This window comes from Stegodyphus dumicola, chromosome 3, assembly GCF_044657685.1.
Source record: "Stegodyphus dumicola isolate Sdum_Otavi_A_Nest chromosome 3, ASM4465768v1".
Taxonomy (NCBI): domain Eukaryota; kingdom Metazoa; phylum Arthropoda; class Arachnida; order Araneae; family Eresidae; genus Stegodyphus; species Stegodyphus dumicola.
This window is the reverse complement of record NC_140770.1, coordinates 54,319,911-54,750,724: the sequence shown is the minus strand read 5'-3', so window position 1 is coordinate 54,750,724 and position 430,814 is coordinate 54,319,911. Positions and strand designations below refer to the sequence as shown.

The 430,814-nt window shown below is 32.1% G+C and overlaps 4 protein-coding genes, 1 long non-coding RNA gene and 1 other non-coding gene across 9 annotated transcripts; 3 read left to right on the top strand and 3 right to left on the bottom strand.

Moving 5' to 3' along the window:
* Positions 1 to 5,366: 5,366 nt before the first annotated feature.
* On the bottom strand, positions 5,367 to 92,524 carry LOC118192751 (cytochrome P450 4C1-like). Of its 2 annotated transcripts, XM_085812897.1 has the most exons (11): positions 91,897 to 92,524; positions 77,159 to 77,271; positions 75,476 to 75,561; positions 66,570 to 66,760; positions 59,004 to 59,079; positions 44,243 to 44,369; positions 25,534 to 25,707; positions 24,990 to 25,163; positions 22,075 to 22,141; positions 21,167 to 21,346; positions 5,367 to 5,857 (listed from the first exon to the last, which is right to left on the bottom strand). In XM_085812897.1, exons 1-11 carry the CDS (start codon positions 92,111 to 92,113, stop codon positions 5,697 to 5,699), a joined length of 1,566 nt encoding a protein of 521 aa, XP_085669023.1. In that variant the 5' UTR covers positions 92,114 to 92,524; the 3' UTR covers positions 5,367 to 5,696. The 2 variants fall into 2 exon arrangements, with proteins under 2 accessions (XP_085669023.1, XP_085669024.1); XM_085812898.1 differs by lacking the exons at positions 75,476 to 75,561; positions 77,159 to 77,271 and having other exon boundaries at positions 5,368 to 5,857; positions 91,897 to 92,096.
* TRNAT-CGU (transfer RNA threonine (anticodon CGU)) lies at positions 34,207 to 34,279 on the bottom strand. The gene has a single exon. It is a non-coding gene; the product is annotated as a tRNA-Thr (tRNA).
* LOC118195744 (uncharacterized) lies at positions 92,042 to 148,088 on the top strand. 3 transcript variants are annotated; one of them, XR_004759314.2, is made up of 4 exons: positions 125,181 to 125,310; positions 141,294 to 141,421; positions 146,452 to 146,554; positions 147,705 to 148,088. It is a non-coding gene; the product is annotated as an uncharacterized LOC118195744 (long non-coding RNA). The 3 variants fall into 3 exon arrangements; XR_015040201.1 differs by lacking the exons at positions 125,181 to 125,310; positions 146,452 to 146,554 and adding an exon at positions 92,042 to 92,122; XR_015040200.1 differs by lacking the exon at positions 146,452 to 146,554.
* A 17,886-nt stretch (positions 148,089 to 165,974) lies between these two features.
* Positions 165,975 to 222,955, bottom strand: Arglu1 (Arginine and glutamate rich 1). The gene is made up of 6 exons (XM_035367066.2): positions 222,468 to 222,955; positions 205,223 to 205,282; positions 203,949 to 204,077; positions 200,663 to 200,888; positions 190,257 to 190,340; positions 165,975 to 167,700 (listed from the first exon to the last, which is right to left on the bottom strand). Exons 1-6 carry the CDS (start codon positions 222,611 to 222,613, stop codon positions 167,536 to 167,538), a joined length of 810 nt encoding a protein of 269 aa, XP_035222957.1. The 5' UTR covers positions 222,614 to 222,955; the 3' UTR covers positions 165,975 to 167,535.
* Positions 222,956 to 223,526: 571 nt separating this feature from the next.
* na (sodium leak channel non-selective protein na) lies at positions 223,527 to 359,220 on the top strand. The gene is made up of 41 exons (XM_085812895.1): positions 223,527 to 223,756; positions 231,001 to 231,106; positions 233,707 to 233,892; positions 240,796 to 240,879; positions 243,135 to 243,274; positions 243,385 to 243,513; positions 247,970 to 248,115; positions 253,082 to 253,224; positions 253,358 to 253,462; positions 256,566 to 256,787; positions 257,910 to 258,077; positions 258,317 to 258,376; positions 258,503 to 258,634; positions 261,363 to 261,500; positions 263,759 to 263,833; positions 265,801 to 265,932; positions 269,508 to 269,701; positions 273,002 to 273,109; positions 273,246 to 273,410; positions 276,764 to 276,943; positions 277,047 to 277,167; positions 278,521 to 278,652; positions 286,700 to 286,867; positions 292,286 to 292,390; positions 295,196 to 295,299; positions 296,457 to 296,577; positions 296,664 to 296,762; positions 301,163 to 301,363; positions 301,448 to 301,522; positions 308,670 to 308,789; positions 312,310 to 312,378; positions 330,259 to 330,407; positions 334,132 to 334,225; positions 337,838 to 337,967; positions 338,486 to 338,601; positions 345,441 to 345,488; positions 345,581 to 345,690; positions 350,701 to 350,851; positions 353,158 to 353,352; positions 355,392 to 355,488; positions 358,966 to 359,220. The coding sequence occupies exons 2-41, from the start codon at positions 231,005 to 231,007 to the stop codon at positions 359,139 to 359,141; spliced, it is 5,190 nt and encodes a 1,729-aa protein (XP_085669021.1). The 5' UTR covers positions 223,527 to 223,756; positions 231,001 to 231,004; the 3' UTR covers positions 359,142 to 359,220.
* A 19,686-nt stretch (positions 359,221 to 378,906) lies between these two features.
* Positions 378,907 to 430,299, top strand: Rubicon (run domain Beclin-1-interacting and cysteine-rich domain-containing protein rubicon). Its single transcript, XM_035352085.2, has 18 exons — positions 378,907 to 379,072; positions 386,015 to 386,898; positions 394,575 to 394,687; positions 397,999 to 398,160; positions 399,747 to 399,792; positions 399,928 to 399,984; positions 401,623 to 401,670; positions 403,170 to 403,241; positions 405,769 to 405,820; positions 405,908 to 406,046; positions 407,121 to 407,189; positions 408,439 to 408,512; positions 410,385 to 410,449; positions 414,591 to 414,891; positions 420,260 to 420,338; positions 422,157 to 422,325; positions 422,411 to 422,483; positions 424,535 to 430,299. The coding sequence occupies exons 2-18, from the start codon at positions 386,058 to 386,060 to the stop codon at positions 424,581 to 424,583; spliced, it is 2,409 nt and encodes an 802-aa protein (XP_035207976.1). The 5' UTR covers positions 378,907 to 379,072; positions 386,015 to 386,057; the 3' UTR covers positions 424,584 to 430,299.
* Positions 430,300 to 430,814: the final 515 nt, after the last annotated feature.

Here is a 430,814-nt window from a genome sequence, read left to right as displayed (position 1 = left end):
CAAACTCTTCAATTACTGACGGCTTCTCTGGCAACTGGGCATCAAATTTATCAAAATCTGAATACATCCTTTCCAAGCACTCCAGATGCACAATTACTTCATTTTTAGATAAATCAGAAGTAACGCTATTCTAACACTTCATAAAGGCTGCTTTTGCCCTACCACGCAGTTTAATTACAGTAACTTGACCCAAAAGAAATAATCGATGTATCAAGCAATAAAAAAATTATATATAAAAACTTCAAAGATCAAATTTAGATGTAAATCAAAAATAAAAAAATTGCACTTACCTGTCTTATCTTAATTCGATAACATAGTTTAATTAAAAATAAGTATTAAACCAGTTACTGATCAGCTACATTCTGACGACCGAATTCTATGGATGATAAATCCAAAGCGTATTGTCAACGCAGACCAACGAATATATGTAATTACAAGAACCATGAAAGTAAACAAATATTAAATGCAATTTCATTTCAAACTTTCTCTCCAACGTGAACAGCCCATTTATTTTTTCAGTTAAATCAAACTGTATTTTAAAGCTAGAACGCATGAAAAAAATGGCTTCACGTTACAAACAATTTCATTTAAGACTTTTCAGTTTTAAAAAAGAATCTTAATCCTTTGCCGTTCTGAAATACTGCAGTTGTTTTGATTTCTGAAGTTCTGTCATTTTGATTTCTGAATATGTATTCTCGTTTCTTTCAGAAAATCTAACACAATGGCCATTCAGCTTTCTAAATGATCAGATTTTAGTACACTAGTACGTAGTGTGCCCAACCTTTGTGGAAGCTACATTAAATAAACAGTATTTCCTAAAATATTTCTGAAAAAATTTCTGCTAAGAAAGTACAGCGCGCCTCGTTGTCTTATAACTACATAAAGAGAATTCTTTCAGTTCCAGATGCATATGGGGCAACGTCACATTCTTTAAAAATACCGTATTCAGTTCAATTTTAGAGGAGTTTCTCTCATCTTGAGGAGATTGATATCTCCATAGTTCCTCCTAGTTTCAAAGACTGGCTTTATTTTCCGACGCCGACTCCTCCTTTATTGTCCACACCACTTGATAATTACTTTCTCATTTATCTAACTTCCATGTAGCATTCCGTTTACTCTTTTGGAATTTTCCATCACTTATCTACCCATATCTATCATCGTATCTACCACTAACCTATCTTATCTCTCCCCATTTTAACCTAAGGAATTCTAACCATATATAGTGCCGAATCTAGCATTAATTCCATCTGTGAAATCGTCATGAAACCTAGTCGCACTTCTGTTTTAGATCAATCTACGGCTTTTATACTTCAAAGCAAGCTCGAAAATAATTTGATTTCGCAGTCCGATTAAGCCCTGAATATGTGGTATTTATCTCAAAATGATGGTGTTACCTTAACATCAGAATTATTTCCTTACAACAACCTTATGATCTCAACCTTCCTCAAAACAACTGAAGTTAAATCCTCGCTTAGCTTTGATATTTTCTGAACTCAAATTCTAAACGGTTTCTGTTTTTTACTGCGGGAAGGGTCTTATTTAATGTCGCCTTACATATACTGAACTTATAGTATGTCCCACCGCGGAGTTCACTTAAAAAACCTTTCTTTAGGTTTTTAAACTTTATTAAAATTTATTTAAACCTTCGCAGCACTGAATCTCTTGTAGACTTTTATAAACTAAACTAAATCTTTTCTACAATTTTTTTAAATTTATTTAAACCAGCGCAGCACTGAATCTCAATGCGAATGCCTCTTTTCGCTGTTCACTATTCGTCGTATAAATAAAATGACTGTCCAGTCCTTCCACGCGCATCAGCGCATGATAGGCGTGAAGATTTGTTACACCCTTTGCTCTTTATCTCCAGTCTCAGCCCGTCCAGAACTCATGTGAAAGATCTACATTGTCATTGTGAAGCGTTCACAGAAACCATATTTCATTGAGCTTGAAAAAGCCCTGAATGCTGAACGATATTCACGGCATAGAGCGGAACCGGAAACTAGAAAATACATAACGTCCTCCTTCAAAAATAACAAACAGTATTCAAACATGCTAGGATATCATCTAACAACGAAGTCTTCAACGTAACTTAGTATCATAGTACTAATTTTCAACTTGCTCAGGTTGTGGTTAAAATATTGTGGTTTCCATCCATATTAGGAAGGTACACACTATTAACGTTGAAAAACCAAATCAATAAGGAAATTATAATTGAGTGGCGAACGACTTCTTCTCGTGTCGTATGCACTCTTAACTTAAATGACCATAACCAAGTTAAAAACCAAAATCTGTTTATTAATACTTCGACCTGATAACTGTACGCATTAAAATTTAAGAGAAACATTACTCCGCTAGTTCACAGAGAGACAAACACATATTTAAATTAACTCAATTATATAGTATAAAATTAATTAGTTTAATCTAAGCCTTGGCTCATCCTTTACTAAGAGTTTCTAAAAAATTAGTGTTTGCAGAAACTTGTGGCTGGGAATTTAAATTGCAACAGGAGAAAATCTAAAGTAATATGACAGCCAGCGTATAATGCCAAATATTCTCTCAAAATCATAGCAACTAGAAGTTCTTTTATACTTTAAATTAATTTAATGAATTTGACGAAAGTAGAATTTATACAAAGTGTGACACAAAAAAAAGACTGGTCCAATAAAAGAAACAATTCTTCATTACTACAGCACCTTCAGTTCCCTTCAGCATTCACAGACTTCTGCATTCGGTGCTGCCATTGCTGGTAACACTTCTGGAACGAAGTTTTTGGAAGGCGCTTCAGGCGATTCTCCGTGTTTGCCTGAACCTCTTCAGCTGGGGTAAAATGAGTTCCCTTTAAGTAAGATTTAACTTTAGGAAATAAAAAGCCCCATGGAGCCAAATCAGGTGAATAAGGAGGATGCTCCATCACAGTAATCTTTTGCTGGTCAGAAACTGCTTGACAGATAAGGCCGTGTGGGTGGATGCATTGTCCTGGTGCAACAGCCATCCATCACTCTACAACTGTGGCCATTTCTTTCCTACTTTTTCCACGAAATCTTTCTAGTACTTCAGTGTAGTGGTATTGATCAACAGTCTGATCACTGGGAAAACATTCAATCTTGATGAACGCCCAAAGGAGCGCCCAGCACGTTCATCATCTACCACACTGTCCCTTCTCCCTGCAAACCGCTTATGCCATTCAAACATATGCGCATGAGACAAAGTTTCATCTCCATAAGCCTCGGTTAACATTTGAAATGTTTCCTCCGTGGCTGATGTCTTAAGTTTCTCAAGAAACTTGATGTTGATTCGCTGTTTGGATTTTATTTTAGACATTTTTCCGGCAGAATTCAGTTGCATGTGTTCACTGAATGACGTAGTACTCCCCACTGGCGTGGTCGATTAAGCTGAAACTGGCCGAATGGATAGAGATGTGTGGCATGACGTCACAAAAACAGTTGTTGTCAACTCCAGTCTGTTTTAAACCTGCACATTTAGTCCCTTTTTGTTGTGTTACATCTCGCAGAAAAGACAAAATAATAAGGTAACTGCTTTGATTAAAATAATACCCTACACATATAATTTACATGCATCAATGCAAAGCCACTCAGTTTCAACAGGGTTATGTCATCTTCACTCTGCGAAAGGCAGTAATCCTTGATTGCCGATGATTAGAGAAACCACAATTAAAGGTACGAGAAGAAGCTTTAGCACCCCCCCCCCAAAAAAAAAAAAAAAAAAAAAAAAAAAACAAGAAACGGCTTATTTTTCAAATTTCAGAAATTATAATAATTCCTCCAGACAAAAAAGCAACGATGCCAAAAAGCTACAAAAGTTCCTCAGACACAGAGATCAACTGAGTAATTACCAACTCCTGCTGAAAAGTGAATGTACGAGAATCCTAATTACGAAAGATCCGTAAGAATCCTAATTACGAGAGATCCGTACGGTGACGGCAGACATGCCAGAAATTATGTATTAAACAACCGAAAGATGATGGGCCAATGGCCCGGTGAAATTTTAGGAAAACAAAAGGAGGTTTTCGACAACGCATCAAAGTCAGCTTAACCAGAAAAGTTCCAGGCAAACCAAGGGGGGTTCCCAACGGCGAATCTTGTTGTACTCAAGTAAATTCGAGCAGCCACAGTGGAAGCCCAGACGATTTCGAGATAGATTCCAGAAGTGCAACAACCAGGAAAAGAGCCAGGGAACCAGACGCCTACTCAAAGTAGATTTCTTCACAAAACTACCATTCCTTCTTGGAAGGAGCTTTTACAGAAAAAGAACGGATGAGCAAAAACGTAAGAGAGTTATTTTTCTAAGCTTTCCATTTCAGTTTATATCATAAACACAATAGTTGCTCTTTGTTAAATTCTGCCTCACACGAGGACATTTCATATTTTAAGTAACAAGAGTTTTTTTTTCCTTTAACTACCTGAAGAATTTTTAGTTTTTGATATAAAGATGATTCTGTGTTTTTAGTCCAAGAGACTGTTTTAAGAAAATTATGGCAGCTCTCAATTTTGCAGAATAGATTTAAGCAACTACTGAAACTTCTTAATCTGATGTAAATTATTAACTGACAAATATTTTGAATATAAATGTACTTTGAATGTTTCATGAAATAATTGGTTAACTGTGTTCGAAAAGTAGAATGTTCTGTGAACTGTTTTGTGAGAATTACGTTTCCTGATATTGCGAATGACATGTGTAAAGTCAAAGCTAACGTAGTGTATGTAAGTAGTTAAACGTTAGGCCTTCCAGGCAACACGAGAATGTTAATCAAATTTAAGTTTAGCACAGTAGGTAAAATCTTGAAATAAGCTGTTCGTTAGGTCTATTGTGTAAGTTACTAACATTCAGAATTTCATTAAGAAGTAGTTTGTGGAAAAGTTTGTGCATTTTTACACTTGCATACAGTACAGTGCTGGAGAGCAGGGCTGACAGATTAATGGTACAATAGGTAAAAAGTGTAAGAAATGCTCTAATGAAGTGAAATGTATAAATTGTAAAGATGTGCTCATTAAAACATTTTTTCTTTCCAGATGCCCGGAGAGAAGATTAGATTCAAATAGTATAGTAATGACAAAAAGATTTCTCCTTGAAAAATTAATCTTCCGTAAAACGTTTTTTTAGACTTTTAAAATTAAAAATTTTATTTTAGACTTTTAAACTCTTGTTTGTAAAAGGTGGCTTATGTTATAGGTTTAGAATTTAAAATCGTAGCAAGGTAGATAAAAGCCAATATTGTGATTACTTTAATTCTGGTGTGGAAAATTGCAAGGTTATTATTCGTCACATGCGACAAGAAGAACAGCAACTGGGAATTACATTAACAAATTTAAATACATATGAGCATCCCATTGATACTAAGTCATAAAAATATTAATACTTCCAGTTATTTATGCAAGTTCCTTTATTTGTTGCTTACATTACAAATTGACTTCATGTATGTACAATACATATGACTTCATATACTGTTATATTTGACACATGAAAGTCCATAATTATTATTTACCCAAGCTACTTTTATTTTCAAACTTCACACAACTTCTCTAGCTTCATATATATAAGCTTCTTTCACACCTACAAACATAGACAAAATAAGTTAACGAAAATGACGATGCTTCGAAAGTTAAATTCACATATCAAAGTTCATTGCATTCGATTTAAGTTTAGGTTTAGCATCCTTGCTTCCCTCGCTCAACATTTTACATCCGCAGGCAAAATCGTAAACGTAAAGGATTAGTCCATCTCAACGTCACCTTCATGTAAACTTTCATTTCATCTCTGGGATCTAAAGAGGTAACCTTGAAATTTCGCAGAATATGACTCAGCATTATCTTCGTTTCAATCATTCCATACCTTTGACCTGAAAAATCATTGAAATTGCTTAGAGGAAAACAATGTAAATAAAAAAATGAATTTAAAATTACGCAACCTTTCTTGGTATTTAACTATTATGTACTTTGTCACAAAACAATACATGCACCCAAAAGAAATCGAGCCACAGTCACGGAACTCGGCAGGAATGTAGTCAGCTAAGACGTTTGCAAATGATTTAAGTTTCAAAGTCCATGATAAAAGTTTAAGCGCGCTATGCGCATATGAAATGCACAGCTAGGAGTGTTTGAGAGCATGATTGCCCGTGCGGTAGGGCTATTTCAATTTTACCTCTTATGGGGAATTCTCATCTACGGACTTCATCATGTGTCAGACCCAATCGGGATTCTCTTAGAATACTGGCAAGGGCAGAAACGAATTATCCTGCTGAATGCTAGGGAAAACACCAAAGTATCAACGTAGGGCTATTCAAACGAATCTGTCAACTTGGATGGTCGGTATTGGACTGCGGATGTGGATGGTTGATATGCGGTTGAAGCGATATGGCACTTGCTCGGTGTTGGTGAAAGTGGATCACGAAACTTGTAGTCTAGCGTCGCGAAGTATCAGGACGTCCTAGGAACTCAAAATCAGCGCGAGGATAGATATTAAGAGCGACCAATTTCGTACCAAAAATTTCGCTATCATCTATTCAACGCCATTTCCCACCTTCCAGGCATCCGGTGGTATCAAGAAGAGCCATTCGGAGACGACCTTTCTTTCTTTCCACTGACAGCGAGGCAGCCGATCCACTGGGGCAATTAGCATATCGGCCAGATAGCCCCGCTGACGGAATTAATTAGGTCCACATAACACACTTTGGTACATATTGTGGTATATCGATAACGTAATTATAATCGGACTTAAAACTGGCAGCATGCCAAGCATCGCAAGCGGCGAAGTAAATTGTAAACCAGAACTAAAACCCGGGAATGCCGTAGTTGTAGATATACGTGTGGCGTGCGAGTAATGATGTTCTTTGTATATAATAAAGTAGCATGTAGTTTAATACAGTGTCTTGTGAAATAATTACCTACTAAAGGGTATGCAACACATATGGTGTGCTCAAGACGAGTGCTGGGGGCGGTGCAACAAATTCTGGGCTAGTCAAAGGTGCAGTGATGGAAGAAGGGTGCATTGCGGGTGAGGAACACAATTTCAGTTTCACATTTGCAGATTTATAGATAGATGGTTGCACTGTGTGCCGACCACTGAGGAAATATTTTCATGCTTTAGCGGGGCAAAGCATATTTCAAAAATTGATTTTAAACATGATTATTTACAAATGAAATTACACCCTGAGAGTGAAAAATTGCGAGCAATAAACACACAGAAAGGATTATATAAGTATAAAAGATTAATGTTCGGGCTAAATGCAGCACCGGCAATCTTGCAACGTTACGTAGACGGACTATTCCAAGGAATGGAAGGGTGTAAAGTCTTCATGGACGATGCGGGGATAACAGGGTCTGATGATGAGGCACATTTAAATACTTTAGAAAATTCTCCGAGAAGTGTAAAACTCATAGACTAAAATTAAATTTAGAGAAAAGTAAATTTTTTCAGAATGAAATACAATTTTTAGATTTTAAAATTGATGCTAATGGTTTACATAAAACTGATGATAAAATATCAGCGATTGCAAAGTCCCCAAGACCCAGAAATGTCCAGGAAATTCAAAGTTTTTTGGGATTGGTTAATTTTTATGGTAAATTTTTCTCTAACTTAGCGACAATCGTAAATTCCTTATACCATGTAAATAAGAAAAACTCAAAATGGTTTTGGACGAAGGATTGTCAGGAGGCTTTTCTAAACATTAAAAAAGAATTGTGTTCACAAAACGTTTTGATGCATTATGATCCAAAATTGCCCTTAGTATTGACAATTGATGCATCACCAGTGGGTTAGGTGCGGTACTTTCTCACAAACTTCTTGATGAAACAGAAAGGCCAATTGCATATGCTTCTAGATCACAGGCTGAAACGGAGAAAAATATTCTCAAATTTGTCAATCATTTAGGGAACTAATTTTTTTTCTGTACTTAAAAGGCAGGAAATTTACGTTAATTACAGATCATAAGCCTCCTGTTGCAATTTTCGTCTCAAAGAAATGCATGCCAGTTTTGGCAGCAATAAAACTCCTGCATTCCGCTTTGGCTTTACAGTCATTTCTGTTCGAAATTATTTACCGTAAAACAAACGAGCATGGTAATGCTGACTTTCTATCACGATTGCCGACGAACTCAGAGCAACTGTCTATTCAGGATGATATAACTATTTTTCAATTACGACAGATTGAAACTCTTCCAATCACTGCCAGAGATTTGGCAAAAAAAACTGAGATTGATGCAGAACTCAATCCTCTTCTACGAATACTTCAAAGCTGTGGTGAATTGAAAAGAAAGGAGATTGACTATAGTCTCCAAGATGGCTGTATAATGTATGGTCAACGCGTTTGTATTCCACAACGATACCGTGAGAATGTTTTGAAAGAATTGCATCACGGACACATAGGGACTGTAAAGATGAAAGCAATTGCGAGATCTTACGTATTTTGGAATGATGTAGATAAAGATATCGAAAATACTTCCAAAAACTGTTTTGAGTATGCAAAACATAAAATAGATCCTCCTAAGGTAAAAGTTCATCATTGGGAGTACCCGAGCGCTCCAATGGAACGTATTCACAAAGATTATGCAGGACCTATTTTTGAACATATGTTTTTGATAATCGTCCATGCTCATTCAAAATAGCTAGAAGATTACCGAATAAAATCAATCTCGATTTTCAAAACAATAAAATGTTTATGGGAATTTTTTGCACGATTTGGATTACCAATATTCTTAGTGAGTGATATCGGCCACAATTCACTTCACGTGGGTTTAAGATACTTCTACAAATTAACAGCATCAAACACAAACCTACAGCACCTTTTAAACCATCTGGTAATGGTCAGGCTGAACGGTATGCGTTTACAGTAAAACAATATTTAAGAACAATGCAAAATGCAAAATTATCGGGGAACTTTAAGACAAAAACTCAGTACGTGTTTCATGCAATATAGGAAAGCTCGGAATTTAACTACTCTACAGAGCCATGCAATGCTAATGCTGAAGAGGGATATTCGAACAATAATATATTTATTGAGACCAGATCTCAAAAGGAGGGTGGATGACAGAGTTCGAAAAGGAACCTACGAGTTTGCAGACCGAGGATTTAGAGTTGGCGATAAAGTGGCAGTAAGAAATTATCGCCAAGGTGACAAACGATGGAGATTTGGAACCGTTTAATCCAAGGATGGACAGCTTCATTACACTATAAATGTAGATGGTCATCTATGGCGACGACATGTCGATTAGATGCGTGATGAAGGAACCATAATTGATGATGACTCCATACGACTAACTCCAGCTCTCGTGATTTCCACAGACCTGATAATAGTGGAGTTCTAGAACCATCCAAAGATAATAGCCACCAGGCAGATGAATCTGTGTCGTCTTCGAAACCAGCAGCAGGTCCGGGGGATGGAACCAGATGTTCCATTCCCCTGACCTGCTGCTGGTACAACCAGGTTACCAAAGAAACCAGCAATGCCAGAACCTTTGCGTCGGTCCAGTAGAATTCGACGTTCCCCAGATAAGCGATAAGCGATAAGCAACGGAGGACGTGGGCACTGTCCCTTTACCAAAAGGTTAATCGGTATAGCACCACGTCCACCTATATCTAGAGCCTAAAGAGGAATCACAAGACGCCACGCGCCGGGCGCCCAAACCCAGAGCCAAATTCAACCCGGGGGCAGTCCAACAGACCAAATGCCCACGAAAGACAGTCCCAACAACCGCCCAGGCCCCACATTTATTGAATAAAATAACAAAAGCATGCAGGGCCAAAAAGGGCGAGTTTGGACAATAAGCAAAAATTTTACAAAGGTGTAATACACACAAATATAGAATATACGTAAGCTAAAGTACAGTCTGATGTTGGGCAGCCCAATAATATACAATGAATAAAATATAGACAGTAGAATTAGACTTAATGACAATATAACATAAAAATAGAGAACGTAGTGAAATAATGAATGTAAATGATTACAGCAACACACAGAGGATATACCAAAAGAAATAAAAATAAAAGAATACAATGTAACAGAATGCAATAGCGGTACAATACACTTGATCACGTGGTATTGTGGGAAAAACATGCAATAAGGCTAATTATACGATTATGAGGAATAAAAATAACATATTTAGCCTGCATAAAAGTTAACGAATATAAGATACTATACAATACTATACAATATTACAATACAATACAATACAAAAAAAAATTAACATATTTAACCTGTACTAAAAGCCAACTGATATAAGATACTATACAATACTATACAATACCACAATACAATACGATACAGTAGATACAATACCACAATATAATACGATACAGTAGATGCTATACAATACTATACAATGAAAATACAAAATACATTCAGTGTTGGTGACACAAAAATACATTTAAAATTGTCATGACACTAGTGATGAAAATACAAAATACATTCAGTGTTGGTGACACAAAAATACATTTAAAATTGTCATGATACCAGTGATCCTAATGCAGCAAATAAATTGATGCAGTTACCTGCATAAAAGATAACTTATATAAGATACCATACAATACTATACAATACTACAATACAATACAATACAAAAGTTAATTAAACGATTATAATGAATAAAAATTAACATATTTAACCTGTATAAAGCCAACTGATATAAGATACTATACAATACAAAACAATACCATAATACGATACGATACAGTAGATACTATACAATACTATACAATAGAAATATAAAATACATTCAGTGTTGGTAACACAAATATACATTTAAAATTATCATGACACTTGTGATCCTTATGCAGCAAATAAATTGATGCAGACAGTTAAATGTGTTACTATACATTTGCAAAGGATGAAATATAGACTTAAGTATGCCACAAATTATGAACATATATTATACCGTGAAAAACACAAAATACATTCAATGTTGGTATAAATACAATGGATATATTTAAAACAATGGATAATGGTTGGATATATTATACAATGAAAATCTCTAGCGACCCCAATACATTTAGTGTTATTATTACACAGAGAATTAAATGTATGATATTACATGGGCAATTGATGAAAAGAAGACAGTAACAGTATAATGTATAGCCAAATATGCAAGTATATGGTATACCGATGTTTAACAGCAACTGGCAAACAATGTACCATTAATACGCCCAACTAGATATGCCAAGATATTATATACTATTATACAGTGAAAAACGCAAAATACGTTCAATGTAGATATTATCATAGTGCATTATGAGGGAATACAGACAGTTATATGTTTGATAATACATGGGCAAAAGATAAAAATAAAGACAATAACATTATTATTCATAGGTAAATATGCAGATTTAATATATTCAGATATTTAACAGCACCTGGTAAAAAATGTACCATAAGTACATTGATAGCTGCTATGGACAACAAAGAGACTATTAGGACAATACATATGCAACAGATAAATATGCAAATTCAATATATACAGATATTTAACAGCACTTGATAATAAATGTGCATATGCAAAAGATAACATTATTATTCATCGGTAAATAGGCAAATGCAAGATATACAAATACTAAACAGCACCTGGTATTAAATGTACCATAGGTACAAGGACAGCTGTTATAGACAATATTACCTGGTTGCACTTAGAAAAAGATGCTGAGAGAGAATATACAAATATTTGACTGCTGCTATACACAGCGACTTATAACAGATGGATTACAATAGATTACAATGGTTACAAACACTTCAGAGCATAAAAGTAGATGGGTTATAATATATACAAGCAGTTGAAGAAGTTGAATCATATGTCGATATTATAAGGCACAAAGATCAAGTCCCAGATTCATCAGTTTGTCAATTAAACGGACTATCTTTTTGACTTGATGCCGTTGCTTAATCAAAAAACGACTAAAGGCAGTCCTATCCGTTGGTGGAAAAGGAATATGGAATTCAGTAGTAAGTGGACAATCGATTAGATAGTGTTCTGGATTGCCCAGTTGTCCACAACTACAGAGTGCTGAGGAAGAGAGTCCATGTCTCTCGAAATATAAGGGAAAAGGCCCGTGGCCCGTAATGTAGAAGATCAGCTGTGATGGCATGATTAATCGATCTAAATCTACTTTAGGGACATGGGCAAATGCTCGGCGACCAGTTTCCTCCGAACTCCATGCATTTTGCCACAAGGAGATGGCTGTGAGAAGTAAGTGACGCTTTAGATTAGATACTGGGCGTGAAACCGTCAAGGTCTGTGTTATCTCGTGATTCTGTGCTGCTTCTTTAGCAAGCCTATCGACAGTTTCATTACCGTAGTTCCCCACATGAGCTTTTGTCCATTCTAAACAAATGTGTAGATTTTTATGTCGAGACAAGCTAGTTTGAATGTCCACAATAATGGGGGATGAATGCAGAGGATTTAAAATGGCATACAATGTGGAGAGACTATCGGTAAGAACATAGGAATGTGAATATCGATGATTAATGATTGTTTGTATTGCTTGTCGAATAGCAATAGCCTCACTCTGGAAGACGCTGTTAAAAGAAGACAGATGGCATTTCCACTGGTGAAGAGTTGTCTGATCTTGCAGTATGGCTATATATGCACAGCCAACCTGATCTTCCAATTTAGAGCCATCAGTATAAAAGACCAGATCAGCATGAGAAACTTGATGACTCGGTTTGAGATTAACTTTAACTCCCGTACCATAGAGGGAGGGGTGTTGATCTTCTCTGTTTATTGCTGCTTCATAATCATGGGAGGAGAAAGAGTGATCTCCAAACTGAACTGAACAGCCAAGTTGTCTAATCAACTGATAAGCTGCGTCCTTTTCAACCGCAATAGGTAAAGGCAAGACTCCAGCTGCAACTGCGAGGGCGTTAGTTGGTGATGTGCGGAAGGCACGAGTGATATTTAAGAGAAATGGTCTCTGTATACTATTTAAATGTCGGACTTTGCGTCCTTGCATTGGTGCTGCCCAAATTGCAGCACCATATGAAACAATCTTTTCAGTTACTGCTGCATATAAAACTTTAAGAAGATGTGGATTTAAGCCCCAGTGGATTCCCTTCATAAGTTTAAGGCGTTGAGCAATCACAGCAGTACGCTTCTTGAGATCTAACACATGGGGAATCCAATTGAGTTTGTCGTTGAAAATAATTCCAAGGTATTTAAGTTCACGTTTAATACAAAGACGCTTGCCATTTATGGTTATTCTCGGCTGACGAGTCATAGAACCACCCTTCTTAGGAATGATCAGAATTTGCGATTTCTCTTCAGAGATTTGCAATTTAAAATCTTCACATCTAGTCTGAAACAAAGAACAGGTCTCCTGTGAGTTTGCTTGAAGTTCATCACGAGTCCTACCTCGCACTATGAATGCGGTATCATCGGCATAAGTAACCACAGTTGTATGTTCAGGCCATGGCTGCTTAAGGATAAGATTGTATGTCACATTCCAGAGAAAGGGGCTCGCACATGAACCCTGCGGGCACCCTCGAGTCTGACATCTATGTACCAGGCCTCCATTATAGGAAATGATCAAATGTCGATCGGACAGATAATGTGCAAGAGTATTATATAAATTGCGGGGGCAATTGGCATCTCTTAATGCATATAGAACTGCCGGCCACCACAACGTATCGAAGGCGCTCTTTAAATCCACTGAGATAAACGCTGTGTGGTGGCCGGAGAACTTATTGCGCAGGATGGTATCTTGAACTTCCTTTAAAGCGTGCAGTGTTGATCTTTTGGTGCGAAAACCGTATTGAAAAGGACACAGATAATTTGTTGAGTGCAAATGAAATCTCAATCGTCCCATAAGAAGTTTTTCAAAAGTTTTGCCAAAAGCTGACAACAAACAAATAGGGCGATAAGAATCGGCACGGGCTGGATCACGGTGTTTCTTTAAAAATAAGATCACCTGGCCAATTTTAAAACATTGAGGAAAAGTTCCACTATTGATTAGCTTATTAAACAGGCTTTGGAAGAGACTGAGATTGGTGCTAATAATCAATTTGACAATACGATAGTCAACACCATCTGGACCCGGTGCGCGCTTATTAGGGAGTTGGCGTAAGACTTGCCGAATTTCTTGAGTAGTAAAAATAACATCGTCTGGTGTTTGAAGACTAGAAGTTTGATTTCGAATAGTCTGATGAAAGGAGAAATCAGTTGAATTATCATCTGTAGAAAAAAACCGTATCAAGGACTTCTGATAGAGTTGATTCAGTCAGGTGACTATTAGGACTAACTGTAGGTAAAAGATGGAAAGTTGCTGGCTTAAACAGCTTGTCGGTCGCAATCTTATGATGAATACCATAAACAGATGTTGTCTCAGAACAAAATTTGCGCCAGCTAGTTAATTTGGCACGTATAATCATTTGTTTGTAACATGCTCTTTCCTGTCGGTAAAGAAGCAGAGTATTGGAGCTGATATTATTTCGACGCTCTTGCTTTAGCCGACGTCGAAGAGCTCTACATTTTTGTTGTTGAGTACGAAGCTGAGCATTCCACCAATTTAATGTACATAACTTCTTAGTGGTACGAATAGGCAAAACACTATCACATACTATTCGAATGGTAGCCATAAGATCACTAGTAAAATTTTGTAGATCTTCACGAGAATGCAGAGATTGAAGACGAGAATGATAAGAGGCCAAATTGGCTTGAATGGTTGCAGTAAACTGTCTGACCTTTCGGCCAGGTAAATTATAACGCCGTATGATTGAGGTGGCTGTAGTTCCCGCGATTGAAAAACGTATATAGTTATGGTCTGATAGACTTAGACCCTCAATTACTCGCCAATCTTGAAGAAGAGAGGCCATAGGCAAAATAGACAAAGTCAAATCTGGCCAACCATGTGAATGTTGACGATCAAAAGTCGGAGGAGCATCATGTGAATTATGTTTCACGAGATTAAAACTGGATATAAAATCTTCCAGAAGTCTACCCTTTACGTCCGTAGTAGCATATCCCCACGAAACATTATGAGCATTAAAATCACCAGAAAAGAGCAAATTTGGAATTTGAATTGAGGTCAGTAAATCTTGCATCGCAGAGAGCACAGGTTCGATTTCTGAGGACGGTGAGGAATGCGAGTAATGATGTGGTCTGTATGTAATAAAGTAGCATGTAGTTTAATACAGTGTCTTGTGAAATAATTACCCACTAAAGGATATACAACACATATGGTGCTCAAGACGAGGCGGTGCAAACGAATTCTGGGCTAGTCAAAAGTGCAGTGATGGAAAAAGGGTGCATTGTGGATGAGGAGAACAATTTCAGTTTCACATTTACAGAGTTATAGATAGATGGTTGCAATAGGCATCCTCAATGTGAACACTAAATGAGTACTGTGGATTGTCAAATAGAGGTATAACTGAGTTATAATCAGCTGAATAGTGCATTAATTACGAATATGAGCAATTAATAGAGTGACTGATAAAATAGTAAAAATAATACATAAAATAAGGCAAAATACTAAGTAGCAATACTAAAGAGCAAAATAATACAGAAGTAAAATTAGACAAAACATTTAAAATAGTACATAAAATAAGGTAAAATACATAATTCAAGGCTCACAATTCAAGTAAAAAAATATAAATAGAAAAGAACAGAAAAAGCTAACTTAAAATAAAATAAATTAACTGCAAGTACAGAACATATGGGGGCAGTGCTAGTGACGAGGATGGCAGCTGAGAATTACCCCAGTCTGTCTGAGATATTAACGCAATCTCATATACGTTTCAATGGAAAGAAATTTTTCAAAGTAGCTTCGGCCTATGCATAATGGATCTTCATGATGACACTCAAGAAGTGAATTTGGAGGATAATTTAATTTTTTTAACATTGACGATTATTGTTCATATCTTTGTGCTGCCTGACTGATGAATAATCACGGCCTATTCATATTTATTCCGAGATATATATAGCTTTTGCCTCTCCTTAATATCGGACGAAACATGGAGAAACACATTATTATTTTCTTGCAGAATACCCCTCATTCTTATGCTGACAACTAGAGCAGCAGCATATGCAAAAGCCAAATGGAAAGGAATATGAATACATTGAAGACTAGGTACCAGTGGCCTCCGATGTTGATCTTATTGTTAGACTGCGAAGTTGAAATAATGTTACAGTAAGCTTTACTTTCTCACTTTCATATGAACGTTTCTATGTTATAAAGAACTGTTTTAGTGGGTTTTTCTTTCAGAAAATAAATTATAAGAACTATTTCTTTAATCTAGTAAGCTGTTCTATGAAATAAAATTTGAAATATTACAGGTAATTTCAAAATTTTTAATCTGTTGGAAATATATATTCTAGATAATATAATATCTAGATTTTTTTAACAATGTGCGACTATCATCTCTGAAATTTAATTATGCACTTCACAATGAGTAGTTTCCCTATAAAGTCATCCAAAGAAAATCTGCATTTGATTTAAAATGTTTATTTTAAAAATTTTGTCGTGACTAAAATCATTTATACTGTTACCTGTGGGAAAATGCTGTAAAATGTACTTTACAAATTAAAATTTTTATTTTGAAAACACTTATATGTTTGCTTTTAAACGGGATTAGGAGCTTGAAGTTTGATTCGTAACAGATCTATCTCTCCTTTAGGCGTGAAGTTAATACCAGCACAGAAGAGTGAAAAAAACCTTTTATTATTTCAAACTATGAGAAAGCCACGTACTTCGTGCTTTACCCCAATAACACCGGCAGCTTGCGGTAGAACTTAAACGTTACTACACAAATCAATTCAAGTCTAAATAGAATAATGCTGGATTAGCACATTAAGTTACGGCTAGCTTATGCTGACTCAACAAACCTAACAGGCGTGATAATCATTCAAAATGTCCAAGGGGCGTGTTAGCGTAACAGCAAGATCAGAAACGAAACGTGCGCTGGCTATTGAAAACACGCTGTGAATAAACTCCAAGATTCACCTGTTTAAATACTCACTTCACTTAACTTTAAATTTACATCCTAGAGAGGAAATGCCAGAGGAAGTTGAGGAGTTCAGTAAAGATTTAATAATAGGTTTAATAACTAAGTTAAACCGTTCATTGTATTTTTTTTTGTAATATTTTCTTCAATTTATTTGTTTTTCAATTTTAAATTGTTTTCCCTTTTCTGGCTAACCTATTTTTATTGCCCTTATGCTTTAGGTTCCAGAAAATGAAATGAATTGTTTAATTCTAATAAAAGGAAAGGAAAGAAAGAAAGAAAAGAGAAAACAGTTTGTTTGTAATATAATAATTTTGTATGGAAAGTTAAATTTTCAGTTTGCAAAATGCATATGGAAATTTAGATTTTGAAAACAAAAATTTTATAGATTTATATAGTAAATCTTAAAATCACATCTTATTTTATCTAGCAATTTATTGCTTTTCTATTTTTGTTGCAAAGCCAGATGTTTTTAACTGTGACAGTAGTAAAATTCCAATTTATGATTTCGGCCGAAATAGCATTATGCAATGTTTTATTTCATATTGTTATATTTTATTTCGACACTTTGTATTCGGTTAACAGAAAAGTCTAGAGCTTGAAAACCTTCAGATCTCCTATAATATTTTTAAAAAAGAAAAGATCAGCATGTTTTTCGGTAATCTTAGGAATTATTGGAATCCATACTTATTCCAGACCAGTTTTTGAATTTCCTAATTTTTGAATCTCAGTATCTTGAAAGTTTCATTTCATTTCTGTTTCAGAAGATCGTACATGATAGCAGCAACCAAGAAGACAGATGAGTTGCCTTAATTTGATTCTGGGTGATGTTTCTGACCTTAAGCATAATTTTTAGATAACTAAAAAAATCGATTTTCACTGTCAGAGTAGCAAGTGAAGCAGTTTTATCGGGTGAACAACTGAGGAGAGGGACGCTAATTTAGCTAGATATTTATTTTTAAAATGCTTTTTAAACTTGAAACATATCAATAGTCATAGTCAACAGCATTTTATTTAAAATTGTAATATCTTGTTAGCGCTATTTATTATAATTTGAAAGCATTTCTATTTGGTACTGATTACATTTTCTATGGTATACGACCGACTATCTGATAAAGGTTAATCAACCTTCACAGCCACCTTCTCGGTTTGCGTTCGACACAGTATAATATTATCAAAATACACAGCAATATTATTTAAATATGAATTAAATGATTTGCTTTTTACCTTTCTGCAATCAAGTTTTATACTGTATGCATTTTTATTCTACAGTTCCCATTATTTTCGAAAAAGAGGTGAGGATACCCTTCCTATAAACAATTCAGTTGAATTAAAAAAAAATATTGATGGCATTTCTCGAAAGTAAAAATGGCTTCTTAATACTGAAAACACTTTTTACTAACATTTTCTGACTGAACTAAAATATTGAGATTCATTTACGTTAGTGCTAATAAACTGCATAGCGTGACCTCATCCAGAAAACGCAATTCGCCCACAATTAATGATTTTGTTTTCTCTCCCGCTAAGCTGAGGTGCAACACTTGTTACCGGCTGATACCGGCTGGCTCAGCTAAAGCTCAGGCTAGCTCAACTTTACAATATCAAGTATTTCATTATTCACGAACTGAATTTGGAAGTCACGGTGGCTCCCCGGTTTGTTTCAGCGTGCGCAAAAGTGCATTGTAATAACCTGGAGATACTAAACAATGATATATGAAAGTGAATCGGACTGTATTTTAAATTTCTTGCTCAATTCTTTGTAAGGTGTGTCCCGCTCTGTTTTTTTCTTTATGAAGTTTGCCGAGATATATAGTTCGAACTTTTGCCCTGTTGTATCCATATTAATATCTGTCTTCCTCTAAACCGTACACTTAGATTCTTTCACTGTTATTTGTGGAATAGCTACAGTTTTTACTAGCTGGATTATGGGAATCAAACTCAATAAGTTTTAAAGTCTTTCACTATTATAACTTGCCACCAATCTTTTGCTAGACCTTGAACGACTTTAAGTTAAATCGGCAGTAAGAAGAACAGAAGCTTGAGAAGGGTGTAAATGTCCTATTATTTAAACTATCGGGAGTGCAAATAAGTCTCCCTCCGGCGTTTTTTAGCAAGCGTTGGGTATTTATTGTGAAAGAATGGTAGCCTATGTGTTGTCCATCGTTAGCCACTACGTTTACTCAGCTTTCTGGCAGCATACGGATACCAAATTGCAAGAACGCTTCATCTTTCGAGGCTATCCACAGATCAACCCAATTTTTGGCATCTTCAACTGATGTGCAGTGTTGCTGACACAGGATCATCAATCGAAACAAGTAGTAATAAGAAGCAGAAATGTCTGGTGAATATAGCGGGAGGGAATAAATTTATCAGCTGAGTGTTTCCGAGTAGGTTTTGATCGGCACCGCCACTTGTGCATAAGCATTATCCTGCAGGAGAATATTTTTGTCGTGTTCGGAGTAGTATTGGGCGCATTTTCTTTGAGTGCCCGGCTGAGTCTCATCGGTTGTATTCGATAAGAACCCCAGTAATGGTTTCGTTCTGTTTGAGCACGTCATAATAGATGACACCAAGTTGATCCCACCAAATGCATAGCATATTTTTCGCCATGAATATTCGACTTGGCTGTCGATGTTGAAGCATAGCCCGGTACTCCCCATGATTTCTTCCTCTTTGGGTTAACGTAGTCGGTATATTAGTGATCACCATTGATTATACAATGCAAAACCCCTTTCGTTTTAGCTTGAGAAGCAGTATTTCTCGTGTAAAAAATGACGTTCAAAGTTTCTAGGCTTCCCTTCATATGGAACCTAATTTCCTTGCTTCTGAATCATTCCAAGGATTTTAAATAATGTGAAATTGCTTGTTGAGTCACTTTCAATTTAATTGCACGTTCTACTTACTTTAAGCATGAATCTCGTTCCAGTAATGCTTCCAGTTATGCGTATTCATACACTTTCATCCTTCCGCTCCGTTTTTTGTCTTCGACGCCAAATTCACCGTTCTTAAACTTTTGAAATCACTTAAGATAACCTCACCATATGCTTCTACTAGAACCGATGCGCCTCAGCTGCAGATTTCTTCAAATTAAAGAAGTAAATCAAATGTTCACGCAAATGACGCTCATTCAGCTCAAAACTCGACATTTTCGCAGGGAAAAAAGTATATGATGCTGATACAAAATCGCTAATATTTCAAGGTTATGTTGTTAGTAGTTGTCCCCTAACTTATTGGTAACGCTATTTTTTTGTCAAACGGCGAAGACTCATATGTTTTACCAATCAATAGGCAAAAATAAGGCTATCTCGGTGCATAGAAATTCGCCAGTATTTATGGCGAGAACTCATAATGGAAATTCAAATGTGATGCTAGATTTAAATAACTATTAACCAAAGCCTACACATAAAAATTTAACGCGAAGTTATATCAGAAACTGCACCAACGTGAACTCAGCTGTAGGCAAATATAATGCAAGGCCGAAGAGGAAACTCTTACCTTAGAGTCGCAAATCTAATAACGTGGCCTTCACAAGGCAGAACACGCTCTGACTTAACAAACTAAAAACCTCATAATAAATACAAGCCAGCTCATTTGCGTTCTGGCGGGAAAATGGAAAGAGATGAGTGGCAGTATAAATTACAAACATAAAATAACTGGTTAGTCAAATTAAAGAAATCTCACACGTTTCTTGTCGCTACTAAAACGTGACGAAGTAAGGCAAAACATGACTTCTATTTTTTTAGAGTTTTTCTTCAGTTGCTTAGGATCACAGAAATGAAAAGGAAATTTAATATTTTTATCCTGTTTCTGAAATAATAGTCATAAATTTTCTGCTAAAAACTGTTTCTTTAAAAGATGTTTTAGAATCAATGAATTTGTAGTTTTTCCAAACTGAATCAAAATGATAACTCTTGTGTGATATAGGTATGTGTGGAATGTCTGTGAGTCAAACATCTACATTTGTCATTAAGATAAGAAAGCAGTTCTAAACTCTTTCTGTGAAAATTATCTCACGCATTTGATAAAGAAAGATTTTTTTATTGTTATAGACAAATAACATAATCAAGTATTTGCATTTTCTGTCTTGTTTTGAAGCATAAATTTTGTTATATGATGTAACTTATTTCTCTTTACGCATTCACAAAACTATTCAAAAATTTGCCTTTGAAACAAATTCAATTAGTTTCTTTAGTGAAACTTGAAGTGAAATGAATGCTAACTTACAACTTACCTATACAAGACCTGCATCCAGCAGAAAATGGAATCCACGAAAATGTGTCTCTGTTTGCATAATTTTCTGAAGAAAATCTTTCTGGATCAAATTTTTCTGGATTTGGAAACACATCTGGATCTCTGTGTAGCTTGTAGACGTGAAGAAAAATGTTAGTTCCGGCTGGAATGGTGTATGAACCTGAAATAAATCATTTTTAAACTTCTATTCTCTTTGCATGGAACATCATACAAAAATAATACATATTGCTCTACTTTAATGGAAAAACAGCATATTGTTTACATTGTATCGTAACTTATTATAGCTAAGAAATTGTAAAATTTGGCTTTAACAATAATGCAGAACGAATACCTTGTAACGTGTCACAATTCCAAGACATAAGGCTGAAATTCTGCAAAAATATCTTTGTTTGGTTTTCGAATACAGCACCATCAGTTATTTAATTTTTTCCCCTAAGATTTTACATTGTTTTAGTTGTTCTTGGCTTTCTTCGCATTATTTCCTTTAATTCAGAAACGTAAGTAGTCTGAGCTGCATTTGAGTGTTAACTGCAATATATGCTAAGTATCAACTGCAGTATATGCAGAATTTCCATTATTGTCGAAAACATTCCTCGTTGTTTAGAAATCGCTTTTAACTTTGCGCGTTTAGAGCAAAAGTAATTTGCGTGCTCAAAGTGGTGCTACTAATGACACACTTATTCACCTAGTGCAAAATCTGAATAAATGTCATCTTTCAGATATGCAAACAACATTTCTCTAATTTCGTTTTTTTACCACAAATTCTTCTTGGTGTTTGGAATTTACTTTTCATCAGCGTCAGATAGAAAATGTGTTCTTAAGATGGAATAGTCATATTATCGATTAGAGTAATGGAAAGCTTGATTCAGAAACCGGAACAAAACTCACCAGTTTTTATGCTTTCTTTATTTTTTCTGCCAAAGAGAGGTCCAGGTGGATAAAGTCGCAGAGTTTCCTGAAATTGGGCACATTATTTATAAATTATACCAGAAAGAAAAAGAATAATTCAAAACTTATATCATATCAAACAATAAATAAATTTTATTCTGTGGTTCATTCCTCATATCAAACATTACTCCTGTACAAAAATGTTAGAAATTTGTTTGATGCAAAAAAGGAGCATTTTGCCTTGATTTATTTCAACATATCATCACTTAAATGACGGAAAGTATGAGTTAAAATCTATTAAAACTTTTGAAACGACGTAAACAAGATTTTTTGAAAACCACTTATTAACAAATAGTGTTTCAGCTCTAGTACAAAGTTGTGTTATGCTTTACTTCACATAATTGCAAATCCGCATTTACTCGGTAGATAGCATAACAAATTATATTTTTATTTTAAATCCCCCTGTCAAAGTAAGAAAAGAATAAGAAAATTTTTCAATTATTATTGATGAAACTGTAAGGATTATATTAATTTATTTCACAGTTAAATTTTGAGTTAAACTTCCTTTCCTGTCCTTTCTGAATTTTAACTTACAACTTCCGGCCAGAACGTATTTTTAGAATCACGTCTGAATGCAAATTGAGGAAGAGCGATATTAAACCGCGAAGTTCTATTGTTTTCGTAAGAGAGAACCAGAGTTTCTGGCTAGCACGCGTCCGCCTTTTTATGCTACTCCCTCTTAAGCTATTAATTACGCTCGGCCGTACTTTAGCCCTTGATAGCTTCGCAGTAATTAGCATTAAAGGGCCAACTCTGGTAGAAGATTGATAACTTTGGCTATATCTTTTTAGTTAATATTAGTTAAATTTAGTTCTTATTCTCTTAAGTTCAAGCCGGAATGTCGGCTTATTGTACAACTCCAAGACGGAGTTCTGTTACACCTTATTGGAATAATAAAGGGTTATTTTACCCTTCTTACTTGTTTTCTATCCCAAGAACTCAAGCGATTATTCGCTTACCAGTTCTTAAGATTCTTCACATTCAACAGTAACTTAGAAGTGCACAGTACAGAATCTTACAAAACAATCATTTAATACAACAAATTTTTAATTCATTTTTACTCTCATTAATTGAATAGTAAACTGATTTAATTTAGCGAAGCGTTATCGTTTTAATGTATTCCCTCGTGGATTTATTAGTATATGTTATTTATTTAGTTTAATTTAAGTAGCAAGCAAACTACTATAGTTATGAGAGGCAATCCGCCAATGAGTTCTTCGTCCCTGAAAGCTCGTCTGACTGGAATTTATGTTTTTGGTATAACTTTTGTATTTTGCTCATAGGCATAGCTGAATCTACGTTAGTCGGAACCATGTTTTATCATTTGAAGTATACTTAAATAAATATTTCAAATTCTAATATCCTGCAAACAGCAGTGATTACGTTTAGTTAAATCTTACTTTTACTACAATGCGTAACTTCCATCAAACCATTTAATTAAGTTTATCTTCTTGCCTGTGTATTCGTAGTCATGATTTCTATCACAATGAAGATGAAGATGTACCTAAGGAAGGCTTAAAATAAGTGTAGTTATAACATTTTAGGTAATACTATCAGGACTTGTATTTCTTTTGATCTGTTTTGGAAACATGATGTGTCCTGACTAGACAGGGAGTTTGACTACGAACTATGTCTTAAGGAGTACTGAAGAGATAACAAGATGAGAAGGGTTTAATTACCCTTTATTTTCCACAATAATACAGGCACTCCCACACTTCGGGATACAAAGTCCAACCATTTGTTGTCTGAACGTAAAAATATAAAAACTACTAACTAACTAAAAATAAGAGCTAACTTTGAATTAGTTTACACTAAAATTGGCCTTTTAAATTATTACGTATGTAGTACTGAAATTGCCTAAAATTACAATACGTTTTAAATATCAAGAGGACTAAATATCAAGAGGACTAAACCCCTTATGATCTTCGAATATGTGACTGTTGCAAGAATTGGAATATTTTATTTATTTTAAAAGCAATTACTTCCACATTTTTACAGCTCACTACATAATATAGCTGCTTTAGAAACTAGTAACTAGATAGTTTGTGTTGCCACAAATATTTTTGTAATTTAATCCGCTTTGTGACAAAATATTTCGTCATGTTTCCACCTTGCGCGCATGATATTTTAAAAATGGCTAATGGTACATACTTGAAATTAGATAGAATTCTTTATATGGGCACTATTTTCGAACTGAACCAACAATCTGATGAATATTTTAATATTAAAAACTTTTATGTACGAAAACATTACAGATTTTTTTAATAAAATAAATTTTATAAACTCAACTCAAATTAAAATAAAAATTTAACATGAAATTTTTAGAATTTTAGGTTCACAGTAGTTTTCAAATGTTATAAAAGCTATATATAAACTATGGAATTAAATAATGCAACAGATAATTCTAAACTGTGCGCGCAAGTTGAAAACATGACAAAACTTTTTGTCACAAAGCGGATTAAATTATAAAAATATCTGTGGCAACACAAACTTTCTGATGACTATTTCAGAAAGCAGCTATATTAGGTAGTCAGCTGTAAAAGGTCGGAAGTAATATCTTTTAAAAAAAATAAGTTATCCCGATTCTTGCAACAGTCACATATTCGAAGAACTTATGAATTTTAAGGTGTATGAGTCCCCTGAAAGGCAGACAGCAGCTGATCGGAAACTTGTGCGGAATGCAGCGGCAAACCGTCTCACTTTCCCTCATCTAACTCTGCTCTTGAAAAAAAGCCACAACTTAAATATTTGGGCATTAGCAAGTACAATTTGCATAAACAAGTTAACGCGTTTCAATAAGATCAACGAAAACGTAACTAATGAAATGATCCTATTATATTTTAAAATTATTCTACCTTAATAACGTTTTCTAAATATACCATCCTCTTCATGTCTTCATTAGTAACTTCTGCTGTCTTGTTTTTTCCAAATATAGACCATTGCTCTTCATAAACATTATTTTGGATATCAGGATGAAGGCCAAGAAGATAAAGGACCCAATTTACAACGATAGCTGATGTATCATGTCCCTAATAAAAAGCAAAATACATATATTAGAAAAATCAGCAAAAAAACATTATTTCTCATTTTACATAGTCATTGTTCTAATTGAAGAAGCAAAATACTGTGAGCTTCCCTATGGACATTTATTTCACGCAGGATAAAGTATCGAATATAGAACTGAAGCGATACAACTGGTAATACTCAATGTGTCCATCATCAACGCAATGCGAGTATTAATGCAAGGATCCTTAGATCCGCCGTTACTTTGCATTAAAAAAAACTGAAGAATCAGTAGGTTTATCAAAACAAGAAATATATGCTGTGTCCCCCGCCTGGATTCTAACTTTTAACTAAAAAAAATTAAATAGTGAAATTTAAAAAAAAAGCTTAACTAACCGCAAACATGAAAGTGGTTACTTCATCTTGAATGTCCTCAAGTGTAAAAGTTGGATCTTTAGCGTGTTGTTCCAGCAACACTTCCAAGAATGATTTGCTTGTCCTCTTCGATTGTTGATTGAATTCATTATAATTTAAATCTAGTTTGAGTGATTTTCTCTTATCTTGAATGGCCTGTAATGGAAATTAAATCATTTAAAAATAAATTATGATTTTACATTTTAAGAATTATTCAGAATTTTACAAATAAAACTGCACTGCAATATTTAGTTTAATTTGTAAAAATAAATATAAGTATATTTGTAAAAATCCAAGAGGGGATAATATCTCTGTAAACGTTGGATTTCTCTGCATAATCAATCAAATTATGCTTAACTGTTACGTTCTCCATCACATCTGCAGTACATGCAAGTCTTACAATAAACAAGATCAATGTTAAAATCTACGCTATTGACTGATAAATATTATAATTATTAATACTGTCAAATCAATGCATGTTTGCATTAATTACAATAGATGACCACATGAAATAATTGATACTGAATACTAGAGCAGAAAACTGAAATTATATAAAGAGACAATTTTATGCGCCACAGAGCAAAACATTTTCGTGTAAATATGATTGAAGGATAAATGGTAACCCTCAGAAAATTATTGTTTAAACACTGGACGTAGCCGCGACCAGTGTTTGACAAACAGTGAACAATCTCCTAAAGGCTATGGTAAATGATAATGTTTTCCAGTGACAGACACAATTGAATGATTTTTCTGAGCACTAATCGCAGTGAGCCTCAAGTCGAGCACTAGATGGTTTATACTCCATTGGTCCTCTCTTATAACGAAACATCAATACGAAATACTTTTTTAACACTTTGCAGCACAGTGTGTCCGGTCTGGACATACCTAAAAATTTCCTTCTGTACACACAGAAAAATTGAATGAAAAAGGATTTATAGGTTACTCTGAACCTTTTTTATTTACAGTAGATGGCAGCTCAACACAAACCAGTCCATATATTTTAGGCATGTTTAGTTTTTTAAGACCCTCATTTTTCAAAGAAACCTTCCAGATTTTTTTAGGGTATAAAATGATTTGTTTGAAAAGAAATTTCTATGTCATTTTTCAGGCTGTATGCTAATCTCCTTATTATATTAGTTTTAAATGTGTATCTTGAAATCTTGCCTAAAATCAAACGGCGAACCTTAGGTGTGCCCAGACTGGGCTCACCGATAATCTAGGACCACTAAGATTCTGTATTCTTTGTTTCTCCGCATCTCATCGGTCAGTCCATTGACAACGATGCTCGTTTCAGCACTCTTTTCGAAGCTCTATTCAATGAGTGTGCCACTTTTTGGTCACACCCACAGAATTAAAACGATAAGTGCTATCTTCAGAAAATTTTACTTGTGTACTCCTCTAGGCCTAATTAGACTGCCTACCTTTTTTTTTTTTAATCAAAACTCCGTTTTTAAAAGGTAGCGTACCGGTAAGAGTTAATTAGTCGTCCCCCCCCCACACACACACGCAATGCTGAGTAGTTTTTTGTTCGGTGAAGATCTTTTTTTATTGTAAAGGCACTTGATTGTACAATTTATCAATGGCTCCAGTGCATCAATAATGAAAGTGGTTGGAACATGCAAAAAATATAAAAATAGAAATACAAAACGTGAAAGCAGTAATTAACCTTATCAGGTTCAATGTTCCTTCTAACCCTCTTCGGGAACATACAAGGACCTGACTCGGAACAGAGAGCTTACTAAAGCTATGTTCACTAATTGTGGTAAGTAGACAGGATACAGACGAAGGGTATAGAAAACCCTTTATTTTTTCTCTATATACAATAACTTCCGTACTTCGGAATACACTGACCCTCCACTCGGGGTCTAACGTAAAAAAGTATAAAAATAAAACTACACTCTAATTTAACTTTAGAATAATACACGTGGAAGATTGGCCTTATAATAACAGGAAGCGTATGTAGCACAGAGACTGTGAACACTACAATACGTTTAATTTATCAAGAGGATTAAAACCTCTGGCCTGGAAGGCGAACAGCAACTGCGTAACTTCTAAGGTAAGCGGCCTGCGTTGACTTACTGCTTCCTCTCTTTCGCTTGGCAAAAAGGCCACACTTAAATACTTGGCGCTCGCCAGACAAACTTTGCATAAAAACCTTCACGCTTATAATTCTGGCCGGAAGTAGAAAATAAGAAGTGATAGTAAAGATTTAAAATAAAATAAACGTTAGTAAGACTTAAGATCCTTACATACTTCCCGCCAGAGTTAATTAGTTTGAAACTGAGGTCTAAAACGACCTTGTTGAAAACTTTTAGCTCTAGAATCTAACGCGAGGCCAACCTTTTACAACCATAACTTCTCTAGAAACTAGAAAATTTAAAAGAAAGAAATTTGTTACAATAGCAGCTCCCAGGATATACAACAATCTTTTTTTCATCTGTACTGCATCTAAACAGGAGCTTTATTCAATTCTGGTTCCTTCCAGAGATCTGGAAGGAAAACTAGTTTAATGAAATGTTACACAATGACATTGCAAATAACATATAGAATATACTTCTCTTAACATTCTTATTTCATTCATGACTATTTTAATTATATCTCCCCGTGCTCTCTGACATGTGTTGTAAAAGAACACCAAACACGAATGTGTTTCTGTCTACGTGTGCCACACTTCCTCCTACAATCAAAACACTAACGTGTTAAAATTCAACATAACGAGACCTCTTAACACACCCTACTTTCAACTCTAAACCCTGAGGTACTATTCTAAAAGTGGCTAACTCTAAAGTGTAGCGTCAGAGAGCCTAAATACATCATTCAACCTTTACCACATATTCGCCATGATTTAATCTTTACAGTCACACGAATAACAAATTTTTAACATTACTTTCACTTTTACCATATCACGGTATTTCTTAACATTTAAAATAACAGAACATATCAACATGCCGTTAATTTTACAGATTTGAAAACATACATTAGTAGTACATTGTTAACTTCTATTCTTTTCAAAGCAAGTGCCAATTCTTTCTACATTGAAATAATACTACATTTCAAAAAGTCTTTCAGACTAAAACTTCTTTCTTGCTAGAATGTTTTAAATAAAATTATACAATAACTTTTTACAATATTTAAGTCTTCCACAACGCTATTATACATCAACTTTAGTTTTACGCGCGAGTAATTGAAAAACATAATAAGAAAATCGGTCACAACTCATTTCTCGCCCTTTTGGCGATAAAGGTAGACCTCGCATGAGGTAAAACTTCTTGAAATCTGCCACTTGCAGTAAGAATGAAAGATTAACTTAAGTTTGCAAAGTAACATAAAATTTTACTTATCTTTGTAATATTCGGACATCCTTTTCTGGGCCCAGTCTTTAAAGGTATAGCAGATAGTAGCTTGGTTGATCCTCCTTCTTGTACGGGCTCGCCCTTCAGTGCTTTCCTCTGGAAGCTTCCGTTTTTCACCACTACGGCCACCCTTGAACATCTTCCTTTTGTCCTCTGCTTGTGGTCTTGGCCGTTTGAAGGCAGCTGGTCTTGGTGGAACCGGGAAACTTCTGTCGTGATCCTGCTTGGACCTCGTTGTTGGCCGTTCAAATTTTTCTTGTACTTTTTCCTCCGCCGCTGATGGCCCTTCCTCAGTTCGGCGACTTTTGCTGCGGATAGTTCTGTAAGATGAGTAGATCTTCCGTTTTAAAGCCGGGTTATAGTTGCCGTCATTTCTCCTGGTCCTCTTCACATACGTCGGCCTTCTCCCTTCTTCATTCTGGGGGTGTTCGTGAACTCTGTTTTCTGGACGGTGGAACGGCTTCTTTTTCTTGTTACCTTCCATTTTTCCGCGGGGAAATTTTCTTTTCACTTGCTTCTGTCTCTCATTGGTTTGCCCTTGTACTTGTCGTTTTCCCACCTCTGGAACTTGTACCTGCGGTGTCCGCCGTGCCGGATCCTGCAAAAGATCTGAAAAGAGTTGCATTTTATTACGATCGAAGTAGGGCTTAATTTGATCAATGTTTGCGGAACAGGTTTCACCATTTCTGGCTTTTAACACTACAACAGCGTGAGTTATTTTTACTATAATATATGGTCCTTCAAATCGTGGAAAACATTTGGCAGTTTTATCTTCTGGTGCTGAAGAAAGTGAATGCTTAATTTTTAAAACTTCATCCCCTACTTTATAAGTTACTCCCCGTCGTTTCAAATCATAATATAATTTCTGTTTTCTTTGTGCTACTTCCGTATTCTTTTTTGCTTCTTTTATTAGTTTTTCTATATCACCCATTTTAAATTCTGGGGCTCTTTGTTGCACATAAAATAGTTTATCTAACGGTGTTATAATCTTTCTGCCTAGAAATAACTCAGCAGGAGTTTTGCCCGTTGTATCATGTTTTGCGGTCCTAAGGACGAAAGCAAATTCATTGACATAGTTATCCCAGCTTTTATGAAAATTTTTAACATAACTACGGATAATTTTCACTATATTTCTGTTGACCCGTTCCGCTATATTTGATTGCGGCCGATACGGGACCATTTTTAAATGACGTATGCCCAGTTTTTGGCACATGTCTTCAAATATATTACTTACAAATTGAGGACCATTATCCGATATAACTTTTAGGGGCGCCCCGTATTTTAAAATATATTTATTTAAAATAGAATCGGTAACCAATTTCGCGGAGGCTCGTTTTAAGGGAACAATTTCGGTCCATTTACTAAAATGATCAACCATAACAAGGAGATAGCGACTTTTATTTAACTGACTTTTGGGGAAAGGGCCCAATAAATCGATGCCAATTATTTCATTTGGAAATTCGGATTTAATACTATTTAGAAACCCGGCCGGGCGGAAATTAATATAATTAACTGCTTGACATGTTGGGCAGGACTGGACATACGCCCTTGTTAACTTTTGCAGTTCAGGAAAGTAGACTGCCTCGCGTACGCGTTGGATAGTTTTTCGAATACCAGCATGAGAAGCTAAAGGGCTGTCATGGAGCTCATGCAGGATATTTAATCTAAGACTAGCTGGGATAACAGGTCGAAATTCGTTGTTGGAATTCGTAGTTTTTGTGTAGAATAATAGACCATCTATTAGTTCGTAATGGGCCGCCCTATTTCTTATCGCCACAATATCTTGGTGGCTAAAATTTTCAGGATCCTTCAAATACTCATAAATACTTCCAAACTTAGGATCCTTACCCAGTTCTGTTATTACAGTTTCTCGGGAATTTATTGTACACGCTGTAAGCATTGCAACTTTTACGGTATTACCCTGTTCGTCTAATTTAATTCGTGATAGGGCATCTGCTACGATATTTTCTTTTCCGGGGGTATGCTTGATTACCAGATTATATTCTTGCAGCTTGAGTGCCCATCTTATTAACCTTGGGGATAAATTTTTCCCTGAGTACAATCTAGTTACCGCCGCATGATCAGAATATACTGTTATCGGCGCCTTTGCAAAATAGACTCGGAACTTTTGCACTGCTAACAGAACTGCAAGTGCCTCTCTCTCGGTCGCGGAATAGTTTCTTTGTGTTTGATTTAAAGTTCGGCTAAAAAATGCCACGGGCTGCTGATTTTGCGAAAGTACCGCTCCTACCGCATAATCCGAAGCATCCGCTGAAATTTCTAAATTTTCATCCTTTTCAGGAAATTTCAACACAGGGGCTTGCGTTAATGCTTGTTTTAATTTTTCGAAAGCACTATTGGCTTCGGCCGTCCACGAGAATCTTGCCTTTTTCCTTTTTAATTTTAACAATGGCTCAGCGATAGCCGCAAAATCTTTTATAAAGGACCTATAATATGAACAAAGTCATAGAAAAGAAGAGAGCTTCTTTGCCGTGTTTGGAGTCGGATACTTTTGTACAGCGATTATTTTTGATTCATCTGTCTCGATCCCTTTTTGAGATATTTTGTAACCTAAATATTTTAATTCAGGGGCTGCAAATTTGCACTTTTCGACATTAACTTTTAGACCGGCCTCATTTAATAAAGAAAACACCTGTCTTAAATCCTGTACATGTTGGTCTAGATTATCACTAGTAATAATGATATCGTCTAAATAGATAAATGTGGACTTTCCAAGAACAGGTCTTAACACAATGTCCATGCATCGCTGAAATGTTGCTGGGGCCCCTGAAAGGCCAAACGGCATACGCAAAAATGCATAAGTGCCAGACTTGGTTATAAAAGCAGTCTTAGGCACGTCCCCAGGCCTCACCCCTATTTGAAAATAACCAGTCGTTAAGTCTAAAGTCGTCATAAATTTGGTTGATTGTATGTTCCTTAAAATTTCTTCTATGATCGGTAACGGATATACCGGATATTTCGTTATGGAATTTAATTTACGGTAATCAATAGCGAATCTCCACCTTTTTAGATGCTCCAAAGGATAATCATTATTTTTCTTACATAAAACCACCGGGCTAGCATAACTACTTGAGATGGGCGTTATGATCTTTTTACGTAGCATATCGGTAATATGCCATTCTATAATTTTTTCCTTATTCTTATCATACCGGTATGGTTTTTGACGAACTGACAATGCATCTCCGGTGTCAATACTATGGTTAGTCACCTGAGTAAATCCTATAATATCACTAAATAACGAAGCAAATTCACTTACCACTTGTCGGATTCTATCTTGCTCGTCATTAGGCAGGTGGTCAAGATTTAACCTTGGCGGTTCAACCTTTTCTACACGCACTGGTTTCATTGTCAACTTAAGGGACGCTTCATTAAAATCCAGTGTAGCTTGTGCGTCTGAAAGAAAGTCTATTCCTAAGATTAAATGTACTTGCAAATTCTTTACTATAAAAAACATCACCTTTATTTGTTCGTCCTTGATACAGATATACAAAGGTACTTTGCCTACGCACTTACATTGTTCTCCTTGCGCCGCTAATACTGTCGTATTATCCGCATTATATATGCGGTATTTGCGAAAATACTTTCTAAAAAAGACTTCTGCCACACAGGAACACTGCGCGCCGGTATCCAGGAGTGCGGTGGCCGGGATATTATTCACCAAGACTTCAATCTTCGGAAGAGTCAAATTTTTCACCATTACTGTATTTAACTTGTAGGAAGAGGGGTTTTCGTGGCCTTCGGATTTCCGCATCCTCTCGTCAGCAGAAATCCGTTTTAGTTTAAATTATTTTGCCTTTCCGTGCTTTCCTTCTTTTTCCCCTGGCCTTGAGACTTTTTTCCTGGGTTGCTATTGAACTGTCGACGTTCGCCGGCTGTTTTTGAATGCTCGGGTTTCCTTGCCCACTGATTCGCTTTTTCTCCGTAGCCGTATGCTTGAGTTTGCTGTTGTCTTGGCGTACCAAATTGGTTTCGCTGTTGATATTGGCGTCTTCTTTCGACGTCCGCCGTTCTTCTACTTTCAAACTGGATTGCTAGCTCAAATAACTTTTCCAGTGTAGTCGGATTTCTCAATTCAATAAAGTCTTGCACTTGGGGTAGTAACCTCGGCAAAGTCACTTGAATTATTTCAGGATCCGGACGGTTTCCATACAAGAGCTTCAAAACGTGAATTTTTCTTAAAATAAAGCTCGAGAGGTTTTCCATTCTTTGTTGATATATACTGAAAAGTTCTGTTTCTAATTTCGCACGATCCCTTACAACAGGGAAGGCTTTTAGTAGGGCAGTCTTGAAATTTTCGTAAGTATAGGTGGGACTTCCTGCTTGACCCAAGAGACTTCTGCCGATACATTTGAACCAGTTAAGCGCTTGGCCCCTCAAAGCGCTGGTAGCTAAGGTAACTTTTTGAAACTCGTGCACGGGGTAGAGCATGAAGTGGTCATCCAATTTTTCCAAAAAACTGGTTACCGGTGAGTTTCCATTAAACGTTGCTTCTGGTTTCATCGAAGCGCGCATGGTCTGGACGATGTAACCGAATCCTTCCAGGGCGGCAGCTGGCATTTCTGGATTCTGAGCCGTTTCTGCAGGCAGCACAGGTTCTTCTTGAAACTCGGCCATGGTTATTCTTCCACGTTGGGCGCCACTATCAGGTTCTATGTTCCTTCTAACCTTCTTCGGGAACATACAAGGACCTGACTCGGAACAGAGCTTACTAAAGCTATGTTCACTAATTGTGGTAAGTAGACAGGATACAGACGAAGGGTATACAAAACCCTTTATTTTTTCTCTATATACAATAACTTCCGTACTTCGGAATACACTGACCCTCCACTCGGGGTCTAACGTAAAAAAGTATAAAAATAAAACTAAACTCTAATTTAACTTTAGAATAATACACGTGGAAGATTGGCCTTATAATAACAGGAAGCGTATGTAGCACAGAGACTGTGAACACTACAATACGTTTAATTTATCAAGAGGATTAAAACCTCTGGCCTGGAAGGCGAACAGCAACTGCGTAACTTCTAAGGTAAGCGGCCTGCGTTGACTTACTGCTTCCTCTCTTTCGCTTGGCAAAAAGGCCACACTTAAATACTTGGCGCTCGCCAGACAAACTTTGCATAAAAACCTTCACGCTTATAATTCTGGCCGGAAGTAGAAAATAAGAAGTGATAGTAAAGATTTAAAATAAAATAAACGTTAGTAAAACTTAAGATCCTTACAACCTCATCACATTGTAGAGACATTAGTTTATTTGGAAGCAGGAGACGTGAAAAATGAGCAAAGCCCTCGCCGGGAATCGAACCACGGACCTCTGGAATACGCGTCCAGCGTGCTGACCACTACACTACGAAGGCATGCTAAGAAGGCGAAAAAAATACCTTATATACTCCCCGTTTTTAAAGTGCGACTGGGGTTTTTTAGGGACAAAATGGCCAAATCCTGGGTGTGGAAAATCATCATCCACCACCCTTTTTTAGATCGAGCGCCACTGCAGGGACATTAGGTTATTTAGAAGCGAGAGAAATACCTATAAAATGACTACATAAAGCATTTATAATAATAATAATAATAATAATAATAATTAATCTCTAGATGTCAACTGCATCAACTCTCTAGCCCTCTTTCAGTGTTTTATTTATCATCCCACCAGACAATTTATTGAGTCTAATGATAATTAAACCTGGGCAATTAAGACCTAATTCTGATATATAGAGAGACGTAAGTTTGAGAAATCACAAGTTTACAAGTCAAGAATTTAAGTACCTTACACTGCATCTACTTTGCCAGGTATGTTAATCAAGACACTAATATATATTAAATAGTAATCAATAATAATAATCAATAATAATGATATTAAAAAAGTGAAATCAAAAATAAAAATAGCAATAATAATAATGATAATAATAAATAAGAAGATGAATAATAATAATAATAATAATTTAAATATAGGCAATGAGTATAATAAGATTTATGTAATATATCTCTAGCATATTATGCTCGAAATTTGAAACACATTTTTTGAAATTTCTGATTCATTGAAATTTCTGAGCAGTAACTGATTACTTTTCTACTTTTCTTTGTATCGCATTTATTTTTGTAATGATGTAGGCCCATTGTGGCCAGTACTGATTAGCAAGGGCAGGTAGATGTTGATTAAGTGTGCCATTGCAGTTGAAGAGATAGTGGTCTGGTACATAAGGGGCTGTCATATACCGTGCAGATGTTTATCAAGGCAATCATGTTCGGTCTCCAAACGAAACGAAGCAAATGCGATGGATCTGGGATAGTCTTGCATATTACAAATCGAAGCCCTCCACTTCTTAATTTCTTCAAGTAATTTAACTTCAAAAGTTTTCTACGGGATATATTTTACTATTATTTGCACTGCTGTATTTGCTGTATTTGCAAAACTGTTATTGCATTGCTGTAAATGCAAATACCAGTAAAACTATTATTTGCATTTACAACCCACTATTATTTCAAAATTTCAGTTCCCTTTTAGCTAATTTATCAGCCCATTCATTACCAGTAATTTCAACATAAACCAGGATCCACTGTGAGGCAACAGTCATTCTTTTTGAGGCTAGAAGATAAGGAGTTCTGCAAGATTCAATAGTTTTTTATTTTGCGACATTACGCGCAAAAAGCGTTTGAATGGCTTAAAGGTAAAAATATTTTTAGTTGGATTGTTCTAACAATAATTTGTTCAACTGCAACTCTGATTACCTCCAATTTTTATCGAAATTGTTCCGAAATATACCAAGTGAAGAGTAGAATACAAAATGCTCTAAATACACGCCAGCTCCAGTTTTTGTCGAGCTTTTTCATCATAATGTCTCCAAACCTCTGTCGATTGTAATCCGGTTAATTTGTCATGTAGTATTAAACTCTCTCCTGAATAATTTCCTCCAAAGATTTATTGCCTGTGAGAGCAAGCATTGCGTGCATTGAAATGGTTTTTCATATTTCCAGTAATAAGCCTCAAGGTCTCATTTTGAAATATTTGCATCTATATGGGTAATTAGGGTTTCACAACAATAGCAAATTAACGGCTTGACGTATGAATTATATGTTTTACTTAAAGTTTCTCTTCTACAACCCCATTTTACCCATACGAGTCTTTTAATGACCGTTAGACTTTTTTCGAGCTCTGTCAATAACGTTATCAATATGTCTCCGAAAAGACAGCTTTTTGTCAAATTTCACTTCTAAATAAATAACTTCTCCGTCTCCTGCATGTTTTTACCATTATACTTCAAGTCCATATCAGTTTTTTTGATGATTCAGAGTAAATATTTGGTTACATACTCTTGAAAATATTCATTTCCATTAGATTTTCTGTAGACCATTCATATAACGCTTCCAGAGCCTAAGCAGCATTTTATCAGTATGTTTTCTCTAGGTGTTGAGGTCCATAGTACCAAGTCATGGGCATATAGAGCGCGTTCAATGTCCTTCATGTTTTCATTTCTGTCAGGAAGATTGTTAATGTAAACATTAAAAAGACCTTGTGCTAATCATACCTTCCTGTGGTAGGCCACAATGAATGTTTTTGTAACTAAAGGTTTCCGATCCATACCGAATTGCACAAACTCTATGATTAATGGAATTATTTAGCCATCAGAGCATTTTATCACCGATTCCCAGTGTTTCTTAATATATAAATCAATTTAGTTTTCTATATACTAGCGTATTCTGCTCTGAAATTTAAAAAAGAAAACTGCCACTAAAATTTCAGTTCTATCAAAACTATACCTGTACGCCAAACGCTGCCAAAGACCTTGGCTTACATCTAACACGAGGATTGACGTGCTCGTTTTATTTATTATGCAAAGCATTCCCAATTAATTAATTAATTTAAACCAAATGAGTGGTTGTAAAAAGTTTTTTCTAAAGCCATGTTTCTGGATAGTACTTTCGTCGAGATTCTCCTTAATATGGCTGTAAATAAGCCTTTCGAGAATCTAACCAGGGGCAGAAAGCAGATTTACAGGTCTGTAACTGGCAGGGACAACGTGCTGCTTCCCAGCCTTTTCAATAAAAAATATGGTGTGGTGTATTTAATTATAGCAAAGCACACGAGGGCTATCTGCTTAAGGGTAGGGATGCCTTCGTGGAGGACTTTCTAAGGGAAACTCGCTCGTATACACGTTACAAATGGGGAAAACCACGAAAACGCCCATGCAGCCAGCCCGTTCGCGGGATTCGAACCACGGACCGAATTACCAGTGTTCAGCGACTTTACCGTTCGGCCGCTGGTGGGCCAATAAAAAATATGAGTGCATGTTTCCATGCCCTAGGAAAATATGGTTACTAAAGGCATGCGTTGAAAATACCAGTCATTGTAGAAATTATTTTATCCAGCAGGCTCTCCGACATTTTGTTAGTAATGGCTTCAGTTCAAGATGTTTTGTTCAGAATAAGTGTTTTAATGATATTTTTAACTTCGGTTGGTGATGCGAATATTGGGATATTATTAGCGCACGGAGAAGTTATCCATTTTACATCAAATGTGATGATATATCTCTAGGAAATTTCGTCAACCGGAAGTTCATTAAGCTTGAATTGTTCTGATAAGTGAGCCGCAAACAGTTCAACTTTCTCCTCATTAGTGTACATAAGCTTCTGCGAATCTCTGAGTGGTCTTTTCCGGCTTTTAACCGGTTTGAGGGGTTTTAACACATTCCAAATTGATGTTTGTCATTTTTTCGTTCCAGTTTTAACACATTCCAAATTGATATTTGTCATTTTTTCGTTCCAATTCCTGAATTGGTTTCTTAATTTTGCGATTAAATCTATTTATTTCCTTCTTAACCTTGGGCTCCCGAAACTAGTTGAAATCTTTTTAAAGTCTATTTCTTGTTTTAAACACTTCCCTGAAATGCATAGAAAGTTTGTGCTTCTCTAGATTCCCATCAATTGTTCTCCTTCCGGTTTCAAGTGCTTTGTGGAGGAAGTGCACTGATAGTATTATCAATATCCACTTCGGATTTCATCTTGTTTAGTTAATGACTTTTAAATCCGATCCAGCCTTTCCTAATGCTTTTTAAAAATCTATTAACTTAATTTTTCAACTTCGACAATATTTAGTTAATAATCTAAAAATAGTTAGTCATTTATCTAAGAAGCTTTAATTATTTCTCTAACAAAATTTAGTTATTTGATCTCGCTTAGTCAATGGATTTAAGTCCAGCCAGTCCTTCCTAACGCTTTTAAAAATCTATTAACTTATTTGTTCAATTTTTGTTGCTATTTTTATCGACATGGCGCTACCTTCTCTTTCACTTTACTGCTAATAAGGTATAAATATGACAATCAGTCCGGATCAGTCTGGAATCTCTAAACCTCAATATTCACAATTGGATATGGACTTGATAACGGTTCCGAAAAGCACTAAACGAATGTTGAGGGATACAGAATCAGACTATACAGAAGTGCAGAATACATATCAAGCTCTATCCGACTTATCTGATGAGGAGAATACTTTGGAACGCAAATACGCTACTCATAGTACCAAATTTGATGGTAAGATCAAAGTCAAACAAAAGCCGAAAGTAAATTCTTCTAAAATTAGTAATGTTTTCCCCACCGAAGACTTTGTTTCTAATATTCCACAAACTTTAAACGCTGAGTTTGCGGTCAGAAGCCACGCTAACGGGCCGCCGTCTAGTGTATCCTCTAAGAAGCCAGCCGTTGTGAATACGTCTCAGACGGGAAACTGTGGCTGGGCGAGTCGGAAAACCAGATGCTGTCACTTACCCGCCGGGGCCAAAACGCTCATAACAATCAGACTGGCACAACTCACATTGAAGGACAATTTACAAAATTTTCGATTAAAATGGCCTCAATATGTATCGAGGAATGTAAATTTAACTTGAAATATTTCAATGAATGTTGGAAAAGGAAGGACTTGACTATTTCACGGCAAAAGGGAAAGATGAAGGAAAGTATGAAATTCATGCAAAATCCTAACACTCACCGGGCATTGACAGCACCTTTTAAAGCACGTGATCTCTCCTACCACTACTGTCTCCTACCTGAGGATATAAATCTAAAAGTGATAGTTAGGAATTTGCCCATTCCTTACACTCACGAAACCTTATGGTAAAGGACCTCACGACAATAAAGGTTGAGCAACTAATGAGTCCCCAGGGACTGAAAAAGAAAAAAAAACCCTTTACCTGGTCACCTTGCCAAAAATGATAATAACAAGCCCATGTATGGTTTGAAATACCTTATGGGCTTAGACGTTAAGATGAAACGTTACAAAAGTCGGCTTGGATCGACTCAGTGCTTTTCCTGCCAGCGTTACCACTAGGCAGGCAGCTTGCAATCATCCGCCTCGCTGCTGCAAATGATTGGGCAATAATGAAATCCGTCACTACCAGAAACCTTAGGAATCGGAGCCTAAGTGCTGTAAGTGCTTGGAAAAACATAAAAACAACTTTTCCCAGACAGAAACCCGCTATGAATCCTACCCCTAGAAACGAAGACAGATTTATTGCGAATAAGCCATTGTCATTATTATCATTATCATTATAAGGGCACAGCACCGATCCTCCTAGCCAGCACAAGCCGTCCATATGATCAAAAAGTGGGACTGGCCAGAAAAACAAATATAAGAAAAAATGAAAGAAAAGTCCAAAATCTGACTCTCATTGCCGAATTCCAATTCTGTCTTTATAATAATTATATTTTATATTTCGTATTTATAATTTTTATTATTGTCTCTGCAAAATCTTTCAAATTTAAATAGTTTCTTTTAAACTCTTCCTTAACATTTATTCTATATTTCTCTCTTGCACTTCGGGTAAGCGTACATATATCGACGAAGTGCCTGGCGTCCCCAAACTTGTCACATATTGAGCATTTATCATTGTTCTATAGATGGAACCGATTAAAATAAGCCAGGAAACGTCCATGATAGTCAGTGATAAATGGATTTATATCATCATTATTTATAATATTCATCTTCTTGTTTAACTTTATATTTTTCATTAACTTCTTAGTAGACGACTCCCAGCGGAAATTCTATTCTGTATAAATCCAGTTTTCCATTTCAGCAATGGTCTTATTTCTTGAATCTTGGATATCAAAATTATCTATCCCATCCTTAAGTGCCGCCATTTTAGCAAGGGTGTCCGACCTTTCATTTCTGACAATTCCACTGTGTGCTTTCACCCAGTGTAGTTTAACAATATGTTTTCTTTCAGCCTTTTTAAACAAGTCTTTTATTTCATTAATCAGTCGATTTTTATGATCTGTTTGGGAGAGTGCCTGTAGCGCAGATAGGGCATCAATACAAATATTCATATATAAAACATCGAGCTGTTGATTTTTTATTAATCCAATTCAAAACTTCAGTCAATGCGAATAGTTCTGCTTGATAAACCGAATTCATTGGTGTAAGTTTTATTCTCGCGTTGTCTATCTCCACTCCGTGACAATAAATTACCACAGTCCCTCATCAATTCCAGAACCACCTGTAAAAATGTCTATTTCGCCACCAGAAGAAAAATAAAGATCATAAAATAATCCAAATCTTATTATTGTGTGAATAATGGCCTCATTCTCTTGTTGAAAGGCCTTACTTGTCCAAAAGGCTATGGACATATGATATGGACTCGTTTTTGTCCAATTTCAGTATCTATAATAATTTTATTAACTAATAGAAACTTTTTGTAGAATAACTTGTATAAAATCGAGAGGGGCGGAACACCAAGGAGCAAGCAACTTCAGTCGAAACGTTCTGAAGGCTCTTATGATGGCAAGCATCCAGCCTCTCTGCAAGGTATCCAATTTCATTCTAATCTTAAGTACCTCCTCTGCCCGGCAGCCCCAAGCTCCGATTCCATATAATATTTTAGGGATAACTACATTTCTAAATATCTCTCTCAGGGTGGAACTCTTTCTATTCAAAGTATCAGCACTAAAATTATACTTATAAAATTTTAAAATGTTATCTGTGATTCTAAGTATATGCTTAAAATGTTCCGCCAAATTTATTTTTTTTAAATTTAATTTGCCATCAATAATAATTCCTAGATGTTTCATATTTTCACCAAATTTGATACGATTACCCTTAAATTTCAATTGTGGGGGTCTAGTCTTTCTCTCACCCCGAGGGGGGGAAGTCCACAAGTTTTTTCATTATTAAAATATATTTCCTCTTTGTCACTCCATTCTTTCAGATCCTTTTCTACTTTTTAAATACTTCCTCCATTTTTTCAAGAGACTCTCCCTCCACCATAACCAATATATGGTCGGTATCACAGATAATCTCACAATTCGAAATATTGACTTTCTGTAGTAAATCATTAACAATGAGGCCCCAGACAGAGGAGCGCTGCAAGAGCCTTGAAGGCATCCTTTGTAAATGTCAAAAACCAGGTTCAGATTATCAGATAGACCCTTAAAAACCATCTTTCGCCTTTCAAAGTAACTTTTTATAATTTCCTACATAGTCATTGTTCCAATTTTCTACATAGTCATTGTTCCAATTCAATAGTAATTCCAATTTTCTTCAAGTGTACCATCAAGGAGAGCCACCTTACATTGTCGAAGGCACCCCTAGCGTCAGATAAAACCAGAGCCACATGCTTAGTATTTCTTTTCTCTCTAATGCCACATATGACTTTATAAAGAGCCAATTCGATTGACTTTCCCTTTCTAAAACTAAACTGCCTATAAACTAAAAATATAAAACCAAATTGCCTTTTAGAAATAATATTATTCTTATTTAAAATATACAGTCTATTAGCTAAAAGTTTATCATAAATCTTTGCAAATGTTTTCAGTAGGCAAATTGGACGAAAACCTCCTTTATCTTTTGGAATCAAGAATAATTTTCAATTTTCCGTACATCTTGGAAATATCCCCAACTTCAAGCATCTATTATTTAACACTATAAAAAAGGAAACACAATCCTCAAACAAAATCTTCAACAATGTGGCCCCCATCCCATTTAGCCCAGGAGTAGATCTTATCCGTAGACTTTTCTTCGCAATTTCATTATAAACAAACTGTTTCTCCCCTTCATCCCACTCCATAATAATTTCTTCTTCACTTATATCTTCATTAAAATCCTTAAAATATAAAATATCTGATAATTTGTTTGTAATTGTTCTCATTAGCCGTCATCGGAGTTCACTGTCTCTCTCAATAGTCATTTTCTTTCTCATTTTAGACGTGGCAACTCTAAGGAATCCATAATAATAATTCCCACTTCTCATAACTTATAATATATAACTTATAATAACGCTTGATAAGTTTTTTTTATATTTTGTTAGGTTTCTTTTATTCTAATTCCAATATTCTAAGTCGCTAAATCAGGAATTTGAGGGATTATGCACCATTTTACTTCTTTTACTCGTTAAGGAACAATCCCGAAAATCATCACCACTTTTGGAGTTATAAATTCGGTATTTCTTCGCGTTACACATATCGCGACAAAAACACCACATAGACAGTCGCATTTTGATCTTGGGGAAATTTTTCGTTCTTGTCCTCTTCCTTCATCATACTCTAAATCATTCAGTGCAGCTTCCACGTAGCCGATTTGTCTTCAATAATTTCTCTTAATCTCGTGTATACTCGAGAATCATCATCACATTATTATAATCTCTCTCCTCCGTTTTTTCACCATTTTACTAATTGTTTATTGATTACTTATTCCCCAACGTAGGACCAAATGTAGGGTTTTACGGTTGCAGTTTGTACTAGACTGGTAGAGTTATCTTTCAGTCTTAAGAAAATGACAAGTACTGAAGACGATTAAAATAACTTTTAATTTAGTCTTAATCTGAACAGAAAGGGCACAATTTGTCCTATAATGAACTCTGTTAACTCGCGAGCATTTAAATTAACTTAAAGTACGTTAAAATTTAGATGTAAGTAACGTTAAAATATCAGTGTAAGTAATATATCAAACATATTATATTTAAATTGTGCATTCATTTAATATGTACATGCATTCAAATTATTATAAATAAATACTGTCTTTACGCGATTATGAAGACATGACGCATTGGTAGTTAAATTGTCATAAAGATATTATAAACTTGAAAATCAAGTTACAAGAAAGAATACCCACATTGATTCGGAGGAATCAAAGAGAGATATGATTCAAAGACACACAAAAGGAAAAAAAAGTTTGGAACGAAAAACTTTGGAAAGAAAAGTACTATTCTGGAAGACATTAGAACAATATACAAGGTATAATATGAGGAATAGAATAGAAGAAACTGATAAACTCATGAAAGAAATGCAGCAAAATGAAATGATTTTGCAAGAGGACTTAGACAACATTATAGTTGAAATGGTGCAAATAACAAAAGAGAAACTTCACGATAAATAATAGTAAGATACTTCACGATAAGTAATATATAGATTGCTTTAAAATAAAGAGAAATTACAAAAGAAAGAAATTCATTAGGAAAAGTTCCCCAACCAAAATTGATGCAATAAGTTATGATAATAATGTGAATACAATTATTGTATAAACTTTATTTGTAAATCAGCCACAATATATAACAATGTAAAAATTTTAGGATTATTAATAAATACTAGACAAGGGCGGACGTCGGCAGAACCGATTAATCGTAATGGTAGAGGGATGGTGCCCACGTCCTCCGTTACTACTACTACTACTACTACTAATATGTATGTGTGTACAAACTACTGTTATGTACACATACACACATATATATATAAATATATATGGGTAGAGAGATAGATATGTATGTGCATAACAATAGCTTATGTGTATATAGTATATATATATATATATATATATACTATATACACATAAGCTATTGTTATGCACATACATATATATATATATATATATATATAGTACATATATAGTACATATAAACTATTATCATCACTCTTATCATCACATACCGACAGTTGTCATCACAGTACAAATTTCAGTCTCAAGTTCCAGTTTAAAACATTTTTCCAGGCTTAAGAACTTTTCAGTAATTACATCTAGAGGTCAAATTTTACAACATTTACGTAAATAGATAATAATTTATAGATAGAACTTTAAAATTATGATGCTAAAGTATAAAAAATGCGTCTTAAATACAAAAGGATAAATGATTTATTTGCTACGAACTGTCGAAGTTTGACTACAATCAGCCTTATGAAATTGCTGGTTGCTTTAGATGTGTGATGTTTAGATAAGAAGAGAAAATGCAAAACAATTTTATAGAGCAAAACTAACGAAATAAAATTTTCAGATATTGCAAATTTAAGAAGCTTACAAATACCAATTTTAGTATCCAACGAGAAAATGCTTTTTAAATCTTTACCTTTCTAACAAAACAATCTATGAACTCGCTAGCTTTTCTAAATCGCTTCCCTGTAGAACTGGAGAAAAATATAACGTCAGGTATGAACCACAGTCTCAGGATTCGATGCATTATCCCGTCTATTATCCTAAAAATAAAATTTAATTGTATTTGAAAAAAAACTGAATGAATATCCATAATTGAAAAATTTTTTTCATTTATCATTATTTATTGTTTGGAATAGTTAACAGATAGATTTTTAGAGTCATTAATAGCAGCCTTCATTTGAAACGAAATATATAATAAGATATTATGAAAAGATTTCTACTTATGGGAACTGAAGAGCATGAATATAATTCATATTTTCAAGAATGATTGCATAAAGAGGCTGTGATATAACGGTGTTATCTCTCAAGTACTCTTTGACTTCAAAACAATTATATTCTTGTTACCAAATGCATCCAAACGGGACAGCAGAGCGATTATACTTTTCTTTTTGATTACAGGTTATGGGAATTCATTAGTGAATGATGAAGAAAAGTCTATAAAAAGCGATATGTACGGGGATATTTATTTAAAATCAGTTCTATGGAATGTGTTGATATTCGTGATATTCACAGTGCGTTGTAAGATGTCAGTCAACCAATCCGGAAAATCAGTAACTGCTCTTCTGTGAATTTGTTCATCACGAGTGCCTCATTATTCAATTTAGCATATTTTTCAACTAGAGTATTGTGTTTTATGCATCACTGTGTAATAATAAGTGCATTTATAATGCTATTAACATAGCAGACTTTGCTGCATTTTCTTATTACCCTTGTTCAATAATTTTATTTTGCACAGCTTAATGCTTTTTATCATGTCAATTAACATAAAATACGTACTACAATTACAATTTTTTCATTTAGAACAATAAATTTTATTTATTTAACCCAAGGTAAATTTCTCACAGAATATGAAGAGATGATAACTGTACCAGCATATAAAGTCAGCAGTTTTAACTGGATGTAAGACCGGTTTATTTATTTACCGCCTGTTCAAGAGACACTAAGAAATTAAACGGGTCTTATAGAAAGTTTTTCTTTTAGGTTCATTACCACTATGTATAGTATAGTAACTAAATATGCAATTTCTTACTCAATAACTGCAAGAATGCGTTTCTGTTCTTCAAACGCAATTTAGGGAATTTTATTCCAGCATACCAGCGAACCATCATTGAGCTCTCAGTCCTCAGAAGTGTCGCATACTGACCTATCACCATCTGATAAAACTGGCGAATAATCTTTTTATTACAGTCAAAAGAAGGAACAGATTGGCAGCGTTCATCAATAAAAAATTTGAACGCGTGTTACTGTTTAAAACAAGCAATATCAAATGCTCAGCATAGCAAGTGAGAGACTAGCTCTTCTCGAATTCAAACTCTAAGGAATTGAATACTTTGTTTTCAAGACCATATTAGCATGTTACTCTGGCGGTGCAAGGCAAGGCCCCATCTAGAAGCTATCAGAAAACCTATACAAATTAAGTCGTCTCTGTCTAACACAATCTCGATGAAAGAATTTTAGCTTCAGAAAAAGTCAGTTGCGGTTTTTGGAGCATCATCTTCAGCTTCAGTGAAGGATGTTATCCAAGCTATTTTAGATGTAGAACTTTCTTCTTCTGTAGTCCAAATTACACCGAGAAAATTTCTAAATCCTATCTCAGGGCGTTTTCATTGGATAGTATATATTTAACAGCATCTATACGAGCAAATGAAATATTCATTTGCGTATTAATGTAGTATATCATAGGGCAGCCAAAAGGTTACAATTGCCAATGGACCGCTTAAATCGCTGCGAAGCTCCAATAACATATTTCACTTGAGGTGAACCTCATTCAGTGGCAAGTGTACGGTTGAATTTTCCAACAGCGTAAATTGTGTACCATCAACAAGAACACAGGCACCGCATACGAAGTCTTCTACACGGCGACTTCGAAAGCATACAAGGCCTACGAAGCTTTTTGTAGCGTTTGAAGAAGATATAATACACTAAATGCTTTGCTGGCATTTAGTTCCACAAATATTAAATCTACGTTCGCTATTCTCCAAGGCTATGTCCAACGCCACCAAACGGTAACGAGAAATGCAACTCATATTCTTTGTGAAAAGTTCTCTACAGCAGTTCTTCAGGAATATCCCCACCTCGTAGTCATAACTCTGGTTTAAATGGAAATTTTTTTCAACGGCCCGCTATAGCCTCTACTCATATAGAACTTGCTGTCCCTATTGCGTTAGAGGGTATCAAGTCCATGTAACAATCACCAATGAACATTTAACCTTTGTGGAATATATTCGCTGCCACAAAGAAATATATGCCTTTGTGGAATATATAAACTTGAATATGCAGACGATGGTAAGTGCAATGCCATTGCTGAAGATTTATGTGCAGCCATTACATTATGGGATACAACGTAAGATAATTCTATAGATTCTACTATTTTAGATCCCGTCATAGCAGAGTGGTTATAAAATTAGTCTCATTGACAGCTCACCTACCTATTGTACAACTTGATCATGAGGCTAACCTTACACTTCCTTAGTCTAGCTACATTCTCACTGATGGAAAAGTAGATCACTGATATTCGGTTCCTTAGCGATTATCGCCTTATGAAGTTTTCTCTTAATTTTATCCACAGATATAGGGTAAAAATCACACTGAATACTTAGTACTTCAGGCTTCTAAATTAAAGAACACACTGTCGCCATATAAACAACAGTTTACTGCATTATGTGAGAATTGTTGGAACCCACAAGAGTTGTACACCTTTTACAGTTTGATTACGTACACAGTTCTCTCGGTAAGCTGTAAAACTCTTGCTCAAAGTTTATTTTATGCAATTAATACACAACGGAAGACTCCTATATTAGCTGCTCAACGGAAAACAGTAACAACTCTAAGGCAACAAATGCATGGATGCCGTGATCGAGATAAAAGGTTGCAAATTACTATGAAATTCTGCAAACAAATCTTTCAAGACAATTTTAAACAAGGCAAAATTCGCCTTTTGCATCTTTAAGCCTATGCCAAGGCATACCAGCCACCAGCGTAATATGCCTTGAAACACTTCAAGAAATAATGGTATCTATGTTTAAGGCTATTTTTCTAGCTCTTCGATCAAGACACCGGCACTCTGGTCAGGCAGAAACTAGGAATAAGAGTTCAGTTAATCACTGATGTAAACATAATAAATAATGAGCCTACAAATTACAAATAAAAGAGTTTAATTCATTTTATTAATGCACCAAATCCCAAAACAACTCTAGGGACAGATGAGGTTGACAATGATATAATATGTGCAATCTATGTCTGCACCAATCTGCACTTCTTAAAACATACTATATAGCATTAAAAATGGCAAATTACCTAGGGATGCAATGCCTTACTATCACATCTCCCTCTTTCCTGTTACTGAGAAAGTCTTTAGGAGACTCATACTCATACTAAGCTACTTTTGCAACTACAGTCATTCCTTGAATGAACAACAGTATGAATTTAGAGATGATCTGTCAATAGATGATTCTCTGAATCTCCTGAACGCAATTATAGTGTAAAGCAAGGGTAACAAACTGCACAGGGATCAACATTTCTGTAAACATACAAGAATCCATCGATTCGCTGAGGTGGCACGATGCGCTAATGGATTATTAGACATCGAGGGTCCTAAGGTACTACTATATATTATGTCTTATCTACAACTACCTAATAACCTCTACGCACAAAATAAAACAAATGAAGCTTATATTCATATAGGCTGCCCTAAAGGTTACTGTTTGGCTCCGTGGCTGTGATGCATAGTAACGGATTCAGCACTCGCACAGTACAACGGAAATGACTGTATCAATCTTTTGAGTATGCAGATGAAGCTTTCAGCCCCACGAGATATAAATACAAGACTAATGCTCAAACCGCCATTTACCTGGCAAGCTGCTAACTAGAGCACTCGCTGGTAATCTTAGTAGCCAAACCATAGGTGATGATTATAACAGGCAAATGGAATACGAGAACACCATGTACCAAGCTTCATTCAAAAAGCATTAAAAATCTACAGCTCAGATAATCTGTGTTACAGAAGACGACCATCTGCATTCGAAATATCGTATCAGCCTCACCAAAAGGAAACTACACAAACCAACTAATAGTATGTATGAAATTAAGGCAGCTTCCTGAATGGTGTGTCCGAAGATGATCAAAATACAGTGCCAGCTGATAAAGGAAAGCATATTGTAAAATGAAGCATTAATATTTGATACAAACGTTTCATCTTGTATGGAAATTCACATCAAGCATGCCCGATGGCTCTTCCTCTTCAGAACCTGCCAAGAAGTGTGACTTCACTTCCTTCCGATACACTTCCTTTTAATGCCTCTGTCAAAAAGCATCATCGTACATATCGTCAAACTTAAGCCTTTAACTGCTTAAGACATGTTTCAACGTTTTTGGAATTTCCTTTAAAAATGCTTAAGACGTCTTTACACGAATTTCAAATCGCACGAAAAATGCTTAAGACGTGTATACACGAAGCCCGAATTTCGCGAAGATTGCTTAAGACGTGTTTAGACGACGCGATCTGGTCTTCCTTCCCCTACCTTTCTGCAGGCGGCTGTCAGTTGACACAAAGGTCTTAATAGGGTGTGAAGTCTCTTTGAAAAGAGCACTTTACGAAAAGGTCCTTAGAGTGAAGTATCATTGTCAGACAGCAGGTATGTATTATCTGTGTGCCGACTAAAATTTGCGAAAGATGATAAATCGTTTTACAACTGTTTGCCTTGTGGTGCTTTATACAAATGAAAGTCAAACAGGATCCGACGTTGTTATAGTACATTGCCGAATTTTCGTAGAAACAAGAAAGAATAAGAATTGTAACGGAGGACGCCTTTATGCCTATATGTTATAGAATCAAATATTTTATTTTTGTATTGAAAAATGATTACAATTTCTGATTCGTCGGGAAAAAATATAAAATGTTGCAACCAGCTTTCTTGTTTGCCCTCGTATTTCAAATGAGCGTTATTATAATGGTATATTTTTCTTTTAACATTCTTAAATGTTAAAACTGTGCTTTCAGCATGCCTGAGTTTTGAACTCGTATGTGTGGCTCTGTGCTCCGTAGAAATGGCGAACTGACATATAAAAATTATATGAATGTTGAAAGGAAGATATTCTACTCGAAACTTCAACTAAATGGAATAAATGAATACGCCGAAGGAATTTCTAGAAATATCTGTTTTAAAAATTTTATTATTAAGATTTTAAATCCAAAATGTTTTAAAATCTAAAGGAAAAAATATGTATTCCTTGAAACATTTTTGGAAAGAAATCTATCGATATAAAATCTCTTAAAATTAATAGAGTGTAAATTAATTAAAACAATTAGTGTAAGGAAGGGTTAAATATACTCCGCACAAAAAATTACAGTCATAAGATCAATTATTTAAAGAATTAAATTAATTACATTAAAAGAATTTAAAATAAATTAACATCTGTTCAAATGTCAATGCTAACAGCAATAGCACGAATGAAAGTTATTCTTTAAATTCCGAACTTAATTCATCCGTCGGTACACAATGATTGTGTCTTTGCGATTACTTTTCTTATAGATACTACAAAAGGCCGCCAACGAAGTAGCGGTAAAATCGTTGAATACTAATAGTTTGAAGCGGGTTCAAATCCTGACGAATGGATTGCCTGCATAAAAGTTTTCGCGAATTTTTGCTGCCCATGTTTAATGTGAATATGAGCCAATTTCAGTTAACTTTTCATGATGACGTGCCTTGACTACGAGTCCTCGCTCGGGTTGTGTTTGGTTTGGCTTGTTAGATTATTAAGCACGTGAAGGCGATCTGTCTAAGGGGAGGTATGCTTTCGTGACAGATTTTCTAAGGGAAACAATCTCGCACTACAAAAAGTTAAAACCATAAAAACGCCCATGCACTCAGCTTGTTCACGGGGGTTTGAATGCAGGTCAAACTACCAGTATGTTAAGAGAAGCGATTTCAAGAATGTTTAATTATTTTATTTAGTTTGTCATAAGCTAAATAAAATAATTAAATATTCTTGAAATCTCTTCACATTACTGAAATGGCAATAACTTCGAATTATACTATGCTACTACTTTTCCTCTAATACGAAATTTTGAACTTTTCCGTTATCGGACAGCCCACCAGCGACTGAACGGAGTCTAACGGAACAACTGGTGGTTCTGTCCGGGGTTCGAATCCCGGCAAACGGGCTGGTTGCCAGGATGATATTCTTAGTTTTCCATATGTGTAACATGTATTCAAGCCAATTTCCGTTAGGAAGTCCTCGAACGAAGGCATCCTTCACCTTAGGCAAATAACCATCGAGTACTTTGCCATAATCAAATAAACCTTCGTCCATAATATGCTTCAAATATTTTTATGTTGAAAAGTGCATGCGCCAAAGTTGGCCAACGTTGAATGAAATATGTTGTTTATTTTTTCTTTGTTTTTTATAACAACAATGTTCTTCAGAAGTCAAACAACAAAAATCAGCGTTATATTTGTAATATAACGCTGATTTTTGTTGTTTGACTTCTGAATTAGTATTTATTCGGCGTGTTATTGTGTCTTAACAATGTTCTTGTTTTCAGAATCTGAATTATCAATAAAATTCTTTTAATAATATGCGATTTTTTTTTTTTAATGAAAAATTAATTTAAGCGACAAATTTCTTACATTTAGAAAAATTTTTGATTTTCGAAACGAGTTGCTGTCAAAAGTGCATCTTTTCGTTGCTGCATATATTTATTTAAAGCAAACTGCTTGGCGTGTGTGCTTTTATATTTGAAAAGATCCAGAGAATTTTCAACAGGTAAATAAAGTTATTAAAATTAATAACTTTATTTCCCTGTTGAAAATTCTCTGGAAATTCAGTAAAAATTAATTTTACTGAATTTTGTTAATGCTTTGTGTTTTGAGGTAAAAGTCAAACCATCAAATATGTGATAACCTTAAAATAAGGGTATATATAAACACGTGAAGGATTTTGCGGAATAAGGATTTTCCGCCAGACATTCCCAGGGAAATATATTACAAAAAATTATCTATGTAGAATTAATGCATATTCCGTTTAGTATTTGAATTTATCAGTGTTATTACACATCAGTTTATCATTGTAAGTTATATCGAGATTTAATTGTGTTCGATATAAGAATTTTATTTGGTTTATATAAATCCGATTCGTTTAATAATATTATATTTATTAAATACTATATATTAGGTTTCCAAATCTGTCAAACCCAATTAATGGCCTCCTGGCTAAGATTTCTGATTATCGCTATTTCGACTCATATTCGAACCCAAACAAACGAACTGGTTGCATGGTTGAATTTTGTGATTTCCCCTATGTGTAACATGAACATGAGTACGTTTTACTTAGAAGGTCGTCCATGGAGACATTCATTGCCTTCGGCTGATAGATCTCCTTTGCCATACTGAAAAAATCTAAAAATTTTTCAAAAAGACTAACAGATGCATATAACAAAATAAAATTAAGTAAATGCATATAAGAAAATAAAATTAAGTAAATGCATATAAAAAAACTGAAGTAAATGTATATAACGAAAAAAAATGAGGTAATCTAATTTTTAATAATTTTTCAATACAGTAGTTTTTAAATTGCTTGTTTTCAAATTTTGTTTCATTTTTATGTATGTACTAATATACAGTTTATGTGTGCTAAAGTGTGCTTGTTCGGCATATCCATATATATTAATTAAATAAATCTGATTTGAAAATGCATGCACTAACGCGCTATTCTCGTAATTTGAAAAACACTAAAGTATTGTCTGATAAAAATATTTATAAAGAAAATTAAATTTCGTCTCCTTACTCGGTGCTGTGTAAAAAATTTAAAAGAGCTTATTAATTTTTTTCTTCTTTATTAAAAACAAATTAGTTTCTTTTCCTCTATATATGAAAAATAACAAAATCTTGCTGTCAGACTGGAAATTCTTAAAAATATAAAACTCCGTTTTTTTCGAACAAAAATTTCTGAGAAATTTCTCTAGGTCAGCAGGTAGTAACAGGACCACTGACTGCTTTGTTTGAAAAACCCGATGAAGTGGATGATTTTACACCCAAAAGGTTTTCTTTAACAAAGCAGATGCGGTCCAAATGGCTTTCCTGAGAAGCGTTCGTATTTGAATAGCTAGAAACTTGAGTTGGCAGACTTATTGTTCCCGAAGCAATCAGTCAGACAGCAATAAAATTTGTTATAGATATTCCTCTCTCTCTCTCTCTGTGAGTTCTTGAAATCTTGGAATGGGTGAAAGTTTATTTTGTTTTACATATATAAGGAAACTGCATGTAAAGCAAAATAATTCAAGGCACCCATTGTATGTTAATCATTGTGCGTCCCCTCAGCTCTTCAGTTGGATATTAAGAAAAGAAATTCCTATACTGCTTTTGTACTACTTGTATGTATAGTGAAAGATTTGAAAAAAATAGCTTCATATGAAAAGTTTTTCTCTGATGAACGAATACAGCTGAAACATGTTTCTGTCTTCAAGTATATACGAAATAGTATTATACTCTTTTGGGTTGTATTGCATTTTTATATTAGTTCATGGTAAATTTTTTGATTCTTAAATTTCTCTCTCTCTTTTCTTATAATACACAAATACTCTTTCAAATATGGCTGACCTATGAACCTAAATTTTTATACTATAAAATTTTATATAAAAATTAGCCGTAATCATTAGACACAGCTTTGTGTATATTATGTTCTTGAATACATGCCTGCAATTAATACTAAGAATACTATTGATAAAGTTCGTGATATAATTAATAATGAAAATACTGTTTAAGCTAAAAACCGATTTGAATCTTTTTTTCATTATAGGGTAACATGAGCCAAACAATTTTCGTTAGAAATATACAATTATGCTAACTTGACACATCAGACAGAAAATATTTTGTCGTCATCATCGGCCATGATAAAAGATTTTTACGCTTAAGATTTTGGATTATGATAAAGCACACAGGACCTATTTGTCTAAGGGAAAGGAATTCTTCATTGTAGATTATTTTTTTTTTTTTTTTTTTTTTTTTTTGTGGGAAACAAACTGTTAATTCACAATCAATTGCATTTGTGAAAAACCCCTAAACCTCCCATATAGCAGCTAGAATTTACCGGTGCTCAGCTATCTTACCGCTTGGAGACTAGTTGGCTTTCTGAACTTACGCAATATCTATTTGAATTTGAATATTTGCGTAAAAAATGAGCAAAATAAAATGACATTGTAAATAGTACATTTTACTGAAATCAAACTTTCTTTGAAAAAGGAAAATTAATTGTAAGGAATAAGATGGATGCGTTTAATTAAACGGCGGGCAATAACAGCGCTAATCATATGTTTCGTATAGGAAATAATTTTCTTCGTGTTATCGTATAACGGAAAATATCCACAGATTACATTTTACAGTTAATGAGAAGATATACAGTTAATTAAGAAGTCATGGGTTATCTGCTTTAAGAGAACACCTTCGTGGGTAATTTTCTAAATAAAATTGGCTTGAATTCACGTTACGCATCGGGAAAATCATAAAGACCACAAGCAGCTAAACTGTTCGGTTGCCAACAACAAACTACCAACATCCAGCAATCTTATTCACTCAACTATAGTGAACTTAAATTAATGTTTGTATATTAGTAGTAATATTAAAATAACGAAAATATTTATTCTAATAAAAATTTTTGTTTGAATATCCTCCCTAGTAAGGTATTTCCTTTGGTTGGAGATTTGTCAATAATAAATGCTATGTTCAGACAAGACATTTATTTAGAGCATAATGCTTCAAAAATATTTGCTGGGATCCCTAGAAAAAAAATATCCGCGAAAATATATCTCCGAAAAAATATTTAATTATTCATATTCTTATGATTAATTATTAAATAATTAATAGATTTTATAATTATTAAATGCAATGCTTTGTACAGCAACACTCTTTCTTTACAAAAATACCATATTGAATAAATTATGTTGTAAGCTAATAAGTAACAACATTGCTTTGTTTAATTAAGATACAATAACAAGCCGAACAAACATTAAATTGGAAGTCAAACAACAAAAATCAGCGTTATATTTTCAAATTTTCACAATCTAATTTTCATTATATCTTATCTCGTTCATTTTCACTTTTGCAGCTGAGGCTGATGGTTTGCAAAAAGCATCGAAACTAATCCTGTGAAAATTTGAAAATATAATATGGAAATTTCCTGTTATGTTTTTACCACCAATCCTCGAATTCCATATCACAGATTATGTTCTTACTGCATTAATATAATATTAACAAGACATAGTGCACAATAAAAATTAAGCTTTATTTAGGAACTTCGCGCACACTGCCCGACAGCCTGCCTGTTTCGCTCTGCTCGCTACTCGTAAGAAACTTCTCCTCTAGGGTTGCCACACTTATCGGAGGGCGCAAGGCGCGCTCCTTATCGCCATCACCACAAGATACAATAACAAGCCGAACAAACATTAAATTGGAAGTCAAACAACAAAAATCAGCGTTATATTTTCAAATTTTCACAATCTAATTTTCATTATATCTTATCTCGTTCATTTGCACTTTTGCAGCTGAGGCTGATGGTTTGCAAAATGGTTTGATGATGCAAAAAGCATCGAAACTAATCCTGTGAAAATTTGAAAATATAACGCTGATTTTTGTACTTTGACTTCCAAATTAATTGCTTTGTTTGTTACTAATATGTCTCATCACCCAAATGTTTCATTTATTACTCTTAAAACTACGTAATAATTAAGGCAAAAAGAAATTATTAAAAATAATTATTATTTGCATGCAGTTGAAGAATATCGGAAAATACTGAAAGTTTTAAAGATTTTTAATTAATTCCAAAAATATAGAAAGTCGGAAATAATACGAAATGTTTCAGCAATATCTCAGAAGGAATGAAATTTGCACCAGATATTTGTCAGAATAGAATTTTAGTGATAGCAGTTTAATCAGTCTGCATTGAAATTCCAGTGATAATCAGTGACATACAGATTTAGGTTACTTAAGTTAAAAATTCGTAATAATTAAAATTTTAACCGGGTAAATTTTAAAACCAATTTATTTGAAAACTAGCAGCTTCGCTGCCAGCCTTCGTCTGGCTTTTAAATGTACCGGAAAAATGGCTGAAGGGAACACCAAACGTTAAATTTAAAAACTGCGTAGAATTTTACTCTGCAGAACAACTTCATAAAAAAAGTTATTACGTATAACAAAATTGCAATGAAATAAGCAATATCCCTTAATGCAAATATTAATTATCCTAATAAATAAATTAACCAACTTTCCTTTACAAAATCTTAACAAGTCAAATGGTATAAAGGAGGTTAAGAACTTTGTTTCCTAAAAAAATCAGTCAAAACTTTTCAATATCTTAAAAACAGTAAAATGAGTAATAAATAAATAAGGGAATGCAAAAAACAAAAAATTCTGAAAAGCAAAGAATAATTAATTATACTTTATCTTATATTTTCAAGGGAAAAAAATTACAATGAAATAAGCTATATCTCTTAATACAAATATTAATTATCCTAATAAAAAAAATTAACTAACTTTCCGTTCAAGAAAAAAAATCATGCAAAACTTTTCAATATCTTACAAACAGTGAAATAAGCAAAAAAATAACATGAAAGCAACTCAAAAAAACATAAAATTCCGCGCAGAATTTTATTCTGCAGAACAACTTTATCAAAAAAAATCAATAAAAATGTATTATATTTATATAAAAATGACAATGAAATATGCCAATCTCTTAAAAAGAGTGACATAAGAAATACGATGAAAAATTGTTGCCAAACCCATATTTCTAAAAGAATGAAACTATTCAAAATGATGCGATTTCATCAAAAATCTATCAACAACAATAAGACAGGAAAATTGTTGCCAAAATCACATTTTTAAAGATGTGAGATGTGAGAAGTGTATTCGGAAGCTTCATTTAAAAAAATGTTTTAAAAATACAAAATATTATCATTTTTCCAAAATTCTTTTTGTGAAAGCATTCGCAAGGATGAAAGTTTAACGTGTCCAAAATTCAAAGAAAAATAAACTGTATATTTTTAAAAATAAACTTCTTTAGAAAAAATCCCATTGAAAAACTGTTAAGCTCCCTTTGTTAAATAAATTCGTATTTAATCGATTTATTGAAACACGAAATTTATTTTAAGTTCGTAAAATAGCTCAGTGCCTACGCTTCATGACGATGTGAAAATGGAGTGTGTAGAGTAAAATCTCGCTTTCCTATAGTCCATTAAGTTTCAAAATGACGCGATTTCGTCACAAAACATAAAATTAAAAAAATTCGAATTCGAATTTCGAAAAAATCGCTTCATAGTGCACTGGCTCTTGTGTAGATGTGCCTATGTACCAAATTTCATAGCCGTGGGTCTATTAGCTTACGCGCAGCCCGAACGAAAGACACACACACAGACAGACTTTCTTTTATTATATGCAGAGAAGATATGTAGATATAAGATTGTTTAAGGGAAGGAAACTTTTAAGTTTCGCAGCCTGCGGCATTAAGACGGTCATCACGGAGAGTCTAGCCTTTTGCAATTCTCTTGAGAGCTCACATCTACCGAGCAATATCTAGTAATCAATCTCACTTAGCGGAATCATTGAAGTAAAATTCTGGGAGGGATGGAAAATAACAAAAGAACTGCTTGACAATTTTCAGAGGTTTAGGGTTATTTTCGCGACATTTTACGGGAAGTTCGGTCCAAAACTAGCGGCAGTTTTAAAGGGATTCGCAGAAAATCACTCGACAGGCTAAGGGTTAAAGTCAATAACATTCTGGAATAATGAATTTATACATATAAATTTTGATAAAATACTTATCCTCTAGCTACCCTGCTTTGGGGCGTAATTTTATATATATGAAAACGTTAAAATGGCACAACCTTAGTAAGAATATGGACCAGAAAGCTCAACCTTACTTTCAAAAGGTACTAACTGCCTTCTGCGAGCCATTGAGCTGATGGATTTTACTTTAATATCTATATGGGCTCTACATCAAGCTAAAAGTTTATTCATGGAAATCAATGCAGCATTCACATCCTGAGACATACTCAACCTTTCGGTTTCTTGCTTAACAACCTGGTACTAAATCTTCAGTGGATGCTGATGTATACTGAAGTTCTTCGCAATGAAACAGCGACTAGGCTGTCAAATTACTGACATCAAATATTAATACAATCACTAGCCCGTTCAGGAACGTATACGCGACGCAAAGATTCCACTCCTACCAGCCCAGCGTCCCGTGTACGCGACGCAACGATTCTGTTTCTACCAGCCCAGCATCGCGTATACGTCACATTAAAACGGAACGATTTATTTGAATTTTTAAAAGCCAGTAAATGGAGCTAAGTGGTAATTGTTTTCACATGGATTGATTCATACAGCATTTGACCTTCACGTACTGGCATTAGTTTCTGATTTGTGCTTCTGGTTTTGAGAGATTTATTGAAATAAAAAACTGGAAATCACGGCTCTTTATAAGTGCGCCTGTGAATTAAAGGGTACCAGAAGTTTTTGTTTATTTCGTTAGGATTTTCTTTCCTTTTTCTTTTTTTTTTTTTTTTTTTTTTTTTTTTTTTTCTTTTCATTTCTTTTATATGTATATATATATATATTTACTTTGAAACTGAACATAAGCTTTCTTGGATAATTAAAAAGTAACATTACAACATTATTACAGAATTGGAAAGACTATCAGCTTTCTCGACTCGCGTCTTGCTCGCATTTCTCAGGAAAGAGAGCGTTTTTGTTTTTCTTACTCGATTTAATAGGCCATTATATATAATGCCTTGAATAGTCATTATATATAATGACACAGGCATTATATTTTGGTATATAATGTATTTACTTTACATCCCATCAATATATACATTACATATATTGTATATATTGACATGATCAGTAATGGATTTTTTCCCCTTAGTCCCTTTACCCTGGCAGATTAAAGCAATTTTCCTGTTCTCAAGCCATTATCATCATCTTATACGTAGTCTCAATGGCAGTGTTCCTATCATGTATTATTCCTTTCTTGTTCTAATCCTTTTTTTTTTTTTTTTTTTTTTTTTTTTTTTCAGTATGCCTCTCTTTACACTCTTAAGCCCCGAAGGACACACGTAGCTAAAGCTTATTTATTCCTTCGAGAGGACTTATCTCCCATGGTAAGCATCTAAGCAACTTACTCATTATCTCAGATGCTCTATCGATGTCTACACGAAAAGATGGCAGAATCAAAAACTATTGACAGCATGCAAGCAGTGAAATAATGCAATTATGATGAATTCCAGCATTCGCATATATGCACCATAAACATTCAACAGACTTCATTCATCACTTATGACAGCGATCAGAATAAAAAAAAGGAAGTAGAATAATAAAAGATAGACAGCCAATGGGTACTCCAAGCACTAAAAAGTAATTGCAAAGCTTACATTACGGTAGCCCCTTTTATGGTGCAGTTAATGGAATGTTGAAAATGTTATAATTATGTTTTTAAATGTATCGTACCAAAAGCATATATGAATGCATAAACAAAGCAGAGGCAAGAATGGGGAAAGGCTTAAACACAGTAGTGATAAAACTTCTCAGATACTTAGATGTATTTACCAATGTTAGATATTTCTATATACGTATATGATATTTGACCATTTGAGTGTAAATACTTCAGCATTGGAAAAGAAAGGTACTTACTCTTCCGCAGCTTCTGCGAGCTTGGCAGCTTCTTCATTCCCCTCCTGAGAATTGATCCGGATCCCCATGAAAGTATCTGAAAATAATCCCAAGCATATATTAAAATGAAGTTTTGAGTTTTTAGCAACATTTTTATGCGCCAATTCGTTTCGCAAGGAAAGTAGATTTTACACGAAATCACCCAAACTTAACATTCCTTTTCAGTGCATAACTAAAAATCTTAGCTTCTATAAATTAAAGAGCAAACATAATATTCGTATTAGCTAAAATATCACGTAATTAATATTAAGTACGTGTCATATTGTGTAATGCAGTTCCTTAAAATTTATATGAAACTTTTTATAAATCTAAGGTTAGGTTAATGAGAAATAAGAAAACATTATGCGAATAAAAATAAAACAGCAGAAAGGCTTCAGAACTCTTTAATTTCACTCATCTTAACAAAGTAAGATTCCCGACGCTGTTTACTGTTACAACATATTTCTAAAGGATGGCTGATGACAACTTTACATATTTTTTAAATCTGCTGTAAGGTTTATCCTAAGTTTTTAACAGTTAATTTTTAGTTACAGCCACTTTCCTGTCCCTCTTAACTTCAGCTTACAATTTCTTGCCAGAACGTGTTTTCAGAATCGCGGTTAAATGCAAATTAAAGAAAAGTAAGAACTTGAACTTCTACTGACTTCGTTAGAAAGCCAGAGATTCTGACCAGCGCGAGTTCGCCTTTTAGGGTACACTCTCTCTAAGCTATTTCTATGCTCGGACGTATTTCAGGCCCTTGATAGCTTCGCCGTTTAGTTAGCGTTATGGGGCCAACTCTTGTTAAGTTTAGTTAAGTTTTACTTCTTAGCATTCTTGAGTTCAAGCCCAAGTAGAGGCTTTTCTGTATGTCCTGAGAGAGGACCGTTTGTGAACTTTATTTTGAGCAATAAAGGGTAATTTACCCTTTTAGAGTATCCGCTCTCTGTCTATGGAACTAAAGCTCTCTGTCTACGGGCATCGCATAAAACCAGACATTTAGCAGCAAAAAGATTTTATTAGCACCCTCAAAAAAAACAAGAACAAACAACTAACACAAAAATGGAAACCATGTTTATCACTACACTGACATACAGCGGGTTACCTTCATTACTTCGCTACTAACAGTCTGTTCTCTTCTCTAGTAAGTCACGTGAGGGGAAGGCGTTGCAGGCCATTCGGCTAAACTGCGCATACCTGGTCATCACGTTACGACAATCTTTCCTTAAAAAAAATCTGATGTGTACACCACATGACTTCCTTGTACGGAATATTAAATTATACGCATTTTTTTCTTGAATTTCATTTAAATTGATTGGATTGAATTAATGCTACTTCGTCGACAGCGCATAAACCACAACAGAATAAATGCACTCTTTAATATTCACTCTATTTGTTTAATATAACCACACTCTGAATGCACAAAATTTACATCATTTGAAGAATTATCTTATCGTTGCCACATGTTCTATTCAAATACTATAATAAAGCTAGAACGATGTATGAAACAGAAAAGAAACAGTTTTTCACAGACGATTTAGTATTTCTCATTCAATTAATTCAGTTCTCACTTCGCGACAAGGCAAAAATACATAAAAACTCAAAATAGTATCTGTATTAAAAATTACGAAGTAAATCTTAAGGGCTTATTTCCTCGAAAAAATTCCAGAAAGGATTAAGCATGATTTAAATAATAAATGAAGGCGTTATCTTTGTTGTTGCGAAGCTAAGTCTCTCTAGCTTGGCAACAAATCTACAATTCTGCTGTTTCAAATGTAAGCAAAAATGTCCGCCATGTTATTTAAAATTTAACCGAACTTAAACAGCTTTTAAATTAGCTTTTAAATTGTTGATAATTGTACAAATATTGCTTCCAGAATTACGAAAGGCATAAAAACCTTAACCGGAAGATAAAAACAACATAATTCAGTCATTTTTAAAGCAAAAAATGTACAATTTACAAACATATAAGAGTAAAGAAACTGAGATCACTATGGCGAGTAACAGAGTGGTTATATATATAAATATAGTATTTATATACGTTTGGTGCGGCCGATTGCAACCAAAATACGAGGTGCACATCTACATGTTATAGCAGTCCTATATACAAAATTTCAACGTTCTGAGGCTACTCGTTTTTGAGTTATGAGAGATACGTACGTACGTACGCACGTACGTACATACGTTCGTACAGACGCCACGAAAAATTCTCTTCAGAATTAATTTTAAACCAATTTTATAATTTTTTGGAGGAAACGAGTCTTTTATTCTGTCCTTACGTACAGATATCACGCAAAACCATCGTTAAATTGCATTCGATAGTGGTCAAAATGGATATTTTCGTTGAAATATGCTGCCTGAAACTTTTCGCGATTACAATACTTCCTTTTTACTTCGAATAAAGAAGTAAAAAACTGCATTTTTTCCGAGACTGAAGCAGTGTGCTTAGATCGTCGTTTAGTATTCAACTTTGATTTTGAAATCTTCTTAGGATGTTTTGACCTATGACTTTTGAGCTATATATACGTAGTAACATTGTGAGGAAAAGGACGTATCAATGCTGATGGCGTATAATGTGGAATGTTGAATGTACACTGAACAGCTAAACGATACTGTTTTTTTCTTTTATTTCTTCATATTGCTTTCGAACATTTTCAGTTTGAAAATTTAGCACTTTTAAACTTGCAATTTAATTCCGTTGACCAATTTTCAATGAATCAGGAGTCATTTTTCATAAGGTGTATACTGTTAGACCACATGTAATAAAAACATGCGAAGAAGGTGGGAGAAATACCTTATAGACTCCTCCTTTTAAAGGGCGACTAAAGTTTTTTAGGGGACCCAATCGCCAAATCCTGGGTGAGGAGAATCATCATCCAACACCCTTTTAATTCAGACGCCACTGTAGAGGCATTAGGTATATTTTTGAAAGCAAGAGAGATTAGAAAATATGCAACGCTTTCGCCGGGAATCGAACCACGGACCTCTGGAATACGCGCCCAACGTGGAGACCACCACACCATGAAGGTATGCCAAGAAGGCGGGAGAAATACCTTATAAAGGAGTAAGATAATATCGCTTTGGTGAGACTTAAACGAAGTTGCCCGAACACAGTTTTATAGCCTATGTTAAAAAAAGCCTTCATACAACATTAAAGCTGTCCCAACAACCTCCAGGCATCAAAATCTTCTCTTTTAGAAGAACGGGATTTGTTGCTAAACGTTATATAATCTGAAACCTGATTTAAAGCTCAGGACCCTTTTCATGGAGGAGTGCTCTGTTTAGTATGTTACGTTATTTTTAGTTGTCTCATAGTACTGGTCTATGTATACAAAATTTTTAATAATAAATTCATATTTTTTGAGAAATCACACGTTTGTGTTTTTGTAACCTTAGTTTTAGACGTATCTACATACTAATATACATATCTACACATGTATATTGGTGCAAATTATTCTGATGAAAATTCATTTAGATCTAGAAGCATTTAAAATATTTTCCTATATATATATGTAAGATAAAAATATATGAATCAAAATTATAGATTAAACTATAAAACATTAATTCTTCCTCTCTATTCTAAAATCGTAATAACTTCTTTGCATTGCGTCATTTCTAGATCACTCTATGATCGGCGCAGCTCTGATGACGTAATCATTGGGAACTGAAACTGTCCTTGTAAACCAAAACTTTTCTCCTCGCGTGCCTCCATCATGCATAACTACGCACTTCAGCTTTTTCCTCGCTACTGTGCTAAGATGTGATTTCGCTGGCTTGCTTTCTATCCCAACAATATCAAAAATCTAAATCTTCTGTTGAAAGGCACGACTAGAGCGCCAAGTGATTGTGGCCACAAATATCAGTTGCAAATAAAAATGGAATTAAAATCGCTTCTACTGCCAAGTTTTATTTACGAAGTCAACACATTAGCTTACGACGCAATCAGATTACTTCCTCTTTAATATAGGATAACTACGCATCTACAGTGTTCTGTCTTTTCCTTTTCCTGTGCTTTTATTATGACAATTAAGCCGGTAGGATAGTTTCCTGCAGCCTGAAACCTCAATGGAAAATTTAATTCAGCTCTTCAAATCATCGTTTTGTGATAAATCCAAGATAATGTGAAAGAAGTGAATCATAAAGTTTGTTTTTTCAGTGTTTAAAAAAATAACAGATCATTCTTCTGCTGTGGTGTTTTGCAAGTGCTTCAAAAGAATAATCACGCGTAGTGTTTACAGATTGAAAGTAATCTCTCGATAAATTGAGAAGTTCGAATGCCTAGTGAAAAGGAAATCATCAGTGAATTACCATTTAGAAATTAAGCATTACAGCGGGTTCAAGATCGATCTGAGTTAGTGTTTGCAAGTATGTGCGACAGAAAATTATTTGCACTTCTGCTTTTTCAACAGCTCAAAAATTATTACATTCGTGTGACTCTAACTCAGGAACTAAATCATTTAATATGTTGCGGATTCAATAGTTTTCATTTCAACTTTAGTTAAAATTTCTGCAATTTGTTTTGAGAAAATCTGAAATTCTTGTTCATTAATTTTTCTAATTTTTCATAATTATGTGTGAGCAAATTAAGTAACGAATTTTAAGCTATTTAAATTATTCATAGGGAAGGATATTAAGATAAGTTTTTATGTTTTTGAAATTTTGTTGAGAATTTTGAATACGAATTTTATAATTATTCTAAAAATAAAGGTGTAAAAAAATAAGTGAAATTATTACAGATATGTAATGTGAAATTATGGTAAATGCATGTTAAATTTATGGGTGATTGTACGTTAAGTATAGTGTATGTCGAGGGAGTACTGAGTTCTTCAGCAGAGGCCTGTAATTACCTCTGTACAGTTATTCCCTTCACCCTCTTCAAGTAAGATAATGTTGGAGGCTCTTATTTTATGAGTGTTTGTAATTTTTTTATATTATTATTATATTTTTTTATTATGGAATGTATTAGTGCAGTTCTCAAAGGCCAGTTACCTTAATGCAAGGAACGGAGGCCTTTTCAAGTAACTGTCTAGGCACCCTGGGCCACCAGTGCAGAGGACACACTGGTTAGCTCAAGAGGACAGCCCTATTGATGGATATGTTTGTTTAGAAGTATTGCGAGGCTTCCAGTTTGGTAAAATCAGGAATTGTAAATGAAAGATGATAACGGTGAAACCATAAATTCTGAAAATCTTAATCCTATTATTTATCCTGTTAAATTATAATTTATCAGTATAGAAATAAGTATCATAAATATTTATGTGCATTACATTAAATTATAAGTACTGATTATGTAAAAGTTTATTTTGTGATATTCTGCGATAACAAGAACCTTTCCTGAAGAATTATGATTATGTGAACTCTCAAACAAAAAGACTTTTGGACTGAAATGTTGAAAAATTCAATAGGACTCTAAAAATTAAGAATTTATTTTTAAAAAAATTGATATTTATAAATAATACTTTACAGGATCAAAATTTTATTATTTATTTATATTTTTTTTTAATTTGCTAGTGTTTTAACTCTTTCTCTTTAAAAAGGCTTCTCTGTCGCTACGCCTTTTTCTTTTTGAAGGGGGGAATATGTAAGATAAAAATATATGAATCAAAATTATAGATTAAACTATAAAACATTAATTCTTCCTCTCTATTCTAAAATCGTAATAACTTCTTTGCATTGCGTCATTTCTAGATCACTCTATGATCGGCGCAGCTCTGATGACGTAATCATTGGGAACTGAAACTGTTCTTGTAAACCAAAACTTTTCTTCTCGCGTGCCTCCATCTTGCATAACTACGCACCTCACCTTTTTGCTCGCTACTGTGCTAAGATGTGATTTCGCTTGCTTGCTTTCTATCCCAACAATATCAAAAATCTAAATCTTCTGTTGAAAGGCACGACTAGAGTGCCAAGTGATTGTGGCCACAAATATCAATTGGAAATAAAAATGGAATTAAAACTGAAAAAAAAAAAAAAAAATAGACATTTTTAACAAAATTGAGGACTTTTGTAATTATAACTTATTTATTTATCAGTATTCCATATTTATTATAGACTTAAAATTAGTCATATACTATATATTTATTTATAACTCATTGTTTTAATGTTCAAAATTTCATATGCTATAAAGTCAAAATTTTATATGAGAAAGTCATGAACTATGATAGGCCATAGTTAAAGCTCGTACGCTATGTTCTGGATGTTTTCATGTCTTTTCTCATACTTTTGCTTCACTCCTGTACTAATGCTTTTCCCACCCCGGCCTCTCTTTTGACGGGGGGGGGGGGGAGATGTAAAATATAAAAAAAAAAAAAAAAAATACGATGGCTTTGCTCTTTGCGAACCAGCAACCTTTAATTACTTTTCTGCAATTCAGGATCGTCCCCTAACCCAGTACTTGCTAGAACATTCTCACCTGTTACATAACCTTTCACATAAATGCTGCGTCATAAGTTTTTCTACATTTTTCTAGAAGCTACTCTGTTACATAACCTTTCATATAAATGCTACGTCATAAGTTCTCCTACACAGATGCCTTCTCGCCTTCGTCCTGCTAACGCTTCCGCTATGCTCCTCTTTCTTTGTTAGAACGTTATGATGTATTAAAGTTTAAAGTCAGTCGTATCTAATAGTTCAATTACTAAATAAGTTATTTGATTAACTTCATCTGGAAAAAGTCATCTGCTATAAATTAAAATAAAGATATGCTTGCTGTTAAAAGTGAAAAGTCCTGAGTCGTCATTTTTCTCCGTGTTTCAGTCACCCCAGCTTCGTTAACCATCTGCCAAAACGTGTAATGGAATAGCCTCACCATTCGCCCACTATGTGTTGGAATAACTGAAAACATTACACACATATATATATATATATATAGGTTGATTCAAAACTATCTTTGAAAAATGTAAATGCAGGTAGAGAGGTCCAAAATAAGCAGATTTTGTAACACGATGCATTTTGGCAACTATTCAAAGGTGGTAACAGAGATCAATTCCCGAACTCTTTTTAAGAATCTGCTCCCTTTGTATCTGCAGCTTGATAGGAAGGCATCATATCGGAGAGCTCCGCTTCCATGTAGAAAGAAATAGCGTTCGAAATCCCCATAGAGAATGACGAGTTATGTCAATAGAAAGCTATTGCTTCAACAGTTCCTCGTACCACCTTAACAAGCAATTTCCGCACACACTTTCCATCAGCTCCTCTACATTTTTGCCAGATATTTTTCAGTCATTGACGATATATTTTCGATTTAGTATAATATTTCGGTATACGGTTTCATTTGAATGCTCCATTTTCAAATAAAAGCAACAGGAAATAGCGAAGAAATCAGTTACTCCTGTTTATGCTTTTCTGTTTCAATATAAATGTAAATTGTTGTAATAGAAATATTTTAATATATTGTTATTAAAGTAGCAGTCATTGATTACTTCAAAATTCCGAATAGTAGGTTTCAGCCTCGTATAAACAGTTTCTTAAAGTGATTTTCTTTAAGATTATTTATTTAGAGTCTACAGATTTTCAGCAAAAATGATTATCAATATAAAAAATACTCACCGCAGAAAATATCCAATGTGCAAGCAGTCAACATAGGCATAATATCAATCCAGGGCTTATTTATTGTAGTTTTGAACTTGTTAACAAGAACTAATGAATGTTCATTAAATGAGGGGATGAAATTCTCCAGAGCTCTCGAGTGAAAGGCTGGTTGAAGTAATTTTCTTTGCTGAACATTTTCTTTAGCAGAACTGAAAAAGTAAGCATTAAGATGGTAGACGAATTTAGTTTAAATAATGTTATTAATAATAATTATAAAATGTTATTAATATTATAATTTATAATAAATAATTATAAAACGAGAAATATTAAAATTATGGATTATTTTTTTAATTTTCGCATTCCAATTGAAGGCTTCAATTCCATATAGTGGTGATTTAGAGCAACCGACGAGAATATATTTGCTCTAAATAAAAGAGAGGTATAAAAAGAACGTTTCTGGAAGAAAGAAAATGTATCCTTCCTCAGCGCCTTTCCACGTAACTTTCTTACTCCGCATGATGTTTACATACTTATTTCCTCCCTCCTGCTCCTCCTCATCATGCTTCTTATTTCCGATCTGACACATTATTTCATAGACATCTTGAGAGACTGTGAAGAAATCAGAATTGTATCCATCCAGCCAAACTTGCAACTTCTCTTTACAAAAACTAACATCCTCTTGACATGTAAATAAATCTAAAATATCGGCCACGGGCGCCAAATGATTTTAAACCAGTAAAATCTTCATCACTACCTCGTTTTCTGCAAACATAATATAGGATTGTAACGTCATTAGGTTACTTTGAAGTAGGACATAAAAAAATGAGCCATGCTCTCGCCGGGAATAGAACCTGGACATCTCGATTACGCGCCAAGTATGCTGCGGTTACACCACCACGAAGGGGTGCTAGAAGAAGAGAGAAAATACCTGATATACACCTCCTTTTAAAGGGCTACTGGGGATTAAGGAAAACCAACAGCCAAATCTTGGTGATCACGAATTATTGTCCAACACCTTTTAGTTCGAGATCCATTCGTAGAGTCATTAGGTTTTTTTGTTGTTGTTGTTTTGTTTTTCGATGCAGAAGACAAGGGAAAATGCGCAATACCTCACCGGTACTCGATCCTAGGGCTGTCGAATACACGCCGAGTATGCCACTGTTACACCACGAAGGCATGCTAGAAAGAGAGAGAAAATATTACGTAAACAGCGATGTAAAGTAATGCTCTCACATCTTCTAAACAAGAGACTTATTCTGGATAATTCCTTAGTCTGTAGGTTTGGGTAGGTTTGTTACGTTGAGTAGGAGAAATATAACATATATGTTTTCTACATTTAAATTCAGATTTAAACTTAGATCTTAAAAAGTGCCTTTATTTTGATATTGCTGGCTACTTGGGTGGAGGTTAAGAATGATTTTACTGTACTTCGAACCTTTTTCTACCAATCAAGAAACTTTCTCCTGACCCTTATTTTGAGAGCTTTTTCAAGAATAGTTTAACATCTAGCAATTAAAATTATAGTGTATTTAGAGAGTGCAAAACATGACGTTCTTGAACTCAGAGAACATATTGGTAACCTCGGAATAGCGATCAGCAAAGCAGTCACAATGAGGAAAATACTCTCAAAATGACTTTTATTCAGCTTATTTAAAAAAACTTCCTGCTTGAAACAATAATATTCCTTTTCACAATGTTCTAAATAGTACAAATATTTATACTGCTGCAGTCTACGAGTTCATGGATTCGGAGTGGTTGATGATAACACTTAAAGAATCGAAACACAATTTATTTGGCAGTAGACACTGTTATACAAAACAGTTTTAAAGGCGCGTTCTCACTCTCGAGAAACTACGAGAAACACATTGAAACAATCAGCAGCGCGCTCTTCAGGCTGTAACGTGAAGATAGCTTCACGCAAAACACTAAACTACAGCTCCTGACTCGGTCGATCGCTCTCAAGCCTATCTCTGAACTCAAATACTACTTTCGCCGCATACAAGCAGGGTATATACAGCTTTAACATATACCTTCGGGTATATATACCTTCGAGAATATTCCCGAGGAAACCACCCAGAATACGTTCTATAATGTTTTCGCTCCGTCTACGACATATCGCCAGATGGACGATTTCGCGCCAAATCTGGCAACCCTGCTTTTTCCTGTCATGTTCCGACAACCGTAACCTCGTTTCGCGGAGAAGCTTTCTCACCGCACAGCCGCTGTGCATTTTTCAACAAAAATAAGTTATTTTATATTGCAAGTTACATTTTCAGATTCATTTCAATTTGTTGGAACCAAGGAAAGGAACTTTTATCAGTAGATGAAAATAGTAAGGTAAAGGAGGTGTGGATACAGTGGACAAACTTTGTACTTTCTACAATGTTGCCAGAAACACCAAGCGTTGGCCTCTTGTAGTTTTTTTTTTTTTTTTTTTTTTTTTTTTTTTCCTTTATGCTGAATCAACAATCAACAGCTACATATTTCATTCAACGAATAATAGTAAAAAATTACTTAGAAGGGAATACGGGCGAAAGCTAGCATATGCTCTTCTGTAAGGAAACGTTGAAAGAAGACCTACCTCTCTTCAAAGTGAGCTGAAACTAAAACTGTTGAAAAGTACAACAGAATTAGGTGCTGTTGAAGAAGTGAATACCGGAACAAAAAACGCAAACCCTGCGAAAATTACAATCTCACCAGAATTACGAGGCTCAAGCTATGAGATCTGTTTAAAATTTATTCGTCTAGAGCACTGTAAACATACTTTTTCAAACTGCAACGATGCAATGAAATAATTATGAAACTGATTTTCTTCCTTTTTATGCAATATTCAATGTGTTTTCACTCACTGATTATAAATATAAAAGTTTAGTTGAAATATTGGCATTTTTAACTTTGTTTTACTTTTTCAAGTTATTTTTTACCAAAATAACTTGAGAAGTCTTTAATCCTTATATTTATATCGTTTTTGTATTTTATATTTATTTTCTTTTCATTAATTTAAATTTAATATTGTTTAACTAAATTGTATTTATTAACAGTTAACTATTTACAAAATAATTTTAATATTTTTGCTCTGCAAAATTTAATTTTTACAATAGCGTATCTAGGAAAATATGTGCAACCTTTTTTGTTGGTGTAGAAGGCGGCACCCGCCGGAAGGGTAGACTAAAGAGCATTTTGGTCGTTTAGTAAAAGGAATCGAAGTCTTGAAATTAAAAAAATTCCATTGCTTACAGCTATCACGAAATACTGTAACAAGTTTATATAAACATTTAAATAATTCTGAATTGAACAGTGATGTTCAGCAGTCGTACCATGAAATTTTGGAAGGTAAAGGAAACCGACAACAACGATTGGATGAAGAAATATTACATCTTCTATCGAAATCCAAAGGTTCGTAAGACGAATATACAAAGGAATTTGATTCAAGCAAAACCTACAAGGAAGCATTAATAGGAGCCAGGACGAAACTGAAGCAATTTGCTATGGAAATGGGAAAGAATTCGCTGACACGTTCCTTTATAAATGAAACGAGAACTGTTGAGTCAAGAACAACGCCAACAATTTTGAAGCTATCGGGAAGATTAATTCGAATAAATATAACAGTGTTCCAAGAGAATGCTGAATTTCTGCATTACTTTTAGTAAGATTTATGAGATCTAGTTCTGGATGATCATTTTAAATTCGTCTATTTGACCCAGGCCACTGTTCCGAAATCGAAAGCACGAGAAATAGTTCAAAGTTCCGAACAACTGCAGAGAATTGACTGAAAGTTATTATTTATTCAAAGAGGCGTTTTAGACACGATGTATTGTTACGTTTGTGTGGTCTACGTTTGTGATTTATTGAGTATTGTGTTAATAATAATAGTGTAGTGAAGAAGTGCTTAGGTCGTTATACGACAGTTTTGAAGCAAAGTTGTGTGATCTGGAATCTTACGGAATTTAAATAAGCTACTGTTATATTTCCTTTAGGGGAATCATTCCTGCTCCACCCCGAAATTTATGGGAGAGGAAACGGGAGAACTCGTCAGTTCGTTCAAGATAAAAGCTATCTTAATCGCTTCTTCTGTTTTCAAAAAAAAATGAAGTTATGTCTAATGAAAGGATTAAATTACCGCGTTTCTCTTTTGATAAAAGCAAAAAGACTCCAAAAAATTCTTTAATGGTGAGTCTAATATTCTTACTTGCAATGATTTGTATATAAGAGATAAATTTAAAGCTGAGACTTTTGTTCAAAAGTTTAAGAATTCGTATTTATTTTGTAATAAACCACATTCTACAAACAAATGTTTTAAAGCTCTTAAGCTTACGCACCAAGATAAAAAGGATTTAACATTAAAAATGGTGCGTGTTTAACATGTTCAAAATGAAATCACACTTCTCGTAATTGTTAAGTCGAAAGTTAAATGTTTAATCTACCATAAAAGGCATTTAGTATTAATATGTCAAGAACTTCCTTCCCAGGTAAATGAGAATAAACAAATCGCGCTAGTAGATGCGAAAATTGTAGTCAGTGTTTGGGCTAGAAGATTTGAGAGTTCAGACATATTGTTAAAACCATTAATAGTTAGGATAAAAAAGGGCACCAGGGAAAGGATATTGAGTAAAATTGTTGACACAGGCTTCAAGTTATTTAACGAAAGATATTACAGACTCTTTGAAATGTGAATATCGCTGAAGCAGAATTGATTCTTAAATTTATCAGAGGGGTAGAAAAAAGAGAAAATTATATTCTATGTATATAGTTCGTTTAACTAGCCTTGATAGCAAGTACGAATGTAATGTGCGTTCTTATAATGAATCTGTTATTTGTTCTGATCTGTAGAAAATACCTACATGTCTTTGGTTAAAGGAACTTTCGTCTATAAAATATTCAAGTGCAGAAATAGATGGTAATACTCCCAAAAGCAAAAGTGGCAATAAATTGTTGAATGTTCTCATATTTCAGGAAAAATATGTATGAGAAATTCTGAATGTTCACAAAGTGGCCCGATTGCAATATAGACGCGTGTATGATGGATTTTAATGGGCAACATTTCAGAGAAGGACACGTCTAATGTGAACTATTCCCTTGCAAGTGTTTCTTTATTTATAAACGAAAGATCAGCAGAAAACTTTTGAAAGTTAGATATTAATGGTATAAATGACCCAGCTGATTCTAAAATGAAAGCTGAAATTCACGAACAGACCATGCAGTACTTTAAGGAAAATGTGAAGTTGAATTCAGACGGAAGGTGAAGTCGCATCACATTGGATATTCAGACCCTTCTTGATAATCTAGTAATAAAGTGTTGGCAGAAAATGCCTGAGTAATGCGTTGAGAAAATTATTAGATTCGAAACAAATTAAAGTTTATGAGAGAGAATTTGGTACTTATATGAAGTAGCAAATTATTGAAGACGTTACGAAAGGAAAAGTATGTAGAGAGCATTATTTGCTTCATAGGCTACCAGTGCATAAAAAAATCTACTGAAGCTATACGACTAAGGCTAGTTTTTATGCTTTAGCATACGGTAAAGAAAAACTTTCCTTAAACTGCTGTTTGTAGAAAGGTCCCAGCCTGATTGAAATAATTCCAACCTTCTTAAATTGTTTTCAGAAATATCTTATTGCAGTCAATTTCAGACCTTGAAACACTTTTGTTGCAGACAGATATGACGAAGGATGAGGGATTATTTGCGTTTCTTGTAGAGAGGTGCAGAAGGAGAGACTAAGAAAATTTATAGGTATCGTCGCATGGTTTTTAGGACCTTAATTGTAGTCCGTTTTTGTTAGCTGCTACGTTGAACTATCATTTAATGGTGTCTGGGGTCAACTGGCAACAACTACAGCCAAAATTTTAAAGAATCCTTCTAATATTGATCATAGCCTAACTAGTTTTCAGAATGTTGAAGAATCAAATAGATTTGCAATAGAATCAAGGATGTTATTGTCATTCGCAAAATTTAATCTTAAAAGTTGGCAGTCGAATTGAAAAGATAATTTTGAACTCTAAATTATATACTTCCTTTTGGCCTTTTATAGTTAAATTGGGATTTAAAAGATGGCATTCTTTCCTGTAAACTGTATTCCGAGTTCCGAGAACCACCAAGCAGAGTCGGGAGCTGTACTCTGGTGTTTTTCAGTGAAGCTGTTACCACCGTTATACCTTGATAACCTGAAGGCTGTGTCGCTAATTGTTCCAGCGAGTTTATATTAGATCTTTGACGACTTTAAAACGTGACTTTGGAGCTATCCTGATTAATACCGGTTAATAAAGTGTGTTTCGATATTCCATCAAGTGCTGTCGTCGTTATTCACTACAAATCCACACGAACCTCGTACGAACGTGAAGGAAGAAAATAACGTAACAACTGGCGTCAGAAAATAAGAATTTAAAAAATGTTAATTAACATTAATTAAACTAAAATAGTAAGTAAAGGATTCTAAAACTGCAGTAAAGTAAAAATTTTAACATTTTTCTGCTTAATCAATCAAATTTGCTTCGACGTGAAACAAATTAAGTAACTGTAAAAATAAACATAATACCAATTTTTGAATAAGAAACCAGAAAAATTATACGCAGAAACCAAAAGGGAAATATATCAAGTCAACATTTTTGGGAAAATTAGTTTAATAAAAGGAAATTTTAGTAATAAATTCAGAACGAATTCCAAATTGATCAAAAAATGAAAAAGGCCGTATGAAAATGGCAATCTTACAGCCTAAAAAGAAAAAAGAATAAATAAAATTTAAATTAAAAAGGCAATATGGCAAACACTGGGAGAATTTGAAACAAAACCGAATCAATTTATTCAAATTCATTTAAAAGGAAAGTTTTTGAAAAATATTAAACTTGCTGGAATGTTACGTCCACATGGTAGTTCACAACTGCTGGAAATGCTGTTAAGAGAAAAATTTGAGTTGATTGCTAGGTGGTTATGGGATAAAATGGAAAGAATAAATAGCCAGAACTGAGTTGAGGTGTAAAGAGATTGTAAACTTCGCATAAAATTGAACCGAAAATAAATTTCGTTTTTGTTAAATTAAATAAAATTTTAAAATTAACTATTTAAAATTTGGCGGAACAATTCAAAATTTTTAATTTAAAAAAATATTTTAAATTCATTATTTTAAAAATTAAAAGTTCAAAATTTTAATTAAAATTTAGAAATAAAATGTTAAATTTGTTAGCTAATAAATCTTTAAAAAAATGCTTTTATTTAAATTAACAACAGTTTTTTAACTTTTTAATTTTTTGAAGACTTTTTGACTTGAAAATTTTTAATGTGAAATATTTCACTTGAAAACATGGCTCTACTGAAAATTCTTCCGCTGTTCCTTGAAAAAGACCAAAAGAATTTTCAACTACTTGTCATATTAATTTTACTAGGTTCCTTTTCGATTTTTTTTTTTTATGCGTAGGTCAGTTTTGATATATGTTCTTCCTGTTAAAATGTGAACTACTAAATTTGATTTAATTATTATTTCTTAATTATTTCATTTAGAAATAATATTAAAAATTAATTATTTAATTAATTAACTTCTTAATTACTTAATTAGATTCACGGCATAATGCGCGACTTCAATCTTACTCATAATCTTAATTTTGCAATTCCTAAACTCTTATATATAGAGAGAGAAAGTTACGAATTTTGCACATATGTAATTAATTTTTGAGAATTTTTATGTGAAATTATAGTATTTTTTGTATAATTCAACATGAAATGCTTGAAAGAGAAGATGCTGGGACATAAAAGTAAGAATTACTGAAGAAAGTCTCTTTAACATTGAACAAATGGTTATCTAGCTAAATTTAGAAAGATATCACCAAGCTGGCGACGGTTTGGCGACTAACATTTGTCGCCAAATTGGGTGATAAATCGCTAAAAGCCTCCAATCCTGGCAACATTTTGGTCCGGTCCGTGTATAACTGTAATTGGTATTGTGATTGAATAAATGTGATTAATATATATATGTAACTGTAACCATATCCGGCCTTGATATGCCTTCCAGTTACTTCGAGAATTGAGCACTAAAGATTTCTCGGAGGCTGGGAGGAAACTGTGTAAGACCAAGAAGAACGTCATTTTCTCAGCAGTTGTTGTTTAGTTCAGTCCCAAGTTCGGAGTATTGAGATTGGATTGAATTTTTTAATTATGGCAAAGCACACGAGGGCTATCTGCCTAAAGGGAGGGATGCCTTCGTGGAGGGCTTTCTAAGGGAAACTGGCTCGTATACACGTTATATATGGGGAAAACCCCGAAAACGCCTATGCAGCCAGCCCGTTCGCGGGATTCGAACCTCTGACCGATCTACCAGTGTTCAGCGTCTTTACCGCTTGGCCGCTGGTGGTCCTCGGAGTATTGAGAGATCTCCGTAAGCGCTTCTCTGTTTAAGATGCTCTTTGCTTTGCGTTCCGTTTAACATACTAAGTAGTTTGAAGTATAACTGCTGATTGTGGTCTGTAATACTTACAAGAGCTATGCGAGTGTTTTTGTGAAAAGTTTTGGAACTATAAAGTGTTCCTTTTAGTAAAATAAATATATCAAGCTACCATTGTTTCTGTGTTCTTTCAATCCATTACGAACCCGTACGCACGCAGCAATACATATTTACTGTATTTCAGTTTGTTTTCCAGAGTGAAATTTACTCTGATCATTTGGGATAAAAATTCTTAAGCAAATTTCGCACCTATATTCTTGAAGGCAAAATATAAAATTTTTAACTCAATAGAAAACTTAAGTTTAAGCATGAAAATGTAATATTCTATGAAAATACAGTTTTCCACACTTTAAATTTAACGTAACAAAATCTTTTGTGAACTATGAACTATTAATGAATTTCCCTAAAAAGCGGAAAAATGAAACTAAAATGATACAGATGAGTTTCGAAAAGGGGCTACACTAAAAAATAAAATAAGACTTAAGTTAAACATACCTTGTACCTAAACCATTTCCGACAATATGCCGAAGATATTCGTAATCATGAGATTTATCATCAGCTAATCTGCTGGTTAAGACTGCCTATAGAAAACATATGAGAAATTTTAATTACTTAAGATGCGATTATATTACTTAATTTTTAAAATGCAAGAAAAAAATTATTTTTGGGAAGAAGCAAGTCTATGTTTTAAAGTTTCTAATAACAGCCATTGTCTACTAAGAAACACCTGTTGCGTGATTTAATTTAATTAGTCCGTTGTATATCAATTTAGTAAACAATATTGGTGTGTTCAAGAAGACGGCAGGATTAAATTTGCACTAAGCACTTGATAGGAAACCATTAACTCCCGTTAAAGAAATAAGTCGCATAACATAGGCTTTCGGACTGCATTTTTTCTCAACAAGAGACATCTAGTAGGAAATATAAATTCTATACGTCTCCCAAAAACAAATTCACTCTAAATCTATAAGCATTCCGTAGTTACTTATTCTAATAAAAGTCTTTCAGGACATAGAAATTCTATCAGTATTATGCAAAATTAGTCATGAAAACATGCATCAACATTTCCATTAGAATTTATTAATCTTATGAAATAAATTATGTGTTTACATTTAAATTTTTTAATTCTAGAATTTCTGTAAAAGACCTGAAATCAGTGTTTCTAAATTGAAGCTTTTCAAGCATTTAAGGCAAAAAACATGCATACCTGACAGTGGTAATATAGTCAGCTAGTAATTTAATCAATGGTAACCCGCATAATTTCAAGCTTTTTAGTCCAAAGGGATTTGAATCCCGAAGGACTATTAGTTTCGTTTTGGCATTTTGCGTCGGACGGATAAATGTCGGTTCACTTTTCAAACTGTTGCCATAAAATGTTAGAGTCCTGCATTATATTTGAAGAAATTAAATAATGAAAATCTGCGTAAATGTATGTATATTTCTCACATTGTCATAAAATAACGGTACATAGAGTCATCGAATTTTGAATAATGTAATCCTCCAACGAATATGAGCATGTGGAAGACCAAATTTGAAATTTGAAATTTGTTTTATGATCGATTTCCTATTTTTTAAAACTTTGACGAATTTTTGATTAACAAACTCAAGGATTTCAAAGCGAGCAATGGCAACGTTGTGCAGAAAAAACATTTTTATCTCCAGCGCGTGAGTCTCTATATCGGAAATTCTAAAGATATGCTCGTTTTAAAACTATTTTGCGATATTGCTGTTGCACTGGATCTTATGGTTTAAGTGCGAGGAACATGATATTTAATAAAGAAAGGTAACACACAAAATGTTAAAAAACGCCCCTTTGGACGTAATTTAAAATCTGAAACATTTCAGATTTTTTTTTTTTTTTTTTTTTTTTAAAGAAACAGATGCATATCGCATCTATCGTTACAATGAACGAAGTGTAGGGAAACAAATAATTTATGGTAATGATAGATAAAATTTATATAACCGTAAAATTCTGATAGCTGAAAATTTTGGTCTTCATTATTATTCTCTTGATTCGCAGATCTTTTCTGCAAAAGTTAAAATGCTTACCGAATGTCGTTTAAATATTGTAAAATGTTTCAGAGATTGCTGAAGGTTATTTAGACATTTAGACTTCTAGTAAATATGACAATGTTTTACACTTTTAACTAAGTGTATGAATATTAAAGGAATGCTTACTTTGACGTACTCTGCTTTATAAATGAACACATACGGTTGGAAACCAATCCACATAAAGCAGAGCCCTTCATGTTGAAACATGGATGCAAAAGCAGAGCTTATGTTAAAAAAATCTGAAAAATAAAATATATCTGTTTTAGCATACCTTACAATTGTATCACATAAAACAGTTGTATCACATAATTCTTTCCGAAACTGCAATAAAATTAAAACTTTACAGTAAAATATTTTCAAGAAACTTTCATTTTAAAGCCTATTATGAAATTCAGTTATCTGAATAGATCTTATGAATATTTAAATAACGAAAGTTCGCTACTATGGTTGTAAAATTCCGCATTGAGGGATGGCTTTTGAAGTCAGCACGAAACTCATGAAAAATTTTTTTTTTAATTTTAAAGAAAGGTTTGCAAGGACTTTATTTTATTCTAACCTGTTATTTTTAGTCTTACTTTCCTTTCCCTCCAGATTTGAGTTTCCTGCCAGAATGTAAATGTTCGACGTATGTTAATGACGTAGTGTTCTAATCTAAATGTGTTTCAGAAGCAGTATTTAAGCTGCGTTTCAAGAGTTGAAAAGAAGCTGTAGCAGAGTTTATGCTGCATGTTTGAATTTAGCTCTCTAGTCGGCGTTTGACACCTTTTCAGTTTATACTGATATTTCTAGGCTTGGCTTTGCTGTGTGCAGCCGATTTAGCGTTTAGTTAAGCTGAGGAGCTAGCCGTTAGCTATTTTAATTTAATGTGCATTTTACATTCTTATTTCTGTTAATTTAGTTATCCACAATTGGTAGTGAATTGTGAGCACCAAGTGCGTGCATCTGTTCATTTTAGTTAAAATAAAAGGTTTTTTTAAAACCTCCTTTTGCAGTATTTAGTCTTCAAGACATAGCGCGTATTCCCTATTTCATCTTTTACGTAGAGTTATGCTACCAAAATGAACACGGAGACTCTGTAACTTGCGCCCGAAACAGTTTAGAACAATAAAATACTCCGCAGCTGACCTGGTCCCATCCACATCCACAGCACTGGTGACTCAAGCCAACCCTATGGAAGGATTTATCTAGATTGTCGACACCATGAGACTTCATTGAGGTCCTAGTGCCTATTTGATGGAAAAGGTTGAGCAGCAGCATTTATGGGCCAGTTGGACAAACACTTCATTTTGTAAACAGTGGGCGAAATCCAGAAAGTGGCAATTTCAACATCAGTTCTCCGAGGACAAGCCTTGAGTTGGTATAAAGGCATAGGTAAATTCTTACTTGAAGAACCAGGTACGCCAACGTACACGAACCAAAATCTCAAAAACCGCCCTTCTGAAAGTCATTCCAGTCGTAAAGAATCGTGCGCGGTTAGAAGCCTGTACAGCGGGTACTAGATGAACGGGAAAGATCTGATAAGCTTCATTCTACGTAAAAGTCAAGTGGTTGATCTGTTGTATGGAAGAAAACCCGACGACCCCGAGTAATTCAAATCATCTTCCTGAGATTACTCCTACTGGCGCAATACTTTATAGACATAAGAAACCTGTCAACTTTGGAAATTATACTTGAGCTGGCCACAAAGTACGAAAGCCGCCGCATTTCCAACAGTTAACGCACGCAGATGTATAGACAAAAGTACAAAAGTTTCCGCACGCCTAAAAGCCAGACGAACAACAGCAGCAGACATTAACCGCAAGAAAAAATTTTCGCTGATGAGAACGATTACCAAAAGATAGATAAGCAGCGAAAGGAAGAAACAAAATCCCCCAAGCAGTTAAATTTCTGTATTATTTTATTCCTCGATACGTAAGATTCGCTGAAGTCTTGTTCCAATTTAATTGCCAACATTTGCTTAATAAAATAAGGCGAATATTATACCAACTACAGTAAGTCCACAAACTTAATATATACAGCTTATTCCAGTTAAATGGGTAATGGGATTTCATGAAATTAAATTGTGTAAGTCAATGTAAATGTTGATATGAATAAAAATAACAAATTTGATGTAAGAAAATATTTTTTTGTAAATATATATAAAAATTTAGCTCACATGTTAAAATACATTGAAAAATTTTAGCTTCATATATGAATGTTAGAATAATCATTAAAGTAATTTAAATTTATATAAGATATCAAGTTTGTTTTCAAATTCCGTAGAGGTTTCTAACCAGAGGAAAATAAATTTTAAACGTAAAGACGATTAAAACGCAAAAATAATTTTAATACCACATTAAAATGCTGGGTAAAAGCGCAGAATAGGCTGCATCAACAAAGTTCAGTAGGCGGAGCTGTGTGACGCCCATAAATGGGTGGGACTAAGTTTGTGACGTCACAATGTAGTCTCCATGGACCTTAAATAGTTTCATGCTGATGGGAAAATGACATCAACGTGAAACTATAAATTGACGACGAAACCATTTGGAAAATTTATAGAAAGAAGAAGGGCCTCCGTGTTTGAAATTGGTTCAGTGGTGCCAGAATAATGTTCGTCACTGCTATCAAATTTGTATATCCTTGAAGAGAGGATTTGACATCCAATAAAACTAAACAACAAAATAGTGAAAACGTGTGAAAATTCTGCGAACGATTGAAGCAGGTACATGCGGGAAGTATGTTACTTACACCTGATGGAAAGATTCAGTGGGAGATAGGCAGTTCCAATAAAATAGTTGAAATCGATGAAAATTTGTTTGTATGACATAAGAATACCAGTGATATCCGAGGAGTTTGTCTTCCGAGGAGGACTTTCTACAGAACACGCCATCTCCAAGTTAATGAAGTTGACAGAGTGCAAAAGAAGCGAGGGAAACCACTCCTTGATCATTAGTCTGGACATCCAGGGAGCATTTGACTCCCTGTGGTGGCCAGACGTTATGCAGGCTTTATCTCAGATGAACTGCCCGGCAGAACTACAAGAGCTCATTCATAGTTACCTCAGCGATCGCACACTCCAGTATACAGCGGACGATGGTATAGTCAGACATCACCTACAGAAAGGATGCCCCCAGGGCTCATGCCTTGGACCAGTAATTTGGTCGATAGTTGCCAACTCAATCTTCAAGGAATTTGACAATTGCCAGGACTGTGACATACTGGCCTACGCGGACGACTTCTTGATTATAGTCCATGGAAGATCCAAATTAGAAATGATAGCGCAATTCTACCTCGACAAGTTTAGCTTCTGGGCAAGGGACCACAAGATCACGATCTCTGCCTCAAAATCCCAAACTTTGCTCATAGGAGCCAGACGACCTAAAATGAATCCATCCATCAAACTATATGGCAACCCCATCAAGATAGCTAAACAACTCAAATACCTGGGCTTAATCATTGACTCAAGGTTATCCTGGCTTCCGTATATTCAGTACCTAAAAGCTAAAACAGACAGTCTTAAAAATTACATGCAGAGAACAGCGGCTCCAACCTGGGCATTTCATCGACACTGCTAAAACATTGGTATCTCACCGTTACTCAGGCCATAGTTTTATACGGATCCGGCATCTGGGCAAAACATCTAATGGTACAAGAGAGGCGCCTACTTAACTCGCTCCAACGCCCACACCTTTTGCAAATAAGCAGAGGATACAGGACAACTTCAACAGCGGCACTGCAAGTCCTAACAGGGATACCACCACTGGACTTGGTAGCAGAGCGAGAGTACTCTCCGACTTGGGAAAGACTATAAACTCTGGAACAGGAACTTGCATACCTCGGAGTATAAGCACAAGTTCTTTGACTATTCCTGCCACCCAGCCTAGCATAACCTCGCCGAAAATATATACACGCAGACACTTCTCTGTCGGCAGAACTCAACAGCCATCTACACGGATGGTTCCACAACAAAGGATAGCACTGGATGCGGCTTATGCACAATGATCGATGGAGAAATCAAATACCGCTGGAAACGTAGACTCAATCCGAACAACACAGTCTACCAAGCTGAATTGCCAGCTATTAAACAAGCAATCGATCTCTCATATAGTCACCAAGAACTGTCTATATCTATAGTGACTCACTGTCGAGCATAGCCGCCATAGAGGGACCAGCCAGCCGAGACCCCTTCGTACTCAACATACAAAGGGCATTAGTCAACCTCCCACTCAATTATCATCCCATCATTAGCTGGGTACCAGCGCACACAGGTGTAGTCGGCAGCGAGCTCGCGGATGAACAGGCAAAAAAGCGGCTTCGTGTATCTTCCTGCCAGAACATGCTCTACCTCTGCCTTCCTCTTATCTCAAAAAGATTACACGCGGCGACCTTTTTGCAGAATGGCAGCAGAGATGGAATTCTTCCCGGACAGGTCGAAGGGCGTATAAATTTATCCCAAAAGTTACAGACCTTGTCTTCTCCAACTCATCTTCATTGACTACGTTCCTCTCTGGGCACGGCCCGTTTCCTGATTACCTACACAGATTTGGACTTAGAGACCATGATGTGGAATAGTCGGAGTGAATGTAGACTAGTGAATGTGGACTAGTCGATAGTGAATGTGGACTAGTCGGAACGCCAGACCATTATGCATTTACACGCAGATTGACAGAGGCGCACCACATGCGTCCTCCTTCAGACAGATATTGGAGGGAATAGACAAAAGTGCTACTAAAACGGAGGGGTGCGTGCTTTAAGCTTCACAAGATCATCAAGTTCTGCAGGGTACACTTTTCATTTGTCACCTAATACCTCCCAGCGCATAACCCTGCTACCAGATAAGTAATGTCTGTTTACTACTGTTATGTCCATATTATTTTCATCATACTCTTATCCTATTCGTTAGATGCATTTAACGTATTACCTTAAATCCTACACTTTATGTGACTTTTACTTGACTGTAATAATCATCCTCGATGTGATTATAGTATTAACTTAATTATTATAATTGATATCATATGCTTTCATTTTAATCTGAATGTTGTAACTACAGTATATGTTGTCAACACCTAACGTGTCTAATATATTAATTTAATCATTATAATCGTAACTTATGCCTTCCATTTAAATTGAATGTAGTAAATACATAATTCAACGTATATATATGTAAGTGGACTCCCATTAGCATTAAGTAATGAAATGACACTCTCATAAGTATGTTTCATAAGCAAATTATCTTAAGAATGTATTATATTGTGTATATTTAAGCATTGCCATAAGTAATGTAAGCAAGATCCTGTATGCGTATCAATAATATAGTATGTGTTGCCAGTTGTACAAAATCTCATGCTTGTTTAATCATTGTACCATGGTATTCTGTGCTTTGCTTATTGTACTCAGAACTTCATTCTTAGTACTCATTCATCTCAGTATGTTGTCATTTTTATCTTTTATGTTTTTATTGCATATTACGAAGAAGTGTCATGTAATCAAAATGCGCACTAAGTCATATCAGCCATAGCAATTATATTATATTCTTTATTATTTTACTGCTATGTAATTATGCTTTATTTCAAATCGTATAACCTACTATGCAAGCATATCTAATCTAGAATTTATCATGCGCTTATTTAGTATTAATGGTTATAAGATAGTTGCATCATTTCGATTTCCGCACCAAATTCCTGAAACACAGCTGTATGTTTTGCATTAAATTAAGAAATTTTGCAACTTATTCTAGTACTATTTGCCAACTTTATTATGCACTTATGAGTTTCAGCATTAAATACTATTCTTTAGTATTAGTTACTCACTATTAATCGTTATTAATGTATCTCAGTATCATTCATTAACTTACCTATTCAAATTTGCAATGTTCTGCATTCGAGTATTTAATTATTTATCTTATAATCCTATATATTATGTAAGCGCATATTATGAAACGCATATATTATGTAATATGTAAATAACGTGTGGCTGCTAGGACCTATTTAATGTTTATAATATTCTGTGTGCACAGCTACTAATGAGTACAATATTTGTGCGGATAGTAAGTTATATAATCTATTTTCACTTAAAAAAATCCCATAATTGCACAGACTCAGCATAGCGCACAACCTCGACATTGCGCACCACATTGGCTTTGCCCATGTGCACATCGATCTATTTTCACTTAAAAAAATCCCAGAATAGCACAACCTCGGCATTGCGCACCACATTTGCTTTGCCCATGTGCACATCGATCTATTTTCACTTAAAACATCCTAGAATTGCACAAACTCGGCATTACGCACCACATTGGCTTTGCCCATGTGCACATCAATCTATTTTCACTTAAAAAAACATCCCAGAATTGCACAAACTAGGCATCGCGCACAACCTCGGTATTGCGCACCACATTGGCTTTGCCCATGTGCACATCGATCTATTTTCACTTAAGAAAACATCCCAGAATAGCACAACCTCGGCATTGCGCACCACATTGGCTTTGCTTATGTGCACATCGAACTATTTTCCCTTAAAAAATTCCCAGAATTGCACAAACTCGGCATTCCGCACCACTTGGCTTTCCCTATGTGCACATCGATCTATTTTCACTTAAAAATATCATCCCAGAATTGCACAAACTCGGCATTGCGCACCACATTGGCTTTTCCCATGTACACATCGATCTATTTTCACTTAAAAAAATCCCAGAATTGCACAAACTCGGCATCGCGCATATAACCTCGGCATTGCGCACCACATTGGCTTTGTCCATGTGCACATCGATCTATTTTTACTTAAAAAAATCAGACATTGAATAAATTCCCCCTTGCTTATATACTCAGAAATCTGCTTTCACTTAAAGAAATCAAAGAATTGCAGAAACTCGCGCATAACCAACTCCATTGATTCGAGTTGCAAAAAAATGTATCCAGAAAAATGATACAAAACAAAAATAAAGCTGCCAGAATAAAGCATCTACCGAACATCCAAACTGCCATATTAGAAAAGCACCCAATATTTTACTTAAGTCAATAATAATAAATGAAGCTTACCTTCAGTGCTCTCCTTTTGCAGAATATATGGCTGTGATCTCACTGAGAAATATATGCTTCAATTGGCTGACGTCGGATTTCTTGTGTTTCTTCTCTAAATGTATTCTGCAAGATAGGAATCAAACTGTCCTTTTCTCTTACTAGAGCCACGGAAACTTTGATTGCTGCCCAAGTTCTCTCAATACTATTGGTATGCGCACCTGTTTCTGGATCTTTAAAACGCAAGCTATGATTGACTTTCAGGTGCGCATACCCTTCGAACTCGAGACAGTCGTAAGCTTTCCAACAATCCGATATAACAATCAATCCTGGTAGAATATTCTCTTTAATGATTTCTAGCAATGTTTCGGCACCTCTGTTTTCAACAACTCTAAAGACGCATTTATCTGTCCCTCTCTCAACCAAACCAAAAACCCATCTTCTTTCGACTCTTTTCCTTCGATGATACTTTTGCTTGCCAAAAAAAAGGTATGCTTTCATCGAGTAAATATTTCTTATCAATTTTTTTAGAAACGTTTTATATTTTAGCCTATAAAATTTTTAACATCCTATTCTAGGTACACCTCCAAAAAAGTATAGTTTTTTTTTTTAATTCAAAATTTTCTAAGATATACGTGAATTTACATATTGGCATCTTTTTTTGAGCGATAATAACGCGAAATGTGATTTGCGCACTTTTTTAAAACTGTTTGAAAGTGTAAACGGATGACTTTTTTCCACTCGTCTACAATGAAAAAAAAAAAAAATCTGATGTGTACACCACATGACGTTCTTGTAAGGAATATTAAATCATACGCACTTTTTCTTGCATTTACTTTAAACTTATTGAACTGAATTAAATCTACTTCGTCGACAGCGCACAAACCACAATAGAATAAATACACTCTTTAAAATTCACTATATTTGTTCACTTAACAGCGTTATATTTTATTCATTTTATAACTACTAATCACTAATAGTCTCTGGTATACTGATACACAATCGCATCAGGATTTTAACCACTTCGTTTTTCATATGCCTTAGGCGAATTGCGTATAAAAATTAATTAAGGTGTGCTAACGCACCCACCCGAAGCCGAAGATACATCGGCCGGGGAAAAGGGAATCAAGGTATCGTGAAGCCAATTAAGTTGCATGAGTAAATAGTACGTCTAAGTACGTAGAAGTACTGAATTGAAGGTAAAAAGCAAAATTTTTCTTTTAGAAGGCCGCCGAGCTGCGATAATGCATGGGATTCGTCGAACCCGCCACGTGAGAGGTCACCCTCCCAAGTACTAACCCCGAGAGGAGCTCATTTTATAATTCAGAATGCACAAAATTTATATCATCTGAAGAATTATCTAATCGTTGCCACATGTTCTATTCAAATACTATAATAAACTTAAAACACGATATAAAAGAAATTAAACAAACAAACAAAAAAAGAAACAGTTTTTCACAGACGATTAAGTATTTCTCATTCAATTAATTCAGTTCTCACTTAGCGACAAGGCAAAAAAACATAAAAACTCAAAATATCTCTATTAAAAATTACAAAGTAAGTTTTAAACACGTACTTCCTTCAATAAATTCCAGAATGGATTAAGCAGGATTTAATTCGCAATAATAAAAGAAAGCCTTATCTTTGTTGTCGCGAAGCTTAGTTTCCCTAGATTGCCAACAAATCCCCTATTCTGCTAAGTTTCAAATCTAAACAAATATGGCTGCTATGGTAAAAATAATTAGGCTTAGCTGCACGTAAACAACCCTTAAATTGTTGAGAATTCTACAAATGTTGCATGCAGATTTACTAAAGGCATAAAAACCTTAACCGAAGGACAAGAACAACGTAATTCAATCATTTTTAAGGCAAAAAATGCACAATTTACAAACATATAAGAATGAAAAAACTGAGATCACTGAGCCAAGTAAGAGAGTAGATATATATGTACATATATTTATGAAATTTTGCTGCGGGAGATTGAAACCAAAATAGGAGGTCCACATCTACATGTATATCAGTCCTATATACAATATTTCAACATTCTGAGGCTACTCGTTTTTGAGTTACGCGAGATACATACATACATATTACGTACGTACGCACAAACGCCGCAAAATATTCTGTTCAGAATTCAGTTTAAATCAGTTTTATAAATCTTTTGGGAGAAAGCGAATCCTTTATTCTGTCCTTACGTACAGATATGACGCAAAAACATCGTTAAATTGCATTGGGTAGTGGTCAAAATGGATATTTTCGTTGAAATATGACACCCGAAATTTTTCGCGATGACGATACTTCCATTTTACTTCGTACAAGAAAGGAAAATAGTCGGATATACATTAAAAAGTTCGCCAAATAAATTATTTTCGGCGCAAAGTCAAAAAAACGCGCCAAGATAAATTTTTGAATTTCTCCGTAAATTTCGCACCAAATTTTACAAAATTTAGAATTTAAGCATAACGTAAGTCGCAGAATCGAAACATGGAAACAATTAGATTCATGTCATTTCAGAAAAAGGCCGATTTTGCGTCAAATTACTTATGCTAGAATCATGCTATATATAAATCTAATACATAGCCTAAATCGCGCTTTTGAGACATGAAAAATGCAATCTTAACTTCGTCAGTCGGTCCAGTATAACGCGGGAGATATAGAACTGCCCCCTATTTTTTGCGCAGTGAACGCATGTATTTCTTACATAACTCAACAACGAGTAGACTCAGAAGGTTGAAATTTTGTGTATACGACTGCTATAACATGTAGATGTTCCCCTTCTATTTTGGTTGCAATCGGCGGCAAAGAACATAAATATATATGTGTAAAATATAAAAAATACGATGGCTTTGCTCTACGCGAACAGGCAACCTCTAATTAACTTTCCGTAATTTTGCATCTCCGCCTAGACCAGTACCTTCGAGAATATTCTAGCCTATTCTACATAACAGCTAGTATAAATAACGAATGCGCGCCATTTTGCGAACAGAATCTCCTCTCCTCCTGCGTTACAACACCTCGCTGCTGCCTAATCCATCTTTCTTTTGTTAGAATAGCTATGACGTCAAAAGCCTAAGTTTCCTCTTATTCAGTTTGAAACACTATTGGATATGTAATTTAAAAAATTTCATCTAAAGCGAAAATGATCTGCTATTAAGTAAAGATATGCAATTAAAAGCGAAATCTTTCTTTGTCATCCTTCTGCTGTATTCCTCTCAGCCAAGCTTCGTCATTCATGTCCACGACTGCCGAAATATCCCATATATATATATATATATCCACTTTGTTACTTAGTTTTTTTTATGCTTATATACTTGTAAACTGTGCATTTTTGCTTTAAAAATGATTGAATTATGTTGTTCTTATCTTCCGATTAATGTTTTTATGCCTTTAGTTAACCTGCATGTTATAATTGTAAAATTATCAACAGTTTAATAGTTCTTTAAGTGCAGCTAAACCTAATTTTTTTACCATAGCGGCCATATTTGTTTACATTTAAAACTTAGCAGAATAGTGGATTTGTTGACAATCTAAAGAAACTAAGCTTCGCAACAACAAAGTAACGTCTGCTTTTATTATTGCGAATTAAAATAAGAGTAATTTATTCTGGAATGATCATTCAAGTGACTAAATTATCCTATATAATGACTCAGCCGGTCACAGGCACTTAGCCGACAACCGCTTAAACCTCGACACAGTTAAGCGACACCAGATAGCCGACAGGACATTAACCGACACGGACACTTAGCCGACAGGGTATTTAGGCGACACGGACACTTAGCCGACAAGACATTTAGCCGACAGGACAGTTAGCCGACAGGACATTTAGCCGTCACGGACAGTTAGCCGACAGGACATTAAGCCGACAATGAGTCTCGCTCTTCTCAATGCTTTCAAATTTCTAATACTTTCACATTCCATTACTACTTTGCTCAACACGTCATGCTACATATATATTAACGTAAAAAGTCGTTTCGCTCCTCCCACTAATGAAATTTCCTTTCCCTGTAAGGAAGTAGAATGATTCGCCCTGCTCCTCGCCACAGTGGAACTATTTTTTTTTTTTTCTGAAATACTATTTACACCCTCAGAATGCTATTTACACGTTAGGCATCGTATATTTATTAATCTGGGATAGGGCTCCGGCGCGGGAATTCATGACTCGTGGCTTGCGGCCACCTTACAGAAGTAGGTTTGGTTTCGTTTGGTTTATGTAATTAAGGCAAAACCAGAGGGCTTCTGCCTAATTAGAGGAATACCTTTGAGGAGGACTTTCTAAGGAAAACTGGCTCGTTTACACGTTACACATGGGGAAAACCACGAAAACACCCATGCAGCCAGTCCGTTCGTGGGATTCGAAGTTTGGACCAAACTACCAGTGCTCAGCGACTTTGCCGCTCGGCCGCTGCTGGACCTAACAGAACTAGAATGACTGCTTTACTTAATATATAAACAGTATATTCCAATAAAAATTGCTTTTTTAGGCTAGATCTTTATAAATGCATTCAGGAAAAAGGGCACTAAAAATTTCCCCATTATACCATGTAGCTAAATCAAAAGCGAGGAAAAAAAGGAATGAAAAAGAAAAAGAAAAAAAATTATGAAAAACGAAATGAAATTTTATAAATCTTTAACAGATAAAGAGAAAAGTTACATTTTATAAGAAAGAAACATAATAACATATTGTATTGAAAATTGTGCATCGCGACTTTCAAAACGGAGTACACAATATTATATACAAATAATTAGGAAAAGAGAAATTCTATATATATTTTTACAGTGTACTAAAATATGCACCATCCAATTCCGGTAAATAATACTCAAAATCCATCCGGGCAACCCCAACACGACCCAGATCATTTAGTAGGGGCGGTTAGAAAATAAGAGTGGAGTTGCATATCAGTAACATTTTCGATATATGAAGAGTGCGAAATGCAGTTTTTGAGGAAATGTATTCCGTTCTGAATAAACCAAAACCGTAAAGAATGTTTTATTTCTAAATTAAACATTATGCAACAGTCTATTTCTATAAACATTACCTAAGTAAGTATTTTATAAATATTACCTAAGTAAGTATTTTAAGAAAAAGGGGTGGTCAATAAAATATTATAGAATTTTTATCTTAAGAATGGTGGCATGAACTGCCTATTATATACATCACAAATAATCTAAAGCTTTGCTTGTCTTTCATATTTCTCTTTTTTAATTGTTTTTAAAGACAAAACGAAATGTATTTGCTAAACTAACCCATCACCGCCAATGTTTTTATAAAACGTATAATTCAAGAATAGCAATATTTTTTATTGCATTATTCAGATTTTTCATGACAGCGAAAGGAAATTTCTGTAGTGGGAGAAGGGAAACGATTTTATAAGGGAAAGAATGTAGCATGATGTGTTGAGTAAAATAGTAATGAAACATAAAAGTATTAGAAATTTGAAAGCATTAGGAAGACGAGATTGGAAAATTAATATCATTATGTAAACAAGAAAAATTATTAATGACGTGAAAGTGTTCAAAGGAACCCAGCTGATTAAATGAAGAAGCTTTTTTAAGAACAATTTTTGCAGATCCCATATTAAAATGCAACTAAATGACCGTCGTACTTAACTAAAAAATTTCTTTTTTTCTTTCGAAAATTAATTCATATACCCTGACGAGAAATTTCAACGCTTTTTCAACTTGGCCAATATACACCAAACAGCACGATACACATCAAATAATGCTAAATTATGCTATGCTAAGAAATGCTAAATTAAAAGCATATATGAGATCTGTAAGAATCGAAAAATGAAATTTTACTGATAAGTGAGAAAATGACTTAAATCTTGCACTTCTGGAGAAGTTGAGAAATTTTGTAATTGATACTAAGTTTAAATAATTACATGGGTACATATCAGCTAAACGTCACTGTCGGCTTAGTGTCCTGTTCACTAGATGTCTTGACAGTTAAATGCCCCGTAGCTGAATATCCTGACAGCTAAGATGTAAGCCGATAACATCGCGGCAAAAACATCGCGGACGAAAACGTCGCGGAGAAAACAACGCAAGGCGAAAACGTCGTGCTACAAAACATCGTAGGAGAAAACATCGCAAAGAGAAAACATCGCAGTTCTAAAACATTGTGATACAAAACATCGAAGTCGAAAATAAAGGGGTTTAAAAACTTCGCAGTTTAAAAACATCGTCGTCGAAAATATCGTGGTAAAAAAATAATGTATCTACAAATCATCGCATGAGGATAACATCGCAGACATGTTTTTTTTTCAGGTTTTAATAATTGTAAATGGATATTCCCATAATGATTTGTGAGAGCAAGATGTACAGAAAGATAATTTTTACTTTCACATTTTTTAACTAATAAATTTTTGCTGAAAAAGTAAGAAGGAAACTTAAGCATAGAAAATTAAATGCAACTTATAGATTATACTTTTCATGAAAAATTACCAGTAAAAACTTTATAAAAAGGATTTATTAATGGCCTTTGTTAGTTAACTATGTCGGTTTAAAATTCTATTAAGTGCTATAAGTTGCATTAATTTTCTATGCTTACGTTTCCTTCTTACTTTCTCAGCAAAAATTTATTAGTTAATAAAAAATATGAAAGTAAAACTTATCCTTCTTTACATCTTGCGCTCACAAATCATTATGGCGATATCGATTTACAATTATTAAAACCTGAAAATAAAAACATGTCTGCGATGTTATCGTCATGCGATGATTTGTAGATACTTTATTTTTTACCCAGATATTTTCGACGACGATGTTTTTAAACTGCGAAGTTTTTGAACAGCTTTATTTTCGACTTCGATGTTTTGTATCACGATGTTTTAGAACTGCGATGTTTTCTCTTTGCGAAGTTTTCTCCCACGATGTTTTGTAGCACGACGTTTTCGCCTTGCGTTGTTTTCTCCGCGATGTTTTCGGCTGTAACCGACAGCTCACTCTCTGTGTCGGCTAAATGTCCTGTCGGCTAAATGTCCATGTAGGCTAAATGTCCTCTCGGCTAACTATCCGTGTCGGCTAAGTGTCCTTGTTGGCTAACTGTCGGTGTTGACAAAATGACCTGTCGGCTAAGTGTCCGTGTCGGCTGTCAGTGCCGGCTAAATGTCCAGTCGGTTAAGTGTCTCGTCGACTAAGTGTCACGGATCCTGACTCAGCATAGCGTCCACCACAAATTCACTCAATTTCTACGCCTTCAGTATCTTTTTGCCGAGTGAGACCAAAATTAATCTTTCAGTTTTATGAACTAAAAAATCTGCCTTTTGGCCCAATAGCCGAATTGCTTGTTTTTGAGTAGAAACTGTAATTTTAAATGTAAAAAAATAATTTTAATTATTTTAACTGTATTTAGTGTTTTATATTTTTCTATATCTTTCAATTTTTAATATACATATTTTGAGTTTTTATGTATTTATGCCTTATCGCGAAGTGAGAAGTGAATTAATCGAATGAGAAATATATCTCTAATGAAATTCGAGGAAATAAGTTTAAATGACAGGCAAGGAAAAAATGCGTATAATTTAATATTCCGTACAAGGAAGTCATGTGGTGTATGTATGTATGTACACATCAAATTTTTAATTTTATGAAGCTATTAATATTGATTTATGAAATTGCTGAAATTTCAGGTTAAAATAGTTAAAAATTTATTCGGTTATTAAATTAGTTAACAGAAGCATTTTCATTTATGCATTTTTAATTATTTGTTTTTATTTTCATTTTAAAATTAATGTCTGATATTTAAAAAATAATTAACTAAAGAGGTAACTGCATACTCCATCACTACCTTTGTTACTAAAAATCAATAAATATGTGTTGAAAATATTTTAGTAAACTTAAGATTGCAATAAATTATTATTTTTAACTTACATGCCGCCAGTGGACCATCTTTTACTGTTCTGCTTATTTGCTGATAATGTTGCCATCCGAGAAAAACAGGGTTCGTTCTACCGTATGCTGGAAGATTTTCATAGCTTTTAGCTCTTTCAGAGTAGCAGAACCAAAGGTGAATTGCCGCAAGAAGACCTATAAATGTCACAGGTGCTAGAAGAATGAGAAGTGTAAATAACATCCATACCAGCTCCATCTTGTAAAAGTAATTATTTCTTTTAAGTTCTGTCTTGAGGTTTTATAGGATGTTTAAGCATTCGGGTATTATTCATACAGCGTAATGACAGACGCACACTTGAATCGCGCGTCTTAGAAATGATTGCAGATTTAATAATTTAAATCACATTTGAATACAGGTATTTACTTCTATTGTTCTTTTACCTTGTGCAAAATAATGTGTCACTTAGATACATAAAAATGAGAGGAAATTGATTCTATCGTCTCGATAAAAATCAGTTTAAAAAAAAAATTAACATTTTTCCATTTGAAGGTTACACGTTCAGTACAAAAGAATGCTGTTTCCTTAAGACTCTAACCAATAATTACTGTTGTGAAATAGTCTATATCACTTACGTCGAAAAAATAGTGTATGGAATAAAACTGCGTTTAATTTTCGCAGATTAAAATCGCGTTAATGATCAATTTAGCTCAATAAACATCTGTAGATGGAAAATTCTCTTGTCCATACATCACGTTTTTCTTCTTACTTCTTTGTTCGAAGGAAGTAATATGTATAGTCACTCTACATTTACATATACTCTCACACTACATATGTATACTCACTCTGTTAACCGACTCGTACTGAAATCTCTAAAAATTCGGGTATCATATTTCACGAAAATATCTATTTTGACCGGTCTTGAATCCATTCGAGCGATATTTTTACAAGGCAGCTGTACATAAATGCATAATAAAACATTCTTTTTCCCAGAACGAATTGTGAAATGGATTTAAAATGGATTCAGAAGAGATTTTTTCGTGACGTCTGTACGTATCTACGCTGGGTGTATCTCCCATAACTGAAAAACGAGTAGCTTCAGAACCTTGAAATTTTGGCCATGGAACTACTAGTTGTGCACCTCCCTTTTTTGTTGCAATCGGTTGCACTACATATGTATACTCACTCTGTTACCCGGCTGGTTGAGCTCGGATTTTATTCTTATATGTGGCAAATTGTGTATTTTTTGCTTTAAAATGGATTTTGTTTTTATGTTCCTGTTGAGGTTTCTATGCCTTTGGTTAGTCTGCATGCAATATTTGTAGATTTATCAAAAATTTAAAACTTCTTTAAATGCTACTAAGCCTAACGTAGTCGCCACTTGTTTACATTTGAAACCCTTTATTAAAATAAGTCAGTTTCTGCACCTATAGTGACATTTTGCCGAGTGGGAGCAAAAGTAAACTTTCAGTTCTGTGCACCGAAATGTCTGCCTTCTTAGCCGAATTGCTTGTTTTCACGTAGAAACTCTAATTGCAAAGATTATCTTTTTAATTGTTTTAAACTATATCTGGTGTTTTAGATTTTTCTGTATTTCACAATTTTTTGAGTTTTTATGTATTTTTGTTTTGCCGCGATCTGAGAACTGAATTAATTGATATCGCAAACTGATCTGAGAACTGATTAAATATATCGCAAATGAAATTCAAGGAAATAAGTTTGAATGAACTGCAACAAAAAAATGTGTACAATTTAATAGGCATAAAAGTTGTTTAAGTGCGGCTAAGCCTAAAGGAGGAGCCGTATTTGTTTAGATTTGAAACTTAGTCGAATAGTGGATTCAGTCAGTTTTTGCCAGTGTCTTTTTGCCGAGTGAGACCAAAAGTAAACTTTCGGTTTTGTGTACTGGAAAATCTTCCTTCTTGTCCGCTGGCCGAATTACTTGTTTCTGAGTAGAAAATCTAACTTTAATTGCAAGACTTCTTTTTTTCACTATTTTAAATGAATTTAGTGTTTTACGTTTTTCTGTATTTTATAATTTTTAAGGAAGATGTTTTGAGTTCTGATGTATTTTTGCCTTGCTGCGAAGTGAGAACTGAATTAATTGAATGAGAAATATATCTCTAATGAAATTCGAAGACATAAGTTTAAATGAAATGCAGAAAAAATGCGTATAATTCAATAAGCCGTACAAGGAAGTCATGTGGATTTTTCAGATCGCATCAGATTTTTCCCATTTATCATCCATCCTTAACACTAGAATCTTATATTTTCATATTATCTAGGATCTCTGTTTCAATAATGAAACGATACACCCTGCCAAAAAATAAAATTCCAGTACTAGATTAATCTGAGGATGTGCGCATATCCCGCGAGCACCATCCTCAGGATATCCCAAGGATGTTTTTTGTGCTATGTGGGTAAAATCTTTCTTCCTAAAAATAGCTCTGCGGGGGGTGTAGTATCGTGCTTTGCTGTTCTCAAGACAAAACCTAACTCATTGACACAACTGTCCCAGCGGTCCTGTTAATTCTTAACGTATCTCCGAATAATTTTTTACGATATTCTTATTTACGCGTTCTGCAATATTCGATTGCTGTCTGTATGGTACTATTTTTAGATGGCGTATGCCTAGTCCTGTGCAAAGATTTTAATTAAACTACTAACAAACTGTCTGCCGTTGTCTGATATTATTTTTACTGGGGCCCTGTATTTTAAAATATATTTATTTAAAAACGAACCGGCGACTATTTTTGCTGATGCTCGTTTCCACTCATTTCGAAAAATGATCTACTATGGAAAAAATATCTGTTTTTATTTATTTTTGCTTTAGGGTAGGTCCGAGCAAATCAATGCCAACTATCTCGTTTGGACAAGTGGTATTTATGTTATTTAAGTATCTGGCCAGGCTGTAATTAGCATCATTTATTAATTGGCACAAGTGACACGACCTGACATACCGTAATCACCCTCTGCAACTGCGGGAAATAAATCGCTTCGCGGACCCTCTTTAAGGTTTTTCTGATTCTTAGATGTCCTGCAATTGCCGAATCATACAGTTCGGCTAAAATATTTATACGTAGGTTCGCTGGGATCACTGGCCGGTATTCTTGATTCTCATTAGTTATTTTTGTGTAAAACAGTAATTTATCAATTATTTCATAATGAGCCGCCCTATTGCAAATAGCCGTTCAGTCCACATGTTCAAAATGTTCGGGGTCTTCAATATATGCGTAAATGTCGTTGAATTCAGGTTCCCTTAACTCCTCAATAATTGTCTCACGGAACTCAATAACTTTCAGGTCAGCATAGCACACTTAACTATGTTCCCTTCTTCGTTAGTCTTAATTCTTGATAGTTAACGCCAACTACGTTTTCCTTTCAAATTAAACTCTTGCAGTTTTAATGTCCACCGTATAAGACGGGTGAGAGATTCGTCCCCGAATATAAGCGGCCGACTGCCGCGTGGTCCGAGTATACTGTTATCGGAGCACTTCCGAAATAAACGCGGAACTTTTGCACCGCTAATAACACAGCGAGCGTTTCTCGCTCAGTTGCCGAGTAATTCCTTTGAGATGGGTTAAGCATTTTGCTAAAAAAAGCTATTGGCTTTCTCTTTTGGGAGAGAACCGGGCCAAATGCGTAATCCGATGCATCCGCAGCAATCTCTAAATTTTGGTTCCCTTCTGGAAATTTAAGACCTGGGGCGTTAATTAAGGTGCTTTTCAACTGTTCAAAAGCCGTATTCGCCTCGGCTATCATTGGGAATCTAGTTTTATTTCGTTTAAGAACTAATAAAGGTTCAACTATCTTCGCAAAATTTTTTATGAATACTCTATAATACGAATACATGCCCAAAAAAGGAGGATAATTTCTTAGCCGTGTTTGGGGGTGGGTAACTTTTAATCTCTAAAAATCTTGGAAATCCGGTTGGAAATCTTGGAAATCTTGGAAATGAGCTAAAAATCCGGTCTCAGTACCCTTATTTGAGATTTTTTAACCTAGATATCGCAGTTACTCGGCAGTAAATTCGCCCTTCTTCGAGTTTACCTTGAAGCCGGCCTCATTTAACAAAGTACAAACTTCCTCCAAATGTTTAATGTGTTCGTCTATTGTCTCGCTGCTGACTATTATGTCATCCAGGTAAATTTTTGTACTTTTGCCCAAGACTGGCCGTTAATCGATATCCATAACCTTCTGAAATGGAGCCGGAGCTCCGCTTAAGCCAAACGGCATTCTTAAAAAGGCATAAATGCCCCGATTTCGTAATGAAAGCTGTCTTTTCAATATCCTCGGATTTCATAGCGATCTGAAAATACCCTGACGTCAGGTCTAATGTCATCATGAATTTAGTAGGAGGAATTTTTCTAATGATTTCATCATTTAGAGGGGATACGTGGGGTATTTTGCTATATAACGTTTAGCTTTCCGTAATCAACCGCAAACCTCCACGAGTCCGGGCACGCGGGCGGTAGCCCCTTTTTTTTTTTTTTTTTTTTTTTTTTTTTTTTTTTTTTTTTTACCGAGCACCACAGGACATGCGTAAAGATTGGTAATTGGCGATATTATTTTTTATCTAACATTTTTTAATATGGGCTCCAGGATATCTTCCTTTACGCGGTCATACCTATATGGCTTAGTCCGGACTGGAGGGGGCATTTCCTGTGTCAATGGCACTGGACTTGTAACCACTTGTAACCTGTGCAGCCACTTGACAGAAGTCCACTTGTAACCAGGTTTGTTATCGAATAGTGTATAAAACTTTCTTACCAATCTTTCGACTTTTTCTTTTTCTTCTTTACTGAGATGATCAAGAGCTACTTGCGGCATTGCCTCTTCTTCTTCCACAGCATCCATGTGTACCTGCAAAGCATAATTCTGGAAATTGAGATTTGCGCTAGCTGTCAGTAAGAAGTCAACCTCCAAGATTACTGAAGTTAACAAAGCTTTTAATACAAGAAATTTGGCTTACGACTGTGAACTTTTTTTGTATTTCGTTTTTAATTTGCCCATGCAACACGATTTTTCCCAAACAGATGCATTGTTTCCCTTGGGCGGCAATAACCTGTTGTCCCGTTGTTTTGAATAGTCTATAACGACGAAAATGCTTTTTAAAAAAAATCTTGCGACTGGAAGTTACACTGAGCTCCTGTATCGAGATGGGCGGTAGTCGGGACATCATTGAGTAAAATATGCATCTCCGGCAAGGCCAAATTTTGTAGCACTACTATGTTTAAGTGGATTTCTGAGAGTCTCGGCGGCGGGCGCCCTGTTCGATCACCGCTGTTAGTTTAGCTTCTCCTTTTCCGGCCCTTGCTTCTGTTCCTTTTTATATCCGAAAGCTTTAGATTTACCAGTCTTTCTGCTGTCGGGCTTTTCACCTTTCCCCGTCTGCTGATGCGAATTTTACTGACTTTGAGGTTTCTTCTGCGGAGAAAACCTTGAACAATCTGAAACTTTACAGCTAACTGGAACAGGTTTTCTAATACTTACGCTTTTCTTACTTCTAGAAAAACCTGAACTGACGAGAGTAGACGCTTTAATATCACTGCAATAAGCTCGCTATCCGGCCTCTTTCCATGTAGTAGATTGAAAATTTGAATTTTTCTTAAGATAAAATCCGTTAAGTTCTCAAAACTCGTTTGGTACTTACTAAACAATTTTGATTCTAGCTTTGCACGGTCTTTCACAACTGGAAATGCTTTTAGCAGTCCTACCTTGAAATTTTCAAACGTGTAACTTTCCGAACCTGGATCCCCCAACAAAAACTTGCCAATTCCTTTATACCAGCTGAGAGCTTGGACTTTTAGGTTCGTTGGCGCTATTGTAACTTTCTGCAGCTGGCTTACTGGATACAAAGTAAAATGAAGGTCCTGCTGGCTCTAGCAAAGTCATCACTGATCCTTTGCCATCGAATTTTGCGGCTGCCTTCATTGCGGTTCGCATTGTTTCGATGATCAATCCGAATCCTTCCATCGGATTTGCTGAAGTCTGAGGGACCTGAAAGGTCGGAGAGCTCAATGAAAACTTTTCGTTTAGTTCGTCACAATTATTCGAACTCCAATATAAAGTTCCAACCTGGAATTTACAGCTAATGTGTGGAACCTTGAGAACTGGTAAGCGAATAATCGCTTTAGTTCAGGAGACAGAAATTCAAGAAGGGTTGATTACCCTTTATTGCTCAAAATAATGTTTACAGCCGGTCCTCTCTCAGGACGTACAGAAAAGCCTCCACTTGGGCTTTGACTCAAGAATACTAAGAAATAAAACTTAACTTATGCTTAACTAAACAGATATAGCCGAAGCTATCAAAATTCTGCAGGAGTTGGCCCCTTAAACGCTAACTAAACGGCGAAGCTATCAAGGGCCTGAATACGGCCGAGCATAGTAACAGCTTTACAGAAAGTGTAGCCAAAAGGCGAACGCTCGCTGGTAAGAATCTCTGGCTCTCTAACGAAGCCTGTGGAACTTCAAATTCTTTCATTTGCATTTAACCGCGATTCTGAAAATACATTCTGGCAAGAAATTTGTAAGCTGAAATTAGAAGCGACAGGAAAGTGGCTTTAACTAAACAATTAACAGTTAAAAACTTAGGATAAACTTTACAACTTCAGTAAGCTTTAAAATGCAGATCTCTTTCTCAAAGCCTTCAAAATTTGACAAGTAATATTGTTTCTAGAAGAAAACAAAGACCCTCAAATAGCCAGCTCGTATTGTTCAATCTCTCTAGTGTCGGTACTAGGCAAAGTATTTGAAAAACTTTTCATAAATAGACTTAAAACATCATCTTTTCAAAATAAAGTATCTTGGTGAACAAGAATATGGTTTTTGACCAGGTAAAACTTCGCTACATGCTCTTGCAAATATTACAGATGATATTCTCACTAATCGCATTAATGGCCTTCATACAGCTTTTATGCTTTTGATATTTTGTGGTGGCCGGCCATTCGTCAATCACTACAAGAGGCTAAATGCCCTATTAATTTATTCAAAATATTTAATAACTATCTCTCAGATCGTCACTTGCTAATCATAAAAAATAAGGGGATAATAACAAAACATCAAATTACAGGTTGTCCGCAGGGCTCATGTGCGGAGCCTGACATATGGAATTTAACATTTGACAAATTACTAAAAACTAATTGGCCCATGTTACACTAAGGTACACGCTTATGCCGATGATGCTGCATTTATTGTTAAAGGACGCACAAGAAAAGATTTACAAAATAATAGCAATGAAACTTGCAATATTTTTAGTAACCTCTGCTAAGACTGCTAACTGGAAATAGCAGAAAATAAACCTCAGGTTCTTCTTATACCTAAAGTAAATGGATCTTTATCACGTCGTCCTGCCAACCGTCTACAAGATACTCGTCTTAAAATAATATAATATCTTAAATATCTAGGGATCACATTTGACCGAAAAGTTAATTGGATCCCCCATATTATAGAACTCAAAAAAAAACTTACCAATATCATAGCAACTAAGCTTCGTCAAATGCAAGGACTTCAGTGGGGATTAAACCCCCATATTCAAAAACTTCTCTACTCTTCAGTCGTAAAAAGAAATTGTCACATACTGTGCAGCCATTTGGGCTAATCATGTGCATGAACGCATATGATGTTTGACTAAAAGTCAAACATCTTTTAAGTATAGAAAGGCCATTTGCACTGAACATAACTATAACCTACCGCACGACATCATCAAATGCCATAAACATCTTGGCAGGCTTATTACCATTTCATATTAGCACAAAATTATAAGCTACTATGCACCAAGTTAAACTTTTACGCAAATCATCTGTTTTTGATCAACAGCAATTTTCACCTCTATCTTATGATGAAAAACCAAACTATCTTGAAATTCATTTATCTAAAAAAGGACAATGTATCAAAGTTGTAATCAATAACAAACATGCGCTCTCATACACTGATTTCAAAATCTATGCAGGTGGATCTAAAATAGACGACAATTTGCTTTTGCAATATTTTCCAACGAATCTTTAATTCACCAATGGAAGGGACAGCTTCATAGAAACAATAGCTTATTCCAAGCCGAAGCAACAGCAATAAGATATGAAATTAATTATATTCAGTAACATCATATATATAATACTATTATCAAATCTGACAGCTTCTCCTCGCTTTATGCAGTCAAAGATCTGAATTACTACCTCTCCAATTATTCCAGCAATACAAAATGATTTACAAAATAATGCTTCACTTAAAACAACCCTAGCGGGAATAAAAGGTCATTCTTGTATACATGGAAACGACACTGCAGATCACTTAGCTAAAGAGGCTGCTACAGATCGAAATGAAGCTACGATACATATTCCATGGCCTAAATCATACTTGAAAAATTTTCTCAAATCCACAGCAAAAATGGCATAATGAGTGGCACAATAGTGACACTGGTAGAAGAAATTTTCTGCATTTTACAAATGTTGATGTGCAACGGCTCATCACAAATTCTCAGTTAATCAGTTATGTTTTAGGCTACGGACCATTTCCAACCTATTTCGAAAGATTTGGTATTTCACACACCAATACCTGCGCTTGTGGTCAAGCAGGAACGCCTAAACACTATATCACCAACTGCCCACTAACCAAAGAATTTCATATAAAAATGCCTTCTACACACATTGAAGAATTTAAAAAAATTCTTAGTTAAATAAAAATAAATAGTACGAAAAATCACGAAAATAATGAGAAGACTAGGAACAGATCTATGTCAAGTTATATAATTGATTCAAATGCTACAAAATAAGTATTTAAAGGATTCTACTTTCAAAATTACCTCTAAATATACATATTGTAACATATGCAATAAATCGTGATAATAAGATATGTCAAATAAAAATCCATTTATATATTCAGGGAAATACCATACATTCATAAAAGAATTAAATTATAAAAGAGGCATTAACAAAGAAAAAGAAGAAATTTATGAAGAAGGAAAACGATATAAGGGAAAAAGTAAATCTAAACGGCAGATCTTTTAACTGTTCCTTAAAAGAAGAATATGGAGGTGTCCAATGAAAATGGAGCATTTAATTCTTACAGGAAAATTCTGCCAACAAGAAAGAGAATAAGTATTTAACATGTGAAAGAAGAAGTTAAAAGGTAAAAGGATAAGTAATTTATGAAGAAGGAAAAAGGAACAAAGGAAAAGTAACTCATAAGAATGTTTTTCTTAACCATCCAATAAAGGAAGAAGGGGGGAGGCTATACATGATTAAGCTATAGAAAGGAATAAGAAAAGGAATTAATGTCACATTACAATTATAATAAACGTACTTTTGCATTTACTAACCAGTAAAAACTACTATCTATTTACTAGTTAAGACATTTTTCATTAAATAAAAATGTCCCATCAAAAGAAGGAGAAAATTTTAAAGGAAGAAGTTATAAAAAAATGGAGAATAAGATATTAAGTTATATATGAAGAAGCCGTGAAAACACTAAGAAGATGGAATTTAGGAAAAGAGAAGTAAGAATTTAAGAAAACATAATTCATAACGATGGATTTCATATTTGTCCAATATGTGAAAAAGGAAAGGAACATAACGAAAGTTACAGGAAGAAGAGAAGAAGCTGCTGAGTAGAAGAAGCTTAAGCAATTGAGATATTATATGAAGAAACTTTATAGAATAAGAAAAACTAAGGATTTAGAGAAAATGGGTAGTATTCAAGAGGATATAACTCATAATGAAGGACTACTTAATCGTTTATGTAAAGGCAGAAGAAGCAGGCTTCAAAGGGAAAATATATAGAGGAAAAAGTATTAAATTACAAATAAAGGTATTATAAAGAAAAAGTAAAGTATGCTGTAGAAGATGAAAAGAATATGTTAACAAGTAACTCATAAAGATGGATTCCATATTCGCCATACTAAGTAAAAAACGATGGAGGATATATAAGAAGAAAATACAGGAAAAATGGAGGAAAGAAATTAAAATAGAAGAAAGGAAGATTTAACGAATGAAACATCATAAAAGAAGATTAAGGGAAATAGGATTTCTAAAGAGGAAGAACTAAGGAGTATGTTTCAAACGTATTTTACTAAGGACAAATTATGATATTTTTTAAAGAATTACTTACAAAGATACACTGCATGAAGAACTATAAAGAACTACTATAAGATATTATCATATACATTTCCAAATTTTATAAGAAGGATATTAACAACAATTACATACCTAATATAATAGCTAATTTCTGGCACTATATTCAAGAACAAATAAGGACGTCCGTAAAATTAGGAAGTAGGTTCTGATAGATATGAGACTTTAAGAAAAGTATTTATTTCACACTTACCATTTTTATTACCATTATAAATTTTGTTCAAAATTTGTATTGCTGAAAGTATTAGGATTTACACCTTTACTATGTATGTATCTATTATGTTTTATTTATTATGTATTCATCCATTATGAATATTAGTACCTCTTTTATATTAAGACACAACTGGCCTTAAAATTTCGCGTCAAGGAACACGAGGCATATGTTAGAAAAAAGGAAACACAGAAAGAAGTCTTCTGTTGCGCAACATTGTTAGTCCGAAAATCACACTTTCAATTTTTCTGCTGCCAAAATTATTCAAAAAACATCTTCCATTGGAGAACTGGATTTTCTAGAGGCATTTCACATTTATAAAAATCTTTCTGTTCTAATTAACGATCCTAATTCCAATCCAAATTTGCCTTCGGCCTTTAAAGAAATTATGTTTTAGTTCTGGTTTCACAAACAGATGGCGCCACTTGCTTATTCTTGTCCAGGCTTTCTTATCTTATCTAATCATTTTTTCCTATCTTGTTCATTTGCGGTTTTGCAGCTGAGGATGGTGGTTCGGTAAAACCATCGAAACTAGTCCTGTGGAAATTTTTTTCTTTACAGGAAAATTATAACGCTGATTTTTGTTGTTTGTCTTCTGAATTAGTACCTCTTTTATATGTTGAAAATTAAGTTTATGTTAAACAATGATAAAAATTTGATATTAATGCACAATTTGAAACTGATGTAAAATTTGAATCCTGTAAAGAATATGTTAAAAGTAGCCGTCAATGTAAAATATTCTTTGTGTTAAAAACAAAATCCCAGTAGCCATTTAGATATAGCTGGTCATAAGGGCCATGCATCAGGCATTGGGTCTCGGGGCCAGGTATGAGATGATTGTGTGGCCCCCAACTAACAACTCGGGGGTTTTGTTCTAGACAGAGCCGGACGTTGTGCTAAACCAATTAACCGTTACGGTAAAGGAATGGTGCCCACGTCCTCCGTTACCTGTTACCTATTATTTAGAATAACAGAAGTGGGTCATGGATAACCCATTAATTTCAATGATATTATTTTCGCAATTTATATGATATAAACTGATAATAAATATTATTTTGATTAATACAATTTATTTTCTGATATACTATATGTTAATAATCGAAAAGAAATCAGTTTGCAACAATAATCAGTCAAATTTAGTATTATTTGCCAACAGTTCATATAAACTGATATGTGTATATAGGATTCTTTATTTTAGGTAGGATAGTACGTATAATTCAGAAATAACATAGTTTTAGAATACTGTATCATACTAATATCATAAACTGTAAACTGCAAATATATTTACTATTCTAGAACATGATGAGAAAACACAATCGTTACCATTAATTTATGAATTGTGCACGGCCTAAACACAAACTATAATAAAGTTGTTGTTTTCGCTTCGCAACTTGCCCTTTTTCTGGAATATCTGGACTTTTTTCCGAATGCAATATCTTTCAGCTTTTAGCGCCTGTATCCAGGAGGGCGGTAATTGGGATATTATTCACGAGAACTATAGTTTTAGGCAGTACTAAATTTTTCACAATGACTGTATTGAGCTTGATGGTAGAGGGATTTTTTTGGCCTTGGGATTTCTGCACCTTCCCGTCAGCAGAAATCCGTTTCGGTTTAAATCTTCTTTTTTATTCTTTTTAGGGCCTTCTTTCTTTTTCCGCTGACCTTCGTACTTTCTGTCTGGCTTACTGTTGAACCGTCGACGTTCGCCGGTTGCTTTTAAATTTTCAGGTTTCTTAGACCACTGATTTGACTTGCTTCCGTATCTTTGTTCTTGCCTTCACTGCGGCCTTAACACAACAAATTGGCTTCGTTGGTCATATTGGCGTCTTTTTTCTTTGTTCGAAGTTCTTCTGCTTTCAAACGGGACTGCGAGCTCGAATAATTTATCCAGCGTAGTAGAGTTGATAAATTCAATGAAGTCTTGTACCTTGTTCAGGGAAGTAATTTCGGAAAAATCACCTGGATTATTTCAGTATTCGGCAGGCTTCCATACAGCAGTTTAAATACTTGTATTTTTCTTAAAATAGAATTTGACAGTTCCTCACTTCTTTGCTGGTATATATACTAAAGCGTTCCGCCTCCAACTTCGCTCAATTCCATACTACCAAAAAGGCTTTTACTAAAGCAACTTTAAAACTTTCCTACATACGGGTGGAACTTCCCCGTTGACCCAAGACATTTCTTCCAATGCACTTGAACCAGTTAAGTTCTCGACCCTTCAAAGCGCTGGTAAGCAAGGTGACTTTCTGAAATCGTGGGCTGGATCCAATATAAAATTGAAATCTAATTTCTCCAAGAAGTTTTGAATCCATCTGCGTTCCTCTGTTATGCCCTTTCTGTGCAATAGCCCAGATAAGCAGATGCCATTACAAGCCAAGATAAATAATAGCCCTGGTACAGTTTTGGTACTGCAACAACGTCTGCTTTAAAGTAAGTCCCATTTGAAATATGTCATGTTTGGACGCGAAAATTTTTGTTTATACAGTGTTTGTCTGGAGTACGACTCCGTGAGTCAGGACTGCTCGCACTACCCTTGTTTACGTCTTTCTAGACGATGCTACGATTGCCCATGAGAGTCTGGACACCTGTTTATACTGATCAGTAAACTATAACTATGAATAATATTGTGTAGTCAGATTAATTTAATTCCTTAAAATCTTATTCCTAATTCAGCTATACACTTTAATTTACTAAGTAACCTTTAATTAAGGTATTAATAATTAATTCGTTTGCGTTAGTTTTTTATTTAAAAAAAAAAGTCAAATATTCGGCTTTTAGTTTTAGCTTATGTCAATTAAGAGACATAAGTAATTTTTGAGTATTATTGCAATTTAAAAATACAAATTATTGATTTATCTACTTGAAATTAACATATAGTAAACAGTAAAAATTTGCCTTTGTTGGAAACTTATATTTGTTAACGTAAGTTAATTAGCTGAGAAATTATTTTCAAATGAGTATATATTTTCATTAAAATGGTGAGGAATTACTGTATACTGTGTATGACGGCCCCACTTGGTTTGTAGTGACTCTTGAAACTCTTCAAAATATCTTATTAATTTAACAAAAATGTACCAAATATAACATTGTATTGTGCTCTAGAAATTCAAAACCAATTAAGATGAGGACGACAACCCTGGTTAGCAAGGGTGTGGGTGGCAGTAAAAGAATAATAATGATAATAAATTATAGCAAGGTTATTTACATTGTTCAGTTTATTTTCAATTAAGTATAAAAACACGTGTCAAGCAGTCATAATCCCAGAAGATGATATAGTACTAAGATAGGTAATTAAACAATTTGTAAAAGCAATAGAAAGGATTACTACAGTGTTACAATGTTTCCTGCGTATTAATAACAGCATACAAATGTTGTACAAGTATGTCGAATGAAGTCGTAGAAGTATAACGAATGAAGTACAAGTAGTCAGAGGCAGTGGGTTCTGGGAAGAGAAGTGGAAAAAAATTCTTCTCATAAAGGAGTGTAGTGTGTGAATAATCAGAAATTGCTACACATCTCCCAGAGATGAAAAACTTGGCCCCTCCTGGAACGGCTTCTCCAGACAATCCAAAAATGTTCCGGCGATGAGTAGGATCCCACACCAAACCGGAAATGTCAGAGAAGGTTTAAAAAACTTGAAAAGCACACATCGTCCAGAGCTAATACAGCCCGTAGATCGGGGGAAAGAAATCAGCCATCGGTTGTCTGATTGAAGCTGGAATCGTGCAGGTAGCTGCGTAAACATGCTCGGGGATGATAAGGAAAATGCTGCTGCAGACGACGAATTCAACAGATAAGAGGAATTATTACGCCTGAAAAATATTTACTATAATGGGAAAATAATCCCAAGAAAATTTCATGTCCCCACAACAGAGAGCAGAAACCTAAAAGAATGTATCAGAAGTAGTCAAACTTCATTACATCAGAAACCACATGTTAATTCGAAAAAATTTAGAACTCAAGAAAGTTCAAATGCCAAAATATGTATTAACACCAGTTTAAAAATAATGAAAAAACTTGTGGAAGAAAAGCATTTGGAAAATTTCACATTTTAGTATAATTAATGTACTTCTACGTAAATATAAATAAATAATACCTAGTTTTTCTGCTTTATATTCAGAGAGGAATGTCTCTAATAATATACGAATTTGAAATTATTTTACAATGAAAACAATTATTTCTTTTTTCGATGAAATAAAAACATTTTCTTCTGTTTTTTCATACTTCCTATCCTTGTTTAAACTGTTAATTGGTTTTAGAAGAAATAAACTAAAATCGAAAGAAGATGCGTTTATCTTTATTATTATAATAATGCAAAAAGTGTTCATTAAAGTAAACAAAATCTGATGTGTACACCACTTGACTTCCTTATACGGAATATTAAATTATACGCATTTTTTCTTGTATTTCATTTAAACTTATTCGATTGAATTAAATCTACTTCTTCGAAAGCGCATAAACCACAATACAATAAATGCACTCTTTAAAATTCACTATATTATATTTGTTTACTATAGCGACTAACTATAGCGATACTTAACAGTGTTATATTTCGTTCATATTATATAACTCAGAATGCACAAAATTTATATCATTTGAAGAATTATCTAATCGTTGCCATGTTTATAATAAATCTAAAATGATAAATAAAAGAAATTAAGCTAACAAAACAAAAAAGAAACAGTTTTTCACAGACGATTCACTATTTCTCAATCAATTAATTCAGTTCTCCCTTCCCGCCAAGGCAAAAATACATAAAAACTCAAAATATCTATATTAAAAGTCACAAAGTAAATCTTAAACACTTATTTTCTCGAATAAATTCCAGAATGGATCAAGCATGATTCAATTCGCAGTAATAAAAGAAAGCGCTATCTTTGTTGTTGAGAAGCTTAGACTCTCTATACTGGCAACAAATCTACTATTCTGCTGTTTCAAATGTAAACAAATATGTCCGCCATGTTATTTAAAAAGTAGGCTTAACCGCACTGAAACACCTTTTAAATTGTTGATATTTGTACAAATATTGCTTGCAGATTTACTAAAGGCATAAAAACTTTAACCGGGAGATAAGAACAACATTAATCAATCATTTTTAAAGCAAAAAATGCACAACTTACAAACATATAAGAGTAAAGAAACTGAGATCACTGAGCCGGGTAACAGAGTGAATATATATATACATATATACATGTACGTTTGGTGCGGCCGATTGCAACCAAAATACCAGATGCACATCTACATGGTATAGCAGTTCTATATACAAAATTTCAACGTTCTGAGGCTACTTATTTTCGAGTTATGCGAGATACGTATGTACAGACGCCACACAAATTTCTCTTCAGAATTCATTTTAAAGCAGTTTTATAATTTTTTTGAAAAAACGAGTCTTTTATTCTGTCCTTACGTACGGATGTCAGGCAAAAACATCGTTAAATTGCATTCGATAGCGGTCAAAATGGATATTTTCATTGAAATATGCTACCTGAAAATTTTCGCGATTACAATACTTCCTTTTTACTTTGTACAAGGAAGTAAAAATAAAGCGTTAATGTTAAAGTTGGAAGCGTTAATTTTTTTAACTCATACATTCTTCTCCATAAATAATAAAATAAGCAGAGACAGCGCGCTTTCTGGAGAAGCTGTTATTCGAGAAAAGAAAATTATTTTCAAAATAAGTATGCAAAGAATTACTTCTCTTCCCTGCTCGTGCTCTCGTAGCGTAAATGTTTGCTATGTTCACTTTTTAGCTAGTTATTGAAGTACGAAACGTGCAAAATCACCAGTTCGCTTGCCGGCATTCGAATCCCGAATCTCCTGATTGCTAGTTGGACGTGCTTTTCAGCTACAACCAGAAGGCCCGCAATGATAAGGAGAAATCTTATTCTCTGTCCCTCTTAAAGAACTACTGAGACGGAGGAAGTTCAAACGCTCTTTCTCCAGAGATTTAGAAATTATCACCCACCCCATTTTAGTTCGGGTACAACTTGTAAATTCATTAGGTGTATTTCGCAGCAGGACACATGAAAGATCGGCAGTGCCTTCGCTGAAATTCGAATTCCGGGCTTTCCGATTCCTAGCCGAACATACTTTTATTTAAAGAACAAAAGTACTAGGTAAGGAGGAAGAAAATCCCTTATTATATGTATCTTCAAAAATATTTGATATTCCAAAATTCGTGAGATTCGGAATTGGAATCCCAATCCCAGCGAAGGCATCTTTGAGTTTTCGTGTTTACTGCTCCAAAATAAACCTTATGATGCTACATTTTAACTTGAAATTTGACTAATTTATCTAATAATAAAAGTGTACAGTAATAAGAACGCACATCAGACAAATCTATTCGAACAATTTTTACCCAATTTTATTAGAGCGTAAAGACAGTAAGAATAGGCTACTCTTATCTAATCTTTCATCAAAATAGCTGAAATAGTCTGTCTTAATCTGATTTTAAAAAAAAACTACAGAGCACGTATGTCCTAAACTTCCTGATTTTCACCCTAAAATGATATATTAAGTTTTTTTGCTCCTGTATTCAAACTCAAATGTTGAGATATTTCATATCTTTAAGAAGAGTTGAGGATTTAACCAAGCAATAAAGAACTGGAAATCTAGAAAATCTGAATAACTTTTAAATTTAAATTCATAATTTATCCTAATTACCCATGGAATACAAATTAAGCAAAACCTGAACAGGATAAATTAAATGGCTAGGCAACCAAAAAGAGCATTCCCTCTGAGCGGCCAGGGTTTTCGCTGAGAAACCAAATTTCCCAAAACTACTATGAAAACAAATTTTTTTTTATTTTAATGTAAAAACACTCCTGGTATTTCATACTTGGATTTGTCTTCTTTTGATATATTGCCTTAATTTCTTTGACGTATTTTAATATGCACGTATATATACGTTCTTACAGATATCACAAAAAATATTCTAGGCCGTATATATACGGCCTTGCCGCTTAGAGGGTTAAAGCAGTGGTAAAATGACATGCGGATAATTTTCTGCCCCTCCAGCATTTTAATGATAATAACAATAATAATAATAATACGCAATAAGTAATAAATAAATAATTTCGTCAAAAATATACGAGGTCGGACGAATCGTAATCGGATAATTTTCCGCAAGATTACGTTTCATTTTTGGCATATTTTAATAAGATAAAATGGGTACAAAATTATCAGGGCATCTTAAACTTTTTTCAGTCGCGACCCCTTCTTCTTATCACTGAAATTTTTTTCGCGACCCCAGGATCCAGAGCCGGATTTACGTATAAACTACACAAACTATAGCTTAGGGCCCGCTAAAAAATTTAAATATATTATAAATAGTATTAAAATGTATTATAACAGACATATAAAGGGCCCCATATCTCAGATAGCTTAGGGCCTTATCAAATGTAAATCTGGCTCTGCTAGGACCCCATAATATTTACAGAAATTTTGTGGGGCCCCATAAGCACTGCGCTAATCCGATAGACGCGTGAGTGAAACCGTCAGTTTTTTCACTCGTACTGTAATATACTATTGCAGTTTTAGGTAATTTTAGGCCAACTTTAATTTCTTACAGAACGATGGGAAAACTTTAAATAAGTAGCAGACGAAATGAGAGCGTCACCTGCAAAGCAAGTAAAATGAACGTTTACATTATAAAAAGAATAATGCGTCGAAACGTTTTCGTTTTTTACTTTGTCTGTATTGTCTTATCTTTATCTATTTTCATATACATTGTATAAAAATATTTAGGAATTGTAAAATTATTATAATAAATTAAAGAAATATCAAAACTGCTAAAATTTCTGGCGACCCCGCTGCAGGTTCCGCGGCGACCCACTGTTTAAGAGACTCTGCTTTATGGAATAATTAAAGCTAATACTTGCTAAAATGGTTATACTGTGTTTTTCAGCCTGTTGGACATATTATGAATATTCATAATAATGGAGCATTTGAATGCCATTGTACAGCCATTTATTTAAAGATTTTTTTCAAAGACATGCTTGTGGTTCTCTGATGGTAAGCTAAGACTCATATAAGCATAACCAAAGTATATGAGCTACTTTCCGAAACATATGAGCTAAATTATTTTATCTTTTGATTTCTAAGCTAAATTATTTTATCTTTTGATTTTATCTTTTGATTTCTAAGCTAAATTATTTTATCTTTTGATTTTATCTTTTGATTTCTAAGCTAAATTATTTTATCTTTTGATGAAACATTAAAGCACCCATGATTTTGAATCAAATATCAATGATTTCAATCACCATCAAAGTACCAATGATTTGGTCACTAATTTTCAGGTCAGTCTACGAAATAAAGTCGCAAGTATCCCTGACTATATAACTTATAAGGTATTTCTCACGCCTTCATGGCATGCCTTCGTGGTGTGGGGGTCTGCACGCTGGGCGCGTATTCCAAAGGTCCGTGGTTCGATTCCTGGCGAAGGCGTTTGCTCATTTTTCATCTTTCTTGCTTACGTTATTGATACTTTAGTATAAAAAGTTTCATTTAATCAGCTAATGTTTGCGGCTAATCAGAATAAATTTTATCATATGAATATTGATGTGCAGTTTCAGTCGACGATTATTATCATCAATTGGTTATGCTCTCGGCTTTTAAGGTTTATCTTTTGCTTTCTATTGTCATCCCAATTAAATACTCATTTTCAACGCAAATTTACTCATTTGAATAAATACAAAATCTAATTCTAGCAGATATAAATACAAGCATTTTAAATCAGTATCCAAATATTTAAATGAATTTTATAAGGTATTTCTCCCGCCTTCATGGCATGCCTTCGTGGTGTAGTGGTGAGCACTCTCGGCGCCTATTCGAGAGGTCCGTGGTTCGCGTCTATGCGAGAGTATTGCTCCTTTTTCAAGTCGCCTGCTTCTAAAAAATCTTAATATAATCCTACAGCGGCACCCTAACTAAAAGTAGGTGAATGATGATTGAACCACTAGGATTTGGCCATTGGGTCGCCTAAAACCCCAAAGACGGAACATATAAGGTATTTCTTCCGTCTTCTTAGCATGCCTTCGTGGTGTAGTGGTCAGCACGCTCGAAGCGTATTCCAGAGGTCCGTGGTTCGAATCCCGGCGAAGGCTTTGCTCATTTTTCATTTCTCCTGCTTCCAAATAACTTAATGTCTCTACAATTTTCTTATAAAGCAGCAAATATTTAATTAGCAATATATTTCTATAAATTTCCCATGTTAGTTTGTTTATCATTATATACGGTTCCTTTATGTTACTCAACCAATTATTTTGCGTTTTGGATCTTTCGTTTCATTTCTCGATTCCGTTATCCTGGTTCACCTGTAATTAAGTTGAGTACGCATAGAATGCGGTATGGTGTAATGGGAACGTTACTTGACAGAGGCCATAGTTAAATAATGATTGATAAATGCTACTATTTAACATGAGAATAAGAAATAAAAGAGCCATTGTTCACTTACTGTATGATTTTTATTAATGCCCTTGCCCTGCGCATTCTTCCTCATCTTACAACACTCAGATTTATTATATCGCTTCCTTAAAAAGCTCGTTTGTTATTGTTAAGCAAGAAATGTTTCTACATATGCGAGATTTTAAACTAACATTTATTTCACGTGATTATAATATTCTTGCGAAATGATAACTTGAGTGGTGGTGCTTCTGCGGTGAGATAACTTGCCCGCAAAGTGGGGGTTAGGGTTACCAAAAAGTCGCAGGAAAGGCACGGTTGCCAGATTTGGTGCAAAATCGCCCATTTGACGACAATTGGCGATATGCCCTAGACGGAGCGAGAAGGCATTCTTAGCGGGTTCTCGAAGGTAGATTAAGGGTATATATACTCTGCCAGGACGCAGAAAGGATAGTAGTGACTAGTAATATATGTTGAGCTCAGATGTAGTGTTTTGAGTTCCGGGATTAGTTTGAGAGCGACCGAAACAAGTCGGGAACTATACTATAGTGCTTTGCCGTGAAGCTGTCTTCACCATCGTAGCCTGAAGGCTGTGCTGCTGATTGTTCCAGCGTGTTTATCTTAGTTTCTGGACGACTGTAAACGTGTCTTTGGAACTGTCCTTCTGATACTGGCAAATAAATTATGTTTTGATTTTTCATCAAGTGTTATCATCCTTCATTCCAAGTCCACGAACCCGTAGAACGCAACAACATGTAACTGAACTTTATTATGATGTAGCGACATTAGGTTATTTTGAAGCAGGTGACATGAAAAATGAGCAATGCCTTCACCGGGACTCGAACCACGGACTTCTCGAATATGCGCCGAGCGTGCTGAGCACTACACCACCAAGGCATGCTAAGAAGACGGGAGAAATATCTTATATACTCCCCCTTTTAAAGGGCGATTGGGGATAGAGAACCCAATTGCCAAATTTTAATGGTGGAGAATCATTACCCACCACCTTTTTTAGATCGGGTGCCACTGTAGAAACATTAGGTATTTTTGAAGCAGAAGAGATGAAACATGGGCAATACCCTACCCATGGCTCGAACCACGGGCTTCTCGAGTACGCGCCGAGCGTGCTGTCCATTACACCACAAGGGCGTGCTAAGAAGGCGGGAGAAATACCTTATAATGAAGACACTGTAATAAACAAAATTATTTCATAAAGCATACATAAAAAATTTGTTACTTCTTTTATTATACACTTTGAATTAACCTTACTGTGCATTCACTCTGAAAATTTGAATGAGGCAGTAATATAAATTATTCGAGCTTTTGATAGATATCAGCATCAATAAATAGCATTGTATTATACAAATAAAGATTTCTCAAACGATCCTCAAAATGCTGAATATTTAAGAAATCTGATGTATACACTACATGACTTCCTTGTACGGAATATTAAATTATACGCAATTTTCCTGCATTTCATTTCAAAATATTGAATTAATAGTTAATGAGTTATGAATTAAACCTACTTCGTCGATCGCGCATAAACCACAATAGAATAAATGCACTCTTTGAAGTCCACTATATTACGGCGACGCTTCGGTGCTAAGTTAACTTAACATCGTTACATCTCATACATTTTATAACTCAGAGTGCCCAATCATCCGAAGAATTACCACAAGTTCTATTCAAATACTATAATAAATCTAAAACGATGTATAAAAGAAATTAAACAAATAAAAAGAAACAGTTGTTCACAGACGAATCAGCACCGCTTACTTAATGCGCATGCGCTACTAATTAATTCAATTCTCACTTCGCGGCAAGGCAAAAATGTATAAAAATTCAAAATATTTTTATTAAAAATTGAACGATATAGAAAAATATAAAACACCAAGTACAAAACAATTAAAAAAAATAATTTTTACAATTAAAATTACAATTTCTACGCAAAAACAAGCTAATAACTTAAATGATAATTTCAGAATGAATTAAGCATAATTTAATTCGCAATAATAAAAGAAGTTACATTGTTGTTGCGAAGCTTAGTTTCTCTAGATTGGTAACAAATCCACTATTCTGCCAAGTTTCAAATGTAAACAAACATGGATGCCATGGTAAACAAACAATTAGGCTTAACTTCAACTTAAAAAACTTTTAAATAGTTAATTCCATAAATATTGCATGAAGGTTAACAAAAGGCATAAAAATCTGAACCGGAAGTTAAGAACGACATAATTCAATCACTTTTAAGGCAAAAAATACACAATTTACAAACATATAAGAATGAAGAAACTGAGCTGAATGAGCCGAGTAACAGAGTGGATATATATACGTATATTTATATACATTTTGGTGCCGCCGATTGCAACCAAAATACGAGATGCACATCTACATGTTGTAGCATTCCTACGTACGTACAGACGCCACGAAAAATTCTCTTCAGAATTCATTTTAAATCAGTTTTATAATTTTTTTGTGCAGAAAGAATCTTTTATTCTGTCCTTACGTACAGATATCACGCAAAACAGCTTTAGATTGCATTCGATAGCCGTCAAAATGTATATTTTCTTTGAAAGATGATATCCAAAATTCTTCGCGATTAAAATAATTCCTTTTTACTTCGTACAAGGAAGTAAAAATGCTTACGAAGAAGTATTTATATTTTAACTATGTCCTAATTTGTATTTTATAAAATATAGTAAAATATCCTGATTTTTGTTTTAAGCACTTTTCTTATTAGAAAAATTTCTACTATTAAATGCAGTAAATTTTCTCATAGGTTAAATGATACAATTTTCTTTTACTAATAGTGTTTGTCTTTTACGGGAGGTGGCGTGTATCCTTTAAATCTATTGTTAAAAATAATTACTCAATAAGGCTAAGAATGCTGAGAATTTTCTGTACTTTTTATAGTAGTACTTTTTTATAACTTTTCATAATTTAGTTCTTATAAAAGTATCATTTTAATTTAAATATCTCATGTATTATACAATATAAATAAAATAAGAGAGTAATTGTCAGTCTTAAATGTAGATTATATAAAATAACGGAATATGTGGTTGAGAAATTTAAAAAAAGAAAGGGAGAGAATTTATATAGTTTCTTACGAAAGCATAACCTTCACCATCAGCAGAAGTAACTACTATTTAAGTTTCTAAGTCATTGGTTACGATCATTCACACGATATGCACACTCTGGGTCACACGATTCACATCCATGTGGTAATCAAATTCATCCCAAACTTTACCACATCCGCTGCAATCTGATTACAAAGATCGCTAATAGACGTGGGCGTAAACACATGATGTGAGACCTGGCTTAAAAAGTGGACAATGTCGTTGTCTCTGTCTACAATACGTCCAGTTCAAATATACCGAAGGGCACAACTGAAAAGCACTTGCACATTCCTGTAAAAATTGAAGGAAGTTCCATCCAACTGCAGCATGTAATCGCTGGAGAAACACCAGCTCTCCTTCCTGACCATACATCTGCCACCGGTCACAGTAGCTTTACGAAAGGAAAAAATCTGATGTGTACACCACATGACTTCCTTGTATTGGAATATTAAATTATACGCATTTTTTTCTTGCATTTCATTTAAACTTATTGGATTGAATTAAATCTACTTCGCCGACAGCGCATAAACCACAATAGAATAAATGCATTCTTTAAAATTCACTCTAGTATTTGTTTACCATAGCGACACTCTGGCGCTAGATTCACTTAACAGTATTAATAATTATAAAACAGTTAACTTATATAATAATTGCATAACGGAAACTAAGTTAACTGTTATATAATCCAATAATTATATAACAGTTAACTTATATATTTCGTTCATATTATAACTCATAATGCACAAGTTTATGTCATTTAAAGAAAAGAATTATCTAATCGTTGCCACATGTTCTATTCAAATACTATAATAAAGCTAGAATGATGTATAAAAGAAATTAAGCAAACAAAACAAAAAAAGAAACAGTTTTTCACAGACGATTGAGTATTTCTCATTTAATTAATTCAGTTCTCACTTCATGAGAAGGCAAAAATACATAAAAACTCAAAATATCTATATTAAAAATTACGAAGTAAATCTCAAACACTTATTTCCTCGAAAAAATTCCAGAAAGAATTAAGCATGATTTAATTAGCAATAATATATGAATGCGTTATCTTTGTTGTTGCGAAGCTAAGTTTCTCTAGATTGGTAGCAAATCCACTAGTCTCCTGTTTCAAATGTAAACATCAATGGCCGCCATTAAAAAAGGCTTAGCGGCAATTAAACAACTTTAAAATTGCTGGTAATTCTAAAAATATTGCACACAGATTTACTAAAGGCATAAAATCCTTAACCGGAAGATAAAAACAACATAATTCAATCATTTTTAAAGCAAAAAATGTACAATTTACCAACATATAAAAGTAAAGAAACTGAGATTACTGAGCCGGGTAACAGAGTGGATATATATATATAAATATATACGTTTGGTGCGGCCGATTGCAACCAAAATACGAGGTGCACATCTACATGTTATAGGGGTTATCAATTACCAACTACAAAGAGGATGCCCCCAAGGTTTCCGCTTGGGACCCACGTTATGGAATTTGGTGGCTAACACAGCCTTTACTCTGTTTGATAATAATCCAAATGTGAATATACAAGCCTTCGCAGATGATTTTCTTCTAGTCATTACTAGCAGGAAAGACGTGGTACAAAAGGCGCAAAAGGCAGTCGACGACTTTGCAGCCTGGTCCAAGAGTCACAAACTGATCATCTCTGCAACGAAGACCCAATTGCTCTACATAGGTAGGAAAGGTATTCCAAAAAGAAATCCGTCCATTAAAATGAACGGTATACCGATCAAATGCGCGCCCAATCTGAAGTACTTGGGACTGTCTTTTAATAATAAATTATCTTGGGTTCCCCACCTGAAGGAGGTGAAACAGAAAATTAACAGCCTTACAAATAACATGCTCAAAATAGCAAGAATACAGCGGGGAACGCCAGCCAATATTCTGAGAAGTTGGTATCGTACTATATCCGAGAGGATTATCTTGTATGGTGCAGCAATTTGGGGGAAAAATATCTCCTCACATATGAGTAAACTACTGCTCACAATACAAAGAATGCAATTATTACTGATATGCAGAGGATACAGAACCACTTCTACAGCAGCACTTCAAGTGCTTGCTGGTATACCACCATTAGACTTACAAGCAGAACGGGAATCCCTATTGGCAAGAGTGCTGAGACTGGATGAGAATGCAACATTGGATTCAGAACTATTATCACACATACTATGAAAAGCACAAACCAGTTCTTTTAGGGCACCCCGCAGACATAGACTTGTCCGATAGCATCCAACTTCTGTACGCATCTTCAAAAAAGAACAACTTCAGCCTCTACACGGATGGATCCAAAACAGAACGAGGCGCCGGTAGTGCATTTTGCTCTTTACAAGGGGAGACTATTATTAAAACATGGAAAAGAAGACTAGATATTAGAAATACAGTCTTTCAGACAGAGGTTGCAGCGCTAAAAGCAGCAATTAAATTTGCAGTTTATTCACTTAGATTCAGAGCAACAATCTTCAGTGACTCGGCCTCTAGCCTGGCAGCGATTAGAGGAAATAAAAGCAGGAGCTCTTATGTACAAGAGCTCAAAAAAATTCTTTTGCATTGCCCTCCCTCCTTACGTCCACACTTGGTCTGGGTCCCAGCTCATGTGGGCATCACAGGCAATGAAAAGGCAGATGAGCTTGCCAAATCGGCAGCAAATGATAAAAGCCTGAGAGAATAACCTGTGAAACTCCCAACCTCTTATCTCAAGAGAAGTACTCTTGAAAATTTATTATGCCAGTGGCAGGAAAGGTGGGACTCAGCACCCACGGGTAGAAAGACCTACTCTTTTTTTCCAAAAGTGGGAACTGTAGCAAAAGTCACGAACGGTGCACAGACCCACTTTTTTTCTGGACATGGACCATTCCCTACCTATTTAAAGAGGTTCCACTTAAGCGGAACAGAATTCTGTGAATGTGGAGAGGTAGGTGATCCAGATCACTATCTCTTCCATTGTGCATCCACCAAACCTTATCACCTGAGGAGACCAAGTGATTTATTTTGGCCACAATGGGCAGAAACAATCTTCAAGAATAGTATTGCTAAACGCAAATTGGATGAGGTATTAAAGTACTGTGCACAGAGTCATGCAGGCATAAACCGAGCGAATACTTCAGAATAATTGACAGTTACTGCACACATCTGTACCTTGTACGCTCACAATTAAAGGATCATCTTAGGGTAAAGACTTCTTTGTGAATGACATAACATTAGCTTTATTACCATTGCAGAACCTTGAACAGTTCAATGTTTGTGTGATTTAACCACATTTGTGTATAGATTCTCAATTTTTCATTGTACACATCTTTGTGACTTTTAGATTACCCTACAATTAATAAGTCTCATAACTGAAAGAATCATTAAAACGTATTGTAAAAATTACTAGTTATATAACTGTATCATTCCGTTATTGGTCATATCTATTCCATTATTGGCAAAATTATATTTATTTATTTACTCAGCATAGATGGAGGCATAACTTATTGTTACCAAAATATATATATATATATATATATATATATATATATATATTTTTTTTTTTTTAAGTTAGAGTACAGAATATAAATTGGATTATGCTTGAAATATCAATGCTTAAATCATGTTGTTGGTAGTTCCACTGTATTTGCTAACTAGGAATGGTTTTGAAAAGTGTATTGTAACCTAACCTTAGCATTTTTCATTTATAGTATTATCTTTGGGTACCTGCATCAATAATGAATAACAGTGTATGGTTTGATTAACATTGTATATTATTTCTTAATTTTGCAATAATATGGCTAGCTAGTACAGTGTGAATTGTAATCAAGATATAGAGCTACTGTATTTACAGTAATTGTTCAGTATATCTGTATAAGTAGTAGTATGAGGTTATGCGACTTTAATGCTTTTATATTTTGTAAATTTTGTACATATATATAATAGAATCACAATGTAATGTACCCAATGTAAAATGCAATTCTAGCCGAGTTTGTACTTTTGTAGCTTATAGTACTAGAGTGTAAAGTTTCGGAGGCATTGTATTGTACTCGAAATTGTGCGATAGAAAAATGATCTAATATTATCGTATTATATTTATAACCAGGTTTTCTATGTCTTGCATTTATATAGGATATTCTATGTCTTGCATTTATATAGGATATTCTATGTCTTACATTTATATATTTTTCTATGTCTTGCATTTATATATGATATTGTTACAATGTATAGTAGTCAGTGTAAAAGGTAGTGTGGTCTAGTGTAAAACATTGAAGTAGTATTGTAGTGTAAAGGAATTATAGCAACATTGCCCATGTTAAAGTAGTGTAGTATAGTTAGCAGCGTAGTAGTTAAAATAGAACTTGAGTTAACAACCAGGCAGTTATAGATACTAAAAACCTATGTAAAATAATGAGTGATTATGAAACCTAAGATTTTGAAATAATAAATGCTGTCGGATCAGCGAGTCATGATTAGACAGCATCTGCCAAGTGGAAACAAATACCGTAAGGCTTACTATAGTTAAGGGCGGCAGTCCACTTGAGCAGCGTTCAGCAGCCCTATATACGAAATTTCAACGTTCTGAGGCTACTCGTTTTTGAGTTATGCGAGATACGAACGTACGTACGCACGTACGTACATATGTTCGTACAGACGCCACGAAAAATTCTCTTCAGAATTAATTTTAAAGTAGTTTTATAGTTTTTTTTGAAGAAAATGAGTATTTTATTCGGTCCTTAAGCACAGATATCACGCAAAAGCATCGTTAAATTGCATTCGATAGCGGTCAAAATGGATATTTTCGTTGAAATATGCTGCCTGAAACTTTTCGCGATTACAATACTTCCTTTTTTCTTCGTACAAGGAAGTAAAAAGAAAAACTCTTCCTTGTAAAACACTATCCAGAAAGCATTTACTTTTAAAAAATTATGCTTTTCGCCATTTTTAAAACTGACTAAGTTTATTCTCAGCTGTAATCACAAATCTGGACGCCTAAAAACTTAGCACACAGAAATTATTCTTTTACTGCCCCACCCAGTGCCGGATTTACGTGCAAGCTACACAAGCCATAGCTTAGAGCCCTCTCTTTCTTGGGCCATCCCAAAAAATTGTACCATATCCCATACCAAAAAAAATTAACTCATATCCCTCACAAAGGGCCTCATATCTCAAAAAGCTTAGGATCTGGTCAAATCTAAATCCGGTCCTGGCCAAACCATGTCGGAAACTGGCTTCGCAGGCGTTTAGAAAGCCTAAGAAGTGCGCAAGAAACTTAATCAGTTACCACCAAATGAAGGTATGGTTTGTGCCTGTGTAAAATAATTTTTACTAATTTTTTAAACTGATTAATATTTATATTTGTGCTAAAATTATTCATTTTATATTCGCAAATATTTGTTACATACAATAATTAAGTGTTAAAAACTTTATTTATCTCAGAACAGTTATAAAAGATTAAAAAATATATGAAAAATAAGCGATTCATGGAAGAAATTTTTTTAAAAAAATAATATAACTTTTAATCTGGATTTGTATTTCGCGAGTTAATGTTTCATCTTCCCCTTCTTTTTATTTGACATCGTTCTCTGTTTCTTATTCAGAAATCGAAATAACGTTAAAGGCATTTTATGCAATTCTGTTTTTGGTAACTCTCTTCCCTTCGCAAAGAATAAATATCTTGGCGAACTGCATGAGTATTTCCGCGATTTTCCTCATGTGCAAATTAAGCAAGAGTGAGGTTTGATTAGGAAGTACTCCACGAAGGTATCACTTTCGTTAAGGAGCTAGCCCTCTTGAGGTTTGCTTCAATCAGTTTACCGAAACTAACAGTGTGCTAGAGACCGAACCTTCGACCTGGAAATTCCGTACAAAGTTTAGATGAAACGGGCTCTAGAAGGGACTCATCAGTGGCGGCGCATACCCCATAGTCCCTGCCCGGCTTTATACATAGCCTCAGCGAGGTAAAAAATACTTAATACGAAGAAATACACTAGGACACCTTTGCCTCGGGGCACCACTCCCTCAGCATCAGATACATTCATGCGGGTGCCTCACCTTACTTTGTCAGTCCCCGTCACTGGGACTATGAGGACTAAACCCCCATCGAAGAGACCCACTTAAATCTACATATAGCTCCACCACAGCCGGAGGAACAGACACGACAGTACCAGTACGGTCCCTGCCAAGCCTGAACCAACCTAAGTACAATACTCGGGTTCTAGTCCTGTGAAGACTGTTTGTATACCCCCGTGGTTGAGACTGCCTAGGTACAGATCCTAACCAGTACTTCCCAGGAATTCTCCTGAGTCAACCCCCGGGGGGGATACCGAAACTAACAGTAAAAAGATATCTCGGCCACATAAAAATAGCCTCGGCTTAAAGATTGCTTGTGATTCGCTTATAATTCCTACCCCTGGGTATTTGCTGATAGCAATCTTCGACATTTTGGTTAAGCTCTTTACTTAGGCAGACTCGACTCCTGGGGTACATAACCAATCTTCACAGTGATTAGAACCATGGACAATTCGGTGGTCCGTTCAGGCGTGGCAGGGACCTTAACTGTACTGTATATGGTATGTATAGAAGTATATGGTAGGCATTACAAAGTTTGTTCTCGGAGGTTCGCCTTCGTTGCTCAGCTGAGGAAAACTGACTTTGTTAGGCGTTGTTTTTGTGGTCAGGGATGCTTGGTCGCCCTGCCATGCGTACATATAAATCTGACATTGTTCTTTGTCTTCCGCAGTTGACCACTGACGGCTTTATTTCCCCACTTTATCTCGAAATGTTACAATGCCAATTATTTCAAAAAAGTTCCTGCCGACAACAATAAAATAAAATGGTATATAACAACAACTCAATAGCAAATATACAAGCAAAAAAACATTCGAAATAAGTTGTAGCATTTTGATTTCAAAATACTTCCATTATTCAAATGTTATCACACTACGTTTATGTGGAACAAAAGAGGAATTTATGCCTGCAATTTGTATTAAATATTTGAAACAATGTAAAGATATTTGACGTCAACTTATTATCCCCGCCGAAATTCAAGTACACATACAATAACGACGTCAGATTTCGTTTCTAATTGAGGAAAGCATGAACGATATTGAGAAGATCAAGCGAACATGCATTATTCAATTTCTCAAGTATTTTCCTTATGTTTCGGACACGGTGTTGCACGTTTTCTTTTAATGACCAAACTGGGCGTAATACTAATACCACAAATTTTTAACTGGAGATTTAATATTTATCTACTGTTATTTTAAGAAACATCGGAAAAACTATTTCAGAAATCAGGGGCAAAACCTTATTATCCATACCTTTTTTTTCACTAAGCTTTAAAAATGGCACTCGTAAAGTATTTACGTACTTCCCGTTACATTCAACTTAGTAAACCCTTCTTACATTCAGTGGTGTACGGAAATTTTCCAGTAAATCGAAGACTTTTTCCAAATTTTTTTTAGGTGAAATTTCCCATTGGTTTATTACTTGATTATGGAAACACGTGAACTCTTTGCCTTAGGAGTTATGTCTCTGGGTGTTAATTTCTAAACTGACCTGACTTGTATTCGAGTCGCATATGAAAAAATCCTCCAAAACCACATGCAGCTGAGTTTACCATGAGCTGAGCTTGGAACAAACTAGCGGTGCACAGCTATCTAAGTAGTTTGACTACTTATGGATACAAAGTTCCAGAAATTAGGCTTTTAGTATTTGATGGCGGAATTGAATTCACCAACTGTATTCTTTCATAATTTCCTGACCTTCTCATAGACAAAAGTTACTTGCGAAGTAAATCTGCTTAATAATATTTTGTTAATTACACGGAATGTTTCAACATTTAGTTTTATATCATTATTGATATAATCAGTAATGAATTTAATAATAATTCCGATATAAGGCGACCCCCGAATTTTTAAAATCGCTTTCAAGAGAAAAAAAGGCATCGCTCCATATATAAGCTTGATATTGTTACGAATTTTGTATATAAGCAAATAATCTTAGAAAAAATTATATGAGAAATTGTAGCTTTTCCCGTATAGTGTAACATGAAATGCTTGAAAGAGGAGATGCTCAGCCGGAAAAATAAGGTTACAGGGGAAATCTATTTATTTGAGAAAAATGGCTATCTCGCTAAACTGGCGTGAAATCGCCAAACTTGGGAACCATTTGGCTACATTTTGATAAGACCCGTGTATAACTAAAACGGGTATTGTAACTGAATAACTATGGCCCTCATATGCCTTCCAGTAATTTCGAGAAGTGGAAGGTACTAGACATTTCTCGGCGGCAGAATGGCCGCCGAGAAATGAATTTCATTCCATTCTGCCGTCCACATCCTCCTTTCATCGCATCATTGGCAGCGGAGACGTCTGTGGTTCTGTGTTAAGGCAGGCGAAGAAATAGACGTCTTGCGGACAGACCACTGTGCTATAAACGGCTTCGAATGGTACGCGCAGACACCGGATGGTACGTTACAGACTGAATGTGCTGTGCTATGGTTCGTGATGTGACTGAGTGATCCGTCACTGCCATGCGCACAATGTTCCTGTCATCACGTGAAGTGGTGCACTGAGTTGGATGCGATTGAACACGTCGGTCCGTCGTACCCTTCTGCAGCCAACGGTGACATATCCGCTTTACAGTTGTTTGGTTCCGTCCAACACGACTACCGATTTCCCTGAAAAATAATCCACACTCACGGTAGGCCACTATCCTTCCTCTGTCGAACTCGGATACTTGATCAAACGATGATCGCTGTTTACTACGAGGCATAATTGATCGTTTCCTTTTGGAAAAACCACAAGAAAAACACAATTGCCGAACTTGGAAATCTTCGAAAACTCCAAGCCTTAAATAGCGCTTTGAAGTGGCGCCACAGGTGCGCGTGATGTGCGTCTGCGCTGAAATTCTAATCATTTGCATAAATCATATCATATTCGAATTATTTGCATGCTACCTTCAGGGTGTTGCATTTACGGTGGCCAGCAGTGTACATAAGTTTAGAAAAAATAATATGAGAAATTGTCCGTATAGTGTAACGTGAAATGCTTGAAAACAAGGATGCTCAGCCGGAAAAATAAGGTTACAGGGGAAATATATTTAAGACTGAGGTAAATGACGTGAAATCGCCCGATTGGGGGACCATTTGGCAGCATTTTGGTCCGGCCCGTGTATAACTATAACGGATATTGTAATTGAATAACTGTACTGATCTTATATGTACTGTAACGGTATCCAGCTATCATATGCCTCCCAGTAATTTCGAGAAGTGGAAGGTACTAGAGATTTCTCAGCGGCCGGGAATAAGCTTACAGCATCAGTTTCTCAGTAATAGTTGTTTAGTTTCGCTTGAGTTCGGAATATTGAAATATCTCCCTGTTAGTTTCGTTCTTTAGTTGCGCTATGCATAGCATTGTGTTTAACGTTCTTAGTAGCTTGAAGTCTAATTACTTATTTCACTTTGTGATACTGTGAAGACTTGTAAGAGTATTTTTGTGGAAAGTTCCAGAACTGTGAAGTGTTTCTTTTAATAAAATTAATTTTATCAAGCTATCATCGGTTCTGTTTCCATTCAAGCTATTACGATCTCGTATGTTTGCAACAGTATGTTGATATTCTAAATGAAATGTAATTAAATGGTCTTCAAATCTTTAGGTAATCCAAAATAAATGTACTTAATTTAATGTAATTTTTAAAGTGAAAAATTATATTAATGTATTTTTGTATGCTAGACTTGTGCATGTAAAAATGCTACGGACTTCAGAAGTACATAGCTGCAGCTATAAGAAATGACCGGACACTTGCTGCTTAAATGCATTCATCGGAATTGGCCAATATCCACTGGTCATTTAGCTGTCTCATCGACGAGAACGGTGCCTAAGGTGTGCCACAGAGAGTGACCAATTTTATTATCAGCCAGACCGAGGGAATTCCGTTCCAATTCTGACGAAGAATATCCTCTTCAGTTACCACTAAACTTCTCTAGAGAACTTCCGATACGACAGCGCTTTAAATATCACCCGGCCGCAAAACCATTATATAGTATTACAAACATCGAAGCTTTCTTTAAGATTTGAACTCGTGTCCAACAATACTGCTGTCAGCAGGGTTGATCACTTTATGGCTCAATGAAAGATATTTATTTCTAGTAAATATCTCTCGTTTTTATATTAAACTCAGTGTGGTATTTTAATTTTCTTGTTATATCTACTTTTTGTAGCTTTCTTACCAAAATAATGTTTAGTCTAAAACCCATTATTTTTTTTTTTTTTTTTAGCGCTTATAAAAATTCACTGCTTTAAGAATGAAAAACTTCAGACTTAGATGTCATTGCTAACTGTGGTTCGAAACGACTCAAGCATGACAAAAAGTAATTGCAGCTATTAAAAAACTGAACGATAAAAAGTTTCAAGTATAATGAAACAAGAGCTATCTTAAAATTTATCTTGCTGTTTTATTTGTTTAAGTTTTCAGTGAAAGGTCGACGAAAATAAAGGAAAGAGGAAGTAACGTAAATAATGGCGACAATATTCAGCCTGTTCAGTAATTGAGGGAAAATAGATAGTCATTGGTGAAGGTACTGTGTAATCTCTTTCATTTTCTGATCTTAATCGGTAAGAATTTTGCTTTAAGTTTTTAATAAAATTGTAGTAGAATTATCATAATCATTTTTTGTAAAGGAGTTACTTTAATGATTTTTAGTCCAAAGGGATTTGAATCCCGAAGGACTATTAGTTTCGTTTTGGCATTTTGCGTCGGACTCATAAATGTCGGTTCACTTTTCAAACTGTTGCCACAAAATGTTAGAGTCCTGCATTATATTTGAAGAAATTAAATAATGAAAAATCTGCATAAATGTATGTATATTTCTCGTATTGTGATAAAACAACGGTACATAGAGTCATCGAATTTTGAATAACGTAATCCTCCAACGAATATGAGCATGTGGAAGACCAAATTTGAAATTTGAAATTTGTTTTATGATCGATTTCCTATTTTTTAAAACTTTGACGAATTTTTGATTAACAAACTCAAGGATTTCAAAGCGAGCAATGGCAACGTTGTGCAGAAAAAACATTTTTATCTCCAGCGCGTGAGTCTCTGTATCGGAAATTCTAAAGATATGCTCGTTTTAAAACTATTTTGCGATATTGCTGTTGCACTGGATCTTATGGTTTAAGTGCGAGGAACATGATATTTAATAAAGAAAGGTAACACACAAAATGTTAAAAAACACCCTTTGGACGTAATTTAAAATCTGAAACATTTCAGATTTTGTTTTTTTCATTTTTTTTTTTTTTTTTTTTTTTAATTTTTATTTTTAGTATTTCTATTTTTGAAAATAATCACAAAGGAACTATAAATGTAATTTTACTGGAAATTTATATATATATATTGTGTGTGTGATTATGGCAAAGCCTCGAGGGCTATCTGCCTAAGGGGAGGAATGCCTTCGTGGAGGACCTTCTAAGGGAACTTGCTCGTATACACGTTACACATGGGGAAACCACGAAAACACACCATGCAGCCAGCCCGTTCGCGGGATTCGAACCTCGGACGGAAATACCAAGTTTCAGCGACTTTACCTCTCGGCGCAATTTATGTATTGACTTTGAGAAAAGTTGCTGTCTGTCGAGTGATTAACCAATGGTATTTAATTGAAGTATTTTGCATCACTTAATCTTTCCAATTGCTTGATTTTTTTCAGTTTAAAGTTAGATTTAGTTAACTCTCTTCCCTTTTCTTATTGTCTACAATAGAGAGCTGTTGTCTTCAACTAATCTGGAAAATTCATTATAATTTATAAATTATAATGTAAAGGTTTAACCATTATGCAAACGTAATTCTCGTATTAATATTTTTGGTATTTCAAAACTGGTGAAAAATCTTTCAAAAATATTTGTCTGCTCAATTTTTTAGCTTATATTTTTCGAAATTAGGAAAATAAAACATTGTATTTAGTAATTTCGAATAAAGTACTTGAAATTTCTCTTTGAACTGCAATGCTTCTGGTTAGGAAAATTAAATAGCCTGTTATAATTGTTGGATACCGTAACTTTAAATCAGAAAGAAACGGTTTCTAATAAAAAAATTATTGGTACTCTTCTGTTATCAGGACCGGATTCAAAAATGTAGACATGCATGGATGTGTGCATGGATGTATATGTTCACCTACGCATGTAATACATGTAAGTATGAATATATGTCTGTGTATACACATACACATATATGCATATACATATGTACACATGCATAGATATATACATTTCTGAATCGGGTCCCGATAAGAGAAGAGTAACAAATTATTAAAACACAGTAAAACTTTTAAGGGTTTTAAGTTTTACTAACGTTTATTTTATTTTAAACTTTGCTATACTCTTTTATTTCCGGCCATAATAAGAGCGAGTAGATTTGTTTATGCAAATGAGGTTGTAAACTGTATAAGTATTTAAGATATGGCTTTTAACCAAAAAAGAGAGAGACTACTTGCTGCTTTACCACGCGCGTGCTTTTCAGTCAGTTCATTTCTGCCTTTAAGGCCAGAACTTAGTTCTCGCTGATATTTGAAAATGTATTGTAGTTTTTTTTTTTTTTTTTTTTTTTTTTTTTTTTGCATTCTGCTCACTGCATACTGTTGTGTAGAGAATTTGTCTGAGAGCGTTATAAAAACTAAATGAATGATTTTCTGATTTATGGAAATCTTAATTTTTATTTGATTCTGAATTATTTATTTTAATGCTTTAATTTTGGGGAAAAACAGATGCTTCTGGGAATATTATTTAGTTTAAAAGAATATTATTGATTTTCCTTTATTTGCAAATTTTGTACAAGCTTTGATTCATTGTGAAAAGAAGCAGGAAAAGGGAAGCAATTTTTGCTAAGTCATGATTTCGCGCGCTTTGTCCTTTAGAATGTTCTAGAAGGAATTTCATTGTGTAGTTGACCTTAAGACAGGAAGTACGTGACAGAAAGGTCAAAGGTTGCTACGTGACTTTCAATGTAAGTCATTCAGGTTTTTGGCGATTGAGGGTTCGGTTGTTGGCTAAGTGAAGAAGGGCGCGCATGCGCGATCACCCTTATTTGCGTTTTCAACCCCTGAATGCGGAAGCATTCAGGGGTTGAAAACGCAAATTTTGACAAAATTAAGGGGGCGATAAGTGAAGCCATAGTGGGAGCCCGCGTTTGTGAAGGAGACGAAGAAAATTCGAGTTGGAATCACTTACTGGTTGGCTGAACTTACTTTAGGACGTTACTCTTGGAACTTGCTTGAAAGCGATAGAAAAGATGTAATTTACGAAGAGAGATGTTTCCCGGCGGTGAGCGGCAAATATGCTCCCCGGCCGCGTTTTGGTTAAGAGGCGAGGTTGAAGAGGTATGAATATTTGCTGAAAGATTTAAGACTTTACTCACGTACTCTTGGAAAGACTTTTGGGTGTCTTTTTTTCGTGCAAGACTTGGAGAGACTTACTGGCCGGCTGAACTTACTTTAGGACGTTACTCTTGGAACTTGCTTGAAAGCGATAGAAAAGATGTAATTTACGAAGAGAGATGCTCCCCTGCCGCGTTCTGGTTAAAAGGCGAAATTGAACCGGGCGAGTGACTTAAGACTTTCAAGACCAGGCGGATAGCCATGCTGGGCAGTAGTGCTCCTGTTTCTGTTTTCCAGAGTTAAAATAGCTTCGTCGTTATGAAAACCAGTTACCTGCCTGTTGACTTAAGACTTTCAAGACCAGGCGGATAGCCGTGCTGGGCAGCAGTGCTCCTGTTTCTGTTTTCCAGAGTTAAAATAGCTTCGTCGTTATGAAAACCAGTTACCTGCGTGTGTGTTTCGCCAATAGTGCCAGGACAGGACGATGTCTTCTGAAACTTCCATTTGTGACCGTAAAGATGAGCCCCGCCGACGTCAACGCTTATTAGGATACGAGTCCTCCACTTCAAGACGTCCTGACCAGATAAGTCTATTTTTTGTGTTTGAACTTTAAGTAAGGTTTCAACGATTTCCTTGGAATGTAAAATAACAAAGTCGAATCTTAATTTAATTCTCAGGCTTTCAATTGTTTCCCTTTCCCCTTTTAAATTACCAAGACAAACCTTAAGGTTTTTTGTATGAATTTAAAGGTAAAATAAAAAGTAAATGACAAATTGAAGAATTCCCCTTAGACTCTCTGATGAGGATAAGATTTTATTTTATTGATGATGAATTCGAATAAACTGATATTTAATCTGGAAGCCTATTACAGTATGTTTCTTTATATATTTAATATGTTTTTCCTATATATCTTGTATATGTTTTTCTTATGTTTACGATCCTCTCACGGCGCGGTCCCGGTATGCAATTTTTACAACGTAATGCATTAAAAATTCACTATACGATCACTATACCAGTTTATCCTCTAGACTCTAGCCTTTCTAGTTATTAATAAGCCAGCTATAAAATGCTTGATTAATTCAAGCTAGGAAAACATATTCATTCTTAAGCGGAATCTATGTCGAATAGTTCATAATATTTTGTAGTAGGTTACTAAGTACTAGCTAGAAAAATTTTGCTCATGTTTTGATTAAAATAACCGGTATATGCACTTTCACTTTTATCCCACTCTATGAAATGCTGTAAAAAGCATTAAATATCCGTAAGTGGCTGAGATTATTTGTACGTGCAAGTGGTGTCTTCTGTTTAATTTAAAAGATTAATAAAAAGGTTAGCTTAAAAGTCTCAGGACTTGGAATAATATTAAATCAGACGGAGTAATAATTCCCTTGTCAGTCTAGTAGAGTCTTAAGGACATTGATTTAAATTTCTGCACGCTAAAAACCTTTATTGCTAACTAAAACGCCCAACATAACACTCCCTCAAGAACCATAACTTCCCCGACTGCGCAACTTTTAGCTCCCCCCTCCCCCAAGTTTTTACAATACCAGAAAATCCAGTGTAATGATTTAAGTAAATACTGCATACAATGCGTCTATCGATGAAACCATCCAGTAATTTCGACCTCTGTGGAAAGCTTAGGAACCAAATTACACACGGTTAAAGAAGTTTATAAGATTGGGGGAGAAGGCTGTAGAAGCTGCTACTCTCGAAGTCAAGCATTGATGTGGTACAAAGGCGTTTCAAAGAATCTGCTTGCTGTAAGAAGCTGCTACACTCGAAGTCAAGCATTGATGTGGTACAAAGGAGCTTCAAAGAATATGCTTTCTGTAAGAAGCTGCTACGCTTGAAGTCAGGCATTGATGTGGTACTAAAGCATTAGAAAGAATCCGCTATGTGAGTGGGGATTTGAGAATTATAGATTCTATGTACTCATAACACATCCATTGATAATATTGCCTGTGGTCAAAAACAGGGCAAAATTAGAATCACGGCTGTCTGGCAAATATCAGAAAAATGAGGATAAGTTAACTGATCTCATTCTGAAAGGAAGTTAAACTGTTAAAAATTTTTATATGTTTCTTTATATATTTAATATGTTTTTCCTATATATCTTGTATATGTTTTTCTTATGTTTACGATCCTCTCACGGCGCGGTCCCGGAATGCAATTTTTACAACGTAATGCATTAAAAATTTACTATACGATCACTAAAAGTTTGGTAATTAGCAAAATTCTTAAGAGTTTAGTTTCCTCCCTAAGAGGAAGTAGAAACCTCTCACGGCAAGTAGTTTCTTATTTAACATTGGTGCCGTGAAGTAGCTATTTAACAATACGTGGTGTTAAAAGGCCAATCTTCGGGTTACTATTCTCTGTAGAGCATCTAAGTTTAGTTCTTATTTAGTTATTCCTTATTTTCTACGTTTTAGACCAGAAGTGCTGGTCTCTGTATCCCAAAGTGCGGGAACGGCTTTACGCTGTGAGAAATAAAGGGTAAATTTAACCCTTCGTATCTATACTGTATCACACGCACGAACATAAAGTTTTGAGTAAACTCCCTGTCCCTACCCAGGACTCCAGTTATGTTCCCAAAGGCAATTAGAAGGAAGTCACTACAAAAGTTCTCATATCTGGCCACATATTATAAAAGTTTTCAAAAAGATCAGAACTACTTAAAAAATTAATACTTCATATAACATACTATACTAATTCGTATTTTCATACATAGGAAACTCTTAACAAATCAGTGTGATAGAAACATCAGAAAAAAATCTGATGTGGCTAGTACAGGATATCCCATATAGAGCTTTAAGTAAACTATCACTTCCCAGTCATCCGTCATCATTTATAAATAAAATCTAAGTTGTTAATAAATTTTATGCCTTCAGTGTTAATTAAAAACAGTACCTACAAACTTATTTTTTGTTATTCAGTTCTCCCATACAATAGCATGATAACTATACGACCTCATGTATATGTCAGTTCTCATACCTGAAAATATCGCATCGATTGTACTAGTTTATCCTCTAGCCAGAGAGTGATTCGGATTCACAAATGAATGACATAACAAATACAAACTTTTTTAATGCAGCATGTCTTTAGAACTCCCGACAGAGTGTTATACATTTCTTATATTCCCTACATTACTTATAATTGCTGTATTATTCCTTTGAAAACAATACATAGCGGTAACATTTGTGGGACAGCATCATTTTATTGGAAAAGGGTGAAACACAAAAATAAAACGAGCACAAAATTGAGGACTGAGGCTAATGCATTTAATTGCATCATAATAAGATCTTCTGTTCATAAAAACTTATTCTCATTGCATGTAACATGATTCCAAGACTACATTTATAAACATTAAATGCAATATTTGTTCTCTATCATATACTTATTTTAAATACCAAATCTGAGAAGTTTTGGATTATCTCATAATATACTTTTTACGAAAGTCTGTTCAGAGCTTCAAGTAAGGTAGCACTTCCGTCTTATCCACTTTAACCAAAACCTGGAATTAAGACACAACGATTATAAACGGGGGCATTTTCTTTGACATTTCTTCCCAGAACAGAAATCGACAATGCTTAGCCGTGAAGAATTCTGTGGGAGGATGAGGTCCATTTTCACCTTCATAGGACTGCTAACACTTACAATTCTCCAATTTGGCCATACGAATAATTCCCAGCAATTCTGAAAATCCCACTGAGTTCACCCAAAGTCACTATTGAAAAATTAGTTTGACAGCAGATTTCATCAGGGAACTATTCTTTTTTGAAAACATTATTCTAACAAGACCACATTCCCGTACCGTTATTACGTAAAGATATCATGATATGTTGACTAGTTTCGTCATTGCGCATTTTTAGCAGAGATAATTGCTGTATCAGGTAACTTTTATATAGGATTGGAGCACCAAGGTGCATTGGTCTATCTGTATAGCCGTTGTTGCGCCGTCGCTTTACAGAAGAAAGGGTTTAAGTCACTTTTTTCTAATTGCATGGCCGCCTCGCTGCCTGGATTTATCCCCATGTTACTTTTTCTGTATGGTTATGTGAAGTTCAAAGTCTATCTTAGTGAAGCCCCGATCTCGATAACCTTAAAGGACAACATATTCCACACAGATTCATTCCTAATAACATGTTACATTCAGCCGCCGAAAATCTGTGCACAGGATGCAATGTGTGATCCACGAGAAGACGATCACATTGCAAGAGGTCTGCGTCTATGCCGAAGAAGCGTTGTTTTTAATAAAGTGCTGTGTTCCACTGAAATATCATCTCTGTAACCCTCTAGGAAAATTCATTTGCTTCGTTAAAGCGGTACTGCAATGAAATTACTCTTCATTGTTTATTTTTCTAGTTCTCAGTTATGTAGGCTAGAACAGCGCCACATTTTTCCCTATTGGGACCTTTCTGAACTAGTTTTTCACGAAATCTTTTTTTCCCATGTCATCATTGATCCGTCTATCAAATTTTTTGGGGAATTCAAACTGATAGATCCAGCTGCAAATGGATTTGAGTATGGTGTTGGTTTAAAAACAAACACCTTCTACATATTTTAATAGAAATATTTGTATAAAAGGGTATTAATTCTGTATTACAATGCATTAAAGTATAAAATTAAAAGCTTTTAATTAGTTTAATTTAATTTAAATCAATGAATTTTAGTTTGAGCTAAAATAACACAATGAATAACGATTATTGGAGAAGCGAAAAGAATCAGCGTAATATTCACACATTTGCAGGGCTAGTTTCGGAGGGTTAAATATAGAACCCTCATCTTCAGCTGGAGAAGTCCAAATGACAAAACAGAATGCAGTTATTAGACAAGATAAGAATGAGAAGAAGGAAGTCAAGCTACTTCTGCCATCTATTGATGAAAAATGAAAACTATGAAATAGTTTCGTTAAAAGTTGAGGGTAAAGACGAATCAGAAATGGAACCGTTAACTAGAAATGAAAGATTTTTATGAATTTAAAACCCTTTTAGAAAACCTAATTCGCCAGCGGAAGAGTGTTTTGAATGAAAAATGGAAAGTGTGATTGCCAACACTGTTGGGCAACAGAAGATGTATATGTTTCTCTTTCCTAGCACACGCCTGTGTTCGTTAGTACGAAATTTTAAGGCTTAGTTTCACCAAAGCAAATTAAACCACTCTGGCAAAGAATTCTGTATCTATCCTGTAGTTATCCGTCCGGGTTCTTAAGTATTTAACTGCGAATTTTATTGACAGAAGAGATAGCGACTCGAAAGCTGAACTTCTGTAGAATACATACAGTTTTATAGCTAATTGATGAAAAGAAAAGAATGATAACAACATTTTTATAATCTCTTAAAACGAAAGGGTGCTTTTTCATGTGCTGAAATGACAATTTTTTAACCGCTTTGTCAAAAATGTTTGTTGTAAAGCCTCTGCCAATAGTAACTACTTTTAAGCAATTTAGTTCTTGATCAAGAACCGATTTGGAGGAACAAACATATATTTCTTCTCGCCTTATATCATCTTATCGCTTCTCTCCCTTTATCTCATCTTATCTCGCGTAATCTTCTTCATTCTCTCGCCTTATCTCATCTCTCTTCTTCTCACCTTCATCTCATCACTGGCTCCTCTTTCGTCATTAGCACTTTCGCAGCTGAAGGAGCAAATTCTATATTTAAACCTTTGTAACTAGTTCTGAAAATTTTATGAATATTAGTTTGATTCTTGTAGCTTTAACTCTTCCGACAACTAACTTTAGCTTAAAACTTTTTAAAAAAGGAGTACTGGTTTTTTACAAAGATTTGGATTTGTATTGAAGTATTGTTATATTATAGATTGTAATACGACGTTTAGCTTAAAAGTGCTTCTCCTAACGCATGTGCAGTTTGCGTTCATCTGCTCGGTGATGACGTAACTCTTTCATATGTATATACGTATATGCTTTTTTTAACTTCTTCGCTTTCTCTGCTGTATGAAACTATGTTTAAGTTAATCTCTCTCATTAAAAATGTTCATTGATGTTACAATCTGTCTAGGCTCTTAATGGTTACGTTTGTCGGAACATTTCAGCTGCGCCTAAGTAACAAAATACTTTCATTAAAATGAAAATTTTGAAGTTTTTCAGCATTGAACTCTTAAGCCTAATCAACGGTCAGAACTGATCAGCGTTCAGTTAAGCCTTTTTTTTTTCCTAATATCAATCAATCTTGTTTTGGATGTGAGAGACTGTATTACATTATGTCGAATTTGAATTCTATGGAAAAGCTCGGAAAAGATAATTTTGACAGCTGGAAATAAAAGCTGTATTGATTAAAAACGATCATTGGAATTATGTGACTGATAAAGAGTTAAAACTTGCTGAAGGAACAGAAGACGAAAAGAAATGGCTCCAAACTGATCAAAACGCTCTCGCAAGTGTAATTCTTGCTATTAATATCAGTTAATTGTGTCATACAAATTGATATCAAATGTTGTGTGGAATAAACTCGAAGCCCCGTATGAATCGAAGGGACCTGCGAAAAAAGCTACCTTGTTAAAACAGACTTTGTTTAGAAAAATTACGGAAAACGAAACCATGACCGAACATTCGAATAAGTTCTTGGAAATAATTGATAAACTTAAAAAAATGGAAATTGACATAGCTAATGATTTATTATTGATTCTTCTGCTCTACAGTGTTCCAGAAAACTTTAAAAATTTTAGATGCGCCATCGAATCAAGAGATCATTTACCTAGTGCCGAATCTTTGCAAATCAAACTGCTAGAAGCATGGGAAGCAAAAAAAGGGAAAATGTCTCAATATCCACAGAATGCATACTATACTGAGAATAAAAGAAGAAAAAAAGCAAATCTGAAAAGTTTCAGATTTTAAGTTACGTCTTAAAGGGGCGTTTTTTTTTTTTTTTTTTTTTTTTTTTTTAATGTTTTGTGTGTAACCTTTATTTATTAAATATCATGTTCTTCGCACTTAAACCATAAAATTCAGTTCAAGAGCAATGTCGCAAAATGATTTTAAATTAAGCATATCTTTAGAACTTCTGATACACAGTCTCACGCCCTGGAGATTAATTTTTTTTTTTTTTTTTTTCCTGTACAACATTGCTATCGCTCGCTTTGAAACCATTGAGCTTGTTAATTAAAAATGCGTTAAAGTTTTACAAAATATGAAATCGATCATAAAACAAATTCCAAATTTCAAATTTGGGCTTCAGGATGTCCATATTCGCAGTAGGATTACGTCATTCAAAATTGGATGGCTCTAGGTACCGTTGTTTTATCACAATGCGAGAAACATACATACATTTATGCAGATTCTTCATTATAAAATTTCTTCAAATATAATACGGGGCGATAATATTTGGTAGCAACGATTTGAAAAGTGATACAGCCTTTCAAAGGTTTCGACGCAAAATGCCAAAACGAAATTAATAGTTCTTTAATGTAAATTACCGCTTTAGACTAAAAATCAAGAATAGAAGAAAAATGGAAGGTAAATTCAAACAAAAATTTTCCTGCTGAAAGAAAGTTTAGAAACTTGAAGTGTAATTACTGTTCGAAAAATGTGCACAAAGCATTCAAATGCAGAAAGAAAGTAGCTGAGAGAAAATATATGCAATTATATAAGTGAAATCAAGGTTCAGTGATGGCTTCGAGTTATGAAGAGTAGATTAGTTTAGCAGTAAGCAATGCTTATCAGAAAACTTCCTCATGGTGCTTGTATAGTTGCTGTACATCTCACATGTGCAATGACAGAAGGTTATTTTCAGAATTTCACCCTCGAACGAATTCAACCATAAAGTTTACAAAACAGAAAAGATTACAGGAATTGGAAATGTGCTTATGACAGTATCTAACGAAAATAATACAACTAAATTTACACTCAGAAATGTGCTATGTGTTCCGGAATTAAAATATAATTTGCTGTCAATATCTAAAGCTACCGCAAGTTATCGTTCGGTGATGTTTACAGAACGACATGGTAGACTAATAGAACCAAATGGATCTACACTAGTGCAGGCTATTCGTCATGGTGATCTTTATTATATATATATATAAACACTGAAACAGCTGCAATAGCAGAGGTAAGTGATTTTGTAAAGTGGCATCTTAAATTAGGTCATTTAAATTAGTCTGATTTGAAAAGACTTAAATATGATAATATGGTTAGAAATTTAAATTTTAATAATACTGAATCTCTAAAAGACTGCCTGTATCCAAGGTAAACACAAACTGCGCAACCTTTTCAAAAAGAATCAAAATTTCAAAGTGATGAATTACTGAACTTGACTCACTCAGATTTGTGTGCACCTATGAGAGTCCCATCCGATGCTGGTTCGCGTTATTTTGTACCTTCATAGACGACAAATCGTGTTATGTCGAAGCCAGTTTTCTTAAAACTAAAGACGAAGTGAAAATGCATTCAATAAATACAAAGCTGCAGTCGAAAATCGTCTAGGAAAGAAAATAAAAATCCTTCGCACTGATAACAGCCTCGAGTATCGCGGAGAAGAATGTAATAAATATATTCAAGAATGTGATATTAAACGAGAATTCTCTGCACCAAATGACTCCTCAACAGAGTTCGAGAGCTAAACGATTGATTCTCAGTTAAACTAAAATGGCCAGATATTTGTTACTCCAAAGTAATCTTTCCCAATTCTTTTTGGATCGAAGCCTTGAATTGTGCTCTTTATATACGTAATCGTTGCTTATATCGAAGTCTGGGAGTAAACAAGACACCATACAAGTTATGTTTTGGCATCAATCCAACTCTATCTCACTTCAAAGTATTCAGACAGAAATGTTTCTTACTTAATAAAAGGTCTAAAGGGAAATTCGATTCTCGATCACATGATATCTTTGTAGGATACTCAAATGAATCGAAAGCATACAGGCTGTGGGAAAAAAAAATTCCAGAAAAATAGTTATAAACCGAGATGTTAGATTGATTGATGAATTTGAAAACTGACATAATTATGATAAAGATTTAGGAGTTTTACTTCTTCAAAATATTCCTGATAAAAAAAAGAAGAACCTTCGAATGTAAAGCATATATCGGCTGTGAAATAACAGAAGTGTCCTCAAATATGACAGAAGCGTCTGCTGAATCATCTGATAATGAAGATTCTGATTCCGAAGCAATAATATGTAAATTAAAAGGGGGCCAGGTCGTGCAAATAAAATCAAGATTGGGAATCCAGGAAGACCAAAAAAGAAGTACCGCAATATAAGCATAATAAAAAAAGGAGAGGAAACAAATCCGACATTAGAAGAAGCATTAAATAGAAGTTAATGCTGAATAATGACATAATACTACGCAAAATGAGTATCACGCACTTGTTAAAAATGGTGCATGAAAAGCGGCCACAAAACATCGCTGGGTTCTTAGAATGAAATACACTGACTACCAATAAGTATTTGGACACCTGTGATAGAAAAGAAAAACTAACTTTATTCCAAATCAATAGTTGGTAGGGCCTCCACGAGAGGTAATTACAGCGTGGACCCACCGGGGCATACTTTTCAACAGTCTTTGTATGACAGCTAGTGGTATTTTCTTCCACTCGGCTTGGAGAAGACATAGAAGTTCCTTCACCGATTTTGCACGGGTAGTGCACACCTGAATTCGGCGATGCAACTCGTCCCAGAGGTTCTCGATAGGGTTCAGGTCTGGACTCTGGGCAAGCCAGTCCATTCGATGAACTCCATTGGCACCATACCAAGCCTTGGTTAACGTCGAAACATGACAACTGGCATTGTCGTCCTGAAAGTAACAGGGGTCCAACCCGTAAACCTGCCACAACGTAGGAAGTACATTGTCATCCAAAATAGTGCAGTAGGCATCGGAGTTGAGCTTACCATGAATGGGAACCAAGGGTCCCAGCCCATACCAGGAGAAACACTCCCAGACCATAATTCCACCTTCGCCGAACTTGACTATTGGCACAATGCATTCTGGCAGGAGACGTTCTCCAGGTAGACGCCAGACCCAGACCCTGCCATCCGAACGGTAAAGGGTGAACCTTGATTCGTCACTCCAAAGAACCCGCTTCCTTTGATCTACGGTCCAATTTCGATGTGCTTTGCACCACATTAACCGAGCAGCGCTGTTGGACTTTGTGATCAAAGGCTTATGGCCATGAAAACGAAGCAAATGTGCTTCCTTACGGATGGTATTCATTGAAACAATACTCCCGGATGCTGGTTGAAACTCCTCGCGGATGAGGGCCATCGGTTGGGTGCGGTTCTTCCGAATTTCTCTGAACAGCACTCGTCGGTCTCTATGCCCCAGTTTCGTTGGTCTGCCGACTCGGGGCACATTCCAACAATCACCCCTCACCATCCACTTCTTAATCACATAGGCCACTGCCGATATTGGGTACTTCAGATCGCTAGATATGTCCCTTAAGGATCAGCCACATTTGTGATACCCGATAATTATACATTTCTCGAAATCAGAGAGCTCCGAACTGCGAGGCATCTTGCATGCGATTAAAGCCGATGCTGTTTCCTACACGATATATACCGGCGGAGTCCGTGGCGTACTTTGGGACCGCAGAAATCGTCATTTGCATAGGTGTCCAAATACTTATTGGTAGTCAGTGTATAATGCAGATGGAACAGTTCAAAAGCTCGATCGGTTGCTAGAGGATTTGTACATGAACCTGGAATTGATTTCAATGAAACCTTTCCTCTAGTAGCCAGAACAAGCTCTATAAGAACTGTGACTGCATACAGTGCTGAACAAGACCTTATTTTATATCAGCTAGATTTTGTTGTGGCTTATGTTAACGAAGATTTAAAAGAAGAAATTTCATGGAACAAGCTAAAGGTCTTGAAAACCAAAATAATCCTGATTATGCTTATGCTTTGCAAAAGTCTCTTTATAGTTTGAAACAAAGTGGACGACAGTGATATGAAAAATTAGACAAAAAACTCAAAAACTTTGAATTACAACCATTACAATCAATAGATGATCAATACAATGGAAGACCAGATAAGTGTGTTTACAAGATGAAAACATCTCAAGGTGAGTTAATTCGAATTTTATATGTAGATGACTTAGTAATAGCAACAAATAGCTGTGATTTATATGCTGAACTTAAAGATTATCTTTCTAAAGAATTCCATGTTAAAGATTTAGGCAAACTTCCTTATTGTCTTGGAACAGAATTTAATCAAGATGTAAATAATAATTCTATTAGTTTATCTCAGCGGAAAGTTGATAACATTGTACGAAGGTTTAATATGCAGGATGCAAAACGAGTAGCAACGCCTTTAGATGCTAATGTAAAATTAAGTAAAGGACTGTATCCTTCTGAAAGTGAAAAGGAAGAAATGAACAATGTAACCCAGCGCCGGATCTTTGATTTTTCTGATGTGGGGCAAAAGCTAAAACTGCCGCTCTCACCCATCATCCTTTAAGTTTCTCTAACAAGTTTTAATTTGTTTAATAAATATGAAACAGGTAGGATTTGAAGTAAAAACTAAGCTCCATTTTATACTAAATTCCTTACGTGCTTTTTTTTAGTCCAAAGGGATTTGAATCCCGAAGGACTATTAGTTTCGTTTTGGCATTTTGCGTCGGACGGATAAATGTCGGTTCACTTTTCAAACTGTTGCCATAAAATGTTAGAGTCCTGCATTATATTTGAAGAAATTAAATAATGAAAATCTGCGTAAATGTATGTATATTTCTCACATTGTCATAAAATAACGGTACATAGAGTCATCGAATTTTGAATAACGTAATCCTCCAACGAATATGAGCATGTGGAAGACCAAATTTGAAATTTGAAATTTGTTTTATGATCGATTTCCTATTTTTTAAATCTTTGACGAATTTTTGATTAACAAACTCAAGGATTTCAAAGCGAGCAATGGCAACGTTGTGCAGAAAAAACATTTTTATCTCCAGCGCGTGAGTCTCTGTATCGGAAATTCTAAAGATATGCTCGTTTTAAAACTATTTTACGATATTGCTGTTGCACTGGATCTTATGGTTTAAGTGCGAGGAACATGATATTTAATAAAGAAAGGTAACACACAAAATGTTAAAAAACGCCCCTTTGGACGTAATTTAAAATCTGAAACATTTCAGATTTTTTTTTTTTTTTTTTGTTTGTTTGTTTTGTTTTGTTTTGTTTTTGTTATAAAGGAAAAATACGTACCAAAGTGACATAATTAGAAAATCGTCCCCTCCTAGGAGAATCGCCTTTCTGAACTTTCACGGACTTTCTGGTGAGCTTAATTTTGGATTCAGTCCTAATCTTAACTCTAATCCCGAAGTGCTTCTAACTAACATTTGAAAAAAATATTTGAATTTGCCGCCCACGAAAGTAGCCGCCCGGGGCAAGAATCCCGGCTTGCCCCCCGCTAGATCCGGAACTGATGTAACCTTATCGTCGTCTAATTGGCTCGCTTATGTACTTATCCGTGCTTACCAGGCCGGATATTACATACGCTGTCAGTCACGTGGACCAATTTAATAACAATCCTAGAAAATTGCACTGGTTGGCTGCAAAGCACGTTCTTCGGTACTTAAAAGGAACTAAAAACTGTTGTCTAAAATTTCGAAAGACTGGAAAAGCAAATATTGGATATATCGATGCCGACTGGGCGTCTGATGTTGATACTAGAAATTTCTAAACAGGTTACCTATTTAAGCTTGCTGGAAATCCAATAACATGGGAATCGTGAAAACAACAAACCTCTGCATTATCAAGTACTGAAGCAGAGTACATCAGTCTTTTACAGAGTGGTTATAAAAGCAGTTTATTTACGTCGTTTTCTCAAAGAATTCAATTTTAATGATGGTTATCCAACCATTATATATATTGTGATAATCAAAGTGCACAGAAGCTTATGAAAACTCTGTTTACCACTCACGCACTAAACACATAGACATTATAAAAGGTTATAAAAGCAGTGTATTTACGTCGTTTTCTCAAAGAATTCAATTTTAATGATGGTTATCCAACCATTATATATATTGTGATAATCAAAGTGCACAGAAGCTTATGAAAAACTCTGTTTACCACTCACGCACTAAACACATAGGCATTAGACATAAGACACCATTTCATACATGAAATTTATGACGGTAATGAAACAGGAGTTAAATATGTGCCAACAGAGAAAATGCCTGCTGATGTGCTGACAAAAACATTGACTACTTCGAAACATTCTTAGTGCTGTAAATTAATTAGAATAACTGTAAATGATTAATGTTTATTTTTTTTTCAGCCGCCAAACATCGAAAGGGGGGATTGTTGTACCATAAATTATAATACGACGTTTAGCTTGAGAACGCTTCTCCTACCGGATGTGCAGTTTGCATTTATCTTAGCGGTGATGGCATAACTCTTTTGTATGTAAGTATATGTTTTTTTCATTTCTTCGCTTTGTCTGCTGTATGAAACTATGTTTAAGTTAATCTCTCATTAAAAATGTTCATTGATTTTACAATCTGTTTAGGTTCTTTTTTCTTCAAGTGTTTTATCATGTAAAAAGTTAAACTATTTTGGAAAAGTTTCACAACTTAAAAATAAATTTCAAAATTTCCACATCTTAAATTGTTAAAAATGAATCGACAATCTGAGATTCAATTGGAATATAAACGCGTTACGTAAAATTTAAAATTAGACAAAAACGCGTCCTTAGATTTTATTTTAAATAAAATTATATCGTTTTCGCGGGCTGTCAGACACCGGAACAAAAAAAAATTTTTTTTTATTCAGATGTTTAATTCAAAATCTACTCTAAACTATGGTTTTTCATTTCGCTTAATTTTAAATTTGAGATATTTGTAAATAACTGAAATAAAATTATCCGCCCATAACTTTCGGCGATTACGTTTTTTGTTATATTTCTTGCGAGAAAATATAGATAGCATTATTTTTTCAAGTTCATTCACTTTGCCAAATTCTGTCTCTTCTTTTATGTGTTCCTAGCATTTTTCACACGTTAAAGAAACATAGAAAGATAAAATCTCGTGTATCTGGATGGGGAAATTGGTGTGTATCTTATTTAAAGGCAAAAACAACGTTGACTTCTTTGACATTAAGTCATTCTTTTTTGAGTTTTATGATGATAAAGAATGAAAAATATAAACATAGATTCCAGTATTCTTGGATTTCTTGGAATAAAACTTATTCACAATATAGTTGTCCTATAGTGTCAAATATTGGGCAGAAATCTGCATATTTTGCATAATTATCAGTAGTGGTGGGCAGCAGTGTAGGTGGGCTTCCAGTACCGCTAGAGGGGCTGTGTTCTTCCTAGAAGCCGAGTCCTGTCAAGTCCAGTAGCCTCGTGGATTCTATCAAAGAGCAGAGGTCAAGTCCATTAGCCGAGTGGATTCTACCAAAGAGGAGAGGTCAAGTCCAGTACCCGAATGAATTCCAACAAAGAGTGGAGGTCAAGTCCAGTAGCCGAGTGGATTCTACCAAAGAGCAGAGGTCAAGTCCATTAGTCGAGTTGGATTCTACCAAAGAGGAAAGGTCAAGTCCAATAGCCGAGTGGATTCTACCAAAGAGATGAAATCCAAGTAGTGGGGTGGATTCTACAGCTGAGGTCAAGACCAGTAGTTGAATGGATTTTTCAGTCGATCGGAATCAGTAAAATTCTCGCCACATCCCAGACACACCGAGTGGACTTTACGAGGACTGTACATGTCAGTGGCCCTATTCTCTATTTGACGATTGGAATATGCCTAAGAGAAACTGTCTGGTAATATTGCGCGCCTGAGGAAGAGAGGGATTGTACCGAGATGCCCAACTCCACCTAAGACGTTACGCTGTTGAATAAATTGCAATGAATTTTTCCTCAACACTTTATTAATTTTGTATACGGAACTCAAAATTTCAATGTCAACTCTTGGTTGGGTGCGCTAATATTTTGTTTTCATCCACCTTGTTTTGTGTGTTTTATTAATTAAAAACTAGACATTCGTTTTCTTTTTTTTCCCCTAATAGGTAATACATCACCGTCCCGTTTTACAAATGGTTGATTTTTATATGTTTTGCTACCTAAAAAATCTTCAAATATCAAGCTTTCTATCTGCCGAAACAAACTGCATGTTAGTTTCATTAAAATCTGATTATTAATAAATCCCATACAAGTTTAAGTGAGAGAAGAATCACAACAGTCTAATGCCTGGACAATTTACTTCGACATAACATGCTATTTAGACCGATTCATCAGTTCAGGTTGACGTTACGCATAGTTGATTTTTATCTCAGAAATTTCCTTTTAAGCATAAAAAATGAATGAGCGAAATAAAATTTAGCTTTCTTTGGTAATAAAATAATCTAAGTAATATATGAAGTTATTGTTTCCTTTTTGAGAGTAAGAGATATTTTGAGCATGTAAGATGAGATAAAATGGTTTTTCGTTTCTACTCATAATTTATTTAAACTAGTAGAAATCAAGGTATTTTAATAATGAAATTTTAACAGGTATATTTTTTTTATTGCTAGAATTGAGTAATATGATAAAGTTATGTCGATAAAACAAAATAAAAATGCAGTTCTAGAATAAAGTATAATTTGGGGGCCTTTTTCTAATTTTAAATTAAGTTTGTTACATAATGTAAACTAATGATAAATTAAAAATAATAAAAATAATCAGTTTTAGAGATATTGTTGCGTGCGTACGGGTTCGTTATGAATTAATGCACAAGTCAGATGAAAAATGAATAAAATTTATTATTTTCTCAACAAATAAAACAAAATGCTTAAATTTCCTGAAATATTTGTACAATATCCCAATATCTCACAGTAGTTATCTTTTAAACTACTAAAAACGTTCAACAGAACTAATCCAAAATAGAGAAGTGTAGAGAAAGCTAATTCGATTTCACCGCGAATTCGCTACAGTAAACAACAGTAGTTTTCTAAACAAAACTGAGCTGAGCTGAGGTAAAAAGTTATAGAAGCCAGAGATCTCTGGCTTTTATAGCTTTTTATATCGCCCGCACGAGATTGTTCTAACAATTTCTCGAAATCAAAAAGAGATATTTATTTATTAAATGTTAAATGCACGTGCTCTTGTATTTTTGATTTTCCGGCTTAGCTTTCTCTTAATATTCGTCACGACCTGCACTGAATGCCGAATAAAACAATTTAATTTATAATTCTATTAACATTAAGTATTTAAATACCAAAAGCGTAATATTTTATTGACACTGCGAAATTCAAGGGTCAGATGTATTGACTGAACAAAACTTATTAAGCAGCCTATAGCACGAATCCAAGTATTAAGTTGGCCATAGAATGAAAAAACTTTGGCTACCACTGATCTAAATGGTAATGGCATAGCAATGCTAGGGTGGTCTTCCTAAGCCCTGAAAAACAAAATTTTATATTTCCTCCTGAGCTAAATCAGTTTATAATCTTTTATGGTAACGCTTGTGATTTAAATTCTTTCTTACGAGAATTACATCATGAAATGTGTAAAATTTGTTTAGAGGCCCTGCAACATCCGTAATTAAGCGTGTCCCCAGACTTTAGAGCAGCTATGACATGTGAAATGTTAATAGAATGTTAAAATTATATCCTTACTTGCATACATTGAATTTCCATACTGAATTTCCACTTCAATAGCTAAAATTGTGGGAACATTAGGTTATTTCGAAGCAGAAGACACCAAAAATGAGCAATGCCTTAGCCGGGAATCGAATCTCGGACCTCTCTAATACGCGCCGAGTGTGCCGATCATTACACCACGAAAGCATGCTAAGAAAGCGGGAGGAATACCTTATAAAATACCCAGATTACAGTGTGATAAAATCTCAAAACATATCGCATATCGTTATGTAATTGTTTTAAGAGAACGTTTTGTTGCTCATACGAGTTATAAAAAGGAAATTATTTTAAATGTAAACGTAAACATGGAGACAAAAGGTGAAATAATAGAAGCAACTTTAGTTTCTACTCTTTCACTTTAGCTCTTACAGAGAGTGACGAAATAATTGTTTAGCTTGTTGTCAGCATCAGGAAATAGAAGAAGGAAAAGCGGTCAGAATCAGAAAAACATAACTTTCCTCAATGCATAATCGACTCAAGATATCCTAAATCACGGCCAGATATTACAGGCAATAATTAGAGAAATATTTTTATTTAGGAAGATCCAATAGAAATTTAAACTGATAATTTGGGATTCTCCATAGTTAAAGAAACGAGACTTTTTTTTATGTGCGTCACGACTTGAGTTGTGAGGAGGTGAAACTAATTCACTTGCATACTCAAAAACAACTGATACTATGTTTTTCTATCATATCAGATTTCTCATTTCTTATTATGATTGCTCCTAAGAGCTAGGAACAAAAGTTGGACACAATTCTTAAAGCTTCTTTCTAACTACGAACTATCTCACATAGTTCGAAAATGCCGATGGGAAGAATGGGAATTCAGAGTTCAAAATTAATAAATCCTACTTAAAGAAAATAAAATCGAGAAGGTAGGGAAAAAATAAAGGTCATTTTACGATTTTTTTTCCCTATGATTATATTTCTTGCAGTAATGAATCTTCTTTTAAAAAGAGATCGAGAGGGAGTTGAATAATCCCAGCTAAAGGAAAATTTCTGGACAGTTTGAGTGAATGATCAAATTGGGTTAATGGCTAAGACCCACAGTATGTAGAATAGTCCCTACGCATCAGATAGGTCTGATATCTTGGTAATTTATACGACAGCCAGATGAACATCAGTATATCGCTCTCCCCCCGGGGGTCGACGTAGAGAACTCTGCGAAGCTACTGGCTAGGATCTGTACCTAGGCAGTCTCGGCCACGGGGGTATAAAATTTATGAACTTGGTGGTTCTGAAGGCTCTGGGAAAGGTCACTTATTGGCCGGCCTCGGAGTCTGGCACGTCCTAGCGCGGCGTGGTGCTAGTAACCCGTGGGGATTTCCCCCGGGGTCGCTGGGTAATGTCCCGCTGCGACGGGCTCGCCCGAGCGACTGGCAGGAGCATTTGACGACCGGTGCTGCCTGGTGACGTATCCAGGTGGTGCGCGGCTCTGCTGGAGGGTAATAGTGGAGGTTGAACCTCCACGACGTGCCCGAAGGCAGAGTCGACCTGTAGTGAGCTTAGTTCTCGGAACGGGGAAGCTAAAACCCTTAGTATATCGCTCTGCTTTGAACTCTGGTATATCTCACATTTACACCCTATGATTCTATATATTTGAAATTATTATTTCTGATGCCTTTGAAAATTACAATTTTACACTTAAAAATTCTGAAATCATTCAGGGTTTCCAATCAGAAGTTCATATGCTTGAAATTTGGAGTGCTATTTGCCAAGTACTTCAATTTTATCATCCAAGCTCTATATCTTGTACATATATATTTATGCTATGTAAGAAATTTTACATATCACACTGTCAATGTTTCTGCATTTCAGATAACTACTGGAAATGTTGTTTACTCTACTGAATATACAGAAATATATTTTGGAGAAACCTAGCAGCTGCACTGCACGAAGAATTTCCAGAATTGCACGCTACGTTAGTTGTTAATTGTACTTTTTATGTTAGTTTCATTATTTTCCCAGTTCTTGAATGATATTTACTTCCTATTTCTTAAGATAGTCCCTTGATACAGGAAAATATGTCGTCTAGATGCCCACAATTACTTCGTTTTAACTCCGCGAGCGGCCAATTAGCCAAGATCACTGAATACTGGTAGTTTGACTTGGTTTGGATTCGATCCTGGGCGAATGTGGCTGCATGGTTGGTTTTCGAAGTTTTCTCCATGCGTAGAATAACTGTGATCCAGTTTCCTCAGTAAGTTCTCTATGAAGGCATACCTCCTCTTAAGCAGATAGCTCCCGTGGTTTTGCCACATTCATATAACTTAACTTTTCCACATAATGAGAACACTGCTTTAATTTTTGAGGAAATAATCCAGGCCTAGGAGCCTAGAATTTTGCATTTAGCAAAAAAAAAAATCGTTAAATATTTATATATTATCTTTATTATTATACTATTATACAATACTCATAACTGAAATTAGGGTTTGTTAGCTCTATGATCACTATACAGAACACACAACGGTCATTCACATATGCATTTTTTAAAAAAAATTGTTTAATTTAATTTTAATTTATTAAATAAGTAGATTTATTTTCATAGATAGATTTTGCACTTGATTTGCGTATGCTTCTGAATTTAAATGATATTGTAGATTAGTTCGAGAATTAAATCTTTTACATGTTTGCACATTTTTTTTTTTTTAATTATTTTAAATTTTGGCTTTTTTCCTTTTTTTAGAATTTAAATTTGCTTTTTTACTTTTATACGTATTTGTTAAGAATTTGAATTTGTTTAAATTTAAATTTCATTCCTTGCAGCAATGGCGCAAAGAATATTTAATTAAATATGTATTTAAATTTAATTTTTTTAATTAAATTTAATGTATTCTTATGAAACAATTTTTTAAATTATTTTAAATTTTGGCTTTTTTCCTTTTTTTAGAATTTAAATTTGCTTTTTTACTTTTATACGTGTTTTTTAAGAATTTAAATTTGTTTAAATTTAAGATTTAATAGCAACATGCAGTAATGGGCAAGAAAATTTTCATAACGTGTTTTTTTTTCCTTCAGTTAAAAATATATAGTGATGAATTTCAGTTCTTTTTACTTCCATCTTTTATTAGAAGTATGTGTTATGCCGATCCAGCGTAGAATATTGGCAAGACGAACAACTATCATCTTTTGAAAATACGATCAAGTGCATAAAATTTATTTACAGACTTCCAGTGACGGGCCAAATTTAAGAAAGCTGCTACTATAATGAAAGCTTCGTATAAATAATTACAAATGTTAACAATTATCTTATCCTAATTCTAAAAGAATATTCCTACAGTGTGCTAAATAACGAAATACTGATGTTATCACTACAACTAAATGATATTTTTGCAAGAAATAAATAAGCATCGCTGGTTCATTGTGTAAAACTGTTTTATTCGTTATAATTGTGATTTTTATTATGATATAAAGATTGTTTAATATGTTGAAAATAAAGATACCTTTTTCAATAAAATTTCAGTAATTACTTCCCGCTTAGTTCTAATCGTTGAAGGATCTTTAATTTCATGCACGTATGCTACCTGATTAACTCATAACTTTTGTATTGATATTGTTAAGTAATATCCTTTAAAATTTTTCCTCTTTTCATTCACCCTCTGACTACTAAATATTTGTAATTTGAAAATGCAGTATTTCTTTAATGATTGTATCACATATTTAAGGTAAAATTATAAGCTATTTTATGCTAATTAACCAATTATTATGATTTAAAACTTTTACTATAACTTTTCCTTCTGTAATCTTTTCCAAAATGCGAAGTAAGTAGTTGAGTAGTTAAGTCGAAGGCTTTGAATGTTGGCAGATCGCTGCAATTTATGTCTTATCGGCCCGCCTCTGCTACTGATTACGTCGGTTTTAAACATTTAGCGATTCGACGATAAGAGTGAAATATTTGAGACAGTTTAATTAGACCTATTTGTGTCTCTTCATTAAAAATGGCATAATTTGAAATTTATATTGGTACCGATTGCGTTTCCAATATAAATTTCAAATAATACCATTTTAAATTATATTAAATTAAATTGGGGTAAGCACCGATTGCTTTTCTTAATGTTGCAATTTAAAACTGAGTATATCCAGTCTGGTATGTAAATACCGCTGTCGGAATCATATACTTTGCATAATTATTAACGTTTAATTAATATTAACTAAGATTCTAAGCTTCCTTGTAAATTTGCATTTTGATATGATATTGCACAAAATATCAACTGCTCTGCACTTTTCCCCAAAATGCGGCAAGAAGGTAACTTAATGCTTTGAAACCTTGTTTCATGTGTCACTGGGCAAGATCAGAATCTTTATTATATGCGGCTTAAGTGTCTGTTTGTCGGCGATAGTTTATTGGTTGCTTGTGTAACTGTACTAGCCAATGGGGTGAAGTTGCCAAGGCATTCAAATATTCCATATACAATGATACCATACATCCAGTTACCATTGTTTTAATTAAATTATCATAGTATTTAAGAACATTTAAATATTTTTAATTCATACAATTATTGCTTATTATGCATTTAACTATATTTACTTATGAATTACCTAGAAACTTGCAAACGTTGAGAAATTAAAGGAGACGAAACCAACCAACGAGTTGTGCGTAGTACATCACATCAGGTAGGTTTACCCAAACTCCTATGCTAAATATCCTTTCGCGTAAATGCATTTAATTCCTTATTATGCATTTAACTATATTTACTTATGAATTACCTAGAAACTTGCAAACGTTGAGAAATTAAAGGAGACGAAACCAACTAACGAGTTGTGCGTAGTACATCACATCAGGTAGGTTTACCCAAACTATGCTAAATATCCTTTCGCGTAAAGAGTTTTAAATTTTGCCTGATTTTATTCCGACAAACTGCTTTAAAGTGAATTTTCAGCTGAACGCAAATTGAGCGTGTCAGGGGAAACATGAACATTTGTTTGCATTAGCAATCATCTGTTTTTGAAATGGTTTAGAACAGAACGCAAATTGAGCGTGTCAGAGGGAATGTAAACATTTGTTTGCATTAGGAATTATCGTTTATAATCAATTTTAATCATTAATTTATAATCTCTAGAACATCGGTCATTTCGTATGATCACCGGACTTTCTAGTTATTAATAAGCCAGCTATAAAATGCTTGATTAATTTAAGCTAGGGAAACATATTCATTCTTAAGCGGCATCTATGTCGAGTAGTTCATATTATTTTGTAGTAGGTTACTAAGTACTAGCTAGAAAAATTTTGCTCATGTTTTGATTAAAATAACCGGTATATGCACTTTCACTTTTATCCCACTCTATGAAATGCTGTAAAAAGCATTAAATATCCGTAAGTGGCTGAGATTATTTGTACGTGCAAGTGGTGTCTTCTGTTTAATTTAAAAGATTAATAAAAAGGTTAGCTTAAAAGTCTCAGGACTTGGAATAATATTAAATCAGACGGAGAAATAATTCCCTTGTCAGTCTAGTAGAGTCTTAAGGACATTGATTTAAATTTCTGCACGCTAAAAACCTTTATTGCTAACTAAAACGCCCAACATAACACTCCCTCAAGAACCATAACTTCCCCGACGGCGCAACTTTTAGCTCCCCCCTCCCCCAAGTTTTTACAATACCAGAAAATCCAGTATAATGATTTAAGTAAATACTGCATACAATGCGTCTATCGATGAAACCATCCAGTAATTTCGATCTCTGTGGAAAGCTTAGGAACCAAATTACACACGGTTAAAGAAGTTTATAAGATTGGGGGAGGAGGCTGTAGAAGCTGCTACTCTCGAAGTCAAGCATTGATGTGGTACAAAGGCGTTTCAAAGAATCTGCTTGCTGTAAGAAGCTGCTACGCTCGAAGTCAAGCATTGATGTGGTACAGAGGCGCTTCAAAGAATATGCTTTCTGTAAGAAGCTGCTACGCTTGAAGTCAGGCATTGATGTGGTACTAAAGCATTAGAAAGAATCCGCTATGTGAGTGGGGATTTGAGAATTATAGATTCGATGTACTCATAACACATCCATTGAGAATATTGCCTGTGGTCAAAAACAGAGCAAAATTAGAATCACGGCTGTGTGGCAAATATCAGGAAAAATGAGGATAAGTTAATTGATCTCATTCTAAAAGGAAGTTTAACTATTAAAAAATTTTATATGAGATAAAACGCCATTTGGAATTAATGAAATAATATTGTCTGCTTATGTAAAGCTTTGTAAGAGCTGAGAAACCCAGGTATTTTAGAACAACTTTTGAGGTAACTGTGAAGTTTGAAAGTCGGCGAATATGCGTAGGCGGGAGTTTGATGAAAGATTTAAGAGAAGCTTTAAAAAGCCGGTATAAAGTTTTGGTGGCCAGTAGAGTTTCCGTCCACTAACGGCAATCACCAAGATAAATCTCAAATGAAGTTTGATAAAAGAAAAGCGGGTGTTGATAAGCTTGAACTTTAAATTTGTAAGGGGTGCAGTAGGTCCCTCATACCAGTGACCCAAATTAAAGAAAAATCCTTTCAGATTCAATTAAACGCGATTTTCATTAAAAGCTTTCCATTTACAAACATCCAAATTGTCTTATAGAATTCCGTCGGTGGAATTACTAGATATAGTAGCACAGTGTAGTTTTTTTTTTTTTTTTTTTTTTTTTTTTTTTTTTTTTTTTTTTTGGCGGCACTTTTTTTTTAGAAAAATTTGGGAAACATCTGGTATTAGATGCTACAGGAACTAAGGTGATAACAGTGAAGGAAACAATGTGAATGCAAAGAGTGACTTTGGAGAGGCAAGTTAAGAATGAGCAACATAAAAAGCCTATTTTCATGATTAGAAAAATACAGGAAAGCATGATTTAGAATAGGATTTCTTAAAATAGCTGGTGCGCGAATTGATTTTCAGGAAGAGTGCAACTGAACATGAAATCAGGAGAAAGAAGTAGAACCGCTAGCATTGGACTTGAAAGATTTGTCTCCAAAAAGAAGATAAAACTGGGAAAGTTGGTAGGAAATTTTTCAAATTTACATGATGATACCAAGGGAGTTAACACATGTGGTGAATCACAAAATCGAATGAGGAAATAACCAACCGTGTAGAGCAGAACCTTACTGCTACGATAAAATTAAACAAGAGCTCATGAAAAGGCATATTTTGGAGCTTGGTAATTTGCTATCTTCTACTCAAAATTAAATTCTATAACAGTTAATCTCAACCACTACGCCACGGCACTTTAGTGTGCCGCTAAATTTTATTAAAGAATTCAATAAAAATTATTCTGAATGTACTTATATGAAATATGACTGTTCTCGTGTAATACTAATTCTCGTGTATTACACGAGATTATGTATTATTTCTAACTCCTTAACCCCTTCGCAATGGCATGTTAACTAAAAGAACTCTGCCGACGAGTGTGTGACATATGCATCATTGTCGCTAAAAGCCGGATGATGCACTGATGCATCGCTGCTTGCATTGATCTTCCCGACGGGTGTGGCATACATGCACTTTCAAATATACACGTTCTTCTACAATTTTTTAAACCACTAGATGGCACTCCGTGTTCGCTACAGTTAAGTTATTTGAACATAAACATTGTTGACCTTGTGTCCGTGAAGTACTTTCTGATTCTGGTGATCCGTTCATATGTACGAGCAGATGATATATCCGATCCGATCCGAACAAGTATGGCTGGAGTAGCGCGCGAAGCGCGCTGTTTCCAGCTCATAAGGAGAGCCAGTAGGCACATGACGGTAGGAAGTCTGACGTGGTAGGAGTTAAGAGAATGAGGTGAGACAGAAGGGGGGCGAGCAAGATGCTGCAAGCCTAGGAATTAGGCCAGACAAGAAGTCGCGCCGCAGACGGAGCTGTGCAAGGTAAAGCAATAATGAGTTTTTAAGATAAGATACTGTGAAAGTATACTACATGACAGAACGAGTTTGTAAGAATACAAACTCTCAAAGGCATACATTTGCAAATATAGAGTTACAGTGACAAAAATGCAGTTTGGAAGATCAGAAATCATATAGAAGTTTCGATGAAATAATAAGAAAAGTATTCATAAAAGCTATATACAATATGTACAACTATATACAGGAATGTTCTACTTTATGTAGGAAAGTTCAGATCTCTGGCTAGGTGGGCTGCCAGCGGTCGTAACTCTATCTTCCGGTAGTGGAATGTAGTCAAATACATGTAATTTTGTCATGTGAGGGCATGTAGCTGCTTTCTGGAAAAAGCTGGAGTTTAGGCGATGAAGATGCTCTATGACAGTTTCAATTTTCAAATCTTTGTGTAAATTCCTATTAGATACAAAATAATGCGCATTCGTGAAGGTGCGCAGCAACTTGTTCTGTGTAATTTGTAAATTAGATATGTCCCTGTCTCTAACTGATGCCCACGCAGGGGAAGCATACGTGAAGATTGGCCGTATAACAGAGATGTATAAGTGCCGTTTTCTTCTTAAGTCCAGTTTAGAGTGCTCGTTAATAAGTGGGTTGAGACTTTGAATGACTCCTAGTGTTTTTCCCCTGACATGAGTCAGGTGATCCTTCCAGGAAAATTTATCATTAATAATAACGCCAAGGTAATTCGCCTTGCGTACTCTAGGAACTTCTGTATTAAATAGTTTAAGCTTTTCCGTGATTTCAGTGGCAGAGTTCTTCTTTCGGATAATGAGCAGCTTGGATTTATCTGCGTTAATTGAAATACGCCATTTGGTACACCAAAATTCTATTTGCGGCATGATTTGTTGAAGTTTCCTGACAGCTTGATTAGGACACATAGATTTTACAGCAAGCGCCGTATCATTGTAGTAATTGTAGTTAAAGCCTGTTTTAGGGAAGTCAGTCACAAAGAAGAGATATAAGATCGGACCTAAAATTGACCCTTGCGGGACGCCGGCGTGAATTCTTTTGACTTCAGATATCTCATTTCCAATAGAAACATGAAAACTTCTGCCTTTCAGGAATGAATAGATGAGACACGTTAAAGTTTTGGTGAAACCAAGGGAACGGAGCTTGAAAATTAGACCCTCGTGCCAGACGCGGTCAAAAGCTTTGGCCACGTCTAGCATGAGTAAAGCCACATTTTGTCTGTTATGTAATGCACTGCCGATGAACTCAGAAAGTCTGACCAATTGTTTCGTGGTGGAAAGCGTTTTTCGGAAATCAAACTGTTCTTCTGGTAGTTTCTCTAAGTATGGATGGATTCTGTGATAAATTATGCGTTCAAAAATTTTCCCCAAAACGGGAAGCAAACTGATAGGTCTAAATCCTTCTGGGCGAGTGGTAACCTTGCCGGCTTTAGGTAAGACAATCATTTTGGCTCTTTTCCAGGCAAGCGGAAAGTATCTGATAGTTAAGCAAGCATTTAAAATACTGGCATATCTTGCAATACAATTTTTCGGTAAGTTCTTGATCGCTAGGTTGGTTATTGCATCATATCCCGGAGCCTTCCTGTTTTTTAGTTTTCGTATGATTTCTTGGATTTCATGTGGAGAGGTGAGTTCCAGATTGTCTTCTAAGTCTTCCTGTGAGATAAACCAGTCATTAATGCAGTATCTTACATCATAGGCGAAGTCTATGTCACAAGGACTCTCGTTCGGTTTAAACTGATTTTCAAAATGTTCTGCAAAGGCATTTGCTTTTTCTTTATTAGTGAGAGCCACGCAATTATTGAAGTGAAGTGGTTTGTTCGCTACAGCCTTTCCTTTTAGATTTCTGACAAATGACCAGAAAGCATTGTCTGGTTCATTAAAATTCATGATTTTCTCGTTCCAAAGGTCATTTCTGAGCTGAAGAATTGATTGCTTGATGTCACGATTCAGTCTATTAATTTCCGTTTTAGTACTCGGGTTCCATGTTCGATTCCAGGCTTTCCTTAATCTATTTCTTTCTCTGATTTTATCTTTGATGTGGGGGGGGGAAGTCTGCCAGATGTCTGTTTAATGGGTATGCTCTTGGTGGCAGTATTGACTGCATTAATGATACTATTAGTAAACAGGTACACAGCTAAGTCTATGTCCTGCTTGGTTCTTAAAGCTGTGTTCAGGAAAGTACTATTACTTAAGATTAGATTATACTGCTTCCAGTCTGTGAACTTTTTCTCCTGCGTCATTTTGTCTTTTAGGATTCCAAGTGTGGCCATTACAGGTAAATGATCCGAGCTTAGATCATTAACAACTTCAAGATATACTGGAATTGAAGCGGAGGTAAGTAGTAGATCAAGAATGTCCCCTCTGTTCGGGTCGTGTGCAAGATAAGTGTATTCCTCAGGCGCAAAGAAATAAACAGGTTCATTGTTTATAAATTCAAAGAGTTGTTCTCCATTTGGGTTTGTTTTACGACAGTTCCATTCCTCATGTTTCGCATTAAAATCACCTGCTAATATAACAGGAAGATTTGTGAATAATATGTCTTTTAATAATTCAGCTTCTAAAGGGTATCTGGGTGGGTTATAGAAGGCTGTGAAATATGTGTTTCCATAACCTGGAAGAAACACGGAGACAGTGACATATTCTTGCCCATTATTTCTGTACTGCTTAATCATGCATGATTGGAGAGAATTCTTTACGTATATCGCTACCCCACCACCACGGTGACTAAGTCTATCTGTGCAATAGCATCTGAAATTCATTATGTTAATACTAATACAAGGATTTGCATGTGTCTCTGTTACCATAGCAATGTCAACATCATTGTTTTGAATAAAGTCGGTGAGTTCCAATAATTTTCCATGAATGCTACAAGCATTCCATATCATCACATTTAGGCGCTTTTAAATTCCTATTCTTCCCCATTGTTAGAAGATTTGGAGGGAATGTTTTCTTGACTTATTTGCGATAACTGTTTGACCTGTTGAGTAAGTTGGAAGCCTGCGCTTTTGATGACGGTCACCAATTCCGCCAGATCAGCGAAGACTTTTTTAGCCTCGGTGAGTTGTTTTTGATAGATTCCAGCTGAGAGAGCCTTAGCATAAGATTTATTTTCTACAACTCTGTTGCTGAAAACTTTCTCATTGACTACTTTTGGTTTAGGGAATCTTTCGCATCCGCGAAAACTTGAGGTGTGTTCTTTTCCGCAGTTTACGCAGCATAATGGTACATCTGGTTTTCCTTTATCAGGACAATCTCTAGAGAAATGATCCTTAGCACATCGGACACATTTTGGAGGATACTTGCAGCCTTCCTGAGTATGATTAAAACCTTGACATCGGAAGCACTGCAAGGGCCCCTGACGTCCTTTATACTCTTGGATTTTAATTTTCATATCACAAAGAAATTGCTCATGATAAATCTCCTTTGAGTCTTCCGACTTAGGCAACGTGATAATGAACAGAGGTAGTTTTGTGACAATACCCTCCCTTCGGCGGGTCATCTGTTTAACATCCTCTACTTTGTAGTGTAATTCTACCAGGTCTCTTTTATTATCCTCAATTGGAGTTCTGTAAGTTAGTCCTCTCACTACAACTTTTAAGTTGCGCTCTTCTGGCAGTTTAAAGGAGTGATGTTCAACTCCTAGATCATTTAAGATTTTTACCATACCCCTGTAATCATCGGGGGATTCTGCAATAACTTTAATTCCATCTGGAATTTGCCGACCAAAAAATTTTAATTTATTTCTGTGAAAAACTTTACTAATTTCTCCCCAGTTCAAATGTGTCCCTGAGAGTAATGGGTGGGATTTTAGTACGAGATGAATTTACACTATTATTTGAGGTTTTAGCAATATTTGTAGTGTCATTTTGAACACTATCTCCGTCATTTGTGTCCATATCATGATTATCTATATGAGTTATACACTATCGCCTTTCTGAATCATGTTCTGAATCTAATATTTGATCATATATTTTATTATTTTTTACGTACATTTAGATATAGATTTAAGTAAGTTTTTCACAACATTTCATCAAGATGAGTGAAATATTTTATTTTGCATTTAGATTTTAATTAATTTTTTAGAATCTCTTGATATTCTGTATTTATGGTTATATTACTGTTAGATACCATTACAGAAAAAAAGTATTTTTAATGAGTTTTCTTTTAAGTTAGGTTTAACGACACAGAATATCGCATCTTGCAAGTGCGTACTAGTGCAACAACACAACCGTCTCCAAGGTCGAAATCCCCCAGCGAATACACATACATAAGTGACATCAGACAAGTAGTTCAATCATTTCTAACTTTTTAGTAGAGACTGACTGAACCTGTCCCATAGCACCTCAAACTATTCAATGTTAAAAGAACAATACAGAACTTTTAATACCAACCGTGTCCAAACGAAACCAAAACAGATAACTTAAAATGTGTAATTATTACAATTCTGCATTTAACCCCAAATTATATCAGTCGTGTCAGCGAATACTGTCCATCATGAAGAAACTCTGAAATGTATAGTATACATACAGAAGATATATTCTCTTTTAATTTTTAATTCCTTTTGCCAATGCTAATGTTCACTGACAAGACAGGCATACTAGATTAGACTACTACTCTTTGCCTACCAGTAGAATAGCTCTTTCCATTAAATTAGTGGTAGTTGCAATAGTAACATAGCTATTTGAAGTAAGGGTGAATGTTTTATTTTTTGACAAATGTTGGCCATGGAAAAGAAAAAATTTAGATAAACATTGTGTCTTGTCACAGAGCTTAAATTGCGCCGGAACCCGGCTTTGGTACTACTTAGTTTTGGGAATAAATCATAATTCTAGGCGGAGCGCACCGGAGCCCTAAATAAGAAGACTCGGGCATTCTTTTATATAACTGAACAACAATTTCAGTGGAATTTTGATCTCAAAAATTTTATTTTTTGCAATAAAATTATATTAAAAATAGCTTCATAAATTTTAGTTATCTAAATAAATAATTAATATTTATTTAAATAATTGATAAATATGGGTTAAGTAATTAATTAATTTGATAATAATTAATTATTTAATTTTAAAATTATTAATGATTTTAAGTCATTTTATTTATTTATTTCCTTTTGTTTGTCTTTGTAGACGGTGTTCCATAGGGCTCAGACATTTCTAATTTTAGAAATTAAACCCTGGCATAGGGTTAGGTTATAAATTTTATATATTCCCTTTTGCATATAAAATATCACAACATTGTGTTGCCAAACTTAATTAAAATGCATTTAGAAGTGATACACGATGTTATTTAAAAGAACCTCCCAAAATGGATACATTTATGTTAAAATGTAAGCTTAACAACAATAATGATGATGTTACCGATCAGACTTAACAAGCCCAAGTCCAATAAAGTGGAGATGTTTCCTCAGCCAAAACATATATGTTCATCATAAGTATTATAATGACGACTTCTTAAAATTTGGATTCACACCTACAACAGAAAATAGTAGACTTGTTCCCAAGTGTGTAATGTGTCGTTGTAAATTATCAAACAATGATGTGGTTACACGTTCCAATATTACTTCTTCGCTAATCATACTTTGCTTAAAAGACAAAAGCTACTTTCAAAAATCATTATCTGCAAAAGTAGGTTTCTAGAAAGCACTTTATTGTCAATCGAATTCTTATGAAGCAGCTGAATTAATTGCTCTTAAAATAAAACCTTATAATTTAGCTGAAGAAATTATATTACCTGCTTGTCGTAAAATTGTAAACAGATTGATCGGCGAATCGGCAGAAACTGATATTTGTAAAATACTTTCAAATGACACACACGTCTGCAGTTCCCTCCTTACCAATAACTGAATAGATATTTAGAAAATTTAATCTATAAGATACATGCCCATGCTAGATTTCATGACAGGATATTTCAAGCTATATATGAAACCTCAAGGCTTGCCAAAAACAGCATTTATTACCAGATATGCATTCCACAGAACAGTGTTTAGTCTATGCGAGGCTCCCGCTACATTTCAAAAGACAGTTTCAGTGGCAATAACTTAAGACTTGTACTTGACAAATCAACGTTCATGTACTTTGGACAACAAAATTATGACATGTAATGAAACTGAACACATTGAGGACTTTTACCATGTTTTTATACTTTGAAATTAGTGTGATGTAGGTTTAAACATTAATGTAACAAAATGTAAATCCCTGGCCATAGAACTTCTGTACTTCAAATATAAATATCAGACCGTGGAATAGCAACCAAAGATTAAAAATTATCCATCACCTAAAACATCGCAAAAATATTGGCATATATATATATATATATATATATATTTTTTTTTTTTTTTTTGGAGCTTCTGCTCCTATGATAAAACACTGATTAAAGATTCTGCTCACATATTAGAGCCTTTATAATATTCAAAAAGAAAAAAAAAATGACTAGATTTACTTGGTTGGCAGATGTGAATACTGCTTTTGAAAAATTTAAGTGTTATTAATCGAAGTTTCTACCTTGAAATTTTTTAAACCAGAGAGCAAGTTAGAAATTACCGGTGATGGATCTTATCTTGTGATAGGAGCTTTGCATATATAAGATGGATAATGGTAGTAAATTTTAGCAAAAACACTTAAATCTAACATAAAGGAATTATACCATTACCGAGAAAGAAACATTAACATTCCTGTTCACTGTTCAGAAATTTAGAGTTTATTTTGGCAAAGAACATCTTACCAGACACATGGACCAATCAACAATAGTATGTCTGTATTTTGGGAAAAATTTGTCAGTATGACTCATAAGAATTGAAGAATTTGAAGAATATAATTTAAAATTTAATCAAAAATTAGGAATGTTGTAGTGGATGTCCTATTAAGCAAGGTGACTATGGGAATAAAATAAAATGTGCTATGTGGACTGCAAAAAATTTTAGATTCATGAGAAACAATCATTTCGAAACTACAAGCAGACCCAGGACTTAAAAACAGTCATGCTTATTTGAAAGATTCTGATCACTTGGAACATTATGACATAATGGGAATTAAGTACAGAGCCACCAACTGTGAAATCATTGGTCATCTCCTGTTTTTTTTTAACAGAAGAAATAAAAACCAGTTAGCCCAGAAAGTTGAAGTATTTTACATGACTGGGGACCATTTCAGAAAAAGAAAAACAGTTCAGAGAGCAAAGGAAGCTGTTTATTCTCTATAGCTATTAAGGATTTGTAACTGAATATGTCCAGTCCTGTAGCAATAGCCAATTCATTAACAAAATTAATTATAGCTCAGATACCTAAGTAGCATAAAATTGTAGACATACCTAAATAGCATAAAAGCCATATTCCCTACGGAAATCGTAGAACTGATCTGTTAGAGCTTTAAAAAAAGAAAAAAAAATGTTCGCTCCTAATTATTTATCACTTTTATAAGTGATTAGAAATAATTTCCCTCATAAGGGTATCAGCAAAGATTCTTGCAGATCCATAGTTAAAAAAAAAAGCTGATATTAAAATTCAGGGTCTCAATAAAATTAATTTTATACAATGGTTCACGATTTGTTAGTTAAATTTTTCAGAAAATGTTTACAGGTCTTGACATAAAACATTTAAAAAAAGTTTCCTTATCAACCACAGTCAAATATCTGAGAGAGTAAACAGAAACATTATTAAAATTATCTGCAGTTTTGTAAGAAATTACCACCAGTGCTAGGATAGCCATGTTGATGAACTCAACTACACACTAAAATCCACTAAACACAGTATCAGTGATAAATTGAACTCAGCTAAGTTATTTCTTGGGAGGAAATTAATTACATCCCTCGATAAACCATTTTTGTTGAAAAAAGGTGGCAAGAATTTCAGATGCCAGACATCAAGAAATTGTTGGAGTAAGCAATATACAATTCAGATATGGCCTGTGAAAATTAAAAATTTTACTATAAGATAAGGTGTGAATTTGATTTTATATGAGATAAAGTTTTAAAAATTAAGCATTCACTTTTGTGTGCACCAAAAAGAAAATGGGAAATTTCTAAATAAACTTGAAAACCCATATTTTGTTAAAACATTCAGAGAAACATTGTTGCATTTAAAAGGAAAGAATAACGAATCTGTAAGAGCGAACTTCGACTAGATGAAAAGATATTTTGAGTGGGCTGACATGCTGCTAATATGGGATGTATTAGAAGGCATACTTGCCAACCTATGACACTCAAAAATCAGGAGATTTTTTTAAGAAATCAGGAGATTTTTCACAATGTTAAAAAGACTTTTTAAATGATAAAAATATAGTTTTTAATAATGAATTAACTTTAAATAGTTACTAAGTCTTAAATGCAAGCAAAACAAAAATACCTTAGACATAAAAAACATTTTTATTACTTTCATCGTTTAAAATAAAAAATAAATAAAAAAAAAAAAGGCACTTTAATCAGTTTTCATACAAATGTTATGGACAGTGGCAGATTTTGCTCTCGTTAAGAAAGAAACTTCATAATTTTGTTCATAGCAATTGCCACGTAGGCCTGCTTTCGCTAATAAAAGTTTTTCTAATGTGTCATCACTAATATTAGATCTAAATTTAGTTCTCGTTTTCGCAACAACACTGAAAATCCTCTCACACTCCATTACTATGGGGAACTGTCAAGATGGCCAACATAATTCTAGAGAGTTCACTATATTTTTAAATTTCATCAGCACCTTTCAATTTTCCAATTAACCTCCACTGGGTGTCAATCCTAGCTGATTTTATAACTTCATCCAAGTTTTCTAATTGTAAACTGCAAAATTGCGACTGAAGTATATCAGTAGCAACATCAATATCATCATCTTTCATGACTAAACGAAGCAACACAGGAAATCTGTTCAAAAAGTACCTTATATCAGAAAAAGATGCATTTGCTAGAGCAGAAATATCAGCAACTTTAGCATGCAAAATCACTTCATCGTTGACTGGAAATTTATGTAGCGTGTAATCACATACTCGACAGAAGTAACTTCTAACATGAAGATAAAACTTACTTTTGTTTTCTTCTGAAAGTTCTTCCACTACTTTTGTAGTTGCAGCTCCTATTACCAAATCTTCATCTTCCTTCTGATTTTCTGTTTTACCATAAATCACATCATATATAGAATTACAAGACAAAACACAGACTGGTTTTACAAACTTTGATAAAATGTCTTTAAACAGATCATAAATCATTGATTGCAAAACATAAATTAATGGAATTCTGCTTTGTAGAATTGTGTTCAGAACATCGAATGCTGGCAAAATGAATTGTAAAAAAAAGCAAAAAGCTTTGTTAAGGTCCGAAGAAAAAAACATAAATATTCGTTCTTCACAAGATAAACTTACAGTAATCGGAAAATGTTTCGTGTGTTGAGCAATTTTTTTTTTTATTTTGAGAGAAATTTGTATCAGCTTTACACTTATATTTTGCAGTATTATTTTGAGAACTGCCAGTTGAATTGCTGAATGATGCAGAAATTACTTTATTTTTCTCAAACCCATTTTTAACAATGGAAGTAGTAACTACATCTTCATTTACTTTAGGTACTTTATAACTTTCAATAGAGCCTTTTATCTTAACTCTCGAAGCATTTACTTCTTCTTTAAAAAATGCAAGAAGTGGGTTCTATTGATCGAGGATTCTAGATAAGCATTTCTTTAAAGACAACCAGCGTGTACACACGTTTCAAAATTTTTCTCATTTCAGTATTATGCAGCTGTTGGAACTGTTTCAATTTTTCCTTTCTTTTAGAACTCCTTTCAAGATAATAATAAATATCAACAATGTGTTCATACACATTTAATGGTAAAGAAGCTGCCCTTTTTTCAGCTGCTAAATTTAAGAGGTGACAGGTGCACCTCATAATCTGCAAATCTGAATTTGTCTTTCTTAAGATGCCTGCAACACCAGTCATCAAGCCTACCATTACTGGTGCATTATCGGCACCAAGTGCTAAGCAATTATTGAGAGGGACTGCATTTTCTTTTAAATTTTAATAATTAGCTGTGCTATATTAAAGCCTGTCAAATGTCCTTCTAAAGTGGGGACAGAAAGTAAACTGCACTCAATTTCTGAAGACTCTGGATTAAAAAAAGAAACAACAATTGGATACAGTTTTGAATTGGTATTATTGCTTCCATCTGTAGAGAGGCAGAACGGAGCTGTTTTAATGCAATCAATAACTGAAGATTTATTTTTCAAACCCATTTCTTTAACAATTGCACCTGTTTTGGCCCTTGCACTTGAGTATTTCTTAGCGATTTCACTATCGGGAAACATTTTTCTAAATAAAGCTGCAGCGTGATCCGATGCATTCAGTGGCAGGTTGTGCTCCAGTAAAAAGGCAGAGAACAGACATTCTGCATTAATCACTTTTTGGTCTTTTGTTTCCGAAGAAAAATTTAATTTTTCGTTTTTTCAAAACAACTCATGTTGTCCTTGTGTTTATGTGTACGCACATGTTTGAGAACATCTGCCCTTCCACCAAGCGAAATCAAAAAATCGCAACGACAGATGGCACACATCGCAAATTTATTACATTTCCTTGAAGAAATAATGGAAGGAAAGTCAACTGTGTACGATTTTTGAAACGTGCACGAGTATTTCACCTTTCTCGCAGACATATCAAAAGACGATAATTTCTAAAACTATTTCCTAAAGGCATGTGTACTCACACAACTCAGGACAAGATGAACGAAATAGAGAAAGAACATCCAAAGAACGGCCAACGTCCTTGAGCTTGCTTTATGCTCATTGGCTAATATATGCCAGATGACACGCAGTGGAGCTCGATGCCCATTGGAGAACTGGAGAACGACGTTTCTGGATACGTATGCTGTCAATCACAAAGCAGAAATTCTCATCTGATTCGCAAGGTTTCATTTTAGATATAATTTAGAGAAAATTCAGCTTTCAGACGTCCAAAATCACTTTTTTTTTTTTTTTTTTTTTTTTTTTTTTTTGTTCATATAACGAAGTATTAAGCCAAGTTCCATAAAAATCGTGAGAAATATTAAGAATAAGAAAAAGTTGGGAGAAATATATTGTAAATCGGGTTGGCGGGAGAGTGGTCGAAAATCGGGAGTCTCCCGCCTAAATCGGGAGAGTTGGCAACTCTGAGAAAGAAACACTGGCATGATCAGTACAAGCCCGTCAGAGATGTCAGTTGACTCAGTGGTAGCATCTATGTCACAGGAAAGCCCACAGAGTAAAAGGAAAGATTCTAGGAATGGCAAACTAGAAATTAAAAATTATACAGAAAGGGGGCAAAAAGGAAGGGAAAAAAAAAACGAGGAATGTGCCAAAAGTTTAAGGGAAAGGTTAAATATTTCTCAAAGAAATGCGGGAAGTTTGGAATATGGCAAAAAGAAAAAATTCCAAGTCAACATCAGCAGGAAGCTTACATTGACTGGGAAACCACTGGCTGGTTACTAGGAAATCTATGATGAAAAAGACTGCTGGACAAGGAACCATTGTGGAGGAAATTTGAAAGAACCAGTGATTGAGAAATGCAGATGCACAACAGACCAGATGGTTGAGAATATGAACCCCAAAGGAATGTTCCAAGAAAGAAACCACTGTCGTCAGAGTATGCAGAGGGTCAAAGCAAATTGAAGAAAATGATGGACCAATCTGAAAAATGAGAGGAGGCTCGAAGGTGCCCTGGAGGATTACCAGCCCTGCTGATGAATTAGAATTAATAGAACAGTAACCTACTTAACTTAGAGTTTATTTGTGGAAAAAGATTTGCAGAGTTAAAAAAAAAAAAGGTGAAAATTTATTTTTTCAAGCACAAGTTCTTTTTAACAAAAAATTACATACATACATAAATTACATTTAATAAAAAATACATAAAATTTATGTATGTTAAAATATGAGTAAGAAGTTGCTAGTCTTACGTTAAGCGGGAATATCTAAGTACAGCTAAGAAGCATTCTGTTAATGCATTCATTTACCTTAAGAATTTTATTTATTAATTTATTTTTATTAAGAATTTTATTTTTCTGAATAAAACGTGCTCATGTTCATTTAGTCCAAAGGACAGTAAATATTAAAACATTTTGACATAAATACAGGTCAAAATAATAGGAACTAAGGTATGCATTTAAGCATTTTTTTTTTTTTTTTTTTTTTAAAGGTTAAAGCTAAGTGAAGGTTGCATGAGAAACATATGTTAAGAGTCTTTTAAAGTACAGTATACTGAATGAAGTCTACTATCTTGATTGCATGAATAATGTATGTTAAAAACTAATGCAATATAAAAATAAAATGTGTTATTGATAGCGTGTATTGTAAACAAAAAGTAAAAGCTAGCATACTGTAAATGATTTGATTTAAAAGTTAGTCTTTTCTGTCAACACCTTTAAAGCTATATGAAATTTATGAAGAACATTAGATATAGATTTTGAAGCAGGATGTTACTGAGGTCTGGTGTGCCTAATTATTCTACCCATTAGGAATTGGTTAAAAGTTGTTGGCATACGTCAATTTTACACATTGTTCCACAAAAAAAAAAAAAAAAACTGGTAAGCGGGGGGGGGGTGAGAATTTTAAAAACATATTGTGTATTTTAAGTATTCTCTGCTAAACTAGTTTTAATTTCAGGAATCCGGAAGGAGATATGAGACCACTAAATTGTGAGAAAAAAAGTTCTTCAATGGATCTGAAATGTAAATTTAAATGCAATTTTAATGTAATGGAAAATGCAAATTTTAGAAATAATTTTAACTTATATGAGATTCTGTAAAGACAAAGGTTTGAAGTTTTTAGAATTGGAGCATTTGGCAGCAATAATATGGATTTCAATACGTAAACAATGCATTATTTAAGTATTATTTCTGCTGTGTATGTTTCAAAATTAGCCTTCCCACAAGAAAAAGCACGATGCAATTGTCATTGCTAAAAATTCATAAACATTTCTGAGGACACTGGGCTGTAAAAAATATTTACACCAAATTTAGGTGGATATTTTGAATGAGGTACTAAAACCTTCACCTAAAATCCTAAATGTATATTTTGATTTACATATAATTCAGAAAATTTACTTTTTTAATAACTATGAAACAATACACTTATTTGACAATCTTTAAAAATTTCTACAGAAAGTGAAGATTTGTAATTATGTCTACATCAGCAATTAGATTTAATAAATTCTTATTTGGATTTTTAAAACAATTCTTGCAACTGCACATGTCCCAGACTGCAAATTCTGGGCTTTAGTTTTGAAAACCTAGCTCTTACAAATATGTTAACAAAATGTAATTAAATAATAAGATTCATAGTGAAATGACATAAAATTCTTTCATTATTCATTCATTTCCATAATTACTCTTTGAAAAATTAGGGATTTTATATGAATGTATCTGATCTTCAAAACTAGGAAACATTCTCAAGGAAAGTTACGTGAAAAAAATAATCCAGAACACTTATTTTTAAATATACAATTTTCAATGAGAAATTTTGGATAATTTATGTTAAAATTATCCTAATTAACATTTTATCAATAACAATGATGCAATTTCACAAATTATAACATTTTTATTTACTGCGGTTTAACCAAACAATACAGAAAACAATGATGATACTGTACAAGTTAAGTATGATTTGTGATTAAGAAATTCACCATACTCTTAGTTCTTCAAGCCAAAATGACATTTCAGAAGGAAAATGTGAAGGAATAAAAACAATATACTGACTTAACTTTTAATATACATTTAATCAATATAAACATGAAGACGCAAGTAAAAACTCAATGCAAATACAGCAAAACATTAAAACTGTGACTCTTTCCCACAGGAAGAAAATATGGAAATTTTTAAATGTTAAAAGAAAAAATTAATAACTTAATCTAAGAAAAAAGTAATGTAAAAATTGAATTTAGTCACATATTTTTGTAGTTGTAATTTTACATTATGATATTTTCCCCCTAGAAACTACAGTTTTTCAATAAAACTTTTATTTTTAAAAGCCAAAGTAAAATTCTGTCCATTTATATACTCTCCTATAAAAATCAACAAAATATTTAACACAAAATTCCAAATCTGAAAAAGCATATATTAATTTTCATTATTATTATCATACATCATATCCAGCTCAGACTAATCCTATTAAAATAAAAAAAAAATTACAGATAAAGTCAGTATTAGGACAAGAGGAAATTAGATTGTTTAAATTATGCAAAACACAACATTAACATAAGAGTCCTAAAAAGAAACTGTTATGCAGCACAATTTAATCACAATCCCTTCCTTAAAAAGTGTAGATGATGATGCATATTAAATGAAATGAATTGAGACATGTTCAGTAATAATTTACTACTCATTCATCTTCTTGAGAGTCCAATACAATATTCTTAACGTATTCACCATTTGACTTATCCAAATAACATACCAGACAGGTACAAAAAAAAATATATAACTCTTTACATTAAAAATGTACTCAATTCGTATAAAGATATAATGGAATAAAGATACAGTTAAAAAATTGTCCAACATTTTAATAGCAGCCAAAACACATCTTGGCTTGCACTTTTTGTTATTAAAATACTTTTTTTTTTCTCTTTATTTAATCTACATGCATTTTATACACATTATTACAACTTAAGTAATTCAATGGGCACTTTTAACCAGTGTACTTTATCTTTCTTAGAAGAGAACAATTTATAAGTTCGGCTGCCAAGTTACAGAAATTTTAGTATAAATAAACTACATTTTCTTTTAATCTACTGAAGAAATTTTTAGAATGATTTATTTGGAATTCAGTAATGAATATTATCCTTCTAATCTGTCAGAACAGAGACATGAAACTGCAATTTCCATTTTTCTAATGATCAGTTTCACATACAAATGTTTATTTGATAAATTGGAAAAATAACTTTCTCTTATAATTTAAATACTTGACAAAAAAAAATGAGTTTAGTAGTTACATATACCAAAAAAAAATTATGCCATTCAGAATGCTTTACTGGATTCCATTCCAACACTCGTATCTATACTTTATACAGTCAGAACTCATCTTGCACTTCAAGTAACACACACATTTTACATTTTTTTATTAAATATGTTTCCTCCATTATGCTATTATCCAACAGGTTTTAATGAAAATGACAGTTTAGGCCTAACTTTGCCTTTGTTTAAAATAACTTGCTGCTCTTCTTTCATTTTTTTCTCCTTTTCTTTCATAAGTCTCTTTCTCTCCTCGTCAATTCTGCGCTGCTCTTCAATCATTGCAAGCCGTTCTTCATCCTATTTTCATTCACAAAAAGAAAAAATTACTACTAATTAGCATTTAAGTTACTGTAAAAATATCAATGGAAAGAAACATGAAGGATGGAAAAAAGAATCAGTAAAATAGAAAAACACTTCATAAAAATTAAAACAGTATTTTCAAAGTGAACCAAACTGTAAGGAAAATTAATGATTAAATAGTTGTATCCAACAACAAGCAATTTATTAAGTAAATACATCAGCTTTTCTTATACGTGTTTAAAATACAACCAAAATTGTCTACTTCAGGTGACAGCATAATATCTTTGTTGGTACACTAGAAAAATTATGTAATACAGATCAAAATTATGAAAATTAGATTGTCATGATTTGGTGCTTTATCAATCACCTAGTGGTTTCTTATATTCAAAATATTCATTAATATCACTCACTCTCAAGACTGCCACATAGTTCAACTCTACATTCATTGTGAAACTTTTCCAGAATCTGCAAAGATGTTTGGTTACGTAAAATACTATAAACTAAATTTACTCCAAGATAATTTTTTGAAGTTGTAATTAAATTAATTATAATCTTAAAATGGGCATTAAATGACGCTGCACTAAATGAGAGATGACTGCATATGACATCCTGTAAAGTTTGAGCAAATTTTGTACTTTTGTATAGTTTTAATCAAGTAATCCTCATAAATATGCAATGCGCTATTCACATATCTCTCCATTAAACAGAACTTCTTCCCATCTGTAAAGAGATAATGTAACATAAAAATAATAATAAAGTTTTAAATTTTACAATAATCCCAAATTTCCTGAACAGATTAATGTGAACTTATTAATTGTTGTTGTTCTCTTATCCATATTACATGGAACAATGGTTTCCAGAGCCTACACCAAAGAGAGGTTGGACTTTTATTTTCAACCTCCAATTTTGAGGGACAGCATCCTGAGGGGTGGTCCTCTCACCTATCTTCCCTACCACCAAACCACACGAGAGGACCTTCGACTTGCTATATATTTAGAGCACCGCCATGCTGCATCGACACTGTACATTTACAAACATGCATGTCTTTTCCCAGGATTCAAATTCGGGCCCTTCCGTAACTCTAACCACTATACCGTCTGGACGATTACTTTATCAATTCTTTTAAAGGTATTTTTATCTATATTCACTGCATTCTAAAAAGCATATTATCACATCAACCTGTAATTTTTTTTAAAAACTTAAGTATATAAAGTATTCACCTAGCAACGATGTGTTTCAAAATTAAATCTGAAAATTTTATTTAAAAAGTTATTCAACTTTACTAGCATTACTATATATCATTCCCTTTTAATTCTAATTTAAAAATAAATCAGGAACAATGCTTTATATCAAGGCTTCAAAATATTGTTATAGATATAACTCTGATATTGATTCAAAAAACAATTCATGAGTAATTTTACACATACGAATCTAAAAATCATTATTTAGGAAACAAATGTATTAAGTAGACATTAAATTCTATCAAAATAATGTATGAAGGTAAAGTTTTGAGTTGTAAGAATTTGAGAAAAAATGATAATTTTAGCTATTTATAAAAAATGACATGATTGTACTCAAAAATTTTTATGAATATTTTTACTTAGCTAATTACATTTTTTACTAAGCATTTTATTTATTTGTATGATGTGACAGCAATAATATAACTAAAAAACACAATGGCTCAAAGATACACTTATACAAGTTCTTATTCATCAGTAGTTTACATTAAATCCTGAATATGTCCTCTCTTTTCCTCTTTGCGAACTTTTAATACCACAAGGTTCTGAAATGCATTTTAAATCTATATTACTATTCTAGTACTTAAATTAATAAATCTAATAATTTTTTGGATTAATATAGCCAGTGGTAAACATAATGCAGTTAAAAAGCAAACCTTACACAGAACACTAATGCTGTTTTGAACAAAACCAGAAAAAGAGCTGCAGGCAGTATGGTACACTAAAAAGTTCCAATTCTTGCAGTTATGTGAAAGGGGCACACTTTTAACATTTTTAAAGTTACATACAAGTCTATAATGTATTTTTCAGATCCACTTACAAGTTTATTGTGAATTTTGTCCACTTTTCCTGCCATTAACATGGAACTCAGTAGCTTATTTCAGAATTCTCAATATTCAGATTTTACCTATGATATTTAACCTGCTCTTTTATTCCACCTACATTGAACAATAGATCTGTGCATCACTGAAGTCTACTCAAAATGTTCTCAATTTTACTTTTTATATATTTTGCACAGACTAACAGATCTTTCATCCAGTCACCTTTGAAGACTCTCTTCTTTGAATTATGTATCAATCCCAATATTGTTTATAATTCATGCAGCAATCCAGCTAAGCTTCCTTTGGGATCATGGATAGTTCTATTCATAAATTTTCTTCTATGTCATTGAATATGTTACATCTTTGTCCTTCCATAGTAAAATTCAGTTTTAGACTAAAGACTGTAAAACAAAGTCAAGAGTGCAGGAAGCATGAGTGTCTCTTTTTGGCACAAAAATCATCAATTAAAAGAAAAACCTATTCAGGTATGTAATCATCATGCAGGAATAAAGATTTGTTAGCCTATAGTTGATGTTCAGAGATTTCTTCTGAGCCATTTTAGGATAAGAAGCTGTTTTATCAGAAAAAAAATCATAGGGGGTAAATATCCTTGATGTCCCCCCCAAAAAAAGGTAAACAACTTTTGATATGATTTATTGCACTTTTTCTTTTTGTAAACCTTGGAAAATAATTTTCAGTACATTTTGGAGATTAGGTATTTGATTTAATATTAACACTAGAATTACGGTGGTCTTCGTATACCTAGAATTACGGCATGTGTCATGTTGACCCCTTGATAAAATAGCTGCATATTTCTCTATATGATATAATATATTTGTGAAAAATAAATTAAAATAATGCAAATTGTAACAACTACAGTTTATTTTAAAGACTATAGAGACTTTGCAGGTATGTAGTCAAATAATGAACAAGAATTTAAATATTTCCATCAGAAAATGTAATTCCCCACCCCCATTTTTGATAGGTTACATTTCAGAAACACAGAAAATAAAATGTATAAATATTTATGCAAATTTTTTCAAAAAAAGTGGTTTTTAATCCAAATATTAAAGTATTTTAAAACAAACTTTTTGCTATAAAGAGTACATAGTAATAGAAATATATAGAAATATTTTATTCACAGATAATATATTAGTCAGCGCAGCAATTAGCACACACGCTTATCTTTCTGATTTTTGTGTATAATATCCGCATATTTATTACAGTTGTCGCAAATATTATAAGTTTTGTTACCTTTGCATTTCCTTACTTGACATTTCTTCCTTTTTTTTTGATTCTATTGAATCTTGTCCATCCACAAAGCCACTTGAAGAGAGAACAAATTTGTTTTTACTAGATACAGTCAAAAGTCATTAATTCGGACACCCATAATCCGAACCTCAAAGCTACAAACTTTCTGCGCATGCGCCGCATTGACGCATGCACGTAAGACCTTTACGGCTGCGAATATGTGTGTGTGCATGCGCATAATACGTTTACGCTTGCGCGTTTAATGTATAATGGATGGTATAAGCTAAGATAAAATTATCTAATTCAGTTAATGTTGCAGACTGTGTTGTTCCTTAATCTTTGAATTGGATCCGGCTTATTATTTTTTGCACACTGTTAGAGCAATTTTATAAAAGTAAGCTTGAACTTTCGATTATGTCAAATAGAATTTCTGATATATATTTATTAATATGTAAATGATCTACAAAGCGAAAGTATGTTTCGAAGTTCATTAAACAAAAAGTGGAATTGCTACAAAAAATGGATAAAGGCATATCCTTTGTTTATCTAAGCTTTAATATTTGTTTATGTTTAACGCTGCGCAATGAATTGGAAGTTGATCCGTCAGCACTATCCTTATCTTCAGGGCAGATGTTTTTATTTTATTTGGCTTATAATTCCTTATTAAATGTAGTATTTCATCTCGATGTACTCCATCTTTGATATGATTTAAATCAAATTCCTCGTCATTATAATTCGCTTCCGATAGCGAAGAAAGTAACAGAGGTTACTGAAAACGAAAAAATTTCGATTTACAAATTAGTCGGTATTCTCGACACAGCAATTATAGGACTTGAACAGTGGAACTTTGTTACTGAACAAGAAATTATGTCTGTTTAAAGAATTAAAGAGAATGTATTATCACATAAAAAACGAAGCAACTTAAACAACTTACATTGAAAGAAATGTTTAATAAAGTAAACAAATAAATATTAAGCCTTTTTTTTTTTTTTTTTTTTTTTTTTTTTTTAAATTTTGATACCTTTTAGATTATGGTTTCATATTTTTAATTTTATAATTTCTGCATGCAATCTTACCAGATTTAAATTGATGATCTATAATCCGGAAAAAATCGATAATCCGGAATCGCCGAAGTCCCGACGAGTCCGGATTAACGACTTTTGACTGTATATATTTTTCTCTTAATTCTTCTGCCAAACGCAATAGAAAATCCCTTCTGCTGATATTTTCTTTTGTAACTTCCTTATACATAATCCACGCATTTATACCTGCTAAGTCCAAAATATTCTAGAATACATGTACTGGCCAACGGCATGATGGTGCTTTCACGGAGTACTTTCTTGCCATTTGATCCAAAACATATAACCTGAATTTTGTAGAATTGTAAAACTGTATTACATCAGGAACCTTCTTTTCATTAGACTCAAATTCAACTGATGAATGGAGTGTAGTTAACAAAATTACGTTTTTGTTCCTTTTACCTTGATATGATTTAAGTGTTATATAGTCGTGTTTCATCACAACTGAAGAAAAAAGTTCGTTTGTTACATTTTTGAAACTAGAGGGAATTTCTCTTTTTGCACGATTTACTATTCCAACATGACTCAATCCTTTTGATTTTAGGGATTTCGCAAGTTTTACTGATGTAAAGAAACTGTCTGTAGTTATATTTCGGCCAGTATTTTTGTAAGGATCAACTAAACGATTTACTACGTTCTCTCCTGAACTTTGATCACTTGGTCCCATTTCATCTTTTCCTAAATATGGAAATCAGTTTAATTAGTATTTTGTCCTAACGTCTACCGCTAGCCAAAATTTTATTCCAAATTTATCGGGCTTGTTAGGCATATACTGCAAAAAAAAGGGCATCTTGTTTTTGTAGGGAATAACTGTTCATCAATCATAAAGTTTTTATTTGGTTTGTAGCAAAGCTTACAGTTTTCTATAAAAGTATTCCATACCACGGATATTAGTGCAAATTTACACACTGCAAACATGAAAACCTTGTTAGTTTATTATCAAAACGAAGAAATTTCATAATTTCCAGAAACCTATCTCTACTTATAGTTTCATGAACAAACTTTGGTCCCCAAGTCTTGGACCACAAACTAAGAATTGGTAAGCCCTTGGCGGCTAATGCCCCCCTTACATACAACAATGCTATGAATGCTTCCAGTTCTGCTAATAAAATAATGAAAGAGTCATTATGAAGTTTATGCTTGGCTTCAGCATCAGTACACTACTTTATAACGCGTAAATGTTTTTCATTTATTATTAACTTTCATGCAGTAAGAGCTTTACATGAACAAATGTGACATTTGTTTAGCATAGTATGTCCGTCCTGCATTTTCTCGCAAGATATTTTGCAAGGGTCGCTGACCAGAAGTATTTGAAGTATTTTCTACTTTCCATACAGTTACATCACTAGCAATTTCTTTACAAGTGTTAGTCTGAATTATGCTGAATTTCATATTCCCATTTGAGCGTCTACTGGTTCTCGCTTTGACATTCTTAGGTACGGCAGAATTTGAACTCATAGAAACAAATCCATTTGTACTTTCACTTGAGCTAGAGGATGATATTGCCTGATTACTCTCTGTAATAAATTCAGAATCACAAGATGTTTCATCTCCATCTTTATCTGTAGAATTATTTTTGATTTCAGAACCGGAATCGGCATCAGATAGTTCTTGCATCAGTTTCACGATTTCTTCATGCATTAGTCCTTTTCTACGCGCCATTAGTATGTCACTATAATAAATTCATGTAAATAGAAAATTTTCCACTAAAACTTGTTATGAATAAAAAACAAAATATCTACAAAAAATCTACAAACATTCAGCTCCTCTTTTCTCTGTTTTCTTTCCACAAAGAAAAGTATTACACATATTTCAAATCATGTGACTGGCAGATGTGAAACTAAGCAGACCCACCATATTCTTTTCCTTTGTTTATTATTTTGTTTATCAGGTGTAAATAAAAATAGTTTACAGAAGTAACAGTGTTCAGCTAATACAATGGAATGTATTCACATTTCTTTTCTATCAAAGGGGTCAAAATGACACCTGCCGTATTTCTAGGTATAATCATTTGTTAGGGCTAAAATAAAAATACGATTTTCTTGAAATCTTTTACTATTTTGTAAATCACAATGATTTAGGAAAAGTTAAGAAAAGACATTTGCAAAAAAAAAAAAAAAAAAAAGAGCTGTTGTCAGAGATAAAAGTTCGCTAGGTGTCAAAATGACCCCTTCCGTAATTCTAGTGTTAAAGCTATAATAAATTCCTATCTCATCACCAGTAGCCAGTCTTTTCGTGAAATCTTTATCCTCATTCATACAATAAAAAAGTCCCTGCAAACTGCAGTGTGACTATATTTCCGATACTGAGTGAGAAGATGTAAGATAAATTCTGTAGCAATTTGATGCCTTTACAATTATACTGTGACAACATGATCCAACTGAAATACTGCAATCTTCAGTGATTTTTCATGCAGTTATCACCAACCTGAATGCATTATTTCATGAATTTGAGCCAAATTTCATCAGTTAATGTAAATGGACTGATGGAGCAAACAACAAAAAATCTTGCAAAAGTCAGAGGTATACAATGTTAGCTAGCAGATATAGCTCAAATCATAATTGCATGCTATTAAAAACATATGGAAAATTTCGGAAAAAATAATGTACATTGATAATGCAAAATATTTTTCAAGGATGAATGCAGATTATTATATGCTGTGCAATCTGTGATTTATTTCTATACATCTACCATTCAGTTTTAATTCATTAAGGTGATATACTAAAATTATGATGATTAATTATCAAATATCTCAGCTTATGTATATCTACTCTTAAATACTCCAAAAAAAAAAAAAAAAAAAAAAACCTCTCTACATTCCAATATTAGTGTAATTATAGTTGAAACCTATTCAGAGTTCCAAGACACTTACATGATAAAAATTTTAATACTGCAACTTTGAGCTACTTTTTGTTTTAAAAATATAAAACAAGAACTTAATTTGTATTTTTACTAATTAACTGATAAAAATGTTTTTAAAAATAACATCCTAGATATTTTGGCTGTGTTTAATCCAAAACAGGAACATTCTGGTATTTGCACATTTAATAAGAAACAAATCTTGATACCCAAATAAATCAGGTTTTACTTCCCTCCCTCATTAACTGAGCAAACTTCAAAAATCTTCACTACATATTTATATTATGTACAATTAATAATTCAAATATAAATTTATTATGCTCATTAAAGCATTATCAGAATCAAACTGACAATACAATGTAGCAGAATAGGCTAAAATATTTCTCGACTTCATAAAAGAATATTAGAAATAATAATAATATAAATATTTATTCAAAAACTAAATACTATTTATGTGATATAAAGTTATTCTAAACAATCTTATTATAGTACAAGCTTATACATAATTTGACTTTGCTTAAGCTTTTAAGGATATGGATCTTAAAATAGGCAAGTTTTTCTTCATACATTATTTTTAAAAGGATTGAAAAATTATAGACTAAATTAAAAAATTGTGATACAAATCAGACTGAGTAAAAAATACACTAACAAACTAAATCAAATGGCATTTAATAATATGTGCTGCACAGATTTAGAAAGCAATTCAAAAATTCTACAAAGTTCTAGAATCTAAAAATTTTAGATGCATGGATACTTTATTCACATCTAATATCAAAAATAACTTTAGAAAACATACCTTTTTGCGGTCCCTTGCTGTTTTTCTTGGGAAAATTAAATAGTTCAAATGAATAAATCTTTCAACTAAATAAGCAAACTTGTAAATATTCAAATTAAGCTCATATATTTTTACGAAAGTTTTAGAAATCTTTCTTGAAAGCTATGAAAGTTTGTGAATCTCTGGAAACATAAATATGCTAGCACCAGTGATGGCAAAGTTGCAAAAATGAAACCAAAATATAATTAAATTTATTTATAATATTTGTGATCATCAGTGATGGATCACTTAAATTTTTCAGTTTTCTTTCTTGAATGCAAGATTTCTTTCAAGCTCTTCAAAACAGATACTACAATTAAATCGGAATAATTTTAAAATCCAGATTTAATGTTTTGTTGGCTAGATGTTGCTATCATATAAATACTATTCTATTTCTAATATTTAAGGTTTGCCTCAGTCAGCAATAAATGTTAAGCAAGTAACAATACTTCTTATCTTTGTTCAAATTTATGAATATTTTGAATAATACTGCTTGTACAGTTTTTCAGATATCCTTCAGCTTTAGTTAATTTTAGGTATGGAGATCCATAAAATATGTTTTTCAAGGTTTCAAAGAATATTCACAACACATTTGGTACCAACATATTGAATAACATAGAAGCCTTTCCTAAATCACATATAACTTTTCATTTTTACAAATACAATATGCAGTCTTTTATCAATATTACAATAATCTAATACAATAGTTCCAAACTTGTCATAATCCTGATTAAGGCATCTTGTACTCCCGGGCATATGAGACAGCTTTATCAATCAGATATGCAAATAAGTTACCAGTGATGTCAGAAAATCATATCCAAGGTCAACCAACCTCTTTACAATTCCAAAGTTTTTTGTTCAGGCTTTGAATCAAAGTATTGTTTTTTTATCAGATCGGGTCTGCTGTTACATACTTGATTTGCGTTGCTGTTACAGACTTTGTTTGCACTGCTGTTACATATTTGATTTGTGACAGTATAAATAGTGGCAATCATGTAGCGTAATTTATTGTGCAAGGAAAAATTGTTGCAAAAATTATTAGAAGATGTATCAACTGCCAAAACATCTATTGAAGAAAATCAGGATGAAGTGATAATGAATTTTGAGTTTACATGATTCAGAAACTGAAGTGAAAAAATGACATAAATTGCTTCATTGAAAAAAAAATATCGGAATTGGGGGAAAAAAAGAAAAAGAAAGAAAGGAAAAAAAAAAAGATGCAGCATGTGTAGCAAAAAAGTACAGAAAAATGAAAATGCACTTCACCAAATGTAAAAAGTATTTGTGTTTGGAACACATGAAAACACACTATTCAATGTGCTGCTAACATTTCTTGTTGCATTTTTTCTCTGTATCTATAATGCTAGCAAAGAAAACAAAGAATCAATAAAGAGCAAAGGTATACTAATTTTTTCCCTGTGCTAATATATAATATGATTTCCTATTCTATTAAGAAATTTCATTTCACTAAAACATTTGGAGAAATTAAAAATTTTAATGTGCATACTTTTAAGTTTGATCATAAAATTTATTACTGGCATAGACTTTTCTCAAGATTTACAATTTTTTTCTTCAAAACAAATCAAGCTGGGTCTTTTGGACCTAGTGTGCACACTCAAAAATGAGCATGTGTGTTCCTGGGTTAAAGAAACTGCATCAAAATTATCATTCTCTACAAAAGAACAACATATTGTAGCTTTCGACTGATTCATCCCTGAAGGCTGACCAAAAAAAAAAAAAATACATCTCTTGAATAATTAGGTTTACTGAAGCAGGAATTTATTGAAGAATTATTTTATTTATTCTTTCTAAAAGCTGATAAGAACAGGAAAAATCAGTTATGCCCTTGCTAAATCCAGGTAGTGGCAAATTAATAAACACCACATTTTAGTCTGGGCACCATTTGTAAGGTAATTAAGTTTACTAAAGAAGAAAACAGGAAAAACAGCTCTTCCCTCACCAGAATTATCTGTTGCTCGCTGAACATATGTTTATCTACAGCACAAAAGCAAACACATTGAGTAGGGAAAAGAACTTAAACATTATTCTTTTTCTTTGGGGAGGAGGGGGGATTCAAGGTGAGGACAATATGGAGAAATAAGTGACAAGGCATCAAAATTACTAAAACCATCTAAAAATACTTAAGTTGCGGAAAGAGCATCCTCAACTAACATGTATATTAAAACAATCATTATAATAAATTGGATGCTGCATCTGATTTAAGACTTTGTCACCAAAACATTAAACTCAACGAAGCAGGCTCAAGGATGGCATTAGGAATGGTTTGAACGCAGATTCAAATATAGTTATATATTTGAATATAGCTCAATTATAGATACTCTTATAAAGATATTCTTAAATACACAATATAATATTGTACCATCATTTTTAATTCAAATGTAATGGCTATTAGCCTGAGTCTTAATTTTTGTCTTGAGCTTTGCAGGAATGAAATACTAAACTTATTATGTACTTACTATTTTATAGTGCTGAAACAGGTAAAAGAGGAGTGGTGGAGATCGTAGCCGTTCTTTAGATTTCTCGGCTAAATAAATGATTTTGACATTTCGATATGCGCATTATATAAAAATAGACCAACGGAACTGAGAAATAATCTGCTTAGAAATCACAGTAAAACTCTTTTAAGTGTTCATAAACAAATCTTGAAACGCTTCGGTTGGGTAGACCACAAAACTTTTAGTCCTATTCAATCCAGATTGGACAATGACAAAACAAAAAGTCCGCTGCTTCAACGGTAGAACTTCCCAACCTCCGTACTGTATAATGAATCGCGGGAAAAAAAATATATATATATATATATATATTTTGACTATTCGATTACTTTCCTTTTATTTCAGCCATTCCGAATATTATTCCTTAGAAAGCTAATCTGTGTAAAAATACATCCATTTTTGGAAGTTTATCTACACTTCAGCAGCTACTGCAACTATTTTATTATAAATATTCATACATATTCTCATAATATAAGCATGACAATCATAATAAACACGAATATGAACTGACCACGCGGAACGAGAATGCAAATTATTAAAATCTTGATAGAAATTCAAACGTGTGTAGTATTTGGATGGAAGGAAAAGAATACCGAATGTACCGGAATTTTCTACGGTTTTCGCAATTCTTAGACCAATAGAACGATGTGCACCTGTCTGTACTCTCACATGTACCATAGGTTACGTTAATGCAGAGAAAAGGGGAAAAGCTATTTCCGGGAGTAGGATTCACCATCTGACGTTCCATATAAGGAAGAAAAGTTGTTTATTTAGTTTCGGCTTTGGTGCGGGGCGTATTCATTAAAAAAAAAGCACTAAAAACAAAAAAAAATAAGGGCTTTAAAGAAAAAGTAAGCACCTATAAGGGCCTTTATATTTTATTTTCAAATATAAGGCCTTATAAGCACTTGCAAGGACCGCTACGAACCCTGTTTTATCTAAACCCAGATGTTTAGTAATGTTTGCATGAAAACAAACTTAATGCCAAATGCAAGGAAGGAAAACCATAACATCTGCAAACAAAGAAAATAACATGCAAAGATTATTACAGAGATCTCAGAGCAGGACTAGATCAGTAACTAAATAACAACTCAGAAACCCTACCATATTTTGCATATGCTATTTTAATATCAAGAAACTTTTAAACTTAAAATCTTGCTTAGAAAATAAAATTTTACAATTGAAATAATGCGTGAATAATAAAAAAATACAGCAGCCTAATACCACACAAAGCTATAAAGAATACTCCAGTTCTTTGCCTCTTCTATGAAGAACATACCTAATTACTGAAAAAAGTTTTAATGCAAAACAGTTTCTGGTAAATTATTTTACGAAATGAAAGATAAGCTTCCATTTTAATTGCATTACATACAAATATGAATTACATATTTACTTCAATAAATTATATAGGCTAAAGCATCCCTTACTTTAATTTACACATGCTGGATCAACATGAGCATAAATTAATGTCAATACAGACCTAAAACCAATATTATTCTTGACTTAGCTATACTCTTATACTTGAGAAACATGAAAATATTTATTAAAAATCCTTCCTGATGAAAAATATAAAGACACTTCTCTCATTAAAAACACATTTTACTCATAGGAAATGCTAAGTATCCATAACTCATTTGCTTTATTAGTAAGGAGACTCATTTAATGTATACGCTTTGAGCTTGCTTCACAAAATAAAATAAATAGGATGAAAATCAAAATTTTAACCACTTAAAAAATGAGCCAAACATCTGAGATATTTTGATGCAGATTATTCTATGTTAAAGTAAAATATCTTAAAGTTCTCTACAAACAACAGCACACATCTATGCGAGCCCATGACTCACAGACATGCAAAGACAGTTCAAGAGTAGCTGATATCCCTAGGCAAAGAAAATTACACTCCCTAATACACTATCACACAAACATGTCAAAATTTATGAAAAATATTATTATTAATTGTAAAAAAATTATTAATTTAATATATTTGCATATACAGGGTGTATCAAAAAACACAGCAACAAACTTTTAGAAGAGGTACGGCACATCATAAACATTGAGAACTAACTGCCTATTAAGTCATGACTGGAAACGTTATCATATGCTACTAGGTATGCTCTGCACAAGAGAACTGGAAGGGAGAGTGAGGATTTCCTCACTTGAGCGGTAGCCAGCATACGAAGAACATGCACAAGTATATGAGCGGTGATCTAGACGATGTGCACTTAGTGTATAGAATAACTGATGGCAATGAACAAGCCATTGAATGAATTTATCGAAAATATTTCCTAGACAGATATTAATTGCACCACAGTGTGTTTGCAAATGTGCATCAAAATTTGCGTCAGCATGGGTCATTAAGAAGTACAGCTATTAGTGAAGACAGGCCACGATCAATGCATTCAATCAGAAGAAAGTATGTTGGATGGCATGAAGACTAATCCCAGTAACAGCATACATGTCACTGTCATTGCCTTAAGAGCCCCTCATTGCAGCATACAGCATGTTTTGAACACAGAGTCCTTACATGCCTTTCATCTCCAAAGGGTTCAGTTACTGCTCCTCGATGATCATCCAACACGTGTGGGTATGGCACAATGGTACTTGCAACAAAGTGTCCAAAATGTGAATTTCCCAGCTTCTTCATGTTTACTAGAGATGGCATATTCAATCAGCACAATGTGCACTTGTGGGCTGAAGAGAACCCCCATGTGGTACGGCACCACATGGCACATCGCTTCACAGTAAATGTGTGGGCAGGTTTGGTCAGCCACTGCTTAGTCAGGCCATACCTTTTACCATCCCACATGACTGCTACGAATTATCGAATTTTTATGGATTAAGTTCTTCCTGGCTTATTTGACAATGTTCCAGCAAATGTGAAGCGCAATATGTAGTTCCAAAATGAACAGGCCCACCAGCGGGCGAGCGGTAAAGTCACTGAACACTGGTAGTTCGGTCCGAGGTTCGAATCCCGCTAACGGGCTGGCTGCATGGGCATTTTCGTGGTTTTCCCCATGTGTAACGTGTATACAAGCCAGTTTCCCTTAGAAAGTCCTCCACGAAGGCATCCCTCCCCTTAGGCAGATAGCCCTAATGTGCTTTGCCATAATTAAATACACCACCAAAACGAACAGGCAATCCAGCATTTGAACAGTCATTCTTGCATTAATGGATCGGACATGGTGGACTTGTTCCTTGACCTGCATGCTCCCCTGATGAGTGTTGATTTCTTTCTGTGGGAAGCCTTCAAAGCTATAGTTTATCCAGATCCTATGGAGTCTGAAATGGATCTCGTCACAAAACTGACTATAGCAGCGCAAATTATTTGTAGATGCAGGTAAATTGCTTGTAGTCATCAGATTGACTGTAACACATTTACTGCTTTTAATGAAATCCTTGTATATTCGACTGTGCCTGGCAAATCAATGTTCCATCAAACATGCTTTTTGTAACATTAGAGCTGTATTCATTTTGTACACCTTTATACTCATGATGTCCAACAAATGTTTCAAAATCACTGTCTTTTGTCCTTTTTGATCTTCTACCTCTGCTACTACTTACTCCTGATGTTCTCTGTCATGGGTCGCTATGCAATTCTCAATCATTAAGATGTGCCCTACCTTCCCTAAAAGGTTGAGATAACCTATATAGAGAGATACATACACACACATGCACACCCCATGAGAGAAGGAAATCTTTATAATAAAATAATTATTTGAATGACTCTAGCAAAATTTTAAAAATCTCCATTAATTTCTATCTAGGAATTTCATGCTAGCATTGTTGATAGGCCAGTAAGTTATCTACCAGCCATCATAAAATGAACGTACACATTTTTAAGCCCAGTTTTGAAAAATTCCTGTCTGAACTTGCTACTGATATTGGTAATATCATGACTCAATAAGAAACCCATTTGGAAAAATAATTTTTAAATTACTTTTGCCTATGATGAAACAACATCTAATGAAGATATATTTTCTAGAATTTGCACAATCATTATTAGTAATTTATTGAACAAAACTCTTTTGCCAGTATCTGCAGAATTAGTTTTAAATATTTTGGAATATTAAGCATTTTAAGCATCCACTGTATGACAGTTGGTGGCTTTCTTAAATATTTAATTCTTAAATTTCATTGAACTTGGATGTTTGATTCTATTAATAAAAAAGACAGGAAACAAGGCCATTTTTATAGGACCACCCATTTCCACCTCACCTGTTCCCATAGATAGATACCATGGAATGGGTGGGGTGGAAATGGGTGGGAAATCTATGGAAATGGGACGCCCGTTTCCAACGATTTTATTTATAGTTTCACTGATAAAATAATAATTAGAATGCAACTTGATTTTTTTTTTAATTTTAAATATGAAACAAAGTACATCAAAATATCTCAAAAGTAAATTTTTGGCAAATTTTTTAAATTGCATTCATAAACAAAAAGTTTAGAATTTTCAAATTAAGATCATAAGTGATCAATTTCTGACTGAATATATATTTCTTGATTATATACAGTGGTGGCCAAAATTGTGGACACTTTTGGAAATTTTTATGTTTTTGAACTTAGTATACTTATAGAAAATGTTACGTTTTGCAAAGTGCAAACTTGTATATATCATTTTAAAGAGAATTTATTACTGAATTCAATACAAAACACAAAATTCAATTATTTGCAATACAAAAAAAAGTTATATGTACTTTAACAGGGTTCATAGCCACATTTTAGTTAAAAATAAGCACCTATAAGCTCTTTCATACCTGCCAACCTCTAAAGATAAAAATTCAGAAGATTTCTCCAAAATTCAGAAGAACGCGAAGAATTAATATCATGCTTTGATATTAAAAAAATAACAATTTATACAAATAGAAAAAAAGAAAATTGTACTTACATTAGTAAATCTCAATTAAGTATTAACTAAAAAATTTATTAGGAAACATAAAACAAGAACTTAATGTTACACAAAAAAATTATTGCAATGAATTTAGAGTGCATTTTTAGCCAAAAATTCTTTGGAAAATTTCCTGTCATAACAATTAGTTTCCTCATAACATTTAGAAATTAAAATGTTTTCTAGAGTTTTTGGTGAAATTGAAGAACGAAACATAGTTTTGTTTTTCTTCACAACACTGAAGACTCTCTCGCACTCAGCATTACTGTGTGGTATTACGAGAATAGCACATAAAACTCTTACTAGTCTATCATATTTTGGTGTTCCATCAGCTCTTTTTATTCTTTTTAAGGTACCAACAAGGACATGAAGTCTATCTTGTCCAGAACTGGCAGTCTTCAAACTGTGCAGCAGAAAATTGGTTCTGTAGTTCATCTAAAGCATCACTATGGCATTCATTTTCTTTAATTGTTAACAAAAATGGAAATTTATCAATAAAAAAACGAATCTTTTCAAAAGATGAATTTTCAATTTGTTTCAAATTTGTCACTTCAGCATTTAAAAGAACTTCATTTTGCAAAGGAAACTTCCTTACAATGTAATCACAGGCTGAGGAAAAGTACTTTCTAACACATTGAAAAAATTCCAAGTTCCCTGGTTTGATTCCAATTATAAGATCATTGTCATCCTTTTGATTTGCCAAACTATTATAGGCAACACGAATCAACACACTGTTTTTCACAGCGGACGGTTTTACAAACTTAGTATAAAGTTCTTTCAAAAGATCATTAAGAATTTGGATAAGCAGGGGAGATTTTGGAGAAGCTGATTGTAGACTTAACATGCTTCACAATGCCGCTTCTTCCATCGTGACTTATTATGAAGTCACACACTCACACGTTGCAAAATGCATAGTTATTTCCTTTGAAGCATTCTTTAATTGTTGGAAATTCGGCTTTGTAGGCAAACCGAAAATATTGAAAATACAGTTTTTTTTAACTCATTTCGTAACGACGACATATTAAGAAAATTTGTAGCACGTGCAAACAAACAAAAAAAAAAAAAAAACAGAATGCGACAATCCACGCTCACTGAGTCCGAGCTGAGTAATTCCCTTGCTGCTGAAGTGAACGCGAAAAAAATAATCTGGCGCCCACAAAGAAAAGAGTGGGAGAAACAAGTTCAGCGCATTGGATTGGCTGGTTAAGCGGCGAGTTGGGAGAAACCACAGGTTACTGGATTCGAAGTAGTCGGTAGTTGGCGGTAAAACACGATGCAATTGGCAAAAATCACTGAATTGACAAAAAATTCTAAAATTTCGACAAAAATCACTAAAAAACTTGAAAAAGGAAAAAAATCGTAAAAAATGGATTACGATCATAAAATCGTAAAGACAAACGCATTTTCGTAAAAGGTGGCAGGTATGCACTTTTCAAGCACATTTTAAGGAAAAAATAAGCACCTGTCTAATTACATTACACACAACTGCATAACCTTAAAAGAAAAATTAGACTTGTAATTTAAAATATGACCAATGCAATATTTATTAAGAGAATGAGCATTACCTCAACCATGGATAACAATTAACTTTTTTTTTTTTAATTTCAAATGACATTTCAATTTACAGAATTAGTTTACAATGAGAGGGAAAAAAAAACTATGCAGAACTAAACCATTTTACAAGATTTAATGATGAAATTTCAGTTCAAAATATAGAAAATAAATAATAATAAGCCATATTAATTGCCTTTGTTTGACACCTAATAATAAATACAATTTATTATTTCCACTTATATTAATATTTAAATAATTTAACTTAAATCAAAATTCTGAACAATTTCTAAATTTTCATTGCATAACAGTTTTCCCTTAACATATATTCCAAGCAAAGTAATTTAAGTAAAAAAGAGGCACATTTCTGAAATCAGAAGACGGGAAATTGCTTCAGTCATCCTTTAACAGAAAAAGCTTAACTAACCCGCATACTTGGAAACTGCCGAATATTCCGGATAGTAACTGGAAAAAGAGGAGTGGGGAGATTGTAACCGTTCTTTATAGATTTCTCAGCTAAATAAATGATTTTGACATTTCGAGATGTGCATCATATAAAAATAAACCAACGGAACTGAGAAATATTCTGCTTAGAAAGCACAGTAAAACTCTTTTAGATGTTCATAAACAAATCTCAGACTGAACATCAAAATTAATTATCGCTGCAAAATACCGCAAACGTTATTGCACAATACGTGCGGCATATTTCTTCCACATGTGATATTACGCAATCGGAATCAACAGCTGCAGGTATTTGGAGAATAAAGAACTAAATAAAGGAAAAGAAAGAGACTTACTAATCTGGGGTGTTTCTGATTCAAATTTTCAACAGACTGCATTAAATTTCGGGAATCGAATCAATATTCGCTTAGGTTGGGCAGACTGCAAAAACTTTCAGTCCTATTCAATCCAGATTGGACAATGACAAATAAAAAAAGTCCGCTGCTACAATATTAGAGATTTTGCGGAGGAAGGGGAAAACCTCCCAACCTCTGTACTGTATAACGTATTGGAAAAAAAAAAAAAAAATTATTTTGACTATTCGATTACTTTCCTTTTATTTAAGCCATATTATTCCTTAGAAAGCTAATATGTGTAAAAATACCCCCATTTTTGGAAGTTTATCTATACTTCAGCAGTTACTGCAACTACCGTATTTATGCGAATCTAATGCGCCATCGAATCTAATGCGCATCCCCATTTTAAAACTTTAAATAATAAAAAAATTGTTTGTCGGCGAATGTAATGCGCATCAATGATATGAGGAATTTATTGAATCTTATTTTATACAACAATGGATTTGTATATAAACTATCAATTAATGGTATGATAATTTTATTTAAATTTAGATACCATATTTTATACAACAATGGATTTATACATAAAGTAGCAGAACATAGAATTAACCTATTAGTGGACTATTGTCATGTGAAACAATCATTGTTAATTAGCACTACCGTATATACGGTACCTATCGTAAAATATGAACATGAAATAAATCGTAACATTTCTATCTAGCTAACAGTTTCTACAATCAGTGATTAATAGTAAACGTCTTAATTCACTAATGTTTTCATCACTGGAATCCTCGCGGCTCTTTCGTCAGAAGCAGATTCATTTCTTCTTTGCTCATCATCGTCATCGTCATCGTCATCCTCAGCGTTCCAGAGAACGTCATCGTCACTGCCATTCAATGAATTTGAAATGCAGCATTTCTTGAAAGATTTCACAATCATTGGTGCTTTGATGCTTTTCCAGGCAGCATAAACTCAGTGTGCATCAATGTGCGGTGCAGCACGCTTAATTTTTCCTGTCGGGGTCAATACACGCTTTGGCTCACAAAACCATTTTTCGTACTCCGCCTGAACGTACCCCTTAAAAGGTTTATTTATACTAACGTCCAGGGGTTGTAACACAGACGTCATCCCTCCAGGAATGATAACAAGATCACTGCCTAGGCTGTGCATCTTCTTTTTTACGTCGTCGGTCAGATGACCACGAAATGCGTCTAGACAAAGCATTGATGGTGGATTAGAGAGCCCACAGGGACGACGTTTCCATACATTTCGGAGTCAATCAAGCATTAATGATTCTGTCATCCACCCCTTCTCTTGGTTTCGAATCATGACATCATCTGAGAACAGCTTTTCATTCTTAGGGGTTTTAGAGCATGTTTTCCGTTTGAAGATTAAGAAAGGGGGAAGTCTGCACCCATCTGCTGTTATTGCCAGCATCACTGTTACGCGTTGTTTTTCACATCCCGAAGTTTTGATGGTAACTTCCTTAGTCCCCTTCTCCGTAATGGTGTAGTTACGAGGCATATCAAACCATTTTGCCGTCTCGTCAGCGTTGCCAATTTGCCCCATTGAAAAATTCTTTTCCTTCCGAAGTGTGATGACATACCTCTGAAATGTTAGTAGTTTTCCCTCAAAATCTGCAGGAAGCTTTTGGCATATTGTTGTACGGCGTCTTAGAGATAAACCCATCCGCTTCATAAACCGATCCATCCATCCACGGCTAGCCTTAAACTCTTGTTTCGATATTCCAAGAACTTCAGCTTCCTCTTTTGCTTTATTTCTTATGGTGTCACTAGTCACAGGTTGTCCATTCTTCCTCCTTTCACGTACAAATTCCAAAACGTTTTCTTCAATTTTAGGGTGTCTTCCTTTGCGAGGGCCAGTGAATTTCTTTCTTCTAGCTTTAGTTGCAAACAGTGCCAATTTCTGTTGCTGCCACAAGCGAACATTGCTCTCAGCTACGTTTAACTCTCTCTCAGCCTTTCTATTGCCATTTCTTTCAGGATAAAGAATTACTTTACGTTTCAAAGTAGCGTCATATGACATTCTTCTCTGCTTGCCCTCCATTTCGTGACTACGTACTCTGCAGTTTGTATCCTCTATGCAATAATGTGTCAACCATAAATGTAACAGTAAATGTAGTCGAGAAATACAGTAATCCATTGTTACGATTTAAATTTGGTTGACGTCATCGGCGAACTTTGCACTCGAATCTAATGCGCACCCCAATTTTGAATACTACATTTGGCCAAAAACGATGCGCATTAGATTTGCATAAATACGGTATATTATTATAAATATTCATGCATATGCTCATAATATAAGCATGACAATCATAATAAACACGAATATGAACTGACCACGCGGAACGAGAATGCAAATTATTAAAATCTTGATAGAAATTCAAACGTGTGTAGTATTTGGATGGAAGGAAAAGAATACCTAATGTACCGGAATTTTCTACCGTTTTCTACCAATTTTTTGACCAATAGAACGACGTGCACCTGTCTGTACTCTCGCACACACCATAGGTTACGTTAATGCAGAGAAAGGGGGAAAGCAACTTCCGGGAGTATGATTCACCATCTGACGTTGCATATAAGGAAGAAAAGTTGTTTATTTAGTTTCAGCTTTGATACGGGAAAAAAATGCACGTTCATTAAAAAAAAAGGATTAAAAAAAAGCACTAAAAGCAAAAGATAAGCACTAAAAACAAAAAATAAGGGCTTTAAAGAAAAAGTAAGCACCTATAAGGGCCTTTATATTTTATTTTCAAATATAAGGACTTATAAGCACTTGTAAGGACAGCTACGAACCCTGTTTAATATAAATAAAAAAACACAGTTATGAAGTGGTTTGTAATGTCCAGCTTTCCTGGCCAATCACTGTTCTTGTTCTGAGAACCAATCAAAATGTTAGTAACTGCCAGTAGAAGCTGACATCATGTTTACACTTGAAACAATTCATTATTTTGCTTTGTTCTGTAGAAGGAGGATCTGTTTCTTATACACTGCAATTACAAGTAGGATTTTTTTTTTTTTAAATTTTTAATATTTAGTCAAGAATCAATGACATCAAATAAACGAATAGATTGGACACCTAGAAAGAGATGTAATATTATTGTGTTACGAGAAAGTGGTCTTTCCTATGCTGAAATTGCAAGACAGATCGGTGGTTCAGTGACTACATCTGGAGTCCAAAAGCTTTGTTTACAATATCAGGAGACAAATTCAATAAAAAACAAAGGAAAATGCCAAAAATGGTGCACCACATCTATTAATGACAGAAGAATACAAAAACTATGTCTCCAAGATAGAAAAATGTCATCAGCGGCCATCAGAAGTGATCTGAATGATGCTGGTGTTTCTGTCAGTTAAAGAACAATCAGGAGAACATTAACAGATGTTGGACTGAGAGGTAGAATTACACGAAAAAAGCTTTATCTTAATTTTCAGCAACGAAAAAAAAAAAGACTACAGTGGGCAAAGGAACACATTAATTCAACAGATAATCAGTGGTCACAAGTTATATGGAGTGGTGAAACTAAGATATCGTTATTCGGTAGCGATGGGCGAAAATATGCAAGACGTAGAATAGGAGAAGAGCTACATCCTGACTGCATTCAAGCAACTGTGAAGAACCCAGTTAGTGTTATAATTTGGTCATGCATGTCAGCAGATGGTATTGGTCGCCTTCATGTCATCGATGGGACACTGAATGCCAGAAAATACATTGACACTATTCTAAACCAAAACTTCTACCTTCCATCACAGATCTCTTTCCCAACAATGCTTCATTTATTTTTCAGCAGGAATCTGCTCCTTGCCACACGGCCAAAATATCGAAAGAGTGGTTTTGTACAAAGAGCATTAACTTGTTGTCGTGGCCAGGAAACAGTCCTGACCTCAATCCTATCGAAAATTTGTGGCACCGTTTGAAAACTCTTGTCTGAATGAGGCGCCCATCAAATAAAAGGGAACTAATTGAGGCTGTAATTGTTTCCTGGCATCATGTGATAATGAAAGAAAAGCTTAAAACTCTTGTCAGCTCAATGAAACGTCGATGTGAAGCTGTAATCAAAAATAAAGGGTACCCTACTGAGTACCGATAACTCACTGCAATCATCACTATCTAATGTATATCGATAACTATTATCGTTTAACTTTTTTGTATTGCAAATAATTGAATTTTGTGTTTTGCATTGAATTCAGTAATAAATTCTCTTTAAAATGATATATACAAGTTTGCATTTTGTGAAACATAATGTTTTCTATAAGCATACAAAGTTCAAAAACATAAAAATTTCCAAAAGTGTCCACAATTTTGGCCATCACTGTATATATATATATATATATATATATATATATACATACATATATATATAACTTTCATACATAAATATTTTTTTATTTGTCTATACATTCGTAAATTATTTCTAGGATCTCTTGATTACTATAATTAATGCAAACAAAATACATAAAACAAAATAAGATATTGTAAACAAGAGATTTATAGAAGTTGCCAAAAGAATAGTTTCAAACTCTCTTTTACAAAAAAGACGGAAACTGCTCTATTTATGCATTTATTCTACTATCTCCTACACAAAAATATGAAATATGAAACATATAACCTAAATCAAGAGCATGAGTAAAATTTGTTCTTTGATGACCAAAAAGCATAGAAATATTCAAAATACTATCAATTTATATTGAACATTAAAATGCAAGAAATTAAGGCATTACCAGTTTTTTCTGAGCCTCATCGATTTTTCGCTTATTTTCCTCCAAAATTTTTTCCAATTGCTCCCGTTTTTTCCTTTCTTCTTCCTAAAAGATGAGTTTATAATATAAATAAAAGGAATTTCAGTCAGTACTTTAAAAGATTCTGAAGAATAAGTCAATGATTACATGTTTTTACAATTTGCACTATTGTTCTACCAATTAAATTCAAAAGTAGCATCTGAAGAGAAACATTTGTATGTACCTATGAAAAAAAAAATCAGCTATTTAGTGTTTTAAACATCCATTTAAAAAAAAATTTTACACGACATATTTACCATGCTCTTTTAACAATGTTGATACTACACTGAATTTAAATGGTAGAAATGCAACTACCATCTTATTCTTCAAAATCTTACATAAAAACACTGTCAAAGAAAGATTTAGATTATATTTTAGGATTTTTAACTTTTTAAAACAAAAAAACCCAAACCAAACATCACCATTTCATCATTTTAAATTTACATTAGAAGATACAGATTTTCAAAAATGCTAAAAACCTATTACTTAAATGATTCAACCAATTTTTTTCCACCTTCATATAAGAAACATTAAAAAGCAAAACAATATTACAGAAATAAACTTTTTTAAGATGAGTATTCCTATGTTCCATGATAATTTTATATTAAAATGTAGTTTTACATCACAGATTGCAATTTGTGTACAATTTTACTATGCAGCTTGAGTTGGAACAGCTCTCCATTTCAGAATCCAGAAACACCAACTGATGTGTACCTAAATGCTCAAAAGAGAATCAAAAGACACAAAAGGTAAAGTAGACTTCAGAATCTTACAATATAACTAATTTAACAGGAAATAGCAAAGAGGAAAAAAAATTAAAAACATGCATATTTTGGAACCTTTTACATATATTCAGTAAACCAGTCCTAGAAAACCCCCTCACAAGGTAACATTAGCAATACAACAGCAAGTGCAAATATTACACTTGACATCTGAAATAAAACAATGATTATAATACAACAATAAATCAAAATGCTTTGCTCTTTGGAATCCTCGGAATCTCAGTTAAGATGCTTTTTCAGAACTTAACGAGTTCCAATGATCAAAGCTGTAATCAAAACTTTAATTAAAAATCTATTTCCCTACCATGCTGAAAGATCTATAAGAATTAAGAATTTGAAACATACATTTTTTACACGAACAGAATCATATCACAAAATTGGGCTAAAAAATGCTGTAACTTACCCAATTAAAAGCACCAACTTTTCCATTTCTTTATAATTTTCCTGACACTTTAAAAAGTTCTTTACTTCCAAGTCATTAATGTAAAGTCTTCCTATCTTGGCCCTTTTGCTATGCATTAAATTCTGTGATTTAAGTTCAATGAACTGAACACTGAATAAGAGTTTTATAGCGAAAGTTGTGTTTTGCAAGAGTCAAATATGATGACGGTATCTTCAACACAGGAAAATGTGCATTCCAGCTTGCTAAGAGCACTGTGCAGTTGTAACAGCAGGAAGCGCATGAATTGCTCAAAAACAATGTGATAATATACTCCAATATTATTAAAATTTGAATCTGGAACAAGGCACAGAACTGATAACAGATCTGGCCATGAAGCATAGTGATTACTTACCACAAAGAAATAAAAACAACAATAGTTAAGTTTTTCTTTCTTTTTCTTAATCCAAAAACATGAAGTACACATTTCTTTAATATCTAGTCTAAACACAGTTATACAAAACACTAAAAATAGCCCTTATTAGTTGTTAGACCTTTTTCATTTAAAAGTAAAACCCTCACATTGATAAGAAATATTTTTTTTACTATATATATTATTATTTACGGTAAAAATTTTACAATATATATTACTATTTACAGTAAAAAAGAGACAGCATTTTGCAGTCAATGCTTCTCAATTAAATATTTTGTCAATTAAATATTCTGTAAATTATTTAGCATTTTATGTTAAGGGAAGAAAATTCAAAAACTGAATATAAACAAAATTGGTTAAAGAAATTTTTTTATACAGATTCTACAAATTGAAGCTTTGGTGAAACATTATTAAAAGCTACTTTTTTATCTGTTAAATTTTTACCATACATGGTAGGAGGTATAAAGTTACATAGCAACCTACACAATTAAAAATTTTTTTAAAAATCAGTGGCTTTAAGCATTAAAGTTCAATTATTTTTTTGCCTTAATAAGATCGTGCATTTTTTAATGGTATGCAGTATCACGAAATCTTTCACAGTTAGTTCATTTAAGACAAAAATATTTTTAACTGTAGTTTTATAAGTCCTTCCAGGGGTTGACTCAGGCGAATGCCTGTAAAGTACTGATTAGGATCTGTACCTAGGCAGTCTCAAACACGGGGGTATAAAAACATACTTCACAGAAGGCCTGAGGGCTCTCGGGACAGAGTAAGGCTCGGCAGGGACCATACGGGTACCACTTTGTCTGTCCTTGCTCCGTGGGGTCGCAACATGGTAGATTGTAAGAGCGGTGGAGCAGCACTTAGCTTCAGGTCGAAAGCTTCCCTATCCGTACGAGTTGTAGTTTTATAAGATTTAGATATCTCTTTCTTAAATATATTTGTAAAATATCTTTGGTTTTAGGGTAGTGACTGTTCATGCATAAAAATTTGCTTTTAGCAAAATATATTATGCTAAAGATGATAGTTTAATAATCATAAATATGATTGCGAAAAGTCAAGAACTCTACAGAATTTTATTTTTGGTATTAACCACTTGTGCTACGACTAAACTTCACGGTTGCGGTGCCACGCGCTACAATATAACAAGCGGTAAAGTGTCTCATTTACGACGCTCCGCGTCTGTCAGTGCAATCCAGAGCTGTAACTCGAAAAATAAACAATCTCGTTGTTAGGCGACATGTGCACCATGTTATTTTCATTTTTGCGCGCGGTTTGAGACAAAAACATCTCGATGTGCATGCCACGTCTTTTAAGCACAAGTGGTTAATTATGTAAAGCTATGAAAGCTATAAATAATTTTATTTTTAGATTTACATTTATCTTAATCTCAAGCATATTACCTAAGAATTGATATAGATAAAGTTATTTATTAACAGCTTTACTAATGTAGACAAAATGTGCTGCAATGTTTAAAAGTTACTTTGTATATTATAAAGAATTTTTCAACTCTAGTTTAAAACAAAGGGTTATTTAAGTGTAAATGTATATAAAATTTTATACTTGAATTTCTTTTACTTAATTTTATTGATAGTTTTTCAACAAAATTGTTATGTTCACCTATTAGGATCCTAGAAGAATTTTGAAAAGCTATTTGATATTCAATAAATATATACAATAAGAAACTTAACATTATTTCAGATCAGAAGTTGTCAAATATCTTTACAGCTATGACACAAGATGAAATCCTTTTCCAAAAATTCAAATATATTAATAATTAAATTAATTTAAATTTTTTTAAGAAGGGTGGGGAAAAACACTTCTTAACCCTCAAATACTTCATTTTTTTGGGGGGGAACAGAAAATAAAACATTTATAAGTATATGTTGCAAGTATAACATTAGCGAATTTGAATTCATTATAAAAAGTTACTATTTTAATGAAGTAAACATAAAAATATATACAAACAATTTTTAATTACTAAAAGTACGCAAACAAGCCCTTCTCAGCTGTTTATAGCATTTTTCACACTTTGAGAATCTGTTCAGAGTATTTTCAAAAATTTATTCACATTAAAACAAAAACAAAAAATGTTTGCATTTTTAATGATTAAAATACCACGATCATTTTTTATTTTTAGAAATGGGCTGTAACTTTGAATATGTTGCGCATCTGAAATAAGTAAACTTTATTGTATACTTTCTAAATTTTCATTACAAAAGATTTAAAATAAGTAGTACAATGTATTGTTTGAATAGCATTGAAGAACAGGCATTATTTATGTTATTTTTAATATTAAATGGGAAAACTTTATAACATTAGTTTTGAAAGAACAAAAGTGTGCTAATTTTTCTTAAGGGGAGTAATGTAGAAAAATTTATAATTCATTACTTGCAAAAATACACGTATAACAACTGAAGAGTTTGTGACATGTGGCAGAAGCAAGGTACATGTGAAATAGTTTTAAAACACATTTCACATAGAATACAGAAGTTGCCACACACTTTTTTCCTTTTGGAGGAAGGGGTTGCAAGTATGTTCTGTTGCACATAATAAATTATTTTATTGTGAATTATAAGACTGTCAGTTTCACCACAGGAGAATGCCATGTGGTTATGTATAATGAAATTTAACCTTGCAGCAATCAAAAATAAATAAAAAAAAATTAATAATAATAATAATAAAAATAAAATTATGTTAAACATTTGCATGGCAACTTCTGCACCACTCTACATAACTAGTAACAAGAAGCCAGGTCTCTTGAATGACTTCATTTGCAGAGTTACAGTTAAATAAAACCCTGCACTCTTATTTACATATATATATATAACAAGGTCTGTCATAAAATTTTAAGAATTTAATGTAATCTTCGAAACTTTATATGTACGAAACAAATTAAACGAGAGTACAGTGAAACTTCCATATTTCATGAATTTCTCTAATACAAATTTTAATGTATAAAAATTCATTTTTAAGTGAAACTTCTCTGAAATTCCAGCTAATAATTAAATGATCACAATTTGAAGAATTTGTTTTGAGGGGAAGGGAAAAATGTTTTACACATTTTTAGAATGATTTTGAGGTCATTTAAATAAGCATTGATGTTTAAAATAGAACATTTTTTTTTAAATGCTTTGATCTGATAGCCCTTTTTCTGGACTATAAGTCTGCATTGCAATTTCCATGATAGAAGGGTTTTTCTTAAAATTTCTAAGAGTACTAATTTCCACTCCTCTTCCACTGCTTTCCAGAATCTATCAATTATTATATGTCTGCACTTGGAAAGAGTTCTTTTCAATAAATGATAGGTGCTACAGTCCATAGGTGAAAAAAGGCATATATGCAATATCTACACCAGTCTTCATTTTTTCAAGGAATGCAGTGGTACTTTTCAAAGTATGACTTGTTGCTTTGTCTTCAGAAAGTTTCATTCTTTGAAAATCACTGGGATAAACAAGTGGAATTTTTTCTGCAAATATGAGGTATAAAACTTTCTTTTAACAGTACATTTAGTAGATTTTTAAAAAAATTTTTTCCATTCTTATTTTGAATTGTTCATTGCAAGAGAATTTTATGACAATCATAAACTTCTTGATAAAAACAGTGTTTGATTTGGATGGAACCAGCTCTGTACATTTTTTTTCTTCACTTCCAATAATAAACAGACATTTTTTTTCAGCCAAAATGCTTATTTTGGTAAACCATACTTCATCAAGGCTCACAAAGTATTTCCATTTATCTCCTGCTAAACTGTTTTCATACAAGGTTATACAATTTTTCTGCATTCAGGCACATGCCTCGGTAAAAGCTGATGAAGATTATGTTTTTAGCTTTCTTTAAGTTGTAAATATTGGTTTATTAATTTATTTCTTGTTGCTACAGATGCATTTAGACTTTGCAACTGATTTACGCATCAGCGGATTTATCTCGTTATTAACAATTTAATTTTAGAAACAGTAGATACCTTCATTGGGTATATATTAATAGTCTTCTTTGTATGTAAAAGTAATGATTGACAGTTCTTTCCCTTCCGATTAATAAGGTTGTTTATTTTTATACTTAGAAATTTTAATACGATATATTTTACAATGTTTTGAGGTTATGGCATACGAATATTTCTCAGAAAAAGCAAAAAAAAAAAAAAAATCCTTCAATCCCCAGCTTGTTTAAATGCAACATTTTGAAAGAATAAATTTAAAAGTAGTAGACGATACTTCTCATTTCAAATAATAAGCTGCTGCCAGAAATTTGTATTCCAAAACATTTGCTTTTTTATTCTTTATCCAAATAATTCTGAAAATGTGCAAACACCCTCTGCAGTTTTAGCATTCATAGATAGCAAAAGAAATCACTACCTTACTCATTCATACCATTATCAGAGTTCCCAGACTCTAAAATAGAAAATTAAATTTTTTGGTATGTTGTTGTTTTTACATTCTGATATATTTTCCACAAATTTTAAGTTAATAATCTTTAAGTGTAAACCTTTATATCTCCTCAGGAAAGTTTAGGAGAAGCAGAACTGCAATCAGCTTTAAGTCTTCTGAGTGTGAAAATATTGTCAATAAGACCTTCAAACTCTTAAGCAAACAAACAACTATTTTTCAGACTTTGCAAAATTTTTCACATATTTACATGTACTCTTTCATACAAAAATATTATTTTATAAGGGTATATGACAATTGTCCAATCATGCCTTACAATCAATCAGTGCTAATTATCAACATGCTTAGAAATATCCCAGCAGAATGAAAATCTGTACTATATTTTCCTACAAAATTTTTTACATCTTTATTTTCATAAGATATTTTTGGAAGGATAAGTTATACTCCAGCATTATATATATATATATATTTTTTTTTACACTCACAAATACAAGACTAACACCATCTAAATGAAAACAAGACCATCTAAATGAAGAATAAATACAAGACCATTTAAATGGAAGAGTGAAGAAGAATGTCAATTGATAAAGTGCCATGATTTCTGGAAATTAAATTCTGTATTATGATGACATAGTCATTATATGAAATTGCATATATTATTTAATGACTGAAGTCTCTGCCATGAAACCTCTCAAGAGGTGAAATGCCACAGTTCTATTACAGCGGATGGCAGAAGGTAATCACAAACTGACATCTCAGAAGTAAAATATAATACCTATAATAAATAAATATAATAATAAAAAAATTTAAAAAAATCCATGAATAGATCTGGGAAGGATGGAATTAATCACATCAAACAATAATTGAAAACAATCGTCTATAAATTCATAACACTCGACTGTATGGGAGCATCAGACCAGAATGTTACAAACTGAATATGTTTATTTGCCAAGCATTAATTCAGTTTTATTTTTACTTATACAGACCTTACACCCCAACAAAAGGACTGTTAGAAGTTGTTAACTGAGAAAATATTTAATTGTTTATAATATGCACATTAAATTTTAAAATAGTAAATGTCCTATGAAATCAATAGTTCTGTTATTCAAGGTACTCTGTAAAAATATGCAGGCATAAATTATCTTTGAAAAATTAATTGCATATTGTTCTAATAATTAATGAAAAGGCATTAGTTTAGCTTTATGTTTAAAACAATTACTGCATTTTTTAACCTTGATTTTTATTTAGCAAACAGATGCCAAAAAATATGAGAAAATGCAGCCCATAATCATCTTTAAATATTTTGAATTTAAAGAATAATTTCAGCATTACTGTAGCATAAAAAAGTAATATACATTAACAATGAATGAATAATGATCGTGATAAAAAAACAACTGAAAAAAGAGTAATGAAAGAATACAAGTGTCTAAATACAGATTGTACTTCTTAGTCTAAAACTTTTTATCCAGACCTGGGTGCTACCAAGCCACAGAAAATCACAAGCCTGAAAGCTTAACTCTATATACATATTACTATAATATCAATGGCAGAACAAAGTTTAAAAACAAGAGATAAAATATCTTCCTTAATGGTCCTAAATGAGGTTCTGCAACTTGATTTTTAGGCTTCATTTTCAGCAAAAATGAAAATACCTCTTTTATTCTTTTTAAACCATACAAGTGACCATCCGATCCCATCATACAGTGTCTTTAATAAATAATGATTTCAGCTTACAATTATTTTCTGCATCTCTTAGTTTCTTTGACATCTTGAATGGCTACAATGTAACTAAATATTAGAGAACTATGAAACCAAAATACTCAGCTGTAAATTAAACATATGGATCTTGAATGCTACTAAAAGTGCCTCTACCTACTGATAAATTCATAAAATGAATGGCAGGAGATTCAAAATGTGTCAGATAACATGAACTGCATGATGACAGACTATTAGGTTAAACCAGTATACTTAAACTGCCCTCTTACTATATTTATATTGTTTTAACTGATAATTATTCAAAACAGCCAGCTAATACAGAAAAGGCCAGACTATCCAGGTATTCAGCTAACAGGAAAGCTCAAACAGCCAGAATATTTTCAAATTTTGGAAACTTTTGTTGAACGTAAAATGAAGCAAAGAAAAAAATTTGTAACTTACAAATAAATCAAAATTTATATATATAATTATATCAATATATAATAATATAAAGCATAAGTAGGACTACAATTAGAATCAAACAAAAACTGTCACTAAACAGTGTAATGTAGCACCAACAATGGGTAAGTGTGAGGTAACACTCATTAATTGCATAAACCTGATTAATTCTCAGTACGGTGGTTTAATTTTTACAATAAAAAAAAAAGAGAGAGAGAGAGATAAGGTAAGTGTCATTTATCTGCTTTTCAATTGCAAAGCAGATGATTAAAATTTAGGATTTGCCTTCAATGGAACAATGTGCATTTGATGCTAACATGGCATCAAGAAAAGTATGACTTATGTGAAAATGGATAAACACTGTCTGTCCAGCGTGAAAAATTATGACAAGCAATTTAAGATTTAATATTCAATGTCTGTAACTTGCATATGTTCATTATCTAACTAAAGAAAGAGCAACCAGTTCCTTCAAACTTCTACCAGTATGGCTAGCACATTTAATGAGATTTCCATGAATTTTCATGGTCGACAGTGTTTTTTAATCGAATATGATGTTTTATGTTGGCATTTGTGTCTAAAATACCCTATTTCTTTTTCTAAACTGAATTAATTTAAATCTGATAACAAATATACTCATTTTAGACTAGAATTTTTTTCTTCCATCCATTTGGCTTTTTTACTGCGATTTACATTTTCCATTTTCGAAATTTTCACATATGCAGAATTCGGCATTTTCTGCATTTTCTAGATAGTTGAGCTTTTACTGTACAGAAATCTAGCAAATTACTTCACAGTATCAATGTCAAAGTCCACTTAATCACAGAATGATTTTCTTAAAGCATGTAAACTGAGTTTTACTTCTTACCCAAATATGAGCTTGATTAAAATACCAGAATATTTATATATTACATATTTTTCCCAAATAATTATAATTTATGGAAGTTTCAGTGTAAATATTTTGGATAATTTTACACAGAAGTAACATATTTCTTTCTCCTCCCCTTTTCAATGATAAAAATAAATTGAATCTTTTACATTCAAAATTTGTCTTTTCATTTGAAATTTAAATGAAACCTCAATAGGAAATATACATGAATTAAAACATGTTATATAAATATATATACAGACACATATACATACCTGCCAACTCAGAAAAGATGCATCCATAAAATTAAAGATATGGCATAAGGAGAGTGGAACACTAATATGTTATCTTTTATGATAATATATTAGTGTTTCACCCTCCTTATGGCATCTTACTTATAGACACATATATCTTTTCTGATTTAAAATAAAATAATTCTGATTTAAAATAAAATAATTTCTGATTTAAAATAAAAAAAATAAAAGTATTTTACAGATATATAAATAAGGAAACTGGATAATTAAAATGATATTCATATGCTTAATTAATTAGTCCTTATTATCTGAGGAAATTGAGTGGAATCTCTCAATATTTTTTTCACAAATGAAAATCTAAGCCAATAATAATAAATTATGAAAACTCGAAAAATTTAGATTCATTATATTATTTTAAAAAAATAATTTCAAAATGTATACATATTATACACAGTAAGTTGGAAGGTATGTATACATTCGAATATAAAAAAATTCGTCAGGGGTGATACAAGAAGTTCCTAAAAAATTAAATTCCTTCGTATAATGGTGGTTGTGCACATAACGATAAGAAATAAATCTTTTTTTTTTTTTTTTTTTTTTTTTTTTAAGAAAACCTTTAGCTATTTGATTTTTAATCTCAAATTTTAGGTGCACATTATTTTAAAATGGATATGTATATATAAATATCCAGAAATAATTAAAAAAGTAACAATTCAGATTTAACCTGTGTGTTGAACTCAGATCTAACCTGTGTGTTGAGGAGCACAATTCTAAAAAAAGCGTTATATATTCGGACTGTTTTCATATTTAATCAAATTAAATTAGTATAACTACTGATATGCACAGACTTATAAGAGTTAGTGTCTTCAGATTTAAGTATTGTGACTACAAAAACTCTCAATTTTATAGACAAAAATTCCAAAATTTTCAAAGTTTATTCTACTTTTAATACTTTTAACTTAAAGAAAAATAACCACCCATTTTTCTATTTACAACATAACTTTTATTCCTTTTCAGAAATATGATACAAATTTTAATGCCTAAAAAAGAGAGAAAATATATATCACAGATTTCTTGAGAATAGCATTTGCTATTACCTCCTTTGCTTTTTGAGCTTCCAACTCCAATTTTTGCCTCCTCTCCATTTCTTCCAGCATCTGCTTTTCCATTATTTTTTTCGCCTCCTCAACCCTACGTAATACCTCTTTTTCAATGTCATCTTTTCGTTTCTCTAATTCTTCTTCTACTCTTCTGGCAACAATTTCTTCTATCCGTTTAGAAGTTTCTTCTTCAACCATTTTTGACTCTAGTTCTTTTTGCCTCCTGCAAAAGATCAGAATGTAATTTTAAACATACAAATAAAAACTAAAAAAAAAAAAAAAAAAAAAGTATCATAACAGTTAATAATTTGATTTTTAAGCCAGGCAATCATGGTTTAATAAAAGGTACTAAAAGTTCAATTTCAAGTTGGCACTAATTTTAAAATCTGATATGGAGAAAGACATGCAAGCTGGTCTCTCTTCTTTATGGAGTAGCAGTATTCTGCATGAAGGGTAATCAAAATCCAAATGAAGAGCAAAAAAAAATGCCCTAAATTAACAATATAATGACATATATCACATAAAACAGATATCAAATGAAAATATGAAAAATTAAGAGGTACTAAGATTATAATTTTGATAAGGACCATAGTTAAAATTATAACTACTTACTGATACATTCTACTTTTATAATTTTATTAAAATTTTAATTACAGTATATTCTGGCATATAACGCAAACTTACACAAAAAAAAATAAGATTGAAATTTACAGGTGTGTGTTCTACGCCAGATATAAAAATGATGCATTTAAAAATAAGGAGAATATGATAATACAAAAATTATACATCTATGTGCAGCTAAATACAAAAGAAATGACAAACCTTATGAACTTAATAATTTTCATTATTGGATAAATGAAAAGTCCATCATATTCATTTTCCATTATGGCTTCAAGCACATCATCGAGTTCTGTTTCATCTTCGTCATCACTGTTACTCTGATCCATAATTAAATAATCATCTTTTGTTCCATCTAGATTGTTAGATACACATTTTTAAAATGACTTTTGAATTGTGGTGGGTTTAATTTCATTCCATGCTTTTATTATCCACTCAGACATATTTTCAGATGATATGATGTATTTGGTCGCTTTTATGATTGCTTTTTCAGCTTCTTACATCCACATATTCCACTGTCATTTTAAATTTCATTGAATGGTTTATACATATACACATCTAAAAGCTGAACAAATGGTTTTAATCTGCAGGAAATTACTGTCATGTCTGGGTTAATCTCTTTCATCAATTTCTTGGAATTAATTGTTAGATGGAATCTGAGCATGTCCTAAACTAAAAAAAGACTTGAGAATTTTTAGTCAGCAGTATGCTTTTGCTAAACACCACAATTTTACACCATTTTTGTTTATCCATCCTTTCTTATGAACATGAATGAAGATATCATTTGGGAAATTACATTTCAGCATCATTTTTCTTTTTAAAATAATCACAAGTTTAATTTTGTACAGTCTGCTAAGCAGAAAAGTACTATGGAACTGAGAATTTTCATGATCTGTTGCATTCATGTGTACCATTTTTGTTCCTTTTACAACAACTGTTTTATTTCCTATCATATCAAACATTACTAGAGACAGTAAATAATTTTTTTGCCTTCAGAGGTCAACAATTTACTTCTGGAAACTTGCCACATTGACTACTTCAACCCAAAGATGCTGTAAAGTTATCACTTTCATTTGCATTCTTTTCTGCCCACTTTAAAAGAAATAATCATACACTGTTTTTTTTTTTTTTTTTCTAAGAATTAATCCATTCTGCAGATTTTCTAAGATCCAGTTCGTAACACTTTCTTCGAGGATAGACAATTTCATTACGCAAAAAAAAAAAAAAAAAAAAAATTATTCTTAGGCATATTAATTACTGTGATTTAATACTTCTCCCATTTGCTGCAGCTTTCAACAAAATGCACGATTTTGATTTTATTTCACGAATTGAATAACTTTGCATTTTAAACAGCACTATGTTTGTTTCATTTAGCAGGAACCATATTCACTACTAAAAGAAAAACCAGATCTACTGTACTTCAATTAAAGAAAATGTGATTTACTGAAACCTTTAATGTTCATTTCAAAATTACAGGTTCAAATGACTGGAGAAAGAGAAAATATCCAACTCCTGATTCCACGATTTCATTCGAGTCAGAAGTGCATTCTTTCCCCAAATTGTGTGCCATTTTCTATAACATTATTGCATAGATCTGCATTGAATATAACATACCCGGTTGCCAGAATTATTTACTCCCTCAAGCATTTTCCCCACATGCATAGTGTTCCCCTTATCACTTGTTAATTCAGTATATCATTATTCAAAAGCCTGGGAAAAATCTATGAATCACTTCGAAAGATACGTGCATCGCACATGTACCTTTCAGGTTTCTTCATAGAAGAAAAGGGTGTGCATTATATGAAGAAAATACTTAAAAATTTTTAAATGTAGTTTGAAATTACGTTGAAATTAGTTGTGTGTTACATGCTGGTACATATTATAAGCTGAAATATACTGTAATATAATAATATCAGTGTGGCTTTATGTGAGCTTTTTAATGCGCTATATATATATTATTTGAGCTGCTGCTTTTGACACAGTACGTACTGTGCATTTTCCTCCTCTTGTTTTTGAAATATACTGTAATATAATAATATCAGTGTGGCTTTATGTGAGCTTTTTAATGCGCTATATATATATCATTTGAGCTGCTGCTTTTGACACAGTACATACTGTGCATTTTCCTCCTCTTGTTTTTCAAGTGATAAAATTAGTACAAAAGGGCAAGATACATAAGTAAATGTGATATAATATTCAACTTTTATAAATGCAAATTTTATTATAATATATTATACATTACAATTTTTATTATAATTAGAATTACTAAAATTATAATTTTTGATAAGAGATTGCAATTTTAATTTGGGATACATTGAATTGGAATTAACAGCTTTCATAACAACAAACATATGTTTTTGCAAATTTTGGTTCTGTATTAAAAAAAAAAAAAAAAAAAAAAAATCTACCCATTTTAGCAAATGGCAGCCAAAGTTTGTATTTTGCCTCATTTTACATTTGGATATTCACCTCTTCTGTATATTGCTTGAATATTACAGCAAATTTTCATCATAAGATTCTTTATAAATTAGAATATTTTGAAAAATTGAGTATACTAACCTTAATCAAAAGTCAATGAAATTTGATTACAAAACTCCAAGAAATATTTTCAAAAACATGTATGATTTGCACAATTATTTCATGCATATAGTTTTAGAATTCTTACCTCAATCTTTCCATTTCCGCAAGTCTTTCAACTTCATTCATTTTTTTTAACCTACGGCGATGTGAGCTATAAAGTCCATCTAAATCATCACTACTACTGCTTGAAGAAGAAGAAGATCGAGAACGTTTTCTAATGGAAAGAGAAATAAATGTGTTAAATTAAACATATATTAAAAAAGAAAGAAAGAAAAAAAACTCTCTGGCAAAATAATCTGTAAATAACTATAAGAAATGATTGATGATTAAAGTTGACACAAACTGATTAAAGTACTGCAAAACAAATGAGGAATAACAGAGACAAAGATCCAGTCTAAGCTCAGAACCTCAAGGAATATAAAAAAACTGACAGTGTGACATACGCTATAAATTCCAAGTTACACAAAACAAAATCTTATATGCTACATTATTAATTTATTAATTAAGATATTAAACTAGAAACATCAAAGGCGCAGTCAACAAATTCTATATTTTGTTGCCTTTGACTGAAAATGAAAATGCAACTGTGTAGTTGATTACACACAATAATGAATACTGAGCAGATTGTTTTCAAGAGAAATAAGATCTATACATAGGTTTATCTGGTTTGATTACCTTACAAACAACAATTTAAAAATATCAGTTTGTCAGCCAGCACAGTAACACAGAATATTAATGAAATCGCCAGTGATTCACGATGTCTGTTAAATTTTAAAAAAATCAGATTTTGGAGTTTTCGATAGTGACATCAGACATTGCAGATATAGCACAGCTTGTCATTTTCGTACAATGCATGTTGCTTAATAATGACATCACACATATATCACAGCTTGCCATTTTTGTACAGTGTGTGTTGCTGATGAATTTAAAGTAGCTGAGGAATTATTCGAGATAATTCTTAAGAAAGGAAAAACTGCTTCACAGAATATTTTTTCTAACTTATAACTAACAGTTTTTAAACTGTAGTAGATAAAAATTAAGTTGGGATAAAATGGTTGAATTTACAAGTTATAGTGCAGCTACCGTTGGTTGGTTAGAAAAAAAAAAAATAAAATAAATTTAAAAAAAAAAAGTGTTTACAGTTTGTGTGAAGCAGATTGTATGCTATATCAGCTACTATATTATAACCTATGCTATATTTATATGTTATACTATATCCAATTCATAATAAAACAAAAAAAAATAATTACAAAGTATACATTTAAAATAATTTTTTAAATAAGTATAAAATTAAAAGAAGAAGCATCCAGCAAAGAAATAAAATGTAGAAAATACCGGTAAAATATTCTAATTCATTACCTTTTCTTCCCATCTTGCAAATGCCTAATATCTAATTTGTTAACTTCTAATTTTGATAACCTGAAAAACAAAAATAGTATTCAGCAACAATTAAAAAAGGAATAGAAACAATAAAAAATTTATAACCTTTACATCATAAAATCATTAAAGTTTTTACAATTACTTAAAGAAAATCATTTTTAAAAATACATCTTTCTATGTTGAATCATTGCAAGTTACAAAATACATGAACGACAGTTTTAGAAAATTAACACTTTTTTATTCATTTATCTAAGGGGGAGGGAATCTACTCTGAAGATTCAAATATAGACATTCTTAGTAATTCACAGAAAAGAAAGGTACAGCCTGAATTCACATAATTTCTCTTAAATTCTGCATAATTATTAAAGTGAAAACTTCGTACATATCTGGCTACAGAAATAAGTAAGAAAACCGAGGCTAAATTTCTAAGAGATAGTAATATTATTTAATGTCTTTCATCTGCCATAAGCACTGGCAGTCTGGTTAGCAAGAAACAATCTTACAAAAGCAATCTATAATTCAAATATAGCTAGCAAAAGTAGTATTTTTTAATGCTATTAATATTAATTCTTTGAACACTATCTTTCTTGGAAAAAAATTATTAAAAAAATGTTTTGAAGGAAATAATACTGAAAGTGGTGTAATACAAAAATTTAGTTCAGAAGAATTTAATTCAAAAAAATTCTTTTCTTTTCCATGATTTTATTTACAGTTAACTGGTAATATTTATAAATAATTCAAAATGCAAAAGTTTGGTATCTCACATATTGAATAAATACTGCTTTCTTTTCAACTTTTCTTTAATCCTTGAGCATCTGCAAGATTAAGCAATTCTTTCTTCCCAAATATGGGCGAGATGACCATCAAAAGATTTAATTTTCACAGAAAAATATATATCATTAACATTCTTTAAAAGTATCTTTCATATCTGGTTGGAACATTCCACAGGCCTGTATTTTGTTCTACTGTACATTTAAGTTTCACCCTCATGTTATAAATAAAAACTTAAGAGTGTAGTGAATTATTATTTAAGTAAACTCAATGTCAGTACTTTTAACTTTTATGACAAGTATTATCTAACAATTATATAAATATTACTATCTCTCCCCTCCAGATAAACTTTAATTGACTATTTTATAAATTAAAGTTTTTTTTTTTTTTTTTTTTCAAAACAACACAATTCATGATTGATATACAACATATAACATAATATACAGTCAGGAAAAGAGGAAAGAACAAACTAGATTTTTTTATCAATATAAATTAACAAATTCTTTAATCAGGCCAGGGCGTATGACTTAATGCATCTACATTTTTACGTTTTTTACCACTTCTAAGAACAATAGTGTAATTGTAGGGTTATAATACTAGTGCCCATCTCATAAATCGTAGAAGCTCTACTGCTATATGTGCCCTAATATCACCAAATGTGGCGATATGTGTTCTGCGCTGGTTTTTGGCACAATTGCGTGTTGTATGGCAACCCTGTTGATGTTGAAAAATCTTTTGCTGGAGTGTTTTAATTGCTGTTAGTTCATGTCATGTGTGTTTTGAAATGGCGTGTTGCAATAATAGATGTGTAGCAAGATTTCAGTCACATATTTTAGATTGTGAGGAAAGTAAATTTAGTATTAAAAGGTACGATGTTTGAGTTGTTAAAGCGTCTTTTGTTCATGGGTGTGTTTATGAGGATCGAAGTGTATTTTTGGAAATTCTGTGGGACTTTTAAAACGAAGTCTAAAATGCGGAGCTGCTATGAGAACTCGGACGAAGAAGGGCGCTTCTAATAGTTCTTGTGTGGATTTGCAGTCAAATGGTTGCTATTAAAGTATGTGGCTGTCAGCAGAGTTTAAGATTTGGATTGTGGTGTTCATGTAGTATGTTAACTTTGGAGGAAGTTTTTATCGTTACTTTCAAAATTTTGAATCTCAAAAAGACATGTGATTGTAGAATGTTATGTTCATTGTTTTTTTACTATGAATTTCTGTTGTTATTGTCATTTTTTGAACTGTTTGTAATTTTGTTTAGTTTATCTGGTTGCTTTGTGTGCAATGCCTAGATTGTGCAATTCATAGATTTTTTTTTTTTTTTTAACTTTAAACAGAATGCTATGTACATGCAGAAATTATACAATTGTTATTGTTGTTATGTTAATTTATTGAAGCAAGGTGTGCATAGTTCGTAGATTCCTTCGTTGACTAGAATGTGCAATTCGTAGATGTTTTTTTAAGTTAAAACGTATCGCTGTGTACATGGATTCTTGTCAAATATTTTTGGTTAGAAACTTTATGTTTTTGCTATCTAAATTTTTTGTTTCAGATTTTTAGCTTAAATTGTGTCTTCAAAACGTAGTTTTTGCATGTGCAAAAACCGCGCTTTTGGCGATATTTTAGGCTTAAAATTCGAAATGTAGACAAAAAATTTAGGTAGTAATATGGCGGCGTGGAGTTTCTCGTCAAAAATGTTTGGTGTGAAATTTGGCGACCTGAGGGCGCATATAAGAGCAGTTCCATCATAGTTTTAGACTCACATTATTTTTTAGCCAAACTAAGGGATTATGATCAGAATTAATGAGAAATTTAGTATGCACGTCTAAATAACACTGCATATCTTTACAGCCAATATTATGGTGGTGCATTCCTTTTCTGTGGTAGAGTACCTTTTTTCAGTTTCTGTAAACTTCTTAGTAAGGTATAATAATAGATACTCACTGTCTCATTCATCTGAGCTAAAATAACACCCATACCAGAGTTTGAAGCATCAGTTTACAAAATACACTCCTTATTGAAATCAGGTGCATATAGTGCAGTACAAAGTCCGTAATCCGGACTCGTTGGGACTTCGGCAATTCCAGATTATACATAATCAATTTAAATCTGGTAAGATGGCATGCAGAAATTATACAATTAAAAATATGAAACTGTAATTTATGAAATAAAAGCAATTATGATCTAAAGGGTATCAAATTTTACAAAAAAAACGTCTGTGGCTTTGAGGTCCGGATTATAGATCATTACGGATAATGGATGTCCAGATTACGGACTTTGTACTGTATAGGCTTTTGAGACAGTTTTTCCTTTAGCTCTTCAGATGCTTTTGTGCACTCTTCTGTCCAGTTTAATTTCCCTTTCTTAAGGTTTCCTTTTAAAGTTTCAGTTAAAGGTGCTGCTATAAATGAGAACATTGGAATGTTATGATTATAATATCCCACTAATCCTAAAAATGCTCTGACTTGACTTTTTGTGGATAGAATTCAAGAATAGCTTTTACTTACAAAATTCGGTATTTTGGATATATATATAATGAACCCATCAAGCTCTCATTGTCTAACAAACTAGTTTCTCTTTTCTTCATTGAGGAAATAATTCCCTCTGTAACAAGCCATCTCATTTTAGAAAGGACAAGCATCACATTTTTCTATTCTCACAGAAACCAGCCTCCTGTTAATTCTTCAGATTGTAGCTTTTTTGTGGCTATATACGATGTAGAAAAAAGTTTCCAAATCTGCAAGATCATTCTACAGTCGTTTTGTTAGTGAAATAATAGGGTAGCCTACATCTTCTAAGAAATGTTCTTAATTTTAACAACCTCTTTATCATCAAATATGTACTTCCCCCTTTGATCAATAATTGCTCCTTTTCCTGCTCGCCTCCTAGGAATTGCATCACTTTTGGGAGTTTTTGCTGCTGTTGTTGCTTGTCTAAATTTAACAATGAGATTTGTACCATTTGATGCAATGGGCTTCTTTTTCTTGTCGTGAATTATGCTACAATGCCATCTATGAAGAATTCATCTGGAGAAGTAACTAAATGAATCAGTTTAATGAATAATGGCAAATTACACATTCATATTTATTTATTAATATATCAATCAAAGGGAAAATAATTAAATATTATTAATGTATATAGTCCATAGATAAAAATAACTCAATTTGTCATTAAATTTCTTTTTCTTCAAATTGAAACCATTCAAGAAAAACTGGAGTCAGAAAGTTTTTAGCGACTCCAGCTCCGACTCCCTTTTACCCAAAAATCTGCCTAACTCCGATTCTGACTCCCCAGCCCTGGTTGCGAGAAGCATTTTCTATATAAAAATAATTTAAGAAGTATTTAAAAATTATGCATATTTTGCTAGTATTACAAATGCATATTTTGCATTTGAGAAATTTTTCTCTAGTGCCTACATAACAGCAAGAGCAATCAAATAATCTTTACAATGTAATTGAATGAAAAAACAAGCAAAATTATACAGTTTAAGAATGTTGGAAGTAAAATTTTTCTCAAAAAATGATCGTAAAGTATTTATTTATTTCCCTATGAGTAGTTTTGATATTTTTTATAGTTATTTGTTTTTATATCAAGAGAAGCAGCAAATTCTGAGATTACCCCAGGCAGCAAAAGTTCTAGCTACATCACTGAAATAAAGTATATGGGATCTAAATTGTAAGAATTTAGCTTACAACTAATTTGGAGGTAATTTTTTAGAAAGAAGAAGAGCTAATTATTTGCAAATCTATGCAGAAATATTTTACAAGACTACTTATTTATCACTCTTTCTGTTCTAATTTTAAAAACTTTATATTTTTTTGCACTAAGAAAAAAAAAGACACTACACAAGGGGAAAATTTCCCACACGTATTTCTGTATGTAAAAAAAAAAAAAAAAAAAAAAAAAAAAAATACAGCAAATTAAAAATAAAATACACTTCAATGTTTTTATTATGCTCACATAATGATGAATTATCATGTAAACATAAATGAAGAAAAAATTTTGATTTTCAATAAGAAGTCTTTACATATAAGTGTTTCGAAGATATATCACAAATTAAGAATCCCTGTCACCTAAACAGGGCTGTGGAGTCGGAATCAGGCCTATTTTGGGGTAAAAGGAGTCGGAGCTGGAGTCGCTAAAAACAGAAAAGATTCCGACTCTGAATCCAATTTTTGTTGGACAGTTTGAATTTGAAATGAAATTAAAATGAATTAAAAAAATTAATGACAAGCTGAGTTATTATTTTTATTTATGAACTGTATACATTAATAAATAGTTATTTTCTATTTTATTGACATATTAATAAATAAATATAAGGGAGGAGAATGGATGTGATATTTGCCATTAGTGATTAAACTGATTCATTTAGTAACAAATCTCAATGGTAAATTTAGATAAGCAGCAGTAGCAGCAAGAACTCCTAAAACTGATGCAATTCTTAGAAAGTGAGCAGGTAAAGGAGCAATTATTGATCAAGCAACGCGATAAGGAAGTACATATTTGATGATAAAGAGGTTTTTAGAATTAAGAACTTTTTTAGGAGATGTAGATAACCCTAATATTTCACTAACAGAAAGTCTGTGGAATGATCTTGCTAAATTGGAAACTCTTCTTTCTATACCGTATATAGCTACAAAAAAGCTGCACTGAAGAATTGACAGGAGGTGAGAATGGAAGAATGGGATGTTTGTTCTTTCTGAAACGGATGGTTTATTGCAGAAGGAATCACTTCTTCAATAAAGAAAAGAGAAACTAGTTTGCTAGACAATGAGATCTTGCTGGGTTCAATATACGGACATCCGAAACACCGAATTTTCTTGGATGACGAACAAATTCAAAAGGCAAAGAAAATCATCTCTGAACTTTCATTAAGAATGAAATTATTCTCAGAGCAATTGGAGAATTCGAATCAGGACAGTCAAACTGCAGACATTGCAACTGAGTCTCTATCATCCTTTTCCAGTAATGAATTAGATTTTGAGAAATATTTTTGGATAATATTGAAAAAGCTAAGGCAAAGAGAATGAAAATAAAGAAACAAGAGCCTTTAGATATAAAAATGAAAAAATACAAACATGATTTCTACATGGCCTTTGAAGAAATAGAGAAATATGATTGCGCTTGCAAGACACCTCTTTAAGAACTTATAAAACTTTATCCTGAAAAGTTAAAAGAAGTAGCCCTAATAGTAACAGCTCTTCCTTCTACTCAAGTTAGTGTGGAAAGACATTTCTCAGCTCTGAAGTTTATCAAATCGGATCTATGGTCCTCCAACAAAGAAAATCTTGCCGAAGCTACACAGTTTCCTAGAAATAACTAATGCTAGTTTTTCCATTTCATAATAAATGCTAATTAATATAAATAATTTGCTATGAAATCAATTTTTTTCTTTAGCATCTATTACTTCTTTTATATTAAAAAATAAGCTGCATATGTATATGTTTATATATATAAATATATGACGGAGTCGGTTATTTTCCCTACTGACTCCACAGCCCTGGACCTAAAAGAAGTTTATGTTTTAAACAATCAATTACAAATAAACTTACAATGGAAAATTGATCAAACTATTATTAGTAGAGGCTTCCCTCCCCCACCCTCGTACTATTAATAGGGTTAATCCTAGTACACAGTACACACAGATTTGGCAACTTTCATCAACATTATGATGAGCAGTAAATGCAGTGTTTATAAGAGCTGTACACAAGTCATTTTTGTGATAGTGATAATTTTCAAAATTGTACCAGCGCCATACCATATATTAGGATTTTAATCTATTAATACTTTGATCAGTTTTCAGTTACATATTTTAAAATAGAACAAATTGGGCAATAGGACATATATTCAAAAGTTACATAACAGTAATTAAACATTGCATATCAGCTTAAGCTATAATATAGTTTCTAGCAAAACAAAAATTTAGCTGTTATTTCAAAGCCAAAAGTAGTTCTTAATTTACTGTGAACAAATGAAAAATTGAATATTCCTTTAACTGGCTTATTTCTTATGGCAAAGCACTCGAGGGTAAAATGACCACACGTCCCAATTTTGGCAGGACTGTCCCGCTTTTTGGAAGACTGTCCCGTTTCCTGCCGATTTTTTAAAATGTCCCGCTTTTTAGAAAACACCTGCATTTTTTATTTTAAATGATCTGTAAAGATATATTACCTATTATTTATTAATTATTATAGTGAATATAATGAAATAAAAAACACATAAAATGCATGCAGAGTAAACTAAATTAGGCAATATAATGAGTTAGATTTACTCAGTGGTGTTCGATCATTGTCATTATGTCTCGTCAAGGAATACATATTGTTAACGGAGGAACAGCTAACATTAGCTGAAGGGCTATTTGCTTTTGGCACCATAAACCACAATCAAAGTTTCAGATCAATTGATTGTACATCGCAAATGCTCAAAACATTGTACGACAGAAAATTTGCACATGCAAGGACAAAAACCAAAGCAATTAATTGTAATGTTTTTCACCATATTCGTTTTTACAATTGCAGAAAGAATTAGATAAATGCACATTTTATGTTCATATATTATGATGCTTCCAACCACAAATATTTAAAATTATTTCCCCACAATTGTTAGACTTCATAATCCAGAAACAAGAATTAAAATTAGAATATTAAATTTTGTTTCATAGCCAGGTGAAACTCCATTAATCTATACTAATGCCAGACGTAATGGTCTCTTTATTATGGAGGCAGCTAACAGGTGGGCCACCATTGCCTCTGATGAAGGGACAGACAGTTACAACCGACCAAAAACGATTCGTTTCTTCTCCTGGATTTGAACCCAGGCCCTTCAGTATCGCAGTCAGGCTTCCCTAACCACTACACCATCTGGATGAAACTTCATAAATAAATTTTGATTCAATATGTACTATTTTAAAAAAGAATAATTTGAATTTATTGTTAACACTAACACAAATTTTGTTGGAAAAGCTAGAAGAGGCGTCAATACTATTTTAACAAAACTTAATCGTTTGAACATCGTTTGAAAAAATTATTCGATTAGGTTGTGTAGCGTACATTCTACACAATACTGTTCAAACAGCATCTGACTTACTTCCAGTGGATATTGAAAATATTATTTCAAAATTTTATTCGTATTTTTATATATATACTGTGCATGTCAAAAGTTTGAAGGATTTTTGTGAAAGCGCAGAAATCGAAAACAGTACAAAGTCTTTAATCCGGACTCATCGGGACTTCGGCGATTCCAGATTAGCGGTTTTTTCGGATTATAGATCATCAATTTAAATCTGGTAAGATGGCATGCAGAAATTATAAAATTAAAAATACGAAACCAAAATTTATGAAATAAAGAGCAATTATGATCTAAGGGGTATCAAAATTTACAAAAAAAAAAAAAAAAGCTTAATATTTACTTGTTTACTTTATTAAACATTTCTTTCAATGTAAGTTGTTTAAGTTGCTTCGTTTTATGTGCTAATACTTTCTCTTTAATTCTATAAACAGACATAATTTCTTGTTCAGTTACAAAGTTCCGCTGTTCAAGTCCTGTAATTGCTGAGCCGAGAATACCAACTTGTCAATCGAAATTTTTTCATTTTCACTAACCTCTCTGTCACTTTCTTCATGCCTTTTTCCATTTTTTGCAGAAATTCCACTTTTTGTTTGATGACATCAAAACGTGCTTTCGCTTCGTAGATCCTTTGGCAGCTCCAGAATAGGAAACTCTTTTTGACATAATTGAAAGTTCAAGTTTAGTTTATATAGAATTAGAAAACAGTCTGCAAAAAATAATAAGCTGGATCCAATTAGAAGATTAAGGAACAACGTAATCTGCAACATTAACTGAAATAGATAATTAGATAATTTTAGCCTAGCTTATACCGTCCATTATACATTAAACATGTATGCATAAAGGTATTATGTGCATACGTAAACGCTACGCAGAAAGTTTGTAGCTTTGAGATCCGGATTATGGACATTTGCATTAAAGACTTTGTACTGTATAAAATAATTACTGGTCACAGCAAAACATGATGGCTAGCTCTAACTAGCTTATAGAAATTTTTTTTTTTTTTAATGGCGCACACTTGCCTATAACGGCATTGGCCACTCCTAAACCCAGAAGCGGTGATTATTTTATTATGGGGGCACCTAATAGGTGACCACTGTTACCTCCTATAAAGGAACAGACAGTTTTAAACCCATGACTTCTCCAGGATTCGAACCCGGGCCCTTTGGTATTGCAGTCAAGCTCCCCTAACCACTATACCATCTGGACAGCTATTTTAAAAGTATACGAACCATTAGAATCATACTTTTTATCACAAGATAAATGTCCAAGAATAATACAACTGTTTTCTGAAACTGACACATCACAAATTTGTCTTCAGCTCATCCACAACCAAGCGACATTATTTCACAATGCTGTGAAAATTACTGAAGGGGACAAAATTTCAAGGCTGATCTTTAGAATATGGTAACTGGTAGTTTGGAGACATTTTGGAGGCGATAGAGGTTACTACCTGGGACTTTGGTAATAATGTGAGCAGTACTCAGTTCCGATTACGCATTATTTTGTGTGAGGGAAATGAGAGATCATGGGATATGTCATGTGATATTAATGGACGAATTACGGTTCTTTAATTGGAAAAGGGGGGAATTTGGAAAAATATCTGTGGCTGTATATTATTTTGTATTAAGCTTCATTGTGTGTTGTGTGAAGTAGGGTTGAATAATTTTGGGATTGTATGGTGCTGTCTAAAGTGAATTCTAGATGTGATAAAGAGAATTTTGCTTTTTATTTAGCGGAGGAAGTGTGGAGGAAAAATTCGCAGAAAAAATCGTTCAATAATTTTATTGAATCCATAATAAAAATGTATCCACCATGTAAGCAAGATTCTGAAGAAGATTAGGTAAGTTAGTATTTTTAATTATTTGAGAATATTATTTTTATGCATAGTTCTAAATGTAAGGTGGAAGTAAAGTAATTTGGTATTATTGAGAAAATTGTTATTAGCAATGATTTAGTTTAAAGTAATTAGGATTGTAAGCTAATTTTTATTAATTTAATGTATGTGCTTATTTATATTTTAAGTAGTGTTTTTGAATTTAATTATATTTTAATTAAATGATAGTTATTTTGTGAATTTTATGTTTGTAAGAATTTGGTATACGTTTTAGTTGAAGTAAACGTGCATGGAAATAATTTAAATATTTGACACTAAGTATTTGTAATGTTTGCGGTATGAATTCGTTGGTGACATTTATAATATAATAGATAATTTAGAGGTAAAAGTTTTTGGATATTTTATTTATTTTATACGTGGAAATGTTCATATTTGGAAAGGGTATATACTTTTTTGTTATTAGGTAATTTCATATATGTTCTTTTTAACGAGTTTAAAGATTCAGAAAATTGTCATGCATTTTCGTGAAATTTTTCTAATTTATGAGAAAAAAGCAGTGTACATGGATATGGTGAAGAGTGTGCGCAATGCCATTTTTGTGCAATTCTGGGATTTTTTTTTAAAGTAAAAATAAGTCGACGTGTACATGGTTTAGTGATATTTTAATTAAATGATAGCTATTTTGTGAATTTTATGTTTGTAGGAATTTGGTATACATTTTAGTTGAAGTAAACGTGCATGGAAATAATTTAAATATTTGACACTAAGTATTTGTAATGCTTGCGGTATGAATTCGTTGGTGACGTTTATAATATAATAGATGATTTAGAGGTAAAAGTTTTTGGATATTTTATTTATTTTATACGTGGAAATGTTCATATTTGGAAAGGGTATATACTTTTTCGTTATTAGGTAATTTCATATATGTTCTTTTTAACGGGTTTAAAGATTCAGAAAATTGTCATGCATTTTCGTGAAATTTTTCTAATTTATGAGAAAAAAGCAGTGTACATGGATATGGTGAAGAGTGTGTGCAATGCCATTTTTGTGCAATTCTGGGATTTTTTTTTAAAGTAAAAATAAGTTGACGTGTACATGGCTTAGTGATATTTTAATTAAATGATAGTTATTTTGTGAATTTTATGTTTGTAGGAATTTGGTATACGTTTTAGTTGAAGTAAACGTGCATGGAAATAATTTAAATATTTGACACTAAGTATTTGTAATGCTTGCGGTATGAATTCGTTGGTGATGTTTATAATATAATAGATGATTTAGAGGTAAAAGTTTTTGGATATTTTATTTATTTTATACGTGGAAATGTTCATATTTGGAAAGGGTATATACTTTTTCGTTATTAGGTAATTTCATATATGTTCTTTTTAACGGGTTTAAAGATTCAGAAAATTGTCATGCATTTTCGTGAAATTTTTCTAATTTATGAGAAAAAAGCAGTGTACATGGATATGGTGAAGAGTGTGCACAATGCCATTTTTGTGTAATTCTGGGATGTTTTTTTAAGTAAAAATAAGTCGACGTGTACATGGTTTATGTGTATGTGTTATTTTGAAAAACGTGTAAGGAGTATGGTATTGTGCACTTTTTCCCAATTTTGCAGTGAATATTTGTCATGATTAAGCACTTTTGTTAGATAAAATTTCTAGCATAAGTGTAATTCGGCTAGTAGATTGTTGGAAGAAGTGTTCAGTAGATAAAAAGAAAAGAAACATGTCTTTACTTCGTGAAGACAAAATGGTGGCGGGAAAAAAAAAAACAGAGGGTTGCTGTAAAAGAGTTGGTCGCCAAATTTTTGCCAAAAAATCGCCAAGTTACCATAATCTAAAGATCAACCAATTTCAATTACGGAAGTATCAAATGAAATCAATGATTTAAAAACAAAATTGCAAGAAAGAACTGATAACGATTACATTTAGTTATTCGATAGGACATCACTATGTTGGAAGAGCAAGGTGTTATTAAATGATCTAATTTTCTGAAAGAAGTCAGAACTTTGGTTGATCTTTGGATTATGGTAACTTGGTGATTTGTTGGCGAAAATTTGGCGACCAACTCTGCTACAGCAACCCTCTAATTTTTTTTTCGCCACCATTTTTCCTTCACGAAGTAAAGACATGTTTATTTTCTTTTTATTTACTAAACACTTTTTCCAACAATCTACTAGCCGAATTATACTTATGATAGAAATTTTATGTAACAAAACTGCTTAATCATGACAAATATTAACTGCAAAATTGGGAAAAAGGGCACAATCGCAAACTCCTTGCGCGTTTTTCAGAATAGCACATACACATAAACCATTACACATAAACCAGTTTTACTTAAAAAAACATCCCAGAATTGCACAAAAATGTCATTGCGCACACTCTTAACTTTATTCATCTACACTGCTATTTTCTCATAAATTACAAAAATTTGCACGAAAATACAAAAAAATTCTGTGAATCTTTAAACTCGGTAAAAAGCACATATATGAAATTACCTGATCGCGAAAAAGTATATACCCTTTCCTAGGATAAACATTTCCACGTATAAAATAAATAAAATATCCAAAAACTTTTACCTCTAAATTATCTATTATATTATAAACGTCACCAACGAATTCATACCGCAAACATTAGAAATGGTTACAAAAACTTAGTGTCAAATATTTAAATTACTTCCATGCACGTTTACTTCAACTGAAACATATAACAAATTCCTACAAACATAAAATTCACAAAATAACTATCATTTAACTAAAATATTACTAAACCATGTACACGTCGACTTATTTTTACTTAAAAAAACATCCCAGAATTGCACAAAAATGGCATTGCGCACACTCTTCACTATATCCATGTACACTGCTTTTTTCTCATAAATTAGAAAAATTTCACGAAAATGCATGAAAATACTCAACGTATTCTACTCAAACATATTCCAAAATACTACAAGATCAGCCAGAACTACAAGATCCAAAATACTACAAGATTCCAAAATACTACAAGATCAGCCAGAACTCTTTATAATAACTGCTTGGAATATCTTGAAGAACGGAGAGTTCAATTCGAGGATATTACAAACTTTCATCGGGTGACATTAAAAAAGGAGATTTTATGGAAATATGTGGAAAAAATCTTTTTAAAAATATTAGTAACTATTTTCCGAAAAATACTATTTGCAAAAATGATCGGTTGATCTTTACAATATGGTAACTGGTAGTTTGGCGACATTTTGGAGGCGATAAAGGTTACTACCTGGGACTTTGGTAATAACGTGAGCAGTACTCAGTTCCGATTACGCATTATTTTGCGTGAGGGAAATGAGAGATCATGGGATATGTCATGTGATATTAATGGACGAATAACAAATTCCTACAAACATAAAATTCACAAAATAACTATCATTTAACTAAAATATTACTAAACCATGTACACGTCGACTTATTTTTACTTAAAAAAACATCCCAGAATTGCACAAAAATGGCATTGCGCACACTCTTCACTATATCCATGTACACTGCTTTTTTCTCATAAATTAGAAAAATTTCACGAAAATGCATGAAAATACTCAACGTATTCTACTCAAACATATTCCAAAATACTACAAGATCAGCCAGAACTACAAGATCCAAAATACTACAAGATTCCAAAATACTACAAGATCAGCCAGAACTCTTTATAATAACTGCTTGGAATATCTTGAAGAACGGAGAGTTCAATTCGAGGATATTACAAACTTTCATCGGGTGACATTAAAAAAGGAGATTTTATGGAAATATGTGGAAAAAATCTTTTTAAAAATATTAGTAACTATTTTCCGAAAAATACTATTTGCAAAAATGATCGGTTGATCTTTACAATATGGTAACTGGTAGTTTGGCGACATTTTGGAGGCGATAAAGGTTACTACCTGGGACTTTGGTAATAACGTGAGCAGTACTCAGTTCCGATTACGCATTATTTTGCGTGAGGGAAATGAGAGATCATGGGATATGTCATGTGATATTAATGGACGAATTACGGTTCTTTAATCGGAAAAGGGGGGAAATCAGGAAAAAATGTGGAAATTTTGTATTTAGCTTTATACTGTGTTGTGTGAAACAGTGTTGTTTAATTTTTGGATCCCATGGCCCTAACTAAAGTTAATTCGAAATGGGTATTTAGGCATTGTGATAAAGAGAAGTTTGCTTTTTATTTAGCGGAGGAAGTATGGAGGAAAAATTCGCAGAAAAAATCTTTCAATAATTTTATTGAATGAATTAGAAAAGTGTATCCGCCACGTAATCAAGATTCTGAAGAAGATTAGGTAAGTTAGTATTTTTAATTATTTGAGGATGTTATTTTTATGCATTGTTCTAAATGTAAGGTAGAAAGGAATTTGGTATTATTGGGAAAATTGTTATTAGCAATGATTTAGTTTAAAGTAATTAGGATTGTAAGGTAATTTTTATTAATTTAATGTATGTGCTCATTTATATTTTAAGTAGTGGTTTTGAATTTAATTATATTTTAATGAAATGATAGTTATTTTGTGAATTTTATGTTTGTAGGAATTTGGTATACGTTTAAGTTGAAATAAACGTGCATGGAAATAATTTAAATATTTGATACTAAGTATTTGTAATGCTTGCGGTATGAATTCGTTGGTGACGTGTATAATGTAATAGATGATTTAGAGGTAAAAGTTTTTGGATATTTTATATGTGGAAATGTTCATATTTGTAAAGGGTAAATACTTTTCCGCGATCAGGTAATTTCATATATGTTCTTTTTACCGGGTTTAAAGATTGAGAAAATTGTCATGTATTTTCGTGAAATTTTTCTAATTTATGAGAAAAAAGCAGTGTACATGGACATAGTGAAGAGTGTGCGCAATGCCATTTTTGTGCAATTGTGGGATGTTTTTTTAAGTAAAAATAAGTCGACGTGTACATGGTTTAGTGATATTTTAATTAAATGATAGTTATTTTGTGAATTTTATGTTTGTAGGAATTTGGTATACGTTGAAATAAACCTGCATGGAAATAATTTAAATATTTGATACTAAGTATTTGTAATGCTTGCGGTATGAATTCGTTGGTGACGTGTATAATGTAATAGATGATTTAGAGGTAAAAGTTTTTGGATATTTTATTTATTTTATATGTGGAAATGTTCATATTTGTAAAGGGTAAATACTTTTTCGCGATCAGGTAATTTCATATATGTTCTTTTTACCGGGTTTAAAGATTGAGAAAATTGTCATGTATTTTCGTGAAATTTTTCTAATTTATGAGAAAAAAGCAGTGTACATGGATATAGTGAAGAGTGTGTGCAATGCCATTTTTGTGCAATTCTGGGATGTTTTTTTAAGTAAAAATAAGTCGGCATGTACATGGTTTATGTGTATGTGTTATTTTGAAAAACGCGTAAGGAGTATGGTATTGTGCACTTTTTCCCAATTTTGCAGTGAATATTTGTCATGATTAAGCAGTTTTGTTTGATAAAATTTCTAGCATAAGTGTAATTTGGCTAGTAGATTGTTGGAAGAAGTGTTCAGTAGATAAGAAGAAAAGAAACATGTCTTTACTTCATGAAGACAAAATGGCGGCGGGGAAAAAAAAATAGAGGGTTGCTGTAGGAGAGTTGGTTGCCAAATTTTTGCCAAAAAATCGCCAAGTTACCATAATGTAAAGATCAACCAAATGATCTTTTTGATGAGGTGTCATTGGTAAAAAGATGCGTTCCTGATGAAAAAATTAATTATGAATGTATTTTGAAAATTGTAGTACACGCGCTCTCCCTTCGAGGAACAAATGCAGCAACAGAATGTGTTTTTTATAGTACCAATAAAATATGGACAACTGAAAAAAACGCAGTTGAACATTAAAACTTGAATATCCGTATTAAGCCTTAAAATATAATTTGATCAATTCATGTGAGAAATTTCATGACATTTTAATAAATGATTCGAATCTATTGCAAAGTATTCACTCGGATAAAAAATATAACCGTGAAAGAAAATCATAATTTTTTTTAAATAAATTATTAAATTAAAAAACATAATATTCAAATTATTGTTCTTTTACAAATATTTTTATAGTTACCAATTGTTAATAATAAATATATTTTTGTATATTTATAGACAAGTATATGAATGTATATAATAAAATTTTTTTTTGAATTACTGGTCTGCTTTCATAACTAAATTATAATTCTCATTTCATTCCATTTGTTCTGCTTTGTCTGAATGAAAATGTGGTCATTTTACTCGAGGGCTATCTGCCTCAGGAATAGGATATCTTCATGTAGGATGTTCTAAGGAAATTCTAATAAGGTTCTTTCATGTAGCCGCCCAGTTTCCTGGGATTTTAACCTGGAGCGAATCACCAGCGTTAGCAACTGTACTGCTAGGTTGCTGACAGATCAATATTCTTTTAAACCCAACAATACTTTCAAATAATAAACTATGCAAAAAAGAATTATGAAATCTTCAAAAAAAAAAGAGCTGACTTTACTTGAAAAAATAGGAGTAAAACATAAAATATCAGTCTACATGATGATTTCAGAGCATCTTGTTGCTTACTGCACAATTTGGATCCCATGCAGATGAAGCAGACAATATGGAGTTAATGCCTTACTGAATCTACCAAAAGTTTCTTGAAGATTATTTTGAGCCATTAGTGCCATTCACATTGCACTACCATCTGCCATAAAACAATGTCAATTTTCAGGATTTTTATCCAGTACAAAATATGTTTTAATCACGGCAACAAAATTATCCATTTGATTTAGGGGCCAGACCCTTACCTACCTTGCATTACTTTCATTAAAAAAAAAAAAAAAAAAAAAAATATTAAGAGTTAACCCAGATTATTAAGACACATATAACATACAAGACACAAAAATTTATTCAGTAACTTCAATAAAATCATTTAAAAGGAGTTTCGTTTACAAATTGTAAAAAATTTGCATCTTGGAAACATACTGCAGACATCAGTAATATTTCCATTATTGGCAATTTATATTTTTAAAAATGTTTATTGACTAGTTGCCTTTACTAAGTAACTTAAATGGTAGGCAGTTTACAGAATTTTATGTAATAAACTGCAGAATCTCCTAAATATTTTACCGCAAAATTCCTACCCATCCCTTTAAACATTCATTGTTTCGTCAATGCGCAATATTACTAAAAGTTAATCATTGCATAAAATCTATTACAGCCTTCTCTCGTCAGAAAAAATCTCTCATTTTATTTTAAATTGCATCAGGACGCAGGATTTATTTTCTTTCATTTATTAATCTCAATAAATCTGTCGAAAAAGCTATACCAAAAACTATATTTATGTACATTGTTTCCATCGGCTGTCCAAAAGCTGCCCATCTGGTTTTAAACTAATAATTTCTGGATTTAGGAATATAACGCTAAAAATGTAATTTCATTTACATTGCTACCAATCAAAATGCATCACTGCTTCGTTTAAATACATGAAAATGCACTAAGTTTACAAGAGAATAGACTACGTTGTTATAGAAATTAATACCTAAAAAAAAATTTAATATATGGAAGTTACCTGGATCGGGACCGCTCTCGAGACCGGGACTTTTTGGACTTACTGCTCCTTTCCCTTTTGTCTTTGGAGTGTGATCGTTTATGAGAATGTTTACTTTTATGCTTATGTCTAGAAGGTGATCTACTACCACTTCTAGATCGTCCCATGTTTGTATATTGAATATAACTGAATATGTTTGTATATTGAATATACTGAAAATAAGACCTATATATATTTTTAGATAAAAGTAATGTTTTTCAGCCCTCGCACAAACAGTTAGTTATAAGCACACGATTTAAAATTTCATAAAGCTCATATTTTCAATCAAATTTCTTAACGTATAAAACATATACATAGCAGCGTACATAAACAACACAATATTATGCACAAAATTTAACACATTTTCTTCCTTCGATAAGAGAAAAAGCCCACTAATGATGACAATGATATCATCGATTTTCAGCAAGAACGTTCAGTTACACGAATCTACGCCATGTTGGAAGAATAATATAGGCACTGGAAGAGTTTAAATGTCTAAAATGCTGTAACTTGCTTAAAATACTAGTAAAATGGGATAAGGTTCGGAGAACAGCCTTGGTTGCGCCAACTTGACTCCTTTAAGAATATGGGTGATATTTCGAAGTAAATATCATGTGAGGAATGGCCCTTGAGAGAAAAGGAAGACATAGGCTATTTTATTATTATGTTCCAGAGTAAAAATAATGGTTAATTCTATGAGTTGGATTTCTAAGTTTCCTGTTATTATTATTATTATTATTATTTAGAAATTTTCTTTGTGTTAATGCTCACATAATTATTAATTTTTTAATTTTGTTCGTTAGGACCTTCGGCCCAGGTACCCAGGTGTATACACCATTCCTGCGTGAAACAGTCTAAGTTTCTGTCATTTTGTAGATATTTTCTTAGTAGTTAAGAGGAATCATTATTATCATTATAATACTGTAATTCCATTAAAAATATAACGGCAAAATCACTTATGTTTTAACTATGGAATTGAAATTAAAAATTCAATATATATAATAAATTCGATATCCAGCACTGAAACCACTCAACAACATATCTGCGTTCATAATTTTAGTTCTGTTATTGCAAGATGTTTATATTTCAAGTACATTAATGATAAGATTGGGATGTGTTTAATTTAAGTCGTTTTGATTCTCTTTTATGGGGTAAAATATTACCCTAACTGAATTCTTCCCTTATTTTATTTATTTGTTTTTATAACAGTTTGCGTAATTATGTTGTTTACTATTTCTTTTCCTTCCTAAACTGAAAGATCTGCATTAAAGGTAGTTGTTTAATACATTTTACTTCAGTTTCGTAAACACTTTTTTTAAACCTTTAAGAAAATGCATGATAAGTATGTAATGTTTGATATTAATTTTAATTTCTTTTCTAATAAGCAATCTGGGATCTCTTAAGCTTTAACGTTACAAATTAGATATTGAATTTAAGTATCCCATTTTGCACTATTTCATATAGTATTAGTGTAGCAGATAACAATTACTAAGTATACATGCTCCCACCCATTTTCTGGGATTTCAGTTCAAGTCAAACTATTAAAATTTGGTGCTTTAGTCTGCTATAATTCAGCACTCAGCTTTGTGATGAAAGAATTGATCTCTGAGTGTTGCATTAAACATTCGTAATGATAAGGTGATTCGAGCAAATAAATGTAAATAAGCGAAGATCGGTCATCCTGCACATACAGGTGAAAGGAACTGAATATTCATTGTGGGAAATAAAAAAAAAATGGTCTAACAATAGTTATAGTCTACGTATCAAAAATCATTGAGGAAATTTATTGACTAGTTTGCCGTCATCATAACTGAACAAAATGTGATATTCAGTCTCTAATGCTGATGAAATATTACTTTTTATCATTTTCAAGAAAAGCAGTGACTACAAACAATGAGACAACACTTTATGGAATTAAAAATGTCAAGGCCAAAATTTAATGATATTGGGATGTACTTATAGAGCATCCACGTATTAAGCATGTTAGGATAGGTAAATAACATTTTAAAAGCATTGCATTTCTTAAAGAGTTCATTTGCATGCTGACATGAACAGATGCTTTCCCATTTTCATGCCCTTATCATAATGCTGATAAGATTATTGCCAAGTTTGTCTGAAATGAAGTAAAATGCCTCTTTTTTGGAATAGTAGCATCTTTCTCAGTCAACTATAAATCAAAAATAGTTAGCATTTAAAAAAAAAGAAGAGAAAGTACATTTAAGTGTAGTCTACTCATAGCTCTTATCTTCCTCAATTATAACAACTTTATGTAATTATCTGATGCAATTTTAAAATATATATATATTGAAATTACATTGCAAAATAAACAACTCTGCCCACAGCCATGATCATCGTACAGAATTGCATTACATATCTTATATTTCAAAACCAATTTGCTATATCTTTCCTGCATGTGTTGAAAAGCTTACTCCCACAGTATCTAAACAAATAGCACATGCACTTTATTTTGTAAAATTTAAGCAGTTTGCATTATAACTGTTATAAAACTGCGATTTATTGCAATTTTTGAATGGGTTTTAAAATTAAGGGTCATAAGAATGGAAAAGTACCAAAATATGTTGGGATGGGTTGATATTATTTGAAACGTTTGCATTTCTTAACCAGTTCATTCTCATGCTAACAGAAAGGCATGGACCATTGGAAACATCTTTCTAATTTGTTTCTTAAACTTACATATATGTTTTCTTACGTTTGGTGAGAAACTACTCAGCTACAAATTTCTACAATCTGTTGCTACAAAGTTCAGCATAACATAGCAGTGATCTACTCATTTATTAATCCTTATCTGGTATTAACTCAGGAGCATTTGAAAATTCTGAATATTCATTTCTTTCTTGTATGAAGAAATCACCTTCTTAAAACATTGCTTGGAAAGTATTGAAATATCATGTAGTGTTTTTTGATAAAAATCTTTCTGTGTTTATTGAATGGAACTAGTTTTGTGGAGTTCATTAAGTTTTATATAATTTTATAAAAATCTCTAGTATATATATTCTTTCCTAATTTGAGTACATCAATAATAAGGATCAGCTGGTTTCTTCAAGTTCTGTGATCACTGAATATGGAAGTTGGTAATGGCTTTTCCTTTACAGAAGCAAAATGGTATGTGATAGTGAGTAAAAATTGTTAGAGTAATCCCTTGTTATCTGCAGTCACAAAAAACTGAAATAAATAGCAAAAATTAGAATAAAAAACTTGTGCATCTTTTCTTTTGTCCCTATTAATAAAAGTTTGCTTAAACTAAACTCACTGGCACAATAGGACTTGTGGGCCAAGGCCTGCAGTGCCCAAAATTCTGTTTTCTTGAACATGGGCTCTGGGCTACATGAGCATATGCCCTGAACAGGTTGTCATTTGTTGCAGGAACCTCCAGTGTTTACTCCCCAAGTGAACTTGGTACTCATTTTATCAACCCATTCAAGGGATGAAAGGTTGAGTCAACATTGCCCAACCCGGGGATCGAATCCCGGACCTGTGGTGCTGCTGCGGAACGCACTAGCCACTTTGCCACCAGGCTTCAAAATGTTGCATAGCATATTGTTATTCGCACGTTTAATTTATTTTATTTTCATATTTCTGTTACTTGCTTATGCATTTGTTTCCTATTTAGCTTCTAGTTTATTGCTTGTATTTTGACTTTAGAGCTTGTGGCAGAATCCTGTGTACTTCTAATGATATGAAAAGAAACCTGCAAAATAAAACTTGCATTTGCAATATAGATGTGTGAAGTTTATTCAGGGGTGTTTGTGCTTCGGGGATTTGAACTTCGATACCCGGAAATTCCGGGAATCGTCGTTCAAAAGGAAGTAGGAATAATAATGAATTATTTATTTTGATCTGGGTAATTTTGTTTGCTTTGAAAGCAGAAAACGCAAGGTCAGTGTGTGTGATGAAAACTTTTCCTTTCTTTCTCCAAAGGCAGTGATAATGCATGAAAAGGGGGAAAAAACTTCTTTTTTGTTCTTTCCTTATTGCGAGTTATGACTCATTCCCCCGGTTCTCGGACATTCTCTTCTTGATTCTTTTCGGCAAGTAGGCGCGGCAGAAAAAAAAGGGAGAGACTTCATTCGACCAGATGGGCAATCACGTGACTCTGGGTTCAAAGGTCTTATCTCTCCTGGCGTGGCGCCACTAAGTAGAGAAGGGGGATTTTTTGCCGTATTAGCTATTTGTCGTTGATCGCTTCTCAACTTTTTTTTCTCCGCTGTGTAAAATTTTCGTTTCATTTATTGATGCACGTATAAATTTTTCGTTTCGTTTATTGAAATATTTTTTTATTTATGTATGCAAGAGAATTTCACTATGAAATATAAATAGTGATATTATACAATTAGAAGAAGGAGTCCGGAATGCATTTAGGTGGAATTGGATTGAACGGAGAGATGGTAATGGGGATACCATCGGCACATGGTGCAAGAAAATAAATGTTGCTGGACAAGTATATTGTGTTTTTTGTAACTGACTGCTGAAGTATGGTGGGGAAGGATTCAAGACTTTCACAAATCATTCTAAAACTGTGACACACATAAAATATTCAAAGTGCATTAGACATTCAATGACTTTAAGTAATTATGCTAATTCAAAAAATACTGATGACTTACTGGAGACTGATGCTCGGCCAATGGATATAGTGACAAGAAAAGCACGCCAAGAGGTATTAATAACTTCGTTTATCGCCAAGAATTCTCTTTCTTTCAATGTAGCTCCCACTTTAATTGTATTCTTGCTTGCATTCCCAACAACTCACAAAGGATGCTTTATCTCGGAAAAAAAGAATACTAAATGGGTTATTTGTTATGCAAAACAAAACTTTATTGCATATAGCATTATATTCAGCAGTATTACCAGAGTTCAACACATATATTAAATTATTTGAAACAAAAAAACTAGTGCTTCATTTAATACATTCCAGTATTTATAAATTGATGGCAAAATTTTTCTCTTTTTTTATGAAGCCAGAAAATATAGTGCACATCTTATAATGATTTATTAAAGGTTGATGTCACAAATCCAGAATTCCATCTACCTAGCAAAGTAATATTTACTGGTGCAGAAGCTTCCACTCTCCTGAAGAAATTATCAAAAAATCATCCAATAGCAAAAGAATTCCAAATTTCTCTGATGAAAGCTTATACTAATACAGCACAGCATATGAAACAGAAATTACCCCTTAAAAATTCATATCTAATTAGTTTTACAGCATTAGATCCAGAGCTAAGAGGTAAAACCAGTACAATATTAGCTTTTGAAAAATTATCATCTTTTATGTCCCATATTTTTAGTGATAATGAAAAGTCAAAAGTAGAAGCTGAAATAAGGTTATACCAGAGTGATATTGATATCACCAAAGAAATGCTCTACACATCTGATGAAAGTGGAAATCAAGTCAAGTGTACAATTGATAAATATTGGTCTAAAGTTTTTAATTTAAAAGATGATTTCACAAATGATTATAAGTATCCTACATTGGCTAAATTGGTCAAAGCCTGCCTTAGCTGCTTCCATGGCCCATTAGTGGAAAGTGCATTTAACTTAATGGATACACTTGTCACTGACTAAGAACCTCTTTTAAGATTGATTCCCTAGATGCAGTGCAGACTATTAAATATGATTTAATGGCTTCTAAAGAAACCTCATGTGAAAAATATGGCTAAAAAAATCCAATGACTGATCCAATTCACAAAGATCTCTTACTGAATATGAACAGAAGTTAGAAAACATATCAAGAGGACTTAAAAACATGTATTTCAGATGAGTCACCTATAAAAGTCTCTGAAAACCTTCTACATTAGCAGAAAAGCAAACTGCTTCTACATCTGCATGTGCAGTTCTCGAGGAAATTTCTTCAACTGTAAATGAGAAAAATAAAAGTCAACCTTCCTGCAATTATGAAGTTCACCACAAAAGAAAGACAAGCCCACAAACATCAAAAAATTAAAAAGCAGCAGAAATTAGATAATTTTTTTTTTTTTTTTTTTTTTTTAAAGAATTAATTCAGGTAATTTAAAATATTTACATAAAATATAGTAGTTTATATGTTTGAAAATTTATGGTTATTAATTTTGCAAAAAAAGTAATTCATTGAACTTTTATAATTAGGTCATTCAATACTTCATAATTGTAATTTTTCATTTCTCTCCCCCCCCCTTCTCGAAACTCCAAAATGTCGGTAGTAACTCCGTAAAAGTTTCAGGGGATTTTTTGGGGTCCCACAAACACCCCTGTTTATTCCATTTTTCTGAATTCTATAATAAAAATGGAACCATCCACATGAAATGCTTGTTGCCTCAAATTCTGGCCATAAGAAGCATCTAAGATTAAATTCTAGATGCAGCACTATAATAGCTATTATAATAACCATGACATGAAATATAAAAAAACCTTTAAAGCAGTAAATGAAAAGATATAAAAAGAATGATCTTATGCCATGAGATTTATACTAGAAAAAATTGGAAAACTTATCACAGTTTCCGTTGAAGAAGAAATCTGGGAAGTTAAAAATGGAACCAGAAGCTCTTTAGCAAAATATCTTGATATAAACCTTAAATTCTCCACACACCCTTTCTTTTTGAGTATTACCTAAATGTATTCTGAAGCTGGATTCAATTGAAGTAAAAAAATATTTAAGCTGAAGTTAAAAAAAGGCATTCTGTATTACTTGAAGATGTGCAATAGAGTTATGCAATAGTTATAAAGAAAAGGAAAGAAAGAAACAAATTTTAGTCACACAGGTTGTTTTTTTTTTTTTTTTTTTTAATCTCATTAATGGCCTGTAGATTGATTAATAGTTTTATTGAATTAATTTTTGCTATTAAATTCAATTAGAATACTCTAAAGAACTCTAACTATTTATATCGTTATCATTTCAGCTAAAATTATTGCAATTCTTCCTGAATAACTAATATTGCACTGAACCATCACTGTATATATACTGTCATATCTCATTATCTGTGGTTCTGTAATCATTGAAACAATAGAAAAAGATTAATTCTTACAGACAGTAAAGGACTACTGTATACTGAAAAAGACCCATGTTATTAAAATGTTACTAATAAGGCTTTTGGAAATTGTAGACTGGATTTCATTTTCCAAAACTCTTAGTGTCAGTGGTCTCCTGTTTGATGTACAGCAGTCATCATGTAACTTCTAATGCAGAATCAGTATGGTTTTTAAAGTAATTTTTTTATCAAGAAATGCATACATATGCTTTGCTGGCATTTCTGTTAGGCTTGTTGACTAATTAATCAGATATGCTAAAGAGGCTCATTAATGCTGTTATTTTGAAGCAATTTTCTCTAGCTAATATCATGAGAAACCTTCTGCATGTTGTTCACAGGGCTATGTCTGTTCACCAAACAAAATTTGATGATAATGTAATTCTAACTTCTAGCAACACTTTTTATGCAATGAACGGCATATGTCTGCAGATATTATTTTGAGCTTATCTGCCTCCCCATTTAATTTGAATTATCTTGTCATTGAATATTACCAAAATATAATCCTCTAAAGAATTATAAATCATCATTTGATAGCAAGGTGTCAGTCTGGCCAAAAACTTCTTCCAGGGAAGAATCAAGAAACAGTGACAAATTTATCATTCATTTTAATTTTAAAAACAAATAAATGAAAAATAAAAAATTGAGGGCTGAAATTTGATATTTTCTTGCAAACTAGGCATTTTCTCGCTGTGGGATTCTGAGTATAACTGCTGTTTAGACTGATATGGTATTTAAGAGAACTATTGTGTAGAATTCCTCCTGATCCCTCTTAAGCAGGGTTTCTCAAAGTATGGTACATATACCACTAATGGTACATGTCATTATTTTCGGTGATGTAATTTTTACACAAAAGATTGGAATAAATGTAAAATGGCCCCCTTTTTGGTACATATAGTTGGCACATGATTGTACATATATATTTTATCCTTATTTATTTCATACAAAATTCAAAACATTCATGAACCCCTTGCTGTGGAGAATTAATTTAGTCTCTCAGTGCTTTTGATATACTTCTTTTTATTCAATAAAATTGTGATTAAACATATCAATAGTATTTTAATCAAACACAGAACCTAACACTATAGCTAGGACTTAAACTTTGCCATTGTTAATATTTTCGCGCCTGAAACAAATGTTTTGATAATGCTGCTTGCGAACCCTAAATAATAATCGCATTTTAACAATAAAATATTTGTGTGTGATGTAAAGCAAAATTAAAAATGACTGAGTTTAAGAAAAGTCATCCAAAATGCTAATTATTGAATAAAACAATAAGCTTATTGGAGGAGTTAAAACAACAAGAATCAGCTTATATTCATAAATTTGCAGGCTATCTGTTATTGATGAATGAAAATATTAATAAATTGAATGAAATCAGTGATGAGTCAAAAAGTAATAAGTTAAATTACAATAATATATAAAATTAAATGAAATAATAAAACCATTCACAGAAGTGAAACACTTGTTTTATTGTATTATTATTATGATGTTTACAGGAAAATGTTGGGCCGTAAGCAGAGTGTGAAAGGTGATGAAGTGCTGGCTGACTATGGTGCTGGTGAGACACTGACTCAGCTTGGCATAGCAGCTGATGTTGAATGGGTAGGTGTTAGAATTTATTTTTGTTATCCAGTCATTTTTTTATGAGCATTTCCTTTGAAATCATTTTCATTTCTAGTAAGTAAGGGTATGTCAGGCATTTCATGTTTGGTTGAAATGCATTTAAATATGACAAATCTTCATTCATGCATAAATAACTTCATGCAAGGTGGGTTTTTTTTTTTTTTTTTTTTTTTTTTTAAATACTGCATAAACTTTGCATAGAAACATTATTTGCTTGGAGTGGATAAAATATGTCAAAAGAACTACACCTTTATGACTCAATTTTCAAGTAAAATATGAATGAAAATCTGTAATGCTATATCTAATAAAAGGAAAATAAATGTTATTGTAAACAGTATAGTCATCAGAGCTATAAATAGAATTCTGTAGAAATAGCAATTAATGCAAAATGCTCCATCAGCTCTCTGCATCATGACAGATTCCTTCAAAATGATTGTGAAATTAATTGCTAGTGTAAATGCAAAAATGGAGATGGAATGAAAAGGTCATAGATTAATATTAAAGGATGAAAACTATGGCAATTATGAAAGGAAAGTTTGAGAAAGAATTAAAGAATGTAAAATTACCATCAGCGAAGAAATCAAGAATCAAATTGCTGTTAGAATATTTGTGAAAGTATTAACATTAAGGTTTGATATATGCCAGGGGTGGCCAAGCTTCATGTCAATAAGAGTTGCATGTTGGAATTCAGTAAAGTTCCAAAACTACAACTAAATTTTCCAAAAGCCCCAAGACCATATTTTATTTTCTCTGCAATAATCACTATGCCTAAAATAAATGCTACATTGTAACAGTTTTGAAAAGTTCTGTTCCAAAAATATTTTTATCATCAGTAGTGCAATTTTCATTTATGTTATTTTGTCTGCTATCTATATAACATGATTGATAAATCTACTGTATACAGCTGTAAATATATTCTTTTCATTGAATTGATCACTGTTAATATCAGTTCAAGGATAAATTATCTAACCTATTTAAAAGTAAGAAATATGCTGAATTTAAGCAGTAAATGTTAAAGAGTTAAAAAATGCTGATGGTGTTAACACAATTTTTGAATGATTTTGTTAAAGGATTAAAAAGTATAAATGTAGTAAAATAAAAATTTCTGATCATAGTATATGATGTGAACTGAGAAATATCATTTACTACTTTTAAATTTATTCGCCTCTCAGAATGTTGCAGTTAAATAAGCTATGGATCAAAAGAAGTGCTTTTGTTCTTTCTGAAGAGAAATACTTTTATTCTTTAATTCAAAAAATAGTGTAAAATACGTTACTTTAAAATTTCTAGTGCAAAGTTAGCTGTATTAATTCTCAGAAAGAAAAAAAAAAACCATTGATCATTATTTTTATATGAAAAGATTCCAAATAAATTCCCAAAAATGTTATACACTGTTTCTAATAGTTGCAAAGTCTCTGATAACAGCATAAAAATCTGTCAATGCAGCTTTCAAGTGCAAAGTCTGTAAATATGTCTATAGCAACAATAAACAAAGATTTATAATTTACAAAATCTATGAAATAGAATTACCTAGCTTTCACCATGCATTTGGCTGAATACATAAATTACTGTAGAGCCCTCTATAAACACCGTTTAGCAGGAAGTAAATGAAAATACATTGTGACCATTGATGAAACATAAATTTATTCAAATGACTACAACAAGGAATGGTAAATTTATTCTTGAAAGCAAGAAGAAAAAGGATTATGAATCTGATTCTGACAATGTGAAGAAAGTTTCAGTAAGGGGTTTTTGATTATTGCAGGTTTCCTCCATAATGGCAAATAAAAAAAAAGATGATGAGTGCCAAGCCAGAGGGAATGATGATCCGAATCACTTTTCTGTGTTTTTAAAAATGTGTGCTTACAAGTAATTATCATCTGAAAATGCCACTTGTGAACAATCACAACATACGGGGGGTATGAACACTGTTAATAATAAAAAATTTCAGTGTTCAGAAAGTTGAAAAGTATCATTTCATCATATCAGAAAACAGCTTTATTTCTGAAATGTCAAAGGAATTCAATTTCCTTATCTCAGTCATACTCATGTAGTAAAATTGTGTGAGACAAAGCCACCAGCCATATTTTGGAAGCTACTTCTGCATTCCTTGAAAAAATAAAGTTTGCTGTGGCTATTGAATGTATTCTTTTTTAATAAATTCATCCAACATCTCCTGATATTTCACCTGTCAACTAAAGTGCTTTTAGACTGTTGAAAAGATTTTTTTCCCTGAATACAAATCTACCACAATTGATAAAATCTGAAAAGCAAATAAGTAGATAGGTAGAAGATGATAGAAAAATAATTAAAGAAAGCATTACCTCTATAAATTTTGTGAAAAACCCTTTTATAATAGAAAGCACAATGCATACCTAAAGTTCAGAAAAAATAACCATTGGTTTAAATATTTAAATATTTTTCATTTTAAACGTTAATTAAACTGCCTTAAAATTGTTCTAAAATTTGTTAACAGTGACTGTATGTTTTTAAAGCTCATTTACATTTAATTATGTTTTTAAAGAGAATCGTTTGGAAATTTAAAGTAACTAAATAATTTATCATTTTATTTTTTACAGGTTTGGGTAAGACGTTTGTTACGCCTATGTGCACTTCTCAGCTTGGTATCAGTGAGTCTGAATACTACGCGCACTTTTGAGAGATACGAGTTCTTGTTTTATGTCACCTTTGTTTGTGATATTGTGGTTACAGTTCTCTTCACCATTGAAATGATAGTGAAAATGTACATTCGGGGATTCCTTATGGTAATTTGAGCTTTCGCATAACAATGCAAAAGTGATTATTTGTGTTCAAATGATTTGGTAAAAATCTATGGGTATCCCTTGGTGAAAATTGATGATTTTTGGCAGTACATGGATACCGAGTTTGAGCAATTCTTTGACCAAAATAACAAGACAAAGAATTGCACAAACTTGGTACCCATGTACACATCAACCTATTTTCACTTTAAAAAAAAAATCAGAGAAGTGCACAAATTTAGTATTGCACACTCCCTTTATCCATGTACACATCAACCTATTTTCACTTTTAAAAAATCAGAGAATTGCACAAACTAGGCATTGCGCACTCCCTTTGTCCATGTACACATCGAACTATATTCACTTACAAAGTCAAAGTAACAGCCAACAAAAAATATGTAATCTCACTAAACTACATTTTAAAATCAAACAATGAAATAACATAAAAAAGGAAATTCATCTGTGCACTACACAAAGAAAATATCCACTTACCTTTTTTACATATCTTAAGTCAAACAAAATTCCTTAACAGCATCCAAAAACTTAAAATTATCTGAACTAGAATCTGTATACTGATGTCACCACATAAATTCACAAAATAAGAGTAAAAAATATCCTCCCTAGCACCGTTATAGTCCGACCATACGCATTTCCTTCCTACAAACAGGACACTTAATAATGGCTACTAAGTAAACCTTCATTGACACACCAGTCAAGTAATTCTCTTTTCTTTCCAAATCGTACAGAAACTTCAAATTAATCTTACCACATTCAGCCATTGTATCATTTAAACCACAAAACAAGCAGTATACTTCCTAACCAACACACACAGACAAGCCCTTATGAATTTACCGTAATCAGGCAACCGATTACCTCATAATAGGGTTTCCATAACATTCAACTGCTCAGACTACCATAAATGAAACAACAACTTTGCGATAATACAAGGGTCGTGATAATATATACAAGGGGTAACCAGTGATTTTTAGGACTAAATGGACTTTAAAAATGAAAGATCTCTTAATTCCATGTTGTACTAAATATAGAAAATTCGAAAATATGTACATCTTCCCACAGTGATATAGTAAAAATTCTAAATTCATGTTCAGCAGATATGCATCATAAGAGATGCATTTTTAATTTTAAATTTGCTTAAAAGCACTTTATAAAAGAAATTTAATAAATATTTGAATTAGTTTTATATGAATATATATCTAAATCATTTTATTAATATTATAATAAATAAGAAATATTTGAGTCATTTTATTAATGTAATTAAATAAAATATATTTATGTATTTTTTATTATTTTGAGGTTGTTTATTTATGTATTTCTATATACTTTAATGCATTTGATTTATTTTGAGGTCATGATATTTATACTTGTAAGACAACATTTCATAATGTTATATTACAGCTGAATTTAATCCAAAGTATTGCACTCAAATTAAAAATTTATATTTACTGCATAATTTTTCTATCTGTTATCTAACTATTTACATATGAGTGTAAGATAAAGAATATGCAAATCAGAATTCCAACTTTAATTTATAATAATTCCATAACTTTCTATTTTAATTTGGATATTTTCCCCTTTTTGTACAAAAAATGGTAACTGCTTATAGTAAGCTGTGTCAAAGCAAAATTAACTGTGTCATTGTAAAATTAATACATGTCATATAATTCTTACATAGCAGTAATGATGCGTATTCTTACATAAGTATTCAACCAGTAATAATTTTAGTTATTAAGTAGCCAATCAAAGTAAAGTTAAACCGAAACCGTAGCATTTTGAATGAGAAGTTCATGTTAAGTGCATTACACTTGCTGTCTGTTTCTCTTGTTAGCTAGGCTCAGTTCTGCTCCTTTCTTCAAAAATGTAAAAACTGTTCTAAATAAATATTGCACCACCTTATTTGTGTTGACTATACAATGTTTGTCAATGAGAATAAAAAGGGGAAAAAAAAGGGAATACTAAAATCTGCTATGATTCCAGCCTTCTTTGTTCATCTCCATAACCTTGGGATTCTAAATTATTTCAATCAGCATCCTAAATTTTCTCAGATACAGTCAAAAGTCGTTAATCCGGACTCATCGGGACTTCGGCGATTCCAGATTATCTATTTTTCCGGATTATAGATCATCAGTTTAAATCTGGTAAGATGGCATGCAGAAATTATAAAATTAAAAATATGAAACCGTAATTTATGAAATAAAGAATAATTATGATTTAAAGGGTATCAAAAGTTACAAAAAGAAAAAGCTTAATATTTATTTGTTTACTTTATTAAACATTTCTTTCAATTTAAGTTGTTTAAGTTGCTTCGTTTCATGTGATAATACTTTCTCTTTATTTCTATTAAACAGATATAATTTCTTGTTTAGTTACAAAGTTCCGCTGTTCAAGTCCTATAATTGCTGTGTCGAGAATACCGACTAATTCGTTAATCGAAATTTTTTTGTTTTTCAATAACCTCCGTGTCACTTTCTTCACTATCAGAAGCGAATTATAATGATGAGGAACTTGATTTAAATCATATCAAAGATGGAGTACATCGAGATGAAATACTACATTTAGTAAGGAATTATAAGCCAAATAAAATAAAAACATCTGCCCTGAAGATAAGGATAGTGCTGACAGATCAACTTCCAATTCATTGCGCGCCATGGCGGGAAATTGATAAACAGATTTCGGATTTCAAAACATACTTTCGCTTTGTAGATCCTTTACATATTAGTAAATATATATCGGAAATTCTATTTGACATAATCGAAAGTTCAAGCTTACTTTTATTAAATTTCTCTAACAGTCTGTAAAAAATAATAAGTCGGATCCAATTCAAAGATTAAGGAACAACGCAATCTGCAATATTAACTGAATTAGATAATTTTAGCTTAGCTTATATCATCCGTTATACATTAAACGCGCATGCGTAAACATATTATGCACATGCGTCAAAAAGAGTCGACTGCATTGCATTTGAAATATGTATCATAAATATTGATTTGTGTGTTAAATGAATTTCTTTCAATTCATGCAAAACCTAAATATCGAGCTTCTTAATGAGTTCAGGACATCTTATATGACTTAAATTGTTGTGTATGATATTATTAACCTTTTGCATTCGCTTGCATAGTTATATAATGATTCAATTCAATTATGTCTTTAATGTTATCATCATCAACTTCAGAAGATCAGGTGAAACGTTGGTCGAACGTTGGCAAGTGAAACATCTCCAGAATGAAAATTTTTAAATAGATTCTGAGACATGCATTCTGTTAAGCAATTGACATCATAAACTTCACATACATTTTTGTGAACCTCAGCTCAGGCGAAGCGTTCTCTGCATCAGGCTCCCACATGTAAACGTTATCCCAAACTAACCACGTTTGAGCCTCAGCCACTTTCTTGTAAGTACATAAAAAAGTTAAATATGTCAAAAATGTGTATTTTTGCATCCCATGTTAAAATTAATTGTGAACTAACAGTTATTAACAAAAATACATGGAATTTGTTTCTATAGCAACCTAAAAGTGTAAGCTGCCAAATCTCAAAAGAAAAAATTACAAGATTGACAAAAGAATATCAAAACGAGCATAACGCTGTTTATTTGTGCAAACAAAAATTACTCTCTTGCCAATCCAATATTATGAAATCATCTGCTATCATGGTTATTATTGATTACAGTTTTCTTTACATATTTTTATAGACAGTTTCATTTTACACTGATGGTTTAGGCCAGCAGTTTTTTTTTTTTATTTTTATTTAGTTATGTTGAAAACTATGCATACAAATTAAACACTTCATTCATCATTTTTCCATTGTTCTGCTATAATTGAACAACTTTTTTATTCAGGCCTGGGTTTATCTGCCTTTAATTAATTGGAAATAGATTGAACATTCTAACTTTATAGTTAATGTGAATAAATATGAACAAAAAATTGTTTTTAAAAGATTAAGTGTGTAATCTTTGCAGAGTTTTTGGACTGGCAAATAAAGTTTTATTGTCAATAAATAGTAACATCTAATTGATATAACATTAAGTCCTCATTTGAAGTACAGTCGAATCCGGTTAATTGGACCACCGGATAATCAGAGCAGCTGCTTTTTCGGACCAAATCCTAAAGAACCCAAACAAATCCTATGTACATAAGCCTAATATTATTCGCTTATTTGGACCAAAATTCCATTTAATCGGACCAAAAAACGTGAGAGCAAATAAGAAACAGAAGCCACAACTCTGCCACGTACAGTGAATGTACAGATGGTGTGCGACATATGGGAGGATCTGTAGTTGCGGCTCCCCAGGAAAATGCTTTATCAAAGGTCAGGAATTCCTTAAAGTGCATGACAAAAGCAAAACCGGAGGGAGGTGAACATGTGCACCATTTTCTTTGACCTGCGCCTCCGAGTTTCAAGGAAATGAACAATAGAAGACCTGGCTCCACCTGAAAGGAATTCCTGCCTGTCAATCATGATTAAAGTTTACACAAGAAAGCTATCATTTTATCACCTTTTTGGGATGATTTTGGTGCCAAAGCTTTGAATGGCGAGCATTTTATTTCCCTCTTGACCTCAACATCTTGAACCCGAAACACCAAGGTTTCTTCAGATCACTTTAGTCACTTAGTCAGTGAACTGTGTGCATGCCTTGTCTCCTCTGCCAAAATGCCACGACCATGAAACACTAATCGGCGTCGGTTGGTGGAAATAACCGGTTTGGCAAAGACTACAATTTCGCGCTTGATAAAACAGAAGAATGAGCTGCAAGAAGAATGGGCACAATGTGAAGGATGAGGAGAAACTTCCAAAAATGGAAGCATGAAGGCAAGGACCCAGATGTCGATGAGGCCTTTGATGAATGGTTTGCTATTGTTACTGAATGATCTGTGCGATTAAGCGGCCCAATGTTCAAAAGCAAAGCAGAAGAACTCGCTAAAAACCTGAGCCCCGATGACTTTAAAGCTATGGACGGTTGGTTGTCTCGATGGAAATTTAGACATGACATAAAATTCAAGAAAGTTTATGGAGAGAAAGAAAGTGCTGATGGTGCAAATGCTGAAGAATGGAAATCAATAAAACTGCCTGAGCTTCTTGAAAATTTTTCAGCAGATGACATCTACGATACTGATGAGACTGGGCTGTATTATTGTGCTATACCGGACGGCTCGTTAAGTTACAAACATATAGCACTCTCTGGCTCCAAAAATGCGATGGATCGCGTAACTGTCTTGTGCTGCTCAAACATGTCAGGAATGGACAAGATGAAGCTGTTGGTTATAGGAAAAAGCGCTAAGCGTCACTATTTTAAAAGACTTAGGATGAAGAGTTTACCAGTTGTGTATCATGTGAAGAGAAATGTATGGATGACCTCTGTACTTTTTAAAGAATGGCTAAAGGATTGGGACAGAGAGCTACAGTCCCAGTTGAGAAAAGTGCTGCTTGTTCTTGAGAATTGTGCTGCACATCCTCATTTAGATTGCTTGATGAACGTCCGACTGGAATTTCTACCTCCCAGGACCACAGCGTTGGTCCAGCCAATGGACATGGGCATCATAAAAATTTGAAGACCCCTTTCTTGTTCAAGGACGTAATTAAGGTTTCTTAATTACGTCCTTGAAGCAATTGAAGAAAGTTTGCTGACCTCATCGCCAAAAGCCAGCGAAGTCAGTGCAAAGGTCAACATCTTACAAGCAGTTACATTTATGGTGAAAAATGAGCAGTGAAACAATTCAGAACTGTTTTTCTTACTGTGGCTTTAAGTATTTAATTTTGGAGATGGATGTGGACATGCTCATTGAAAGTGAAAATGATGATTTACATGTGGAACTTCAACAGGTACAAAATTGCAAAGAATTTTTATCCATTGACAACGAGCTTCAATGCTACAATGAAAATGAAGATTACGACGCTGCAATGGTTGCTCAAGTTGCAGCAAAACACACGACAGCATCAGAAGGCCAAGAAAGTGATGATGATGATGCTGCTAATAAGTTGGTGCAAGTGACAACACAGGTTGCGAGGAAATGCATTGAAACTTTGTATCGGTATTTCATGCAGGAGGGAAATGGAGGCAGTCTGATTGCTGTGTTAGATGTTTGTGGCAATTTTGTTCATCTGCAATCCATCAAGAGAACACGTCAGATCACATAGGATAAGTTCTTCAAATGTTGACTGGAACTTGGTAAGAACTCGTTTTTATTGTGCCTTTGCATGCTGAGTATCATGGAGATCGTTTCTTAGAGTTTGTTTCTAAATTAATTTTCTCATTGAAATATGTTTGACTGTAGTTCGTGTTTGTACATGTATGTTCGTCATATGTGTGTACTGCACCATAAAGTTCATGATTACATTTTAGTACATGATTTACTTGTACATTTACTGTTTGCTACATATAGCACATCACATCTTACAACATAGAACATGTTCGTGTAATCGGACCAGCCAGTTATTAGGACCAAAACGATCGCTTCCTGGTGTGATCCGATTAACTGGAATCGACTGTATTAACATATTAGGAATAATTTTCTTTAGTTACATGAAACTACTATTTCATTGTATATGTACTGTAAATCATTGAAAATGCTTCAAAATTTTGAAGTACCTGTATTTTTAAATATGAGAATAAAAGTATGGGATTGATTAGCAACTAAGTATTTGATCAGAACATTCAAAAATTAAATATTATTAAAATTTTTAAATCATTTTATATTGCTGTATTATATTCTGTTTATTTCTATAGAATATTGAACATTTTATAAGTTCTAATGCCTTAGGCATTTTTTTCATCATTAGAGAAAGACGTCTGTTTTTCCATATGTTATAAAGAAATACGTCTGTGTGCATATGTGTATGCATTTAAATGTGTAATATTGTATTAACATTTTTATGGTGATTAATTTTTTTCAGGGTGATTTTTCTTATCTCAAAGATCGTTGGTGTCAATTTGATGCTACAATGGTTTTCTTTCTGTGGATATCAGTTATCTTACAGGTATAATTTTAATTTTTTTAATTCATATTATTCACCGTATTATTGATATACTGAGAATATTGTTTTACAAAATTCTCTGTGTAAAAGCTCCAACCTTGTTTTCACACCATGATTAGAAGCTAGGCTGGAAAAATAGTGTAAATGTGTTTTCCTTTATAGGTGGTATGTGAAATAGGGGAATCCTAATATTTTAATATGGATGATGTTAATAATTAGTGATTTTTTTCATTAAAATTTGCAGAGATTTTGAGAATATATGTAAAGTGCCCAAAAAAGTATGTTTCAATAAAAAACATCCAAACAGTTTATTATTTCCAATTTTCATACTCTTGGAGGTTTGCTATAACAGTATAAAATAACATTAAGTGTACAGGAAACTGGATGGAACCAAAATCTTCATTCAGCCAAGTTCATTATAGTGGAATTTGAGTGTATTCAATTTTTAAAAATTATCATTTTGTAAGCAAGTACTTACTGATCATCTGTGCCTCTAGTTTCAACATTTGTAGAATAGCTATGTTTTTTGGTGTATTTTTTAGTATATTTGTACAGTTGACGATAACAATACATATATTTGCATAACATCTACTCATTTAAATACACATGGATTTACACATTTTATATTTAACCATATCCATAGTTAAGATACAATAACATGCCGAACGAATATTAATTTAGAAGTCAAACAACAAAAATCAGCATTATATTTTCAAATTTTCGCAGGACTAGTTTCAATAGTTTTACCAAACCATCATCCTCAGCTGCAAAAGCGCAAATGAACGAGATTTTCACCCAACATTATTAATCAAGCAGTTAAAAATTCTCATCTCAACACACCAAAAGGCACACTCTTGTTTTAGGATATTATAAAAATTCTGTTGCCATTCCCTTCTTTCTATCAATTAGCTATAAAGTTGTATGTATTTTGCAGTACATTGGCCAAACTAAGAGAACCTTAAAATTTCACATTAAGGAACATGAGGCATATGTTAGAAAAAAGGAAACACGGAAATCTTCTGTTGCCCAGCATTGTTGGTCCAAAAATCACACTGCCACAATTCTTCTGCTGCCAAAACTATTCAGAAACCATCTTCCATTGGTAAACTGGATTTTTGATTTCACATTCAAAAAAATCTTTCTGTTCTAGTTAACAACCCTAATTCCAATCCATCTTTGCCTTCAGCCTTTAAAGAAATTATATTTTAGTTCTGGTTTCATCAACAGATGGTGCCAGTAGCTTATCTCCTGTCCAGGCTTTCTTATCTTATCTTGTCTAATCATTATATGTTATCCCATTCATTTGCGCTTTTGCAGCTGAGAATGATGGTTCAGTAAAACCATCGGAACTAGTCCTGCGAAAATATGTTTTCAATTTTCATTCTTTGTAAAGTGCTTTTTGTTATTATTTGTGAACAATAAAGGTGACCAAACAAACATTTATCTTCAATTCACAATGTTTTCAATAAATTGGTGACTTTAAAGACTGGTGAAATGTGAAAATTATATTGATGAAAAGCATATTAAATATTTTAATTAATTGAAAGAGTAATCTATACAAGAAAAATATTTCTTTGGTGAAATTTAGCTGAGTGCTTAAGTAGGAATATCATTTATATGCTTCATTTAAAAAATGCATGAAAAGTAATTATTTGATTACATTTTGCTAGGAATATGGCTGTGTAGTCATTTTGCTTAAATGCTGTGTAGTTTTATGTATAATGACTTTTTAGATAGTTATGATATCGGTTATATATTATATAGCATTTTAGAAATTGTACTTTGGAATAATATTAGTGTTTTGTTTGAAGCATCACATTTTGTAATTTATTAAATATAATTTTAATTTTTAGATTTGTAGGAAAAATTGGAAAAAAAAAATTTACTCGTCTGCGAGTTATGTATAGGCCTATGAAATTTTAAACTGAAACACTTGTTTTTTATTGTAATGAGAATGCAATGAGTTTTAATTATTAGAAAAAAAGAGGACCCTTCCCCCTCTAAAAAATGTGCATAAATTTTATGAACAGTATCTTTCAGAGTATGAAAACTATAAAATCAAGCTTTTTTTCCTTTTTAAAAAATGTGTAGTTTGAAAAATATAAGTAAATAAAAAGAATACAGAGAAACAAAATACATATTTTCGCATTACATGTACTTAAGAGTTTTTATTCTGAACAAATGAATTTTGATTCATATAAAGTAAGTTAATATAAATCTTTTGTTAATTTGATTATAATTTTTTGTCTTAATTTCAGATTTTTGAAATGGTGCAAGTGGTGCCAAAGTTTTCGTACTTATCAATACTCAGAGCACCTCGTCCATTAATAATGATTCGTTTCATACGGGTGTTCTTAAAGTTTTCCATGCCAAAATCACGAATCAATCAAATTTTTAAGTATGTTATTTTGATATTTTGTAATATTTGTGTATTAGTATAATTTAAATTTCATAAATGGTATGATTTAGGATATATTCTGAAGCAATGTTTTAAATTTTTTTCAACAGGCGTTCAAGTCAACAAATATACAATGTTACTTTGTTTTTTTTGTTCTTCATGTCTCTTTATGGTCTGCTAGGAGTTCAGTTTTTTGGTGAAATGTCAAATCATTGTGTTGTCAATGGAACAGATCCCAAGTAAGAAGTTTTTTTTTTTTTTTTTTTTTTTTTAACACATTTTGGATTTTTAAGTAGTAAATTTTTTACTTCACTGGTTGGCAATATTTATTAAAAACATGTATAACAATTTATGGTATAAATAATTGTTAAATCTTCTCTCTAATATTTTAGCTTATAATTTGCTTTTATAAAGTCTGTTTTTTGAAAAAAAAAAAAAAAAAAGCCATGTATATTATCTTTTAAATTTATTAAAATAAATTGTGGGGCAATATATGTATATTATTTTAACAGCTGCAATTATCTGTTCTGTTGCATAAAATTTCTATTTTTATTATTTAAAATATTGATTTAGACTCAATAAAACTTAATGTGCTTTTATGGATTTTCTAAAAATGATAAAGTATTTATGCAGAGGCTTTTTTTTTTTTTTTTTTCCTAAATGGATTAATACATCAAGTTCTCTGATTACCTTTATTTCTGCACCTATAACCTGTAACCTATGATATATTAGCAAAAAAAAAGCTATATTCATTATTATTAAAAACCACTATTTTGTTTATTTTCATTTGTTTCATGAAAATCATAGCTGTGTGCCAATTTACCACTGTAATTATGTAAATATGAAAAGAGAATTCTAATATCAATCTTTTTCTCCTTTTTCTCTTTGTCAATAGCTGAATATTTTGAGCAGTATATCATGAATGAATCTTTCAATAATTTCACTAATAAATACAAAAAAAAATTATGTATCAATTTGACTTTTCATAATTAAGAAAATCTGTTATATATTTATTATTTTCAGTAACGCTAAATTTATGTTCATTGCAATTTTAATAGATAGTTATCCAGTTTTGAACAGAGGTATGAAATTGATTATGAATTGCTTCTAGCAGAAAAATCATGCTGCTGGTTAAAACATGATTGTTGCACTGAATTGAATTTTTTGCTTAATAAAAGTTCAATTTTGTCTGTATTTTTATCAGTTTTGTGCTTTCCCAGAAGTCTAAAAGAATAAAATATTTGATTCAAGCTGTATAAAATGTGCTCAAAATTGTGAAAAAAAAAAAAAAAAAAAAAGAGTGAATGCCGTAAATACAAAAATGATAAAGTGTACAAAACAATTTATTAGTTATTTTTACTTACATGTGTGTCCTTTTCTTGCATCTTTAAATAAAGTACGTTGAGGAATATTTTATTTATTACAAGCCTGTATATAAGCAAATTGCTATTATTTTTATCTTAAACTAATTTAATTTTCTTGCTTAAACATTTCTTGATCTTTTCCTAAGAAATCTTTTCTCATTAAAATCCAAAAATTTTTATTGCATTTTATTTAAGTAACTGTAGAAAAATCAAAATTTTGTACCATCGCTTTTTTAAAAGTAATAATAAAAATTTTATTCTTTAGCTTTAAAACTGCATATGTAAAGAGTTATCATAATTTTTTTAAGATGACATTTTATTTGAAAAAGAAACAAAACACACATATATTAGGATTCAGTGCATATACAATAGGAATATTAAACATACTTGACAGATTGTGTTGTATGATTTAGAATTTGTTATATATCAAGTATCTATTCTTTTCCAAAGTTGGGAATTTACTTTATGAAGGTTTTGGGGGGGGGGTAAATAAATAAAGTTAAATTATGTATGTAGGAGGTATGGACATATCTGAAATGACAATTTTTTTGTTATTATCGATTAATCAAAAAAACATTTAAAAAATTAGTTTAAAAAGTAGAAAAAGCATTTGCTATGTTACTTACTTATAACACCAAAAGCAAAATTAATTGAAAAGGCACTGTATATCAAAATTATTAGTAATATTCATATTATTCTGGCTGTAATAATAATTTACAAGTTTTAGATCAAGTATAACTTCTTTAAGTTTTTTTAGCTTACTTTGTGAATTCTGATTAATTAAATCGCCTTACAGCTAACAAGATGAGGGAAAATATGTTATCTCGAGAAGTAAAAAGGATTTTCTTTCACATGAACAAAAAGTTTTCATGTTTCTTTTAAATATTCATTAAATATTTTCATTGAACAAATTTGAGTAAAATTAGAAGAAATGATAAACTGTGATATTATTGCATGTTGCGAGTGAATATTTTATTAACATTTTGTCAAACATTTTTAAACATAAATATTTTTATTAAGGTTTTTAGTAACACTAATTTTCTCTTCATTTAAGTTGTAATATTAATGATGGTTGTAAGTGAATTTTTGAGTAGTATTTTATAGAAGTTTTCAGTAGCAATAAATGTTTAATTTAAATTCTCTGATATGGAATAATTTCATAATTTAGTTAGTTATATAATAGTATTTCATAACATCCACTCTTACATTTATTTGAGTTTTATACTATTTAAAAAATTCTTGACTTTGAAAGTTGGTGAATATTTTTAATTAATCCCTTGATGAACAAAATTCGTAGTTTATGTGCTTGCTTAAACATGCAAATTAATTTACTGCTAGGCTAATTTGCTGCTATTAAAAATTTTATTTAAATTTTTCAAATGTAGGAAAAAACAAAAGGAAATTTTACATAAAATTAATAATAATTTTGCATACCTTTTTCAAGTTTTTGTTTGGAATCTTCTTTCTAAGTAGAAGTAATGATTGCAATTAATAATGTTGCTTATTTTGCAGTTGGAAATTTTGATACCATGCATTTCAGAATGTTTTTGAATTATGAAATAGAAATATTTCTCTTTCAAAAGAATGAATACATGTCCTTCAATCCACAGCTTGTTTACATGCAGCATTTTAAAAGAATAAATTAAAAAGTAGTAGATGAAATTTCTTATTTCAAATAATAAGCTAATGCCAGAAATTTTTATTCCATAATTTTTCCCCCTATCGAAATCATTCTAAAATTGTTTAAAACCCTGTGTGTGAATCAAAAAGTTGTCTATAATTACAACAATTTTCATCCAGTAAATCAATCAATTTGAAATTTTACTGAGTCTCTGGTATGAAATTCTTTTCAAGCCAGTCATCCATGTTAGTGTATTTGAATGGTAGGTGATGGTAAAAATCTTTACTCCTTTGAATTCCTGAAATTGGGAATTTTTCCAATTGTTTAAGTTTATATTTGTATGTTTCTGCTGCATTTGCACATACTGACATTGTTAGCCTTGCTTTGGAATCTTTGGTGCCAGTTAAAGCTTTTCAGGAGAGATCACCAAGGTATTACATATTACCTAAAAAAAAAAAAAAATCAGTTTTGCCTGCATCATTAGAAATAACTTTTCACTATTAATAAGTTTGATAAATTGATCTGCAAATTGTTTAGCTGCTTCAGTATCAGCTGAAGCTTTTTCACCTGAAATTTTTAGCTGCCTTATACCATGGTGATTCTTAAATTCGGTTAACCAACCTGTCTGATATATTCATTCACATTTTTAAGACCATTTCCTTGTGAAATATTTTGGCTTCATCCAGAATATTTTATCAGGCATTCTAACTGTCACATTTTATACATGGCACCCCCTTCTCTGTGATACTGTTTTTGTTGTTGTTCACAAATAGTGTGTTAGAATCCACAAAAAGTTCTTTTTCCTGTTTTTTGTGTGATATACTGTTGACTTTTCAGTGCCATACTCCTTGCATAATTTTGAGACAGATATGCCTTTATCCATTTTTTGCTTGATTAATTTCAAAACGTGCTTTTTCACTTTGCAGATCCTGCTGCAGCTTCAGAATTAGAAATTATTTTCATCATTATATAGAATTCAGACTTTTGATAATATAGCTGTAATAATAATACCCTTCAAAAAATAATAAATTACATCAAATTGAAAGGTAACATAAGTTACCTTTAACTAAACATTAAGTTCCTTGGAATCTAATTCTTTCTCCCTTCCACACAAAAGCAAACCAGTAGGAGAAGCACCCCATTCCTAATAAATATGTCCTGAGGCTTTATGTATTATTTAGGTTAGATAAAAATTATAACCGTCCATAGCCACTCGAGGGCCAAAAGTATAATTATGGCCAACACCAGTACAGTATCGATCAATGTGTTATTATTGGTCTGGGTGTGATTTCCTAGCCAGCAGATGTTTAAAAATAATATCATTAATCTTAGTTGCAAAAAAAAATTATGGCACACTGCTTTTCTTGAGTAGTCTGCATTCTGAGGCACCATAAAAGAGAAAAAGATTATTATTATTATTATTTCTTTACGTGATTTAGTAATTAGATCATTCTATATGTTGAATGTATGGATTTTTGACTTTGTAGTGTATTTTTTAAATAAAAACTGGTCATTTTCAAATGAGGCAAATTAATTTTAATTAACAACTCTGAAGCAAAAGCATTGTTTAAAAATTAAACACTAATCTGCTCTTTTGCCGTATAACAAAACAATTTTGTAACTGAAAAAAAAAAGGTAAATTCAATGAAAAATCATTGAAATTAGAAGTTTGCACAAATAATACATTTTAAAAAAAAAATTCTTTTCCAGTAATGTAACACTTGATGATCTTGCTATTCCTGATACTTATTGTTCAAATATTCCTGATGCTGGTTATCATTGCCCAAAAGGAATGGTATGCATGGAACTTGAGTTACCAAAAAGCATATCTGGCTTTAACGGTTTTGATGATTTCGGTAAGTTATCAAACAATTTTTTTTTCATTGTTTTTACTCCCCCTCCAGTGGCAACGAATTAAAGGTACCGAGAGTTAAATCGGACTCTACGTCCAGAACGTGTATACTGAAGAGCACTTGTTTTCTGGGATCCAGGCACAGGAACTGACGTAGTAGCAGATGTTGGTGTAGACCCAATAGATGAAGGTGCTTTCGAAGGAGGTGGGACTGATGTACCAGTCTCGACAGTTTGTGGTGCTAAGATAAAGGCTGGTTTGAGACGATCAAGGCTCACCACTGTCTCTTTGTCGCCGATTAGTATCCGATAGTTCTTGGATGTGCGACTTAGGACGAGATGTGGGCCTGTATAGGTAGGCTCCAAGGACTTTTTTGATGCATCACACCGTAAGAACACATCTGAGGATGTAGCGAGTTCTTTAGGAACAAACACAGGTCTTGAAGAATGTATGCTTGTGGGCTTAGGGTATAATGCAGCCATGGTTTCATGCAATTGTTTGAGGAATGCATGGGGCTGGACATTGGGTGAGTTTTTTGCAGGATTTATAAAATCTCCCGGTAAACGTAAATTGGTACCATAAACCATTTCAGCACTTGAAGAACCCAGGTCCTCTTTGATAGCCGTTCTGAGTCCTAACAACACAGTAGGAAGGACATCAACCCAGTGAATAGCAGTATGGCATCTAATGGCCTGTTTAAGAGAGCAATGGAACCTCTCGACAAGTCCATTGGAATTTGGGTGGTACGGTGATGTACGGATCTTTTTAGTTCCCAAGAATTTTGTTAATACAGTAAATAATTGAGATTTAAACTGCCGTCCTTGGTCCGTGGTAACATACTCGGGTACCCCAAACCGTGAAATCCATACAGAAAAAAAGGTAATTGCCACAGTGTCGGCTGACACACTACAATAGGGATAGCCTCTGGCCAATGTGTGTATCTGTCGACACACGTAAGAAGATATGTATAACCTAGTGATGGGGGTAAGGGTCCAACCAAATCGATATGTACGTGGCTAAAGTGAGCAGATGGTAACTCAAAGCATTGACATGGAGCTCGAGTGTGCCTGTGAATTTTTGATTTTTGACAGTCTGCACATGCCCTCGCCCATGCAGCGATGTACTTTTGCATACCAGGCCATACAAAACGCTGTTGAATTAATGTGCGAGAAGCACGGATGCCAGGATGGGCTAAATTATGGAGGCTACTAAAAATACCATACTGGAATTTGAGTGGAATGTATGGCCACACCACATTACCTTGCACATCGCAGTACAGTGAAAGATACAGTTCTAACTGCATAGGTACTAAATTAAGTCCATGAGAAGACTTGTCAGACAAAAGATGTTGCAATTCTGGGTCCTGTTTCTAACATTCAGCAATGGCGGAGAAATCTGTTGTTGATGGCAACTGAACCTCTTAAATTCTGGACAGAGCATCAGCAACTGTATTTTGAGGGCCTTCTACGTGCCTAAAATCGGTTGTAAACTGCGCTATGTAATCTAGATGACGCATTTGCGTGGGAGAAGCCTTGTCAGGCTTTTGTCGAAAAGCGAAAATTAGCAGCTTGTGGTCGGTATAGATAGAAAACACACGACCTTCTACCATATGACGAAAATGTTTAACAGCCTCATATGCACTAAGAAGTTCGCGTTCGTACGTGCTGTATTTTGATTACGCTGCAGAAAATTTTTTCGAGAAGAAAGCCACAGGCTTCCATGCTCCATCTACCAGTTGCTGCAAAACCGTGCCCATGGCCGTATTAGACGTGTCAACCATTAATGCCAAAGGGTGCTTAGAAGGATAGCTAAGAGCTGTTGCCGACGCTAAGTCATTCTTACATTGTACAAAGGCTGTACGGGCATCATCAGACCAAATAATTGGCCGCGTATCTTTTTTTTTACTCGCAACCAAATATGTGTGCAAAGGTGCCTGCTTTTCAGCAGCATGAGGAAGAAAGCGAAGATAAAAATTTAACATGGCCAGAAAACGATGCAGCTCCTGAACAGTTTTTGGCTCTGGGAAATTTTGAATTGCAGTTACTCTGTCACTAAGTGGGCGAACGCTCTCCGAAGAAACTTTGTGACCAAGAAATGACACTTTAGATTTCCCGAAAACACATTTTGATGGATTAATGACTACACCATTAGACTGAAATCGGCTAAGGACTATGCAAAGGTGTTCAAGGTGCTGGTTTTCAGTTGTCGAGGCTACCAGAATGTCATCGAAATATGGGACACAAAAATCTAAATCTCGAAGGACTTCATTAATAAAGCGCTGAAACGTTTGCGTAGCGTTACATAACCCGAAAGTCATGACAGGAAATTCGAATAATCCAAAAGGTGTTATTACAGCAGTTTTTGGTTTATCAGGTGGATTGACAGGGATCTGATGGTAAGCAGGAGTCAAATCTAACATAGAAAAAATATTTTTGCCTTCCAAGACTTGCATGCAGTCCTGAATATGAGGAACCGGATATCTATCAGGCAAAGTAACTGAATTAAGACGTTGATAATCCCCACAAGGACGCCAGTCGCCGTTTTTCTTAGGGACCATGTGGAGTGGAATGGCCCATGGACTTTTAGATGGCCGACAGATTCCTTGCTCAAGCATGTATTTAAATTCTTCTTTTTCAGCCTTTAATTTCTCTGGAGGCAACTGCCATGCTTTGGCAAAGATTGGTGGTCCAGTAGTCTCTATGACGTGTACAATACCGTGGTCAGCAGTCGGTTTGCCAGTTACTGAGCGGATGACGTTAGGATATTGCTCAAGTAGTTTGTGGAAAGGAGAATTACCGGAAATAAATTTAATTCCAAAAATAGTGGCATTTCCAATGCTACCTACCGTGGACAATTGTGTGATGGAGTCGAGTAAGCGTCGATTTTTAATGTCGACCAACAGAGAAAATTTTTGCAGAGAGTCTGCACCAATTGTTGGGTGCAAAACCGCAGCGATTACAAATGGCCATTGAAATTTGCGACGCAATCCTAGATCCAAAGACATTAATATTTCTCCATATGTTGCAATTTTTGACGTGACAGTTAAAAGGTTAAAAGAGGTCTTCTGAAATTTGCATGGAGGTGTACACTTGCACGCTTTATCACCGAATCGGCTGTGATAGAAACAAATGTCTGATTGAGTACCAGAATGAGCGCGTTGGTATTCCCTATTATTTCGGTTCTGGGATTTTGATCTACCGCGCGGATGATACTGAGATCGTGTCTGTAAAGCTGCGACCTGCAATGATAATTCCTGGATTAATTGTTGAAGAGAGGAAATATCAACACTAGGATGCTGAACTTGATTGCTTGTGGTTGAAGAACATCATGAATTTTGTCTGCCATTTGGGTCAGTTGGGGTAGGTTCTCGTTACTGGAGGCAAGAATAGCTTGGATATTGTTCAGAAGACAATTGAGCCACAATGATTGTAAAACATTGGACTTAAAATTGTCCCCCGCAAGCTCCTGCATTTTTGACAATAACTGGGATGGGTGCATATCACCAAGTTGCAAATCTTGTAATAACTGCTTTAGTTTGGTGTTTTCAGACTCCTCATAAACTGAAATTAATTTATTTTTCAATTCCTCGTATTTATTATCTGAGGGGGGTTTCAGAACAATCTCGCAAACTGACTGAAGAACCTCAGTGTTGAGGGTGGAAATTGCAGTATAAAATTTCGTGTCATCGCGTGTTATATCCCCGAGCTTGAATTGTGCATCTAATTGAAAAACCAAAGGTTGGGGTCGCTATGGCAAAATGGGGCAGGTTTCACAGCAATGCTAGCCATTTGTTTGTCGTCAGTGGCTAGAGGATCGCTAGTAGCCATAATAAATATGAATAAATACAGATAACAAAAAAACGATATAGTTCAATAATATTGTTGCAGTACACGTGAAGAAACACAAAATAATTAATGTTAGGACCTGGGTTCAAATGAATATAGGAAAAAACTGACCCGCTTGACGAATACATACAAATCCATGTGCGGAATAAAAGGTAGAAAATATCACCTTGATGTACAGAAATTATCTACTCGCTTGATGTTGGAACACTATCACTAATGGGAGATGAAGGTAATCTGCATGTCTGAAAGATGATCACAAATGGAACATGAAGGTAATCCACGTGGCTGTAGTATGATGAAACAGATGCACGATCCAATAGACACGATAAGTAATCCAATACACATAAGTAAAAAAATATTGGTTCAGCTGCATTTTGCACATTATTACAAGGTCTTGTTTAAGCACAAAATTCCTGCTGTACTATAAATTTCAACGATTCATTTGGCTTAAGCCTCACCGTCCTGAAGTTACCATTTGTTGCATGTGGTTGCGGCTGTGTGCAACAACAAACTATGCATATTGGAATTTTCCAATGCTTTTAAGGATGAATTCATAACATGCCATAAGAGCCAATTTTTGATAACAAAAACATTTAATCACATCACAGTATTAAAACTTAATTACTACAGTCGACAGACAATCACGTTGGAGGAAAGCGAGCGACCAACCGCACGGACGACGAGACGTGACTGTGTGTCGCTGAAATCACCTTCGGTTACAGTTAGTGATAACGGCATGCAGTTGGCGAGTACAACACATGTTTACAGAGTCGCCACAATATCTTCATTAAATTTGAAATCTGAAAGAAAAAATTTACATATAAATCTGGACAAAATAGTTCGGAAAATACAGTGAGTTTAAATTCTTATCTAAAGATCATACCTACTGGAATTTAACATTTTTATCAATGTTTTATGTAATTTGCTCATATGAATATAGGTTCTCGTATGATATGGTCAGCAATATTAAAAAAATTGCTTTGTAGCCTGTAGCATATTAATGTAAATATTAGTATGATATTAAATTTTTAAAAAATTAAGCATCAGAATTATTGTTGATATTTTATATCAATGATAAATTATTTGGCACATAGTAATTCATATTGTGCTTTTTATTTTATATAGCCCACAGCTTTTTTACTGTTTATCAGGCAGCCTCTCAAGAAGGCTGGGCCCTTCTCATGTATAAAGCTATGGACAGCCTCCCAGCATGGAGAGCCATTTGTTATTTTACTACTATGATTTTCTTCTTAGCTTGGTTGGTTAAGGTACTCATGAATTCATACTTCTGAAATTAATATTCATAAATATGATTTCTTTATCTATAAATTTGTAAAATTTCCTTAATCCATGCATTATTTCTAATTAAATTAATCATATGCATTATCTTCTTTCCTGTAGAATGTTTTCATTGCTGTAATAACAGAAACATTCAATGAAATTCGAGTTCAGTTTCAACAGATGTGGGGAGAGAGAGGAACAATTCAAACTAGGTCTACACCTCAGGTATGTCATAATCTTCATTATGTATTTTCTTTCAAAATATGAATACAAATAATAATATAAATTAATAATTTCTTAGTATCGTTTAAAAACATTTTCTATTTCAAATTTGTGAATAGCAAAATAATTAGTTTAAACTGATTCAGGATTTAGTTATTTTTCAAAAAATTAAGATTCATTTTTAGAAGAATGTATGCAGACATTAGACCAGTGTTCTCAGAATGGGTGCAGTAAGGGGAGGGGGAAAGGCAGTAAAAGCTATCCATTTTTTCATGTATGGACTCATAGTTCTAAGAGCAACTTGAATTTAAATGTATTTATTTCATTTCTAAAACAAGAAATAACATCAAAAATAAAATTTATTAATAAAATATGGAGCATGTTATATCGTGAGTTTACTTATAAAAGGTTTCTTTTTGTGTTTCCAACTACATTTATGTCTGATGGTAAATAATTCATTGGCTGAAAAGAACACTTCATCTTTTTTTTTTTCCCCATATTATATTAATATTTTTCTTTTTTATTAATTTTGCCTGACCAAAATCTGTTACAAATGACAGGAAAAGAATAAAATGAGCAAGAATGCATGAAAAAGTAATTAAATGATTTCTATGTTAAAAATTCTGTTATGTTTTCTGCTTTGCTTCTTTTTCTCTATTATTATTTTTAATGGTTAAAAAATTTTCTTGTGTTCTAAATGTATTTCTTCACATATTTTCCTCTCTTTCATATCCCTCCCCAGCTTTATAGTGCAAGGTTCTGAAATTTTTTTGAAGTGTTCACATAATTTTTCCCTTTCTCAAGGTTTCTTAAAGTTAGCTATCCTAAATTTTCAAATAGATTCATCCACAAAGGGATCATTTTGGTCTTAGTAATTGATTTTCCCATAAATTTTGGATGCATGGGTTATGATTTATGAAACAATAATAGTGAAGTGCTGCAAGAAAGCAAGCATTTCTAATATTCTTGATGATTTTTGAAGATAATTTCATATGAGAAGCTAGACTGAATGATGGCAATGACAATAGTAGTGATGATAGCAACAACTTGTAAGATGTAGCAGATGGCACAAACAGCAGTTCCAGCAGCATTAAATGGTTTGAGGCCTAGGAAGTAGCAGTGGATAATAATAACAATGAATGAAATTCAAAATACGTCAAAGCATAAATGAGGATATAATTAACTATTGTAATGTTGATAATACTGTATATTCTTACTAAAATGTAGGTTTCTTCTAAATAATTAATATTGTAGTAACTACCCATTTTCAAATTTTGCTTACATATGCTGTTCCAGAAGAAAAGAAAGAAAACTCAAGATAAATTACGCTTAAAGTTTAATTTGAGATAGATAGAGAGTTCATAAAGAGGATTATAAATATATTTCTACAATTCAAAATATGAAAAAATCAATTGAAATGTTTTAGATATAAATCTTAAAATGTGTGATCATAGGCAAATGCCTGTCCCTTTCAAGTTTCATGTTATTTAACCTCTTTGATTTGTAACCTAACTTATTTTTTTGGTACTTACGTATTATCGCAACCAGGTTGGTGCTATTTGTAACTTTGAGTAAAAAAGTATGAATAGAAAGAAAATGTACATTTATTAATTACAGATAATTTTTAATACAGTTTTTTATATTATTTTGTTTTAAAATATAAAATAGCAATTAAACTCTTCCGGTTTCGAATTTGAATAAGTTGAACCCTACTTACGTAGTTTTGTAAAAAGAGTATGTGGAGATTCACAAAATTTTCCTGCATTTTCGTGCAAATTTTTGTAATTTATGAGAAAATAGCAGTGTACATGGATAAAGTCAAGAGTGTGCGCAATGCCATTTTTGTGCAATTCTGGGATGTTTTTTTAAGTAAAAATAAGTCGATGTGTACATGGTTATGGCGAATACGGTTTTCAATCAGTGCTAAAAGCAATAGCCAAAAGATTTCCGCCGAAAAAATAATTCTGCAACTTATTCAAATTCGAAACCGGAAGGGTTTAATAAGTTGCAGAATTATTTTTCCGGCGGAAATCTTTTGGCTATTGCTTTTAGCACTGATTGAAAACCGTAGTCGCCATAACCATGTACATGCCGACTTATTTTTACTTAAAAAAACATCACAATTGCACAAAAATGGCATTGTGCACACTCTTGACTTTATCCATGTACACTGCTATTTTCTCATAAATTACAAAAATTTGCACGAAAATGCAGGAAAATTTTGTGAATCTCCACATGCTCTTTTAAATTGTAGAAATATATTTCTAGTCATTTTATGCAATGCATTGCTCAAATTTAACTTTAAATATTAATCTATCTTGAATTTTCTTTCTTTTCTTGTCAGACAGCATATGTAAGCAAAATTTGAAAATGGGCCATTATCCATGAATACTTTTCATTTGTAATGTTTTTACTGTAATCACATCTTTGAAGTTAAATTATTTGCATAATTTTTCTCTCTTGGTTTCCATCAAATAAAAATTAATAAAAAAAGGGGAATGCATGAATAAATACAGTATTGTTACATGCATATGGTTTTGTAAGGAATTGAATGCATACAGGACTGATGATAGCTTCATAAAATTAATTTTCTCAAAAGAAACACTTAACCGTTCTGTAACTTTCACAAGAGCACTGATACAGCTAGTATCACAAAGCACAGACAACAGTTGCACTTCAAATACTAAGAACACTAAGTGCAATGCAACGCAAAGGGCATCTTAAATGTGAAGCTCACACAGAGATTTCAATACTAAGTCAGCTCTAACCAAAAAAACTGAGAACTGATGCTCTCTCCAGGCTTGTGTAGAAATTTGTAGAAGTTCACTAAATATTATAATATATAATTTGTAACAGTATATTTCCATACAGTTTTTACGTGCATCTGAAAAACATACATTTAAAAGGCTTTCGTGTATAAAATTGATATACATTATTTTTATATAAAATTATTTAAAACTCTGTGTCTTTCATTTTTAGATTCATTTCTCATTTATGTTAATTCTACTATTATTCTATTAATAGTTTTTATTTTATTGCTTATTTTATTTCTTTTTTAAATTAACTTTTATGTAAAGTTCACTTCACTTCTTTTTTCCTTGTATAGATTTTAAAAGGTGATGATTCTGGTTGGAAACTTATAACTGTTGATGAAAATAAAGGTCGTGGGAAAGCTCCTCACTGCCTGCAAGTTTTTCTTCAATCTGCAGTCTTCCAAGTTATTGTTATGATGGTTAATGTTGCTAATGCTATCGTGGCCGCTAGCATAAAGTTTGAACATGATGGAAGACCAAGAGAAGAATTTTATAAACATTACTATTTAGCAGAAGTTCGTAGCATTTCAATTTTTAATCACATCTTAAATAATGTGAAATTTTAATGCTTCATGCATTGATAATAATGCATGAACCATTAAAATTTCATGTTATTATGTGATTATATATTTACGAGGGCTATCCAGAAAGTAGATTACGTTTTGGAATAAAAAAATAAACAAAGTATAGGAAACAAATTTTATTATATACAGATGAAAGCCACACTCAAATACTACTTTTCTACATAGTCACCATACAAATTAAGGCATTTATCGTAGCGATGTACGAGCTTGGAAATTCCTTCGTCGAAAAATTCGGCCGCCTGCGCCTTCAACCACTTCGTTACCTCTTCTTGCCTTCCATCTTGCACAAAACTTGTGGTAACCAAGCTTTTCGCTGATGATTTCGTGCAACAAACTTCGCGAAATTTGTGGAAAACTCAAAGAAAGTTCCGTTATTGTGAAATTTCGATTTTCACGGACTTTAGCATCGACTTTTTCGAGAAGTTCGGCGGTCACTATGCTGGGTCTCCCACTTCGATCTTCGTCGTGAACATTGGTTCGGCCATTTTGAAATCTTATGACCCACTGACGCACTCCACCTTCAGTGATAATGTTGTCCCCATACACTTCGCGAAGCTGCCGATAGATTTATATCGGTTTACAGTTTTTTGCAGTCAGAAACCTTATTACTGAGCGCACCTCGCAGGATTTTCAATTAACGCAGACATTTCAAACCGTCACAGTATCTGAACGGAGCACAGCACGAACCTCTCACTAGCACGGCTAGATGCAGACTGAGCTGCGCAACGCTCTGACCCCAAGATGGCCGCGCTAGCCCCGCCCCTAGCGGACACAGACGGAAACGTAATCTACTTCCTGGATGGCCCTCGTATATATATATATTATATATGATGTTATTATGTGATATTCATTATAAATACATCATAACTATAAAGTTATGATGTATTTGTTTAAATACTCATAAGTGCAGTATTACTTTGTTTATTTTAAATTATTAATTATGTTTCTGTAAAAGTAGTGTAATTGTTAAAGTAGTTTTAAGAAAGAGTAAATTTTTCTTGTCATTATTTCTGTTTATTTATTTATCCCAGTTATGTTTTAAATTCCTTTTAGGTTGGTTTTACGATATTCTTTGATCTGGAAGTGTTGTTTAAAATTTGGTGTCTTGGATTTCATGGTTATTATAGGAGATCCCTTCATAAATTTGAATTACTTTTAGCCATAGGAACAACTTTTCACATCATACCTGATTTGTATATGTGTGAACTTTCATCATTTCAGGTAGCTTTACTTTTCTATTTCAATACTTTGTATATTTGATATGTATCTGTACTGTATAGTTATATAATAAAAGTATTGGAATAAAAATATTCTTTTAAATCATTATCTTTATTTCAATAATTAATAAAATTTGAAATTTTTAAGGAATAAAAAATCACGATTTAATAGTGACCAAAAGTGAAAAGTGTATTTGTTTATATGATTATTTATAATTGATATATTTCTTGTTTTAAAAACAGGTCTTAAGAATAGTTAGATTGATTAAAGCATCTCCAGTTTTAGAAGATTTCGTATATAAAGTAACTATTGATATTAATTTATTCATTTCTAATATATGTGAGAAATGTTATACGTATATTTGCTTTCACTAAATTTCATATATATACAGAACAAATATAGTTTTTCATTAACATTAATTTTTTCAGATTTTTGGTCCTGGGAAGAAACTTGGCAGTTTAATTATATTCACAATGTGTTTACTGGTAATAACATCAAGCATAAGTATGCAGTTATTCTGCTCACTGGCAGATTTCAATAAATTTGAAGCTTTTCCAGAAGTAAGTTATTTCAAAGTGTCTGAAATACTAACATTGTTAGTTCTGTGTATGTTATCTAATTATGTAATTAGGAAATTGTTTAGTTTTTAACTGTATTTATAAATAGCAGTATTTGATATCTTTATGTAATAAATATGTAAGTAAATACAAGAATGTGACAATTGTAAAGCAACCATGTATATTTGGATCGAAGTTATTTAGAATTTTAATATAAGATGAATTTTAAAAGCAAATAAATATCTTATTATGCTATAAATTAAATAAAATGAATTAACACGTGAAAATTTTGCATGCTTATTTAAACTAATTGTGATGTAACAAAAACTTAATAATGTCTGAAAAACTGAATTTACACTGTCTCTGAATAATAAAATTTTTATGTAATTTTTATTGCTTCATAAAATATAAATTAAATGTAGCATTATAATTCTGAAAAATGCAGTAAATAAAATGATGAAAGGCAAAAACAAAATCTTGTGCACATTATGAAATAAGGTTTTGGTTAATTAATTACAAAATATGAATCAAAACCTGAAAAACATTTCTAAATAATTCATTTCATAATTTTGTATAATTCATTTTATATTCAATTCATATTTTTTGCATTATCAACAGTCTGAAAATCATAAATATTTTTGATTTCATTTGGCTTTAAATAAAGTTTTGCTTTGTATAAAAAATGGTGTATGGAATTTGTTTTTATTTAAAACTATTTTCTATTCTGTTTTTAATAAAATATATTTAATTAAACACTTCAAGTCACCTATCTCATAAATGTTGTTCATTTAGAAAATTAATGATCTAAAAGAGAAATAGTTATCTAAAATTAAAGTCCAGTCTTCATAATTAAATAAACATTTTACCATTACTGTCAGAGTCAATTTCTTTTGAATAATTTATAATTGATTTAATTAAGTAATTTTACCTAGCAAAAATGCATAGATATTATTTCGTGATGTTGTAATATCACAGATTATCATAAAAATCAGAACTGTTAAGTTAAAGGTATGAAACCTTCATTTCTGGATTAACATACAGCAAAAGGAATTAACAGTTAAAACCACCAAAGAAACACCTTTAACATGCAGTTCATCAGAATTTTTTTTCCACTAGGCTTCGCTGGAAGGAACATTCATCACAGATTTCTTTCTGAAACAACATAGAAGCTCTAAGCCTAATTTCATGCATGCATGTAGAAAATGAGAATTTTCTGTCTTGTTAATGAGAATTTTCTGTCTGAATGTTAATGTAACTGGAAAAGGAAATTGTTTAATTAGAAAATAAATATTAATTCATTATTTAGAACAAAAATATCTCTACTCAAATTTAGACATGTAAAAATCTTTGATCATATTTTATCACATTCTTTGCATAAAGAACTTTCTTATGTATTAGCAAATCCACCTTAGTACATTGTGCCAAACTCTGCGAGCCATGTGCATACCAATTCTTCAGGCAATCATGCTCATAACATTTTGCAATGTTGCTATTTTCTATATGCATTCTTTTTTGTTATATTCTAAGTTCTAATGATCTTTAAAGACAAAATATGATGTACTTTTTTTTTGTCTTAAATTAAATTTTAAAACATATGCTTGGGAAATCTGCTTGCAGTGAAAGAAAGTACAGTAAAAGTTTTGCAGAAATAAGGTACTTTGCTACCAAATTGTCAAAGGAAATGGCTGCTTTGAATCTATGTAAATTAAAGTATGTATCAGAGCAAAAGAAACAAAAATCTGCTTATAAGTACGTTTATTGGTTGATTTTCAGGATAAATACCTGATTAAATATAAAATATGTACATAATAATATTTATATATGTAATAAGTAATATTTTAAACTTTTCAGTCGTCATTTCTTTTTACCAGAGTTGTTGCTCTAACATGTAGATACCATAGAGAGTTTTGTAAGTAAAGCAAATTCTAAATTTTAAAAGTGAGATGAAATAAGTGAGTCTTGAATAATTTTTTTGTTAACATGGATACAGTGTAATAAAAATTAAACACCCTACAAAGTGGAAATTAATTTAAATTTCTGAACATATTTATCCTCTTTGTGGAAAATTTAATTTCTCTTCATATATATTTACTAAAATTTCCCCCCTTTTTTTTTTTTTTTTTAATCAATATACAATTTCTTCAAATCATCTGAAGATGTTACTTTAATTAATATTTCTAGTCAATTCTCTTTAATTTGAATTATCTGCATTCTACTATTTACCTGCCAGCCTTGGCGCATATTCTGAAAATTATTCCCCCAATAAGAAAAGATTGACTCTATAAAACTAAAAATAAAATGGCTGAACCGCATTTTCTTCCTTCGGCTTTACAAAAAGAATTAGCTGCATTTTGTTCTGATGAATATATAAAGTGTTCATCCATATTAGGCATGTTTTTCCTCCTGATTTTATGTGTATAAGAAATTTAATTAAATTTTATTTTTATATTGCTTAAGCTCAAACTTCAAAAAGAAATCTTTGGAATTGCATGTTGTATATAGAAAGTTTAAAAGCAATGTTTGAATTTTTGTGCTTAAAAAAAAGGAAGAAAAAAAAATAATTTTTAGGGTTAGAGATTGTTAATTCATGTGAGCTATAGCTTATGATTATTATGTATGTATATTCTTGGTGTGCCACATTAAGAAATAATATAAAAATTTGGTTGTAATAATCATAATTATGTAATACTAAACATGTAAGTTTGTTATATTTATCATTATTTATATATAGGCATTTATGTCTATGTTTCAAATCTTAACACAAGAAGGTTGGGGAGAGGTTATGAATGAAACTATGCTGAGAACTAGTAGAACTATTGGACCTCTTGTGGCAATTTATTTCATCTTATACCATTTGTTTGTAACTCTGGTGAGTAGATTTTCTGTGCATGCATAGTTATTAAACTGAAATATATTTATATAAATTCTTTTCTGTTTTATGTATATATTTCAGTTATGAAGTTTAGTTCATGCATAAACTGATCTGTAGAATCAGATGACAGACCCCTGTCGCATCTCAGTTTTTCCTTTAGGTTTAGGCGAGTTTAACCTCAAATCGGCTGAGTGATAGGCATTTCACATCTGTGCTTCAATCATAAACTTTTATTTTAGACCCAATATTACAAAAACCTTTTAGTTTAACAATGACAGAGAAATTAGCTTGCTGTTTCTGGTATTGATACCACTGTTCAGTAGGAGATTGTGATTTTCCATTATCTACTGTAGAACCATGGAATTTTCAGCTTGTAGGTTCTTTGTTTAGTCATTGTACTAAAATTATGCTCCTGTTTCTAATGTATTAAATTCAGCGTTTTTCTTTGAATGAGTGAGACTGTTTTGTCCCATTGTGCAGTTTGTTGAAAAAGCAGCTGTGATGCAAATGATTTCATTGCACTGAGAGATGAATTTGTATGCCTCAGTTCATTTGAGACCATATATATGAATTAAGCCATAGTGCAGTAAAGAACACATACATATGTTGAGCTGTAGATTCAAGGATTTATGGGCATATAACTTTTATAGGATAATTTTTTATGATATTCATGTTCCTATAACTGAAAGAATATGAATGACAGGTAGTGAGCCATGGCATGCCATCAGGTACTTTAGAACAGGATTGTCAATCAAAGATATCACTCTTTTCTTTTGCATTGATCAATTGGTAGTTTTTCAAATATTGAAACTATTCCAAATAAGTTAAACAGTTGTCTGGAGACCTATGGCTTGTTGATCAAGAATTCCACCTCCTTCTGAAGATTATTGTGTTGCTATAATATCCAAAGGGAATTGATAATTAACTTCCACAACTGTTGCATTTATGGTTGCAGTGTCATTTGGTAGGGCAGTGTTTGCCAGCTCTGTGTGCCAAAAGCTTCTTTGGAAGGACTCTATGCCCATATATTTATATAATATATGGGCATAGAGTATATAGCAACATATGTATATTAATAATATATTTATATAAATTCTTTTACCAATAATATATTTATATAAATTCTATACCAAGTGTTTGTATTCCAATAACCCAATCCAGAAGATAGAATTAAAGTGGTGTCATCAACATCTCAATTAGACCGTAACAGATTGGCATAGTATCCTATTAACGCATGAGCCCAGATTTGCCTTGCATATAAGAGTCTGTAAAGAATGACGCACGCAGAATCAGTCCCAGAACAACATAGAGCATCACGCATTCAGAGGTGGTAGCATCATGATGTGGGCTGAAATTCCAATAGAATATCGCACCCAGCTGCATGTCTTTAAAAGAGAGTTCTATGATTCCCACTGAAAATCTGGATTGCCCTTAGATGTTCTTTCTCTGCACATTTACATCTTCCAGCCAGTCTCAAATACTGCTGTAGTGGAGGAATAGCTATTGGTAGCATCTGCGATGGTTGATCACCTTATTGAAAGCACGAGTAGTTGCTGTAAAATTTATAGCAATGTCCAGGATAGTCACATGCATTATTAATGTAAATTTTGTTCATTTGTTTTTAGCTTTAAGAATCAATTTCCTAATGACCTAAATGTGATGTAAGTATATAATTTAGGAATATTAAGTATTTTTTCATCTTTGTACATAATGCTTTTTGTACAAAGATGATGCTTATTTTCTTTCATGCATAAACATTTGCTACTTTCATTTGTAATTTGAAGCTTTACTTTTCCATTTTTGTTGATTTAATCATCACGTGTTTAACTTTTATGAGCCAGTTGTATATATTAATATGTATAATACAGTATGGTAGAATTATACATAAAATGGTTGAAATAATTCTGAACTCATTCCTACCTAAAATAGCTAGAAAATACTTTTAGCTTGTTTTTAAAATTATTGATTTTTGCTATCTTTCATGATTTTTCTTCATTCCTGTTCATATTATTGGTGATGTCATTAGAGCCTTGCAGTTGCAGTCAGAAGCAATGCATTTTTTACTTACTTTAAATTGGCTAATATCAAATGAAAGCATCCTTCTCTAGGCAGATAATCTTTGAATACTTTGCTGTAATTCTCTAAAAACCATACTATACGTGATTCTAACCTATTATAGTGGTTATTAGCTTTTGATAATTTTCTATTGAAAATACCTACATTTATATCTGTATTGTCTTTCACTTCAAATTTAGATTGTGCTGAGTTTGTTTGTAGCTGTAATTCTGGATAATCTGGAGCTGGATGAAGACATAAAGAAAGTAAAACAGGTAAGTTTCATATATTAAATATTGATTTGTTAATTATCTTTTAATGTGATAAGAATTAAAAATCTTTAATGATTATTGGTAATTCAGCAATTATTGAAATTTTTCAGCAGTTGAAATGTATCTTTTATTATGAAATATTTTCTTGCGTTTTGCCCTTTATTCCAACAGTTTGTTTCTTAGTCTCATAGTAGCTTATTATTAACTAAATTTAAAATTATTTAAACTTGAGATATACAATCAGTTTTTTGAGGACTTAATGTAAAAATTATTGTGTTCTAAATAATAGTATAAAATTTGCATAATAAAAATTCAGAGTTATATTTTTTGCAAACTGCTGATGATATATCTGTTTTTATGACAATGTGTTTAATGAAATGTACACTGTGCAAAAAAAGGGGGGACATTTCTATATTTCCCGTTCTACTAGGCCATTTGATGAAATTCAACTTCCATTTTTCATGTCTCAAAAGTGTGACTTAGGATATGTATTAGATTTATATATAGCATTGTTCTAATATAGGTATTTTGACACAAAATCGAACTTTTTCTGAAATGACATGCTAATTTTTTTTCTATATTTCGATTCTACAACTGAAATTATGCCAAACTACCAAGCTTTGTAAAAATCGCAAGAGTAGTTTTTAAAAAATTAGCTTGAAGCTAGAAAATTTTAGCTTGAACAGCTAAAATTGTGAGAGCTAATTTTTTAAATGTTAATTGAATTTGGTATATATTTATTAAACATACTTGATTCCTTCTTCCAGAATTCGAAATTTAGGCTTAATCCAAATATAATTCGCCCATTTTTTATAATTTATTTTTTAAGTTTGTATTTTGAAATATTTTTCATAAATTTTTCAAAAACAATTTGAGTTATAACCTATAAAATTTTTACCATCTCTTAAAGTAGATGTTATTTCTAAGTATACCTGCAAAAAATTAAAGTTTTATATTCCAAATTTCCTAAGATATACATGAATTTACATATTGTCACATTTTGAAATTTGCCATCTTTTTTTTTATATAGCCATAATATAATAATGCCAAATGCGATTTACACACTTTGTGAAAATTATTTGAAAGTATGAACAATGACCATTTTTCTGCTCGTGTACAAAAGAAAAGGAAAATGTGTTGCTGAAAATATGTAACTGAAGAGAAGTTTGCCAAGTGAATTATTTTTGGCACTAACTGAAAAAATGGTGCCAAGATAAATTTTTAATTTTCTCACCAAAAATTACAAAATTTAATGTTTAGGCACAATTTGAAATGTAGAATCAAAATATGGAAAATAATTGGTATGTTATTTCATAAAAAGTTCGATTTTGTGTCAAAAAAATGTTAGAGCAGTGCTACACATAAATTTAATTTATATCCTAAGTCGCACTTTCGAGACATGAAAAGCACAATTTGAATTTCATTAATCAGCCCAGTAGAGCGGAAGATATAGAACTGCCCACCCCTCCTTTTTCTTTTCTATAGTGTACATAATTGTTTGAAAACATCTCTAAATGCCCCCCTAACAGTAACACATATTCTGTGTGTTAAAGAATCACCACGGTTTGGAATTGTGGACAATATACTAGGTTTGCAACAGTATTTTGGAAAGTTCTCAGCTTTCCAACATGCTCTTTCAACTTATATCATTTAGATGTAGCACTCAAATGGCATGGCCTTTTCTTTCAGCCTATAGTATTCATTCTTTATCAATGAACTTTCTTTGCAAATATTTTGTGTCAGTTCCATTTGTACAGTATGATTAATATAAAACTTTTTTCATAGCATAATCCAAATCATTCATTTATATTTTCTAAAGATTGAAATTGTGTATATGAATGCTATAAAAATTATGACAAAAAATAAAAATTTCTTATCCATAAATAACTTTTGAATTTAAATTTATGTTAGCTGTGAAATATCTCTGAATTAAATTATGCATATTTTTTATCTACCTTTTCTTATTGCAGCTTAAAGCTAGAGAACAAAGTGCAGGAATCAAAGAAGGTTTGCCTTTGCGTCTGCTTTTATTTGAACGATTTCCAGATAGTCCACAGATGAGTCGATTGAACAAAGTACCTTCTGAGTTTACTGTGCCAAAGGTTAGAAAAATAACAAAAGCATGTATTTAATACTAATTTATTCCCATTTTTAGAGAATAGAAAATTAATTGTCAAGCGCATTTAAAAAAATTGTTTCTAGTATAGACAAATTTATTAAGTAAGTTTTATTTATTGAAAAATTAGAAACAAGAATCTAAATGGGGAATTTGGGAGAGAGGCATTTTCAGTTTTTATATGTATATATTTTAGCGATTAATCTGCTTTCAAATGGTGCAGGATATTGGCAGAAAAAATTACTCAGACCATGTGAGAACTGTACTTTTAGTGATTTTAATTGTTATTTAAAATAATACATTAAAATTATAATTTTCCATTGATTTTTTAAATACTTTTTATTTGCAGCATTTCTTATCTTAAATGGCATTTCTCCAAAGAATTTTTTCTTAATATTCATAAATCAATTTAGTATTAAGTATACATTACTCTATGCTAGGATCTCAATCTCCTCTCCTTTTACATGCTTCTTAATAAGATTTTGCGCTTATAGAGTATCCATCTTCTAACCTCTCTTCAAAACCTATGACATCTCCCTATGACACTTCTCTGGGTTTTTTTTTTTTTTTTTTTTTTTTTTTTATAATATAGTTTACTGTTATATTATTTTAATGTTATAAACTTAATAGACTGAAATGAATATATTTCAAAAAATATAATTGAACAAAGAATAGTGATTGCATTATTTGTTTCAAATTAACACAGTAATATACATACTTTTAAACCAAAGCATAACATTATGAATGAATATTTTGACTTTCAGCTTTTGTAAAAAGGAAAGCAGAAAATGTGTGCATTGATGAATTTATTGACTATTGATAAGGTCCAGGCATATAATAAAAACTTTAACCATTCTTGAAATAATATAATACCATAATAAAATTCTAAGTGAATTCATATAAAACTTTATTCATGTTAAATAGCCAAATTTAAACTCAGTCGTAGCTTTTCCTTACGTATTGATACAGCAGGGAAGGGGTAGCTGCATGCGATATATTAGGAATTAAGTAATAGTCGTAGCTTTTCCTTACACATTGATACAGCAGAGAAGGGGTCGCTGCATGCAATGTATTAGGAATTAAATAATATGATTGGTGTAGGCAGGGTTTTTAATTAATCAAATTGCTTCTGTAAACATTCTAATCAGTAACAGCCATACTGGAAATTTTCCCATTTAATGATCAATATTTCCTTTTTGACGAATAATTTTCTGATTATTTTTTTAATCAGCATTTATTATAATGCTTTGTTATTTTCAACCATTGCTGATAGTTTTCCTTCAATTCCTTCATTTCCCCAATTGAGAACCACTGTAGTGGGTATAGATTTACACCCTAATGAATAATGGTTTGATATATTATTATAATCAATGAATCTTGACCTAATCAAGTTTCACTTCTGTGAAGTGATCTACAACTTTGTTTTGATTTCATAGTATCAGATCTTGAAGAAGAATCTTTATGTCTTTATTTATGTGAAATGCCAGATGCATTTTATATTTTAAATGTGCCATAACTATATGCATTCTATGTTTCATTAAAAATTAGATTGCTTATCATTTAGTAGCTGTGAAAGTGCAAATTATATATTTTAAGGTGCCCTTACATATTTGCTTAAAAGGCTATACCTGAATGTAAAAAAATTAGCTTAGCAAAACTGCATCAAGTGTTTCAGAAGTTTGTGGACAAAGATCATTATTTGGAGTCATTAGTAAGTTTAATGTGGGTTTCCTTTTCAAAATAGCAGCCTTCGTACTATATATACCATTTCCAGTGACATAGTAATTTCTCAAATGCATTTTGAATGTATTTCCGAGAGCTAATGTAAGATGTGGCAGCTTTAGCTTCCTGTTCCATGCTAAACTTCCTTCCTCCGGAATTTGCAGATTGTAAAGTTTACTGTATAGAGACTGCCTACCATTTTCTTCCAAAGCTTTCAACCCTGTATGTCTCATGTGGTCTAGCTTTATCCTAAAAAGGAGAAATCATTCACATGAAGCAGTTCGGTTAATTTCTTTTGGAAATTTCTCTCTTTAAATGAACTTTAAAATGTTAGTATAATAATTTCCATTTAGAATTTGCTTCTTTTCTTTGAAATCCATCATTACTATACTATTCCATGGGTATTAAAAAAATTAAGATTAACTTCTTTGATGAAGCAGAAACCTGAAATTTCTTTGAAGGCTTTGAATCCCTCTGTTTCCAGATGCTTAACTGATGTTTAAATTTGGTAGCATAATATCTTATTCAGAATTTTTTCAGTTGCAATCAGTCAATTTAAGAACTCAAGATCATTTTTCAATTGTCAAAGGAATATTGAGTGTAAATGGATCTTGATTTTTGGTTTATTTGAGTTTGGCAAAGTGCATGAGCACTATCTGCCTTGAAAGAGGGGATATTCATGGAGGCTTCATTTCTAAGGGAAACTAATTTGTGTTCATAATATGGATGAGGGAAAGCCATAAAAATGGCCATGCAGGGATGGCCATACATTGCATTTCTTTCACCTGGAATCAAAGAGGTCAAACTACTAGTGTTAAGTGAATTTACCATTTGGCTGCTGGTGGGCTGCAATGGATCTTGTGTTCTTCACAGGATGAATTTAGTTTCTATCTTGCACACATGATTTAAGTGTTTCTTAATGATTTCATTCAGAAACCTACTACTCCAGCATTCATTTTAACTGATTCATGAATTAATATGATCTAGTCTATTTCAAAAATGTTTCTGCTTTCATAATGTTCTTATTATTTATTATTATTTACAACTGCTGATAGGGCCCATTTCTTAGCTCATTCAGCACACTGCATTTATTTTCTCTTAAATGCTTTCACTAAGTAGGGCTGATCTGCGTGTTACTAGTTCACCATGTGCTTGTTGAGTCAGGTCAAACTTTTCTTTACCACTTTTGGATAATTTGACACAAAATTCAACAGCACTTATTTGTCTGCTAATTAATAGTAGATCCTTTTCAGCCACCAGGGTAATTTGCATTGCATTTCAACACATATAACAAACAGCAAATAAACGGTAATTCTGTGTAGGTTTTACTCACAGTAAAAAGTGCTATACTACCTATCTTCATATATGGCAATCACAAAATCATTTGAGAGTACTGGTGAGAGTTGTTAGTCCCTGGACTTTCAAAACAATCTGCAATTTTTATCTTTTTTTATTAATTTTGTATCTGCTTTGAAAGTTTGTAATGAAATTTATATTTTTACTTGCCAAAAAATAGCTGACGTGCAGTTGAAAATCAGTCAAGTTGATAAGCATTTATTAAAATAAAATTTCAAACTCTTGGTGTTAAAGAAAGTTATAAAGATTTAGTGACGTACTCGATGTACATGTTAATTTCTTACAGCACCCTGTGTTACACTTAAATTAGATGCATTAATTTCATTCCTCAAAGTAGAAGGTAATTTTTAGTTATGCTTACACTATTGTGTTGCCTATTTTGTTAGAGATGTTTCAGAAATATTAAATCCATGTTCATTATTTCTAAAATATTGGTTTAATTTATATAGGCCAATTTATATATATATGTGTATATTCATTTAGGTCAGAGAAAGCTTTATGCGACAGTTTGTTGATGATCAGCCTGAAGAATCCCCAACAATGAAGAAATTGAGTGAAAATGAAGACAATCTTGTAACATTTCGAAAATCAAGGCCTATAAAGTTAATAGCATCTCCTTGTAAAATTAGAAATACTACAAATATACTTAGAAAAGCTAGTGTCACTAATATTGTTATGTAAGTAAATATTTTTAATACCTATGGGACAATGTAGATAATACAATACACAGTACAAAGTTAAAAGTCTGGGCATCCTGTAATTGGAATAATCTATTATCCAGATCTTATGATTTTTTTGTGCGGTGGGGAAGAGACAGAATTTGGTGTTCAAGAAAAGCAAGTGGCTTTAAATCCATTTTTCTTCATTAGCTGAGGCTTCTTTTGCTGAGAAACATTATTATCCATTATACTTTTGAATCAACCTGCATCTTGTTTCATCTTTAAACTCTGTTGGCTAGCTAGCAAATAGCATTTTTGACCCTTAAGTGCTTCTAGAGGGCAGCATTTTTCTATCTTAGTTAAATTTTAATATTCATAAAACAGCAGTCATAATAATAGACTGAAGAAAATGTGTAAGTGTTTTCATTTGGTTCCGTCTATTATTATGACTCTGTTTTATAAATATTAAAATTTTAATAAAGTTAGTTAAGTAAGCAAAGTAACTTGAGATCTGCCTATGGAGAGAGATGCTTTCAATGAGGAATTTTTTTAGAAAAACTGTCTTATATCCACAAAATTTTAATTAAAGGTAACATTTTTGTTTTACTCTTTTCTCAAAACTGTACATCAGCCATTTGGCCATGGGTATTGAATAGTTGTACACAATATAATTTCGATATAAAAGTAGCCTTTTTTAAATTCACTGTGGCAGTAAGCCCATCTAAGAATTCTTAAAATATTTTTTATATATAATGTGTTGCATAGAGCATTGCAAGGTCATGAGAGAATAGGTCTGCAGATATTTTTTAAAATGCATTTCATAATTTATAATCAGCTATTCATTTCATCATGAGGATGGCAGTTGTGAATTTGAAGGACTTGATGATATCACAACAAAAATGCAAAATTTTCCAATTAATAAAATATGTGAAGAAATACTGAATAAAGATAATGTAACTGAAAAGTTTGATTTCAATGACAATGTTGCAATCAATAACCCATTAGTAGAGAGCAAAATCAATAGTATGGTTTTAAATTCAGAAAATATTGCCATTTTGTCTTCAAATCAAATTTCAGTTTCATGAGATAGGTATTCAACACAACCTTACCTTACGTAAAACTGAATATCTCTTTCCTGAAGAAATTGGATAGCCATTTATTGCTCAGCAAATCTCAAACCAAGAATATCTCTTTTTTTTTTTTTTTTTTTTTCCCCTCTTTCTCCAGTTACATGAAAAACATGGTTGTGTCACAAAAGAAATGAACCCAACTTAAGATGGATAGTATTTAGAAAATATGAAAGAAAAAACTTTAACAGAAAAAAAAATTTTAAATTTTCTGATGAATAGAAAATGTGATGAATGAAGATGAAGAAACCACTGAAGTATTCATTGTAATGGCAGTCTTTCAATCTTCAGTCAATTTAAATGCAGACTATATTGCAACTGGTAATGAAGAAAATGATAGAAAGGTATTGAAAATGAAAAAATTTAAATTCACTATTTAGTGAAGATTCTCAGCACTGCAATTGCAGGACTTGAAACAGTTTAACTTTGGAACACAGTATTAAAATTGCTGAACTAACACATGCAAAAAAAGAAAGAAAATTACCCAAACAACTTATATTGAAAGAAATATTTTATAAAAACAAAATAAATCATCATATTAATTTTTTTTTTATTATTTTTTTTTTTTTTTTTTTTTTTTTTTTTTTTTTTTTTTTTTTTGTTTAATTTAAATTTTTTGAGGTTACAAATATTATTTTTTTGCTATTTCTCAACTAACCATTACCATTTCATGTTTTTAATTTTACAATTTCTGCATGTCATTTTATGGGATTTAAGTTATTGATCTAAGATCTCAAACCACCAAAGTCCCAGTGAGTTCAACCCAACTTCAGGAATGAACACACCTTAAGACTTTGTACTGTGCAGCATATAATTTATAATTTGTTTTTAACATAAATGTGATAATCTCATCCCTCTTATTTGTCAGTATTGCACTTGATATATATATATATATTTTTTTTTTTGGGGGGGGGGTTAATAATACTTGTAGTTCTATAATTTTCATTAACATCATCATTTGCTTTTTTTTTTAAATCTAATCTTAGTTTTTTAATTATTCCTAATGTAAACTATTTGGCTGCTGCATTTGCTGTTTACTTTAGTTGAATTTTTCATTATAATTAGTTTGTGTTAAATAGTTTATCGACATTCTTATCATTTAACTGTAACTATTGCGGATTCAAGTCTTTGGTCATGAAAATTAAAAATTCTATTGTTAATTTGTTAGTATTTCATTTACTGTTTTGTTGCTGCAGTGAATTCAATTGTGAATTTATTTTAATACAGTTTTCAATTAAATAATTTAGTGCTTTTATTTCCTTTCTTTCATAAATAATACTTTAATTATAAATATTTATCTTTTTTTTTTTTTTTTTTTTTTTTTTTTTTTTTCTGGATATTTTGGAGCATTAGAGAACCATTTTTGAAAGTCTTCCATTTTTTGCATGCCACTTCCCTGTGCACTCATTACTTACCATATGAACCATTCTTATTACTGGTAGAATGCCTATTCATGTTTCTATTTATTTTGAAATTATAAAACACATTATAAGAAAGTAAGCAGTTTAAGAATAAAACATGCTTCTTAATAATAGCAGTTTGATACTTTTCAGTGGTAATAAGCTTTATATATATTTTTTATTTAAAAGTTGTTTGTAACCTTATATATTAAGTATACCAGCTAAAAATTTTATACTTCAAGATATCTTTGGAACAGTTTGCGATAAATTTATCACTGTCACTTGAACTACATTTAGTGATTTAAAATGGAGTAAGCTATTTAAAAAGAGAGATTCGTTTTATATATATATATATGTGCAAAAGGTTCTCTCAGATTGTTCATTGTTTATTGTGATTTTTAAATGTTCAGGACCATTTTTTAAAGAGGAGAAATGACAATGGGGTTTTTTCATAAGCACAAGGATATATCTAGTTTTGTTTATGTATTTCTTTATCTATGTATTATGAATAAAATATCAGAGACAAAAACCTTTTTATAATGGAATGCATCATAAATTAAAAGTTAAGGTTATATGAATAATTATTTAAGTTATAGCATAACAAATCTTTATGAATTGAGAATAAATAGTTATTTAAATAATAATATAAGAAATTCAGTCTGAATTAGAGCAAAATCCTAATTAAAGAGCATTGATCCAATGTTGTCTGTGTCTATTTTGCTTTAAACTTGTTCTGTGATTCTTAAATATTTTCCTTTCATTATAATAATTTTTCTGTTATTTGAAATTAGAGATTCAAATAATCAAAGACTACTTGTTGGTGATTCTGGTCAGATTCCAGTTCTTGGTAAAGGCCCTAAGCAAACTCAGAGTCAAAAAACTATTCGTTTGGATAGAAGGTAATTGATTCCACTCAGCTTTCATGTTACTTAAATTTTTATATGATGATTATAGAACATATATTTCTTATTGTTAGGAAGTTTTTAAAAATTTTTACCCAATTTATAATATGCAAATTATTATGTATATTTTTAGAAGTATGAGACGTTCCATGCGAGGCTCAATAAAAATTAAACAGACGTATGATCATTTACGTGAAAATGGTGATGGTGGAACTTTGAATCCAACTGCTTCTCGAAGTCCTCATGATTTTGATATTAAACTGCTGCAACAAAAAAGGCAGCAAGCAGAAATGAAAAGGTTGCTTGCTTTCTGAAGTTTAATATTATCTGCTGTGTATATTATAACATTTTATTTTTCTGTTTATTTACCATTGTATCCTTCCTTCAAATAAAAGCAGTGTATTTAATTTTGATTCTTTTTGTATACTTGCATTTGTATATTTATGTACTTGACTATTTCTTTATATCTTTTTTAAAGGTTTCACGATTATAATTTTTTTTAATTTAGTCTTCATCTAATACAGTAATATTTGTATGTTTTGTTGTATGTATAAAAAGAGTACTTATGCCCTTGGAAAAAAATTATTATTTTAGACATGTTGGTTTCAAATAACTCTGTTATTTGATAATCTTTTGTAGCAACTGCATTATTATTCTTTTCTTAGTGACATTAAATTTGTGTATATAAAATACTTCATTAATTTTTGTCCAATAATGTATTCAGCAACTCAAACTTTCAAATCTGTAAATCATTAAAAAATTTTTTTTAAAGCCAGATCCCTTTTTTTTTTTTTTTTTTCCAGAAAAGAATTAAAAGTTCATAGGGCATATTCTAATATTTTTCATGAAATTATACTGAAGTATTAGGTTACTGAATGGGGTTGATGGCAAATTTCCTTTCATGTAATGCATAATATCCGAATAAAATTATGTTCATATGATAGCAATTTGATAATTTTTCCATCACAAAAATTTCATGTAAATCTTAATTTTTAATATCAGCCTTTAATCTTTAAATTAGTTCAGTCTGTAAATTTTTCTGTGCACTTTTCATTCAAATGGCTTAATCTTCAATACTATGCTTGAATTCTGAATAAACTGTTTTTTCAAAAAGAAAATCCCCCAAATTGATTTTTCTTTAATTGATTTTTCTTTTAATTGATCTTTCTTTTTTTTTTTTTTTTTTTTTTTTTTTCTTTTTCTTTTTTCAATTTGGGGGATTTTCTAAAATCCCCCAAATTGATCTTTCTTTAAATAATTCATTTCAAAAATGAATTTTTTAAATGAATGTTATATTTTTAATCAGAGCTTCTTTTTTCATTTAATTTATTTTCATTAAAAGAAGAACCCTCTGCTCAAGACAGTATAGAAGAATTGAAAATTCATTGAAAGATATTTAAATTTTCAGGTACTAATTCTATGTTCTAGAGAAATAATTGGATGAAATACAGTAGAGTTCATAATCTATTAACAACAATATTTCGAAATGTTTTTCATTTAAAGTGGATGAATTTTATGTGAATTTAGTAGATAATTATTATTTTACCGAACTGAAACTTTTTTTTATTTTAAGTAATTGTGTGTTGGGAGAAACAAGTTAATTATATATATTTTAAAAATTTTATAATTTACTTTAATAGTTGAAATAGTTATTGTGCTTTTGTGATTACAGAACAGAAATATATAGAACAGCAATTTGAAAATGAGATTAATTATATGAGGCGAAATGGTAGTTCCACTGACTATTAGTTAAAAACTAGACTACAAAATTTTCTTCATAAATGTCTATTTTCAAGGTTGTATCTTTGGATAGCTAATTTAAGAATGTTTGTGCAGTTGAATGAAATGTGTTAAATTATAAGTTTTCTGACTGAATTGTAAATGCCATGATTGTGCTGCTGAATGAAGTCCAAATTTTCTGAATAACATAGCTGCAGATCATGAGACATAGGTATACTAATATTAACCCCTTCGAGCTGGGTAGCGAAAATGCGTGCTTATCGCGGAGGCCGGCAGTGTCTTCCGCGAGCGTCTCTCCAGGGCCGGGGGCTTTTTTGCCACTAAGCCTAAATCCATGAAATTTCCGAAGTATCAACGCATTGTTTAATAATGCTCTATAGAGTATTTAAAAGGCTTATGCTTTATAGATATTTATATATATATACTTTAATTACCTTATTTCTTGTTTAAATGCATATTTTACACATTTTATTTTAATTACTCACCATTTTATGACTTTTAACATTATACATCTGAAAACTAAATATATTAATTAAAATTCTCTTTTCGTATGAAAAATTTTAAAACAGGGATCTACACACAGTCCTACATTACATTCCTTGAACTCGTAATAACTCATTTGCCGTTTTGGAGGATTTTTCCAGGAATGTGAACAAACGAAGCATCGTCATCTCATTTTCTTATCAGTCTCTTCTGAACAAAGTTTTGGAAAATGTCTTTCAGTTAATCTTTCAGAATCAATATCTGAAATATTTTCCATCATTTCTGCTATTTCATGCTCTGTTAAACATTTTCGACGCTTCGACATTGAAACGGTAAAAACAGAAAGAATTCACGTCTAACAAGATCTAATTATTTTCTAAAAACTGAACTGTAAACCGAAATACTCAATGCTTTAGCGCATATAAAACTTCTACTTACAATAAACAACTACCACGTGCGAATAAAGTGCGATTTAAAGAGACGTCATAAATCACGCCATTCGGAAACATTTAGTTCCCCGTTTGTTTATATAATCAAAAACACGTGTATGTGAGTCATGCTTCTCTCATTTCAAGTAGAAGGTCTAAGGTACATGTATCTGAAACCATATGGGCATACAGTGCCATCTTGTGGCAGAAATTATAGTTTGAAAAACGTTCCAAGGTACTGGCACAAATATGTGACATTCGGTAGAAAACGCAACAATGCTCTGGCATGCCTGCGTGTCGGCCAGTAGATAAGTGCGTTCGTTGCTGGCACATATACATGACAGTCGGCACGAAGGGGTTAGTCCATGATTGAAATAGTAAAGTGCTGAGTACCTAATAAATTGTATGAAAGCAAGAAACACTTGGCAGTCAAAATCAAAGCAATGCCAGTGGTCTTTGTATAACATTAAATAAAAATTGTGCATAACTCATGCCCAGTAGATTAAACACTTCTTTTGCATTTTATTTGGATGATCTGAAAAGTTTATCTCAGAGATATCATGTAAGACCAGAGCAGCTAGAAGAATGCCCTTGATTTTTTCATCATGTTAATAACTTTTGTCATGAGACTATCATCATTCAATGTACAGTATTAAAAAACACATTTGCATTTTGTTATATTTTGCTACTTCTGCATGCGATATTTTCTATTTCTTTAAATCAAAACATTAATTAAAGAATGCTGTTTTCATGATATACCACCATTCCTGAAGACTGTGATAAGTTGTGTTTGAATAATATTTCTTTAACTGCATGCCAGCAAGCATTCTGTCCACTTTCTGATCATGTAAAGAAAGTGGTTTATAGATTACAAAAGAAATCTCATTTTCAAATTTTTATAAGATATAAATAATTTATTCAAATAGAAATTATTAATAAATGTACTTACTCATAATTTTAATGTGTATTTAAAAGTCATAATAATGTATGTTTTTACTAGAAATCAACGAGAAGAAGATCTAAGGGAAAATCATCCATATTTTGATACTCCTCTTTTTATGGTATCTCGTGAAAGTCGTTTCCGGAAATTTTGCCAGACAATCGTGTGGGCTAGATACGATCCTCATATCAGAGATCCTGTGACTGGAAAGGAAAGGAAAATTAAATACAAAACTTTTCAGTATGTTGAAATAATAATGGTTTCCAATTTTTTTTAAATAATGTAATTATGAAATTTCTTGTGTGTTAATTAAATATTATCTTTGTTTTCTTCTCTTGAGCAGCAATTTACTAGGCCTTGTGACATATCTAGATTGGTTTATGATTTGGATTACAACGCTGTGTTGCATTTCGATGATGTTCGAGACGCCTCAAAAAAGGGTTATGAATACTCCTGTATTGCAGGTAATATGATCTTTGATATGATACTGGATCATCAAGAAAGAATATGAAGATTATAAAACATATTATTCATAACTATTTAAGGTGATTCAAATGTGTAAATTTCCAAGAAATGTGCAAATTTCCACTTCAACAACTTTTACATTAATTGTATTCATTAATTGTATTCATTAATTGTATTCATTTATTGATTGGTCTGGTACAGAAACTGTCTATTTCATTTGCTATAGAGCAGACCTTGAAATTATATTTAATCTTGTTTCAATCAAGTATATATTTAATCTTGTTTCAATCAAGTATTTAATAAAGTTATCTGAATTATGAAGTCACAGTTGCAGTTCTTTAGGTAGGGTATGGGCACAATGAATGTTTTCATCAAGCATTCTTTCAAATAGTTCTTCAATGATGGTAGTATTAGTGACTCTTAGTGTATTACAAATGTTCTTTCCTAAAAGACTATTTGTGATGCTTCCTAGTCGTATTTAAATACTGAGGCACATCTTATTAACAAGATTAACCCAGATAAAATAAAAACTTATTATATTTCAATGCTTGAATCATTTTTGCCATGATGAAAAATTCCTAAAGTTGAAATATTTTGGTTTAATGGCATATAACTCATGGAGGAGGAGGTGCAAAAATTTATTGGTAGTCAGAAATTATGTCACCTAACTCTAGAATGGGGATTAAAATTAACCAAAAAGTGCAACCATAGTTTGACATAGATTTTGATTAAAATATTAACAGTTTTGATGGCAATCAGATACATACCCTTCTTCTTTAAGAACAAAAAGTTTTGTTGAAAGAGGAGAACTTGTGTGTGATCACCCTGAAACTGAGGGAATTTTATTGAAAATCTGCAACAATTAAAGTTGATTTCTTTACCTAGTTAATTTTTACATTGGCTTTTTTTTTCTGTTCTATTTAATCTAGAAAAGAGGTTTAAAATCCAAATCTCAGAGGTCAAAGAACTTGAAAATGTATAGGTGATTCATGATCCATGTAGTATTTATTGCATGCTTTGCTATAACAAAATTATTTCTCTGAATTTTGAATAATTATCAGTCTTGCTATAAAATTTGCACAATTGTTTTAATGCATCACTATGATTTAGTTTTAAGAATTTTTATACTATTGTTCTCATTGAGAATGAGAAAATAAAAAAATCTGAGCATGTACTAGGTAAGCATTATGTCTAATAAGGGATTATTGTTGTTGAAATTCATAGTTCTTCAATGAATAGTATGTTAGTATTTTTACAATCTTAGCATTCGTTTTCAATGATCCTGTATACTGTTTGGAATACTTAGGTAGAATTTCTTAATTGTTAATTTGTTTTTTTGTTTTTCCTTATAGATTGCAGAGTACGCATTTGTAACTGCCATGAGTCTTGAAATTATTCTTAAAACATTAGCAGATGGTTTATTTTTTACCCCCAAAGCATTAATAAAAGATGCTGCTGGTGTCATGGATTTTTTCATATTTGCTGTGAGAAACTCTTTTAATTTTTTCAGTTATTAATATATAGTGTAATATTATAAATCTGAAAGCATTTTATAGATTTTTTGAATTGAATTAAGTGACAGTTCTGGAAAAACAAAAAGGTTTATGAACAATACAATTTTTAAATTATAAAGTCTATAATTTTATTTAGAAATAACATAAGATTCCAGCGGCAAAACTTTATATATATTATTCCTTCTCCTAGTTTTCAGCATTTTATCAGTGTTAATTATAAATATTCAACATGAAATTAATAAGTTATTGTTTCAAATTTTTTAACATTGACTTTGATTCAAATTATTAATGTAAAGCAGAATAGCAAAATAATTACCGTATTTGACGGCATATAAGACGCACTTTTTTTCCTAAATTTGGTCTCAAAAAAGTTACCTGCGTCTTATACGAGAAGGACACAGGTTAACTCTCAATACTGAATGCTATTTTTAGCCCGGATAAAGATCTAGACACACATAACGTTTTCTACATCTACATGTGTGTGGCCTTCTAAATAAGGGTGCGTCTTATATACCGTCAAATACAGTAAGTGAGATTCTTAATATTTCTCCTTTTCTAAACAGTATTCACTAGAATATTAAAAAATCTATCAATCTATTTTACTTTAAGCAGTTTATTATTAGTAGTGTTAATGATAGTATTCTTAATATGTTCCAGATATATGTATGTATTATATCTGTAGCTACATCAACTCTGTTATTTTGCATTTGATGAATAACTTCTATCAGTTCTCTTACCATTCCACTCAGTCACTAAACATGAATCAATGAAGCCAATACTTTTCAGAATGCTAATCAATATTATTCTTCCAATTACTTATGACAATCTTCCATTGTCAGGTAGTTCTCCTAAGAAATTATCAATCCATATGTTCAGTGCTGCTTCATGTAGGAAGATGTGTCATGCAACACATTTAACAGCACTTCGTCTGAAAATATAAAGAATACTAAAAAAAGAACAGTATCTTAGATATGTACAAGTAGTTTGTAAAGTGTGACCTAGGAATTATACTTCACTTAGTTCTTTGATGTTTCAGTTTTAAGTTGCTCAAAATAACAACTGAACTTAGTAAAGCATTCAAATAAACTGAGCAAACATTTTAGAAGGCAATCTTATATTTACTAAAAAAAATTAATTTTGATAACTTGCTTATCATTATTATCATTGCCAGAGTCTTGAAATTAAAATTAATATCCTCATTTGGGAGTCACGATATTGAGTAACTAATAAATTGTCTTAAGACTGCTGAAATACCCTTTCAGTTAAAATGAAGACCTAGCATGATTCAATTTCAAAGGGGTTTGGTTTTTTTTTTTTTTTTTTTTTTTTTTTTTAAATCATTATTCTATTTCAGTACCTTTAGCAGACAATAAATTCAGAAATCTGAAGGAAAATGAATGAAGAGAGTGAAAACTTTAAAATACAAGCAAACATTTTAAATAATCACATAATGGAAGAGGAGAAGACAGTAAGTCTTTTGCTTGACTGTAATGCAAGATGCAAAATGCAAGATGAAAGTTGGATGCTAAGAAAGCTTGTGTTTAAAATGCTAATGTAGTTCAAATGTGCATTGCATAGAATATGGAGTGGTAAGTTTGGGGAAGTGCTCAGATGAGCTGTTTGTTGAGTTTGTCTTTAATTTGCAAGCACCTTGATCTTTCTATTTTCTTAATTTATTCATTCTAATAAAAGTTATGTGTGTAAAGGAACTATTCTGTTTTCTGCCAGTATTTTATATTGAACAGTATTTTTTTAAACTTCTAAATGTGGAATTTTTAAAAAGACTGGGCATTGATGATGGATAGCAGTTGCAGTTTAAGCTAACTCCTTGATCATGAGAACAGACAATGCTATTAATAATTTTAAAAGTCGTCAAGGCTTTTATGAATCTAAAATTAATTCTGCTTCATAAACAAAGGAATCTAAAAGATTACCAACTGAAAGCAAAAATAACTTTCAAAAATTTCCAAAAGAAAAATATTGAATTATCACATGATGTCTTTAAAAAAAAGGGTTGTTGCTGCAAAATAATTATAAATAAAAAGGATGAAGAATTAAAGTCAAATTTTAATATTATTATTCAGAGGCATGGACCACAGAAGAAATAATATGTAATCAAAAGAAGAAAAGAGGATGCAATTGCTGAATTTCATATTAAAACATAAATTAAAAATAAATATCTTTTTGGATTTCATTGTGAATGTCTCTCTTAAACCAACCACGATAAACTTCTAATGGTAGGAAGAACTTAGCCATTATCCGAAGAAAGTTCTTGAGTCACTTTGGTGGGATTTGAAGAGTGCCATTTATTATGAACTTCTTCGACAAATGTGGAACAAATAATTCAACAAAATATTGTTCCCAGATGTATACACTGAAAAAAGCAGTTGCAAAAAATGGTCATTGAAATGCTTAACACTGTAAAAAAGCTATTGTCTTTATATAAATTATCACAATTGGTGCATTTGAAGCTGAATGAGCTTTTAACTCAATGAACAATATTAATTCCACTGCAAGGAAAATCTTTGATTCTACAACATATTTTGGATTTAATAATAGTCTCCATAAAAGCAAAATCTTAAAGAGAATTTAATCCTAAACCTTATATATTATTTTTTAAAACCGTTAGAGCCTTCCAGGGGTTCAGTTGACCTAAAAAAGAGGAAAATAATGTGTGACAGCTTCTGGCATAAATCATGCTGCATAATTAAATGTATTCATTATTTTGTGTAACTTCTATGATTATTTGTGATGTTTCTATTTATTAGTATCAGCAGTGTGTTTAGTCTGAATCCTCACTTTTGAGTTCCTATCATTTTTTGAATAAAAGGATATTACCTCCAAATTTTATTATCAGGCATTATTTTTAAAGAAATAGTATAAGGAGTATAAAAAAGTGTAAGGCAACATATAACACTCTAATCTGGAATTCTACACATATGCTGCTGTTAAAAGTTTTGTAGTTTTGCTGCTGATTTTTTTTTATGGCTTAAGTGTGAGGAAAGTGGTGTTTAATGATAAAGTTAACAAGACAAAAAAAAAATGTTTAGGTCACCTTGTTAAGAAAATTGAGGATCGATATGATAAAATGAATAAAGTAGAAAAATATATTGCAGCACTTAACACTCTATTAGGGATCTGAAAATATGCTGCTTTTAACAATTTTTGTGATTTTACTGTAGAATTTTATTTGGCAGAAATGTGAAGAAAGTGATGTTTAATGGTAAAGTTTAAAAAAAAAATCTGTTAGCAGGAATTAGTCCAAGAGCAAATTGATAAACTGCAAGCTCAGTTAAAGTGTGTAAAAAAAAAAAAAAAAAAAAAATTTAAAAAAACCCTCTGGTGTGACATTAAGATCTGAATCCTTTCAGATTTTTCATCTTTTTGTTCATTTATTTATATATATATATATGTATATATAATTAAATGTTTCATTGTTTCATTTGTACTATTTATGGAATTGTTTGTTTCATAAACTTTTGCCTTTTAAATGTTTTTACAATCGGATAAAAGCTCTAACTCGTTGTGTATTCCATACAGAATACATTCCAAAACTTAAATTCTTTCATATTATTTAATTAGAATGAAAATTTGATATTCAGCGTTTACATAAATATTGAAACTTCTTAGACATATTTAATAATTGATTTCAAAACAGTAGCAATGATGCTGTTTTTAATCTTTTCCTTGTTTTTTTTTAATATATATGTTCCTTATATCACTTATATAATTCTAATCTTATTTTATAAAATTTTATGAAATCTATAGTGAAGGCTTGAGAGCAGCTGCATGAGTTACACCTGCAAAGTGACTATTCACAACTGCTTTAGTGCTTTTTATGGTAAACTGTGTTGTTTATTTTTTATTATTTTTTATTTTGCTCTTATCTTGTTTCTGTTTACTTTTTGTTTTGCATTACTCTTTTGTTCTATGTGTAAATATGCATAAGTTTATTTTGCTGCTTTGCTGCAGTTTGTAGAGTCATTAGGTTATATCGATGCAGTAACATGTAAAATATGCAATACTATTGCTGGGATATGAACTCCAATACACTGACCCTGCTTTCAGTTATATTATAAGATACAGGGAAAGGAGAAAGAAAATACCTTATATACTCTCCCTTTTAAGGGGCAACTGGGTATCAGGGGACCCATTTGCTAAGTCCTGTGGTGATGAGTTATTGTCCACCACCTTTTAGTTCAGGTGCCACTTGTAGAGTATTTTAGAATTTTTCAAAATTCAGGAAACAAGAAATCCTCATAGCCCTCACCAGGATTCGAACTGCGTACCTCCCGAATATGCATCAAATGTGCTTCACATTACACCATGAAAGCATGCAAAAAGAAAAAAGAAAATGCTTTATGAGTTAGTTATATATGGTAATAGAAATTTAAAATTTTATAAAATGGTATGGTGAACTTTTTTATTCAATTAATATGTTAAGTAATAATGAAGGAGATTTTTAATGAAAATTAAAAAAATTTTAATTTAAAAACTGATATAGGTTTTCTCTCTCTGTGTATTTAATTACTTTTTATGTTGGTTTTTAATATATTTACACAGTTCACTTTTTACGTATATAAGCATGCTCTCTGGTAAAACTATTTGCTGAAATCACAAGTTAATTTCTTATTAATTATTTATGTCACCTGATATGTTTTCAGAGTATAAATAAAAAAAGAGTCACTTAAGGAATTATTAGTTAAACTGCTGCATTAGTGTAATTTTGTAAAAGATATTTCTTTTTATTTGGCAGAAATATAAAAAAATTCAGATTGCATGATATATTTTTAATGGTAAGCATAGTTGTGCATTCCCCTCTTAACATCAAACGTTTTTGCTTTTATTCTAATTGTACTAAAGCATGTTGTAAAAAAATGCTGTTTTTAGTAAAATTAATCAATTTACGAGATAATTTTGGTGTTAGTTTTGTGATCCTAGGTTCAGGTCTCATGCATGAATGTTTATGTACTTTGCATATAAAATCTGGTGCATGCATGGGTGGTGGTGCTCCTATCCAAATTTAATATAAAAATCATTTTTATTCAAGTAATAGAAACATTATCTTTCATAATTATTCTAAATCTCTCCAATAGCTTGCAAAAAATATTTAAAAAATTCACAACCAAGTTCTAGCTATTTTTGGTACTCATGTATTAATGCCACCACAGCTGCAGATTTGGCAGTTTTTAAATGCTGCCAATCTACACCTAAAATTTTTGCAACAAATCATAAATTAAAACACTTTATTTAAAATCAAAGTAGACAATCGGATTTTGGTGGAAAATGGACCGATATAGAGTTTAACATAGATTCAAAACAGTCTCTATTTTCTTTGACCTGATGCTGTCGCCATATGAACTCTGCTAAATAAGCTTCTAAAAGATGTCTTGCTGTTCCCCTAAGTCTGTTGTTCCTCCATTTAGCACTGCCCTACATTCTCTCAACTGTTTGTATATGAACTCCTGTATTAGGATCAATAAAATTGTATTTATGATTAACTTTAGCATGTAGGAATCCTTCTTTTTTTATTCTATTTGTTTGGTAACCTTTCTAACTGTCAAAATAAATTGTGCTACCATCTGCAATGTTTTCAATAATTTTAATAAGAAGGGTAGAACCAGTTCTATTAGGAACAATGACAACAGTAGTTAGTAAGCAAACTTTCATCAATTTCCACAATGCAGTCTGGTCCACCTACCTTCTTGTTTGGTTTATTCTCCATATCCAAGACACATAATTCACACATGTAATTGTTTCAATCTATAACAGTTTTATCTGATAAATCAAGTTGCTTTTCACAAAATTTAATCGATGTCAACTCCTTGCACCAGCAGTATATGAATCTCAAAGCTGAACAAAATGGAATTCTGCTTCCTTCAAAGCAGTTGTCTTTTCTAAGTCCCACTTGCTGATCACACTGTCTTAAATTACATTTCCAAAATGTATGTTTACCAAAATAAAGTTTCATATCATGCAAATTGGTACATTTCCATTTTTTTGCTAAAATATTTCACTCCTGAAAAAATAAAATTGCATCTTCTTAAGTGTTTGGCAAATCCCAAAGACGCATTTTCGTAGCACTAAAAAATGATGTCAAAAATTAGCAAACAACAAGGCAAAAAGGAATCCAAAAGATTAACTGCGTGCGAGCAATAGGATTGCTCTTTATTGGTGCATCAGTGCAATTTCTGCTGTGGTGGGGTTAATACATAAGTACCCTAAATTTATATGTTTATTAAGTTTTATTTGTAGATGATATTAATTTTTTTTGTTATTAATAAATATATGTGTGTCTGTTTCATTATAGTCCATATGTGTTACTGAATTGTGGTTTCTGTTGCATTTTTTTAAAGCACCAATTCCTTAGTAAACCTGTATTTTTTTAAATTATTGTTTAATATTAAATTATCAGCAAAATGTTTGATCAGTTAAACAATGTAAATTGGTATTCATTTTTAATGGTAGAGGACCCATTTATATTTTATATATTCAGTGTTTAGAGGCAAAACATGTTTAACAATATTATTTGTCAATAAAAGTCAGTTTTAACAATATTAATAGTTTTAATTTAGAAGTCAAACAACAAAAATCAGCGTTATATTTTCAAATTTTCACGGGACTAGTTCCGATGGTTTTACCGAATCATCATCCTCAGCTGCAAAAGAGCAAATGAACAGGTAGATATAATGATTAGATAAGATAAGATAAGAAAGCTTGGACAGGAGATAAGCTACTGGCACCATCTGTTGATGAAACTAGAACTAAAACATAATTTCTTTAAAGGCTGAAGGCAAAGATGGAATGGAATTAGGGTCATTAACTAGAACAGAAAGTTTTTTTGAATGTGAAATGCCTCCAGTTCGCCGATGGAAGATGTTTTTTGAATAATTTTGGTAGCAGAAAAATGGAAGTATGATTTTCAGACCAACAATGTTTTGCGCTTTTCCAGCTGAGGATGATGGTTCGGTAAAACCATCGAAACTAGTCCTGTGAAAATTTGAAAATATAATGGTGATTTTTTGTTGTTTGACTTCTAAATTAATATTTGTTCGGCGTTTTATTGTATCTTAATTAATAGTTTTGTTTCTGGAAATAAATCAGATATTCCCATGTTGTACTGGATTTTTAATACATTTTGATACTTCAAACTTTGATTGTATTTTAGTTATGACATTTATGAACCTTGCTTTGACACCTATATTTTATTCCATCTGTAATTTATATATGGACATCTCCATTTCGTGATTTGTGATATTTAGCAGAGTGTTAGAAACTTTTTTTTAATTTTCTACTTTATCTGGCTCTTTAAAGCTACTGTCTGTATTGTTTTCTTTTAAACAGCAAATAATTTCTAAAAGAGATTTATGTTGGTTTGTCTATTATTCTTAAAAATCTCTTTCATGTACTGATTTTATGCTGTGAACATGTAAGAATTGTAGCTACAACTGCCTTCTTTAATGTTTACTTGTTTCTGGAATTTATAAATATAATGAAACTCCCTATGATGATTATGCACAATTTTAATCTTTTGGGGTGTGGTTGCCTTAGGAAGACAATGTTTATTCCTGAGAAATAACGATCACTTTCTGTAGTGGCTTGCATGAAAGATTTTATTACATTTAAGCACTGTTTATTCCACAGACAATGTAACAAGAAGTATTTTGTTCTAGCAGTTAACTGAAGTCCTTAATAAAGTAATGTTTTTAAAATGCTGTCTTTTAAATTAATATTCTGTCAGTGTATAAGTCTAAAATAAAGATAGTAAAAAAATAAGCAATTATGGTGAGAAATTAGTGTCTTTTCCTAGTTTTTTTTAACCTGCCACTTTACTATTTATTAAAATTTTTAAATTGGTATTAAAAGTTTAATTAAAAATTCTAAAAGAAGGTATGTATAACAAAAGTCATACGTTTTTAATTAAGTATTGTGTATAGGGGCTACTAGTAATATATAATGTTAAATCTAAATGTGTATATCTGTCATACATGTAAAATTAACTCATGTTCATTTGTAGGTAAGTTTGGTGTTCTTATGTTGGATGCCTCAAAAAGTACCACCTCAGTCTGGTGCTCAAGTTTTAATGATTTTACGATGTGTACGACCTTTACGTATTTTCAGTCTTGTTCCACATATGCGTAAGGTAGTTTATGAACTTTGTCGTGGATTTAAAGAAATTCTGTTGGTAAGTAATTCTTTGTATTTCCTTATATAGTGAATAGATGTATATATATATATATATATATATATATACAAAGCTCAACTTTTTTATTATATTTTGTTCTGTATACTGTGACAGTATTCCGCATATTTGCAATTTTCAGTTTAAAATACACATTTTCTTCCAAATCTAAAAAAGTGATACATCATATAATAAAGTATGTAAATTAATGTTAAAAGTTATCAAAGTAAAAATTGTGTATTTTTTAAGTATTTTTAATTAAAAAGTATCATGCAAATTTCATTTATATGAAATTTTGTGAATATTGAGATTTTCAGATGTTACTAATAATGTTGTGATGAAAAAAGGAGAAAGATGAGATTAAATTTTTTAATCATTTTTATAAAAGATTGAATATTATGCAAACATCTAATGCAGTATGGATATGCAAGCCTAATTTTGTATCTAAATTTAGACAAATGCAGAATTCCACCGTCTAATTCTTAATAGGTTTTTAAAATTTAATCTAAATTTGCCATTAATATGCTTATATAAATTTCCATTGTTTTGAATGTAGAAAAGTTGTCTTAAAGTTTTTATGTTAACACATTGTTTGTTTGTTTTTAGTTGTATAAGCTTAAAATTATCTATTAATATATCCTCTACTTTTAGTGAAGTATGTTTTCTCTCATTACTTTGCATGTTAAAAAGTATTGTTATTATAACTGAAGGCACGAGATCATGTAGTAGGCATGGTCAAATAAGAATATAACTATTGTCCAACTATAGTTATAATAAGAATATAACTATTGTTCAACTACAGTTATAATAAGAATATAACTATAGTTATATTAAGTATATAACTATAATTAAAGAATATAACCATTGCTTACTGCAATGGAATTCACACTGCAGTAAGCAATAGTTATATTCCTGAAGTATAAATTTAATTAGAAACAGTGTTTTTCTTTAATTTCAAACTGAGTGTCGAAAGCTGATTGTCAAAATGACAAAAAAAAAAGCAAATAATTTCATTTCTGCAACTTATATCATTATGATATTAGTTTTAAGGACACGGTGGCCATTGTGGAAAACATGCTGCACTGATGATGCATTTAAAACTTAAAGCTGGATAAAAGTGTATAATTGTAATTTTTGCTAGGAAGAACAATATGTGTCTGATATTCATTTCTCCGTAAATGAATTACATAATTAAATATTATTTAAGTTTGATCTCCATGTCTTGGCCTTCATATTTGTTGTTAAAAAAATTTTTTTATTTATTTATTGTTGCAAAATGCTTGTTAACTTGACACTTTATTTTAAAATAATTTCCTAATCTCATATGCAGTTTCTGTGCAATGTGCTCTAGTTTATCTCACTCATTTTTCTTTTTCTAGACTTAGATATATGGGTTAAATTTTTTTCAAAAACTGCTTGTTCCCTTTTCTAGATTACTGCATTATTCTTGCAATTATAATGAGTTAATGCAAAGTAAAGAAAGTAAATATTTAATCTATTTAAAACTCTAGGTTATATGAAAATTTACAAGACAGAGTGTTCATTGGTTCGCATTGGGAAAAAAAATAAAAACAAAGGAAGGAAAAAAAGCAGATTATTCACAAAACCCTTACGAAAGTTCCTGTCCTTTAATCAGATGCTGTATTACGAGGGTTTTCATAGTGCAGGGGTGAAGTTGAGAAAAACAAGCTGTCTTTAAAATTTGTTCTAGCTGTTCTGAGCAATGTGCTTTGTCAGTAGCAGACAAACAGCTACCAGTTCACTTTGGAGATAAGGATGAAGTTGCTCTTGACAGCAAGAATAGGAAATGCTCTTAGCAAAGCTGATTCTGAGTCTCTCTGCAGACAGATAATAATGCTGTTCACAGAGCAAGCAGGGGAAAATGCTCTTGCCAGATCTGAAAAACACAAGAGAAGATTTTTTTTTTTTTTTTTTTCTGTTTCACCAAACTAACTAACCTACTTTGATCCTGTGCATCTTGTTTTTTTTTCAGGATTTCTTGGAAATGTAGAGAATAATTTCTGGATACTTTCTGGATACTTTCTGAATATATTAATATTATTTATAATAATATATTATACAGTGAAAAGTCGTTAATCTGGACTCGTCGGGACTTCGTCGATTCCGGATTATCGATTTTTCCGGATTATAGATCATCAGTTTAAATCTTGTAAGATGGCATGCAGAAATTCTAAAATTAAAAATATGAAACCGCAATTTATGAAATAAAGAACAGGTAATTGTTCTTGTGAACTAAAGGGTATCAAAATTTACAAAAAAAAAAAAAAAGAAAGAAAAAAAAAAAGAAAGCTTAATATTTATTTGTTTACTTTATTAAACATTTCTTTCAATGTAAGTTGTTTAAGTTGCTTCATTTTATGTGATAATACTTTCTCTTTAATTCTGTAAACAGACATACTTTCTTGTTCAGTTACAAAGTTCTGCTGTTCAAGTCCCGTAATTGCTGTGCCGAGAATATCGACTAACTTGTCAATCCAAATTTTTTCGTTTTCAGTAACCTCTCTGTCATCTTCTTCATTTCTTTATCAATTTTTTGCAGCAATTCCACTTTTTGTTTGATGGACATCGAAACATACTTTCGTTTTGTAGATCCTTTGGGAACTCCAGCATCAGAAATTCTATTTGACATAATCGAAAGTTCAAGTTTACTTTTATAAAATTGCTTTTACAGTCTGCAAAAAATAATAAGCTGCATCCAATTCGAAGATTAAGGAACAACACAATCATCAACATTAACTGAAATAGATAATTAGATCATTTTAGCTTATACTGTCCGTTATACATTAAAAGCGCACGCGAAAACATATTCTGCACTTGCGCACACGCATATGCGCAGTCGTAAAGGTCTTACGCGCACGCGTAAACGCCTATGCGCATGTGTCAACGCAGTGCATGCGCAGAAGGTTTTTATCTTTGAGGTCCGGATTATAGATCATTCCGGATTATGGGCGTCCGAATTAACGACGTTTGACTGTATATATTAATATTATTTATAATTAACAACTATTTAGTAATCTTGCAAAAATATTGTTCTGTTGAGTATGTTTAGTTTCCATTATATGATTTAAAATTGGGCAAAATCCAGTTTTAAATTCGGCGATTCCGGATTATCGATTTTTCCGGATTATAGATCATCAGTTTAAATCTCGTAAGATGGCATGCAGAAATTCTAAAATTAAAAATATGAAACCGTAATTTATGAAATAAAGAACAATTATGATCTAAAGGGTATCAAAATTTGCAAAAAGAAAAAGCTTAATATTTATTTGTTTACTTTATTAAACATTTCTTTCAATGTAAGTTGTTTAAGTTTTGCTTCGTTTCATGTGATAATACTTTCTCTTTATTTCTATTAAACAGACATAATTTCTTGTTCAGTTACAAAGTTCTACTGTTCAAGTCCTATAATTGCTGTGTCGAGAACACCGACTAATTTGTCAATCGAAATTTTTTCGTTTTCAATAACCTCTGTCACTTTCTTCGCTATCGGAAGCGAATTATAATGACGAGGAACTTTTTTTAAATCATATCAAAGATGGAGCATATCGAGATGAAATACTACATTTGGTAAGGAATTATAAGCCAAATAAAATAAAAACATCTGCACTGAAGATAAGGATAGTGCTGACAGATCAACTTCCAATTCATTACGCGCCCGCCGCGGCGTTCCCTCCGCCGAGCAGCGGGAATTGATAAACAGATTTTGGATTTCAAAACATACTTTCGCTTTAGATCCTTTACATATTAACAAATATATATCGTAAATTCTATTTGATATAAGTTTAAGCTTTCTTTTATAAAATTGCTCTTACAGTCTGCAAAAAATAATAAGCCGGATCCAATTCGAAAATTAAGGAACAACACAATCATCAACATTAACTGAAATAGATAATTAGATAATTTTAGCTTATACGTCCATTATACATAAAACGCGCACGCGAAAACATATTCTGCACTTGCGCACACTCATATACGCAGTCGTAAAAGGTCTTACGCGCACGCGTAAACGCCTATGCGCATGTGTCAACGCAGTGCATGCGCAGAAGGTTTTTATCTTTGAGGTCCGGATTATGGGCGTCCGAATTAACGACGTTTGAATGTATATATTAATATTATTTATAATTAACAACTATTTAGTAATCTTGCAAAAATATTGTTCTGTTGAGTATGTTTAGTTTCCATTATATGATTTAAAATTGGGCAAAATCCAGTTTTAAATTTGTAGTTATTTGTAAATACAGATTTTTGTAGAGAGAAGAATTTGATTAAAAAATACAGTATATGCTTTTTATACCCTTAACGGTTATTGTATCGAAATGTAATAATCAGCCAAAATATTATAATCCCCCCTTTTGCTATGAGGATGTAGTTATCAGAATGAAATAGATGGCACAGGGCAAGATTGAAATATACTTTAATGGCTACCAGGGATACTGAGGCATCATTTTGTTGACTATATATGTGTGGAAAATGGAACGCTGCTGATTTAAGCAATTTGATAAAAGCCAGACATTGATGCCCAAAGGTTACGAATAGATGCTGTCACCGGATGTTGACAAGCTGCAGTTGTTAGTACCAGTGAAAAAGGATAAAAAAGATGGTAAAATTGGTAATAAATACTGAGGTGTTGGGGGTTAGCACATCAGCAATGAATGCAGGCACTGGAAATTTTCCTTGTTGAAGGCAAATATGTAGCTGCAGTGGCTCAACTAACCAAATACAATGTAATCAGTGGTTTGGCTGTTCATCATATATATTTCTGAGGATAATTTTTATGGAATTATTTTAAAAAGATATTACATGGCGAAATGTTGTATACAATGTTAACCTTTGAAAGAAAAGTATTTCTGTAAAATTTGCTCCAAATCTAAGAGTAAATTTTCTCCAGTTTCAAAATTCAAGCTGAAATGTTTTTCTTATAAACTGTTTTAAACAGAGTACATATCAATTATTTTCCTTTCTGAAAATGTATTAACATTTTTTAAGTCAAGCTATTGCTATTGGTTTAAAAAAATCTGAAAGCTTTCAGATTTTATATATTTTGCCCAAACAGGTGTTTTTTTCATTTACAGATAGATGCATACACATTTCGAGAACATTTAGGCTAACACCACTTTAGGCTAAAAATATTTAAAAACAGCATAACCTTAGAATTTCCGATAATTTAGTATAAATGTGAATTTTATTCTTAATAATAAAGACATTTTGATATGCTTTACAAAATCAATTTGAACTGCTGCATTGTTCCTTTGAATTGTTTAATATTTTGGTGGATCTTATGAGTATTCTTTTATATAAAAAAAAATGTACACATACTTTTTTCTACAAAAGAAATTTAATAATGCTTCATACATTATTTGAATTTGTATTGCTATTATTGACTAATTTTGGCATTTTTAGGTTTCAGTGCTACTTATTGTTCTCATGTTTGTATTTGCTTGTTATGGTGTTCATATGTTTGGTGGTCGACTAGCTAGGTGTAATGATCCTGATATAAAGGAGAGAGTAAGTGTTCTTTTCATAACTTAAAATTGATTATTATTCTTTTGAATTGTTTAATACTTGGTGAGTCTTATGAGTATTTTTTATGTACAAAAATATTGACACATATTTTTTCTAGAAAAGAAATTCAATAGTGTGTTTTATACATTATTTGAATTTGTATTGCTATTAATTGCCTGATTTTGACTTTTTAAGATTTCAATGCTACTTATGTTTTCAATGCAACTTACATACTCATATTTGGAATTGGAATATTTGGAAAAAATATAATCACTTGAGAAATTAACTATCATTTATAACTTGTCATAAAAAACATGCACCTCTAAAAAATTACTCTGTAGGAAATGATAATACAACATAATTGAGAAATCAAACATTTTATGTTGGAAATTTTTCCTTTAAAGAAAATTGTCTCTGAATACTTTTATGTTAATCTGCATATTCACAAGAGAGACTCACTCATTTAGAGATATCATTCATTTCTATTACACTGATAATATCTTAACCAAAAACAATAAAATGAACAAACTGAGTATTATAGATGAAGTTCACTTGCCACTTATATCACTCAACATCAGTTAGCACTGTCAATATTTTATCTGGATAATGTCTGTAAAAGAGTAAATAAATATAAATAAAAATACCTGGATTTTTAACTTATTTCTGGACCTACTTTCTGCAGAGAACGTAATGACAATCACAGTATTATATTTGCATATATTTGATTGTATTTTCACTTTTTGTGTGTTTTTATTGTGTTATGCATTTTAAAATTTATTTGTTAATTTGGCATTTTGTGTATTTTATGCAATAGTATTTTTAATCAAATTTGTAGCCATGTATTTTATTTGTAAGTGTTTATTTTGTGTGTAATTTATAATCCATCAATATTTAAATTATGAAAATAGTTCAACTAGGCAAAAATTCTTCTAACAGGTCTTTGCTACAGTTTTTGTTGCCAAGTTGGCAATCACAGCTGATTAATCAGTAATGTAAAAGTTAATTAAAAAATAAATTTCAAATAACATATTTCAGCATTAAATGTAAAAGTAGAAAATGTTCTTTGCTGAGGTGCATTGTTTAGTGTTCATTTTTAACTAATTTACATTAATTTGGTATATGTCATACTAGCATCACTTATTAAATGTTTTTATTTTTAATTTTTTGTTTGCCTTTTTTAATATTTAATCATATTTGACTTTATTTTTTGATTTTTTTCTCTGTGAAAAGTCATGTATTAAATAACATTACATTCATCTGCCAACTTATTCATCTGCCAACTTATATCATATATATTATGCTTGCATTTTGTTAGCAGCAGCTTTAAACATGTTTATAAAAATGTTGTGATGTAATTATCATTCTTGATTTCTTTTATCTAGTATCATATATTCATGTACATGTATTCAAATATATATACATAAAATTGAATAATAAATGCTTCATGAAACAAGAAAAGAAAAAATATGCACTTAGAAGCTCCGTTATGGAATATAATGCTTCAAAATAAATCGTGTAAATGTCTGCTATTCAAGGATCTGATATTGTTTAAAGAAAAATCAGTGTCAAATTATGGTAGAATCAGTTTTGGTCAAACAAATGGAAAATTAAAGCTATGTAAAATACAAATAAAAATTAATTTAATTTATGTGTATATGAAATTATCTCATCAGGTTCTAATATTCAGCATGGTTATAACATCCTTTACTGCTGGATTCCAGGATATATGAGTATAAAAGGTAACAACGTGGCAGACTCCACGGTAAAATGTGCAGTTGTTTTGTCGAATTTTTCTCATCCCTTTTCATAGTATTAAGAAACATTATTATTAGCTTTTTTATGCACTGAAAACTGGAACAATTTGTTTGAATTAATGGTGGTAAATTATCACAAATAAGCAAAAAAAAAAAAAAATATTTATAAGGAAAGGTTTTTTTACTTAAAACAATTTTAATACAGCAAAGTTCTTTTCAAACCTCTTTTTTTTGGGGGGTGTACATTAGTGTTTTGTTCTTTGCAGTTTTCAAATATTAATCTCTCATGCTCGAGGTCATAAAAGGGATGTGCATCATCATAACAGTGTACATGTGAAGAAATATATGCATTAATTTCACAATTTAAAATTCCTTAAATTTGGAAAAATTTTAAATAATTGAATTATTCAAAATTTGGGCTTTGTGATGCACATGGCCGGGTGCCAAATAGTAGTTAGTTAAAATTTTAAATCATAGAGTGAGCTTGCAAAATAGATCTGATCTGCCTTTTTGTATTGATCCCTTTAAGTGAAAGAATTTGAATGAATTATATCTATTTCAAATATTACATGAAATTTCATAAAAGTTGAATATTATTTGTTATTCTTCATTTCCTACCAGTTAGAAATTATAAGAAAATTTTTATATAGAAACTACACATACTGACCATTTGGAATGAATCTCCCCTCAAGTGAAAAAAATAATAATTAAAAAAAAAAAAGAAAGAAAGAAAGAAACTGAGTTGGGCTGGAAAGGAAACAAACCATGCTAGCGATTGTTAATGACAACTGGATTTTTTGGATAGTTGTTGACGACTGGAGATAAATTTCTGGAAATTATCAAATCCATTTTTGCATTCAATGTTTAAATTCATATATGCTTTGTAATAGTCACTCTGTTTTCTAAAATGTTCAATGAATTTGCATTGATTAATATTTTTAAAAATGATGTACATGTACGCATTTATTTATTTCACAATATCTGTAAGATAAAAATGCAGATAGATCTGCTACATTTTTTTAATGCACATGCTACTATTCTTTTAATTATTTAGGAACAATGTGTAGGTGTTTTTATGAGAAAGATATTCATCACCAAAATGAAACTACAGCCAGGTGAAAATGAATCATATCCTGCAATGTTAGTTCCAAGAGTTTGGTAAGGAAACAGTACTAAAATCTTGAGACTATTTGCTATTTTTTTTTTCTCTTGCAATGTTGAAAAAGTTATCATTATATTATTATTATTCATTATTTTTAGTTATTATTAGTTTTAATTAATATTTAAAACAGTTTTTGCTTTATGAAAATTGTCTAGTATGTGTGGGAGAATAAAATATCTTAATAGTAGCTGTTAGGAATTAAAGGTAGTTGATTGTATAATTTTTTCACTGTTGTATATAATACGAGTTCTTACGTAAAATGCCCATTAAAGTCCCCCCCTTTTTTTTACAAACACTTTTGTAATTATCTGTCTTTCTTATGTCATATTATTTCTTACATAAAATAAAATAAACTACTTTTACATTTGTTATATTGCTTCAAGACTATAAATTGTAATATAAGTGTAATGAATTGTAATTGAATAGTAATTTAATTTACTATTAAAAAATGCTCCACTCATGTAGTATTTTTTCTTGTTTAGTTTTAATATGCAGGATATAATAGAAAGGAAACATTACAATCACACTGTCTCACTTGTGTAAACAAAGTGCTATGAGGTAAGATGCAGATCGAAACCATCATAATACTAAAATTGGAAGAACAGAAGTGGATCTTTATCTCTTTTATCACCAAAAATCATGTTAGTTCTTGTAGAGACTCAATAAAATCAGATAATCAAATTTAATGGGCTTCGAATAAAATTTACAAGAAACCAAATAGAGAAATATCGCAATGTTTTTTTAATTTTCCATAGAATGAATTTTAAGTTTTGTTTTCAAATTTTAAAGGTTAAAAACAATTTAAAAGATAATTATTTTGTATTGTTTTCATATATTTTTAAATATACAAGATTATAGGCAAAGTTTTCAAAATTGTTATACTTGAAGCATAAGTATGATCATAATCATAAGCTGTAAAATAGTCATTGTTTATGATAAATTCTTACTCAATCTACTTATATGTTCTAAATAAAGTCCTTAAATAATTACTGGTATGTGAATATCTCTAAGTTTTTTTATATAAAAGCTTCCTATCATTCATAAAAATTTACCAAAACCTACGCATGTTTCATTGACTTTACTTGCAAAATATATTTTTATTTTTTCAGACTTTGTAATAAATTCATTTGCATTTTTTTAAATATTTTTCTAGGGCTAATCCAAGGAGATTTAATTTTGACAATATTGGAAATGCAATGTTGGCTTTATTTGAAGTTCTGTCATTCAAAGGCTGGTTAGATATACGTGATGTTTTGTTACAGAGACTGGGAACAGTGAGAATATTTTCTTGCCACTAAAATAATATCTTATTCTTTGTATATGTGTGGTCTAAAATAACTAAAATTATTTCTTCTTTCAGGCACATGCTATATATATTCACATTTTCGTATTTCTTGGATGTATGATTGGTCTCACTTTATTTGTTGGTGTTGTAATAGCTAACTATAGTGAAAATAAGGTAAGAGGGTCTTAATTGACTGTGGTTAATTTATTCAACTAAATACAAATAATTTTGTAGCATTTTGCCTGTTAAGCTGGAATTTCATTTTATTTTAATGTAATAATAATCGTGCTGTTATATTTTGTGTTAGAGATTGTTTTATATTTTGCGTTTTGGAATTAGAATCATAGTAATACAAAATATAGTCAAAATGTAATCACATAATACAAAAGCTTCTGCACAGAAGGAAAATTTGACAGAATTTGTTTGACATATGTATCACTTAAACACTGATAATATTAAATATTTTATTAAAAATAAGCTTAATTAGGAAAGTTTAAAAAATAATAAAAGTGATAGTAAGTATTATTGAAGTATGTATATATATAAAATAAATAAAACAGCTGAATCGCTTGATATTACATAGCAAGTACAGATTATTATTATAAGTGAGGATTTTTATTGACAAAATCCTATATTTTCTAAAATTTTTTAATAATTCCATAGCATATTTCTGAAAGTTAATTTTGCTTTATTGAGCATATATGTGTGATGATTTAGATGTTGAGGCATAAAGATAATAGTAGTTATCAAGGTTTAATATATTATAAGACAGAAGGCATAAACAAGTTGGCAACAGAGAAGCAAGAGAGAGAATGTGACAAGTCCAAGGTTCAGAATGATTTAGTTTCACTTAAGCTTTATTTAAATTGGTTAATTTTAAGTTTTGTTTTCAAATTTGAAGTTATTTTTGGCTGAAGCATTATGCAAGTATTTGCATCATTTACATTATACAAGAATCATATTATGAGTTAAATTAATTTTGAAGTGATGCAGTTAGATTTATTATAAGCAGTTACTATTTTATGAACAAAAAAAGGAGATAAATTAGTTAAATGATTATTGCAAGTTGGAATTTTGATTTTGATATTTTTATCTAAAATACACACACAGACAAATATATATTTATATATATCCTTAATTTGCTATGGATTACAGCATTTAATCAGCAAATTATTTTGCACTGCTTTTTATGTGTAATATATTCCATAAAATTAATGCTTCTTTGTACTGTTTTTCAAGTTATTGGATCACTTATATTTTGTATTCTGTTAGATGTGTTTGGATTTGGACGAAAGTGCCTGTTCCTTTCCAGCCTTTAAGAGTTGGACTGATGGATGCACAAATTAATTTAATTTCATTTAATTTGATTAAATCATATTTTTACTTATATGTTTCTGCATTTATCAGTTCAAAAATTAGCCTGCCTTTCCCCCCCCCTCATTGCTGTCACTACACCAACCCCCTGATATAAAATCCATTTCATTTTCTTAAATTTATCTATCGTGCTAATTTTGTATGAATTTTAGTTTTTCCCCTAAATTTTGGTTCGTCTGGTGATTTTGAAACTGGTCTCATTCTGTTTTTCTGTAGCACCTACCACTTACTAAACTCAGCCGCTTATTATGTTTAAATTTCCAGGAACCAAAATGAGTACATACTAATTAATAGAAAAACCACCATTTATTAAACTGATCTCCACCACTTAATGAACACAGATTTACAAAATACTGATTCTTTAGTACCAGAATATCCTACTTGCACCTATCAAAGCTCTCTCTAGTTCATTAATTTAATGCACTGTAGACTGTGGCTTTATCATTTGGGTATAGAGTGCTTCACTTGAACAGGTTCGACCAAAAATTGCATATCATCTGTACCTCTAAAACATTGTTTTCAGTGTTCTTTGTCTGCACTGGAATTCAGAGCAGCAATATTTCCTTACCTTAAGGTTAAACAGAAACAATTAACTAGAGCAGGGCTTCTCTCCCTTTTTGCTTCATGCACCTTCTTTCACCACTGCTAGACAATCATCCCCCTCCAATCTCAAGACTTGAAAAATACGTAAGCATTTATTTAAATCTAGATTTTTTAATGTGTTTCATAAGTTAAGAAAAAGTATAGAAAATGTTAATAAATATTAGAATTTCAATAAAAAGTACTTTTTATATTTATAAAATAAAACTACTTAACAGGTAAATAAAAGGCTGATCGTGTTCTTCCTTGGAAGCTGTGAAATTCTTCTTATTGAAAACTCCTGCTAGAGGCATTGTAGTTGAGTGAGGCTTCCTTTTCAAATGCCACCTGATAGGAGGTGAAAGTGTACTTCTGTATCCCAACTTTTAAGGTTTCCACCTTCAAAATCCTCCTCTTGGGATAGATACATTATGTTCACAGAGATTTATAAGCAAGAAAAGCATTGATCGTGCTTGCAATCATGAAGTCACAGATTGATTAAACAGACAAAAGGCAAGCTTTCTGGTCACTAGAAATGTAAATTTTGAAATTTAAATAAATCACTTGAAGAAACTTGAAAATGTATGTGTATGAATGCAAGCCGCTCAAAATTTGTAATGGAGACAAAACTGAACTGCATTACTCAACACATACGGCATTTTCAGAACACATACTATATTTAAAAGTGAATCAGCAGTTGATTTAAGAAACTAAAGGAATAATTTACGATTTTATTAACATTGCAATATGGACTTAACAGTTAACAAAGCAGAAAACATCAATATATGAAAAGAGTCAAGAATTTACCTTTGACTTCTCCTGATGACAAATTGTATTTTTACTATTTTTCTTTTGAAATGGAACAGCTACTTGAAAAATGAAAAAATAGCTGTGCAGCATACACATCTATTTCTGGAAAACATTATTGCCTCTTCCTGCAAATACTACTTATAACATACAACTTTTAGGGTTATATAAAACTTTCAAATGTCATTTCAGAAAAGATGTTCAGATGAAAATTTTGTGAAAATGCAAGCACTTTAATGGAGATAAGTAAGTCAATATCTCTGCTAGAGGCTATGCATGTTATAGGCAATTCAGGATATAAATCTGTTAAAATAATATGAAAACTATTTTCGACAATCTGGCTTTTACATAGAAGAAGCCTCAGAGGAATTAATTGCAAACCACATCTTATGTTTCAGATGTCAGTGAGAGAAGTTATAAGGATTCATTATCAGAATATTTGTCAATTCATAACAATACTGAGACAAGGTGCATAAAAATTGATGGTGAAAGTGTTAAAAGAACTGCCGAACTCACGCCGAAATTAAGACCATGCCATCATCAATCAAATCTAAAAACCACTGCAGATTCTCATAAAAATTCTTTAAGTCATGATGAAAATCTATCATCAATTTTATGCAATTGAGAATACAATTAAAATACTGCTGTTGAACAATATGCAACAAACAGATAGAATAGTTATTTGTAAAGCATAAAGGTTCATCAAGAATGTAATTGTTAAAATTTAAAAACTTAATTTCAAAATTGCATAAATAGCTTATTTTTAGTTCTATTTTTTAATTATTATTTTAGAATTAATTAATAAATTAATTGTTATTAAATTTAGCCGCTTAATGAATTTAAATAGGTTTGGAACAGAAATGATTTTAATAAGTGGCAGGTACTGTATTTATTTACAATAGATTTTTTATACTTGTAAAATAAATTTCTTTATTCCACTATGAATAGAATTTAAATTTACTTCATTTGTGTTTATTTGTAATAAATATTGCCACTAGTTTTTGCTGCGCATAATTAGATTCTGGCTTTAAATATTTCTTTTGTTAAATGTATATATATATATAAAGAGAGAGAAAGAGGAAGGCTTATAAAAGTATAGATCTAAAATGCTATTTGAGAACATTATGTATGACTTATACAGAAATTGCTGAGTTATAATTTTCTCAGTTGTCAAAGAATTATCTCAATTTGTTTACATCATTTAAGAAATTTTTTATGCATTAGTAAGATAAAGGAACCTTTTGTTATGTATTTATTTCAACATATAAACTATAATATGAGTTATTAAACTTAATTTTTTCTTGGTTCATTTCCTTGCCTGAAGCTTAATTTAAATATTTTTTCTCTTCTCTAAATAATTTAATATTAAATATCTTTTAATCACTTCTCAAATTACAAACATTGCATTTATTGTTAAAATGTAAATTATTAACTCACAAATGACACATTCATCTTGTGACGTACATGAGTTGACCAGAGAATATTCTAAAAGATAGCTTGACTTCTAAAAGGTGCTTGCATGTTTGGATACTTATTTTAGATTGAGAGGGGATACAATTCAATCCCCTGCCAAAGTGTACTTTGGTATTGATATCTACCTAACAAATAGCAATATATTTTGCATTCTGCATTTTGTCATATGATTAATGATTCAAAGGTTAACTAGAGCTTTCTATATATGAATCATTTAATTCTGATACCTTTTTTATATAAAAGCTTTGAAAGAAAATTAATTTATGTCTAAATTATAAATTTACATGCTTAAAGTAAATTATTCGTTTATTGTTAATATAGTTCTAAAATTATCTTTCTAGGGCACAGCATTACTTACTGTTGATCAACGAAGATGGTGCGACCTGAAAAAAAGATTGAAAATTGCTCAACCACTTCATTTACCTCCACGCCCTGACAGTCATAAATTTAGAGCCTTCATTTATGATATCACACAAAACATTTATTTTAAACGTTTTATTGCTGGCCTTGTTTTAGCCAATAGTAGCCTTTTATGTGTCAGTGTAAGTAATATTAACCTATATATATATAGATATATATATTTTTTTAATTGATATTTTTATACATACTATATTTTTGTTTCTTAGTGGAAATCTGATGAAGATCACACAATACCTCTAGCAACATGTTCTGCTGCATTTACTTTGCTTTTCACCATAGAGGTATGTTTTGCTTTCTTTTATTTATGACTCAAATTATGCAGGTCAATTTGAAATGGTTATCAAAAGTTAAAATGAAGTAACATATATAAATGCAAAGCAGATGATTAATTTGTTGCTGCTGTAGCTAATACAAATATGTTCTTTAAACAATACCATCAGTACATTTATGCTGCATTATATACAGAAATTTATATGTCGGTATGATTTGTGCTTTAAAAAGATTCTTGACTGACTTCGAAAAGAAAGATGTGAAAACTGGTAGATTGAAAATAACAGTTATTATGGCTATATATTAATCGTAAAATCATGTTAAATGAATTTGTTTCATAAATTATGAAACATTTTGTATTCTTTTAGTTTTACAAAATTATTAAAAATTTTTAAATTTAGCCATTTCTTCCAATGGAAATGCTTACTAATTATTTAATGGAATAATATAAAAATGATATAGTGAAAAAGCAGCAAGAATATACTTTAATATCATCTGTTTATAGATACTTTAAAAATTTCCAGTTGGATAATGGTAATTGTGATTCTGAAGACTAGTCTTTGTTTATATACAGTAACATCTTCAGTTATTTTCTGACAACCACCCCAAAATTCTTGGAAAAGTTATTTTCTAGTGACCACTTAACAATTCTCAGGAAAGGTGAATGTGACCTGTAATTGCATACCATTCTCAAGTCCTTGTTTCCTTTGATGGTGGTCTGAAGAACATTCTTTCATTCCTGAGAAAAACTGAAATTGTGTCCTTCATTCAAAATTCGTGTGCATCTGTTTATAGGTGTTTTTGTTATGCATTGTCTGCCTGTCGCTGACACACATACAACCCAGGATCAAGGCCCAAGTTGGAGTCAGGTAATTCTCATGGAAATTTTCTCAGGCCTGTTAACTTAATATCCACCAACAATCAGGGTGCTCTTTGCCAGTCAAGAAACATTTCGAAATTTTTGGGCAAATGAGAATGTAGAAGTCATCATAATACACCCAGAAAATCTTGAACAAAAACCATCAGACAGCAGCAGAGGAAGTTAATTAGTTTTTAGTGGAAAGAAAGAGACCTTCTCTCTTGTGTTTTTCAGCTCTTTCAACAGCTCTTTTTCGTTTGCTCTGTCAGTAACATTCTTATCTCTGCAGAGAGATCCAATAGCCAATAGCCAAATTCTTTTGTACCTAACTTGAGAACAACCTGCTCAGAATGGACCAGGAGAGGCAATAAGGCTGTTTTATTCACACAGGAATTTCATCCTGAACCAAAAAGAAATCTCCCTGAGAATTTAAACAGACAGGAACTTAGCAGACGTTTTTAAACTTTTTTTTAACTTTTTGATTAGAATCTTATCTTGTAAATTATTTTCATAAAGCATAGAATGTTAAATAAATTAAATATACTACCTCTTTGCTTGTGTCAGTTTGCTACAGTACATTTGTTAAATAAAATCCTAACTTGAAAGTCAGTTTTTTGAGGTCAAAGACCCTAGTTAAGTAAAATCCTAACTTCATTTGATCCTAAATTGTAAAGTAAAATCCTAACTTGATTTTGATCCTAAATTGATTAATATTTTTCACTAAGATTTGTTAAGTAAAATTCTAACTTGAAAGTCAGTTTATTGAGGTCAAAGACCATAGTTTGCACAGGTTGTGCTTTAAAAAAAGAAAGCAAAATTCTCACCTTCGCTATGTTATTAGTATGTTAATACTTAAAATTAACTACTACTTAAATTAAGATTTTTTATTATTTAAAAATCAAAATGAAACAATTGATTTTTTATTATTTAAAATTAAATAATAAATTAGGTGATTGATTTTTTATTATTTAGAATTAAGATTTTTTATTATTTAAAAATCAAGATGAAACACTTGATTCAATTAACATTTATTACCTTTATTACATGGAAAAGAAGCTTTTTTAAGAGTGTATATTTTCAGCAGATTAAGTCCCATTATTTTCTCAGTTTCTCCTAGATTACAAAAAAAAAGGTGTTCTTTTCATCTGCCGACTTATTGGAAAGTGTATGTGTATACCTTAGCATTTCTTTAGTGTAATAATCGTATCATTTATAATGTTAAATTTTATGATATAGAAAAAGAGAAATAGAGAGGGGAACATTACAATCCTAAGATTAGAATTTGCTGTAATTTTATATTTGAGTAAGATGTGTTAATAAACCAAGTACATGCAAAACATACCTGTATAAAGTTATGAAAAAATAAAATAAAAAAATGTATGAAGTAAGTATGTAATACAGTCAACTCCCACGATAATAACATTTGTGGTTAACCTAAAATCATAGTTAATCTGATGACAGTTAAAAATGCAGTAAAGGAGGTTATCTCATAAAATTAGGCAAAGTAACAACCTTATATGTGGGTAGATTTTAATCAAGGCTCTTTTTGTCAAGGGTTCTTATTATTTGATGTTTAATCAAGATTCTAAAGACTTTATTCAAGGTAAAACAGGTATAGGTCCCTCCTCATGAGGAGTGAAGAAAAATTGGAGCTACAGTTGGCATTTAGCTTATTAAGCTTTAAGTAGTATTGTGGAGTATTGCCTTAAGGCAGTGTCAAGTGGCAATTAATTAGTTTCTGTGTGTAAAAGTACATTGCTGATAAGATGAAAAAAGTAATGTCACCCAGCTAAGCAAAAAAAAAAAAAAAAAGGCTTCTTTTTACTATTATATTTCTGTGCTTTCAAAGTTTGTTTCTCGGAATCTTTGTTTGCTAATGAACTCAATTATTTGAGCTCAGTTTCCATCAGCAGAAGAGTTTCTCCTGTGGTCATTGATAAAGACTTTAAAAAATTGTCATTTTGCCATCAAAGAAGATATTGTGCAGCTAGAAATAACATTAATAACCTTGTTGTTCTTCCATTTCATCCTTTTATCAATTACAAAATTGCATGGATTCTGCAGAAGTTCAAGTCACTTTCATGCACTCTTTAATAAAATCCAGGGTTTAATTCTTAAAGATTTCATTTCTGACTTTCTGAATTCTTGGTGAATTTATAGCATACCTTGTCAGTGTGGTTTGAGATATATCAGGCAAACTAAAAGAGCATTAAAGTCTCACATGAAGGAGTATGAAGCTTATGTCCAAAAAGGTCAAATTAACAAGTCTTTGATAGCTAATCATACCTGTAGGTGGAAATTCAATCACAATTTTGACTTTAGGTCTAGAAAAATTATTCCAAAAGCTTCTTCAATCGTTGAATTGAATTTTCTATAAGCTTTTCACATTCATAAAGACTTACCTTGTTTAGTTACTGACTTTAGTTCAGTCTTTCCTAATGCTTTTTAAATTCTAATAACTTGATTTTTTTTTCAATTTTCCTTTCTATTTTTGTTGACAGATGGCATCACCTTTTCATTTGCATTACTGCTTTTGAGTACAACTACAACCGTGTCTTAACTCCCCTCCTTACAACACATAATATTATAAAAAACAACCGATTTAGATTTCGTCGTGGGCATTTAATTTCTACCCAAATTTTAAATGTTGTAGAAACCAAAGGAGAAGCATGAACTAATAAAGCATGCATAGGAGCATGTTTTTTGGACTTTAGCTTTCAACTGGATTTGGCATCTTGGCCTCATTTACAAATTAATTCTGATTGGATTACCTCATGGACTCATAAAATTAATTAACTCCTATATCAAATGTTGCAGTTTCCAAATGAGAGAGGGAGACACACTCTCGAATAAAAAAAAGCATCTCAGAACAGGTGTTGCCCAAGGCTCAGTCCTTGTTCTCACCCTCTTTAATTTATACATCAATGATATGCCAGAACCAAATTCTCTGTAAAACTGCTAAATAAGCTGATGATACTATCATAATGACCAAATCAAGCGATTGGTAACCTGTAACTTGGAATCAACATAATCAACCACTGATGATATCTTCTGAATCACTGGGGATACCTTCTGATACCACTTTCCGATGATACCTGTTAATCTAAATATCACCATCGACAATACTCTCCTTCCAGTAGTCACCCCAACAAAATATCTAAGTATCTTTCTTGATGATCAGCTTTCACGTAAAGATGTCATTTTTTATGCACTAAATAAAGTCAGTGCAGCTTACATATCATATAAGGAAATAAAAGCTGCACTTTAAAATTAAATGAATGCTTTATCTTACTGTCATTTGCCTGATTCATTTCTATGTTGCTCCTACTTGGCCCACTGCTCCAAAAAGCTACAGACAAAAAAATCATTGTACTTCAAATTAGGATTCTGAGAAATATTATGAATTCACCTGGTTTGTAAGAAATCAACAAATTCTTGCACGTAACATTTTTTAAAGTGTTCACCATAAAGCTTTATTAGCAAAATACAATACGACTGTAAAACATCCTTTCAAGTGTCCCATAACTATACACCACAACAGTGCATATTAAACTTTATCATTTGGAGCCAAAAGTTCAATAAACTCATTCAACTCTCTCACTATTATGTTCATCAACATTAAAAGTGTATCTCTGATTGAGAAATGACAGCCAAGTGGTAAAACGGCTGGTCACAATAAGATCACAACATCGAGCTGGGCTGAGAAAAAATTTTGTTTTTTCAAACCTCAAAGAACACAAACTAAAATATAAATTGTTTGTAAGTGTGCAACTTCATACTCTACTGCTCATCCTGGCAAAACAATCTGGACTATTTTTCTGGCAAAGCTTAATGGACTTTGTTTAATTTTTCATATAATGTTTTCACTTATTTCATTGCATTATAGATAATGATTTATTATTACCTCTTCATTCTACTGACAATGCTTATGGACTTTGTTCCTCTCAAAGCAGGATATAGACTTCATTTATGAATTGAAACTCAACATTGTTATACTTATGGACTTTGTTCCTTTCAAAGCAGGATATAGACTTTATTTATGAATTGAAACTCAAACCTTGTTTTTTTGTGCGGTACTAGTATTCATATTATCAGAATACTATGGCACAAAAAAAAGACCACACAAAAACAGGTTTGAATGTGTAGAATCTTATGCATTATCGTGCTCATTTTCCTATATATTCACATCAGGTACTATTTTATATCTCATCACTGCAAGTATTCACATGTGCCAATATTTAATTACATCCTTACGCAATAATTAATTACCCAAGATTTAGAAAAACTCCAATGCATTACTTGCCTCTCAAATTACTTTATTCTCCAAAGAATAACTCAGTTCTCATCCGCAACAGGGTGCCAAGGTCACAGTGATCTCTCAATTCTGTCTGTTTTCAAACCTGAATTCACTTGAAATTCATAATGATCAAGGAAATTGAATTCAGATTTATATTGGGGCCACTACGTTCACTTTTAGTGCATGGAATTAAATCTAAGTAGCACAAGAGCACTTATTTTTTTATTCATGGCATTAGAACTCCCACCAAAGTACAGGTTAAAACTCCAGTAGTTGAATGTCTGTCTGAGAACCACCTAAGATCAATGGTCTCCCCTTCTGGGCACTGCCAAGAGCTTCAACAGTGGATAATGTGCCTTAACTCTCTTTTTAATTTTACAAATCACTCCTTGAAAGGGTAAATAAGGACATAATAGAGAATTACTAAAAATTAGGCAGTGTTAAGGCATTGTGCATTGTTTTAATTTTTGTATATAAGTATAAGAAAGCATTTTTTCTATCAATTTATTTTGCGTAATGTATGTTTAAAATGATGGACATCTGCCGCAAAATTTTTCATTTATTCATTTGAGCTGTTGTTCTGCTTTGAAGTTTATAAATTATCATATAATAAAATAATAAAATAGAGGGGACTAATGCTGTATACTTTTTTCTTTTTGGCTGTTTAAATTTTATTCTTTTATTTTTTATTAAGTGATGAAAAAATATATGTGTGTGTGTGTGTATGTATGTACATATGTGTGTTCCTTACATTGCAAAGAAACGGTGGTACCTAAAGCTGCCAAATTTTTAACACATAGTCCTCCAAGAAGACTTTTGCACCACAAATATTCTTTAAAATTAAATATATCCATTTAAAATCAGTTCAATATCTAATATAAAAATTAAATATTCTTTAAAATTAAATACATCCATTTAAAATCGGTGTAGTTTTTTTCAGTGCATTTCAGGTAATAATGAAAACAACAACATTTACATCTAGTCCTCAAGCAAACTTGTGCACCTTCAAACTCAGGGATTTAAAAGGGATTCCTGCTTTACCACTCAGAGATTCCTGGTGATACTCAGAGATTTCTGTTTTGCCACTCAGCAAAATAGGATATTTGTGTTTCAAATTAAAACAAAACACTTGGTGATTTAAAAGAAATGTATTGCCACTTAGTAAAGCATAAGGTATTTATTCTTGAAATTTAATTAGCAAATGCAGCAATATTAAAGAAATATGTTGACGCTGCCTAGTTTAAACTATCTCTATCTTCCTCATTCCAGTATGTTGCCATTCAGCAAAGTATAAGCATTACCAGAACGTCTTCTTCTGGATAGAGGTGTAAATGCTATTAATATATTCTCCTATATAAAAAAACTTACATGATGAATTGGATACATTATTAAATAATTGAAACATGTAACTGTAACTGTACCTTAAGATTAGTACATTCATTTAACTATTGGGACATTTAAATAACTGTACAAATTATACATGTAAATTAAATTTTTATTATGTAGATTTTTTTACTATCTATATTTTGGTTAATTATATGTATGATTTTATTTTCTACCATGTGCATAGCTAAAAGTATCAATGTTTTTATTAAAAAATTGCACAAAAATCGAAAAGTATTATATACTCATATTGTGTTCATGATCTCAATCATGTTATAAAATAAGTTTTTATTTATAGTTATTTTTATAACTTATCTTGCTATTCACTTCAAACATAATTCAAAGAATTAAAGACATTAGGAAGTACACTGTGAGAGTGAGCAGAAGAGTGTTACCATTACACAAAATGAATTTCATGTACCGAATTTTTTAAATGTGATTTCTTAAGATGAAGATATGGCTCTTTTACATCTTAAAAAGCTAAGGAAAAAAATTATAATTTATGCTTCATTTATTTTCCATATGTTTATACTTTATGTAGTATCATTAGTTTATTAAGTATTCTTTAAAATTAAATATATCCTTTTAAAATCAAGGCAATTTTTTTCATCAATTTCAGGTAATAATGAAAGCAATAGCATTTACGCCGAGGGGCTATTGGCAGAGCAGGAGAAATAGATATGATCTTCTCGTGACAGTAGTTGGTGTGATCTGGGTCATAACCCATTTTATGCTAATGGTAAAATTTGTTTATAATTTAAATAAATTTGTGTAATTTTAAGTGAAACTTCAAACTGACCAATATTGGATTGTTTCAAGAATTTCGGCCAAAAGATCAGCAAGAGTTCAGACTAAAAATCAGCATGTGGCATCATAACTCTGAAAATTTATTTATTAATATCTGTAGCATTATGTTGAACAATCTTATACCATGCATTATTCAGGATAAAGTTTCCATCCTATCATTATTTCAGTACCAAAAAAATGCATTATATGGGGCTGAACCATATTAATCTGTGAAGATTTTTATTCATCTATCACCATCTTTTAATATTCTAATATTAGCAAAAGTATTCATCAACACTCCTTTTGTAAATGATGTTAATCTTAAATATTGTATTTAGTCCGATCAAAAGATCTGCATCCTGGCCAGCGATTGTACATTATACAATAAGAGAAAATTAAAACCAGGAGTTCAAAATATTATATAGCAAGAACTAATGTTTCAGCATGTTTTTAAACTGTAAGAAATTTGCCAACTTATATTTACTTGAAAAATTATACAGAACTTGAGATTTCATTGCTGTTATGGTGTTGTAATAAAAAGTTAGTATGTGCATTATGACTTTTTTAATTGTGTAACTATTTTAATTATTTAATGAATTAGTCTCTTTGGCAGACATGCAATTTGTGAATCTGTAAATTAAATCTAAATTTTATTGTTTTCAACTAGAATTTTAAATTATTTTTCTTGGATTATCTAATTTTTTACACCATAAATTAAAAGTTTTACATTTTCTTTAAAAAAGTGTTTTAGAAACAGAATAATTTTCAAAGTTTTCATTTTAAAAATTTCTAGGTAGTTTTGTTAACGTATTAAACTGCACACATATCCAAAGCTGATGTTTTGCTATTTCATTAAAACTAGTTATTATGTATTAAAACTACATAATTTACTATATAATTCATTCAAAATATTCAGCAGAAGAAAATTTACATGTCAGCTAGTGAAAAAGAAGTACATACAAGATAACTTACATAATCGCACCAAAAAGATGACTTGTATTTATTATTATGGGTGAATTCAAGGAGATGTTTGCATTTGTCACATATATTCATTACATTGCATGCATGTGTTTCTGATTCAGAATGTTAGACATCAATAAGTCAACTTGAAGGTGGACAATCCAAAGGTCATATTGTGATGATTTGCTTATTCAATCCATAACGGTGGTTACAGATGAATAAAACTTTTTGCTGTGTCAAAAAGAGATGGCTGACTATGCATTATGTACAGAAACTAATAATAACTTTTTTACTTCATTAATAAGAAAGTTTGAAACACATGTTTGTAAGCAGCTGGCTTCACTGCTGTCAGCCGCTTTTAGCAGTGATGTATTATGGCAAATCATATTTTTCTGACTTTGTGTGGTAGGAAATCTGTAGTTTTCTGATTATTACTGTACAATAAGTCAAATGAAGCCTTGACTCTGAAATGATCTGGTATTCATGTGAATTTGTCACTCTTATCGCCTTAAAAATAATTTTCAAACCATCTGAAAAGCTCTATGTAAAAGCAGTGGCATTTATAACATCTATTAAATGCTTCTTCTGTCGTAGCACTGATGCAATGATAGTCTGATTCTAAAACCACTTAGAATAAGTATCAATTCTGTGAAAATATTGCAATGGATTGTAACGTTAAGTCCAGAAAGTACTGGGGATACTGTTTCAAAACCACAGCTGTGTACTGTGTTATTGCCTCTTTATGTCAACTTTTCCATAGAAATGTTGGCCTAAATGAGGAATTTTCTTAAACTTTGTTTTTTGCATTCACCACTCTTTCAAAAGAATGGTTCTCTTCATCTACCCCCTTAACTTTTTCTGTGTAATAAAATGCTTGCAATGTAATTACAGTAACTCTGCGGAGGGGGGATGCAGCAGTTAGCTTGCAGTGCTCTTGTCAAATGTTAAAGGGTACACTTATATTGGTGACGTAACTGCCATTTGACCATAACTTCTGTCAACAACTTTTAGCAGCTTTTGCTGTAATTCATTAGTTTTGCTTTATTCTTACTTTTTTATTGTGTTTTCTTGTGCTCCTGAGTTTGTTACTTTTGTATACTGCACTTATTACTTAAGCAAATTTTGTATCTTTGAAAAAAACTATGCTTGATTTTCTAAATATATTAAATAATTTCACCCCCTTATACTTATTTTCTATGATTTCATACGTACTATATGATAAACCTTTATATCAATAAACAATTAAAAGATATTTTCTCCCTCCTTTCTGCATGCCTTTGTTGTATAACGGTAGCACATTTGGTGCATATTCGAGAGGTCCAGGTTTGAGTCCCATGAGAGTATTGCTCATTTTCCATGACTTCTGTTTCAAAATAACCTAATGACTCTAAAGTGGTGCCCAAACTAAAAAGACATGGATAATTATTCTTCGCCACCAGTACTAGGCGATTGGGTCCCCTATTCCCCTGTCACCCTTTAAAAAGGGAGTGTATGAGGTATTTTCTCCCTCCATTCGACATACCTTCCTGTATAACGGTTAGCACACTCTGCGCGTATTCGATAGTCCAGGTTTGAGTCCCACCGAGGGCATTGCTCATTTTTCACATTTCGTGCTTCAAAAAAAGCCTAATGTCAATGTCTCTGCAAATTAAATATCAATTTTATTAATAAATATTGAGATCATAATTACACCGATCAATTGCTGATGTATATGTGGCTATTAACCACCATTCGACTCCTAGATTGTAATTGACTCCCTTTAAAATTTCATCAACCCAGTTGGAAACTTATGGACTATGCTTCATATTAAAGTGCACAATAATAATTGTTCATTTAGGGCTGTTGTTATCAACGTTTTCCTTAAAACGGGAGATATTCAAAGAATGGATTGGCTAATCTAATCTGCAGACTAAAACTCCCCCAGCAGATGCTTGGGACTGAACAGCAGATACTGCCTGCAAATGTTTCCTGCATTCTGGAAAGAATTATTATGAGTACTGTTAAAAAAATGAGATTCATTGGACCAAGCAATTATAATACTCTCATAATTAGTTTGCCTCACTGCATGTGTTTTTTACAGGGCATTCTCTGTTGTTCTTAATTTTCATAGTCTATTTTTTTACTTATGGTCTGTATCATGTTTTGTATTTTATTTGTATAAATTATTTATCATTAAATTTGTGCAAATTTACTTCCATGCATCATTGTGTATCCATATTTCTCCAGTCTGTACTTTTTTGGAACTCTAATTTTAGGCATACATGTAACTTTGTTAGAACTTTGCATGTTATACTTATATTACATATATTACTTGAACTTTGCATACTTTGCAATACAAGAAAAGCCTTATTTAAAAATAAAATTTAAATTAGTAAAATTTGTATTTGTTATGAAATAGAAAAAACAGTAATTTTTGTTGGTCTTGTTAACATCTTATCTACAGCTTTTTTATTAGATTTTGATTTTTAAATATTATCAAAACTTGAGTTGTAATAAAATTTGTATATTTTTAGAATAATACGAGCAACTCGATTGGTTATACGGTTGTTATCCTGCGCTTTTTTACAATTACTGGAAAACATGTAAGTTCAAATATTCATTTTATTTTATTTTTTATATTAAAATACTGAATTTTTTTACATAGTAGGATAAACTGTATATTTCATTTCTTTCACATTAATTTAATATTTTATCATGCACAAATTATTACAAAGATTAAGAAGAAATCTTATTAAAATTACAGAGAATTTAGATTTGATTGTTGAATTGCCTAGGTAATATTTATAAAATATGAAATATTTATGTTGCGTTTATCATTGTCTTTAATTATTTTCTTTTCAATATTTGTTGTTAAAAAATGTAAATAAATAATATTAAAATCATAATTCCTGAGCAATACAGAAACATTTGAGAGTTAAAATAGCTTTCTCTTTTATAATAATCAATCAAAATATTTGTTTTAATTAAGAATGTATATAAACTCATTTTGATTCACTGTGATTTTAATCCTGTGCATGCAAATTGTATTTTATTTAATAGAAGCTTCTTTCCAGTTTCTCATAAATGAAGGGTTTTTTTTTAAAAGACCAGAACATTTGCAGAAAATAAGTCTAAAAAAGGCTTTCGTACTTTAAAAAAAAAAAAAAAAAAAAAAAAACCCTCTATAGAATGTTTCAAATGTTTAGAAAATATTTAAATATCTGAAAGGAATTCAAATTTTTTATATGCAGATACAACAGATTTTCTTTTAGAATGGTTTATAAGGGATACATGTAATATTAAATCAATTAAATTTATGTATCATTAGATATTTAGCACAGATTAACTTACTGTTTTATAATTATTAATCATGAAGACTAGCATGAACTATAATTGTTGTTTTTCCATTTAATACAGTGTGAAACATCTTTTGTTCTGTCCTTTTTAATTTAATTTCATATCAGTTTAAAATGCCTTGTCCCATTACATAGGTTCCTGTTATGAAGCTAATTATGGTTTTTCTCAAATCATGAAAAATAAATAAATAAAAAACGTATACAGAATTATGGTAACCAGGAAAATGCCCACAGAAAAATGCCCACCGGAAAAATGCTTACAGAATAATGCTCACAGGTATAAATGCTCACAGGAAAAAAACCCACACAGAAATATGCCCACATAGAGAAAAGCTCACATGGAAAAATCAGGGTTGCCACGCTACCTGGAGAACCGGGAAAAGTCAGGGAATTTGAAAATTGACCAAAATATTCAGGGAAAAGTCAGGGAATGTAAGTATTTTTGTCAAAATCTGGAAAAGTCAGGGAAGTTCATACAACGATCCCGCCAAAAAAAGCGATTTTTGCGCCGACGTCGGAAGAGGTAACTTTTTTGGAGAATTATGTATCACGTGAGTGTCATTCGGGTAGCTGGCATAGAGCCAATTTTAGCAGTTCCAATATTGTCTTTTAGAAAGGCAAAGCAACTTTCGCGCAACTTTTGGTTTCCAATATTTTCGAGAATCGCATGTGCAGTGCATGAACTAAAGAAAGTACCTGTTCTCGTATAAAACAAAATGGGTTTAATCCTAGTATACGGTACCATGGAGGTTAGAATCAAAGAATATGTATTGTAAAGAAGGAAAACCTCTCTGCAACAGACGTGGCTGTGGCTCCGTTCCATCATAGAGGGAAAACAGCTGTGCATGTCTGATATATCTGTCGCCAAAGCTCGAAACCGGTGTCGAAGTTCGAAGGTCACGTTATCAAGAGTTCATAAAATGAATATCGTTTAAAATTTCTTTAATTACTTGCGCTAAAGAGACGTGCCACCCACGTCAAGATGCTTTTGTCTCAAATTGCGAGCGACGTGAACACCACGTCGATAAGCATTTATCGCAAAAATGAAAATAACGTGGTGCACACCTCGCCTAACAACGAGACTGTTTATTTCTCGAGTTACAGCTCTGGACGGTTATTCTACGCTACGAGAGTCAACAGCAAGTTGTGGGCCGCCAGATGTCACTGCTAGTAAAAAACAGGTCTGCCCAACATCCTATATTCTCTGAGTACGGAAGTTGTCGAAAGCGCGTGAAAAAGTGTTGCCGCGTCGTCAATCAGGGTTGTCCAGTTGACGTACTAAGTAGACAATGGCTTTGTATGTGTTTTCGCCGCTGATTTTTTTCATATTTAAACGAAGAATACCGTCGTAGATCTCTGAATCGATAGCGAATTTATAGAAAATATGTTGATGCTTTTGCTCTGCCAAAAGATGTTTTCATTGCGTATTTCAGATTGCCAAAATTTATAGTTATTTTAATTTGGGATGAACTGAGAGAGTATTTGGAGCCACATTCAGAAAACAAGAACGCAATTTCTACTGAAAGAAAGGTTATACTATTCCTGAAATTATAGATATAAATTGTAATTGTACGCTTTAAAAATGTAGAAGATAATAAGTTTATCAAGCACATAAACCTTCTTCATTTAATACAAATATAGACATCCGATAAGCTTCTACTCAATTTATTTACAACAAGAATTACGTTTACTTTAAAATCTAACAGTTGAATACCTTACGAATAATACTGTGAACACAAAAAATGTCGTTCATTATTACGCGAAATTCACACTAAAATAAAAATTTAAAATAATAATAATAATAATAATTATAAAATAGATTTATAATATTTTTTTCATTAGTTGTACTACTACTAGTGTGATACTTTTAAAAATAAGTTTTAGCCCAGAGGGGCTATTAATTTCGTTTTGCCATTTTGTCGCGTTTCACGATAAATGGCGTTTCACTTTTCAAATCGTTGCCACCAAGTATTATCGCATTCTATTATATTTAAAGAAATTTAATAATGAGGAATCTGCAGAATGTATGAATGTTTCTCGCACTGTGATAAAACAACGGTACCTAGAGCCATGAAATTCGGAATAACGTAATCCTCCATCCTAATATAGGCATCTGGAGGCCCAAATTTGGAACTGGGAATTTGTATTACTATCCATTTCATATATCATATTTTGTAAAGCATTTATGAGTTTTTGATTAAGAAACCCAACGATTTCAAAGCGAGCAATGGCAAAAAACACTTTCATCTCTAGCGCGCGAGACTATGTATCGGAAATTCTAAAAATATGCTTTTTTAAAATTATATGATATTGCTGTTGAATTGAATTTTATGGTTTAAGTGCGAAAAACATGATATTTAATAAATAAAGGTAACACGCAAAACGTTAAAAAAATGGCCCTTTGGGAGTAATATAAAATCTGAAAGCTTTCAGTTTTTTTTTTTTTTTTTTTTTTTTTTTTTGTGTGTGTGTGTGTGTGTGTGTGTGTGTGTGTAATTTTAATACGTTTTAAAACTGGTTTCTAAGTGAGGACTTTCTAAGGGAAACTGGCTCGTATACACGTTACACATGGGGAAAGCCACGAAAACGCCGTCCAGCTCGTTCGCGGGATTCGAATCTCGGACCAAACCACCTGTGTTCAGCGACTCTACCGCTCGGCGGCTGGTGGGCTTGTTAGCAGAATTATATTGTATTATTATTGTATTATGCTATAAAGTAACAATGCTATAAGACTGAGGGTTTGTTCATGGAATAGTACTTTTGTAACCTATTATAGTATTAAAAAATCATTGTTCCTTTGCAAACTTAAAAAAAATAAATAAATAAAAATACTGTTCATAGCATTCTCATTTTTATATTGTAAAAGAGATATTGATTATTATTAGTTTTCTATTTAAAATGTGTCGAAACGCTGGTTTGATAAGGACTTGAACTGCAGGAGACCTACACTGATTATTTTTACTTTAGTACTTCCATTGTGAAAATATTACTATCTTTTAATTATTTTCAAAGAACAAAATCTTTTGAGAAGGAAGAATATTTAAACTGAGCAGTTCTTATATACAAAATTAAAATAACAGCAATGTAATATTGAAAAAAAGGTATTAGTAATTGTGTGACAAAAATTGCAAAACGAATTAATCACACATACAGGATAGATTAGTTTAATTTTGGTTATATATTTTATATTGAAAAAATATTTTCTTTCATGTTAATTATAGAATAAATTATTTAAAATAAAGCATTTTGATGCTTGTGTGATAATTGAATGCAACAGCAATCGGCCATACTGTACTAGAGAATGAATTTTATTTCTTTTCCTGAAAGAAATAATTTTCATAGAAAAAGAAAATAAAAAAAGGGAAGAAATATTAAGAAAGAAATATTTTCTTTCTAATTTCTTATTTAAAGAAATATTTTTCGAATAGTAACTGTAAAATAAATTGCGGGAAAACAGTTTTAATGTAAACATGGGAAAAAAAAGGAAAAAAAAAAAAACTTAATTTGCTATTAGATTGTAATGCAAATTAATCATATTATAAATTTAAATAATTAAAATTGTTTATTTCTAAAAGGATTTGAAGTAAGCTTAATTCATTTACTCTTATCTATTTACCATTGCTTTCATGGTATCCCATATCACTCTTTATTTCTTACCTCTAAATTCCTGCGTTAACTTTCCCATTAAAAAACGAGATTTTCTTTCACATAACACAGCAGCATATTCTACTGCGTGTTGGTCATAATACTGTTTTGTGCAATTTTTTTTTCGAACTACAAATGCAGCGTGTGAGTTAGTGAAATAATGGGAGAATATTCGTAGAACTTCAGCCAGCGCGCGCTATAAATTTCGTCACTCGTCTGTACTGCGATTGGTCTAAAGCTCCTTGAAGCCTTGTCCCCTTCCAGTAAAGTTAAATGGACCCACCCGCCCTCCAACTGAGGACCACAGAATGGCTTTCTCCGATAAGTTGTGATGGCTGTCCATACCGGTTCTTTTGAGTCAATATTGTTCGCTCAAGTTGTAGACAGATCCAGTGATCATAGAATAGGCGTCCTGGATTGCACTCGCAGATGCAGAGCGGCATAAATGAGACACTTTACGGCTTGTTATATTGTAGCGCACGGCACCACAACCGTGAAGTTTAGTCTTAGCGCAAGTGGTTAAACTCTAAAGGAAAAGAAAATATTTTTTGGCACAAGTAAATTAATTCATGGATTAGTTATTTTCAGGGGGGGGGAACTTCGAAAATCCGTTTTTAAAATTATTGCGAAAAATCCAAGAAGAAACGTCCTTTGATAAAACGTTTCTTCTTGGATTTTTCGCAATAATTTAAAAACGGATTTTCGTAGTTTTCTTTTTGTCAAAGAGCGTTTCTTCTTAACACGTGTTTCTCAATTTCCTGTACACATCGCGGAGAGGGAAATTCTGGCCGCCAGGTTCCGTCGCCAAATCCCTTGGCAAATTTTCCCTCCGCATTCTAGCGGCGTAATAGCATTTTACTTGTATGGAACCTTTTCTTCTTTACATAGACGTTCTTTGGTTAGAATAATAATGGGATTTGGCGACATCTTGATGCGCAGTAAACGGGTCATTTTGGTCTTGGCGACAATTTTCAAAATCGTGCCAAAGCCTTACCGTATACTAGAATTTTACCGCAAAATCTTTTTAAACCTTTTTTTTTCTTTCTTTTTAATAAATACCTTGCCATTTTGCAGTAAAATAAAAAAATAGTATCAGTCATCTAGGCTAGCCATGTAATATAACTATATTCGCTAAAATATCGTTGATTATTCTAATTCAGTTTTTAAGTAATTATTTTTATGTTATTCATATAATTTAATGTTGCTTCTTCCCTCTAAATTTATTTATTATTAGTAAATAATATTTCCAAATTTCAGGAAATTTTCTCTGGCATAATCCTGAAATTAATTATAGCAGTATGATGACATACCATCACGAAATTTAATGCACATATTTTTTCCTTATGTATGCTGCGAAATAAATATAAAATAGCTCGATTTATTAAAATAGATTTCTTTCTTTCGTTTAGCTGCAGAATGTCTGCAAAAAAAGCCTTATTTTATTCCAAATTGGGAAGATTCTAATCTCAATCTTCAGTGGAGAAAACAACAACTATTATAATTATATTTGTGTTTTCAAGTGTTAAGGTGCCTTTTAAGAACATACCTCACGCAAATTAAATTTACCTAAAATCTAACCTAACTATTTAGCATTGCGTTGTGATTTATAAGGACCGGATTAGCCTCATGTTGAACTGGTGATGATCATGAGTAATAATTAAATAAAACATACATTTGTTATCCAATATATATATCTTAAATTTTATTAAGTTTCTTAAGTGGAAAACTAAACAAAATTATCAAACAAAGTATACCAAGAATAATTAAGAATAAATGTCCTCTGGGAGTTATTGAATAATTAAGTGAATTTGCTACACAATACAAGTAATACCATAATTAATTTACATCTTAGCACAGCCAACGTACAATATGCGGATAGACTGGAATTTTCTTGAAACACACCTGGAAAACCTGGAAAAGTCAGGGAATTTCATTCTCCTGTTTGAGTGGCAACCCTGAAAAATGCTCACTTAGAAATATGCTCACACGGAAAAAAGCTCACATAGATATATGCTCACATGAAAATAAGCCCACTGAAAAATAAAAGACATATAAATATTCTTAGATTAATCAATAAATATTTAATCGATTTGAACATCGTACACCTACTTCAATTGTTCAAAGAAAAATTATTTAAATTATATGATATATATATGTAAGATATAACAAAATATGATAGCTGTTTCAAAAAAATAATTGACGACCTCAAAATTAACAATCTAAATTTGGTAATCTGCCCCTAAATTAATCTCACAGGTTCCAGACTTTTCTATCTTATGTAACGTTTTAATGCAGATGCCTCTCGTCCAATCAAATTAATTCTAAACCAAAACTGTGAACTGAAACTTCAGCCTTCTTTGGACGCATAACAAATACATGACAGGGATATTTAGGATTAAACAAAGTTAAAATAGGTCTAGAAATCAATCCATCTTTTAATTTTTGAAAAGCCTTTTGACATTCATCAGTCCAATTATAAGGAGTATCTTTCTTAAGTAAATTTGTTAATGGGGCTCTAATTTTAGCATAATTTTGAATAAATTTATAATAAACATTAATACTTCCTAAAAATCTTTGTAATTCTTTGACATTTTTAGGGGGTTGCAATTTCTTAATAACCTCTATATTTGCATTACTGGGCTGGTATTTACATGCTTGAATTTCATATCCTAGAGAATTTATTTTTTCTTTAGCAAAATTACATTTAGATTGTTTTAATTTTATATTCTCTTTCTCACATATATCAGATATTATTTTAAGATGATTTAAATGTTCACCAAAATTTTGAGAGAATACTATAATATCATCAAAATAATTTAAAGCAAATTGAATCTGATATTTGTTTAAAATGTGTCTAAGAGCTCGTTGGAAAACAGCTGGGGAATTTTTCCAACCAAAAGGTAATCTAGTAAACTCATACAGTCCAAAATTTGTAGTGAATGCCAATTTTTCGGTATCCTTTTCATTTAATTTTATATGCCAATAGCCTGATGCCAAATCCAATGTAGAAAAGATTTTTGCATTTGTTAATTGATCTAATACAGCATCAATTCTAGGAATAGGTTCAGAATCAGTTTTAGTAATTTGGTTAAGCTTCCTGAAATCAATACACAATCTGCTTCTGGAATGCTCATCTCGCTTATAAGCTAAAGTTACAGGAGCAGCATAAGGACTATAAGAAGGTTTAATAATTCCAGCTTTTAACAATTCATCTATTTGTTTTTTAATTTCACTATTATCTTTAGGAGATGCTCTATATGGTCTATAGGCTATTGGTAATTCACAAGTCAATATAACTCTGGGAGGTTCAACCCTTATACAACCAACATCATATTTACTTTTTGCAAATATATGATTATAATCATTCAACAATTTCTGTAATTTACTATCAGAATTTTTACTATTTTCAAAATAATTACCACAATTTTTAGTACTAAGATCATTTTTACATACAAAATTTTCGCTATTATCAAATTATTTATTAAATTGTTCAGCACTGATATCATTTTTACATACATAATTATTTTGGAAAAACTTGTCTACTTTAACATTTTTACTTACCTGTTTTCCAAGCTGATACACTTCATAATTATGAAAATTCAATTGTAATTTAAATAATGAAACACATGGTGATGAAAGCAATAAATAATTCAAATTTGAATCTACTACATAAAATATCACATTATTTTCTATTTTACCTACTTTACACTTAACTTTGATTATTTTCTCTATATGAACTTGTCTAGATATTGAAAATATTTTATCATGGGATTTCACTGAAATTTCTCTAAATTTATCACCAATTTTGTTAAAAATTTTTAACTGTAAAACGTTAATTTGCAATCCAGTATCAATAATACTGGGAATTTTTTCCTGTCCAATTTGGACATTCACTTTAAAGTAATATCATTTTTTAACTTCTCTTTTAGAAACCATGTTATAATTAATAGCAGGTAATTGTGGATATCGAATTGGCCGATACGCATACTGTAGAGGTCGGTATTGCACTTGTTGATAATTAAAAGGTCGCACACTACGAAACCTTTGATAAGGAGTGGCTTGCACTGGTCTGGGATAATAGCACCTCGGAACAGTTTGCCTTGGAGAAACAAATTGGTAATTACTATTTCCTAGACCATCCAACGGCATCTGAACTGGAAACAGTTTCCTAGCAAGAGTAATCCAGTCTTTTGGTGTGTCTATTTTTTGCACTATTCTTTGAGACTCAGGAAGTCCTTCCGTAAGTGCTTCCACCATTGTGGAATCAGTTAGTTTCAAGCTGGCTCCTAATTTCAACTTATTATGAAAATAAACATCAACATTATTAAATTTCTCATAAAGACACAAAATCACTAAAAGTAACAGATTCCGATGTTGTGAAGTATGTCTCGAAAATATCCTTTATGTTGTTCTAGTCTTTATCTAAACAATGACGTAAATAGAGGGCTAAAGCCTCTCCTCTAATACACTCTGAGAAAACAAATTTCTTTTCCTTTTCTGGAATGTTCTTTGCGGCACATTTCTCTTCAAACAATAGAAGATATTTGTCTATTGGAAAATTTATATTTGTGCCGTCAAAAATAGGAAATTGAAATTTCACTGTATCCACAATAGCTACGGATTCTTGCTTATCAGTTGACATTTTTGCCATTTTTGAGTGTGTTAGCATTCCAATCATAAAATCTTGAATTTAAGAGTTCGCATACACATCAATTTGAACACTAAAATCAATCACTCTAGAAGCACTTGATAAAACGCATAACTTTGGAGGCAAGGCACTTAAACATCGCCAGAAAAGAAACCAAAACTGTGAACTGAAACTTCAGCCTTCTTCTTATGAAAGTACTACAGTCAAAAGTCGTTAATCCGGACTCGTCGGGACTTCGGCGATTCCGGATTATCGATTTTTCCGGATTATAGATCATCAGTTTAAATCTCGTAAGATGGCATGCAGAAATTCTAAAATTAAAAATATGAAACCGTAATTTATGAAATAAAGAACAATTATGATCTAAAGGGTATCAAAATTTGCAAAAAGAAAAAGCTTAATATTTATTTGTTTACTTTATTAAACATTTCTTTCAATGTAAGTTGTTTAAGTTTTGCTTCGTTTCATGTGATAATACTTTCTCTTTATTTCTATTAAACAGACATAATTTCTTGTTCAGTTACAAAGTTCTACTGTTCAAGTCCTATAATTGCTGTGTCGAGAACACCGACTAATTTGTCAATCGAAATTTTTTCGTTTTCAATAACCTCTGTCACTTTCTTCGCTATCGGAAGCGAATTATAATGACGAGGAACTTTTTTTAAATCATATCAAAGATGGAGCATATCGAGATGAAATACTACATTTGGTAAGGAATTATAAGCCAAATAAAATAAAAACATCTGCACTGAAGATAAGGATAGTGCTGACAGATCAACTTCCAATTCATTACGCGCCCGCCGCAGCGTTCCCTCCGCCGAGCAGCGGGAATTGATAAACAGATTTTGGATTTCAAAACATACTTTCGCTTTAGATCCTTTACATATTAACAAATATATATCGTAAATTCTATTTGATATAAGTTTAAGCTTTCTTTTATAAAATTGCTCTTACAGTCTGCAAAAAATAATAAGCTGGATCCAATTCGAAAATTAAGGAACAACACAATCATCAACATTAACTGAAATAGATAATTAGATAATTTTAGCTTATACGTCCATTATACATAAAACGCGCACGCGAAAACATATTCTGCACTTGCGCACACTCATATACGCAGTCGTAAAAGGTCTTACGCGCACGCGTAAACGCCTATGCGCATGTGTCAACGCAGTGCATGCGCAGAAAGTTTTTAGTTTTGAGGTCCGGATTATAGATCATTCTGAATTATGGGTGTCCAAATTAATGACTTTTGACTGTATAACCTTTCCCTTTTCCGCGTTAGCTCTTCTGCTGGTAAGATGCTTTTCATCCATGCCACTGCCGCTTACTTGCTTAAGATGACGTCGTACTTCAAAATGGGAGTTATTCTATTCAAATATTATTAAAAAATATCTTGTCTGAAAAAGGATTATTTGATATGCATGGAAAAATAAAGATTGTGATTTTTCAAGATATGTTGTGCTAAATTGCGTTATCATGCTTTCCACTCTGCCACCTTCAAGCGACTACGGTCTTCTCGGTCATCTACACAGTATCTAAGTTGTTAAGAGTTCCACTGTTTTTCATCTACGCATTTGAAATCATTACACACACACACACACATATATATATATATATAATTTATTTACTAAGGAAATATGTATTATATTATCTCCTAATATTTAGTAGAAGTATGTAAAAAGAGTGAACCCATAGGTAGGATGTTTAATTTCGAAAATTGTTTTAAAGTAACTTGAATGTAAATTGTTAAAAATGTTTTACAAGGATTTGAAGTAAATCATGAATAACAAAATTTCAAACTTTGAAAAAGAAATTAAATTAAAAGCAAGTAATTATTGCTATTGATCAGAAATTAGTTGACTTTTCAAGGGGAACAAACCAACTCCCGTTCAATGAACAATAATTAATAAATACGAAGGTGTTTCTTCTTTTACTCAAGTATTAATGGTGATGCCAAAATGGCAAATTAAGTTAGGCCAAATAATTCCGTGAAGTGAAGGTATTTAGAACCAAAGCAGAGTACCAAAGAACCCATTCTGGATTAAGCAATTTCGGTAATACAAATTTTGAGTGAAAAGCAATTTATGTAGTAAAATTGACTAAATACTTGAGTTAATGTCCCCTGACACCCTCACTTTTATGCATGTTAATTCAAAACTATTTGTATAAAAATTAAATATTGGTAATCTTAATTGCAATTATGAAATAAAACTCAAAGTAATTGAAATAAATATTAGAAGATTAAGGAACATAATGCTATCTTTGCAAAAACAAATAAAATAATAAAAATTGAAAAATTAATATATAGAGAATATATAATAAGAAAAAAGGGTAATTTACATGAAGATATAAAAGGCCAGAAAAATCATTAATTAACTTACATTCTTTCTAGTGGGATGTGGACAAAGTGTTCTCTTCGGTGTCTTACTCAGAAGGGTTGTGTGTCCAAAATTTCTTATCGGCAGCAGGGGCTTTGAATTATTTCAGGCGGCGAAACTTGTGAGAAGTAATTTATGGGGCATGGAAGGGACTAGGAATGCCTGAGGGATGTTTGTTGCGGAGTTCTTATGTGAGTAAAAACGTCTGTTAAAATTTTGAATATACTAGTGAATGGAAATTAATTAATTTCTGGCTAATTGTTGTGTCGGAACGAGGAAGAAATTAAAAAAAGGAAAAAAGTAATTTTTACTGTCAAAGAGCTATTTAACAGACTAAAGATTATGAAATAGGCCTATTTTTTTTAGTAACAGCATAAGAAAAGTCTGAAAACAAATACCTTTTTACATTATATATAACTTTGTAATTACATTATGTACAAATCCTCCAACTGATAGTCATCCAACTTATACCGCCTTCTCAAGCTTAGGAACAAATTATCATATCCCTATCAGTTAAATGATTTAGAGTGAGTATTTAACGCCTGCTCTTTTAAGACAATGGTTAATAAATTAATTAGGTATTAGATTATTTTTGAGAAGGGGGAGCAAAATTTCGCGTTGTAGATCTATCGTATCTGTGCAAATATTTTTAATACGTTGTATTTGATTTATTATTCTATTACTAATTACTTTTTTGGAGATGTTGGAAGTCCAATTTATTAATTTGTTAGTATTGAAACTGAAGTTTCTTGTTTTGTCAAAGAGTAAAATTTTTTGTAGTTAATAATTTGAAGATCGAGATAATCTATGTTATTTTGCGAATTATTAGTTTTATTAAGTGTAAGGCATTTTGGATAAATCTTGGAGTATTCAATCTTATTAAAATTATTAAATGTAATAAAATCATCTATATATCTGTTGTAATTTTTTTTTGGGGGGGGAAGTTAAATTCTTTGATAAATAAAAAGAGATTACAGATCGAGGTACTGGAATGGGAGCCCATTGGAAGACCTCTGACTTGTTTAAAAAGTTGATTTTGAAATTTAATGTAGTTATAAAAAAGTGTGCATTTTAGGTAGGTTTTCCGTTTACTAAGATTCATAATTGTGAGCATATCAGGGAAGAGTTTAGGCTGATCTAGTAGACTAGTATAAATTTCTTCTAAAGGAAGTGAGGTATATAAGTTTTCAAAGTCATAGCAGTTAATGTTTTGTATGTCAGTTGTTTGAATGGCATTAATGACAGCAATAGTTATGATTAGTGTTACAATTTTTGAAAATAAGTTTACAAATTCTTTTAAGTTGAATTGAAAAATAATAGTCTACATTTTTCTTGTAGTTATTAGTTCCATTTGCTATAAATCTGAATTTTAATGGTGTTTTATGGAATTTGGGAAGTGCATAGAGGTTAGTAAATCTGTTGTAGCTTGGATATGAAAACAATTCTATGCAGCAATTATTCATAAAGGGTTTTTTCAACGCAACTACTTATCAATTAGCAAACCTTACAGAAACATCTATAATAAACAGAATTAAAACTTTTCATAAAAAACTAAATATCACTTTAAATCCAACTTAATTTGCCATTTGGCCTAACTTGATTTGCCATTTTGGCATCACCATTATTACTTGAGTAAAAGACGAAACACCTTTGTATTTATTAGTTACTAGCAGCTTCGCTGCAAGCTTTCGTCTGGCTTTTAAATGTACCGGAAAAATGGCTGAAGGAAACACCAAACATTAAATTTAAAAACTGCGTAGAATTTTACTCTGCAGAACAACTTCATAACTAAAAGTTATTACGTATAGCAAAACTACAATGAAATAAGCAATATCCCTTAATACAAATATTAATTATCCTAATAAATAAATTAACCAACTTCTCTTTGCAAAATCTTAAGAACTCAAATGGTATAAAGGAGGTTAAGAACTTTGTTTCCTAAAATAAATCACTCAAAACTTTTCAAGATCTTAAAAACAGTGAAATGAGCAATAAATAACATAAAAGAATACAAAAAACAAAAAATTCTGAAAAGCAAAGTATAATTAATGATATTTTATCTTTTATTTTCAAGTGAAAAAAATTACAATGAAATAAGCTATACCCCTTAATACAAATATTAATTATCTTAACAAAAAAATTAACCAACTTTCCGTTGAGGAAAAAAAAATCATGCAAAACTTTTCAGTATCTTACAAAAAGTGAAATAAGCAAAAAATAACATGAAAGCAACTCGCAAAACATAAAATTCCACGCAGAATTTTACTCTACAGAACAACTTTATAAAAAAATATCAATAAAAATGTATTATATATATATATATATATATATAAATGACAATGAAATATGCCAATCTCTTAAAAAAACAGTGACATAAGAAATACGATGAAAAATTGTTGCTAAACCCATATTTCTGAAAGAATGAAACTATTCAAAATGATGCGATTTCATCAAATATCTATCAACAACAATAAGATAGGAAAATTGTTGCCAAAATCACATTTTTAAAGATGTGAGAAGTGTACTTGGAAGAAATGATAAGATGGAAGATTGGAAGATGTGAGAAATGATAATACAAAATATTATCATTTTTCCAAAATTCTTTTTGTAAAAGCAGTCGCAAAGATGAAACTTTAACGTGTCCAAAAATCAAAGAAAAATAAACTGTACATTTTTAAAAATAAACTTTTTAAGAAAAAATCCCATTGAAAAGGTGTTAAGTTCACTTTGTTAAATAAATTCATATTGAATCGATTTATTGAAACACGAAATTTATTTGTGAAATAATAATAATTTATTGAAACACGAAATTTATTAGTTTGTAAAATAGCTAAGTGCCTGCGTTTCATGACGATGTGAAAATGGAGTGTGTAGAGTAAAATCTCGCTTTCCTATAGCCCATTATGTCCTAAAATGACGCGATTTCTTCACAAAACATAAAATTAAAAAATTCGAATTTTGAAAAAATCGCTTCGAGGTGCACTGGCTCTTATCTAGATGCACCTATGTACCAAATTTCATAAAAAGTCAACTAATTTCTGATCAGTAGCAATAATTACTTGCTTTTAATTTAATTTCTTTTTTCAAAGTTTGAAATTTTGTTATTCATGATTTGCTTCAAGTCCCCGTAAAATATTTTTAACAATTTACATTCAAGTTACTTTAAAACAATTTTCGAAATTAAACTTCTTACCTATGGGTTCACTCTTTTTAGATACTTCTACTAAAATTAATATTAGAAGGTAATATAATCAATATTTCTTTAGTAAATAAATTATTATTTTATTGCTTTGTGGCTATTGTGCAAGTATTAGAATAGCTTGTTTTCGAACTAAGTGAATTTAAGATCATACAACATTTATATATATATATAACTGTATAACTTATGTGTAGATTCAGTTGCTATATAAGATTAGTAAATAGGCCGTTTTAAATTGGAAAAAGGAGAGAAAGAAGAAAGAAAAGTAAAACGGAATATACAGTGAGAAATTATTATAATTTTAATTGTTAAAAAAATAAAATAATAGTAAATATAAGTTACACATTTTATAATATAAACATTTAGAAGAATAAACAAACATATGTAATTATTTTATTTAAATTACGTAAAATATCTTATTATATCTAAATTATAAATATATATTTCAAAAAGTTATAAATACATCAAACTGCTGAGTATTAACTAATATATATAAATCTCAAATTTTATCGTCGATTTCATCATAGTTTCTTACATGATTTGCGATCACCAAATGTAAGTTTTCATATCCCCCCTTCAGTATGCCATGTATTTACAGTAGCTAATAATAAACATTGACAGGCTAAATCTTTTTTCAGTCCGTCAAATAAAAACCACATACTGGGATGGCTACAATTAAATAATGAATTTAGTACCTTATGAAAGCTTTCATAACAATTTGTATATTTAGAAGATTTTTTGAAAGCTGCTTCATAATGATTCCACACTTCGATTAGAAATTGTGGCCTTCTAGAATTTTTTTTTTTTTTTTTTTTTTTTTTTTCCCTCCAAACTTAAATAACTACATTCAAACATCAATTTCTGTAGATACACATCAAAAGTATGCAAAAATAGAGTAAATGAACAAAAAATAACTATTGCAGTTACAGGAATAAAAATGTTGTACAGGAGCAGCGGTATAAAATATTAAAGTACATGCAAAATTTTACTATAGTTTTCAATCTTTTATATACCTCCCCTGAAAGTGTTTATGTGAGCATTTGTTCAATAATTTTTTTTAAATGATCAAATAATTTTTCTTTTAAAAATTAGGTATGTGTACGATGTTCAAATCGATTAATTTATTGATTGATTAATATAAGGATATTTTTACATATTTTATTTATCAGTGGGCTTATTTCCATGTGAGCTTTTTTTCTGTGTGAGCCTATTTCTAAATGAGCATTTTTCCATGTGTGCCTTTTTCTCTGTGGGCATATTTCTGCGGGCTTTTTTCCTGTTGGTTTTTTTCCTAGAACCCAGAATTATACCTTTAATTAGTGTGTATGATAGAATTTGTATGAATTTGTATAATTTTAGTTAAATTATTTAAAAGTTTTTAACTTGTGAGTAAAATTGTTTTTATGGAATAAAAAGAAATCTTTTGTATACATGGGCCTAATAAAATGGTTACAGCTTTTAATTGATGGGTAAATGCTTAAACATTTTGAAGCTGATTAAGATCACTATCTGTTTTGATTAAATTATATGTTTTTGACTTGTGTCTAATTCTGATGGATAATGAATTAAAAATGTATTTGTCCGATATGAAAAAATGAAATTGAAATTATATTGGAGTTAGCTGCTGTGGTGAAAAAATAGTTTATATTTGATATCAAGTTCTATTGCAGTATAATAGCTACTTGACATTTTGATCGTTAATTGGCTTTTTGTTTCTCTCTTGTCCCTCCTCCTTCTTTTCTGTTTCTTTTAGTTTTAATATTAATTAATCCAAGCAGTTTGTCTTGAAAGATAACAGTTTTTTAAAAAAAAAATTTCTGATTTGTTTCTTTCTAAATGTTTTATTCTAGTAAAGTTAGTTCGTTTGGATGAGAATTAAAAATTCTGTTGTGTTAGACTTTAATTAATCTAGCATGTATTCATTAAGTATGTTAGTTTGATTATATTAAGCTAATTTTTAACTTGACTGTATTCTCGAAAGTACAACAGCATGATAGTATTCACATTGACAGGTCATTTACGTCATCATTGAAAAGTTTAATGCTCTTTCCATGTGATTGTTGAACAATGTTATATAATCATTATTCAATCAAGTCAAGTTTCTCGTAGCATATATTTGCAAAGCAGGATAGGAACAGAACTTGCATATCAAGATAAGTATTATAAGAGTTTAAGTAACATATTTTAATTAACTTATTCATTAACATAAATTAACAAAAGTTTAGTGCCAAGCACATTAGCATCATCATTGAAACTGTCTACCTTAAAAAAAATATTCACTCAGTGATAGGCTTGTGGCTTAATTTAGTTATATCAATATTTTTATCTAAAACATTTACAATGTAATGGAAAATACAGAATTTAATGCAATGGATATATTTAAAAGTTATGCATTTTAATATATTTAGATGTATAATGGGCTGAGTTTGCTTTTGCAAAACATAATGCGTGCTCAGAAAAACATTTTTTAATGTTATTTATTTTCAAATCATTTACATTTTGAGGAGGGGGATAAAATGAACATTACTTTTCAAGAAGCAGATTTTGCCATTTTCCAAAAATCTACCTTAAGAAATTTGCTATTTTTACCATGCATGTTAATAATTCAGTCAACTTAAAAATTTATAAACATTGTTATTTTTTCAAATAGATGTAATGTATTTGAAAAGTCTTGTTTCTAAATGATGGGTACTTTCTGATCATCTACAGCTCCATTGACAGGTTGCGAGCACATTGGCAACTTTCCAGAAAAACAAGATTCTTTCTAAGACTGGGTACCCCTTGGTGAGATTCAAAAATTCTCACTAAGCTATTGCTCCAAAAGCAAGAACGATTTTTAAAATAGCAGCACACTAAGGACTCCATAAGTGCAACCAATCAACAAAAATAAAAATGCAAGAAACATCAGTAATAAGACATTTTCCTTTTTTGAGAAATCCTTTTTTAACTTTTTCTGCCCATGTGTACGGTAATTAATTTTTCAATTAAAAAAAAATCAGAGACATGCTCAAACTCAGTATCATGCACTGGCAAAAACCAAAGATTCCCTCATAAATACCTTTTGGAGACATTCTACTTTCTCTCATGAATATACTGTTTTGTGAGTTTTTGATGAGCATGTGGTTAATAAGAAAGTACCTGAATTTTTTTATTTATGTCAGTTTTGATACATTTATAATTTCTTATCCAGTTATTTTATACATAACCACACATATGTATATTCATGCTGAGACTGAATTTTGTTTCCTTTTTAGGCCACTCTGAAGATGCTAATGCTGACTGTTGTTGTATCTGTGTATAAAAGCTTCTTTATCATTATGGGAATGTTCCTGTTAATTTTGTTTTATGCACTTACTGGTGTCCTTCTTTTTGGCACAGTGAAATTTGGAGAAAATATAGGAAGGTGAGTATTGCTACATGTATAGCCATTAATGAAAATGCATAGTATGTGTGTGTGTGTGTGTCTGTAATGAAAGCAAAATTTAAAAGTACTGAAGTGAGAACACTGAGATGTAGAAGCGCAGAAATACTGATAGCTTGGATACTTAGAACGTAGAATTTGTAATGACTAAGAAACTTGGCAGTCAAGCTGGTTTTAATTCCATTTTTATTTAAATTCACATTTGTGGCCACAATTCATTTGGCAGTCTAATCGTGCCTATTCATGAGCATTTACATTTTTTAATTCTATTGCGATACAGAAAGAGAGCAGAGCGATGTCCAAACAGTACAGATTTATGAAGCTAAAAGTACGTAGTTATCCAACATGGCAGTCTATTAAGAGAAATGATTTGGTTTACGTTAGAAAGGTTTCAGTTTGCAGAGTTTAGGTTCCCAATTAACTACGTCATCAGCTTTATGGCATAGATTAATCTAGAAATGCCACAGTTCAGAAATATTGTTATTTTTAGAATAGAGAAACCAAATACCCAAATTAAAAATGAGGAATTAAGAAGCTATTCATAAATAATAAAGCTGATTTACATATTTTTTTTTTATCTTACATAAATATATATAGATAAATAGTAAGAAATTTAGAACCAATTTTACACAAAAACACAAAAGAAGTGAAATTCAATACCAATAAATTTCAAAATGTATATGCAAATTAAGAATTAAGGAAAGGTGAAACTAAAACCTAAAACTTACAAAAACCAGAAAAATACCAAAAATAATTGGAATGGTTCTGTTTTTAATGAAAAAATTTTGTGATACTGTATATATAGAGAGAGAGGGAGGGAGACACCCGCATTTTTAAAAAATTAAATGTTTTCAAAACTTAATGCAATTTTTTTTCACATTTTTAGATACTTATACAATTTTGACTTTTATATATATTTGAATAAACTAAAAATTCTAAATTTATGAATCAAGGAATGTAGGAATGATATGAGGAAACAGAGATTTCTTATTACATATTATAATACAAATAACATTTATGCAGTTATTTAAGTGAAAATTTGTGCAAATTTGCAAATCTTAAAGAAACTTAGAATTTTTATCAGCAGTTAAATTCATTTATTTATTTATTGAATCATTTGCAAACTTTCTAAAAATAACAAATAATATTAGTCCGTAGAATACCAAAGCTTTCACTCCCCTGTTTCCTTAAAAATCTGAACACCTGAAATTTCATATGAGATTCGCAAAAATTTCTCCTCATCCCCCCCCAGGTGCAAAGGTTTCAAATGACACTGTTTCTAGTTTCTAACAAAGAAGCTTTTATTAGTGTTAGTGTATACTAATTTACCTTTAACCTAAAGATAAAGAAGTTGTTTACTTTAGGAGGGTAGAATCAGAGCATGCGATCTCAGCCATTCAGGCAGTCATTTAAATGAAAGGCCATCTCAGGCAATTTGGTTGCAAAAGACTAAATTTTAGAATTTGATCAAGCATTTTTGAAGGCCAACATCTGATTATTAAATCTTTTTTTAACTGTGTTCTTCCAAATATAAGTGGTAATAAATTCATTGCCATCCTTTGTCGATATTACTTCATTAACCACCTTACAGCATATTCCTTTCTTTTTCATTTACTTTTATGTTTTTAAGAGTTTTTTCAATTTCTTTTTAATTTACTTTTGTATGTTTTTAAGAGAAACTGTTCCCTCTTTTTGGTATCATGGAAAACTGATGCTCTTTTTTTAGTTCTAACTCTGAATTTTTTTTTTTTAATCTCATTTTTCAGCATTGCTTAGATATGATTTGGTTTTTTTTTACAATGTATGTGACTTGAAAGTAAGTAAACCTAACCTATCTGGTCAAAAGTTACCAAATTATTCATTGCTGTTTTATGTAAAATTTGGCTTTTCCATATTTTTATTTGTGAGGTCATAATTAAAAGAGATAATAAAAAGAAATCAACAGTAAATAAATTTTCAGTCAAAGGAAAATGAAACTAAAGTTTTGTTTTTTAATTTAGAATCATAAAATTTGATCAAAATATAAGAGTTTTTAGGTCATTGTTAAAGGAACTGATAGAGTTGTAACTTTATGCTTTTTTTTAAATTTATATGTGTGTGTGTGTGTGTGTGTCCACCTGCCCATCCAATTCTTTTCTGCTTCTACGTATGTACACTGCACAAAAAAAAAAGGAGGGGGACAGTTCTATATCTCCTGTTCTACTGGGCCGATTGATGAAATTCAACTTGCGTTTTTCATGTCTCGAAAGCGTGACTTTGGATATGTATTAGATTTATAAATAGCATTGTTCTAATATCGGTATTTTGACACAAAATCGAACTTTTTCTGAAATAACATACCAATTTTTTTTCCATATTTCAGTTCTATGACTCAAATTACGGCAAACTACCAAGTTTTGTAAAAATCACACAAGTAGTTTTTTAAAAATTAGCTCTTTAAATTTTAGCTCCTCAATGTCAATGGAGTTTGGTACATATTGATTAATCTCTCTTTTTTTTATTAAACTTATTTGATTCTTCCTTTCATATTTCAAAATTCAGGTTCATTCCAAATAAAATTCACCCATTTTTTATGATTTATTTTTAAATTTTGTATTTTTAAATAATTTTTATAAATTTTTCAAAAAAAAAAATTTGAATTATAATCTATAAAATTTTTACCATCATCTCTTAAAAGTTGACGTATTTCTAAGCATACCTGTGAAAAAATTAGAGCTTTTTATTCAAAATTTACGAAGATATTCGTGAATTTATATATTGGCACGTTTTGAAATTTTGTATATTTGTTGCAAGTGATAAAACATCAGATGTGGTTTAGACACTTTGCTAAAATTATGTGGAAGTAGAAACGATGTGACTTTTTTTTCCTCATACACAATGTAAAAAGGTAGGAGCGAGGCACCTTTTTTTTCGCTCCGGCATAATAGAAGGGAAAGGAAAATCGGTTGCCATGTATTAAGAAGTTCGCCAAGTTAATTATTCTTGACCAAACTGAAAAGATTTCACCAACATAAATTTTTTAATTTTGTAAATTTCGCATCAAATTTTACAAAATTTAATATCTGAGCATAATTTGAATCTTAGAATCAAAATATGGAAAAAAACTGGTATATTATTTCAGAAAAGGTCCGATTTTTTGTGTCAAAATACCTATGTTAGAACAGAGCTATATATATATATATATATATATATAATATATATCCTAAGTTGCACTTTCGAGACAAAAAAAAACGCAATTTGAATTTTGTCAATCGGCCAAATAGAAAGGGAGATGTAGAACTGTCCTTTTTTTTTTCACAGTGTACATAACTTTCATCAGTTTAAAGTTTCTAAAACATGAAACAGATTCTCTGTGAAAAATTTTCTGATTTTAATGAGAAATATCTCAGTTTAAGCAATCTGATTTGTATTTTTTAATAACTGTTTTACAATTCAACATATTAATGATTTTTTTTTTTTTTTTTTTTTGTTTATTTGTTTACTTTTATCAAAATATTTATGAAAAAGAGAAATATGATATTTTTCTTTGCCAGAATCTTCAAAGGTTAAAAAATCATATATTAATCACATATGATCATCATCATATATGTAGTCTGAAAGTACTAGTCTTCTTCTTCATATAAAGTGGCTATTTGTTTTACTATTTATTGTGAAAATTATTAATGTGATAATAATGGTTTTACATCTTGTTTTTTTTTCCCTATAGACAAGCCAATTTCCAGACTGCACCCAGTGGTATAGCCATGCTGTTTCGAATTGTAACTGGAGAAGACTGGAACAAAATTATGCATGACTGCATGGTAGATATTCCTTTTTTATGGTATTCTAAATATGAAAGGAAAAAAAAATTGAAAATACATCAATCTGAAACTGACAAAACTCTTTACAGGAAACATTAACAATAGTGCAAAAAGCTGCTAATGGCAGTAAATACAAAGTAATATGCCAAAAACAAAAACTTAAATTATCCTACCCTTCCTTTTTTTTTAACCCATACTTTTTCCATGGTTTCAATTACTAATATTAATAGTGAATTGCCTTGTCTTTATTCCAATTTAATTGAATTTTTAATTTGGCTGCTTTATGTTTAATTTGCTTCATTCTTGCAGCTATAACTCAGGATAGGTTAAATTTTTGTTTTTGCCATATTACTTTGTTTTTCTATGTATTCTAAATACATATACAGTACAAAGTCCATAATCCAGACTCTTCAGGACTTTGGCGATTCCGGATTAAGGGTTTTTCCAGATTATAGATCATCAGTTTAAATCTGGTAAGATGGCATGCAGAAATTATACAATTAAAAATATGAAACCGTACTTTATGAAATAAAAAGCAATTATGATCTAAAGGGTATCAAAATTTACAAAAAAAAAACTTAATATTTATTTGTTTACTTTATTAAACATTTCTTTCAATGTAAGCTGTTTAAGTTGCTTCTTTTTTTGTGCTAAACGCGCGTGCGTAAACATTAAACGTGCATGCGTAACATTAAACACGCATGCGTAAAGCATACAAAAAAAAGTTTGTGGCTTTGAGGTCCGGATTATAGATCATTCCGGATAATGGACATCCGGATTACAGACTTTGTACTGTATAGCATTCTAAAAATGTCGAATGATATAAAAAGGTTTTGTAAAAGCTGTAAAAATACATTTTCCCCTGTATATTGTGTCATCCATTGGAAATGAAAAGAGTGTTAAAACTCCTAAGCATACTTAAAGTTGAAAGCTCTTTTCTTACTTTACATAAGCTATTTGCAAAATTTTGAGGCATCCTGTTATAGAGAAATCAGATGGGTCTGTGAGACTTATATTTTTCTTCACCCTGAATTACATTTTTCAGACCATTTTAAAAAGAGTTCAAGTATAGGAGATAGGCTGTTTTGGAGCATCCTTTTAGCACTTCAGGCAAAGCATTTCTCATTTCCTCATGTTTATCTGGAGAAGAGTTTGGGTATTTTGCTTTTAACATTCCTGGAATGCCACAACCATAGCATTTTAATGAAGATTCAAAGCTTTTCTTTGTGTTTGCACTTCTCTGACCTATAATAAAGTTCTTTCTCTTTGAAGAATGTGACCATCCAACTAAAACTCACTTGAGCTTTCCTGCGATCTTCCAAAAATGAAGTCCTTACCTTATCATAGACATCAAATTTTCATGCAAAAATATCAAAGAAAATTGTTTGTTCCCATACATCCAAAAAGTGTTCTTTACAATCCTTATGTTATCATAGGTATCAAATTTTCCTGCTAAAACATCAGGGAAAATTGGTTGTTCCCATTCATTCAAAAAGTGTTCTTTACAATCAACAGCATTGTGCTTTTTGGTCTGAAATCATCAAATTTTTTGACTGATCAAAAATTGTAATTTTCATTTCAGATAACCAACCTTCATAGTTTTTCTGAAGTTGGAAGTTGAAATGCCTCTCAAAAGCCACCTAGATTCTTTGTAGTTGTTGTGTACAACCTCCTGAATTTTTCCACAGTCATCTTAACTCGTTCAAGGAGGGCAATTTTTATATGAGCATAATTTTGAAATTTTTCTCCGGTTCTTTAGTAGTCAGCTTAGATACCTCTGATGGTAAAGTTCCAGGTAGATGAGTTACTCATAAGCTTTCTTTGACCTTCAACAATTTCATTTGTCTTTCAAACAAAATTAGAAATATATTGACATCATCTTCTTTAGGCTTGAAACTTGTCAAAATCTTCTGACAGTCAATTTTTAGGTACAAGGCTTTGGGCAGGAACAGGCTTTTGTCTCTTTTGAATTTCCATGGTCAAACGTAACTTTTCCAGTTCATATGATGGTGTTTCTGTTTTTTTTCCTCCTTCGTTCTGCTGACGATGCTTATCTTCATTTTGACTTAAAATTATGGTCTCAGGATAATTTTTCACATAGCTCTCGTCTCTCCTAAATTCAATTAACTCTTAACTCTTTTAACTCAAACGTTTTAACTTCCACTGTTTGCCATTAGTCCAAGTTCTGAGGGCAGTATTACGATATCAGCCGTTCTGGCTTTCCCTAGCAATGACATATTTGTAATGCTTTATACGGTAGTCTCAGTTAACTCAGACTTCTCTGTTGTGCACCACATGTAACAGTTGTACAAAACAAGAACATTTATTTAGGCATCATCATACATTCCATTACAATCCAATATCCAAATCACAAAACTTGCTCCTTGAATTAAAATCTTAAGAACAAAGCATCCTTTCTCTGTTGCCACTGAATTACAAAAAAAGAGAAAGTGCACGCAACCTGTTACACTATGTATTTGAATGCATATAAATTAATTATGTACTGTGTTTCAGTGAGAATGTTTTTTTAATTGCTCCTTTTTATTGATTCTCAGGTGAACATTTATTTTCCAGTTACTTAAAATTATTTAGGTTTAATAAATTTTTTTTGTTCTAGTTTATAAACTAATGAATATAGTCACAGCTTTAACAATCATGTTTTAATTAAATTATCTGGAAAGCGAAACTGTGTGAATTTTGTATCATGATTTTATTACTTTGTATATTGGTCTGAGAAATATTTTCTGGAATATAAAGGGAAAAAATTTATATTTTACAGATTTTAGCACTATTTGTATTTTATATATTATGGAATATTAACTTATGATAAAATTGGTTAAAATTGCTTATATGTATTGCTAAAAAAAGTTTAAATATGAATCTTTTGCAGCCTCTTTAATATCTATTTTATGATTCAGGAAACTGTTTTTGTAAATGTTATGATTCACTTTTATTTATGTTATTATTAATTTCTTATAAATTGCTTTTTGAAAATATGATTTATAAATAGATTCTTAATTTTTTGGTATATAAAACAGAAATAATGCATAAATTTTCAAAGAAAATTTTATTCTTTATAAATATTTTATACAATAATTTCAATGTAAGACACAAAAAATGTTTTTGTGTATATCACATAAGAAATCAGTTTCTTTTCTTTGCAATGACATGTTAATATTTATATACTATGTGTTAAATTTTCAATTATAAAAAAATTATAAAATTTTCACAGTATCTTGTCATAAAGGCTTTTTTCTTTTTATTTGCTGAAATAAAATTTAAATAGGTTATATTTAAGAAATAAAATATCTTTTTTTTAAGAATATTTTTAAATGACTTAGCAAAACAAATGAGAGTCCAAGATTATATTTTAAAACATAACAATTTATAATCAAATTTTCACCAATAAATTATTATAAAATTTCTAAAAAATTTTACAATTAAAACTCTTTCAGTCCTTTGTTTCTCCTCTTTTTTTATTCTTATTGCTTTGAGCTAAAGAATTATTTAACATATTTTGTATCATTGTTTATCTGTTTTGTTAAATAAATTTTCTAATACTAAATTATGAAAATGGATTAAAGCTAATAAATCCTGTATTTTGATTTTTAGTTGAGTCCACCATATTGTACTCCTGGTGAGAACTATTGGGAAACTGACTGTGGAAATTTTACTGGTAGCCTAATATATTTCTGCTCATTTTATGTCATAATCACGTACATTGTTCTGAATCTTTTAGTTGGTAAGTTGCAGTTATTGAAAATTTCCAAATACTTAAAATATTAAATTATTCAGAATAGAACTTATATTATTCAACCATTTTTATATTTGTTAGACTTGTCTGACAAACAATGCCACTGTTCTAGAAAACTGTACTTTAAAACTTTTAACAAATGGATGATGCTTGGAGGAGGGTTGGACTTTTAGAGTTGTAAAAGAAGAATTTTAAACTTCCTAAATAAAGTTATCAAAATTTTATTGCTTTGTTGAAGCCTTATATATATATATATATTGTTATTGTTGTAATTAAAATAAATAAATCCTGTTAAATGTATTTTGTTTCTAATTGTATCCAGAATAATAAAAGAATATATACCACAATAATCTTAGCTACATTTTTCACATGTATTGTATCCATAAGAAAACTCTAATAGTATATTCATATATCTATTTGTTATTTCTGTTCATCCATTTATGTATCAGCATAGTTTACTTACTATGCCAAACTGATGTAATAAGAGATTTTTTTTTCTTTTGCAGCTATAATCATGGAAAACTTTTCCTTATTTTATTCAAATGAAGAAGATGCTTTGTTAAGTTATGCTGACATTCGTAACTTTCAGAATACTTGGAATATTGTTGATATCCAGCAAAGAGTTAGTTTCTTCTTCTTGTTTCTAAATTCACATATTTTACATTTGTGTTGCTGTGTGATTTCGTAGTAATAAAGCACCTTTTAATGTAATAGTCATGCTTTAAAAGAATTCATTCAGAATCTAAAATACATTGCTTATTGCGTTGTAATGTATTTCTCCCACCTTCTTGGCATGCCTTCGTGTTGTGATGGTTTGCACGCTCAACACGTAATTGAAAAGTCCATGGTTCAATTCCCGGTGAAGGCAGTTGCTAATTTTTCATCTCTCCTTCTTCCAAAAAATCTTAATGATTCTACAAGTGGAGCCCAAATTAAAAGGGTGGTGGATGATGACTCTTCACACCCAGGATTTGGTAATTGGGTCCCGTAGAAACCCCAGTCGCCTTTTTAAAGTGGGAGTATTTCTCCCATCTTCTTGGCATGCCTTCTTGGTGTGGTGGTCTGCAGGCTCATCACGTAATTGAGAGGTCTGTGGTTCGATTCTCAGCGAAGGCGGTTACTCATTTTTCATCTCTTCTGCTTCCATTAAACCTAATGTCTCTACAGTGTCTTTAATGAAGGGAAGCCTAAAAATTTTAGAAACGCTTAGATAGCAAAACAAATGAGAGTCCAAGATTATATTTTAAAACATAACTATTTTTTAATCAAATTTTCCAAGCTAACAATTAAAATTTTGCTCAGGATAATGATAGAATTAATTATTTATTATAATAATGTCTATGTTAGGTTCTTTTACTGTGTTTGTAAATACAGTATATATTGTTGGTACCATTAAAATCTTAATATCATATAAAAAGAAAGTGTGATTTAATTTATAGGAAAACTTCATATACTAAATCACTCTTCAAACTAATTATAGTTTCATGTGCTTGAAATTTTTTGTCTGCTTGTGTCCTATTAATAAAAAAATGAAATTTTTGTAAGCTTCAAAGAACTTAAGTTCAAGGTATCCTAGTGAGCAAAAAGTAAGAAATGAGCATAACAGTAGGACAAGAAAATAAAACTAATTGAAAGACAAGTTGGGAAATTGCTTAATATCCAGTATAGGACTTGTGCATGTGGAAAGCATATAAAGCATATCAGCAGCGCATATTCAGCATATCAATGAAAATTATTGTTTAGTGTTGTGCATTAAATGTGCACTGTAAGTGTGAAACCACAGAAACATGACATCATTCAATGTGCACAAGGCACACCGAATGATGTCAAGTTTCTGTCGCAATGTGATGCATTTAACAGACAATCCTGTGGACAGCATCTGGATGATTTTACTCAAGGCTGAATTTTTTTTTAAGTACATTAAGTAAGGTTATTGTGGACAAGGCGTGAAAGTATCAGGCATTGAATCGACTCATGAGCTTGGATAGTGCACTTGGAGAAAGAGGCACCAAGGCCACCTTAACACGGTTAATCACTCCAACCCCTAGAGGTGATCCAAGGAGGACTAATCCCCCCCAGTCAACCTAGGTGAAGGTTATCTGTCACCATGTCGCATGTGAACAACTACTATTAAAAGTTTGGATAGATTTTCCTGTCATTCAAATGAGCTTGGATAGTAATTTGAACGACAGGAAAAACTATCCAAAGTTTTAATAGTAGTTTTCCACAAGCAATACGGTGACAGAGGGCCTTGATCTTGTTTTGTAAGCTAGGATTGGATGTCCAATATTATGTTTTACTATGGCTTGGAGATTGCATGCATGTGGTTTGTTCACTCAGCTCTGAATGCACACCCATTAAAGAGAGCATTTAATTTAGCTGCAGAAACACGGTGGAGGGCTCAAGAGTGGGTTGATTGCAATTAACGGATAAGAGCCAATTTAGTCTCAACAAGAATTCTGGATGTCTAAGTATGTAGAGTCTTTCTTTTTCTTTTTTTTAAGCAGAAGACTGAAAAATATGCACTGCCCTCGCCATGACTTGAACCCTAGACCTCTCAAATGTGCTTCGAGTATGCTTCCAGTTACACCATAGGCATGCAGGAAGAGGGGGGAAATACTTTCTATACTCCCCATTTTAAAGGCAACTGGAGATTAGGATGAGTAATGCCCTTGCTGGGACTTGAACCCTGGACCCCTCGAGTATGCATCAAGTATTCTTTCATTTGCACCACGAAGGCATGTGGAAAGAAGGAAGAAAATATTTTACTAGTGTATCTGGAGAGAGTGGGGAAATGCAATTACTCTTTTATTATCAATGAAAGGTACGAGTTTGAAGATGAAGGTATCCTCATTTAGTAAGACATAATGCTTGTTGGCCATATAGAGTTCCGTATCTTCTAAAAATATTGCGTACTAAGTGGCCACTTTGTACTGAGGTTCTCTTTCTTCTTTTATTTGATACTGTTGTGTTTTTCTTTTCTTCCAACACAAGTTGTTACGCCATTTTCTTCCTTCACGTTCGTACGGGGTTCATAGATTTGGAGTGAATAACTGCAACACTGGATGAAGTATCGAAACACATTTTATTTATCAATATATCAGAAGAGCTCCAAAACACTTTTACAATCATCAAAGATCTACTATAAACACGCTGGAACAATCAGCAACACAGCCTTCACACTGACAGGCAATAACGGTGGAGACAGCTTCCTGTATAGCACCCGACTCTGCTTTCCGGAGTACAGCTCCCGACTCTGCTTGGTCGTTCTCGGAACTCCACATACTCTGGAGACTCTCCACGCTATAACTTGCGATGCATTTGATGACACACAGAGCACAGCTCCTGACTCTCAGTTCAGTCGTTTCTGGAGCTCAACACGCTCTCTCGACAATGCACTAACTGCGAGACTCTTTCGGTGCACTCGACGACCCACTCGGCACTCGCTGGCCAGCTGTCAATGCGATCGCCTTCGCAGGGATTGACCCGATAGACGAAACACACTCACTCAATGAGAGACGCACACTGACTGCAGACCAGTAGGGTTTATATAGCTTTCGGCTTGTGTTCGAAAACATTCTGGGCTAAACCAGTAAGAATTCGTTCCGGAAGGTTCTCCATCAGCCCATGGCATATCGCCAATTGTGTCACTAAATGGGTGATTTCTCGCCAAATGTGGCAACCCTGCATTCCCTTGCCATTTTATGGCAACCCTAAAACTGCTTTGCGGGGAAGCTATCTCACCGCGCCTGTACATTTCGAAACAATACTGTATGATCGTTTCTGTAGTGCTGTTATAAACTGAGTCTTCATTCATTGTAAAACATAATCTTCATTATGAAGTAGCTGCCACTGAGTTGTTAGATTGTGAAAATACTCTTGAACACATATATGTAGGTACAGATAGAAGTGGGTGGGATGCCAGAAATTCGTTGGTCATACAGGTACAGTCCTGCTGCACTAACTGTACAAATCTGTCCCAATTTTAAGGAAGAATACCCTACGGGGGCAGTTTTAGGGTCTCCCACTCCTTCTTCCCCTACCACCAATCTCCCAAGAGGACTTATGGTACATAATGTATTTTGAGTGCCCCCTTGTGGCACAGACACTCTATGCTTTCAAACATCTATGCCTTCTCCAGGATCAAACCTGGGCCTATCGATATAGCTGTCACTAACCATTGGCACATCACTAACCACTATACCGGCTGAACAGCAAGTACATGTATATAAACCATACCCAGAAGATGCCTGGAGCATGTAGCTGCCAACAATTTTAAACCATAAACTAGCATCTCAATCAGAGTTGAGTGTATTCCATACTGAGGATTGCATATTGCTTGCCTGTGACCTGTCACTTGGATGTTTCTGTTATCTATTGGTATTGTTTGGAACCTACTTTTGAATAAATGTCTTTTGTATTCTTTCTTAGTCAATGTTATACATCTTTCCCATGGTTTCACATCTTGCTGGTGATATGCATTGTACCATTATTCTTGTACCTAGAAACAGAATGAAATCACAACATGAAGTGAAATATAGTTATTAAGATTACTGAAAAATTAATAAAGAGTGTTTTAACCTCTTCATTGTCCGTAACACGTCTTGCGTGTTCAAATGAAACTTCTGCAGGGCAGCCATAATGTGCTTTAAGTATTCTTCTGCAGTTTAAAACTTTTAAATGTTTAAAATGCTTTCTAAATGTTTATTTGTTTTTTTTTTTTTTTGTTCTAATACCTCCTAGAGGGCAGTACTAATCAGGCATTCTATTTCTAATTGAATTCCACCCCCAGGTTTTATGAATATTCGCACCATTTTGCATAAGATACAAGATGGTGAGAGATCTTCAACGTCTATTCAGCAGAAAAAAGAGAAAAAATGAGGTTGGGAATTGGAAAGACAAGAAGGATATACATTTGATGAGTACAGTCCTTAATAACTCTATGATTGATGTTGAAACATGAAAAGAACTTTAAAAAAAAAAAAATAAATAAATAAATAATTGTAAAAGATTACAACAACAAAATGGGAGAAGTGGACTGCCTGGATCAGATGTTATCAAATAAATCCTGCTGTTAGAAATAAGCAGAGATATTATTACTTTTCCATTATGCTTTATTTCCTTATAATTTTACTTAACATTCATTTACATTCATCCACTACGAAAGTTATGTATGTATAGAGAAAACATTACACACTGCGGAAATCAAAGGGTTACTAGAGAGAAATTTGTGTGGACGGGAGAGGATGGGGAAAGGGTTAATTAATTTTCCTGATATGCTTGATGATAGAAACACTGACAGAATATTTTTCTTTTTAATTACAGTTAAATGATGTTAGATTTGTGTATAATAGAAATAGATTCAACTTATATATTTATAATTATGTTAATGTATGAAATATTATAAACTTCTGTTTATGTTATGCTTTTATTTTTGTTATTATGAAGCACAAAAAAGAAGAAAAAATATCACAAGACAATGAAGAAACATGCTTTATTTGCCCTTGAGTCTAATTTATCAGTTTTCCACTATTAATGTGGAAAATATACATGCAATGCATGAGAAGTAACTTGATGTAAAATAAAGATACAATTTTAAGCATATGGTATTTGCAATAAATCAGAAGAATTGTTATATTTTAATTAAAACTCTGCAAAATGTTATACTTTTTATTTTATTTCCAATGTAGGGATAGATCTTTTTTAATTCTATAATTTTCAAATTTGGATTAAATGTACATATTTTAATTTATTTACTTCTTCAACATATTTTAATTATAAAAATATCTAGATTTTAAAAATTCTGAGTTTTGTTGTTGGCCATGGTGAAAATATACTCTGTTGCTCAAATCTGTAAACTATAACCTTTGAGTATTCTCTGGCCTTCTTATAATATTGCAGATGGAACATGAGAAGTGTTTTATAAGTTCTGTGCATAAATATTAATGTAATACTTTTAGGGTAACAAAATGTTATCAAATAGTTGAATCATCTTTTGGAAATATGAAAAGGAAAGCTCATGTTGCTGTTATTTGGTTTCTGAGAGGCTGTTAAATATTATCATTTAAGAATGTGTGTTAATTTTGAAAATATGAAACATCTTTCTGGGATTGAGTTATGAACAAAAGATGGTATACAGCTGACAAATATTCATGAAGGCATGGTTGTGATATGTAGTGATGCAACACCCTCCTAATACCACCATTAAAAAGTAAGCTACCATGTTTTAGATGGGAGAGTATCACTTGAAGATAATTTCCACATACAGTCCAGGCTGCAATTTGCATGAGACCATGAAGGAATATGTGCCAAAATCGTAAAATATGTATTAGAAAATTGATGAGAAATGGTTTTTTAGACTACTATGAAAATGTTTTGTGTTAAACAGTAGAGAATATCTTGCATGGAAAGCTGGAAATATGAATGCTTGTGCCAGAATATTAATAATAGAAATGAAAACACATCAGGCTGATTCTTGAACTGCTTTCCATAATAAATGCTGATGAGAATTTTTTAGTCATGGCTAATGATGGAAGATAAAATTTGGCATCCCCATTTTGATCCAGAAGCCAAACAAGAGCATTTAGAAGAATCATGATGGATCTCCTGTCCATCACATCATAAGAAAGAACCAAAAATATATGCTGAGAAAAATTTGTATGCAATTTTTTGGGTATGATGGAGGATTACTTTATACTGATATATTCCATGCAAATAAATATGCTGAGAAAAATTTAGGTACCATTTTTGGGCTTTGATGAAGGGTTACTGCATATTAATTATATTCCATGTAATGCAATGATAACAGTTTTTTATGTTGGCCTGTTGGCTAAACCTGTTGGTTCAACTTCAGCAAGTCATAAATGTAAAATACCATTCCAGACTCAGCAGGAACATTTTGGCTTTTCGTAATATGTTCCAGTAAATAAGACTTAGATTTTTTATGGTGTTATTGAAATGTATGGATTTTAGCTTCTCCCCCATTCACTTTATAAACCTTGCTCGTAGTGGTATTGATCCCCTCCCCCAAAAAATTAAGTAGAGTTTGTAGTTTATATAGCGATAATCTGAAGTATATTGTTCTGTAATAGTTTCTAGGTTGTGACAGAGTATTTTTTTTTTCTGGAATCTATACTTGATTGCTATGCTAAGTGCATCTAACTCAGTTTAGACTGTGTATAAAACTAAGAAAGTAGTTTTGGACATTTATTCTATGCAGTGTGTTAAATTTAAAACCTATTGAATATGTAGCTGGGATTTTGATTTACTCATACATTTACAAATATTCATTTATAACTATACAAATTATCTTCATAGTGACTATTAAAAAGTTGATTTTTATGGGAAAGAAGTTCCAGATTGTCTTAACGAAAAATTCTGCTAAAATTAGTGTGTAAAAAATGCATTTTTGATTACTTTTTGTGTGTCTGCATTATTTCATTGAAATTCTTTCTTTAATAGGGTCTTATTCCAGTGCGAAGAGTGAAATTTTTACTTCGATTACTCAAGGTATGTTTTTTTAGTTTAATTGAATTATTTAGTTTTATATTCATTTTTTACGTGGTTATTTTTTTAAGTTAATTTAGTGTTTTCCTTCTTAGGGAAGACTTGAAGTTGATCCTGACAGAGACCGGTTGCTTTTTAAACACATGTGCTATGAAATGGAAAGAATGCATAATGGAGAGGATGTAACATTTCATGATGTTTTGAAGTAATCATATTCAATTGTCTCTTTTTATTAAGTTAATAAAATTTTTATTTTTTATTTTAGTGTTTTAAAAAAATTAATTGGTATTAAATGTTTGTGACTAATCCCATTTTCTAAAGTTGCTAAAAAATATCCTGATAACTGAAAACGGAATAATCTAAGAGAAGCAAGCCAATTTAACCCTTAAAATCAGATATTAGACTAGTGTTAATTATAAAAAGTTCCGTATTCATTTTAAGAAAATGTTAGCTGCTTTATATTCTCATTTCTTCAAGAGGAAAAATTGTTCTGCATTTTCTGTCAAATTTCTTCACATAGCAAGACAAATAAAGTTTTAAAAACTAAAAAATTTAATAAATAAATGGTAGCATTTTTTGTACCATGCACTGAACTTAAAATCTGTAGAGGAAGGCAAAATAAAATTGAAAAGAAACATTTGCACAGTTTTAGAAACACTGGATTAAAATTAACGTTATTAATGTAAATAAATTTTTTTCTAGAAAATTTATCAGCTGCAGTATAGCAGATACTAATGCTTGGAATGTTTGGCATACATCATCTAAACCAAGGTTAGTCAACCTGGAGCGAATGACTTAAGTTTTAATGGTAGATACTGAGGCTTTTGTCCATCCAATTATGAAAGTCTGTTCTTTCATATGCAGCTCTCTCCAGTTTCCATATATATAAGATTTTGCTACTTCTCTTAGATGTTTTGTGACTATAGCCCGATAATGGGATTATCACATCTTAACAAAGCATGAGACCAGAAGAAATTTTTCTGAGAAACTAATTTCTCCTTTTGCTACCATTGAAGTAATCGTAGCCAAAACAGTTTTGCCGGAACCAATGTCCCTTCTAGCTACGAGGAACATTATTTTTCTCTCTCTTCCAAATGTAAGCAAAATATAAATATATAGAAAAATTCAACAATATATATATATATATATATATATATATATATTTTATATATAATATATATATATGCTAAGGCTCTGCTAAAAAATTTGCTTTGGCATTTTTGCTGAATTGCTGCAAAACTGCTGGGCGGTAAGGAAATTTTACTACCTACAAAGTGGGCAGTAGGTATAAAAAGGTTGACTTATCCTGATCTGGACTAAGAGAATTTTAAAACTTTGTAGTCATGAAGAAAATTCTATGTATGCAAAGGGGAACTGAATCAGTCTGATCAGTCTTCCATCGTTAATCATTTGTCCTCCCCCCTTTTTTAACTTTTGCTAAAAATACCTTCTGACAGTATGTTAAATTTCTTTGAAGCTTTCAGCATATATTATTAACTTCAAATTGTGATTTTAATTGTAGTCTCATCTTTCTACAAATAATTAAATATTTTATCTTATAATTTATTTTTTGCTCCATTTTCCAATTTTTACATCATAGGTAGCGTTACAATTTTTCCAGCGTATAAATTATTTATGTTTATTTAAATAGCAAAATATGGGAAAACAGAGTAGAATAGTTATGCTATTTGAAGAATAAAAATCTCCATGAATTGTTCTAAAAATGCATAATTCCAGTTTAAGCTTAATTTTATATATTTTAAGAAACAGAGAGTTTCTGTTATGTTGTAAATATAAGGAGGTAAGCATTATCTTAAATTAAATTTATTTTTCTTTATGCATACAGAATATCCAAAAACATGACTTTATAAAAATTCCATACATATAAACTTCTGCAATTTAAAACATGTTGCAATACTGCTGCTGAGACTGGCTTAATGTGTTACATAAGTAACATATCCCATTGGGCTCCTTCTTAAAGAGAGGCTGAAGTAAAGATAAGAAAGTAAAATGAAGGAAAATTTTTATTTTAGAGTTTTAAAATATAGATGTGTAGTAACCATAATGTAATAAATGCTGATATTTCTAATAACAGTATTTGCTATATGTAGTAAAGAGTTGGTAGAAGTATTGAATGAGAAATCTGCTCTCCATGATATCATATTACAAGGGATGTCAAAGGAAAGTGGCCTTTAAAAATTACTTTTCTGAGGATAATAGCAAATTTACCTGAAAAAAAGTTAGTTTTATGGGAATTGACAAAGTATAGGAGATGTTAAGGCACTTGAGTTAGAATGTGGTACACTGCTCATTGTTAAAAATGCATCATAGAAAAAGCAACCTGAATTTTGAAAGATCTGAGTTACATTTATTCAATTTATTGAAGCTACAACTTGTTTTGCCAAGACAAATCAGTTACAAAAATCAACTCTGCTGGAATTGTGGATTAAAAAATAATCAAGATTTTTTATGGCCAACATAGAAAACAGTAACTTCTACTACACTTTTCAACATACAAAGAATGAAATGTTATATCTGTATTATTAAGTTTAGACAGTTTGGGGCACAACATTATTTCAGTGTCCACTGTCCTTTACTTCTTCCTCTTTTTCCCTTTTTTAAATGAGTTAAAAATTATGAGGAATAGGAAGATAATTTGTCAACTTCTTAAAATCTATATAAAGGCCCTTGGCAAGGGCCACAACCCTTGGCAAGGCCCTTGTGGGTCTCTGTGTGGTCAGATGCTCATTTTTGGTATTTGTGGTAAGCATGTAAGCAAGGTGACAGTAGTGCATGACAGATGTTTTATGCTATGAGACTCATGTGGTGATATATTGTCCAGTTAGTAAATAGCACCAGGGATAATTGCAAAAATCAGATATCTCCACTATCTTCAATATCTGAGTGATGTATCATTGGATGTTCAAGACTAAGAAATATGTAAGAGGCATGGGAATTAAAGAACTATATTGACTGTTCATCACCAGATACTTATTAACCAGATATCACCAGAATAAGTTATCACCAGATACTTACTCTTCCATTATGCTGCTGCACACAGAAGAAATATTCAACTAAAAAGATGATATGATACTAATACTTATCTATGCATGACATACTTGGAGTCATTGCAGTCACAAATGCCCCATTTTTTAAAATTAACAATAACTAAGGAATGGCTGCTGACGATGATGGTTTGCTGCAGATGAGAACTGTCACACATGTTGGTAAGTTTGTCTTTCTTCAACTCAGTAAAGCCATATTGTCATCAATCTGGCTTAGTTCCACTAAATTTAAATGTTAATGTCTGAGTAAGAAAATTCACATGTCCTTAGTTCTGAAGTTCTTCCTTGATCAAAGTTTAAAAACTAATCATGTAGCTGTATTTTTTAGTGAAGCTTATTAGCTTCACTAAAATATGAGTGAGCAGGGCATCATGTCAGCACACACAACTGTAGTGCTTTACTCTAACTGAGTTGCTGCCTGTCATTCTCTTTTGAGGTTTGCACTGTTTACTAATGAAATTTGTCCTGCATTATGAGTACATAAAATATGTACTGTATTATGAGTCATTACATAGTCTTGCATGGTCATAGGAGCAGGATTCTTGGAAATGTTGAGAATGTCGTGGAGTTACAGGAATCTCTCGATCTTGTGACTAGCTGAGTTATTGAAATGAAATAATTTCTGTTATAAAATTAATCCCCCTGTTAACCTGCTTAACCTGAATTAGAAGAAAAAATGAAAATCTATAATTCTAAGTTAAGAAATGTTGGGTCCCTAAGCACAGTATTCTTTCTGAACCCCCCTCCACTGTCCTTGTTTTCTGTTGTCCTGTTATTTCTGAACCCCCACTGTCAATTTTCATTATGATTAAGTATTCTTTACCAGTAATTATGCATTAATAAGTCTATAAACATTTATAGAGTAATGTAAGTGGATGTACTTTAAATGATTCACTTATCATTAAATATCTAAATAACTGTATAAGATTTTGCAGAAAAATACAATCGCATTAAATCACGTTATTATCCATTTCAGTTAGCCTGCATATATTATTAAATTAGAATTTTGAAAGCATAGGTTATCAAGAGTTTACTTAAAATGAAATTTAGTGTATCCCAAAATGCTACCACATTAAAAATAAATTCAAGAACACTTATTCCTATGACTTTCCCATGGCAAAAACCTTTATAGCCACTTTAGAATCGAATTGAGAAGTTAAGGCCCATTCAGCTACTAATCAAATAACACAGCTAAGTTTATGCTGATTTGTTAACAGAAGAAACATTTGTTAACAGATGAATAAATAATATGTGCTTAAGTTTGAAGATAATTTTAGGGCCCATGCATGAGAAAATTTTGTGATGGCTAGGTCTGGGTTTAATTTGCCTAATTTCTAATTAGAATATAATTCTAGTATGGGTAATTTTTTCATTATTTACTATTTTTACTCAGATAACTGACTACATCTTGTTAAATTATGTAATTTTCAAAATCACTGTTTTATGCATGCACATTTATTTTATTTTATTTATTTACTTCTTTTGTTGCACCAACTGTCTGATGACAATGCAGCAAAAGATATAAATTTAGTATTTCATTTTTGGTTTTGCCATATTTTGCTGCCTTATTTCTTGCAGTTTGTCACTGTGCTCTCAATTTTTGGTTTTTGCATGTGATGTATTCCGAATTGATTATGCGATGAATTTTAAGCATATTTTTAATTTTTTTTATAGTATTATTTTGCATTATTACTGCCACTTGTTGATGTTATCAGTTTGCAATTGGATTAAGTTTCAAACTGTTTTTTACTTTTTATTTATTCATTTTTATATTTATCTATATATAAATATTTTGTTTGTTTGCTTTTATCCTTCAATGGCTACAGGAAAAGTATAATGCCTGCTCAGTTTAAAATTGAATCCAGGAGGCAACATGTTTGAAATTAGAACTGATTGAAGCTGTCAAGATATTTTTCCCTAGTTTTGATAAATGATTGAAATTTGAAAATTTTTTATGTAATTAGTAATTTTGTATTCATTTTTATTTTTTATTATTGTGCTGAGTAGAAATTTAATTAAAAGCGTTTTTGTGCATTAAAATAAATCAGTAATAAAACTGTGCTCATATATCTTATCTTAAGCTGTTTAAATGCTATGAGTTCTGACTGTGTTATGAGATTTTTAAACTAATTTTTTGGCCTGTCCTTTAGCATGCTATCATACAGATCAGTTGACATCAGAAAAGCGCTACAACTTGAAGAACTCCTAGCAAGAGAAGAACTAGAATATTTAATTGAGGAAGAAGTCGCCAAGCAAACAATACGCCAGTGGCTTGACAAGTGTCTTCGCCGAATTAAAGCAGTAAGTATTTTCTAATAATATATCCCTTTAACTCTGGAATATAAAAGCAGTGTAGCTAATGTTTATACAACAGTGTATTATAATATAAAAAAATATGCTTTTACTGAATATTAAAATTATGTATTAGTAGAATTATTCTCTAGTATAAAATCTGGAGTGAAATATTGAAAATCTGGAGCCTTATTATGACTGCATTTGATTTTAGATTATCTATTCATTAATATGTATATAAAAAATTTTGTCATCTAGTCTTATAAAATGCTACCTTTTTAACTGTAATTTCAACAGTACACTGGATATTTGTTTGTACGTTTCATGAGCATTTCAGATTGGATGCAGGTATGCCTTATTTTGAAGAAAAGTAGCATTCTTCTGAAATCTTCATTAAGTTAAAATGGTGTAAAGTGAAATAGTAGTTACTGTTAATATGTGCAGAGAAAATCTGATAATTCTTAGATCCTCAGAAACTCTCTCAGTATCAAACAGTTCTTAAAACCAAAAATAATATAATGTAACACAGACTGTAAAAATAAAAATAAAAGTAAAAATACTGTGTGTACTTGAAAATAAGACCTTCTTTTCTTGCTATATTTTTGTTCTAAAATTTTGTAGCTTCTTAGAAACAGTTATTTTGCTAAATGAAATTGCAAAATAAAAGGAAGAGATTTAATTATCACATTATGTAAACTAATTATGCTGTTTAAATTTAAAGAAAAAACACAAGAGATATTTGTTATATTATAAGACATTTCTCCTGCCTTCATTGTGTAATGTCTAGCACACTCGGTGCGTATTCAAGAGGTCCAAGGTTTGAGTTCTGGTGAGGGCATTGCACATTTTTTCAATTTCCTGATTTAAAAATCCTAATGTCTGTATGGTGGCGCCCGAGTTAGAAAGGGTGGTGGCTGATGATTCTCCACCACCAATATTCGGCGATTGGGTCCCCTAATCCCCAGTTGCCCTTTAAAAGGAAGAGTACTTAAGGTATTTCTCTCACCTTCTTAACATGACTTTGTGGTGTAATGGCCAGCACACTCGGCGCATATTCGAGAGGTCCGAGGCTCAAGTCCCGGTGAGGGCATTGCACATTTCTTAACTTTCCTGATTAAAAAAAAAAAAAAAACCTAACACATCTACAATATATATAAACTGCATAACTACTCCTAATTATTGTAGGGATATCTAGCTCAGAAATTTCAGATTAGGCCTTCATGCACTTCTAATCACTGGTATGCCTGAAAACAAAATATAAAGTAATAATAGTAATGTGTTATAATTTTTTTTCCTAATTTTTTGTTTCTGCACTATTGTGAAATATTATATTTAATATGGTAGCTTACCTTTCATTCTAATCAAAATTGTTGCTGCTCTCATAAAAGTAAAAGCAAACTAGCTTTTATGCTTTTTTAAGTTCATTAAGCATTTTTATTCATTAAGCAAAGCATGCCAGTGGGACCCTAAAGTTACAATAACATTTCTAACAAAGATGATGAGCAATATTCTACCACAATGTGGTTAATATTGATATAAAATGGTTATTGGGATATGTTTTCCTCCATACAAAATGCAGGGCATGCAGGAATATCTCCGATCCCTCTGAATTGAAGGAAAGAAAATTTCACAGTATGCTTGTCTGCAGATTATGGTATTTTGGATATGTTTCCAGTGTAACATATCTTTGATTGTGTGTAAAAGCTCTTAAAGAGTAAAGATCAAATTAAAATCATTAACTAAAGTATATAGACACTTCAACAGTTGAAAATTTTTTGAGTTGTTTTTTAACAAAAGAATGGTGTAAGACTTGTTAGAATAAATTATGTGTTCTAATGATTAAAAGTTTAGTCTTTTTCCCACCTTTCCTTGGGGGGTATAGTAAGGTTTATGTTCTTTATGAAAAACTTTGGAATGATTTCTTTTATTTAATGTACTCAGTGCATCTACAAAATTTTAGACCTGCTTTTTTTCTACTAATCCCAGTAAATTTGCTGAACATTTATTTAATTAATGGCAGTTAGACAACTGCTAACAGTTCTCTGTTTAGTTTGTGAAGTCTGCGTAGGAAAAGAAATTTAAATAGAATTATTTATTTAACATTTTGGAATTGATGTTTAACGATAAAGTTTTTGTCATGCGTACAATTATCTCCTGCCAGCTCGTTTCAAAGAAATGTAGTGCAAATGAATGACAAAATAATTAGAGTCTTGCATTCCTTTACCGCTAATTGATCCTTTACCACTGAGTTTGACAAAGGGCTCTTGCGATCCCTTAATGCTTATTCTAATTAATGTATGTATGTTTCTTTTTAGCAAAAACAACAGAATAGTCTTATTAATAGTCTAAGAGCTACAACTGAAGCATTGCTTGCGGGCTCTGAAATTCTTCCAAATAAGCCAGTTGCATCTGAAATAAAAGAGGAAGGCAAAGAAGAGGCTGCAGCTGCCTCAGTTAGGCATCGTAAAAAGGGCCAGCTGCCCACAAGGTCGGACAGCATTTCCTCCCAGGTAACTGTGTTTTTAAATTAAATATTAACTCATTGATTTTGAATTTAGTATTGTTTTGTAAATTATTGTTAGAATATATTGTCATTTTTAACAGTGAATAATAATATAAATAAGTTAAACAGCAAATAAAAATAGAAGCAAATTTGCTGTAACCCAAATATCAAATTTGTCAATTCTTTTCAGTGCAGATCAGATATGCAAAATATGAAGTTTTTTTCAATGCATAGAATGGTTTCTTAAGAAATGTAGGTTGAGAATATAAGGAAAGTTTTTCCATTTAAAACAGTGCATAACCCAGCACAGTTTTGTTAACTTAAAAAAACATGAGTACATAGGAAGTTTAACTGCTTGTGCTTAGTTTAAATGGTTTGATATGATAGTATTCATATTTAAAAATTCTATAATGTGAAAAGTGTAATCCCTTTAAGTATTAACAAAAAGCGTAGTATGTCTATACATAAAGGGGAAACTTTCAACATATTGTTACTACTGATATATTTTTGAAAAATATTACAATAAATGCTTATTTTTTTAAGTGATTTAAAACGTCAAATGCTGCTACGTGCCATACCCAGGATAACAATCAGATTTATCCTATCACTATAAATATGAAAATTATTTGACTGCTGTTTGAAAAATCATTTATGGATTTGGTACTGCAGGTCTGGAAGATTAGACAAATATTGCTAAGCATATTTACACTAAATTTAAAACTACTTCTGGTTAATTTAGTAATTATAAATATATAAAATGCCTGCATATTTAGAATAATTTATTGGGCACTTCGAAGAAGACTGTAGTATTAACATATGTGTGTAGTAGTCATATGACTGATTTAATAGCAAAATATAAAATATGTGTTATCAGATTCATGTGTTCATTTCACTGATAACAAACACGATAATGTAACCATTGTAACAAACTTGTAAACGTGTGTACTATATATGTTAAAATGTCTGCAACAAAGATAGTGATTTAAACCTTACAGTAAATATGCAAAGAGTGTTTTATATAGTATAAATTTGAGCTTAAAAATTTGGCAATTGTTTGTGTCTTCATTATTATAAAATCCATGAATATTCTTTAGTATATTTTGCGCAAATGCAAAATTTCAGATATTACATTGCAGAAGTGGTATTTGATGTTGTTGTTTATATGCTAGAAATGAAAGCTAAAGTGAGAGAATAGTTTTTCTAGCGAATTCTGGCAGATAAAACATTTAAGGCAAGGTACAGAAATGAGGAACTGTAAACAATTAAACATTTATTTATTTTATCTTATTTGGTTTAAAGTGAAATTATAAAGCTTTAGCTGAACTGACCAATATATATTAAGCCATACTGAGAAGTAGTAGTATGACTTCTACATGGAATTTTAAAGGGCTAGGCTATGAATTTTTCAATTGAGGGGTAAAATATGTGAACAACTAAATACTGTACAATCTCTAAAATCCAGATGTGCAATATTTGATATAATGATCTAATACCCAGACCTATAGACCACCAGCTAAAAAATGAAAAATAAAATATGTAAGAAAAATTTCTTTTCTTCCCTTACAAAATTTAATAATACAGAATATTGATTAAAACAAGGAAGCAAGTGTGCCATAAATATGATTTTCTATGGACTAACCAACATTCCTGCATGTCACATTTAAACAACTGATGGTTAGGAGGAGCACTGTGGCCAACGACAGTATTTTCACTGATGTTCTATTGATGCTGGTCAATATCACATTATATCCTCTTGAGTGGTTAGCATTTTTCTGTTTCAGCTGGAAATGAAGCCCTAGTTTTTTGTATCTACAAACTGGCGATCTAAAATCTGGATCTATCTAAAACCCAAAATTGCCAAAGTCCCAACGATTCCGGATCTCGGACTTTGTTCTATATACAAAGAATTTGGGCTTTTTTATTCTAAGAATATAAGAAACAGCGGTTAAATTGTTGTACTTGTTTAAAATAAATCTGTATATTAATGTTTTGAAAACATCAGCTATTTTATTCCTATGTAGAAAAAATTTATTTGTTTTATTTCAGGGTGGGAGAAAATTTTTGGCCCCTTCCCTTTCTGATGGAGCTGTCAGAGCTGAAAAGGACAGATTTCAAAATAAGAAATGGAATGCAAGACAGCCAGGTTATAACCTGAATAAATTAGTCCTATATTACTAATTACATGTCTAAATGTTGCATCATAAATTTCTTTTTTTAGTGCTCAGTTTCAAATTATGATAAGCACCTATGTTTCCATCTTCACTATAGCATAAAATCAGTAAAAATATCAAACAGTACATTCAAGTACAGGGGAATTTATGGAGTCTTATAATTCACAATTATGAGAGGTTTCATTTCAAAAGGTTTCCAACTATTTTTTTTAAATAGTAAATCTGCTATTTTAAGGGTATGATAGGCTCTTAAACCCTGTACTTTATGAATCTGCTATGCTTGCAGGCATCAAAACTTTCCAAAATACTTTGTTTGGTAGATTCATAAATTATATTGATTGAACCATATTGCAGTTTTATTTATAAATTAATTTTGATATCATTTGTATTTGATTTTGCTTGTATTGTCCATTACTTAGATAAATCTATATAAAAATTAAAATGATTAATCTAGTTGATAAGATCAAGAATATTGGCTCATGTTGGTTTCAGCTGGTAATGAATGGACTAGGCTGTAAGGAGTTTTATAGTTTTCACTGCATCTAATATATGAATCAGTGTTCATATCACATCCTCAACAAAGATGTTAGGAAGGGAGGATTAACTTTTTTATGATAATCAACTGTTGCATGTTTAAAAGCTGTGAAATATCTTTTCAAATTTCAGTTTTAATGTGGGCTTGGAAAATTTAAAAAGTATAAAGAAGCTTTTAAATAAATTTCAAATTTTAAATCAGTACATGAGAATATTTCATTATCTGCTACAAAGCTATTAGTCCATATGGTTTTTGCCATAAAAATTATTATGATGGCCCTAAAATTTTATTAAAGAGTGAAAGAAGAGCAATAAATGATTTCATTTTGAATAAGTTCTTCCATATTAACTTCATCGTAAATTTACTGATATTATCTGAATTATTGCATTGGTTGAACCTTTCATATGAAACAAATCTTGCATTATTTTTGATAGAATAATAATGACTGAATAAATAATTAACTTTATGATGCATCAATAATTAAGAACTTTGTTTAAATTATGTAAATTTTGTATATCTTCTCTTAGTTTCATAGTACGTACACAAAACTGTAGTGGAAGGTCTGAAATTTAGTGAATTTAGAACTTTTTAGTGGTATGATACCATTAAAAACAATGTTACAGTGAAGATTAAATAAAATAGTTAAGTTTTTGAGTTTTGAAAATTTTTTATTAAAATTATTTGTCTTTAAATTTATTAGTTTATTAATAAATTTAGTATTACTTCATTACATTTATTTTATCTTTTATACTTGATTGTGTGAATGGCGAGAAGTAAATGTTGCTACACTGATGTGAAAGTTGCAGTTATGTGATTGTTAAAAATCTTTGGGAAGTTTGCATTCTCCCATGCATCTGTGCAGTGCTCAAAGTATAAATGCCTTATAATCCCACTGTAGAAGCCAAGACTGTGTGTCATCCTGGACATCATCCTTGTGGCATGTCAGTGAGGTTATCAGTGTGGCTGTAGCTATTGTTCTCTTCAGTGTGTTGCAGTGATGCTGATGCATGGAATGCAGCTGTCGAAGACTGGAACAAGAGTGGGAATTCTATAAAATGTGAGATTCGAGTCATGGATAGTATCCACTCTGAAGTAATGCATCACCTCATAGCAGTTATCATTGTCATACTCATAGCAATTAATCGCACCCTGTTATTCATCTTATGCTTTTATCACATGTCATACCTCGATGTGCCGTGTTTATCTGAAGTTCAAGGAAAGCACCAATTAAAAACCTTTTATTTCACTGACATTTTATATCCTCCTTTGCTTGACTATCAAGTATTCTGCTATGGAAACACCCCCTTTCCCCAAAAAAATACATCATCGTCATTTGCGAGACGATATCTGTCTATCATATCAATCGTATCGTATGTCTATCATATCGAGTCATGGATAGTATCCATTCTGAAGTAATGCATCACCTCATAGCAGTTATCATTGTCATACTCATAGCAATTAATCGCACCCTGTTATTCATCTTATGCTTTTATCACATGTCATACCTCGATGTGCCGTGTTTATCTGAAGTTCAAGGAAAGCACCAATTAAAAACCTTTTATTTCACTGACATTTTATATCCTCCTTTGCTTGACTATCAAGTATTCTGCTATGGAAACACCCCCTTTCCCCAAAAAAATACATCATCGTCATTTGCGAGACGATATCTGTCTATCATATCAAGTCTTTGTATGGAGCAAAGTGCAGATTTGTGCATGTGTGTAGTATTATTTCAGACTCAGTAAGTGGAAAAGGCTTCTAGAAATGATTGAATGAATCTAGTGACTATTTGAGATGGTAAACTTATCATAAAGAAAGTTAAATCCAGCTGTTGCAAAACCATAGTAAGTGTTTAGTATGAGAGAGAGCATTGAAATGGTTTTTCTGTATTCATCTTTTAAAAGCTACTTTATGATACTGGATTTTATGGCATTGGTGAATGGAAATGCTGTTGAGTTCTGTAAAGGGTAAGAAGTGAATAAGTTAAAAATCTTCTGCTAGAGGTACTTTAATTGTAGAAGAAAGTGCTTTTTATAGATGAATTTCATTCATTTGGAAGTGACTGCATACATTACATCAAATCTTTCAGTTTTCATCCTAAATACCATACTTTATTTTTAGTATATGAAAATGTATGTTATGATTTACCAATGCTTCTGTGCGCAAGGAGTAGCCTTTTTTAAAAAATATAATTTAGGATCATATATTGCAGTTTCAAAAGTAGTTTTAGATAAGATAGTTTTATTCTGTATTATATGTACTATTAAGTGCTCATTTATTCTTCTTCTAACAATGCAAAACATATCAGCTTAAGCTTATTAAGATCTTACTACTGCATAACAACAATAAAGGAACTACCCGATTTAAATTTTCTGGATTGTTATGTATTTACAATACTATTCAGTATCATGAATTATATATTTTATGTGATCTATATGCATGAATATTGAAATATATCTTTCATTTTCTTCCATCCCATAATATATGAAGATAATGTAAGGTGATGTGGCTAGACAGCAGTTAACACAAAAAACAAAGCTGAAATGTTTTAGAAAGTATGTGAGTAATGGGCTGTTCTTATCTCCATTAATCTAACCTGGTAAAGTTACAATTAATGCGAAATGTTTAACAAATAAACCGTGCATCTGCTTAAAATTCTTCATTCTCAAATTTACATATTAAAATAATCTCATTTAAATTATTAAAGATATAAGTTTAGGATGTCTAAATTGAAATTGTCTTTGTAATTAAAATGTGTTTTTCACTTTATCTATTAAAATTATTAGCTGTTTTCTATCAAAACTGACAGCCTTCATATCACATTTTGTTAAAATTGTTATTTATTAATTATTTTTGGTGCATATGTTAAGTATCTTGCGTATTCAAACCTGTATTATTATTATTATTATTGCAGTTTCGAAAGGACTACCTGATTTGAGTGAAAGTAGTGAATTGTCCTCTCCCACTCCAGAAGAAGAAGAAGGAACAGTTCAACCACCATCTCAAAAAATGAGTACTGTTGTTGTGGAAGTACATAGCTGGTGGAGCACCCAGCTTGGTTACACAAGTGGTTCAGATGCTGAAGATTGATGTTGTGCCAATCTGTGTTTAGAAGCTTTGCTTCTGTTGTGTGATTTTAGATCTAATAAAAATATGTATTGTTGTTTTAGTCATGTTTATTTTTTTAATTTCCTGAACAATTCTTATATACATCCACAAAGTATAAGTGCAAGTGAAAATGTAGCATCATTTTACTTTTTTGTGTTTAAGTATATATTTTAATAATTTACGTATATTTTAATTGTAATTTGTACAGCATAATCTAGATCATTTTTTCCTCTCCTGAATGTTTTAGGAATTACAGTTTTTATGTTTTCCATTTATTATATGTGTTTACAGAGGTAGGCTGGGTTAGAAAATGTGAAATAATTTACTAAAATTCCAAAATGATTGCAATTATCAGCTTCAGAGTGTATTTTTGTAAAAAAAAAAAAAAAAAAAAAAAAAATAGCATGTGCATGAAAAATATGTTAAGTCAAGCAGTTTTTTCTATGTTAATAATTCTTAGCATTAGCTGTTTTTTTTTTTAAGTAGTTATACATTTTTGGCCATTAAAATTGTTACAGCATGAAAGAAGCACACAAAAAGTTTGAAATTTGCTTGAAAGCTAAAATATGTTGGGATATGCAAATGATGAACAGATGTGTGTTCATTAGAAGCAAAAGTTTGGCAAAGTAGTATTCAGAAATTGTGTCTGTTTGTTGCTTTTTTGAATTGGAGATTATGTTATGCTTGTTGTAAAAAGAAGAAATTCATTTCAATATATCTCAGAATTCAGTCGCTGTAGAGTTGCTCTACTGGAACTGTGCATTATCATACCGCTGAACTGATGCTTCTGTTGGTCAAAATCCTATGATTGTTAATAGAATTTACAGTTTATAGGCGCATAATAGCCATCTTAAACGATGTGTGGAATATCAGTAGGTTTTACTTTCCAATACCACAACTAGCAAACCTCATATCCTGCATTTTCCATCCTCATATATAGCATGGGAATCAGAATCAACATAACAGTACACACAGATGCATTAATGGCTTAACATTGTCATGCTTTTGCTTACAGCATCATGAAAGTCTCATCCTTTGTAGAACACCTTGAGAAATGAAAACTGGAAGTTTGCATTCTTTGTCATCATACCAGCCCAGTACCTGAATATATAGTATAGGGTGCCATTGGGTATTCATCTTGTTCACCTGTTGGCCACATACATATGTGGTAACTTTGACCAATCATTATTCCATTACTGAGGTTTTAATGACAGTGGCTGTGCCATATCTTTGGAGTCTCTATTACAACCTTTCTACAGAGGAATGTTTGTACATTGCCCATGCTATGTACCAACATTTAATTTTCTTCAGTATATAAAGTGTTCAGTTTTAGCCCTGAGCATAAGGTTTTCTTAATATCTCGCCAGTCGAAAACACCTAGTCAATAATCACAAATATACTGGCAAGACAAGATCTTCCAGCCAGTGTGGCAGATAAATTCAAGCATAAAATTAAAATCATATGAACTGTAATGTGCCATATAAAAGTCTTTGTTTGTATACACAGCTATATAACAACTGCTTTTATTGTTAGAGGTGAATGCTTTGTATACTGCGTTTTGCATGTTCTTCACTTCAAAACTAACTAAACTTTTAATCATCGGTTCATTCTTCTGTTGCAGTGTATAATGTATTTGTAAAAAAATATGATTCTCTAAATGCTTTATTCATGGTGTAGCCTGTTAAAATGGTAAGTTATGTAATTATAGTTTAGAGATAGAATAATAAATGTTCTGATCAGATAGAAATTTCAAAGCATATCAATTTTCATGATTGCTGTAGAATTCTCTTTAGTGAAAACTCAAAAAGTGTTTTTCTTTTAAAATTATTTTTCATATTGAAAAGTGCTGTGAAATGCAGAGGAGGTCATCTGTTTATGTCCAATAACTGATACATTAGTTGAAAATTTGTTTTCCATCACTGAGCATATTATTGCTGATAACCAAGAGGAGTCTGCATTAGTATTTGACAAACTGCATTATCTTTAAATGAAAATTGTACTTAAGAAGTCTTTCTTTAAAAGATTAATTAGGACTCGTAGTTTTGTCCTGAAGTGCACATTCTTCTACTTTTTTCCGAAAGAGTGTGTTTCTTGGTCATATTGAAAATGTGTTATACTAATATATACTAGTTGGAAAATCAACAACTGCATGTAAAATGTCTTCAAAAGCAACACTGCTGTTTAACAATTGTTTTGATATTACTTGTATTTGTGCCCTTATTAAGCTGATGAAGTCAATTTTGAAAAGTTTTAAAGGTTCTGCTTTCTTAATGTGTTATTTACTTGCGTCATTTTAAACTCAAGCTGTTTAAAAAAACTGTCTTTTCCATTTAGACATTACTTTGATATTATTATATTTGCTCTTTCTGAGGCAGGAAAAGTGTCAGCATTAACTGTGAATGCCATGCATCTCTAGCTGCATTAGATTGATGAGGTTTTTCTTATTTTAGAAAAGTTCGTGAATGCTATCTGCATGGTTTTATTTCAGTTTGTAAGGTTAATTACTGTATTATTTCTTACATTAAATTCTTTTGCATGTCGGCTATTTAATCTACTTTACTAAAAATTATAAATTAAGTGAGTTTAAATACTGAGTAAAACTATAAATTTAGAGACAGAGTTTTAGAAACTTAACTTGGAATGCATGTAATGAATGTACTTTATCCAAGGACATGGAATAAATTTTGTTTTCACGGTAGAATTTCCTCTACAAAAACGTCTGAAATATTGAAAAGGCCTTTGTGAGCGTGTGCCAAAACGATATTTGCAGTACGTGAAACAGGCTGTGATAGATGATACATTTCAACCAGGGTCATCATCTCGGAGCATACCTATAGACATATAGTTGTGGAAACGAAATTACTATTTTCCTTGTTCTTCAATGGCTTGACAGCCCTGGGAGGGCCCTGGCCTTCTCCGGGCATCTCTACTCTTGGCAACTGTTTTCCAGTTTTTAACCTTTAAAATATTAAGATCTTTTTTGACACCATCAATCCATCTTAGCAGGGGTCTGCCCCGAGGTCTATTTCCCATGGGCTTTGCCAGAAAGATTTTCTTGCAGTAATGATCTGCATTCATTCTGCTAGATGTCCAGCCCATTTAAATCTCTGTAATTTTACAAAAGCAGGTTGTTTGTAAATTTTATAGCGTTCTAAATTAGATCTTCTTCTCCATGATCCATTCACTTGGACACCACCAAGAATGCAACGCAAGATCTTTCGCTCCAAAATTCCCAGAACTTCCTCATCACATAAAGTCAATGCCCAAATCTCTGATGCATAAGTCAAGACAGAGCTTTTAAGACTTTTGTAAAGAAGCAATTTAGTTCTTAATGTAAGAAAGGTGGATTTTAAATAACTCTTCAGGGCATAAAAACATCTATTTCTGGGGCCAACATATTTTTATTATTTATCTCTTTTCCCAAATAAGTAAAACTGTTAACTTTTTCAAATTTATAATTGCTAATTTCTAAGTGACTAAATTTTAAGTCAAACTTTAAGCAAGGTAAATATTTAGTTTTATTTTCGTTTACAAATAAATAAATTCTTTTGCCACTTTGTTCCAGTGCCATAAATGCCTGTTTCAAAGACGGTGTGGTTCGGGCAATAATGCCAATGTCATCAGCAATAAGCCGCTATTTGAACTGTGTGAGTGAGTGAGCGCCACCAATGAAGACCACTGATCTGGCCTTAGCCTCACAGTGTGTTATCTTCCTGGCAGAAACTATCTACTTTCTGCTTTACCCTGCTCCGGGAACACAGCCGAATAGATGGCTAAGAGCCTCATAAAGTCTACATGTAAGCTTGGAGCTTCGATGTTGTTGTTTGGGGAAAGAGTATTCTGTTAGGAACTACTTAAAATTAAACAAAGAAGCAATCAAATGACTGTTAAGAATCGCTGTAACTTTTTCTAGTGCTACGCTAAATAGGAGGCATGCCAACGCATCACCCTATTGCACTCCATTTTTTCCTCAAGCTGTTCCGTGTAAACACCGTATATGCGTACTTGAATTATTGTTTCTTTGAGAGTCAAAGCTACAAGTGCAACAAGTTTTTCTGGAATTTTCAATTTCATGCATAGCTTTTATAAGGAGTTCTCTGTTAATACAATCATATGCTGTTCTAAAATCAATAAAAAGATTGCGAGTCAACTTGTTGCACTTGTAGTTTCGATTCCAAATTCTCTACATTTTTCAAGAATCTGTTTTAAGTTGAAAATTTACTCAGTTGTAGATCTCCCCTTCCTAAATCCACATTGATAGTCGCCTGGCAAGTTATCAACAAACGGCAAAAATCTTTAAAAAAAGTAATAGAATTTTATAAGATGTGCAAAGAAGACTGATTCCTCTATAATTACGACACTCTAAGACGTCATCTATTTTGTGTATCATGCAAATGGTACTAAGTTTCCATTCCGTTGGCACTCTTTCAAATATGTTGAATTAATTCCTTTAAAAGCTGTACACGGTTAGGTTCCATAACTAAAGCTGTACACGGTTAGGTTCCATAAAATTTCTGACCGTGTATTGTCAGGTCCAGAAGATTTATTGTTTTTTAGTTTTTTATAGCATCATGCACTTCTGTCAACGAGGGGGGTATCAGTAGACTCGTTGACAGAAGTGCATGATGCAGGATCGATAGTCAGAAACTTGATAAAACAATCAAGTTTCTGACTATCGATCCGCTTACTTCTGAAGGCAGGTCGGAATTCAGCAGTTCATTCAGATGCTTCCTCCATCTTTGAAGAATGTCACCTTTTGCGCTTAAAATATTGCCATCTTTCCTTCTGCACAGTGTAGTTCTTGGCTTGAAACTTCCTCGTCTATGATTAATCTCATGAAAGAAAGCTCTGCTTTACCCTACTCTCCTAAGACGTTCAACATCCTTTAAGAGATTTTCATGAAAGTTCGTCTTCTTAACACGGTGGATCTTTTTTTCATTTTTTCTGGCACATTTATGTTCGTAAACGGCTATTCTAGTATATTTTCTTTGTGTCGTATTCTTATATGCCCTGTTTTTAAGTTCGATAGCAGCTATGCACTCCAGATCAAACCAATCATCGCATTTTTTTTCTTTTTAACTTTTCCTATGACAGAGTTGCCAGTTTCCTTAATAGCCAATTTTAGTGAATTCCATTTCTCATCAATACTTTCCAATTCGTCCAATTAAATGTTTTTCGATTTCATTAATTCTGGTATCTTTGATTAATATCTATATCTTTCAACAGCTGACAATAATATTTTTCTAATTTCACCCCTTGGCTTTTACGGGCATTAGAAATTCTTGCTCTAATTTTCACTATTACTTAGTAGTGGTCCGAGTCAAAATTTGCTCCACGGTATGATCTGACATCCAGTACGTCTGATGCATATCTAACATCAATTAAGATGTGATAAATCTGATTAAATGTGTCACAATCTGGAGATTTTGTGTATACTTTTGTGTGGAAAGCAAGTACTGGCCACCACCACATCATGTTCTGCAGCAAAAAATATCAGCCTCTGTCCGTTATAATTTAAATCACAATGTAGACTGTGCCCACCAGTGGTGGGTCTGAACTTGTCTTCTTTCCCAATCTTAGCATTTGCATCACCCAACACTATTTTTATATCATGTTATGACTGGAAGAATACAGTGCACGGATTTTTTCATAAAAAGTATCTTTCTCTTCCTCATCTTTGTCCTCTGTTGGGGCATGTATATTTATTATGCTATAGGTTGAAGAATTTGCCTTTCAATCTGATCTTGCATAGTCTAGGCGCCTTGGCCTCAAAATCAATGATAAGATGCCTAATCCTCTTATGAACAATGAAGCCTGTGCCAAACATATGTTTCGTAGGATCACAACTGTAAAATACTATGTGATTTTTGCCATTTTGAATTCCCTGTCCAATTCATCTCAGTTTCTGAAATGCTATCAAATCAATCCCATAACTGTCCATGATTTCCGTTTAAAAGGACAGACCCTTGCTTCTGTAAAGCGAGGTTAAATTCCATGTTCTGAATCTCAAATCCTTAAATCCTTTCCAAGTAGCCTCTGTATTGACAGTCCAGAAAATTCTTCCTTTGATTTCGTAACAAAAGTTTTTTTACAGGGTGAGGTATTTGGCTTACCCCCAAACTAGAGGACCAGGCCTTCAAATTTATAAACCCCCAGGAGGCACAGAGTGTCCAGGGGTATAGCCCTTGGAGGTGTCCGGCTAAACCCCTGGATACTGGGTACCCATTTATTCTCCTTTTACGACATGCATGAACTACAACTATTCTTTCAGATCCGGTCACCATACGGGTAATTATTTTTTAATTCGTTCAAATAAATTACGGTGAAATCCGTATCAGTTACATTTGGACATTTCTATATATACATTCTTAGCCATCCAAACTGCAACACCATCCGAGGAAGCATCCACTGAATCTGAAATTTTGTACCGTGCATAGATCTCAACAGGACATATAACTTACCAATATTTCAACACATGCGTAAATAATATGCAATTGAAACGTCACCTCTAAACACTATAAAAAAGCAAACTGAAATACTGATGTTTCATTCAGAAATCACGTCTATTCTTTGTTTTTGTGTTATAGATTATTAATTCTGGACCTTAAAGCTTTGAAGATATTTTTATTTGATTATTCATCTTCTTCGTATAATTATTCAAGATCTTCTCTTGATCACTAAATTTGTTCTAATACTACAGCTAGGCTTTGATTTATAAAATTAGCCCCGAAGCCGTGTAGAAGATTGTCAGGAATAGTAAAGAGAAATAAACAAATAAAACGATAAATAAGGAAAAATAAAATATTAATAAATTGTGTATTAAAATCAATTTTAATTTAATAAATGATATAATGAAAACTGGCAAATAATTAAAAAATAAATGAAAAAATAAAATTGAAATAAATTTAATAAATAATAAATTAAAATATTGGAAAAATTAAATGAAAATGAATAAATAAAACGATAAATAAGGAAAAATAAAATATTAATAAATTGTGTATTAAAATCAATTTTAATTTAATAAATGATATAATGAAAACTGGCAAATAATTAAAAAATAAATGAAAAAATAAAATTGAAATAAATTTAATAAATAATAAATTAAAATATTGGAAAAATTAAATGAAAATGAATAAATTAATAAAAATGAAAGGTTAATAAATTATTACAATTAACCAAGAACAGATCCATCGAAACTAGTCCTGTAAAAAGTTGAAAATATAACGCTGATTTTTGTTGTTTGACTTCTAAATTAATATTTGTTCGGCGTGTTATTGTATCTTAATAGATGCTGTTATTAGTCACCCTTGACCAAGCTGTCTACTGCAGCTTTACAAGTGGTTCTAAGTTCTTGATATGACGCTTTCAGAGATATTCAGTTTTTGGCCAACCTCCATTTGTGTTCCCTTCGTGTCTCTCATGTAACTTCTGCTCTTCACAGAAATGAAACCCTTGATTTAAAACTAATGTATTGTTACGGATTTGGTATTTAAATAGCTAATGTTAGTAGACTTATAAATTAAATTGTTTTATTCCTCGTGCAGTGCAACGCTTGACGAATATTATGAGAAAGCTAAGCCGGAAAAATTAAAAATACAAGAACACGTGCATTTAATTAATAAATAAATAACTCTTTTTGATGTCGAGAAAATTCTCGTGCGCGATTTAAAATCTTATAAAAAGGAGAAAAACCTCTCAATTCAGTAGTCATTTTTGTGGTTGTTTTAAGAGTTTGTTTAGAAAACTGCTCTTGTTAACTGTAGCGAATTCGTGGATTAGCTTTCTCTAGCTGTTTTGAATTAAGTTCTCTTGAACATTTGAGTAGTTACAAGATAACTACTGTGAGATACACAGGTGTGCAAAAATTAAGGACGAAGTCGAAAAATTAGCATATCAGCTGAACGAAGAGGCAGAGCGGACAGAAAGACCAATCAGGAGATTAAGTAAGGTGATGTACGGTAGCACATGCGCAGATATGCAGGTAGACGTAATGGGGAAGTGTCTGAGTAGTATAAAGCATGTTGTCGGTGTAAGATCAGTATTTCTCGCAAAGAGATTGCACCCCGTATAGCAGTTAAAATCACACCGAGTTGCTGCCTCAGCGAGAAATGGCGAATAATCAATCTGTTAGACGACATCTGGATGCTTTTACCCGAGGTCGAATCATTGGGAAGTTGGAGGAAGGCCGCAGTGTGACAAGTGTGGCTGCAGAGTTCGGAATTGCTCACAGCATCGTTTCACGACTTTGGAGACAATTTCAAACTACAGGAACAGCTATCCGGGGGTTTAGTAGTGGTCGTCCACGAGGAACCACACCCGCAGATGACCGGTATATTGCCTTACAGGCCAGAAGAAACAGGCGGCAGACAGCGGGAGAAATCGCTAGACACACGACACAGGCGACTGGACGACCGATATCGTGTTTTACCGTGGCCAGAAGACTGCACGGTGGTGGTCTGTTTGCACGACGCCCTGTACGGTGTGTACCTCTAACGCCTGCCCATCGGAGAAGGCGTTCTCTGTGGTGCCGGGAACAACGGAATTGGAGAGACAATGAATGGGGACGAGTACTCTTTACAGATGTGAGCAGATTCAGTCTGAGTAGCGATTCTCATCGCATACACATCTGGAGAAAGCGGGGAAGCCGCAATCATCCCTCGAACATCATTGAAAGGGACAGGTATGGAGGTGGCGGTGTTCTCGTTTGGGGAGGCATCATGCTTGGTAGTCGTACAGACCTTCACATCTTCGACGCAGGTTCAATCAACGGGACCCGTTATTGTAACGAGATTCTTCTTCTATATGCGCGTCTTTTTAGAAGCGCTATGGGTCGGCAGTTTCTTTTCATGGACGACAATGCACCATGTCATCGCACAGTAGCTGCCGAACAGCTCTTAGAGAGTGAGGATATTGAACGTATGGATTGGCCGGCACGATCTCCGGATCTCAAACCCATCGAGCATGTATCGGATTTTCTAGGCAGACGCTTGGCAGCTCGTACCTTACCACCAGTAACGATTCCGGAGCTTCGATTGGCGCTGCAAGACGAATGTGCAGCAATGCCTCAGCAACTCATTGACACCCTCATTCTCAGCATGGGCAGACGCTGTGAAACCTGCCTAGCAGTCAGGGGAGATCATATCCCCTATTAAAGACCGGATGTTTCTTGCTGGACACCCATCACAGAGATGTTTCGGCATTCAGTCGCATTGCGCTCCATGCTAATTTTTCAATAAAGCTTCTTTTTATGCCTCTGATTTCTCTTTTAGTAAGTGTTGCTTACATTACTCATGTCCTTACGTATTGGGGATCTTACGGTATTAAATGTCTTGGTTTGGAAAGCTTTTGTACAAAGTTATATTGAAAAAACCGTCTCGTCCTTAATTTTTGCACACCAGTGTATTGTAATACTGAAAGAATATCTAATTAAATTTAAGCATTTTTGCTTGATAATAATAAAGTTTGTCCATCTTTCATCGGACTTGTGCATTCAATTCAAACGAACCCGTACGTACGCAACAGTATGTTGATCATTTTCAGAAGCTACATCAACGCGAAACAGCCTTACTAATATGCACTCATGTCCATAAATTAAGGATAATTCGGAGTCACGCGGAAATCGAACTCTAAAATAATTATATCACCTGTAAAATCACTGCACACATCTTCAAGAATCAAATGCAAATTTCAGGAAGTAACCAGATGACACCGATGGTACGTCACAATGACGAGAGTGTAAGAGTGATATATAAGGAATACAGGCAAAGAAGTAAAATTTTTCGCAGGCGCTTTATAAGCATTTCAGTGCAATAACCGAACAGTTTAGACACAAAGGACGCATTTTGATGATTTTTTACGTTGTAGAATTATCGGCCGTCTGGAATGTGGGCGTACCCAACTGGAAATATCAGACGAACTTGGAATTGCCCAGAGTGTCATCTCCAGGCTTTGGCAACGATTCCAAGATGATGGTAATGTGAGTAGACGTTACAGCACAGGTCGCCCCAGTGTTACAACGGCGAATGAGGACCGGTATTTGGCAGTTACTGCCAAAAGAAACAGGCGGAGCACAGCCTCAGACCTGTCTCATCAGCTCTCTTTAGCCACTGGTACGACAATTTCAAGGCAGACCGTGTACAGACGTTTAGGGCAGATTGGTCTATATGCTCGTAGACCTGTCAGATGCGTTCCACTTACTGCAACTCACTGTCGCCTGCGGTTAGCCTGGAGTAGAGAGCATGCATTGTGGACACCGCAACAGTGGGCTTGTGTGATGTTTTCCGACGAGTCCAGGTTTATCTTGTAGTCTGATTCTCGCCGGACTTTCATATGGAGAGCTCCAGGTACCCGTTACCACCAAGAAAACATCATTGAACGACACCGTTACGGTGGTACAGGAGTGCTCGTTTGGGGTGGAACTATTCTGGGTTCCAGAACTGACCTGCATGTTCAAATTGGAACCATGACAAGCCAAATCTAGCGGGACGTCATTCTGGAACAACATGTACGTTTGTTTCGGGGCGCCATGGGCGCACAATTTGTGTTTATGGATGACAACGCCCGTCCTCACCGTGCAAACATCGTAAGCGAATGCCTTCAAGCGGAGGATATCACCTGTATGGACTGGCCAGCATTCTCACCGGACTTGAATCCAGTAGAGCACGTGTGTGACATGCTTGGCCGACGAGTTGCAGCCCTCAACCTCCTCCTACATGTCTACCGGAAATTCGGAGAGCATTGCTTTTGATTGGTGTAATATCCCCCAAGATCAGATCGATAATTTGATACTCAGCATGCCTAGGCGTTGTACGGACTGTATTGCATCGTCTGAGAGACATACAATGTATTAACAATCATACCAACAATGTAATATTGGTTTTTCGTAAATAGTTCTTTTTTTTTTTTTTTTAATTTGCTCCAGGGAGAAAAAATCGCTAATTTTTTTAATAATATCAAACATTAATTCAGAAGTCAAACAACAAAAATCAGCGTTAATTCACAAAATTTTCACAGGACTAGTTTCGATGGTTTTACCGAACCATCATCTTCAGCTGCAAAACCGCAAATGAACAAGATAGGAAATAATGTTTAGATAAGATAAGAAAGCCTGGACAAGAATAAGCAAGTGGCGCCATCTGTTGGCGAAACCAGAACTAAAACATAATTTCTCTAAAAGCCGAAGGCAAATTTGGATTGGAATTAGGATCGTTAACTAGAACAGAAAGATTTTTATGAATGTGAAGTGCCTCCAGAAAATCCAGTTCTCCAATGGAAGATGTTTTTTGAATAATTTTGGCAGCAGAAAAATTGAAAGTGTGATTTTCGGACCAACAATGTTGAGCAACAGAAGACTTCTGTGTTTCCTTTTTTCTAACATATGCCTCATGTTCTTTGACGCGAAATTTTAAGGCTCTCTTAGTTTGGCCAATGTAAATTAAACCGCACTGGCAAGGAATCCTATAAATACCCCAGGAATTCATATCCGGAATGGGGTCCTTGAGTATAGAAGTTGGAATTTTATTGATGGGAGAGTAAACAACCCGAAAGTTAAATTTCTGCAAAATATGTGCAACTTTATAGCTAATTGATGGAAAGAAGGGAATGACAACAGAATTTTTATAATCTCCTAAAATAAGAGTGTGGCTTTTAGTGTGTTGAGATGAGAATTTTTTAACTGCTTGATTAATAATGTTGGGTGAAAAGCCCCTGTCAATAGCTATTGCTTTTAAATAATTTAGTTCTTCATCAAAGGCTAGTTTGGAGGAGCAAACTTGAAGAGCACGGAAAACATAGGAATAAAATGAAGCTAACTTTTGTTTAGTCGGATGACATGATTTAAAGTGGTGGAAGGCAAACCGATGAAGGTTTACGGTAAACCGTAGTACTGAAGTTGGATGTGTTACGTGTGACCAGAATGTCGAGAAACGGAAGAGAATTGCAAGTCTCAAGTTCAAAAGTGAACTGAATAGCAGGATCAATAGAATTCATTGTTGAAAGAACTCTATTTAAATCATCTTTATTACCTTCAAACAGGGTAAAAGTATCGTCTACGTAGCGGAACCATGCCGGGAAGTTTAAAGTTTCAAACAATTTTGATTCATAATAATGCATGTAGATATCAGCCAGGATGGGACTGAGGGGGCTTCCCATGGCTAATCCCTCAGTTTGCTTGTAATATTTATTTTGAACCAAAATAAATATTACAAGCCCCCTCAGTCCCATCCTGGCTGATATCTACATGCATTATTATGAATCAAAATTGTTTGAAACTTTAAACTTCCCGGCATGGTTCCGCTACGTAGACGATACTTTTACCCTGTTTGAAGGTAATAAAGATGATTTAAATAGAGTTCTTTCAACAATGAATTCTATTGATCCTGCTATTCAGTTCACTTTTGAACTTGAGACTTGCAATTCTCTTCCGTTTCTCGACATTCTGGTCACACGTAACACATCCAACTTCAGTACTACAGTTTACCGTAAACCTTCATCGGTTTGCCTTCCACCACACTTTAAATCATGTCATCCGACTAAACAAAAGTTAGCTTCATTTTATTCCTATGTTTTCCGTGCTCTTCAAGTTTGCTCCTCCAAACTAGCCCTTGATGAAGAACTAAATTATTTAAAAGCAATAGCTATTGACAGGGGCTTTTCACCCAACATTATTAATCAAGCAGTTAAAAAATTCTCATCTCAACACACTAAAAGCCACACTCTTATTTTAGGAGATTATAAAAATTCTGTTGTCATTCCCTTCTTTCCATCAATTAGCTATAAAGTTGCACATGCAGAAATTTAACTTTCGGGTTGTTTACTCTCCCATCAATAAAATTCCAACTTCTATACTCAAGGACCCCATTCCGGATATGAATTCCTGGGGTATTTATAGGATTCCTTGCCAGTGCGGTTTAATTTACATTGGCCAAACTAAGAGAGCCTTAAAATTTCGCGTCAAAGAACATGAGGCATATGTTAGAAAAAAGGAAACACAGAAGTCTTCTGTTGCTCAACATTGTTGGTCCGAAAATCACACTTTCAATTTTTCTGCTGCCAAAATTATTCAAAAAACATCTTCCATTGGAGAACTGGATTTTCTGGAGGCATTTCACATTCATAAAAATCTTTCTGTTCTAGTTAACGATCCTAATTCCAATCCAAATTTGCCTTCGGCTTTTAGAGAAATTATGTTTTAGTTCTGGTTTCGCCAACAGATGGCGCCACTTGCTTATTCTTGTCCAGGCTTTCTTATCTTATCTAAACATTATTTCCTATCTTGTTCATTTGCGGTTTTGCAGCTGAAGATGATGGTTCGGTAAAACCATCGAAACTAGTCCTGTGAAAATTTTGTGAATTAACGCTGATTTTTGTTGTTTGACTTCTGAATTAGTATTTATTCGGCGTGTTATTGTGTCTTAATTAATATCAAACATATAGCATCTTTTTTGCTCTTTACCTTTTGTTTAATAAATAAGCTTTACAAATAAGTCAAATTTGGTTTGCTTCTAACTCTTCCTTTGCCTGATTTTGCATTATCATTAATTTTTGGACATGAGTGTATTTCACTTGCACAATATGTTATTAGCCACTTAATTTGCATATTTCTCGCGTTAACCTATGCTCAGAAGGCTAGAAGGCTAATTTTGTATTCATTTGCATATAATTACCATAAACAATTACACCATTAGATATAGATTGAACGCGTTAATCATAAAGCGCATTTTTTAAACATTTTTTGGTGAATCTTTACATTATGGTAACTTGGCGAAAATTTGGCGACCAACCCTGCTACAGCAACCTGCTAGTTTTGTTTTGGACGCCATTTTGTTTTTCACGAAGAAAAGGCATGTTTTTTTACAAAATTGCTTAATCATGACGAAGATTTGGTGCGAGATTGGGAGAAAGTGCAGAATCGCAAACTGCTTGCCGCGTTTTTAAGAATCGCACATACACGGTATCCATGTACACGTCGACCTATTTTCACTTAAAACAACATCCCAGAATTGCACAAAATTGGCATTGCGCACTCTCTTGACTTTATCTATGTTCACATCGACCTATTTTCACTTAAAAAGTCAAAGACAATTGACAAAAATCTAATTCTTCTTACTCTTGTAAAAAGCAACAAAGAAATAAGTGGACGATTCTGCACTTTAGCAGCGAAATTGTTTCTAAATGCTTATTAGCTAAAATCACGATCGGAATTTTCCGGAAAATGTCACATTACATGTCTCATGATCTCTCATTTCTCTGAGACAAAATAATCTGTGATTCGAACTGTGTTCTTCTCAGATTATTGCTAAAGTCCTAGCTAGTAACCTTTATCGCCTTACCAAAATGTCGCCTAACTACCTGTTACCGTATTCTAAAGATTAGCTCATTTTTTTTTTCAAGTTTGATGATCAGTGTAGTTAATAACATCTAGCAAATTCCTTAAGTATCATAAATGATTTCCGCTCAGATCATCTTCCAATACATTTCCTCTTACATAAACTGCAGGACAAACTATCTATGCTGTGCAAAGTGAACTGAATGGGCGTTACATTTTAACTACAGTGCTAAGTCTGAGATCTGCACTCGCCAGGAATTCGGCAATTGCAAATTTGGGACTTTTCCTGATTTTAGATCAGGCCCACCAGCGGCCGAGCGGTAAAGACGCTGAACACTGGTAGTTCGGTCTGAGGTTCGAATCCCGCGAACGGGCTGGCTGCATGGGCGTTTTCGTGGTTTTCCCCATGTGTAACGTGTATACGAGCCAGTTTCCCTTAGAAAGTCCTCCACGAAAGGCATCCCTCCCTTTAGGCAGATAGCCCTCGTGTGCTTTGCCATAATTAAATACACCATACACCACCTGATTTTAGATCATCAGTTTAGTTTTGTTTTGGTTTAATTGATTATGGTAAAGCACACTAGAGCTATGTGCTTAAGAGGAGGGATGCCTTCGTGGAGGGCTTTCTAAGGAAAACTGCTCGTATACACTTTGTACATGGGAGAAACCACGAAAATGCCCATGCCGCCAGCCCGTTCGTCTGGAATCGAACCGAAGTTGGAATTACCAGTATTCAGCGATTTTACGTCTCGGCTGCTAGTGGGCAGATATCAGTTTAAATACAGTAAACTGACATGCAAAAATTATAAAATTAAGAATCTGAAGAAGTTGTTTGTGAAGTAATGAAGTATTTATGACCTTCAAAGACTAAAAATCTAACCCCCAATATTTATTTCTTTGCATTATCAACCATTACTTTCAACGTCAGTTGTTTTAAGTTGAAATATTTTCTGTTTAAGTTTACACATAGACCTAATTTCTTAATTAATTACAATGTTCGAGTCCCGCAATAAGCGTGTCGAGAATTCCTACTAAATTTTCAATAGAAAAATTGTGTCGTTTTTAGTAACCTTCTCTGTCACTTTCTTCACTATCTATAGCAAAATTTTCTGATTTTTGAACCATACTGAGATTTCGTAGTTCAGTAATTCAGAGGTCTCAGGCTGACGGCACGCGGCTCCCAAAGCAATTTTATGCACACTGCGAAGACTTTCCAATGGTGAATTTGTTGTAAGTGCTGCAAATATTACAAGACTTTAATTTTTGAAGTCCGTGTTTACATTATTTTCATTCCCATTAAAAACTAACCTGGATAACGCATCAGAAAATCGATGAACATACGTAATTAATTTACAATGTAATATAAATCTTGTTCACAGATTTGAAAATATACATTTCATTAATTTTTTTTCGTATTTGTCACAAGATAAATAAGGTCAGTTACGACTTTTCCACTAAAAGAATAATCTCTTTGTTCGGAAATGTATTTATATGTGAACTGCATTTTTTTTTTTTACAGTTGAAGATTAATTAGAAAAGAGCTATTGACCAATGAATGTCTACATTCCATGATAATTTCTAATAATTTCTCTCAAAGGCTACAAGCTTCTTCAAAATCGAAACGCCATCAAGCTGTAGTAAGGAATAAATAAAATTTATAAGTATTTACATATATACGCATATTTATTTTTATTTAGGCAATGAAGAAAAATTTTATTATTTGTGTTGCATCTTATACGTATGTTAATCAAGAAATTTTTTTATTCAAGATTTTATGTTACTATTTCATTTTTTAAACTATTTTGTAAAAATTTTTACTTTATCGTATGATTCTACGGACTTTTGAACTTTTTACGACCTATCTAGCTACTGCATACTTCTGAAGGACTTTGAACTCTTATGCCATTCACAGCTTCAAACTGGCTTCGCGCCATTTTCATGATGTCTCACTATTGCTTATCCTGCACTCTTACTAGCTATATTGCACTCACCACCTGCATTTGCCATACAACTCAATGAACCTGCCTGCATGCTTCAATTTAATGCCATTGCTTACCACTGCACAATTTTTATGATGAATGCCTACTTTCGTAAGTATTAAGATATGCCTGCTTAAGCAGCTGAATTTTCTTCGCCCACGAACCATTTTATTTGAAAATATCTTTGCCTAGTGCACTTTAATGCGATCTACTGGCGAAAACTCTTTAGTAGTTAATGACCAGAAAAAAGTAAGTCATAAGTCATAAATAAATAAGAGAAAGAGATTAAGTTGTCAATGTTGTAATTATTTATTCTTAAGATTTGTGCTATATAGAAATTTTTCTCTGAAAAGGTAAATTTTTCATAATTTCTTTGGGTTTAAATTAAAGTAAATTATTTAATGATTAATTAAACATTTTAAAACTATTTTAAATAAACGGCAGTCTGAAAATTTAATATTTACTCTTAAGGTATTTGAACTACAAAGTGTAAACAACAAAAGAGTCTTGCAGATATCGAATTTAAGATTTCACATGGAAAATAAATATGTTTGAATTTTTTCCTTTTGCGATATTATTATTGTTTATGTATGTTTTGAAAAATGCTTAGTGAGCGAAATTTTGAATTAATTAACTTTTATTTTGTTAGTAATTTTTTAAAATTTTATTAAACAAATTATGGTTCTGTCATCTGTTAAAAAACTTCGAATGCGGCCCGGGAACAAATTGAATTTGAGACCACTACGTTAGTTGGTTAATTATCGGGGCATTGTCATGGCAATGGAATAACTACTGGTATAATCATCTTCGTTTGTTTACCACCTCTCTCCATTTCTTGAAAAATTTCATTAACTGGAAACTTTCATTCACTCCTCCTCCGATGTCCCAAAACTTCCGTGGCTATTAATCATAAATAGGGCTTAATTTCTAAAATTAGAAGTACCGCATCCCTATAGAAGACCACCAGGAAAGTAGAATTTAATAAAACGTAAAGTGATAAATACGAATTCAATAAATTATAAACTAATATTAAGTAATTAAACAACAAGATCAATTACTAATTCAGAAGTCAAACAACAAAAATCAGCGTTATATTTACAAAATTTTCACAGGACTAGTTTCGATGGTTTTACCGAACCACCATCCTCAGCTGCAAAACCGCCATTTTTCATTTGTGGTTTTGCAGCTTAGGATGGTGGTTCTGTAAAACCATCGAAACTAGCGGTTTTGCAGCTGAGGATGGTGGTTCTGTAAAACCATCGAAACTAGTCCTGTGAAAATTTTGTAAATATAACGCTGATTTTTGTTGTTTGACTTCTGAATTAGTATTCATTCGGCGTGTTATTGTGTCTTAACAAGATCAATTGTTGATCTTCTTTTTATTTTGGTTTTCGGTTGGAAGTACAGTTTCACTTAAAAACTAACAAAGAGCTCAACCTGGCTCAGTCTGAATTTGAGCCCTAGATATACAGTAAAATGTGACCGAAGAGATAGAAAGAAGGACAATTTTTTTTTCAGCTTACCAATGAAAAAAAGTTAAAGTGGTTAAATTGTCTTTAATGAAAATACAAAGAACACTCGAATGAGGGGATAAAGGAAATTTTCGCGGGGGATGTGTTAGGAATGAAAACAAAGGAAGAATAGTTCAACACATTATAAACATGACCCCCTGCCATTATAAATCTATCTGTCAAGCAGAAAGTGACAAGGGAGAAAATTTTCCTCGTGCTTTTGTAAGCGGGAAAACACCATAGCTGGAATAAAAAATTTACTCTCTATCATAAATTAATAGAACTTCCTGGGAAAAAAGATTTTGACCTTTCTCCCCTCTAAAAGTCTCTATATCCGTCCAAGGGTTTCTTTCCTACTTAAAGAAAAGCATAAATTTAGGAGTTAGAATCGATTTTTTAATTTAATTTTATTATTAAAATAAAATCTGCTAGATCAAAAGAATTTTCTGCTGAAATTGTGATTCAGTTAAATAAAAGAAATGCCAGAACCCCTTTATTAGGGCTCCGATACGCGCCGGCTACAATTACGATTTATCTAAAAAATTACCGAAGCCGAGCTCCGGTGGGCTCCGGCGCAATTTAAGTTCTTATCATTAAAGCTTAGCGAGCGGTGATGTATCATGTGAATGACGACTAAAGACATGTTGTTCCACTAAAATTATCACATCCACTTTCCGTAAGGGCTGCACGTCCCTGGCAATGCAGTCCCCAAGACCAGGGACAAGTAAACCTCAATACCATAATACTGTGCAAGGTCTATGGAAGTACATTTTAGAATTAGAAAAGACAGTTCTTTACATACACGCCACTACATCATTTAATTTTTTGATCACATAGAACAGCCCTTTCCAGGATGTCGTCAACTTGAGTGAAATCCCTCGACTACGTTCATGTTCCATAACCGTGCTTCGAACCTGTGCATTGATATTTCATGGTGAAGTGATGCGCGTCCTTGACTTGAAGATCTTCCAGGTACTGCTTACGGGGAAAGCGTGTTCGGCTGTCTTTCGAAATGCTGGTAACAGACTAGATGAAAATCTTGGCCAAAAATTATTCGCGATGGAGAAATCCTAGTGCTTTCATGAACGGCACTTCGCTTGGTTCCAGTCGCGGCTCTGGAACAAAGCGGTATATCCAATATTGTTCTATTAATCTCTCCACTGTGACGTCTGACTGCGATGTAAAGGAGTGGTTTGAGTCTTTGTCATGCCAAGAATATTACACAGTTGTTTAAATACAGAACAGGTGAAGTGTGTCTTGTCCATTCACCATGAAATTTTTGTCTGTGTGTCAAAACATTTTAGAACTGTTATTATTGCTGCTTATGCTCACTTGTCTGACGTAGTCACCCCAAGCCCACGAAATTCCTCGTGGTAAGGAGAGCAAGATTACTCCGTTAGCAAAAGCCTTGTGTATCTAACAGGTGACAGAGCGATTTGGCTTAGCTCCGACCCCAATTTTGATGGAGAGCACCCTGAGGGGGGACGGGTCTGAGGGTCTCTCATCTCTCTCCTCTCTCCTCTTCCACCAAACCACATGAGAAGACTTTCGGCTTGCCGCATATTTAGAGTGCCAGCATACCTCACCGACACTATACATTTTCATTTACAAGCGTTTATGCCTTCTCCGGGATTCGAGCATGGGCCCTTAGGCACGGCAGTCAGTGACGCTAACCACTATACCGGTTGCATACCGGTTAGGCAGCTTTTTAGAACTGCCCTAGTAGTTTTGGAGACGACGTATCTGAACGAAATCACGAATATTTAGACTATTTTAATGAAAAAACGCTAGACATATATTCAAGAATAAAATAATTAAAGAATTTGTCTCAAGTTAAATTTACAAAAACAAAAACAAGTTGTTGTCATTTGTCTAGACTTTAGATGACAAATTTAAAGCTGGAATTTGGCAATACCATTGAGATGTTTGCATAAGGAAGTTTGTATAGTAGTTAGTGAATTAAATCGGACGGAGTTGTGTCATGAAAAAATGTAAACATTGACAATTTTATCTAAATTTAGAAAAAATTGCGGGATTACGCCAATCAGATTTTCATGATGGTAATATGACATTATTCAGAAGATGAAATATTTACTTGTAAGTTTCTAAGTAGTGTATACACCCATTTTTTTTTAATAGTTATCTATTTTACTTGCTTCTGATGTAACAGGCAAAGTATTTTTTTAAAAGCAATATTTTCAAGGATGATAACATTGTGAATTTGTAAAAAGTTTTATTATTTTAACATATAATGTACATTTTATATAACTTACATATTATATAATACGTTTAACATTTTAGGGCAGTTTTTTTTTTTTTTTTAAATTTGATAATGAAACCATAATTTATGACTCTAAAATTTTCGTAAAACTATTTTATATAGATATAGAGCGTATAAATGCTTAATGTAAGTTTATGTAATGATTTAAAAGTCTTGGATGTGAATCAAATAATTACCTGTCAGGCATTTAAAACAACTTTTATCATTACTTCATTTCTAAGTTATATTCTGCCTCATTATAAGTTTGTTCTTTGACATATTAAAAGTTTATGTACGCCGTAGTAAAAATATAAAATCGGTGATTTCATTAATAAGATGCAGTGTGGTCTAAGAAATTCACGGCAGTTATATAATTACAAATTATTTTCTGCTGGGAAATTTTTTTTAATGAAATTCCTTTTTTTTTCAAAACTAACTTTAGGCATATTTTCGTCATCTTAGCAGGTTTGTTATAGCTGATTCAGCAGTAATATAGTTAGCATTTTAAATTTCTATTTAGCAAGAATTTTAAGATGTAATGAAAATATATAGCTGATTCAGCAGTAATATAGTTAGCATTTTAAATTTCTATTTAGCAAGAATTTTAAGATGTAATGAAAATATAAGTGAATTCTGTGTAAAAATTAGTTTAAATCTGAGTTATTTTGATGTCTGAAAAGAGTTATAAATCAGTCTGTATGAATTGAGAATTAGTATATTTTTTATTCAAGTAAAATATGCATTTTTCAGAAAATAGTATGTAACAGATTTGGTTGATCTTTACATTATGGTAACTTGGTGATTTTTTGGCGAAAATTTGGCAATCAACTCTCCTACAGCAACCCTCTATTTTTTTTTCCCCGCCGCCATTTTGTCTTCACGAAGTAAAGACATGTTTCATTTCTTTTTATCTACTGAACACTTCTTCCAACAATCTACTAGCCGAATTACACTTATGCTAGAAATTTTATCAAACAAAACTGCTTAATCATGACAAATATTCACTGCAAAATTTGGAAAAAGTGCACAATATCATACTCCTTACGCGTTTTTCAAAATAACACATACACATAAACCATGTACACGCCGACTTATTTTTACTTAAAAAAACATTCCAGAATTGCACAAAAATGGCATTGTGCACACTCTTCACTATATCCATGTACACTGCTTTTTTCTCATAAATTAAAAAAATTTCACGAAAATACATGACAATTTTCTCAATCTTTAAACCCGGTAAAAAGAACATATATGAAATTACCTGATCGCAAAAAAATATTTACCCTTTCCAAATATGAACATTTCCACATATAAAATAAATAAAATATCCAAAAACTTTTACCTCTAAATCATCTATTACATTATACACGTCACCAACGAATTCATACCGCAAGCATTACAAATACTTAGTATCAAATATTTAAATTATTTCCATGCACGTTTATTTCAACTTAAATGTATACCAAATTCCTACAAACATAAAATTCACAAAATAACTATCATTTAATTAAAATATAATTAAATTCAAAAACACTACTTAAAATATAAATGAGCACATACATTAAATTAATAAAAATTACCTTACAATCCTAATTACTTTAAACTAAATCATTGCTAATAACAATTTTCCCAATAATACCAAATTCCTTTCCACCTTACATTTAGAACAATGCATAAAAATAATATCCTCAAATAATTAAAAATACTAACTTACCTAATCTTCTTCAGAATCTTGATTACGTGGCGGATACACTTTTCTAATTCATTCAATAAAATTATTGAAATATTTTTTCTGCGAATTTTTCCTCCATACTTCCTCCGCTAAATAAAAAGCAAACTTCTCTTTATCACAATGCCTAAATACCCATTTCGAATTCACTTTAGTTAAGGCCATGGGATCCAAAAATTAAACAACACTGTTTCACACAACACAGAATAAAGCTAAATACAAAATTTCCACATTTTTTCCCGATTTCCCCCCTTTTCCGATTAAAGAACCGTAATTCGTCCATTAATATCACATGACATATCCCATGATCTCTCATTTCCCTCACGCAAAATAATGCGTAATCAGAACTGAGTACTGCTCACATTATTACCAAAGTCCCAGGTAGTAACCTTTATCGCCTCCAAAATGTCACCAAACTACCAGTTACCATATTGTAAAGATCAACCACAGATTTTTGTAAATCATAGAAATGATGGAGAAAGTGCAGAATCACCCACTGCTTGGCACGTTTTTAAGAATTGTACATACTCGGTATCCATGTACACATGATCTATTTTCACTTGAAAAAAAAATTCCAGAATTGCACAAAAATGGCATTGTGCATTCCCTTGACTTTATCCATGTACACATCGACCTATTTTCACGTAAAAAGTCAAAGAAAATTGACAAAAATTCAATTCTTCTTACTCTTCTAAAAAGTGCCAAACAAATAAGTGGGCGATTTTACACTTTACCCAAAATTGTTTTGGCAAAATATTAATTTAAAACTGTTTAGTATGTAATAATAACTTAAATGCTAGGCTTTAGCAAAATAGGAAGATATATCATTATGTATAATTTAGAAGCATTTGCTATTATTATTACTTATTTTGAAGTATAAGTATATATACTTACCTATGAAAGTCTCTTCTGCATGATGTAAATTTCTATGCTTGCAACCATAAGGCAAAATATGTTAAAGAGGTAAATGGTGGTTAGTGAGTATTTCATTTTTTGGTAAAAATATATTTCAGAGTGCCCCTTTGGGCAAAAATTGGCAATTGGTCAGCAAGGCACAATTTTAAGATAGCTGCTACACAGAACCAAAATAGCAAGTCCAAGAATTGCACAGGCTCTGTGTCCATGTACGTAATGATTTATTTAAAAAAAAATCAGAGAATTGCACAAACTTGGCATTGCGCACTCCTGTTCCTTTGTCCATGTACACATCGATCTATTTTCACATAAAAAATCAGAAGAATGATGGTGTCATATAATGTTAAAACAAAGTTACTCCTCACCGAAATTGAACAAAATTTGTAGCCAATCGAAGTTCAATAAACTGCACTTTAAATCACACAATGAAATAGCAGAAAAAAGGAAATGCATGTTATCACACATACGCACTACAAAAGGAAAATTCAACTTACCATATTTAAAAATTTCTGTGTCTTCAGTCTGTGGCACATAAAATTACTTAACAGCATTGAAAAACTTTCTAAAATTATCTGAAGTATAATATGCATACTGCCGTCACCACATAAATTCGCAAACTAAGTTTGTGAATTTAACAACTAATTAACCATTAACAGTGTAATTAACCCTGCAGTGGAGGAGCCAGTGTACAGAGTACGCCAATGCCTTTTTTTTTTTTTTTTTTTTTTTGCTGTAATTTCTAGACAAACCTTTCCTGAGCTTCCTCCCGTACCCTCCTAGAAAGTATGAGTGCAATGCACCTGGTATTTCTAGTCAGTCTGGTTTTCGCCTTCCTTCTGAAATCACTTATTATGAACATGTTGCGTAGGCGAACGCAGTACGCCGTTCCTTTAAATATGTACAGAAAGAATATTATTCCTCCTGAAGATTATTTGCGTGTTTTAGAAGAAGTCTCGGTTGATGAATACTCCGACAATTCGGAAAATGCATCTGATGTCGATGAACCGGAAGTCATCGAACATTCTGGTCATGAAAGTGACTCAGAAATTGAAGGAAATGTTTCTAAACATCCTTATTTTCCTTCCTCAAATCATGTTTCCCCAACAAATGACTATTTTAGTGATGTTGAAAATGATATGAGTGATTTAAAATATGAGGACTTTTTTGTAAAAACAATTTACAAAAAGAAGAAAGTTGGAGGAAAGTTCCCCTAAAGAGCAAGTTCGCAAGAACGCCTCGAAAAAATTTGATGAAAAAAATATGCCCAACTGCCAAAACTTGTGACAATATAAATGATGAGCTTTCTGCTTTCCAGAAAATCATAAATACAGATATGATTGATGCTATCGTACAATATAAAAATATTTATCTCAAATGTAACAGGACTGCAGATGATCTCCAAAACATCTCAAAGAGAAGCATGTATGATACTAATAGAGCAGAAACTTTGGGCCTTTTTAGGCATTTTTTTCTTCTTAGGGTGCAAAAAAATGTCAAAACTCAATTTGGAGGAAGGATAGACAAAAGACGGTACTGGAATTGAAATTTTGCAAGGAGTCGTGGGTCTCAAGCGATTCAGAAACCTGTGTGTTGCTATTAGATTTGATGATAAAGGCACAAGGTATGTGCAAAGAAAAACTGATAAGCTTGCTGCACTAAGAGAATTTTTGGAATCTTTCAATCAGAACTGTCAAAACTTTTATACACCAGGTGACGAACTCACAATCAGCGAGAAGTTGGAACGTTTTCGCGTCAGATGCTCTTTTATTCAATTCACCCTTAACAAGCCCGCAAAGTACGGTCTGAAAATTTTTGCAGTTGTTGACTCACGAACGTTTTATACACTGAAGCTTGAAATTTACTGTGGCTATCAACCCCCAGGATCTTACGAGGCTTCTAATTCAAGTATCGACATTGTCAAAAGGCTAATTGGTGTGTACGAGGTTCGAACCCTAAACTAATGACCGATAAGTGGTATACAAGCTACCTGCTTGCTCAATATGTTCTTACCAAAGGTATAAATAACGCTTGTGGGCATGCTGAAAAAAAAAATAAATAAATAAAAGGGAAATTTCAAATGAATTCCAGCCATCAAAAACAAGAGAAGTCAGCAGTTCACTGTTTGGTTTTCAAAAGGATATGACAATTTTTCATATGTAACGAAAAATAATAAGTGTGTACTTTACACGATGATGACAAAATTGACCATGGAGCGAATAAACCTCAAATAATCCTGGATTATAACAAATGTAAAGGCGGAGTTGATACTGTAGACCAACTTTGTAGTAATTTCACTGTTGCCATAGTATATTATTCAATTTATGTTTGTTTCATTATAAAATAGGGCACTTACATATTTTTCTGCTGGCCGTTTCTGACAAAGTTTCCAAACTTTGAGGTTTTAATAACAAGATGTCACAACATACTCTTAAGATCTGCTGTGTAATGAATGAATCTCTCAGTAAGCCAGTTTAGCTTATGTAAAGAAGGACTACTATTTTTCTTTTCTTCTCTTGGATTTGAGAGAGCACGATTAACATTTTAAACTGTCTTCTATAGTAGTGTATAAGACTGGTTATACTAGTACACTATGTTTACAACTTTAAAAGTCTCTGGAGTTCAGTAAAATGGTGCAGCAAAAAATGTTACTTGGCCATGTGACACATTAAGGGAATTTTATGTTGGGCCTAATTTGCATTATTTTAAATGCCATTAGGGAATTTTGGCATTCATGATTATTGGCATAGGTTATGAATGAATTAGTTTATCAAATATTGTCATGAATTATCTTGTCAGGTAATCTCAAAGCTTGAGCTCCTGTATGTTTAATTTTATATATGTTATATCCATAATTTATTTGCTGAATATTTTATTAAATAAAGAATAATCTGCATCATCAAACTTCCACTAGAATAATTGGTGTGAATTTGGCGAATCTCCTCCATCTTACATAGTCTATGAGAAAATATATGTTGGGGGTAGGGACATACTGAAATATTGAAAGCAAGTAATTGAAGTGTGTATGAATTTTTAAAGTAAAAATTAATTGAAATACTTGTGATATCAATTTACATTTAAATTTAGACTGATTTAAACTGAACATGATAGACACTATTAAATTTCTCATCTGCTGAGCAATTAAAAATACAGTAAGACCCCGCTTAAAGCTGTTTCGGTTTAGCGCTCTTTTATTTCAACCCGGGGATTCTCTGAAATTGTGCGCAGCGCTAGGTCTCCAAATAACATATCCGAAACAGTGTAGTTGTGTTTCTTGCTTTGTGGACGCATTTTTATCATTTGAAACATTTGTTGACATTATTGTAAGTTTAAATTTGTATAATATTATAACGATTAATACAGTGACAAATATTATGATCTTTAGTTTTTATCATGGGTGATAATAAAAAACAAGAAAAGAGAGCAACCAGAAAAAGCATTTCACTGGAAACTCAAATGCAAGTGATTAGAAGATTAGATTCTGGTGAACGTCAATCTCAAATTAGTGCTGCATTGATTTTGGCAACTTCAACAATAAGGACAATTCTTAAGAATAAAGAAAAAATACTGTCATCGGCAACTGCAACTACGTCAAGCTCTGCAACTAGAATTACCCGTTCTAGAAATAACATTATAGAGGAAATGGAAAAACGACTGTCTATATGGATTGACGACGAAATTGAACACAATATGCCATTAAGCCAATCTATCATAATGCCTTCTTGACAAAAAGGCAGAAAATTGGAAACCCAGAATAAACTGAATGATGTGACTGAGAATTTTTATTTGTTTTTAAAAGTATATGCGTTTATATTGTTTTTATTTTTGTAAGAAATAAATGTTTGATTTTATTTTTATTAAAAAAACATTATTAAATTTAATGCCTAACCATTTTTTATCCGTCTTCCCCTAACCCCATTATTTACATGTTAAGATAGCCTCGCTTAGCGCTGTTTCGCATTACGCTCTACTTCGATGGAACGTATCCCCCGCGTTAAGCGGGGTTTACTGTATATATTTTTTTAATGTATGAAGAATTTTGCTGTTTTTTTAAAATTATCGCTTTTTATTAAATATGATAATTTAGAGTACAAATCTACTTTTACTAAAGGTTTTCATGTTTTTTCTTTCCTTGTAGGCATCTAAATTGACTATGCTTTTAAAGATCTTACCTGAATAAAATGTCTGATGCCATGTTGTTTAGATCCGAAGTTGAGAATAAACCAAGAAACAAGTGTTCAAAAGATCCTCAGGCCTCTCATAATTATGAAGTACCCCCAAAATCACCAAGGTACTTGAAAAAGAAGCGTGCCTCTCTCCATCAAGCAAGACGGCTTCATTGTCAACAATCACATAAAGACAAAATATGCAATTTTAAACACAAACATTCAGAAACTTGTGAAATGCCTTCAGAAATATTACAGACAGCAAATAAAATTTCCTTTAGTTCTATGGAAAGTAAAGGTGACCTTGATTTTTCTGTTATCAAAAGAGTCAGCATTTCTTCTCAGTGTATAATTCTCAATGAACTCAAGCGTAGCTTTAGTTTGCCAGTTATTTTAGAAGGATATACTAATAGTTCTGTTATTTTAAAGTATACCTCTCTACCAAATATTTCATTTAATACCTCTTCTATGCAGCTATATATAAAAACGGCACAGCATAAGGAGCACAATACTGTAAATAATAATTGCCAAAGTGATAGTGATTCAAGTGATTATGCTGGAAATGTTTGTACTTTTTCACGTCGAAGCAGTACTTCTACAGTTTGTGAAAGGAATAACAGCATTGACTCGGCATTTAGTTTAATTTCTATCATAGATATTAAAGAAATTGAGGAGGCAATTTATGCAGAAAACAGTGGCTTGTCAAATTCAGCTTGGAAGCCACAGCATGCAAGATCAAAATCTGATGCTTCTTGTAATTCTAATTTTACTGAAATAATAGAAGGTACTGAAGTTTTCTCATTGCCAAGTTCTTTATCTGATTGCACTGGTCCAAGAAAGAAGAGTATTTTTGAAGGTATTTAATATTTTTATATAAAAATATAGTTGTAGAAAATCTTACATAATGAGAATTCAGTATTCACTGTAATCACTGTAATCACCTGTGCAAATATGTAAAATGATGGCCTTGCTTAAACAAGTGACTAATTAGTTGATCTGATTTTTTTTTAATGTTAGGTGAAATTTTTTGTCATTTATTTTGTGTGATTATCTTATTTTAAATTTGGCCATATTGTTAAAATAATAATAATAAAAAAGAGAGGTATAATATTGAAGAAACATTGTGCAGAGGCCATACTATATAATTGGAATTTTTAGTAAAATATTAAGACCTAGATTTTGTATTACAGATTAGTTTCAAGGATAAATGTATATTCTTAAGTTTATTACATATTCTGTCACATTTTAGCAAATCGTAAAATTTTCTTTTTATCTGTAAGTTTAATAAATATGAGGGATGGGACATTAAGGGATACTCATAATAATATAAAAAATTATTCTCAGAATTTCTGATTTGTTTTCAAAACTGAAACCAGACCAGAGCATGACAGGATGACTTTAAGTCTTTATCTAAAGCTTTTATCAGAGAGTAATTAAAATGTTTAGACATTAAATAAAATTTAAGCAACTGATTTTTATGAATATGGATATTATTATCCTCTAATATAGCTTATACGTATACATATTTTAAATTTATCCTAACTTTTTAAAAAATTGCAGTTTTTTCTATTGTTTGGTATGTTTGCTCAACACAGTTTCACTTTATATGCATTGATTGGCTGATTGACAGATAAATTAATTTGTCAATTAAATGCATTAAGTAAAGTTTTTCTGTACTGTACAAAGTCCAAAATCTTAAAGTGCAATATCAGGATCTATCTGGTTGTAACGAAAGATTTCCGCCAAAAAACGCGGAGGGGGGGACCATGAAAGCAGTTCTTTTAGTGTGGGTAGTAATCTATGATTTTCTGTCAACGTTTTGACTTGTTTTCAAAGCCTTCGGCCCAGAAGCTTGGTGGCCACGAGTCCAAAAACAGATCGACCTCATTTCAGACGTTCTATGCAGAATGTAAGATAGCATCAGTAAGATGTAGCTGCAGGTGTAAAAAAAGGTAGAAATCAGAAGGAGTGTTGTCGAGGCTATAGGTTGGTTGTGGCAAAAGATCCCATTTGAGTCTGTACAGAGTCCAGCTGGTGAATGCAGATGCATGTGGTCTTGCATTATCTTGATGGAACAGTACCTTTTACCTTTTTGTACTGGAACTCAGTTTGATGTTTTTCCTTGATAGCAGCATCAACACGGACTAGCATTTCGTTGTATACCTAATGCATTGTCGAGGGTTTTACCTTTTTCCAGGTACTCTTTGTGTGGACAATGCCATGGCAATCTGGCGAGATGCAACGCATGGTCTTTTTGTTAATCAAATTGCACTTTGCAACGTTGCCAATGGGCTCATCGAGCTCAAACCAACCCTCTTTCTTGCCTGTGTTGTTGAAGAAAACCAACTTTTCATCACAAATGACGATCTGGCCCAGAATTTTGACCTCGTGTTGATATTCAAGCAAATTAGTTCAGGCCTGAACATGTCTATCCTTATCTGCTTGAGTCAGCTCATGCGGCACCCATTGATTGAGCTTATGCAATGCATAGCATGTCTAATGGACATTGAACTAACGTCTAACTCCTTAGCAAGCTCTCGAATGGTTGCATATTGATCTTCCACAATTTCTTGCAGGTGGGCCTCGGCCGTCTTGAGTGCTCTACTTCTTGAATGTCATAGTCCTTGTTTTTGAACTTTAGGTACTAAACTTTTCACGGCATCATATGATACAACAATAGTACTTAAAGCTCTATACATGATATGGTGATATTCTGCAGGTTGTTTCATAGATCATGGGACAAACTTGGAGGGGTGGTGGAGAGTACTAAAACATGCATTTTTTTAAAGGAAGGTAGGGTCTAAAGTGACGGGTTAAGGCAGGAATGCAAAAAAACGACACGAAAGGAAAATGTGTTTATGTACAAAATCAACGCAAAGTGCTTCTTTGAAGCAATACAGTATTCACAATAAATGTTCAAAATTGCAACCACCAGCAGTAATATATGCTTGGTAACGTCGCAGAAGGGATAGACGAAAATTTTGAAAAACGACAGGCATTTTGCTTACACTTGCAGCCGCAGTGGATAGTCATGCAACGAGGTCCTTCAGTGAATCAGCGGAAGTCTCGTAAATGATGCTCTTCAGATGGCCCCATAAAAAAAAAAAAAAATCCAAGCTGGATAAATGTCGCGAATGGGTTGGCCGTCAGACGGGTCCACCACGGGCAATGCCTGGAAATGTCCCATCCAAGTAATGGAGCACCCACACATGGTTATGGGCTGGTGCATCATCATGCTGGAACCACATGCGATCACGAACGACAGCCGGAACATCCTGCAGCAATTCCGGTAGCACCTCTTGCAGAAAAATATAACATAAGCCATTTGAATGTGCAGGTAAGAGGTATGGACCTATAAGGTAGGCGTTAACAATATTTGCCCACACAGTGAGTTTGGAATGCATGTGGATGTGTGCCGTGTGGATTATGAGTTGCCCACACGTGCATGTTGTGGCTTTTGAAGATGCCGTCCTGTGAGAAAATTGCCTCATCTGTGAATAGCACATCTGATGGGGAATCCGCCTGCGCCACACACTGCTGCAAGAACCAAGGACAGAAATGATCTCGAAAAGGGTAAGCTGTCTCTTGCAAGGCTTGGACTCTCTGCAAATGGTATGGGTTCAAACTATTTTCATGCAATATTCTCCAAACGGTGGAATAACTCAGCTGCAGACGACTTGCAATAGCTCTTTGCTTGTCTTAGGTGATCCATGCACAATGTTCAAGATGGATTCTTCAATGCGAGGTTTGTCGTGCACTTCTTCTTCCATTCTTAGTGTCAGAGGTGGCTTCAAATGACCCATTTTTACACAGAGACTGATGCAACCTCTCGAACATTGTGTGCTTTGGCATACGCCTGTTCGGAAACCATTCCTGGTACAACCGTAGCACTGCTCTGCAATTCCCATTGGCAACACCATACATGAGATGCATGTCAGCCTTTCCTTATGTGTAAACTCACCCATCACGTTCGACATCAGAGTTGCGAATGATCCTCTGATGCATCAGATCGGGGTTTGTCCGGCTCACTACTGCCCTCTACAGCTGCATTGCCAGACAATCGCAGCTGTAGTTCCTATTACTGTTAGTGTTCCCTTTTTTGAACATTTATTGTGACTATATTGCTACAAAGAAGCACTTTGCGTTGATTTTGTACATAAACACATTTTCCTCTCTTGTCGTTTTTTTTGCGTTCCTGCCTTAAACCGTCACTTTAGACCCTACATTCCTATACAAAAAATGCATGTTTTAGTACACTCCACCACCCCTCCGAGTTTGTCCCATGATCTATGAAACACCCTGTATAGCTGACTTTTTGCAACAGAACTGGAAGTAAATGATTGTTCTAAATCTGGTAACAGGATAGTTCCATTTCAGACACCTTGTACTTAATGATAATGATATTTCTTTATAAATTTCACAACACAGTGCTCTAAAGCAAGTCTCTTTCTTTCAAATGCCAAAAATTGTTTGACAAATTATGATTAAGCACACGAGCGTGAAGCATTTGTGCGAACGATATTTGTGGTGGCGGGAAAATTTTCATTAAAACCTTATATTCAGATCTAATATCTAGATTTCCATTCAAATACATACAATAGAAGCACTTAGGGTAAAAAGCATTCAAATATATACAAAATAAATAAATAAAAAATTTGCCCTTGTACAAAGTATGGGAATGGAGAATATAACAATAGAAGCACTTAGGGTGCTGAAATGGATAAGATTCATGCATGCCACTTTCAAGCACTTTCTGTCTAGGGAGTTCCAACAGCCATAACATAGCTAGTAACAATGCATTGATTGAGGTTGTATTGATGTTGGCCAGAATCACACTTTCAGGGTTTGAGTGGTTGTGGCAAGGATGTGACTGCTTGGTGCTGCTCTAAATTCTAGAATTTTAAGGCTGCACTTGTTGCATCTACTCTGATGCCAAGCTCTGTGAGGGGGGGGGGAGTTAGCATTCTTACCTAAACCATAAGTGAAACTCCAATGTTGCTATGCACACATGTTATTTTACTAGATTTAAACTGGTGATCTAAAGTCTGGAATCACCGAAGTTTCGATGATCCTGGATCTTCTCTGTACTGTATTTAAAGAAAAAAGTAAAACTTTTATTAACAATCAGATTATTACATTATTATTAACACTGGTCAAGTTTCTGTTTTAGTGGAAAAGAATTTTGATGCAAAGTATTGCATACGGATATTCATAGATTTTTCTTTTTTAGTCAGTTGTACTGTAATTTGTTTTAAACACCTTAAAGAGTCATTAGTATTTTCAGTTAATATATAAAATCACTAATTCATGAAATTAAAAACTATATGCAGCATCATATCTTAGAAACTAATGGATGAGAATGGTTAATAAAAGCTAAAATCGGCATTATTATCCACATTCCGTGTGGGAAGTAAGTGATAAAAGCTGACTCATCTCCACCTTATCTTGGATTCCATGAAACTTGAGATCTAAAATTTATATTCTACACATCTTTGCACATAGCTGATTCTAAAAAATTTTAATTTGATAAAGCGTAAAATCCTTAATGTATTTGTCAAATTTGATCTTTCTGTTATTGATTAACAAACTGAGCAGTTTAAAAGTACTCAGCACATTTCTCAAAAATTCAAATCTTATTTTATTTTTAATAATATGTCTAATTAGTATAAAATCAATATACATTTATTTTACAAAAACTAATAAAAGATATTTCCAATGCTATATGTTATGCAACTAGGGCAAAATCATTAAAAAAGTTTTTATACTATTTTGCATAAAAAAAGATTGTCACAGTTGTTTTTAATTTTACTTTTAAAAAAAGTTTTATTTTGAAATATAAATGCTTCTTCCAGATGCTAACCAAATTGAGTTTTCTTTTTTAATTTTTTTTTTTTAACTGTAAGGAAGATTGGTTTGGCTTTCTTTAAAAATACTGAAAAATAATATATGACGACTTTCTACAATATAGACAAATAATCTTTTTTATATTGTATAAGTATAGCAAATTATCATTGTCAAATTTTCTCTAGAAATAAAATTTGGCTTTTTGTTGATTACCTATTTGAACACAGATAATAATACTGAAATTATTTAACTGTAAAAAATAATTTAACAATATTCATAAGACTAATACTTTTGCGTATTTGTCTTAATGGAATGCACTGAACTGCTGTTGCATCTGTTTGCTACTTTCATTTGAACATTAAAAAAACATTTCTAGGAAATCTGATTTATTTATTGTATTAAGAAATAGCTTAATATGTTGGTTTATGCGAACACATCCCAGAAATACATTCTCTCCTCCCTCTGTGAGACTGAGAGGCACAGCAAAATCTTTTTGCCAGTGGCATCAAATATCCTGGGTACTTACCCAAAACACATTGTTGATCACAAATGTTTTGGCCAAAAACCTTCTGTTTTAAACTGGTGCTGTTAGAAACTTGTTTCTTGGAAAAAGTTTCGAATAGCATCATGTGTTGCTGGATGTGGTAACCCTATTAGTCTGTTATTTCTAGATTTTTGGGGTTAAAAAAACTGCCTATAAATGCAAAATGTTTGTTAAAGTGACATAACTGTAGATGGAGGTTTGATTTTAAGGGAAGCTACCTGAAATTTGCTAATTTATTTGATATTCATGAAATCTGAAAATTCCATAAAATTCATGCAATAGTGTAGTTACGACCTTTCAATACCAGTAGTGATAATGTGACTGTGTGCTCCTCTATCTTAGTTTTGATCAAAGACATCCTATAACACGATATAATTACTATTACGATTAATACTATTATGATAAATGCGAATGATCTTATGTCTTTCTGGGTAAAAGAAGTATGTGATGGTTTTATATGTAAATATATTATGTGTATATATTATTTTACATATAAAACAATGTATATACAAATATATTTTACATGTAAATATAATAATGATACGGTATTTTTGTGAATCTTTGCCTTATTTTTGTTTTGTATTTATGGATTTAGCTGTCTTTTTATTTTTTAATTTAAGAAGTATTATAAACTACTGTTAAATTATGAATAGCTAAGGTTGGCTTTGTTGTATAGGATTTACTATTTGGTAATTCAAAATTTTTGAGTTTCAGCTTCTAGCAGCACATGGAACCAAAGTAAGAGAAGTACTATCTTGCACTCTTATCATACTGGATGACCAGTTTATGCACCATGCCATTTGTCGAGTCAATCATAATTTATTGAAAGAGCCTTTACCCAGTCTGAACATAGGAAGGATAGACAAATTAAAAGCTCTTTTTTGATTCTGTCTGTGGGTGGTGGTGCATGGTTGTTCATAGTTGGTGGAGTGATCTGTTTGATTAATTCCAATAATGAATGAGACTGTGGCCTACTAAATAGACATTCTGACCTTTTGAGTGAGACATTTTTCTTAGAGGAACAAGTGACATTAGCTGCATGAGACTGAGCAATAACAGGTCTTCGATGCCATTACATATCCACATGCAAGCTACATTAAAGGAATCAGCCTGTGCTTTTCCTGTCTGACAAGACAGGGAAAGCACAGGCTGATTCCTGTTGTTGAATCTCTTTCATGTTGGGGCTTCTCAAGGCAAGGTTGACAATCAAAGACTTCTTAGCATATCTGCAGGCAGTTTGTCCTCCATGTTGTTGCTTCACTCCGCAAAAACATAATAAAAATTGAAACACTGTTTTTTTTTTGCATCTCCATCCCATGCAGTAAAGCCTCAATACCCACGAAGGCTAACCTCCCAGTGCTGATGCCGTGGAGAAAGAGTTGATTTTGAACTGCTGTCGAAAGCATAAACTAAAATTCCATGTGTGTGAAATAGATGAGCGGGCTGTTATAAGATAGCACCTGTCACCATATTTCCAAGGTGTGTGCTATCACTTGTGGATTCAAGTTGCATGCAGCTCAAATTTTTTATAAATGTAAAAAGACTACCTAGTTGATCCTGCCAGTAGTCATATGCTTTTCTCGGAAGATTAAGCCTCACATGGAAGTAATTACCATATGAAGGTGAAACTGCAAGTGGGTCATTAAATCAGTTATGGTTCCTTGAACCATAACTGATTTAATTGATAATCCTTGAAATTGGATAATTATGTCAATTCTAGTGCTCGTACATACAGCTGAGTTTTGACCCTCTGGGGACAAGTGCTTTTATGAGACTGAAACCATTTAGACATTTTGTCTGTATTATGTGGGAACTTTCTTCACAGTGTGATTTTAATGTTAATTTGGCCAACAAATGTTTAAGTTTACATACAAATAATGCATAATTTATTATACAAAATACATTAATTTAGAAGTAAAACAACAAAATACATAATTTATTTCTGCAAGGTAGAACATTTTTCTGGTAGTATTTTGAAAATAGTAAATAGTACCTTGAATAATAATGCTTGTTTTGGCTGAATACTTATTGCATTGTGGGTATTATTTTAAAATTTCAGCAAAGTCAAGTTTTTTAAAATTTTGTTATGTATAAATGCAAATTAAAAATTGAAAATTTATAATGTCATTATTTAATAACCTTAGGTAGACAAATTGTAGTGCCAACTGAATGTTTCTTTCCACGTCCACAACAAGGTCAAAGTTTGACTAGTTTTTTATCTTCAAATGAGTTCAATATTTCTGCTGAACTTGACAGGGTATGTAGTTTTTAAAATACTGTTTATACAATATACATTATAATGATATGAAATAGCTTTGTTAAATTTTTTCTGCTTTTTTACTGCTTAAAAAATCTTTGAAAATGAAATATTGTAAAAAATTACTAGAAAATATTTGATAATCATTTATGAATTTTGAAAATTTCTTGAAATGTTTAATATATTTTTAAGTGAAGGAAATAAAAACGAAATCAGCAGATATGTACTTTTTGCAAAGTTAGAGTTGTAGAATCTTGATAGATGTAAAGAAAATTTGAAGGGGGGTTATTTTAAAATTTAAAACATTTGCATTCTATTACCATTCATTAGATTTTTATTTGTTGTAAAATGAGGAACAGCTGGAGTCACAGTATTTTATTCAATTTTGCTAGAGAATTTATAATAATCAAATGAAAACTGCCTGGAAGATTAGCAAATTTTTAATTATAATGCCATGGACTGACATAAATTGAGGAGTTGTACAAATGCTGTGAAGATATCTGGATGGATATCAAGGGAGAACTAAATGAATTCCAATAGGTTATCAGTTTATTTAAATGACCTGGTAATTTGTCAAGCTCTGACTTTATCATGCATGAACATATATCACTGACTAAGAACTAGCAGACAACTTTAAACATCAGTTCTGTTTTGAAAAACATTGGGATATTTCTTTTGTCACTAAAAAAGACACACTGGCAGTCTGGCCAGCCCTAATTGATAAGCACCCATCATTTTATTTCTTAATTGGAACTGTTCAATATTAATTGCAACATATTTTTATAAGGAACCATTTGTTGGGAATGGCAGTTGAAATTCACGAATAAGTTAAAAAAATTTTTTTTTGAATGTGTTATGGTTTGTGTATCATCATTTGTAACCAAATATTAACCCACTAGCACCCAGTGGTATAGTTTTAAATAGGCTAGATTAAGTAGCACTAAAACAATTTTAAATTACATTTTAATGCATTTTTAGCCCTTTCTTTACATTTATTGAGAAAATAGTAAAGTGTTGTAGGTAAATGAAGTTTTATTTGGTTATATTTAATCCTTATAGATGTAGCTATTTTGCTGTGATGCGAAATTCACACCCAAATAATGTTAATGTACTATAAATAGATTACTGGGTGTTCAAGGTTCTTTTCTTGTACTGTAAACCATACAATAATTGCTTTTTCATTCTTGTTTAAATTGAAAATATGATTAGAAAAATATTCACTAATGTGCAAGATGCCATTGAATACTTGTTAGAAAATTGAAGATGATTTTATTTTACTCCCTAAAGTTGACAAATTGGCTGACAAAGAAGAAACAGGCGATGATAATTTAAATGCTCCATTTATAAGGGATATTGCTGGAAAAGTTGAAATAATATTAGCAGATGATGAATCTAAAAAAATGGATTTGCCTTCAACATCTTAGAAAAAGTGCAAATATGATCTAGTGAGAAGAAGGAGAAAGTAGCAATCTCACAATGAAGTATAATAAATACTTACAACAGGGAGGGATAGATCATCATGATTGGTTGTTAGAAAAGCAAAGTATTGCAATTAGAGGTAAAAAATTGTATTAGTGCTTGCTCACGCAAACTGTTGACATGGTATTAGTGAATGCAAGCATTCTTTGAAATATCCAAAGATCTAATTCTGTGACAATGGAAGATATCTGAAGAAGTAACTGCAGCTGTAAAATATTTGAAATTGGGGATCAGAAGAAAATTTTTAAAGGTTGGCCTTACAACTTGCCTTCAGCCTCAAGCAGTATTAGTAATGAGATTTATGACAAGATCGATCATAGTATAGGCTGGTGAAATGCTGAAAGATGCTCCAATTTGCAGATTGTCAATCAAGACCTCTCACATTTTGTATATAATACTACTTTTTTTACCATTTTATATATTACATTTTATAAGTATTATATATGTTTATTATGTATTTTCACTTTTCTTTAATGTACATGTATTTAACTGCTTTGTTTGCGCTTTCTCCTATTTTATTTCTTTTAACATGTTTGCTACCAACGAGTTATCTCATAGGTTGCTTGGCAGCAAACATGTTAAAAAAGCTTTTAGAAATTAAATGTCATATTTTAAGGGCTGCATTAATTATTGCATTTCATTATTATTGCACAAGTTATTTTTACATGCTTCTTAGAATTTTGAAATATGTGCATGTTTTTTTAAAGTGGTGCATTTTGCTTTTATTTATTCTTTCCTTTTTAAACATTCTTTTGAAGTACTACTAATTCGTCTGCTGTATGCTAAAAACATTTTACTTATGCCAGTGCCTAGCAATCTACTTTTAATACATAATTGTTTTTATAAAACTACTGGCTGTTTGGATAAATTTTGATTATAATATTAGGTGCTTCCTTATTATAATGGCCACCTAAAATTTAATTGCTATTCAATCGAGATGTAACATGTGGTGATGTATAAGAACACCTGGTGAAATATCTCAATTGATTAGCGATTCAATCTTGCGGGCCACTACAATATGGAAGTACCTAACATTCATACTGAAGGCAAAATATCTCAGAATTCAATATTTTAATTCAGTTGTTCTCAGAAAAAATAATTTGGATGCTATTGGGGTAATTGTAAATGTGCCAGTAAATTATAACTCTGTTTACTTGGTTGGTTTTTTCTCTAAATATATGAAGCATACTCACATTTTTATTGCTTTGAGTCATTTATTGAGTCATTTATATTATCATTATTGAGTCATTTATCTAACTAATGACATTAAATAAATTTAGTATTTTTTTAAAAATTAGTATGGAGAACTTAAAAAATTTCTAGCTTTTAAAAAAATTAGGATTATTATTAATGCTTATGTTCATATCAAGAGAAATTATATAAGTTTTATCATGTGAATCTTATGTAATATGTTTAATCTAGAAAACTGTATATAAAAAGGAAAAGTATCCAGAAACTTGGCATTTTCATTTGACAAGTTTTACAGAAATTTGCATGTTCTTCTATAATAGGGCTATCAGATTGCATTCTATTCAGATTGTCATAGCACTATGGAAATTAAATCTGAAATTCTAAGATATCCAAATGCCATTTAAAAAAAGTGTCAAAATAATTTTATGAGAATATTTTTGAACTCGCATAATTTAAATGAAGTAAATAATTATAGTTTTGGTTAAAATGTAAAGGAGGGAATTATTGTTTTATTAAAAAATTGGCAGCTTTTCCTTATGCAGAAATAAATCAAAATTTTTCTTTGGACATAAGGAAAAGCTTAGGTCCAGTATTGAAACATTTTAATAGTGATGCATATTAATTTTTTTAAATATTAACAGGAAAATGCTCATTTTTGCATATCTGAAGCATTAATTGCTGCTATTGAGCATATGAAATGCTCTCAAGTGCAAAAGGTTGTTGAAGAGGAGGAAGAGAGTGATGAAGAAATTAGAAAACTAACTCAGAGGATACGTATTCGCAGACGAGAGAGGCAAAGAGAGGTAATTATTATTCAAGAGATGCATAAAATTCTTTTAATATTCAATTCTTGAATAAATAAATTTTTATTACTTGATATTGCAATTTATAATAAATAATACTGTTGCAAAATGTCCGGGCGCTGTCAGAAACCTTCCTTTCAAAGCAGGTTTAGGGTTGCCAGAAAATGGCAAGGGAACAATATTTTTATTTAAAAATATCAAGGAAAGTTTGTGGTTATGAATTCATTTTTTAGCAATTCAGAATAGATCCTGAATAAACATAATTTTTTTGGGAGTCATTGAACATTGTTTATTAACTTTTTTAATTGCCAAAGTGCCTCAGTCTATCATTTTATGTCTCTCAGAAGAAAGAAACTATAGGAAAATAATTAACATAGGGATTCATTACACATTGCTAATAAGTAACATATTTTAGATAAGTAAGCATTTATTACTTTGGACATGAATATACAGTGAAAGCCTGACTATCCATCATTCAGTTAACCAGAAAGCTCAAATAACCAAAATATTTTAGAATTTTAGGGAAAATTACTTAAATGAGAGATTTGTAACTGTTATATAGCTCATTGTATTATTAGCTCAAACATATTGTCATCAGACCATATTAGTACTCACACTTTAGTACTGAGGCACTAAAGTGTGCCCTCAATCAAACTAATTTACTTATTTCATCCAAACACAAATAGCCGACACTTCTTCAATTGAGATGCCACAGTTGTCACAACTTTTATCCAAGAGAAGAGGAGCAAAAGACTTGATGACAGAGATAAATTGACTTTCTCTCTTTTTTTTTTTCATTTTACAATGAAATCTTACACCAAGCTGATGCTGAATTTTTTTTAAACCCCTGAGAATTCAGATTTTTAATTGAAAATAACTCACAAATTTTACCATTTAGAAAATTTAAGTTCAGCTGGAATCAGTCATTTACTATTTAAGCTCCCGTGAATGAACTGGAACCGAATAATAAATTGCAAAGAATTTCTGGTGAAAGCAGAAAGCCATTCTTCCTGAGAAAAAATGCCTAAATCTTTGTTTTAAATTCAGAAATCAAAATTAAGAATGTTGCTCTTTCCTGATGATGGTCCTTACTCTTTGCAGAAATGTGAAACTCTCCTTTCCTTTACACAAAAAGAGAAGCCAACTCTACTTTTTGTGTTTTCCCTGTGAAATCCTTGAATCCTAAGTACTGAGATTAAAAGATTTAAAAATTCCAATAGTTCCATAATTAATTTAAATTTTTGATTAATTAATAATTGTGCTAATTTAAATTCTTATGAAGTTCTTATCAATTATACTTTGTGCAAGGTAATATTACTAGATTTATAGTCCAAAGGAAACATAGCACAAATAATAAATATCTACTATGCTTCAAATTCTGTCACTAAATATTAATGCAGTGAAATGGTAATGATTATAATGGGAAAAACAACATTACTTGTATTGAACTTCATCCAGGATGAAAAAAAGTGGTGTTACATGCTGGATTAATAGATCAAGGCTTTACTATACTTCCAGAGAAAATTTTATATTTATATAATCTTCCCCAAAATAGCATTTTTATATATTTATCTTTTACTTTTCAGAAAGCAGTGAAAAGTTTTATACTTCTCAGTGATGGTAAAACTGACAGTAAGTATGAGTTTCTTAAAATGATTTAAAATTATTGATTTCGCTAATTCTACCTGCATTTATGTTTAAAAAAAATTTAAATATGGTGAATTTACTTTTTTAATAATGTATTTTGGATTTTTTTTCCTTTTTTAGCAACAACAAGTCAAAGTGCCTCTCCTCCTGTATCTTCTCACTCATCAGATTTTGAAGGTATTTGACTTTGTGTTAGAATAATTATAAAAGGTGTCACTCTTGTAAAATCAGAAGACATCTTAAATACTACTTTTAGTGAGTTATTATGTAATTTTAGATAATCTCATTTTTCTTAAATTTTTCAGCTTTCTGTTGAAAACCACATATGCAAATATTTTTTTTGTATGCTAAAGTTTGAACCCTTGTTTGAGTTTTAATAATGTCTTTTCTTAGTTATGAGTAGCTTGATAATTTTGTAATAACAGTGCACCAGTTATTCCAAACATAAATGTTGGCACAAAACCTAACTTGATGGTGGCAATATTAAAGATACATTAAGCTTCATAAAAAGAATAACTATTTTATATGTAATGAATATAATATATATGATGATTAATTTGTGTAATGCCAAGGCTATGCATGGAGCTGAATTTTTGCATTATCTTGCTGTTTTTGTAAGAGAAAAATATATCACTGTGTACATGGTTAGAAAAAATTTATTTTCTGCATATACACAGTCATCTATTTTCACTTAAAAAAATATCAGAATTGCACAATTGCAGCAATGCACACAGCTTCAACCTTGTGCACATTAAATGTTATATATATATATTAATATTTTATAGATGTTAATGACACAGTATAAATAGATTACTGCATTTGGCAATTGATGCCCCATTAACAGAAAAGTACTAGTAGTTTTATAATTTATTAAACATGAGGTTTTTTTTTAAAATTTAAGTTGCTGTTTAATTTCAAATCAAACACTGAATTCAGTAGTAATTATTGCTATGAATTGATAAATTATTAAAATGTTTCATGAAAATTAAAGGTGTTATGTTTACCTTTTATCACAATTTTATACCGTTAATGAAGTTTGCTGTAAGAGTCCCACAACACTTGCATTTGTAATAGGCCATAAAACTGAAAACTATGGCTTCAGTTTTTTACACATTGAGTATGTTCATTACGACATAATCCAAAAATTCTTTTCAAAAACTTTGTGTATAAATTAATCCATCAGCACATACAGGTACAGAAACAAATGAGTGGAACACCAGAAGTTCATTATTGGTCACGCGGCTGTAATTCCACTGCACTAATTGCACAGTTTCACTCCAATTTTGACTGAGAGCATCCTGGGAGGCAATCCAAGGGTCTCCTACTTCTCTTCTTCCATCAACTTATCAAGAAGACTTTTGGCTCGCAGTGTATTTTGAGTCCTCCCTTGTCGCACAGACACTATACGCTTACAAACATGCATGTTTTCTAAAGATAAGCTGTTTTTAAATATTTCCTGATTTTCTTTTCTTAATTTTATGTGGCACAAGTGCAAAGAAAAGTGATGTTGAATAATAAAGCTAAAAAGGCAAAACAGTAGGTTTAGTAAGGAGTGGGTCTGAGAGCAGATTAGTAACCTGCTATACTCAGCGAAAGTATAAAAGCCTTAACAAATTCTCTGGTGCAGTGTTAAAATATGAGTCCATTAAGAGTTTCTTTTCTTTTGCTTTTTTTTTAATAAATCCAGAAATATTTCAAAGCATAATGCAAATATATTGTGTATAATACTTAATAACCTACAATAAGGCATAATTTATATTTAGTTTATAGTTTTAACATGATTCCCTATCTCTCTCTCTTTTTTTTTTTTTTTAGTTGATAGCATTGGGAGTGAAGATGAAGTTGAGGATATAGAACTTTCAGGTGATTTTCTTTCTTGTTATATAATCTCATGTACTACACATTTATGATAATTCTTCTTAAGCAAGCTGTTGTAAAGCAAAATTTGATCCTTATTTAAATTTCAGGCATTAGTGTGTATTCTCTGTAATAAATATTTGGTGGTTTAAAAAAATAATCTGGCTTTTATTGAAATTCTGAATAATACAATCTTATTCAGTAACAATTGATGAAAAAGCCCAGTTACTAATAAAGAACAAATAAAAAAAAAACTTACATTTAAAAAAGTGTAGAAATACTAAGACTTTCAAAATTGAAATTATGCTTGATTCTGTGGTGTAAAAAATTAGCAAAATTGTGTTTTTTGAACTCGTGCAGCTATCACTAAACATAAATGAAAAGAGTAAGCAAGAATGTTTTTCTTATCTCTTGAGATATCCATACCTCAACTGTTGTGAAACAGATATTTCTGGTAATTGCAAGTATAACACTAAATACACTGTAGATAGTTTTATGCATTGGGGGGAGGGAGTTGTCTTTTTTATTTTTATAAAATGTATCAGAACATTTATTTATCATATTATTTTATAAAAATAAACAGTTTTATATTGAACATTCCTCCCTCAGTCCTTTTTAGCAAGATTAAATTTCAGATCTTTTTTGTTATAGCATAGCATGTGCCAAACAATTTTCTGTAAAGTTATATATGCGTCAGGTTAATTCTCCCAGTTGAAAAACATACAATTTGTCATTTGCTCAATTGGACTGTAGTAAAATTGTTCTAAATATTAGAAATATCTCTGTTAGGTTACTTATTTCAATAAACAAAGAATGAAATAGAATAACACATTTAAAAATATTCTTATTGACAATGACATTAGGATGATAGCTGTAGTAGGATCTTTCTGTAGAAAACTATTTAGCATGCATTGTACTTTAACAGAAAGGATTCCTGTTTTATCTTTAACATATATAATTTCAGTGTATTATAACTTAATGAATATTATTACTGCAATTAGATATATAAATAGGTAAAATATAAAAGAAAAATATGTCAAAATTTAATGTTATCTGTTCTGTCTTACTGAATTAAGATCTCTGAATAATTATTTGAAATACAAAAGGAATTTTGTATATTGAGATTGAGATTTTATTTCATTCTATTACTTTAGGGACTTAAAGGAAAATGCTTTTCATACATGATATATTATGTAAAGTTTAGTTTTAAAGTAGAATAGCTATGATAGCAAGAAATATTTGAAATCTTTACTAAGGCCCAGAAATGCCTTCTAAATCTGTCTGAGATAAATAAACATGCATGTTTTGCAGTTTGTTAAAATTTTTGTTTAATAATGTGATCAGTTGCTAATGATTACTCACAGTTTTTAAAATTATTTTATATTATAACAGTAGTGTTATACACTCAGAACACAAAATCAAATTTAAAAAAAAATGCTTAAGTGACTTTAAAACTCTGGCATGTGAAATAAGTATAAATATAGCAATATGAAATCCTTTTTCAGCTCACACTGAATCCAACCTTAGTTCCATGAAAGAGAACGGGTTATCTTTATCTATGGCATCTTTGTATTCTGGTAATTTATGCTTTTTTTTTTTTCTGTTTTTAAATAATATTATTTATTTATACCTGTTGAATAATATGCTTATTTTAATACTTGAGCAAATGTGTTACTTCAACTGTGTACCTTACAAGTCTAATTATTATTTGTCTGAAATTAATATTGCAGTAAATTTTTATTATTTAAGTCTGCAGAACTTTAAAGGGAAAACTGGCACAGCTAGACTTTTGAGTTTTTGCAAAAAAAATTGCGAAATTTTCTTTTTTCGATTGCTAGATTTTACCTAATTGAAGCATTGTGTAATGTACAGTGGTTGAATAAATATTAATGTTTAATTAAGTTTACATTAAATATTATTTAAGACATTATACTGGAATAGTTGTTACACAAGTAGTAATGAAAATTATTTTAATTATACATACTTATTTACTGTTTAAAGTAAAACATGCAATTTTAAAATTCTATAAGTAACTTAATAAAACATTTTGACTCTAACATATTTTTGGTTTTTAACGTCAAGTTGAATAACAGAAAAGGAATCTTTAACATTAATTTTGGTTTTTAGTTGATTTTAAAATCATTTTCATCATCCTCTGATTCTTGCATATCTTTTTGCATAGATAACAAATTAATAATATTTCAGAGATACATGAAATATTGAAATTTTTCTATGCTGGACTCTTATTAGCATTAATTATTGACTGTTATGAATTTTTAATTTCTTTTTTTGTGTAATTAACTATAATTTCTCTTGAAGCATCATTCCTTTACATTTCCAGAATCATCCAGAGAAAATTTCACTCATTTTTCTGTACGAAAAAGAAATTATAATTTATTTGCTATTGCATTGAAATATCAGAAAATTACTTGTTAGTTGATGTGGCAACTTAAATTAATTATGATTTTGTCCCAGGTCATGAATATTTTTAACAATCACATTCAGTGAGCTGGATTTGTTTTTGGAATATGTATTATCAGTTTTATCATTTATATTTTGTCATCCTGGTTTAGTATGCACATTGAAATATATATTTGGTTTTTCTTTTCAAAGTATACATGTTTTTCTTGTGTCGTACTATGTGTCCTCATTACCTTTCACTCAATGCAGTTGAGCTGTGAGATAGTTTTCGAAAATAAATGAGAAGAGAAAAAAAATCTGTATGCACATGCAGACTCAAAGTTTAAATAACTAGAGCAAATGAACAGGAAGACTTAAAATGTCATTCCCCATGAGATAAATAGCAACTCATATAGGTAAGTAATTGGCTTTAAATAGCTCAAGGAGAATGTGGAGATAAATTGGTCTTCTCCATAACATGTGAGGAATATTGAAAATTACCATCACAGAACGAAATCTAAAGCAGTGATCACCAAGTGAGGAATCCAGCAGTATAAAACATGCTAAGTGTCTCAACCCAACAATTGCTGCAGCTGTTTGGAACCTCCTGAGCTGCTGTCTCTAAGATTTGACTTCTTGAAAATTAAAATGACTGTTAAGTCTTATAACTTAATTAAAAAAAAAAATCTCCCATTCCACCTAATGATAACTGTGCTATGTTTTATGCTCTTCCTGAAATTTGCCGTGGGAATTTCTTTTTTTGCTCCATAGTTACTATGAACTTAAAATTTAGAAATTTAGAAGTGAACTAACTATGAACTTAGAAGCAACATCTTGTACTTTAGCCAAGTATTTGGTGTCTCGATTTTCACATTTGCTTTCTAACAACACTTAATTCTGTACAAAATTCTTTTGAAGTTATCGATAAACTTAATATTTCTTTCCTGAGCTTAATCAAGATTTCTTTCGATGTTTAATCATTCTTTAGTAATTTTTCAGCTAATGAAGCATTAAAATGACTTGAAATTAAACTTCAAAAATTCCATTTTATGCATACTGAAATTTAGCAGTTAATTTCTCTCATTAAAGTTTCTTTGAGTCAGATCCTTTTCCAAAATAATTGTTTTGCAATTGAAGAAGTAGCTGTGATTAATCCCCCCCAGTCCAGTATTTGTTGATGTTTACATGCACATATTTAAAAAACTATCTTTTTGGCTCTGAATTAGCTGTACTGATGATTTTCACACTTTTCAAAAGTTCAGTTCTGAAATTGAATCTGATAATTTCCTGCATATTCTTATTTTAATTATGCACAATGAATATGATCACCACATTTTAAGTTATTGTGGTACCACGCTATCGCACGGACTATTGAAACTTTTTTTCCTTGTGTGTGGCCTTCTAAATAAGGGTGCGTCTTATATGCTGTCAAATACGGTATTTTTTTTACAGTCTATTGGAAGAACAGTAAATGTTGAATAACTCCATAAGTTGACTATTATTAATAGTCAGCATCTAAGCCTGAAAATATTTTGGCCAAAAAGAATCCTTTAATAGTGTATAAAGTATTTCCTAAGAGAATATTTTCTATAAATTATAGTTTGTTGTATATAAATTTTGAAGATTAACATAAAATTTTATGAACTTAACAACTTTTATATTTATTTATTTATTTCCAAACATAACTTTTCATTTCATTTTTAGATGCTGATATTCATAAAGTGCCATTCCATCAAAAAGAAATTGACAATAAAAAGTATGATATATATATTTTTTAATTATGAATTTTCTGTTTCCAAGTAATATTAAATTAAATTTCAGTTTATTTCTTTTTGACTTGTAGGTTTCAAGATTCTGAAAATAGTAATAATTTATCAGCTGAATCTGTTGCACTGTCACTTTTAAGAAGGTTTTCTGAAAAACATCTTCCTAAAGCATCTGAACTGCAGTGGCTTGTATCTGAGCAAGAAGCACCTCAAAGGGTATTTATTTTAACAGTTTTCAAGATATAGAAATAAATGTTAGTAAAAATTAGATGTGGTCCATTTTTGCTCTATTTTGTTGAGTATTGATGTATTTAATGTTATAAATAAATAAATATAATCGATGTTGTGATCTGAATTCCCAGTTTTTATTTTAAACATGCTGTTTTTGTAATTTTTATGTTAAATAGAGTTTTAGATTTAATATTGCTAGAGTTTCCAGCACCCGGGGACAGCTAAAGAATTTGTACCCCATTCTGTGTGCCAAGAATGGAAAATATTTCATTAAAAAATTTCGTAGCATCAGTTTGCCGTCCCTTGGATGCTGCGCCCGAGACAGATGTTCCCCCCTTACCCTAGTCTTGTCTCAAAGTCTAGCGCCGAGTGCAATCAAGAAAGTCTTTAAGTGCATCATCAAGTTTTGTTTTAGACTGTGCTGAGTCGATACTCTTGTGTATCGTCGAGTGCATTGCGTGGAGAGTCTCGAGAGTATGTGGAGTTCCGAGAACGACCAAGCAGAGTTGGGAACTGTACTCAGGTGCTTTGCAGTGAAGCTGTTTCCACCGTTATTGCCTGACAGTGTGAAGGCTGTGTCGCTGAACGTGTCAGCGTGTTTATAACTGTTTGACGAGTGTAAAGGTGATTTTAAAGCTGTCTGATCAATATTGGTAAATAAATTGTGTTTCGATACTTCATCAAGTGTCATCGTTATTCACTCCAAATCTACAAAACCCGTACGAACGTGAAGGAAGAAAATAACGTAACAACTGGTGTCAGAAAAGAAATTACGTAACAATATACTAAAGCGAGATGCTATGTTCCGAGTTTAATTCTTTCTCTCTTTTTCAAAAACATTTCTTTAAAAAAATTACTGGTGGCCTGGAGGTTTGGATACTGGACATTTGGATTTTGGACTTTATACTGTATTTTTGATACAGTTTACTTGTTGTTAGGAATATGCTTCTAATATTTTGATAATTTACTATGTATCCAAATACTTGTAATGTACTTTTTGCATTTGTTCTTGTGTGTGTAATATTTTGTTACATTCTTTAACAATAGTTCTTTTTACAGCTTCTGCCTCTGCCTGATTCATTTCCTGTTTCACCTGATTCAATAGAAGAAGAGTACAACTTAGAAAATGTAATTTTATTTATAAAACTAAGTTTCTTTCCATATCTATAGTGCACCACAATTGTATTAAATCTAAATATCTTTTGTATATGTATTGTAAGGATCTTAAGTTTTACTAACGTTTATTTTATTTTAAATCTTTACTATCACTTCTTATTTTCTACTTCCGGCCAGAATTATAAGCGTGAAGGAGTTTATGCAAAGTTGTCTGGCGAACGCCAAGTATTTAAGTGTGGCCTTTTTGCCAAGAGAGAGAGAGGAAGCAGTGAGTTCGAAGCAGGCCGCTTACCTTAGAAGTTACGCAGTTGCTATTTGCCTTCCAGGCCAGAGGTTTTAATCCTCTTGATAAATTAAACGTATTGTAGTGTTCACAGTCTCTGTGCTACATACGCTTCCTGTTATTATAAGGCCAATCTTATTCTAAAGTTAAATTAGAGTTTAGTTTTATTTTGATATCTTTTACGTTATACCCCGAGTGGAGGGTCATTGTATTCCGAAGTACGGAAGTCATTGTATATAAAGAAAAATAAAGGGTTTTGTATACCCTTCGTCTGTGTCCTGTCTACTTACTACAATTAGTGAACATAGCTTTAGTAAGCTCTCTGTTCTAGTCAGGTCATTGTATGTTTCCGAAGAAGGTTAGAAGAAACATTGAACCTGATAGTATTGAATCTCACAGCCTTTATTTTCAGTGATAAAAGTATAGCTGGTGTTTACTAATTTGAATAAGCATATTTTACAGAAATAGTGTAATATTATAATATGCCATTAATATTGTTACACAAAGATAAATATTTAAATAGAATTTATTATTTAAAAAGAAGTATTTTGAATAAAATATATACAGTACTTGAAATCTTCTCAGGTGCAGAAATATCAGGAAGGCAACAGATGTTAACATTTCAAAAATTGTTATGGTAGTAAATATAGGGAAAGTGCTGAAGGTTTCTTTATTTTTCCACAGTCTGTTGATTTTCTGCCTTGCCCCTCCCAAAAAAAATTAAAAGTATGAATGATTAAAAAAATATTATTTGCCTAGAAAACAAAATTTTAAATTGTTTTTAAAAGTCATAATTGAATTTTATTAATCTCTGTAATAGCATTGGTTATTGTATTTGTCATTTTTATTTTTGAATGTTTAAGACTAATTTCTTGTAAAATGTATTCTGTGCATTAGTGATAACTGTTTTTAATAGTTGTTTGAGAAAGTCATTGTTTAAATGAAAAATATTTAAATTTAACATTTTTTATATTTCAGACTCGCTTGAGAGGTAATTTAGAATGGGCTCCACCTAGGCCGCAGATTATATTTATTATTCATCCTAATATAAAGTAAGATTTTTCTATAATAATTTACTTGCTTTTTACATTGAACTATACTGTATTATTCATAAGAGTAATCCAATTTCAGATTACTTTATATCTGTACAGATGACTAAATATATAAAATTTGCAAGCACAGTGGGACAAGTAGTGTTGAACACAGCGCAAAAAAAAGGACAGTTCTATATCTCTCGTTCTACTGGGCTAATTGATGAAACTCAAATTGCGTTTTTCATGTCTCGAAAGGGCGACTTTATATAGTGCAGGATATATGTTAGATTTATATATAGCATTTTCTAGCATAAGTATTTTGACACGAGTTTGGACTTTTTCTGAAATAAATAACAATTTTTTCCATATTTCGATTTTTACGATTCAAATTATGCCTAGATATTAAATTTTGTAATTTTTTATGAGAAATTTATGGTAAAATTAAAAAATTTATCTTGGCGCATTTTTTTTTTCAGTTTGCACCAGAAATGATTCACTTGGCGAACTTCTTAATTTATAGCAACCTATTTTTCTTTCCTTTTTTTCATTGTACAGGAATGGGAAAAAAGTCATCATTCATACTTTCAAATAATTTTAACAAAGTACATAAACCACATTTGCCTTTAGTATAGCTTATAACAAATATGCCAAATTCTAAAATGTGCCGATATGTAAATTCACGTATATCTTAGGAAATTTTGAATAAAAAAACTCCAATTTTTTGTAGGTATGCTTAGAAATACATCTACTTTAAGATGATGTATAGTTAAGCACCACTAACAGTGTAACAGTCATTGAGTTGATGTTTAAGGTGTGGACATCATTTGTGTTTATGAATTTTTGATTTTGTGTTTGTTGTTATTTTGATGTATTCAAAGTTTTAAAATTGTTTGAACAAGTTTAAAGGTATGTATTATTGCATAAAATTGTTATTACACATTTGCCTATCTCTCTCTCCCTCCCCTTTTTTTTTGTAAAAGTTACTAATATTTTTTAAAAAATTTGAATAAAAACAGTTAAAATTTTTTTAGTTATTTTTCCTATTTTATTTGATATCAATTCTAATGTGTTTTTGACTTTAAAAATACAAATAAAAATTCATGCATTTAAGGGTTAAGGAATATATTGCTTATCCCATGACTGAAAAGGATAGCTGCAGAGCACAAAATTTGTGCGCTATCTGCAAAAATGTCCAGCATGCAAGTAGAAGAATTTCAGAGTGTGCAGGAAAGAAGTGATGAAAAGAATGACACATAAATCTGAAATTAATGCATTTATTACATTGTGGTTTACATAGCTGGGAAGGAGAACGTTTTAGTAATGTCTATGTCAACACCATTTGTAGCTTAGGCTGTGTCAAGGCAATACTCTTATTCCACATATTTGAATAGCATAATGTTTAGTTACATACAGCATTACTAGAACCTAGTGTGACCTAGTGCTTTCTTTTTGGTAATTCAAGTGCATAAATCTAAGAAATCAAGTCTGCTGTGTGCTAATTTTTTTGGTGAAATAAACTTTTTGAGTTCTCCTTCCCAATTATGTAGACAAAAGTGCAATAAACACATTGATATCAGATATTTATGTCATTCTTTTCTATTCCATCTTTTACCATATACCCTGTACTCTCTACTGTAACGTTTTAGTGATATTTTAAAACTAAGAAATTTTCCTTTAATGTATATCAAATTGATATAATATTTATAGGTGCAAAATCATGCTGTTCTGGTTCATATCAGATTGTTATTTACATAATGCTGTACTTTTTGTAGCCAATCAATATGTCAGTGATTATATATAAGATAAAACATTGTTCGAAACTAAGTATATTTTTTTGTCAGTAAAACATTTTAAAATAAACTAAAATTAATTAATAATTTTTTTGTGCAGGAGGAAAGATATTTTAGCAAAACAAAAGTACAGATGTGCTGGATGTGGGATGAAAATTGAAAGACGTAAGAAAATATGTAAATTTAAAAATTATGTTTAAAATGTATTACATATAGTTCATGCATGTGTAATAAGTGAGCTGGTATAATTTACAAGAAGCTCTTTTCTTTTAGTATTTTGATTAAATGTACGTAACATGCTGCTATAAAAATTTTTGTTTTCAATAAAAATTGTTAACTTTATTATTATGAATAGAAATTGATTTCAAAGCATTTTTGTTTTTAAGATGTGATATTATTTTTACCTTGGCTTTCATTTTTATGTTTTGGCACATAGTACTTGTAAATACAGTTATTTAAACTTCTGGATTAGTTTATTCCTTATTAAAAAGGCTGGAATTGTATTACATGATTCATGAAGCTTTAATTTGAATGTTAATGCATTAATGGAATTTAATTTAGTTATGCTTACATTTATAATTGTAATGTATTTTGAAAGTCAGTGATGGATTTAAATGTTGAAAATAATGCAATATATAATGCAGAATTTTTATATGTATTTATTAAAGCATCAATACTCTTGTAAAGAAATTTAGTTTCAATTATTGTATTTAGTATTTTTTTTTTTTTTGACTAAATTAACTGTGACAAAATATGAAATAACAAGATATGGTAATCCTATGATATTTAGCAGTTTGTATGTATCAAGGATTTTCAGCCAGTTCTTAATTTCAAAGGAGGAATGCATTCAGATTTGTATTTAGCTGTTAAATATTTAGTTTTAGTTTATGAATATAAAAAACTACTTTTGTTAAAGTTTTGGTATTTACCATCATTTTCTATACTTTTTGTCGTTTATTTTATGAAACATGTTTAAAAGTAATCTAATTAAATGTTTTAAAAAAAACGTATGATTTAAAAATGTAACAAAAATATGTTTATTCAACATTCAACATTTGCCAGTATAAGTGAGAAATAAGGATATTTAGCAGATATTTCATGCATTCACTAAGCGACCTTTATGAATGTTGATATTCACACGAGAATGTCAACATTTTTCAGATTTCAGTCTTTCATTGTAAAAAATATATATATGTATATAATGTTGTATGATCTTAAATTCTTTTAGTGCGAAATATATTTTTTACCATGATACATATATCATACAAAAATATATTATTTGTTGTTAGAAAATGCATATATGTTAAGTATATATATGTTCCATTAACATGTATATATGCTATTAGAAATCTATGAAAGGTGGCATTCTATGGAGTATTTAGGCATTTTATAGAATGCTGAAAACTGGAAGGCAATATATGAATTGATTAACATTTTACACATTTTCTAGACATTCTGTAGCATGCCAAATGACGAACCAGCAAAATGTGAAATAAATCTCAGAGTGAAATACAAAGTTCCTAAGTATGAAATATCATTGCATTAAAAAAGGAATGAAGTATAATTCAATATGTCATTCAAACGTACAAAAATGCAAGAACTAGATTAATTTTAATTCCTTTTTTATATGGAAATAGTGTGTTTTTGTTTTTTTTTAATAAGTAAGGCATACATTTTGTGTTGTGCAACTGATATTTTTCTTTACATATTTTGAATGAAAGTTTTTACTTTCCCTCCTTTATTATTTTTTCAAAATAACATTTCTATTTTTGAGCAATGCACATCTTTTAAACATTAGCCTTATCATGACCTTTTTTTTCATATTTAGCCTAAATAGCATTTGTTATTCTATAGAATGCTTAGGTATTATATACAATATCTAGCAAAAGTACATAATAATTCTAATTCCTTATAATTTTTGTTAAAATGCCAGGCATTTTTAAAAATACCTAGGTATTCTGTTTGAGACTACTTGATGTTCAGTGTGCACTTATTGCAGGATTGAAGGTATACAAAAGCATTAAAATAATTTAAAATTAAATAAGTTTTATTTATTATAAATTGATTACTAAGCAAAATAGAGAATAATATATTGAAATATGCTTAGTGAATTTTTCTCATTGTATTCTCTATTCTGAGCCTGATCATATTTGTTTGATTCAGGCAAATGTTACCGTACTTTTGACGTGCTTTGGTAGAAAGCATGATTTTTATTGTTCTGTTGTCCTTTGAATCTGTACTTTATGCTTTGCAGTATAAGTACAGTATTTCATTGCTGTTTCTTCCTAGAACTTAAGGCATGTTAGTCTATTATTTTCCTATGTAAAAGAGGAACAGAAAATATGGTATAAATATATAATGTTTTTCTTCTTTTTCATAATCAGATCCATCATAATAATTACATCTTTTAGAGCATTTTTTGAATGATTTTAGAACATGAAATAAATTACTTTGTGATCTGTTTTAGTAGTGTTGTTATGGTGCTTTTGACTTTTTTTTTCTGAAATAAAACCCTTTTTCTCATGCTTTTTAAAGTTGAGAATGCCCAGAATCATCAAAGGCTACGAGCTAGGTGAAAAGCTTATTAGTGCCACCTCATTTAATTTCTGGGTGTTGCATATCAATGCAACTTCTTTACAAACTGCCAGATTTTCGGAATGTGTCAAACTCTGGCAACCATGCATATAAAAATTCTTTGGTTATAGCAAATAGTAGGCAATGTTGCCATTTTCTCCCTGATAGCTGTTTCAGCTGTTTTTTAGATAAATCAGGATTTTTTTTGTTTTAAAGTCAATTATTAAATATGAGCTTTTAGTAGAGTCATTAGATTATTTTGAAGCAGGACAAATGTGCAAATGAGCAATGCCCTTGTCGGGACTCGAACCTGGACTTCTCGAATACGTGCCAAGTGTGCTACTCGTACTTCACAGAAGCATGCAAAAAGGAGGAAGAAAATACCTTATAATGTAATATACTTTTGGGGGGATAATTATCAGTAATTATCAGTCATAATTCTTTTCCTTCTGTAGAAGACTACAAAACTGCATCAAAGTATCAGTTTCTGACGGTGTTATTAATGTCGTAGTAGCAAGATGTAGTGGCCGTTGTCATGTAGTAAAATGTATTGTTTCACAACGAAATCTGTTCTTCTCTTCCTTATAAATCAATGAAAATGGGTTTTAAGATATGTACATTATAGTTTACCGTTCACTTGGGTAATGTTTGTTTTGGGTTGGCAGTGTCCACATGCCATAGCTGTAAGGGATACTCTGGCAATTACATGCTTCATTGATCACTTGAGTGCTACCATTTTTAAGTGTGCCTCTATCTCTGAAATACAGAAAGATGGCTAGGTATTTTGCGACCATGTATATGCTGTAAAATTTTAAATGTTTCATTATTTTTTTTTTTTTTTGTATTATTCTTTATTGCTACATTTTCTTGGAGACTTCTTCCTTGGAGACTTTCACAACAAAATGTTCTAGGTGCTTTTACATAGCGTGACCAAAGGCCATGGCTATCCAGCTGTAGATTCAGACTCATCAATACATGTTCTTTGCAAAATCCAATACACAGTTGTCACATCAAAAAAAGAAATGGAAAAAGGGGGGGGGGACAGAGGCAATCCTGAAACCTTTTAATCAGCCCTTGTAATGCATTTTTTATAACTTTATTTAATATTGTTTACAGCTTTCTGTATATATCAATCTTGCTATATTTATATACATAAATAGTGTGATAACACCATGCTCAGTACTATCTGTAGTTTCATGTAGCTGCTTTAAACGTTACCCATGGATGTGGAAGCCCTAATCATATTTTGTAAAATTACATTGCATTTAAAATGGATTAATTTATTTGTTAAAAACAATTTTTAAATGTGTTTGGCAACTTGGTGGTGGTTTAGCAATTAAGAGTGTATTGCATGGTGATCCAGGGAGTGGTTTGTGCATGTCATATGAAGTTTTGGATGTTTAAAAATACGTAACAGTTTGAATTCTCACTTTAAACCTTAGGTTCTACATCACGTTGTGGAGCCCTGGTACATTTCCTCATTGGTGGTGGAAAATGTTTTCGAGGTATCGAAAATCGCAATTCGATAACATTTAAAATTCCTTGTAAATGCTATAGCAGTAAAAAAGTATGATGTCTGAGCAATTTTATAATATATTAGGTTTTACCAAATTATAAGTTTTTATTTCGGAAATAAGTTTTGATACTCTTTGCTTTATTCTATAATAAAATGTATAGTTTTTTTTCATTTAAATTTTGTAATATATTAAAAAATACTTTAAAATCTTTTCAGATTATATTGACAGATTTCGTTACTGTGATTATTTTGGGAAGTACTTTTGCCAGTGCTGCCACAATAACAGCTTAGCATACATTCCTGGACGAATTCTCTGGAAATGGGATTTTACTAAATATTATGTGTCCAAATTTGCCTGGGATCTTCTTGACCAGATGTTTTTAGATCCTCTGTTTAGTATTATTGACATTAATAATAATTTATACAAAAAAATTCGACAACTAGATGTTTGCCGTGCCTATAGAATGCAACTGTTTTATTTAAAGCATTTTATGAGAACATGTCGAAAAGCAGAAATGTAAGTATTCATCTACTTTACATTTGTTATTTTATACGTTTTATAGTTACCATGCTGCAATTTATTTGTTCAAGAAGAGATACTTTTTCATATCAAAATTTTTTTGTCAAAATTAAAGAACATAGTATTTTACACCAATTTTTTTTTCTGTCAAAAGGCACAGGCCAAATGAATTACAGTGTGAGGACTAATTTTAAGATTTGTGTTAGTACAACAAACCATGTGGTTTATCGTCTTTAGTCAGTGTATTAATTTGCACTTTATATGTATTCAGTTTTAAAATACTACTAATTATTTTTTAATTATTGAGAGAAGTTCTATTATTTTGTTGCATATTAATCATTTTTTTATCTCAGTTTAGGTCAGTGTATATACAGATTTATATAAAAAATAATTTTACTTAGATTATGAAAGTACATTTTTTTTGAATTGATGTAAGATCATTGTTAACTATTATTAACATTGTTAATTCCTTCTAACATTTTTTGAAAAGTTTTCTTGTTTTATTAGAATGAATAGTATAAATTTAGGTTTAATTTTATCTTGATCTATTAACTATTCAGTGCCTTTTCCCCCTTAACTTTTTTATTAATATTATTTTTGAATAGATTAATTTTTGTTATACTTGTTCAGTACTTCCATTAAATATCTATTACAGTCAAAAGTCATTAATCCGGACTCGTCGGGACTTCGGCGATTCCGGATTATCGATTTTTCCGGATTATAGATCATCAGTTTAAATCTCGTAAGATGGCATGCAGAAATTCTAAAATTAAAAATATGAAACCGTAATTTATGAAATAAAGAACAATTATGATCTAAAGGGTATTAAAATTTGCAAAAAGAAAAAGCTTAATATTTATTTGTTTACTTTATTAAACATTTCTTTCAATGTAAGTTGTTTAAGTTTTGCTTCATTTCATGTGATAATACTTTCTCTTTAATTCTATTAAACAGATATAATTTCTTGTTCAATTACAAAGTTCCGCTGTTCAAGTCCTATAATTGCTGTGTTGAGAACACCGACTAATTTGTCAATCGAAATTTTTTCGTTTTCACTAACCTCTGTCACTTTCTTCGCTATCGGAAGCGAATTATAATGACGAGGAACTTGTTTTAAATCATATCAAAGACGGAGCACATCGAGATGAAATACTAATTTGGTAAGGAATTACAAGCCAAATAAAATAAAAACATCTGCCCTGAAGATAAGGATAGTGCTGACAGATCAACTTCCAATTCATTACGCGCCCGCTGCCGCGTTCCCCCCGCCGAGCAGCGTGAAATTGATAAACAGATTTCGGATTTCAAAACATACTTTCGCTTTAGATCCTTTACATATTAACAAATATATATCAGAAATTCTATTTGATATAATCGAAAGTTTAAGCTTACTTTTATAAAATTGCTCTTACAGTCTGCAAAAAATAATAAGCCGGATCCAATTCGAAAATTAAGGAACAACGCTATCATCAACATTAACTGAAATAGATAATTAGATAATTTTAGCTTATACGTCCATTATACATAAAACGCGCACACGAAAACGTATTCTGCACTTGCGCACACTCATATGCGCAGTCGTAAAAGGTCTTACGCGCACGCGTTAACACCTATGCGCATGTGTCAACACGGCGCATGCGCAGAAAGTTTTTAGTTTTGAGGTCCGGATTATAGATCATTCCGAATTATGGGTGTCCGAATTAACGACTTTTGACTGTATAAAATGCAGCACAAAGTTTAAAATCTGAACATCCAGTATCTGAAATGATCTAATATCCATATCTTCGGGCCACCAAGGGGAAAAAAAATTCCCTTATATAAAGTCTAGGAAGGAGAATATAACACTCAAAAGCAGGTGTAACATAAAAGGGATTTTTCTCCCAACAAACTGACTTTCAGACTCCTGCTGTTAGATAATCAAAAACCATGGCCAATGACAATACATTGCTGTTGACATTAGTCACAAACACACTTTTGGCTCTTGAATGGTTGTGTGGGGGGGAGCATTTTAAAATGACCTAAATAATTAGCAAAGCCCCAAGACATTCCTTTGGAATAGGATGTCTCTCACAGCAAGTTCACTCTTCCGTAACTTTCTGATTGAAGCTGCTTATTATCTTGTTCTGTCTATTATTATGAATTTTATCAAAATTACACTTTTAGTAAATGGTTATGCTTCTATCATACTTTTCCCTTGAAACTATATATTCATTAATCAACTGGTGAATATTGGAATTTTGCAGACACTGAAAGTAAAAAGATATAAAGTAGCTTTTTAAAAACAGATGCACCAGTAAGATCACCCAAGAGTTCTAGAAATATTTTAATGTAAAATTTGATATGTGTGGGCATTACAAGATCATGAGAGGATGTGTTTGCAGATATTTTTGAAAATGCTTGGCATAATGTATATCTAACTACATTTAAAGCTCAACTATCTGGAATACTCAGGAAATGCCAAACTCTGAATGTGTGAAAATTCTGATTAGTTGAGCTCTTTTCTAACATGAATTCTATATATATAAAATGGAATTCATGTTAGAAAAGAGAAATGGGAAAATATTCTGCCCTAAAATTATAACTTAAAAAAAAAAGGGGGGGGAGAAAAAGATCTTATTTGTTATCTACTAATATACCTGAACCCTACATTTAAAATTATATATGATTTAAAAAAATGTATTTATGTCTTATGAAAGCTAACATATTTCATAGGCCTCAAGCATGAAAATAGAACATCTGATCCAATTATGAATCCTACCATATATGAAAGTTCACAGAGATGTTGCTAGTCATTTTAGCAGTTTAAGAAGAAGATTGTTCTTTATTTAGTAAAATAATAGAGATATAAATTATGGATATAGCATTAGAAAACAACTTAAATTTCTTATCATAATTTTTCATCTTATGTGTCCATGGTTTATCTGTTTCCAAAGTTGCATATTGCTTTTTTATGCTCATTTGAGTATAAACTTTGAAAATACTTCATTTCGTGTAGTCCCAAATATTAATAATTTTTTTTTCAAAATGCAAGGATAAAATGGAATTTTTACAGCTTACGGAGAATTGATTTTACATCAAGCAAAATGAACTTGTGATTGTGTTTTGATGTCATGCATATTCATTTTTGGCTCAAAATCACATTGTTTAGTGCAATGTATGCATGTTTCTAGTATTATGAGTTATATTAGGGCATTACAAGTTTTTTTTAATATTGTTATTATTATTTTTTTTAAATTTTGAAATATTATCATAACTTGATTTTCACCGTTAGTTGAATGCTGTATAGTTAGGCTTTTGCAGTACCAAATTTTCTGATTGTGATGAAACCATGACTTTAAAGGTTTTTGGATATTATAAGTTAAAAGTGAAATTTTCCAATTAATAGAATAGTAAGAAGAAATGCCAATTAAAGATGATACAACTGAAGCCTTACATTGTGATGACAGTGCTACAGTATTTCAGTTAATGAAATAGCAAACATCTCTAGTATGCTTTTAAATCCAGAAAATATCACTATTTCTACATGCCATCTGTCTAGATTAAACTGATGATTTAAAATGTGAAAATTTCCAAAGTCTGGAATCATTGGGACTTCAACTTTTCTGGATCTCAGATCTTGACAATTTTGGATCTCAGTAATTTTTTACTGTTTACTATCTTGACTATGACATGTGAAAAAAAGAGATTGTTACAAATCACTGTGTTTGATATATATATATAGAGAGAGAGAGAGAGAGATTTTGCATCCAGAATAGAAGTTGCATCTGTAAATTTTTTTAATTTACAAACAAAAACTGTAGCTGTTATGAAATTGAAAGTCTATAAAACTGAAATCGTATTTTTACCTCTTTGTGCAAAATAAAGGAAGTATTGTAATCTAAAAAATTTTAGGGTGTCATTTTCACCGTTATCGAATGCAATTTAATGATGTTTTTGCATGACATCTGTACGTAAGAACAGAATAAAGGACTCTTTTGGGTTGCAAAAAGGATTTAAATTGGATTCAGAAGAGATTTCTTCATGATGTCTGTACGTACATATGTATCTTGCATAACTCAAAAACGAGTAGCCTCAGAATGTTGAAATTTTGTATATAGGGCTACTATAACATGTACTTGTGCTCGTCCCTTTTTTCTTGCAATTGGCTGTACCAAAAGTATATAAATATATATATGTATATGTAACAAATGGTATGTAAATATGTATATGTAACAAACATTCTCTATTTGTAAAAAGCAAATTAAAGTTAATAAATTTAAATTAAATTTAATGCATTTATTTTTTAAATATATATATATATATAGTGTATACCCACTTTGTTACTCAGCTCTATGAGCTCAGTTTATTTTATTCTTATATGTTGGTAAATTATGTGTTTTTTGCTTTAAAAAGTTTGAATTATGTTGTTCTTATCTTTGGTTAAGTTTTTTATGCCTTTAGTTAAATCTGCATGGAATAGTTGTATAATTATCAATAATTTAAAAGTTGTTTAACTGAGGCTAAGTCTCTTTGTTTTACTATAGCAGCCATATTTGTTTACATTTTAAAATCTTAGTAGAATAATTAATTCAGTTTCTGCATCTTCTCTGTCTTGATGTTTTGCCAAATGGGACCAAAAGTAAACTTTCAGTTTTTTGCACTGAAAAATCTGCCTTCTTGCCCTCTGGCCGAATTGCTTGTTTTTACATAGAAACTCAAATTTTAATTATAAACATTTTTTTAAAAATTGTTTTAACTGTATTTGGTGTTTTATATTTTTCTATGTTTTTCAATTTTTAATAAAGATATTTTAAGGTTTTATGTATTTTTCCCTTGCTGCGAAGTGAGAACTGAATTAATTGAATAAGAAATATATTTCTAATGAAATTCGAGGAAATAAGTTTAAATGAAATGCAGCAAAAAATGCGTATAATATAATATTTTGTATAAGGAATTCATGTAGTCTACACATCAGATTTTTTCTTGTCTGAAAAGTTCAGTTAAATTTATATTCTCAGCTATTTTAATTGTGGGTGATGTATCTCAGCTTGTGCATGATGATGATGAAGTTGCTTTGATTCTGTAAAATTTCTATTTTGTTCTAATGTTACTGCAAGTTTACCTCAACTGGGGATTAATTCCAGCACCTCTCAATGTGCATATGAGTTCTGTATTAATGAAAGTTTATAAGTCATTGCCTTCTAAAAAGAAGGGTCCATCCAAACTATAGCAAATTTGATATCTTAATTAGAAATATAACATAACTGTCTTACAATTTGATTATCTTGATTAGAAGTATAACACTGTATAATCATTATTAATTAAAAAATATAACAAGTTTATCCCCATGAATTTATCTATCTCAAAATTTAATTTTATTTCTTAGGATTCATGCTGCTCTGGAGAAACAGCATCATCATATTTTATTTGAACCACATTTGTATTCTCTTAGTGATCTTGTTCAGGTAAATGTTGACATATATAATTTTATTTAAAGAAATAAATCCCTAATTTTTATTTTAGAATAAAATGTAAATGTTTAAAATTAAATGAATAATCATATAAAAATATTACCAAAAAGTGTTTCTTCGTATTTCTCTTAATTAATGGCATAATAAAGTAAATTTTAATCAATATTTTTTATATATTCTTTTTGCTCTATGTGTATGTTGTGTCGCTTCCGGGCACATATAAATGATTTTGTTTCAGAATAATGTGCAACATTTTAAATCATAAAATTTAAGCTGCATTAATCATTCCCAAAACAACAACTTTTTAAGTTCTACAAGTTCAATAAATGCTTTATAATTTTATTAAACAATAAATGCTCAATAATTTAATAATAACATTATAATCAGTCAACTGTTTATTTTGTGCTATTCATGTAACTTAGAGCTCTAAAACATTATCAGAAACATTGTGGTATGGAGTATCTTCTTAAATAATTAATTCTGTTTGTAGTTTTTAACATAATTCATATTTATTCTTAGAAATGCTACAAATGGTTTTTTGAGGGATGCTTTGATATGAATGTATTTGTACATAATTGATTCTACATAAACTGTCAAGAGATGAAAGAATCTCTTCTGATTTCTTTTATGGTGATAAAATTATTATATCAGTACATCAGATATTTAGGTACTTTTCCCTTTTGCTAGCGCAAAACTCGCCAAGCAGACTTTATTGGCGATAGTATACAATATACACATAAAAAGTTGTTAACAAATGTTAATTCTAAGAATTTTTAATTTTGAAGGAATACATATTTTAATATCATTTAAAATTTTGTAAAAAGCCAATAAATAAAGACAATAAATTTGTAAAATAACATCAGTTTAAAAATTTACTATGCTTTCATAGTTCAACATCCTAATTTGCCAGTTCGTATCACGTGACCCCAAGTGATCTCATCTCACGTAAACTACGCTACAAAAATCTAATTCTCTCAGTAATTATCTACATTAATGTCAAGTTAAATCTTAATTTGGAATACAAGTTTAAATGCAAGAATTACTTCAATTCGTACAAATAGCTTATGTAAACCCGCAATGCTTTATTTCGCTAGTGTATTCTCTTTAGAATTGACGAATTTAACCCTTGACCTTACCTTTTCTATATTTTCGCCTTCGGTTGAGCATTGTGCTGACATTTTCATTAACTTAATTACCGTGAGTGGCCTTAGGGTATAAAATTGAACTATCTGGTAAAAATTCTATGTAATTATGTGCCAGTATTGAAAGAAACAATCAATCTAAGAATTGTCTGCGACTTGTTTTGAAAATGAGGTGTAAAAGGTTATCAGCGAGGATATTCCGTTTGGCATCAGTTGTACCATTATTGGCATCTTTATCGCCTGTGCTGGCAAAACGGAAAAGTACCAATATTTATTAGTAAAAGGTTCTAGTTTCCAGTAAGCAGAAACATAGCATGCTTTCAACCATTCTTGATTGATTTTTCAATAAAGTATACCCCTCCCATTAATCTTCAGATTGACATTGTGCTTTATAGCTTGTCATAAGCTTTTCTATCAATTTTATTTTGCAAAATATGTTCTCTGCTCTTTTTAATAATTTAAAAATTATTAGTATAATCTATGTATTGCTAAAATAAAGTAATATAGCAAAATATGAGTAGTGAACAATTATTATCCTGGGTGTAAGACAGCTCTTTGAAAAAGTGTGGTTTCTCTCAGATAGTTATGTTAACTGGAGTTATTATGGTGAGGTGAAATAGTTTTTCTTATACCTGAGTGTGAATTTTATTTTTCTCCTCTTTCTTTCAAGGTAAAGAATGGTGAGATGAGTAAGCATCTAAGTCAGCTCGTTAGCCATTGTTTAGAACATGTGAAACATTGTATATTGTGCCAAGCAAAAGGATTTGTATGTGAAATTTGTGGAAAGGATAAAGATATCATTTTCCCGTTTCAATTGGACAAAGTTGTATTATGTCAAGGTATGTCCTGTTTTGTTGATATCTGTATCAAGTTATGTAATAATTTTGTGTTCAGATTATAATGTTATTAAATTATTTCTTGCAGTTTGTGGTTCTTGTTTTCATAAACGCTGTTATAAGAATATAAAATGTCCCAAGTGTTTGCGTATTGAAGAGCGGTATGTGATGATGTTTTAATTATATTTTTAATTGTTGATTTTTTTTTTTAAATCTGTGAAGTAAGTTTAATATATTTTTTAAGTGCATTAGGCTAATATTTGTCTTAAGAAATATTATGCTGAGGTTTATTGAATGAAATGGTATTTTGATGATATTGAAACAATTTATATATTTTAAAAAATATTTGTAATTTTCTATGTATGCTCTGTAGACAAAATTTGAGATATTAATATTTTATGAAGTCATCAAATATGAATTGTATTTTGGAACTGCATAAATATTAATAAAAATTCTCTCTGTAATTTCAGTTTATAATTGACCCTTTAATTATGTAGCTGTGAGTTCAGTTTTGTTTATACTCTGATTTTTTTTCAATAAATGTATTGGACAATTATACACTCTACAGTTACTGAAAATTAAAAAAAAGTGTTATAAAATATATATAGATGTTAATCTGTTTTGTTACCATAAAATAGACAGAAATCTGTTATAAAAAGTAAAGATGTTCTATATTTTACTGTAAAAAGACTTGCAGATATCATACAGTAGTAGTGAAATATAAAGAAATATTGGGTTGATGCAAAAGTTCATTTAATTTTCAGAGATTCAAATTATGAGTAGATCTGATGCTATGGTGATTGTAATTTTCAGCCAATAAAATGTGTAAAAGCAGATAGCATATGAATACAACATGCTTGTAAGAGTAAATCATTTAGTAAAAAAAAAAAAAAAAAAAAAAAAAAAAAGAGGGGGAAAAAAGCCATATTATTGGAAGAAAAAGTTTAATTGCTTTATGTGTACTGATGATTTTCAAACTTTTATTTTGTTATAGAACTTTTCATTTTTTTAAACTTCATTTTAGTAATGCATAAAATATTTGTAGTTTTTTTTTTTTTTTTTTTTTTTTGTTATCTACAGGGAAGTATTTATGTAGCTGTGAACCAGTTAGGTAATTTATCGTGCAAACAGGTGGTATAAATGTATGGTACAGTTGAATATAGTATAGTTCTTGAAATGTATTTACTCTTATCAGGAATTTTATATCTTGTAGCTTATGAATGCAGCGGATAGTAGACATATTATATGTGTCTATTATAGAATATATTGGGTATTGTTTATATATAGAATATACTGGGTATTGTTTATATATAGAATATATTGGGTATTGTTTATTGGGTAAGCTTTTGCTGAATGACAAACCATTAAATGTTCAGTTTTTTCAGGTGTTAAAAATTACATTTGGATTTTGAACTATGCAGGGTGTAACCCACATACTTCAGTGATCATTTGTAGGAGTATTGCAATTTGATATCTTTAGTGCATTTAGTTGCTTTGCATAAAATATTTTTTTAAGCTTGGGTTGTGATATTGCATAGACATGTTAAGGAATTGAATTGAAAAAAAAAAAAAAAAAAAACATATGTACTTTAAATATATTTTGAATTGCATAAAAGAATAAATCAACACGTATCTCATTTAGATTCTTTCTGAATAAGAAATATATATTTTAAACATCTTGCTAAATGTAAGTGGATATTTGCTCATTCATTAGTAATTAATAATATAAAACCCAAATAGCACACATTTTCTTAATTCTTCAATTTAATATTGATTTTGATACAAGTACTCTCACATGTGTTTATTTTTTTATTATTATTTTTTTATCTTTGGGAAATGCATTGTCAAAATTTGTTTACTTGCAGATATTTGTTTCTTAGTTGCTTGAATGTAATTTCAATGGCTAAGTTTTTTTAATACATGTTATATAAAATATTAAACTTAGATTTACAAAATTTGTAAATGAAGTTCATTATGACCACAACAAAAACTCTTTAAATATTAGGCAGCAAATTAAGTAACTGAAAAATGTTCAAGTCAGATAGAGTGTTGTTACATTTTGAAAACGTGTTTCATACTGTGTTTTTATCCTTTTAAAAAGTTTTATTGTAAACAACCTGTATTCACAATGTTATTTATTGTTATATTAAAAGTATTTATGAGAATTAAGTATTAATGCTAATTTAATGTTAATTGCAATTTTCCTTTATAGAAAGAAGTTGATTGTAAAAATGGAAAGTGATGAAGAATTTTCAAATTAAAAAGAAAATGGATCTGTGATGTGTATAAAAATACATTGTGTGATATTTTATTTTACATTGAAATATGTTTTAGATTCAGGTAATTTTTGTTGATATTTGGGTATATTTTAAAGGTTATAATTCGTGATCAAAGTGTTCTGATAATTCAAGATATTCTTAATGTTGTATTTCAGAAACTATCTCACTAGAGGTTGCACATTTAAATATGCAATTTTCTAATTACAGAATATCAATATATTACATTAAAAATTTTTTTATATGCAAAGTGAATTCTTTTTTAATTCATTTTTATATTATTTTCCATATTTTTTTGTCTGTTTATCTGTTTCATGAATGAAATTTAAAAAAGTGTTCTTAAATGGAACTAACTTTTGTAAAACCAGATATTGTAAACAGTTTTCCATGTTTTTAACATGTTTATGAAAAAATAAATCACTGATCACTCTGTGATTTTTTTCATTTGCATTCTTTGATTGTTTGCTAGTCAGCAATTATTCAATTTAAGTGATTGAGAAGTTGTTACTTGAAGGTATGCAATGTAAAAAAAAACACCTACTTTTAGTGAATTGAAAGTCTGTAATATATTGTGGTTATATATTGAGAACATTAGGATTACATATAGGACAGAAAATAAAAGAAATGTATATCAGTATGTTTAATTCTTCAAAAAAGACTAAATGAGATATAATTTTGTGGGAACTCTTCTGTTATCAGGACCAAATTCAGAAGTGTATGTATGGGTATGTAAGCACATGAGTATGTGTGTATGTGCATATATATGTTTACACAGAGAGCTACATATACACATTTATGCATACATGATACATACATCCATACATCCATACATGCATACGTGATACATCAGTCCATTCATTCATACATGCATACATATATACATTTCTGGACCTGGTCCTGATAACAGAAAAGTACCATTTTGTGAAATAAGTTTCTTTTAATTTTATGATTGTTTTATAAATTTATTGTTTAACAATTTGATTGAACACAAATTAATCATTAAAAATCTGATGTGCTACTGTTTTCACTTATATGTTTTCACTTGTATAGTGTGTTTTATAGTATTCTGTGAGTGGGGATATGAAATTTGTGATGATGGATATTAATAATCTAGTCTAGGATTATTTGTTAAATCTTGCATTGGTTTTGCACATTGTAGATAGACTGTATATAAATCATGCAAATATTATTTTTAGTGAATTTGGAAAACAAAATGGTAATATATTAATGAAAATTTTAGAGTATAATTTATGTATAGCCTATCTATATTGTGAATATTATTTGTATGCTTTAAATTTTCTGATTAATTTTGGAGAAATGTTTTTAATACATATTCTTTAAAAAAGTTTTAGTGCTTTTATTTAAATATTATTTCATAAAATATAGAATTAAAATGATTAAACTTTGTGACTTATATAAGATCCTTCAAATATATGCATAGAGTATTTTGTGTTTTGCTGTTTTCTAACACTAACAGTGTCTTGCAGTAAAATGAATTTTATTATCATGCCCATATTTCTATTTAAAACCATATTAATCTTTTGGGATAAAGACCAAAATACCTGTAAGATCTTTAAAAAGATGGGATTTCTCACACCTAATGCTTTTCCCCTTTCAGAAAGCCCTTTGTTCTTTGCAGCAGTGGCTCTTGTATGTAGTTTGATTCATGCTTAGAAAGATGCATTTATTTCACAAAAGGAAGGGAAATGTAGGGATTATTGAACATTGACTAATTGCTAAATGGTTTTCCTAATGGAGGGAAAATTTAAAGGTTTTACATTGGACTACTCTGTGATACGCAGAAGAGAATGTATATTTCCATTATAGAAAAGGCCATTCTGTTTCTCTCTATGATAGCATATAGCTTAAAAAAAAAGTTTGAATTTTTAAATAATGATTGTAATTTTCTAAACTGTGTTTATGAACTGTTAATAAGAATTAAGTCTATTATATTTTTATATTAAAGTTATGGTATAAAACTCCTTTGCTATTTTATATATACGAGGGCTATCCAGAAAGTAGATTATGTTTTGGAATAAAAAAATAAACAAAGTATAGGAAACAAATTTTATTATATACAGATGAAAGCCACACTCAAATACTACTTTTCTACATAGTCACCATACAAATTAAGGCATTTATCGTAGCGATGTACGAGCTTGGAAATTCCTTCGTCGAAAAATTCGGCCGCCTGCGCCTTCAACCACTTCGTTACCTCTTCTTGCAGCTGTGCGTCGTCATCAAAACGCTGCATAGCCAGCCACTTCTTCATTGCTGGGAATAGGTGGAAGTCGCTCGGTGCCAGGTCGGGACTGTACGGCGGATGAGGAAACAACTCCCACTTAAAAGATTCAAGAACTTTACGAGTGACATTTGCCGTGTGGGGCCGGGCGTTGTCGTGAATCAACAAGATCTTAGAGCTCAACATTCCTCTGCGCTTGTTTTGAATTGCTCTTCTGAGTTTTTGGAGAATTTGGCAATACCTTTGAGAGTTTATTGTAGTGCCTCTTTCCAGGAAGTCCACCAAAATTACACCTTTTCTGTCCCAAAAAACAGTCGCCATCATCTTCCTTGCCGACATTGTTTGCATGCATTTCTTGGGTTTTTGGGGAGAACTTGTGTGCCCCCACTGCATTGATTGCAATTTCGTTTCACAGTTCACATGTTTCACCCATGTTTCATCACCAGTAACGATGCGATCGAGTAAAGAGTCACCATCCTTATGGTAAGCGTCCAAAAAGTTCAACGCTGCAGCCATTCGCTGATTTTTGTGGTCCTCTGTCAAGATTTTTGGAATCCATCTTGCACAAAACTTGTGGTAACCAAGCTTTTCGCTGATGATTTCGTGCAACAAACTTCGCGAAATTTGTGGAAAACTCAAAGAAAGTTCCGTTATTGTGAAATTTCGATTTTCACGGACTTTAGCATCGACTTTTTCGAGAAGTTCGGCGGTCACTATGCTGGGTCTCCCACTTCGATCTTCGTCGTGAACATTGGTTCGGCCATTTTGAAATCTTATGACCCACTGACGCACTCCACCTTCAGTGATAATGTTGTCCCCATACACTTCACGAAGCTGCCGATAGATTTCTATCGGTTTACAGTTTTTTGCAGTCAGAAACCTTATTACTGAGCGCACCTCGCAGCTCGCGGGATTTTCAATTAATTTTGAAATGTCTCGCAGACATTTCAAACCATCACAGTATCTGAACGGAGCACAGCACGAACCTCTCACTAGCACGGCTAGATGCAGACTGAGTTGCACAACGCTCTGACCCCAAGATGGCCGCGCTAGCCCCGCCCCTAGCGGACACAGACGGAAACGTAATCTACTTCCTGGATGGCCCTCGTATTTGTAGTCTTAGATTTATCAACTCTAATTCGTATTTTTACTAAGACATCTGAAGTTTTTGTCGTAGAGTTTATGAATTGATTTTCTTAAGTCTAGAAAAATTCTTGATTTCCCAATGCAAATACTGCAGTAAATAGAAAAGTTACATACTATCAAATTTCCTCTAATTTTAATTTGTTTTGCTATATATGTTATAGAAAATATTCAAAATCTTAGAAAATTTTTCCATGTAAATTTTTTTGAACAAGTAGAATTTTACATTTCTATTTTACAAAAAATGAGCAAATAATATTATTTTTCAGCTATCATTAATAGAAGGAAAGTAATTTGATAAAATATTAATTTATTTATTAGTACAAAACTGCAGTGAGAAGTATCATATTTACGCATGAATACCCTTTGTCTTTTTTACTAATTTGAATGCCTTAATAAGAGAACATGTTTAACTGTATTATAAAAATCAGAACAGTTTTTTTTATAGCAAAAAGCTTTCAAATTGCAAGATGAAAACTCTTCAGTGTTTACAATTTTTAAAGAATGGAAAGGAAGTTACAATGCAGGTAGTTGCTGTCTTCAGTGCCTCGTAAAGCTTTCATACTTCTAAAGTCGGTTTTCTTTTTCATTTCAGCATATTACTATAAAACAAAGCAAATGAACTACATAAATATAACATATTTCAAACCAAAGCAAAATTCTTTTTATGATTTATGAATGTGATCATCGCAGTTTCTGAAATTGCAAGAGAGGTTAAAGATTGGGAAAACCAGAGCCTTAATTCAGAGACTGTTGAAAGAGGTAAGTAGTTAAGTTTCCAGGAATGTCAAACTTGACATTTTAACTCAAAAAAGACATTGGTGAACATCCAATGTGGACATCCCCATCCTTTGAAACAGGGAATACTATGCCCAATATAATGGATATCTCGGTCCCAAAAGATTAAATATATGTTTCAAAATTTTTATTTCCCTCATGCCTATTATATATAATTATATGGTATTAAGTGTTTGTCATTTTATCGTCTTTGTAATAAATAAATACTTAAAAGTAACCCCTCTTTCTTTCCTTTTTTAAATTATATTTTTAACTGATAATGGTATTTGATTTTAATTTATTTAATCAAAGCTAAAAGGTTAATTATAAAAAGGAACAACATTGCATTCCTTCTAATGTAAATTGTATTTGCATTTAAATACTCCTCAAATATGTATATATTCTATGGAGCTTATATATTTATTAACCCCCTGAGTGACATGACTACCTTTATCCGATTATGAGATTTTTTGTCATATGGCTTATATTAGCTTATATTTTAAATATTTTGTTTTCTTATTTTCTTTAATGATGTAAATATCTTATGAATGGAGGTTTATGAAAATAGAGCCTTAAATAGGTAATTATGCAAATTTAGATAATAAATGCTGTTCAGATACAGATGAGCAGATAAAAAAAATCGTGTCACTCTGAGGGTTAATGTGCTTTTTAAAACACAGTTCTATGTATATTAATTATGCTTCAAGCATGGAGTTGATGACGTTGTGATATATGTGCAATGCAGTGATTTTACTAGTGTGAAGGATAAAAGAATAAAGAAATTTGATGACTGTATAGAATATATTTGATCTATTTTTTATGTACAAACTTCTTAAAAATGCTCAATATTACAGAAGTTCTTATTCTATATATTATATCAGAGAATGCCTAAGGTGTGCATTCTTATCCTTAATTTGTGCATTATAAAATAATTCATTGAAAATGCAATAATATTTTATTATAGTGAAGATTTTATAATTTAATATTTTGTAATCTCTGTCGGAATTGTAATGATTTATTTTTCTGTTATGATTATGCTTCTCTAAAATTCTTCATAAAGTTTCTACCTTTCTTTTTATCTTTATTTAAATGTAAGAGTCAATCTTCTAAGCTAAAATTGTTGTCTCTTTTGACTAATAGATTGCAAAGGACCAAATAATTAAAGGATACAACAGATTAGCCTAGAAAATTGTTTCTTGTGCCAGTTATTAGCCATAAAAATTTACAAGTCCCTTTATATTTACTTTAAATGTATATTTACTGTATGGAATATTTTAGCTATGCAATTTTTTTAATATGTTTGAAACAGTTCCTAACGTACAGAAGATACAATTTCTAGAAATATATTTATTTAAATTATTATTAATATATTTCTATTTAAATATAAAGTAACTTTATTTATATGATGTAAAAATGTTCTTCCTTATAACTTGCAGCTTGTATATTCATATTTATGCATATTTATTTTTGTACTATTGTTAGCCAAGAGCAGTGATAGATGTGACAGTGCGAATTCAATAAAAAGGTTTATACGAAGGATTGTATAGCAAAATTATCATTTCACTTTGCACAACTTTATTTAACTTTGTTCAGTATATCATTTGGATATATTTAATGTCATGCTTTTAAAATGTTATAATTTTTAGAATAATTAATTTCTTGAATGCATCAAATGTATTTTCATTTCAATATATTTATAACTATTCTGTTAAAATCACAGTTAAACATTTAATTATAATATATATTGTTTCATAAAATTGAAATCTCTTCTTTTACATTACATGAGAAGTAGTATTTAGCTTGAGATTACATTTGTTATTTTGTATATGAAAATATTTATATATTCAGAATAAAATTAAATAAGCCATTATTCATTTAGTATTTATTTGTTATTAAATCAAAAATTTAAAATAAGGTGTAAATGAATTTGATTCTTTTAAGACTTCATGATTAAATATCCATTCTTAAAATAACTCACATATATAGGAATGTTCATGATAATTATGCATGCTTTTAAAACTGCAAATGTGCTGTATTGTTAGAGCCAATTCTCT

Excerpts from the sequence above, each read along its gene's own strand:
- LOC118192751 (XM_085812897.1), bottom strand. The coding sequence starts at position 92,113 with ATGGAGCTGGTATGGATGTTATTTACACTTCTCATTCTTCTAGCACCT. Across the intron at positions 77,272-91,896 it reads AGATGGTCCACTGGCGGCAT|ATTTTTTTAACATAAGCTCT; the intron begins GTAAGTTAAAAA and ends TTTATTTTTCAG. Across the intron at positions 44,370-59,003 it reads CTCGCAGAAGCTGCGGAAGA|GATAATAGACGGGATAATGC; the intron begins GTAAGTACCTTT and ends TTTTATTTTTAG.
- Arglu1 (XM_035367066.2), bottom strand. The coding sequence starts at position 222,613 with ATGGGACGATCTAGAAGTGGTAGTAGATCACCTTCTAGACATAAGCAT. Across the intron at positions 200,889-203,948 it reads GCGGAAATGGAAAGATTGAG|GAGGCAAAAAGAACTAGAGT; the intron begins GTAAGAATTCTA and ends GATCTTTTGCAG. Across the intron at positions 167,701-190,256 it reads ATGAGGCTCAGAAAAAACTG|GATGAAGAACGGCTTGCAAT; the intron begins GTAATGCCTTAA and ends GAATGAAAATAG.
- na (XM_085812895.1), top strand. The coding sequence starts at position 231,005 with ATGTTGGGCCGTAAGCAGAGTGTGAAAGGTGATGAAGTGCTGGCTGAC. Across the intron at positions 261,501-263,758 it reads ACCATTTGTTTGTAACTCTG|ATTGTGCTGAGTTTGTTTGT; the intron begins GTGAGTAGATTT and ends CTTCAAATTTAG. Across the intron at positions 265,933-269,507 it reads CTGAGTTTACTGTGCCAAAG|GTCAGAGAAAGCTTTATGCG; the intron begins GTTAGAAAAATA and ends ATATTCATTTAG.
- Rubicon (XM_035352085.2), top strand. The coding sequence starts at position 386,058 with ATGTCTGATGCCATGTTGTTTAGATCCGAAGTTGAGAATAAACCAAGA. Across the intron at positions 394,688-397,998 it reads TTTCTGCTGAACTTGACAGG|GAAAATGCTCATTTTTGCAT; the intron begins GTATGTAGTTTT and ends AAATATTAACAG. Across the intron at positions 408,513-410,384 it reads ATTATTCATCCTAATATAAA|GAGGAAAGATATTTTAGCAA; the intron begins GTAAGATTTTTC and ends TTTTTTGTGCAG.